This window comes from Cervus elaphus, chromosome 18 (assembly GCF_910594005.1).
Source record: "Cervus elaphus chromosome 18, mCerEla1.1, whole genome shotgun sequence".
Classification (NCBI taxonomy): Eukaryota; Metazoa; Chordata; class Mammalia; order Artiodactyla; family Cervidae; genus Cervus; species Cervus elaphus.
This window is the reverse complement of record NC_057832.1, coordinates 26,346,115-26,922,830: the sequence shown is the minus strand read 5'-3', so window position 1 is coordinate 26,922,830 and position 576,716 is coordinate 26,346,115. Positions and strand designations below refer to the sequence as shown.

The following is a 576,716-nucleotide window of genomic DNA, read 5'->3' as shown; positions in this document are numbered from 1 at the left end:
AATTGTTTTAAAATAATTTTCGTAAAGCCTGGCAAAACACCATAATATCTTAATTACTTCTTATTTTTTCTCTCAGCCTTAAGAAATTAGTTTTTATAATAGCTGGGAAGTTTTAGGTGCTTTTATTCCTCACTTTATTCATTTTAAAAAATTCTATGATCTTTTAAATCTTTTAAAGAAGTATGAAAATGTTTCCTTATATCCACTCAACTCAACAGAGGAAGGATAAGAATTGTTGACCAATATAATTATTTTTGTAGTTTACAAAGTCCATCCATATGCATTTTTATTTGTTTTTCATAATTTCAATAAAGTGGCTTCTGAGTCAAGAAGGTGGAGTAGAAGGATGTGTGCTCATCTCCTCCTGTGAGAGCACCAAAATTGCAGCCAGGTCTTGAACAACCATTGACAGGAGGGTGCTGGAACCCACCAAAAAAAGACACCCCATGTCCAAAGACAAAGAAGAAGCTGCAACAAGAGATTAGGAGGGGCACAATCATGATAAAATCAAATTCCATACCTGCTAGGTGGGTGACTCACAAACTGGAGAACAATAATACCAAGGACATTCTCCCACTGTTGTGAAAGTTCAGGACCCCACTTCCTAGCCTGGAGACCAGAAAAAGAGACTGGAAATCCCCAGGGAGTCTGGCCTTGAAGACCAATGGGATTTGATTATAGGACTTTCAGAGGACTGGGGAAACAGAGACTCCTGTCTTGGAGGGCACAAACAAAACTTTGCACACACCAAGACCCAGAGGAGAGGAACTATGACCCCACAGGAGAACCAAAGCAACCTGAGAAGTATTGGAGGGTCTATTGTGGAGGCGTGGGTCAGCAGGGGCTTACCACAGGGATGGGCCTATTGGAAAGTCCCCCTTGGCATAAACCCTCTTGGAGTTCACCATTAACCCTACCATAGAGCTTGTAGATCCCAGAGCTGAGATGCCTCAGGCCAAATAACTACCAGGGAAGGAGTGCAACCCCACTCATCAGCAGATAATTGGATTAAAGCTTTACTGAGCAAACTGAGCAATGCCCTGCCCACCAGAGAAAGTCCCAAATTTCCCCATTGCTAGTCCTTCCCATCAAGAAGTTAACACAAGTCTTTCAGCTCCATCCATCAGAGGGCAGACAGAAGAAGCAAGAAGAAGCAATCTCACAGGGACTAAAACAAAAACCATATTACAGAAAGTTAATCAGTATGAAAAAGCAGAAAGTTATGTCCCAGATGAAAGGAAAAGATAAAACCCCAGAAAAACAACTACATGAAGTGGAGACAGGCAACCTCCCAGAAAAACAATTCAGAATAGTGATAATGAAGAAATGAAGATGATTCAGGATCTCAGAAAAAGAATGGGGGCAAAGATTGAAAAGAAATATTTACCAAAGACCAAGAAGAACTAAAGAACAAACAAACAGAGATTAATAATACACTAGAAGGAATCAATAGCAGAATAACTGAGGCAGAAACATGGGTAAATGACATGGAGGACAAAATGGTGGAAAGCACTGGTGCAGAACAGAGTAAAGAAAGAAGAATGAAAAGAAATGAAGACAGCCTAAGAGACCTCTGGGAAAATATTCAATGCATCAACCTTTGCATTGTAGAGATCCCAGAAAGAGAAGAGAGAGAGAAATGACCTGAGAAAATATTTCAAGAGACACTAGCTGAAAACGTCCCTAATGTGGGAAAGGAAATAGTCAACCAAGTCCAGGAAACACTGAGAATCCCAGGCAGGATAAACCCAGGGAGGAACACACTGACACTCATAGTAATCAAACTGACAAAAAGTAAAGACAGAGATAAAATATTAACAGCAATGAGGGGAAAACTACAAATAACATACAAGGCTATCGGCTGATTTCTCAACAGAAACTCTACAAGCCAGAAGGGGATGGCATGATATATTTAAAGTGATGAAAGGGAAGAAACTACAACCAAGAATGTTCTACCCAGCAAGACTCTCCTTCAGATTTGATGGAGGAATCACAAACTTTTCAGACAAGCAAAAGTTAAGAGAATTCAGCATGCCTGAAACCAGCTTTACAGCAAATGTGAAAGGAACTTATCTAGGCAGGAAACACAAGAGAAAAAAAAGACCTACAGAAAATAAACTGAAACAATTAAGAAAACAGTAATAAGATCATACATATTGATAATTACCTTAAATGTAAATGGATTAAATGCACCAACCAAAAGACATAGACTGGCTAGGTGGATTAAAACATGTGCATATATGCACTTCCACTTGCCACAATACTCTGGTTGACTCCCTCAAATTGTATGTAATTATTTTGGCTTGCAATTGTAATGATTTTTTCTTTTTTGTCTGGTGATTGATTGTGAAAACTGATAAACATTTTTTACTATTGTGATTATGCTACTCAATACCATCATATCATGATTAGTCAATACAAAAATAAGAGAACTCAATATCACCAAAACTAGTATCTAATGGAAAAACCTGCTTTCACTCTTTAAAATCCAGATGTCTGTGTGTTAATTTTATATCCTGCAACTTTACTATATTCGTTGATTAGCTGCAGTAATTTTCTGGTAGAGTCTTTAGGGTTTTCTACATAGAGGATCATGTCATCTGCAAACAGTGAGAGTTTTACTTCTTCTTTTCCTATCTGGATTCCTTTTATTTCTTTTTCTGCTCTGATTGCTGTGGCCAATCCAACACTATGTTGAATAGTAGTGGTGAGAGTAGACACCCTTGTCTTGTTCCTGACTTTAAGGGAAATGCTTTCAATTTTTCACCATTGAGGATAATGTTTGCCGTGGGTTTGTCATATATAGCTTTTATTATGTTGAGGTATGTTCCTTCTATGCCTGCTCTCTGGAGAGTTTTAGTCATAAATGAGTGTTGAATTTTGTCAAAGGCTTTTTCTGCATCTATTGAGATAATCATATGGTTTTTATCTTTCAATTTGTTAATGTGGTGTATTACATTGATTGATTTGTGGATATTAAAGAATCCTTGCATTCCTGGGATAAAGCCCACTTGGTCATGATGTATGATCTTTTTAATATGTTGTTGGATTCTGTTTGCTAGAATTTTGTTAAGGATTCTTGCATCTATGTTCATCAGTGATATTGGCCTGTAGTTTTCTTTTTTTGTGGCATCCTTGTCTGGTTTTGGTATTAGGGTAATGGTGGCCTCATAGAATGAGTTTGGAAGTTTGCCTTCTTCTGCAATTTTCTGGAAGAGTTTGAGTAAGATAGGTGTTATCTCTTCTCTAAATTTTTAGTAGAATTCAGCTGTGAAGCCATCTGGTCCTAGGCTTTTGTTTGCTGGAAGATTTCTGATTACAGTTTCGATTTCTGTGCTTGTGATGGGTCTGTTAAGATCTTCTATTTCTTCCTGGTTCCGTTTTGGAAAGTTATACTTTTCTAAGAATTTGTCCATTTCTTCCAAGTTTTCCATTTTATTGGCATAGAGCTGCTGGTAGTAGTCTCTTGTGATCCTTTGTATTTCAAAATTGTCTGTTGTGATCTCTCCATTTTCATTTCTAATTTTGTTGATTTGGTTCTTCTCCCTTTCTTTCTTGATAAGTCTGGCTAACGGTTTGTCAATTTTATTTATCTTTTCAAAAAACCAACTTTTAGCTTTCTTGATTTTTGCTATGGTCTCTTGGGTTTCTTTTGCATTTATTTCTGCCCTAATTTTTAAGATTTCTTTCCTTCTACTAACCCTGGGGTTCTTCATTTCTTCCTTCTCTAGTTGCTTTAGGTGTAGAGTTAGGTTATTTATTTGACTTTTTTCTTGTTTCTTGAGGTAAGCCTGTATTGCTATGAACCTTCCCCTTAGCACTGCTTTTGCAGTGTCTCATAGGTTTTGGGTTGTTGTGTATTCATTTTCATTCATTTCTATGCATATTTTTATTTCTTTTCTGATTTCTTCTATGATTTCTTGGTTATTCAGAAGCATGTTATTTAGCCTCCATATGTTGAATCCCTTGCATTCCTATATGCTAACAATGAGAAAACAGAAAGAGAAATTAAGGGAACAATACCATTCACCATTGCAACAAAAAAAAAATAAAATACTTAGGAGTATATCTACCTAAAGAAACAAAAGACCTATACATAGAAAACTATAAAACACTGATGAAAGAAATCAAAGAGGACACAAACAGATGGAGAAATATACCGTGCTCATGGATTGAAAGAATCAATATTGTGAAAATGGTTATACTACCCAAAGCAATCTATAGATTCAATGCAATCCCTATCAGGCTACCAACGGTATTTTTCACAGAACTAGAACAAATAATTTCACAGTTTGTACGGAAATACAAAAAACCTCGAATAGCCAAAGCAATCTTGAGAAAGAAGAATGAAACTGGAGGAATCAACCTGCCTGACTTCAGGCTATACTACAAAGCCACAGTCATCAAAAGAGTATGGTACTGGCACAAAGACAGAAATATAGATCAATGGAACAGAATTGAAAGGCCAGAGATAGATCCACGAACCTATGGACACCTTATCTTCGACAAAGGAGGCAAGGATATACAATGGAAAAAAGACAACCTCTTTAACAAGTGGTACTGGGAAAACTGGTCAACCACTTGTAAAAGAATAAAACTAGAACACTTTCTAACACCATACACAAAAATAAACTCAAAATGGATTAAAGATCTAAATGTAAGACCAGAAACTGTAAAACCCCTAGAGGAGAACATAGGCAAAACACTCTCCGACATGAATCACAGCAGGATCCTCTATGATCCACCTCCCAGAATATTGGAAATAAAAGCAAAAATAAACAAATGGGACCTAATTAAACTTAAAAGCTTTTGCACAACAAAGGAAACTATAAGCAAGGTGAAAAGACAGCCCTCAGAATGGGAGAAAATAATAGCAAATGAAGCAACAGACAAAGGATTAATCTCAAAAATATACAAGCAACTCCTGCAGCTCAATTCCAGAAAAATAAATGACCCAATCAAAAAATGGGCCAAAGAACTAAACAGACATTTCTCCAAATAAGACATACAGATGGCTAACAAACACATGAAAAGTTGCTCAACATCATTCATTATCAGAGAAATGCAAATCAAAACCACAGCGAGGTACCATTACACGCCAGCCAGGATGGCTGCTATCCAAAAGTCTACAAGCAATAAATGCTGGAGAGGGTGTGGAGAAAAGGGAACCCTCTTACACTATTGGTGGGAATGCAAACTAGTACATCCACTATGGAGAACAGTGTGGAGATTTCTTAAAAAACTGGAAATAGAAGTGCCATATGACCCAGCAATCCTACTCCTGGGCATACACACCAAGGAAACTAGATCTGAAAGAGACACGTGCACCCCAATGTTTATCGCAGCACTGTTTATAATAGCCAGGACATGGAAGCAACCTAGATGCCCATCAGCAGATGAATGGATAAGGAAGTCATGGTATATATACACAATGGAATATTACTCAGCCATTAAAAAGAGTTCATTTGAATCAATTCTAATGAGATGGATGAAACTGGAGTCCATCACACAGAGTGAAGTAAGCCAGAAAGATAAACACCAATACAGTATACTAACGCATATATATGGAACTTAAAAAGATGGTAACAATAACCCTATATGCAAAACAGAAAAAGAGGCACAGATGTAAAGAACAGACTTTTGGACTCTGTGAGCGAAGGCGAGGATGGGATGTTCTGAGAGAATAGCATTGAAACAAGTATACTATCAAGGGTGAAACAGATCACCAGCCCAGGTTGGATGCATGAGACAAGTGCTCGGGGCTGTTGCACTGGGAAGACCCAGAGGGATCGGATGGGAAGGGAGGCAGGAGCGGGGATCGGGATGGGGAATACATGTAAATCCATGGCTGATTCATGTCAATGTATGGCAAAAACCACTACAATATTGTAAAGTAATTAGCCTCCAACTAATAAAAATAAGTGAAAAAAATAAATAAAATCCAGATGTATATCAGAATTATCTTGAAATTTTTTGAAAAATACAAATGCTCAGATGTTGCTTTTTTTCTCCAGAGCTCCAGATGTGTTTCTAATGAGCAGTCATGTTTAGAAACAACTGCACTATATGATGATCTTTTATTTTTATTTAGTTTGATTCACTTTTTCTATTTCATATTCAGTGCTCCTTTTTCATTTAGTTTCTTTTCTCCAGTTTCTTCATCTCTTCTATTTTTTTTTTTTTGAGATTCTTTCTCAAGTCTTTATCAAGTATAGTAGAAAAGCTTTTGTGTTTATATATACATAATATGTATAATATATATATTTGAAATTTTATGAATTTTTGCTCAATTAAAAAAATTAAGACATTTGATTTCACTTGTTTGACTTAGTATGAATGAAATGTTAGATTCCCAATTAAAAAATAGATATGCAACAAGAAACAAAGGTTTACTGAATAGCACAGGAAACTATAGTCTATATCTAGTAATAACCTATGATGGAAATTTGGAGAAGGAAATGGCAACCCACTCCAGTATTCTTGTCTGGAGAATCTCCATGGACAGAGGTGTCTGATGGTTTATAGTCCATGAGGTTGCAAGAGTTGAACACAACTGAGTGATTAAGCACATGACAGAAAATAATTTCAAAAATAATAGATGTGTATTTGTATAACTGACTCGCCTTGCTGTGCAACTGAAACATTGTAAGTCACCTATACTTCAACAAAAATATATATTCAAATAAAGTAAGTAGAGCAAGCATATATTTCCCCATTTTATAGGTGAATAAGCTGAGGTTCAAAATAATTAAACGATATGCCAAGGTGTCAAAACTGTTCACTAAGATAACATTCAATTTTATCTCTCACTAACAACCTTGAGAATATATTTTACAGCAAATTTAATATATTTTACCAACTCTGTTATTGCTTTTGCTACTCTTTTTTTTTAATTCTTGTGTAATGTTGGTCCTTTAATGGACTGGAACCTGGTGGTCCGGAGTCTACGATAAGAAAGTAAGAGAAACAGGCTGATAGAGCTTGTTGGTCCTTTAATGGACCGGAACCTGGCGGTCCGGAGAGTAAGAGAGAAAAAGAGGCTGATATCCCCTGGTTTACGCGGAAAGCCAATAGAGTCGTGTGCTTAGGGCTCGCGCTGCTGCACGTGGGCACCAGGCGCCCTCTCAAGTGGGTGAAGGCACAGTGCGCCTTCTCGAGAGGGTCTTAGAAGCCCGGGCAAGAAAGTGAGCTCAGCGGGCCTCCGCGCTCCAAGGAATTAGCCAGAAATAGAAAGAGAGAGAGAGAGGGAATAGAAAGAAAGAAAGACACGGGGACCAAAGCTCTGATGGAACAAAGGTGTTTTAATCAACATGGTGTGGGCATATATACTGTCTTACAAGGTGATTATTCTCAGCAAAGATAAAGATTAAAATTCCAGTATTACAAAACATAGACGATCCCTATCAAAGAGAGAGAGAGTTGCAAACAATCACCTTTTACCGTGTGGCTCATAAAAAGGAAAAGGGTACTTATCACTGTCATGAGAAATGCCTGGATTCCTCAGCCCCAGGAAAGGCGTGCCTCTCCTCTTAATTCCTGAATATTCAGGAATCAATAAGGGCCAGAGGGTTCCTGACAGATCCAAAACAGCATACAGGAAGCCTCTTGTTAAATGCTTCCTGACAGTGTAAAACTATACAAAGCACTGGTATTTAGAAACAACAATGTACTCACCACAAGATGTGATTTCTAAGGGTTGGAGGTTAACACCCATTGAGTACTACATGCCAGGAAAGGTGTTAAACCAATGCTGTCTCCATTTTGGTAACGACAAAATTCATTACCAAGGACATGTCAAATTTTAGAAATAAAGTAGCACAGAAAGGTTTTGTAATTTACTCAGGATCCCACAGGCAATACGTAAAGTTTGAGTTAATGCCCAAATCTCACCAAATCCAATGGTTTCCTCTTTTTCTATGCCAGAAAGTCCTCCTGAGAGTTACCTGTGTGTCCATTTCACGTGTCAATATAGCCAGCTGTCCCCAGCTGTTCAACCAATCTCTAACCTAGGTGTTGTTTTGAACATATTTTACAGATACTATTCAGACCTATAACTAGTTGACTTTAAGTAAGGGAGATTATCCCAGATCATTTTTGTCAGCCTGATTCAAAAAGGTGAAATACAATAAAAGCAGAGCTGAGGTTTCCCTGAAGAAGTAGGAATTCTAACTGTGGACAGCAGCTTTAGCCCATGCGTTAGTGCTCCAGCTTGCCCTTCCTAACAACCCACCCTATGGATTTTGGACTGGCATAGTTAGCACTCACAATTCTGTAAAGCAGATCTTTGAAATAAATTAATATGTATTGCCTACTGATTCTGTTCCTCTGTTTGGACTCTGACTGATCCATACTCAAACACTTAAATGTTCTGGGCTTTTGTTTCATAAAGCTACTCTTTGTACTAGGAAAAAATTCTACCATATGTAAAATAGATAGCCAGTGAGAATTTGTTATGTGACACAGGGAGCTCAACCCAGTGCTCTGTCCCAGCCTAGGTGGGAGAAGGGAGGGAGGTTTAAGAGGGAGAGCACATATGTATACCTATGGCCAGTTCATATATATGTGTGGCAGAAACCAGCACAACTTTGTAAAGCAATTATCCTCCAATTTTTTTCTTTTTTTTTTTTTTAAGTAAAAATAAAGGTGGTTCCTTGCTCGGTCAACATTTTTCTAGTCCCAGTTACTGGCCATCTCTCTACAGTATGGGGGGCTTCACTGGTAGATCAGCTGGTAAAGAATCCACCTGTGATGCAGGATACCCCAGTTCAATTCCTGGGATAAGAATATCCCCTGGAGAAGGGACAGGCTTCTTGGGTTATCCAGTATCCCACTCCAGTATTCTTGGGTTACCTTGGTGGCTGCTAAAGAATCTGCTTGCAATGCAGAGACCTAGGTTTGATCCCTGGGTTGATAAGATCCCCTGGAGAAGGGAAGAGCTACCCACTCCAGTATTCTGGCCTGGAGAATTCCAGGGACTGTATAGTTCACGGAGTCTGCAAAGAGTCAGACAAGACTGAGCAACTTTCACTCGCTTTTTTTTTTTTTTCTCTACAGTATGTTAATCACCCAAAAGGTGTTACTTGTGTCTTTACAGGATCTTCAGCAGTATCCTGGATGTTTGTGGAATACACTGAAGATCTTATCTGATTTTTATGCAAAAAGAAATAGAAAAACTAGAAGAGCATAGTATCACTAAAGCCAAGGGAATAAAGCGTTTTAGTAAGAAAATAGTGAAAAGTATCAGTGGAAATTTAGTTCATTTATGATTACAGAGTGAATTCATGATTCCTAAATTCTCCTAACTTTGTCATTCAATTACTCCTCCTGCCACTAATAATTTTAATTGTAAGATATACAAGTTGGAAATTAACAGAAGATCCAGTGAAGGTAAGTAAACTATTGCAAGTTTTTAAAGAGTTGCTAGACTGTCCTCTCTACCCAGCAAGCATGGGCTATTGATATCCCAGGGAAGAAAATTACGTCTAAAGATTTTAGAAATAAGATGAAAAAGGTGAACAGAAAATGTATTCCTTTTTTTTTTTTTAAGGAGTTGTACAGCTAACTCAAATCTTATGAATAAAGTGTGTACCCTAGTTCATGTGTGAGAGCTGCTCAGTTATTTAAAGTTTACTTTTTGGGCTTTGTCTTTACTGGGTAGAGGTTTTTCCCCCCCACCTACCTTGAGGCTTCACCTCCAAATAAAGACAGAAAATAAAGATTCAGCTAATTAGTTATTACAGATGTCTAAATACCCAATAATGTTTTTCAGATTTTAAAGTTATGAAATTAGTCCATCAGAGTCCCATCAATTGCTCTGTAATAAATGCATAAGATAAGATTCTGCACTAAGTGTAGGCTACCACAACTAGTAAGCACATCATACAATATTTATACAATTTTCTAATGCCAGAAATATAACAAATCTCCCCAGACGGACCTCTAAAATTATAATGCAATTCACTGTGAAAGTTTCCAAATCCTAAAGTTGCTTTCAAGCATAGTTTTGTGCTGCCAGCTGAGTCACTCATTTTTGAGCTGTCTCTTATAAAATGTTTCTTTTTTCCTGTTTCTGATCCTCTACCTCGCTGGGCAGCCTCAAGCCTGGCAGGATTCTTTAGTCTCAAACTAATTGGCAAAAATCCTCCCAGGAAGATGGATTTCCAGCACTTTAACATCTCAGACTATGTCTGTGATCGCACCTATATAAGGCTGTTGGACATAAGTGACTCAAAGTTCAGTTTGTCAAATGGCATAATTAATGTGAAACTTGATTTTATTGTTTTATTTTTCCTAGAGCTCCCCTGGTGCTTGCATATTAACATTAGAGTGAATTTCATTATTTTTCTGAGTTTATTATTATGTTCAGAACACTTAATCTTTTTTATACATTCAGACTAGAATACCATTCTTTTATTTTCCAAATTGTTCTTACAGAGATTATGTACTCTCAAAGTCATATTAAATCCTAGAGCAACGGATAAAGTTTGGATTTTTGCTAATTAATTCAATTTGCTTATTCATATTTGCTCTAGCTACATTTTTTTCACTTCCCCTTCTTTTCATTCCATGCTTGATGACACCTCTCTAAAAAGAAATTAGCTCAAAGAAATTAAAAACAAGCATGTTTATGTCAAAATAAATGCCCTGATATTTATGTGTAGATGATCCTGCCCTCCTCATCCCATATCATTGGCTAGTATGCAAATCATGCAAAACACCTCATAGTTTTGAGGGATTTAGAGGTTCTCAGGTGCAAAGTATAATTGCAGATAAATAATAATGCTCTCCTATCACATATCAGTCTGAGTGCAACCAAGACTGACTGAGGATCTTGACCTTATGATCTCAACTGTTTTTAATGTCCTCTCAGAACTTAGTTATTAGCCTCTCTTTAGTTTTCTACTATCTTTTTTAATAGAACACGATTTTATTTCCCACTTAAAAAGAATTTCAAAGTGATGTCATATGTAATTACAAATCTGTATCTGATATAAATCAGATCTGTAGCTAAATGTATTATACCAAGCAATCAATGAGTCGATGCTGCTAGCTTTGGTAAAGCGCCCAAAGTGATATGTCTTCCAAAACAAAACAAAGTCTTGTTTCCATGAAACTTATTTGTATAATATGAATACCAAAAATAAAATCCCTGAAAACAATGAACCCATTATTTTATAATAAATGAACTGCAACTTTAACAAAGTTTCTCAAAACACACTTTGAGGAAATTTAACAGATGCTCAATCTTCAAAAATCTCATTTTATACATTGCAAATCTTTGATAGTGACTTACAAATAATAGAACAGAAAACTTATTTAACATTAAGTTGGTATTAATTTATGTTAACATATTAGAGTTTGAAGTTTTCAAGCTATACAATAGAGTAAATGAATTTCAGATTTCAGATAGGAAGCCTCCAAATAAAATGTTATTTTGTTTTAGTTAATAAAGTTATATTTAAAGTTTAAATATAGAGAGAAACTATAGCACTCAAGGCCTATAAAATAAATCAGGTCCATTCAGTTGCCCAGTCATGTCCAACTCTTTGTGACCACATGGACTGCAGCATGCCAGGCCTCCCTGTCCGTTACCAACACCCAGAGCTTGCTCAAACTCATGTCCATTGAGTCGGTGATGCCATCCAACCATCTCATCCTCCATCATCCTCTTCTCCTTCTGCCTTCAATCTTTCCCAGGTTCAGGGTCTTTTCCAATGACTTAGTTCTTCGCATCAGGTGACCAAAGTATTGGAGCTTCAGCTTCAGCATCAGTCTTTCCAATGAACATTCAGGACTTGTTTCCTTTAGGACTGACTATTTGATCTCCTTGCTGTCCAAGGGACTCTCAAGGGTCTCTCCAACACCACAGTTCAAAAACATCGATTCTTTGGCACTCAGCTTTCTTTATGGTCCAGCTCTCACACCTATAACTGACTACTGGAAAAACCATAGCTTTGACAACACAGACCTTTGTCTACAAAGTAATATCTCTACTTTTTAATAGGCTGTCTAGTTTTGGCATAGCTTTTCTTCCAAAATACAAGTGTGTTTTAATTTCATGGCTGCAGTTACCATCTACAGTGATTTTGGAGCCCAAGAAAATAGTCACTCATTGTTTCCATTGTTTCCCCATCTATTTGCCGTGAAGTAATGAGACTGGATGCCATGATCTTAGTTTTTTGGAAGTTGAGTTTTAAGCCAGCTTTTTCACTCTCCTTTTTCACTTTCATTGAGAGGCTCTTTAGTTTCTCATTGCTTTCTGCCATAAGGGTGGTGTCATCTGCATATCTGAGGTTATTGATAATCCTCCCTGCAATCTTAATTCCAGCTTGTGCTTCATCCAGTCCAGCATTTCACATGATGTACTCTGCATATAAATTACATAAGCAAGGTGACAATATACAGCCTTGACGTACTCCTTTCTCAATTTGGAGTCAGTCCATTGTTCCATGTCTGGTTCTAACTGCTGCTTCTTGACCTACATACAGATCTCTCAGGAGGCAGGTAAGGTGGTCTGCTAGTCCCATCTCTTTAAGAATTTTCCACATTTTGTTGTAGTCCACACAGTCAAAAGCTTTAGTGTAGTCAGTGAAGCAGAAGTAGATATTTTTCTGGAATTCTCTTGCTTTTTCTATGATCCATCAGACGTTGACAATTTGATCTCTGCTTCCTCTGCCTTTTCTAAATCCAGCTTTTACATCTGGCAATTCTCAGTTCATATACTGTTGAAATCTAACTTGGAGAATTTTGAGCAGTAATTTGCTAGCGTGTGAGATGAGTGCAGTTATGCGGTAGTTTGAACATTCTTTGGCTTTGCCTTTCTTTGGGATTGAAATGAAAACTGATTTTTCCAGTCCTGTGGCCACTGCTGAGTTTTGCACATTTGCTGTGGAAAGTTTTTTTGTTTTTTTGTTTTTTGTTTTTATTGAGTATAGCACTTTCACAGCATCATCATTTAGGATTTGTAATAGCTCAGCTGGAATTCCATCACCTCCAGTAGCTTACTTCATAGTGATGCTTCCTAAGGCCCACTCCACTTCATATTCCAGGATGTCTGGCTCTAGGAGAGTGGTCACACCATCGTGGTTATCTGGGTCATGAAGATCTTTTTTTGTACAGTTCTTCTGTGTATTATTGCCACCTCTTCTTAAAATCTTCTGTTTCTGTTAGGTCCATACCATTTCTACCCTTTACTGTGTCCATCTTTGCATGAAATGTTCACTTGCTATCTCTGTTTCTTGAGGAGATCTCTAGTCTTTCCAGTTCTATTGTTTTCCTCTATTTCTTTGCCCTGGTCACTTAGGAAGGCTTTCTTATCTCTCCTTACTGTTATTTGGAACTCTGCATTCAGATGGATATAGCTTTCCTTTGCTCCCTTGCCTTTCATGTCTCTTCTTTTCTCAGCTATTTGTAAGGCCTCCTCAGATAGCCATTTTGCCTTTTTGCATTTCTTCTTCTTGGAAATGGTTTTAATCACCACCTCCTGTAAAATGTTACAAAACCCCGCCCATAGTTCTTCAGGCATTCTATCAGATCTAATCTCTTGAACCTGTTTGCCATTTCCAGTGTATAACCCTAAATGATTTGATTTAGGTCACACCTGAATGGCCTAGTGGTTTTCCCTACTTTCTTCAATTTAAGTCTGAATTTTGCAATGAGTTCATGATCTGAGCCACATCAGCTCCTGGTCTTGTTTTTGCTGACTGTATAGAGCTTCTCCATCTTTGGCTGCAAAAAATATAGTCAATCTGATTTCGGTATTGACCATCTGGTGATGCCCATGTGTAGAATCATTTCTGGTGTTGTTGCTATGACCAGTGAGTTCTCTTGCCAAAACTCTATTAGCCTTTGCTCTGCTTCATTTTTTACTTCAAGACCAAACTTGCCTGTTACTCCAGGTATCTCTTGACTTCCTGCTTTTGCATTCCAGTACACTATAATGAAAAGGATATCCTTTTTCGTGTTAGTTCTACAAGGTCTTGTAAGTCTTCATACAGCTATCAACTTCAACTTCTTCAGCATTAGTGGTTGGAGCATAGATTTGCATTACTGTGATATTGAATGGTTTTCCTTGGAAACAAACAGAGATCATTCTACTATTTTTGAGATTGCACCCAACTACTGAATTTTGGATTCTTTTATTGACTATGAGGGTTACTCCATTTCTTCTAAAGGATTCTTGCCCACAGTAGTAGATATCATGGTTGTCTAAATTAAATTCACCCATTCCAGTCCATTTTAGTTCACTGATTCCTAAAATGTCAATGTCCATCCTTGCCATACCCTGTTTGACCACTTCCAATTTATTTTGATTCATGGACCTAACATTCCAAGTTCCTATGCAATATTGTTCTTTACAGCATCAGGTTTTATTTCCATTACCAGTCACACCTACAACTGGGCATTGATTTAGCTTTGGCTCAGCCTCTTCATTCTTTCTGAAGTTATTTATCCACTCTTCTCCAGTAGCATATTGGGCACCTGCCAACCTGGTGAGTTCATCTTTCACTGTCATGTCTTTTTGCCTTCTCATACTGTTCATGAAGTTCTCAAGGGAAAAATACTGAAGTTGTTTGCCATTCCCTTCTCCAGTGGACCACATTTTATCAGAAATCTCTACTATGACCCATTCATCTTGGATGGCCCTTCACGACATGGCTCATAGTTTCATGGAGTTAGACCAGGCTGTGATCCAAGTGATCAGTTTGGTTTCTTTTAGGGCTTCAAAATCACTTTCAACTGTATACACTTCTGTACAATAAACATGCAAATGTAAATGTATATATCTGGCTAAATATAATTAAGTTATTATGAATTCTTATAGCAAAAGTCTGTTTCATATCTGCTTTCCAAAGATTGGTTGAAAGTGGTTGGTCACTCAGTCATGTCTCTTTGCAACACTGTAGATGATAGTTTGTGCTCATGGAATTCTCCAGGCAAGGATATTGGAGTGGGTAGATGTTCCCTTTTTAGGGGAATCTTCCCAACACACGGATCAAGCCCAGGTCTCCTGCATTGTAGGCAGATTCTTTACCCTCTGAGCCACCAGGGAAGTCCCTAAAGACTGGCTGCATTTGTGCAAAATCTGGGCTTCCCAAGTTTCACTAGTGGTACAGAAACTGCCTGCCATTGTAGGAGACATAGGAGACGTGGGTTCGATCCCTGGGTAGGGAAGATCCCCTGGAGGGTGCTTGGCAATCCATTCCAGTGTTCTTGCCTGAAGAATTCCATGGACAGAGACTGGCAGGCTACAACCCATGGTGTTGCAAAAAGTCATACACAACTGAAGAGACTTAACACACACACTTGCACAATTAATCCACATAATTTTATAATAACATCACTATTCCTAATTTGAGTAAAGGCAATAAGAAAGAAGGAAAACAAATTTCTGTCATGGAAATATACCAATTTGCAGCTAGAGATGCCTCCTGTTTGTTGTAATTTAGATATATCTGGAAAATGCTAGTAAATATTGGCTATTGCCTAACTATGATTTTATTCAAAGTAATATATCATGAAAAATGAAGAGATCATTTCACAATAAGACTTTACTGGTGTAACTGTGAAGCAAACATTATCAATCATTCACTCTGGGCTTAGGTCATTAGAAAGAAGAACAAAATCATTGAACTATTGTTGCTTGAGATAACACTGCTTGAAATTAAGGGAGAGCTACTTTTTTTCATTTTTGTCATTTTCAGGAAGCAAAGCTATTTGAACAAAACACATTTTTAAAAGCTGATCATGCAGCAAAGCACTACTATAATTTTAAAATTTCCATTCACTAATATTCTGTGGGTATGATATCTTATATTCAATACTAAAGGCTGGTGGTCCAAGAAAAGCAAAAATCATCCCTGTTCCCTTTGACATTGTAGCTCATTCATTGCTTCATGAGGTTTAACCAAAGCCCTACTCTCACCCTATAGCTTAATTTTAAAAATCAAATTGCATCACAGTAACTGTTTATAAAACACTTAGTCAATAGATGAGGTTTATCCATTTCTCAATGAAGAAAGGAAATTTTAGTAAGAAAACAAGAGTTTGATATTTGTATCTATTGATAGTTGCACGGCAAATACCTCTGGCAAGAAAATCCACCCCTAAAGCTCATGTTGCTCACTTCCCAAGCCCTTGGGTATACAGCACAAGAGGATGAAAAATGATGATGGTTTATATTGGTGAGTTTTATTCAAATTGCTCCTTATACCTTTGCTCTCACCTCCTGAGGAGAAACACTACTAACAAGAAAACCAGGTTGAAAGCTAAGAATCTTGGCTTTAATTGAAATTATATATGTGGTTACTACAGAGTTAACACACAATTGGTGATGAGGGGGTATACAGTGTTTGACTAAAATAGACCAAAACCCAGAAGTGGTTTCAGGGTTGAAGAAACAAAGATTTATTTCCTAAGGATATGAGTCTTTAACTCTGGGAACTTGTCCTAACATTTAATTTAGTCATATCATTGGTGATCTAATTCCACATTTCCTTAATACCTGTGAGTATGCATTCTAATAAATGAACTTCTTCTGCAATGCAACCTGGAAGTAGATATGGAAGTAAAGGATCAATGGACAATATTAAATATAAGGGACTCCAGAACAATCATTCCTTACTGAAGTAATCCAATTCCTTGACTTTAAAAAATATTGCTGATCACCAGCCCAGAAGTTACATTGCTTTTATTTCTATAAGTGATATTTTGGTCATTGACAGTGCTTCTGATAAAACTTGTACACTGTTACTTATAAATCATCTGATAACTGAGCTTAAAGTTAGTATCCGATTAACATCACAGCAATACTATGAGAACAAGAAGCCATTGAGTTGTTCTTATATTCTCCTGGCAGAAAGAAGCCAGATGTTGAAAGCCAAGTCTTCAGAGGACCTTGTTCATCCCAGTGAACCATGCTGCAGTAGCTCCAAACAGGAATTTAAAGACGTGACAATTAACTACAGTAGCATGGACATTCAACATCTCCTAATTAATCTTATCTATCCTCTTCTTAATCATCTAAAGCAACAACAAACTAAGTAAAAAAAAAGAAGAAGAAGATAAAAAGACAGTTGATGATCACAATATTAACCGACTTTAAAAGGCACATAGTCATTTGAGAAAAATGAAAATGTGAGAATTTAGCCATGGCTTAATGGGTTAAAAATCTGCCTGCAATACAGGAGATGCAGGCAAACGCCATTTCAGTCCCCAGGTTGGGAAGACCCCCTGGACGAGGGCATGGCAAGCCATTCCAGTATTCTTGCCTGGAGAATCCCATGGACAGAAGAAGCTGATGGGCTACAGTCCATGGGGTCACAAAAGGTCGAACACGACAGAAGCAACTGAGCATACACGCATGCAAGACCAGACTAGTCGGTGACCCAGAGAAGAACATGAGAAAGACCATCAAGGGGAAGCTGAATTTCCAAAGGAAATCTGGTGTCAGAAGAGTGAGCATTATTTTCTGTTTGTCAGAATATGTAACATTTATATATTCATTTGGATTTCTTCCGGAGCAGAATACTAGCAATGGGATATCCTCGGGCTAGGTTTTATCCTCCTTTTATTTTACCTCAAATGACTGTACTGGAAGGTAAGCAATTTTGAGGGGTGAACAGACTGAGTTTAAATTCAAGTCCTTCTTTGTATCCATCCTCTCAAACAAATTTTACCTCCAGTTTTATTTAGCTTTATGAAATGATGTATTTAATGTACACTTCACAGAGTTGTTTGTAAGGATTAAACAAGATAACTTGTATTAAGTATTGAGCACTTGCTTGATAATCTACATTCTGCTTCCACAATTTAAAATTAATATTAAAGTTATAGTGCCAAAAATAGCAGTATTTGTATTTGCATGCCAATATTCCCTCAGTTCAGTTCAGTTCAGTTCAGTCGCTCAGTCATGTCCAGCTCTTTGTGACCCCACAGACTGCAGTACGTCAGGCCTCCCTGTCCATTGCCAACTCCTGGCGTTTACTCAAACTCATGTCCATTGAGTCGATGATGTCATCCAACCATCTCATCCTCTGTTAGCCCCTTCTCTTCCTGCCTTCAATCTTTCCCAGCATCAGGGTCTTTTCAAATGAGTCAGTTCTTCACATCAGGTGGCCAAAGTATTGGAGTTTCAGCTTCAGCATCAGTCCTTCAAATAAACATTCAGGACTGATTTCCTTTAGGATGGACTGGTTGGATCTCCTTGCAGTCCAAGGGACACTCAAGAGTCTTCTCCAACACCACAGTTCAAAAGCATCAATTCTTTGGTGCTCAGCTTCCTTTATGGTCCAATTCTCACATTCATACATGGCTACTGGAAAAACTACAATTCCACTTCTGGGTATATATTCAAAAGAGACAAAAAACCATCTTAAAGAGATATCTGCACCCCTACATTCACTGCAGAACTATTCACAGTAGTCAAGACATAGAAACAATCTAAATATCCATGGAGAGATGAACAGATAAAAACAATATGATGTATAGACACAGACATAGATAAAGATATATACAACAGAATATTTTTTAGCCATGATAAGTAAGGAAATCTTGCCATTTGCAATTACATGGATGATTGTGAGAACATTATTGTAACAAAAATAAATCTGATATAGAAAGACAAATATTGTATAATTTCACTTATATGTGTAAATTTTAAAAGTTGAACTCATAAGAGCAAAGAATAGACTGGTCATTTTCAGGGGCTGTAGAGTCAGGAAAATGGGGAGATGTGAGCCAAAACTTGCAAACTTTCAATTAAAGTTTAATAAAGTCTGGATATGTAATGTACAGTATGGTGATTATAATTATGAACACTTTATTGTATACTTGAAATTTGCTAAGAGAATACAATTTAAGTATCTCTATAGCAAAAATAAAGTAACTATGGGGTAATGGATGTGGTAACTAACTTTACTGTGGTAATTGTTTATATATAGTCTTTGAATTTTACATTTTAAACTTACAGAACATTGTCAATTACACCTTGATAAATTTGGAGGAAAAATGGATAATATCTTATAATTAAATTAACTCCATGGCTTAATATACACCTGAGTGAAAATTGATACCCCATTTGTAACAGACTCAATTCATTTATCATTCAGCTTTGGTCAGCTACATCTGGCTCACTGGTAAAGAATTTATCTGCCAAGACAGGAGATGTAGGTTTAGTCCCAGGACTAAGAAGATTCCCTGGAGAAGAAAATGGCAACCTATTCCAGTATTCTTTCCTGGGAAATCCCATGGACAGAGGAGCCTTGCAGGCTACAGTCCATGGGATCACAAAGAGTAGGACCTGACTTAGTGACTGAACAGGAACAATAACCTGCTCCCTAGGCGTTGGCTACTTGATCAAAGGTGGGTCCTTGCCACTATCATCTTGTCTTCATTGCTGCCACCCCAGCTTGTTCAGGGCTCTCTACAATGCACATAAGTTAATGCACTCCCTGTAAGGTTATTCACTAAGTTCTTACTATACAAGTGGTCTATGTTCTCCTTACATCATAAAAATTCATTTTCCCACCATCACATCCAGCTTCTTAATTATGAAACACTGACTTAGGAGTAGGAAACACCTCATGTGTTCATTTGCTATCATATTCCTTCCTTTAAAACATATTATCATTTTTAAATCTTTGATTATTGTAAAAATATTTATGGTGGTGGTTTATTTGCTAAGTCATGTCCAACTCATGTGACCCCATGGACTGTAGCCTGCCAGGCTCCTCTGTGCATGAGATTTAGCAAGAATACTGGAGTGGGTTGCCATTTCCTTTTCCAAAGGATCTTCCCAACCCAGGGATCAAACCCAGTTCTCCTGCATTGCAAGCAGATTCTTTACTGACTAAGCCACCAGGGAAGCCAAAAGTATAATAAAACTATTTCTTTTTTTTTACACTTTTGCTTTTTCCTAATTCTTTAACACCACTACATTTGTAGCTTCAGAAATATCTGAAAATCCTGAGAACAGGCACAATAGCATTAAAAGGTTTCAAGAAGCTATGTAATGAATAGATGTGCAGTGAAATTTCAAAAAATGTGCACTGACATTTTAGGAGAAGACCAAATTGTATTTTTTAAATACAATAACTAAGGAATATTAAATAATCTGAATCTCGTTCTGCTTCCCTCACACTTGAACTTCTTTCTCATTATCTGAAGTGAATTGTTTTGTGAACTTTTGTCAGGTTCATTCAAGCTCTCTAATGTTTTACTGATGTTTTGATTCAATGTAGCAGATATTTGATCTTTTCTTACAGTTTCAAACATCTATTTCAGCCACATGGGACTTGTGTTCATTACTTTTTCCAGAATATGCTTGTATTTGGGTAGTAAAAAAGCAGGTATTCATTCTTGATCATCTCATTAAAGAGAAGGGCAGAGATGATTTAAATTATAGCTAATCCCAGTGCTAATTTTATAAAGTAGTTTAATAATTATAGTCAAGCATAAATGAAGATGGTTTTCCATGAATTTTCTTCAAGCGAAATGACCAGGTTCTGCATGATCTGACCTTACTTGCCTTAACCAACCCATTTCAAGGCATCCCCCTCACTTCCCTCTGCATTCTTTAAAGATACTGTGTGTCTTCCCACCCGAAGGCCCTGGGGCATGTTTTTACTTCTGCCAGAATGTTTTCTACTCCCTCTCCTTTCACATATTAATCCTTTCTCCTCCTTCAAAACTCTAACCAAAACATCACTTTCTCACTGTCGTCTTTCTCCAGCTGTATATCAGGTTGTGAAGAGAAGCAGAATCAATGTGAATAAAGAAAGATTTATTTTAAGGAATTGGGTCACACAATAGTGGGGGATGCCTGCGCCAAAATTTGCAAGACAGGTCAGCAGACTAGAAACCCAAAGAAGGGTCGATGTTGTGGTATTGAGTTCAAAACCAACCTGGAGGCAGAATTCTCTCTTCCTTGGGGTCCCCAGGGCTTCCCTAGGGGCTTGGATGATAAGGAATCTGCCTGCAATGCAGGAGACCTGGGTTCAATCCCTGGGTTGGGAAGATCCCCTAGAGAAGGGAGCAGCTACCCACTCCAGTATTCTGTCCTGGAAAATTCCATGCACTCTATAGTCCATAGGGTCTCAAAGAGTCGGACATGACTGAGTGACTTTCACTTGGGGTCCCCAGGCCTTTCCTTTGAAAGCTTTTGTCAACAACAAATTGGCACTTATCAAGACCATTGCCAACGACTGAACAACAGAGGCATTTGCCATCTGTCTCATGGACATTGAACCCCATGTTACTATAGCTGTTGACCTTCAACAACCCCTGAGGGAGGTCAGGGTGGAGTGAGGCACTCTGTGCTCCAGGGAATCTGGTGGGAGAGGTCTTTAGATAGCTGGATGTTTTTAGGAACAGATTTTATGATTTAAATCCTTGCATCTCTTCATATCTAGAGAAGCACTAAATCCCTTCATAGTGACATCAGATCCACATGACTAACAAAAACCCTTTTGTAAAATGAGTGCTTCATGGTTTTGAACTCCCCCTTCACCAAAACCTTATATATGATCTTCCCCCACTGCTGCTCTGGAGCAGTCTCTCAGAGCTATCTGAGATGCTGCCTCCTGGGCTGCAGTCCTCACTTTGCCCCAAATAAAGCTTAACTCACAACTCTCAAGTTATACATCTTTTAGTTGACACTTTCAACTGACTAGATGGGCCCCACTCATATGTGGAAGAGGTAATCTGCTTTACTCAAATCTACTGACTTAAATGTTAATCTTATCCAAACAATACCTTCAAAGCAACATCTAGACTAGTGTTTGATCAAATAACTGGGTACTGTGGCCCAGCCAAGTGAACAGGTAGGATTAGCCATCACAAATTGACAATTCACCAACCATAATTTTGCCAAGATTCCCTGTCTCAAGTGTCTACTCCTGTCATTTTTCCTTGTAGCACCAATAAATATTATAATTCAATGACCCCTTATGCAATTACCTATATAACATAGCTTTCCAACTCTGAAATACTACATCCAGGAAACCAAAATTGAACTCCTAAATTGTATCATGTTTATGGATGAACACTCAGTGAGCAGTCATCTACCCAATAAGTTTAAGTCTCCTCTTAGTAATAGGCACTGGGGACTTACTAAGAGAAATATAACCTCCACCCTCTTACAGGGTAGCAAGAAGGACAGTAATGTTTTAATGTAGTATGATAAACAAGCATCAATTTAGCCCTGTGAGAACTTACAGAGAAGAAACATCAAATCAAACCTGGAGGTCTAGGGAAAACTCAGAAAAAGTGGTATCTAAATGGAGATATCAAGAAATAATAGGATTTATCCAATGAACGGATATATGTGCATCTATAGCCGAATCCTTCCACTGTTGACCTGAAATTATCACACAACATTTTTTGTTAATCAGCTATATCCCATCACAAAATAAAAAGTTAAAGAAAATAAAACTAAAATAAATGTTAAATGGAAAAACAAATTTTAATGCAAATAGAGAATAGATTTAAGCCAAATCACATAAACAATTACATTTTTAATTACATATTTAATGTTCTAAATCCTCCAATTAAAAAGCAGAGATTTTCTAATCATGTTGAGAAAGCAAGACCTGACTTTATTCTGTTTAGAAACTTCCAATTGATAAACTGTAAAAAATTAAAAAAAAGAAAGAACTACAATATTGATTCTTCCAATCCAAGAATATAATATATTGTCTCTCCATCAAAAAAGCAGAAAAGAGAGAAATAGCAGGAAATAGTCAGTTATGGTTATATGCACAGGAAGGCGAAAGCTACCCATAGTTGAAAAAATACCTTGATTGATGGAATTTTAGAACTCTGTATAGCGGAAGAGTATGTTAGAGGTAAACTGAAGGTAAGAAAGAAAGCTCAAGTGAAAAGCAGGCAGCCAGTTAAAATCATGGCTGCTATCTTTTACTATGTAATTCCCCAACGGCTCAGCATTAAAGAATCGGCCTGCAGTGCAGGAGACCTGAGTTCAATCCCTGGGTTGGGAAGATCCCCTGAAGAAGGGAGAGACTACCCACTCCATTATTCTGGCCTGGGGAATTCCATGGACTGTATAGTCCATGGGGTCACAAAGTAGACAGAATGTTACCCTATTCCAGGACTAAAGGTATTTTAATATCTTATTTCAATGACATCTAAGGAAACAATTACATTAAAAGAGTGATGTAGGTAGCCTCAGTTACAAATTTAATAGCAGATAAACTAAAACATGGAATCTTGATGAACTTTGTTCTTGGACTGTGAGGTATATTGAGGTTATCCTGCTCTATGTTAAGAGTTCTAACTTTTTTATATTCCTGGCTCCATTTCCTCCATATGTAATTCCTCTGCAACTCTACTATGTAGGGCTCACATGACTGTCGGTAGAATGTATTTTTGCTTCATTAAGCTGCCAAATATCTGCCTACATCAATACTTTCCAGGATTTGCTTACATTCATTTTTTCAGAGTCCAGAATTCTTTCTCAATGAAATTCTGTTCAGTGGTAGTGAAAACATAGTGTATCCAGTGAAATAGTTATAACTTAAATAGTCCCTAAAGTTAACCTTACAATATCTGTTATGTAGGATAATTACAAGCACTTATTCAAATACATGATTTTAATTAATTTTATTCTTATTTAAAATATTCAAAAAAATTTTAAATACCTCTTCCAAAGAATTATTTTTAAGAATCATTTAGTCAACAAAATAAATTATCTGATTGATAACAAGCACTGGGTTAGATAGTGAACACACAAAAATAACAAAGACACAGTTGAATTCCAGCGAAATTTGTTCTATTAAATACATTAATTTATCTGTTTTATACATCCCATTCCATTCCACTATCACCAGTTTTATTCAATATTATCTGTTTTTCCATACCCCCACTGTAAAAGGCAGTTAATTCATGTTGGAAACACTAAAAGATCAGCAGATGGGTGAGGTGTAGAATTCAAAATTAGAGGATTGATTTATAACTGAAATATATAGTATAGCAAGTGAAAAGAAAAAGTTTACAGAATTGGAAAGGAAGAAATAAGATTACTATTATCCACAGGCAATATAAACTATATTTTAAATCCCCTCAAAAGCTCTAGTTGAATTATTAGTATTAATTAATAAATTTTTAAAAGCCACTGAATTCAGATTCAGTTTTTAAAAAGTCAATAGTATTTCTAAATACTGTCAAGCAATATTAAGAAAAATAAAATTTAATTAACATACCACTTAAAACATATCATTAAAAACAAAGCAATAAATCTGATAAAGAATGTGCAAGATTTGAGTAAAATTATGAAACATTAATGAAAAAATAAAATTCTCAATAAATGGGGTAATACCGATTTTTAAGGGCTTCCCCTGTGGCTCAGTAGTATAGAATCTGCCTGCAATGCAGGTGATGCAGGAGACACAATTTCAATCCCTAGTCAGAAGATCCTCTGGAGGAGAGCATGCCAACACACTCCAACACACTCCAGTATTCTTGCCTGGGAAATCCCATGGATAGAGCCTGGCGGGCTGTGGTCTCTGGGGCCACAGAGAGCGCGCTGAGAAGCAACTGAGCACATATACACGCACACACAGAATTCCATCTCCTCTTTCTCTAAAAACTATAGAAAGATGAGCAGCTTGTGCAGAATGAGAGCGTATAGCAGTAAGGAGGAAAACTGAATACCAGACACAGAACACACATGCTCCAACCGGGGAAACAGAATAAGGAAATCCCAGAATGACAACTAGAGAACATCCAGTCCAGACTGGAGTAGATAAATGGGGGGATTCCAGGGAGAGGTCTCCAAGGAAGTGGGTATGGGGGAAGGCAGGGGGTAGGATTTTAATACATTTGGATTTACATAAAATATTTACAATATGGATTGAAAATGTGGTAAAAATAAGTGATGATGACATACAAACCTAAGCAAGGAAAAAAAGCAATCATTACAGGAAAACAGCAAAAAACCAGAAATGCACTTGATGTGTATTAATATTTGGGCAGGAAATATACTTATATAGCTATATGATGTGAATGCTGAATATTGATTTAAATAACTGGATGCAAGAGGGTTATCTTACCTTCTCTAACAGGAAGTCAATTTTTCAAATAAAATTGATTCATAACTAGTATCAGTAGAAGCATATTACTTAGCCACAGGAAATGACAAATTTGGGAATGAGGTCTTAGAAATATTGATGACTGGATCAAATAATTTATTGTCCTATAAAGGAAAATAGGTGCATCAGGTGGTATCTATATGTGTATATTTATAGATATATACATTATAAAATATACATGTATTACTTTGATACAAATGATAACTTTAAAATAAGGCATTGTCTCTACTTTCAATAACCTCAGACATGCAGATGACACCACCCTTATGACAGAAAGTGAAGAAGAACTAAAGGGCCTCTTGATGAAAGTGAAAGAGGAGAGTGAAAAAGTTGGCTTAAAGCTCAGCATTCAGAAAACTAAGATCATGGCATCTGGTCCCATCACTTCATGGGAAATAGAAGGGGAAACAGTGGAAACAGTGGCTGACTTTATTTTTCTGGGCTCCAAACTCACTGCAGATGGTGATTGCAGCCATGAAATTAAAAGACGCTTACTCCTTGGAAGAAAAGTTATGACCAACCTAGATAGCATATTAAAAAGTAGAGACATTACTTTGTCAACAAAGGTCCATCTAGTCAAGGCTATGGTTTTTCCAGTGGTCATGTATGGATGTGAGAGTTGGACTATGAAGAAAGCTGAGCACTTAAGAATTGATGCTTTTGAACTGTGGTGTTGGAGAAGACTCTTGAGAGTCCCTTGGACTGCAAGGAGATCCAACCAGTCCATCCTAAAGGATGTCAGTCCCAGGTGTTCATTGGAAGGACTGATGCTGAAGCTGAAACTCCAATGCTTTGGCCACCTGATGCAAAGAACTGACTCATTTAAAAAGACCCTGATGCTGGGAAAGATTGAGGGCAGGAAGAGAAGGGGACAACAGAGGATGAGATGGCTGGATGGTATCATTGACTCAATGGACGTGGGTTTGGGTGGACTACTGGAGTTGGTGATGGACAGGGAGGCCCGGCGTTCTGCGGTTCATGGGGTCGCAAAGAGTCGGACATGACTGAGCTACTGAGCTGAACTGAACTGATCTGAACAACTTTCAAGTTGACTACAATTTTATAAATACCTCTGAAATCTCAGTCTTCACAACAATTTAGAGTCCCATTAATGTGAATAATGTTTAACATGAAACATGATAGATGATTCCAGATATTCAATTAAGGAAGTTTCCAATCTTAGTCTGCCTCTGAGACGGTGTACCTGTAATTCAGAGCAGACACCTCCAGATGGTGGTGATGTCTTGCTTTTTAGTTCTCCTAGGTATGGCAATATTAATATATTCTTTGTTCCCTGATTTAAAATCATTTCCCTATTTACTTTAATGAATGTGGGACTTTGGTTTCCATTTATTCTAAGACAATTAGGATTCAGATGTCCCATATTGGCAAACAGCATCAGAAGTATTAATTTGGGGAAAAGTCCCTGCTTGTGTCATACTCACCCTATCAGTCCTTGCCCTACTCAACCACCATTCCCCTCTTTCTTTATGTATTTACCTCAACCTTCCTGGTTCCTAAAGATCATTGCTCTTAGAATTCCTTGCTAAGTATCAAAAAGTAACCCTATGTCTAGTCCTTTCCCCCATTAATGCCATTTGAAGGGAGAGTCTGTTTTTAAATCACTAGCTTTTTCAAGCTAGGTATCACAACTGTTGTTTCTCTGGAGTATAGAGCATTAACTATGCCAGTTACATCGTACAGTTATATTTTATTTATATATCCAGCACACAGAAAGGGGAATCCCTGCATCCGGCTTCTTGCTCTCAAGATCAATTACTAATCTATCCCTTCTTCATGCTTGTTTTCCTCTATTTTGTGGTTTACATCTATTTAAATACTGAACTCCAAGTCATATAAATCTTTTGAGTTTTTCCATAGATATAAGGAATTAGTGATTTATAGATACAATTATATTTTAATCAAAAGAATCATTTTAGCAGGAAAAACTAAGTGGAATCAGCGAAAAGGCATTGTTTCTATCTCAAGATTCACCTTCAGTGGCACAGTTGTCTATCCATATCGTTCAGCTCCATATCGTTTGTAAGCTACAAAGCATTATTTCTCTCTAGGCCAAAATGCAGGCATGGAAGTCAATAGCAATGCTAACAGAAATATCTGTGAAGGTGGAAATGTTTCCAGTCTGCACTGTGTAAGGTAGTAGCCATTAGCCACATGTGATTATTAAACACTTAACATGTGAGTAATGCAACTAATTGAATTTTTAATTGAACTAGCTTTCCGTGGTGGCTTGGAGGTTAAAGCGTCTGCCTCCAATGCGGGAGACCCAGGCTCGATCCCTGGGTTGGGAAGAACCCCTGGAAAAGGAAATGGTAACCCACTTCAGTATTCTTGCCTGGAGAATCCCATGGATGGAAGAGCCTGGTAGGCTACAGTCCACGGGGTTGCAAAGAGTCGGACACGACTGAGCGACTTCACTTTCACTTTCACTTTTCATTTTAATAGCCACATTTGGCTAGTGGCTATCATATTACACAATGCACGTCTACAGACTCTAATCAGTAGGAAAATAATTCTTTCCCAAAGTGTGACCAAAAAGGAAAACACTGCATACTCTCCTAGTTTTAGGGGCACTACAATGTATATTAACATGATAAAAGCCCTGAGAGGGCCTAGGAAAAGAAACCCATTTGATTAATTAACCCACCACTTTCCAAACATATTCAGGCAAGGACCTCCCTCCCCAGCCCCCCGGTGCCACCACCACACCATGAATTAGTACCACATGGAAATTTTATTCCAAGGAGTAGAGTTTGGAAAATGTGACTATGGAAGTTGAATTTAATAAACAATATCACTTTTGTGACAAATACAGTAAGCTCAGAAATATAATCTAAAAAGAAACTAAGTAGGTAGTACATAGGCATTGATATCGGACTACCCGGGTTCAAATTCTGTTACTTTTGGCAAGTTGCCTAAATGCTCAGTCTTGGCAGCTGCAAATGTAAGACATTATGAGTAACTATCCCACAGGATTAGTTTGAAAATAAATATTATACTTTATAAATTATTTAGAACTATTGTTGGTATATTGAAGTTCTCAATAAATACTAACCATTTTTATAATCTGCTGTTCTTTGGCAAGGTCTTTTATTTACCATTCACTGTGATGTCAATGTGCCCATAAGAAACATAATTATGTTAATATCAACACAATATCAAATCCAAAGGTGACATCATACTATTTCACTCCACATTTGCTATAAACTTGAATTAGGTACCTTTAAATGTGGAACCTTTAAATAAGGAAAGTGAAAAGGTTACTTAAAGACTGCTGACACAGAAATGTTATGGAGAAAGTTAAGAAATTTCTCCAATAGAAATCTTTAAAATGATACCTAACAAAGGTTGACTTAGAAAGGCAACTAGGTCTTCCTATCTTGGCTTTTACAAGATAGGAAGGTACATATTGACCTATTTCAATTTGGGTATAGAAAACCAGAGTAGATAAAGAAATAGCCACCTGGATGAGATACACTTTTTCCCTTTTTATCTGCACTTCAACCCTTCCAAATGCATCCTAGAAACTGGATTGCTAGTCACAGGGAGACCCAAAGTTGTCCTTCAGCTTTACAGTGATTGAATTTCACACTGTAGGTACACAATGATAAGAAAATAATAATTGGCTATTTATTCTGATCAGTAATTGATAATAATTTTTGACATTTTGTAGTATGATACACATATAGATCATGTTGATATTCAGCTTAAAAGACAATAATTACAAATTTTTTAAATTTCGCTTTTGTTGTGTATTTTTTCCCATTCTTCTCTTGTAATAACTGCCATCTTCTCACAGCACTGTCTTTTAAACCATGGGGTGGTAGTGGTGTCATGTGCCACAGTCCTGTCCAACTCTGTGACTCCATGGACTGTAACCCACCAGGCTCCTCTGTCCCTGGAACTGTCCAGGCAAGAACACTGGAGTGAATTGCCATTTCCTCCTCCAGGGGATCTGCCCAACCCAGGGATCAAACCCACATCTCCTGTGTCTCCTCCATTGCAGGTGGATTCTTTACCCACTAAGCCATTGGGGAAGCCAAACCGTATGGTAGTGAGGATAAATAGGCATATCCTTGCAAATATGTGTGTTTACTTCACTGTATTTATGAGATGCTGCATTTGCTTGGCCAAGAAGCATCTTTACTAAATTCTCATGAGTCAATGATTCTTAGATCAACATATATTAATAACTTTTTCTATCCCTGTAGATCATAGAAAACTGATATTTAAAGATCATACTCTACAAAAGTGACAAAAAAAATACTTTAATAAAAAAAAGACTCCTTTACACTAGCTCCTTTCCCAAGGCAAACATGGGAAAGTTTGCAAAGTCCATTTCTAAGTACTTCCAATTTTTTAAGTTTTAAAACAAAATTATGGACTTCTTAATGACAAAGCCTATGTATTTTGCTCCCTTAAGTAGGGTTATCTACTGTTTAAAAATAAGCTCTTTGAAAGTAGAAAAAGCTACAGCTATAGGGGCTTCCAAACACAAAAACTTACAAAACCAACATACACTCATCAGTATTTTGACATCTCATGAAACACTGGTTCCAGGAAATTTTGAGATATATAAAAGTTCATTATTGACAGTTGTCTAATTGTTGGATTAATCCCCAAAACTAGCATTCTATGGCTTCTTCTCAGTCCCCAAAGGTTTTTTAGCTTCCACTCATGGAAATCAGCCTGTCTGGGTCTAAATTCAGTCTTCCAAGAGTCTATTAATGTACCAGATGAATCGACTGATTTGATTGTTCTGGGTAAGAAAAGCCTATATAAAGCTGTCTAAGGCTCTGCCGTGGTTCTAAGAAGACTGGCAAAAGGGTGTGCTCATTCCCAGTTCGTAAGTGTAAGATGAAATTATAGATAAGCAAGAAGACAAATCACAAAGATAGAATCCATTTTTAAAAAGATAGACTAAGTATGTTATGATTAGATTATTTCATTCATGCATTTAGTTATCCATTAATTCAAAATTGATGATTAAGCACCCTCTTTGTGCTAGGTGTTGGGGATAGGACAGTGAATAATGTGCACTAAGGGACAAAAGAACTACTTTTTCCATAATAACAATTCATTTCAGTAGGAAATCCAATCACAGTAATGGAGGGTGTCCAAATAATGCACTAGACCTCCCTCTCGATATTGGAAAATACAAGAATGGGGACTAGCAAATTAAAACAGATGTTCATCTTCCATGCAGTTGAGAAAACTGCAAAAAGCTCAAACACCTCACTCAAGTGCATGTAGCTGAAATCTTTCATTGGTAAATGCTAACTAGATCCCAGGTTTCTTGAGCCTCAGATTAGGACTTTTTCCATAGTACAACGTTTTCTATAGTCTTCTATGAATAATGACCCTCCCCATCACCTTGGAATCCTTGAACTCAAGGAATGACTCCAATTAGTCAACAGAAGAGTTGAATCTTGACCAGAAACTAATTGAGATATTGGTGAGCAGAGGAAACTTTGTTGCATTCTTAAATCATTTCATTTACACAACTCCATCTGGGCAGAGAGTCAGCCCTGACTTTGCAGCTCCTGTATCAGTGTTTCCTCCAAGTAGCAGTATGGAGAAGAAAAGAAAAAATATGCCTGATTACCTAGCACCATGCTTTAGAACAGAGATTGGCAGAGGATCTAATTGCAGTACAAAATGTGTACAGAAAAAAAAAAGCAAATTACTTTAACTGGGTCTTGTATGGCAAGGTCCACTAAGACATTGTCCTTAACAGTACTTATAACTGCCCCTCGGATAGGGTTCTTAAATTCCTTTAGAAAAATTTTTTCCAGTCTTTAAGTTTATAGTAATATATCATTATATGAGAACTTTTTCTTTTTCTTCCTTTGCATAGTGAGCTGGAAGCTCCAAAACCACTGTCCTTGTGATTTAGTATAGCAAGTGCAGTCTCTGTAGTTAAAAGGCGTGCTTTTCTTCTCCTGACCAACCTTAACCTAAATGGCACCCTATTATACCAATCAGAAGTGTAACAAAGTTTCACTTCTTTCCAAATCTAAAGGAATGATCTGTGGCAAATACAAAATGCCCTTACAAAGCCGGGGAAGGTAATTTGGGGGGAAAAAAAATGTAATGAGTTTCAGGTTCATGAAATGTGATATTGACAACAGCAGAAATAAATTGCTCCTATTTAACTGCAGTCCACCGCAGAAGAGATGAGCATAAGCCATGCTGCAACAATAGAGCTGACGCTGGACCCTGAGAGACACACTCTATTAAGACCAAAGTGCTATTAAGGAGACAGACTTGTACTGTAAAGTTGGAAGGGGTGGAAGAGAGGAAGAAAGCCTCAATCTATACATCTCAGGGACTTGACAGCACTTGGATTCTTATAAATCTGTCTAAGTGAAGTTATTAAGTGGCTGAGAAATGTACCACTGGCAGCCAAGCTGGGACAACAATGGAAAATGAACAGCCAATAGACAAGACAGACAAGTAAAAGACCAGGAGAGATGCTTGCTCACAGATTCTGAGAAGTAATAAACGCTGGAAATGGGATTTGGGCTGCATCTTTCAGCACCAAGAAATAGCAGATTCTGAACAGAAATTAAGTAGCTGCATTATCATCAGCTAATTACCAAATATGGTTGAGTTAGAAGATCTGAATTCTATTGGAAAATAATCTAGAATATGCTAGTTATTATAAACGTGCTGGGAAAGGCAAAGTAAAGATACCAAAACAAGACTCAAGACAAGTTCATTCTTCAGGAATTCCGAGAGAAAAATTAAGGGTAATGAAAGGAGCACATCATCGCTATGAGTTAATGCCAGTATCCATGGCTATTTAGTACGTTTGAAGTAACGGTCTTGAATGGAGAATACTGGAAGGTACAAGATGAGCCACATTTTATCCCATAGATGTATTTTGATTGGCCCAAACTGTGTAGACAAACAGTATAGTTTCAATTTGTAAAAGCAACTTCCACCTCTTAAAAATGTTTTTAGTTTCTCATATAAATGTATTTCCATCTCTTAAGAATATGGAGCCCTCTTGGGAAAAAATATGTTAGACCCAGAATACTGAGTCTTTGTACCTCTACACTGCAATTATAAGCTGCCACTTCTCACATCTCTACAGTTTTCTTAAAACAAAGTTTAAAATTAAGTATTTGTTAGACTCATCTTTCTATCAAAATTTTAAAATAAAATATAATATTACCAAGAGGACCATGGCATTCAAGAATACTGGAAAAGTACATATACACTTCTCAGGAGTAAAGACTAGCACTACATATATAACCTGCAAATAAAATGAGACAGAAGAAAAACTTCTCAGTCAGTTATGGATACTATTTTGCAAGGGTACCGAGGTACTTTGCTCAGATAAGCTGGCAGGCAGTTAATTTTGCAATCCTGGCCTGAAGAAAAGCTATGATGGCTTGGATTAAGAAAATCCAATCTCTCCTATTGGGAGAGAACAAGATGGTGGAGGAGTAGGCAGAAATGGAGTACATCTCTCTCCGTGAATACATCTGGAATATACCTTCAGACATAGAAACGCATGCAGAACACCAGCTGAGAACGGACAGGAGTAGGTGACCAGCAGAAAAGAATATACAGACCCACGCAAAACTAGGTAGGATGAAGGAACTAGGGGGGAAAAAAGGAGTGTTAGTAGGACTGGACCTGCCCTCTGAGGGTGGGGGAACTGAAGTAGGGGTCCGATCCCCACATTGGGGCGACTTGCTGAGTCAGAGGAGAAACATTTCAGGCTGAGAGGGAAACAGCTGATCTGTGGCAGCCTAAATGGAATGAGAATCAGACAGTCTTTGCTGCAGCCATACATACCCTAGATGGTGCAGTGGCTGGGAGCTGGAGTTTAGGGATTGTGGAGCAATCCCAGGAGGAGGGCTGCTGTTGACTGCAGAGAGACAGATCGAGGGATGTGAGCGAGGAGATTGTGGCGGGAAATGCCTGTGGAGGAAAGCCAGGCAGGCATGAAAGCAAAGAGATACTGCTGAGTCATGCATAGGGGGTGGAGCCATCGCCATAACCTCTCTCTCCCCACTGCCAGCCTCGGGCAGCTGAACAACAGAGAGGCTGGCCCATCAAACACCTGAAGCACTGAACAACAGAGTAGGACCCCACCCAGGGTGCCCCTTTAAGTGCCTGATGCGTCCATCTGTGGAGTAGGACCCCAGCCAGGGGGGCCCCTCTATGTGCCTGATGCGCGGAACAACAGAGAAGGACCCCAGGTGAAGGAGCCCTCTAAGTGCCCGAATGGGCAGAGCTACGGAGAAAGACTGGCCACAGAGGCCTTCTAATCGCCAGATACAAGAGGCTCAAGAAAAGACTCTGATAGGGCCGTAAGTCCTGTGGCAGAGGTAGCCATGTCCCTGCACAGTTGGCACCGCCAGGGTCCCCACAAGCCCAGCAGCTGTGCCACCTTCACGCTCAACTCTCACTGGGGCAGAGCTGCCACAGGCAAAAAAAAGTCTTGCATCCATTAATGCAGGGTCACTTCGGTCACGTTGAACTCTTTGCGACCCTGTAGACTGGCCTGCCAGACTTCTCTGTCAGGGAGGCGGGTTCTCCAGGCAAGAATCCTGGAGCGTATTGGCCAACACTGGTTGCCATGCCCTTCTAGAGCACTGTATTTCCTGCTGCCCTAGCTGCCAACCCCCCTGAGGACCTGCTGCTGCCAGAGCCCCTGTGACCCCAGCAGCTGCACCCCCTCCGCACCTGGCCCTCACAGGGGCAAACCCAAGTCCTCCAGGGCAGCCTCAGGAGCAAACCCCAGTGGAGGACCCACATGCAGAGGTAGAAATAAAACCACAATTGAAACCCAAGGGCAGCATGGCCAGGAAAGAAGACCCAAAACCTTCCCACCAGCTGTACAAGCAGCAGATTAAATCCACACGATCACTAGGCAAACTCTGTCTGTGGAATGTATAAAAGGATGCTGAGAGCTCCCACAAAAGAAAACGCACTAGCTCTGATAGCTGTGGACAGTGGAGGTGAGAACACATAGGAGTAGGACCAGATTAGAATCTGAGCTGCCCCCACACAGGGCCAGAGATCATCAGTGTTGGAGGGCATCCTAGGGAGGTGAGGGGGACTGTGACTCCCAGCTGGGAAAGGGCTCTGACAGCAGTGACTCAAGAAAAACATTTATTTTTTTTTTTTTTCATTTATTTTTATTAGTTGGAGGTTAATTACTTTACAATATTGTAGTGGTTTTTGCCATACACTGACATGAATCAGCCATGGATTTACATGTGTTCCCCATCCTGAACCCCCCTCCCAACTCTCTCCCCATCCCATCCCTCTGAATCATCTCAGTGCATCCAACCTGGACTGGCGATCTGTTTCACACTTGATAATATACATGTTTCGATGCTGTTCTCTCAGATCATCCCACCCTCGCCTTCTCCCATAGAGTCCAAAATTCTGTTCTATACATCTGTTTTGACTTGTTCTGTAGATTTTTTTGGATTTTTGTTTTCTTTTTTCGTCCTTTTGGTCCCCTCTCTGTTGTAGTTGTTGAATTTATTGGCACGTTGAAATCTCTACATTGGGATTTTGCAGTTCTCTGGAGTTTTTCTTTTACATTTTTCTTTTCTCTTTTTTTTTAATTTTTAACTTTTTAAACCTGTTATTCTTATTTCTACATTTATTCCTTTGTTTGCTTTTCCCCTTGCAGTTAATCTTTAATACATATAAATCTTTACCTACCTCTACTTAACTTTGCACATCTATTCTTTCTTTCTTTTCTTTCTTTCCTTTCCTCTCAACATATTTGCTAGTTCTCTTTTCATAGCTTTATTCCTCAATTGGCACCTTGTTTTAGTTTTGTTTTCCAGTTTGTGCTTTAGTTAATTTTGTCCTTAGCTGTTAGATGTAATTTTTGGTTTCCTTTGTTCACCGTGTCAATCTATTGTACTTTATTTTTGTTGGACTGACTTGGTTTTGTTTATGGGTGTATATGTATATGTGTATATTCAGTCACACTTTTTATTGTTGTTATAAACCTCTGTCTCTATTTTGGGCTTTTGCAGTTCTGTGGCATTTTCCTTTTTTTTTTTTTTTTTCTTCTTCCTTTATTTTTTCTTTTCTCTTTTTTATAATTTTAATTTTTTTAACTTATTATGTTTTTTCTACATTTATTCCTTTGTTTGCCATTCCTACTGTTCTTTTCCCCTTGCAGTTAATCTTTAATGCATATAAATCTTCATTTACCTCCATTTAACTTTGCATATCTATTCTTTCTTTCTCTTATTTCTTTCCTTACCTCTCAACATATTTATTAGTTTTGTTTTCACTGCTTTTTTCCCCACTTGGCTCCTTGCTTTACTTTTGCTTTCCAGTTTGTGCTTTAGTTAGCTTTGTTCTTAACTGGTAAATATAATTTTTGATTGCCTTTATTTGCCAGATCAGTCTACTGTACTTTATTTTTGTTGGACCATTTTGACTTTGCCTATGCGTATATATGTATATGTATATATTCCAAAATTTTAATTATTACTTGCCTGATATTGTAACTGCCACTTGTCTGAGGTTCCTCTTTGGTTTCTTGTTTGGGGGTATTTGTTTTAATCTCACTTAGAGCCATAGCAAACCACTTGTGGAATCTTTGCTCCTGATGACAGATCAAGCCCTGAGCCTTTGGAGTGGGAGCACTGACTCCAACACCCTAGACCACCGGAGAACTAACCCTAGAGAGTATCAAAGAGTGAGAACAAAGGAAACCGCTTGAATACAAGACCTGGAATCACCCAATCACCAGAACTACCCTGTGCAGGACATCTCAACTAAACAACAAACAAAACAAAAGTACAAACCCAATCATCAGCAGACAGGATTACCACCTCACTCGGCATTGCCCAACAGAGGAAAAACAAACAAACAAAAAATCTCAGCCCAAATCTCACTCTCTGTGAAGCTTACACAAACCACTGGACAAACCTTAGGAAGGCAGAAACCAAAAAGAAGGAAGAATTCAACCTTGAAGCCTGAGAAAAGGAGACCTCAAACACAATAAGTTAAAAGAAAATAATGAAAAGGCAGAGAAATACTACAGAACTGAAGGAACAAACTGGAAACACAGAGGTTGAAATAAATGAAGAGGAAACAGGTGAACCACCTGGGAAAGAATTCAGAATAATGACAGCAAAGATGGCTGAAAGCCTCAAAAACAAAATGGAGGAAATCCAAGAATCCATTAACAAAGATCTAGAAGAAGTAAACAATAATCGTACAGAGACAAACAACACAGTTACTGAAATTAAAAATATTCTAAAGGGATCAATTGCAGAATATCTGAAGAAGAGGAATGAATCAGTGAGCAGGAAGGTAAAAAGTTGGAAAAAATTTCTGAAGAGCAGAATAAAGTAAAAAGAATGAAAAGAACTGAGGACAGTCTCAGTTGACAATATCAAATGCACCAACGTTCGAATTATGTGGGTCCCAGAAGAAGAAGAGAAAAAGAAAGGGTATGAGAAAATTTTTCAAGAGATTATAGTTGAAATTTTTCCCAAAAAGGAAAAGGAAATAGTCAGTCAAGTCCAAGAGGCACAAAGAGTCCCATAAAGAATAAACCCACAGAGAAACACACCAAGACACATACTAATCACACTAACAAAGAGTAAACACAAAGAAAGACTACTGAAAGCATCAAGGGGGAAGCAACAAGTAGCATACAAGGGAAACCCCATATGCTTCACAGCTGATCTTTCAGCAGAAACCCTGCAGGCCAGAAGGGAATGGCAGGATATATTTAAAGTACTGAAAGGGAAAAATCTACAACCAAGATTACTGTACCTGGCAAGGATCTCATTCAAAATTGATGGAGAAGTCAAAAGCTTTTCAGACAAGAAAAAGTTAAGAGAATTCAGTACCACCAACTACCTTTACAACAAATGGTAAAGGGACTTATATAGTCAAGAAATACAAGAAAAGAAGAAAGACTACAAAATCAATGCCAAACAAGAAAATGGCAACAGGAACATATATATCAATAGTTACTTTAAATGTAAACAGATTAAATGCTCCAACCAAAAGACACAGAATGACTGAATGGATATAAAAGCAAGACCCATATATATGCTGTCTAAAAGAAACCTACTTCAGACATAAAGACACATATAGATTGAAAGCAAGAGGATGGAAATATATACTCCATGCAAATGGGGAGCAAAAGAAAGCTGGAGTAGCAGTCCTCATATCAGACAACATAGACCTTAAATAAAGACGATCACAAGAGCTAAGGAAGGACACTACATAGTGATCAAGGGGTCGATCCAAGAGGAAGACATAACAATTGTAAATATCTATGCACCCAACATAGGAGCACCTCAGTACATAAGACAAACACTAACAGACATAAAAGGAGAAATTGACAGGAACACAATACACTCACACACACAGTTGGCGACTTTAACACCCCCACTCACACCAATGGTAAGATCATCAAAACAGAAAATTAATAAGGAAACATAAGTCTTAAATGATACATTAGATGAGATGGATCTCATTGATACTGTCAGGACATTCCATCCAAATGCAGAAGAATACACCTTCTCAAGTGCACATGGAACATTCTCCAGGATAGACCACATCTTGGGTCACAAAGCAAACCTCAGGAAATTTAAGAAAATTGACATCATATCAAGCATCTTCTTGGACCACAATGCTATGAGACTAGATATCAATTACAAGGAAAAAAAAACTGTAAGAAACACAAACACATGGAGATTAAACAACATGATTCTAAATAACCAACAGGTTACTGAAGAAGTCAAAAAGAAATAAAAAAATTTCTAGAAAGAAATAACAATGAAACCATGACAACTCAAAACCTATGCGATGCAGCAAAAGCAGTTCTAAGAGGGAAGTTTATAGCAATACAATCCTATCTCCAGAAACAAGAAAAATATCAAATAGACAACCTAATTTTACACTTAAAACAACTGGACAAAGAAGAACAAAAGAAAAAAAAATAGTAGAAGGAAAGAAATCATAAACATCTGAGCAGAAATAAATGAAAAAGAAATGAAAGAAACAATAGTAAAGATTAATAAAATGAAAAGCTCATTCTTTGAGAAGATAAACAAAATTGACAAACCTTTAGCCAGGCTCATCAAGAAAAAAAAGAGAGACGAATCAAATCAACAAAATTAGAAATTAAAAATGAGAGGTTACAACAGACAATGCAGAAATACAAAGCATTATAAGAGACTATTATGAACAACTATATGGTAATAAAATGGATAACCTGGATAAAATGGAGAGATTCTTTAAAAAGTTCAATCTTCCAAGACTGAACCAGGAAGAAATAGAAATTATGAACAACCCAATTACAAGCACTGAAATTGATGCTGTGATCAAAAATCTCCCAAAAAACAAAAGCCCAGGACCAGATGGCTTCAGAGGAGAATTCTATCAAACATTTAGAGAAGAGTTAATGCCTATTCTTCTAAAACTCTTTCAAAATATTTCAGAGGAAGGAACACTTCCAAACACATTCTACAATGCCGCCATTACCCTGATACCAAAACCAGACAAAGACAACACAAAAAAAGAAAACTACAGGCCAATAACACTGATGAACATAGATGCAAAAATACTCAACAAAATTTTTAGCAAACAGAAATCAGCAACACATCAAAAAGCTCATACACCATAATCAAGTTGAGTTTATTCCAGGGATGTTGGCTTCTCTGGTAGCTCAAGCGGTAAAGTGTTCTACCTTATTCCAGGGATGCAGGGATTTTTCAATAAACACAAATAAATTAATCTGATACATCATATTAACAAACTGAAAGATAAAAACCATATGATAATCTCAATAGATGCAGAAAAAGCCTTTGACAAAATTCAGCACCCATTTATGTTTAAAACTCTTCAAAAAATGGGCATAGAAGAAGCCTATCTCAACATAGTAAAGGCCATATATGATAAGCCTACAGCAAACATTATTCTCAATGATGAGGAACTGAAAGCATTCCCCCTAAGATCAGGAACTAGACAAGGGTGTCCACTTTTACCACTATTATTTGACATAGGTCTGGAAGTCCTAGCTACAGCAATCAGAGAAGAAAAAGAAAGAAAAGGAATCCAGATCAGAAAAGAGGTAAATCTCTCCCTGTTTTTGGATGACATGATACTATACAAAGAAAATCCTAAAGATAGTATTAAAAATTAATAGAGCTAATCAGTGAATCAAGCAAAGATGCAGGATACAAAATCAAGACACAGAAATCATTTGCATTTCTATACACTAACAATGAAAAATCAGAAAGAGAGATTAAGGAATCAATCCCATTCACCATTGCAACAAAAAGAATTAAATATTTAGGAATAAACGTACCTAAGGAGACAAAAAAGCTCTACACAGAAAATTATAAGACACTAATTAAAGAAATCAAAGATGGCATAAACAGATGAAGAGATATTCCAAGTCCCTGGGTAGGAAGAATTAATATTGTGAAAATGACTATACTACCAAACACAGTCTACAGATTCAATGTGATCCCTATCAAATTACCAATGGCATTTTTCACAGAACTAGAACAAAAAATTTCACAATTCATATGGAAACACAAAAGACCCCAAATAGTTAAAGCAGTCTTGAGAATGAAGAATGGAGCTGGAGGAATCAACATTCCTGACTTCAGATTATACTACAAAGCTACAGTCATCAAGACAGTATGGTACTGGCACAAAAACAGAAATACAGACCAATGGAACAAGATAGAAAGCCCAGAAATAAACTCATGCACCTACGGTTAGCTTCTTTTTTGACAAAGGAGGCAAGAATATACAATGGGGCAAAGACAGCCTCTTCAATAAATGGTGCTGGGAAAATCTGGACAGCTACATGTAAAAGATTGAAATTAGAACACTTCCTAACATCATACACAAAGAAAAAACACAAAATGGACTAAAGACCTAAATATAAGACCAGAAACTATAAAACTCTTAGAGGAAAACAGAGGCAGAACACTCGATGACATAAATCAAAGCAAGATCCTCTATGACCTGCCTCCTAGAGTAATGGAAATAAAAACAAAAGGAAACAAGTGGGATATGATTAAACTTAAAATCTTTTGCACAGCAAAGGAAACTATAAGCAAGGTGAAAAGACAACCCTCAGAATGGGAGAAAATAATGGCAAATGAAACAACAAAAGATCAATTTTTAAAATATACAAGCAGCTCATACAACTCAATACCAGAAAAACAAACAACCCAATCAAAAAGTGGGGGAAAGACCTAAACAGACATTTCTCCAAAGAAGACATACAGATGGCTAACAAACACATGAAAAGATGCTCAACATTGCTCATTATTAAAGAAATGCAAATCAAAACTACAATGAGCTATCACCTCACACCTGTCAGAATGGCCATCACCAAAAAGTCTACAAACAATAAATGCTGGAGAGTGTGTCGAGAAAAGGGAACACTCTTGCACTGTTCATGGGAATGTAAATTAATACAGCCACTATAGAAGACAGTATGGAGATTCCTCCAAAAACTAGGAATAAATCCACTGTATGACCCAGCAATCCCAGTCCTAGGCACATACCCTGAGGAAATCAAAATTATAAAAGACACATGTATCCCATTGTTCATTGCAGCACTATTTACAATAGCTAGAACTTGGAAGCACCCTAGATGCCCATCAACAGATGAATGGATGAAAAAGTTGTGGCCAATATACACAATGGAATATTCAGTTCAATTCAGTTCAGTGACTCAGTCATGTCCAACTCTTTGCAACCCCGTGGACTGCAGCATACCAGGTCTCCCTGTCTATCACCAACTCCCGGAGTTTACTCAAACTCCTGTCCATTGAATTGGTGATGCCATCCAACCATCACATTCTCTGTTGTCCTCTTCTCCTCTTGCCTTCAAGCTTTCCCGGCATCAGGACCTTTTCAAATGAGTCAGTTCTTCGCATCAGGTGGCCTAAGCATTGGAGTTTCAGCTTCAGCGCCAGTCCTTCCAAGGAATATTCAGGACTGATTTCCTTTAGGATGGACTGGTTGGATCTCCATGCAGTCAAAGGGACTCTCAAGAGTCTTCTCCAACACCACAGTTCAAAAGCATCAATTCTTCAGCACTCAGATTTCTTTATAGTCCAACTCTTACATCCATACATGACTACTGGAAAAACCATAGCCTTGACTAGATGGACTTTTGTTGACAAAGTAATGTCTCTGCTTTTTAATATGCTGTCTAGGTTGGTCATAACTTTCCTTCCAAGGAGCAAGCGTCTTTCAGTTTCATGGCTGAGGGTCACCATCTGCAGTGATTTTGGAGCCCAAAAAAATAAAGTCAGCCACTGTTTCCACTGTTTCCCCATCTATTTGTCATGAAATGATGGGACCAGATGCCATGATCTTAATTTTCTGAATGTTGAGCTTTAAGCCAACTTTTTCACTCTCCTCTTTCACTTTCATCAAGAGGCTCTTTAGTTCTTCTTCATTTTCTGCCATAAGGGTGGTGTCATCTGCATATCTGAGGTTATTGATATTTCTTCTGGCAATCTTGATTCCAGTTTGTGCTTCATCCAGCCCAGTGTTTGTCATGATGTACTCTGCATATAAGTTCAATAAGCAGGGTGACAATATACAGCCTTGATGTATAGTATGGAATATTACTCAGTCACAAAAAAAATGCCTTTGAGTCTGTTCTAATGAGTTGAGTGAACCTAGAACCTATTATACAGAATGAAGTAAGTCAGAAAGAGAAAGATGTATTATAATGCATATATACAGAATCTAGAAAAATGGTACTGAAGAACTTATTTACAGGGCAGCAATGGAGAAACAGACATAGAGAATAGTCTTATGGACATGGGGAGAGGGGATGAGCAGGTGAGATATATGGAAAGAGTAACATGGTAACTTATGTTACCATATGTAATATAGATAGCCAATGGGAATTTGCTGTCTGGCTCAGGAAACTCAAACAGGGGCTCTGTATCAACCTGGGTGGGGGTGGGATGGGGAGGGGGATGGGGACAAGTTTCGAAAGGGAAGGACTATATGTACACCTATGGTTGATTCATGCTGAAGTTTGACAGAAAGCAACAAAATTCTGTAAAGCAATCATCCTTCAATTAAAAAAAAATTAATTAAAAAAAAGAAAACCCATTGGTTAGAAAAATCACTGAAATTCTCTCACATCTCTTTTCCACAAACCATAGCTGCATTTTATTTCCCAGCACTTTACATATATTGTTGACTTTTTAAATAATAGATAATCCTAAAAATGTAAACAGAGGAATAAATCAGAGGGTTATCTCCCCCAAATTTTTATGAATGTTACAAGATGGTATCTTTTAGCTCCCAGAAGAAAGATTTCAGTGAACTAGATGAGAAGTATTCATGGAGTGATATATACTCTGTTTGCCGATTAAGTCAGTTTTGCCAGAATCTTTGCATGTTGAAGGAATTAGAATAATTCAAAAGTCTACACTGTTAGAAAAGTAAAAGGGAAGGTAGAGAAAATATTTACTCTTCATACCATTTCTGAAAATTAATCCACAAGCACAATGTTAACTGCAACAGGAAGGGGGACATTTACCCCATTTTACTAACGACATAACTTTTTAAAATTTAATCTTCAGATACAGTGGCAGTCGGGGCTTCCCTGGTGGCTCAGTGGTAAAGAATCTGCCTGCCAACGCAGGAGAAGCGAGTTTGATCCCTTGGGTCGGGAAGATCCCCTGGAGAAGCAAATGGCAACCTACTCCAGTGTTTTTGACTAAGAAGTCCAATAAACAGAGGAGCCTTGTGGATCCACAGGGCCGCAAAAGAGATGGACATGACTTAGCGACTGAACAACAACAACACAGCAGTAGCACTTGCCACACTGGGCTGACCAACAGAGGTGCTCCGTATCCCAGCAGTTAACCCACCTCAGAAGTCTAACTGAGAGAGACCAGGGTGAGACCTCAGGTTCTGTATGTCTTAAAATGCTCTCAGTGACTTTGATTATCATCCAGTTTTAATAATGGCTACTGAACTATTTTATATTATGGCTTTTCTCAAGAATGAATCATATACTTACATTTGTGAAATAATTTTCTGAACAGTGACATAGACTTATACGAAACTTAGCAAAAATTCATAATAAGAATCCTCCTTCTACAGACCTAAGAGAAAGCCCATTTTACTGACACTAGTCAAAAAATAATAATTCGAAATTCATCTTTTAAATGAGATTGTTAGGAAATACAAACCCTATGGAACATTCTCTTCATTTCCAGTAAACTATTTAATCTCCCATCAAAGCAAAGCAATTCAATAAACAGTAGTAAGGATAGCATCAAAAACAACAAATTAAAATAATATTACTATTCTTCAAGACTTAGTACATGACACATACAAACATAGACAATGCACATATTTTTGTCTTGCTTCAACTTTACAATTACCCAGTGAGATCATTATTATTTTTCCCATTTTATAGACAAAGAAACAGAGACTCAAGGAGATTAAAGAATTTACACTTTATTCTTTCTGATGTAATTTAAAGTTGTTTTTTTTTTTTTTTCCTCTTTCTGGTAGTTCATTATTGATGTACACAAAAGGAACAGATTTCTGTATATTAATCTTGTATCCTGAAACTTGGCTGAATTTCTTAGTACTAAGAGTTTTTGTGGACACTTTAAGGTTTTCTATCACATCATCTGTGGTGTGATAAATATACCATTTTCCTTCCAATTTGGATGCCTCTTAATTCTTTTTCTTGTCTGATTGCTGTAGCTAAGACTTCCATTACTATGTTAAATGTAAGTGGCAAGAGTGGACATCTTTGTTTTATTCTTAATTTTAGAGGAAACATATTCATCTTTTCACCAATGAGTACATTATCTGTGCATTTGTCATAAATGGCCTTTATTATGTTGAGATATGTTCCCTTTATAACAGCAATGATGAGAGTTTTTAATATGAATGGATGTTGAATTTTGTCAAGTGCTTTTTCTGCAACTATTGAGATGATCATGGAGAAAAGATAGTCTCTTCAAGAAGTTGTGTTGGGAAAACTGAAGAGCTATGTACAAAAGAATAAAATCAGAACATTTTCTCATATCATATACATGTGTTACTTGCTCAGTCATGTCTGACTCTTTGCAACCCCATGGACTGTAGCCCACCAAGCTCCTTTGTCCATGAATTTCTACAGGCAAGAATACTGGAGTGGGTTGCCATTCCCTCCTCCAGAGCTTGAACCCAGATCTCCTGCATTGCTGGCAGATTCATTACCATCTAAGCAACAAGGGAAGCCCAATATCAAATATAAATAAATTCAAAATGGATTACAGAACTAAATGTAAGGACTGAAACCATAAAAATCCTAGAAGAGACTGTAAGCAGAACACTCTGAAAGAAAGCATAGCAACATTGTTTGGATCTATCTGCTAAGGAAGAGGAAATAGCAAAAATAAGCAAATGAGACCTAACAAACTTAAAAGCTTTTTCACACTAAAGGAAACCATCAACAAAACCAAAAGACAACATATGGAATGGGAGTTTGTTTTGCTTTTTTGTTTTTTTAACAAGTGATATGACCAATAACAGGTTAATGGAAAGATGCTCACCCACTAATTATTAGACAAATAAAAATCAAAATAATGAAATATCACCTCATAACTGTTAGAATGGCCATCATCAAAAGTCCACAAGTAACAAATATTGGTTAATATGTAGAGAAAAAGGAACCTATTTGCACTGTTGGTGGAAAATTGATGTAAATTGATGTAGTCTGTATGGAAAACAGTATGGGTTTCCTTAAAAATCTAAAAATAGAACTAGCATGTGATCTAGTGATTCCCCTTCTACATTTTTGGATTATCAGTTGAGTTCAGTTCAGTCACTCAGTTGTGTCCAACTCTTTGCAACCCCATGAATCACAGCACGCCAGGCCACCCTGTCCATCACCAACACTCAGAGTTCACTCAAACTCATGTCCATCGAGTCAGTGATGCCATCCAGCCATCTCATCCTCTGTCATCCCCTTCTCCTCCTGCCCCCAATCCCTCCTAGCATCAGGGTCTTTTCCAATGAGTCAACTCTTCGCATGAAGTGGCCAAAGTATTGGAGTTTCAGCTTCAGCATCAGACCTTCCGATGAACACCCAGGACTGATCTCCTTTAGGATGGACTGGTTGGATCTCCTTGCAGTCCAAGGAACTCTCAAACCAAAATCATTGATCTGAAAAGATGCATGGACTCCAATGTTCACAATAGCACTATCTACAATGGAAACAACCCAAGTGTCTATCAAGAGATGAGTGGATAAAGATGTGATACACACACAGACACACACACACACACAGACAGATACACACACACACACACTCACTAGAGTATTACTCAGAAATAAAAGAATAAAATTCTGCTATCCACAGCAATATAGATGGACCTAGAGAGTATTATGCTTAGTGAAATAATTGAGAGAAAGACAAATATGACATGCTGTTATCAACTTAAAGTGGAATCTAAAAAAAAAAAAAGTTAATATATATAGTAAAACAGAAAGACTCACAGATATAGAAAATGAACCAGCAGATAACAAGAGAGGGATGGTGAGAGGAGGCAAGATAGGGATTGAGAGATACAAACTAGTATGTATAAAATTGATAAGCAATGAGGACACAACACAGGATTATAGCCATTATGTTGTAATAACTATAAATGGAGTAAAACAGATAAGAATACTGAATCACTGTGCTGCACATCTAAAACTATCACTGTAGATAAATTACACTTCAATTAAAAAAAAAAAAAAAAAGGTCTTCCCAGGTGGTACTAGTGGTACAGAACCTGTCTGCCAATGCAGGAGACATAAAAGACACCAGTTTGATCCCTGGGTCAAAAAGATCCCCTGGAGAAGGAAATGGCAACCCACTCCAGTATTCTTGCCTGTAGAATTCCATGGACAGTGGAGCCTGGTGCAGTAGAGTCCAGGGGTTCACAAAGAGCTGGACACAACTGAAGCAACTGAGGGGAAAAAAAAAAAAAACAGAACTTAAATTTAGTTAGTAAGAGACATATGAGTTTCAATCACTGCAATGCCCAATTCCATGGTTTTACCCATTTCTCTGAGCACTTTTGGTCAAAAAAGAATTCGACATCTTTACAAGGCTTAATCGTAGGCTGGAGAAAGGGAGTAACAGCACTAGGCAGATGAAAGCTCATGAATTTCTATCCCCTCTCTTCCCTCCTTGCCATAATTAGCCCTTCACTCATGCTGCCTGCTTGAGTAGTTTCTCCAGGCTGTCAAACAAGATAGAATAAGCAACCTGTCATTGAACTGCCTTTTAGAATAAAAAGTAGGCAAAATTAGGAAAACTTTTTTTATTTCAAAGACCAGGTTGATTTTAAGATATTGAAATTATTCCCAACACTAACAATATTGAAAAGACAGTAAGTAGCCCATGAGTGCCCAAATGAAAAAAACTGCATCCTATTTTATTGCTTTTTATTATCCTCTTCTTTGATTTGTAAAGCATTGCAATTCCAACTACAATTTGCACTCATTGTTACAGCAGATCAATTAAAGATAATTGGACAAATGCTTGATTATATTCAGAAAGAAAACTTTAATATTACCTCTTGATAAGCATCTAACCTTATCAAAGATAAAATTTCATTTTCCTTTTACTTATTGAGAATTTTCAGTTCAGTTCAGTTCAGTCACTCAGTCTTGTCCGACTCTTTGCGACCCCATGAACTGCAGCACCCCAGGCCTCCCTGTCCATCACGAACTCCCCAGAGTCCACCCGAACCCATGTCCATTGAGTCAATGATACCATCCAACCATCTCATCCTCTGTCCTCCCTTTCTCCTCCCGCCCTCAATCGTTCCCAGCATCAGGGTCTTTTCAAATGAGTCAGTTCTTCGCATGAGGTGGCCAAAGTATTGGAGTGTCAGCTTCAACATTAGTCCTTCCAGTGAACACCCAGGACTGATCTCCTTTAGGATGGACTGGTTGGATCTCCGGGTAGTCCAAGGGACTCACAAGAGTCTTCTCCAACACCACAGTTCAAAAGCATCTATTCTTTGGCGCTCAGATTTCTTCACAGTCCAACTGTCACATCCATACATGACTCCTGGAAAAATAATAGCCTGGACTAGATGGACCTTTGTTGACAAAATAATATCACTGCTTTTTAATATGCTGTCTAGGTTGGTCATAACTTTCCTTCCAAGGAGCAGGGATCTTTTAATCTCATGGCTGCAATCACCATCTGCAGTGATGTTAGAGCCCACAAAGATAAAGTCAGCCACTGTTTCCACTGTTTCCCCATCTATTTCCCATGAAGTGATGGGACTGGATGCCATGATCTTAGTTTTCTGAATATTGAGCTTTAAGCCAACTTTTTCACCCTCCTCTTTCACTTTCATCCAGAGACTTTTTAGTTCCTCTTCACTTTCTGTCATAAGGGTGGTGTCATCTGCATTATCTGAGGTTATTGATATCTCTCCCAGCAACCTTGATTCCAGCTTGTGCTTCCTCCAGCCCAGCATTTCTCATAATGTACTCTGCATATAAGCTCAATAAGCAGGGTGACAATATACAGCCTTAACGTACTATTTTTCCTATTTGGAACCAGTCTGTTGTTCCATGTCCAGTTCTAACTGTTGCTTCCTGACCTGCATACAGGTTTCTCAAGAGGCAGGTCAGGTGGTCTGGTATTCCCATCTCCTTCAGAATTTTCCACAGTTTATTGTGACCCACACAATTAAAGGCTTTAGCATAGTCAATAAAGCAGAAATAGATATTTTTCTGGAACTCTCTTGCTTTTTCGATGATCCAGCAGATGTTGGCAATTTGATCTCTGGTTCTTCTGCCTTTTCTAAAACCAGCTTGAACATCTGGAAATTCATGGTTCACATATTGCTGAAACCTGGTGTGGAGAATTTTGAGCATTACTTCACTAGCATGTGAGATGAGTGCGATTGTGTGGTAGTTTGAGCATTTTTGGCCATTGCCTTTCTTAGGGATTGGAATGAAAACTGACCTTTTCCAGTCCTGTGGCCACTGCTGAGTTTTCCTAATTTGTTGGCATATTGGGTGTAGCACTTTCACGGCATCATCTTTTAGGATTTGAAATAGCTCAGCTGGAATTCCATCACCTCCACTAGCTTTGTTCATAGTGATGCTTCCTAAGGCCCACTTGACTTCACATTCCAGGATGTCTGGCTCTAGGTGAGTGTGAGTGATCACACCATCATATTTATCTGGATCATGAAGATCTTTTTTATACAGTTCTGTGTATTCTTGCCACCTCTTATTAATATCTTCTGCTTCTGTTAGGTCCATACCATTTCTGTCTTTTATTGAGCCCACCTTTGCATGAAATGTTCCCTTGGTATCTCTAATTTTCTTGAAGAGATCTCTAGTCTTTCCCATTCTATTGTTTTCCTCTATTTCTTTGCACTGATAACTGAGGAAGGCTTTGTTATCTCTCCTGGCTATTTTTTGGAACTCTGCATTCAAATGGGTATATCTTTCCTTTTCTCCTTTGCTTTTTGCTTCTCTTCTTTTCACGGCTATTTGTAAGGCCTCCTCAAACAGCCATTTTGCTTTTTTGCATTTCTTTTCCATGGGGATGGTCTTGATCCCTGTCTCCTCTACAATGTCACGAACCTCCATCCATAGTTCATCAGGCACTCTGTCAATCAGATCTAGTCCCTTAAATCTATTTCTCACTTCCACTGTATAGTCATAAGGAATTTGATTTAAGTCATACCTGAATGGTCAAGTGGTTTTCCCTACTTTCTTCAATTTAAGCCTGAATTTGGCAATAAGGAATTCAGGATCTGAGCCACAGTCAGCTCCCAGTCTTGTTTTTGCTGACTGTATAGAGCTTCTCCATCTTTGCCTGCAAAGAATATAATCAATCTGTTTTCAGTGTTGACCATCTGGTGATGTCCATGTGTAGAGTCTTCTCTTGTGTTGTTGGAGAGGGTGTTTGCTATGACCAGTGCATTCTCTTGGCAGAACTCTATTAGCCTTTGCCCTGTTTCATTCTGTACTCCAAGGTCAAATTTGCCTGTTACTCCAGTTATTTCTTGACTTCTTACTTTTGCATTCCAGTCCCCTATGATGAAAAGGACATCTTTTTTGAGTGTTAGTTCTAGAAGGTCTTGTAAGTCTTCACAGAACTGTTCAACTTCAGCTTCTTCAGTGTTACTGGTTGGGGCATAGACTTGGATTACTGTGGTATTGAATGGTTTGCCTTGTCAACAAACAGAGATCATTCCGTCATTTTTGAGACTGCATCCAACTACTGCATTTTGGACTCTTTTGTTGACCATGATGGCTACTCCATTTCTTTTAAGGGATTCCTGCCCTCGGTAGTAGATATAATGGTCATCTGGGTTAAATTCACCCATTCCAGTCCATCTTAGTTCAATGATTCCTAGAATGTCGATGTTCACTCTTGCCATCTCCTGTTTGACCACTTTCAATTTGCCTTGATTCATGGATCTAACATTCCAGTTTCCAATGCAATATTGCTCTTTATGGCATCGGACCTTTCTTCTATCACCAGTCCCATCCACAACTGGGTGTTGTTTTTGCTTTGGCTCCATCCCTTCATTCTTTCTGGAGTTATTTTTCCACTCCACTGATCTCCAGTAGCATATTGGGCACCTACCAATCTGGGGAGTTCATCTTTCAGTGTCCTATCTTATTGCCTTTTCATGCTGTTCATGGAGTTCTCAAGGCAAGAATATTGAAGTGGTTCACCAGTCCCTTCTCCAATGGACCACATTCTGTCAGACCTCTCCATCATGACCCGTCTGTCTTGGGTGGCCCCACATGGCATGGCTTAGTATCATTGAGTTAGACAAGGCTGTGGTCCGTGTGATCGATGGGAATTTTAAGTATTATAAATCAACCAAGTGATACTTATGATGTACATGGAATTCTGTTTATCAGTTCTCTAGTATACATGCTAAATAATAAAATAATGAAGATCAAAACAGGAGGAAATGAGTCACAGAACTAGAATTCTAGTAACTCCCTGACATTAAATTAAATATGAATTTAATATACAAAAACAAGTAAGGGCTTCCCTAATGGCTCAGACAGGAAAGAATTTGCTTGCAGTGCAGGAGATCTAGGTTCGATCCCTGGGTTAGGAAGATCCCCTGGAAAAGGGAATGGCAACCCACTCAAATATTCCTGACTGGAGAATCCCATGGAAAGAGGAACCTGGCAGGCTACAGTCCATGGGGTTACAAAGAGTCAGACACCACTGAATGACTTTCACTTTCCAATTTCACACTCAAAAGCAAGCAACCTTAGCAAATAAGTTTGGATAACTAAATTTAGCAAATGAGTGTGGATAACTTGAAAAACTCTCTTTCAAAGTTTTCAGAAATAACTCAAAAATGGGAACAAAATCAACTGGCCTAATTAAGAACATCTTGGCACCTTTTGACATCCTTGTGTTGATAATTCATTACTTTCTGCTGTTTTATGTAATAAGAGAAAATTAAGACATGGAAGCTAGGAATAGCTGTATGCAGTTATAAGACATGTTTTTAAATGCCACCTAATCACCAAAACTCCAAATACATTGGTAGAACTATGTACAAATCAATATATCCATTTTCAAAGACAATTTTGCAGTATATTTTAAAACCCAAACTTTTCATCCAGATTTCCACAGTTAGGGATTTCTGCTGAGAAAATTCTCAGACAGTTTCACATAGATAAAAATTTTTTTTAAAAAGTTAATCATCTTAATTTTACTCAGAATATATTGATGTCTAACAAGAGAAGACTGGTTATAATTTGTTCCATAACACTTTAAGTGCAGGAAATCTTAGATGGATTTTCTTCCTAAATCGCCCAGACTAATGCCTCACTTACCAATGATACATAACAACCTTATGTAGGGCATCCGCACTCTCTACAATGCACGCATCTCCAAGGGCTCTGAGGTTGAAATTTTGGCTCTCCTTCTGCAATACCTGGTATCTTAGAGCCTGCTCCCCACAGCATGTGGACCCTTGAAAGTCTGGTGGTCTGAGGCGCCAGCAGAGCAAATCTGGAGTCAACCTCTACTTCATCCTCAAGGTCTCCATTCATAGTAACCATGGCAAGTGGAGTCATTCGAGTCCCCACTTTCCCATCTCTGAGCAAGTAGGCCAGTCTCCGAAGTTTTCAAACCAAGTTTCTCCTTTGCCTAGTTATGGGATACATCCCTGGAATGGACACCATCAGGCTCTGCTGCTATGTCTTAGACTTTTCATTGTTCCCTGATGAACTTCCCTGAGTCTGAGAATATTTTTCCCCCCAGAGCCAAGAAAAGCCTTCCTTCCACATAGCAGTCTGGAAATCCAAAGGCATTAACACCACTCTTTCACTGGATCAGGCCTCAACTCATGAAGGTGATGTGTTGGTCGCTCAGTTGTGTCTGACTTCACGATCCCATGCACTGTAGCCTGCCAGGCTCCTCTGACCAAGGAACTCGCTGAAGGTTATGTGTTAACACTCCAGCTCTCTCATCCTTATGTGGTAGATGAGCAGTGTTGCAGAGGTAAAGTTGAGTCAGGTATTTACAGCAGTTTATAGTTTCCTTACAGGACTGAGCTCCAGTTGACTTTGTGGGAGAGCAGGCTGAATAATGTACCTATTTTCTCCTTCCCTTCCCTGTATCACCTTTCCTCTCCCTTGTTACTATTTTCTGCACTTCCCAAATGTACCTCTGGCATTCAAATTCCTTTCTCCGTGTCTGCTTCTGGGACAAACTAAACAAATACGATTTCCTTTTCCTGCTACATTTGGGACACAGCCACTGCAACTCAAAGCACTAGCCTCTCCCAGTGCAAGAAGACAAAGCAAATTCTCATTGTGATTGTAAAGTACCAAGGTCCACAAAGATCATGTGATGCAAGGGAGCCCACATTCAGCACACAGAAACTCTGGCTACTATTTTGGAATGATAAGGGAAATATAACTCTCTCTACTTATTTTTTTGATTTTCTAGAGCTATGGAGAAAACAGCAATAACAATCTTGCTCCATATAGGGAAAATATTATTCTATGTTGTTGCTGTTTCAAAATGATAATATAATCCCATTTTTATTTTCACTGTATTTGTATTTATATTCATATAGAGCATAGACATGAGTAGATACAATAGCGTTTTTATGTGAGACAAATTTCTCCGTAATTTAGTGACTTGAAATCATACTTATTTATTCTCACAGCTCTTCTGGTGTGGGTTGATTTGTCTGATAGCTGTACTCAGATGTCAGACAGATACAAGTGGACTCATAGGTCAGACCTATCCTTGTGTTGGAGGTTGGTAGGCTGTTTTTGAAAGATTTTCTCTAGAATATATGGTTCAATTCAGTTCAGTTCAGTTGCTCAGTCATGTCTAACTCTTCACTACCCCGTGGACTGCAGCACACCAGGCTTCCCTGTCCATCACCAATTCCCAGAGCTTACTCAAACTCATGTCCATTGAGTCAGTGATGCCATCCAGCCATCTCATCCTCTGTCATCCCCTTCTCCTCCTGCCCCCAATCCCTCCCAGCATCAGGGTCTTTTCCAATGAGTCAGTTCTTCACATCAGGTGGCCAAAGTATTGGAGTTTCAGCTTCAGCATCAGTCCTTCCAATGAACATTCAGGACTGATTTCCTCTAGGATGGACTGGTTGGATCTTTTGGCTATTCAAGGGACTCACAAGAGTCTTCTCCAACACCACAGTTCAAAAGCATCAATTCTTGGGTGCTCAGCTTACTTTATAGTCCAACTCTCACATCCACACATGACTACTGGAAAAACCATAGCTTTGACTAAATGGACCTTTGTTAGCAAAGTAATGTCTCTGCTTTTTAATATGCTGTCTAGGTTGATCATAGCTTTTCTTCCAAGGAGCAAGCGTCTTTTAATTTCATGGCTACAGTCATCATCTGCACTGATTTTGGAGCCCCCCAAAATAAAGTCTGTCAATGTTTCCACTGTTTCTCCATCTATTTGCCATGAAGTGATGGGACCAGATGCCATGATCTTAGTTTTCTGAATATATGGTTAGGGGTAGATTACTGGATTGCATATATCTGCACCCTCAATTTTATTAGATATTGCCAAATTGCTTTTTAGGAGGTTGTATCAATTTGTATTGATATCATATATGAAAGCTATGAAGCTCTCATACTTTTATTGGAATTGAAGCAGTATCTCATTGATATCTTATTTTTACTTTTCTGTTTACTATTAAAAATACCTGCTTTTCCATATGTTCACTGGACATTCAGGTTTCTTTTTCTTCAGATTGTGTCTTTATATCTTTTGCCCAGTTTTCTTGGAGATTGTCTTCTGCTGAATGTCAGAATCATTATATATCCTAGACACTGGTATTTTGGGGGTCCCATGCATTGCAAATTTCTACCCTCTGGCTTACCTTTGAAGTTTGTGTATGTGTTTCTTTTTTTTTTTTTTTTTTTGGCTTGAATGTAAATTACTCAATTTGTAATAAAACAAATTATCAGTGTTTTTCTTTATTTTTTGTCTGTTGCCTTGTGTTTATTGAGGTTGGGTAATCTGAGTCATCAGTTCTCCAAGTACTGGTGTAGAGAAGTATGGGTGTAGAGTTTGAGTTGTGCTGGCATCACAAAGGTGCTAAAAAATCATTTTCACAGTGTAACAAAGAATTTCTCTCAGTTTTTTGTAACCTAAATGCTTATGTGTTTTATTTTTCTTTCTGAATGTTATATAACTTTTAAAAATTATATTTTCTGGGGCAAGAAAGGGATTTGGTTGCATTATAACAAACTAATTATAATCAAGGGACTTCCTTTTTCTGTAGAATCTAATAAATCTACCTGGTGCACTGACTCAACTCTAGAGACTGCAGAGTCGACTTCCAAAGCTGGTTCTAACGGGAGATGAATAATTTCTTGGTAAATAAAAAAGTTTCAATTGTTGAGTTAAGATAATAATCAAATCTCATATGACACAACCTGAGCTGATAAGCAGTAGCGTCACTATGGAATTCCCTGCCTTGTGGTACCTCTTCTGCTGCCTGAGCTCAGCAGGGAGGAGGGGAAATTCCTCCTCCCCAAACACCTAGCATTGCTGCAAGAAGAAGCAGGCAAGGGGAAATAAAACTTTAGAAGACGAGGCAAAATATAAGTAAATGAAGATTTCTTTTATTCACCTAATTTAAGTCATATGAACATCTTTAACATACCAAAATCTAACTGAAAAGAAACGTGTAACAGCCTTAAAATATTCATGCACTTATTTCTACTAGAAAGATATCCCATGGGAAAATATGACTTTAGTATAGACTTTCAACACATATTAGATTTTTAGATACATATCAAGTGATAGTTTATATTTACTGTTGCAATAATTGTAACATCTACATGTATTGATACAATCTAACTTTGATGCTGCGTTTTGATATAACATGTAGATCTCAGATTTTATACACACATTTGGAGGTCAGTCCTTTCCTCCTCTGTGTTCAAAGCATCCAGTTTAATTCTGAAATTTTTCTAGTCCAGATGAACAGGCAACATACCTCAAAATAGCTCAAGAACCCACAAGAAAATTAACAACTGAGCAACCTGTGGACAAAGTGAAGAAATGATATAACCTAAAGATTACTTGGGGATGTTGGTTCTTATCATAATGACTTGAAATTACTATAATTAGAGATTATACAATGTAAAAAAAGCCTTTTTCAAGTTGCACTTATTTCTCAAAAGTTTATTAAATACCCACCATGGGGAAAAAAAATACCCACCATGTGTAAGACACACATTCATGGTTCTTAAAATCTATTGAAGAGTTATACAACAAACATTTAAAACATTTATTTTTTTTTTTTCATTTAAAACATTTAAAACATTAAAACATTTAAAATGGCCAATTATCTAATAAGTAGTAATATGTGTATGCAGAAAGAATAAGAAGCAGAATAAGAGGTATGGGTTAGTTCTAACATGAGAGTCTTATATATTAGAGGTATCTCTAATAACCAAACTTAAGTAGAGACATTTGAAGTAGTTTTAAAACTTGAATTACTTGATTCTCTGATGCCAGATGATAAAATTTACCAAGATGCTATGAGCCAGGATGTGACTACTATGGGTAGGCCCTGTAACAACTATCAGTTTACAAAATTTGACTTTAAGGATTTATAAATGTGTCACTTAACTAGCCAATCAAACCAAAAATTAAGCACCTTAAGTTAAATCTCCTATAGCCAGCTAAAATAATTTTGTAGAAAAATATTTAATAGCACTGAAAAATTCAGACAATTTACTGAGAAAGGAAGTTCACAAGATTATATGAACAGTGTTTACCTACATTTATATAATTCTATACATATGGAAATTTGTATAGAAAGCTATGCCATACTTTTAATAGTGGTATCTTTTGGGGAGAAATGATGAGCAGTACAATTTTTATTTTCTTTTATATTTTGATTTTCTATATTAATTTATAATACATTTGTCTCCAAATACGACAGAAATAAGAAAATCAGATATAAAATTTAGCCAAAGCCTAACATTGTGTTGTAAGGTTGAAAGAATACATGGAGATCTAAGTAATATTTTGGTGCTAAAATTGACTCAGGAATTTTTTTCCAATGCTAAAAAAAGAATCCCATACATCAGATAATGCCAGACTCCCATAGACTGTGATGAACTTTATATCATCATCCTTGGTTTATTTTGTTCTATTGTTTAGTTTTCAAACTGCCCTCAGTTGAGCTTGAATGGAATTTACTGGGCTAGGTGAAGAGATTATTCTTGTTTAAGATCTTATGGGAAAACCACAAGAAACATTTTGGCCAATGCAAAACATGCTCCAAATTTATATCCTTATATATGAACTATACATAAGTTGATATACTTGCATAGAAGCTATAATTATTTACTTTGAAACTCCTAAAACATTCTGATTATCTAAGCCTACCATTAATAGATTACAACATACAAGAACAATTCAATGAGTAAATCGTATTTACCAATGTCTTTCTCAATGTGTGTTCTCCCAGAAGTAGACTGTTGAACAAAGATTTTAGTACAAGTAGCTTATTTTGGAAATGTTCCCAAGAAATGAATCAAGGCAAATTTAAGAGGAAAGGGAAGAACCCATAAAGGATGAATTATCTGGAAAGTTACTGCTGTGAGTTATAGGATCTTAACTCCTTTGAGGAATACCTCATACAGACCCCAACCAAGGGGCAAAGGAACTGTAACATTTACACATCAAATTTCCTCATAACAGGTTGAGAGGGCTGCTCCTAGAGTTTTATTAATTCTCTGAATTTCTGGTATCCAGTAAAGAAACCAGGCAGAGAGGATATGGGTGGAATACTGATCTTTGAAGGCTCTGTTTGTAAACATGGGAGAAATAAATGAGAAATCGATATGGAGGATGGGTTCAAAGTACAGATTATTTTACAGCATTCTTAGGATAAAGTTTATGCTTTAACATCTTGCCCTTCTACTGAGAGAAAAAGTTTAAATTTGCTTCTTGAATGATGAATGGAAATTGACTAAGCGGTGTTGAGATGGGTGGGCAGAGAAAGTCTGAACACAACAACTCAAGCAGAGAAAATTAAATATTAAGAGGTGAGCCTACAAGCATATCATGAAATGTTTGAAGAACAGCAATCTGTCCAATATTCCTGAAGCACTGGGTGCCACGTGGAAGATGGCACTGAGAAGTTAATAGGGACACACCCCACAGGAGTTCTTACACCATTCAGGCATCGGCACCTTATTCTAAAGGCAACGGGAGACCTCTGAAAGATTTAAGTCAAGATTTAAGCGTCTTTAAAAGAAGTTTCTTATAGGAAGTTGGAAGAAAAAATGGGAGAGAGAAAAAGAAAAGCAGCAAATTGGGATGCCAAAAATAATGGTGGTTTCTGCTGACAGCAACAAAGAGAGAAGAGAACATATGAATATATTATTTTGAAGATATTTAGGAGGCAGAAAACTTAGGGACAAATTTTATGAGAAAAACTAGATTTGCTTTCATATACTATGTAAAAAAAAAAAAAGCAAACGGCAAGCAATACTTTTCTGGTCTGAAACAGAAAATTCCTTATAGCTGACGTTATGTATTATGGTATTCTGTACACTAAGTGTCTTAAATGATTATTTCTTTATTTAACTAAATTGAGGCATGTAATTCAGTTATAAAATTGAAGGAGGGAGTGGTAAAGGGAATGAAATATTCATTAAGAATCATTTCCCATCAACCACTTGTTCATGCTTAGATCAAACAGATCTAATAATTTCTTGTTAAATTCATCAGTTTTCATTAGAAGAGTAATTGTAGTTGGTAAAAGGTAATGGTTACAGTGTATTACACAATTAACACAGTGTGAAATGAAATAAAATATGTTCTCTATAGATGGTTTTCTGCAAACACTAGATACCGGATTTAGGATACATAAATGTAAGATTTTGCTAAACACTATCATTTTGTTAAATCAAATCAAGGCCTATTTATATTTCCATTGAAAACTCATGCTGTCATTTAGACATTACAAAAGTTGATGTTTTAACAGATTGGTTAGGGCTAAGGGAATAAAGCTTGATTTTTGTAAATGATCATGATGTCTTTATAAAGTGTTAGTTCCTCAGTTGGGCCCAACTCTTTGTGACTCCATGGACCGTAACCCACCAGACTCCTCTGTCCATGCAATTTTTCTGGCAAGAATACTGGAGTGGATAGCCATGCCCTCCTCCAGGGGATCGTCCCAATCCAGGGATTGAACCCGGGTCTCTTGCACTCAGGCAGATGCTTTACCGTCTGAGTCACCAGGGGAGCATGCTGTCTGTATGAAAGGCCAGAGGCAATAGCTTGGACTCATGCTGATAAACCTAATAGGTCAAAATCTAATGTGCATATTTCAACTCTGAAAACCCCAAATAGAAAATGTTTATTTTCTATTTTAATTTTCTTCTATTTATCAAGACAAAATAATTTATAAAATTATATAAAGGGTAATTATATTGAGAATAAAATATGGTAATTATTATTAAAAAGAAAATATTTGCAAAAGGCTTAAGTGATAAAGGACTGTTAACCCAAATATACAAAGAACACTTAAAACTCAACACTATTAAAACAACCCAATTAAATAGGTCAAAGACTTTAACAGACAGTGGAATATTATTCAGCACTAAAAATGAATGAGTGACCAAGCCATAAAAAGACACGAATGAATCTTAAATGCATATTACTAAGTGAAAGAAACAAATCTGAAAAGGTTACATATAGTACGCTGCCAACAATATAACATTCTAGAAAGGGGGGAAAGAAAACTACAGAAACATGAAAAGATAGTGCCTGTCAGAAGCTGGGGTGGAGGGAGGGATGAACAGGGAAAACAAAGTGGAATTTTAGAACGTCGAAAATACTCTGTATGACACCATAATGATAGATGCATGTTATTATATGTTTGTCCAAACTCATAGACTATACAACATTGAAAGTAAGCCATGGTAGGGGAAACATAGGTTCATCGATTGTAACAAATGTACCACTCTGGTGGGGGATGTTGGGAATGGGGAGGCTGGGGAGAAGGGGTGAGAATATATGGGAAATCTCTATCTCCCCATTAATCTTGCTGTGAATCTAAAACTTCTTTAAAAATTAAGGTCTTAATTTTTTAAAAGATTTTTTTAAAGTCATTATTTATTCATTTTTGAAATATTTTTTGATGAAATTCTAAATTGACAGTTATTTTTTTTTGTTTGAAGATTGTAAAGATGTTATTTGATTGCCTTAGATCTTACATAGTTTCTGATCAAAATATATTTAATTTCTCTTATACTTATTCCTTTGTGATGCATCTTTTTCTCCTCTGCTTTTTAACATTTTGTCTTGATTACCGGTTTTAATCTATTTGATTTCAATGTATGTGTATCCTCTTTGCATTCATTTAAAGGGAAACATCTGGCAACCACATTTTATTAAATATTTCCCAACATTTACAATATATGGGCTGTATTTCCATATTATGGAAATACTATAATTTTAATTATTGGTTCCTTGCTACTCAACATTCAGATGCCACTTCAGTTCAAAAGTCTTTGTTTTTGAGAGCAACAAGCACAGATGATTTATATAAACTCAATTATGCAGGATGGGGGAGCATTCCTCACTCTGCTTCCGCATGTAAATGAGATCTGTCTGTCATAATTTTATTTCAAAAAGAATATTATAACCATAAGAATAAAAATAGTATACTTAATTCTCATCATGTAAATAAAGATTTAAAAAATCATATCACTTTAAAAGTTCAAAACATTTTAAGAGTACAATAGAGTACATTTTCTACACAATATGTGCCAAATTGCACAAATATAAATCATAGACTTGGTGAGCCACTGAAGTCAGCAGTCCATATTCTAGTGGACTAGTAGAATGTAGTTAATGATTATTCAAGTAAATAGAGACAGCAAATGCATTGGTATATGTCAGATCTTTAAAGATTCTGTGTATGTGTTTATATACATATATATATACATATCTTAGTACCCGTCTTTCCTGGTGGCTCAGATGGTAAGGTGTCTGCCTACAATGTAGGAGACCCAGGTTTGATCCCTGGATCAGAAAGATCCCCTGGAAAAGGAAATGGCAACCTACTCCAGTACTCTTGCCTGGAAAGTCCCATGGACAGAGGAGCCTGGTAGGCTACAGTCCATGGGGTCTCAAAGAGTTGGACACAACTGAGTGACTTCACTGTGCTATACTATATCTTAGTATATATAATGAAAAACTTCAGTGGGGCACAGGTGCATATACAAATTCAGAGACTATGGTTCTGCAATGAGAATGAACATCTTGAAATCAGGAAAAAATAGAATGGGAATTAAGAAGTTAAATCAATTACAAACACAAATTTTCAGATCTTAGGCTTGGAAGTCAAAATCAAGAAATTAGTAATTATTCTAAATTCTTCTCCATCCTGCACAGATTTCCTTAAAAAAAGTCTGAAGGATGAGAAAGTAGTAGCATTATACTAACTGGTACAAGACATGCCCTGACAGCTAAAATAAAATGAGTCAAATATTGATGGAGAACCCCTACAGAGGACGTCATGCTCTTGCTCAATTGCCAAGTCATAACCGACTCTTTGAGACCCCATGGATTGTAGCCCACCAGGCTCCTCTTTCCATGGGATTTCCCAGGCAAGATACTTGAGTGGGTTTCCATTTCCTTCTGTAGGAGATCTTCCCAACCCAGGGATGGAACCTGCATCTCCTGCATTGGCAGGTGGGTTTTCACCACTGAGCCTTAGACATGTCATTTGTAATACTCACAAAATGTTTACATACAAATGGAATACACTCTGTTCCATTATATTTGCTCTCACATGTACAGAGTCAACATTAAAGCTTGTTTGGGGTCAAATGACATTATCTGTGTATGTACTCAGAGTCACATCCTTTGGTTCAAAAAACCTATTTCACTTAAAGTTGCTGTCCACATACTGAGTATATTTTCAGTCTCTGACCACCCATGGATGCTCAAGTTAGCTATCATCCCTAAGTAATATAGTCTTCATTTTTTTAAAACTTATGGCCATTTAGGAAATAATCAGAGTATTCGTTTCAAGGTTAAATCATCTGTAACGGGACTAGGTTGTCTTCTAGCACTATATGTTCACAGTTAGAGCCTGCTGTTTAAGAGGTGTGATAGCATTTATTATTGTTCAGAGACCTGATGGTTTTGAACTATGGTGCTGGAGAAGAACTCTTGAGAGTTGCTTGGACTGCAAGGAGATCAAACCTGTCAATCCTAAAGGAAATCAACCCTGAATATTCATTGGAAACACTGATGCTGAAGCTGAAGCTCCAACACTTTGGTCACCTGATGTGAAGAGCTGATTCATTGAAAAAGACTTTGATGCTGGGAAAGAATGAGGGCAGGAAGAGAAGAGGGTGACAGAGGATGAAATGCTTGGATGGCATCATCAACTGAATGGACATGAGTTTGAACAAACTCCAGGAGATGGTGAAGGACAGGGAAGCCTGGTATGCTGCTGCCCACGGGATCGCAAAGTGTTGGACATGACTTAGCAACTGAACAGCAAAAGAGACCTGGAGCCTACACTTTAGTTGAGATGAAGCAAAAAACTGTTTTTTCACGTATTTTCCATGAGAGAATGTCCATGAAACATACTGTTTCCATTGCTTAGAGTCTGAGCATGTATTTGAAACAGTGACTATGCAGTATTGATGTTTAAGAAGTAATTCTCATATATACTTGTTTAGACTAATTTAGATGAAATATTTTTGGGAATATAGGAAATTTGAGATTTGATGTAATACATATCTAGCTTACTTAATTGCTTATAGTTATTTTTCTATTACTACGCCAATACCTGCTTTACAGGGTCTCGGGTAACTATCTTTCTCATGACACATCATGCCCACTTGGCTATGGCCCCTCTTGATTTCTCCAGCTCCTTTCTGAAGACTACTTTCTCCTACCAGGCTACTGTCAGCATCATATGATGTTGTACGCTTGAGTCTTGATCATATTGTGCCTTCTTGAAATACTGTTCTTTCTCTTGCCTGCTGAAGCCTCTTCAAGACCTACTTGTCATTCAAGATTCAGGTAAAGTTTTTATCTTGCAGTAAAGACTTTTCCGACTAGCCTATGATTCCTCGTCACAAAATGACCAGCCCTTTCTTTGGGTTTTACTAACTACTTAAAAATTGTCCCTTGAGTGAATGAATACATATATAAATAATTCATATTTGAGAGAAAGAACAAACTAAATATTAAAGTCTACAATGAATTAAAATAAATGTGAATTCCTGCTCTCAGAAAAGAGTGGACAACAATTTTTCATAAATTTGGGTATCTTTCATGTGATAAAACTATGATCTGCACTGTGTAGATTCAAAATAAATATAAGATATGATGCTTATACCTAAAAAAATCAAAATGTATTAGGGGAATTAGACTATCAAGTGGTTATTCTTCACTGTTCCAAAACATAAGCTTTATAATGAGTTTTAAAAATATTTTCCTATAACAAAATATTAATTTCCTGGGTCATAGAATTATGGTAATTTTGTTTTTATTTTTCTCTGCAATTTCCTGTTTCTATAGGTTTTTTCCATTATGTGTGAATTTTTTCCAATATTAAAAGTGCAAAAATATATTCTTCCTGATAAAAATATAAAAGGGGTTAAAAATATTAGAATTATAGTACCTCTTCCCTGGTGGCTCAGACGGTAAAGAATCTGCCTGCAATATGGGAGACTTGGGTTCAATCCCTGGGCATGGCAGCCCACTCCAATATTCTTGCCTCTAGAATCCCTATGAACAGAGGAGCCTGTCAGGCTAAAGCCCATGGGGTCACAAAGATCACTCATGACTAAGCAACTAAGCACAGCATAATAGTACTGCAGATTTGGAAATGGAAAGCACAAATTGAAAAGAAAATTGCCAAATAAAGGCAATTTGGCAATATATCAAGACATACAAGAATTGAATCATATCCTTTAACACATAATTCCCCACAAATATATTAAAAGTAATAAAGAGACAAAAGTGTCCATTGTAGTCTTACTCACAATAATTTAAAAAATAGATGCAAAACAAATCTCCCCCCAAAGTAGATGATTTAGCAACTGTAAAATATCATTTTGAAAACTAATCTGCATTTTTTACAGTCATGAAAACTATGAAAACATAGAAAAACTATAAACACACTGTTAAATTAAAAGCATAATATTTATTATAATTTATAACTACAATGATGTAAAACAAATGGTAAAAATAAAAAACAAAGCATCATGTCACAGAAAAAAGCTATGTTCTTTTTTTTATTAAAACTTTTAACATCATCCTCCAGTTAAAATCAATAAATTTAAAAAACAAAATTTAAACAACCATCTTTAAATAGAAGTGAAGGCAAGAACATAATTCAAGTAAATTACTTTCTATGTGCTGTACCTTTTATGTCATTTAAAAATTATATATGAGCTATGTTCATGTTATTTAATGCATAAATCAATGTCACACGTCCACTTAATTCTAGGTTTAATATCTTGTGATACTGCCGTGTTCATGATGTTATATTATTTAGAGAATTCCACTTTAATTCATGTTAATTCCAAGACTACCTATCAGACATTTAATGAATATATTCAGTTTAATTGACATGTGTTCAAATATGAAAGTCTTGTCAGACACTTTGTGATTCCATGTCTGCAGCCCACCAGGCTCCTCTGTCCATGGAGATCTCCAGGCAAGGATGCTGGAGGGGGTAGTCATTCCCTTCTCCAGGGGATCTTCCTGACCCAGGGCTCGAAACAGGGTCTCCCACATTGCAGGCAAGTCTCAGATTCTTTACCATCTGAGCCTCCAGAGAAACCCTTCTTCAAATGTAACCACAAACAAATTTCACTAGAATAATTTTTTCTGTTCCCCTTGAAAATCTTACTCCACATCTCCTTTAACTTCATTTTATAGCCTGGTTTATTCTTAATCCATTATCTAATCCAGGAGACTCTCCTACATGATTAAAAATTCACTTTTGTTATATTGTCTAGCTCTTCTTTTGGTTATCTTTTAAGAAAGCTCATTTACAGAAATAAAGGATTGCCTAGTGATTATTGAACACTTTTAGTGAGAAAATCCACGAAACAATTCCGGAAAAGCAGGACAGCCCATGAGATACTGAGACTAAGAATCTGGGTCTCTCCAAATATCTCTTAGGGACCATGTACCTGTCTGACAGCAGATGGATGAGAATGCACAGGATGGTAGCTGAAGGGGGAATTCCACAGTGGGAGCCCTCCCCCTTCCACACACACACGCACACACACACACACACAGAGCAGGTGTACCGAAGACAAAAGAGATCAGAACTTGTTAATAGGACAAGCCAAAAATTAAGGAATTTGCAAATTGAACAGGTGAAAATGTAACTGGTGATAATTGAGAGCTAATTATCATCAGCTAGCAATTGGCAGCCAGGTGTTCTGAGTCACCTAAAAGGCAAAGCTGGGAGGACTGTGGAGATATTCGCTTTTGGCACAGATGAGAGAAGTGAGTTTCCTGAGTGAGGCTTCAGTAGAGGAAAATGATTAGTCTTTGTACTGCTGCTATGCTTTTACGTGTCTAGGAGGCTGGCCATGAAAGAGCAAGTGCTGCAAAGGAAAGTAGTTATGGCTTGGGTGTAAGAAGTACTTTATATTTTTTCAAAGTTGGCTTTAGCCAAATGGGTAAAGCAGAGATACAGAAACCACCCAAGACACATCTGTTGGCAGTAGGCCATCCTGGAATGATAGTGGCTTTATTCTTTAAGCAGTGCTAAACAGAAAGTTTTAGGGAAAAAAAGACTCTAAGTTAATTGAGACATATATATATACACATATGTATGTGTGTATATATATATATATTCCTTAAAGTCATTTTTAGAAGCTTAGGATTAGTCATATTAAGTAATATATTCAAGGACATAAGGCTAATGAGCAGTAAATTTAGGAGTCAAACTCAAAACTACCTGTTGCCAAAATCCATTCTTTTATTGTATCATCTTGCTTTTTTATTTTTCTTTGCTTAAAACAATAAGAGACTTCCCCCCACCATAATTCTCTGTAACTCTAAATATTCCAAATTACAGGCATTTCCAAAATTATTAATAAAGGTCTATGTTCAAGTACAACATTTATATAGAGAAACACACACATTGTAAAGGTACTGTTCAATGAATGTACATAGGGTGAACACATCCACCTAATTCTGCCAGCCAAGAAACAGCACACTATCAAGTCAAAACCTCCTTCATACCCCTCTGAGACACGACCCCTCCCCAGCGCAGTAATTTATTTCCTGATTCCTGGTGGCTCAGCTGAAAAAAATCTGCCTGCAATGCAGGAGGCAAAGGAGACTCTGGTTCAATCCTTGGGTCAGGAAGATCCCTTGGAGGAGGAAATGGCAACCCACTCCAGTATTCTTGCCTGGAAAATGCTATGAACAGAAGAGCTTGGCCTGCTACCATCCATGGGGTTGCAAGAGATGGCATGTCTGAAGTGACTGAGCATACAATACAAGAGATTTATCCTACCAAAGTCTGAATTTTATTTAAATGGAATAATACAGTCTGAACATTTTTGTCTCAGTCTTGTTTCACTACATGTTCCTTTTGTAAGATATGACCTTTCTATTGGTGGAGAAATAGTTCGTTGACATCCATTGTTATATGGTATTCCCTTATATTAATATGCCTCAGTGTATTTATGCATCTGACCTTTAGTGAATGTTGGGGAAGATTGCAGTTTCTATCACTATTAATGCTATTAACACTCTTTTTTAATTTTAATGAACACATGTATGCCTTCTGATGGTTACTCACCTGGATATGTTTGTATAAAGTCATACGGTTTGGCTAGGTTCGGCTTCATCAGATAATATCAAACAGTTCTCCAAAGTGGTTGTACTAATACGTACTCCCACCAGCAATGCATGGGAATTTCTATTACCCATCAACCTTTCCAATCCTGAGTAATATCACTCAGTTTTAGCCATTATGGCAGATGTGCAACTGGGGCTCATGGATTTAATTTACATTCATTTGAAGACTACTTAAGTTGAGATTCTTTTCATGTTGTTTTGACCATTTGGCTAGCCTCTTTTTTGTATTTCATCCAAGTACGTTGCCCAATTTTTTCTATTTCTTCTTGGCTTGTAAGAAACTATTATATATTCTAGACAAGAGCTCAAATTTTAAGTTGTAAAACTGTACAATATTTCTGAATCTCTGGATTTTTTTATTACATAATGTTGACTTTTGGTGAAAAACATTTTATCTTTATTAAGTGTAATATGGCTTTCCTTTTCTTAATATTCACTGGGATGTTTCTGTCCTATTTAAGAAATACATGTATATCCAAAGGTCGTGAATATGTTCTCTTTTAATTATTTTTAGAATACTTTTTATATACATTTTCACCTGTCTCGGTGTCAATATGGAAAAAGACTGTCCTTTGCCTGATGCCCTGAAATTCTGCCCTTGTCATAAATCTAGTGCTTGTGTGGTTCTTTATTCTGGGTAGCTTTTCTGGTAAATTGGTTTTCTCTCCTTGAATGAATAAATACTTTCTGATTAATATAACTTCTAAGCCTTGATAACTTATATTAGGTCTTATAGCTTTGATATCTGTCCAGTTTGCATTGGCTATTTTCACATGTATTACCATATAAATTCTAGACTAATCTCATCAATTTTACCAAAATAAAAAATGTTGAAGTTTTGGTTAGGATTGCACTAAATCTATGAATCACTTTGAGAAGAATTAGCATTTGTTTAATATGGAGATTTTCAATCCAAGAATATATAATATTCCTCCATTTATTGTTTGATTTAATGTCAAGATTCTACACTTAAATATGATTTTTGCTTTAGCCTTTATTTTCTGTACACTCTATATCATATTAATTTTTTCTACTCCTAATTTTCTAAAAGTTCTTATCATGATTAAGTTAAGAAATTATAAAAAGACTGTTCTAGACCTATTACTCTCTTGATGTCCTGAATCTATCAAATTAATTTTCAAAAGCTTACATTCCTGGATATAATATCCTTTTCATATGTCACCATGCTCAGTTTTCTAATGTTGTATTAAAAAAATTTATATATATGTTCATGAAAAGTTTAGTATGTATAATTTTCCCTTTTTTGAAAGTCTTTGTCAGCTTTCATTATCAAGGTTATACAGAAATGTTGGTGTTTCCCCTTTTCTCTTTTTTTGGAAAATATTGTAAAGAACTGATATTTCTTCCTGAAATTTACTGGCAGAAATATTTCACCAGGAAAGTCACTTGAACCTAAAAGTTTTCTTTGTGGCAAGTATTAAAGTTATGTATAGTTTCTTTAATAGGTTTGCTATTTATTATTTTGTTTTAATTATTTTCTAAGAGTTATCTCATTAATAAATTTTCAATTTTAATACTACAAAGTTGTTCATAACATTCCCTAATAATCATTACAAAGTTTGTGGAATTTCTAATTGATATTTTTCATTACTAATATTGATGTTGAAATTTTATACCTCTCCTCTTTCCCTCTTTCTTTCTTCACCTCCCTCCACCTAGCTTGCTAGAACTCTAATTTTATTACATTTATAAAGAATTAATTATTGGTTTTATTGATCCTCTCTATTGTTAGGTCTTCTTATTATTTTATTGATCTTTTGCCATTATATTTATTATTATTATTTTATTGAGCTTTTGCCATTATCTTTATTATTCTTCCTTCTCAGTTCAGTTCAGTCATTCAGTCGTATCCGACTCTTTGTGACCCCATGAATCACAGCATACCAGGCTTCCCTGGCCATTATCAACTCCCAGGGCTTGCTCAAACTCATGTCTATCAAGTCAGTGATGCCATCCAGCCACCTCATCCTCTGTCATCTCCTTCTCCTCCTGCCCCCAATCCCTCCCAGCATCAGGGTCTTTTCCAATGAGTCAATTCTTCACATTAGGTGGCCAGAGTATTGGAGTTTCAGCTTCAGCATTAATCCTTCCAATGAATATTCAGGACTGATTGCCTTTAGGATTGACTGGTTTGATCTTCTTGCAATCCAAGGGACTCTCAAGAGTCTTTTCCAACACCACAGTTCAAAAGCATCAATTCTTCCTTCTAATTTCTTTAAATTTGATTCACTGTTCTTTTTCTAATGAATGGAATTAATGGATCAATACTTACTTTTAATCTTGCTTTTAATAAATTTAAGGCTATAATTTTTCTCCTAGCCCTGAGTTGCTGCATCTCACAAGTCTTGAAATGGTATCTTTTCATTATCCTTCAACTAAAGTATTTTATAAAACTTATGATTTATTTCTTTAACCAATAGAGTTTTAAGAAGAGTATTGCTTAATTTAAAATTTCAATGTATGTTTTTGTTTAACTTCCTATTTTATTTCAATACCAGAAATCAGTATGTAATATTTGAATTTCAAAAGATTTGTTAAAGCCTGCCATATGTAGCATCGTGTGGTCAATTTTGAGACTGGAAATTTGGGGATTTTACAAATTCTGAAATTTGGAATTTGGCAAAATCTGATAAATTTTCCAAGTGTCCCTGAAAAGATAAAATGTTTTGCTGTTGGTTATGTAACTTATACACATTTTTTGTGTGTTTATGTGTATATTTTGGACAGGGGAGCCAGAAGGCTACAGTGCACGGGGTCACAAAGAGTTGGACATGACTTAGTGACTAAACCACCACATCACACATGTGTATATCTATATAGCTCAGTTGGTAAAGAATCTGCCTGCAATGCAGGAGATCCTGGTTTGATTCCTGGGTCAGGAAGATTTGCTGGAGAAGGAATAGGCTACCCACTCCAGTGTTCTTCAGCTTCTCTTATGGCTCAGATGGTAAAGAATCTGCCTGCAATGTGGGAGACTTGGGTTCAATCCCTGGGTTGGGAAGATCCCCTGGAGAAGGGAAAGGCTACACACTCCAATAGTCTGGCCTGGAGAATTCCACGGACTGTATGGTCCATGGGGTCGCAAAGAGTCAGACATGACTGAGTGACTTTCACTTTCAGATAATATATAATCATATGTTTGTATAAAATATACAAGTAAGCTTCTATATGGGCTTCCCTGGTGACAGAGTAGTAAAGAATCCACCTGCCAATGCAATGGGTTCAATCCTGAAGGAGGAAATGGCAACCCACTCCAGTATTCTTGCCTGGGAAATCCCAAGGATAGAGGAGGATGATAGACTATAGTCCATGGGGTCAAAGGTTCAGACATGACTTAATGACTAAAAGATAACAGCAAAAAAGCTTATATATATTATAAAAATATATCCATTACATACTTGTTTATTAATGTCTTTAAATTTTCCACATACCTATCTTTTATGGGCTTATTCTATTAGTTATTGAAAGAAACACATTCAAATTTCAGACTATGATTATGGAATTGATTAGTTCAACCTATATTATTGCTTCCTATGCTTTGAAAATATATTATTAGATACAAATATAGATTAAGATGCAACAGTTAGAACCAGACATGGAACAACAGACTGGTTCCAAATAGGAAAAGGAGTACGTCAAGGATGTAAATTGTCACCCTGTTGTTTAACTTATATGCAGAGTACATCATGTGAAATGCTGGGCTGTATGAAGCACAAACTGAAATCAAGATTACCGGGAGAAATATCAATAACCTCAGATACGCAGATGACACCACCCTTATGGCAGAAAGTGAAGAGGAACTAAAGAGCCTCTTGATGAAAGTGAAAGAGGAGAGTGAAAACCTGGCTTAAAACTCAACATTCAGAAAACTAAGATCATGGCATCCAGTCCCATCACTTCATGGCAAATGGAGGGGGAAACAATGGAAACAGTGTCAGACTTTATTTTGAGGGGCTCCAAAATCACTGCAAATGGAGATTGCAGCCATGAAATTAAAAGACCCTTGTCCCTTAGAAGAAAAGCAATGACCAACCTAGACAGCATATTAAAAAGCAGAGACATTTACTTTGCCAACAAAGGTCTGTTTAGTCAAAGCTATGGTTTTTCTAGTAGTCATGTATGGATATGAGAGCTGAACTATAAAGAAATCTGAGCACCAAAGAATTGATGCTTTTGAACTGTGGTTTGAAGAAGACTCTTGAAAGTCCCTTAGAGTGCAAGGAGATCAAACCAGTCAATCCTAAAGGAAATCAGTCCTGAATATTCATTGGAGGGACTGATGCTGAAGCTGAAACTCTAATACTTTGGCCACCTGAAGTGAAGAACTGACTCACTGGAAAAGACCTTGATTCTGGGAAAGATTGAAGGCAGAAAGAGAAGAGGACGATAAAGGTTGAGATGGTTGGATCACATCACCAACTTGATGGACATGAGTTTGAGCAAGCTCCAGGAGTTGGTGATGAACAAGGAAGCCTGGCATGCTGCAGTCCATGGGATCCCAAAAAGTCGGACACTACTGAGTGAATGAACAGAAATATTGAAAAGATTTCATGGTCTCAAACAGGATTTCAGTGTTTTACCTGTGTTTATAATTCCTGTGCAATTGCTGACCTCAATTAAAAGATCTCACAAAATGGAATTTATATAAATTTGTGGACAGAATATATACTATACTAGAGTTTTTTTAGTTTTTTTAAGTTTTAATTTAAAAACTATTGTCTTATTTTGTTCTGTCTTCATGAAAGCTGTACTGTGCTTTCATTTTAAAATTTCAATTTCTTTTAGACATACTTCTATAGTCTTAGACATATACCTCCATGCAACATATATCAAACTGTGTTGTTCATCGTTGCTTGTTTTAAATCCATCAGAATAGAGAGGACTTTGCCACACATTTTATATCTCCAACACTTAGTATAGTATGACCTCTGCAAACATTTATTCAGTGATTTTAAAATTTCATGTAAAGACACTTTACTTTGAAAATTGCTAAATTGCTAAATTTGTTAAAATTGCTAAAAAATATTGCTAAATTATCAAATATTTTCAAATTACTTATTTATGCAAAAGTACTCATTGAGCATTAGGCAGTGACTATGGACAATTCCTTTAAGAAGATGTGGTACAAAAGATTGTTTACTTATTCTTGTGTTTGTTTTGTGTATGTGTTAATCACTCAGTCATGTTCAACTCTTTGTGACCCCACAGTCTGTAACCTGCCAGGCTCCTCTGTTCATGGGATTCTCTAGGAAAGAACACTGAAGTGGGTAGTCATTGCCTTCTCCTGGGATCTTCCAGACCCAGGGATCAAACCCAGGTCTCCTGCATTGCAGGCAGATTGTTTACCATCTGAGCCACAGAGAAGCTCTTAGAAGAGTGGGAAAATGCTGAACTATCAACAGGAAGTGTGGGAGGATTGCCCAGAGAAGTGGACCAGGATTGCTAAATGCTAAGAGTCAATCTGAAATTGAAAGTCATGAATATATAGAAGCAGCAATCTGTTGTATTATAGTATTTTTCTCCTTTGGGCTACTTGCCCGTAAGTAAAAGTAAAACAGATATTTGGATTCATCCAGAAATGGGATTCTGTGATACAGGGAAAGGGACAGAAAAATTATGATATAAGTGAGAGTTGTTTGATGTGATAACCCTTGTCATTTAAACTGAGTATGAGGGTGGTGAAGAAAGAAGGAACTGATGAACTGGGAAATGAGTCAGGGGATGGAAGGATCTGTCGAGATACAAGAACAACCATCATGAGAGTGATTAACAAGTAAGTTAGAAAGTGGAGATTTGGGTTAGAAACTTATATGCTTGAGTTAGCAACTACATGATGGAGCATTTATGGGACAAAATCTGACTGCAGTTTGTCAAGGTGAAAGAAAAGTGGTAACTGGAAGAGAAGAGGTCAACAAATTAGCAAGTGAAAGCTAGTGGTCTGTTTTCCACATAGATAATAAAACACTCAAGGCTGGACCTCTTTTAGGTCAAGGGCAACTGGCCACTTAGCCTCCCTCCTGTATTCCCTAACGATTTACATATACCTCTGTGGAACTCCTCGCATCAACGACTTGAAAACATTGGTTCAAGTTAGTGGTCTTATTTTAAAAAATAACATAAACTATTTCCCTATTTTTCTGCCAATGTCAGAGCAGACAGTTGTTCAGCAGAAAAGGTCTCATTTAGGGAAGTAGCTCCTGAAATGACACATGTCAAACCACAATTACATAAATCCATTAAAAACTAGGTTGTATCTTTTCACTGTTGAGCCACTACTTCAGCATCAAAATGGTACCAGCGCCACTGCTATTTGACCCACAGCTAAAAGTGGTGTGAACAGAAGACCAGTGTCCTTTGTCCCTAGTTATTTATAATCCTGGATTACCCACAGGGGCAAGAAAATGCTCCTGTAACTATACAACCTCGTTGCTCCACACAGGCTAAAGGGAAGAAAGAAAACTCCAGGTTTTTTGTCCCCATGAAAATGTACAAAGGGTTAAACTTTACACGACTTGCCCTTAGGGACATTTGTATTCTCATTACTACAGAAGCAAAGCAATATATTGATACTAAGGGTGCAGTTTGTGAAAAGGGAAGAATAAAACAGCACAAATAGAAACAAGACAAATAACCACTTCTGAATTGCTAGCAGAGGGTGAGAAGAGGTTAAGTACCAAGCAGTTTCCAGGAAAGATTCATAGAACTAATTCAGCTTGTTCTACTCTGGCAGGAAAATTCAGGTCCCTGTAACCATACCAACAGTTTGGGAAGAAGAGTGAGTCCTCTTGCCCTGCAGACGGTAGGTCACAGACATGCCAGGTAACTCTGGATTATTTAAGGGTTCATTATCTTCTTCATGAGTTTCCCCTTAGACCTTTGTTCTCTATCTTTTCCTTATTCATGTTCATGGTTTGGTCACTTCGCTGCTCATTAGCATCTAAATTAAAGAGTTGGAACTTAGGTTAAGTTGAGATGTGTTAGATGCTCTGAGGAAAAAAAGGTGGGAGAGTAACAGCAGGTTTAGGGGTGAGGCTCAGCTGGTGATTCAGAGATACCCACACCCGGTACTTTCTTGCTGTCCCTACATGTCCTCCCTGAAGAATCTTTTCATTTTCTCTTAGGCCCTCAGCTCTACATCCCCGCTGAGTGGGTGCTCACCCATGTGACCTAGTACCCTGGCTTTAAACGATGGGAGTGGGCTAGTAGTTGACCAAAATGAATTAACTAGTATTTCCTTTCTGTAATTTTAGAATTGCATTACCGACACATGGCTATTTTTACTGGGGTCTTACCTGGAGAGATTGCATAGAGCTGTGACATACACAGAGCCAGTCTTTAGAGAAAGAAGAACTGAAACAGGTACTTGGAGAACAGTGGAGCTAAAAGACTGCGTAAGTCTGGAAGAACACACAGCACAAAACTGGTACAACTCTGATTTCTGGTTCTGCTTGCTCATATGCCTGCCAAGAATTCCTGACCCTAAGTTTAAAAGTCTGACTCCTGAACCTTTCCCAAAACTACCCTCAATTTCTGCCTTGTCTTTGTAAGTAAGTTGAATTCACTTCCTCATATCTAAAAGAATCCTTTGTGTCCAAAAAAGTCATGACTGGGACATTAAGGAAACTTGGGGTCCAGCTAGTATTAATATTAATGATTTTTAAAGATGAACTAGTGCCCTGTGCCAGGAAATAATACTGCATCCTATTTGAGTTAAAGGGCCACCAAAGATTATATATATGTTTTATATATATAGTGAAAGTGTTATATATAGATATAGATATATAGTATTTTATATATATATAGTGAAAGTGTTATATATAGATATAGATATATAGTGTTTTATATATATATATAGTGAAAGTGTTACTCAGTCACGTCTAACTCTTTGTGACCCCATGGACTGTAGTCTTCCAGGCTCCTCTGTCCATGGAATTCTCCAGGCAAGAAAAACTGGAGTGGGTTGCCATTCCCTTCTCTATACATATATAAAAGGTTGAAAAAAATGTATATATATGGAAGGTTGAAAAATAGTGCTTTAAGAGAAAAGAATCTGACAGCTTTTTAAGATAAACGGAAGGGGGAGGGTTTGAACATTTGATTAATAAAGCTGATATCCTTCCAGTAGAAGGCAAGTTTAGTTTTCATTTCATAATCAGCTGTACATTTCATTTGGGGAAAAAAAATGTTAATCACATCATGGCAAGAAAAAAAGATATAAAAGAGATACATGATTGAAGAAGTAAAACTAATTTATGAAGGAGAAAACAGTGTCATAAGCAGAAAAGGCGTCATTTTTACCACCCAGACCAAGACTCAGATCCAAAGGTATTAACTTCCTTGCCTCACCACAGGCAGAATCACCACTAGTCCCTTGAACAATTTCTCCTTGTTCTAAACCTCTGGCTCCAAATGGAGCCAAATAACAAAATAACAAAAATGAGTGTCATCTACTAGCATTGCAGCATGCCTCGCACACTCCAGTCCCTCTCCACTACCATGATGCTCAACTGTCAAGCCCCACAAATCCCTCCAACTCTGAACTCTAGAATATCTCCCTCACCTGCTCCCTCCTCCCCAACACCTCTCCCACCGCTTGTGTTGAATGCCACCCACCCTAAGTGTAGCCTTGTGCCTGATTGAGCCCAGCCATGAGAACCCATAATAAGATTTATCAATGACCCTCACTGCCTGCAGGATAAAATCTCAACTCCTTAGCCTGGCATACAAATTTCCATGCTCCTGCCCACTTCTCCAGCCTCACTCCAGGCCAATTTCTTATACTCTCATTCTGATTAATCTCAATTGTCAGAATACAACATGTCCCTCTCACCCCGCCCCACTGCACATACTGTAACTTCTACGTGAAATGTCCTGGCCCTTCAGCTCACCAGGCCTGTCAGTCACCTATAAAAACTCAATTCAGAGTCATTTCCTCTGGAAACATTTATGAATTGCCATTCCCTCCCTGCTCTCCAAGATGGGGCAAGACATTAGTGTCTGTTGAAGGTGCTTTCCCCTCTACTTCACTATAACCTCTTAGTCAAGGGACTATGTTACTGCTTTCCTTCTTGCTAATTTCTGTCATAATGCCTCTCCCATAATATAAGATTAATACATGTCAGTTTGATAGATATTAATTTGCTTGGTTTTGATACCTGGTATGTCTAACAAGTTCACTTGGGTCTTCTATTTAACAGGATTAAAACTTAAAATCTCTTTGGGTCTTCAAAGTTCACTTTTATTGGATTATTTTTTAAAATAATGAAGTATATTATTGATATTAATTTCTTTCAAAATCCAGCCACTCTTGTAAACGTCAGTCTAAAAAAAGTGGTCTCTCTGCACAAATGAAAGATAGTTTTAAAATATTAACAATATTTTCACCAGAAAAGATAACAACTTTATACATGACAAGAAATGTACTCATTAGCTTTATAATTATAACATCTTAATTAGAAGCAAAAGTAAGAAAAGCATAGCCTAGTTTTATTTTTCCCATAGGATGCTGTTCTTTCAGAGAGGCACTTCTGATTGTATTAGCATATCCTGTCCGGTGTCTAAAACCCAGGTCATTACAGAGTTTTCCTCATCTTGGGAAATGCTCCCCTAGGAAAAACACTCCCAGGTGGAGAAATCCACGGATAGAGCCAAAGCAGTGTGATTCTGCTCAAGATGGCCTTGAGATGGAACCCATTCATGGATTTTAGCATCCATGAAATTGGAGGAATAAGCATACCTTGAAAACGGTTTTATTTTCTTTAGCAAGCAGAATAGTACTTTCGTGCTTTGCTGCTTCTTGAAAGTTTTTGGATCTTCAAGTGGCATTAAAAGCTAAAGAACGGAAAACAAAAGCTGCGAGCAATTGCCCAGCTAATGTGTGCCTCAGATGCAAAGTCGGGAAAAAGTGGAACATCTTCAAAGAGTGTAATCAGTTTGAAATGAGTGATAAAAATTTGATTATCTACCAGTGCAAATTTGTGCAACAAATTGCCATCAGCCTTGTACTGGCCTAGGAACCTATTTGCTACTTTCAAATCATTTTGACTTTCAATAGAAAAACACAATCACAAAGACCTCAAAAATATTTTTTCAGATTTGTCAGTGCCTACCCAATATAGTTTTATGCACCATTTATGAACTTCAAGTACATTCTCTTAACATAGTTATCCTTTTAGTATAAAACAAACCATTTTACAATAACATTTTTGAAGTGTATTAATGGGATGATAATGTTTCTTAAAACAAGAAAACATGAAAAGAAAAAAAGCAACTACATTTCGTGGTCCAAAAATTTCAGAAAACTCTGAGTAAGCAGAGGTCAAGAGGTTTCTTCACTGTTGGATATCTTAGAGACTTAATTGAACCAATATGCTTTGTGAACCTCTTTGTGAAAGAAATGGTTTTCTAAACTCATATGACCATTAAATCTTATTTCCACGAATATCACATGAGATTATGATTCTAAATTTCCCCAGTAAAAGCCATATTAAGGATTTGTAACCAAAGAGTAATAAAAAAACACAACCTCTGTGTTACTTCATTGGATTTTTCATCTGTTTCTGCACTTTGTTTCACTTCAGTTGCTCCTAGAGTATGTTGCAGTGATTCAGGAAGAGCCAGTTCTCAACATGCTGTCAAGAGACTTCTAACCATATGGTCTGATCATTTGGCTTGGAAATCAGTAAAATCCATAATATTAGAAGGGAATGCCAACTTTGAGGTTATATATGACCAGTGTTTTCACTGTTCAGTTCCATAGCTCATCTCTAACCCACATCTATTTCCATGATTCTCTAATCAGAGAGTGGAGTAAATTCTTTCTGGATAATTATTCTCATTCCAGGCACTCTATAGATTATTCAAACTAGAAGAATTGAGAGGGCTCTATTTTAACCTTAAGACTCCAGAATTTTCAAACTAAAATCATTCAGTTGGTAGCAAGAGTTCAACGTAACTCAAAGCCGCATGAAGATAACATTCTCATCTTCCCAGACTTGGTAAAGTCCCTGTAATGTCACTACACAATAACCACTCTTTTCTTCTAAACTGTGACTAGATCAGCACTTAGATGCAGTAACATGTCTGTATTTCTGGTTTTGTTACTGATCTTTTTTTCCTTTGAGATTTTAACCTTAGAACAAATTTACGTCCTAAGACGGCCTCCCGGGTAGCTAGGCTGGTAAAGAATTCACCTGAAATGCAGGAGAACCCAGTTCAGTTTCTAGGTCAGGAAGATCCCCTGGAGAAGGGGACAAGAAGCAACAGTTAGAAATGGACATGAAACAACAGACTGGTTCCAAATTGGGAAATGAGTACATCAAGGCTGTATATTGTCACCCTACTTATTTAACTTATATGCAGAGTTGTTATGTGAAATGCTTGGCTAGATGAAGCACAAACTGGAACCAAGATTGCTGGGAGAAATACCAACAACCTCAGATATGCAGATGATACCACTTTAATGGTAGAAAGGGAAGAGGAACTAAAGATTCTCTTGATGAAGGTGAAAGAGGAGAGTGGAAAAGCTGGCATAAAACAACATTCAAAAAACTAAGATCATGGCATCTGGTTCTATCACTTCATGGCAAATAGATGGGGAAAATGTGGAAATAATGTCAGATTTCCTTAGGCTCCAAAATCAACGCAAATGGTGACTGCAACTATGAAATTAAAAGATGCCTGCTCCTTGGAAGAGTAGCTATGATAAAACCAGACAGTGTATTAAAAAGCAGAGACATCACGTTGCCAACAAAGGTCTGTATAGTAAAAGCTATGGTTTTTCCAGTAGTCATGTTCTGATAAAAGAGTTGGACCATAAAGAAGGTGAGCACCGAAGAATTTATGCTTTTGAACTGCAGTGCTAGAGAAGACTCTTGAGAGTCCCTTGGACTGCAAGGAGATCCAACCAGCTCATCCTAAAGGAAATCAGTCCTGAATATTCATTGGAAGGACTGATACTGCAGCTGAAGCTCTAATAATTTGGCCACCTGATACGAGGAACTGACTCATTGGAAAAGACCCTGTTGCTGGGAAAAATGAGGGCAAGAGGAGAAGGGGACGACAGAGAATGAGATGGTTGGATGGCATCACCAACTCGATGGACATGAGTTTGAGCAAACTCAGGGAGGTAGTGATAGAGAAGCCTGGTGAGCCGTAGTTCATGGGGTCACCAAGAGTCGGACATGACTTAGCAACTGAACAACAACAACAATAACACCCTAAGAGGGGGTGACTTTTTATATTTTGTGTTAATTGATGTATTTCAAGTGCCTGTAGTAGGCTCTGGCATTTATTAGACACTATAAAATATTGTTGGAAGAATGAATTAATTTTATAAAACAAACTCCCTCTTGCTGATGTTAGAACCTTCTTCTGTCAGATGTAAGAGGAAGGTTGGCAGAAACAACAAGAGGGGCTATTCTGATTTTACTCTGCATCAGTTGGATCCCTCCTGATATTCCAGGCTTTATATAATAAACTCTTCCCTTTACAACTATAAGTGATAAGCCAAGTGGTATTATCTTGCCCTTTGAAATAAAAAAATTTAGCTTTTGCAATTCAAACGTGAAGGAGTACCTCCATGTCTCTTGGAAATCTTGGGAGCTTACCTTCCTCCTACTCATCACTGTTTTCAAGTCCTTTTCTCTTAATTAGTTCAGCTTCTCTGGTGTCCCATACATATTGTCCCTTTCCCTTATTGAGTTGCTCTATCCTGGAAAGCATCCTGGTTGTTTTATTTCTCAAAACAGCCACTGATGTAAGGCTATGTCTGCAACTGACTTTTATTGGAGATCAGAATCAATGGATGAGGTTGACATCACAGCAGAATAAGCAAACAAGAATTGAACACTAGCTCTGCTCTTAAAATGCCTTTGGCTGTCCCACTACAAAGCACATCCAATTGGACATTCTCTTTATGGACTTCTGTGTTGTCTTATAAAAAGATACTCAAAAAATAAATTAAAATCCAGAGAAAATTCAAGGAAAAACTACCTTTCTAGCATCCCATTCTTTTCTATACCGAGCTCCTCATGCAAAATTGTTAAAACTCTATGTGGATTCATTTTAGATGCTTTTACACTTAAAACTAGAGAAGGAAATGGCAACCCACTCCAGTCTTCTTGTCTGGAAAATCCCATGGACGGAGGAGCCTGGTAGGCTACAGTCCATGGGGTTGCAGAGTTGGACACGACTGAGCAACTTCACCTCACTCACTTCGCTCACTTGTTACTTTATCACTGGAGAAGGACATGGCAACCCACTCCAGTGTTCTTGCCTGGAGACTCCCACGGACAGAGGAGCCTGGCAGGCCATGGTCCATGGGGTCACAGAGAGTCAGAAACAACTGAAGTGACTGAGCAGCAGCAACACACTTAAAACATCTTAAGCAATGTTTTTAATGTTATATTTTTAATATCTGTGCAATATCCATTGGTAAACAGACTATAATCAACTTAGTGATTCTCCCAGTAGATATTTAGCTCACATCTAACATTTTCCATTGAAACCAATACTCCACTAAACATATGTTTATGTTAAATTAGTTCAATGTTTAAGTCTTTTCTTTAGGATTCATCTTCAGAATGGAAATTAATAAACTCCAAAGTATGAACCTTTCTATGGCTTACATGATTTACTGGCAGCTGCTTCTGAAACAGTTATATTTTTCACATTATGATGTTTAAAACTTTACTACATCAACTTTCTTATGGTTTGATCCGAACCAAATATTCGCTGCTACAACATTATTCAACTTGAGAATAACAGAGTTGACACAAAGTCTTTGAGTTTCTCCTGAGGTCAGTGGGGGCTTATGAATATCTTTCATCTTCCTTTGTGTGACTGGGATGATCTGTTTTCTTGGTTGACCAGTCACCTTCCAGGCTGTGTTTCCCCGGGGAATAACAAAATTATGCTTTTAAATGATGGTCTTTATAACATTTTTCTAACAGCAAAATGATACATATTTACTGTAAAAAGATGGAAAGATGTAGAAAATAAGGAAGAAATGCTTAATTACTTGTCATGTAAACAGCTAGTAATGATCTCTTAACATTCATTACATTTCCCTCTGAATGTGTTAAAACATACAATGTCCACTCATTGTGGCTGCCACCACGTAACAAGGACCGCCGCGTAACAACAAGGACCGCATCTACAAATCAGCCTACAATCCTGAGTGTTTCAGATTCCATCATACTATGAGACTTCCTCATGCCACTAAATACCTTTTGAAAATACAAATTTGAAAAGCTAATCACATCTCATGGTATGGATACACAATAATTTAGTTAACAGTTTAACTTATTTTTTCTTGTATCATTTTACATGGTCTTCTTATATGTTAAAAGATGGAATGAAGGTCCTTGGACATTAATCTTTTGTACAGAATTTTTATTATCCCTAAGGATAAATTCTTTGATGAATTCCTGAGCCAAAGTGTATGGGCGTTTTTAAAGGCTTTCAGTACAGACATCCAAACTGTCCTTCAAAAGAATTATACCAATTTACTCTCCTTTTTCTGAGATGGACAACTGATGGCAATGATGGAAAGAGTAGGTAAAAGATTATAAGTAATTTAATATTTATTAATTTCCTACTATGACCAAAAAACTAGCAAATATACAAAATATTCACAATGAATCAATAATTTTAACTGACTGCTCATGAGGTGATTTGAAACAATTTTTTAAAAAGCAATAACAATGTCTTCAACTTTTAAAATGAAACTAGATCAAAAGATGCTTCCTTATAAATTTTTCTTTCATTTTGAAATCCATTAAGGACACAGGGAACCTACAGTATATACTACTTTTTCCCAAGTGGTATCTAACATTATTTCATAAAATTATTCACAAAATGCTCATGCAATAAAGCTATCTTGATCTTCATGGACTAAATTATGATACTTAATACAATCCATTGTAATAACTGTACCTTCAAAAAGCGTCGTGGTTCCAGTGGAGTCTGGTGAGCTCTCGCTGGCCCTTGAAAATCCAGGGGAGAGTGTGTAAATATCCCACCGCACTGTACCCATATCCACAGCAGGTCTCCAAGGTGAACAGCCTCTGGCATGTTGGAACAGTACTTCCCAGGTAGCACTAGTTGGGTTTCCAATGGAGGAAACCCAAGAGACGTGATCCCTGAGTCGGGAAGATCCCCTGGAGGCGGGCATGGCAAATCAAAATATTCTTGCCTGAAGAATTCCATGGACAGTAACCTGGAAGATTACTATATAGGGTCACAAAAGTTGGACATGAATGAAGCAACTGAGCCCCCATGAGCGTGCGTACACACTCATATCTACAAAATGTGTGAAATACTATTAATACCTCTAGGATACAATTATATGTAAAAAACATATTTTAACAAGAAAAACACTTTTAAAGAAGTTGACACCAAGGAAACTATTATTTATCTAGAGCAACACTGAATGGCATACTTGATTCAACCCAAATTCATTAGGCACGTAAGATATAGTCTCAGTATTGCAGTTGATTCTACAGGGCTACTATAAGTCAGAGAAATATGCAGTCTGATGTGACAAGACTGCACAAACAAAAGGCCCAACAATATAAACCCATGAGTCAAAAGAAATGAGTCAGAGAGAAAGAACAAGTAAAGAAGAAATTGGGTAGTTCACGTAAGTTTTAGTTCAAGGTAGCTAGCCAATTCAAACTGTCCAAGAATGAAGTGTTTTTCATGCCATGCTTTATAATGCTAGCAAGCATTCATTTTTATGTCTTTCATTCTCCTCAGAGCAGTCCATGTATCAGTCTATCTACTATCTCTGAGGATGCCATGTCCTTCCTTTAGACATTTACACCTTCATTTCTCACTGAACAGAGTATTACAGATTAATGTAATTGCTGATAGGGGTCAGTAGAGTTGAGCTAAGCTCTTCTCAGTAGTCATGTACGGATGTGAGAGTTGGGCCATAAAGAAGGCAAAGTGCCAAAGAATTAGTGCTTTCAAACTGTGATGCTGGAAAAGACTCCTGAGAGTCCCTTGGACTGCAAGGAAATCAAACCAGTCAATCCTAAAGGAAATCAACCCTGAATATTCACTGGAAGTACTGATCCTGAAGCTGAAGCTCCAATACTTTTGCCACCTGATTTGAAGAGCTGACTGATTGGAAGACCCTGATGCTGGGAAAGATTGAAGGCAGAAAGAGAGGAGCGCAACAGAGGATGAGATGGTTGGGTGGCATCATTGATTCAATGGACATGAACTTGGGAGAACACCAGGAAATGGTGAGGGACAGGGAGGCCTGGTGTGCTGCCATTCACAGGGTCACAAAGGGTCAGATATGACTGAGTGACTGAAGAACAACAATCTTGCTCACAGCCTAGGTGTTTAAGGTTTAGAGAGTGGTTAGGCTTTACATTCTACACTGTCACTTATATTCTTACCCTAAATTGATCATTGCAGATATCAATCTTGAAGCCAGATGGACAGTAGGCCAAATGTTTTCATCAATGACTGCAACTCACTTGATGAGCCTTTGAAGACTACCAATACATGGACTCCATCCTAGAGATTTAAGTGGTGTGAGGGGGGAGAATGAATCTGTATGTTTTTTGTGTTTTTTTTAAGTTCCCTAGCTCACTTGTCAAATCTAATAAGCAAGTGACTAAGAACTACTGGTTTAGACTAAAAGTGCATTTTTAGACACATAAACATAGGTTAAAAAGGACAGTTATTTGTGAATAAATTTGGATTAAGGATCTTTAAAAGCCTATTTGCTTGCTTTGAGGATAAATTTAAAACAATATTGTGTTGTCATTAACATTACATTTGGATTCACGAGTTGAGAGATACCCAATGTTAAAATCAGTAATAGCAACAGGCATTCATGGACTGTCTACTATGTGTAAAGCACCATACTGGGTTACTTTATAAACTTTACTTAATCCATATTACCCTCAGTTCAGTTCAGTTGAGTTGCTCAGTCATGTCCAACTCTTTGCGACCCCATGGACTGCAGCGTACCAGGCCTCCCTGTTCATCACCAACTCCTGGAGTTTACCCAAAATCATGTTCATTGAGTCAGTGACGCCATCCAACCATCTCATCCTCTGTCGTCCCCTTCTCCTCCTGCCCTGAATCTTTCCCAGCATTGGGATGTTTTCAAATGAGTCACCTCTTCACATCAGGTGGCCCAAGTATTGGAGTTTCAGCTTCAACATAGGTCCTTCCAATGAACACCCAGGACTGATCTCCTTTAGGATGGACTGGTTGGATCTCCTTGCAGTCCAAGGTACTCTCCAGAGTCTTCTCCAACACCACAGTTCAAAAGCATCAATTCTTTGGTGCTCAACTTTCTTTATAGTCCAACTATCACATCCACACATGACTACTGGAAAAATCATAGCCTTGACTAGACGAACCTTTGTTGGCAAAGATGTGTCTCTGCTTTTTAGTATGCTGTCTAAGTTGGTCATAACTTTTCTTCCAAGTAGTAAGCATCTTTCAATTTCTTGGCTGCAGTCAACATCTGCAGTGATTTTGGAGGCCAAAAAGATAAAGTCAGCCATGGTTTCCACTGTTTTCCCATATATTTGCCATGAAGTGATGTGACCAGATGCCATGATCTTAGTTTTCTGAATGTTGAGCTTTAAGCCAACTTTTTCACTCTCCTCTTTCACTTTCATCAAGAGGCTCTTTAGTTCTTCTTCATTTTCTGCCATAAGTGTGATGTCATCTGCATATCTGAGGTTATTGATATTTCTCCCGGCAATCTTGATTCCAGCTTGTGCTTCGTCCAGCACAGCATTTCTCATGAGTACTCTGCATATAAGTTAAATAAGCAGGGTGACAATATACAGCCTTGACATAATCCTTTTCCTATTTGGAACCAGTCTGTTGTTCCATGTCCAGTTCTAACTGTTGCTTCCTGACCTGCATACAGATTTCTCAAGAGGCAGTTCGGGTGGTCTGGTATTCCCGTCTCTTTCAGAATTTTCCACAGTTTATTTTGACCCACACAGTCAATGCCTTTGGCATAGTCAGTAAAGCAGAAATAGATGGTTTCCTGGAACTCTTTTGCTTTTTCAGTGACCCGGTGGATGTTGGGAATTTGATCTCTGGTTCCTCTGCCTTTTCTAAAACCTGCTTGACCATCTGGAAGTTTGAGGTTCACATATTGCTAAAGCCTGGGTTGGAGAATTTTGGGCATTTCTTTACTAGAGTGTGAGATGAGTGCAATTGTGTGGTAGATTGAGCCTTTCTTTGGGATTGGAAGGAAAACTGACATTTTCCAGTTCTCTGGCCACTGCTGCATTTTCCTAATTTGCTGGCATATTGAGTACAGCACTTTGAAAGGATCATCTTTTAGGATATGAAATAGCTCAACTGGAATTCCATAACCTCCACTAGCTTTGTTCGTAGTGATGCTTCCTAAGGCCGACTTGACTTCACATTCCAGGATGTCTGGCTCTAGGTGAGTGTGAGTGATCACACCATCATTATTATATGGGTCGTGAAGATCTTTTTTGTATAGTTCTTCTGTGTATTCTTGCCACATCTTCTTAATATCTTCTGCTTCTGTTAGGTCCATACCATTTCTGTCCTCTATTGTGCCCATCTTTGCATGAAAATTTCCCTTGGTATCTCTAATTTTCTTGAAGAGATCTCTAGTCTCCCATTCTATTGTTTTCCTCTATTTCTGTGCATTGATGGCTGAGGAAGGCTTTCTTATCTCTCCTGGCTATTTTTTGGAACTCTGCATTCAAATGGGTATATCTTTCCTTTTCTCCTTTGCTTTTTGCTTCTCTTCTTTTCACAGCTATTTGTAAAGCCTCCTCAGACAGCCATTTTTCTTTGTTGCATTTATTTTTCTTGGAGATGGTCTTGATCCCTGTCTACTGTACAATGTCACGAACCTCCATCCATAGCTCATCAGACACTCTGTCTATCAGATCTATAGTCCTTTAAATCTATTTGTCACTTCCACTGTGTAATCATAAGGGATTTGATTTAGGTCATACCTGAATGGTCTAGTGGTTTTCCCTATTTTCTTCAATTTAAGTCTGAATGTGGCAATAAGGAATTCATGATCTTAGCCATAGTCAGCTCCACGTCTTGTTTTTGCTGACCCCATAGAGAATTTCCATCTGTGACTGCAAAGAATATAATCAGTCTGATTTCTGTATTGACCATTTGGTGATGTCCGTGTGTAGAGTCTTCTCCTGTGTTGTTGGAAGATGGTTTTTGCTAAGACCAGTGTGTCTTTTGGAAAATCTCTGTTAGCCTTGCTTCATTTTGTACTCCAAGGCCAAGTTTGCCTGTTACTCCAGGTATCACCTGACTTCCTATTTTCGTATTCCAGTCCCCTATAATGAAAAGGACATCTTTTTTGCATGTTAGTTCTAGAAGGTCTTGTAGGTCTTCATAGAAGCTTTCAACTTCAACCTCTTTAGTATTACTGGTTGGGGCATAGACTTGGATTATTGTGATATTGAATGGTTTGCCTTAGAAATGGACAGAGATCATTCTGTCGTTTTTGAGATTGCATCCAAGTACTGCATTTCAGAGTCTTTTGTTTTCAATGATGGCTACTCCATTTCTTCTAAGGGATTCCTGCCCACAGTAGTAGATATAATGGTCATCTGAGTTAAATTTGCCCATTCCAGTCCATTTTAGTTCACTGATTCCTAAAATGTCAATGTTCACTCTGCCATCTCCTGTTTGACCACTTCTAATTTGCCTTGATTCATGAACCTAACATTCCAGGTTCCTATTCAATCTTGCTCTTTACAGCATGGGACTTATTTCCATCACCAGTCACACCCACAACTTGGTGTTGTTTTTGCTTTGGCTCCATCTCTTCATTCTTTCTGGAGTTATTTCTCCACTGTTCTCCAGTGGCATATTGGGCACTTACCGACCTGGGGAGCTCATCTTTCAGTGTCTTATCTTTTTGCCTTTTCATATTGTTCATGGGGTTCTCAAGGCAAGAATACTGAAGTGGTTTGCCATTCCCTTCTCCAGTGGACCACTTTTTGTCAGAACTCTCCACCATGACCCATCTGTCTTGGATGGCCCAAAATGGCACAGTTCATAGTTTCATTGAGTTAGACAAGGCTGTGGTCCGTGTGATCAGCTTGGTTAGTTTTCTGTGACTGGTTTTCATTCTGTCTGCCCTCTGATGGAGAAGGACAAGAGGCTTAAGGAAGCTTCCTGATGGGGGAGACTGACTGTGGGGGAAACTGGGTCTTGTTCTAACGGGTGGGGCCATGCTTAGTAAATCTTTAATCCAGTTTTCTGATGGGTGCAGCTGGGTTCCCTCCCTGTTGTTTGACTTGAAGCCAAAGTATGGTGGAGGTAGTGACGATAATGGGGACCTCCTTCAGAAGGTTCCATGCAGGCACTGCCGCGCTCAGTGCTGCCGACCCTGCAGCAGGCCGCCTCCGACCCACACCCCTGCAGAGGCTCCTGGACACTCACGGCAAGTCTGGGTCAGTCCCTTGCGGGGTCACTGCTCCTTTCTCCTGGGTCCCGGGGTGCACAAATTTGTGTTTGTGTCTGCTGCACCCAGAGCCCCTGCCTCTGCAGCAGACCACTGCTGACCTGTACCTCCGCAGGAGACACTCAAACATTCGAAGGCAGGTCTGGTTCATCTCTGTGGCATCTCCTGGTGTGCACAAGGCTTTGTTTGACCCCTCTGAGCATCTCTGGCAGGTATGTGGTTTGATTCTAAATGCCAGTTTCCCCTCCTACTGTCTTGCTGAGGCTTCTTCTTTGCCCTGGAATGTGCGGTATCTTTTTTTGATGGGATCCAACATTCTTCTGTCGACGGTTGTTCAGCAGTGACTTATAATTTTGGAGTTCTTGCGGGAGAAGATGAATGCACAGCCTTCTACTCTGCCGTCTTGATGATTACCCACCTGGTAATATGGTAAAAATTCTTTCCTCCAGGTTAAATGTTTCATTGGCCTAGCTTCAGCTAAAAGGGATGTTTGACCTGTTAACTGTCAAGCAAATGAGAAGACGATAAAGTCCATATCACTGAAGTTATAAAATCATGTTAGAGAGGTTGCAATATCAAGTTAAACCTTTCCTGTGTCACGTGATATTGCTTTTCATAAATCAGAAGTGGATTCGTGTTTACTTCCTTTGCAATCTTCAATAAAGATCAGACTTCTTACACTTTTAATCCACTGGCTAGTGAGAAAATATATCAATGAACACTTTATCTTCAAATAGAAAGTGAAAGAACATTTTTTAATAGGAAAGTATTCTTCTATTCATATCATACAAGAGATTTTCTAGAAAATTGATACCACCTCAGAACCCTATCTCAAAATCAAAGAAATGAACTGGATTGAGATTCAAGGACACTGTTTGGCACAAAACTTTGTAACTCAGTTCTTTCTGCACGACTCCAAACTAGCTCAGTCCAGTAAGAGAAAATATGTCTATAACACTTATTTTGAATAATGTCAATTTTGTCATATTATTTTTATTAACATGTTTAAGTTAGTTTCTTTTCTTTTCACTTTTCAATTAATTATCGACTTATGTACATGGACTTTGCATTTTCCCTAGTAAGAAATAACAACACAGTGTAAAGGCTAAAGGAGTGAGAGTCAGGTAACTCAAGTTTGACTCCCAGTTTTCTCTAGACTTGTGCCTTGATCCAGTAACATAACATCTCAATTTCCTCATCTCCCCTATTCTGCTATTAGAAACAACCCAGTATCAGTTGAGAGGATGACTGTGATAGCAAAATAAAATTACATACAGAAAAAAAAAATTTTTTAATTAAAAACATTACTTCCCAAAGCATGATGCAAAGAAAGTTGGTCCTGTGAAGTGGTCTGTGGAAGAAAGGACAGCAGTGAAGTAAGTTTGGAAAACGCTAGGAAATTTGCAATTGATAATCAAAATGTCAAAAGATTTTAACAAGTCCAATAGTCACAGTGAGGAGACCTGTAAAACTTGATCTTTTGCTCAGTATTTCCCCAACTAATTTGACCATGCTACTTTTTGACTGTGAGCATCTTGCTGCTTAGATGTGCTGTACAGTATAATTTGGAAGGTATCAGTTCAGTTCAGTCGCTCAGTTGTGTCCGACTCTGCGACCCCATGAATTGCAGCACTCCAGGCCTCCCTGTCCATCACCAACTCCTGGAGTTTACTCAAACTCATATCCATGGAGTTGGTGATGCCATCCAACCATCTCATCCTCTGTCGTCCCCTTCTCCTCCTGCCCCCAATCCCTCCCAGCATCAGGGTCTTTTCCAATGAGTCAACTCTTCCCATGAGGTGGCCAAAGTATTGGAGTTTCAGCTTCAGCATCAGTCCTTCCAATGAACACCCAGGACTCATCTCCTTTAGGATGGAATGGTTGGATCTCTTTGCAGTCCAAGGGACTCTCAAGAGTCCTCTCCAACACCACAGTTCAAAAGCATTAATTCTTTGGCACTCAGCTTTCTTCACAGTCCAACTCTCACATCCATACATGACCACTGGAAAAACCATAGCCTTGACCAGACAGACCTTTGTTGGCAAAGTAATGTCTCTGCTTTTTAATATGCTATCTAGGTTGGTCATAACTTTCCTTCCAAGGAGTAAGCGTCTTTTAATTTCATGGCTGCAGTCACCATCTGCAGTGATTTTTGAGCCCCCCAAAGTAAAGTCTGACACTGTTTCCACTGTCTCCCCATCTATTTCCCATGAGGTGATGGGACCAGACGCCATGATCTTAGTTTTCTGAATATTAAGCTTTAAGCCAACTTTTTCACTCTCCTCTTTCACGTGCATTAAATTGCAAAGTATAGTGATATTATACAATTAGGCTTAATTTGGAATAAAGTTAAATTTCAGTTTCTAATTTATTAATTAGAAAATAACACTGTGCCCAAAATGCAATGATGAAATTTTAAACAATATAAAACCCTCAGTTTAAGGAATATTTTGACACTGTTATTTCCCTCCTATCATCATGAATGGCTATAAAATAGTTTTTCATTTTGTCATAAACAATAACCCCCTAAAAGATTTTTTTTTCTAATGGGAAAAATATTAGATCAAATTCTCTCATCTTTTTAACCTCTAATGATCTTTATATAATCCCTGTAAAGAGGAAACATCTCTCCCCTGCCACTACTCCAAAATAAATCCTGATTCCCGATTTCTATAAGGAAAAATCTATTGTGAAGATAACTCCTGGTCTCTCTCTGCTCCTTTCCTATACTCACCCCTGAAGAGCAGAGTAGTAGATCTGACAAATAACTAGAGAACAGGCTTACTGTCCAAGAGTAGGAATTATTCTCACCTCGCTCAGTCTTCCCGGGCAGGCCAACCATGGGGAGAAGGGGACTGCCTCAGCCATTGGTTAACAACCTCTTTCTAGGGTGTGACTATCTGGATGGATATGGCTCTCACAATAAATTACACTCTTATAGAAAGCCACTATTAAGGAGAATTGAGCTTTGACCTCCAAATTTATTATTTACTTAATTTCAAAAATTATATAGAATCTGGGTAGAAAAGAATATTGCTCTTTTGGGAAGCTCTCTTATCAATTCCAACAATGTGTCTCATAAATTCTCATCAAATTCTAACCAAAATGATGAAAGTTATCCACATGTTTCATAGACCATCCCACAGATGGGATGTTTGTAGGAGAGACCAGTATGATCTCTGATCTCTGATATTTTCAAATTGCTTCTTCAAAGTGCATTGGACTGATTAGGAAAATTCTGAAATGACTGTGTCTTGAGAAAGAGCTCACAAAGTTGACTTTTTTCTGTGGTAATGTCTTCAGTTTGGGCCCCCACCCACAAATCCTTTGTTCTTTGTCTTAGAGCCAAGGTCAGCGCTTTAGTTAAGGTTCCCAAGGAAGTGTTACAGCTTGCAGAAGATGCTCAGCTTATTTCTATGCTATTTTCAGTCCCATGTGTAATAATTACCTCTGCTTACCTGTAAGCCCCTTTTCTTGGCTGTTCTTTCTCTCTATCTTACTTCTCTACCTCCCAAATAAATACTAAACTTAAAATGTCCTCCCTTGCTATCTGCAGGCAAACTATTTTATTTCTTCATCATGGTTACACATGCAACACATCTTACATATCATATCATGTTATTATTATATTACCAATCATGAGATATAAATTGGTTTTACACTTCTATAATACATCAACTCTTAAAAATATTGAACTTCATGTTCTCAGCACCTAGCATGATGCCTAGAATATTAAAAATGCTCAGTAATTACTTGCTAAGTGCAATGCTAAATACAAAAAGCCAAAGCTGTAAAAACAGTAAAAAATATTAACTATCACCAGGCATTGGGGAGGAGAGAGGGATGAATAGGCAGAGCCCAGAAGATTTTTAGAGCAGTGAAAATATTCTTTATTCTACCATAATGATAGATACATTTCATTATACATTTATCCAGACCCATTGAATGTATAACAGCAGGAGTTAATTAATGTAAACTATGGACTTTGGGTGATAATAATGTGCCAATACTTATTTATCAATTTTAACAAATGTACCCCTCTGATTACTGGAGAAGGAAATGGCAACCCACTCCAGTATTCTTGCCTGGAGAATCCCATGAACAGAGGAGCCTGGCGGGCTACAGTCCATGGGGTCACAAAAAGCGAACATGACTTAGCGACTAAACCACCACCACCACTCAATAGGGGCTGTTGATAACAGGGGAAGCTTTGCATGTGTACAAATAAGGTTATGAGAAATCTCTGTATTTTCCCTTCAATTTTCCTGTAAACTTTCAAAAAATAGTCAATAAAGTTAAAAATTTAAAAAAATACAACTGTAATAAATAAAGAGCTTAGAATTTTAAATACTATTTGATTTCTTCAAATATTTCTCATAAAGTGAATAATCATTAATATGAAAGGGAAAAAGATCAATATATTCTGGGTAGAATAAAGCTAAGCTATGGTTGAGAAACAGTATTAAGCCAAAATTATAACTGTGCATTTGCCTTGCCAGGTTATTCTGTGGTATAACATAAATGAATTGCTTTTATGTGAAAATCCACATCTTTTTAACATATGTATTTTCAAGCAGTTTATTCACTCAGGCAAAAAGAAATAGTTTATCTGGTTTTCATTGCATTAAAGATCACTAAGTTGTTTTGCATAGTATGCCTTAATACCAAACTATTCTATGTACACATTTCTACTTATATATATAAGCAAATGCTATAGTAAATAGTCACCTCAAAGCATTACCTTTAGATTTAAAAGAGATAAAATACCTGTGACAGTAAAATACCTGTGATGTAAAATACCTGTGACAGTGACTGAGACATTGCATATACTCATGTTTCAGACCTTTTCAATTTGGCTATCAAATTTGAAATTGATCACCTTTGAAAATTAACAATTCATATATGCTATGTAAGTATTCTGGGGTGACACTTTCAGAGGATAAAGGAATAAACTAAATGTGCATCTGTTTTGAGGCTGCTGTTGAGATTCAACCACAAGATTTTGCCAGAAAGGCTTGACATTTTGATTCTGTTTCATACAAGTCAATTCCTTAAGAGAATTGGTCTATTTTACAGAAAATAAGACCCTTCCTAGATTAATACGTAGGATTGGCTCCCAAACAGCATGACACTCACATAAAGGCCAGAGTCCATTGATTAATGTAAAATAGGAAGCTTAATAGCACAAGTGCCTCTCAAAATTCTTAAACATTTGCAGATAATTGTTTGACTTTCTATAGAATTTAATGAAAGCATCTAAACACAGGTGGAATAATAAAGGAGATTCACAATGCAGACTATTAAAACCACTAAACCATCACAGCTAGTAAAGGTATTTCAGAAGAAAACTCTAAAGCTTTTGAAAGTAAACAAAGATTTTTTAGGCAAAACACTAACCATAAAAAAATACAGTAAATTGAACTCTGCTCTTCTAAAGACACTAATAAGAAAATGAAAAGGCAAACTGAATGAAATTATTTGTATTACATGTAACAAAAAGCTGGTATCCAATATATATTAAAAAACTTTTAAACTCAATCATTTAAAAATGGGCAAATATTTCATAGACACTTCACAAAAACAAGCTATCTAAACAACCAATAAGCATCGGAAAAGACACTCAACTTCATGAGGAATCATAAAAATGCAAATTAAAAGCATAATCATCCTGCAATACTAATACATATCCACTAGAACTGCTAAGATTAAAGACTGATAATATCTACTATTGGGGAAGACATACAGCAACTGTAACTGTAACTCAGAGACTGTTGGTAGAAATGTAAAATGCATAAAGCCACTTTGTAAACCAGTTAGACCTTTTTCGTAAAAGTAAACATAATTTTGTCATCAAATCCAGCAATTCCAACCCAACAATTCCACATTTAGGCATTTAACTGACAGAAATGAAAACAGGCCCATAAAAAGCAAGTTTTTCCATTATAGTCAGGAACTGGAAGCAATCCAAGTGTGAATAGATAAATTGTAGTTTTTCTATGCAATGGGATATTACTTAGCAATGAAAATGAAACTATTGATTCATAGAACACACAACAAGTAAATCTCAAAAACATATTAATTCAAAGCAAAGGAAGCCAGGTGAAGATTTTTTTCTAGGTGAAACTGGAAGAAAAACTAATTTGTAGTGAGAGCATAGGTTGAACATGGTGGAGAACTGACTACGCAAGGAGTTATGAAGGAAATTTTTAAGAAATTTAGGGAGATGGTCTGTATCTTGATTGTGATGGTGGTCATTACAGTTCTATACAAACTTACTGAACTATGCACCTAAAATGATTGCACTTTATACTTCAATTAATGTGATTTAAAAATCTATATTCATTAAAAGGTATTACTGTACATTCATGACCAGGAGAAAATATTGCAACTGAAGCTGTAAAATCTACTTTTTCCTAATGCAGATTCCCCAGAGCATTTCCTGAGATAAAGATTTGAATGAAAGCAGTTAATACTGGAGATGATTGTAGAAGGCATCAGTAAAGAAGTGAGACAGAGAAGGGAATTCAGTAAGGCGTGCTCCATGCAGTAAGTTACTACTGTGGGATTTGGTGAACCAGTGTACAACAGACCCCGAAAAAATCATCCCCCAGAGGGTCAGTGGTTGAGGGCCGCTCCGGTCACTGTTGGAAGCCTGTTCCCTGCGCTCCCGCAGAGCGTTAGGTCCCGGGCACCTCTGACCTGATGCACAAGTAGCAGAGCAGACTCCAGCAGACAGAGAAGCCTCTGGGAGAAGAAAAAAAATGCAGGTACTGACAGCGGGAAGTTGAGCTGATGTGGGCTGAAGTGGGAAGGGGAATAGGGCCGTGGGCAGGACACTGGTAGTGCCTGCTACATGTTACCGGAAAAGAACACTCAGCAGTTCAAAATACCTTCTGATTCAGAAATGTTAGCCCTACGGTATGAGTTAAAGACAATTTTGGATCCTTTATACATTTATCTCCACTTTGTTTTCAAGACTAACACATGTTTTACAACTATGGAGGCTAAGCCACAGGAACTGAACACAAAGAGAGATATATGCGCTTCAACTATGCTGGAAAATGTAAAAACCATTGAATTTAGTCACCATCAAATTAAATACACATCACTGTGAAGAGAATGTACTATTCTTTTTCCCTGCAATGGTCTTTATATGGCATAAACCTACTACCTCCCCCGGATCAATCATTAGCAGCAATGTATTTCTAAATATAGTATTTGAGACACTTGAGTGTTATAGCTAACAATTATTATTCTACAACAAAAGAGCACTGAACATTATCCCAGAGGTCTAAGAGAATATAAATTCCAACATACAAAGTGAAACAATTAGAGTTTTTATTATTGTTTTGTTTTTTTAATGACAAGAGTCAGCATCAACCAATGGCTATAACTAGCTACTCAACTACCACATATATTTAAATTTCTAAATGAATATAAATTCTAAGCATTCAATCTCCAGGCACAATACTTTTGAATCAATTGTCCCATGATAGTACATCTATATGGATTTAATACATTAGCCAGGACTTAATGACATGAATAATTACACAAGCTATTGTTTCTAGACATATGAATTATTACAGCCTCTCCATTTTGTGACTTGTAGATTCTCAGTTTTCAAAGGTTTGATGGAACATTTCTGGAAAAACTGAGTTCATGGCTAATGTTAGTACTCAGATTGTGAAAAAGCTTGTAGATTAACATAATTCTGGTGGCAACACTTAATTTTAAAGTATGCTTCAAATATGTTTCCAGACATTTTAGGATAAAGTAATAGCTTAAAACTTTATTATTTTGTTTTTTCAGTTTTTCAATTTAGTTCGGTCTCTCAGTCATGTCCGGCTCTTTGCGACCCCATGGACTGCAGGACCCCAGGCCTCCCTGTCCACCACCAACTCCCAGAGTTTGGTCAAACTCATGTCCATTGAATCAGTGAAGCCATCCAACCATCTCATCCTCTGTCATCCCGCCTTCGATCTTTCCCAGCATCAGGGTCTTTTCCAGTGAGTCATTTAAATTCAAATGAGTCAAATTGAAGGTAGTTAAATATAAAATAGAATCACTCATAATGTATTCATAACATCTTTCAGAATTTCTTTTTGTTGATAACATTGGTCCAACCTATCTGTTCATAAATTTCTTATCACCCAATTTTGTTGTTCTTGACTTTTTACTTTTAAAAACTGTTTTGTAAATATGGTGGAAAATTAGATCCCTCTTATAAGAAAAAAAGAATATACACACAATTTGGGAAATTTCTTGGCTTCCATAAAAATCAGCTCTGTATCCATGCCCTACCTGCAGATTATAGGTAGGTCTGCTTAGACATGAATTGAACTTCAAAATGAACATGAAGAGATTTACATATTACATTTTTCTATTTACTTGTTCCCTCCAATTTACATAAAAGCTTATTTTTGGTCTCAGATTTTCACCACGGATCAGTACAAATAAAGAACTCTTTCATATAGTATGACTTATGTATTTTTTAAATGCAACACCTAAAGAAAAGTTTCAAATCTCACAATGCTTTTAAGAGCAATAAGGTCAGAATGGATAAAGAAGATACACGGACTTTTCAAAATATAAAATGAATTCCTTTCCATTCCATAGGTTCTAAAGAGCTATAACAACCTTATTCGTTAATAAGGATCAGATAATTCATGCTTATCTGGATCTTCAGCTAATTTCAAAACAGGTTTTAAAGCATGTGTCTTTACAAAGCATCTATCTTTATGTGTAACCTGAAGATACCAAATAGAGAAGGCATCACTGATTTCTCTCACACATCAGAACCAGTCCAGACAATCCTAGGTTCTATATCCAGGATCTGACGGTTTCTCACTGCCAATATTGCTACCCCTATGGCCTAAATGTGAGACCGTCATCTCCCACCTGTTACCTCGACAGCCGCACACCTGGCCTCCCTGCTTCAACCACGCCCCCTATATCCCATTCTCCACAGTGCAGTCAGAGTGGTCCTTTTAAAGCATAAATCACATCAAACCACTCGTCTGCTCTAAGCCCTCTCAAGTTACCTTTCACACTCTGAGGTAAGGGCAAACTCATGCTTTCTTTCTTGGTTCATCTTCAAAGATTCACTAAGTGCTCACTCTCTTGCAATCACTCTAGCCATTTTGCCTTTCATTAAAATCACACCAAGCCAGCCTTGACTCAGACATTTAACGATTGCTTTTCCTTGACTATGGAATTATATTGCCCTAGAAATCCATATGACTACCTCCATCACTTTCTTCAAATGTCATCATAAAGGAGCCAGTTTTCCAAACCACCAATATTAAAAAGTAAATAAATTAAACTCTACACCCTCTCTCAGCTTCATTTGCCTTTTTAGCATCTATTACTACTAGACATGCATTAATTTGTGAATGCTTTCTTCTTCTAGGAAAGGGGCTTTCTTCTTCCCTTCCAGGGGAGGGGCTTCCCTGCTGGCTTAGAGGGTAAAGCGTCTGACTGCAATGCGGGAGACCCGGGTTCAATCCTTGAGTCAGGAAGATCCCCTGGAAAAGGAAATGGCAACCCACTCCAGGATTCTTGCCTGGAAAATCCCATGGAAGGTGGAACCTGGGAGGCTGCAGTCCATGGGGTCCCAAAGAGTTGGACACGACTGAGTGACTTCACTTTCATTTTCTTCTTCCGCTAGATTCTAAGCTGCATGAGGACAAAGACCTTGTCTGTGTTGTTCACTGATGTATGCTCAGCTCTTATACATGTCTTGCATGTATATGCTATATGTCATGTCTTGCATGACATATAGTAGACATTCCATAAATCTGTCAAATGAACGAGTGAACACCTGAGTGAAAAGTTCAGCAGATGGCTCAGTACCACCTACCCTTGGCCACTGTATCCCAATCTTAAGGCTCAGGAGGCATCTCTTTGGAAATTTAGGGATTCTCAGATAATATAAACTATGACTCTAGTCTAGAAATACCTTTATTTTTTTTTTTAACAAATACACAAGCAAGAGTTCCCAGTAAGAGTAAGTGTGAGTCAATATTAGTCGCTCAGTCATGTATAACTCCGGAGAAGGCCATGGCAACCCACTCCAGTACTCTTGCCTAGAAAATCCCATGGACGGAGGAGCCTTGTAGGCTGCAGTCCATGGGGTCACACAGTCGGACACAACTGAAGTGACTTAGCAGCAGCAGCATGTATAACTCTTTGTGACCCCATGGAGTGGGAAAAGTATAATTGGAGTATAAGGAAAAGAGTTTTAAGCTTGAAGCCTGAGTTAGATTGAGTTCTATGCCCACTACCAGGCATTTCCCTTGACAGGGTTCTGTAATATAGACTAAACATTCTATTTCTTTAGTGCCAGTGCCTAGAAATAAATTCTATATTTATTCACAACCTGTAAAAACATGACTGAAAAAAGGAGGATTTAAAAAATGATTAAAGATGTCAGTTGAAAAGATTATTTACCTTCTCTCCATCTCCTCCATATCTTTAATTATCCCTTTCATCCAAAACCATTATTTATAAAGGTTATTTAAGCCAATATAAAATTAAAAATTTATATTGGATGGAAATCATCATAAAGGTCACAAAATCCTCCCTGCATTTTAATAAATTACTTTGTCCTTCAATATAGGTTTTAATCTCTATATTAAAACGTGTTTGTTTCAGAATCAGTGTGCTAGGACTACATCCTCCACAAAACAGATATCAAATGAATGAAATAAATACCAACAGATGTTCATTTCAAGTTGCATAATCAATTGTGGAATGGATGTAATTTTACCTTTCTACAACTTACTGCTTATCTTAAGCCCAAATTCTGCCATATGGAGAACACTAAATCTCAGCCAAGTAAAGCCAATTTCAGTCTATCCAGAGGTTCTAGAAGTGGAAGGTGAAACTCCAATACTTTGGCCGCCTGAGGTGAAGAGCCAACTCACTGGAAAAGACCCTGATGTGAAAAAATATTGATGGTTGGATGGCATCGCCAACTCAATGGACATGCGTTTGAGCAAACTCCTGGAGATAGTGAAGGACAGGGAAGCCTGGTGTGCTGCAGTCCAGGGGGTCACAAAGAGTCGGACACAACTTAGCGACTGAACAACAACAATGAAGTGTTCTCCAACCCCTTCCAAAGGTTACAAACAACTTTCACACGGTGCTGGCAGGAGATGTTACCTGATCATCATTCATTATCAGCCCACACTGGCCTCCCAGAGACACACATCCATCTGGGCTCAGGTCTGGTCGATTGCTCCTGCAAATCCTGCCCCAAACTCAAGGCCTCGTGGGTACACTGACCCCTGCCAAGTTTATAGCACATTTACATAACAAAAGGAAACTTTTCTGCTGTTTTCATATGCCATTACCATGGACTTAGATATTGCACACAGCTATCTCAACTCTGCCGCAAGGCTTGCCACTTCCCTAGATTCTATCCCAAAAAAGTTCTTATAGAACAAACCCCGAGAGCACACAGCTCTTCCCAAAATCATACTGGCATTTGTAATTTGACCTTCCACTACTAAATTCCTTTTCTTCATAGTGTGTATAAGAAACACCTATTCTGAATGTGAGTAATGAGTGTGAAGGGACAGTTTCTTTGTAAACAACTTTTTCTATTATACGAAAATTTGTGATCTAATGCTCCAAGGCCTCCCTTTTTATATACATAACTCCAGCTTAAACAAAGCAACAAACAAATTTCCTTTTCTTTGGTCAAACCCACTAGCTCTGATAAATTTTCAAAAATAAATTTGCAGGAGCAGCAGAGTACTAAATGTGGAAAGCTATAGTTGACTAAGTCAAGAAAAGCCCACGTGAGCCAAAGGAGCAAATGAGTGTATGAAGGGGTTGGGAGCACATACTTCAAAAGGTCCTGAATGAGTAATACCTGACAAATACCAAGGACAGGAGGAAGGGAGGAAAGGAGTGGAAAAACCTGTGAACTAAAGAAAATGAAGAACCACATTTGCAAACTCAACTTATCCTTTAGTTTTCATGACTTATACAGAGTAAAATATCATAAATATTACAGACTTAAGCAAGTGTTAATGATATATTTGATTTTTTTCTCTAAAACCTGGGAAAATGAAAAGGTAAGAGCTAAGGTTCAATTAACAATGAAGGAGGGGCTCATAAATTTGTAACATGATAGAATTTCAGCTGGAGCCCAGTCACACCCATGCAGTATAACTTGCCTTCATACTTACAGGTTCTCTTAAAGAATCTTAATTTTGAACATGAGCAAAACATGAGTAAGAGGGGAAAAAACGGAACACATATTTCTGCAATAGGCAGAGGGCCAGGGTAGAACAGAGTATTCTAGTCCCTGTTTACGTGTTTACAGCTGGGTCCAGGAATTAAAGCAGGGAAAATGGTTACGGTTACAAAGTTGTCATGTGTTTGTTTCAAGAATAAGATGTGGCAAAGGAAAAATTATGTCAGAAAAGTAGATTGAGCAGATTTTTCCCAATCTCCCCATCCACTAAGCTTTAGAGAGGAAATGTGTAGTTTTCCCTTTGTGGGTGTGTGTGGGGGGGTGGAGGGGGAGGAATTAAAGCCCAGAGCAGAAAGGCAAAAAGACATATTAGGAAATGACACAGAAAGGTGATTGAAACCCCATATTACGAACTTCTCCAGTGGTCCAGTGGGTCAGATTCCATGATCCACAGCTGGGGCCTGGGTTCAATCCTCAGTTGGGAAACTAAGATCCCCTATGCCACTCAGCCGGCCAAAAACTAAAAGTAAACTTTACCAAGGTGGCTTATATTAAAAAAAAAAAAAAATTAAAGTTACTTGACTCATTTTTGAGGAAAGATGGAAGCCATGATCTGAAATTTCCTAACCATATCATAGGAGTTCCCTGAAATGAGATTCTGATGCAGGGATTGGGTAACTCAAAATTACATTCATCCCTGACCTTCCACCTCCCTACTCAGCAAGCTCAAAGACTCCCTGCCTTCAAATCAAAATGACTTCACACACACACTCTCTCTCTCTCTCTCTCTCTCTCTCTCTGCTTTGGGGGGCCACGCTGGCTCCCACCGCAGGTTAGTTGGCCCTTGGAGCTGGCTGAACCGGCCATAGGAGTCCCAGGGTCCTGAAGCAGTAAGAGAAACAGCAAGCAGCTGAAGAAAAACAAAGAGATTCAATGAATTCTTCATCTTTTTTTATATAATCGTGCTGTATGTTCATAATAGGTACGGTAATTTTGCAAATACCAAGACTTTTTTTCCCCACAATTTGAAAACTAAGAACTCGGAGTAACAGAGAGAAGTACTAGTTTACAAGTCAGGCTTGGAGTCAGGAAGCCGGGGTTTGACTCCTGGGTGTATAGCTTAGGGTCTGTACTAGCTTGGGTGAAGCTACTTCAGGTTTCCGAGCTAAGACTTTTTAACTGTAATGATGCCCAAAAAAAGAGTTTCTATATCCTCAACAAGCTGTGAGGTTGAGGGGACCCACGGACAAGTCAGTGGCTCATCCTTAAGTGGTGGACAAACACTCCTTACCAGAAACTTACGCTCCTTTCTCTTGTGGGTGAAGAAAGTAAGACAGTAACAATGATTCTCCTTCCACAAAAGGTTTGAGGCACTGCAGCTCAGACAGCAACATAGAAAAACCCTGAACTCTACCCCTGCCATGGACAAACTGAGTCTACCTAGGGAACAGTTTTCTCTGGAGGAAAAAAAAAAAAGGAAAAACAAAGCTAGCAGAGCCCCTCCGGTAGGTAATATGAACAGATAGATGGAAACCACATTAGCAGTGGTGGGAAAGGCTGAGATGTGGTCTTTCCATGGCAGCCTACAATCTGAGTGAGCTCAAAACCTAAAAGGTCTCTCTGAGGAAGGAAGGGCTTCTACTCCAGTTTGGGCGAGCTAACGATGAAAACTTGCACCTGAGAGATAAGCTTTGAGAAGGTCTCGCTTGGAAAAATCCGGAGGGAGCTCAAGCCCATAGGCACAAAACCTACGGACCGTGGTGACTGAGAAACCACTCTTAAAGGGCTCACCAGCCATGGCACCCAGCGCAGAAGCAGCCCTTTGAAAAGTGCCAGACTTTGTGTGAAACAAGCTCATTTGCTAATTTTAAAGCAGGTCGACTGAGGGGCAAGGGCCTGCTGGAATCCTCTCTCACAATAGAGGTGGTAGGTACTGTCTTCATTAAAGCAGGTGGGAGCCATCTTTTTTTTCTTGTTAAAATCAAACCCCAATAGAGACCAGCTTTGAAAATTCTGTGAGAGGATAAAACCACTTAAGTCATCCAAACAAAGCTTATGTTAGCTTATTTTGCAATACTACCTTGTCCTGGGTCATTTCATGCTTATGGCTCTAGGAATTGTAGGCAAAACTTAAAAACTGTTTCCCAATATTGCTATGAGGTAACTTCTAACTAATTTCCCATCATTGAAGAAAATACAAATCGATAGCCAGTCACTAGGAAAGATTCACAATCACTGCCGTCTCACTACATAAGCTGCTTTATAATAAGGCACTCCTGAGCCTTGGTCTGTGTTTGGGGTTGACTGCTTCCAGTTTGCAAACTGTCCTTTTGGTGTGTACACAATAAACTTTTATTAATCACTACTTTAAGGATTTATTGGTTTTACTTCTGTTGTTTCTGAACTTTTGGCAGCTTGTAGCATCAAGAGTGGGATTGAGAGAAGGTGGTGTTAGGACTCCGAGGAGGCTGGTGAGCCAACTCATGCTGGTACCTACAGTGTCCACTGAGTTCCTTGCTTTCTTGCCCACTCTGGGATTTGAGAGTGAGTCTCTCCTGGGTCCAGGCTCCACGACCTTTGTATTTAGAGCTCTCCCACTTTATTGTGCATACCTCTATTTTCTTTGTTAACTCTTTTTGGTAAGTACCCTATTCTGTTTAAAAGTGAGAAAAATGAGTCCCTGTATTTTGCAACAGCTCTTAAGAAATACAGGTCCCCTTGAAGTTATGACCTCACAGGGAATCTAAATGCAAAGATGGGTTCCACCCGCCTCAGAAAACCCCTGAGTTCTGCACATATACCCACTGTGGATCAGAATCTTGTGACTTTTTGGAAAACGGATGAACTTTTGGATAATTTGGAATTATAGCAACCACTTGGGGGAAACTTGAATTTATATAAGTTCACATTTAGTTTTGGAGAAGGAAATGGCAACCCACTCCAGTATTCTTGCCTGGAGAATCCCGTGGACAGCGGAGCCTGGTGGGCTGCTGTCCATGGGGTCGCACAGAGTCGGACACGACTGAAGTGACTTAGCATGCATGATGCTTTGGAGAAGGAAACGGCAACCCCCCCCCCCCCACCGAACCCAGTGTTCTTGCCTGGAGAATCCCAGGGACAGGGGAGCCTGGTGGGCTGCCGTCTATGGGGTCGCACAGAGTCGGACACGACTGAAGCAACTTAGCAACAGCAGCAGCAGCATTTAGTTTTACTAAAAAAACTTCAATAAATGGTGTTGGGAAAACTGGACAGCCACATATGAAAGAATAAAAACTGGACTACTATCTTACACTAAACACAATTAGCTTCTTTTTTGCCTTCTACTGAAATTTTTATAAAGTGCAGAAAAGAAATTCACTATAGTAATAAATCTGGATTGCAGAAAATTGGCAAAATGAATTTTGGCAGTAAAAACAAACAATAGTAGATTCAGAGATAGATAGGTATATAGATAGATTTAATACTTATTTGACAATAGAGGCTTTCTACAACTTTCTAGCAGTATTTCTTTAAACAGTCACTATCTCCATGGCCAAATTTATTCCTATGTTTGAATCAAGGAATTTGTGTATCAGAAGTAACTCCAGTGATCTATTTAGAGCCCTTAGTAGAAATAGCAAACAGAAACTCGGCACCTGCTAGGTGATGAGGATGTGAAGAGCTTTGGTTATATGTCTAATCTCAGGAGAATGTACTCTTGGCACCTCCAACAGGGACAACCACTACAGTCAAGGAAAGGAAGTCTCTAAGCCTTCTCATCTGTCACTTTTAGGGCCTTTAGCGTCATCCTACAATCCAGCAGCAATACAAAGCATGATCCTGTAAATGCAGAATTATAAACATGAAACTGCTTTTCATCAAACTCAGGACACTTGGCCAGTTACTTGGCAGTAGTAGTCTCCTATCTGAAGGTGATTCCTCTAGACTTTGTTTACACAAACATTGAAACTAAAACTCTCATGGGATGTCTGCTCTTTGCCATTCTAGGAAAAATAAAAATAATTGTAAATTTGTTACATAAAACAAATTTGGTTTATTTGTTATTTGGTTATTTGTTATTTGATGGTATAGGAAATAAAAATTAATGATACATCACAATTTTAAACTGAGAAGGATTGTTTCCTTTGCTCCCAAGCCCTGAAATCCTTCTTTGATATGCATGGGACACCTGAGCAAACCTGACCTAGCAATCAGTTTTTTAGGATTCAATTCTGACTGTTAAGATCCTCAATTTTTGTCACCTACAAACTAAGTAAATAGTAAACATTTCTATGCAAATTAATGTTTTCAAATTTTTAATTTTTGAATGCATCTACTGATTTTCATTTGAATAAAAGTTTAAAGATAAAATAGGTAGACCAATTGAATAAATACCAATAAATGTCTGAAACTAGTACATCAACCTAATCTCTCAGAAGTTAATAAACACAGACATTTGATTTTGCTTCAGGCTAAAACTTGGCATTCAGAGTCGATGGTGGAGATGCAAATTGTTTTTCCAAACAACTGTTCATATTGGTTAAGCTGCTTCTTACATGTAAAGCAGTGGGGAAAAGGGAAAAGACAAACACTTTCTCAGGCTTCTTATGATTGTTTTAATCTATTCTGTGCAAAAATATGGCTTACAGTTTATTGCTGAAATGTAGGAACCTGAAGATTCCTGTCCACAGTTTTAAGTTTAACAAGTATTTCTATTTCTTTCAGAATAATGACTTCCAGAATTTAGTACTGTACTTTTAACAGTTATGCCCCTTCTACTTATGCAGAGAAATTCTCACAAGAGTCAGTGACCCCAAAATGCCCAGTTGAAACCATACCATGACAATTCATTGTTTTTATCATAACTATATAAACCGGTAACGTATCATTTTCCTTTCATGAGGCAATATCACTGCAATAATCATTTCTTTATAATAATTTCAATCATACTAAAATGCTTCTGAAAATAACAATAGGTGGCGACAAACCCATGTTTGCACCAGATGCTATCTACTTCCACCTTGATGTGTTTTTTTCTATAGCTTAGCAAATGTAAGAAAAAGCAATTTCCTTAGTATAGCTTAAAATTTATTTTTTCCAAATAACAAATGATTTTTAGCATAATTAAAACTTAAGTAACCAGTTTGTTGAAGCAACAAGTTGGTCTAGTAATAGTTTTCCATCTGAACCTTTGAACCTTCATATTCATCACAGTCCATCATCCAGTTCCTTATCTAAAACAGAAAGAGTATGTTAGATACAAGTAAATTATCTTTTGAATCATACTTCTATGTCATCATGACTTATGTATATCACAGGTGGAGGTGTTAGTGATATAGGAGTTTGGGATATGTGAGTACAGGTCCCAAAAAGAATCCCCTAAGTTTGGATTTTTAAAAATTGAAATCTTCATTAGGAGTTTTCTCTTTTTTTCTTCTGAAGAAAAACTACAGAAAGATAATTCAATGCTTTATTTGCTGCATTCTATATGTTCATAAAAACAAAAGCAATATTTCAAAGGGACTTTGAAAGTAGGGCAGACGGGTGAAGACTGAAGCATATTTTCTTCTCATCTTGAATGTCGGATCACAGGGCAGATTAGGCCACATAATGAAAGTCACAGGCCACTAATCAAATGATAAAAAAATAAAAGATTTTTGCTTTCTGACTTACTCTCCTTTTCGTTAAGAGAGAATTAACTCCTAATTGACCATTTTGACAAATAAACCCCAGAATAGTAAGATTTATCTGTGGAAAATATATTATGCAACTGGGACTCAAGAAGCTCTTCTTGCCAATCATGCCAGGGAAGTCTGTTCTAACATTAGCTTCTAAATCCCATGGCAAATTAATTGATACATTGATATAAATGGTTGTCTAGTTATATTGGAGGGATTTGAGAGGTCAACATTGAACAGGATGATTTGCCTTTAATTGGCAATTGAAGGTTCTCTTTAGTCAAACCAGTTACTGAGTTCTTGCTTTAGAACTCTATAGTATGGGGTTCCCTGTAGTACTTCTATCATTTTCTATATGAAACATACTTATTCCTCTGCAGCATGATGGGAAGATGAGAATCAGTGAATGTTCTTAATTTGACTTCTTTGGTTAACCTTTGAATCTTTTCATATCCCAATCCCCAGTTTGTGACCTTAAATATGGGATATTACCTTAATGTATTTCTTCTTGTTTATTACGCTGGGATTATGCACCATAATTACTTTTTAAAAATAAAGTTTAGTGTCCAAAAATAATGCTTTATACATAAATTGATCCCTTTTGCTATATGTAAATTGAGCATCGAAGCCCTCCACTACTATTGTCATTTCCTCAGTTGAGTCGATATGGTAGAATCAGGGGAAATCAGCCACAATCTTCAGACATTTTGGCTTTCTTTTAAGAAAAAAAATACCTTCTCAACATCCTACTAAATAAAGATGCTGTACAGGAAAATTAAAAAACGACTAGCTACAATTAATTCAAGAGACCTCAATTATCTCTTTATGTTCATTGATATTTTTGGTATTCTTGAACAACTAGCATGACAACAAACCAAAAATGTGTGTGATACTGAATGCCACAACTGTTTCCCAGGCTTGAGACTGAGACTCCTAAGTTGTTTTGACTAGGCAACTAATAACAATTTAGATAGTCCTATACAAATTCAGAGACATGAGGTGCAAAACCATGACTGTCTTCCAGCACATTCTTCTTGTCAGAACCATTTAAATCACCATCTTACACAAGTACATATTGAAACTCAACTTTAAGCATTTTATTTTTATGTACATTTCATTTTGTCCAGAAATAAAATATCTAAATACAGACAGACTGTAATGTTGTATATGTATAGGTTTCAACAATACTTGAGCTGAATAAATGCTTTGTACATTGTTTGTCTTTTTAATGGGGTTCACAGCTACGTCGATAGAATGGATTCCTCATATCCTTTTTTTTTTCTTTTTAAACCAATAACAAGCAGAGAGACAAGTACAAGTTAATATTAATAAGCAGCTCAAATTACACTTGGTTAAACTATGTACAATACAAACCATTCATACAAATGAAGACTAGGATATTGAATTTGTTACAATATGTTTAGTAAAGATAAGACAGACACTTATAACTTACATGGTGTCTGTCAGGCATTTCCCTTCTTATATAATGATCAGAACTTGTTTTAAGCAGCCTTAGCTGGTCTCGACCTTGCAAAAGTCCAATGACTATTGATGAACGCTGTAGTCCAGTGTCTGCCCACATGTAAATTCCAAATGTTTGCTCATCTTTACTGAGAACAGGCTCCCTCCACAGAAAAAAGAGCTATCTTGGATCACCTTGAATGTGCCTACTGAATGCTGGAAAAAATTACTACACTTGTTGTGTTCATAAAATAAAGAATACTGAGCTCTAAAAACACATTTTTTTTTCCATTTTAACAAGCATTATACTCCTACAGTAGTATTTACCAGTACAGCTACTCCAAGCAGTAGAAATGCATGAGTGGGGACTATTGATTAGCATGTACTCAAGACATTAAAGAGAGATTTCCATAACAGCAAGTGCTAAAAACCATTCACTGTCTAGTTAATCCTTTTGCTTGACGATCGTTTATCCTGAACCATTATGAGGCAGACAATGAAAGCCCTCTCAACAGGAATCATGACAGACGCCGGCTGAAATGTGTATGCGAGTGTGTTGGTGTACATCTATGTGTGAGAGCGTGTCTTCAGGTGTGGCTTTAGAATCTGTGGTGATTTTGCGACTATACCAAGAGATGAAGCTGACTGGGCAGAAATTACATCAGGTTGTTTTCCACGAGCGTATTTGCAGTCAGTCGACGAGAGCAGCAGTGTAGACACATTCCAGGCAACAAATGGGACCTTCTTCTCGAGGTGACAGCCCTGTCATGTGACCTTGAATTCCTCGGGTCTCAGTCCCACCCCCACGTTCGTCCTCATCCGGAGGGGAAGTAAGGTGTGTCGCTGTGGTAGTTGTAGTCGGGGCACACTTTCTGTACTAGTTTATAATCTGTACTATAAAAGGAAATGTAAATACAGATCACCTTAAAGGGCTTGGAGCAGAGCCAGGACACGTGACTTTGCGTCTGCTCCTGGTAACAGGTTTTTGAAGGGTCATAGTTGCAGAGTGTGTTCTTGGTAGCCTTGTCAACCTTTTCATACTCAATGCGGCAGTTAAAGGACTTGGAATCTTTGGCATCAATCACGGTTTGTTGTGCCAAGTCGAATTCCACTATTTTCGTAGGGGGTACCAAGCTGACAGATACGTTCCCTTGACCAGTGGAATTGTGCCTGAAATAAACGCTAAACGTCCCATTGCCATGATCGACAATTTTCCCAGTTATCAACAGGTTTAGCTTCACTGTTTTGATGTTGGAATGAAAATCACCCCATCCAAACATTTTCTTAAACTTGCCCGTCTTAACAATGGGCCTTCGCTTGGCCCTAGGCCGGGGCTCTTGAAGGTCTGTGGAGTTCCTCAACCAGTCCCAGAGGTCTTGCTCAGAATAAGGTTCTGGGGTGTCATATCGCAGGTCTAAATCTGTATCATTTTCTTTGCCACGAAAAGTCTGTGACAGGAGTCGGCTGATAGACAAGTCTTTGCTGCTTTCTGTCCATATGTGCTTTAGTGTGGATTTGCTGCCTCCTGATTTTAGAAGTTCTGACTTCCCACCATTTGTTAAATTGGCACATGTGACCTGAAAATGGAACAGAAAAACGGTGTTTACATCTCTGTATCTGAGAACATGTAACACAAAGATTCAAGCCCTCTTTCAGTGGCTGGGGATTCAAGTACCTTCAGCACGTGGCCAATGTTTATTAAGCTGTGATTGAATACCACTGCTATTTTTATACAAGGATGGGAGAGAGGAGGTGGATAAAAACCATTAAACATGACAGAAAGACAATATAAAAACATTGACTTTGAAAAGGGCCACATAACATGAATACAGCAAAGCACCTTAGTGTGATTTATGTTTGAATTACTTCTCAGCGCCCAAATCCAAACACTTTTAAAATAAAATTTTACAAAGGATTATGTTACTTTTTTACTTTGAAATCACCACAAGCTTTAAAATGGTATGATTCTCAGAAATATATCAACTGATATTCTATAGACTTTTGGTAGTCCATGCCACAGTCACATAGGAAAAGTTAGTTTTGCAGGGAGATTCTAGAATATGTTTTTCTGGTCAAAACAAAATAATTTGTTTATGATCACCTATTATTGGCAAGAAACATACTGTATAAGATAAATTTTCCATTAACAGATGTAAATGTGATCTAGTAAAACAAATGCTGATTGGTAAGAGTGGTACAGACCTTTTGATTTTAGAGTTTAGTTTGGCCTGTGTATTTGTTTTGTTTCGATGGAATCTAATTGATTGGTCAAACATCCAAATCTGTACTTGCCTAATTCTATTGTCTTTGTTCTTACTGCAGCCTCTATGTTTATCCCTAGTATAAAAGAAATAAATACATATCCCAGTCTCTCAAATTACACAGATAATTTCCCATTCTTCGGGTGGCAAAAAGAATAAATGTATTTGATAACGGCTTGGTACTTGTATCTCAGCAACAACATAGTTGATCAAGGAGACAGAGTATAATGAGAAGAATCCATGGTGCACTGGCTCATGAAGCAGTAATGGAACTGTCCTACCGAAGAAGTAAAAGGGACTTAGAGTGCATTTACCAGCAGAATATATGGAGTAAAAGAGGGAAAAAAAAAAAAAAAAGGAAGTGGCAGGTTTCAAGGGAAAAAAAAAAATGAATCGACTTAACAGGATGCTAAGATTCTGACAGCAGAACAACCTCTAATTTTCAGGCAGAATAGAAATTTACATCTAAATTATACTCTCCACAGCTGTAGTAATTATGAGTGCAAGCTCTGGAGTCAGACACCCTGAATCCCAATGCAGGCTACGATCCTTCACAGCTGTATGATCTGGGCCAGTTGCTTGACTTGTGTACATTTCTGTATTTCTCCTCCACAGAGTAGAAAAATGATATCCCTTTTCCTCACATGGCTGTTTGAAGAATTAAACTGGACAGTCCATTAAAAGCACTGAAGGACAGTACATGGACACGATGAGTGTTCAACATTAGTATTTCTAACTATTATCATCCTCAAACATTTTACCTCTGAATTCCACGGGGTAATATTTTATGTAAATGAATAACAGACAATAGGATCTGAGAGCAAAGGTATCTTTATAAGAAAATCTCCCTTTTATTAGTACATACCCAAAAACCTAAAGCAAACCATTTAAACATGTATATACATATATAAGAAAACCATTTAAACATGTATATACATATATAAGAATATATATAGTGCCCAGGTGGCACTAGTGGTAAAGAACCTGCCTGCCAGTGCAGGAGTCGTAAGAGGCAGATTCGATCCCTGGGTTGGGAAGATCCCCTGGAGGAGGGCCTGGCAGCCCACTCCAGTATTCTTGCCTGGAGAAGCCCATGGGCTGAGGAACCTGGATGGGAGGTTCCGGGGCGGGGGGGGCGGGGGTGGTGGGCAAGGCTACAGTCCATAGGGTCACAAAGAGTTGGACATGACTGAAGAGACTAAGAAAGTGAAAGTATTAGTCTCTCAGTAGTTTTTGACTCTTTGCGACCCCATGGACCATAGTGCCCCCTCCAGGCTCTTCTGTCCATTGTATTTCCCAGGCAAGAATACTAGAGTGGGTTGCCATTTCCTTCTCCAGGGGATCTTCCCGACCCAAGGATGGAACCTGGGTTGCCTGCATTGCAGGCAGATTCTTTAACATCTGAGCCACCAGGGAAGCCTGAAGTGGCTAAGCATACACATATATACTTTCCAAAGTATTTAGGCTGCTACCACAACCTAAAAACATGACAAGTTGAGTAGCTAGCAAAATTCAGATGAATAAAACATGAGCAGAATTTCAGCTATCACACTGTTCAAGGACCAAATGCAATGAATTTATCAGCCCTCAATGGTGCAATGTGAAAGGCTTCTAGTGGTGCAGTCAAGAGGCCTCTCTGCAACATCTGAACTTGGGTACAGAATCAAAGTAGGCGATAGTCATCAGCACTGTCTTGCCTATTCTTATTCTCCCTTCCTCTCCCTTTCATTTAGGCTCAGAGAGAAGCAGGGCAATGTCTAGGAGAGTTTCGGTCATGAAAAATCAGGAAGGGCCCTTGATTCATCTTGCTTTATTAATTCGGTAACTATATAGTGAGATTCTGCTAATATTGAGTGAAATAACAGGAATACAAAGGCAAATGAGATGTGGTTCTTTCTTTCAAGATATTCACAAGCTAATAGTGAAATTAGTTAAGCCAGGAGTATAGTGATGTGACCAACACTAGGTACAATATTTTTAGAGTCTAAGTTAAAAGGTAGAGAAGATATAACAGAGGAGATGATACTCAGATGGGGGAGATTTAAAAAAAAAAAAAAAAAAAGGTTTAGGACTTCAACAGATAATGAAAAGGCCAGAGAAGTTCTTCTAAGTATAAGGAACATACTACACAAAAGTAAAAAGTTGAAAAAGAACATGTCATATGTAAGAACAGAAAATAGTTCCTTATCTCTGAACTTCAGGGAGAATTGACAGGAGGATAAACAGAAGTTGCAAGAGACTGGCAGAACACAAAGGTCAGTTCAGTTCAGTCCCTCAGTCATGTCTAATTATTTGCAACCCCATGAACCGCAGCATGCCAGGCCTCCCTGTCCATCATCAACTCTCGGAGTCTACCCAAACCCATGTCCACTGAGTCGGTGACGCCACCCAACTATCTCATCCTTTGTTATTCCCTTCTTCTCCCGCCCTCAGTTTTTCCCAGCATCAGGGTCTTTTCAAATGAATCAACTCTTCACATCAGGTGGCCAAAGTATTGGAGTTACAGCTTCAACATCAGTCCTTCCAATGAACACCCAGGACTGATCTCCTTTAGGATGGACTGGTTGGATCTCCTTGCAGTCCAAGGGACTCTCAAGAGACTTCTCCAACATCACAGTTCAAAAGCATCAATTCTTCAGTGCTCAGCTGTCTTTATAGTCCAACTCTCACATCCATACATGATCACTGGAAAAACCATAGCCTTGACTAGAGGGACCTTTGTTGGCAAAGTGATGTCTCTGCTTTTTAATATGCTATCTAGGTTGGCCATAAATTTCCTGCCAAGGAGTAAGCGTCTTTTAATTTCATGGCTGCAATCAACATCTGCAGTGATTTTGGAGCCCAAAAATATAAAGTTAGCCACTGTTTCCACTGTTTCCCCATCTATTTGCCATGAAGTGATGGGATCAGATGCCATGATCTTAGTTTCTGAATGTTGAGCTTTAAGCCAACTTTTTCACTCTCCTCTTTCACTTTCATCAAGAGGCTCTTTAGTTCTTCTTCACTTTCTTCCATAAGGGTGGTGTCCTCTGCATATCTGAGGTTATTGATATCTCTCCTTGATTCCAGTTTGTGCTTCCTCTAGTCCAGCATTTCTCATGATGTATTCTGCATATAAGTTCAATAAACAGGGTGGCAATATACAGCCTTGACATACTCCTTTTCCTATTTGGAACCAGTTTGTTGTTACATGTCCAGTTCTAACTGTTGCTTCCTGACCTGCATACGGGTTTCTCAAGAGGCAGGTCAGGTGGTCTGGTATTCCCATCTCTTTCAGAATTTTCCAGTTTCATGTGATCCACACAGTCAAGGGCTTTGGCATAGTCAATAAAGCAGAAATAGATGTTTTTCTGGAACTCTCTTGCTTTTTCGATGATCCAGCAGATGTTGGCAATTTGATCTCTGGTTCCTCTGCCTTTTCTAAAACCAGCTTGAACATCTGGAAGTTCACGGTTCACGTATTGCTGAAGCCTGGCTTGGAGAATTTTGAGAATTACTTTACTAGTGTGTGAGATGAGTGCAATTGTGCAGTAGTTTGAGCATTCTTTGGCATTGCCTTCCTTTGGGATTGGATGAAAACTGACCTTTTCAAGTCCTGTGGCCACTGCTGAGTTTTCCAAATTTGCTGGCATATTGAGTGCAGCACTTTCACAGCACCATCTTTTAGGATTTGAAATAACTCAACTGGAATTCCATCACCTCCACTAGCTTTGTTCATAGTGATGCTTTCTAAGGCCCACTTGACTTCACATTCCAGGATGTCTGGCTCTAGGTGAGTGATCTCACCATCGTGAATATCTGGGCCATGAAGAACTCTTTTGTACAGTTCTTCTCTTTTGTACAGTACAAAAGATCTCTTTTGTACAATTCTTGCCACCTCTTCTTAATATCTTCTGCTTCTGTTAGGTCCATAACATTTCTGTTCTTTATTGAGCCCACCTTTGCATGAAATTTTCCCTTATTATCTGTATTTTTCTTGAAGAGATCTCTAATCTTTCCCATTCTGTTGTTTTCTCTATTTCTTTGCATTAATCACTGAGGAAGGCTTTCTTATCTCTCCTGGCTATTCTTTGGAACTCTGCATTCAAATGGGTATATCTTTCCTTTTCTCCTTTGCTTTTCGCTTCAAAGAAGGTAGGGTACGGTCAACTTGTGAAGGTTCTAGGGTCAATTTATGAAGGTATTTAAAATTAATCTTATAGATAATGAGGAGTCCTTAAATTTTGTCATATGTTACTTTTAATTAAGTCATCCTGGCTCTAAAAGAATGACTGATTGGACATTGAAAGGTAGATTGGTAGGGAGAAACCCTGAGGGAGTAATTAGTTAAATAACAAATTGTAATATTCCTTTTGAGAAAGTAAATGAGCCTGAACCAACGCAATGGCAGAGAAAAAGAGAAAGAAAAAAATGGATATAAAAGGTATTTCAGGGGGAGGATTAGCTCAATTTGACAATATATATTGGCTAAGCAGCAGTGTGAAAAAGTTGAGAATTAATGAATTTTCTTGCATCTGTAAGAAATACAAAAGTAAAAAGTTAAAAAAGTATATAAACACTTGAAAAGAAGCCTCCTGACTTTTAAATTAACTACTAAGGACCATCTTAAAGCAAGTTTTAGTGATGGTAAAGACATGATGTAAGATGAAAAAGAAGTGCAACTATCTTAATACATCTGCTCCCAGATGCAATCAAGAATTCTTGGCTTTCTCACTCTATTATGTTGCTTTACATATGAAGAATTTTCATTTTTGAAACACATAAATGTACACATAAAATTGAGATAGATTTTGAGCCTTACTGAATAAACACATATATTTTTAAAATAATCTTAGAACACCTTCTATCATTGATTTTACAAACATAAGAGAAGAGTTTCTTTTGAAAAGTCACCTAAAGATCCTTTCACATCAGTATATCAGAATGATGACAGAGGTGGTGAAGACTATGGCATAAAATGAGCCCAAATGAAAAATCTGACAATTGCTAACTAACTCAATTCCAAAAAGGCAATGCACTGTGAACTTTTTTCTACAAAGAGTCATTTTTTTATAACAGTGAAAGCACTAAAGATACTTCCTAACTGAATATAATTTTCCAAGTCAAAAGTGGCCGCATTTGAATCAATTCTAATGAAGTGGATGAAACTGGAGCCTATTATACAGAGTCAGAAAGAAAAACACCAATACAGTATATTAACGCATATATATGGAATTTAGAAAGATGGTAATGACAACACTATATGTGAGACAGCAAAAGAGACACAGAGATAAAGAACAGACTTTTGGACTCTGTGGGAGAAGGCAAGGGTGGGATGATTTGAGAGAATAACATTGAAACATGTATATTTCCATATGTGAAATAGATCACCAGTCCAAGTTTGATGCACGAAACAGGGCACTCAAAGCCAGTGCACTGGGACAACCCAGAGGGATGGGGTGGGGAGGGAGGTGGGAGAGGGGTTCAGGATGGGGCCACATGTACACCCATGGCTGATCCATGTCAATGTATGGCAAAAACCACCACAATATTGTAAAGCAATTCAGTCGGTCAGTTCAGTTGCTCAGTCGTGTCTGACTCTTTGCGACCCCATGAATCGCAGCACACCAGGCCTCCCTGTCCACAAACTCCCGGAGTTTACTCAAACTCATGCCCATTGAGTCGGTGATGCCATCCAGCCATCTCATCCTCTGTCGTCCCCTTCTCCTCCTGCCCCCAGTCCCTCCCAGCATCAGGGTCTTTTCCAACGAGTCAATTCTTCGCATGAGGTGGCCAAAGTATTGGAGTTTCAGCTTCACCATCAGTCCTTCCAATGAACACCCAGGACTTAGGACTAGCCTCCAATTAAAATAAATTAATTAATTTTAAAAAGTGGCCAATGCCTCAAAAATAAAAATTTTAAGAAGTAGACAACACCCACTCCAAAGGAGTTGACCCACTCACTAGTCCAATCATACTGTTTCCACAAATTATGTGAGTTGTCTAATTGCTTTAGAAACAATGAGAATCATAGAGACTCTTACCATGATCAGGAATATGCATATTAAAGCGCATGTTTCTTTTGACAATATTAAAAAATAGGTGCTAAGACAAGGGTCATTTTCTTCAACCATAAACAAAGACAGAGCTTGAATCTAACATTAAGGGAGCTTGTCTGGGGCAGGACCTGTGTGGGGGGCTAGTAAGAAGAGACTGCTATTGACTGGTGGGGGGGTAAGCATATAAAGAGTTGAGACACCTTGGTCTAGCTCCTCCTTTATATCTCTCAGAGTCATGCTTTCACATTGCTTTCTCTAACATCTTTTCATTACAGGCTTATAATCCTATGTCAATATATTATCTCTTAAAATATTGTTGAAAGACATCATTTTGGAAGAGATACTTCACTAACACTTCACCTATGCTCCTGGCCTTATGAGGTTTTATGTAAACAGGTCCCTCTTTCACATGTACATTTCCGACTAGAAACACCTTCAGATGGTCTGTGTATCTCTTTTTATAAAAGAGCAATAAGGTGCCTTTTAATTTCTACCAGCCCTCACATTTACTGTTGATCTATTACTGTTCAATATAAATTATCTCAAGATTACTTGGAAAATCATGTGTTTATTTCATCAACTGTATGAATATTTAAGCCAAACAAAAATTCTGGATAACCTGATGCTTAAGCAATATCTCTCATCAGTGAATAACTAATCAACAAAACGACCTTGCTCTGTGATTACAACTTCCTTTTGGCAGTTTATGATTTGCTACATTGAATATACATTGCATACTATCAACTGCTATTGGTTAAGGGCATGCTATCTTCAGACACTGTAATTAGCTTTACATATGGCATTGCACTTCATTTAAACCACAAACACACACACACTCATGCACTGACTCACAGACAATATTGTTATTTTCAACTTACAGGAAGAGATATGGAAGCTTGAGAAGAACTTGTTCAAAGATTACTGCTGGTAAGTGAAAGAGCTACTGCTTATTATTCCACTGGGTATTTCCTTTATTTTTAAAATTATTTTAACCATATACAATTATACATTAATATATGTTACCAAAACATTTAAACACTAGAGGATTTATGAAGTAAAAATTAAAAGCCTATCTTCATAATCAACCCCTGCTCCCTTATAATCCCACCTCTCTCTGTAAAGACAAAACCTCAAATTTTTGATGTATATTGTTCCTAAACATTTTCACTATTTTTCATGTATAAATATTTACATCACTACTGTTGTATTTTATGATTTGCATTTTGTATTTTTTCCAATCAACAATCTTTGAGATGCATAGCTCTTAGTTCATAAAGGTATATCATCTTTATTAAATAGGAAATAGAATTCTAAAATATAAATGTATCATATTTCTATTTTGGGGTTATGCTTTGTGATAGATCCTTAATCATTACATTGTTTCACAGACATTTTTTTAGCCTTCATTCCATTGGTTTTTCTAGTCATTATTGCTTCAGATAACTTCGTCGCTCTTCTTGATTTTCATTTCTATGGTTGTATAGATTTGTGTGATCCTTTAAGAAAGAGTTCACATGGGATAAGCTATCTGAGTAGTCTATGCCTAAAAATGTCTTTACTGGCCATAGGCTTACATTGGGCAGAATAGTCATTCATCTTTCAATTCCTTTTGTTCTGTGATTTTTTTTTTCTCTCTCCAAAAGAGCTAGGATATTTTTCCGCTTCAGGTATTATGAAATCTCACAAGGTGAGCTACATGTGCTCATGCTTTCTCCAGACCTTTTCTTAACTAGTTTATGGAAAAGCATGCAGATATTCACAGCCATGCTAGGCTCTTTTTCATAGCGTTCCCCCAAAAGGACTATAACCCCCTTTGGGGAATGTTCTTTCTGTATTATTCCATTTTGTAACTTGAGGAAAGGACTACCTTGCATAGGGTAAGCACTCAATAAATTATATACATGGTTTATAGTCTTACCTACATTAGTTTCAATAGGGAGGGTTCATTGATTCTTTAGCCACAACCAAGATTTTGGTAGAACATGTGGCCCACAGAGGTTGCTCTCTTACAAGTTTAGAGCCTACACTTCACCGACAATTCTCAGAGTGCCTGTATTATGTGATAAGCCAGAGGAAATGGGTTAGTATTTTAATACATCAAAAATACATCATTTCCTTCTGCTACAAAGCAGTGCTCCAGCGGCAGCCACGCTGCATTAACAGTGGAAAAGCAGGAAAAGAACCCCAAGCCTCTCTCAGCGTAGCCGTTGCTGCAGGCTGTAAGCGCAGAAATTAAGAAAACGGGCTTTGAAGTCAGAGATCACAGGGCTAAACCCAAAATCTGTTACCGATAACCTGAAGAGTCAGGTTTTTTCCAACTAGGAAGTAGAGATGACACCTCACTCACTGGGTTTTTGTGAACATAAAAGATTTTTGATTCATATCAATGTATGACAAAACCCACTGAAATGTTGTGAAGTAATTAGCCTCCAACTAATAAAAATAAATAAATAAATAAAATTTTAAAAAAAGATTTTATATGTAGCAGAAATAAAAATAGGGGAAGCAGTATGAGTTCAACACTTGAGAGCTAACACTCAGGTAGGTTATGAAACCCCAAAGAAAGGGAAAACAAGGCTTTCAGAATGCACCCTGCATTATAACCCCACCATCTCACTGGAGACATTACATTTGCTCAAATGGGCCAAACAAACTGTGATGGAAATGAGTATAATTGCAACATCTCTGTGGTCATCTTTAGCAGTAGGTGGTGGGGGGAGATCACACTGATTCTGTATGTTACAATTTAGTGCTGGCAAATGTAAGCGATAATTTATCTTTAGCATAACATTAAGAGAAGACATATTGATCAGACTGGACATTCCACATCATCCTCAAAAACCAAAAGCATGGTACGTTTCTATCAGTTTGAAGAAGTGGCTAAGAATTTTAGGCATGTCACTCCATGAGTTTTCATGATTCCATGCAGGATGGCTCACTTGTAACACAGGACCCCAACGAGTCCCTTCAAATTATTGTGTCGGAGGCTGGATCTAACTCGTGGGTCATTGAGCACCTCACAAGTTTGTGTAACTATGAAAACTGGTTTTCCTTTTGATTTTTCCCCCTTTAGGTCCTCTCATGAAAATTATCTTGGAAATGTTTTTGTTTCTTTACTTGCAAGGGGGAAAGCATGCCTTGAGAAGAGCCATGAACTATTGTTTCTGCTGCTGAGAAACAGCATTTCTCATCTTACAAAAATATTGTCTCTTCCCTTCTGCATACTTTATCTAGATACACACATAAGTTTTGACATACAGACACATTAACATTGATGAGAAATTAAAAATTATATTCTCTATAACCCCACCTAACCCATTCTCTCAAAACCTAATTGCCGACTACCTTACCCAGCTTTGTATTGCAAAAGTTACTTCTTTGTTTAGTATTTTACAATATGTTCATTTAAAATGTATAAGGAATATCCCATGTGAGGGACCCTGGGTACCTGGTCATAATAATAAACAAAACATTTAAAATAACATGTTGAGAAACTATTTCTTGCCTGAAACAAAGCCACTTCAGTATTATTTTCTCATTATCCATAAAGAGATTTTAATTTGTCAGTAAATCTAGCTGTCTTCAAAGAAAAGGCAAATATTGCATATGTAGGAATAGCTGTGTTAAACCCAGGGTCTTTCTATCTGAATTGGAGGCCAATATGCGTGATTGTCCATAATAAGACATGTAACATGGAGGTTTTAGGATGTTTCTAGCTTCTCAAAGTCAAACAAGGTACAGACCTCTCTAAAATGGACCAAATGAGGAAAGACTGACTCACCTTTCAATCTCATTTCCAGTGACCTAGCAAACGGCAACCCACTCCAGTATTCATGCCTGGAAAATCCCATGGACCGAGGAGCCTGATCGGCTACAGTCCATGGGGTCGCAAAGAGTCGGACACAACTGAGCGACTTCACTTCTTCTTCTTCCTCATACATACATATGTTCTCAAATACAACGCTGGTGTATGAGAACATACTGGGTAGTAATAATAGTTCACTTTATCCAATAGAAGCTCAAAATCCTGAGGAAATAATAACTTTGATGTTCTTGAGACAATATTCTACTCAACACCCTTTGATTATCCAGAGGTTGATCTGAAAGTCTTCTAATAGAGGAAGAAGTCGTTATACAAAGAAAGTGATAGTTATAGTGGAGTATCACCCTGGTACCATTGAGATCCTAGATTTATACCAGAATTATTCTAGGGCCTCTTTCTTATCAGACTCCAGCACATGAACACTGCTCAGAGCTTCCCAAGTACAGAGTGGACAAGGCAGAAAGACAATTGAGAAATACAAAACAGCATGCAGATCCTAGAAATAAAGTCCTTCTACACTCCTGGAAAAGTCCTGTAAACCGCCCCAACTTCCTGAAGTGGAACAAATCCACTGAGAACAGACAAGGCCAACAGAGAGAACTGACCCCTCACTCTTTTATCAAAGGATGGTGATGCTGGAGTTTGAGTTAGGTAAAACCTTTCGACACTGAGTAAATATGTATCTTTAGATCATGCCTTGGTCACAGCAAGATGTGGTAAAGAGCATCCAGCCTACAGCCACAGGCCCCACAATGACACGTGGGTATAGCTCAGGGAGGACCCAACTCAAGGACTGAGGGAACTTCAAGCTTTCTCACTATGTCTAGGCAAAACAATTCCCTTGAAAGCTCTTAAACCAATCTGTTCTTTTCTAAAGTCCTTCTGGTGAGAAGATTAGCATCTAGTCTTTGATAATTGCTTCTGCCAGGTAAGACTCTTAGCACTTGGGAAAAACAGATCTCTTACTCAATTATAGCCAGTGTGGGAATCAGATGCACCAGGAGCCTGGGCTATATTTTACTTTGGTCTATTCCCAGCTTCTCAAAGTACAGCATGTGGAATTTCATATCAAAGAGCCAAGTGCTGAGGGAAAGGGATGCTTAGGCAAGGAGACCTCACATACAAGGAAAAAGATGGCCTCTGGGTTTAGGTGCTGTGCCTTTAAAGTTGATCAGATGTAAAACTGAGTGATATACCTAGATTCCCAAAGGAAAAGGACTGGGCTCTTTTTGTTACCAAAGGAATTAAGTGGACAGTTCCACTAAATCAAACAAGGATGTTCACCCAGATTATGTTACAGGAGGAGACGAGATGGGTCATGGAGAGAACAGAGCAAACAGGGTCCAAAGAGGCTGAGGATGCTCTAAGAGAAGTCACAATAGAAAGACTGGATGAAAGTGTGTCTGCAAGGAGGGCTCTGAGATCCCCGTGACCTTTAATGTACTTTAAAATGACCTGTCACAGCATTAGTGTGAACTGCTGTGAACACTGTGGACGGAGGGAATCACAGGAGAATTGAAAGAAAGACTGTTAGAGTAGAATTTCCTCTCTCCGCTTTCCCCGATTGTCCTCACACTCAAATCTCCAGATTCCAAGAGGGAGTTTGTCCTTTTCAAAAGAGCTGGGTAACACTGCCACTAGAGGGCGCAGCTAGGACATCTGACAGCTGTCTCTATTCCTGGTGCTGAAGTCAGGCAGAATTGTGTCACTAAGGGTCACAGAGCTCTTTGAAGAAAGAAGATGGACCTGCAAACTTCATGGAGCTCTTTGAAGAAAGAAGATGGACCTGGAAACTTCATGGTACCTATTAACTGACACAGACCCTGGGATCGACCTCTTCTATGAGCTGCAGAGACTAGGAGGGAGTAACTGCTGCTCAAAGAACTACTACCGTAGGCATCGCCAACTAAAGAAGCTGTTGTGAGCTTTTGATTCCGCATAGAGGGTATGTTCAGTGTTAAGGTATTTATATTTATCTACTGGAAAAGAAGACTCTTGAGAGTCCCTTGGACTGCAAGGAGATCCAACCAGTCCATCCTAAAGGAAATCAGTCCTGAGTATTCATTGGAAGGACTGATGTTGAAGCTGAAACTCCAATACTTTGGCCACCTGTTGCGAAGTTAACTCATTGTAAAAGATCCTGATGCTGGGAGGGATTGAGGGCAGGAGGAGAAGGGGACGACAGAGGATGAGATAGTTGGATGGCATCACCGACTCAATGGACATGAGTTTAGGTAAACTCCAGGAGGTGGTAATGGACAGGGAGGCCTGGCATTCTGCGGTTCATGGGGTCGCAAAGAGTAGGACATGACTGAGCGACTGAACTGAACTGATTGGAAAAGAGTCTAGGTCAGTGCAACATATTTCTACATCTCTAGCTGCATTTTTTGGCTACTCTTCACTTTGTCCTCAGAGTTCAGATCACATCAGATATTTTATGTTTATGTGTTCTCTTTCTTCCAACTTTAGGGCTTCCCTGGTGGCTCAGATGGTAAAGAATCTGCCTGAGATGCAGGAGACCCAGGTTCAATTTCTGGGTTGGGAAGATCTCCTGGAGAAGGGAATAGCTACCTACTCCAGTATTCATGCCTGGATAATCCCCGTGGCCAGAGGAACCTGGCAGGCTACAATCCACGGGCTCACAAAAGAGCTGCACACAGCTGAGCAACCACATATACATTTCTTCCAACCTCAGGACCTTTGCCAAGGCTGCTTCTCCATCCTGGAATCCTTTCCACCCACTCCCATTTGCACAGCTAACTCAGTCACCCTTTGTGCTGTGCAAGTTGCCTCAGTCATGTCCAACTCTTTGCAACACCATAGACCATGGCCCGTCAGGCTCCTCTGTTCATGAGATTCTCCAGGCAAGAATACTGGAGTGAGTTGCCATTTCCTACTCCAGGGGATCTTCCCAACCCAGGAATCGAACCCGGGTCTCTGACGTCCCCTGCTTCAGCAGGCGGATTCTCTACCACCAGTGCCAGCTGGGAAGCCCTAGACCTCCTCTAGCCCAACCTAAACTCCGTTTCTACAGGAATGGTTGATCCTCTCATAGCACCTCTTACTATTTGTTCATAAGAGTAATACTATTATCTATATCTATACCTATATCCCTACCTATCTATCTTCTTTCTCTCAACTGTCATCTCCATGAGGTTGGGATTGGTCATTCAATACCTTAGTCATTGTTACTGCACTTCATAAAATCCCAGGTTCCAAGTAAGTGCTCTACAATTATCAGCTGCATGGATAAATGCCTGTTTGAACGGAGTGCCTACCTACACATGATGCTATTCCTTCACAGATGAGCTTACCTCATAAGCAGATAAACAGCTTATTTTCTGACATAGATAAATGTGTTTGTATTGTAAGCCTTCATGGAGGCTTTGTGTAATTCTGTAACATCTACAGTGAGGCAAGGAAAAAGGTGATATTTTTCTAGGGCAATACAAGTGAGTAGATGCTACAGGTTATTATAATCAGTCAGGACTGTCACATCAAAAATCTCTAAATAAATGTGAGTATTATTTAAGTCAAAGTGAAAAGTGAATAAGAGCAAAAATGCCTATATGAACATAACTGTGTTTTAGAAGTTTTACAAATATCAGAAAAGCTTAATGAAACAATGAATGTGGTCTCTTGAATGGCAGGAAAGCGAGTGCCATCTTCTGGATTTTCTCTCTTAAATTTCCAGAAATTTGATGCTAAGACAGAAATGAAAGAAAATGCTGATGGGATGCTAAATGCAGAAGTTCCTTCACCAAGAGTCAGCCAAACTTTCTGGGGGTATTTTCTCTGCAGTATTTGAGTGGACACTTGTACTGACAAACAATAATTGCTTTGAAACAGGCAGTTAGGCACGTGTTAGGCTATTTCTTTACATAAATGTCCACTTGCTTGGAAAAGGCAGTGGGGTTTTATAAGTGAGAAACAATATAACCAGTTTTATGGATGCGTTTGCAAAGATTCAAATTGAGCCATAAAAACATTCATTAACAGTGCAAATTAAATTGTTATTAAAGACATTTTTGGCTTTAGAGTTGACAGAGTATAAATACAGTATGACTTATGACACTTCTGCTTTTTGTCTGTATCACTAAAATCCATGACTGTTGAGAGAATCACAAAATATCTGAAGTTGAAAGGGACCTTGAAAATCATTTCACGACTTTGGAAGCTGAGTCTCACAGAGCGGATGTAACTCACCTAAAGTTCCCAAGGTGATTAGGGGCAGAGTTTAAACTATAGGTAAGGTTTCCTAGTATTAAGTCCACTCTTCTTGAGTTCCAAAGCTTCCTTTTATTGAGAGCTGATACCTCATGTCTTCTCAGAGTTTACCAAAACTGGAACCAGGGTGTCAACTGCAAAATATGTAACTGGCCTATCTCTGCTCTTTTGTGGAAGGAGATCTGCCATCATTTGCTAACCCTAAAACAAAGAGGCAGTAACCTAGTGCATCTCAACTACAGTTTGGGGTCTCCTGGATTGACTAAGTACACGAACCTAGGCTCAGACCTTCTAAGACTTGAGTCTGAACAGTGACTGTTCTGAGGGGAGAGGAAATCAAAATGAGGAGACTGTTGTCATAGGTTTTCAGTTAAGCAAATGATAACACAGAGGGAATTATTCTTTAGTCTCTAAAAGAAACAGTGTGTTATATTTGTTTTCCAGAAAAATTTGTTAGTTCCTATTTTCAGAAGATTTTTTTTTAAAGGTAAGTTAAAGCAAAAGTTTGTCAGATTCTCTGTTCTATAAATCCACCAGCAAGCATTTGTTAAGTGACTATGATTTTTTAAACTTTCAAAAATTAACCTCAGGGAAGTCATTGTACTCCAAATCTGTCTATGTCTGCTCATTCTAGATAACCAGCGTCAGTACTTTATACTCTCTCATAGATAAAGGTACTACTATTTTGGAGCCACCCTCCTGCTATGGAGCCTTGAAAGTCAGTGATTCTCAATACAGATTACTAAAGTAAAGCCAGGGTAATGTGAGCTATAATGTACACTGAGAATCATAACAGAATTGACAGTGGGGGTATTGGAAGGTGTACTGTATTAAAAAGCTTATTCCAAGTGTATCAGTGATTTGCTTCCAGTTAAAACATTTACTTCATAGTTTGACATCATATTAAAGGAAGGTGTGATATATATGTTTTTTCTCAAAGTGGAGGCTGATTTTAAATAGTCAAGAAATACCTTTATAAGTGAAATCATCTTTTGCTAAGTAATCTTGATTCTTTAGATGGACTGCAAGCATGACCCATCTTAATTGGTATTTGCACAGGAAATAGTATTTGTGTTTATATATTTTTGCAATTTTAAAATTTAGCTATAATTTCCAATTTACAGAAAGTTGCAAGAAACTTACATATACTCTTTACCCAAATTCACCAATTAATTCCATTTGATTACATGTTGTTTTATTGCTCTCTTTCCTTCATATGTACACATATGCACATGCATGTTTATGTAAATGCTTATGTTTGTATGTATGCATGTGCATATATATGTGTGTGTTGGTGCCATTTTCAGAGTAAACTGGAGATATCATGCCCATTTATCCTTAAAGAAGTTCTAAATTCCTAAGAAATATTACATTTTATATATGAGCACAATGCAGCTATCATAATCGAGAAATTTAAACTTGATAGTTTCTAATTTAATGTATTATTGTTGTTTAGTTTCTAAATTGCATCTGACTCTTTTGCAACCCCACTGACAGCAGCCTGCCAGGCTCTTCTGTCCATGAAGGATTTCCCAGGCAAGAATACTGGAGTAGGTTGCTATTTTCTTCTCCAGGGGATCTTACCAACCTAGGGATCAAACTCCCATCTCCTGCATTGGCAGGCAGGTTCTTCACCATGGAGCCAATACTTTAATAGTCCATAGTCAATAGCAAATTGTCCCAACAATACTTTCACAGTTAGTAAACTTTCTGGCCCATTCCAATGCCATGCATTGCACTGAGTTGTTATGACCCTTCAGTAGCCTTTTCTTCTGTTTCTTGTCCTTTATATTTTTGTAAAATGTAAAGATTATAGGCTACTTAGTTTGTAAAGGGTTCCTCAGTTTGGATTTGTGTGCTGAAAAATCACTGTATAATAAAATTCTAGAGTTTTCAACTGAAAAAGATGATAATGGGAAATTGTGTTCGAATTTGAGAGTGAAGGAAGCAATGCCTTGAGTGGTGGTGGAGGGAATAATATTATTGTACAATGCTAAATCATAGCCTTGTAAGTCATTTAGATTATTTAATATAATTTTACAGATAATTAATTTGCATTTTGTATAATTGTCTTACTATTTTTTATAATAAACTCATTTAATTTTGTCATTTTATGGCTCTTTCATTTCACATTTTGTTTAAATGAAGCTAATGTTTTAAAAAAAAGAAAAAGCCTGGTGGATTAACTAATCAATCTGAGGCTGACATTCTTTTGTTTAAATCAGAAGGATTTTTAAAGTAACACTTGCATAGTATTTATTTTCCCATCAAAAATTAGTATGTTATGTGAGTAGACTGAACTCTGACAACCTTCCTTGGATGTAGACATCAATAACTGGCCAAGAAACTTCTGTTGAATCACACATCCAAGAAGCCACATTCAGGTTCCATGTCAAAATTCCCAGACTATTCTGTTGTTACCACCACCATACTCTCTTTTGCTAATTTAACAAGAGAATGCATGATGATTCAGCTCCTTGAGTGGGAATGAGCTACCTAACCTTGGCCAAGTATAGTAAGATAGCACCCCTGACTCAATGGACATGAATCTGAACAAACTCCAGGAGACAGAGGACAGAGGAGCCTGGTGCTGCAACCCATGGGGTCTCAAGAGTCGGACACAACTTAGTGACTCAACAACAAGTAGAGTTATCCTCATACTTCAACCCTGGATACAGAACTTCAAGTGTAACCTGACTCATCATTCCCCCAAAGGAGAGCACATCAGTGTTCATCACACACCAGGTGCTCGGGTACCCACACACTCAACTATGAATACAAAAGGTGCTTCGTGCCCAAATAACAATTAATGTCAAAGCCATAATCTCTTGACCTCAATTTTCTCCTTATAAATTGATATGGATGCCTTGCCCCAGCATTATTTTGAGAATTAGAGAAAATGTATGTGAATGTTTCTTTTCAGTAAATGGCAGATGTTAATAATACTTGCTCTATTTTTTTTTAACTCATTAAGATGGTTATATGGATCCATGTGGTTATTTTGTACAAAACAATTTAATTTTCAAAATTTCATGTAGGAAAAAATGCACATTTGAGGTATCTTGGCATGGCGGTAAAAGCAGGAATTCTGGAGCCAGGCCACAGGCTCACATCCCAGCTCTTAAGGCAAATACCCTCGTCCACAGGAACTGCCTAAATGGTGACGTTCCAAGTCACTCTGGCACCAGGACACTGTTATCCTTTTGAAGTGGTAATACTCCAAACACAGTATGATTTTGACAGATAATCCTGGTTTTAGAATGTGAAATTATGACTTTACAAAGTAACTTGATTTAAGCTACAGATTTAAACTTTCCTTTTCTTTCTCCTCTTCCCTTTCTTTTTAATGATACAGTATAGGAAAATACCATCCATTGCCCCAATCAGAGTGGTACTCTCTAAGCCATGACATTTTTGATGTATTCTTTACGGAGCATCCCATTAGAGTTCCAGAGAAACCCTTACTTTCTATTATGTCAATGACACCTTTGTTGGCCTGGAGCCATCATCAGCTCTCAAGCACTGAACCATGAAGCAATATCTCTGTAACTAGGCCAAACAGGCCATGACCTGACAGGCTATAAAGCGATCATTATCACCTATTAAATCTGAAATCTGTGCTTTGCATATTCTAAAACAACTATCCAGTTGGGCTGTAGAGGTACAATTGCCAAATGAATAATTAGATTTTTAGGAGACTGTAAAGAGTACCAAAATGCTTTCTACTGTGCCAAAAACAAAGTCAATTGATTTTATTTTCTCTCCTCCCCTGTTTTTATCCTCGCTCTCTGGCAGTCAGACCAGAAGTATTTTAATAACCAATAAATAGACTTCTGTTGCAGAATTTAACTGTATAAAACGGAGTCTGGGCTTGTTACGTCGGTGCCAATGCCTTCTGTGCTGGGCACTGCGGGCTGCTTTCCTGAACAGTTACACAGGACACTGTGGATGGCTGGCGCTTAATATTTGCTTTGTTTGGTTGATGTGATTACAAAGAGGGCTTTATAAAATGTAAAATGACTGAATGAGCCACTTATATGTCAAAGCTCAGAAGAGATTTGCTTGTAGGGTTTAAAATTTAAGTGTTTTATTTTTTTTCCCTCCTCTGTTCACTGGAGATGTCTAAGTAACTCATTTTGTACAGCTTTAATGGTAGAGATGCAAGGGACTTTAGAAGGATTTGGAATAGGATTGAAATATAACTATATAAAATATCCTATTAACTCTTGCCCCCTGTTTTACATTTTGAAGATTTTTAACTAAACTCTTGAAGTTCAGTACCTATGATGTCATTAAACATTTTTCACTTCAGTGGATTGTGACTCTGGAAAATTTGCAACTACTCTTTTCAGCAGGGGATTAAACTTTCAGGGAATAAATTAAATTGGGTTAAAGTATCTAACAGTTTTCAGATGAGTGCTTTAGTCAAGTAGCACAGAATCACGTTAACTTTGAAATGAAACTCTAGCTAGGTAAATAACTTTGTCAAGAACCTACCACTCAGGTGCTGTACTGCTCTAAGCCCACTTTATTAATATTGGTTTGTGATCTTCAGAACAGGTGCAGAAAGGAATTTTAAATGCAATTAAAGCTGAGCTAGAGGGCCACACAACTACATTTTAATCAAAAGCTGAGTTCATGCCTGCTTTACATACAATATGTGCAAAGAAAGATCCCCTTTTCACAGTGAATCTGACTACATAAATAACTCTTTTGAGAGAAGGCAAATGCACTTCAAGGAGAAATGCAAAGGAATAACAGTGTCACATTCTAAGAAACGTTACATGCACCTAAAGAAATACTGTGCCGAGAATACATTAATATATTATTAGGAGTTATGACTTTTTAAATAAACCCTAATCATCAAGCCTAAATGAATATGTATATATGTAGGTGTATATAAGTATACACACACCAATATGAGGTTTTCTTTGCATCTGTACACAAACATACATACACACATGATCCAGTTTTTTTATAGTTTAACATTTATTAGGGAAATCTAGACTCCATTACTCTAAAAGCCATTTATAATTAGGCATAGATATTGTAAAAACCAAAATGTTTGTCCTTATTCTATTACATTCACAAGTGTTAGCATAAATAGGGCAAGACATGGGAAATGACTGTGCTGGTGCATGCATACATTCTCAGTCACTCAGTCGTGTCCAGCTCTTTACGACCCTACGGTCTGTAGCCCTCCAGCTTCCTCTGTCTATGGGATTCTCCAGGCAAGAATACTGAAGTGGGTTGCCATTCCCTTCTGCAGGGGATCTTCCTAATCCAGGGATCAAACCCATGTCTCTTATGTCTCCTCCACTGGCAGGCAGGTTCGTTACCACTAACATCACCCGGGAAGCCCTGATTATACCTGGAGGCATCCTTAATTTAAGAGAAAGGATGTATCATCTCCAAGGTCATATTTTATGCTCCTTTGGGAGCCCATGTATGGAAGATAATTAGCGGGGGAGAGTTGTAGGAATAGGAACATATGAGTAGGAGTAGAAATGGCTACTTTTCCTATCATATTCAACTAATTACTCTGGCATGCTAAATGGGTAACAACTGTGAAACACTAGGATCAGTGTTGGGGCAACTGGCAGTGTTCTGGAGCCTTCCCACTGCGCTAGTCAGCTCTTTAGGTGCTGGACTTTAGGGAGGGAAAGAAATTGTCTTGGGGGAAGGGCCAGAGTGCCCAGCATAGCAGGCAGGGCTATGGGGAGACACTCCAATGGCTCAGGACAGTGCCCATTTACCAGTACATGAGTATTTAGCTAGTTTAACACTAGAGCATACTAGCTGAATATCCATCCTCCTTTTTTCATCAGTTACACTTCACCACTCATCAGTCTACAACACAAATACAAGTTATCCTTGAACACCATGAGGGTGAGAGGCAGATCCTCAGTGAAGTCAAAATCCCCATAGATATCAACATATACACACTACTATATATAAAATAGATAACCAATAAGGACCTGTTTAGGACACTGTACACACACTATATAGTGCATGCAACTCTACTCAGTACTCTGTAATGGCTTCTATGAGAAAAGAATCTAAAAAAGAATGAATATCTGTATATCTTCTGTACAACTGAAACTAATACAATATTGTAAATCAACTATACTCCAATAAATTTTTTTAAATCCCCATAGAACTTGTAGTAGGCCCTCCAAATTTGCAGTTCCCCGATATCCATAGATTCAACCATAGATGGAATGGTACTGTAGTATTTACTACTGAAAAAGTTCTGTGTATATACAGATCTGAAATGTTCAAACCCATGTTGTTCAAGGGTCAACTGTATGTACCAAAGCAGTGCGTGTATGCTCAGTTGCCTCCGACTCTTTGCGACCCCATGGACTGTAGCCCTCCAGGCTCCTCTGTTCATGGGATTTCCCAGGCAAGAACACTGGAGCGGGTTGCCGTTTCCTTTTCCAGGGGATCTTCCTAACCCAGGGTTGAACTCGCGCCTCCTGCGTTGATAGGAGGGTTCTTTACCTTTGCTACTGTAAGGAAAGTCTTAGAGAATGATTTGAGGTTCATACCTAAAGCAGCTCTGTCTCCCTGCCTACCTTTTCCCCTTTGCTGTCTTCACCACATGAACCCCCATCAGTGCTCAGCACCGCAATATGCATATGCTTAGCATCACCTCAACATGCCTATGTCAACCACATTATATGTTCCCAGCACTAAAAATTCTAATCAGGATTTTAAGTCCAAGTAATGTTTTAATTTGGGGACATATATCCTTTCATCATTCACTTCAATTAACTATTCCCATATACTACCCCACACTAGTAGCCTGTTGTAATCTGATTACAAGTCTGCCTTTTTCCCAGTATGGACTGTTCTCCTAAAGACTCTTTCCTAATCTGTGTTACTTTTTTTTTTCTCATGACTTCAAATCATAACTCTAAATAGCCTTCCCAAGTCACTTTATTTGGAATTAAAAAACAATAATTTTGGCATTTTTTGCCTTCTCATAAATAATTATAGCAGCCTGAAAAGAAACCTGGTTCAAAAGTTAGAGAGCCACAAGTTTAAATTCTGGTTCTGCCATTGTGTGACCACGAACAAGATAGCTAAGTTCTCTGGGCCTCAGATTGCTTGTCTGCAAGATTAGAGATGCTAATACTATAACCCATAGGGCTGATATGAGAAGTTAGTGAGATATCTATGAAGTGTCTGGTACAGAATAATTATTCGACACAGAACTATTACTATCTTAGGGGTCTTTTAGGTTTTAGTTTAATTCCTAATTTCTGCTTTTCCCTTTTCCATCTTTCTGTTGCAGTCTTACTAAGGGTGGACTACTCATTTAATTCTTTGTATCTACCCAACAGACAGAGGGAAGAATTCTTTATTCACTGGGCACTCCACCAATATTGACAGAATTTTCAGAGAAGTTTGAACTGCTCATTTGTCTGAGCAGTTGATTTACTTTGCTATCTTAGTGTCATGAAAATGTAGCAATATGAAATCTGGTGAGATTACGGTAGCTGCTGACATAAAGATTTATTATCTAGATGAGATATTTAATGTATGCTTAATTCAGGAAAACAGCCTTGTAAAATGTTGGATATTTTGCCGAAAAATAAAAAAGAAGAGAGAGAACTGATCCTGAAATTAAGCATACTGGATACAAAATTGATTTAGGGATTCATACTTAATTCTGTTCACTGTCAATCTAAACATAGAGATCCTTGAATCTAGTACTTAGGCAATACCAGTGTTGTGGATACTATTAGCACACATTCAGTAAATCAAACCAGACCTCTCATCTCTCTTTTGACAAAGGACAACCTTGAGCTTTCAGAAAAATAAAATAAACAAACAAAAAACCCAAACAGACAATATGATCAAGCAGACTTTCAGGTCGTGAAATGAGAAAATGAATGGCAGATAATATAAACATAACTGTCTCAGGACTTGATAGCCCTCAGACGAGTATACCTGATCCAACCCCTCTCTGCTGGAATTCACTTTCTGTACTGTAGACATATTCAGTTCAGTTCAGTTCAGCTCAGTCACTCAGTCGTGTCTGACTCTTTGCGACCCCATGGACAGCAGCACACCAGGTCTCTCCCTGTCCATCACCAACTCCCAGAGTTTACTCAAACTCATGTCCATTGAGTCGGTGATGCCATCCAACCATCTCATCCTCTGTCGTCCCCTTCTCCTCCTGCCCTCAATCTTTCCCAACATCTGGGTCTTTTCAAATGAGTCAGCTCTTCACATCAGGTAGTCAAAGTATTGGAGTTTCAGCTTCCACATCAGTCCTTCCAATGAACACCCAGGACTGAGCTCCTTTAGGATGGACTGGTTGGATCTCCATTCTTCCCAAAACATGCTTTCAACATACCAATTACATACTCCAGAAAGTCAGTGGTTTGACTCTGTAAGATCAGTCTCTGTAAAATATTACTTAGCCTGGCATTCAAGTTCTTCAAGGATCAGCCTCCTCTCTATCTACCTAAAGGTGTACCCGATTATCATTAAAACATATTCCAGGACTTCCCTGATGTCACAGTGGATAATAATCCACCTACCAAGGCAGGGGACACGAGTCTGATCCCTGGTCCAGGAAGATCCCACAGGCTGAGCAGCAACTAAGCCCGAGCACCTCAACTACTGAGCTCACACCCTAGAGCCCGTGCTCAATCCCCGGAGAAGCCGCTGCAGTGAGAAGCCTCAGCACTGCAACTCGAGAGTAGCTCACCTCCACTAGAGAAAGCCTGTGTACAGCAATGAAGAGTCAGCATAGCCAAAAAGAAAATTAATTATTCATTTAATCAATTTAAAAAAAGAAATGCTGTTATCTGATAATTAAGTAAAAAAAAAAACTATCCTGGTCCTTCCCAGTTCATTCTCAGCTCCTTCTAGAGTTCAAGTCTTTTTCTTTCTGCAGCAGCTGCATCCCCCTTCACGTGCGTCCCACACACGCATATACACACAAACACACGTGTATACACATCCATGCATACTCTCATGCCCATACACAATACCCCTTTTCCTACATCTCTGTACAGCATGCATATTCTTCAGGTCCAGAGGTCATCTAGCTCCCTGTCATGAATCACGCCAGACCATGATTATCTCTCTTTCTGAACATACCAAGGCCTCACTGACACTTAACCTGACCCTTAGTAACATGACTTAACCACATGAAGTGGGTCTGTCCTATGTCCCCAACCAGATTTGGAATGTCTAAAGGGAAAAGTTACTGCCTTCATGTCAATTGCCTGTCTCAGTGTCAGGTTTATAGGAAGAATACAGTAAATCCTTTGACAGAAAATCATATTATCTTGATTATAAGTAAATATATTTGACCCACAGCTGGACTGGCCATGCAACAATATTTGACTGGCTTCAAAGTGAAAACAGAGAAAAGGCAAAGAAAAGCAAATATACAAACATCTAGAAGGCTAGTGGAGTCAATAAATAGGTATGTCAATAAAGATTTTGTTTTCAACTCCAGGAGTATTGAATATCGAGGTCACTTGTGTGCAGTCATTATTTGGAAATGATTCATTCTTCAGTTTTCCTTTTACTACAAACACTCCTGGGATATGACTTGAAAGTCATTTTGCTTTATCTAAATTTAAAACTGCTGAATATGAGGGGTGGGCAGCAGCAGGATATAGGAAGTAAAATTTATTTTTCATGGAATATAGTATCCTTGCATTATCACAAAATCATGTTTGACATGCTCCATTCAATAACCATGTGGGCAAATGTGCAAAGATTTGTGTGTTTGGCAGTTGATCACACTTGATCTTCGATGTCACTTAATTAACAAGCTTCCCCTTGAGTCTATTTTACTAAAAAAATAAAATAAAAAACTCAAGGTTTAATTCCCCAATCCTAGAGAAATATGTGTTCTTTAAATGCAAAATACGAATCATAGAAGAAAGAGAATGAACCTCCCACATTAGTCAAACTCCACCCTCCCACCACCACCTTACAAGGAAACTTGATTAACAGATAAAAATCCGCCTCAAGATAGGCAAGGAGGCCCATTTGCCCAGCTGCCTGGAGACATTTAACAGCAGGCACTTTGAGCTTTTAATGAAAATCAAGTTGAACAGTGTGGTATCAGGAAGCTGCCCAACCTGCCGCCTGCCAGAATGAACTGCTCAACTGGCAGCGCCCTCCTCTTCTAATCAAGATCTCCAACACCCCCACGAAGTCTCGGAATTGTTCTTAAAACCAGTGCTGATCCTTAAGAAGAAGGCTTTAAAAACATCAATACAGTCACTGCCTAATTATTCAATTCTGTTTATAGGGTAAAGGAGATTCTTTTCTGACCCCCATGGTGATTAATTTATGCCCTGAAGCATAAGATTTGATTACCCCTCTCTTAGCATGGATAATGTGTGAGCCTTATTACTGGTCATAAAATTATTCAGCCAACATAGTCAGTTCAATGGCTTCCTGAGGCAGTAAGTTCAACTGTTTGGCAGCCTGCTGGTAAAGATATATAGCATGACATTAGCTCAATATTTACCTGCTATGTGTTTTATCAGTACATGTTTGATGTAAATGATTTCTAAATTCCTAGAAAGTGACTGAACCCAGTAAACAAAAGGAATAGAAAAATAATTTGTCTATAAAAGACATAAAGACTGATATTTACCAGTGTGCTTACAAAATGTGATATTTTAATTGAAGTGAGTGTTCTGACTCAGTCAGAAATCTTTGGGGCTTTCCACTCTTGTTTAAAATCTTTATAAAACACATTAGTTCATATTTCTGGCTCAGTAAGTACAGTATAGTGTGCTGAGTATAATTAATACTTCTCTGATAACTGTACCCCCCAGAGTATCTTGGGATCTTCATACTGAACATTAATTATGATGCTCAGAAGGGTAGGTGGTAAAGAGGGAAGTGTCTAGGTTTGCAATGCTTAAATCATATAGCAAACCCTGGAAATATTTAGGCTGTTTGTGCTGGTTTTGTTTCTTTATACTTCACTTCATTCCACAAAGTATTTGAAGCACCCAATACATCACAGGACTTGTCTTTTAATTGAAGGTATCGAGGCAAAGAAAAACTGGATGACATGCAAGTGAACAAGAAAAAAGGTAAGAAAAGTACTTGCAAAGAGGCCACCATGTGTTAGTCAACAGATATAACCTGGGCTATAAGATGTGGCCAAGACAGAGAGGAAACTAGGATCAACTACAAAATTCACAGTGTTCAATTGATTAAAAAACAACCAACAGAAATCCCTTATTTTGGACAAGCACAGTTTTTTCCCTTGATTACATATAATGATAATAATAATTTTATTATTATTTTATGAAAAAGTAACTTTACAAGGAATCTCATAAGAAGATATCACTGGGTGACATCCTGCTTCTCACATTTTAATGTGCATATGGCCCATCAGGGGATCTGATTAAAAGGCAGATTCTGACTCAGAATATCTATAGTTGGAGCCTGTAACTCTGAATTTCTAATAAACTTTTAGGTAAGGCCAAGAACATGATGGACCATCAGGATACAGGAACTATGAAGGATATTAAGGCATTAAGGTCCTCATCTGTGACAATTTTTTCTGAAGAAACAAATTAAGAATTCTTGATAGACTGATTTGGTTCTTTGCTACTATAGTGATTCAAAATGTGGGATCAGTTCTCTGTAATGCATGCATGCTCAATCACTCAGTCATTTCTGACTCTTCACAACTGTAGTCCAACAGGCTCCTTTGTCCATGGAATTGTCTCAGCAAGAATACTAAGTGGGTTGCCACTTCCTACTTCAATCCTTTGTAATAGTGCTATAAATATTTTCAGCCTCAAATTAATTCTACGTACAATTTGCATACTCATATATATGAATGCATATTAAATTATTTTAAGATTTATGTTTTCTATTCAAGCAAAGTTTCAACCATTGATCATCTTCAAAAGGAAAAAAAAAAGCTTTTATCTGCAATATTGAAGCAATTACTCTAAACTATGTGAAAATAAAAAATAAAGAAGCAAATTTTTTAAGTTAATTGTTTCTATAAAAAATTTATTTCTTGTTTGAAGTGAATCATGAAACAGTAGAATTATAATGTTAAAGAAGCTTCCTCCTAGAAAGGAAGAAATTGAGACAGATTAAATGACTTTCTCATGGTCACATAGCTAACAAATCCCAGAGAGACTTTTGACTAAATTTCTCACATGTCACACTGCTTTACTATCATTATTCAAATTGACCTATGAACCTCAACATGATTATAATTCATTATAGTAGAAAAATAGAAAAAATGGAAAGAGGGGCATATTTTATTCAGTCATTGAATATGTCTTGAGAACCACTGACACAACAGTCATTGACTTGGGGCCAAAGGACACTATGCAGTAATGGATAGCATTGCCAACTCCTCATGGAATACACAGTTTAGTAGGTAAACATGCATACGTCCTTATAATATAATCTGAGAAGGACTGCACTACAAACACATAAAAAGTGTTGTTAGGAATTAAAGGAGGTGATTACTATACTTGAGATGGATTTTAAAAGTTGGAAATATTTTGGATAAGTAGAAGAGAGAAGCTGGGCTGGCCCAAAGCACAAGGGTGTGGAAGAGCGTAACGCGTTAAGGCCAAATAATTTTAACTGTTAAGAAGTACAGGATGGGGGAGTTTAGAGCTAGAGAGAAAGAAATGAAATCAAGGATATGCACAAGTTTCTAGTTTAAAGAGTAATAGTCAATCTAACAAGGTCAATAAGTCATTAAAACAACTTAACACTAATTTTTAGACAATTAAAAGCAGTCTGTCTAATGTTATCAACCTGCCCTCCAGGTGAGGTTTCTCCCTATCAAATGGGTAAAGGACCGTACTGAGGAATAGTGCTGACATTCGCAGTTGTCATGTTAGTCATTCGGGACTGGCAACAATTGGACCACTCTTGGAAAGGGGATGGTCATGGTACTGAGCCCAGGAAAAGCCTCTATTTCTTTGGCCATGGTAACTCCGTCCATGGGCCCACTGAGCAAGAATAAGAGTGGCTGAGGAAAGAAGCAAACTGATGGTCAAGCAGGGGCCATCTCATCTATATGATTATACAGAGTTGGTTCTTTGGTAGATGCCCTTTGCTGACCATTCACATGAAACACAAATATCTTCACACTCTGACCATCCCAAAAAGTTCAGGTCAGTTCAGTTCAGTCGCTCAGTCATGTCCGACTCTGCAACCCCATGAACCACAGCACCAGGCCTCCCTGTCCATCACCAACTCCTGGAGCCTACCCAAACTCATGTCCATTGAGTCAGTGATGCCATCCAACCATCTAATTCTCTTCGTCCCCTTCTCCTCCCACCCTCAATCTTTCCCAGCATCGGGGTCTTTTCAAATGAGTCAGCTCTTCACATCAGGTGGCCAAAATATTGGAGTTTCAGCTTCAACATCAGTCCTTCCAATGAGATCATGAACTTATTCCCCCCATGAAGCCCTGGTTACGCATTGGAGGAGGAGAGGTATCACAGCAGGAACACGTGTGGTAAAAGTCTGAAATACCTGCTGATGCCTTTTGGATCTGCTTAGAAACAAAAGATATTAAGTAGAGGCAGCAAGAATACACAGAAGAACTATACAAAAAAGATCTTCATGACCCAGACAACCACGATGGTGTGATCACTCACCTAGAACCAGACATCCTGGAATGTGAAGTCAAGTGGGCCTTAGGAAGCATCACTATGAATAAAGTGGAGGTGATGGAATTCCAGTTGAGCTATTTCAAATCCTAAAAAATGATGCTGTGAAAGTGCTGCACTCAGTATGCCAGCAAATTTGGAAAAGTCAGCAGTGGCTACAGGACTGGAAAAGGTTATTTTCATCCCAATCCCAAAGAAAGGCAATGCCAAAGAATGCTCAAACTACTGCACAATTGGCACTCATCTCACATGCTAGCAATGAAATGCTCAAAATTCTCCAAGCCAGCCTTCAACAGAATGTGAACTGTGAACTTCCAGATGTTCAAGCTGGATCTAGAAAAGTCAGAGGAACCAGAGATCAAATTACCAACATCCGCTGGATCACTGAAAAAAAAAAAAAGAGAGTTCAAGAAAAACATCTACTTCTGCTTTATTAATTAGGCCAAAGCCTTTGACTGTGTGAATCACAACAAACTGTGGAAAATTCTTAAAGAGATGGGAATATCAGACCACCTGACCTGCCTCATGAGAAATCTGTGCGCAAGTCAAGAAGCAACAGTTAGAACTGGATGTGGAACAACAGACTGGTTCCAAATCAGGAAAGGGGTACATCAAGGCTGTATATTGTCACCCTGTTTATTTAACTTATATGCAGAGTACATCATGAGAAATGCTGGACTGGATGAAGCACAAGCTGGAATCAAGATTGCTGGAAGAAATATCAATAACCTCAGATATGCAGATGACACCACCCTTATGGCAGAAAGCAAAGAAGAACTAAAGTGTCTCTTGATGAAAGTGAAAGAAGAGAGTGAAAGTGTTGGCTTAAAACACAATATTCAGAAAAGGAAGATCATGGCAAATAGATGGGGAAACAATGGAAACAGTGACAGACTTTATATGGGGGGGGGGGCTCCAAAATTACTGCAGATGGTGACTGTAGCCATGAAATTAAAAGACGCTTGCTCCTTGGAAGAAAAGTTATGACTTACCTAGACAGCATATTAAAAAGCAGAGACATTACTTTGCCAACAAAGGTCTGTTTAGTCAAAGCTATGGTTTTTACAGTAGTCATGTATGGATGTGAGAGTTGGACTATAAAGAAAGCTGAGAGCCAAAGAATTGATGCTTTTGAACTGTGGTGTTGGAGAAGACTCTTGAGAATCCCTTGGATAGCAAGGAGATCCAACCAGCCCATCCTAAAGGAGATCAGTCCTGAATGTTCATTGGAAGGATTGATGCTGAAACTGAAACTCTAATATTTTGGCCACCTGATGTGAAGAGCTGATTCATTGCAGAAGACACTGATGCTGGGCAAGATTGGAGGTGGGAGAAGGGCACAACAGAGGATATGAGATGGTTGGATGGCATCACTGACTCAATAGATATGAATTTGAGTAAGCTCCTGGAGTTGGTTATGGACAGGGAAGCCTGGAGTGCTTTCATCCATTGGGTCTCAAAGAGGTGGACACTACTGAGCAACTGAACTGAACTGAAATGAACACCTGATATCAAACATATTGTTCCACTAATAATAAATTTCTGCTGCACATGCTAATGAAAACTAAGTTCATGATTGCAGCCAAATGTTCATGATCACTTGATTTCCTGTGACCAGGCATTCCAATTCTACCAAGGCTTTTCAGGAACTGCTTTTCAAAAAGATATCTCCAGCAATAGTCATAGCTTTGCTCTAAATCCCAGAAATCATAACTATGATTTTCTTCCAGGGGCCTGTCAGTTTTACAAGTGCCTCTATTTCCAGATCCAATAGATATTATTGGATCTGATGAGTCATTAGGCTGAAGCAGAAGAACAGCTTGAATAGCTGTGTTACTGGTTGAAGAGTATTTTCTTGTTATGCTTTGAGTTACTCAATAAACATGGTGGAACAGCATGCTCAAATGTGGTATATGCTGTCTCCAAAATCCAAATTAACCAACCAAGCTTTGTGCGCATGAGTCCTAAGTCACTTCAGATGTGTCTGACTCTTTGTGACCCTATGGACCATAGCCTGCCAGGCTGCTCTAGAGATCTGTGGGATTCTCCAAGCAAGAATACTGGAGTGGGTTGCCATGTCCTCCTCCAGGGGGATCTTCCCAATACAGGGATCAAACCTGAGATTCTTATGTCTCCTGTATTGGCAGACAATTTCTTTAACACTAGCAGCACCTGGGAAGCCCAATAAAGCTTTGAGCCACCATAATCTTTGAGGACTAAATTAAGGCAGAGAGAAGGAGTGGCTGACACAACCCTAAGGCAAGACTATGAAGATGAACTGTTGATTCTGTTAAGTAAAAGCAAGCACACTGCTGGTGAACTTTGCAAATTATTATAGAGACAAAAACATTTTCCAGATTAATAGCTTTGCACCAGGTCCAAGGAGCTGAGTTGATTTGTTTCAGTAAAAAAAAAAAAAAAAATCCACACATCTGGAACTGCAGCTGCAGTTGGAATCACTGCCTGATTATATTTAAGATAATCCACAGCAATTCTCTAAGAGACATCTATCTTCTTCAAAGTTCAACCAAGTGAATTCAATGAGGATATAATGGGAATCACTACCCTTGCATATTTCAAGTTTTGGAGAGTGGCACTATTCTGCAGTTTTTCTAGGGCTGTAATTGTACTTTAGATTTGCCATCCCAGCAGAGACAGGAATGTCTGTCATGCAGCATTTTTTCAGGGAAACCAAACCAAGTATTTCCAACGAGAGTCAACAGCATGGCAGATTGGTTCAGAGGTACTGAAGGACTGAAAACAAAGAAAACACTGAAGTAACACAGACAAAGAATTATAAAAAGTGGCTACCACCTCTAAGGTAGAGAAATAGAAGGCAGGGATTGTGGTTATCAGAACTTAGAAGCTGAGAAGAGGGACCGGGGACTCAGAGAGGTGACTAGAAACACTACCATAAAGGATGAGCACCCAAGAATTGATGCTTTCAAACTGTGGTTCTGGAGAACACTCTTGAGAGTCCCTTGGACAGCAAGGAAATCAAAGCATTCAATTCTAAAGGAAATCAACCTTGAATATTCATTGGAAGGACTGCTGTTGAAGCTGAAGCTCCAATAGTTTGGCCACCTGTTGTGAAAACCCAACTCGTTGGAAAAGACTTGAAGCTGGGAAACACTGAGGGCAGAAGGAGAAGGGGACGACAGAGGATGAGATGGTTGGATGTCATAACTGACTCAGTGGACATGAGTCTGAGCCACTCTGGGAGATGGTGAGGGATTGGGAAGTCTGGCATGCTGTAATTCATGGGGTTGCAAAGAGTCAGACACGACTTAGTGACAGAACAACAACCCTAGCTGGTGCTGGTAGTTCTGAGAGGTAAAACGAGACTGGTTCTGTAAAGGTCAAAAGAAGCTTCTATTCGACTTCTATTGCTAGGTATATGCTGACAAGTACAATAGGCAGAATATTCTCCTCCTAATATCCAGTCTTCCCCATATACTCCCTGTTGACAAAACCCACCAAGAAGCCAGCTGGTAAATAAGGGAACTCTGCAAAGCCCGAATACAAACCAGAGTACGGAAGTATAGCTTTCGAGCCGAGGTGACAGTCGAATAACAAGTACGTATTTTACATGAAGAAAACAAAATCACAGAAAAATTACATGGAGTCAGGAACTAGGTTTTAGTTTCAGCCTCATCGCTAACAAACTGAAAGAATTTCATCAGGTAATTTCAACTTTCTGAGCATCAGCTTCACCTGAAAAAAATCACTGTAACAATACCACCAATACTTTCCTCCCAGGAGGGATAATGTAGGTGAAAGCACTTTGAATAAGTATAGAGTGCTATATAATCATAAGCCTGTCTCACTATTATTATCCATACTAAATGGAGCCAGGAAAATAATAGATGAATGAAACTCATAGATAATCTTAAAATCTTCTTTTAGACAGTTTTATATTCTCTCCCACCTAACCAGTCTTTACAGCGCACATGGAAAATAGCTCAGTAAGCTCCATGTCTAGCTTTCTATGGAGATGCCAACAAACAGTAATATGAATTTAAAGACAGTACCAGGGGAGAATGATAGGATATGAGGAGCTTAACTAATTCTCCAAATGAATGGCCTGTTCGAATAACTAAAACATAGACATAAACTATTTATGTACAACCTGCTCCTCTTGAAAGCTGAACCTGAAAATTTAACTGCCTACAGAAATAATAGTAAAGACAAATAAGTAACTAGTAAGCCAACTTAAAGGCTTCCCCAGTGACTCAGAGGCAAAGAATCTTCCTGCAATAAAAGAGCCGCAGGAGACAAGAGTTCGATCCCTGGGTTGGGAAGATCCCCTGGAGGTGGACATGGCAACCCACCCCAGTATTCTTGCCTGGAAAAATCCCACGGACAGAGGAGCCTGGTGGGCTACAGTCTACCAGTTCACAAAGTGCTGGACACAACTGAAGTGACTTAGCACACATGCAAGCCAACTTAAATAACAAATTCAGAATAGAAATGGCTTTCTTTTTACAGTGAGGTCATAAATAATTTTGGGGGAAAGGAAATCGTTAACAGGTAAATTGATGCATTTGATTCAATAACTTTGCAAGTTAAGAAACCACAAAACTAATGAGAACTATAGTGGTTGGAGATGTCTGAGACTTTTGGGTAATCATCCACAAGATTCAGAGTTTTATTCCAGACTTGATAGAATTAACAGACTTGACTGTAATCATTTATAATTTTAGCTCTGCTAAATTAAAAAAATCTCTCTAAAAGCACATGAGCAGTATTTACTCAGTAAATATTTACTATTCTCTTTATGAGAAATGCTAGGTTCTAGGATACAAAAATGAGAAAGAACTCTGAACAGATGATGACAACACAAAGAAGTGATGAGATGCAGTGGGTGAACAATTAACTTTACCTGAAGGATCTAAGAAAGGATTCTTAAATGTGACATTTAAGCTGAATCTCCAAAATTTAATTCAAGTTTCCTATTTAGAAAGTAGTAAAAGGGGAGTAAAGAAAAAGGCAGCTGCATGGCAAAGGCAGAGAGTCATGAAAGGCAGCAACATATCAGGGGGACAATAAGAAGTACTGTGCTGTGGGCATTTAAAATGCAAGGGTGGGAGTGGAGGGTACAGGCGGCCAAGGGAGATGAAACTGGAGAAAAAGTCAGGGCCAGTGAATGAAGGGATTTGTTACAATGCTAAGGACTTGGACTTCATTCTATGGGAAGGAGGGTCCCAATGCTATCTTTAACAGGGGAGTGAAATGATCTAAAATCTATTGATTTTCACATGATAGCTTTGGTACTAATATAGAATTTGAATTTTATTAGAGAGAAACTGGGGTTAGGAAGAAATATTGCAGTTGTCTAGGAAACAGACAGTAAGGATTTATGTGCTAAAGTTGTAGAAACACAATAAAGGAGTCTGGTCTGGAGATATTCCTTATACACAGCAATAGGATAGGGATCTGAATAAGAAGAAAGACTGGAAGATAATTCAGAGGTTTTGATATTGGGAGATTAAGAGTTGAGAGAGTGGTGAAATATTCTATTCACATAGACCAAGAGTCAGCAAACTTTTTTTGTGTGTGAAGAGCCAGGTAGCTTAAGCTATTTTACGCCTTTGAGAACCAGTCTTCTTCACAACCACTCATTCTGCTATTGTAGTGCAAAAGCAGCCATAGGCAATACAGAAACAAATAAGTGTGGCTGTACTCCAGTAAAAACATTTTATGGACACTGATATTTGAATTTCATCTAATTTTCACAGGTCATGAAATATTATTTTCATTTTCTTTTAAAAATGTAAAAACTCTTCTCACTTTCCAGAAAGACCATACAACAATAGGCAGTAAGAAGCTGCTGTTGCTGCTAAGTCACTTCAGTCGTGTCTGACTCTGTGTGACCCCATAGACGGCAGCCCACCAGGCTCCCCCGTCCCTGCGATTCTCCAGGCAAGAACACTGGAGTGGGTTGCCATTTCCTTCTCCAATGCATGAAAGTGAAAAGTGAAAGTGAAGTTGCTCAGTTGTGTCCGACTCTTCATGACCCCATGGACTGCAGCCTACCAGGCTCCTCCATCCATGGGATTTTCCAGGCAAGAGTACTGGAGTGGGTTGCCATTGCCTTCTTTGGGCCAAGGACCATAATCTGCCAACCTCTCTAATAGAGAAATCAGGAGAAGGAACAGCATCTGAGTTAAGTTTAAGGTACTATGGGACATCCAGGTGAGGATGAGTGTTAAAGGCAGGTGTTCGGGGCTGGACCTCAGATAAGTATAGTGTCCAAAGTGCTCTAGAAACACTGCTCTTCATGGTCATAAAGAACTAAAACTGTATGAGAAGGCAAATACAACAGAGAAATGAAAGACAATATCATATCCTAATGCTGCTTTTAAAGTACTTTTTAATTGCAGGTAAGGCAATATTAGAGGATTTTATATTATCAAATGCAGACACTTATCTCTATAATAGGCAGTTAGAAACCAAGGCCAAAGGACTAAAGCTTTTATGACAGAACTTATAAAAGTAATGAAAGATGATAGAGTACAGGAACTGTCCAAGAAGCAAATAATGTTTCATCCTTTATGAGTGAAAGATAGAAAAGAAGCTGGGTTTAATTTTAGAAAAGGAATTTCATTTGTTACCTGTCAAATCCTGATGCAAAAGATAAATAGAAGTCATAGAAGTCTTCTTAGACAATATGGAGCCCACTCCACAACATTATGCTTGTTAAGTAACATTCAAACCATTGAAAAACAATCCTAAATAGGAATAGTTTACAATTCAATTTGGTAAAGAAAGGATGACAGTTTCTCAGGTGCCTCACTGGAGAGGTTCTGGACATGTGTGCCCTGCCTCTCACAGGCAGAGTAATGAAAAGTAAATTTATCTCGAGGTTTTACCATTTATTTGGTTGAGGCACATTATCTCTGGTCCACATTGGATTTTTAACAGATGAAATATTTCCTAAACCAAGTAATTTGATTCTGTGCAGATAGTAACCACAGGCAGTGTAATTAATTTCTTTTATATCTTCAACACAGTAAGTAAGTAGATCTTCTCTTTCTATCCATAAGACAAAGCCAGACACAAATCACCATGAAGAGCAAGGTGCAACATGAAGATTAAGAAATCTCCTATGATGCTATGAATCAGAGCTATGCATTGCCTCACAATAAAAGTGAAATGTTAAAAATCAATTTTTAATACCATGTCAATTTCCAATGCAAATAGAAGACATTTAGTTTTAGTTTTTTAACTTGTATTTTCGCCATTGTCAAAACCCTATCAAAATACCCTTCGATGTAGTAACAAAATATTGTTGATATATTCTGTTGCAACTATCTTTCTTAAATATTACAAATTCTTACAACATTAAAACTAAGATGTTTTAGTGACAGTCCCTAGAACTATAGTTCACAAAGCTGTCATAACTGTTAAAAATTACTTTTTTGCATGATAATTACTGTCTAGTTAAATCCCCCTCAATTATTCTTCTACAGAATAATAATATTGCTGGTACTTCATAACATAAAACACTGACATTAAAAATAATGTTTTATTAGGTGAATTTCTACAAAGGGAAAATCAGGGATAAAAAAACTGAGCAGCTATTCTAGTAAACAAGTATTCATTTAAAAAATCTTAGAGTAAAAATCTATGTGTGTCTCCTATCTGTAGCAATCATTAAGCATTTACCTAACCAATAGGGAGAAATGTGTGCTAACAGGAAATAACTGAAACCACACAGAAACATATTTTCAAGTTTAAATTAGAAATCATGATAAAACCCAGTCTTTTCTACAAGTATCTCAACAACTAGAAGTGAAAAAAGAAGCTACAATCAAGATTTGTTCTTCACATAATGGACCAAACAATTACTGTATATGTTCTGACTCTCCAAATTTAATTATTTTAATCATTAAATTGACTGAATAGACACCTTTATCTTATTACTAGCAGAGACACAGCTTTCAGATATTTTCACTGCGCCAAGAATTTAAGCAGGACACTATTAGTACAATAAATAAACTTCTGAAAATAAGTCTTTCTGATATGTATGATATAGTCAAAATGAGCTTTGGAAACATTCTGCGCTGGGTTCAAAATCAGCATCTGTAGTTAGTTAACTATGTGTTCTTGGGCAAATTACATTAATCCAAGAGACTATCAGGTCTAATTCCGTCTAGTTTAACATCAGTCATCAGTGGGAACCTAAGCTTCCTAGGTTATTCATTATTACCTAGATCTATGGGTCTCAAGTTATCAGATACATGGCTCCCTTTATATAACAATAGTTTAATCACTGTGTAATAAAACTCATCAATATTGTACTCTATTTTTCAAAAATCAGTATCAGTCAGTTCAATTGCTCAGTCGTGTCTGACTCTTTGCAACCCCATGGACTGAAGCACACCAGGTTTCGCTGTCCATCACCAACTCTCAGCGCTTGCTCAAACTCATGTCCATTGAGTTGGTGATGCCATCCAACCATCTCATCCTTTATCATCCCCTTCTCCTCCTGCCTTCAATCTTTCCCAGCATCAGGGTCTTTTCCAATGAGTCAGTTCTTTGCATCATGTGGCCAAAGTATTGGAGCTTCAGCTTCTGCATCAGTCCTTCCAATGAAGGACTTCAATACTGTAACCTATTTTTCAAAAAACCAGTATAGTGTCCCATAAGATACATTTCAATATGTGAATGTATGGGCACTGCTACTCCACAAGACACAGTATCAGATATTAAACTTGCATAAAGCCATCAACAAGATAATGTAAAAGAGGATAGACACAGATATGAGGTACTGGCTACTTAAATACCACAGGTGACACTGCCATCACGACTTGATTTTCCAAATGTGAGCATCGATTAGCACAGTTGAGTACACAGCAAGTACCGTATCCCCTTCAGTATACACAACACTTGCGTTCCTAGAAAACTTATTGTGGGTAAAACTGTGCACAAATGATTTGTTCATATATATATCATTGTAAACAGGTTTTTCACCTCTGTGACTCTCCAGGAGGTTGTTCACAGGTCATGTTAAAATGTGGGTGGGGAAAATGTGCGATTATGCAGAACTCATTCACACATGGCGAGATACCTCACATCCCTGGTTCCACTCACCTTCTAACGAGTTCCTTTACTCATTAGTAATGAGTAAAGGAACTTCTGCTTTTGCTTCTTGCACCACTCTCTCCCGATCAGTTCATCACATAACAGTGAGAGTTATTCTTTAAAAATGGTTTATCAGACTTTGTCACTTGGACTAAACCCATCAGTGATTTCTTGTCATACCTAGAATGCAATCCAAACCCTTTTGCACAACCTTCAGGTTCAGAATGATCCTTCCTGTAGCCCACGTCTGTGATCTCATTCACCAGTATCCCTCTGGTTTCATGCTCCAAACACACTGGCTCTCTTAATGGTCCTAAAACTCATCAACATTATCCCATACTTGGGATTTTGTATTTGCTCTTCTCTCCCTGAGAAGTACGCTCACCTGAGTCTTTCTTTGGATCCTGTACCGTTTGACTGCTTCACCTGGATGGTGGGTTTCCCAAAATGAAGATGGGCTCAGTTGCTCCCCAAATCATCATCCCCTCTGTCTTACCAAATGGCACATCCAGTTACTCAGGCTAAAACCTTTGATAATTTTACCCTCATCCAAATGTGTTTGTTCACCTAATCAATGCATCAGTCCTTTCCTCTATAACTCTAAAATATATCCCATATTTGTCATAACAACAGCTCCTATTTCTGTTTGAAAGTAAAAAGTGAAAGTGAAAGTCATTCAGTCTTGTCTGACATTTTCTGACCCCATGGACTATACAGTTCATGGAGTTCTCTAGGCCAGAATACTGGAGTGGATAGCCTTTCCCTTGTCCAGGGGATCTTCCCAATCCAGGTATCAAACCTAGGTCTCCCGCATTGCAGGTGGATTCTTTACCAGCTGAGCCACAAGAGAAGCCTAAAAATACTGGAGTGGGTAGCCTGTCCCTTCTCCAAGGGATGTTCCAGACCCAGGGATTGAACTGGGGTGCCCTGCATTGCAGGAGGATTCTTTACTAACTGAGCTATCACAGAAGCTATTTTACAGGCCACTAAGTTGGTACATTGCTTCTATTCTTACCCTCTATAATCCTTTCTCCCCCCAGCAATCAGAGTCATCTCTAAATAGGATAAATCAGATCATATCATTCCCCCATTCATCAAAGATCTGATCACATCTTTCATACCTAGAAGAGAAACCAAACTCTGGCCACCATATCTATGAAGGCTTTGAAAATCTGGTCCCTTTGCTCATTGTTCACCTTTCTTCCACTCACTCTCTCTTCTTTCTGATAAAAGAACAAGCCATACTCATTCTCCTAAGACTTTTGCTGTATCCTGCCAGAAATTACTGTGACATATATTACATGGCTTCCTTCTGTGAGGCTGTCACGGCTAACGCCATGGCAGGCAGCCTAGATTAGGAGTAGGCCTGGTTTCCCAGGGTAACATAATAATCAGGCCTCCTAGAGCCAGCCAATCAACATATGCCTAGCCAGAGAAAAGGGAACCTATCAGGGGAAAGCTGAAAGCCCCACGTTGGGCCAACAAAAATTACCTTGCAACTGTGTAACCAATCCACTTATGCCAACTACCCACTGTGTAACCAATCCGATTGCGCCAACTACCTGCTGCTTGTTTTGACCTAATAAATACCCAAGAGAACTGGGGCTCGGGGCCTTTCGTCCTCACACACCTGGTGAGGGCGGGAGGCCCTGGCTCGAGTCAGTAATAAATTCCCCTATTGCAAGTTGCATTGTTTCAAGGAGTCTTCTTTCCCGACCGGGGACTCGGACTACAGGCAGAACATTTGGGGGCTCGTCCGGGATCCCTTGACCGGGGAAGAACGCTCTTTGGAACAAAGGGGAAAAAAAAGATAGGGAATAGCACCGGTGCTCAGGCAGGTTTAGAAAAAGACCAGAGTAAAGCCGAGGCCCTGCTGTGAAGCGGGAAGGTGTCTGGCGCAGAAAAAGACCAGAGTAAAGCCGAGGCCCTGCTGTGAAGCGGGAAGGTGTCTGGCGCAGAAAAAGACCAGAGTAAAGCCGAGGCCCTGCTGTGAAGCGGGAAGGTGTCTGGCGCAGAAAAAGACCAGAGTAAAGCCGAGGCCCTGCTGTGAAGCGGGAAGGTGTCTGGCGTTAGGGAAAGCTTTCCATGAGGGAATGGACTGACCGTTCCGGCTGGCGTGAGGCCGCGACCAGTGAGCGCGCTGGGAGGCAGCCAGCTCTGCGGGAAGGAGACCACCTCTCCTAAACCCGAATCTGGGGAACAGTGGACACCATACGGTAAGGTGACCCTTGTTCCAGAGGATCTGTGTCATCGACTGATGTATGTCTGTCTGTGTGTTTTTCTGTGTAACTGCCGGCATTGTCTCCTGTCTCGTTGTTCTCTGGTGTGTCGTTGTCTACTTCTTCCTATAAAGCCTTGGAGCCTCATTTCTGTTTCTGGGAGTTTCAGTGAACAGGCAGACAGTTGTCGGGGCAACTGACGAGTCCCGGCCAGGGCTACTCCCTGGCGGATTCTGAAGGCCTCCCAACAAGTCAGCCCCAGTAACGGGAGCCCGAGAGGGTGAAACTCCTTTCTTTTTTCTCGTATTCTAAACCGAGAATCTGGCCAAATAAAAACCCTTCTGTGTGGGCACGGGACAGGCACTTAAGAGCCAATAGGGCGCCTGCCACTGGAAGACTCCCGTGAAAGGATAAGGGGGTCACGGAACGGGCTAGAAACCCTTAGGGTGCCCGCCCCCAGCAAGAAAACTTCCGTGCAACGACTAAGGCACTCAAATAGTTCCACAAAGCATACCACAAGCCCAACCTCCTGGCCGCCACCACTCCCGATAGGATTTATTGGTGGTAATTCTCGGTGACTTTCTTCTGACTCTCGCTATGGGGCAAGAAAATCTACCTCACTCTCTCATGACTGATCATTTCTTGGATGTCAGGGCTAGAGCATATGATCTGTCGCTACTGGTTACAAAGAGTAAATTAATAACCTTTTGCTCTGCAGAGTGGCCCGCCTTCCAGGTTGGATGACCTTCAGAAGAAACTTTTCAACCTTCTATTATTCGGGCAGTGAAAAAAAAAAGTTATGGCTCCTAATCCCTGGGGCCACCTGAGCCAAGTCCCATATGTTATGGTCTGGCAAGATCTAGTAAAAGATCCGCCCGAATGGTTAAAACCTTTTGTTCACAAACTCCCTGATTCTCCTAATGTACAGGCCCTGGTTATGAAAACTCCCACTGCCCCAGAGGAAGCCAAGAAGAATAAGGGCCCAAAACCGGTCTTGCAGGAATCCTCGGACCGGAACCTGATTGACTTGGAGACAGAAATTAGGCCCCCGCCATATGCCCCTCCTCCGTTGCAGGTTCCCCCGGGGGGAAGAGTCCCCCTCCCCCCCAATGAATCAGAAGGGACAAGGGAATCCCGACCCCGGAGAAAGAATAGAAGAAATAGGGGTGAGCAGGATCATGGGGAACCTTCATCTACTGTACAGGCACTCCCCGTCTGGGTGGGACCAGCCAACCCAGACGGAGAGCGAACCTATCAATATGGCCCTTTTCCCATTTTGTTCACTCATAACCCCACCTGGGATGATTGCCAGCAGCTGTTGCAGATGCTCCTCAACACGGAAGAAAGGGAGCGAATCCTGGCAGAGGCACGGAAACAGGTCCCGGGGATCAACGGGAGACCAACCGCCCAGCCTCATCTCATGGACGAGGGGTTTCCTCTGTTGCGGCCTAACTGGGATTTTGAGCAAGTGGAAGGTAGGGAGCGTCTCCGAGTGTACCGCCAGACTCTAATGGCTGGCCTGTGGGCCACAGCTAGGAAGCCAACAAATTTGGCAAAGGTAAATTTAGTAAGGCAAGAGCCCACTGAGAGCCCGTCAGCCTTCCTAGAGAGGCTAATGGAAGCCTTTAGGCAATATACACTCATGGACCCCCAGGCTGAGGAATCACGCGCTGCAATTCTACTAGCGTTTGTGAATCAGGTAGCCCCAGATATTAGGAGGAAATTATAAAAGATAGAGGGGTTAGGAGAACAGACAATACAAGACTTACTGAAAGCAGCTGAAAAGGTATTTAATAATAGGGAGACCCCAGAAAAAAGGGAGGAACGACTTCGTCGGGAGGAAAGGGAACTAGCTGAGATCAGGAAAAAAGATAGGGAACATAGGGCAAAAGAAAACCGGAAGAACCAGAGAGAGCTAACCAAGATTCTTTTTGCGGGGATGAAGGCCGGAACAGAATTGAGGGAGCCTCGAGACCCCCAGATGGGAGAAACAGAGAGACCAAAAAGGCAGGCCCTAAAGAAAGATCAGTGCGCTTACTGCAAAGAACGGGGGCACTGGAAAAATGAGTGCCCTAAGAGGGACCCAAAGAAAAGAAAAACCCAGAGAGAGAATTTCCCCTGGAACTCGAGTTCTATATGCGGGGGAAGACAGTGACTAGGGGAGTCAAGACTCGACACCCCTCCCCGAGTCCTAGGTAACCATACATGTAGAGGAGAAACCTGTTGGCTTCATGGTGGACACTGGCGCCCAACACTCTGTTTTAAATCAAAAACTGGGACCAATGTCTAAGAAAACCAGCTTGGTGCAGGGAGCCACAGGGACAAAAAATATATATATATATATTGTTGGACCACAGAACGGAAAGTAAATCTGGGGACCCACCAGGTGTCCCATTCGTTTTTGGTGATACCAGAATGCCCAGCCCCTCTACTTGGACGGGACTTGTTGACTAAAGTTAATGCTCAGATCCATTTTGACCCTGGCGGAATGTCAGTCACGGATGGACTTGGACAGCCAATACATGTCTTGTCTCTAGCTTTAAGAGATGAATACAGACTTTTTGTGCCTAAGCCCTCAGAGGTTATAGCACCAGATCTACAACCGTGAGTCCACAAATACCCGTTGGCATGGGCAAAAACAGCAGGAATGGGACTAGCTAAACAGAGACATCCGGTCGTCATCGAACTAAAAGCCGAGGCAATTCCTGTGAGGGTGAAGCAATATCCTACGAGCCAGGAGGCTCGGTGGGGGATCACTCCCCACATTCGACGGCTCATGGATGCTGGAATTCTCAAGCGGTGCCAATCCCCTTGGAACACCCCCTTACTACCGGTGAAGAAGCCGGGGAATACGGATTACAGACCTGTCCAGGACCTACGAGAAGTCAACAAGCGGGTGAGTGACATACACCCTACTGTCCCCAACCCGTATACCCTCCTGAGCAGTCTGCTGCCTGAGTACACTTGGTACGCTGTGTTGGACTTGAAAGATGCTTTTTTTCAGCCTACCCCTGGCTGCCCAGAGCCAGGAGATACTTGCCTTTGAGTGGACTGAGGGGGAAGGCCAACCGGTAGTACAACTAACTTGGACCCGCCTCCCACAAGCGTTCAAAAACTCCCCTACCTTGTTAATGAGGCTTTGAGTGAGGACCTCTATGAATATTGGACTTGCCACCCAGAGGTCATCCTGCTGCAATATGTAGATGACCTTATGTTGGCTGGAACCACAGAGGAGGCATGCAGCCGTGCCACCGGTGACCTCTTATAGACTCTAGGCACCTTGGGATATTGTGCTAGTGCAAAGAAGGTGCAAATATCCCGGCAAGAGGTCACCTATTTGGGGTATAAGATCAGGCAGGGGCAAAGGTGGCTAACTCAGGCCATGAAGGAAACAATATTGCAGATACCAGAGCCCAAGACCCCCCGCCAGGTGAGAGAGTTTTTAGAGACTGTTGGATATTGTAGACTGTGGATCATGGGGTTTGCTGAGAAGGCCTGGCCCTTATATGAGGGAAGTAAAGAGACCCCAAACTGGACTTGGACTGAGCCAATGAAACAGGCTTTCCAGACACTCAGACGGGCCCTACTAAAAGCGGCCAGCCGGGACTACACCGCCCCCATATTAGCCGTGGGACTTCCACCTCCTGGTGTGGGGACTCTGCCTCCAGTCCCCGACTATTCCCTCCCTGACCTCATTTGGATCAACGAGGATACCACCCTCCAGAAGAATAACAAAGATGGATGGTACTGAGATCAAAACAACAACCTGATATTGCCTGCCTGGGTCGTCACCTATGTGAACACCTGCACACAACTACACACTTGGGAGAGAAAAAGACCTTGACTCTTCTCCAGACAGCCTGCCTGAGGTTCCCTCGACAAAATGCAACTGTACGAGAAATAATCCAGGCTTGCAAAGCGTGCCAGCTGATGAGGACAGGGAAAAGGCAGCACACTGGAACGAGGTACCGAGGGGAAGAGCCAGGGCAACACTGGGAGATAGATTTCACTGAGGTAAGACCAGGCAAGTACGGATATCGCTATCTGTTGGTTCTGGTAGATACCTTCTCGGGGTGGGTAGAAGCCTTCCCCACTAAGGGAGAGACAGCAACAGTGGTTGCTAAAAAGATCTTAGAAGAGATAGTGCCTAGGTATGGGCTGCCAGTGACTATGGGCTCAGATAACAGACCTGCCTTTGTGAGCCAGATTGTACAAGGGCTGGCCCAAGCTCTGGGGACAAAATGGAAGTTACATTGTGAATATAATCCCCAGAGCTCAGGACAGGTTGAGAGAATGAATTGGACCCTAAAAGAAACTCTGACAAAGTTGGTAATAGAGACTGGCGGGGACTGGGTGACCCTCCTTCCCTTCGCGCTCTTTCGAGCACGTAACACCCCTTATAAGCTGAATCTTACCCCTTTTGAGATTCTGTATGGAAGACCCCCTCCTGTGTGTCCTATATTCGAAGGAAAATGCCTACCACCCCCCTACCTTGGGACAATTTCAGCAAACACTGATACACGAGGGTCCAAGCAAGGGGACCATCTCCTCACATAATATTGGCCCGGGTGATTGGGTTTGGATAAAACGACACCAATCTAAAGCATTAGAACCTAGATGGAAAGGCCCTTATGTTGTTCTCCTTACCACTCCTACTGCTGTTAAGGTCGACGGGATCGGGCCCTAGGTTCACTGCAATCACGTGCGGCAAGCCACCCCAGAAGAACAGGAGAAGATGCAAGCAGAATGAGAGGCAAGACCTCACCCGTCAAATCTTTTGAAACTGAAACTCGTACGATGGGAGCCCTCTTAACTCTCCTGCTGATAACAGTTTTCATTGGCCCAGGAGGAACCAGCCACAACCCCCATCAGCCAGCTAACCTGACTTGGGTGATCTACAATCCTGAGACTGGAGAAGTGCTTAATTTGAGCTCCAACGTGGCCCCAAAGGGACATGGTGGCCAGTACTGACCTTTGATTTGTGCGTGCTGGTGGCTGACGGTAATGGGTTTGGTCCCCACCAACTGACCAAGTTCTTTGCCCACGGCTCTTTCGGTCTGTTCACCCGTAACTGTGAGCGAAAAGGCCCACAGTACTATGAACAGGTGCCTGTCTATGTCTGCCTGGGGGAAAAGAAGGGATCAGAACCAAAGTGAAAAATGTGGGGAAACTGACTCTTTTTATTGCGCCGCTTGGGGTTGCAAAACCAAGGGAACAGTCCATTTCGCACCTCCAAGAATCCTTGAGCTCCTTGGCTGAAGTAATGTTACAGAATAAGAGAGGTTTAGATTTGCTGTTTCTGCAACAAGGAAGATTATGTGCAGCACTGAGAAAAGAATGCTGTTTCTATATCGACCATTCAGGGGTGGTACAAAAATCTCTCTAAAAAGTAAGAGAGGGACTAGCCCAGTGGAAGAGAGAACGAGAAGCCCAACAAGGCTGGTTTAAATCTTGGTTTCAGCGCTCCCCCTGGTTGACCACTTTGATTTCCACCCTCCTGGGTCCACTCATAGTATTAATATTGTTACTGACCTTTGGTCCATGCCTTTTAAACCGTCTGGTCTCATTTATTAGGGAGCACCTAAATACCATCCAAATTATGGTATTGAGACAACAATATCAGTCAATTTCACAGAGTAAAGAGGAAGATTCCTCTACTTGGACAACAGACAGGGGGGAAATGTGAGGCTGTCACGGCTAACGCCATGGCAGGCAGCCTAGATTAGGAGTAGGCCTGGTTTCCCAGGGTAACATAATAATCAGGCCTCCTAGAGCCAGCCAATCAACATATGCCTAGCCAGAGAAAAGGGAACCTATCAGGGGAAAGCTGAAAGCCCCACGTTGGGCCAACAAAAATTACCTTGCAACTGTGTAACCAATCCACTTATGCCAACTACCCACTGTGTAACCAATCCGATTGCGCCAACTACCTGCTGCTTGTTTTGACCTAATAAATACCCGAGAGAACTGGGGCTCGGGGCCTTTTGTCCTCACACACCTGGTGAGGGCGGGAGGCCCTGGCTCGAGTCAGTAATAAATTCCCCTATTGCAAGTTGCATTGTTTCAAGGAGTCTTCTTTCCCGACCGGGGACTCGGACTACGGGCAGAACACTTCTTCCCCTGGGGCTTCTCTGGCTCAGTGGTAAAGAATCCACCTGCAATGCAGGAGAGAGGGATTCGATCCCTGAGTTGGGAAAATTCCCTGGAGAAGGAAATGGCAACCCACTCCAGGATTCCTGCCTGGGAAATCCCATGGACAGAGGAGCCTGGTGTGCTACAATCCATGGGGTCGCAAAAGAACTGGACACAACTTAGTGACTAAACAACAACAACTTCTTCGTATCATTCAGGTCTAAGTCTAAAATGCCACACACACAGAAAAGTCTTTCCTCATCTACCATGTCTAAAGAAATCCCCATTTAGTCCCTCTCACAATACCTTCTTTCTTTGCATCATAAAATTGATTAGTATTTTTTTGTTTACTTTGTCATTTATTAATGCCTATCCCTTGGATGTAAGATCCATGGAAGCAGAACTTTGATTAAATTAACTATAAGTCTGTTCTCAACATCTAAGTAGTCATTACTCAGAATGAACACTGAAAAAATAAATGAATGAGTGGCTCAGTGTTCTAACAAGATCTTCCTGGAGAAAATTCTTTAAGTTTACTGTTTTCAATCTAGAGTATGCGCATCACCAGGAAACATGAGATAGTTTGCTCAAACTCCAGGAAAAATATGGCATATCTTCCTAAAGCATCAGATTTACATGAAAGTACTTAAAACAATGTATTTATATAATAAGATAAAATATATAATGATTGGAATGTAATATTTACATGGACTTTTAATACAGAACAAAGTTCTGTGAAACTTCATAATTTTAGTGGTTGCTTCAGACTCTGCCTCCAAATCTCCCAATATAAAGTGTCATTCTTCTGTTCTAAAGAGTTGTTCTTGTTGTTGTTGTTATTTAGTTGCTAAATCATGTCCGACTCTTTTGTGATCCCATGGACTGTAGTCCACCAGGCTCTCTGTCCTTGGGATTTTCCAGGCAAGATTCCAGGGGATCTTCCCAAACCAAGGATAGAACCTGCTCCTCCTGCATTACAGGCAGATTCTTTACCACTGAGCCATCAAGGAAGTCAAGGAATTACTTTATGAACATTAAGTAAGGTCAACCATTGGGAAGCCCATGTTTAATGTTATATTTAAAAATAATACCATACTTTGTGAACTGTAGCTTCTGACAGAGGGTACCCAGTTTTTAGCCCCAGGCTCACAAAGATTTTCAGAAAAGGCCCTGTTATGGGCTGAATTGTGTCCCCCACCCACCCATTCATATGTTGAGGCCGTAATTCCTAGTACCTCAGATGTGACTCTACTTGTGGGCAGGACCTCTAAAGTGGAGGTTAAGATTAAAATGGTGTCATTAAGATAGGTCCTAATCCAATATGATTGGCATCTTTATGAGAGAAGAGGATCAGGACACAGACAGCAGAGAGACAGTCTTGTGAGGACACAATGAGAAGGTAGCCATCTACAAGCCAAAGAGACAGGTTTCAGAAGAAATGAAGCCAGCTGATATCTTGGTTTTTTCATTTGTTCATTTATTTTATTTATTTGGCTACATTGGGTTTTAGTTGTGGCAAAGCGTATGGGATCTTAGTTCTCCAACCAGGGATCGAACCTGTATCCCCTGCATTGCAACATGGATTCTTAGCCACTGGATCACCAGGGAAGTCCCCCTGTTGACATTTTGATCTTGGACTTCTAACCTCTTGAACTGTGAGAAAATAAAGTTAAGATGTTTAAGCCAAATAATAATAATAACAATACCATAGAAATAAGCAAAGTTTCCTATTGGTTGTGTAATTTCGAATATTCTGAATCAAAACATTTGTAAATTGTTTTTTTTTTTTTCTTTATAGAAAAGCTTGGAGTGCTGCTAGTTCCTGTTAGCGGCAGTAAACTTTAAATATGGCACCAAATACTTAGTGTATTAGAGGTCAAGGTGGAAGATCAGGACCAAGAGACATCCAAAATTCCTCAACAAGGAAAGCCAAAATAGTCTCCTATCTACCTAACCTTCAGGAAACTAAGAAGTAGGGGTGATAGAAATAGCCAAGCAATAAAGTCTGATGATGACAATCTGCTAAGAAAGGGATAAAAAGATGTTTGACAAGCATTTAGGTCAGCAGTAAATTGTGACTTCCACTAAAGTACTGATGAAATCTGGGAGGAAAATATAATAATGATCATCCCGGTTAACAAACTGCATTCTGTATAACAGTGGATGTAACAGCAAGACCTGCCTGGCATTGAAAACTGTCAATAACTAACTGTGTGGCTTTGAACAAATTACTAGTCTTGTCTGTGATTTAAACATAATAATGCCTAACTCTTAAGAAGCTTGGGAAGATTGCCATATATATCACAGACCTAGCATCCACCAAGCCCTTAAATCATAGCTATTTTTGTTATGAAATAATGTACCTATCATTACAAAAATTAAAAGTAGCCTATTTTAATTCCAGATTTAATATGAAAGGAAGTTTGGTTTATATTAGCAATGAATATTTCATGCTTCTTTTCTAAAGGAAATGTTTTAATAAAAGTTGATACCCTAGTTCTGCCAGACATCTAAAATTACAGCCAATGCTTTTATAAGTCTAAATCATCTAATATTTGGGTTTAAAGTAATACTGTATTCAGAGATTCTCTTGGCTAGATAGACTGAATAATCAAAATAATTTCAAATCCTACTCTGAAGCATTTGCTTTCAACTCAATCTAGCAGTTTTTAAAAATCAAATTCTAATTTTCTTCAACTTTTTTTCATGTGGACATCTCTAAGAAGTTAGCAAGTTACCTGAAGGCAGAGGTATTTTGCATGACTGCTTTACATGAATTTCTAGTCATATAGTGGAGAAGGAAGAGGAGTGAGATGAATGTTTAAAATTGCCTGGCATTTGTTAATTATAACATTATTAATTCTTCCACTCACTTCCTGCCAGACTGTACAGTAATCAATTGAATTATGAATCAAATATCACTCTATGAAGACAACAGGTAAGTGTTATGATAATCTGGACAAGCAGAAATGAAATGTTCAGGGTTCAAAGTTTTATGGTTTCTCCCATCTAATATGATGCTAGGGCAATGTCCAGAGTAAAAGTTTAAAAGAGTTTTTCCTCCACCAAATGGACAAGTTGAGAAATGTAACCACCATGCCAGAAAAATGTCATTCTAGTAGTTCCCCCAGGACAACGCTGCTGTCTTTTCTGTTGGGACATAGAAAGCAAATTTTCCCAAAGAAAGCTGTGGTTCTTTGACAAGCACATATGACATGGGTGGCAAGAGACAATTGAGCCCCTCCCCACACACGTAAGGCACCTGAAATGCATAGACAACCCTCTGTCTGTGCTTGTGAGAGAGGAGCCTTGGAAGCTTTCCAACATCACAAGCGCTTTTGTAACATGCAGCTTGAGGTAATACCCACAGGAGTGCATCTGGTTTGCCTCAGAATGTTCCAAGAGTGACAGGTTATCATCAGCAGCGCCCCCCACCATCAATCAGGGCAGACTCATTCATTGTCTGCCTGGTTAACAAGACACTGCTTTTTTTCAGAAAATCACTTCTACAAAAGTAATCCTGACTTGAACCTTCCATCACAGAGCACTGTTTCCAGAGATATGTATTTCCAATAACACATTGAAGGATTTCATAAGTAACAAGGACCATGAGTGGAATGGGCACAGAATTTGTTATTCAAACCAAGAAACCTGAGAGTGAAATAAGAAACTATTAATAATTACGCCAAACAGAGGGAGAAATCACATAGGAGGAAAAAAGTTTAAGGCAAGCATATACTTGTGTATGGAAACCTGTAGAATACAACCTGAACACTACGGGGGGAAGAAAGATTTTATAGAATGGAGGAGAAGTAGTAAAATGATACAAGAGTTGAAGGAAATAAAATGGCAGAAAGAAAATAACATTTATTGATTGCCTGCTTTAGATCAAGTTTTTAAACAACTGTAATATGTACAGTAGTGATAATATTTTAGACAACATTTTACAGATAAGGAAACCAAAAGTTTAAAAGGGTTAAATCTCTTGCCAAAGACACATAGAGAAAAAGATGGAACCTGTATTCAAACATGATGCCAGCTCATTAAATTTGCTTCAAAGTTACTACAATTATATAAATGGCATTATATTTCCATATTATAAATGAGGAAACTGAGGCTCAGAGACAGACCCATTCAAGGATTCCTGTGTAACATAGAATCTGGATTCAAATTCAGACCTGCCTGGCTCTTCAGTCAACATTCTTACTACCAAAATACTGATTGGACTTTGTTCAGAGACTGCGGTTCTGTTTGTTCGTTTGTCTGGGGTTTGTCTTGGGCTTTTCTGAGGGGAATGGGTTGTGGGTCTCTTCCCCTCTTCCTGTGTGGGCTTTGCTTAAGCGCCATTTCCACTCTAAACCTTCCTCTCCTTATACCTCTCTCACCTCTTCTTTACTCTTCCTTAGACTTCCTTCTAAACATTTAAGCAAGATATCAGAACCAGGTTTGTCAGAAACCTTCGCTTACTAATTAGGATAGTCTATAATGTACCCCTCCCATCACTCTCAGTCCGTGTATCACCTAATATGTGTTTGTTTACCTCCCCTTCTTTCTTATGAAATCCATTCAGCATGGGTCATTTCATCCTCCACATCAACTTATTCACAGCGTCTCTTTCTGCCATGCTTGTACTACTTTCAACTTGACTTGAGAAGTCACCAGCACACTTTTCTAAATAACATGAAAATCTATAAGTACATTGTGTACAGAAAGTTGGAGGGAGGCAAGCTAACACAAAACACTCTCTCACTATGAACATATTGAAAGGAATTTCCCCACAGTACTATGTGAGGACTTCCCAGGTGGCGCTAGTAGTAAAGACTCTGCCTGCTAATGCAGGAGATGTAAGAGACTTGGGTTTGATCCCTGGGTCGGGAAGATCCCCTAGAGGAGTTCATGGCAACCAACTCCAACATTCATGCCTGGAGAAACCCATGGACAGAGGAGCCTGGCAGACTGTGGCCCTTAGGGTCTCAAAGAGATGGACATGACTGAAGTGACTTAGCACATGCACGCATTCTAGACTAAAGGCCAAGAAAGCTAATGAAAGAAGAGTACAGCAAGGACGCTTATAAATTCCTCTTGGGTTCCTGCTTAGGCAATTGTTCTGTTAACAAGAAACAAACTATGCTCTGATGCTAGTCATTGATGATTACATTCATATAGACTGTATTTGAAAGTCAAATAATCATAAAGCAAGACTTTTCCCCATTCTGCCTACTTCTCTCCACCCTTGTCATCTCATATATCCCTTAGTACAAGCCACTACCATTGGTCTCTGGTGGTGTAATAGCTTGTCAGTGGTCTCCAGGCTTTCACTCTCGCTCTTGTATGGTTAATTCTTCGCCCAGCAGCCACAGTATCTTTTAAATCTGTTTATCAGATCATGTCACTCTCTTATGTAATTCCCTCCAGTTATATCCCCCAGCACTTAATACAAAATCTGAACTCCTGATCCCACTTACAAACCCCAACAGGACCTTGCAGGCCCTTCCTACCTTCTTACAGTACTTTTCTCCAGGCCCACTTCAGCCTCCCTGACCTTCTTCCAAGACCTAGAATGCGCCATGCTGGTTCCCGCCCCAGAGCCTTTGTACACACTACTTCCACTGACAGACATGGCACGTACCCAAATGGCTGGTGTCTCATGTCACTCAGACCTTGGCTTTGAAAGTCACCTCCTCCAAAAGACCTTCCTTAACCTAAAGGGCAGTTGCACCATTATTCCCTAACATAGTGACCATCACATAGCGCCCTAAGACTCTCTGAAAGTTTATTGATTTACTTGTTTTGTAGCTGTTAACTGTGTATCTTTTTCTTGGGGATGGTCTTGATCACTGACTCCTGTACAATGTCACGAATCTCTGTCCATAGTTCTTCAGGCAGTCTGTCTATCAGATCTAATTCCTTGAATCTATTTGTCACTTCCACTGTATAATTGAAAGGGATATGATTTAGGTCAAACCTGAATGGTCTAGTGGTTTCCCTACTTTCTTCAGTTTAAGTCTGAATTTGGCAATAGAGAGTTCATGATCTGAGCCACAGTCAGGTCCCGGTCTTATTTTTGCTGACTATATAGAGCTTCTCCATCTTTGGCTGCAAAGAATATAATCAATCTGATTTCAATATTGACCTTCTGGTGATGTCCATATGCAGAGTCTGCTCTTGTGTTGTTGGAAAGGCTGTTTACTATGACCAGTGCATTCTCTTGGCAAATCTCTGTTAGTCTTTGCCCTGCTTCATTCTGTACTCCAGAAGCAGATTTGCCTGTTACTCCAGGTATTTCTTGACTTCCTACTTTTGCATTCCAGTCCCCTATAATGAAAAGGACATCTTTTTTGGGTGTGAGTTCTAGAAGGTCTTGTAGGTCTTCATAGAACCGTTCAACTTCAGCTTCTTCAGCATTACTGGTCAGGGCATAGCCTTGGATTACTGTTTATGCCAGCAAATTTGGAAAACTCAGCAGTGGCCACAGGACTGGAAAAGGTCAGTTTCCATTCCAATCCCAAAGAAAGGCAATGACAAAGAATGCTCAAACTACTGCACAATTGCACTCATCTCACACACTAGCAAAGGAATGCTCAAAATTCTCCAAGCCAGACTTCAACAGACTGTGAACCGTGAACTTCCAGATGTTCAAGCTAGATTTAGAAAAGTCAGAGGAACCAGAGATCAAATTGCCAACATCCGTTGGATCACTGAAAAAGCAATAGAGCTTCAGAAAAACATCTACTTCTGCTTTATTGACTATGCCAAAGCCTTTGACTGTGGGGATCACAACAAACTGTGGGAAATTCTGAAAGAGATAGGAATACCAGACCACCTGACCTGTCTCCTGAGAAATCTGTATGCAGGTCAAGAAGCAATAGATAGAAGTGGACATGGAACAACAGACTGGTTTCAAATAGGACAAGGAGTACGTCAAGGATGTATATTGTCACCCTGCTTATTTAACTTACATGCAGAGTACATCATGAGAAACGCCTGGCTGGAGGAAGCACAGGCTGGAATCAAGATTGCCAGGAGAAATATCAATAACCTCAGATATTCAGATGACACCACACTTATGGCAGAAAGCAAAGAAGAACTAAAGAGCCTTTTGATGAAAGTGGAAGAGGAGAGTGGAAAAGTTGGCTTAAAACTCAACATTCAGAAAACTAAGATCATGACATCTGGTCACATCACTTCATGGCAAATAGATGGGGAAACAATGGAAACAGTGAGAGCTTTTATTTTGGGGGGCTCCAAAATCACTGCAGATGGTGACTGAAGCCATGAAATTAAAAGACGCTTGTTCCTTGGAAGGAAAGTCATGACCAACCTAGATAGCATATTAAAAAGCAGAGACATTACTTTGCCAACAAAGGTCCATCTAGTCAAAGCTACGACTTTTCCAATAGTCATGTATGGATGTGAGAGTTGGACTATAAAGAAAGCAGAGCACAGAAGAACTGTTGCTTTTGAACTGTGGTGTTGGAGAAGACTCATGAGAGTCCCTTGGACTACAGAGAGATCCAATCAGTCCATCCTAAAGGAAATCAGTCCTGAGTATTCATTGGAAGGACTGATGCTGAAGCTGAAACTCCAATAATTTGGCCACCTGATGCAAAGAACTGACTCACTGGAGAAGACCCTGATGCTGGGAAAGTTTGAGTGTGAGAGGTCAATGGGACAAAAGAGAATGAGATGGTTGGATGGTGTCACCAACTCAATGGACATGAGTTTGAGTAAACTATAGGAGTTGGTGATGAACAGGGAGGCCTGGTATGCTGCAGTCTATGGGGTCTCAAAGAGTCAGACACGACTGAGTAACTGAACTGAACTTACTGTCTATCTCCCTCACTGACAATGTAAACTCCATCAGATTGGAGAAGAGGCTCATCTTACTCACCACTTTATCTTCTCTGTCTGGAAGAACATCTGGTGCATAGCAGGACTCAGCATTAGTGAGCAAATAAATACATTACCCAACCAATTTTTATATGAATTTTTGCTTTACCCTTATATGATAATAACTGGATTGTTTTTTTTTTTAATTTCCACTTTTTAACTTAAAAACATATTTACTAACTGTGTTAGTAACTATAGAACTATATATAGAGAAACTATAAATAGTTTCTTATAATTACACATGACTCCTTAAAACTATGTTTGCCAATGTTAACTGTATAAATACCTTGATTCTTTTTCTGTGGTGAGTACATGATAAGTCGCTTCAGTCGTGTCCAACTCTTTGCAACCCTAAGGACTGTAGCCTGCCAAGCTTCTCTGTCCATGGGATTCTCCAAGCAAGAATACTGGAGTGGGTTGCCATTTCCTCCTCCAGGGGGTCTTTCTTACCCATGGATCGAACCCAGGTCTCCAGCAGCTCCAGCATTGCAGGTGGCCTCTTTACCGCTGAGCCACCATGAAGGTGACCTCAAATAGCTCCAGGAAAGAACTCAACAAAAGTACAAGCTCTTGCATGGATTCATTATAAAAATCTAGTGAGGGCTTGACTCTACTTTTATGAAGGCTTAACCCTTAATTGGGACTGTGACCAACCTTGGTTTCAGAGGTTTTCTTATTGATCAATCAGTCAGGTCAGGCAGTCACTCAATCGTATCTGACTCTTTGCGACCCCATGGACTGCAGCACACCAGACCTCCCTGTCCATCACCAACTCCCGGAGCTTTCTCTAATTCATGTCTATCGAGTCAGTGATGCCATCCAACCATCTCATCCTCTGTCATCCCCTTTTCCTCCTGCCTTCAGCCTTTCCCAGCATCAGGGTCTTTTCAAATGAGTCAGTTCTTCACATCAGGTGGCCAAAGTATTGGAGCTTCAGCTTCAGCATCAGTCCTTCCAGTGAATATTCAGGACTGATTTCCTTTAGTATTGACTGGTTTGATCTCCTTTCATTCTTATCAACAGCATGCTATCAAAGGACACAAAATCCTAAATCTAGAAGTCTGCAACTTCTCCAGATAAACAACATCATATAATGTACAGTTATGGCACCTGAACTCTAGAGAGTTAAGACTTCATTGAATGCACAGAACAGGTGAATGACCAGGTTAAATGCTTTCTTACTAATAAAATGTTTAATGTCAAAAATTTCACTGGAAAGTTAGTAAGCATTTTCCTTGAAGAATATACCTAGCTTCCAATAGGGCTGTCAAAACATGAGGGCTGAGTAAGCCATATGTCACCCCAACCAATTAGAGTCACAGTTAAGTGACTCTGTTAATTGCTAAATAAAAAGAGTCTCTGAAGGAAAAGAGTAAGTCACTCCTTGAGGAGACCTTATTCAAATCTGGATGGATGGCAAAGGTGCAGTGCAAGAGCCTATGAGCAGAGACTCATCATGTAAGCTGAGCAAAGGTAATAGCTTCAAGGAAGTCAGTAAGCCAAGAGCAAGGGCACAGATAAGTTCAAGCCCACACTGTCCTTGATCTCAGGGAAACTCAAAGCAAAGCATCAGGTTACCTATGTTGACAGAGCTGTCACAAACAGGGTGGTCAAACATAAACATACAAGCTGAAAGACTGAGAAGCAGAAATAACCAAGGTTATTTACTTCCTAAGTATGTAACTCAAAATTCCAGCAAAAGAAGGTAAACCACACACAATTTCCACAAGTAGAGCTTGCTTTGTTCAAATACGCTCCATAACATTTGATCATATTGATGTTTCTTGGCTTAACTGAAATTATTTTCATCTTTGAAACTTCAATGTACCTATCAGCATGTGATGAAATGCTTGTTGATCTCTGTAATTGCTTGCACTTGTTAGCATTCCTTGTCTTAGTCTGTGTTATATATAATGACATTGAACACCACTCCTGGTCAATCATCAATATTTACCAAGAGCGAAAATATTAATCACAGGTATCTTCCAAATCAAAGCACCCAATGTGTGTAGCAATTGGTTTTAAGATATAAATAAGACAGAAACACCATGGCCAGAGAAGAATAAATAGCTCACCAAATCCCCCTGTGCATAGTATGTATTTTCCATTTATTGAATAACAGACTCTCAATTGCCTCCACTGCCTTCAGCATTCAAGCAAGGTTTTTTAAGCAGAGAGAGCCTACTAAACAAGGCAATCAGGTCTCAGGTTTAAAGCACAACCTATATCTTCATATTCTTCCAGCAGATGTTAGCAAAGGACTCAGTAATAATTGCCAACTTTGAAAAGCCTACCATGGGGAGATGAGTCTAAATTGCTTTATTAAAATAACCCAATCTTCTTTCTCAAAATATCCCCACTACTCTACTACAAGAGGAGAAAATCTGAAAAACGTGGTGAAGAAAGGGAAGGAAATCCACATTTATCTACCCTTATCATGCTCTGTTACTAAGGTGACAGTAAGTCCTGATTTGTCCAGCACAGTTCTATTTTCTGCCTTCTGTCCCTGTGCAATTACTAACCATAGTATTCCCTTTCATTCTCAAAAATGTTGCAATTTAGATAATAAGTTTTATGGTTATCCTGTGTGTTCAGTAGTGAGCAGTATGCTCATCTTGGATCCACATGTTGAAAGAGAGAGAGATTTTTCTCCCCATCCCTCCTTCTCCATTCCACAGTTGCTAATCTGTATCAGCTGTATTATTGTGTTCCTTCTGAGTGAATTTGGCCACTCAGAGGAACTAGCAGAAAATGGAAGGGTGGGAATAAAGAGAAGCAGTCAGGATATTTATTCCCTGATCTCACTCCCTGCCTGACTGTGGTCTAACTGGTATGGTCTCTCTACCAAAGGCCACAGCTCCAGATGGGTTTCTCCTATAAGCACAGACTATTTTTAGCATCTCTAAATCATTCACTCCAATTGCTTCTTCAGATCTAGCCCTAGCAGTATTTCTGTTCCTCGCCCTACAGTGCTTCATAATCCCTTATAGATGTCCTTTAACTTTGTCCATACCCTTGTAAGCTACCTTCTCCCTTCAATTTCCCATTTGAGTGCTCTCTCTGTTTCCCACTGTCTATCTTTGGCTGCAAAGATGGAGCCAAAGATGGACAGATATTCTTTACAACCAAAGATGGAGAAGCTCTATACAGTCAGCAAAAATAAGACCAGGAGCGGACTGTGGCTAAGATCATGAACTCCTTATTGCCAAATTCAGACTTAAATTGAAGAAAGTAGGGAAAACCACTAGACCATTCAGGCATGACCTAAATCAAATCGCTTAAGATTATACAGTGGAAGTGACAAATAGATTCAGGGGATTAGATCTGACAGACAGAGTGCCTGATGAACTATGGATGGAGCTTTGGCCAGCTTTGCTGAGTTTCCCAAATTTGTTGGCATATTGAGTTTCATTCCAATCCCAAAGAAAGGCAATGCCAATGTTCAAACTACCCCACAACTGCACTAGCTCGGTAGCAAAGGAATGCTCAAAATTCTCCAATCCAAGCTGCAACAATACGTGAACCATGAATTTCCAGATGCCCAAGCTGGATTTAGAAAAGCCAGAGGAACCAGAGATCAAATTGCCAACATCCGTTGGATCACTGAAAAAGCAAAAGAGTTCCAGAAAAACATCTATTTCTGTTTTATTGACTATGCCAAAGCCTTTGACTATGTGGAACACAATAAACTGTGGAAAATTCTTAAAGAGATGGGAATACCAGACCACCTGACCTGCCTTCTGAGAAATCTGTATGCAGGTCAAGAAGCAACAGCTCGAACTGGACATGGAACAGAAGACTGATTCTAAATAGGGTAAGGAGTACGTCAAGGCTGTATATTGTCACCCTGCTTATTTTACTTATATGCAGAGTACATCATGCAAAATGCCAAGCTAGTTGAAGCCACAAGCTGGAATCAAGATTTCTGGGATAGAGAACAAGATGGCAGAAGAGTAGGTGGAGGTAGAGAACATCTCTCTCCATGAATACATCAGGAATACACCCTCAGATACAGAAGTGCATGCAGAACACCAACTGAGAGTGGACAGGTGTACCCGACCAGTGGTAAAGAATATATAGATGCACGCAAAACTCAGTAGGATGAAGGAAATAGGGGGAAAAAACAGGAGTGTTAGTAGGACTGAACCTGCCCTCAGTGGGTGGGGGAAATGAAACAGGGGTCCAATCCCCACATTGGGGAAACTGTCTGAGTTAGAGGAGAAACATTTAAGGTTGAGAGTGAAACAGCTGATCTGTGGCAGCCTAAATGGAATGAGAATCAAACAGTCCTTGCAAAACAGCCATACATACCCCTGGTCTCCTGGAAGGCATGGTGGCTGAGAGCTGGAGTTTAGGGATTGTGGAGCAATCTCAGGGCCAGGGCTGCTGTTGACTGTGGAGAGACAGATTGAGGGGATGTGAGGAAGTAGATCGAGGTGGGAAATGCCAGTGGAGGAAAGCCCAGGCAGCCATGGAAGCAAGGCGATACTGCTGAGTCACACATAGGGGGTGGAGCCATCACCATAGCCTCTCTTCCCACACGCCAGCATCAGCAGTTGAACAGTAGAGAGGCTGGCCCATCAAAGGCCGGATGCACTGAACTACAGGGTAGCACCCCACCCAGGGTGCCTCTTCAAGGGCCTGACCTGCCGATCTACAGGGTAGGACCCCATCCATGGGGCCCCCCTTTGTGCCTGATTCACTGAACAACAGAGAAGGACCCCAGGCAAAGTAGCCCTCCAAGTGCTACAGGCGGAGCTACAGAGAAAGACTGGCCAAAGAGGCCTTCTTATCCACAGCTACAAGAGCTCAGAAAAAAGACGCTGATAGGACCATAACTCCTGTGGTGAAGGCAGTCTGTGTCCCTGCACAATTGGCACTGCCAGGGTCCCTGCAAGCCAAGCAGCTGCGCCACCTTCACGACCAACTCTCACTGGGGCAGAGCTGCCGCTGCTGCTGCTAAGTCGCTTCAGTCGTGTCCGACTCTGTGCGACCCCATAGACGGCAGCCCACCGGGCTTCCCCATCCCTGGGATTCTCCAGGCAAGAACACTGGAGTGGGTTGCCATTTCCTTCTCCAATGCATGAAAATGAAAAGTGAACGTGAAGTCGCTCAGTCATGTCCGACTCTTAGCGACCCCATGGACCGCAGCCTACCAGGCTCCTCCATCCATGGGATTTTCCAGGCAAGAGTACTGGAGTGGGGTGTCATTGCCTTCTCCGGGGGCAGAGCTATCACAGGCCAAAAAGAAGACTTGTGTCTATGCTCCCAGGGTCACTTCAGGTGTGTCCAACTCTTTGCAGCCCTGTAGACTGTGGCCTGCCAGGCTTCTCTGTCAGAGAGTGGGTTCTCCAGGCAAGAATGCTGGAGCATATTGGCCAACACTGGTTGCCATGCCCTTCTAGAGCACTGTATTTCCTGCTGCCCGAGCCGCCAACCCCGCTGAGGGCCTGCTGCTGCCAGAACCCCTGCGACCCCAGCAGCTGCACCACCTCCACACCTGGCCCTCACAGGGGCAAACCCAAGTCCTCCAGGGCAGCCTCAGGGGCAAACCCCAGTGGTTGATCTACATGTAGAGGTGGACATAAAACCACAATTGAAATCCAGAGGCAGTGTGGCTGAGGAAGACCTAAAACCTTCCCACCAGCTGTACAAGCTGCAGATTAAATCCACATGATCGACTAAGCAGACTCTGTATTGATGGAATATATAAAAGGCCATTGAGAGCACCCATAAAAGAAAACACTCTAGCTACAATAGCTGTGGACATTGGAGGCAAGGACACAAAGAAGCAGGACCAGATTAGAATCTGAGCTGCACCCACAGCAGGTCCAGAGATCAGCACAGTGTTGGAGGGCGTCCTAGGGAAGTAAGGTAGACTGTAACTCCCAGCGAGGGAAAGGACTCTGACCCCAGTGACTCAAGAAGAACATTTATTATTCTTATGTTTGACTTGTTCTGTAGACTCTTTTGGATTTTTTTTTCTTTTTTTCCACTCTCCCCACCCCTGCCCCATTGTAGTTGTCAATTTTATTGGCACTAAGAAATCCAATTAAGCTTTTGAGCTTTTTTTTTCCTTAGTCACATTTTTAATTGCCATAAACCTCTGCCTCTACGTTGGGCTTTTGCCATTCTGTGAAGTTTTCCTCTTTTTTTTCTTTTTTTTTTTTTTTTTAGTTTTAATTTTTAATTTTTTAAATGTATCATTATTTTTTCTAAGTTTATTCCTTAGTTTGCTTTTCCTACTGCTCTTTTCCCCATGCAGTTAATCTTTAATGTATATAAATCTTCTTCATCTACCTCTATTTAACTTTGCATATCCAAAGAGGCTGAAAGAGTCCCCTACAGGATAAACCCAAGAAGAAACACACCAAGACACATACTAATCAAACTAACAAAGACTAAACACAAAGAAAGAATATTAAAAGCAGCAAGGGAGAAGCAACAAGTAACATACAAAGGAAACTCCATACGCTTAACAGCTGATCTTTCAGCAGAAACTCTGCAGGCCAGAAGGGAATGGCAGGATATATTCAAAGTAGTGAAAGGGAAAAATCAAGGATCTCATTCAAAACTGATGGAGAAATATAAAGGTTTTCAGACAAGCAAAGGTTAAGAGAATTCAGTACCACCAAACCAGCTTTACAACAAATGTTAAAGGGACTTATATAGTCAAGAAACACAAGAGAAGCAAAAAGATCTACAAAATCAACCCCAAACAGTTAAGAAAATGGCAATAGAAACATATATATCAATAGTTACTTTAAATGTAAATGAATTAAATGCTCCTACCAAAAGACAGAGACTGGCTGAATGGATACAAAAACAAGACTCATATATATGCTGTCTACAAGAAACCCACTTCAGACCTCAAGACACATATAGACTGAAATTGAGAGGATCGAAAAATATATTCCATGCAAATGGGAAGCAAAAGAAAGCTGGAGTAGCAATCCTCTTATCAGATAAAATAGACCTTAAAATAAAGAAGATTATAAGAGATGAGGAAGGCCACTACATAATGATCAAGGGATTGAACCAAGAGAAAGACATAACAATTGTAAATATCTATGCACCCAACATAGGAGCACCTCAATACATAAGACAAACACTAACAGACATAAAAGGAGAAATTTACAGGAACACAATAATAGTAGGAGACTTTAACACCCCACTCACACCAATGGACAGATCATCAAAACAGCAAATGAATAAGGAAACACAAGTCTTAAATGATATATTATGATGAGATGGATCTCATTGATATCATTATGACATTCCATTCAAATGCAGAAGAATACACCTTCTCAGGTGCACATGGAACATTCTCCAGGATAGATCACATCTTGGGTCACAAATCAAACCTCAGGAAATTAAAGAAAATAGAAATTGTACCACGCATCTTCTCCAACCACAACGCTATGAGACTAGATATCAATTACAGGGGGAAAAAGTGTAAGAAACACAAACACATGGAGATTAAACAACACATTTCTAAATAACCAACAGGTTACTGAAGAAATCAAAAAGGAAATCACAAAATTTCTAGAAAGAAATGACAATGAAAACATGACAATTCAAAACCTATGGGATGCAGCAAAAGCAGTTCTAAGAGGGAAGTTTATAGCAATGCAATCCTACCTCAAGAAACAAGAAAAACATTGATAGACAACTCAACTTTACACCTAGAACAACTGGAAAAAGACCCCCCCCAAAAAAAAACCCACAAATAGTAGAAGGAAAGAAATCATAAAGATCTGTGCAGAAATAAATGAAAAAGACACGAAAGAAACAATAGTAATGATAAGCTCATTCTTTGAGAAGATAAGCAAAATTGACAAACCTTTAGCCAGACTCATCAAGAAAAAAAGAGAGAAGAATCAAATCAACAAAATTAGAAATTAAAAATGAGAGGTTACAACAGACAATGCAGAAGTACAAAGGGTTATCAGAGACTATTAAAAACAACTATATGGCAATAAAATAGATAACCTGGAAGAAATGGACAGATTCTTAAAAACAGTTCAATCTTCCAAGACTGAACCAGGAAGAAATAGAAATTATGAACAACCCAACTATAAGTACTGATGGTGTGATCAAAAATCTCCCAAAAAACAAAAGCCCAGGACCAGATGGCTTCACAGAAGAATTCTATCAAACATTTAGAGAAGAGCTAATGTCTATTCTTCTAAAACTCTTTCAAAACATTTCAGAGGAAGGAACGCTTCCAAGCTCATTCTATGAGGCCACCATCACCCTGATACCAAAACCAGACAAAGACAACACAAAAACAGAAAACTACAGGCCAATATCACTAATGAACATAGATGCAAAAATACTCAACAAAATTTTAGCAAACAGAATTCAGCAACACATCAAAAAGCTCATATGCCATGATCAAGGTGAGTTTATTCCAGGGATGCAAGAATTTGTCAATAAACACAAATCAATCAATGTGATACACCGTATTAACAAATCAAAAAGTAAAAACCAGATGATAATCTCAATAGAGGCAGAAAAAGCCTTTGACAAAATTCAGCACCTATTTATGATTAAAATTCTTCAAAAAATGAGCATAGAAGGAACCTACCTCAACATAGTAAAAGACATATATTATAAGCCTAAAGCAAATATTATTCTCAGTGCTGAAAAACTGAAAGCATTCCCCCTAAGAACAGGAACAAGACAAGGGTGTCCACTTTCACCACTATTATTCAACATAGGTCTGGAAGTCCTAGCTACAGCAATCAGAGAAGAAAAATAAAGAAAAGGAATCCAGATCAGAAAAGAAGTAAATCTCTCAATGTTTTCGGATGACATGATACTGTACATAGAAAACCCTAAAGATAGTATCAGAAAATTACTAGAGCTAATCAGTGAATTAAGCAAAGTTACAGGAAACAAAATCAACACACAGAAATGATTTGCATTTCTATACACTAACAATGAAAAATCAGAAAGAGAAATTAAGGACTCAATCCCATTCACTATTGCAGCAAAAAGAATTAAATATCTAGGACTAAACATACCTAAGGAGGCAAAAAATTTTACACAGAAAATTATAAGACACTAATGAAAGAAATCAAAGATGGCATAAACAGAAGGAGAGATATTCTATGTTCCCTGGTAGGAAGAATCTATATTGTGAAAATGACTATACTACCAAACACAGCCCACAGATTTAATGTGATCCCTATTAAATTACCAATGGCATTTTTCACAGAACTAGAACAAAAAATTTCACAATTTATATGGAAACACAAAAGACCCTTAATAGTCAAAGCAATCTTGAGAATGAAGAATTGCACTGCATGAATCAACCTTCCTGACTTCAGATTATACTACTACAAAGCTACAGTCATCAAGATAGTATAGTACTGGTACAAAAACAGAAATATAGACCAATGAAACAAGCTAGAAAGCCCAGAAATAAACTCATGCACCTATGGGTACCTTATCTTTGACAAAGGAGGCAAAGATATATACAATGGGGCAAAAACAGTCTCTTCAATAAATGGAGCTGGGAAAACTGGACAGTTACATGTAAAAGAATGAAATGAGAACACTAACACCATACACAAAGATAAACTCAAAATGGCACTAAGGCTCAGTCTAGAGGGCAGGCTCAGTAGTCATGGCCTTTGGGCTTACTTGTCCTGCAGCATGTGGAATCTGCCCAGACCGGGGATCAAACCTTTGTCCCCTGTGTTGGCAGGTGATTCTTTTTTTAGTTTATTTTTTATGAAGGACAATTGCTTTACACAATTTTGCTGTTTTCTGTTAAACCTCAACATGAATCAGCCATAGGCACACTTATATCCCCCCGCTTTTGAAATTCCTCCCCATTCCCTCCCCATCCCACCCCTCTAGATTGACACGGAGCCCCTGTTTCAGTTTCCTGAGCCACACAGCAAATCCCCAATAGCTATCTATTTTACATATGGTAATGTAAGTTTCCATTTTACTCTTTCCATACATCTCACCCTCTTCTCCCCTCTCCCCTTGTCCATATGTTTATCCTCTATATCTTTTTCTCCATTGCTTCCCTGTAAATAAATTCTTCAGTATCATTTTTCTAGATTCCATATATATGCATTAGAATACAGTATTTATCTTTCTCTTTCTGATTCACTCACTCTGTATAATAGGTTCTAGTTTCATCCACCTCATTAGAACTGACTCAAATGCAATCCTTTTTATGGCTGAGTAATATTCCATGGTATACATGTACTACAACTGCTTTATCCATTCATCTGTTGATGGACATCTAGGTTGCTTCCATGCTCTAGCTATTTTAAATAGTGCTGCAATGAATGGGATACATGTATCTTTTTCAATTTTGGTTTCCTCAGGGCATATGCCTAGGAGGGGGATTTCTGGGTCATATGGTGGTATTATTCCTAGTTTTTAAAGAAATCTCCATACCATTTTCCATAGTGGCTGTATCAATTTACACTCCCATCAACAGTGCAAGAGGGTTCCCTTTTCTCCACACCTTCTCCAGCATTTCTTGTTTGTAGACTTTTTGATGATGGCCATTCTGACCAGTGTGAGGTGATATCTCATTGTAGTTTTGATTTGGATTTCTCTAATAATGAACAACGTTTAGCATCTTTTCATGTGTTTGTGAGCCATCTGTATATCTTCTTTGGAGAAATGTCAGAAAAAGTTGGTTTAAAACTCAACATTCAGAGAACTAAGATCATGGCATCCGGTCCCATCAATTCATGGCAAATAGATGGGGAAACAGTGGAAACAGTGAGAGACTTTTTCTTGGGCTCCAAAATCACTGCAGATAGTGACTGCAGCCATGAAATTAACAGACGCTTACTCCTTGGAAGAAAAGCTGTGATCAACCTAGACAACATATTAAGAAGCAGAGACATTACTTTGCCAACAACAGTCTGTCTAGTCAAATCTATGGTTTTTCCAGTAGTTAATTATAGATGTGAGAGTTGGACTATAGACAAACTGAGCACTAAAGAATTGATGCTTTTGAACTGTGGTATTGGAGAGGACTCTTGAGAGTCCCCTGAATTGCAAGGAGATCCAACCTGTCAATCCTAAAGGAAATCAGTCCTGAATATGCATTGGACTGATGCTGAAGCTGAAACTCCAATACTTTGGCCACCTGATGCAAAGAACTGACTCATTGGAAGAGACCCTGATGCTGGGAAACACTGAAAGTGGGAGGAGAAGGGGACAATAGAAGATGAGATGGTTGGATGGCATCACCGACTCAATGGCCATGAGTTTGGGTAAACTCCGGGAGCTAGTAATGGACAGGGAAGCCTGGCGTGCTACGGTCCATGGGGTCGCAAAGAGTCAGACACGACTGAGCGACTGAACTAAATGAACTATGTTTCCTTCCTGGAAGCTGACTGAGAGTTTCTTTTGTTTTTTTTGTTTTTTGCTTCCTCTACCCAGAAATCTTATATCTTAGAAAATATGCCATTTTACTTGTGAAAAAAATTAAGGTGCAGAAAAGCTACTTTATTATTCCAGTTAAGCAGAAGAGCTGGAGAAGGGAATGGCAAGCCACTCCAGTATTCTTGCCTGGGAAATCCCATGGACGGAGGAGCCTGGCGGGCTATAGTCCCTGGGATTGCAAAGAGTTGGACACAACTAAAGACTAAACAAAAACAATAGGAGAATCAAACCCGGGTGCCCCCAACTCTGAAACCTATGGGTTATCCTACTATATCAAGTTAGTCAACCTACAGACTCCCTTCCTACGCTAGATAATGAAGGACACAATAAGCTCTAATATTCCAGTGATATATGAACATACACGCATTCAACATATACTTTTGAGCAAGTGACCAGTATGAGGTAGGTAATGTGGTTATTAGGAAAAGCACCAGAGGAGGTCAAGACAAAAGCCATGGAAAACAGAGGTACTTTGGGACATTAAATGATATCAGGTGTAAATGGGACAATACAGCAGTCAGGAACATCTTTAGAAGGATGTGCTTGAGAGCACTGATCCAGTTCTGTAACACTTACTGACTACCTTCTAGATTAATGGAAATCCTGATTCTTAAATGTCCTAACAAGGAAAATTTATCTGCAATCTCAAAGTCAGTTTCTCAATAAGACTGTCAGATGATAAACTAGATTAAAAACAGGACCCATGTTTCCCCTTCTCTAGCATGGGCTCCTCCTCAGTTTGAACAACGATTAAGTCTTGATGACTTAACCTGACTTCCCAGGTTGCACTAGTGGTGAAGAACCCGCCCACCAATGCAGGAGATACAAGAGTCCCAGGTTTGATCCCCGGGTTGGGGAGAGCCCCTTGAGAAGGGTATGGCAATCCACTCTAGTATTCTTGCCTGGGAAATCCCATGGACAGAGAACCTGGGGGTGTTGGCGCTACAGTCCATAGGGTCACACAGTTGGACACTACTGAAGTGACATAGCACACATGCAAATACGCAAGTCTTGATGAGCACGAAAATTTTAAAGTTAAAAGAAGATAAATTCATCTATCTAACTTGAATACAACACACTAAGTTCAAACGTCACTTACTATCATCTCTTACCAGATGAGCCTACATCAGTTCAAGGACTTGTGACTCTTTCTTTCCTTAACTATATTTCCCTCCCAGTTCTGTTGCAAAACTTAGGGTGTGAGAAATTTGCAGATTGATCTGGACTAAATAGAGGCGGATATACAAAGTAAAAGCAGAAGCAACAATCTAAAATAATACGGTAATTGGAAAAAATGACCATACTTACCAAGACACATTCAATAGTATATTAAATAGGAGAAAACAAACTTATTGAAAATGTCGAGTTAACCATAAGATATGTAAAGGAATTTATGGCATGTGATGAATCAGCTCCATGACTTACATTAGTGTTATTTTAAAAGTTTGTGTTTCTATTATCAAGTTTCTGAAGAACAAGTTTTACCCACATTGAAAACATCAGATCCCAGGGCATCCATAAGCTCATTTTGAAGACATCCTTTTGCATACAGAGCTCTGCAGAGTCAGCAAGGCTCCCTGTCCAGTATGCCAGGGAGAAGCAGGTCATAACACACACTTCATAAAGAGTACATTCATTCAAATAGCCACACTCATTTTCACACATGGAATCTTTAAATGTCCTGACATTAAAGGGCTAAATCAAGGTTCTCTTTACTTTCTTTTTTGACATCAGGTTAACTACGCACACACTTGTTCCATTTGAGAAAAACAGAGCAACACAGCCCAATGGTTCTGATATCAAATATGAAGAGAAATGAAACTACATCTATTTGTGGGAAGTCTGAGCAGTAGACTTAGTCCCAGAAAGAAATGTTTTCCAAAATATGTCTGAAGAGAAGTAACTACATAGATAATAATGATTCTAGAGGATACTGAACATTTACCATGTGCCAGCACTCAAGCAGATCATGTGTAGATATCATATTTCTCCTCAAAATTTTCGTCAAGATTATTATAGCAATTCCACAAATTTAAAAAAAATGGATGAAGGAAGTGTTAGTCACTCAGGGGTGTTCAACTCTTTGAGATGCCATGGACTATAGCCTGCCAGGCTCCTCTGTCTATGAAATTCTCTAAGTAAGGACATTGGAGTGGGTAGCCATTCCCTTTTCCAGGAAAAAAAACTGATGGTCAGTGCCATTATTTCACTTGCCCACGATCACTTTACTCCTAAGTAGCAATACCAGTGTTTAAATCCATATTCTTCTGATTCTGTGTCCTTGCATTTTGAGGGAAAGAAACACTCAGACACATACATTTGACAGAAAGAACCATGCTTCTATGGTTAGAAAAATGAGGCTAAAATCATGTTCAATATAACACTGTAGCATAGTTTTAAGTCAAAGAAGGGAGCTTTTTTGAGAATGAGAGTCTTTCATTTAGAATTTCCCAAACTATACCATATTGGCAGTGGTTTACTTTGTCTTTATGGAAAACCTATCTTACCAACTTCTTGCCCACTCTTCTTTTTGTTTAAAACAACTTCTTATAGGCAGAAAATTAGCATACTTTGTTCGCTATAACATGTAAGTCAGAATAAACTGCAGCATTCTGTTACAAATTCCTAATAATGACATGAAAGACATCAGTTCAAGTTTATCATAAAATTAAGCTGATTCGAAGGAATGTAGATTCAAGTTGCATTCTCCTAGCACACGGCATTCTTAACATTATTCTCTTTCCTAATTTCACAAAGATGAGCATTAAAAGCAGGTGAAAAATTGCCACTTGTCCCTTTATCTTCAGCATATTCATGGTGCAAAGCATCTTTGGGTTTTCGCTTACAGAGCAGGAAAACAAATCTCATATGCACAGTTGTATACAGAAACTCTAGGTTTTCTGCGTGCAGATGACCTTCTATTCTGTCAGACCACTCCAGTGGTCCTACAATACAGTCAGGCACTTTCCAATAGTATTTTCCCAAAGGTCATATTCAAGTGTAACAAATACACCTGACATTTTCTACATTATTTGCATGTAATTTGCTTATGCCTAAACAGACTATGATTCTGAAGAGTACAAATCTAATTTAAATTTTCCTGAACTACCACAGTGAAATAATAACTGTGCTTTTTGAATTTTGACAGCAGTACAGAATTTTCATTAGATGTAAGTAGAATACATCAAACACTTAAGGAATGGAATATATTCTAAATGCATACTGGAAGCAGGAGGCTTTTAGGTATACAATATCAGGCATAATTGTTAAATTTAAGGTCATACCTAGCAAGGGGCTTTAGAAATACCAAAAAAAAAATCCTCTTTGAGTTGGTTGGAAGAGGGTGAAGAGTATATTATTTATTTTAAGAAGCCAGGAATGTTCCTCTCTATCTCAAACATAACCAATTAGAAAATAACTCCTTTGAGTAACATAAACTGTTTAAAGCAAATAAGTATTTTAAAGGAAACCGACTGAGAGTTATCAGTTTATTAAACCTTTGTGTGAAAAAGTTTCAGATAATGCTATCTAAGAACAAGTTTTGAAGGGAAAGGCAGAAACTGTTACTGAAGAACAGTCAAGTCCACTTTAGCAGGAAAGGGAAGAGAGGAGACAAGGCTAAGAAATGAGAAAATATTTCTTCTACTTCCCGCTCTGCCCAGAACCAGTCCAAAATACACCTAACGCAGGGAGACAAAGCAGCACAGTGAATTGGAGTTGTTTAAAACTCACATTTCAGATTACTCACTCTCCAAATCCACATGTTATTTTTGTTGGTAGATATTTAAATAATTAACAAAGCAAACACATCCTGTGGCAGATTCTAAATATCACCAAAGAAGCAAAATTTATAGATTTAAAAGAGGTAGACAAAATGGTTGCCAGGGAATAGGATAAGTAGCATAGGAAACATTGGATAGTGGAGAAAATGATTTGGAATTTTCTTTTCACAGTGACAAAACCTGGATTTAGAAGATAATTAATGATTAAGTCTGGCTTGTTCTTTAAAGTAAAGCTTCTTCAGATATATACAGTATCTTGCAGTTACAGACCTGTAAGTATGCAGGATTGTTAGGAAGAAAATAACAAAGCTCTAAACATCCTGGAGAAGGAAATGGCAACCCACTCCAGTGTTCTTGCCTGGAGAATCCCAGGGACGGAGGAGCCCAGAAGGCTGCCATCTATGGGGTCGCACAGAGTCAGACACGACTGAAGCAACGCAGCAGCAAGCATCCTGAATCTTTAGTACTTAGTACCAGGATGCCTAGATTTTCTCTTTTTTCCCAAGCAAGTCTTTTCCTCCAACCTATACACTATCATGAAACAGACTGAAAGGGATAAGATTAATAAAATCAGAATATGGCCTGAGAGAAAACAGTCAAGAAAATGAAAAGATTGAACATAACCTTTAGCATCCCAGTACCATGTATCAAAGACCAAAATTCAAAGCCACGATACCAGTCAAGTGTTTTCCTGAAAATAAGTCCTGATGTGAGGAAACATACACTACTGTGGTGATCAGAGTTAAAGGCAAAGGGGCCTAAAAGGCAGAAATAAGAAAGTAACAAGACCGGAAATGGCCTGATCTGTAGAAAATTGCTACCTGTGAGCCTCACTACAGGTGCTACGAATTACAAATCCAACCCATCTTCTCAGGTCTTTTCCCAAGGATCTCCTTTGCGTGTCATGCATACTAAGCTAAATTATTCACTGTTTTCTAAATATGAACCAATTTCTTCATCTCTCTGTGCCTGAAATGATGTTCCCCACTAAATTTCTGATTCCAAATCCTACCTGAACTTCAGGATGCAAATCACCTGCCACTTCTATAAATATGAATCACACCAGATTTAGATGGATTCTCTTGTCTGAATTCCTATCACAATTCATCATTTTCAAACATACTGTTTCCACTTTTCTGGTCGGGTCTTCCACATTGCAGACAGCGTCTTCACCATCTGAGCCACCAGGGAAGCCCCATATCTTTCTCTACTACTCTCTAAATACCTTGGGAGGAGCTTTTCATAGTAAATATCACAATGTCATGAATATAATTTGTGTTAATAAATATTTGTTAAATGAATGAATGACTCAGGATGGTCCATAAAATGAAATAATTTAGGGACCCAGGAAAAAATAAGTTGTCTTTTTCTTTAATTAAAGGAGCTTTAAGGAGTTAGAGGCTATAAGTAGTAAATCCCAAGATGATTTTGTCAGTTGTAGCCTCTGACTGGAAAAATGAAAGCCATATTGGTACCTTTTCTTTCTGCCAATCACTGTATTACTGCAGTCATCTTATCCATTTCTTCATGCAAATTCTAAGTTTCAGTGACAAATATGATAGAACATTAGATCTTGGGAAACTTTGGAGATGTAGCCCTGCTGCTTTCTGTGTCCATAGTTGAGTGAGGGGTAGTGCTCTGATTTCTTGAAGTGAAATCGAGGGCTCTTTTTGCTCAAACAAGCTGCCTCACGGTAAATCCATCTTCTCTGATGTCTGAAAATGTTCATCATTCTAATGACTTAAAATATAAAAGGTTAATAGTGTGTGCATTCCTTCAAATGACATATTTTGTGTTACACTTCTGAAGAGGCATCATTCATCCTTTATAAAACGTTACAGTGATTTCTTCTGACCAGTGGTCAATACTTCTATTTACTTATGCCCAGAGTCCACTTCATGTGTACTCACTTCCACTAAGCAGTGAGGGCATGAGATGATTTTCAAAGTTGTATACATATGTTGATCTCACTTATGCTTATTTCAAGTGATGGTTTTGTTTGTTTGCTTATGATGATCTAAGTGTAGAATAGGAAAGTCTTGCTTCTTATTTTAAGACATTTATATATATCAAAGAAATTTGGTCAAGTGAAGGTAATCTCTTGTATCATTCCAGAGACTTCATAACATTAAAATACAATCATTGAGTTATTTTGTTAGTACTGTAAAGAATTTCCCCAGAGCTCTTAAGAATTATGCTAAATCTACTCTTCATCCTCTATAAATGGAAAAATAAAGCCTAGAGGGCAGCATATCATTCACTACATTGTTCACTTGATATATTAAGCCCGCTGTTGAGATCTACTACTCAGAAGAATATATTTCTTTCAAATTATTACTGCTCATTGACAATGTACCTGGTCACTCAAGAGCTCTGATAGAGATGCACAACAAGATGAATATTGCTTTCACGCCTGCTAACACAACAACCATTCTGTAGCTCATGGATCAAAGAGTAATTTTGAATTTCAAGTCTTATTATTTAAGAAAGATATTTGATAAGGCTATAGATGTCATAGGTAGTGATTCCTCTGATGGATGTGGGCAAAGTGAATTAAAAACTTTCTGGAAAGGATTCATTATTCTAGATGCCATTAAGAGCATCTGTGACTCATGAAAATAGGTCAAAATATCACACTAACTGGAGTTTAGAAGAAGTTGGTTCCATGGATGACTTTGAGGGGCTCAAGACTTCAGTGGAGAAAGTAACTGCAGATATGGTGGAAATAGCAGGAGAACCAGAACTAGAAGTGGAGCCTGGAAAAGGTGACTGAATTGCTGCAATATCATGATATAACTGAAAGGATAAGTAGTTGATTCTTATGGATGAGCAAAGAGAATGGTTTCCTGAAATGGAATCTAGTCCTAGTGAAGGTGCTGTGAAGATTACTGAAATGGCAACTAAGTATTTAAAATATTACATAATTCAAAGTAGAGACAGGATTTAAGAGGATTGACTTACGTTTTGAAAGAAGTTCTACTGCAGGTAAAATGCTATCAAACACCAGTGCATCCTACAGAGAAACTGATTGTGAAAGGAAGACTCAATCAATGTATCAAAATTCATTATCATCTTACTTTAAGAAATGTGTCAAGCCACCCCAAATTTTAGCAACAACCACCTTGATCAGTCAGCAGCTATCAACAGCAAAGCAAGACCTTCTATCAGAAAAAAAAAAAAAAAAAGATTATAACTCACTGAAGACTCAGATAATGGTTAAAATATTTTAGCAATTAAGTATTTTTTAGTTAATATATGTACATTGTTTTGTTTTGTTTTGTTTTTCCTAGCCATAATGCTGCTGCTGCTGCTGCTCAGTCGCTCAGTTGTGTCTGCCTGTGACGCCATGGACCGCAGCCCGCCAGGCTCCTCTGTCCATGGGATTCTCCAGGCAAAAATACTGGAGTGGTTTGTCATGCCCTCCTCCAGGGGATCTTCCCGACTCAGGGGTCGAACCCAGGTCTCCTGCACCGCAGGCAGATTCTTTACAGCTGAGCAACCAGGGGAGCCCAACCATAATGCTATTTTGTACATAACAGACTACGCATGCATGCTAAGTTGCTAAATCTTGACTGACTCTTTGTGACCTCATAGACTGTAGCCCACCAGACTCCTCTGTCCATAGAATTTTCCAGGCAATAATACTGGAGTGGGTTGCCATTTCCTTCTCCAGGTGATCCTGACCCAGGGATCAAACCCATGTCTCCTGTGTCTCTTGACCTGGAAGACGGATTCTTTACCACTGTGCCACCTGGGAAGCCTTAACAGACTGTGCTGTGCTTAGTCACTTAGTTGTGTCTGACTCTTTGCGACCCCATGGACTGTAGCCCGCCAGGCTCCTCTGTCCATGGGGATTCTCCAGGCAAGAATACTGCAGTGGGTTCCCATGCCCTCCTACAGGGGATCTTCCCAACCCAGGGATCTAACCCAGGTCTCCCACATTACAGGTGGATTCTTTACCAGCTGACACACCAAGGAAGCCCAAGAATACTGGAGTGGGTAGCCGATCCCTTCTCCAGAGGAACTTCCCGACCCAAGAATTGACCTAGGGTCTCCTGCATTGCAGGAGGATTCCTTACCAACTGAGTTACCAGAGAAGCCTCCATAATAGACTACTTAACTTATTTATATGCAGTGGAAAACCAAACATTTCTTGTGACTTGCTTTATGGAGATATGCACTTTAATGCAGTGATCAGGAACCAACCCTGCAATATCTTTTGGCTGTATACCTGAATTTATTCATATACCTAAATATATCATATGATATGATATATTATATCATATGATATGATAGAAAGATCTCATATCTAAAAGGGCTGCTTTTTATTATTATTATAGCTCTGAAACTAAGTGATTTGGAAAGGCCACAAATTTTCATACAAGTATCTACTAATTACCTAATATGTGATATGATATAATATAATTATATATACAATGCCCCTCAGTATTCAAAGGGGATTGGTGCCAGAACCCACTGAAGATAGCAAAATCAGAGGATGCTCAAACCCACAGTCAGTCTGCCTTCCTCAGGTTCCTCTTCTGCAGTTTCAACACTGCCAACCATAATCATAGTACACAGTTCAAGAATGTGGCCTCTGCAGATTCAGAAGGCTGACTATGTTTGTTCTTCCTCCCTGGTTCCTAGCACAGACTCCAAATGTAATACAATACATTAATATTTGGCTTTTATCCAGATTACTGACACAGAGCTTCCAGGACTGTAAGAGCAATATTGCATAGGAACATAGTATGTTATGTCCATGAATCAACGCAAATTGGAAGTGGTCAAACAGGAGATGGCAAGAGTGAACGTCTACATTTTAGGAATCAATGAACTAAAATGGACTGGAATTGGTGAATTTAACTCAGATAACCATTATATCTACTACTGTGGGCAAGAATCCCTTAGAAGAAATGGAGTAGCAATCATACTCAACAAAAGAGTCCAAAATGCAGTACTTGGATGCAATCTCAAAAATGACAGAATGCTCTCTGTTTGTTTCCAAGGCAAACCATTCAATATCATGGTAATCCAAGCCTATGCCCCAACCAGTAATGCTGAAGAAGCTGAAGTTGAACAGTTCTATGAAGACCTACAAGACCTTTTAGAACTAAAATTAAAAAAAGATGTCCTTTTCATTATAGGGGACTAGACTGCAAAAGTAGGAAGTCAAGAAACACCTGGAGTAACAGACAAACTTGGTCTTGGAGTACAGAATGAAGCAGGGCGAAGGCTAATGGCGTTTTACCAAGAGAATGCACTGGTCATAGCAAACACCCTCTTCCAGTAACACAAGAGAAGACTCTACACATGGACATCACCAGATGGTCAACACCGAAATCAGGTTGATTTTATTCTTTGCAGCCAAAAATGGAGAAGCTCTATACAGACAGCAAAAACAAGACAGGGAGCTGACTGCAGCTCAGATCATGAACTCCTTATTGCCAAATTCAGACTTAAATTAAAGAAAGTAGGGAAAACCACTAGACCATTCAGGTATGACCTAAATAAAATTCCTTACGATTATACAGTGGAAGTGAGAAGTAGATTTAAGGGACTATAGATCTGATAGACAGAGTGCCTGATGAACTATGGACAGGGGTTTGTGACATTGTACAGGAGACAGGGATCAAGACCATCCCCAAGAAAAAGAAATGCAAAAATGAAAAATGGCTGTCTGAGGCGGCCTTACAAATAGATGTGAAAAGAAGAGAAGCTAACGGCAAAGGAGAAAAGAAAAGATATACCCATTTGAATGCAGAGTTCCAAAGAATAGCAAGGAGAGATAAGAAAGCATTCCTCAGTGATCAGTGAAAAGAAATAGAGGAAAACAATAGAATAGGAAAGACTAGAGATCTCTTCAAGAAAATTAGATATACCAAGGGAACATTTCATGCAAAGATGGGTTCGATAAAGGACAGAAATGGTATGGACCTAATAGAAGCAGAAGATATTAAGAAGAGGTAGCAAGAATACACAGAAGAACTATACAAAAAAGATCTTAATGACTCAGATAATCACAATGGTGTGATCACTTACTTAGAGCCAGACATCCTGGAATGTGAAGTCAAGTGGGCCTTAAGAAGCATCACTATGAACAAAGCTAGTGGAGGTGATGGAATTTCAGTTGAGCTATTTCAAATCCTAAAAGATGATGCTGTGAAAGTGATGCACTCAATATGCCAGCAAATTTGGAAAATGCATCAGTGGCCACAGGACTGGAAAAGGTCAGTTTTCCTTCCAATTCCAAAGAAAGGCAAAGCCAAAGAATGCTCAAAGTACCGGACAATTGCACTCATCTCACATGCTAGTAAAATAACGCTCAAAATTCTCCTAGCCAGGCTTCAGCAATATGTGAACCATGAACTTCCAGATGTTCAAGCTGGTTTTAGAAAAGGCCGAGGAACCAGAGATCAAATTGCCAACATCTGCTGGATCATCAAAAAAGCAAGAGAGTTCCAGAAAAACATCTATTTCTGCTTTATTGACTATGCCAAAATCTTTGACTGTGTGGGTCACAATAAACTGTGGAAAATTCTGAAAGACATGGGAATACCAGACCACCTGACCTGCCTCTTGAGAAACCTGTATGCAGATCAGGAAGCAACAGTTAGAACTGGACATGGAACAACAGACTGGTTCCAAATAGGAAAAGGAGTACGTCAAGGATGTATATGGTCACCCTGCTTATTTAACTTATATTCAGAGTACATCATGAGAAATGCAGGGCTAGAGGAGCACAGCTGGAATCATGATTGCCAGGAGAAATATCGATAACCTCAGATATGCAGATGACACCACCCTTATGGCAGAAAGTGAAGAAGAACTAAAGAGCCTCTTGATGAAAGTGAAAGAAGAGAGTGAAAAAGTTGGCTTAAAACTCAACATTCAGAAAACTAAGATCAAGGTATCTGGTCACATTGCTTCATGGCAAATAGATGGGGAAACAGTGGAAAGAGTGAGAGACTTTATTTTTTGGAGCTCCAAAATCTCTGCAGATTGTGACTGCAGCCATGAAATTAAAAGATGCTTACTCCTTGGAAGGAAAGTTATGGCCAACCTAGACAGCATATTAAAAAGCAGAGACATTACTTTGCCGTCTAAGGTCTGTCTAGTTAAACTATGGTTTTTTCAGTGGTCATGTATGGATGTGAAAGCTGGACTATAAAGAAAGCTGAGCACTGAAGAATTGATGCTTTTGAGCTGTGGTGTGGAGAAGACTCTTTAGAGTCCCTTGGACTGCAAGGAGATCCAGCCAGTCCATCCTAAAGGAAATCAGTCCTGGGTGTTCATTGGAAGGACTGATGTTGAAGCTGAAACTCCAATACTTTGGCTACCTGATGCAAAAAGTTGACTCATTGGAAAAGACCCTAATGCTGGGAAAGATTGAGGGCAGGAGGAGAAGGGGATAACAGAGGATGAGATGGTTGGATGGCATCACTGACTCAATGGACATGAGTTTGGGTAAACTCCGGGAGTTGGTGACGGACAGGGAAGTCCGGCGTGCTGCGGTTCATGGGGTCGCAAAGAGTCAGACACAATTGAGCGACTGAACTTAACTGAACTGAGGACCTTTAGAATTTCCTGAGTGATAAGAGAGCTAGTGGTGTCTTTTATTATTTACACCAATCTTTATTGATCATATTAGAGTTTGGGTTAAGGAAGTGACTCCAGGTCAATCGAAGATGATAAACAGAAAAGCCAACCCTGTGTAAGTGCTTCTGGGGTGAGAACTTTCAGCTCTAGCTCTGAGTCCTCCCAGGAGGGAAGAGAAGCAAGAGACAGAGTTTGATCACCAATGGTCAGTCATTAAGCAATTATTCTTGTGTAGTGGAAACTCCATAAGAACTCTAGATTATGGGTTTCAGAGAGCTATGAGGTTGGTCAACACACGGAGGTTCTGGGGGCAGGATGGGAGCTCTGACCCCTTCTCACCATGTCCTTGTCCTACGCTGTCTTCCGTTGGGCAGTTCCTGAGTTGTATCCTTTTTCTCGTTGTTGTTTAGTCACTCAGGTGTGTCCAGCCCTTTTGGGAGCCCAGGAACAGTAGCCCACTCGGCTCCCCTGTCTATGACTTTTTAGTAAACTGGTAATAGTAAGTATGGGTTTCCCTGTGACTCAGTGGTAAAGAATCCACCTGCCAATCCTCGGGTTCAAACCGAGTCGGGAAGATCCCCTGGAGACGGAAATGGCAGCCATTCCAGTATTCTTGCCTGAAGAATCTCATAGACAGAGAAGCCTGGTGGGCTACAGTCCAAGGGGTTGCAGAGAGTTGAACACGACCAGCTGCTAAACAAAAATAACAAACAAGAGTAAGTAAAGCACTTTTCTAAGCTCTGTGAACCATTCTAGTAAATAACTGAACCTAAGGAGGGTGTTGTGGGAACTCCCCATTCATACTCTGTTGATCAGTAGTACAGGTAACCTGGGACTTCCCTGGTGATCCAGTGGTTAAGGCTCCATACTGCCAATGAAGGGGGCACAGGTTCAATCCCTGGTCAGGAAACTAAGATCCCACAGGCCATACAGACAAAAATTAAAAAAAGAAAAAGTACACGTGACAATCTGGGAGGGGGGCGGCTAGGAAGCAACCTCAGTCTTGAAGGACTGAGTCCTTAACAATGCAGAATTTTCTCTAAGTCCAGGTAGTTAGTGTCAGAATTGCACTGTGTGAAAAACCTACACATTTGATGTCAGAAGTGTTGAGTACAGAGAAAGCTTTTCTTTCGCTGATATAAAGGGAATGGACAGCAAAGCCTCTAAGAAGAGTACTAGACACTAGTACCAGCTCTGTTACTAACGATCTTTCTGAGTAGTTCGATTTACCTCTCTGAACTTCAGTTTACTCATCTATAAAATGAGGGATTGAATTAGTCTCTTAAGACTGTCCTAGTTGAAGTATTCAGAAGGTTTCTGATAGCTTCAGATCACAACAATCCTTTTCTAGCACTGTTCTGTTAATAGAAAATTTCCCTCATGGATTATGAGCGAGCTGTTTTAGCACTTCTTTTCATACAAAAGATGCTGATAGCAGGCATTTTCAACTGAAGCTATCTCATTAGCAGTGGCAGCTCCAGGTGTTAACTTTATATCAATAACTCTTACAATGATCTCTTGTATTCTGAGAATTCACTTCTTTGATTATTGCATGATGATTTTACAATTTTCCTCAGTCACTACCGAGTCTCTTGACAAAGTACTTAATTCCCTGAAACATATCTACACCATCTTCCTAATTCTACCAGGAATATACTTTGGTTTTGTTTCGTTTGCAAATGCTTTCCTATCATCAGATGCATTTTACCTAAACACATGTGTATGCTACCTAGCATTTTTTTCTTGAATCACTTGGGGAAATAATCTGTAAAACATGAGATTTGTTTTGCTCATTGAAATTTATAATCTTAGATTATATGGCTTGGAGGAACAGACTTCCTATCTTAGTAACTTTAGCTATGACTGAGTGTTCATCTGATGTCACACAGTCCATGCATTTTCCCCACTCTGTGCTTTCTGGACTTGTTATTTCTTCCATCCAAAACACTCTCTTCTTTTATCTTCACCACCAGCTCACCCTTACCACATTTAGTGGATCTCCATATCCCTGGGACCTGATATAATACCTTATGTACAAAATGTTTGAAATGAATTTAACTTCTTTCATACAGTTACCAACATAAGCAAGCCCACAAATAGCACTAAATGAAAGGTTTCTGATATTGGTGATAGTAACCACACCATGAATGATTACAACCCCCTGTCTGAAGAAATAATAAATTTTCAAAATCTGATTTAGATTAAATCTTGATGAAGAAAAATGAAAGAAATAGACCCGGATGATATGGCCACCAAGGAACAATCCTTCACCAATTCAGACACATCTGATCAAATATATATTAACCTCAAAAAGGACGTTCATACCAATAATAAAAATAATAATTAATTTATGACAAAAAGAGAAAAAATTGAAAATAAGATTTTAACTAATAACAGTACTTCTGTGACTAGTGTGCCGCTTCTTCACCTGATAATTTATCAATTAAACATATTAAATTGATTAAGATAAAATATACATAAATAAAATGCAGGTCCTATTTCATAAAGATTTCTAGTACCTCAGCACCTTGAGGATATGTTTGTGTAGTACACCAAGACAAAAATTGCAGTGAATTACATTTAAATGTAAATGTCTCTTAAAATGTTAGTGAAAGTGTTAGTTGCTCAGTTGGGTCTGACTCTTTTCAATCCCATGGACTGTAAGCCCACCAGGCTCCTCTGTCCATGGAATTCTTCAGGCAAGAATATTGGAGTAGGTAGCCATTCACTTCTCCAGGGGATCTTCCTGACTCAGGGATTGAACCCGGGTCTCCCACATTGCAGGCAGATTCTTAACTGTCTGAGCCACCACGGAGGCCCCAAATATCATGGTAAGTTAAGTAAAGCAAAGATAAATCTAGGAAGGTGAATAAAAATGAGGGGAGGAAAGATCTGTGAGAATAAGACAGATGCGATACTAGAGTCCCAAGCAATTATTCTATGGGACCACTTTAAACAAGCAAAATGACAATAATAAGAAAAAATTATTTATGTATCATAAGTAGCTCGTGTGCACACCACAAACCTGGAGGCAGTAGTTGACAATCTGAAGTTGCAAATGGCAGAATTAACAGTTAGTACAAAGTGACCAATTACCCAGCAGGAGGCCCTGTGGGACCTCTGGGGGTCTGTGGTTTGGCAGAGGACAGCAGAGTGAGAGCAGTAAGAGGTGGTGATAACTTCCTCTGAAGCGGTTGTTCGTGAACACAGCAGTGCTGCCCATTGCTGCAAGCAGCTCCAGTGCAAGTTTCAGTAAACAACAGCTAGAGGAAGTTAAAATGTAACTGGAGAAAAACCATCCTGTAGACCCAGAGACTGTATGTGGGAAATTCCCACAGACTTCCAGATGTAATCCAGAATCCAGGAGAGTACACCATAGAGGCAAAAGGGCACAGTGCGAGATCCTAGGCAGAAAACAAGAAAAGGGAAAACATCCCTACTCTGGGGAGAGACGTAAATTTACAGATGGGCAATTAGACCAAGCAGCCGGTAGCGGGGTACGTTGAGCCTTTGGACTAACTGCCAGCATAACTTTCTTTTGTGTCCACAACCTGATGAGTCCTGTTGACCTTTGAGCTGCTAAACAACAGCACTAGAGACTTAAGAAACAGGAAGTCACCTTCTTTAGAATGTGCTTGAAATAAGGATGAAATAAATCTTCCTCAACAGATTTTCACAGTTTTCTCCAGCTCCATCACACTTTAATTCATTCCATAATCTATATCTATTATGAACTCATTCTTGGGCCAACTGTTCAGCACTATAATCTAACCACACTATTACATAATATGTTGAATTGAGAGGACATTTTACCAATTCTTTTCATATGAATTAGTTTCAAATAAGTCTTGATTAATTTATAGCCTAGAAATGCATGGTTTTGTTATCGATAAAAAATATTGTTTTCATAGATAAATCTCTTTGCTTTGCTTGTTCTAAATTAAACATATTTGAGTTCACTTTAAATATGAGGTCTTGTTTCTTTGGAAACAGAGAATGGGGAGAAAGGTTTATCTCTTCTCTTCTCTATTTCAGTTATGAGATGGGCTCCATATGGCCTGGAGCTTTTGTCAGACTTCACATTCTAATACCTTGATCATCTGGTTTTGTGCTATCAAAGTTCTTTTCCTCTCTGGGGAACTTTATGCTTGTTGCTGGCATCTGTCCCCTCATTTTCCCTGTAAATGTCTTAACAAATAATTTGTCTAATACCTGTCATCCCTATTAACAAATTAGCACTCTCTTTGGTCTGCCATTTCTCAAATGACCTTTCAAATATCTTTCCATTAAAAATCTATACAGTTTCAGACTTCCCTGGTGGTACAGTGGATAGAAATCTGCCTGCCACTGAAGGGGACATGGATCCCATCCCTGGTCTGGGAAGATTGCACATGCCACAGAGTAACTAAACCTATGTGCCTAGAGCCTGTGCTCCACAACGAGAGAAGCCAGCACAATGAGATGCCTCTGCACTGCAATGAAGAATAATTCCCACTCACTGCAACTCGGGAAAGCCTGGGCACAGCAATGAAGACCCAGCACAGTCATAAATAAGTAATTTTTTAAAAATCTTTATAGTTTCTATATTCATAATCCCATAACTTTCTACTTAAACGGAATCCAACTGATACACTTACTCTTTAAAGAATCAAGAATTCTAACATAATAAGTTTAGGAAATTCTACCGTTATCAATCCAGTTAAATGCAGCATGAAGGATTTCTGCAAAAACTGCCCTTCATAATCGTCCTCTTAGTTTCTTTAGGTCTTAACACCAAGTTAGGAAGAATAAAGTACATCTATAAACCTACTGTTCTCTGTTGTCAAGAGATCTCTGATCTGTCAGGCAGGAGGCCACAGGTGGCTGGTTCTCTTGTAACCTGTAGCACTCGTTCAGAGAATACTTAAATTAGATTCTTGAAATAAAATACAGGCATCCAATATTTTCTTATTAATATATTAAATTTATAACAGGGTCAGTTTTTCTGCATTGGCCCATATACTTCAGAATGACAAGTAAACTTATATTTTGTTCAGAAGCATTTTTTCTCATTAATGACTTTAGTTGGCTTTTTCTAGTTCTTGATAAATAATGAGATTTGAAACAATAGGTCTCATCCTTAAGTTTTCTTCTGGCCTTAAAATTCAGTATCATGAAGTATCAGATTTATTTAAAGAACTATTTTACCCAAAAAAAAAAAAGAACTATTTTACCCATTTAAGCATTTAGTCAATATGTCATAGTATTGACTATGACAATATGTCCTATTAGTCAATACAGCCAAGCTCCACACAAATCAATGAGTACCCCTTGAAATATTGAGTCCTGAGCTATCACTTCCTTTCTTTTCTAGTAATATAAATGGACACATTCAGAATTTTCTTTATATATCCATGTATTTCCTTGAACTTAAGGCAAAGAAATATTTTAAAGAAGTGTATTCCAAAATTACACAAACATTAGGAACTTTTTATCCAAAAGGTCTTTTCTAACATTTTTTTCTTAACTAAAATTAAAATCACAATTTTATAGGTGAGGACTGATTTGGGTGGATCACTATGCAAATGACTTCAGTTTTTTGCTACTCACTTTAAGTCACACAACCCAAGTAAGGTACAGAGAGAACCCCGGAACTCTATCTTTTGCTCTGAAAGAATATCGTGAACAAAACTTAAACAGTGTTTTTTAAGATAGTTCCATTATAGCACACAATAAGTACCTAGGATAACACACATCTTCAGAAAAGAAAGGAATAATTCTTTTTGGTTATTCAATCTATAATAGCCTTTTTTAAAGGTTGTATGTAAAGTATAGCAGCAACTCCTTTGAAGTGTTAATACCTAATAAAACTTTACATAGTTTCAAACTAAGATATCTGTGACACTGAGCACTGTGGCTAAATCGTTAAATTGTCTAGAAAAACATCTAAGACGGTGCCTGCAGCTCTAGATCTTAGCCCTAGAGCTTGGTTAGTTTACACAGTCAAACAACATAGAAAATTTTTTAGTCTAAGAACTGAATGGAAACAAGAGTGGGAGACAATGAGTTACAAAGGAGAGATTAGATAAAAATATGTGTTCTTGACTAGGGTTCAATTAATTCATTTATTGGAAGCCATTTAAAACTTACAACTGGCCTTCAAAATACCTGTAAAAGATCCACGGTTGTCTACACAGACCTTCATATCTTTATATGTGTTATCCTTTCGTGGGTCTACACAACTGCCCTAATCCTCCTCTACCTGAATAACCCATACTCAGACTGTAGGACACTGTACAGATGAGCCAGTTCCCCACCTGTCTTAGCTGCTTCCTAATATCCTGTACTCATCACACTGAATGGAAGTTCTCCGTTAATCCTGAAGTGATCCGTGAGCAGCGTGGAAGCAGAGGCTGTGTCCTCTCTCTCTAACATTCCAGGACCTGGTCCCATCTTTGCCTCACTGTAAATGTCCAGTATCTGATTGCTGAACGAATGAATCTTAAACCGTAGAAAAAAAGAACAAGGGATGCAAGGAAATTATAATTGGAAAAGACACATAATACACTGTATATCAATTTTTGTCTCTAAATAGAAGGCAGCTGATAGAACCATTATCTATTAAATAGGTATTACATGCCAGGGCAATACATAAAACATCTCCGGCATTTTGAAGTAATTATTCTTAGTCCCATTTCAGAGGTGAAACGTAGCCAATTTTACAAATTGGGTACAAATTACAGAGAAATGGAAGCGCTGGAATTTGAATCTAGGTCTCTCTGACACCAGAGTTCCTATTCTCTTCCCAAGACTGGGAAGATTTAGCCCGCTCTAGCTTTGTTCTACTTTAGAACTTCTCCATGTGCACCAGGTCCATAAAACCCTGGCAGCAGTGGTGGGGAAAAGTCAGGACTGCTCAGTCACTAAGTTGGCTTAGAAAAATCACATTTCATCTGGAGCTGCCTGCACCAAGAGGGCTTGGCTCTAAGATATCCCTTGAAATGCTGGTCTTCATTTCTAGGTCAATTGTTCCTGATGAGTGTTCGTTCATACCTCATCAGAGGGATGCATGGAATCTCATTAGTTGCATCCCTTCTGTGATAGGCCTCCAGAGAGCATGATTTACTCTTTGGTGCATGCTGCTGGCTGTCAGCATGATTCACCCAAAACTGACATGAGCCTGCTTCATTAATGCAGCTACAATCCCACCTCTCTGTGTCTATGGTCACATTTACCAGTTTGTCTGCTGACCAGCTTCTCCTGGGCTTCTGCTCTTGTGGTGCCCAGAGCCCTGGATTTCTATAGGGTGAGGTGACTTCCCTTTCTAAGTCCAAGCCCCAGACCTTCAGTTGTTCCCCATCTGAATGCACCCTTGTTTCTTAATAAAGATTAATTTATAAAAACAAACTTTCTTTTCAAATATGATACATTTTCTGAACATAATATATAGCTACGGTCCATAGAGTGGCATAACAGCAATGCTTTCAGGAAACAAAGTCACTTTTAGAGACACAGAGTGACCCAGTGAAGAGTCAAGAAATCTCCCACACACTTGTGTGTCTTAAGCAAGCCACAAAATCTCACCAATCTTCAGTTTTCCCACCTGAAATATAAGAAATATTAAGAACTGCCTTGCAGACCTGTAGCAAGGACTGAATTGAGTCTTTGTATGTATGTGTATGTGTGTGTGTATATACCAAGAACTCAGGTTAGAGCTGCATCTTACAATAAAATAACGGCATGATTCATGTTTTCACCGTAGATTTATACCTCCTTGAAAAAATTATCTTTTACATTTATTTACAACCCCAATACTGTATTTCATTTGCAAACTCAAATAGATGTTACAAGCCCAATACTGTATTTTGTTCACAAACACATCCTTACTCTGTCACATGAATCCAGCTTTCTGAACTATGAACTGAACTGAACTGAAGTCGCTCAGTCAGGTCCAACTCTTTGTGACCCCGTGGACAATAGCCCACAAGGCTCCTCCGTCCATGGGATTCTCCAGGCAAGAATACTGGAGTGGGTTGCCATTTCCTTCTCCAAGGGATCTTCCCAACCCAGGGATCAAACCCAGGCCTCCCGCATTGTAGGCAGATGCTTTAACCTCTGAGCCACAAGGGAAGCCCCAACTATAGCTCCCTTTATCAGTTAATAAAGTATTGATAATATTGATCTCCTTACTTTATCCTCCAATAGTGAACTTTTCTAGTCTTTTGGAGATATTCAATGTTTAATCAGCATTAGCCATAAAATAATTCTGGGAAGTTTACCAAACATAACCATTTCCAAGTACCACTGTCCCCCTGCATCTACTACTACTATTAATGATAATAATAATAGCACTTTAAATAAATATAGATCATTTGTTCTTTGCCAAACAGTGTTGTAATCCCTTTGTATTTACTCAGCTAATTACCACACATGCATGCATATACCTAAAAACTATATTGCACAGAATTCTTATTACCTCAAATTTATACACGAAAGCATGAAGCTCAAAGTAGGTAGTGCGTGTGTGTGTGTGTGTGTGTGTGTGTGTGCACATGCACGCACGCGCACTCAGTTGCTTCAGTTGTGTCTGACTCTTTACAACCCTATTAACTGTAGCCCACCAGGCTCCTCTGTCCATGGGATTCTTCAGGCAAGAATACTGGAGTGGGTTGCCATGCCCTCATCCAGGGGATCTTCCCAACTCAGAGATCGAACCCACATGTCTTGCATCTCCTGCATTGCATTTGGACTCTTAACTCACCAAGCCACCAGGGAAGCCCAGTTAGGTAGCCTAGCCAAGGTGCTAGAGGTACTAACTAAAGAACCTGGATTAGAAACCCTGGTACTCAGCTCTAGAACCTAGACTCCTGTGTTACAGTTGTTTGCCTGATGATACATTTTTAAACTTTCATTTTATTTTTTTATTGATGTATATTTGATTTACAGTATATTAGTTTCAGGTACAAATGTAGTGATTCAATGCCTTTATAGATTATACTCCATTTAAAGTTATTAAAAACAGAACCCACACTCTTAATCTCTATGCTATACAACTTCTCATGCTATACAGTGAAGAACTGACTCATTTGAAAAGACCCTGATGCTGGGCAAGACTGAAGGTGGGAGGAGAAGGGGACAACAGAGGATGAGATGGCTGGATGGCATCACCGACTCAATGGACATGAGTTTGGGTAAGTCCCAGGAGTTGGTGATGGACAGGGAGGCCTGGCGTGCTGCAGTCCATGGGGTCGCAAAGAGTCGGACATGCCTGAGTGACTGAACTATACTGACACAGCTTCTCTAACTTGAAAAACACCACATGCAAAATTGCACCTATCTTTCCTAGATAAATATACAACCTCTATATACACTTGCATTTTTAAGAATACATCTGAAATATTGTCTCCATAGTGGCCTCCAATTTAGGAAGATTACTAGAGGATATATCATCAAATTATATTTGAAAACATAATGCTATTGTTAGCATTTATTTAGTTTAAAAGTCTATATCTCAACTGAAACGCTTTAGGTTACTAATACTTGCTTCTTTTTATTCTGGGCTGTCTCTTTTAAATATCTTTTGCTTTTATTTATCATGCTTTCCTTTTTTAGAGTCAATTTGCTTCCCTTTTATCAGGCTTAAGATAATTATATTCAAATTGGCAGTGGTATTTCAACACATGTGAAAATAGAACAGTAATGCGTAATAATTATTGAGAATTCATTTTGTGTCAGCAACCGTGTTGGGACGTTTTCCAGATACCATCTCCTTTTGTAGAAATTTTGAGAGGTAGAGTTTATTTCAGTGTCTTCACATGAGGATATATAACTTCACAAAGGAAATCCTGATGCCAAGTGATGAAGATGCAAACCCAGGTCTGTCCAATGCAAAATTCATAGTTTTCACTCTACCACCTTGTCTCTTCTCTGAATAGCACACAGGAAAGAAGAGATACTGGGGCCAGGAAAAGTAATATACGGAAACAGATGGAAGAGGGGGCTGTGGGACAAGAAAGGTACAAAATCCTCAAAGTTGGAAAATGAGAAAAGATTCCTCATGTAACCCACAGAGTGAGCATATCATGTTGAAACTACTAGGTCACCTCTATGAAACAAGGTGATGCTTGGCTTTGGTTCTCACTTTTTAGTTCTCCAAAATACAAAACCTCTTTTATTAACCATCAGGTTCAACCATCCTAGCATTTAAACTGTACAGACATTAGAAAGCAATTGGACAAGATGATTTAGAATTTCTCTTTCAAGTTCTTTTCTAGAGGCAATGGAGTGTTTACATTTTTATTTCTTTGGTCCTTAAACACTCTCTTCAAAAACAGTGAAAGAATTGAGATTTACCCAACAACTACGATAGAGCCATACCAGACCAATTTTTTTCTCAATAGGATTATTTTCCTGAACCAAACTTATCTAAGACATTAGAGCTATTCAAAATAAGTCCTAGAATGACCTCAGAAATCATCACAGAATCGCTCCTTCACTGCAGAAAAGAGCTTCATTAAGAACTCCGGGAATATAAATAGCCATTCTGTTTTTAAAGGGCTTAATGGGAGGTAATTATACGACCTTCCAAAGTCTCTCATTCCAGTGCTCGAAAACATTTCTCTAAAATTGATGAAAAGCATCAGTATTTTTCATTCTTTCTGGCAAATATAGGAGAGCCCCTGAAGCCAAACTCCACTGGCAATCAGCAAAGTGCTTTTAGAAAGCTTGGGCACATACCTGTCCAAGAAAGCTTCAATGGCCAAAGACAACTGGGTACTTAATATGATCAAACTCTTATGGTCTTCTCCACATGACAGTACTTTCCTATAATAACTTTCCCAGTTTTTAAAATATTGCCCATAGATATCAAACTGTTTATTTAAGCAACACAATACACAAAAAGTAGTATGTGTTATGCATTTAACGTAGCTGCACAGAAAAACTTTTGCCATTATAATAGGGGATTTAAAATACACACATCATTAGAGCTGAACGGCTCATGCCAGTGACACGCCTGGCTTGACTTTGTCCACAGACCAGGGTGGGGCAATTTTTGAGGGATCTCTTATTAAAGAGCATGATGAAAATTCAGGGAGATGGGAACATAATAGATAGGTCACACTGCATCAAAAGTGCCATCATCTTGGGTGTACCTAACACACTGAATATTGATCTCAAGATTATAAAGCAATTCCAGAGGGGTGCACATACTGAAAGATGTTACAGGCCGGAACTCCATGGCAAACAGGAAAAAATGCACGCCTGTCCCCATCCCCTTGTATCAACGAAGAAAACCCTTCTGTGATGCAGGTTCTAGGTACTTCAAGAATCCAAATGTTGTTCAAATTGCTTTTCTATAGGTCTATGTTATGTGAGAGACCCTGTTTTACCACTGACTTCCATTTCAAAGAGTACACGTGCCTTTTTTAACAAAGATATTGGGCAGCCTAAAAAGTGAAGCAAATAGATTTAATGGTCAATTGAAATGGTGAAAGATGAATTTAAATGAGATTAAAGGGAAAGAAAAGGAGGAAAAAGAAAGGACTTGGATATGTTGGCAGAAAAGATGAAGGAGAAGGAGTTTACAAGGAATCTTTCTGTTAGGCAATTCAGACAATGGTTGGTGCCATTAAAAGAAATCTAGAGGTTACAAAAAGTATTCAATTGGGTTAGTTAAGTTTAATCTTATATAAACTTGTGTAAGTTCAACTTAGTTTTGAACATATGTTTGAGGTAAAAATGTTTAATAAGAAAAAAGGTGGGGGAGAACAAGATGGCCAAGGAGTAGGCAGACGTGGAGTACATCTCTCTCCTGAATACATCAGGAATACACCTTCAGACACAGAAGCGCATGCAGAACACCAACTGAGAGCAGGCAGGAGTAACTGACCAGTGGAAAAGACTATGTAGACCCACGCAAAACTCTGTAGGATGAAGGAACTAGGGGGGGAAAGCAGGAGTGTTAGTAGGACTGGACCTGCCCTTGGCCAGTGGAGGAACTGAAGCAGGGGTCCAATCCCCATATCGGGGCAATTGGCTGAGTCAGAGGAGAAACATTTAAGGCTGAGAGGGAAACAGCTGATCTGTGGCGGCCTAAATGGAATGAGAATCAGACAGCCCTTGCTGCAGCCAAACATACCTCAGACAGGGACGCAGGTCCCCTGGAGGGTGCAATGGCTGGGACCTGGAGATTGTGGAGCAATCCTAGGGCAAGGGCTGCTGTTGACTGTGGAGAGATGGATCCAAGGGATGTGAGGGAGGAGATGGTGATGGGAGATGCCTGTGGAGGGAGGCCAGGCAGCCACAGAAGCAAGGCAATACTGCTGAGTCACGTGTAGGGGGTGGAACCATCACCATAGCCTCTCTCTCCCCACCCGCCAGCATCAGCAGTTGAACAATAGAGAGGCTGGCCCATCAAATGCCTGACGCACTGAACTGCAGAGTAGGACCCCACCCAGGGTGCCCCTTTAAGTGCCTGACGAGCCGATCTACAGAGCAGGACCCCAGGCGGAGCCCTCCTGCAGGGGCGGAGCTACGGAGAATGATCAGCTGGCCACAGAGGCCTTCTGATCGCCAGCTACATGAGGCTTGAAAAAAGGCTCTGATAGGGCCGTAACTCCTGCGGTGGAGACAGTCCATGTCCCCGCACACCTGGTGCCGCCAGGGTGCCCACAAGCCCAGCAGCTGCGCCACCTTCATGCTCAGCTCTCACGGGGGCAGAGCTGCCACAGGCAAAAAAAGTGTTGCATCTATTCCCTCAGGGTCACTTCAGTCGTGTCCAACTCTTTGCGGCCCTGTAGACTGTGGCCTGCCAGGCTTCTCTGTCAGAGAGTGCATTCTTCAGGCAAGAATCCTGGAGCATATCGGCCAACACTGGTTGCCATGCCCTTCTAGAGCACTGTATTTCCTGCTGCCCGAGCCGCCAACCCCCTGAGGACCTGCTGCTGCCAGAGCCTCTGCGACCCCAGCAGCTCCACCTCCACACCTGGCCCTCACAGGGCAAACCCAAGTCCTCCAGGGCGGCCTCAGGGACAAACCCCAGTGGACAACCCACATGCAGAGGTGGGAATAAAACCACAATTGAAACCCAGGGGCAGTGTGGCTAAAGAAGACCCAGAACCTTCCCACCAGCTGTACAAGCTGCAGGTTAAATCCTCACTATCAACAGGGCAGACTCTGTGTCTATAGAATATATAAAAGCTCATTGAGAGCTCCCATAAAAGAAAACATGGACACTGGAGGCAAGAACACACAGAAGCAGGACCAGATTAGAATCTGAGCTGCCCCCACAGCAGGTCCAGACATCAGCAGTGTTAGAGGGCATCCTAGGGAGGTGAGGGGGACTGTGACTCCCAGCTGGGAAAGGACTCAGACAGCAGTGACTCAAGAAAAGCATTTATTATTCTTTTGTTTTGACTCATTCTGTAGATTCTTTGGATTTTTTTTTCCTTTTTCTTCTTTTTTTTCCCATTTCTGTTGTAGCTGTCAATTTTATTGGCACAATGAAATCTAATTAGGCTTTTGAGCTTTTTTTTTTTCTCAGTCATATATTTTATTGTTATAAACCTTGGCCTCTGCGTTGGGCTTTTGCAGCTCTGTGGTGTTTTCCTCTTTTTTTTCTTTTTTCTTTTCTCTTTTTTAATTTTAATTTTTAAACCTATTATTATTTTTTCTACATTTATTCCTTAGTTTGCTTTTCCTTAGTTTGTTCTTTTCCCCTTGCAGTTAATCTTTAATGTATATAAATCTTCTTTATCTATCTCTATCTAACTTGGCATTATCTATTCTTTCTTTTCTTTCTTTCCTTTCCTCTTAAAATATTTGTTAGATTTATTTTCACTGCTTTATTCCCCAATTGGCACCTTGCTTTAGTTTTGTTTTCCAGTTTGTGCTCTAATTAGTTTTGTTCTGGTAGATATCATTTCTGGTTTCCTCTGTTCGCCAGGTCAATTTATTGTACTTTATTTTTGTTGGACTGTTTTGATTTTGTTTATGTGTGTATATGTATATTGTATATTCAGTCACACTTTTTATTGTAGTTATAAACCTTTGCCACTATGTAGGGCTTTTGCAGCTCTGTGGAGTTTTTCTTTTGTCTTTTTTTTTTTTTCCTTTTTTCTTTCTTCTTCCTTTTTTCCTCTTTTTTATAATTTTAATTTTTAATGCTTTTAAGCCTATTATATTTTTTCTACATTTATTCTTTTGTTTGCCTTTCCTACTGTTCTTTTCCCCTTGAAGTTAATCTTTAATGTATATAAACCTTCTTCATCTACCTCTACTTAAATTTGCATATCTATTCTTTCTTTCTTTCCTTTCCTCTCAACATACTTGTAGTTTTTTTTCATTGCCTTATTCCCCACTTGACACCTTGCTTTACTTTTGTTTTCCAGTTTGTGCTTTAGTTAGATTTGTGCTTAACTGGTAAATATAATTTTTTACTTCCTTTGTTCACTGGGTCAATCTACTGTACTTTATTTTTGTTGGACTGTTTTGACTTTGCTCATGGGTGTATATATATATGTGTGTGTATATTCCATTAATTATTATTTGCCTGATTTTGTAACTGCCCTTTGTCTAGTGTTCATCTTTGTTTTCTCGTTTTTGGATATTTGTTTTAATCTTACCTAATGCCATAACAAACCACATGTGGAATCCTTGTTCCTGACCAGAGATCAAGCCTTGAGCCTTCGCAGTGGGAGCACTGACTCTAAGACCCTAGATTACTAGAGAATTAAACCTGGGAGTATCAAATAGTGAGAACTCACACAAAGGAAACCACTTGAATACAAGACCTGGCATCACCCAACCACCAGTAGCACTCTCTGCAGCTGGGGTGTTAAAATCTCCTACCTTTATTGTGTTGCTGTCAATTTCTCCTTTTATGTCTGTTAGTGTTTGTCTTGTGTATTAAGGTACTCCTAGGTTGGGTACATAGATATTTAAAACTGTTATGTCTTCCTCTTGGATCGATCCCTTGATCATTATGTAGTGGCCTTCCTTATCTCTTGTAATACTCCTTGTTTTAAGGTCTATTTTATCTGATATGAGGATTGCTACTCCAGCTTTCTTTTGCTTCCCATTTGCATGGAATATGTTCTTCTATCCTCTCAATTTCAGTCTATATGTGTCTTGAGGTCTGAAGTGGGTTTCTTGTAGGCAGCATATATATGAGTCTTGTTTTTGTATCCATTCAGCCAGTCTCTGTCTTTTGGTTGGAGCATTTAATTCATTTACACTTAGAGTAACTATTGATATATATGTTCCTATTGCCATTTTCTTAACTGTTCGGGGTTGATTTTGTAGATCTTTTTGCTTCTCTTGTATTTCTTGACTACATAAGTCCCTTTAACATTTGTTGTAAAGCTGGTTTGGTGGTACTGAATTCTCTTAACCTTTGCTTGTCTGAAAACCTTTTTATTTCTCCATCAATTTTGAATGAAATCCTTGCAGGATACAGTAATCTTGGTTGTAGATATTTCCCTTTCAGTACTTTAAGTATATCCTGCCATTCCCTTCTGGACTGTAGTTTCTGTTGAAAGGTCAGCTGTTAAGCGTATGGGGCTTCCTTTGTATGTTACTTGTTGCTCTCCCTTGCTGTTTTTATCATTTTTTGTGTTTAGTCTTTGTTAGTTTGATTAGTATGTGTCTTGACGTGTTTCTCCTTGGGTTTACCCTGTATGGGACTCTTTGTGCCTCTTGGACTTGACTGACAAAATCAATACACAGAAATCACTTGCATTTCTATATACTAACAATGAAAACTCAGAAAGAGAAATTAAGGAATCAATCCCATTCACCATTGCAGCAAAAAGAATTAAATATCTAGGAATAAATGTACCTAAGGAGACAAAAGACTTTACACAGAAAATTATAGGACACTAATGAAAGCAATCAAAGATGACATAAACAGAAGGAGAGATATTCCATGTTCCTGGGTAGGAAGAATCAATATTGTGAAAATGACTATGCTACCAAACACAGTTTACAGATTCAATTCGATCCCTATCAAATTACCAATGGCATTTTTCACAGAACTAGAACAAAAAATTTCACAATTCATATTGAAACACAAAAGACTTCAAATAGTCAAAGCAGTCTTGAGAATGAAGAATGGAGCTGGATGAATCAACCTTCCTGACTTCAGATTATACTACAAAGCTATAGTTATTAAAATAGTATGGTACTGGTACAAAAACAGAAGTATAGACCAATGGAACAAGATAGAAAGCCCAGAAATAAATCCATGCACCTATGGGTACCTTATTTTTGACAAAGGGGGCAAGAATATACAATGGGGCAAAGACAGCCTCTTCAATAAATGGTACTGGGAAAACGGGACAGCTACATGTAAAAGAATGAAATTGGATCACTTTCAAACACCATACACAAAGATAAACTCAAAATGGATTAAGGACCTAAATGTAAAACCAGAAACTATAAAACTCTTAAAGGAAAACACAGGCAGAACACTCAATGACATAAATCAAAGCAACATCCTCTATGGCCCACCTCCTACAGTAATGGAAACAAAAACAAAAGTAAACAAGTGGGAACTGATTAAACTAAAAAGCTTTTACACAGCAAAGGAAACTATAAGCAAGGTGAAAAGACAACCCTCAGAATGGGGAAAAAAATATAAGCAAATGAAACAACTGACAAAGGATTAATTTCCAAAATATACAAGTAGCTCATACAACTCAATGCCAGAAAAACAAATAACCCAATCAAAAAGTGGGAGAAAGACCTAAACAGACATTTTTCCAAAGAGGACATACAGATGGCTCACAAACACATGAAAAGATGCTCAACATTGTTCATTATTAGAGAAATGCAAATCAAAACTACAATGAGATATCACCTCACCCCAGTCAGAATGGCCATCATCAGAAAGTCTACAAACAATAAATGCTGGAGAAGGTGTGGAGAAAAGGTAATGTTCTTGCACTGTTGGTGGGAATGTAAATTGATATAGCCACATGGAAGATGGTATGGAGATTCCCTTAAAAACTAGGAATAAGACCACCATATGACCCAGCAATCCCACTCCTATGCATATACCCTCAGGAAACCAAAACTGAAAAAGACACATGTATCCCATTGTTCATTGCAGCACTATTGACAATAGCTAGAACATGGAAGCAATAGATGAATGGATAAAGAAGTTGTGGTACACATACATAATGGAATATTACTCAGTCATAAAAAGGAATGCATTTGAGTCACTTCTAATGAGGTGGAGGAACATAGAAGCTATTGTACAGAGTGAAGTGAGTCAGAGAAAGTTAAATATCATATTCTAACACATATATAGAGAATCTAGAAGAATGGTACCAAAGAACTTATTTACAGGTTAGCAATGAAGAAACAGACATAAAGAAAAGACTTATGGACATGGGGAGAGGGGAAGAGAGAGTGAGATGTATAGAAAGAGTAACATGGAAACTTACATTACCATATGTAAAATAGATAGCCATCAGGAATTTGCTATATGGCTCAGGAAACTCAAACAGGGGCTCTGTACCAACCTAGAGGGGTGGGATGGGAGGGAGGTTCAAAGGGGAGGGGATATATGTATACCTATGGCTGATTCATGTTGAGGTTTGACAGCAAACAACAAAATTCTGTAAAGTAATTTTCCTTTAATAAAAAAATAAATTAGAAAACAAAATTGTAAAAGAAAGAGAAAAATGGTGATAGAACTTTCTGAGAGATTTCCAGAGTGAAAAATGTAGATTTGGGAAAAGTGAATTTTCCAGAGGAAAGTCTATTGAGGTAAGAAAGCCAAGGACACTATGCTAAGGACTGTCTGCATTTAGGAGAAAGAGAGAGGAATGCAAAGTCAGAGAAAAGGAAAGGAGATCAAAGGCAGGGGACATTTACATCAGAAGGGGCAGCAGCCATTTCAAATGCCAAAAGATATCATCTGTTGTATAAATAACAGCCATTTCTAACTTTGAAAAGAGCGATTCCAATTAGCAAAACATCCTAAATGTTTAACTACTGAAGATTAAGTTTTGAAGCTATGGTATGTAACAAAATATCAACAACCATTAAAATCATATTTTCAGATAATAAGTAAAACTTGCTTTTGGGTCCAGTATGTGATCTATTCTGGAGAACATTCCATATTCACTTGAAATCAATGTGTACTTTTCAGTTTTCGATGACTTGAGAAAGTTTTCATGCTATAGCAATATACAAAAAGAGTATAATAACTATTAATATATATTTCACAACAGTATATATATATACATGATTATATGTAGCATAGTGTATATAATATATCTGTGTTTGGGTGTGTATATGTGTGTGTGTGTGTGTGTGTGTGTGTGTAGATAGATCATAGTGTACATGTATAATCCTCTTTTAAAAAGAAATCAGGATTATGGATGAGAGGCTTCAAGAGAGGGAAGCCACCTCCATGAATCAAGACCATTAGACATTGGAAACCTAATTATTTCTTTATATCACAGGCTTTGATTCCCTTCAGCTCAGTTAGGTTTAAGAAAGCTAACTTTGCCTCCCCTGGCTGATGAGTCCAAAAATTAATGCACTTCTTATGAATTTCCATAAATTACAAATTAGATTAACTTCATTAATTTTGTGAGGGATACGTTTTGTTTTGGTATTTGAAGAACCTGAAATAAATTGAAAACAGATCTTTTAGCCCCCAAACTGTATGGTCTTTTAACAGAAGCAGACCTTAGCTATTATTTATTTGTAATGACATATATGGACTTCCCAAATGATGTTAGTGGTAAAAAAACCTGCCCGCTAATGCAAGAGAAGTAAGAGATGCTTGACCCCTGGGTGGGAAGATCCCCTAGAGGAGGGCGTGACAACCCAGGAGTCGGACAAGGACACGATTGAAGTGACTTAGCACTCATGCAATGACATATACAATAAGCCCATTGTAGATGAAAAAGCTACAAAGTTCTTGAGGAAGAAAAGACCTTGGAATTCATGTACTTTGGGACCAGACAAGTAATAATCATGTGAATCAGACAGATTCTTAGAAATAAAGAGTGTGATGGACACAGAGTGGAATGTGAAGTTCATGTTTACCCTAGAGGATTTCAAAAGAAAAACAGTGTCTGTTGTACCTGCCAAAGGAGAGAGAAGAAAGAATCAGCCAGCAGACACTGTGGGGAATCCTCTACCTCATTTTTAAATTAATAATATTTGACACTCATATACAAAAGTGACTCCCAGTGTCCAATTTTCTAGCTCCCTGTTCAACCACACCTTGTTGTCAATCCTTTGTAGGCAGGCATTCTTTCTCTCATTCTGTAACATCTGAAATAATCACACCCGTATCAGATCAGAGTATTGCACCCATTCTGACCATTCAACCACTGAACATTTTGAGAAAGATAAAAACAGATAATATTGATGGTCTTATTTAAAGGTGCCTTCACTTTAAAAATGCATTGGAGGTCTTCAAACTATTAAAAATAAAACTACTACATGATCAAGCAATCCCACTACTGGGCACATATGCAAAGGAAATGAAATCGGTATCTTAAAGAATGAGCTCACAATAGCCAAGACACAGACAACCCATGTTCATCAACTGATAAATGGACAAAGACATGTTATATGAATAAACAATGTAGTATAATTCAGCCATAAAAAGGAAAGAATCCTGCTATTAGTGACAACATGGATGAACCTTGAGGACATTATGCCGAGTGAAAGAAAGAAGACAAATGTTATATAATCTCACTTCTGTGTGGAATCTAAGAAAGAACACATAGAACCAGAGGTTATATTGGTGTTTACTAGGGACTGGGGATGGCAGCAATAAGGGGATGTGATCAAAGGATGGAAACTTTCAGTCATAAGATGAAAATGCTCTGGGGATCTAACATACAGCATGGTGATTACAGTTAAGGACACTATGCTTCATATTGAAATTTGTTAAGAGAGTAGATCTTTAGAGTTCTCACCTCCCTCCACACACACATACAAAAAGACAACTACAAGAGGTGATGAATATGTTAATTAGCTTGAAATGGTAATCATTCAAAATGGGTAAGTATAACAAACCATCACACTGAACCTGAGATATACACAATTTTTACTTCTCAGTTATACCCTAATAAAGCTGGAAAATAATGCACAACTTTTTGTTGTATCTTCCAAATGATTAAAAATCACACACATTTATGAATATTTAGGTAACAGTATTGGCAACAATACAAATAGTGCAAATCATGGCTCTGGGTAACACTGCAATATTAAATATATTTAAAATAGTAATTATGGTTTAGTGGAAAAAGTATTAAACCAAAAGTCAGACACCCAGGGTTTAAGCCCTGACTCTTACATTTCCTTTCTATCTGACATTAGGCCAATTAGCTTCACTTCCCAGTTTTTTAATTTGCAAAAGAGCAGCTCAACAACACCAACTTATGACCCAGAATTGATGAAAAATTATTTCCTTTACAAACATCTCTCCATCTCTCAAAAAAAATTTTAATTTTTGACAATTTTCCTTTAAAAATAAAATGATAATTATGTTTGAAATGCTCACCATATACTTTTCTCATTCTGGTTAAATATGCTCATGAATAAGGTCTAGTAAATTGAGCCAGACTCATCTCCAATGACAAAACCTGTTCTGACAGTTATAAGCTGAATTAAATGACAAGCAACTGCCTGCCTTTCTTATTTATGGGGGTCACAAGGCATTGACATCATTTACTGCCAGTTACAAGTTTATAAGCAATGTTGAAGCAAATATGAAAACAAACACAGACTTGGCAGCTCCTCTTGATACCTCAAAAAATATGTAGTATCTCAAAGAATATACAATAATCGTTTAAACTGGGAACATGAGCTGAGGCTTAAAGCACTTCTGAAGTCAATTCCAAGTTCCTGAGCAAGATTTTCCTTGGAAGTTACCTGAAAAGTCTTTTTATTTACTTAATATATGTTATTTAATTCACAACTTTAAATTGCTACTTCTTTTGTACTTTTCATTGTTCAGTTGCTCAGTCTGTCCGACTCTTTGTGACCCCATGGACTGCAGCATGCCAGGCTTCCCTGTCCTTCACTATTTCCTGGAATTTTGCTCAAACTCATGCCCATTGAGTCAGTGATGCCATCCAACCATCTCATCCTCTGTCACCCCCTTCTCCTGCCTTCAGTCTTTCCCATCTTGAGGGTCTTTTCCAATGAATCAGCTCTTCACATCAGGTGGCCAAAGTATTAGAGCTTCAGCTTCAACATCAGTCCTTCCAATGAATATTCAGGGTTGATATCCTTTAGGATTGAGTGGTTTGATCTCCTTGCAGTCCAAGGGACTCTCAAGAGTCTTCTCCAGCACTGCAGTTCGAAGGCATCAATTCTTCAGCACTCAGCCTTCTTTATGGTCCAGCTCTCACATCCATACATGACTACAGGTAAAACCACAGCTTTGACTATACGGACCTTGTCAGCAAAGTAAAGTAAGGTCTGCTTTTTAATACACTGTCATTCCCAAGGTCTTGAGCAAGTTTTTGGTCGGAAGCTACCTGAAAAGTCTTTTTATTTGTACTTGAGTATTTTGTACCTGGTGTATACCAAATATCTCTAACTTTTCCTTAGCTTTAAGATGCATAATTTTATGTCAGTTATACTTCACAGTTCATTATTTAGACACACGTACAACAAATTGGTTTAACATTATAAATGAACTAGGATTCTTTATCATTTAGGAAATTTAAGAATGAGACAAGTGCTCGGGCCTGGTGCACTGGGAAGACCCAGAGGAATCGGGTGGAGAGGGAGATGGGAGGGGGGATCGGGATGGGGAATACATGTAACTCCATGGCTGATTCATGTCAATGTATGACAAAACCCACTGAAATGTGAAGTAATTAGCCTCCAACTAATTAAAAAAAAAAAAAGAATGTAGCAATCGGCTTCTCTGGTGGTTCAGCTGGTAAAGAATCTGCCTGCAGTGCAGGAGACCTGGGTTCAACTCCTGGGTTAGGAAGATTTCTGGAGAAGGAAATGGCTACTCACTCCAATAATCCTGCCTGGAGATTCCATGGACAGAGAAGCCTAGTGGGCTAAAGTCCGTGAAATCGCAAAGAGTTGGACATGACTGAACGACTAACACTTTCACTTTCAACACAATATCACTATACTTGAGGAATTTTCGTATCAATTTGGTTATTTCTTTTGGTTACTACATATTTGGGGTATAATTGGACAAAAGTCATTAATTCCACTTACATTTTGTTTTGCCTTTGTTTTGTACTGCATTTTTAATACCCTCCTCTTTATCTATTAATTATTGCTCAAGGCAGTTGTTAGATTCAACTAGACTGAGTTCTTTTGATATGTCTGGACTTGATGAGCCAAATTGTTATTTAAGAATCAGTAGATGCAGGATATGATCACTTTGATATTGGTGTTAGGATGAAAAAAAATGACTTTTTATAACCCATCCTCAGTCCCAGCTGTTCTCCCTCAATAGTATTTTGTGTGTTGTGTAACTTTAAAAGAACTAAAATGTTCAAATCCACACAGTGAGGCTAAAATAACTGATGAAAGTTTCTAAGGTTACAAAATGAAGACACCTCAATATTCCAAGTTATTCTTACCTTGACTACTTATTATTCAGACATGATTTGGAGAGGAAGCAATCATGCTTCTGTCCTTTTCTGTGCCACTGAACGGCTTCTTAATCAAAAGAGATTACCTGAGGAAACGGTCGCTCCATCTAAGGTTATGTTATGTATAATGGCACTAGCCATTTTTAAAAAAATAAGGGACTGATACATAAATTATGTCCTCTGATTTTCATGAAATTGGTATCTTTCCTCATTTGTTGCACTAACCATTTTTAAGCTGGAAAATTTTGACACACAGAAGACAGACAAGAAAACTAAAAATCAAATATTTCAGCTTCAAAACTAACCTTAAACTGGTTCCTACACTGCATTAAAAAGATGTCTGCCTACGTCCAAACCTATTACTGGGAGGGTTGTGAATCTTTTCTCTGTCTGGTATTGCTGCTTCAATCATACATAAATATTTCACAATTCTGTGCCAAAGAAGACTTGAGTTGCTATTATTGAAAAGGATTTCTGTTCTAGTGAGTGACTTTGCTGCTGTCCAGTTCATTTTAAATTTACATTTCCTGTCCTCAGATGCGAAAAGGTAACTTTTACATTTGAGCTTCATTGATCTAAAACTGTTCAACAAGTTTGCCATTGTAATTTTTTTTTCAAAAATTATAGCTACTTGAGGGGCTTTCCAGGTGGCACTAGTGGTAAAGAACCTACCTGCCAATGCAGGAGACATAAGAGATGTGGGTTCGATTCCTGGGCCAGGAAGATCCCCTGGAAGAGGGCATGGCAACGCACTCCAGTATTCTTGCCTGGAGAATCCCATGGACAGAGGAGTCTGGTGGACTACAGTCCACAGAGTCACAGAGTCGGACATGACTGAAGTGACTTTGCATGCATGCATGCACACAGCTACTTGAATGTAGGAGAGTTGTTTTTCATTTTGAGCAGTGGTTGTGTTAGCTATGCACACTCTGTGTTCCTGCTTAGTGTTTTCTTTCAGAAGTCTCACATATGTGTTTATGAGAGTTAAAGCAAACTTTTAGTCTGTGCCCATCTCTACTTCTGACCAGTTCTGTGACCATGAAATAGGCAGTCAACTTTTTAAGTCTCACTTTACTTAATCTGGATAATAATAACAACAAGAAAACAAACTAGAGCCTATCCAGCAGGGTAGTTTTACAGATTAAAATGAGATAATGCGTATGAAACATTTTCCCAGGGCTGACACAAAACAAAAGGCTAGATATATGCTGTGCTTTTACCATTACCATATTATGAGCGATTTTATTAATTTAAAGTAATACTGCCAGATGCAGAAAGTAACACTGGGTATTTTTCCAAGCACGATTATGCCATCCTAATGTGCTCCCAAAAGACTCAACACCAATCCCATCGCAGCACCTCTCTGTTTTGTGGAGCTGCCCGATTCTCTCGTTGGTATGACCACTCATGTTGCCTAGCACTGAATGAAGAGTGTCATCAGGGCTGAGACCGTTGGTTTACTGTCCCCGGGCAAGTTCACAATAAGCAATCATTCTGAACTGGTTAAATAAATAATGCATTTATACTAGAGCTTATTAATCCATTCCTCTTAAAGACTATTACCTTCTGATTTTTAATAAACAGCTGCTGAAGAAAGCTGAGAGCCAAAAAATCAATGCTTTTGAACTGTGGTGTTGGAGAAGACTCCTGAGAGTCCCTTGGACTGCAAGGAGATCCAACCAGTCCATCCTGAAGGAGCTAAGTCCTGGGTGTTCATTGGAAGGACTGATGCTGAAGCTGAAACTCCAATACTTTGGCCACCTCATGCGAAGAGTTGACTCGTTGGAAAAGACCCTGATGCTGGGAGGGATTGGGGGCAGGAGGAGAAGGGGACAACAGAGGATGAGATGGTTGGATGGCATCACCGACTCAATGGGCATGAGTTTGAGTAAACTCTGGGAGTTGGTGATGGACATGGAGGCCTGGCGTGCTGCGATTCATGGGGTTGCAAAGAGCCGGACACGACTGAGCGAATGAACTGAACTGAACTGAACTGAAGAAATAACAATCCTTACTTCTGAGGATATTCAAAGGTTTTCTAAATAGGAATGTTTCCTGGACTAATAAACCTGTTTAGGTTCCTTTTTATCTCTATTTAGTTCTTGGCAGTAGCACTGTGATAATCTTCCTTTTTAACTATGTTAATAGCCTATAAAATCTTCAGGGTTTTCCCACCGACCCATCAGGTAGGGCTCAAAAACATAGTCTTATAAAGCCACATGCTATTTGACTCCAAAGCCATGAAACAAACTCAATTGCCGGTTGATCCAGTTCAAACTCTCTGACTCCAGCTAAACAACAACAACAACAAAAAACCATTCTCCTGCCAACTCTCCAGATATCATGTTTCCCCGAGTCACAGCACTCAAATGTTAAAGATCTCACACATAGCTTACCTGTATAATTTATCATTTCTTTTTGACTATTAAAAACTAATCTACTCTCTCCTAAAATACTCTTATACAATCAAACAATTCTGCCTCACACTGTTTTATAGATAAGTTATTCTGCATTATCTTATTTTCTCATATGTATCCTAAATTGATTGACCTCTTTTTTTTTTCATACTAATGTGAAAGCACCTGGAGAGCAGGCCTATATAAAATAATAGACTTCTTAGTGAAAGGTGAAAGTAAATAAACTGTTACAAATAACTGGCGTTATAGAAACCAGGATGTATTTCAAATGACTGTTCTAATCTTACTTGATTGTATATTGTACACATCAATGACAAGGATAGATAAAGGGCTTATTTTTTTTTAATGTTTGAATGTGGCCACATTTAATATACATGTTTCTTATCTCAAAATCAGTTCAAAACCAGCAATCAGAATAAAACAAAGTTTCCTTGTTGTGGTGTGTTTCATATCATAGATTTATTGTAACTGTGGTTACAATGTATTCTGATATGATAAATTAAAGCTCAAGAATGAATTCCTAAAGTTCTGAATACTACTAATATTCTAATGAAAACTTATTCATATTTCAAACACTCACTGAGCACTTACTATAAATTAGATACTATGATAAGTACCAAGGATAAAAAGAAGAACAAAATATGGCATTAGGAAATTATAATTGTGGTGCTTAGAAAATAATATATAAACATATAAGTATTATGACTAATTTGATTCAAAATTTACACATAAATTAAACATGAGTATACCTATTAGATATACTGTATTTCCAAAGTCATCAGATACTTGTCTGAAAATTGGTGTGTAAAGTGAAATTGATTTGGAATTGTTACATTTTACTGATTTTTTTCTCCTTCTTAACATTCTCATTATTACTGAGGTCAAGAAATATTTAATCTCTGAAGCTTATGATACTGGATTTTCTTTGATGTTTCTTGCCATTAGACTGTTGATGATAAATGATACCTGAATCTGACTGATTCTCCAGCCTGTTGTCCACTTTTCTTTCAGCTGCCATGACTCCATCTCTGATTTGACGTGGTCCCCACTCTACCATCCCCAACCCTGACTCTACCCACTGCCTGAGTAAAATAGGGCTCTTCCACTCTCACATTTCTTGTTCCCAAAACCAGTGCTCAGACTCTTCTCATGTAAGGAAATGTCCTGCAAATCACTGCTGAAAAGCAGTTAGGGATTACCAGAAACAACCTAATTGGGGGAATTTCAAAGCCTCTTACAAAACCACTAAAGTCAACTGTCCCAGCTATCCCCACCCGCAATGATTTCTCTCACTTTATTTTTTTTTCTTTTTCATTTATTTTTATTAGTTGGAGGCTAATTACTTTACAATATTGTAGTGGTTTTTGCCATACATTGACATGAATCAGCCATGGATTTACATGTATTCCCCATCCCGATCCCCCCTCCCACCTCCCTCTCCACCCGATCCCTCTGGGCCTTCCCAGTGCACCAGCCCCGAGCACTTGTCTCATGCATCCAGTCTGGGCTGGCGATCCGCCCCACCCTAGATAATATACATGTTTCGATGCTGTTCTCTCCAAACATCCCACCCTCGCCTTCTCCCACAGAGTCTAAAATTCTGTTCTGTACATCTGTGTCTCTTTTTCTGTTTTGCATATAGGGTTATCGTTACCATCTTTCTAAATTCCATATAGAATTCATAGCTCATTTTGCTTAAAACATTTCTTTGGCATTTATATTACCTTACAGAATTTATGGTACTGTTTTTTTGCTATTTTAACTCAACAATTGCACAGCAAAATGTTTGTCAGCTTTTATAAGTAAAATTCTCTATTAGGTAGATATTCTGAGGCTAAGAAGTGAAACATAATTTCTGCCCTTAAATAGCTAAAACTATGTCTTATAGCAGCTAGGACAACATCATGTACATAGAAGTTCAATAAATTTTGAATCAAAAAGACATCAACTATGGGAAACTCAATGCTATTCTGCCATACATAACTAGAATAAGGACCAAAACAAAATATCCATTACTGGATTTAAAAAGAAGAATTTTAAATTCATTGATGAAGAACTATAAATTCACTGCAACACATTGAAGGGTTAAGAGCATAGTGAGAAAGTGAATAAGACAGACTTCAGTCAAATGGGAGTAATAGAAAAGAAATGAGGATCATGTAAATAAAGCAATACACCCACTGTCTAGCATATATTAAGTATTTTAAAAACAAGTTGTATTGATTATTCATTTGCTAAGGTCCTACTATGTGTTTTATAATACAAAAGCAAATAATATTTAGATATTCACTATCAATCAACCTTACTATTCACATTATCAGGAATCAACTAGAATAGTCTTCCTTAGTACATTTCCTACATATATAAATGGATGTACAAGCAACCAAGACACAAACCTAAACTGAAGCCAATGATGTAGGTCGTTTAAATTAAGAGCTTTCATTCAATAAACTTTTATCTCACATTTAATTTGTGCCAGTAAATTGCATGCACTGGAAATACTAGAGATCAGGTGCTACCATCTACTAGACTTCATGTACTCAGAAACTGGTCAATTTCCAGAAGAAAAACCACAGTGAAGAGTCTTGCCTTCATGGGTAGCTGAATTTTTCTGACAAAGCAGTTAAAATTCTGAATACTTATGGTTTCTTGCCTTTGGACCTTCCAAACAGTTTTGGCTGCATTTCATTTTCCTTATATTATTAGACCCAATCACCACTTACCTTTCCACCCACCACCAGGGAGACTGTTTCAAAATTATTCAGCCAACATTGCCCCAAACCTCTTCTTTGCTATTACCACCCTGAATATCTGAATCTCCAGCTCAGTGAGACAGACTGAACCACCATGGAAGTCACCGGTAATGATTTGGAGCTGACCAAGATATGATATCTATAGTACCTCTCCCCAGACTCAAAGTCTATAGCTAAGCCAATAGGTGACTTGAGTGGGAATGAAAGGGTTAACAGAGAGGCGCCCGCCATCAGTCACTGTTTCCACTGCCTCATGGGATGTTTTATGGGCTGCACAAATCCGATCAACAGCTGGGGAGGGGCTGATTTCCAAAGGAGTGGGTTTTCCCTTTGCACCTTAAGCCCTCAGTGTGACACTACATAGTAATAAGCTTGCGTTATACATTCCTTTGGTAGAATGTGGCCTTAATGGTGTATATTCAAATTAGGAATAATAAGATAATCATATTCATTTTGTAACCTTTTTAAAATCAGATCATTTTCAGAACAGTTGAGCTATAATAAGTGCTTGTCCATTCTCTCTTGGTCTTTAACTCCAGCTAAAAATCCTCCCTGAATGTCAGTTAAAAATGCAAATACTAGTTGGAATCTGACCTTATAAAAACTGTAGTAAGTGACTCACTTGAAGAAAATCTAATGGAGTTTGTTTTTGCCAAAAAGAAAAAAATCATTGAACACTAATTCTGAATTCTCTCAGGAGAAACGATGAAAGAAATTGAGAATATCCAAAAGCAACTTGAAGAGTTTTCCAAGAGTTAAAGGCTGGAGAGATCTTTGATTCCTGGCATTCCATCTTCTCAAAATAGATTTATGTATCAAGAGAGATGAAAAAAAGGAAAGCTGCAATGAAAGCCCAACTGAATCCAACAAGGTTAACTAACTATTGTGTTAATATTACCACTTTTAGCCTATATTTCCTAATGATAATAGTTGACCCTGGCCATGCAAAAGTACATAGAGGGGAAATAGTCACCTGTGTATTATAAGAAACAAAAATAAGAAAATGTCCAATGGTTATCATCTTTCTGATAAAATGAAAAATCCTCTGAAAAGTTCTTCTATCAGTTTATAGACCAACTTGACTGTTAGGAAAATTCCCTGAGGAGGTAGATAGGCTGCCATTCTGCATTTGAGAGAGCAAACATCCCCCTGAATCTAGAGGAGAGAAATCAAAATATAGATTAGTACAGACTATTGAAAATCCTGCTATTCCTATGATTGAGAAAACAATATAACATATTTAAGGGAAATCAGAACCAGAAGCTGAGAGACTGCATAGATGTGTATACACCAACAAGGTTTAAAATCATTTGAGCCAATCAATGCCTTAAGAACTATTTTATGATAGTGCAATGCCTCCCTGTCCAGAGCTGGCAAGCAGTATAGAAATCATCTAGCCAAACTCTGTTTTATGGTTGAAGATATAAAGCAAAGTCACACAGAGCAATACTGCAGTACAAGGTGGATTTTTAAAATTCTACCACCAAAGCAACTACTATAACATATAACCTCTGAAGGATGAAACTGTAATTCATATGCACTAAATTGTGTTCAATTAGGAGCATTTATTTTGAATAAGAGTGACATGAAAAGATGACTCTGAAGTAAATACCCACTAAAAATCCCAGCTATTCTTTTAGATTTCTACAAGAACACTAATTTGTCTGTGTGATCAATGTCTGCAAACAAAAGCACAGAAACCTAATACTGTCTTATATCATTAAGGGATGGAGGGATGGAGTACACCAAAGTATGTTTTCCCTTAAGTTTTACAAAAAGGATCGTCTGTAGGCAACACACTAAGTACCTATGTGGTCATGGGAGAGTAGGCCACCCAAAGAAGAGAGATTATTTGAATGCCGCTCTCCCAAAATAGGGCTTCCCAGGTGGTGCAGTGGTAAAGAATCCTTCTGCCAATGTAGGAGATGTGGGTTCAGTCCAAGGGTAGGGAAGATCCTCTGCAGAAGTAAATGGGAACCCATCCGGTATTCTTGTCTGGAGAATCTCATCCCATGGACAGAGAAGTCTGGTGGCCTACAGTCCATGCGGTTGCAAAGAGCTGGATATGACTGAGCAACTGAGCACACAGGCACACTTCAAAAATAGTATCAACAAAAATTTACCTGTCCTTTTACTGCTAAGATCTGGGAATAGAATAGAGACTGACATATAGTAGATACTCAAAACATGTATTTAATAAATTAATAATCTTAGAAACTTCCTGAATTTCTAATAATCAAGAATTAGTATAGCAAATTCTGGCACATCCTTGTAATTGAATTTGAGCAGATATAAAATGTAAGTTTTAGAGGTTCATTTATTGATATAGGAAGATGCTCATGATGGAGATTTCTCTCTAGGATGTAGAATGAATGCATAAAAAGATTATAAAATCACAGGAAGTATGATTCCATTTATTTATGTGTATGAGATAAATAAAATATGTAATGGCTCTATTAACATACAAACACTTTGAGGAGCATATATCAGAGTGTGTTGCTGTTGTTTAGTTGCTAAGTCATGTCCAACCCTTTGCAAGCCCATGGACTGTAGCCCACCAGGCTCCTCTGTCTATGGGATTCTCCAAGCAAGAATACTGGAGTGGGTTGCCATTTCTGTCTCCATGGGCTCTTCCAGACCCAGAGATTGAAGTCACGTCTCCTGCATTGGCAGGAGGATTCTTTGGGAAGCCCCATATCAAAGTGTATTTTTGGTTAATTCTGGGTATGAGACATAGGTGATTTTTTATAGATTTTTCTTATTTTTATGTATATAATAATTTGTTGCTTGTGGAATCTCCAAATCATTTTTAAAAGAAAGTGCAGCCCAGTGAATTTTTACATGGAAGGCTGACTTGGTCAGATAAAGGCTGAGACTAAAGCTAGGAGCTGAAGAAACTGAAAGTCCTTCATAGAAAGGTGAAAACTTAAAAACTGGTTAAAAAAAAAGTAAAATTCCTCTGGGATTAATAAAAGAAAAAGAGCAGGGAATAGATTAGGGGTGTGAAGTCAAATGACCCTATGTTGTTCTGTGAGCCAGAAAAACAATCTTCAAAAAAGCCACAATAGAAAAGAATCTCCAAACAAAAATTATACTTATTCTCAATAACTTATAGACTACACAAAAAAGAGGATGCGATAACTACTTTAACCTTGAGCTATCCATTACAACCATTTTCAAAAATGTGTTGAAAAATGCTTCTAGTGTTCTGATAACGATCAGAGAGTTGATAAAACTCCAATTTGGAAGAGTTCTGAAACATTTTTTCAAGTATCACAGCATATGATAAAGACAAAATACCAAACTGAAATGATGAGCCAATGCTAAATGTTCTAAAGTCAATCATCTAAACGGCTTGCAGGTACAGAGGAACTCTATTTGACAACTTAAAATTACAGCAAACCAAAATAAATCTCATCTTCAGGATAAATCTTCAATGATTTGTTCACATTTTATCCATGCAGTTTTAATTGTGTTTATCTTCTTCACATTTGAACTCATAATCAGACAATGAATGTCTAACTGAAGCTAAATATTTGTGGCTTTGGCTCATCTTAATGGCTTCCACCTTTGTTGCAACAGCACTGTCCTTCCCCTTTTTCTAATCATTGCCTATACACTACTGAATAATGACAGGCGTGTTGTCAAAACTGAACTGATGAATGGAGGAGAATATTGTCATATGCTAACTAAAAACGTTTAGCAAAATGGCAAAGAGAGCATATTGTATTGTAATGCAGAGACAGCAAGTATTTTTAAAGTCAAGCATAAAAAGAAAAGGGCTGCAAGGACTTCACTATATTCTCATACCTCTGGGAGCATGGTTAGGCAAGTATTGTAGAAGACAAAGCTGAAACATAGAAACTGACCAACTGCAACAATGACAAGGTGATATTAAAACTCAGACTGCCTATCTTCCTGATTATTGCTCATCCAAAGAGGCTGAATCTTTAGATCATAAGACATTCATTTAAATTTCATAGAAATCTCACATGATAGAGGCTTTTTTCATTGAATCTGCTCTAAGTGAAAATCACCTAGTAAACTTAACATTTCACTAGAAATCTTTTAATTGTCATATTTTCAGCTAATAATTTCAATAGGAAAGGAAAACTTGGATGTTTTTAATTCATTTTAATCTCAAATCCTACAGATGAAGCATTACAAGCAAAAGTCTCTGATACAATTTTTCTGTATCACTCAAAGACTGTATCCTTTTCTCTTTTAAATAAAAAGAAAACTGAAATAACAGTTGTTCACTGTCTCCTAATTATATAGTTACCCAAGAACACCAGCAACATAACTCCCGAGCCACGAATGCAAGGCCCAGGTGAATGGGTCTCACTAAGTATTACTGTTGAGTATCCAGTTTAGGTATTACACATCACAACTCAGTCTGTCCTCAGTTTAAGTCCTGTTTACCTGTACAGAGAACAACCTGGAAAAGGGATGGAGAAGAAAAGAGCACTTGGAGTCTGTTTCTGGTAAGAGGGTGGATTAGATGTTGCTGAAATATCCCCACTACCAAACACCAAAAATGTTTAAACATATATTAAAAACTGATTCTGCAAACAAGTAAGGAAAATACTCATAAGAGAATGATGAAGTAGGAGTAAAGAAGAAAACTGTAAGCAATAACTTAAGCCTTTGGCTGCAATAAGGGTGTCTGCTGACCCAAGAAACCTATTTCTAATAATAGTTCGTGAGGACAAGAAACAAGGCCTTGCCTCACTTACTTGGAACCTGGGCATACAGAGCTGGGGAAAAAATCCCTCTCTAAAGGGCTACACGAGCAGTGAAAAAGTAAATTAAAAAGAAGCCACCCTCCAGAAGGCTCTTGGCTGGAGGAACAGACTCCATGCTGCTGAGAATGGTTTCGGAGGGATGATGCCGGAGGCCCGGAGGGAGCAGAGGGTAACTTCCCATTTCTGCCTGTCGGAGACTCGCCAGATCAGAAACCGTTCCTCCGGCTGAGACTTTTCCTTAGAATGGTCCATGACCCTTTTCCTCTACTTTGACTAACCTGTGCTGTGTGCTAATTGTGTCCAATAAACTGAGTAATCTGTGCTTTTTTTTTAAATTGGAGGATAATTGCTTTACAATGTTGTGGTATACATCAATGCAAGCCAGTCATAATTATGTATATACCCCCTCCCTGTTGAGTCTCCCTCCCCACAATTTCACTGTATGGATGAATCGATAAAGAAGTTGTGGTACATATATACAGTGGAACATTACTCAGACATAAAAAGGAACGAATTTGAGCCAGTTGTATGTGTGTTTGATGAAACTGAACCTGTTATACAGTTAAGTAGTCAGAAAGATAAAATATATATCTATTATATAATTTCTGATTTTTTTTTTTAAAAATCCACCCTCCAAAGGGAGATGGTAAGGAAATACCTTTTGTGGTCTTGGTTCTGTACGTGTATGTGTCTATATGCACATGCATATGTGTAGAGAGGCATGGTAGGTTTTGTCTGTGTGAAACAGGTGAATTGAGTATAAATTTCTAAACAAAGGGGGAAAATAAAATAATAAAAACAATGAATACTAAAAAAGGAAAGAACTGTTTTTAATGTAAAACTCATATAAAAATAAAAAGGAGAAAATAAAAATAGCAAAATTTTAAAAATAGCAAAAATTAATTCAAATATATTGGTAATCACAATGAATATAAACAGACAATATGCTCTGGTTAAAAAACTTTACTTAGAGAATTTTAATTGTTTTCAATATAGCTTTGGTTTGTTTTAAAGAGAAGTATATAAATGTTAAAGAAAAGTTCTAAAAAATATGTCAACTGAATACTACCAAAAGCAAAGAGTATACGTATATCACAAAGACAGATTTTAACTCAAAAAAGCATAGTGGTGAAGAGGCCTCATAATAATAATGCTTTAATCTAAGACAGGGACATATCAATTTGAAGCTTGCATGTATTTATCAACTTAGCTTTAATTCTACATAAAATAAAAATTGCTGTTGTTGTTCAGTTGCCAAGTCATATCCAACTCTTTGAGACCCCATGGACTAAAGTACAGGGTCCAGAATAAAAATTAAGAGAAATGAAATAAGAAATTGACAAATCTACCATTATGGTATTGGCTTTCTGAGTAGGTCCTTCTCTCGATAATTGGTAGATTAAGCAAACAGAACAAAAATGAATTAGTTTCAGATATTTCCAAGGCAACTTACACATTTGATTCAAAAACATATATAGAAGTCAAGAAAACTATACACACACACACACACACACACACACACACACACACACCTGGCATCAAACCAGGCTTACTTGAGGGATGAAGATTAATATACCATTATTAAATTTATTAATGTATTTTATCATATTCACACATCTAACAAGAAAAATCATATGATCACCTTAATAGATTAGAGAAAGCATATGGGAATATTAAGTTGATAATCATGATTTCTTAAATTCAGAAATCAGGATAGAAGAGAATGCCTTGAACTTGATAAAAAAAAGCACAAATAGTAAAAAAAAAGCTTCTATACATATTTTTTAAAAGTAAGAAAAGGATGCTCTCTATTACCATAGCCAAGAAAATGAGACAAGAAAATAAAATAGATCAAAATAGGAAGAAGCAATATTATCATTATTCACACATTCTAAGCACAGAAAGCCTGAAATAATATACAGATATTGTAAGAAATAATAAAACTTTAACAAGATGACTAGATATGAAATAAATGTAACAAAAATCAATTGCACTTATATGTAATAGTCTTAAAGAGTTCAAATGTGTCTCCAAAAGTTCATTTACAATAAGCACTTAAAGAAATAACAGGTATATAGTAACACATCTAAGAAAACTGGTGAGTGACCTTCACAGAAAAAAATATAATCTTTGCTAAAAGACATTGAAGAAGACTTTTTAAAAATAGAGAGATTGCCCATATTCATGGATAGAATGATTAAATTTGAAAGATGTCAGTTTTTAAAAATTAAGTAATTTAATATATATCAAAATCATAAAACCTTCAGGATTTTTAAAGGACTTAACCAGATGACACTAAGATACATAGAAAGGATAAGACATACTTTCCCTATAGACATTAACACTTATTGTAAAGAATATAATCAACACAATATGGGATTAGAGAAAAAAAGATGATAAAGAGACTACAGACAGAAAGAATTAGACCCACAAGTACTAAAGGTAAACATGACATATAACAGGTGGAATTGTTGACCAATGGAAGAATAACAGTGCTAGTAATTCCACTTGGAAAAATCCATAAAATTGTGTAATGACTTTTGTAACATACCCTGAAACTTAATTCCAGTTGGACTAAATACTGAAATGTGAGGAAAAAATTTTAACTTTTAGAAGAAAATAAAGAAGAATGACTTTGAGATCTCAAGATAGGGAAAGATTTCTATAAAAAGACACAACTTGAGGAAAAAGATTGACGAAATTAAAAGACGAACCAAAAATCAGAAGGAATGTATCAGTAGTAAGTGCGCTACATATCACCAAGGAAGGATTGATATCCAAATTTTATTTTAATAAATTCCTACAAATAAATTAAAACGACAAAAGCGTGAAAAAAGTGCAAATGATATAAAGAAGCATTTAATAGAAGAAGGAATTTGAATATCTAAAACAAATGAAAAGATGCTCAAGCTTATTAGTAATCAAGAAAATGTAAACTAAAAGCCCAGTGAAATATAACCTCATACACGACTTACATGCAGAAATTTAAAAGCTTGAAAATTTCATGTCAATGTATGACAAAAACCACTACAATATTGTAAAGTAATTAGCTTCCAGCTAATAAAAATAAATGAAAAATAAACAGAAAATGTTGCTGAGGGTGTGAAGACTTGCAGACTTATACAGGGGTGAAAAAAATTCATCAATCACTGTCACCATTAAGAAGAAATGATGCTATAAGCAAGCCAGAAATATAGAAGAATCTCTAGATACGTGAATAAAGATGCACAAACTAACAGAAACCACTGTGAGTAAACTTTGACCCAAATGGCCTGGGAGAAGGCCATTGTCAAGGTGAGAACCTTTCTTCCAAAAGGAGCTCCAGAGAAACTCCAAGCTCAGAGTCAGCAAATTGAAAGGGCAGGACAACGGTCAGAACAATTCAATAAAGACTATCCATCAAACACCAGTGAATATGCTAGTATTGGTCTTCCTTCTCTTGAGACAAAAAAACAAAGCAGCTGAAAACAGGGGCACTTGCTTCCCAGGATGAAGCATTAAGAATTACTTTCCAAACAAAGGAGATTCTTTCCTGAGAGAGCCTTTGGCCTAGATATCCGGGCTGCACAGAGAAGAAAACCAGAACTCTCACAAAAGGCAGGAAGCTAAGTAGTATGTGAGGCACAAAAATGAACACGCTGCCCAGGAACCCTAAAGAAAGCCTTCTACGAATATAAACTATCAGATAAAATGTAATACCAACACAAGACTAAAAGAGTTAATGAGATAATACGAATATTTATATTGATAAAAGGGCTAATCCACATAGTTACAAATATTATAGATCAAACAACATAACATTCAAAGTTAAATTCTCAGATATGTAAGATATTGTCAAAAATTATAACCACAACGGGACACATTAATAAATCACTTATGCAAAGCTAATAAAGTAATAAAATTCCCCAAAGTAAAATTTTAGTCATTTTAATGATAATTAATACATTTATAATAAGTAGCTGTGTTGAGAAATTTTGCATATGACAGAAATTACACACTATTTCAAATGCCCTATGTAATCATTATAATAAAATCTGTATATGTATTAGTTTAACAAAAAAATCTCAATACACCCATACAAGTGATATTTAAACAAACAAACCAAATTTACAAAGCTTAGCTAGAAATTTTCTAAATGCTAACGTAATCCAATAATTAAACAGGAGAAGAAAACATCTATTTTTTGTACATGTATGTTAAATTACCAAAAAGAAAAAAAATCATCAACAATCCACCAGTTTCTTAGTAAAACAATGCATCATAACTTCAGATGAATTCTCCAATACAAACAAAATGTTATGTACATTTATGCAAAGAGTCAGACATGACTGAGCGACTGAACACATACATACACACACACACACACATGCCTATGTATTATTAAAAATTGACACTAAAATAGATTGGCAAAAACTTAACACTTACTCCTGATGCTAATCATATAAGCTAGAAATAGAAGGGAAAAAAAAAACTTTCTTAACTTGAATTATATGCCCAGACTTCCATAGCAGAGTATTACGAATATTCCCATTAAAGTCAGTAAAAAGAAAAGGATCTCTGCTACTATAGTTACTATTCTCCATTGGTCTAGATATACCAGCCAATGAAATAAGACAAGAAGGAATAAGAAATAAATATGGAAATATGGAACAATAAGGGGGAAAAGTCATTAGTTGTTGATAATAATATTGCTTGCCAAAATTATCCAAGAAAATCAACAGAAAACTTAAGAATTAAATATCACATGGCCAAACAAAAGACAACATTAAAAAGTAAAAAAGGTTTTGTACGTATTTTCAGTAACTAACTTAAAACCAAAAGTTCCAAAGGGAACCAGTCACGCACTTCCACTCTCAAAAGACCTACCAAGTGATGGGGAAAATACCTACCTAAAGCATATCATTTTAAGAGTGTCCAGGATCAAATTTAAAAAAAAAAAACAAAAACTCAGACAACTCCAGAGAGAACTAAAGGGCCACCCACAAACAATTTGGAGTAAGAATGACATCAAACTTTTTAACAACAACATTGGAAGTTATAAGATGATAAATCAATGCCTTTAGAGGTTCAAAAGGAAAATGACTCCCAAATTGAATGTTATCCTCAATTGAATTTTATCTTTATGAGATAAGATTAAAGATAACTTTCAGTCCTGCAAAGTCCCAGAAAATAAAAAATGTACCGGCTACACACTCTCTTAGGGAGCTAATTAGAATGCCTCAAATGGAAGTAAAAGAAATCCCAATGAGTAAAAGTAAAAAGAATCCCTATAGCATACAGGAAAGCCCAAGGATAACACTTAACTGTAGACCTAAAGAGAAGAACAGAACAGGAAGATGGAGGATTCCAGAAGGATAACCTTCAAGAAGGAAGAAATTAATTGATTCTAACTACCCAGTGTGTTTGACTTTATTGAGCAGGGTTTCACATATTTGGTTATGATGAATATAGTTGATTCACAGAAAACTAGGCAGAGAAAAATAAGAGAATTATTAACTTGAATAAGAATGAAGGGATTGTATAAGAACAGAAAAAATTATAGCATATAATACAACTTGTGAAAAATTACTCATGATAATGTACCTTAGTAATGAATTAACTTAAAAAGTGATGCAATTTATATAATATAATAGGAAAAGAGGGATGTACATATAAGAATGTGAAGTTCTCAGCACCCAGGGTAGGAAGTAAACATCATAAACAATGTCTAAAAAATTAAAAAGATAAATAAATAATACCTTACCAGCAAAGCATGATATTTAGAAACAGAAAAACAGAGCTTAATAAATTGCTAAAAATGTTGAAAACTGTTGTTCCTGGGAATGGGAATTGGAGTAGAGTAGTGTAACTCCAGCAGTGGGCTGGTAAATGCCTAAAATTTGCCCTCTCTCAGAAAAAAGAAAGAAAAATCAAAACCCTAATTTGTAGCATGTGACAACTTTTATGTTGGCAATACTCCCACTGTGGCTGATTTAAAGCTACCAATGTGTTGTCCCTGAAGATAAAATCAGGGAAAAACCCACACTGGCTTCAGTGTTCTAGATATAAGGATATCTACCTTTATCGGATGTTAAAACTCTGTACATGTACTACTTTAATAATGTACTTAAATAGACTAGTTGGTAAGATAGCTTAAAATAAAAAAGAAACATTCTAAAAATGATCTCATTATTACAAATAATGAAAATTATAAAATACCTAGGAATACATGTTATAGGAAATGTTAAAGATACACCAAGAAAATTAGAAAACTTAACTAAAGATATTTAAAGGCCAAAAAGAGACCTTGATCTTTCATGGAAGACTCAAATAATTAAAATGCAAAAGCTTCACTAATTAATTTTTTAATTAATGGAAAGCTCAACCTAATCTCAATAGGTTTTTGATAGAATTTTATATGCCGCTTCTACATTTAACATAAAAAAAGAAATACATGAGACTATCATTTTAAAAAAAATGAAGAGTTAGCTTTTGCCATACTACGTCAAAACAGACCATAAAGCCATCCTGTGCCTATATACACAAATATACTAACGAAGGTAATATTCAAACCAGTGAGGAGAAATGGACTACTCAAAAACTACATGAGGACCACTGGACATTCCCTTCAGGTTAAAAAATCAATTTCAAATCAAAATTGAAACATTTTTTGAAACAGTAACAGTGTTTAAAACACAGATATTTCCTTAAATTTGGAGTTGAGAAGATCTTCCTAAATTAGATATAAAGTCCAGAGGCCTTAAAGGAACAGATTTACACTGACATAAATAGAAATAATTTCTATGGACTAAAATGAAACGGGGGCTTCCCTGGTAGCTCAGTCGGTAAAGAATCTGCCTGCAATGCAGGAAACCTGGGTTTGATCCCTGAGTCAGGAAGATCCCCTGGAGAAGGAGATGGCAACCCACTCCAGTATACTTGCCTGGAAAATCCCATGGACAGAGGAGCCTGGAGGGCCACAGTCCATGGGATCACAAGAGTCGGACACAACTTAGCTACTAAGCCACCACCAAAATAAAACAGAATCAAAAATTAAAAGACAAGTAACACTGGAAATAAGGATTTGCAACATACATTTTGAATCAATATCTATATTAAAAAGTTCCTATAACTCAATAAGAAAAATACAAATACTCCAATAGAAAAGTAATCAAAGCAAGAAAGTGAAAGTGAAGTGAAAGTTGCTCAGTCGTGTCCGACTCTTTGCAACTCTATGGACTATACATTTCATGGAATTCTCCAGGCCAAGATACTGGAGTGGGTAGCCTCTCCCTTCTCCACGGGGTCTTTCCAACCCAGGGATCAAACCCAGGCCTCCCGCATTGCAAGCGGATTCTTTACCAGCTGAGCCACAAGGGAAGCCCAGTCAAAGCATAGGATCAAACAACTCACAGAAGCTACATAAACAGTCAGTAACATAAAAAGAATGCTTGACCTCACTAATAATATCAACGAAAACAATGATGAGATACAATTTTTAGCTGCCAAATTGGCAAAAATTAAAAGGGATATAGAAAAACAGTCTTTTCTTTCTCTTTTCCTTTATATTGCTAGTAATAATGTAAATTAGTACAATCTTTTGGAGGAAAATTTAGCAATATCTACCTAAAGTTATTGTGATCCACACAGTCGAAGGCTTTGACGTAGTCAATAAAGCAGAAATAGATGTTTTTCTGGAACTCTCTTGCTTTTTCAATGATCCATGGGGAGACAGTGGAAACAGTGTCAGACTTTATTTTTTTCGGCTCCAAAATCACTGCAGATGGTGACTGTAGCCATGAAATTAAAAGACACTTACTCCTTGGAAGGAAAGTTATGACCAACCTAGACAGCATATTAAAAAGCAGAGACATTACTTTGCCAACAGAGGTCTGTCTGGTCAAGGCTATGGTTTTTCCAGTGGTCATGTATGGATGTGAGAGTTGGACTGTGAAGAAAGCTGAGCGCCGAAAAATTGATGGTTTTGAACTGTGGTGTTGGAGAAGACTCTTGAGAGTCCCTTAGACTGCAAGGAGATCCAACCAGTCCATCCTAAAGGCGATCAGTCCTGGGTGTTCATTGGAAGGACTGATGCTGAAGCTGAAACTCCAATACTTTGGCCACCTCATGTGAAGAGTTGACCCACTGGAAAAGACCCTGATGCTGGGAGGGATTGGGTGCAGGAGGAGAAGGGGATGACAGAGGATGAGATAGCTGGATGGCATCACCAACTCGATGGGCATGAATTTGAATGAACTCCAGGAGTTTGTGATGGACAGGGAGGCCTGGCGCACTGCGATTCATGGGGTCGCAAAGAGTCAGACACGACTGAGCGACTGAACTGAACTGAACCTAAAGTTAATGCTCAGGCCTTTTTTTATAGTGTCTGGAGTTGAGATTTGAAAGTCTATTTACATACACAGAGTCTACTTCACTAGATAATTCCTCACACATCCATTTGCCCATATAGATGCAGCTAGCAGACAACTCTTTTTCCAAAATTAAACCAGTTCTAGACAGGTCTGAAGTTTGATAATGTGATATTAGGAAATTCATAACTCTCAAAATATTAATTCCATCCATAATTAGTACTAAAGGTTTCATTTTTAGTTTATATAAAATTTTAAAAATAATTATGCAGTTATTTTTATGTATATGTAGCACTCACAGAAAAAGAAATGTATCTCTTACTTATTGACAGCTTGCTCCATGCAAAAACTATACTAGACACTTTATATAAACTGCATTTCATAGTTTTAATGTTTGTGAAGTAAGTATTATGATCTTCACTTTGAAATGAGGTTCAGAAAGCCTAAGTAACTTATCCAAGGTCACACAGCAAGCTAAAGGGTAATTCAAGCCCACATCTCTGAAGATCTCAATCCCTATACAATGATTATAAAATATGAACAATAAGTAAATTGTAAACAGTAAAGAATAATGCAGTTAAGACTGGTTAGAGTATAAATGTTTAATCACACAGAATTAACTATTGGATCCATTGTTAAAGTCATGCTTCTGAAACATTAAAAAAAAAAACCTTTACTGAATTAATATTCACAATGCCATAGAGACAGAGCAAGGTAGTTTTTAATGTGCCCTTTTGCCTCCTTTTTAAGAACCCCTCAAAGTATTTATCTATCTAAAAACATAACTATTTGTGAAAAGTATGATATCACAATCAATCCCCAAATAAGTCATTAATTCTACTGATTCTCCTTTAAAGGTTTCCAATGTAGATTACAACTTCTTCATATAATATCTTACATAATTCCTTGGTGTGCTGATATACCTAAATAAGAATAGCACCAGCAGTGGCTAATATGCAAACTCCAGGAGACTTGCTGGCACTAGGAGGACTCTAGTTTTTTCCAGGGATTGCTGGTCCACAGTGAATGTGAGCATCTACAGACGGGTGGGCCCTCTGCTCTTCTGATATGTTCAAGACAATGAGCTGAACAGTGCCAATTCGTGTTCCTAGCTGTCTGACACGGTTGCCGAGGTGTTTGTTTGCTTTTATTAGTCCATTGTAGATGCTGGCTCTCCTCCCAGATTTTCTGCTTTGTTTTCCCAGCTCGTGTTTGTTTGGACCATCTGCTTCACTACATCAGCATTCTCCTCTCCAGGTTCTCCATCTCCGTTGCTACAAGTCGGGGTATTTTCTTTTCAAAGTAATGGCCTCCTGCACTTTTTCCACTTTTGTATTCAATTTTCCAATTTTCTTCAGCAGACTTTTCATTTTTTGGAGAAGTTTGTGCTATTTACTTTGATAGACTAGAATGGGACTCCTATGCCAGATATGGGCTAAGCTTGTTCAATGCATCACTATAACCCAATACCACATTTAAAATAAATTCCTTTGATTTGCTTTATATCATGTCACTAGAGGCGATTCTATTAATATATTTACCCAGGTAGATATCTTATTTCTCTTCTGTCTTAAACTACATACCTATAAGAAATACCAATCTCTGTTTTAGCAATAAATTCAATGAAGCTGAAGAGAGCATGAAGCACTGTGAGTTATTCCACAAATTAATAAAGGTTAGAGTAGCTCAAAGCCTAAACGATGACAGGCACAATATCTAGACGAAAAGGGGCTGTCAGAGGAGCAGACCTATCTGTGATGAAAGCAGGTTAACCAGAGACAGTCCAGCCTCACTGGCCAGAATAGGAAATGAGTCCGTCTCAGCAAAAGGCAAGATGAGGGACATAAGGCAGGAGGGACATCATTTTTAAGGGATTGTAGCTTACAAAAGGCAGAGATCCAGAAGTTCCTTGGTGTGTGTGCCTTATGACCACATGTATGTGGTCTGTGCCAATGCTCTGTGCCCTGGAAGGAGAGGGTAGACCAAAGTAGCCCACGAATACAATAATCACAGTCCCCAGGGAGAGGAAGCCAGGCTATTCAACTAGAATTATAACATGAAATAAGGTTATGGTCACAATATCAAAGCCACATCCCTCATTTTGAAACTTGAGGACCAAGTTAGCAAAGCTGGCCTGCTCTTGACCCTTCTGTTATCAGGTTCTAACATTTCACTGCCTGTAGGGATCCAGTGGCCTTAGAGTCTGAGAAATTGAGTTGGGCCTAGGTAGCCCAAATTAAGAGAAGATGAATGATAGAACAGAAAACCAAACAGGTCACTATGATTGTAGGCCTTTACAAACCTGATGTTGAGGATTTAAGCAAGAGGTGGAACATGTCAACGTTAGCATACATTCAAATACAAGACTTGCTCCCCATGCCCATGGCAGATATCAAAAATCAATCACAGCACACTTTCCCACTGACTGCAGATACATTTTTATCATCTCCCTTAGCCTGGAACTGATGCCACAGCCTAATTGATTGGAATTGGCATTCCATTGGAAGTGAAATCAATTTGCTGTCCTTGATTTGTCCTTTCCCTTTTAATCCTTTGCTGTTTGGTTTTTATGGAAAATTTTAAAGGAGTATCATTATCTCCTGTAGGCAGATGTCGTGCCTTTACCTATTAACATGGGGAGAAGGTGTCTCAGAAACATCAGAGGAGTTATTGGAAATTCTGCTGACTGATGAACACTTCTGCAGTCCACAAACTATTTTTCAGATCTTATCTGGAAGACAGTTCTACAGATAAATTTCTTTAAATATTCCCATAGTGTCCTGAGTTAAACTTTTGTTTAAAGGGAACAGAGACAAACACAGGGAACTTTCACTTACATTTACCCAAATATCCCAAAGGGCTGTGGCTGGAGTTTGGCTATTGAGTGAAACAGTCTCCTGAGTCTATAAGCTCAAACACAATTCTTTTCAGGGCGTAAATGAAGCTGGGCACAATTAGGCAGAAAACGATATCTTTAAAGGAAAAAGAAAGTCTTTGCAGGCTGCAGTCCAACTTCAATAAAAAATAAATGGGAGAAAGAAAAGCCTTACCCTTGGATAAATAAAGTGACCTTCAGCAGGTGTAAGTAAGAAGCATTACTTTTAAGCATCATATTCCTTGGATTATCTCTCTGTCTCTACCTCCCTTTCACCCTTTAAGAATAACACTCTTTAACAAAGGAAAGATAAAATTAACACACGTTTTAAGACTCAGTTAATTCAAAAAGTTGGGCAACCTATTCAAATGCAACTGTATATTCTAAATTTGGTTGGACCAATATTTTTTTAAATTTATTTATTTTTTAATTGAAGGATAACTGTTTCACAGTATTGTGTTGGTTTCTGCCATACATCAGGACCAATATTCTTAATTGTTAAAAAAAATTATTTTATCTTTTCATTGATTAAAGATTTAAGATAAATGATTCCAAAACACAATTCAGGAGAATTTATACATCAATAGGATATTGATTTCTTTTAATATTTTCTTTACTTATTTAAATACTACAGATTTATTTAAACCTAATGTTTTCACACACTCTCCAACATTCCAGAAGATAATTGAGGAATGGTTCTTCTTCCAAATTATCTAGCTTGATGTGTCTTTATTTTCTGTTTTCTATGACCACGGCACTGCTCTTAAGACTTAACAGTCATCTTGATAATGAGGCAAGTCCCAAAATCCAATTACTAAGATCTTGTAGAGTTTAATAGAATAATTCAAATGGTGCCCAAGAGATTCAATATATTTATAACACCAAAAGGAGAAAGGTAGAAAAAGAACTTGAAAGAAACTCTAAAGTTCTTTTGAGTTCAATAGCTGTCTAACTAAATGGAATGTGATGTGAGATTTTAGGGCAAAGGCAGCAAAGACTGCTGTGTATTAGTTCTTAAAGAATTGTACCTTCAGCCTGCTAATGGCTGTCATTCCCATAACCTTTGAAGAAATGAGTATAGCACTCAGGCTCCAAGTTTCCCTCCACCTCAGTGACAAAGCATTTTTTCTATTTTCAAATCTTATTCAGCATTTTAGGTTGTCTCTTAAAAAACTGCCTACTGGTTGACTGCTTCAGTCAGATAAGACTTCTAGACTGCTTTTGACAAAAATAATCACAAATCACTATTTTGACAAATTCCCAGTGTTATAACTACATCCTCAGAATATTGTTTGTGCTCCAGTAATATGCTGATAGGAAGCAAAAGAGTCATTCCTACATATGGTAGGAAGTTATATAGAAATTATCAGGTATTCAAGCACTCCAAAAGTGCCTGGTGAAGGAGTTGGAACTTCTGCATTCTGGAATGCTCAATACTTATTCTTGGGGAAATTATCAGAGATTGAAAACAGAGATGAACACTGTGTGTCTGCTTACTTTCCTATTAGGTAAGCAAATAAATATAAACCCTGCCATTTCCTGGACCATTTCCATTTCAAAGAAAATTCCCTAGTAAAGCAGAGGCATCTCTCTTTGGATAGAAATCTTCTGTACAATCTCTCTAATGCAAATGACTGCAGGAGAAAGATTTCACTCCAAAGAACTTAATTTCTATAACCTTGTTAATTAATGCACATGTGGCCATGTCTTGGGCCTGAAACACTCAGACAAGTGTCACAGCAAAACAATACAAACTTTCTCATTACCAGGGAAAACATAAATAAATAGAAGTTATCGTGAGACAGATTCCAGCCATCATCAAACTCAACTTTCAAACAATCAGGGTTGCCCTATAATATAATAGAAATACCTCCATTTGGGGGAAGAAATCCCTATTTACAGATGCTCTTAAAAATTTGTAATAAATAAGAAAACTAGGCCTGATATGTAGCCTAGGAGTTGAGATTCTTAAGCAAATACTACCTCACACACAAAAAATGTTATCTTTAGTACAACCTGACATGCTACTTCCACCTCAGCTCAGTTCAGTCATTCAGTCGTGTCCGACTCTTTGTGACCTCATGGACTGCAGCACGCCAGGCTTCCCTGTCCATCACCAACTCCCAGAGCCTACTCAAACTCATGTGCATCATGTTGGTGATGCCATCCAATCATCTCATCATCTGTTGTCCAATACTTTGGCCACCTGATGCAAAGAGAGCTGGACACGACTGAGTGACTGAACTGAACTGAACTGAAATATCCTTTTGAGTGGTTTATTAAATGTCTCTAAAGTTCCCAGTTCATAAACAAATGTTGGCTCATTACTAGAGTACTCTGAGGCTGAAATTAACTCTTCTGTTAAGAAACTTGGTTGTCACACAACACTAAGGTACTGTGTTTGTTCTTTCACATTCCCACAAATTTAGGGAAGGAAGCTTTGTTGTCACTTCAACAGGAATGTCTTGAGTTGGCTATAGCTTTAATGTGCTGTTATTTTAATAACATGCTATGGTTTTATTCAGTTAAGTTCAGTTCAGTTGCTCAGTCATGTCCGACTCTTTGCGACCCCATGAACTGCAGCATGCCATGCCTCCATGTCCATCACCAACTCCCGGAGTCCACCCAAACCCATGTCCATTGAGTCGATGATGCCATCCAACCATCTCATCCTCTGTCGTCTACTTCTCCTCCCGCCCTCAATCTTTCCCAGCATTAGGGTCTTGCCAAATGAGTCAGCTCTTCACATCAGGTGGCCAAAGTATTGGAGTTTCAGCTTTAACATCAGTCCTTCCAATGAACACCTAGGGTTGATCTCCTTAGGATGGACTGGTTGGATCTCCTTGCAGTCCAAGGGACGCTCAAGAGTCTTCTCCAACAACACAGTTCAAAAGCATCAATTGTTTGGCACTCAGCTTTCTTTATAGTCCAACTTGCACATCCATACATGATTACTGGAAAAACCATAGCCTTGACTAGACGGATTTTTGTTGACAAAGTAATGTCTCTGCTTTTTAATATGCTATCTAGGTTGGTCATCACTTTCCTTCCAAGGAGTAAGTGTCTTTTAATTTCATGGCTGCAATCACCGTCTGCAGTGATTCTGGAGCCCAAAAAGATAAAGTCTGACACTGTTTCCACTGTTTCCCCATCTATTTGCCATGAAGTGATGGGATCGGATGCCATGATCTTAGTTTTCTGAATGTTGAGCTTTAAGCCAACTTTTTAACTCTCCTCTTTTGCTTTCATCAAGAGGCTCTTTAGTTCTTCTTCACTTTCTGCCATAAGGGTGGTGTCATCTGCATATCTGAGGTTATTGATATTTCTCCTGGCAATCTTGATTCCAGCTTGTGCTTCATCCAGCCCAGCATTTCTCATGATGTACTCTGCATATAAGTTAAATAAGCAGGGTGACAATATACAGCCTTGATGTACTCCTTTTCCTATTTGGAACCAGTCTGTTGTCCCATGTCCAGTTCTAACTGTTTTATTAACTTTGTCAACTTTGTCATTATTAACTGAGTTCATGTGAGTTATTTGGTTGCATGAGCAAGTGCCTAGATTCATCACTGGTAATGTGTGTAAAATTTTATTAATCAGTCTTCTGCATACTAGACACATGAATCCATGACATTTTGAAAAAGAATCATCCAGATACCTATGTATATTGCACAGAACAGTAAAGAATCTTTCCCAAACTATATGTGCCTCCTTTTCTATTCATTCCTAGGTAATTGATCTACTATTTTCCAGTAGTCATGTAGTGGATGTGAACTGAACAGTAAAGAAGGCTGAATCCCAAAGAATTGATGCTTTTGAACTGTGATGCTGGAGAAGATTCTTGAGAGTCCCTTGGGCTGCAAGGAGAATCCAACCAGTCCATCCTAAAGGAGATTAGTCCTGAATATTCATTGGAAGGACTGACACTGAAGCTGAAGCTCCAATCCTTTGGGCCACCTAATGTGAACAGCTGACTCATTGGAAAAGACCCTGATGCTGGGAACGACTGAAGGCGGGAGGAGAAGGGGACAACAGAGGATGAGATGATTGGATGGCATCACTGACTCAATGGACAAGGGTTTGAGCAAACTCCAGGAGATAGTGAAGGGCGGGAAGCCTGGTGTGCTGCAGTCCATGGGTCACAAAGAGTCGGACAGTACTGAGGGATTGAATAGCAACAACAATTAATCTACCAGAACATTCATTCAAGTAAAGTATGTCTCAAAAAAAAATCTATATTAAAAAAAAAACTTTCTAGCAAACTGGGAGATTTCTGGAGGCTGTAGAGCCCTATTTTATATTTCCAACTGTGCACCATGGAAACTTTTCTCATGTTGGGAAGGAAGGTTTTCAGTTAAGTTGAAATGACATATTGTTGACTTATAAGAAGAAAGCTAGCCACACAGCTGACATCTTTGAGGAGAGTGTTTTCTAGTTCAGAGGAGCCATGAGCAATCAAAAACAGAGAGATTTCATGCTCCAATCACTGTTTTAGCTGCTACTTTTGGGAAAGAGGAGGCTTTCCACTAAGTGTGTAAGTAAGAAAAATCAAAGTCTAGCCCCTAAAGTGACTGATATCCTACTCACCTCAGGTAAGCCTCAGAGTAGCCAGAAATGAGGTTTTCAGAAAAAAAGACATAGAATTACAGATAGACTTATATATAAACAGGTGAACAAAAACACCCATATAGAAGTAAATAGCAATTTTAGAAAAAATACTGAGACTTGTGAGATAGATGAGCCATGACATGTTTTATATTTTAAATCTTCCTCAGGCCAAAATTCTTGGCTTAGTCATCTAAAACTGATTTTTCCAATTTAGTATATTTATTTTAAACAAAAAGATTAATTAGAAGACAGAGAATTTCAATTATAAGTAAATTTCTGCTCCCCAGCTACCAGTCCCTGGAGAGGAAAGGAAGTACATGGCAATTCTCAAGCTTGCCACGGCCATCTAATGGCAGCTCCCTGAACAGCAAATACGAGGTCTCGGGGCTCACAGGAGTGCCTAGATATCTCTGCTGCTGCTAAGTCACTTCAGTCGTGTCCGACTCTGTGTGATCCCATAGATGGCAGCCCACCAGGCTCCCCCATCCCTGGGATTCTCCAGGCAAGAACACTGGAGTGGGTTGCCATTTCCTTCTCCACTAGATATTTCAGGGTGCACTAAAGAATATCCTATAAACTATGTGTCCTCTATCAGACCAGGGGGCTGAGACCATCAGCACTATGAAAGATGCAATGCCCATCTTGATCCAATACATTTGAAATAATGGAAAGACATAAAATTAGAATTATGATTTTCATGTCCTGACTAGAGGTATAAAGTATAACTTGCTTCTGACAAGAGAACATTGGGAAAGAATGGAATAGAATTATAATGAGTTAATATCAGAATATCCAATAATCCATGGCCCTGTGGATGCTGGCCACAGTACATGAGAGTACCTTAATATTGGGATGACAGAAGATTGGTAAAGTGCTTGTGAGTGGCAATTTCACATACACACTACTAACAAAACAGCAACTCGAAGCAAAGTATTGAAAGTGAAAAGTTGAAATAGTACTAATTCTACTAGCAGTGGCATGCTGGGGAAAAAATCCCTGCATTTGTACTTTCAAACAAAATAAAGTCTAATTATGCATAATCTTCAATAGTTTGACTTCAGCTCAACATCACAGGCAAACAGAGAAGTGAAAAATTCAGTACTCATAAAAGTCAGTTCAACAGTTTTAAAGAGAGGGCATATTTCTTTTGCTGATAAAATGACAACTTACTGAGAACATTAATGAATTTTATTACCTATGCTTATAAAAATATTTTTCCAAACATCCTATCAAACTATTAATATCTAGTTCTGTTTGCATTACTTCCTCAAAATATTTGTTTGTTGTTCTCTACTTTGGTCAAATCTTAGAGCATTCATGGGAATACACTGCATTTGGAACAACATTGAGTGGCTGCTCTTGTTGTTTAGGAGCTAAATCATGTTGGACTCTTTTGCAACCCCATGAATTTTAGCCCGCCAGGCTCTCCTGTCCATGGGATTCTTTACCACTGAGCCCCCTGGGAAGCCCACAACATTCAGTAGTAAGCACAAAATGCAGCAATAAATGTCTTGAGAACAGTAATTATAAAAACATTGTACAATTGTAATCCTTCAATTGGCTTTCCATTCAGTATTGGATTGAATTTAACTGAACTCTCATAATTTTAGAAAATTTATTAGTAGGAATGACTTCGTATGTGAAGTCTCTTATCTGTTATAGTAATATTATATCAGTGTGATGCTACTGAACTACTATCAGTAAGCCTTACAACGTAAGTTGTTCTGGCAAAGTTAATAGCATATTTTTTTCTAAGACGTAGGGGTGAAATGTGGAGGGAGGAAACTATTCACCAACCCACTATCTCGGCTTTTTCAGCAAAGTACAGCCAAATCAGGCAAAGAGACATATAAACTTAAAACGATTCTATAGGGTATTCAGGGCAAGAATGTCTAATTCTCAGAGAGAAGAAGTGTAGTAGCACTTAAATTATCCACAGTGACTACCTAAGCTCATAAACATACTGATAATTTCTAAACGCTCTACTTTCTCTGTGTAGCTACAACTATGTGTAGGGCGTTCCGCACACACCTTTGAATGACCCATGTGTAATATGCTGCAGATGCTCCTTCCATTTATTACTGAGTGTTGCTCTGCACCATATCATAACTTTAGCCTTTGGACAGCAGTTTGAACATTTTTCACCAGCACTGTCTACTTTATAGACAGTACTTGGTAGTTATTAACTATCTATATAAAAAGCAACTCCAGTAATTTCAATAAATAACAGCTTGTAATAGTATTTAACAGAGCAAGGTTAGAATGAGTTTTTACTATTTTTAACTAGCTTTGAAAATCTATCCAAAGATCTTGAATGAAATGATATCTTCCTCAACTGCATGTAAATCATTATAAACCTTATGTCAGAAAGCATTCATTATGGTTCCTACCAATTTAACGTTTTTAGCGATTATAAATTGGGCATAATTTCTCAAAGTTTTTTAAGATCAATAAACTTTCCAGAGCTATGCTAACTAACCTATTTTCAACATCCATGCACTTTAATTTTTTAAACTCTTAACTTAAAAACTGAAAACTTTTGTGTATAAAAGGAAAACTTAAGGAGCAAATGTGTGATGTTTTGCATTTCCACATTGGATCTTTGTGGCTTCCCAGGTGGCTCAGTGGTAAAGAATACATCTGCCAAGGCAGGAGACACGGGTTTGATCCCTGGGTTGGGAAGATAATCTGGAGAAGGAAATGGCAACCCACTCCAGCATTCTTGCTTGGGAAATCCCATAGCCAGAGGAGCCTGGCAGGCTACAGTCCATGGAGTCACAAAGAGCCAGACACAACTTAGTGACTAAACAACAAAAACAACTGGATTTTCATAAACATCTGACTAAATTTTTCCTGTGACCACAAAATTCTAAAATAATGTGTACAAACAATTTTTCTTAGAATTGTTTTGATAATGCAACAGTATTTCTGAACTAGACCCTCATGAACTTAATTCATTTTTATCCATTCCTCAGTTCTTTTTACTCCTTCTTTCCAAAACAGTACAAAGCAACTAGAACAGAGTACTAGATTTGCCTTAAATTTTTCCCAGAATTAAAATGCACATGGCCTTGACCAAGCTCATTAGCCTAATGATAGTGAGATATATGAGGTTTTGTCCTCCCATACCTTATGGGGTCTGGCTTCAAGGGAAAATGCAGCCATTATAAAATAACCTGGGCAGATAACAACTGCACCACAGTCTGTTCAAACCGAAACATCAAATCTCTGCTAAATTTATACATGCCAGTTCCAAACTTAGGTTCTTTGTTTATGCAGGAAACACTGATGTGCATTTCTTTTTTATCCTAATCCATCACTCATTTTGTATACCACTGGAGCATACTTGAATCTCCCTGAAGATAATCTATGTATTGTTTTTGGCATGTGAATAGAATTATTACTTTCACACCCCGTCGTTCTTTACACTAACACAAAAAGGTCTCATTTAATTCAGAGGAAAAGAACATTCTAGTTTAAGTAGTAAATTTGTTTCTATCATATCACCGGACATGATATTCTTGCCACTGACATCCCTCTTTTTTAAAAAACAAAAAGTTAGTTTTGTTGGTTTTGAGTTCTTTTTTACTTCCTTCTTTTTTAGGTGTTCTATTGTGCTTATGATGACTCTTCTGACCTTAAATTATCAAGGAACAATGCATAAGTGCCTCAGTGTTCCCTGCCTGGTTGAGTCACTAAGAACCAAGTCTTTGTGTAGCATGTCATTGAAATGTAGTCTGAAGACAGATGACATCTAACTCTGTAATATATTAGTGACGTTTCTATTTGCACCTCTTCATCTCGCTTCACTGTAAAAACCTTTCAGGGAAATATTCTCAAGTTGCCAAGTCACCTACATACTCTCCCTTTACATTTCCCTTACTTTGATTCAGAGGGAAAAAGATCATATTCGCCTTGGTAATAATAATAACAACAACTTCTGAATATTTTAACGATTCTAGTTGTCCATGATCTTCTCTCATTTTGACTTTGGCATTTATTCTCATATATACCCAAGATAACCTATCCAGTCTAGACATCGCTTCTTCCTTGTCCTTCTCTTTTTATAAAAATACTTTACATCCATGCCGTGCCTTTCATCGAAAGAACTCAAAGTGGTTCTTTCTCTCTAATATGCTTTTATATTCTCTAGAGACCAAAGAGGCTTTTTTTTATTATTATTATTGTAGCTCTAGTCTTCTTTTATGGGTGAAATCTGGTCTGGTTGCTAAGAAGCATGGATTTGAATTCACTCTCTAGCAGCTTCTACATTTTCACTTTTAAAATGGTTATTCTTTTTAATGCATTGAAGTGCATTTGACTATCATTTTTTTAAAAACTCCTTTTAAAAGTTACAACGAAACTCTCTAGAAACCAATGAATCTCATTGCCACGGTATGGTGGGTTCTCCAGCTTCAAGATCTGTAATCATTTCTTCAGTGTCCGTAATAAAATGCTTCAGTAACCTCTCCCAGCTCCTTGGCAATCTGCCTACTAGTGTCAGGCCATTCCCCCTGCAGTCCTACTACTCAAAGAGCCAAGAATGGTGGTGCTGCTACCATGGCAATTTGGAACACTGAAGACCTGGAAGTCTTTTTGTTTTGTTTTACATGAGATACTAGTTAAAGAATGCATAATGCATGATTAAGAAGCTTATTGTGTTGAAAACATCCCTTAGTCCATTTTCCCCTCCCACATAGGCTTGTGAAAATGAAAGTGAAGTCACTCAGTCATGTTCGACTCTTTGAGACCCCATGGACTGTAGCCCACCAGGCTCCTCCGTCCATGGGATTCTCCAGGCAAGAATACTGGAGTGGGTTACCATTTCCTTCTCCAGGGGATCTTCCCGGCCCAGGGATAGAAACCGGGTCTCCCGCATTGGAGGCAGACACTTTAACCTCTGAGCCACCAGGGTACAAATGACCTTTATTTCTAGCCTAACAAGTGGTTCCGTTTCCTGCTTCATTTATGCAAAGAGCATTCCCTTTGTTTGCTTGCCCAAAGTCACACGCACGAGTGCCCGGCTACCCAAAAAATAGTTACTGGGACACCACGTGTACATGAAAATTTACATGAGTCTGTAATTTTCCTCTTCCTTCCAAGTAGGCCAATTCACCCATCACTTAATGGTTATTTAATCAATTACTGTGTGCCAAGCACTGTGCTCGATACTGGGATACAAAGATTAAGAAAATTCTAGTCTTGTTTTCAAGGATAACATTGTCTAACAGAGATAATATATATAAACACAGATATAAACAAGGTGAGTGCAGTCAGAAATATTACAGAATTATCAAGAGAATGTGCAGAAAGGCTCTTAGCTTGTGGGAATAAGCATCCCAAGAAAAAGGGGAGCATGAATAAGCAACGATGATAAGCACCACATCACATGTGGGGAATCACTAGCTTGCTGTTATGAAAGCATGAAATTTGAGAGTGCAACATGCCAGCACAAAGAGTGACATTGTCATGAACCAAATCATGACGAGCCTTATGCAGCATTCTGAAACCACAAAATGCATAATTAAAGAACACGTTAGCTGTGTATGACCAGAAGTCTCAGACTTGAGTGTAATATTAGCACAAAACACTGGCAAAGTATGCTAATGAACCCCATCCTTACAACCATTGTAAAGAGACATTTAAAAGAAAAAGATGGGGCTTCCCTGGTGGCTCAGTGGTAAAGAATCCACCTGCCAATGCAGCAGACATGGATTTGATTCCCGGTCCAGGAATATTCCATGTGCTGAGGAGCAACTAAGCGCATGTGCCAAAACAATTGAGCCTATGCCCTAGAGCCCAGGAACCTCAACTATTGAGGCCACGTGCTGTAACTATTGAAGCCCATGCACCCTAGGGCCCATGAGCCACAAATCCTGGGCCAGAGAGCTGCAACGACTGAAGCCCACATACCTACAGCCCATGTTCCACAACAAGAGAAACCACTAAAATGAGAAGCCTGAGAACCACAAGGAAGAGTAGCCTCCGCTTACCACAACTAACCAACCCAGCACAGCCAAAAATTAATAAACAAATAATTTTTAAAAAGAAAAGAAAAAGATGGAAACTCAAGTACTTGGTCAAGGGTCCTTCAGAGCAGTGAAAAAGTCAGGGGTTCTAAGCTGGGTGCCAAGACACCCTCTACAGAAAGAAGTACCTAGTGTAGAGAAAGTGTTAGAATCTGCCAAAAAGAAACTGCATGACATGATTATATTCTGAAATGTTAGATTTACGCTCTATGAAATTCAATAAACTATAGGCCGCAATGAAGACTAAGACCCAAAGATATGTTAATTTATTACGCATGTCCAACCATGGTACATCCCACCCACTACGATGTGCTTGCCAGCACTTTCTTTACAGAAAGTTTCTTGCCCTTTTCAGGTTTGGTTTTCGTTATCAGGTTTAATGCATCCTTTGTTTGCAGTGAAGTCTGATGTGCTTAAAGAGAAAGAGGTCTCTCAGCAGAAATGTTAAGAAGATTGGATCTCCCTAGAACATGAGAAAGGACAGCACCTTGCATTTCCTATATTTACACCAACAAAAAGAAAAATGGTGTCCATACATCACAGATAACAGATTCACAAACCAAAAGATTATGTAACTAATTGAAGGTCACAGAGAAAATCAGTCATCTCAAGATTAGAGTCTAGGCCTCTGACTCAGTGTTTAAATCTCCCATTATGTTACTTATCTAACGGATTGTTGTGGGTTAATCTACAATTGCACTTTGCCAAAATCCTTTCCAAAAATCCTTAGCCTGACATTGATCTAGGATAACAGATAATGCCTGAATCATAAGAAGCATTTCAGACTTTTATTTTTTTATCTCTTTTTGTGATAACAAAGGTCGGAAAGCTTTGTTGAGAACACTGGTTATGAGCCAGTTTCTGCTCAAGCTCTGGTAAATGTTCTGAGAAATAGGGAATTGTAGAGTTGAAAGGAGCTGGTAGATTTCTAATGCAACACTTTCCTCTTCAGAAGATCTGTAATTCACATGTTTTATAGTCTACTTGAGACTGTATTCCACAGCATTTCTTTTAGTCACTGAGAGCTCCGTCAGAGGTTAATTGACCAGAGAAGGCATTTATCATTCCAGGTTTGTCATTTAAGCAGAATAGTACCATCTGCATAATCTTTTCTGTATATTTGGACCTAATAGGATATACAAATTTTATAAAGGAGTAGGGAAGAGATACAGAGTTTTGAGTAGGTCTTCCCCTAACTTCCTATAGAAATAACTACTATTGCATAGCAACCAATTATGACAGATTCTTTAAAAAAAACTTTGATAGTGGAAATAAAAAATTAAAATATACTTTTGCAATTCAACCAAGTTACATTTTATTTATATCAAAATATTGTATGGATATATGTATTGACTATTCCAGTAATTGATTATAAATTAATTAGTTTGCACAAAAGAGAGAGAGTAAAGTGTTTATAATCCTACATACAGTCTCTGTAGTCAACACAATTATGGACGCATAGGATTCTTAAAATGACACCATAAAATGGAACTTAGAATAATCTTGTCTACATACCCTTTTTTAAATATAAGTGCCAACAGACTGTAAACGTTGAGAGAATACTGTACATCAGTTAGTCCAACAACTTTTTAGGGAAATAAAAATTGAAGCCCAGGGAAGTCTTTCATGAGTTAAGAGCCATGAGTTGAACCCAGGTTTTTCTGTCTCCAAGCTGCCCTTAAGAGCCATCCTCAACTCATGTTTTCTTCTCGATGCTGACGTGTGCTTCCTCAAGGACCACTGCAAAATTCTCCCATTAACCTCTAGTCTGAGTTTAAAATAACCTCTTAAATTTCTTAACTCCTAATCTCAAATGCCTTTTTTGTTAACTTACCAATTTTTTGACTGCTTCCTATCTTTTTACTTTGATGAACTATTTACTTTGACAAACTTTTGTAAAACTCCATTCATTTGTTCAAAAAGATTTATAGATTGCTTGCTGGGTGTCATGTCCTCCCTTAGTTTTTTTCAAGACACTAACCTGTCTCCTTCTGACTTGGCCCGTTCTATCCGCGCTGTGGCCACCACTTATTCTTCTCCCCACCTAACTACAGGCATTCCTCAAGGCTTATCTCATTTTCCCTTTTGAGTACTTCCTTGCTCCTAATGTGTCTCCAATTCCATGATTTCAACCATCACCTTCCGTGACTGAATAACAAAGTGGCGTCTCTGGGCTGGCTCTATTTCCTCAGAGCTTGGGCCACCTTCCTCCAGCAAGTGTTCACCTGGAAAGCCCAGGTGCACTCAAAACTAAACCTTCTGAAACGGAATATACTCTCTCCCCAGCTTACCTCCCCTGAAGACTTTCCTGTCTCGATATAAATGTGACCACATCTAGTCAGCAAGGCCTTATGTCAAGACTCATGCTTAACAGAGGCTTCTGATGCTCTGGGTAAAACAAATCACCCAGAGTTGCCAATTATCCCTGCACATCTGTTCCTTCTTCCCCACTCACACTGCTTCTGCTTTAGGTTACAAGGCCTGACCTATTTCTCCCTCTTCCCTCTGGCTCAATTATTATCATAAAAATCTTCAGCATACAGAAAAATTAAAAGAATAACACAGTGCTCATCTGTAGATAAACAAACTAGATTTCATGATTTATAATATTATATCACATAAATATATATTAATACTATTTATTTTCTTTGTCTGTACTATGTCTGGATCTTGGGGAAGGAAATGGCAACCCACTCCAGTATTATTGCCTGGAGAATCCCAGGGTCAGAGAAGTCTGGCAGGCTACAGTCCAGGGACGACAAGGGTCGGACACGACTTGGCAACTACACCACTACCATCACCATGTCTGGATCTAGCTCTAAGTGTAGGGACAGAGATAGGCATGAGGATGGATGAGTATGGGCATGGGTGTGAACAGACATACAGACATAGATAAGACAGAGATACAGATACAGTAGAGATACACATATACTCATACATATATTTTGCCATGGACATGAATTTGAGCTAACTCTGGGAGACAGTGTAGGACAGAGGAGCTTGGGGTGCTACAGTCTGTGGGGTCGCAAAGAGTCAGACATGACTTAGTGACTGAACAACAACATATTTTGCCAAGTAATTTGAAAGTAAAGAGAAGATATTAAGAGACTTGTCAGCATACATCACTCTTCTCTTAAGAATAAGAACTTTCTCATATACTACCACTGTATCATTATCAAAACTATAAATTAATAATGATCCACTAATATCCAAAGTCTAGGCCACATTCAAATATTCCCATAATTCCACACCAAATGGCTTTTATAGCTACTGTGGGGTTTTAAAACTATAATTCAATCACAATTGAATTATTTACAATTTGTGTTTACAAGTTTTTTTTTTTACAAGTTGTGGTTTTATTTAAATATCTTATCTCTTTGATTTCCTTGTTATTTTCCTCCCTCCTATTAATTATTCATGATCATTTACTTTGTCTAAGAGGATGCTTAATTTATCTGAATTTATCTGATTGCTTCCTTGATATGCATTTGTCTTTTACATAGTCTTTTACCTCTGCAGAGGCTAGATCTGTTTCAGTCACTTTTAATTGATCCTCTTTATTTCACCTAATTTCCCCAATTTCTTATATACCAAGTGAATTTTTCTTTCCTCTCCCCTCATGTTCTAATTCCTCTGCAAAATTCTGCCCTATTCCCACCCCTCTTAACCAACCCCTCCCAAACACCATTCCTCCTGTATTATAAAGTCTGTTTTCCTTTTAAGACCTCCTCAGGCTGGTCCTGACCCACTTCTGTGGTTCCCTACTCAAACCTTGGTTTCAGGGAAACTGCTCCCCAGAGCACACCACATACCTCCCTACCTCTTAGCTGTTCGGGACACTTTCATCTCTTCAAGTCCCACCTTCCAGACTTCAAATACTGCTCTCATGAGGCTTCTCCAAACCAATCCAATGCCCACAACTGTTTTCTTCCTGTGAACTCATTGACCTTAATATTTATGTGACATCATTCTTTTGGCAATTAGCTGTTAGTTAAAACAGTTGTTTAATATTTTGTCATAGATCACATATCTCTTGCACCACACAATTGTTCATGTACCGTTGTGTAGCTTTCTACCTGGTCGTTCAACCATATTTTAAGCTCTGTTTGTGTGGAGTTCGTGCAAAGTTCTTTTTAAGTTGATGCATAACATTACATAAAACTATATACCCAAAAAATGTTTGTTATCTGACTTGTTGACAGATTACTAAAAAATGAGACAGACAAATGAGAATTCCAAGTGAGAAGTACAGTTTGAAAGAAGATTAATCTCTGTCAAGGCATCACTGATATTCAGTACATACTTGGAATTTTTATACGAACAAATGCCAACCCTTAGAACCATACTCTTCAGCCACCAATAGCCTAAGGGAGTGGGAAAGAACAGGACTTTAAAAGGCACAGTTCTGCCCACACTAATGGTTTGCCTTTAGGCAAGCTCCTTAAATACTTTTAATCTCAGTATTATAGTCCCTACAATGGGAATAAAGAAGTTACCTTCCCTGTTTGTTGGAGAAAAGCAAAATAATAATGATACAAGTGCATTAAGTGCATCCCTAGCTATTATGATGTTCTCAATATTAATTGAATATAATTCATGAGATTTCATTCTCTTGCTTAAAGTCTAGAAGAAATGAAATGCATTTCCTGTTAAAAAAAAGAGGCTCTTCAAATGCTTGAAACCTATACATCTAAGAATGTATAGACAGTAACTGAATATTAAATGTGCCAAAAATATGAATACTCATTGAACTGTGAGAACATGACTCTCAAGTAGGTTGTGCAAAGTGACTGCTCTGTTCATCTTAGAGAGGAGAGGGAATTTCATGACCAACACAACTGCATATGTTTCAAAGGCAAACTGACCTTTGCTGGTTCTGCCTCAACCACTCACAGGCTTGGTAAACAAGTGTAACTCTGAATAAGATGTAGACACAATAACCACTTCAAAGGTAATATTATTAAGTGAGATAATCCTTGTGAAGTGTTTCATCTAAGGCCAGGAGGAGAAAGGGGTGACAGAGGATGAGATGGTTGGATGTCATCACTGACTCGATGGACATGAGTTTGAGCAAACTCTGGGAGATAGTGAAGAACAGGAAAGCCTGGCGTGCTGCAGTCCATGGGGTCACAAAGATTCAGACATGACTGAGCAACTGAACAACAACAAATGTGTACAGTAAATGCTCAAAGGTTACTATCTTGCTGTGGTTTCTCAATGCAAATCCTAAGCAAAGAGCTTTATTCCAAAGTTGTTCTCAGAAGTAACAGATGGAATTTTCCAAGCTACTTTTTCCTCCCCCTACTCCTCTGCTGCATCCCATCCTGTTGAGTCACTACCGTCTTTCATCACCATTCTCTCCTGTGTCTGAGTCCTTGCCCGCGCTATGCTTCAGCTCCTCGAAGGACTTCTTCCACGTCACCTGCCCAAATCTTAAAGATGTGACTCTAGCCCTGTCTCTTTCATGGAAATTATCATTTTTCAATCTTTGATGGCCTTGTCCTCCTTTGCCTTCCCCAGTGACACTCAAATCACATTTAGTTCTATACTGACTTGTATCTACTTTCCTTTCCACAATAATGTGTCTTTTCGACCAACTAAGTTGAACATTTGAGGGCAAGGATGATGTCTTGTTCCCGAGCCTAATTCAGTGTCATAACAGCAATTATTTGTTGAATTAACACGGGTAACTGACTGTGACAAAAGCGCCTTCTGCAAACATAGATTCTGTGAAACTTTATACAGTGATAGTTTTTATTCATAGGGTTATGAATCATCTTTCCAGAGGTAGAAGAAAAACACACTTAGGCTGGAAGAGATAAGATCAAATTGGAACCTTCATTTCTAAATCATTCCTGTCTTCCAAGGCCTTTAAGGTGACAAATCAAAACTTTTAATCATTTGTGAAAGAGTCCAGATGACTTTTTGTGTTGTTCGAGCAGAAATATATTAGGATTCATCAGGCTTCAAGTGACAACAACCTAATCCAATTATTTTAAGGAAAGGGGGAATCTACTGGTTCATATAACTCTAAAGTATGGAGCTAGTGTGGGCTATTTTGACATCAATGATATTAGCAGGACTCAGTTTATCTCTTAGCTATTCTTCATTACAACCTTAGCTTCAGGAGAAGCCGAGACGGTGGCAGCAGCTCCAGCCTGTGTGCTTCCTGGTTCAGTTCCAGGAGGGCGGTCATATTCTCTTTCCCAAAAGTCACAAAGAAAGTCTCTCTGAGTGAATCCTATGAGCGCCTTTGAGCCAATCACCAGGACAAGAAGAGACAGCACACAGACCTACTGAGGCCCACACCTCCACACCCACGTCTCTGGGTCACTGTTGTTAGCAGGCTTCCTGGGGCCATAGGGATGGAGAGTCAGGAGGGGTGGTTCCTTGGAGGCAAATGGATACAGGTATTAGAGCGTGCGTGATGGTGTGCTGGAGAAACGTTTAACTCACAGACCATGAGGCGCACACTAAGTCTTTCGTTCAGTGACTTAAGCAGGTTTCTCTTCTTCCATTAAGTACTAAGACTGTGAGTCCGGGCTTTGTTAATGTCATGGCATATAGAAAACAATAATAATCCTGCACTATACTGAGTGCTGAGAGAGCCAGGGTCTCAACACTGCACAGAACAGCATCTCGTGGGTGGGAAAGCCGTGCCTAGGAGGTAGCATGATTATGTGGAGAGACCACGTAGTCAGGTGAAATCTTAAGTCTTGGCTTTTAGATTCAGATTTGCCACTTACTTGCTATAAGTTGGTGAGGCAAGTCTCAATTTCTGTTTCCTCATTGGTAAAATAAGGATAATAATACATGTCCAGCCTACCTCACAGAATTGCTGGGGGGAAAGTCACATAGAAGAATGCCTATCAGTGTATTTTATTAACTACAGAGTGTTATATAAATGTGAGGCATTATTCCTACTTTGGGGAACTGAGTTTCCCGATTGAAAAATAAATTGGGATGTAGGAGATCTATCCAAAAATGTCTTACACTGAGTTTATACTACTATATGATTTTACTTCATAGCTAAACGAATCCATAGAGGTCCATGAGGTTGCTCAATGTAGAGACAACTAATACTATGAACACATGTTGGTCAAGCAGGGTCAACCAGGATATGCAAACTTATTAAATCTTAAGTTATTGATATCATCACTTTAAAAGATATCTGAAAGAACACTAAGCGTCATTTGCCTAAACAAACATAAAGTAGGACCAGGATTAACCAAAACCATAGTAAAGGGTCACAATGGACATATAATTATAAGCTTAATCTCCTAAGCAGGAACATACATTAACAAAAACATAGAAGCAAATTACAGAAGTTAAGTGGGGGAAGTAGAAGATTCCAAAGACAAGGAGTGCTGACTAAGCAGGCCTGATTTCTTCTGAACAGAAATTAGTGCTCCTCCAAAATGCAAAATTATGTCATGAACACACAGCACATGTAGAAATGTTCATCACAGTAGACACAATCCTAAAATCAAGCTTGACAAGCAAGTTCTCAAATTCCTTTGCAAAAAGAGAAAATAACCAACTGATGCCACAAGAATCTGTTGATCCCACCTCACTTGTCCCTCCTAAAGTCTTTCTGCCTAAAAATGATGATATAAAATGAAAAAAAATTGAATTTTATTATTTTCCTCTTTCTACCAGATTCCTGCTGTAAAATGTACTTTAGGAGAAGAGAAGGAACTGGGTCCAGATAATCTCAATTGACATACACAGAATTAGACACTACTTGAATTCTGGGTAGTGTGTTTAGCAGAAATTCAAATACACAAAATAGAAAAAATAATATGTAGAATATAATGAGTTCTTTATATGCAGATTCAACATATAAAAATATAGAATCAACTATCTCAAATAATCTCAGGAGGCCCTAAAGATGAAAGAATGACACGGTGATTACACCTCTAAGAACAATAATACATTAGTAAAAGGCCAATCCTGATTCTTCCTTTGCAGCCCCCTCCTAGTTTGTAAGCCAAATTTAAGTGTCACAAATATCTCAGTGCCTCAAAGTTTGCTCCATTAAAAAATACAGTTAAATTGGCCTCTTCTTGTCTATACAGGGACATCAAGAATAGGAAGGGGAAATGTATGCAAAAGTATCACACTGTAGCCAGAGTAAGGTTTTTTAATCATGTTAACCCACTTCCTGCTTAAAATATTTTAGTAACTTCTATATGCTTTTAGGCAAATACTTATTATTCTTTTTTATTAAGATATTATTGACATACAATATTACCTTAGTTTCCCTGGTAGCTCAGCTGGTAAAGAATCTGCCTGCAATGCAGGAGACCCTGGTTCAATTCCTGGGTCAGGAAGATCTGCTAGGGAAGTGATAAGCTGTCCATGCCAGTATTCTTGGGCTTCCCTGGTGGCTCAGCTGGTAAAGAATCCGCCTGCAACGTGGGAGACCTGGGTTTGATCCCTGGGTTGGGAAGATCCCCTGGAGAAGGGAACGGCTACCCACTCCAGTATTCTGGCCTGGAGAATTCCATGGACTGTACTGTCCATGGGGTTGCAAAGAGTCAGGCATGACTGAACAACTTTCACTTTTATATTAGTTTCAAGTATACAACATATGATTCTATATTTTATATATTACAAACTGATCATCACTATAAATCCAGTTAACATCCATCATCATTAAAAAACAAATGAAAAACCATAGTCTGGCTACAGTGTGGTACTTTCACATACATTTTTGACAGGAAGAGTGGTATTTGTGTGTGTGTGTGTGTGTGTTTATTTTTTTAATGGAGCAAACTTTGAGGCACTGAGATATTTGTGTGTGACACTTGAATTTTGCTTGCAAACCAGGAGAGGGGCTGCAAACCAGGAGTCAGGGAACATCTGGAGAAGACAGTATGGGGCACAGAGAAGCAAGATGATTCTGAGGTGTAGTTGACCTGTGTGTTCGGGGGACATCAAGAAGGCTAGTGTGGCTGGAGAGGAATGTGTCGAAAGAGAGTGGTAGAAGATGAGGTCAGATAGCTAGCAAGAAGCCAATCACATAGGGCTCTATAAAGATGATTAAGGACCGTGAGATTCACCCTGAGATGGAAAGCTAAGATGAAACTCAGTAGGGCCATGTGGGACTCTCAGGCACAGAGGCCTTTATGTCCCCCATTTCTTGTAGGTAAGACTCCAGCCACGATGACCTTCCTGGAGTTCCAAGGGGTAGATTCTAACAGTTGATGATCAAGGGAGGAGCAGTCAAGAAATTTCCTGATGCAAGATTAAAGGGACCAGAGAAGCTCATCAAGATAAGGAGACTGGCCAAGTGAGATGGGAGAAATATCACCAACCTCAGATATGCAGATGATACCACTCTAATGGCAAGAATTAAAGAGCCTCTTGAGGGTAAAAGAGGAGAGTCAAAAAGCCGGCTTAAAACTCAACTTTCAAAAAACTTAGATCATGGCATCCGGTCCCATCACTTCATGGCAAATAGAAGGGGAAAAAGTAGAAGCAGTGACAAACTTTATTTTCTTGGACTCCAAAATCACTGCGGAGAGTAATTGCTGCCATGAAATTAAAAGATGCTTACTCCCTGGAAGGAAAGCTATGACATACTTAGGCAGCATATTGAAAAGCAGACACATCACCTTGCCAACAAAGGTCTACATAGTCATAGCTGTGGCTTTTCCAGTAGTCATATATGGATGTGAGAGCTGGACCAAAAGAAAGCTGAGTGCCGAAGAATTGATGCTTTTGAATTGTGCATCAAATTTGCTGGAGAAGACTCTTGAGAGTTCCTTGGACTGCAAGGAGATCAAACCAGTCAAATGTAAAGGAAACCAACTCTGAATAGTCATTTGAAGAACTGATGCTGAAGCTGAAGCTCCATTACTTTGGCCACCTGATGTGAAGAGCTGACTCACTGGAAAAGACTCTGATGCTGGGCAAGACTGAAGGCAAAAGGAGAAGGGGCAGCAGAAGATGAGATGGTTAGATAAAATCACTGACTCAATGGACATGAGTTTGAGCAAACTCTGGGAGATAGTGAAGGACAGAGAAGTCTGGTATGCTGCAGACCATGGGGTTGCAAAAAGCAGGGCACAATTTAGTGAATGAACAACACCACCACCACCTAAGACGAGATTAAGAAACTGCGGGTCCTGCTCACACCCTAATCTTGTCAGAGACCCCACCTTTGCCCCCATTATAAAACCCCTCACCAAGTTCACTGAGGTTGAGACACAGTTTTTTGAGGCAGAAGCCTGATGTGTCTTCCTTTGCCTGGCAAAGTAATAAAGCTATCCTTTTATGCTTCACCCCAAACTCTGGTCTCTAGATTTTATATGGCACCGGTGTTTAGAGAGGCTAAGCTTTCAGTAACAATGATGGGAGAGATTTGAGTAGAGCTCTAATGTAATCTGGCTTTCATTTTAATGAGATTGACTCTGCCTTCTTCATGGAGGACAGTGTAAGTAGCAATAGCAGATACAGGGAGACTAGTTAAAGCTCTACTGTTTCACTATTTAACTCTTGTCTTTAAGTCACTAAGTCGTGTCTGACTCTTTGCGACCCCATGGACTGCAGCACACCAGGCTTCCCTGTCCTTCACTACCTCCCGGAGTTTGCTCAAATTCATGTCCATTTAAATCTTATATTAATTTATATCCCTGTTTCAATTCCTTGAGGAAGTCTTTCCAATCTTCTATATTCTCTTATAATCCATGTATCTATCATTAACATAGTACTTGGCATCTTTGCAATTTTATATTTATTTATGTAATTATCTGATTAATATTTGTCTCCTCCACTGGTCTCTGAGTTCCTTCAGGAAAAAGAGTCAATCAGCTTTTCCTTCTCCAATGTCCAGCAGAGTATATAAAACAAGTGGTGCACAATAAACGCAAATAAAGAAAGAAAGGAAGGAAGGAAAAAGGAGGGAGGGAGAAAGGAAGGAAGATAGGAAAGCAAGAAGGAAGAGGAGAAGGGAGGAGGAAAATATTGACACAAGAGTTATTTTGCAGATTTTGATATAATTGCTCCAAAATGATGCAATAATTTTGGAGCAAACAGAGAGGAGATTTTGCCAAAGATGCAGGAAGGGTTATGCCCCACCATCCAAGGGAAGTTTGGTTCATCAGGAAATATCAGTAAAAGCTAACATTTATTGGGAGCTTACTAGATTCCAAGTGCTTACTTAAATTATCTTGTTGAATCCTCTTAACAGCCTTAAGGAGTTTATATTACTACATTTTTCAGATGAACAAATGTACTTAAGAGAGGTTAGTTACACAGCCAACAATCTACAGAGCTCAGAGCTCAAACCTTCCTGTTTAGCTGCCATGCACACTGCCTCCTGCAGGGACAGTCAACAGCAATTTTATTAAAGATTTAGCTCCTGCAATCACATTTCTGAAAATCCATTGTGTCAAACAAATAGCAGGGCTCAAATGCAGATGAATTTCTGCCTCTCATCTAGTGTGTACATTTCCCCCCAACAGAAACAATTCCAATCAGTGTCATATGGTTTCATTTGAAATTTTAATGAGGCACAACAAATAAAAAGGAGGAAGAGAAGAGAATGGGAAATCAGAGCCACCTAACCGTAGATCTGAGAAACTGTATTTGCTGCAGTATTAAAGTACAAAACAGAATCTTTCATCTCAAATACCATTTAAAAGGCCTTGGTTTGTTTAATATATTAACAAAGAATATAATTTAATGTCACTGTGAGGCATAGAATAACTCTTATTTCAAAGTGTTCAATAAGAATGATAATTTCCACAAAAATGAATCTCTCCTTTTGATAAATCTTTAGAGAGAAATAGAAGAAAAGTCAATTTTAGGCTATTCTTTGGAATTCTTTCATCACAGCTGCATAATGAAACATGAAGTTTCTAAAATATTTACAAAAACTTTCATTTTTCAAATATTTACAGTGAATTTTACTTTTCTCAAAGAGAAACTTCCTATTTTTCTTAAAAAATGCATGCATATATATACATATATAAACATGTATATGGTTAGAGACAAAGACAGAGATACACAAGTATATAGGTACATGTATGTCTATAAATATGAATATATATATATATCTTTCTCTCATAAACAGTTGGCAGGAACGTAAACTAGTTCAACCTTTTAGAAGGCAATTAAGCACACATCAAATCATTATTATATAACTTTCATATTCTTGATTCAATGATACATTGTCTACAACATTACACATAGAAAATCCTAGAGAAGCCACCAGATAACTACTAGGCCTCATCAATGAATTTGGTAAAGTTACAGGATACAAAATTAATAAACAGAAATTGTTATGTTTCTATACATGACAACAAATTGGCACAAAGAGAAATTAAGGAAACAATTCCATTTACATTGCATCAAAAATAAGAAAATATATAGGAATAAACTTACCTAAGGAGGCAAAAGACCTTTACTCAGAAAACTGTAACACTGATGGAAGACAACACAAACTGGAAAGTCATACAGTGTTCTTGGGTTTGAAGAATCAACTTCACATGTTAAAATGACTATACTACTTAAGGCAATCTATAGATTCAGTGCAATCTCTATCAAAATACCAATGACATTTTTTACAGAACTAGAGGAAATAAATTTAAAATCTGTATAGAAACACAAAAGACCCTGAATAACCAAAACGATCTTGAGCTAGAACAGAGCAGGAGGGATCACGCTCCCTGACTTCATACTGTACCACAAAGCTACAGTAGTCAAAAGGGGATGGTACCGGCACAAGAGCAGACACACAGGTTAATGAAACAGACTGCCCAGAAATAAATCCATGCACTTATGGTCAACTAGTCTACAACATAGAACATCAGAATATACAATAGAGAAAAGACAGTCTCATCAATAAGAGGTGCTGTGGAAACTACACAGCTGCATGTGAAAGAATACAATTAAAACATTCTCTAGCATTATGCACAAAATTAAAACCAAAATGGAGTAAAGACCTAAAAACATGATCGGACACTAAAAACTCTTAGAGGAAAACATAGGCAGGAAACTCTTCAACATAAATCACAGCAATATTTTTTTTTTTTTGGATCCATCTCCTATAGTAAAGAAAATAAAAGCAAAAATAAACAAATGGGATGTAATTAAGTTTAAAAAGCTTTTGCACAGAAAAGAAACTATCAGTAAATGAAAAGACAACCTACTTAATAGGAGAAAATTTTTGCAAATGATATGACTGATAAGGCATTAATATCCAACATATATAAACAACTTGTACAACTCGACATCAAAAAAATCAAACAACCCATTTGAAAAAATGGCCAGAATAACTGAACAGACATTTCTCCAAAGAGGAAATGCAGATGGCCAACAGGCACATGAAAAGGTGCTCAACATCACCAGTTGGAAATGCCAAAAAACTTCACAACTGTCAGAATGGCTACCATCAAAAAGAACACAAACAAATGTCGGCGAGGCTATGGAGAAAAGGGAACCCTGTACACTGTTTTTGGGGATGTAATTGGTGCAGCCACTGTGGAATACAGTATGGAAGTTTCTCAGGAAACTAAAAACAGAACTACCATATGACCCAGCAATTTCACTCCTGGTGTATGTATCTCCCCCCAAAATCCAGTAATCTGAAAGGATATATGCACTCCAAAGTTCATAGCAGCTTTCTTTACAATAAGCCAGATATGGAAGGAACTTAAGTGTCCATCAACAGATGAATGGAGAAAGATGTGAGATATAGATATATATGTGTGTACACACACACACACACACACACACACACACACACATAGCTTCCCTCACAGTTCAGTCAGTAAAGAATCTGCCTGCAGTGCAGGAGACTCGGGTTCAATTCCTAGGTTGGGAAGATACTCTGGAGAAGGAAATGGCCACCCACTCCAGTATTCTTGCCTGGATAATCCCAGAGATAAAGGAGCCTAACAGGCTCCTTGAGTCCACGGGGTCGCAAGAGTCGGACACAACTTAGCGACTGAACCACCAAACCATATATATACAATGGGATACTACTCAGCGATACAAAAAAAAACATGAAATTTTGCCATTTGCTGCCACATGGATGGACCTTGAGGGCATTATACTAAGTGAAATAAGCCAGACAGAGAAACACAAGTACTGTACCATACCCCTTAAATGTAGAATCTACAAAACACAACAAACCAGTGAATATAACAAAAAGAAGCCATCTCACAGATACAGAGAGCTAACTAGCTGTTACCAGTGAGAAGAAGGAAACAGGAAGGGACAGTTAGGGGTACAAACAATTTGGTATAAAATAAGCGACAAGGATATATTGTATAGCACAAGGAATACAGCCAATATATAATTATAAATGGAGTTCAACTTTTAAAAATTGTGAATCACTACACTGTACACCTGTAACTTGTATAGTATTGTATAGCAACTATACTTCAATAAAAATAGCAATAATACTACATTTAGTCATTTATCTTGTGACTGTATAGAAAGGTTAAGTGTAGTTATCTTTGTATAATTTATAGTAATAACAACAACAAAGATATACTCTGTCTAGCTAGAGACAATCAGTCATAAATATGGCATATCCAAATACTGGAATACTCTGCAGCCCTTAGAAATGAGTCTACAAAAGTACATTTGCTGACCTGGGACTATGTTAACAGTACATCATTAAGTGAAAAAGTTAGTTTAAAAATAGCAAGCATAGGCACTCCCTGGCAGTCCAGTGGTTAGGACTCCTTGCTTTCACTGCCAAGGGCACAAGTTCAATCCCTGGTCAGACTAATCCCACAAGCCATGTGGCATGACCAAAAAATACATAATTTAAAAAAAAAAAGTAAGTATGTTTCTACTTTTTTAAAACATACATATTACACACAGAAATAAGTCTGAAAGAACAATTATCAAAATAATATTAGTTGTATATGGAAACTGAGGTTATGAATTATCATAATGCATGTATGTGATGTATGACTCTGTGTGTGTAGATAAAAAGATACATATATATGATTTTCAGTTTTCCAATGGAAAAAACTGGCCATGGTTTACATTTCTCTCTCAAAAAACCACCAATTTTTAGAAATTGAATCCTTATAGCCAGTTAAAAACAATGAGAAATAAAATATACACATCAAAGTCAAAAGTTTAAGATATTTAATAAAGGTGCAGCTAATAAAATAAAATTTACCTAACAGTCTTGCCTAACTATATATTGAACCATATATAAATAATGGTTACCTACACCTTTTTACAAAGATATCCTACATCAGTCGGTTATTTCACCTCATCTGCATTTTCCCTAGGTCTTTTGAGAATGTTCAAAAGCTACAATGAGTGCCTTTCTACAATAAAAATACCACTGTGTTCCCACTCAGCTTGTTGAGAAATCAAAGAAAGAAATTAAGTTAGTTTGGCATGATTTGTTTTTGATGAACCCATGTTGCCTCCTAATTATCACATTATTTTCCTCCAGATGTTTGCAAATTGAGTGAGCACAGAGATTCTCTTTGTTGACATGCACCATGAAAGCCCTGGACAATAGACTATGTTTGAAAGCTTTCGAGTTATTGAGTTTGCTAGCAGTTAAAATGGAGCTTCTCTGGCTGAAGAAACAAGTGTGCACATACTTTAAAACATGACTATAACTATTAAAATTGGCTATGTAAAAGGAATGAGCTAATGATGAAAAATCCTCTGAAACCTATACTTTAAGGAAAACCCAGAATCTGCTGTTAACCACTTTAAAAGAACAGAAGGTAGTACAGGCATGAAAACACAAACATACAAGTAAATAAACGCAGACGCTTACCTATACAGCTACAGGTAAGAACATTCGTATATCTGTAATTTGGCAACACACAGATCATCTTTAATATGCTTTATTCTGTTTTTGCAGTTTCATTGCAGCAGACAGTCCCCTGGTGCATAATGAAGACCTAACTTCGGGCAAGGTAAACAAGGTAATAAAACTGCAGTTTTCCCAATACTTTTATCTATTATCAGCAATAGCAGTGAGTGGACAAAACACTTGCCAAGACTATTGACCTCCGTGTCTCTTTATCTACAAAGCAAGGTTAATGATTCCCGACTGGGAAAGGGGTTTGATGAATGAGTGAGGCATACTGTGAAGAAAAAATACTAACAAAGTAAGTGTATGCTAAGTCACTTCGGTCGTGTCTGACTCTTTGAGACCCTGTGGACCATAGCCCGCCAGGCTCCTCTGTCCATGGGGTTCTCCAGGCAAGAGCGCTGGAGTGGGTTGCCATGCCCTTCTCCAGGGGATCTTCCCAACCCTGGGATCAAACCTGCATTTCTTACATCTCCTGCATTGGCAGGCGGGCTCTTTAGCACTAGCACTACCTGGGAAGCCCTAACAAAGTAAGTAGTAATCTAATACATATAAAAAAAGACATAAACATAGAGTATTTTAAATATTCCCTTTGAACTGTAACAGAAGTAGAAGGAAGAGCTACTGTGAGGCTGGGAAGTTGATTAGGTTGTTTTATAACCTAAGAAACACAAATGCCTATCAATTTACTCTTGGCAAAATTGCCCAAGTCAATACTTCTATGGATTTAATGTGATAGCACTGGAAAGCTTATGAAATTACAAGGCAAGGCAAGTTTCTCTTTAGTGCTCCTGTAACTCCTTAATCTATCTCCTCACAACTATTGTTGAGAGAATGACCAAGAAGCCAGGATTCACCAAAAAAAAAATCCTTTATTACAGCCAAATGCCCTGAACTGGTTGATTATATGACTATAAATATTCAAAAGGTAAAAAGAGAAAGGAGAGAGAACAAACTAGAGAAAAGGAAGAGGGAGGTAAGAAATGGAAGGAAAGGGGACGAAAGAAAATAAAGACCAGAAACTCAAACAATGAACATGCCTATAAAATAAACTCCACATACTTGCTTACTTTTATAACACCCTGGATTCCTAGGAAGTCATTCTTGATATTCTTTATTATCTTGAAATTTTCAAGAAATTTTCAATTCTGAAATGTTTATAAGTACATCTGACTCATTCTGTTATTTTCCTGCAGAGTTACATGTGCGCTGGGAACTTCCTGACACCACAAGATAACTTTCCACACTACCGTAGACTTTGTAGTACTAGGTCAAACAACAAAGCTCTGCTGAGAAGCAGATGCAGAGGGGTTGGTTAACCGCACCTACTAGCTAACCAAGGCTCCCATCATCACTTTGCCATGAATTTGACTTTTATTAAAAGATTTTTTCAATGTGGACCATTTTTAAAATCTTTAGTGAGTTTGTTACAATATTGCTTCTGTTTCATGTTTTGGTTTTTTTGGCTTTGAGGCATGTGGTGTCTTAGTTCCTAGACCAGGTATCTAACTGGCACCTTCTTCATTGGAAAGTGAAGTCATAACCACTGGTCCATAAGGGAAGTCCCACATGAATTTGATTTAAATTCAACAAAATTATAAATTTAAACATACTAAGTGACCACTTGGAATACTGAAAACATATTTGTACAATGTGCCACAAGGCTTCATAGCACAGAACATATTCTTAATTTTACTTTCCCCTTTATAGCATCTTCCTTCACAAATTCCCTCCAAGCACGTATGATTCTCACACTGAATCCTGGTGACTCAGAACCCTCTACTGCAGTTCCTCCAACTAAGTACTACTTATAGTGTTTCACCATGCACATCATGCCGTCATCTTTCTTCTGTCAAGATTCTTGTTTTGTGTCTATCTCTTTGGAGGTTTGATCTTTGTCAGGTAATCTGTGTAGAAAGATTGTTCCTCCCATCTAACACATTTATATTTTAACATGCTTTCTGAAGACACAGTGATTTAACCCAAAGAAATATGTGGGGAAAGTACTCTTGCCTGGAAAATTCCATGGACGGAGGAGCCTGGTAGGCTACAGTCCTTGGGGTCGCAAAGAGTCGGACACAACTGAGCAACTTCACTTACAAGCCCTTAGGTTGGCTGGTAAAGAGAGGTTTAGAGGAAGACGTCCCTCGTGTGCGTCTACCTCATGCTGTGCTGCGCTGTCCTTAGCTGCTCATGTGTCTGACTCCTTGTGGCCCCCTGGACTGTAGCCTGCCAGGATCCTCTGTCCACGGGGATTCTCCAGGCAAGAATACTGGAGTGGGCTGCCATGCCCTCCTCCAGAGGATCTTCCCAACCCAGGGATCGAACCCAGGTCTCCCTCATTGCAGCAGAATCCTTTACCAGCTGAGCTACCAGGAAAGCCCATGGGAACCTCATCTGTTCAGTTCAGTTCAGTCGCTCAGTCGTGTCTGACTCTTTGCGACCCCATGAACTGCAGCGTACCAGGCCTCCCTGTCCATCACCAACTCCCAGAGTTTACCCAAACCCATGTCCATTGAGTCGGTGATGCCATCCAGCCATCTCATCCTCTGTCGTCCCCTTCTCCTCCTGCCCCCAATCCCTCCCAGCATCAGGGTCTTTTCCAATGAGTCAACTCTTCCCATGAGGTGGCCAAAGTATTGGAGTTTCAGCTTCAGCATCAGTCCTTCCAAAGAACACCCAGGACTGATCTCTTTTAGGATGGACTGGTTGGATTTCCTTGCAGTCCAAGGGACTCTCAAGAGTCTTCTCCAACACCACAGTTCAAAAGCATCAATTCAAAAGTATCGTGTGGGCCTCATAGAACCCATCAAGTCATATCATATAGATAGCTGACTAGCCTTCAATTAAAAAGCTATAAGCTTTTGGACTCTGTGGGAGAAGGTGAGGGTGGGATGTTTCGAGAGAACAGCATTGAAACATGTATATTATCAAGGGTGAAACAGATCACCAGCCCAGGTTGAATGCATGAGACAAGTGCTCGGGGCTGGTGCACTGGGAAGACCCAGAGGGATCGGGTGGAGAGGGAGGTGGGAGGGGGGATTGGGATGGGGAGCACATGTAAATCCATGGCTGATTCATGTCAATGTATGGCAAAAACCACTACAATATTGTAAAGTAATTAGCCTCCAACTAATAAAAATAAATGGGAAAAAAAAAAAGCTATAAGCTACCACACCTGTAATCCTAACAGGTCAAAGGGTGATATAATCATGGGAATGAAGATTTGGAAATAGACACTAATGAATTAAAAACAAAAGGGGAGGGAATTCCCTGGCAGTTCAGTTGTTAGTACTCCATGCTTTCACTGCCAAGGGTGCCAAAGCCATGAGTTCAATCCTGGGACAGGGAACTAAGATCCCACAAGCTGCTTGGCATGGCCAAAACAAACAAACAAACAACAACAAAATGGGGAGAATGTTTATAAGTGTATAAAATGGCATTGAAATGTAAATTTCTATCTAACTCAACCTCTATTTTGTACCATGGAGAGTGTTTGAGTTACACACAGCTGTATATGTCAAACTATGCTCTGGTTCACACATAAGCACTCAGTTCTTTTTGGAAAGTTCAAAGAGAAATGCTTGTTACCTCCCTTGATTGGAATCATCTCTCTTAATACTGATAGACAAATGTGAATTTACGATCAAACTGTCTCAAAAAGGCTATAAAGTATGGTTATTTTGGTTAGCAACATTAAAACAAAATGTTAGGATTTCGTCAAAATGATCACTCTAGCAAGGAAATAAATCAAAATTAAACTTCAAAACTCAGCACGTCCAACAGCAGCACTTCTAAATCAAACAAGTACATTTTTAATACTGCAACACCTTCAGCAAAGGATTTCAAAGTCTTAATGGCAAAATAATCATCCTCATTCACTTGAACTGCAAAAATGTTTTTCCTTTGCCTAGCATAAAGTAAAAGATAAAGATAGCTCTCCCTTAGAACTGCAAAATCAGAAAACAACATTCTCTGTTATTATGCATTAGTAGAAAAACTAGATCTGAGAGCTTGGCAGAAATTGTATCATGTTGAGCTCATTCTTTGTTCACATAAAATTATGAGATCACTAAAACCCAGGTACACACGGAGGATTCCACAGGTGATAAGGATTTTCCTTTGTAACATTAGTTCAAAGATAACTGTCCAAAAATAGTCATCAATAAGAATGCACTTTGGACCATGAAACATCTTTGCCCTTAAGCCCTTCCGAGAGTATCTCAAAGTACTGCACCATCACAACCCTGATTTTTCCCCCCAGAAGATCTGTTTTCATGACACCAGTTTCTTGTTATTTGAGTCAATTTCGTGAATTAGCTAAGGCTTGTGTTTTCTTCCTTTTTCCTCCCACTGACAAATTTTCAGACTGTTTTCTAATTGTTACACTCTCCATCTACAAAGACAAGGGTTGAAAACTCTTATTTATGATGCCTGCCCCAGTTTTAGAGTAAACAAAGAATCATCAAAATGGATGTTTTGGGTTTTTTAGTTACTTATATATTGAGTTTCTAAACTTTTCCTAGCTTCCCTAGCATGGACACCAATTTTTCCATCTAGAAAAATTACAAAGCCTGAGATATATCTTTGGACTGATATATGATTAAATCATATATGTAATTATTTGTGAATATAAATAATTGGATATAAAATTAATAATATATATATATATGTATTTCTCTGGCTCTCATTTTAATGCTGTATCTCCTATACAAGTGATTTTTAAATGTGATCCAAAATAAATAAATAAATAAATAAATGTGATCCAAAATTCCCCTAGGGTAACTGTCAATCATAAAATACAATTCATTTGATTTATATATAAATTACTAAAATTATTTGCAATCATTTGCCAGTCATATCACATCAAAAACAGGTTTTTATTTGGGATTCATTTTATCTGAAGTTTGTGGTAGTGTTTGATGTATTGTCAACAGCAATGTGTAATGCATGAAAAACTCCCATGTTTTCAAAGTGACATACCAACATTTGACCCCAAACATTTTAAAGGCACAGAAAAGGTCTTTTCACTTGAATAACATACTCCAAGTTCTGTATTTTAATTCCACCTATCTCTCACCATCTCTTGCCCCTTCCAAACCACTACCCTCACTTCTATTCCTCTGATGTAAATCTCACCACGTTTTTGAGAGTTTGTCCTGATGACCAACGCGTTGACTTCTGAGCCTCCCATTTATCCCTGAGAATAACTGATCAGCTCCTCCTCACTAACTAAGCAGTTAATCTATCCTGGTCAGCAATTCAAGTAAGTCATCTGTGTTTGTTTCCTAAGGCTGCTATAATAAAGTACCATAAACTGGGTGGCTTTTAAAACAAGAATTTACTCCCTCAGCATTACGGAAGGTAGAAATCCAACATCAGTGTGCTGGTAGGGCCATACTCCCCTGGAGACTCACAGTAGACTCCTCCTTACCTCTGCCTAGCACGTGGTGGTCAGTGCCAAGCCTTGGCACTCTGGTTTGCATCTGTATCACTCCAGTCTCTGCTTCGCTCACCACATGGCATTCTCCCTGTGTTTCTTCTCTCATAAGTACACTAGTCATATTGGATTAAGAGTTCACCCTACTGCAAAGATCCTAGTTCTAAATAAGATCACATCACAAGTACCAGGGGTTAAGACTTCAACATATCTTTTGGGGAACATGATTCCATCCACCATAGTATCATGAAAAGGCACAGTCAACCGTAACAAAACAAAGTTCTCTAGCAAAATATTTCCTAAGTAGAGTGTCAAAACCACTGCAACTAAATATATGGAATATCCAAAGTATTTCCTGGAGGATTTAATGGTGATCGTTTAAAGAGAAGAACCAAGGTTATTTCCAGAGCTAAACTGAGTTCTTGTCTTCCTAGTCAGTTCTCCTAAGAGTAAGTTGCAGAAATCTATTGCATTAATAACCAAGGGCAAAACGTAGTATGTAGTAATTACACTGATAACATGATCAGCTAATGAAGTTCATTAGTCTAGTTGATGAAAACAGGACTTTATTGACTTTTTTATTTGTCACTGGTAAATGAGTACTGTAAAGAGAGACACCATCCAGGCAAAGTATGAAGCAAAATGCATTCTTTCAGCATCTCATTAGTCTTAATTAAATTGTGCCTTTAACTCACTTAAGCTAAAATTATTCAGAGCATGTAAAATTTAAACACCTATTTAAGCAATAATATGTACAAGTATTGTATGCATTACAGACAGGCCAATAATTTTTACTAAATTTAAAATGACCCAATGTGATTTCACACTACTCAGGTTCAAATTTCTTTGAAGTAATTTTAGAAATATTTACTATATCCTTAAATTTCTTGGTCCCAGAACAAATCAGAATTAAAGCCCCAAGGAAAACTGTTCAACGAAACTTTTCTTTGGATTATCAAAATAACTTAAAATATATTATATCCAAAGAAGACAAGAAAATACTGTTATTAAAATTAGCATTCTACTCAAAACAGAAAATATTGAAGGAAAAGAAAGCAGGTCTTCTTCAATATTCCAAGGACCAAGGACAGCTTCCTACCAGTCCTATGACCCCATCAGTTTCTCAACTATCGTCACCAGTAATTTCTTGATTTACACATACTGTCCATATATTTGATTTCGGTATTGACCACCTGGTGATGTCCATTTGTAGAGCTGTCTCTTGGTTTGTTGAAAAAGCATGTTGGCTATGACTAGCATGTTAACTTGACAAAACTCGGTTAGCCTTTTCCCTGCTTCATTTTGTACTCCAAGGCCAAACTTGCTTATTATTCTATAGAGTGTCTCTTGACTTCCTACTTTTGCATTCCAATCCCCTATGAAGAAAAGGACATCTTCCTTGGGTGTTAGTTCTAGAAGGTCTTGTAGGTCTTCATAGGACCAGTCAGCTTCAGCTTCTTCATCAGTGGTTGGGACATAGACTTGGACTACTGTGATGTTGAACGGTTTGCCTTGGAAACGAAGAGAGATCATTCTGTCATTTTTAAGAATGTACCCAATTACTGTGTTTCCGAGTCTTTTGTTGGCTATGATGGCTACTCCATTTCTTTGAAGAGATTCTTGCCCACAATAGTAGATATAATGGTCCTCTGAATTAAATTCGCCCATTCTCATCCATTTTAGTTCATGGATTTCTAAAATGTCCATGTTCACTCTTGCTGTCTCCTGCTTGAGTACATCCAAGTTACCTTGATTCATGGACCTAACATTCCAGGTTTCTATGCAATATTGTTCTTTTCAATATCAGACTTTATTTTCACCATCAGACCCATCCACAACTGAGCATCATTTCTGCTTTGGGCCAGCCACTTCATTCTTTCTGGAGCTATTAGTAATTGCCCTTCAGTCTTCCCCAGAACCATGTTGGACACTTTCAAACCTGGGGACTCATCTTCCAGTATCATGTAGTTTTGCCTTTTCATGTTGTTCATGGAGGTCCCGTGGCAAGAATGATGCAGTGGGCTGCCAGGTCCCCCTTCAGGACCAGATTCCCTCATGGCTCTTCACTGTGACCCACGGTCGTCGGTGGCCTGCATGGTATGCTTCATACCTTCACTGAGTTATGCAGGCCCCTCTCCCACAACCCAGGAGATCACTCTACATGTGGACGTCACCAGGTGGTCAACACTGAAATCAGATTGATTATACTCTTTGCAGCCAAAAATGAAAAAGCTCTATACAGTCAGAAAAAAACAAGATCAGGAGCAGACTATGGCTCCGATCATGGACTTCTTATTGCCAAATCCAGACTTAAATAAGAGAAAGTAGGTAAAACCAATAGATCATTCAGGTATGACATAAATCAAGTCCCTTATGATTACACAGCGGAAGTGATGAACAGATTCAAGGGGTTAGATCTGTTAGAGTGCCTGAAGACCTAGGACAGAGGTTCATAACACTGTACAGGAGGCAATGATCAGAACCATCCCAAAGAAAAAGAAATGAAGAAAAAAGAAGGCAAAGTAATTGTCTGAGGAGGCTTTACAAAAACCTGAGAAAAGCAGAGGAGTGAAAGGCAATGGAGAAAGGGAAAGATGTACCTAACTGAAGGCAGAGTTCCAGAGAATAGCAAGGAGAGATAAGAAAGCCTTCTTAAGTGAAAAATGCAAAGAAATAGAGGAAAACAACAGGATGGCAAAGACTAGAGATCTCTTCAAGAGAATTGGAGATACCATGGGAATATTTCATGTAAAGATGGGCATGATTAGTTACAGAAACATCAGAGACCTAACAGAAGCAAACGAGATTAAGAAGAGTTGGCAAGAATACACAGAAGAACTATACAAAAAAAGGTCTTAATGACCCAGATAACTGCTATGGTGTGGTCACTCACCTAGAACCGGACATCCTGGAGTGTGAAGTCAAGTGGGTTTTAGGAAGCATCACTATGAACAAAGCTAGAGGAGGTGACTGAATTCCAGTAGAGCTATTTCAAATCCTTAAAAGTGATGCCGTTAAAGTGCTGCACTCAGTATGTCAGCAAATTTGGAAAACTCAGCAGTGGCCATAGGACTGGAAAGGGTCAGTTTTCATTCCAATTCCAAAGAAGGGCAATGTCGAAGAATGTTCAAACCACCATACAGTTGTACTCATTCCACATGCTGGCAAGGTTATGCTCAAAGACCTTTAAGCTAGGCTTCAGCAGTACATGAACTGAGAACATCCAGATGTACAAGCTGGATTTAGAAAGGCAAAGGAATCAGAGACCAAGTTGCCAACCTCGGATGGATTGTGGAGAAAGCAAGGGAGTTCCAGAAAAATATCTACATCTGCTTCCTTGATAATGCTAAAGCTTTTGACTGTATGGATCACAAAAAACTGGAAAATCTTAGAGATGGGAAACCCGTCTCCTGAGAAACCGGAATGTAGGTCAAGAAGCAACAATTAGAATTGGCCATGGAACAACAGGCTGGTTCAAAATTGGGAAAGCAGTACATCAAAGCTATATTGTCACTCTGCTTATTTAATTTATATGCAGTGTACATCATGCAAAATGCCAGGCTGGATGAATCACATGCTGGAATCAACATCGCCGGGAAAAACACCAACATCAGATATACAGATGATACTACTCTAATAGCAGAAAATGAAGAGGAACTAAAGAATCTCTTGATGAGGGTGAAACAGGAGAGAGAAAGCTGGCTGGAAACTCAACATTAAAAAAAAAAAGCAAGATCGTGGCAGCCATTCCAATCACTTCATGGCAAATAGATGGGGATAATGTGAAAACAGATTTTATTTTCTTGGGCTCCAAAATCACTGTGGATGTTGACTACAGCCACAAAATAAAAGACGCTTGTTTCTCAGAAGAAAAGCTATGAAAAATCTAGACAGCATATTAAAAAGCAGAGATATCACTTTGCAACAAAGGTCTGTATAGTCATAGCTATGATTTTTCCAGTAGTCATATATAGATGTGAGAGTTGGACCATAAAGAAGTGTGGAAGTGGAAGTTCCATTCTTCCTGAGTGTGGAAGAATTGATGCTTTTGAACTGTGGTGCTGGAGAAGACTCTTGAGAGTCCCTTGGACTGCAAGGAGATCCAACCAGTCCATCCTAAAGGAGATCAGTCCTGAATATAAATTGGAACGACTGAAGCTAAAGCTGAAGTTCCAGTACTTTGGCCACCTGATGTGAAGAGCCAGCTCATCGGAAAAGACCCTGATGCTGGGAGAGATTGAAGGCAAAAGGAGAAGGGGGAAGCAGAGGATGAGATGGTTAAATAGCATCACTGACTCAATGGACATGAGTTTGAGCAGATTTTGGGAGATAATGGAGGAGAGAGGAGCCTGGTGTGCTATAGTCCATGAGGTCACAAAGAATCAGACATGACATAGTGACTGAACAACAACAAATTCTATGTATATTTTCACTAATCAAACAGGATATATACTTAGATTTGATCTAAGGATTCTGTGTAAATATTTCAAATTTATGATAGAAAAGAGCCAATTCATTTAACAAGCTTTGAAAACAGCAGAGTGTGAGAGGGCAGCAGACCTGTATCTTTGCCTATTAACAAAAAGAGGGTCAAAGACTATGCCTTAGCTTCCAATGCCCGGCAGGGATTTTATTTTGTACTTGTCCCAGACTGTTTTCTTGATCCCCATTATGTTGTTAGCTCAGCAGAGGAAAGAGACAGTTTAAAAAATGTCACAGTGGGAAGTGTTTTAATATTGAGTAGTAAATCCCCAGAGGCAAATGCAAAATGTATCCACATTGTTAACAGCGCCTTTGGAGCAGGGACAAGATTGTTAAAATAAGTGACTCGGGTTTCTTTCCTTTCCTTGAAGTTGTTTAGGCTTTGAGTTTGCTTGGGGGTGGGGAAAAGGAAAAGTGTTTTCCATAAAGTGTAATTATTTTTGTATTGTTAGGTATTTTATAATGTATCTCAAAATATAAAAACCTTTCTTCTCACCTTCTATACATGCTTTCTAAAATTAATAAAGTGAAATATACATAGAACGAACAGTGATTTTAAACTGAGTAGTGAGCACCTCAAAAGGTAAGCTTGTCTATTGCATTGTAGGTCATCGTAGGTCATTGCCGCCCTGGCCCCACAAGCAATCACCAACAACTAGTTTTACATATTTAAGACAGGAAGAATTGTAAGTATTCAAAGATGATCTAATTAATGTTCTTGAACAGCAGAATCTATCTTTCAAGGAAAAACATGGCCTCATTTTACACATCGTACTGAAGAAAATGACAAAGGTATATCCAACGACAGTCTCTGGAAATGAAAATCAAGAATAGATACCTTAACAGAGCTGGAAATAAAACTATTAAGATAATAATAATAATAAAAAAATATTAAAAAGAAAAAAAAAAAAACTATTAAGATCTTCTGGAACTTCCACACATTCTTTTCTGAGCCTTTGATGTGCTTTCTTCCTAATCTCATTTGCTTGTTATTGTTCTCTCTCTAAAAGATTTAACTTATTCTATTCACAAAAGTGCTTAGGTTTCCGGTATCCATTGCAGCTCTTTTGTGGGCAAAATTGGTATTTTGATCTCTGACGCTGAACATCTGCAAACTAAATTTATATGCATGGTAATGACACACAATCATAAAGGATGTGAAATAATCTGTCTGTGTTACAACAGATGTCAATTTTTGTTGCTTGTTATTACTAAAAGGGGAAATGGAGTTCCTCTCTGTGACAAGTAATGTTGCTTCTAATTCCTAGCAATAAATGCACCTAGAATATGAGCCGAAGTGGCACTCAGCCTGAATATCCATCACCATTTTGATTGTTTGAAATGCATCTGGTCCCTTTGAGTATATTTACTGTGATTACCCAGTTCAAGCCTTTTCACACTATTGTATGTGTCATCAAATGACAGTAATGAAAATAACTGCAACCATTATTATAGGTTTTAGGACTTTGCCATCTGTTGAGTATTAGCCTTTGCCATTCCCCAACTGGCATTCCAGTGAGCCAAAATTACACAGAAGCTACCCCACAATACTGTGTTTTTATATCACCTTTCATTTTGCACACACCAAAGATGATGCATTCCTTAAACAGTTCTAATAGAATCTAGTAATTAAAAATGAACATGAATAAGCTCACTTGATGTGGTTTCAAACCTTAGAGTACAAGTTATAAAGCCCTTTTTAGGCTTTAAACATGGCATAAACCACACAGTTTCAAGAATTAGCAGTGGTGTTTCATATTGTGATATTTAAGCATCAATCTAAAATGACACCAAAAAAAGGATAGGTATGTTATTATTTCCATATAACTTACACTATTTGAAAGAAACCTATATTTTTTTTTATGTAATAAGTAAGTAGGGTTAGGCTTATGTTAGGCTACAGACTTGTAATTTGTCAGAATATCAGTGTTTTGATCAGTCACAAATTTGTTAATAATATGATTTGTATTCATAAATCCAAAAACTTATATTTGATTATGCTATTGTCAGCAGTAATCTGCCACCATACTAGAACAGTATAACACCTTCTTTGAAAAAAATAGTAAACAAAAATTCCAATCAAAAATATGATGATAAAATATTAGAAATTTCAAAATGCAAAAGAAAAAATAAAAGCTTAAAGCTCAAACTTTGGCTGCAAGTTGTGTTTTGCAATATTGTTGGTTTCAACGTCCCTTTTGCACAATTTTAGTCAGACAAGAATGAGAGAAAAGCAGACTGCTTCCCTGGTGGCTCAGTGGTAAAGAATCCCCCTGCCAATGCAGGTGATGCAAGTTCTATCCCTGGGTCAGGAAGATCCCCTGGAGAAGGGAATGACAACCCACGCCAGTATCCTTGCCTGGGAAATCCCATGGACAGAGGAGCCTGGAGGGCTACAGTCCAAAGAGTCAAAAAGAGTCAGACACGACTGAGTGACTAAACAGCAATAGCAACATGGAAAGGAAAAAGGCAATCACACAGTAAGAAAGCGGGAGCGGTGCAACTAAAGAAAACCAAGGAAAAATGCAGATGAAGATGTTTCTAATTGCAACTTCTTCTACTCCATTTGTATCCCTTTGAGAGTTCACTTCAGTTTGAGGATATTGTAACTACTCAAGAAATACTTGTAGAAGATCACTAGAAATTAAAGGACCAGGCTACATTAGAAATGGTTGTAGAGAATGTTGAATCAACAAACGTTTTGTTAAAGGAACATGGTGTTTTATCAGAACTGAATACAAACCACTCCTTCTTATATGAAATTCAGAATTTATTAAGCAGGGCATGATCCTGACCCAGAAAATGCGACCAACACTGGAGGCAGATTTGCAGTTCAGTCTTTAGGAGAAGGGATAGAACCACTCACAGAATTTTCATTTTTGTCTCAGTTACATGCACTTTTGCTAACTGTTGTTTTGTAGGTAAGTTGTGTCCGATTCTTTTGCAACCTCATGGACTATAGCCCTCCAGGCCCCTCTGTCCATGGGATTTCCCAGGCAAGAATAGAGGAGTGGGTTGCCGTTTCCTTCTCCAAGGGATCTTCCCAACTCAGGAATCAAACCCACATCTCCTGTGTCTCATGCACTGGCAGGGGGATTCTTTACCACTGAGCCACCTGGGAAGCCCATTTTTGCTAATACAATATAGCTAACACTCTATCGTCATTGCATTTGTCCCATGAGAAAACAACAATTTGGGGCATCCATTTTAAAGAATGCAAAAGGATAGAGTTCAATAAAAATTTTTATTTTTCAGATAGATCTGAAGACTAACTTTTCTTAGTTTGCCAGAAAATTTAAAAAAAGAAGGATGGCTAAGGAAAAAAATAGTATAACCATATGTGATTTTTTTTAATTAAAAGAAATACCCAACAAATAAAGGAAGAGAGAATGAAGAGACCACACAGTGTGAAATAAAAGAAAATGTACTATTTCTTATTAGGATCTTAGAAAGAGGGAGAAGATTATGTACCTTTCAAGGTCACTTAGAGAGCAACCAAAAAAAGTAAAATCATTTTCTATCCAAAAGTAAACTTGGAAAGATAATTCTAGCCACAATAGGTAAAGTCTGAAAAATTACCATGAATTGTGGAAGAGCTAAGCAAATGACAAAAACGACCAATAAAACTCAAAATAACGAAGGCAGACTCGAGTGGTCTTCTGATATAAATGGGTAGTACTTTGCCTGGAATGTAGCTGATGACACAATTATTGATCCAGTTTTAATGATGATGTGGCCAGCTGAACAAAAAACAAAAACAGTACCAGCAATAATGTCTCAAAAGTTTATGGTAGCAATTGAGGTCCTGAAGAACTGTTTTACCCACTACTGCCTGGAATAATATTTACTGTCTTATCTGTTCAAAATGCTTTATACTCCTGAGTAAGTTTCAAAGTAATGAGCTTGTTTCCTTTGAAAATGTTGCAAAAATTTTTAACAAGTCATAGACCTTTGGTGTTTGACCCATGCCTACTCCTTATTTGTGGTCAATAACAAATAATTTAATTCAACCAATATCTTTTAGGCATTACCAAGTTTTAGGCACTATGCTAGAAGCTGCAAATCAACACAGGATAACTGGTACTCAAATACTGTTGAGTCTGAACTATTTACATGCCCAACCAACAGGAACGTGCTGTTGGAGTTATACAGGTGGCCCTATCTTTATTTGGATTATAGGAGAGTGGAAAAAACTGACATTAAACAAGCCATCACAACAAAGTATGAGGATGATAATCCCTTTCCTCCAGACTCAAAATCTAGTGAAGAAAGCAGGCATGTAAACTTAGAGCTAGGGTAAGGGTGACTGAGAGAGATGCTTAATAGAAATGAGTTGTGAAACCGAGTGAAGCAAGGCATTAATTCTAACTGAGGACATTCTGAGGGAAGGAGGATTGGAACGGTCTTAGCAAGAAGGATAATGATGGGGGAAGGACATTTGAGACAATGGGGCCAAGCACATATGGGCGCACCTATTAAAATGGCACAGACCAGAGGAAGGGTCAGGGGCCTTAGGGGAGACACTCAGAAAGCCATGAGGAGTCTTAAAAGCCAAGCCAAGAAAGCTGAGTCTATTCTACAGGCAGAGGAAGGCAGGTAATGCTTTTTGAGTTAAGTGATAATGTGATCAGACTTCTGGTTCAGAAAGAAATTTTTGGAAAGCTTTTGTGAACCATTTTAAATACAAAGAGAAATGACTAAAAGAACACATACTAAAATAGTCACAAAAGTGGTGTTTTTGAATGACTACAGATAATTATACCCATTTGCTTATTGATAATCAATGTGAATGTTGCTGGTATTGTTTAAAGCAAGCAGCAAACGTTTTCTGATATACTATATCCATCAATATAAATACACTATTTATTATTACTATTACCTAAATGTAAGAGGTTGAAGGCAAAAAAAAAAAAAAAACCCGAAAGCCATATTTAACTTTCAGTATTTAACTTTCAGTATTGATTAAGCCAAAATGCAGCCATTGGTCTTTGGTCAGGACTTTTATTGAAACTGATTTAAAGCCAAATATTTCCAGCAGCCAGCAAATGATGGCATTTCCCGGAATATCCTGCAGTCGGGTCCTAGAATAGCACTGTGACTCCTTGAGTTACAGGAAGAAGAACCAGTTGGATTGCAAATCTAGAAAGGGAAGGAGTTTCTCATCACAAAACAGGAAGATGTCAGATAAGCACAAGGGCACTCTGTCTTCGTGGTTCTAGGGAATCAAGTCCTGACAGAATATATTTCCAGGGTGACTAGATGTTCCTTCCCAGGGCTCAGTCCCCATGTTAATAAAAGGTGATCTGGATACAACATTGGTGAGGACAAGGATCAGCATCACTGACCTCTCCTGGTACATGACTTGCTCTCTGATGGGGGGTGGGGGGAAACAGTAAAGGGAATTCTGAGAGACATCATCCTGAAGAATGGGTATCACACACAGATAATTTTGGTAACTTCAAGGTCACTGGATCTACCACTTTGGTGCCATTATTTTAGTTCTTTTCCATTAATGTATTAAGAAGTGATTTTGAAAAAAAAAAAACTTCTTGTTACATCTTCTTAGTCTGGTTCCTCTGTGACCTAACACCACGGTAGATTAAAATTTATATACTAGAAAAGAAGTTTGATTATTTTTTAAAGTTAGATTTAAAAAAAAGAAATACCCAAAGAAGAGGAATAATGGTAACAATACATAACCTTTAGGAAAGAAAAGAATGATCACCATATGGGAAAAAAAAATACATGGACTGTAGCCCACCACGCTCCTCTGTCCATGGGATTCTATAGGCAAGAATACTGGAATGGGTAGCCATTCCTTTCTCCAGGGGGTCTTCCTAACCCAGGGATCCAACCTAAGTCTCCTGCATTACAGGCAGATTCTTTACTATATACATATATTATACATACATATGTATACACATACATCCGAGAAGGCAATGGCACCCCACTCCAATACTCTTGCCTGGAAAATCCCATGGACGGAGGAGCCTGGTGGGCTGCAGTCCATGGGATCGCTGAGAGCCAGACACGACTAAGCGACTTCACTTTCACTTTTCCCTTTCAAGTACTGGAGAAGGAAATGGCAACCCACTCCAGTGTTCTTGCCTGGAGAATCCCAGGGACGACGGAGCCTGGTGGGCTGCCGTCTATGGGGTTGCATAGAGTCAGACACAACTGAGGCGAAGTAGCAGCAGCAGCAGCATACATATACATATATATATATACCCTTTGCATTAACAAATAGAATATTTGCATTTGTATGGACTCTCCTGAAGAGAATAAAGCAGTCTATTTATATTATGTGATAAAATTTAAATATTCTTCTCTAACCAAAGGTCAAACATAACTCATAAATCATGTGTGGAGAGAAGAGTCAGTGAAGGCAAGCAGCTTAAAGTTAACTTAGATCTGATTGGCCAGGCCACATAACCTGCACATCTGCCCTGAACATCTGTCTGATCAACACACCCACCCTGGGGACAGATCCTATAAGCTGCTGCAGGTCTACAAGCCAGGTTGGGTCGGAACAATGGACCTCCCACCTGTCAAAAGAATGGCAGAGAAAAGCAATCTGAAGCCCAGGAACCAGGCCTAAATAGATCAGAAAAGAGAGCCAATACCACAAGAAACCAACTAGATCAAGCACTGAGTGAACTGACGCATAAAGAGGAAATAAAATGAGCCTTGCGAAACCCTCTGAGCTGGTTTCCAAATGAGCTTTTTACATGGTTTCTCTCCATCACTGGCATGGGTTTACCACTGTCCATTAAAAGAGTTGACCCAGGAAAAAAATTCCAGGCAGAGGCCCCTGATCAAACACGTACCAGTGTACCGCAACTGGTCTTTTCCTTAGTAGTTATTGAATGAGTCCAACTTTTGAAGACCAAATAAATACATGTTTTCTTAGCAAGGGACATGTGCACGTTAGACATACCCTCTACCATGCCACTTTCTTCCTTTCAACTAATATTCCTCTTAGATAGTTCCTGTTCCTCAACCCTTTGTTCTTTTGTTTCATAAGCTCTTTCTCCAGAATGAATCTATTCTAGTATTTGCTTCATTATTATGACTAAAAGATACATAAATAAGCATTAAAGATGGAAATTCTATCCACTAATAAATTAACATGGCCCAGTGGGTAAAGAATCTGCCTGCAATACAGGAGCTGCAGGAGACCTGGGTTCAATCCCTGGGTCGGGAAGACCCCCTGGAGAAGGAATTGGCAACCCACTCCAGCATTCTTGCCTGAAGAATCCCATGGACAGAGGAGCCTGCTGGGCTGTAGTCCAAAGGGTGGCAAAGAGTCGGACACAGCTGAGTGAGTAAGCACATACATACCTAACACCAACAACGCTTCTCCCGCACAAAAATATCCCCACCACATGAGGGTAAAACGGGCACAAGTGGATACGAATACGGTTGCTTAAGCACCATCACAGGGTGTTCTTTTCCTGCTCTATTCACACTAGCCTGCAGAGCTAGTGGAGTATACCAGATCTTGATCTCTATTTAGGCTCACTGAATTCATTCCTTTGATATGTACCATAGCTATATGAGGGCTTCCCTGGTCGCTCAGACAGTAAAGAATCTGCCTACAATGCAGGAGACCCAGGTTCAGTCCCTGGGTCGGGAAGATCCCCTGGAGAAGGAAATGGCAATCCACTCCAGTATTCTTGCCTGGAGAATTCCATCGACAGAGGAGTCTGGCAGGCTGCCATGTAACAGAGATGGAAGTGACTGAACTTAGAATTTGACAGGCAAATGAGAGAAGAAAGCATTACAGACAGAAAGACAAATAAGTGCAAACAGATGTGAGAAATGGAATATTTCCTGCTATATCAGTAAACAAGGATGTCACAGTCATCAACGATTGCAGCCCTCCAATGTGAGCCGATGAATCCCAAGAGAACACAGGAAGGAAAGAAATATCTGCCACCTCACAGCCATCAGGCTACAGCCTCTCCCTACAAAGAGCCCCAAGGAAACTCAGGATGTCAAAAACACAGGATACTGATCCCATATAGCTGAAAGTGAAAGTGTTAGTCGCTCAATCATGTCTGACTCTGCATTCCCATGGACTGCAGCCCGCCAGGCTCCTCTGTCCCTGGAATTCTCCAGGCAAGAATATTGGAGTGGGTTGCCATTCCCTTCTCCAGGGGATCTTCCTGACCCAGGGATTGAATCTGGGTTTCCTACACTGTAGGCAGATTCTTTACTGCCTGGGCCACCAGGGAAGCCCATATAAAGCTGAGGTACATATCAAAGCAATGATTTCAGTGAGCCCAGACTCTTGCATCTTTCCAGAGAGAAAAAAACCACTAAATTCCTTTACTTGGGTTATTGGGATTTCTTTAGTTCATAATAATTTTTGTATGTTCAGACTACCTGCCCTTTGTTACAAAACTTGTCTATAACTTGGCTCCTCCCCTCCCCTCCTCAGAGCAGGAGTTACCGAAGATGCTGTCTCCTGAGCTTGAAGTCCTAAAAATTCCCAGCGAATAAAGCTTAACTCTCAACTTTTAGGTTGTGAGTATTTTTTTAAGTCAACAGATGCTTGCCAAATAGGTGATCGATCCTGAGTTAGAGTGCAGAAAGACATGAAAAGACAGACATAGGTACCATCAGACCATTGTAGGATCATACACTAAGACGGGAACCTCAGGTTTATTCTGGGGGGCAATGGGACACTATCGTACTTATCAAGCACAGGAGCCAAGATGAAACTAGTGAGTTATAAAGCTTACTATGCTAGCAATATTGAGAATGAGATAAATATGAATGAGACTGGAAGAGGGGGGTACAACAATAGGAAAGAGGAGAATCCTGAAGGCCAGGACAGAAGCGGCGGCAGGGACTGGTTAAGAAGCTGAGATCACAGAGTGTAACAACATCCGTGACCGTTAGGGCATCCCTCAGCCTGAGTGCTCAACCCCACGCGCCTGTAAAACGTCTTCTTACTCTCAAGGTTCAGCTCAAAGGTTTCTTCTCCCACGAAGCCATGTATTTGAGAGCTCTTCCTTTGCTCTCCCACAGGCTTCTCTTTGCTCCTCTGTATGTTCAGGTCTCTCAGGGTGGCGGTTCTCTTGCTCTCTGTACATCCCCTGCTCTACTAGCGTCTGCTTCACCCGCCCCTACACACAAGACTTATCTTCCTACATACTTATCCTTGCCTCAGCTTAGGAGTACAGATCAGAATGTCTCCCCCGTTAGCTTATCCACGCGAGGGTGCCCACTGCTGATTTCGCTGGTAACCCTTGAGCCAACCCGACACCCACTTCCCCCATAACCAGTGGCCTCTCTCCCATCACTACATGGAGCAAAGACGGCCACCAAGTCCTACCCACTGTCTGTCGCTGACGGTGGGGTGTAGCCCCAGGCTCTTGCTTCAGAAATGTAAGCTCTGCTTTTAAACCATTGTTTTCTGTTACGGACTCCAGGCTCTTTCTTTGATCTTGAAGCTGGGCAAGTACAGGCCCTTTAAGGTCTGCGGGGTCCAATCCAACATCCTCTTAGGACACTTAGTTTATTCTGCCCAGGATCAGAGTCAGCCCTTCCATGGGCTCTGCCTCTGTTATACCACAACCCCCTTGAAAGTGGGTCCTTGGCTGATCCTTCCAGTTATTTCCCTTCACCAGAGAAATATCTAGCACAGTACCTTGCACATAATAGTTTGGATGAATAAATAAACTGAAATGCCTCAAAGAAACACTTTGTTGGTTTTGCATTACTATAGAGATAACCAAATTACAGAGCTAAGAGCAAACATAAAATGATGAGGAGCAACTGGGCTAACTTCAGAAGCCCAAACTAAGCTATAGAGAGAAAAAGGAGTAACTGGAACATATTTCTTGGTATGCACTGACATTTGTTTCTTTGTCAAAATGTTTCTCTGTGCATCTCCATGCAAATCATGACAATAGGAACAGAGATCCAAGGCCACTTTACTTGTAAACTGAAAAAACAACTGGCATTGTACAAAGATACTTGTGATTCACTGAGAAAAATAAAAAGTTTTTACCTCTCCCCTCCTTTCACTTCAACATTCAAATGGAAAAAGAAAGTTCTTTAGCTAGTCCCTGAGGCTCTAGAAGAGTCTAGTTAAGAAGGGAGGCGGGGGGAAGTAGAAAACACAGCAGCCTCTCTCTTTTAATTATGACTTCACCACCAAGGAAAGGAATTCTGTTTGTTTTCCCCAATATTAAGCGAAGAGGAGATTGACTACTAAGCTATTCATTAACAACTTATCAGGCACTTTGGATCTCATAATTGAGAAGGGGTGAGACACAAAAGGAGAGCCATCTAGGGCTACTGGCTTCCTAAGAACTCCTCAGTATTAATACCACTCCTCCTAAATCCCTTTGAGGATAGCTGCTTAGATGCTGAGAGAAAATAATTGAACAATTTCATGGTGACATTAAACAGCAGCTCATAATTGACCTCAATATGAATAGCAATAAAGATGGAGAGAATGACATATGCTCTATACAGTGAGCGTGGGCAGGATTCAAATCCTAATGCTTTTAACTCCAGCAAGGAAGGAAAACTGCTTAATAATCATCTGAAGGCTATCTGCTTTCTGTGGCAGAGCTGGCTATTTTCATATCACCTCTGCTAATTGACTGCACTGAAATGATAGGAGCACTGTCAGCCTCAAAAGAAATCTCAGATTCGCATTGATCTGGGAATTGACCAATATGGTAATGCCACTTGTTTCCTAAAAGGGCATTTCAATTGGACAAACCAAAGTGAAGTGCTGTGCAATTTTCTATGCAATCAGCATTAACAGAAGCTAAAGAAGGACTGGTTTTCAACTCGGAAAGCGTGTGAACAAATACAGAGGTTCTAGCAGCTACTCCCTGTCCTCTGCTTTTATATCTTGGGTCTGACTATGTGAGCAAAGCTATAGGCATTTACTCAGACTGTTTTGATTCTTCTTTAGACAACTCTGAAGTCTGGAAGTGCCTATAGAAGTTTTTAACACAGGTTCCCCTGAGAATCTATGCCCACAAAATAGATCATTCAGAGTCAATTCAGTAGCCCTCCTATCCTCAGGGAATACGGTCTCAGATCCCCAGGGGATGACTGAAACTGTAGACAGTGTTGAACACTATACTGTGTTTTTCCTATACATACATACCTATGACTGAGTGACTAAGCAGAGCACATGATAAAGTTTAATTTATAAATTAGTATAGTAAAAGATGAACAGCAACAACTAAAAATAAAATAGAATAATTAAAGTAATACTAGAACAATGCACTGTAATAAAAGCTATGTAGATGTTATTTCTCTCTTTTGTTCTCAAAACGTCTTATCACACTGACTCAATGCCTTTTCCATCTTAACCACGCACTTCCCATGCATTGTGGCCATAATACTGGCAATTTGAGGTGCGACAGCAAAACTAGCAAGAATTTCTTTTTCCTTCTTAACAAGTTCAGAAGATTCTTTACTGCGGATCTTAGCAACCTCAGCACACAAACTTTTCTTTCCTTATTAAGTCAAGAACTTTTAACTTTTCACTTAAAGGAAGCACTGTACAGCTTCTCTTTGGTGCTTTCAAGCCACCAGCATCACTATTTTTGTGCTTTGGGGCCCTTATTAAGTGAAATAAGGGGTGCTTAACACGAGTCTGTGCTGCTCAGTTGCTTCAGTCGGCTCTGACTCTGTGACCCCATGGACTGTAGCCCTCCAGGCTCCTCTGTCCATGGGATTCTCCAGACAAGAATACTGGAGTGGGTTGCTGTGCCTCCTCTAGGGGATCTGGTCCCTACCCAGGGATCAAAAACCCATCTCTTAAGTCTCCTGCGTTGGCAGGTGGGTTCTTTACCATTGGCGCCACCTGGGAAGTGCTTGAACACAAGCCCTGCCATACTGAGACAGTTGATCTGATAACCTAGGGGGCTGATAAGTGACTAACAGGTAGGATAGGCTGGGCAAAGGTCTGATTCAAATCCCAGGCGGGATGAAGCAGGAAGGCTGGAGATTTCACCATGCTATTCAGAATGGTTCACAATTTAAAACTTACGAAGTATTTGTTTCTTGAATTTTTCATTTACTATTTTCAAACTGCAGTTGGCCATGGGTAACTAAAACCACAGAAAGCAAAATTAAAGATAAGGGGGGGATGACTGTATTTAGAATACTTATACATTAAAATGTTGTATTAAAGGAAATTCTAGACAAAAAGGAAATATAAAATACTACCTAAGTGACTCAACTAGTAATCATATAACCAAATTCACCATCTTCCCCAAACTGCTCTTGTTCTTGTATTCTCTAACACAGATGATCCACCATCCACTGCTCGCCCACCTCGGAGTTGGTGTTTCCCTTGGTTAAATTCCTACCTTGTCCCCCTAACGGGTCTCTCACGCACCCCATCTGCCCACCACAAAGGTGCCCACCTTAGCAATTTAGCTAACTGACAAATTTGACCCTTCACTGGCTGAAGCGTCTTGTGCTGTGCTTAGGCCTGGCGTGCTGCGATTCATGGGGTTGCCAAGAGTCGGACACGACTGAGCGACTCAACTGAACTGAATCGCTCAGTCATGTCCGACTCTCTGTGACCCCACGGACTGTAGCCCACCAGGCTCCTCTGTCCATGGGATTCTCCAGGCAAGAATACTGGAGTGGGTTGCCATGCCCTCCTCCAGGGGATCTTCCCAACCCAGGGATCAAACCCCAGGTCTCCCACACTTCAGGTGGATTCTTTACCATCTGAGCCAATAGGGAAGCCCAAGAATACTGGAGTGGGTAACTTATCACTTCTCCAGGGGATCTTCCAATTCAGGAATCAAACCAGGGTCTGCTGCATTGCAAGTGGACTCTTTACCAGCTGAGCTATGAGGGAAGCCCTGAAGCCCCTTACTCCAGCTTGAAAAGACCTACCTCTGCTGTCTGATGCCAATTTCTTTATTCTTACCTCCTGGCCTCTCCACGTCCTCTAACCCCATTTAACATTTACCACTACTGAACTACTGAACTACTTGAGTTCATCTTGTCATGCCAGGCCTCCTGCACTTGCATACACTCTTTCCTCAGCTATGAATGATCAACTCCACTTGACCCACTTGGAAAGCTTCTCTTTAGCCTCAATACTTTGCTTTGGTGTCACTGGCTCTGTAAATTCCTTCCACAAAAACAGCCCCATAAGCAATATTAGCAGTTCTTTTTTAGTAGTATTCCTGCATCTTGTGCACAGTTCTTTGACTGCATTTATCCTACCACATTACGAGCACGTGCTTCCTGTTCTCCTCTACAAAATGGTGAGCTCTTCACGTGCTTCACCTGAACTAAAGCAGTGATGAGAAACACAGGCTCTGGGGCTCCCTGATTGCAAATCCTGGCACCACCCTTTACCTGACCTCTCGCGTGACTCAGTGTCTTCAACTGTAAAACGAGGATCAGGACAATATATACCTTAGAGAGCTGTTGCGAAGATTAGAAAATCTAATTTCTGTACAGCATGGTCAATGCTTAATGAATGCTATTTAGCAGAATGAAAAGTCAATGGCATTCATATTGCAGTTCTAGTGGACACATGCTAAAGATCCAGACGTGATAGCTGAACCAGACTGTGTAAACTGACTGCAGGAGGGATTGTAAACTTCATTCTAACAGAAATACTCTGGCAGTGGTGGATACTAGTTCTTGTGAGCCATTTAAGCAGGAAACATTCTTTCAAGAGCCCTAATAGCTACATATCTTCATTAACTCCTTCCAGTACTGCTATTCTTTTAAAATTCTGATTCTCAAGCACATTCCTCCTTTCTAGGGTCTTATTTTGGCCCCAACATGGTCTTTCTTGGCCTGAACAGAACTTCCCCAGGTAAGTTAGAAAGAGCTAATGAGCTTACTTACTTATTCTTCAGGAAATAACTTCCCAATCTCAACTTTACTGCTCACACTGAAAAAACACAATTTTACTAGTCCTTAACGGCAACCCACTCCAGTGTTCTGCCTGGAGAATCCCAGGGATGGCAGAGCCTGGTGGGCTGTCGTCTATGGGGTCGCACAGAGTCAGACACGACTGAAGCGACTTAGCAGCAGCAGCAGCAACCTTACTTAACTTTATATCATTATATCAAAGGAATAATACAAGATCCCCAGAAAATCTATGTAATGTGCAAGTGAATACACATACATACCATTTCTCTTTCCTGTCATATGCACACTATAGACATGTCAAACTTATAAACTAAGATTTTTCAGTTTTGCGACTTCAGTTCAGTTCAGTTACTAAGTTGTGTCTGACTCTTTGCAACTCCATGGACTGCAGCACACCAGGCTTCCCTGTCCATCACCAACTCCCGAAGTCCACTAAAACTCATGTTCGTTAAGTTGGTGATACCATCCAACCATTTCATCTGCTGCAATCCCCTTCTCTTCCCACCTTCAATCTTTTGCAGCATCAGGGTCTTTTCAAATGAGTCAGCTCATCGCATCAGGTGGCCAAAGTATTGGAGTTTCAGCTTCAGCATCAGTCCTTCCAATGAATATTCAGGACTAATTTCCTTTAGGATGGACTGATTGGATCTCCTTGCAGTCCAAGAGACTCTCAAGAGTCTTCTCCAATACCACAGTTCAAAAGCATCAATTCTTCAGCACTCAGCTTTCTTTATAGTCCAACTCTCACATACATACATGGCCACTGGAAAAACCATAGCCTAGACTAGATGGACCTTTGTTGGCAAAGTAATGTCTCTGCTTTTTAATATGCTATCTAGGTTGGTTACAACTTTTCTTCCAAGGAGCAAGTGTCTTTTAATTTCATAGCTGCAGTCAACATCTGCAGTGATTTTGGAGCCCAAGAAAATAAAACCTGTCACTGTTTCCACTGTTTCAAATTGTGGAAAGTTTCAGCATTAGAAACTGAATTTTACTAAAATGCTTTCCTAACAAATACCAGCAGATTAAGTCAATATCTTATAACCAATTACCAAGTTATAATCACAGTGTTTATAGCTTTCCTCAGACTTCCCTGGTGGCTCAGATGGTAAAGCATCTGCCTACAGTGCGGGAGACCTGGGTTCAATCCCTGGGTTGGGAAGATCTCCTGGAGAAGGAAATGGCAACCCACTCTAGTACTCTTGCCTGGAAAATCCCATTGATGGAGGAGCCTGGTAGGCTACAGTCCATGGGGTCACAATAAGTCGGACACGACTGAGCGACTTCACTTTCACTTTCACTTTCAATATAGATTAAATTAATAAATCTCTATATATACCAGAAAGGAAAGTGAAAAAGTTGGCTTAAAGCTCAACATTCAGAAAATTAAGATCATGGCATCAGTCCCATCACTTCATGGCAAATAGATGGGGAAACAGCAGAAACAGTGACAGACTTTATTTTGGCGGGCTCCAAAATCACTACAGATGGTGACTATAGCCATGAAATTAAAAGACACTCCTTGGAAGGAAAGTAACGGCCAACCTAGACAGCATATTAAAAAGCAGAGACATTACTTTGCCAATAAAGGTCCATCTGGTCAAGGCTATGGTTTTTCCAGTAGTCATATATGGCTGTGAGAGTTGGACTATAAAGAAAGCTGAGTGCTAAAGAATTGATGCTTTTGAACTGTGGTGTTGGAGAAGACTCTTGAGAGTCTCTTGGACTTCAAGGAGATCCAATTAGTCCATCCTAAAGGAGATCAGTCCTGAATACTCATTGGAAGGACTGATGCTGGAGCTAAAACTCCAGTACTTTGGCCACCTGATGCGATGAGCTGACTCATTTGAAAAGACCCTGATGTTGCAAAAGATTGAAAGTGGGAGGAGAAGGGGATACCAGAGGATGAGATGGTTGGATGGCACCACTGACTCAATGGACATGAGTTTGAGTAAACTCCGGGAGTTGGTGATGGACAGGGAGGCCTGGTGTGCTGCGATTCATGGGGTCACAGAGAGTCGGACTCAACTGAGTGACTGAACTGAACTGAAGAAGATTGTGATGATGTTGCAATTAAAAAATTGAGGCCAAATAATCCAACGGAGTGACCTTGAAATTCTACTTAACAGTGTCTAAGTTAAAATTTTTTTTTTTGTTAACCTAGGTAACTTTCAGTCAGTTTCTTGAACCCTCAAGTCTTACCTAGGCTAGCTCATCTTTTGGCTTCTTTGCTTCCTGTCTTGATAATTAATAGAAATACACACTCAGCCTGCAGCAAATTCAGAAATTTTATTCCCCATGAAAACCTTGTAAAAAGGTTGTTCCTCCACAAGACAATAATTTGCTTAAATCTGAAGTGCCAGTTGGAAGCAGCATTGATTCTCTGGGGACACCAGCACTCTATTAAGTACACTATTCCTTCACCAAACCACAGGAAAGTTAAGTCGACTTCCAAAGAAGTATAACTTGCCACCAACTCTCGCTTGAGAAGACTCACTGAGGCCAAACCAACTTCATCTCTCTTCCCTTCAGTCCTTGCTATCATTTTGTGGAAATTGGCTGCTGAGGTCAGAATCTACTCACTTTGTTTTTTTCAAGGTCTTGTCCCACAAACAAGCAAAGAGGAACACATTTTTTAAACCTGAATGGCTGTTTTATAGCCATATAGACTGTGCATCTATAGTGCTAAAGTAACTGTAGTTAAGAAAATATACTTTCTTTGTTTCTAGATTTCTAAGCAGGGTGCTGTTAACTCCCTTATCCAGCTGTTCAAGGCAGTAATCGTCCCCAGCTGTTAACCATTTTCAACAATAACATACTCCTGCATGTTTGAAATATAGGAAACTTCAAAACAGACCTTTCATATTTCTATCCAGAACAAACATAAAAAAATACTTCCTCTTTCTGCAAATACCAGAAAGTTCAAGAGACTTATTTCAAAACCACTGTAGCCTGTGTGTGCATCATTTCATTTTTATCCTCTTATGCTTACATTTGGGCTTCCCTGGTGGCTCAGTGGTCAAGAATCTGCTGTCAATGCAGGAGACACAGTTTCGATTCCTGGGCTGGGAAGATCCTCTGGAGAAGGAAATGATAACCTGCTCCATTATCCTTGCCTGGCAAATTCCATGGACAGAGAGGTGTGTGGCCTGCTACAGTCCATGGGGTCGCAAAGAGCTGGACATGATTGAGCACACACATTTACCATTCAAGCAAATGTGGAGGTGGAGAAGGCAGTCTGGTAAAACATATGCCTCTAAAGGGAGATAGTCATTAGAGATCTTGAAGAAGTCCAGTCTCAGAGGAACCCTTTTAAAAAATTCCCTGAACTAGTGGATTTCCAAATTTGTTGCCATTATACCCTCCAAAAGAATTTTGAAACACTGTATCTACTCACACATTTTTTAAGTTAACAACATAAAATTTTATCATAAGCTGAAATGTTTGTAAAAGATAGCTATGACAAACCTAAATAGTGTATTAAAAAGCAGAGACATCATTTTGCCAACAAAGGTCTGTATAGTCAAAGCTATGGTTTTTCGAGTAGTTATGTACGGGTGTGAGAGTTGGACTATAAAGAAGGCTGAGCACCAAAGAACTGATGCTTTCAAACTGTGGTGGTGGAAAATACTCTTGAGAGTCCCTTGGACAAAGGAGATCAAACCAGTCAATCCTAAAGGAAATCAACCCTGAATATTCATTGGAAGGATTGATGCTGAAGCTGAAGCTCCAATAACAGCTGATTGATTGGAAAAGACCCTGATTGGGAAAGATTGAGAACAAGAAGAGAAGGAGGTGACAGAGGATGAGATGGCTGGATGGCATCATCAGCTCGATGGACATGAGTTTGAGCAAACTCCTGGAGATAGTGAAGGACAGGGGAAGCCCAGCGTGCTACAGTCCATGGAGTCACAAAGAGTTGGGCATGACTGAGAGACTGAACAACAACCAAATGTATTCTGGCGTGTGACATATTGCATATCTGCTTTAAATATATTTTCTACCAAATACTCAGTACTATGTACTTTAGGTCTTTTGATTTACAGAAAATGTCTGCATAACCAGTACCTTATATAACAAAGCTAATATCTCAACTTGTAACTCAATAACGAGTAAAATGAAAAAAGAAGTCAGTTCTCATTGATAAAACAATTAGTTATATCCTAAATGTTAATACATCTTTGTGACAATTTTGTCACATCTGAATTTTAATTTTAAGGTAACTAGGCAGAGAGATGGAGAGACAGAGACAGCAAGGCAGACTGTCTACCTACATATTATTTAACGATTACAAATCATTTCAAGCATTTTCCATTTATTTACTCACTTTTTAGGTTCTAAAAGCTCCTACATTCACCTTTAATTGACTCCACAGGCACAATTTCAAAACAAGAAATTAAAGAAATTCCCCATGGTTTAGGGGACTAAAGGGCAATTTATTCCACAAAGGAAGAGAAATCAACTTTTTTGTGTTTTACAAGATTTGCATGTGAAAACGAATAAAATGACACTAATTCTACAAATGTGACATGAGAGTTGCACCTAGAATTTTAATCATTTTTCTAATCGGTCTTCAGGGCAGCAATTTAGAGGACTAAATTATGTGGGCAATAGAAATACAATTGCTATGTATTCCCCCAAATCCTACAGTTCTGAATTGCTTTCAAATAAACTGAAGGACTGTTAAGCCATTTTTGAATACTTGCTACAACAAGCCCATCATTGCTACAGAGGGAAATAAGACAAATAGAAGAATGTCTTCCTCTGAGAAACATGCAATCTGGTTGGGGAACAGGATTTACACACCAGAAACAATTAGGAAATCACTCCATGAACCCAACAGAACTGTTAATGCTATGAGGCATTTGGATTAAAAACATGGAACTTGTAATCTATCAGACCTGAGACTCAATTCTGGTTATAAATTACTTCTCACTGATCTCAGCTTCCTTGTCAATTAAATGGGAACAATCACGAAGACATGGATAGGCAAGTTACAGCCCATGGACCAAATTCTGCCCAGAGCCTGTTTTTGCATGAGCAGTGAGCTAAGAATAGTTTTCACTGTTTTAAATGGTTAAATAAGTTTTTTTAAAGAATATTTGATATTTTTAAATATATAAATTCAAATTTCAGTGTCCAGAAATAAAGTTTTATCAGAACACAGCCAGACTTATTTATTTACATATTGTGTAGAGAGGCTTTTGTGTTAAAATAGCAAAGCTTAATATGCAACAGAGGTCATATGTCCTAAAAAGTCTATAGTATTTTCTACCAGGCCCTTTAAACAAAAATTTGTCAAGACATTTGTTGTAGAGAATTAAGAGAAATAACATGAATAAAATGGTGAACACAAAACCTAGCATATAAGCACTCAACAAATAGTAAATATTATGATTCTTTTGTAAGAAGCTATAATTTGAACCAAATGTACAATTTCAAAAAACAACTCTTTTTCTGTTTATAAGAGACTTATTTGAAGAAATACTACACATACAAAAACTGCATAAAGGCTTAATTCCCACTCATATAATGACTGATTTGATATAATACATAATAAAATACTTTTAAAAAGCCAGAATGAACAAAGTACTGCATAGTTTGATCACTAACTCATTAGTTGATAAGCAAAGGTAAACAAGGCTACAAAAGACATGACTAACTCATTAAGTAACTGGCCATTAAGATTCTTTCAGAAAATGGAAATTTTGACACGGTCTAACCATAACCATGCAGACACACAGATAGAGCCTGTCATGCATGCATGGCAGAGAACTGACTGCCAGGGAATCACTGCTTTATTTTCTACTCCATAACATCTGAGCAAATGGAGGCTCCATTCCTCAAGCTCTTTCCCACCTCAGGGCTCTCACACATGACATTCCACCTGCGAAGGAATGTCCACTCTTCCCTCTACTCGTCCCAGGCTCTCTCTTCCCCACCATCAAGTCTTCCCTCAAATATCACTCCCTCCATCACTCTATCCTAGCATCACCTTTATTTCCTTCATAGCTAATTTATAGTTATATATTTAGGGAGCAAATTGCTTATAATTATCTGTCTCATCCACTAGATTCTGAACTCCAAGAAAAAAGCTATACAATCTGTCTCTGTGGTCTTTATTTGCCTGGCTCCTAGAAGACTGAAAGGTGACAATTACTACCTGGTGAAAAAATGTGTGTAACCCTGGAAGTCACCTTTAAAAGATAACTTGTCCTCAAACATAATGGAATGCAACAGAAGGTACTATGAGAAAAAAGGAAAAAAGCAGCCCTTTCATTCTTTCTTTCAATCCAGAATCAGAAAAATACAATGTTTGTTAGTTGTTAGGGAACTGTCGAAATCAACAAAACTATTTTGAGTACCTACTATATTCAAGACACAATTCTAGACACCAGAGAAAGATAACTTTTACAAGCTAAAGTGCTGACTTCAGAAGCTCACAGGACAAACATAAAATTCTGATACAAGGCAAACTTTGAAAATTACAATAATGTAAGCACAAAATGTTACAAGGTTAAGGGAGGAGAGGAATGCTAATTTTGGCTAGAGAGACACAGAAGGTGTTCCTGGAGAATATGAGATTTAATCTGGATCTTAAAGCATTACTAAAACTTCAAAAGGCAATTAGGAGGAACAGCATGCTTTCAGTCCAACTTGAGAAAAGACACATTTGAGAAAACTACAGAATGTGTTTAGGACCATCTTAGCCATTTTAGTCTACTAAGGAAAAGTGATGGTTAAAAACATGGTTTCTAGAATCAGTTTGAGTACAAATCCTAAATTCACCATTTATTATCTGTGTAACTGAGTAAATTACCTCTTCAAGGCTCAGTTTTCTCAACAGAAAAATGGGAATAATGATACTAACGTCTAGTCATTCTTGAGAAGGTCATTGAAGATAAAACACAGGAAGATAAAACACAGGTTTTATCTCCTGGTGACAGTCTGCGCCTGCCTTTATCTTTCATTGTCCTTATTATCTTTCCTTAGTATCTTACTATGAGAAATACTGTCCTGTTTCTTTTTTCTCCTTTTTGCTTCCCTCATGCTATTCTGAACTAAGCGATTCCCTGGCAGCAAATTAAACATTTCTGAAACAGCATGAGCACTTTAAAGCTCTGGGGGTGCCATTGTGTACAGAAGCAATACCTAATTGAATAGTAGCCTAATAGCCTCAGAAAGCTGTTGCAATTTAAAAAAAAAAAAAGAAAAGCTGATTTAAAAATAGGAACAATTCAGGCAGTGAGAGAATGAGCTTTATGAGTGGCCTTGACATTCTTGCTCAACACTTCTTTAAAAAAGAGCAACATCTAGCAAAAAGTAAAATAAATATATAAATCCACAGTGCTCACCAATTCAATAAAATCAGAGTCAATTACCATGAAAGGAGGTTTATACCCTTTGGAAAATCATTGATGAGGGCAAGAAAGATCTAAGCTAAAATAAACACACCAAGTCAAAGAATTAATGTTTCCAAAAGGTAAAATGTTTCTAACATCTTTTATCCCCCCCAAGAACATATAAAGTTTTTGCAAGAAAATATATGACTTTAGTCTCAGGATGTTAAACTACTGTTTTCTTGGAAAAGGATGGGAACTGAATATATATGAAAAGAGATGTCTACTTGACATTGGTGAAGGTTCTGATCTTGCCACTAAGTGTCAGTTTTAGGAAGAATTTCCACTGGGAAGTGGGGCAGCATCTAAAAATAGTTTGGCTGATCTGCTGTCTTACAAGGCTTAGGTGCAGCCCTGACTGGAAGCAGAGGGACTGGAACTAGCATTTGGCTAATGATACTAATACAAGTCCTTGCCTGGTGGCCTACAGAGGGGTGTTGACTTTTATGGAAGGAAGAACTGGAGGATTCTGGATGCAAAGTTACATATCTAAACCCACTGCAATATTTGTCTCTCTAGTGATGCTAGATACAAAACCTCAGCTGCCCCGAAATGTCATTTTAGTGTTATGATCCAAGCTTTTTTCCAACATAGTCAGTCTCCAACCACGACAAGTGCAGACTTGAGGTTGGGTCAAGCCTTCAGGTTTACTGCCAGCGGTCAGGACCTCGCAGTACCACCCAATAGCACTTCCTGCTATGATGGAAGTGTGCTATACCTGTACCATCCAATACAATGGCCTCTGTCCCTGGCTTTTGGGCACTTGAAATGTGACCAAGGCAACAGGAACTGAATTTCTATTTTGCTTAATTTTAGTCAAGTTCAACAGACACATGACTGGTAGCTACTAATTGGACAGCACGGCTGGAATGCTAACCCTGCCATCCGATGCCATTGTCCTTTCTACCAACATATTCTTAAACAGTTACCAGCCAGCTTCAGTTTCACATGGTGCTGAAGACTGAATACTTATTCACCAACTTCTTTTCAGATAATGACTTTTTTCCTTTTCTGACTCATTGACCTGTCCTGTTTGTGGGACCCATGTCCTGCCCCGAGTCCAGTGTCCAGCCTCGCCTTTGCTGAGAATGGGCTGGCCTTGGTACTCTGTCTGGTGTATACTCCCTCAGAAACAATCTTCCTCCATCTCCTGTTTTTAGCAAGATTTCACCCACATAGCCCTCAGCTATCTTCTCTTGGCTACTGGTGAACACAGCTACTTTCCCCCTGCAGATAGTGACACTTTAGGAACCAATATTGCACTCATACAAAATTATAATTTCCAGAAGTTGTGCTCTTAAACCTTACACCCTGTGGCTTAATATAACAGAAATGGTCAGGCCTGCCAAACAAAGATAGTTCAGCTCTCCCTCTAATTCTCTGATTCCCAGATTCTATTTTAGGCATCTATTTTCACCTTATACTTTAAGATTAGTCCCCCCTTTTTTACTATTCATCTATAGTCTGCTTTCCACAGCCCAGAGCTGAGGAAAAATATTTCAGAAGTTAAATTTTCTTTTTCTAAAGGTCAGTTATCCAGGTGTGAAAGCAGGCAAACTTTATTCCACCAGCAACTTTTTTGAATCATTTTTTTCTGCACTGATAGCAACACACTGCTTTATTCTTTTTTCTGCACACTGCTTTACTCTAAATTACAAACAGCCTAGATATTTTCCCTATGAATTTCTATTTAGTGCTAATATGTAAAGGGATAAAAAGAAAGATGTAGCATGCATGTAAATAAACTGTATATCTATCAAATGTTATTTCTATAAACAATGAAGGGCCAGAATGCTCTGAACTTTTATGATCTTAAAATAGCATTTTAACTACCCCTCCCCTGTTTCTCTGTACTTTAAGCCAAGTGTAATTTTATAAATGTATTTGAAACCAATTAGGGTAGAGTGTATATAGTTTTTATATTATATTATATTAGTCCAAATATACAGGAACAGACCCCCAATCACCATGCATGTGCCAGGTGATGCCATCCAAAATTAACTGGGCACATAACCCAACTCAAACCAATCAGACATGGTTTCGAGCTAGAACTAAAGAAGAGAGCTGGTCCCTCTATGGAGGGCTGCGGGTTATCAGGCCTGGCAGCCTTCAGCAGCCACATTCTCCACCATGCAGAGGCCAACATGCTAAGAGAAGCAGAAATACAATTCCTTTTTACCTCCTGTCCCAAGGCCTAGCTTTCCTCTCCTTGATTTACATTAGACATCTTAGTACAGGTCCAGTAGAGTCCCTCTTTTCTGAGTTAGTTCAAGTAATCTTTCTGCTATTTGATTCCAATGATATCAATCAATACAATATTTTTAACAAATTTTAAAGTCACCCCTGAATAAATGTAACATTGTGGATAAGAATTAGAATTATATATGCAAACTCAGAAAATTAAACATGAAGGATCCCCGAGCAACTACATAAATGTGTGTGTGTATGTGTGTATATATATATATATATATATATATATATATATATATATATATATATATATATAAAATGTTTTATAAATATATTAAAGTTTATGAGAAATACAGCCCTTGAGATATAACTAGGCAATGAAAAGAATGTCATTTTGAATTCTCTGTATTTTGAAACAGTATATCACTAAGATAATAAAGAATATAATTTTTAAAGTATGTACAGTATGACCTGTCTTATAAAATTATTTCATATTATCTATCAAATATCTACTCATCCACTGATTTATATATTCATAGAGGATTGCCTGATATTTATATAATGTCAAAAATGATCTTTTTTCTAAGGGCTATATTACTACCTGGTATTTTATTTTTTCCTTCAAAGTCTTACAAATTAAAATTCACAAGTCAAATCAGCTGACATATCTTATCCCAGACATGTCAAACATAACTACACGTGTATGAATGCATAAAGGCAAGAGAGAAAAACCAACCCAACAAAAGAACCAGGGACTGCTCCATCAAGAATGCAACAGATTAGAAAAAAAGATTGGAAAGTCACTACTTTTATTCTAAGACAAATTTTCAACTTATTTTATGTGTAAAGCTTTTGCACAATATATTTCTATTCATTATTCTCTTAACATGTATTCATACTCCTGGAATTTGTGCTCATGTTCTTCCTTGATTCATTTTCCATCTGTTTAACTTGTATCTACCCTTCAAGAATAAACAAAACTTATATCATCCTTGGAATGTTCTCTGACCATCTCAATACCCAGGAACCTCATTTCCTCCTGGACACCACAGTCCTTTAGTCCTTATCTGCATTCCAGCACTGGGACCCTGAGACATGACATAGAATTTCATTCATTAAGTTTCTATGAATCAATCCTGCATTTCAAACTAAACTATTTACTTCTCTGAAGTCAAAATTCAATTCTTAAACCCAGTTGCACCACAGCCTTCCTCCACAACTTTCTCCCCTCCAGTCTCACCCTCTGGGGCTATAGTCATTTCTCAAACACAGTGTTTGGGGATCAGAAGTTTCAGTGCTTCAGGTTCCTCATTGTTAGGGGATTGAAACTTTATTTTAGTCAACTAATTCCATTTTTACCTAATCAGCTAAAATAGGGTATGTCCACTCAGACTTTCTATGTCACTATATTTCTCCCTCTCTGTAGCAAACTCTTTGCCAAATCCTTCCATGATAAATGGCAATGTGACAATGTCTATTCCACACTGAGCTTCCTGAATTATTACCCCAAACATCCCCATGGAATATGGAAAAATATTTGAAGAAGAATCAGTTTTATGACTTCAGGCAAGCATCTACTTAGGTCAAAAAGCAGTCATTTCTGAAGCTCAATAAAATGTTCCTGATAAAATTGTGGCATGGTCACAAATTGCAAATTGGCACAAAAAAAGAATCTGAAAAGATTGCCAAGGCTGGCAGTCTGCCTTCCCTGCCCAATCACTTAAGAGAGTAACACCAACTAATTGTAAGTGCTCCAACATATGCGATGCACACTCATCCTTTTATTTTTAAAACACAAAAGCAGCTTCTTGAAATAAACCAGTCCAGCCAAAGCATGTTACATTGCCAGAATGAGGCGAGAATGAAAATAGATTCACAAAACTGATGTAAGATTTAAAGCTTCAGAGATGCTTGGATCAGATGAAAGAGGGGCAGGATTGGAGCATGCTCACCTGGATCCAAAGACTCTCTCTGCCCTGGTTATGACCTACCCAGGGATGAGCGTATCAGATTTTACTGAAACAACCGAGTTACTCCATAAGAAGTTCTGTGTTTTATGAAAACACCAGTTCAAGATCCCTAATGAAGGATTGTTTGTAGCAGAAACACAAAGCTAAGTGATCTCCCCACCCCTGGAGCAGAGTAAGCCTGCCTTATTTGGACACCAGAGGTAGAAATGGCACCAATATATTGAAGAGGCACACATACTTACATATTCTAAAAACACAAAAGAAAGAGATATATTGATATATAAGTAATCCAGCTGAATATCTCATGTTACTGGAAATGGAATGATTTTACAGAAATGCATTATTGATACTTACCAATAAAAGGGGATCTATAAAATACTGTGTGGATCTATTCTCTAGACTTTGAATACTACTGACACATCTGATATAGAAAAGCAATCAAAATTCAAAATGATAAAATGCCTTATGCATAGAGTAGCCTTAAGTCAGTTTTAAGGTTTTGTTTTTATTTTTTTAATGTAGAAAGAGACATAAATTATACTGCTTACCTAAGCAATTCCTATACGGTCAGTCTAAAGAGACCAAAATGAGCTAGAGAAATATTTAAAGATCCAAAACACAAAGAAAGAAACGCAAGATTATAAGTAATGGGAAAGGGCCACTGAGATAAACAATAATTTAAAGTGAGCTACCTTGACCACAAAAGAATTTTAAAATGAACTGGATGATGAAAAGATGCACATAAATAGCTTTGGACCCTAAGGACAGTGTCCATTCTGATCCCAAAGATTCCACTTGGAATCAGTGGCTAAAGATGTAATAAGTCACAAATGCATTTGAATAAGTCCTCAGAACCCATAATATGGATCATATTTTTATGTGATTTTATCCCTCTATGATAGAAATCAATACTTTGTCTTGAGGTAGACTTCTGGGTGTGTGTCTCTGTGTGTGAATGTTTGGCTAACTGGATCCTGATCTCTTATAAGACATCTCATTTACCCTTGATCCTCTCAGGAAACCTAAAGTAACAACTTTTATATAATAAAAATATGAATGCATATTTGTTAAATCAGGAAAAACTAACTTGTTCTGTTGAAGAAAGCTTGTAAGAAAAGAAGGAAATCTAACCTATTCTGAGCTCCAAAAGTCATTGGGGCACAAAGTTATTGATGCTGCAATATAATCTTTTAGTTTTCACAACCTAAAAGGTTCTGAGCAAGGAGGTTAGGAGTACAGACTCTGGAGTCTGCCTAAGGCCACAGTCTGGCTCCACTTTCTAGCTATATGAACTTCAGCAGGTTTTTGCAACCTCTCAGTGCCTCAGTTTAATAATACATAAAATGAGGATAATAGTAACTACCTCACAGACTTGCTATGAATATTCATTGAGTTCATACATGTAAAGTACATGAAACAGCACCCAATGCAGAGTAATAGCTGAAGAAAAGTTAACTTCTTTACTTGTTAACAGTTTGGGGGAATTGTCCGAGACAACGCAGAAAACTGCATTCTGCCTGCCTGCCGTTAGCAACGGGAAGCTTGAACACTTCGTCCCATCTCTGCAGGAGAGATCCATGACCAGGCCATGTAGCGTGAAATAACTTCCTCTCCGCTGCCTCTTAAAGGAGTCTCAACAGGAGATAAAGAAGGAAGCGGATGGGGCTACCTTCCTCCTGTCCTTTGTCAAGTCCTGGCCATCTGGCAAATGTCTGGGAGCCATCGTCACTGCACTTGTTGCTCTGGCTCCTCCCAGACTTGTTCTTCTGTCCCTCGGCTCAATACCTTCTCAGAAAAAGGGAGTGCTGCATCCTTCACCAGGATGATGCAACCCCAATTCCATTACCAAGTTTGGTGCAACACACAAACTGAAACACTCGGCAGTCCAATCGCTCCATCTGCAAAATGGGGATAATAATAATAATAACTGCAAACATGTATTGAAAGCTCAGAGTCTATTGAGCACTGACTTTACATCATTTAAAATGCACACAATCATATGCTTATAGGTACTGTCAGTATCCAAGCTCTACCTACACATAAGGAAGCTGCTTTATGGATAAGTCAGGTAACTTGTCCAAGGCCACATGGCTGATAAACTGCAGCATCAGGATTCAAATTCAGAATCCTGAATTTGATACCAGATTCTATCACTGGTATAGTGATAAGTACACTGATTCTATCACCAGATACACTCATACCAGAGCCTATGAACCACTGCACAATGCCTGGCAATGCAGTAGGTGCTCTGTGAATGCCAGGTCTCTGCATCCAGCCTGGGAAGTCACAATAAACCTGGGTACTGGAAGACAATATAGACGTCACTACAGGGGTCCTCCTTATATCCCTGTGGCTAAGCTAGCCTCTAGTCTCAACCTGAACAGATTCCTAAGCATGACTCCCATGCTCTTCATGGATTTTCTCTACTTATCCTTCCAGTGCCATTTCTCAACATCTCCATCCCCACCCTTAGTGACACCGTCTCCCAATGCCAGGACCACCGAACTTCACCCCATCTGCATCAACTTCTCTCAAAACCTTTTTAACTGAATGATGATCCAATCATCTGTGTTCTAGATCTCTTCAATTTACCACTCTCTTTACTTCGAACCTTCTGCTTAGCTCCATTTCACCTGACTCTCTATTAAATATTTAGTTTAAAAGGCATTTCTCTGTGGAGTTTCTTTTGACCTCTTCCCAGCCTTCCCCCCAAAGAAACTGAGTGTTACTTCTGTGTCCTATAGCTCCCTACAGTTTCCTATTACGGCTCTTCATACACTAGACGGCAATGGTATATTTCACAGCCGTGTTGCCTCCTAGACTCTAAGCTCTCTGAGGAGTCTAGGATGCCATGCTTACCATCGCTTCCCCCAAGGCCTGATACACATATGTCTTTTTGTTGTTCTTCAGTCACTCAGTCGTGTTCAACTCTTTGCGACCCCATGAATTATAGCATGCCAGGTTTCACTGTTCCTCATTATCTCCTGGAGTTTGCCCAAGTCCATGTGTATTGAATTGGTGATGCTATCCAACCATCTCATCTTCTGCCACCCTCTTCCCCTTTTGCCTTCAATCTTTCCCAGAATCAGGGTCTTATACAGTATGTCATTAATAAATATTTATTAAAAGGAAGGAAGAAAGGGAATGAGAAGGGAACAATGTAAACTATTTGTTTGCTCCTCTTCCGGTGGTCATGTATGGATGTGAGAGTTGGACTATAAAGAAAGCTGAGCACTGAAGAATTGATGCTTTTGAACTGTGGTGTTGGAGAAGACTCTTGAGAGTCCTGTGGACTGCAAGGAGATCCAACCAGTCCATCCTAAAGGATAGCAGTCATGGGTGTCCATTGGTAGGACTGATGTTGAAGCTGAAACTCCAATACTTTGACCACCTGATGGGAAGAGCTGACTCATTTGAAAAGACCCTGATGCTGCAAAAGATTGAGGGCTGGAGGAGAAGGGGACAACAGAGTATGAGATGGTTGGATGGCATCACCGACTCAATGGACATGAGTTTGGGTGAACTCCAGGAGATGGTGATGGACAGGGAGGCCTGGTGTGCTGTGGCCTATAAGGTCACAAAGAGTCAGACACGATTGAGTGACTGAACGAAACTGAACTGAACTTCCATCCTAACTCCTCTATACAGAAAATTTCAATAAACCTGGAGCATTCCAGGATGTTCAACCAAAAATGTCTACAATTGCAGAGGTAGAAGTTGAATCCCATTTGGTCCTTTTCCTGCTCAAGCGTTTGGGAGTCCTCAGAAGTGAAGATATAATCAGAAACCCTAGACGACTGGATGGATGGTTAGGTTAAGCAAACAAACACCTCCAAATGGAAGGGAAAATGCCAAGAATATAAGAATAGCTTCATCTGCCAGGTGCTAGAACATAAAATATTTCACTGCTAGAAGGACAAAAGCTTGAAGAGTTTCCCTAAATGGTCCAGAAGGAATTTAATTTGTCGAGAAGCCTCACAGGGCCCAGTATCAAGCACAGCCACTTGTCTCCCTCCCCACAAGAAGGGAAGAAATAAAAAATGACCAACACAAGTCAGCCTGCCTGAATACAGCGGATTCAGCTTGGATGTCAGGAAACTTCACTCAAATGCCAATCACCGGAATTCTAAGGTATCCAGAGATTTGGCTGGACCACTGCCAGTCAGTACTATGACTGATATCTTTTTCTTCAGACATCGCAACATTCAAAAATAAAAGGAAAATATGTTCAGCTGCTGTCTCTTCAGCAGCTTTGCAATTTTCCCACTCCTATTCTCAGTCCCCTAATCTCCAGGCAAAGTAATAGCTTCTCCTTGACTAGGGGAGCAATCTCTTGTTAGTATATCAAGAACCCTTGGTTTCCTAATGTTTTCCGGCCAGGAATAAATCAGTGGATGTTAGTTAAATGCAGGACCCCATGTAAAACTCTCTTTCTCTCTTTCTTGGTCCCTTCAATCTTTCAAGGTATCAAAGACAGTGGAAGTATAAATTCACAATAATAGACTGTCTCCTCTACATCCCACATTTAATCAGCACTATCTTTCATTCATGAACAGAGGAGCCTGGCAGGCTACAATCCATAGAGTCACAAAGAGTCAGATACGACTGAATCCCAGAATCGGGGTCTTGCATGTGTGTGGTTGTGTGTACACACACACACACACTGAAGAAAGTAGGGAAGACCACTAGACCATTCAGGTATGACCTAAATCAGATCTGTTATGATTATTCAGTGGAAGAAACAAATAGATTCAAGGGATTAGATCTGATAGAGTGCCTGAAGAACTATGGACGGAGGTTTGTGACATTGTACATGAGGCAGTGATCAAGACCATCCCCAAGAAATGCAAAAAGGCAAAATGGTTGTCTGAGGAGGCCTTATAAATAGATGAGAAAAGAAGAGAAGCTAAAGGCAAAGGAGAAAAGAAAAGATACACGCATTTGAATGCAGAGTTCAAAAGAATAGCAAAGGGAGATAAGAAAGCCTTCCTCCATGATCAATGCAAAGAAATAGAAGAAAACAATAGAATGGTAAAGACTAGAGATCTCTTCAAGAAAATTAGAGATACCAAGGGACTATTTCATGCAAAGATGGGCTCAATAAAGGACAGAAATGGTAGGGACCTAACAGAAGCAGAAGACATTAGGAAGAGGTGACAAGAATACACAGAACTGTACAAAAAAGATCCTCATGACCCAGATAACCACAATGGTGTGATCACTCACCTAAAGCCAGACATTCTGGAATGCAAAGTCAAGTGGGCCCTAGGAAGCATCACTACAAACAAAGCTAGTGGAGGTGATGGAATTCCAGTTGAGCTATTTCATATCTTAAAAGATGGTGCTGTGAAAGTGTTGCACTCAATATGCCAGCAAATTTGGAAAACTCAGCAGTGACCACAGGACTGGAAAAGGTCAGTTTTCATTCCAATCCCAAAGAAAGGCAACGTCAAAGAATGTTCAAACTACCTCACATTTACACTCATCTCACGTGCTAGCAAAGTAATGCTCAAAATTCTCCAAGCCAGGCTTCAGCAATACATGAACTTCCAGATGTTCAGGTTGGATTTAGAAAAGCCAGACGAACCAGAGATCAAATTGCTGACATCTACTGGATCATCAAAAAAGCAAGAGAGTTCTAGAAAAACATCTATGTCTGCTTTACTCCCTACGCCAAAGCCTTTGACTGTGTGGATCACATCAAACTGTGAGAAATTATCCATTCTCTGGAGTGTTGCAGAACCCTGACACACCTTCTCTCTGTTCTCTTCTGTGAAAGGTCGTAAGTCCAATCCATATCCTTATGTCTCCCTTCCCAAGTGAAGCAGACTACAGGAACTCAACCTGATTTGTACTCTATAACTAGCAGTCACTACCCATTTTACACTTTTCTGTTCTTGACCAAAGAACTGGAATAGCATAGATTCTTCCCATTTGTCTCTGCTCAGTGCTCTTGATGACAAATCCCTAATTTTTTAAGGTGAAAACATTGCTTCAACTCTCCATAGGTACTGAAGCCAGGGGGATTCAATGCTGACAAATGCCTGACTCCCTCCCAGCATCTCCCGCAGTGGTTGACAGGGCTGGCTGTCACTAGACAAGCCTTCAGGTTTTCTAAAAGTCAGCTCGTGATCTCTCTTCTGCAACGCACACTAAAGATTCTTCAAGTGATCAAGTGGAACAATTATGTGGATTGAATGAAATTAAGTAAATCGAGTTACAGTCTGAATTTTGAGTCATAAAACCTGAATTCTATGAGCCCTAGACCAAAATCCAAGTTTCTGGCTCTACCTTGATAAGTTTTAATTTAAGGTAAATCTTTCCTTGCCGTCACTAAATGTTAGTTGCCTTCCTCCCTTTTAAAGTAGATATTTCATTACTTGCTCTCTATCTGACCAGGATACTGTTATAAAGATATAGCAAATGCTATAAAATGAAAAGAGGCAAAAATAAAAGTCAAGCTCAAGCTTTAGTTCAGCTACACACAACCTTGCACCGTAAGCTTTTCAGAGGTTTAGCTCTCACAAGCATGTGAGACATTGTCTAAGCAGAGTCTAAAGTGGGGGTCCCCAACTTCCGGGCCATAGACCAGTACCTCCTGTCAGATCAGGGGTGACATTAGATTAGAAATAACATGCACAATAAATGTAATGTGCCTTGGCTCATCCCCGAAACCATCCTCCCCACCCCCTGGCCCGTGGAAAAACTGTCTTCCATGACATCAGTCCCTGGTGCCAAAAAGGTTGGGGATGACTGGTCTAAGGTAATGACGAATCGGCTCCTGCATACTTCTCTAGCACACTTGAGCACCATCTGTCCTTTTCCTTGTCCTACTCCGGCCACACCTGACTTCTTTCAGTTTTGCAAACAGAGATGGCTCTGCCCTGACTTGAGGCTTTACTTACTAATATTCAGCGTCTCTGTCACCTACCATAGTTTTTTCCCTTAGATAACTCCTTCAATTTTACGTCTCACCTGAACTGTAGCATTTTCTGAGAAGCCTTTATGCTCATATTACTTTGACTCCCTCTATTTTATGCTTTCATAGCAAACAGTACTTGAACCTTGGCAGCAAGCGTGACTGTGGTAATCATGTAAGTGTTTCTGCCTCTTCAGTGAAAACAGATTTTTGTCTGCCTTGATCCCTGGCTGACCCCAGTACCTAGCTCACTGACTGGTATATGGTGCATCCTCAATACAAATTTAGTAACTCACTTCTCTTCTGAAATCCTCACCATTTTCAGAGGGGTGTGATTATAATACATTGTGTGAGAGCACTTCATAAACTGCAAAAGTAAACAGCAGATTGCTACACAAATCAAAGTCACTACTTCTTATCTCTGTACATTTTGAATTCCAAAATCTCAAATTTTAACTGAATTTCTCTGAGCTGAAGCTATGTTTGAGCTTCCTTTATTATTGACTGAATCATGGCTGAGATGTGTACACTATCCCCCTCTCCTATAGTAGGAAGTAAAAGATGATGACAGGGGCCACTATTAAAATCTTTTTGTAGGGAACGAATTATCCCAATACTTGGTGGCTTAAAACAATGAGAAACATTTATTACCTTTCCCAATTTTTGTGGGGAAAGAAAGCAGATGCCTCAGTCCCTCTCCACATGGGTCTTGCCACAAAACAGCTTAACTGTCCTCACATAAGAAGGGAATGAACCCCAGGAGGCCAGGAACATTGGAAGCCCATCAAATCTGGCTTCTGCAGACCTTTTCTCAGTCCAAAGACACTGGCGCAGTGCTTTCTTCATGGAAAGTATGTACTTAAATGTTTGATGGGATTGACAGCTGAACTCATGGATACATAGATGAAAGGGTGGGCCAAGGAGTGGATGCTACCTACTTTCTGAGCCTAGCACTGGAAAAACCAGAAGGAATGCCAAAGCAGTTAATAAGACTGCACATACATACTCCCCAGTCACCACAGCCAAGGTTGCAGTGACTGGTTTGAGAAGAGATGCAAAACAGGTGTTAGTCATAGTTGGAGAAGACCTGTGCCCTGGAGTAATTATCTAGTATCTGAACCCAGTCTTCTCTTAATCATTTGTCTGAGAACAAAATGTGTAGATAAACAGACTTGTCTATTGCCAAAAAAAAAAAAAAATGGTGAGAGGCTTAGAAACTGCTAAATCCTTTTTTTCCTGCATTATCCTTATTATGGAAATTTATAATTTAGCTACCCTCAAGAATGTTATGCAAATACATTAGACAATACAGGGGGAGATGTGAGCCTTTAGAATTCTTGACTAATACAAGCATTACTATAATTATCACTTCAAAGTTCTAATAATAACATTATTTGCATTTTTCTTGACACTGTTTTTGAAAAGAATTTCTAAATACTTGAGTAAATATTTGTAAATTATGACCATGAAACAGTAAAGGCCATTCAGAGTAAGAGGGAATATTGCAGACCAGAATTGATTACTTTAATATTGAAGCTTATTAGTTCACTCTAGAAACACAGCTCAGACCCTATGGGGGTTTGTGATCTAATGGACCCAGGAGCAGGACGGTACTTCAATGTGAATAAGCCAGAAACTTGGTAGTTATCCTGGACACCTTCCTCTCCTTTACCTCCCTCATGAAGTCATTAACAGCCCCTGGATCCACTCCTTACAGCCTGGACCATCACAATAGTCCCACACAGCTTTCAACACACATGCTCTAAAGACTCTAATCCCTACTCCCCTTAACAACCACACTGACCTTTTAAAAAATGATTTATCATGTCTCTCCCCTTTTCAAAAGTCTTCAATGACTTTTTACATCTTAAATACAGAATAAAGATGAATGTTGTTAACATGACCTGTAGACTCATGTGTGAGCTGGTCCAGATGTAACTCTCCCATTAAACCTGAGGAGACCCCTCCTCACATGCTGTCCTCCCCCAGCCTTCCTTTAATCCTAGAACATTTTCTTACCATGTTATTCTCTGGGCTAGAATGTCCATCATTACACCCTTTCTTAAAAATCATTTCTTCAAGGACACCTTCTCTCAGTGGAAGGGCCTCAGTGGAAGTTAGTTCTCCCCATTATACACTTCACAGCCCTACAGATCACCTCGGTAGCTTTTACCACAACTGTCGTTTGTACTCCTCACGGCACAAACTGAGCGGAGCTGATATTCTGTTTCCTCCCCGCCCACCCACGCCCCCACCAGTCCCATCCCAAGGCACAGACAGTGCCCTACGCCAGGCTCAGCACAGAGCCCGTGCTCACCGTGTAGATGAACTGAATAAATAAAGATTTCAAATGCATGCCCGAATGCAGTTTAGACTGTGGAAGAATTTGATGTACTTATTCAAGAAAAATTAAAAAGCAAAAGAATAAAAGCATTAACAATGTATCTGTTGATGGATTCTTGTATTCCTATCAATGGCTAGAACAAAAAGACATAGAAGCTATTTTGGACAGTCAGAGAAAAGGGAATCTCAATCCCCAATTTATCAATAGTTGGGAGGTTTTACAGATGGTAAAAATCTTTCCAGAGAGACTTGAACTGTAAGTTTGTTGATGTTGGTTCTTTTCCATTAAGAAGACTTTCAAACAGTCAACAGAAGAGGGGAAGGGGAAAAAAGGAAGCAAGGGGATAATACAGTGTGGCAAAACAATACATAATAGATTCACCAGGATTTATAGAGCATTCTCCATTGCCTACATACAAACCACTGCTAGCTAACTTTCATTAAATAAGAATCTATTTCCTTAAGAAAAGCAGGATGATTGTTCAATGTCTTGCCTTTCAGTAGAATTAAAGAAAAAATAGCCAATGCTCCTCAGAAATATAAAAAAGTATTATATAGAAAATTACATTAAAGACATGAGACCTACTCAGATAATGCAAATGTAATAAAAATATTCATATTGAAAATATGGAGCTCACAGAACTTATGTTCTTTCTGTAGAAAAGTTAGCAGCAGATATTCAAGAATAAAGTGACAGCATTGACTATAGTCAGAAGTAATTTCATGTACTTCAACTCTTTTAAAAGGGTTTATATGCTTTGTATTCATTTTAACAAATTCTAAACATGAATTACAAATTTCTATTAGGACCATCACATATAAAACAAAAGAATTTTAATGAGTTTTCTCCCCAAAATACCTAGAGGTACAAATCCACATTAAGGATTAATGACCTGTCAGCTTGTACTTAAAGAAGAGAAGAGACATTTCAGTTGTAGAAATTTAAAAACAAAAGAACCTGAAGAAAACTTATCATTTTTCCCTTTGGTGTCATAAAAAGAACTGACCTGATTTATTTGCTTTAAATTGGCCAAAAGGAAAATGTATTAAATGGTTGGCCTTTTAAGCAAAAATTCATTCTGATGACAAAATTAGAAAGCCTGGTCAGAAATACTCCTTTAGTCACTTAAATGATGTAGCATTATTGTCAGAGTCAAGCATAGTATAAAAGGGAGAGGCTATTTACATTTTAGATTTAACAAAACGTCCCCAATAGCTGTGATAACTTGGAAGGAGGACCTCATGCTCTTAGCCAAGCATGTCTGGTAGTAGGTGCCATAAAATACTTGAATAGCTATTTCAAATCATGAATGCAATTTTATCCCTATTTTTCAATAGTATTATCTGTTTCAAGTAAAAGTTAATGCTCAGTTTTGTGATTCATTTATGCTTGATGCACGGCCATGCCAGAGAAGCTCTATTTGGGATGCTATGAATCTCTTTTTCCCCCCCTTTGAATGGAGAAGTGATGTTATGACAGCAAAAGACAGAATCCAAAGACTAAAAAGAGCAAGCTGAATTTGAAACTCAGAAACTCCAGTGTTTAAATAGGTGTCAGATGTGGAAGGTTTTGTAGTCTCTCAGCCCCAGTGTGCGGGACACAGCGACACCAGGAAAGCAACCCATGGTGAGAACCATGTGACTGTAGAGTCAGACAGAGTCTCACCTCCTCTTTGTGGGCATGCCTCACATCAAAGAAGCTAACATTCCATCTCTTCCCTTCCGAAGGAGACAATTTCTACTGACTAGACTGAGCAACAGTAATCTGAATCTATACTTGCTCCGTGAAAGCATCTATGTGATGGGAGAAAATAAAATCACCCAGTTTTGCCTGTAAGATGAAAAATAAATATAAATATTTGAGTGATTTATTTCTTTAACTTTTAGTACGAATATTTAGTGTCACAGAGAAAGAGAGTACCTGGGGAAGAACAGCACACTGTGTCCTGATTTTAAATAGACAGTATGTACTCAAATCGGCTTTTTTTATAGCATTTTTGTTCTAATCCTGCTCTGAACCAGGAATGGTTACAGGGCACATCATTAAACAAGAAGGTCTTAGAAACACCTTAAATCCTCAATAAATCTTTATAACATTCACAGTTCTATATACCACCAGAGTACACATTAAAAGGTTTCCACGACATAGAGTTGACCTAGCACCCTCTACCTTCCAGGTGCTTTACGCAGTCACTGACAGAAGTGTGTAAAAATCAATTTATGTTCAATAAGGTAAATGTCAATGATATCTTTAAACATGATGAACCAATGGCATAGTTTATTTTCAGACATTCAAATTTTGATAGCTGATGACCTTAAATAATATTGGGGCATAATCCAAAAGTTCAGAGACATTTAGTAAGCTATAATTAACTGGAAGAAAGTTCTAAAGTCATGACATTCTCTGCTCGGAAGCCTTCTGTGGCTCACAACTTCCTGCCGAAGGAAGACTTACTGGAATAGAAGGCACTTAAGATCTTGCATAATCTGGTTTTAAACTACCTTTTTAGCTTGATTTCACCCCTCTATCATCCATACCTTATCCTCCAAACAAATCTGACTATTCCTGGTCCTGACCACGTACCACATTTTCCTACCTCTGTCCTTAAGGGCTCCCCTTTCACTCCTTCTGTTGACTTTTCAGGTCTCAATTCGGACCCTCAATTCAGAAGGCAGTCTGATAGAATGTGCATCAAGATCATTAACGTTATTTTATATCCTTAACCCAGTCATTCTACTTCTAAGTCTTAGAAATAACAAGAGCTATAGATTTTTTAAAATGTACGACAATGTATTTTACAATAACAAAAAGAAAAAAATCCCTGGAAGGTACCTAAGAACCCAATATTGAAGGATTATATTAAAAAATCATTATTCGTCCATATAATGGATTATTGGTTGGCTGTCAAAAGATGTTAAAAGGTTTTTAATGACAAGAAGAAATGTTTAAGTTTTAACACATGGGAAAAATTGCATAATATGATCTTAATTATGCAAAAACATGAGAAAAAACTCAAAGGAAATATACCAAACTGATAATATCAAGATAATTCTAGATCTTGAGATGTGGGGTAATTTTTTTTGCTGCTGCTCTTATAAACTCTCCTCTGCTTTAAAAAAATTTCTGCATATATTACCTTTAAATCAGAAAACAAAATAACACACTGGAAAGGTTTTTTCAAAATATTATATATTTTAAGTAGATGCTCACATGCCACCCTCTGTGAAATCTTCTCAAATGACCCTTGATGTAATTAATTTCTTATTTCTCTGGGTCCCATACTAATTTTGCAGTATGGGATATTTCTTAATCACATTTTCTGCCTGCTATATTTGTTGAATTTCATTGAAAAAGAAAATAACATAGATCCATGCCTTGGAATTTCTAAAAACAGGCTCAACTGAAGAAGCATTTTCTGTATCTCTTAAATGGTACCTGTAATACAGTACCATCTTGTTTAGTAGAAGCACATCTGTCTAACATCAGAGTCTCCTTTATAAAGGAAGAAACATCAAGCCTACCCTCACAGCTCTACATCTGCAGTTTGTTTGAAAATTCACGCCTTAATTACAGACTTTCTTCCTACTAAATGCTGTACTAACATTATGGAACAAGGTGTGAAAATGTATGCAGGGGTTAAAAAAAATAAACCAGTAATTTTATCATAAGCACAGAAAGAAAAATCATGGCATAATTCTCCCAGCAAGACAATTCTGCTTTATTCCTCCAAATTGGATATACAGATGTTTGTACGAATAAATTGTTCTAAGTTTTACATAATATCTTGCAAAATTACCAGCTTTGCTTTTTAAACATTAATATTTGCTATAATTCTCTAAATTTGCAATATATACATATATATACACACATATATGTATCTTTGTTATGATTAGAAGATTGGAGGGAGTTATCAGATAAAATATATGAAACCTAGTTAAATTTGAATTTCATATAAATAGTGATTCCTTTATTAGTATATGAATATCTTATTTGATATTTTCTATAATCTTTTTATACTAAAATATAATTCATGTTTATCTGAGATTCAAATATAACTGGAGGTCCTGGGTTTTTATTTGCTAAATCTGGCAACTCTGGGTGAGAGAATGATTGCATATTTAGAGACTTCATAGTCTGGCTAAATAACCTCTTAAACATACCCCTGGGTAGTACTTCATTTAAACTTAGCAGACAGTGAACTCAGATATCTGAATTCTCCACACCCATCCAAACCAAGTTTTAAAAAGAAAACCCACTAATGTTGATGCCAAGGAACCACCAGGACTCCCAACCTCCAAATTCCAGAGCCTGAACTCCCTCTTGCCAAGTCTATGCGGAGAATTACATACAAACGAGCAGGCTCTACTGTGCCTTACACTTTTATTTTTATGTATTTATACTCAACAGAGGAGCCAAAAATGTTTGCCTTTAGATGCTCAAAATTTTTTTTCAGAGTATTTAATGTGCAGTAGAGAACCAACTCTAATATGCCTTTGTGCGTGCGCGCGCGCGCGTGTGTGTGTGTGTGTGTGTGTGTGTGTGTGTGTGTTTAATAGAACAGTAGAGGGGATATGAATCTGCCTGCAGCGCAGGAGATGTGGGTTCCACCTCTGGGTTGTGAAAATCCCTTGGAGAAGGGAACTGCTGCCCACTCCAGTATTCTGGCCTGGAGAATTCCGTGGACTCTACAGTCCGTAGGGTCGCACAGAGTCAGACACGACTGAGCAACTGTCACTTCTTTCTAGAGGGGATATGTCTAGAATTTGTCATTGCTGGATTCTTCTTCAGATTAAGCTACTACTCTTCGATTTTCTGACTACTGTGACTTCATTTTCCTCAGTCCATTTTTTATGCTCCAGAGGCTGCTTAAAATCAACATGCCATAAGATGAATTCTTTTTCCCAACTTTGTTCCCCAAAACTTCCCTCTTTCCTGTATTCTCAATTACTCATCCAGAAATTGCAATAAGGAATCAGAAATATATTCTCAATTCATCCTTTCCAACTACCCCTTCCTCAATCCTTATCAGTCAAATCTTTTCAGTTTCACCTCTTAAATACATCTGTTAGTGGTCCTTGTTTCTTTTTTCCACCCTCACTGTCCCTGCCTTAGCCTAGGCTCTCCTCGGCTATCTCCAGACCTAATTTGAGTGTTTCTCAAATTTCAATGTGCACATGAATCACCTCCAGATCTTGTTAAAATGTAAGTTCTGAGAGCATGGGTAGGGTGAGGTCCTGGAATTTTTATTTCTAACAGATTCCTGCTGATACTGATGCAGCTGGTCCAGGAACCACAGTTTGAATACAGCAAGGCTGTAGGTTATATTTATAGGCTATCAGCAAGGCTTTCTTCCATTCCAACTAATTGGCTCACTGAGGTCACTGTTCTGGGTAAAATTTTCCTGTGACTCCTTTTGCCTACTGAATTATGAAGACATAAAGCACCCAGGCTGTCATGACAGTTTCACGACCCATTCCTCTCCAGCTCCCAGATTCAGATCCTAAACTCATCCCACTTGACTTCCTTCTGCTCCTGAAACTCTCCTTTCCCACTTTTGTCCTTACGGTAATCTTTGCCTCTAAGGGCTCCTTCTTCCTGCTAAGGTTCAAATGTCACATAGTCTGTGAAGCTTTCTATCGCCACTCAGCAGCACCTGATACAATCAGCCGCATTTCCCACAACAGGGTGTCTTCACAAGCCACTTTGTGCATGCACTAAGAATAATATACAAGGCTCACAATGCATATTATGTGTAATATACATGATTGTATCTGTTTTATGTGTAGTCCTCATAACAATCCTGTAAGGTAAGCACCATCATATCCCCATTTTACAGACCATGTATAGGTGCATGTTAAGTCACTTCAGTCACCCAACTCTGTATGACCCTATGGACTGTAGCCTGCCACGCTTCCTCTGTCTATGGGATTCCCCAGGCAAGAATACTGGAGTGAGTTGCCATTTCCTCCTTCAGGGGATCTTCCCGACCCAGGGATCGAACCCACGTCTCCTGTATTGGCAGACAGGTTCTTTACCGCTAGTGCCCCCTGGGAAGCCTCTACAGACCATGAACAAGGTAATAATGGCACGTTTGCTCAGATCACATAGTTTTTTCATATCAGAGCCAATTTTCAAGCCCAGGAAGTCTGTTATCAGAATCCAGCATCTTAACCATTGCACCACACTACCTCTATAATTATATCTCACTTCAAGTATCAGGGTGAACCATATGAACTCCTAGTATTTCACTCTCATACAGCCATAAAATAGCAATCTCCTATGATTCAACATTTTCAATAAATTAAGAATAACTCATGGACAGATGCCACGTCTTTTTCTCCATAAAAATTCCCTTGATTAAGCACAGGTCTAGAACATACCTGCCACTTAATTAGTCTTTGTTAAATGAAGCAAAGATAGCTCCATTTACTGAGAAGTGAATGCATGCTGGGCACTGTACCAGGTGCCTCATACACACTGTCATATTTAAATCTCATCACAATGTGGACTATGGATGCTATTATTTTCACAATACAAACTAACTCTTCAGTTCCTAGGATAAATGTCTATGGACACACAACCAGTGACACAGCAAAGGAGTACCCAATCTGACCTGCCCTAAGGGACAAGTTGTCAGCCTTCAGCGTTAAGTTGAATAGGACCTTGAAGAATGTCTATGTTTCTCACTAAGTCAAACATGAGTTCTGGCTTTTAAAAACTTACATATTTTAGGGTGAGGATGAAAACAAAGCTTTGTCAGCTGGTTCTGTATTTTAATTTGAAATATACACAAAAATAGAGACAAGAACAAATAATCTCCCATGGACCCACCACCAAGCTTCAAAAATTATCAAGGTTCTTGATTTCATTTACCTTCCCACACTTTATTTGTGTGTTATCACTGAACAATTTCAAAGCAAGTCCCAAATATCATATCATTTCACATGTAAATTCATCAGTATATATCTCTAACAGATGTGCTAAAATAGCCACAAGACAGTTATCACACTTAACAAAATTAATATTCCTTAATATGATCTAATACCCAGTCTATGTCAAAAAATGTCTTCTTACAGCGACGTGTTTGAATTAGAATACGAGCAATGACTACCCGTTACACTTGACGGTTATGTATGTTAAGTTTCTTTTCATCTGTAATGGCTCCCCCTCCCTTTTCTATTCACGAGTCCTTTATTTGTTGAAGAACTGATACCTAAGTCTGAAAGTGTTAGTCTCTCAGTCACGCCCAACTCCTTGCCACCCCATGGACTATATCCTGCCAGGCTCCTCTATCCATGGAATTCTCCAGGCAAGATACTCTCCAGGGGATCTTCCTGACCTAGGGATCAAACTCAGGTCTCTTGCATTGCAGGTAGATTCTTTACCATCTAAGGCACCAGGGAAGCCCAAGGGGCTTAATTAAATTCAGGTTCAATCATTTTTGACAAAAGTTTCATAGGTGGTGCTATATATGTCTTATGATGCTAATAAGGATGCACTAATGTCTGGTGGTCCTAAATTTAGTGAGATTAAGATTGATCAGTAGGCTCAAGAATTGTCAGACTGATCTACTAATTACTCTGTGCTCCAACAAATTTTATCAAAATAGTTTGAGTTGTTAACTTTTGTTTTCAAGGACTAATTTTTAAGAGTTTTAAAATGATCATTTTTTTCTGATTATACCATTTCTTTTGCATTTATAAGCTGGAATTCTTATTGATTATCAACCAACCACTCATTATGTTGCTCAGTAAATGGGTCAGGGTACAATGCAAAGATATCAAATGCAGCATTCAGTATTGGCTTGGAAACTGATAAAACTCTCTAGTGTTAGAAATTATGATTCATACTAGGACAAATTAAAAAGTCCTCCATCAAATTATAATTGACATAGACTTCAAAGGGTACTTGGTTCTTCAAAGAACATTTTGGCACTGATTCAATAAACATTTGTCCTGTTCAAAGTAGGATTTTGCTAAGTAAGTAAACTTTCTTTTCTACATTAAGGAAGAGATACTTGATGACCTGTTGTTTGACCAATTCATCAACTTTGGAGATCTACACATATAAAAAAAGTAGAACCATAGTTAAGAGGTCATAATACTGTGAAGAGAAATTTAAATAAAAATACTGTCCTCATCACATTAATATAGCCAACCCAACAAAAATATGGCCTTTTCTTTATGAGTCTACATAATAAGCTGCTATGCTGGGCATTGTGTAAAAAACATCATCCATATCATTTTCACAGAGCATCAGATAAAAAAATTCATAGTATCTGGGAGGAGAATGTAGCTAATAAAAGTACTTTATTAGTTCTTGTTTACCTATTCATTGACAAAGGAAATTGGGTCCCAAAGAGAAATATACAAGGGAAATTTTAAACTGAAAGTATCTGAGGAAATTAAAGTCAAGCATCTTGGTTCAAGACAAGTAACAGAGGTCTCTACCATCTGTGACAGAGGTCTGTACCATCTGTAAGTGACAGAGAGCTCTACCATCCTTAGGATACAAAAGTGTCAACATAATCCTCTCACCTATATTTAATGGGCTCATGATGAGTATAAGTTTTAAAGCCATTATGTTTTCCCACCCTTGGAAATAGTGTGGGACATTGGCAAAAGCCTCACCCTACAGTTCAGCAGACTCAGCTCCTAATTCCCACACCCACACTAGCTATTGGCTTCAGACAAATCCTTTCCTATATATATATGAAGAGATTAGATGAGACAGTACAAAACCACTTCTACTTCAAGTTGTCTATGATTTTGTCAGTGAAGTGAAAATGTAAGTCACTCAGTCACATCCGACTCTTTGAGACTCCATGGACTTTAGTCCACCAGGCCCCTCTAGCCATGAAATTCTCCAGGCAAGAATACTGGAGTGAGTTGCCATTCCCTCCTCCAGGGGAATCTTCCCGACCCAGGGATTGAATCCAGTTCTCCCACATTGCAGGCAGACTCTTTACCAGTTGATTTTGTTAAGTGCTACCCAGAAAAATGTACACAATTGAGTTACTTTGATGAAATCATTCTCTGAGAAACACTTGAACAAGTTTATTGAGTATTATGAACATCATACTCAATGTAGCCTCACTAGCAGAAAATTAACCTCAGAGAGCAGCAAATACAGCCCACCTCTGAAAAATGTACAGGCTCCAATCTCCTGGTAGTAAATATCCAAGACAAAGAGAAAAGTAGAATTTGAAAAGATTTGGTGCAAATCATAGTATTTCAATATTTTGTTCCATAATTTCACATTTCTCCTTTGAGTCATTCAAAACATAACATCAATAGAAATGTCCATGTTTAGAATAAAATGAAGTTTTCTCTCCTTAATCATTAAATATATGTCTGATTTATAGTAGTCCTACAGAGACAGACTCATTGTAAAGATGGTTTATCATGCACACAGGGGTAGTCAGAACAGGCCCTGCTCACAGCCTCTTCCATGAGGGAACGTGCTGTTTACAATTCCCAGGCACGGTATTTGCTAAGTCTTCTGTCTGGAGATGAGTTGACCAGAGATGGAAACATGAACCGTTCACAAGTAATTCACACTTAGGAACTGACCTATGAAAGGACCTGTTACTTAAAATAAAAATGGAACAGGGATTCTCAAGAAATAATTTTTGGAAAATCCAAAAGACTATTAATAGTTATTTGGGAGAGCTAAAACCATAAGATTTGGAGCAAGCTGAAAGAATGAAGGACCGGAGACAATCAGTAAAGAAAACTAGTTCGTTTAAAAGGCATAATGAAGGTAAGAGGAAAGCAAAGTTTCTATCAGAGCTGTCTGTGTGGGAGAGAAGAAAGACAGAGAGGCTTGGATTTCTCACAGCGTTCTCACTGAAATTCTGGGCATCATGAATCCTTATTCTTAATATTCTCTTCCTTGAAATAATCTGAGTAAATGGTAGGTCTCCATCCACCCACTTGAGGTTAAGGAACAGGTTCAGTTTGGGAACAGTTTCATAGTTATACAAAAGAGTCGCATAGAGAAGTTTCCAGTGACTCCATACGTTCAAATGTCTGAGTCATCAGGAGAAGAGGTGAGGTGAAAGAGTGGGGAGAAGAAAGCTCCCTTGCTGGTCTCTATGGGAGACTCAGAAACCATGATGCTGTGCTCTCCTGGAAACAAAACCAAACAAAGAAGCAGCAGTAAGGACTGGATTCTCTTGACAAGGCCTCCTTACCTGGCATCATCCCACCTAGTTAGTAGTGATCAAAGCCAATGGAATTTTCAAGAGAAATGTCAGTATATCAAGACATAAAAGGAATGCTCCATCTCTAAACCAGTGAAAGGTGTTATACTACAGCAAGATTTATGGGAGAAGAGTGAATCAAAAGAACCATTTTGTTATTTATTTTGTGAACACCAGGTTATAGCCTTAAACATGTACACCCACGATAAATGTGTTTTTCCCAGAATTCTGGTAAAATGCAGCAGAGGGTCAAGAGACAGTGTCAGCTTATTCCACAAAACATGTGATGGGATCACCTAAACACGCCAGTGAAACCCAGAGCTCTTCATTCAGATTTAAGCAGCAAAGACAGATTTTACAGTTCAATTTTTCTGTTGGCTCATGCTCTCTTTGGTGTTCTGGCTTTAAAAATGCCAAGATCCTATATTGCATGCATGCTTAACATATGAGCATAAGACACTCTCTAGCCATTTCTTAAGAAATTCTCTTGAGTGAGAAAAAATGGACAATCTATTGACAGTAAAAGCACGTTTTACTTGTTTTGAAAGGAACCACCCACAGTGACAGCGGGTTGGAATCTATCCATCCTCACTCTCCAGGTTTCTGCACAAGGCCATAAAAATTTTGTGAGAATCATCATAAGAAAAAATACACCAGGTCACATCTGCTTTGAGGTACCACTTTATAAGCCAGAGGTGATCATACCAGAAAGAGTTCTCAACACAAGGGACGTATTTTATCTCCACTGTTTGCTACCTCTGATCCAAAGTTTAAGGGGACTTTTGACATCCACTTTCTGAAAGGACACAGTCCAGAAAATAATAGAAGAAAATTCCTTAGAATGACTGCCTGTGCCTTCTGGAATGAGCAACTGAAGTGTCAAGTAAACAAAGAACAAAATAGTCCTATGCCTCCTACTCCTTCATTTACTTCCAGCAAAGACTGTTTCAAACTCTGGTTTCTAAAGATCATGGTCATCTGTGCACAGTTTCTGGGCATGGGCAGCAATTGACTAACTCTGTCTAGTGAGATTAAGAACAAAACCAGGCCACACTTCACCTGGATTGAGTTCTGGGATAAAAGAAAAACATCCTGCCTTAATGAATTGCCAGTCAGCAAAGCATTCAGGTGACGCTTATCCTCTTCCTTCCTTCTTGATTTTCAATCCCCATCAGGAGTTGGGAGTTCAATCCAGCAGGGACGCTACAGTGTTTACTAACTGATTTGGCAGCCACACTCCCTCGATTTGAGATATGCCTTCGACAAAGTGATGCCAACTTTCCTTCCAGATGGTTGTCAGGCACCCACAAGCAACGACCGACACAGCCTCTGGCAGCAGTTGGGAAGAGCTGTGAGCAATGTCACATCCCGAGAAGAAAGCCGGCAAATCACATCTTCTGTTTTTCTCAAGAACCAGAGGAGTTCTATTTTTATTAGTGGAATCGTTTAGAATAGGCATGAAATTAATTTATTGCTACACTGGTTTAAAATATTTATGTTTTTATTGTTTTTGCAGTTGGCATGAATCTGTTTTGCTAGAAGAGATTAGGACAGGGAGCAGACGATAAACAAGGAAAAACCACACAGCCCATCAGAGCAAGTGTTTGGCAAGATTATTGGTATTCTTGCCCAAGAAGCAAGCAGATAAAATAAAGCATGGTCTAAATCTATATCTTTTAGGCTCTGGATGCAATAAGAAAAATGGGGGAGGGGGAGATTGTCTTAGCTCTATGAAATAGAACTGAGATGGACATTTTCCCTGTCCTTTGCATAAGTTCTGACTAGCAGTGAACAGTCCTGGCATTAACAAACTGAAGAAGCATCACTTATTCATTTGTTTTGGCTGTTTGTTTTGCTCCTTTAATTTTACTGGGCCATCAGTTTTTTAACTAAGCTGCCTCCAGGGCTTATAGCTTGGGCAGGCCAGTTAACCAGGCTAAGCATCACTTTTTGAGGAATTTCTGTGTGCTTTACTAGGATAGCACAGTGGCTGTGTATTCCAGAAAAAAGATAAAACATTTGCTGGTGAAGTATGTCTCAACCTGTGAGATGGAGGAATTTTCAAGTGTGACCCCTCCCACCAACCAGAATCACCCCAAGATAGCCTTAAGTGAAAGCACTAGTTGTTCAGTCATGTCCAACTCTTTGCAACCCCATGGACTGTAGCCCGCCAGGCTCCTCTGTCCGTGGAATTCTCCAGTCAACAATACTAGAGTGGGTAGCCACTCCCTTCTCCAGGGAATCTTCCCGACCTAGGGATGGAACCAGGGTCTCCTGCGTTACAGACAGATTCTTTACCGTCTGAGCCATCTCTCCTGAAATCCTTTCTCATTACCAGCACTCATACTACATCTCAATGTTTTCCATGTCTTAATAGCGGCTGTCAGAAAGAGCTACCTAAAGTCTCTTCTTAACTCTTGCTTTCTCCGTTCTTAAGCCATCAGTGAAAACGATAATATTAGTATATAGTACTTTTATGAGTTTAACTTTCTGGTCTCCAGATACTATACTACACTATACCATACCAGACCATACCATACCATACTATACTGTACTATGCTCTACTAAATTTCATTGCCTTTCTAGGAGCAACTAGAAGCATATATATTCAAATTCTTAATTGAGTTCAGTTCAGTTCAGTTCAGTCACTCAGTCGTGTCCGACTCTTTGCGACCCCATGAACTGCAGCAAGCCAGGTCTCCCTGTACATCATCAACACCAAACTCAACATGAGTTTACCCAAACTCATGTCCATTGAGTCAGTGATGCCATCCAACTGTCTCATCCTCTGTCATCCCATTCTCCTCCTGCCCTCAATCTTTCCCAGCATCATGGTCTTTTCAAACGAGTCAGCCCTTCGCATCAGGTGGCCAAAGGATTGGAGTTTCAGCTTCAACATCAGTCCTTCCAAAAACACCCAGGACTGATCTCCTTTAGGATGGACTGGTTGGATCTCCTTGCAGTCCAAGGGACTCTCAAGAGTCTTCTCCACGCCACAGTTCAAAAGCATCAATTCTTCAGTGCTCAGCTTTGTTTACAGTCCAACTCTCACATCCATACATGACTACTGGAAAAACCATAGCCTTGACTAGACAGACCTTTGTTGGCAAAGTAATGTCTCTGCTTTTTAATATGCTATCTAGGTTGGTCATAACTTTCCTTCCAAGGAGTAAGCGTCTTTTAATTTCATGGCTGCAATCACCATCTGCAGTGATTTTGGAGCCAAGAAAAATAAAGTCAGCCACTGTTTCCACTGTTTCCCCATCTATTTGCCATGAAGTGATGGGACTGGATGCCATGATCTTAGTTTTCTGAATGTTGAGCTTTAAGCCAACTTTTCCACTCTCCTCTTTCACTTTCATCAAGAGGATCTTTAGGTCTTCTTCACTTTCTGCCATAAGGGTGGTGTCATCTGCATATCTGAGGTTATTGATATTTCTCCTGGCAATCTTGATTCCAGCTTGTGCTTCCTCCAGCCCAGCGTTTCTCATGATGTACTCAGCATATCAGTTAAATAAGCAGGGTGACAATATACAGCCTTGACATACTCCTTGTCCTATTTGGAACCAGTCTGTTGTTTCATATCCACTTCTAACTGTTGCTTCCTGACCTGCATACAGATTTCTCAAGAGGCAGGTCAGGTGGTCTGGTATTCCCATCTCTTGAAGAATTTTCCACAGTTTATTGTGATCCACACAGTTGAAGGCTTTGGCATAGTCAATAAAGCAGAAATAGATGTTTTTCTGGAACTCTCTTGCTTTTTCAATGATCCAGCGGATGTTGGCAATTTGATCTCTAATTCCTCTGCCTTTTCTAAAACCAGCTTGAACATCTGGAAGTTCACAGTTCACCTATTGCTGAAGCCTGGCTTGGAGAATTTTGAGCATTACTTTACTAGTGTGTGAGATGAGTACAATTGTGCAGTAGTTTGAGCATTCTTTGGCATTGCCTTTCTTTGGGATTGGAATGAAAACTGACCTTTTCCAGTCCTGTGGCCACTGCTGAGTTTTCCAAATTTGCTGACATATTGAGTGTAGCACTTTCACAGCATCATCTTTTAGGATTTGAAATTGCTCAACTGGAACTCCATCACCTCCACTAGCTTTGTTCATAATGAAGCTTCCTAAGGCCCACTTGACTTCACATTCTAGGATGTCTGGCTGAGTGATCACACCATTGTGATTATCTGGGTCATGAAGATCTTTTTTTGTATAGTTCTGTGTATTCTTGCCACCTCTTCTTAATATCTTATGCTTCTGTTAGATCCATACCATTTCTGTCCTTTATTGAGCCCATCTTAATTGAGTAGACATTCTCAAAGAGTTCTAAAAATTCTAAGCCAATAGCTGAATATAACCCACATAAAATAAGGCTGACTTTTGAGTTGAGACACTCTTTCTTCTCTTTTTAACACACAATGTCGTTTTTCTTCCCTTAACTAAATAGTGCTAAACACCAAGAAAACAGCAAAAGATTCCAAGGACCTGAAGTTTAGAAAAGGAGCTGACAGTTTTCTTTGCAATATGTGATTGAGAATTGGTACCATTTTGAACTTCTGAAGCTTGACTAATCCTATTTTAGATTTGGAAGTCAATGTTCTGTCTTGCTTATAAAGTCAGATTTAATTTAAAAAAAAAAAGCAGAGATAGGTTTATGCTGGTTGATTAGGATTCATAACTTGATTAAGTATCTGCTGAAGCCAGTCCTAAAACATGATGCTTGAACTGTATTTATTTCACTTTTAATAGCATCTTTTTTGCTTACTCAGGTAATACATGCCATTTTTAAAATACTGTGAATTTCAGAGGAGTGAAAAGAAACACATGTAAATCCTTGAAACTCTCAGAGATAACTGGAGGTATATCTTCCTACTTCTTTTAGAATATGTGCACATACATATATACATTTTTTAATAAAATTGGGCTCATACTAGATGTACTATTTGTATATCATGAGCATTCCTAGTGTATTTATTTTTCTTTCATCAAGTGTATTTATTTTTAAAGTAGTTTTTAAGGTTTCCAGTTAACATTCTTCAAACGCCCAAAATGTTAATCATTAAAGAATACTTGTAAAATCACATTCAAGAAACTGATGGTTTAAGGTAAAGAAAAGAAAAACTCATTGGAAGCTGAAGTATAACCATTTAAGAATATAAAGTTGATTTTAGGCAAGTTATTTAAACTTTGTGTGCTTCCCACTCCTCATCTATAAATTTAGGATAAATATATTCCCTTACTTACAAAATTGTTACGAGCATCATAAATCAATATATGTCAAGCACTTAGAATAGTACCTGGAACACTATAGGTCATCCATAAATGCTTAGTGCCATTATCCATAATTAATTTGGTCACTTAATCACATACTGTTTTGGAATTTTTTTGGTTTGTCTTTTGGCAATTATTTTTGTTTTCCCATTTTCTGTAATTTTACTGTTTGGACATTACTCTCTTTTTATGTGATTATCTCAGTTCTTCCTTGCCTGCTGCTTGTTCTACATTCTCTTGTCTCCTTCCTTCCTGTTGAGAACTCGTGGGTCTTTACTAAATTTGATTATGCCTTCTAAGGTCAAGGCTTTTGACCGTCAGCCTGGAATTAGGGAATAATCTAGCAGAAAAGCCATCCTCAAAAGATTCAGTCTGTGGAGCTGTTTCTGCCACAGGCTTCCTACACCATGTGACTCGACCCATTTTATCATCTTCGCTCATTTGTTTTCACCCTTGGGCTGAATGTCCCTGGGCGTAGAGGGCCTGTCTATCAAGTGGCAGTTGAGTCAAAAATAAAACCTACTACTACATTCCCTGTTACGCTATTCTAACTACTGAAAACAGCCCAGGGTGAGGAGAAATTGAGAGAGAGAGACAGAGAGAAAGAGTCAGTCACAGAGGCTTCCCTTGTCTCCATAACTGAGTGTTATAAGAGGTGAGGCAATCTTGCCACGCACCGAAGGGCCATTTCCTACACAGCCAGTTCAACAGTTGTGAGTGGTTCCCCCTCACCAACCAAATCTCCTTGCTGGAATCATTTGTCTCTTTTAGAGTATCAAAACACCAAAGCACAAGGAAGCACCACGTTACAAGTATCAGGGCTCAGCTGAGTCCCTGTGTGTGCATCTGTGTACCCTACTGGGAGAGTATATAGGATTCCCGTAGCTATAATTGGTGCTGCTGCCCTTCGGCTTAGAACTGCATTACTTGAAAAGCAAAGGGGTTGCTGTTGTACTTATGATCATTAATATTTCAATCCAGAGGGAACTGTTTTCTAAATCCTAGGAGAGGTAACAGAGGTTAGCATGGCAAAACACAGTCAAAATGCCATAACCTGCAGCCAGATATGTTATGAATAACAATGAGTGGAAGAAATAATAAAAATGGATAAGGAGAACAAGCTTCTAGTGTTAAAAACCTTAGCAAATTGAGGTTTTGTTTAAATACGTGGGAGCTAAATGCCAAAGAAAAGCCCCCTGACCTAAGCAGTTTGCTGAAAGTGGCTGCACATAATTCAACAAACTCTGCCAGGAAAGTTACACACAAAAGGTTGAGAAAAGCTGATCTAATAGATCAACTAATAGTCTAGAAGGAAGTTATAGAAGCAGACAGCTCATCCCAGACTCCCCTCTCTCTTCTCCTTTCATTGACATTCCCTCAGGGCCCCATCACCTTAGAAAAGGAATTTAACCAACATATTGCAGAAAGGATAATAAATACTTGCCAACAGCCTACCATAGGAGGGCGCAACAGAAATATCAATAATATGGGTTCAAATAAGCAGCTGCTTCCAAAATGAGAACATTTCTGTGACCACCAACTATACTCCCTTACAGTAGATCATGTCAAACCCAGTCATACAGATGAGACCGCCCTTTTTTTCTAGAATTTAGAGTGAGTTCTTTAGAGAGTCAGTGCTCACCTTCTCTGGTTTCCGAATGTCAGTAGTCTTCGAGGTACCTACTGCCAAGGAGTAAAGCGAGTCTGTGACTGTCTTTAGTTTCATAAAACAAGGTGGAATCTGAGAAATTAAACTTTACAACTTGCAATCCTATAATAATGATAAACTTCTACATATGCTATTGTTTTTTCATATGACCTAACTATAACTATATATATGGAAGTTAAGCAGGTGTTAAGATGTTCAGAAATGAGTAATGTTAACCTTTCACATAGAATCCTTTTGTGTAGCCGAGGCATCTAAATAAAATGAAAAGAAGCCTTTCTTCGTTTTCTTAATAAATAATTAATACCTAGATATGGCTCTCCCATTACCACTTTCCCTCTATGAAAGACATGGAGGATATCATCAATCCCGTGAGTCTTTCATGCCATCCTGGTTCTGTTTACAGAAAACCAACTCCTCAGGAACCACCACAAATGGATCAGAGTTGGCAAGCAAGTTGAGAATAGGCTTGGAATGTCACGCCCACTTTACACTGGTGACATCATGCATCCTGTAGTCACTGGAGTACTTGAATTTCTATGACTGAACTCTGTCTCCTTAGAGTCATCTTGAAGGAAGAGTATGACACAAAATACACAGCCCTAAATTCCTTGGTGGCTCAGATGGTAAAGAATCTGCCTGCAATGCAGGAGACCCGGGTTCGATCCCTGGGTCCGGAAGGTCCGCTGGAGAAGGAAATGGCTGCCCACTCCAGTATTCTTGCCTGGAGTATTCCATGGGCAGAGTAGCTTGGCAGGCTACAGTCCATGGGGTCACAAAGAGTTGGACACAGCTAAGCGAATTTCACGTCACTTCAAATTGATAGGAGCTACACTTAGAGGCACTAGATCTAGCCCAAGTTGTTAAAACCAAATGGATTAACTGCATCTGAAAGCTCACATATCAATGGACTTAACAGCTGGAAGTTTGGGGGATTCAGCTAAGACAAAAAGTATTTTCAGCATATCAGTCACTATGTCTTAAGGAATTAAGAAGAAAATGAAAACCAACACATTTATATTTTTATTAAATTTTGGTATTCAAATAATGAGTTTGGTTGTGATTATTTTTGTTTCTGTTTGTTTGTTTGGAGTGGGGTGGGCACATTGGCCACACTATGCGGCATGTGGGATCTTAGTTCCCCGACCAGGAATCCAACCTGTGCCCCCTGCAGTGGAAGCATGAAGTCTTAACCACTGAACCACCAGGAAAGTCCCAATTTCGTTGTGATCTCTAACAAAAATGCATAAAACAAAAGCATGACTTGGGAAATCGTAAATGAAGATCTCCTAAACCACAAAGGAAATGACTGAAGAAAGAAAAGGCATATTTTTTTAATCAAATGAAGATAGCTTTGTGTTTACATTGATGTTCTAAAATTATTAGGATGTGATCAATATTCCAATTTTTTTTTCTTTTTCCTCTGATTCACTATACCTCCAAAAACCAAATAAACACCAAAAAAAAAAAAAAAAACAAAAGCTAGAGCAAAATAGGAAATCAACAAAAAAGACAGCGGTTATCACTGAAACAAAAGGGAAAGCAGGCAAGAAATCTACGTAGTTCAATCAACTGATTCTAACCATAAAATAATCTGAATTCTGCTGTAGGCTGATGAAACATAATTAAAGCAAAATAACAAAGAGAGATTAGAAAGTTATTAAGTATCAGTAACACTCACCTACAAGGAAAAGGTGGGTTTATAGGTGACTTGGGTCTAGCAGAAGTAAGAGTCTAGCTCAATTTGGAACTTTCTTTAAAATTTTGGAAAAGTGAAGCTACTTACAAGTAAAGGCCCCAGGAACAAAGAAAGAGATCAAATCAGAAGCACTGTTAGTAAATATTCTGAATAATAAGCAAATCTTATTGGTTTCCCTGTCTCTCAGACACTAAAAAGATAAAAAAATAAAATCAAAAGCCTATTTCACCCTCAATCCCGTATTAACCTTCTCTCAGACCTCAGCTATTCTAAGTATTCACATCTAGAAGGATGTCCAGGTAGTCACTTGAAAAAAGCACCTGGGAAGAATCATTCATTTCACCTCCATTATACACAGGCGCTACTGCCTCCCGCAAAGACAAGTTCTGTGTTTGTTCTTAAAAAAACACAGATAACATCCTGCCTCATGAAAGCTGATAATAAAGGAACCCATCCAAAACCAAAGTAATTATAAGAATTTAAAATCAAAGTGTTTTTCAGATGTAAATGTCAAATAAAAATCTCTCCCCAATTTAATTAAGAAAACAGCAAATTAGAGAAGGCAGGAGAGAGACTTCAAAACAAGTCTTTGTGTGAAGTGCTTTGAGCCTTTCTTTTTACAGCAGGACCTGGGGGCAGAAAGGAGCAGATACTGGTCTACACAAAAGAGATAAAGTGTATTCACAACTAAGGACAAACAGGGAAGAACTGACCAGGACATGAAGACACCATTGCCTGGACTGATTTTCTGTTTCCCTTCACTTAGTACTAAATCCGCAGGATGCTTCACACAAGGAGGAAAATATGGTGCCTGGCATGCTATTGAATACTGAGATGTGAGCTGGGCCATTTATATAGCCACATGCAAGCCATTTGGCATATGGATTTCTCTGGGGATTTGTCCTGCCTTTATAGGATAGCAGCTACTTGAGAAGGAAATGTTTTTACTGCACCAGTTCTGTGCAAAACTCAAAATAACTTTAAAGAAAATAACACCAGATGAAAATCTGTTACTGCCAAATACATTAAACACACCATATTATTTTGACCTCCCAAACTTTAAGGTACCAGTCCTATTCTACAAACCAGGAAAATGAGTCCTGAGGGGAGCAGTCAGTAATTTATCCTAAATTATAAGGATTGCAAAAAAGTCTCAGGGATTTGTCTGTCACAGACCCAAAGCAGGTATGCCCCAGTGTACCATGCATGTCTCTTCAGAGGCCTTTGAGGAAGAATTTAACTAATCTTGTTTTAAGATATTTAAGAGTGAGTCTGTCTCTGGAAAAGGGGGATGACTTATTATTTTTAACATTTACAAGTGTATGGAGTACACCCTTTTAAGGATCTGATAAAAGCAAAAGATACACACACACACACACACACACATGACCCATGCTGTATAATAACCATCGAGGCTTCAAGTATCCCATGAGCACATGAGTCAAAGCCATTTCTTAACCCCTGGATTAATGCTGCTGCTATTTCTTGTGTCTTTGTGCTACCTTATAATGTCTCACTCTAGACAGTCACTGAACAAGAGATAGAAGAGTGCAAGTTCTAGAGTTGCCATTTGGATTAACATCCTGCCTTTGCCATTTAATATTGTGACCCTGAACAAACTATTACCTCTTTGCATCTCAGTTCTTTCATCTGCAAAATAGGGATAATAATAAGTCTCCCAATGAAATATGAAACTCAAATGAGTGAACTTGTATAAATCTTTTAGGCCAGTGCCTGACACAGAGTTAAAAATAAATAAATATTAACTCTAATCGTTAACTGTGAGAAGAGTTCACTATCAAAGCACTTCCTGTCTTTATGCACTGTGACCCTGCATAATTTCATTAGTAAAGCAGCACGTGACAGACTATATTTTCCAAATACGACCAAAATAATTTCTCCTACAGCATGTGGTCTTCTACAGTATGACCATGCCACTCACCTACAAAGAGGTAGAGTATGTGTCTGATGAAGTAAGTCTAGACCACCTCAAGATGTAGCCCTGACTGGCCAGTTATCTTTTATCTTCTGTCTTTTGGAAGACTCTCAGAACTCAACCACCACATTCAGAGGAAGACCAGGCAACCTCGTGGAGGTACCCATGTGGACGGAATCCAAGGCCCTGAGCCAAGACTTGCAGCTGAACTCCCAGTGAACAACCAGAGCTAACTTGTGAATCAGACAGTTGAGCAACCTTGGAAGTAGATTCTCCAGATTCCAGAGTCCATCTAACTCCACATGGAGCAGAGGGAAGCAGTTCCTTTGCAGTCTGCTTACATGGAAGATTGTTGTTGTGCCAAGTCACTACAGTTTGGGATAGTCTGTTACATAGCAGTAGATCCTCAGAACATAGCACTTTATATATCACTCTTTTTTTTTTTCCATTTTTCCAGTGCTCACCTCCTCTAAAGGTCCATCATAAAGATACTTCCTATTTTAGAATCTAAAACTATGACATGTGCTTAGTGGCTGTCGTTTGCCAGTCACTAGACTGTTCTGGATGGAGGGAGGAGGGAAGAAAGCATTGCACAAATAAATTCATTCCAGTCCTCAAATAGAAACCTGTGGTTGGGGAGAATGACTACCTGTATGCAAAAGTAACCAAAACACAGAATTACCAAATACTTAACCCCAGGGCAGGGGTTACAAATTATAGAAGCTGAAGCCAGGTCCATTTGTTGCATGATGGATGAAAGGCTAAGCAAGGGGTACACAGTCAGGACTGGCTCAGATATGAAATGCTTTCCAAAAGTTAGATTTAAGCCAGAATTTTGAAGGAAAGCAAAAACACAAGAGTAGATATACCAGAGAATATATTCTGTAAGTTAGAAATGGCGTATGTGAATGAACAAGTAATGAACAAAACCAGTAATGAACGAGTCATAGATAAGACCTGTGAGGGATTCTGCTCAAATCCCAGCAGAGGGTCCTTGCCAAGAGAACAAAGAGACGAGGTTGGGAAGACCTGGACAAAGGGTCAACAAATCTCTACTCGAAGCTTTTACAACCCGGTGTGCTTTAGCCTTGGGAGAGTTTTTCTTTTCTCCTTTCAGACAGAAGCCTTCTCTCTAGCCCTCAAAGACGAGCAGTCCGAACAGTGACTTAGGTGCTCCTGCTACATAACGCTTGGTCTCTTCACAAACTGGCTTGCTGTGTTTTACTCAGCAGTCTGTGTCATCTCTTTTGTGGAATCAGTATTGCTCAAAATCTCGCCGTATCTTCTGCCTGGTGTCTTCTGTCAGAGGTGTCTGAGAGGATTCCTTACACATCCATCAAAGAGACACACTTCAAAATGGGAACTGGAAGCAAAGTGACCATATCAATAAAAACTGCTCTTAGTTGATTCACAAATATAGCCGCCAATGGAGTGCTGAGCAGAAAATAACTCCCACCAGACTTCAGTCTATCAGTTGTAGGTCGGTTTTTCCCAACCAGTGGACTGCGTTCACTCCTGACCATTCAAACCACAGGTTCTTGACACCAGCATCCCTGCGTTGCATGCTATCTTTTCATTCAGTCCTTCTATTGAAGACCTACCCTTTATTAGAACTGAAGCCGAACTGCAGGGCCCTACCACACTGCCATCTGAGGGCTGTCCTTCCCACTGTCAAGCTTTGGGAGAAAATGGCATCTAGATATGTCCTGATCTACGTGAGACTTCCAGCTTGTGTGAATCAGGAAATCATGACAATTTCCGAGCAATTTGAGATCTCCCTCTGGAGTTCTAACAGAATCCAATAAAATTTTAAACTGCAATTAGAAAAGCTGAGATCTTACTGCTTCTCCTTTTTAAAAATCTTCCTGCACATACTGTTACAAAGCCTGTTGTTCTGGGCCAGGTTATACCATTTCAAGCAAAGAGCCTTCCCAGGGAGAAGGTGTGTTTGTGTGTGTGTGCGTATGACTGTGGGTGTGTGGGTGTGGGTGTGTTCAGTCACGTCCAGCTCTTTACAACCCCCATGGACTGCAGCCCACCAGGCTCCTCTGCCCATGGGATTCTCCAGGCAAGAATACTAGAGTGGGTTGCCATTTTCTTCTCCAGGGGATATTCCCGACCCAGGAATTGAACCCGCATCTCCTGTGTTGGCAGGTGAATTCTTTACCACTGTGCCACCTGGAAACCCTTCCTAGGGAATAGGAGGACTTAAAACTGAAAAAATTAAAGAATCCAGGAAACAGATCAATAATATTCTGTTCATTTATAAATGTCAAAGCATATATCTCTAGAAACTCTTTTCTTCACAAACACTATTTTGCTTTTCCTGAATTTTGAAAATGAGAAGGGATATGGAAAGTATGAGGAAAATATAAATAACATACACTAGTAGAACAAGAACCCTTCTAAGTGTATTTATGGGTTTGGGTGGACTCCGGTAGTTGGTGATAGACAGGGAGGCCTGGCATGCTGCGGTTCACGGGGTCACAAAGAGTCGGACAGGACTGAGCAACTGAACTGAACTGAAGTGTATTTATATGTCACAGTTCAATGTGCTGGGGGCTGTTGCTTCCTTACCTACCCACATATGCCCAAATGTGCACACCCCATCAGCACAACACCCTCACCTTCAAACCCAGACAACACCAACAGGCTCATCTTGATGGATGGGAGCTGATCTCACACCAGATGGTCCACCTCTCTCCTCCACTGATGAGTGCATCATCTCCACGTTTGGGTTTAGATCACATCTGTCTCATTAGACTGAAGGACTGACTGCTCCCTGACTATAACTGTATTTTTAGACAACTTCAGCATCATTCTAAATGCCAGCAGACTAAGACCTAAACAATGACAGTATACGAAAATTTTCATATCCTTTTTTTTTCTTTTTCTTGTTTTCCTTGTTGATTTACAAGCTCCCTGGGTCCCATATGCTCTGGGGAATGAGATTTTGACTCTTCACAAGCTTAGCTCCCCACCTTAAATACCTTGTAAATCTCTTGAGGCTTTGTGGGTCAAAGTCACACCCTCACTTCTAATATGATCTTTTCAGCTCTCTAGAGATTCAGTACTAAATTCCAAAGTTGCATCAAAGAATTTCTTCTAACAAGTGTGCTTGGAAATGTAGTTGAAAGGTTTTCCCAGTGCCACAAGAAATCCCCAAACTCATCAGAGAACTATGTTCTGATAGGTAAGTAGTGATATGTCTCAACTGTTGTTGTTGTTCAGTTGATGTCATGTCCGACTCTTTGCGACCCCATGGACTGCAGCACGCCAGGCTTCCCTGTCCTTCACCATCTCCCAGAGCTTGCTCAGACTCATGTTCATTGAATCAGTGATGCCATCCAACCATCTTATCCTCTCTCACCCCCTTCTCCTAGAGAGGACCTACAAACTCTGGAAAGTGAAACTGAAAGTCGCTCGGTCATGTCTGACTCTTTGCAACCCCATGGACTATAATCCATGGAATTCTCCAGGCCAGAATACTGGCATGGGTAACCTTTCCCTTCTCCAGGGGATCTTCCCAACCCAGGGATTGAACCCTGGTCTCCTGCATTTGCATGTGGATTCTTTACCAGCTGAGCCACAAGGGAAACCCATAGACTCTGGAGTCTTTATCAAACAGAACAAATAATTCAGATGATCATGACACAGAATGATTGATTCCCTTCTTTGGCATGTTAGCCTGATGGTTTTTGGTGATTCATTAAAACCGTACAGATAAGATGGTTGAAGACTGAAGGACAAAGAGATTTTGGCTGGATAGATGAAGCTGGAGCTGAAGCGCTACATAATTAATACCCTGACAAAGTCTGCTGAGTAGTCCCTCTCTCCTTATAAAACCAATCCTGGGTTAGGACTCAAACCTCTGTACAGTCCCAATAAGCCAAATAGTCATGAAACCGGCTCAGGCTTCAAGCCAAGACTATGCCAAGTAACATTTAATTTAAGAAGCATTTATTTAACAATAACTATGAGCCAGGCAATTTCTGCTCCAGCATTTAAACACATTAAAACATTAGATTGTTTCTGTTTTTCTATTATAATAGTTGTATAATAATAAAAAAAAATGTGCACCATCTCCCTCAGAAGAAAAGAAATTGAAAATTGTATAAAAAGCTACCAAATTTCCAATATTTGGAGATGTCATCTTCTTAAGACCCAATGAGGCAATAACTTGTTTGCCCACTGAAATCCATTTTCCATTTACTGCATTAAAGGTAGAGAAATAGATTTGTTTTTCCAGTTCTGCCTTTCCCCTTTCAGCCAAACAGAGTTTGCACAATCTCCAAAGGCAGTCTCACTAAAGCTGTCTCTCAGTTTCTAGTCTTCTTTGATAGAAGGGGTCGTTTGAGAAGGATTTGGTGCCCAGGAGCTTCCCCTACCCCTTTCATTTTGCAGTTGCATTTACCTTTTATTAAATGGGTGCCAGAGTTCATAAATGGACTTCCCATATGACCATCAATACCTATATCTTCAAAAAGAAAAAAAAAATTTTTTTTTCTTCAAATCTAATTTGTGTAAAATTTACTGCAAGCATCCTGAAATGTAATCTCCTGGGCAAAGAGTAAATACAAGCAGTTTTCAATTAAGGGCAGCTGAATGGTAACATTGACGGAATCATGGAAATAAATACAAGGCACTCATCATGCAAACATGAACAACAAAACAAATTGAATTTTGTTCTATGCACTCTCATTCAATAGAAAAACTTGACAATACCCACTATATTTTTAAACCATGCACCTGATTGTCCATTGTAGAGAGAAAACAGTTTAAGAAATCATAACTCCACACCGCACAAGGTTAATGCTATTTAAAATGCAAAATCCAAGAAGATGGTACCACATTACCTGGTATTTTTGCCATTTATGCACCCGGGAGCAAACATGTTTATCTTTCACTGTGACATCTGATTGCTGTGCTAATGCCATCTAAAACTAGATGGAAGAAAATTATATTCTCCTAAGGAGTTGACCCATTATTTTCTTTAAAGAAAAGAAAAATATAAAGATGCCATTTTGATTCAAACAAAGTGCTACACAGAAACCTTTGGGCATAAATCGCATCAGGCCTCTATAATTTTTGCTTGCTATCGGTTATTGCTGGGATAATTGCATAGGAACACTATTTGTGTAATTGTCAGCAGTAATACTCCTGGACCAAGGACCAAGGCCTCCTGCAGATTTCTACAAATCATTACTCTCCTTAGTGTTTGTGGGTTTGGGTTTTTGTTTTTTTCCTGAAGATTACTGGAGGTAAGCCAAATGGAATTATTGTTCTCAGACTTGGGAAGATTCACTTTAATTTATGAAAACTACAGACAAATTTTGCAGCTAAGCAACTTGTGTCCTTTGTTTAAGCAAAACAGACTCCAGAGGGTAGAGGGGGGAAGAAAAGGTGCATCTTCAAAGCTTGGGATCTACATGAACAAATTGAAATCTAATTTGGTGAACAGGGTCAAAGAAGCCATTAGACAGTTTAACCCAAAGGGGCTGGACATGGGAAAAGACATCTGACAGTATTTGTACAACTCTGTTTTCTTGCTTACTTGTTTTTTCTCTTCCAAGTTGTTATTATGTGTTAAAGGAATGCAGAAGCAATCAATTACATACTCTGAGTAGTAAATAAGGCTCAGGAATATATCTATGTATAACATAGATAAAGATATACAGAATGCATTTCCCTTCTTCTGAAATTGTAGTTCTGCTTTACTAATAATTTACCGACTTTTTCTAAGATATTATAAACATATTATTTGTTCTGACTCAATCTTTCCACATTCTTATAAAAACAGTCTTCATGAATACTGGTAAAGGAAAATCCTTTGATTCCTATGAAGTTGTTTGGCATTTAACATTTAGGAAATGGGAACTGAATAGAATGTGATGGTTGGCCTATTAGATTAACTAAGACATTTTTTCATAATAATCCTAAATGTTTGTGAGGATCTGGTGAACCATAACCTTTTATACAGCTGATAGAACAAAAAATCAGCACAATGTTTCTATAAAATAATTTTATAATCCCTAGTGAAGATTTAAGACTGTACAGTCTTTGAAAATGAATGCCTATCTTACAAATAACTATCCTAAAAATAATTTTAACATTCTAACAAATATTTACATATAAAAATACTTATTATTCAAAATAACAAATATCTTTAAACAATATAATTGTTCAATATCAAATACATATCAGGCTATGGTACAATGTGCACTGGGTTATTTTCCACTTATTCAATGGTGTTTTCAGATCCAAAATTTAAAAACATGTAATGATCTGGAGAAATATTCATAAAAATACAAGATTTAAAATTATACATGTATGTGATTCTAAAGTTGTTGCAAATTTCCGAATAATGGGATTATAAATAATTTTTATTTTCCAATGTGTTGGTGTTTCACCTTGTTTTGCATGGAGGTGGTGGTTTAGTCACTAAGTCATGTCCAGCTCTTATGACCCCATGGACTATAGCCCACCAGTCTCCTCTGTCCATGGGATTCTCCAGACAAGAATACTGGAGTGGGTTTCTAAGTCCTTCTTTAGGGGATCTTCCTGACCCAGAGGTCAAACCCCAGTCTCCTGCATTACCAACTGAGCCACCAGGGAAGCCCCTACTTTGCATGTAATATGTTCATTCGGTAAATCTATTCAGTCACTCAGTTGAGTCCAACTCTTTGCAACCCCAGGGACTGTAGCTCGCCAGGCTTCTCTGTCCATGGGGATTCTTCAGGCAAGAATACTGAAGTGGTTGCCATTCCCTCTCCAGGACCACCCCAGGAATCAAACCCAGGTCTCCTGTACTGCAGGCGGATTCTTTACTGAGCCACCAGGGAAGCCCCAATATGTTCATTGAATAGCCATTGTTTCAGATATAAATTATTACTATACTTTCAAAATCTACAAAATACAGAAGTATTATAGTTCCCAAAAAATCTTGGGTAGACTTTGCCCATGTGTCTTTGTCTCTGAAAAAAAAAAAAGACTTCAGGGATGAAAAATGTGAGCTAACTCTATAATGTGGATGCTTGGTGCTCAAGTGTTGAATAGTAAGATACTTTTAGAATGACATTTAAAAATATATCATTAATTTTGCTTTAACTTGAGGTTGCCAGTGAAGTTATTACCATAAGCCAGATCCCTACACCTCCTTTCACCCCCAAGCACTTCTGTTCTGTCACTTCCCTCTGGAATCACTAATTGTCTCCTAGTTGTTTCTGTCCCCTACAGCCATTGACGGCTGTCACTGGGAAGACATTCTCTAGTGGCTTCAGCCAAGAAACAGTGTCAGTCAGAAGCTTATACCTACTCCTGCTTTCACTAACATCTCCAGGTCACCTCAGGCAAGTTTTGTAACCACCTATTTCAAAATTGGGCTGCATATTATATAATACTCTTCCTCCTTGAGAGACAAAATAAGACATAAAGATAACCAGATACAAACTCGCATGCTGTGGTTTCAGTTCTCACTGCTCAGCTTCTAGTATGTCTCTCTGCCTTAAGGTAACTGACATAATTTTGAAGGAATTCAAGAAACAGTAGTAGTTTAGTGGCTATCAACCACATACCCCAACTGGACTCCCTGGATGTGAATCCAGCTGTCATTCACTAGCTATATGGTCTTAGTAAATTGCTTCCATTTCCTTCTCTGTAGAAACAGATTAAATGAGTAAACACATACATAGTACTTAGACCACTTCTGGTATAAAGCAAACGTCAGCAGGTATTATTATAAAGCTGCAGTGCAAGTCCTGACAGTGGCTCTTCTTTTACTAATGCCGGGGCTTGGTTTAAGCTTTGATTGCTGAGGCACCCGCTCCAGAGCAGTATCTACTTCAAAGACGGCTACCTCAAATGAACACATTTCTAGCCATAGGACTATTAATAGATAGACAGCCAAATGCCCCCTGCCTCATCCTCCCTTGGAGGCTCCCTTGTTTTAGAGACCTTGGTTAATTCCTGATAACTAACCATTGGACAGCTTTCCCCCCAGCCCCCGCCCTTTTTCTGCAATTTAAATTCCTGCTGTTACATTTCAAATTCACTGAGAAAGAGTAAGTCCTTGAAATTCTAGGTCCCTACCCCTTGATCCCCAATAAAAGCAGAACCCTGGGTCCCATGTCCTCTGTCTCTGTCTCTCTCCAACCTCACGGTGTGGCCCCAGGCATGCCATATATTAATAATTTTCAGTACTTGCACACAATAAACTTTTTCAAAGCTTCTCTGATAGTTATTGCTGAGAGCAACTAGCAATCATAGTGAGAACCACAAGAGCCAGGCCAGACACAATATTGGCTGAGACTGGTCCCAAATAAAAATGTATGCCTATGGCCGATTCATGTTGATGTATGGCAGAGGCCCTCACAATGTTGTAAAGTAATTATCCTCCAATTAATATAAATAAATAAAAATTTTTAAATGTGTCTTCTTTCTTTCAAGGTTATAAATATGTTAACAAAATTTCTGGCTACTAAAAAGTAAAGACTACATGTTGGAGGGTCTGTTCATAAACTGTTCCATCTTCTGAGAAGGAAAAAAAAAATCCAATCTATTGGGTTAGTCCTAGAGGTAACTTACTCAACATAGAAAAACACACTGAAGTTGTTTTATATTTAGTTTTTATATTGACAGAGCCTCATTAAATAGGTTTAATATCCAGTATACTTGGTCAGAATAGAGCCTAGATAAATGAGGATTCCCGAGTGGTTTTACATGTGTTTATATCTGCCTGTGATATGCAACTACAATCCAATAGGAACAGATTTAAAATAAGTATGTTTCATTTGGGCTCACATCACCCACAAGTTAGCTCAGCACAATTTAATGGAGAAGTACATTGCCTTTGCACTTAATGAGGCCACATTTGATAAGACACTCTGGTGGGATCTGGAATCATAACAGTAATGAAATCCAAGGTTTGGATTCTTGGTTCATTAGGCAACAAGACTGGCTCTTCAATATACTTGTTTCGAAGAGAAAATAAAAGACCAACTTGTGGGATTTTTCTCATTTATTTTTCAAGATGCTAGATAATGAGTGGGCTTTCGTCTTTCAATTACTAAACAAAGGAGTTCTACAACAGCTTTGACTTAAAATAATTTTTTTCTGAGTATGACATATGGTTATCTGGGGCTACTCCTATCATAAAAGTTTATGAATCTTAACTATCATTTAACTATTACATTTATTGATGAGAAAACTGAGGCCCACAAATATAATGTGCTTGCCAGTGTCAAGAGATGGTTAGTGTCAAAAGACAAGACCAAGAATAACGACAGTAATTATTAGTATTTACTGAGTACTTAAGGAATCAAAGTGTAGTTCGTTCAACCCTCAAAACAGTCCCATTTAACAGGTGATAAAATATAACGGCACAACAGGACTCAGTGACTGGCTAAAGGTCACACAGCAGCAGACTGTACTAAGGAACTCCAACTCCAGAAATCACACTCTCAATATTATACAATACTGACTATGAGCTGACCTGAAAGTTCTCATGTCAAATGCCACATCAGACATATACCATGCAATATGATTGCAGAACCACCAGAAAGTATGAATACAGTCATCCCTCAGTATCTGCAGGGGACTGGTTCCAGGACCTCCAGTGGACAGCAAAATTGTAGGATACTCAAGTCCCTTATAAATGCCATGGTACAGTTGGCCCTCCATCTGATCTGCAGTTGGTTGAATCCAGGGATGTGGAACCCACCGGCAGGGAGGGCCAACTGTATCCCTCTCTCTCCAACAGCATTTATACAACCACCTAATAGCCTTCTTATGAGTTTGCAAGTTAACTAGGTCAGAGCATTTTGATATCTGGAAAAAATAACCTGGTTTTTAGCCATTACCTTCTTCTGGATTCCTTTTAACAGAGAATGGACCTTGCTGCAAATGGAAATTCTCTTGGAAAGAGATTATCACTGCACAATTAATTGCTCCCTGAACCCAAGGCCACGCTAAGCAATGTACCCCAGCAAGAACGGATTATACTAGAAGTATTGATGTTTGAGGCTTCTAGCAAAGTCCACAAAGAGCAAATTTGCTTTTTAATATGCATTTCATTTTATTGTTACCTGACTTTAGCAAGGTTGCTAAATTCCTCACCTAAAATGTTGGGAGGATAAGATTTCCACCTCTTCTGTTCACTCACCCACTTACTATGTATCTATTTGGTACAGACGCCAGGTGTCTGTCACTGACCCAGGTATAGGCAGAAGGAAATCTACTGAAAAGCTAATGAAGCTTGAGTTTGAGGGCCCCTCTCTTGCCACTTCAGGGGAATGGCTGGCAGTGAAGGAGAACAATGTGTTTTCACCATCATATATCTCTCCAAAATTTGCAAAAGAAGATACTTTAACTACACACAGTTAAGACCACTGACTCTCTCCCCTTGGATTTCCCCTCTCGTTTCCTTCCTCTCCTATGCACTGTGACTTCAGAATGATTGCACAGATTATCAGCATCCACCTACAGGGAAATTGAATTGTGAATAATTATATTTAGCTGGATTTTAATGGGATATATTTATGTGACTTACCATCACCTCCATGTAGACCTAAATTCTTGTGAACCATCTCAGTTTAGGAGTATTTCCAGGAGTTCTCCCTTCCAGTGCACCTACTCTTCTAGTGTGATCACACAAAAGTCCAGGGCCAAAGTCATTTCACAATATGAAAATGCCCTGCAGCCTCTGACACCAGAATTATGTGGGTAAGAGACACAAGGTTTGAAATGCATAGAACCAAATGTTATTACTACTAACACCAACACTGCTACTACTGTTATTAAAGTAAAAATGCCCCCCAAGGGTCTAATGCTTTAAGCTCTCATTAGCAGGCATTAGTTGGCAGCTCACTGAAACCTAGAAATAAGCTAATGGTAGGGGATGGAAGGGGCTTCCCTGGTAGCTCAGCTGGTAAAGAATCTACCTACAATGCAGGAGACCTGGTTTCAACTCCTGGGTCAGGAAGATACACTGGAGAAGGGATAGGCTACCCACTCCAGTATTCTTGGGCTTCCCTAGTGGCTCAGCTGGTAAAAGTCTGCCTGCAATTCAGGAGACCTGGTTTCAAACCCTGGGTTGGGAAGATCCCCTGGAGAAGGGAACAGCTAGCTACCCACTCTAGTATTCTGGCCTGGAGATGGAAGAGGGATGAGGGGATCACTAGGAAAAGTAGGCATGCAAAAGATAAAGTATTTGTTCTGACTAAATTCTGGCTGCTGCTATCTAAGTTAGTGGGTTGAGAAATTTTAAAGAGTATCAGAATCACCTGGAATTTTTTTGGCAGTGTTTATTCCAAAGCTCTATTCCAGACCTAAGGAAATAAAATATTTAGTTGTGAGGTCAGGGAGTACACATTTTAAGAAATTCAGGTGATTCTAAAGGAGGTAGTCCATAGATCACACTTTGATCTAAAGAGACAAATTTCTAAGAAAGCTAATCCAATTAATTGAGCTGGAATATCCACAGTTACATGACCAGAGGCCTAATAACCACCAGTGACGAATATGCCCATCTGTTTTCATTAATGATCTGACTGGACCTAGTTTTCTCCACGTTTGCAATTTTCTTTCCCAAACTCAATCGCCCTCTGGCATGAGTGGGAGAAACACACATTAATGTACTCAATTTTGTAAAGAAATAAAAAGCAACCCCAGGTATGTTCAAGTATTCTTTCCAAAGTTAATATGTTGATCTTCTTGACACTTACAGTCATAATATATATGAAAAAGAAATTTCTATATTATACAATGATCCAAAAACAAGCTTACAATGTGTGTATAATCATTGATATTTTAATTAGCTTGCATCAAAAGATCCCTGACCTTTCGTTCCAATCTTTAGGGTAAATCAAAAGAGCAACAGCTTGTCTCCCTACACATAGTGAGCATTTAGCCTACACACAAAAAAGGTGACTTTTTTTGTTCATCAACATAATTAAACCCAGATACAGACTGTGTGTGTCAGACTTTGGCCAGGAGCTAACTTGTAGGAGAGCTTGACATAATTATATTAAGAGCTGACAGTGCTTAGTTGCCAAGAACTAAATAAGAAAAATGATATCAGTAGTGTAGGTGTGTATTCTCTGCTGCATGGTAATAAGCTAATTGAAGTCTAAGCAGTTGATATTTATCATTTCCATATTTTAATTATGAAAATCATCAATATTATAATCATTAAGTATTATTTCCTTTGAATATTAAACCACTAATTGACCTAATTGAGCAGAATATCACTAGGAGCAAATACAGTATTTTGTTTTAGCTAGAGGAGAAGAAAATCATTTGGAGGCTAGTATTTTGTTTTAATTTCATTAGAACCATTGTATACAAAGTTTCTATGTTTATATGTCCTCTAAAATTCCATGTTCAAAACTAGAAGAGGACAGTTTTTCCTGATGAAGTTCACATTATTACTTGGGGCATTTCTCTAGTGCTATTTTTTTTTTCTTTCTACTAAAAAAATTTATTCTGAGCAATATAAATAATTAAATTTTTACTGCAGATATGCAATATATGCATGTACAAGATCATCTAGCCTAAGATCATTATTAATGGATAAATAAAAAATATGCCAAATCAGAGAGTGTCCTTGTGACATAAGCAGCACTAGAACTCAACCTTCCACTCCCCGCTTAATGCTTCTATTTCACAAGCTACTCTATGGGATAAAGTTCTCCTTAAATAAGACTTCTCTCCCTTTATTTCAGACTTACACTAAAGAGATGTTTCTCTGGCAGCTCTTTGATAATATGTTGCTCATCCGTTAAACTTCAGTTCGTAATTCCTATCCTGTGAGAGCAGAAAGTGCTATTTCCTTCAGCACAGCAGCAAAGATAAGCATATATTCATTAAGACATTCTACTGTTAATGTCAAGCTTGACTAAAGTGGTCAAATAGGCTTTCCTGAGCTTCTACATTCAAGGAAAGGGATGTTGGGGGGGTGGGGGGTGGGAAAGACTCATTGCATATGATAAAACGTTATATATATTTACATTTTCCAAAGGGTATATCTACATAGTTTTTCTTGACTTTTGAAAAATCCACAAGATAAATGTTTCACCTCTAGAGTCTATATACATTGGGTTACAGATGATGAAAACCATTATCATAACATAATGTTCCACTTAAAGAAATAATAGGCATAGTAGTACTTAAGAATAAAAAGAAACATAATAAAAATTCGTGTAAATAAAAAAAGCCATAGAAATCCACCTAAATCACAAGATCACATGGCTTAGTAATTCTACTTTATAACATTGCACTGCACTCAATTTCTCTAGCCTTAAACTTATAACATATGTGTATGGTACCTCCACATAGAGATTGCTTCAAATGCTGAGCATCCTCCAATGAAAATCTCTGTCTAGTAAGGCTCTTGAAAGACCCTTTATGAGTCTTTCCAAGAATTTAAGAATCCAATGATACAAGCATTTATGTGCTTGTCTGTTTAAAGCAAAGGTTTTCAACTGGGAGTGATTTTGTTTCCTAGGGGACATTTGGCACTGTCCAGAGACATTTTTTATTGGCACTGGGGTAAAGGATGGTATTGGCAACCAATTAGAGGCCAGGGATTCTGCTAAAACTTCTACCACATGGGACAGAACCACAAAAATGAATTATTGGACCCAAAATAATCCTGACCAAATAATAAGCTAAAGTAACCTCTGCTGTGAGTTCTTTCAAATGACATAAAGTTTTTAGTCACTTAACTCACTGAGAAATGTGTGTTTAAATCTTATCACTTGTGTCACTACCTAGGGTTACTGGGCAGATTTCTTAGTAAGAGACAACATGGGCAACAGCAAGAACACAAGGTTTGGGAGGTTGGAGACTTGAGTTCTGTAGAAGCAACTCTCACTAATTAGCTGTGTGAACTTGGGCAAGTCACTTAACCTCTCATGCCCTCAACTGCTTCATTGAAAAATAAGAGAATCAAGTTAATTCCAGAAATCCCTTCCAGCACTAAAATTCTATTATTCAAATGAGAAGCCAAATCACAAGTTTAGGAAAAAACATTTAATTAAGATACCTGACTCTACAATCATTAAAAACAAAAATATCTGAAAAGTACATACATTAAACATTTGTGTAACTGCACTGCTTCAATTAATTTGTGAGCATTTATTGAGAATCCATTATAAGCTTAGCCCTCAACTTGTTGATATAAAGATATAAAAGAAGGACTAGACACTGAGTAAACTACACTGAATTATTGAAATCCATTAAAGATACGGGGTTTTTGCTTAAAGTGGATATGCAGACCATCACATCAGGATATTCCAGGATCTTTGGTAAAATACAAATTCCTAATCCCTTAGTCCTCATGGGTTGGGGTTTCCAAGGACTGGGGAAAAACTTGCATTATTGCAACCACTTTCAAGTGAGTATGTATCCTATGGTTTAAAACCCACAGAACAATGAATAAGAGAATCTGTGTTATATTATACTTCTTTAGTCTCGGTTATATATGAATTTCTATAGGAACATTAAATGTTCCTATTAAGTGTACCAGAGAAAGGAACATTAACAGCAGGTCAGAATATTGGAAGGGAAGTCTCTAGCTCATAAGATAGAAGTATAAATAGATGGGGTTTGTTGAGATTCAACATGAGCAAAGGCCCAGCTGTGGGAGTGGATGAGATGTACTTGGGGGTCAATGAAGAGTCTCATGGCAGCAGCACTTGTATTGAATAGAAATAATAGATAAGTAAGTTAGTTGTATACCTGTATGGTAGAATCAACTTGAAAATGTCTATCTCCCCAAAGGAAAACCATCCTGGAAAAAAAATTAGTTCAAAGATGTTTAAATCCTCTTTACATGTTGTCTGATTAAAATGTGTTTCACTGATTTTTAGGCCACATATGCAATTCAAGAAGAAACCAAAATTACTCCATACAGTAAAACTTCTAGATCTCAAAGTCTCCTAATTCATTTAATTTCTTGAAACACTGCACTTATTTGCCAAATAAGTCATATTTCCCTCTAGTACCTGTATTATTTTGCCAGTGTAAACTCAAACATAAAATGACATTCCTACACTGGCCATTTATATCCACTTTAACATGATATGTTTTTCCTCTTGGGAGGTGGGAACTAAGAGGTTCCCCCCCCAAAAAAAAAAAATCCAAGGATATTTCACTTAAATAGTTGTATAATAGAAATAATTTCATTTGCTAATTTGTTAAATGGACTACTTTATTGATTTTTAATTTAATTCCATTATGGTTATTTTTGTGACCTGAATCCTTTTAATTTACTGAAACAGTTTTATGGCTTAGAATATAATGTCCAATGTCTTCAAACTTGTTGTTTCACACACTTGGTCCATCTTTAGTTGTTCTCAGTAGAAGTAAAAATTCAACCCCATTACTTCATTTTCACTGGAAACAGAAGACCAATTCAAGCAGATTATTTAAATATATTACCATGCTTAAAAATTACTTGACTCAATGCCATTAATATTATTTTTAAACCTTATATGGGAATATCAGCTCTTACTGTAATTATGGAAATAATTGTTGTTGTGTTTGACTCGTGTTTGACTCTTTTGCAATCCCATGGACTATAGCCTTCCAGGCTCCTCTGTCCAAATGATTTCCAGGCAAAAGTACTGGAGTAGGTTGCCATTTTATCCTCCAGGGAGTCTTCCCATTCCAAGGATGGAACCTGAGTCTCCTGCATTGGCAGGCAGAATCTTTACCACTGAGCCACCAGGGAAGCCCATGGAAATAGCAGGTTGAGGTTATAATGTAGTTTTCAGTAAGGTCTTAGTGGAATATTTTTAAATATCATTTTTCTCACATTTTGATAAGAACCACTATCTGAGTTCCCCATGGCATTGGAGGTGTATCTTGACTATCCAAGGTGGGAAATAAGTTATCTTTTTAAATTACCTCCCATGTGATTCTATGATTCTGTGATATCATTCACCTTCTTTCCCAAATCAGAATTACCAGTAATTTGTTTTTAAGATTATTGAACCTAGATACTGTCATACTGAAGTAAATCAAACATAGAAAGACAAATATCATAAGATATCATTTATATATGGAATCTAAAACAAAAATTGTACAAATAAACTTATTTACAAAGTGGAAGTTGAGTCACAGATGTAGAAAACAAACTTATGGTTACCAATGGGGAGAGGGGGAGCCAAGCCCTGGGAGATCGGGATTGACACGTACACACTACTATATACATAATAAATAACTCGTAAGGACTGGTGCTGACGCTGAAACTCCAATACTTTGGCCACCTCATGCGAAGAGTTGACTCACTGGAAAAGACCCTTATGCTGGGAGGGATCGGGGGCAGAAGGAGAAGAGGATGACAAAGGATGAGATGGCTGGATGGCATCACCGACTCGATGGGCATGAGTTTGAGTAAACTTCGGGAGTTGGCGATGGACAGGGAGGCCTGGCGTGGTGTGATTCAAGGGGTCACAAAGAGTCAGACATGACTGAGCGACTGAACTGACTGACTGAAGTGAACTCATAAGGACCTATCGTATAGCACAGGAAACTCTTAACACTCTGTAATGAACTGTGTGGAAAAAGAACCTTAAAAAGAATGGATATATATATACATATACATATATATATATATACCTATATACACACACACACAACTGATTTACTTTGCTGTAAACCTGAAACTGACACAACATTGTAAGTCAACTATAAACTCCAATAAATTTTTAAAAATAAAATTAAGTTAAAAAATAAATTAAATGAGGGAGTGGGAGTAGATGCTCTTTGCTCTGAGTTCACTTCCACAAAAAAATTTTATATATTCAATACTGTGTTCTAACAGTCACCAGAGAAGAAAAGACTGAGTTTCTATACTTCATGAGGTAAAAGTACAGTAAAAGAATAAGTGCTATTATCACATTTACTTATAAAAAGTGCTTATAGTCTGCATTTTTTTCAAGGCATATATTTTATAATATCATTAACACAAGCCTACTGATGATATAATCAATACAAACTTTACTTCCAACACTAATAACACCTTGTGAAGTGAAGTGAAAGTCTCTCAGTTGTGTCTGACTCTTTGTGACCCCATGAACTGTCCATGCAATTCTCCAGGCCAGAATACTGGAGTGGGTAGCCTAAATAACACCTTTCAGTTCAGCTCAGTTCAGTCACTCAGTCATGTCCAACTCTTTGCGACCCCATGAACCGCAGCACGCCAGGCCTCCCTGTCCATCACCAACTCCCGGAGTCTACTCAAACTCATGTCTATCGAGTCGGTGATGCCATCCAGCCATCTCATCCTCTGTTGTCCCCTTCTCCTCCTGCCCCCAATCCCTCCCAGCATCAGGGTCTTTTCCAATGAGTTAACTCTTAAGTATATCTAAATTTCAGGAAAATTCTAATGCCCAATATTGCATTTTATAGGCATGCTTATACATCATCTGGGGGAACTGTAGTCCTTAAAACATGGTGAGAGCCTAGACAGCATTTTTTTTTCATTGCAGCACTATTCACAATAGCCAGGACATGAAAGCAACCTAAACGTCCATCAACAGAGGAATGGATAAAGATGTTGTGGTGCATATGTGCAGTAGACTATAACTCAGTCATTAAGAGGAACTAAACTGTGTCATTTGCAGAGATGTGGACAGACCTAGAAACTATCATACAGAGTGAAGTAAGTCAGAAAGAGAAAAACAAATATCATATGTCAACACATATATGTGGAATCTAGAAAAATGGTAGAGATGATCTTATCTTCAAAGCAGAAATGGAGACAGAGATGTAAATAACAAACATTTGGATACCAAAGGGGTTAAGAGGGGTAGGTGGGGTGAACTAGAGATTGGGATTGACATATATATATATGTGTATATATATATACACACACACACACTAAAATACATAAAATAGATAACTAATGAGCCCCTACTGTATAACACAGGGAACTCTACTCTGCGGTGACCTAAATGGAAAGTAAATTCAAAAAAGAGGGGAGATATGTATACGTATGGCTGACTCACTTTGCTGAATAGCAGAAACCGAAATAGCAGTGTGAAGCAGCTATGCTCCAATAAAAAAAGCTTTATACATATTTCACATATAACTGATATTTATCTCATTTAGGAAAGATACAGAAAGCAAAGACAGGTGTAGATCATCTTTTTTCTACTTTTCTATCAATCATCATTTTCATTCAAACAGTATATAAGGCACACAAGGAAACACAGTAGCCTCCTTCCCACCACTTCCCAATCCCCAGTCCCATTCTCCAGCAGGAACCACTTTCAACACTTTTGCTTTTTTTCCTTATAATTGCCTTAATGTTTCTAACTATAAATATTGCTTTTTTATTTATTAAGCTTAGACACTATTATTTGATTTCTTGTCTTTTTAGATGAGAATTTAGCTCTTTTTCCACACTACCCTCATTCCCTTTTTTCCATTCACCCATCTTTTCAGCAGAACTAAGTTACTATTGGGGGCTACATGGAAAATCAGAGTTCAAATAACTCTGACTGTGTAATATTGATGATCAAGCCAAATGATGTACAATGATGACATTTCCCTTACTATCTACACTTTCTTGAAGATTCTTGTCTCATGTATTTAGATTTACATGAACAATAGCTAATATTTTCTAAATGTTGTTAAGGACCTTTCAAACACCAAGAATATTTTTCATGTTCAAACATGTTGGTTAACCAAATGATTTTCTTTCTTTGCTACAGACCTCGTTTCTGTGGCCCTCCACCCTCCTGTTTAAGTCATACTGATTGTCGTCCAGACTTACAGCACTATTGTCATCCAACATTCAAATGTGATGGGCTTCCCTGGTCGCTCAGATGGTAGAGAATGCACCTGCAGTGCAGGAGACCTGGGTTTGATCCCTGGGTCGGGAAGATCCTCTGGAGAAGGAAATGGCTACCCACTTCAGTATTCTTGCCTGGGGAAATCCCATGGATAGAAGAGCCTGGCAGGCTACAGTTCATGGGGTTGCAAAGAGGCGGACACAACTGAGGGACTTCACTCTCCCTTTGGGCTTCCATGATGGCTCAGCTGGTAAGGAATCTGTCTGATTCTGATCTCTTTGTCTGCCAGATTGCAAGGCCAGACGTTCCTTCAAAAAGTATATGTAGGACTTCCCTGGTGGTCCAGTGGTTGAGAGTCTACCTACCAATGCAGGGGACACAGGTTCTACCCCTGGTCTGGGAAGATTTCCACACACCATGGGACAACTAAGCCCATGTACCACAACTACTGAGCTCATGCCTTAAAGCCCATGCTCCACAACAAGAGAAGCCACCACCGCGAAGATTAGCTCCTCCCTGCTCAGCAGGGAGCATGCAGCAATGAAGACCCAAAGCAGTCAAAAATAAATAGTTAAATTAACTTAAAAGTAATCAACTTTAATAAAAGAATCTGTAAATAGATGGAAACAATTTTTTTAAGCTACATATAATAACTTCCAGGGCTTCCCTGGTGGCTCAGACACTGAAGAGTCTGCCTATAGAGTGGGAGACCCAGGTTCGAACCCTGGGTCAGGAAGATCCCCTGGAGAAGGAAACGGCAACCCACTCCAGTATTCCTGCCTGGAGAATCCCATGGACAGAGGAGCCCGGCAGGCTACAGTTCATGGGGTCACAAAGAGTCAGACACAGTTGAGTGACTTCACTCACCCTTTGAGCTCCTGTGGTGGCTCAGCTGGTAAAGAATCCGTCTGCAATGTGGGAGACCTGGGTTCGATCCCTGGGTTGGGAAGATCCCCTGGTGAAGGGACCAGCTACCCACTCCAGTATTCTAGCCTGGAGAATTCCATGGACTATACAGCCCATGGGGTCGCAAAGAGTCGGACACGACTGAGCGACCTTCACTAATAACTTCTAGGTAGGCAATAAGGAGAATTTTCTGCATTTAGCAAGTCTGGTGGAAGGAAGCTAATTAGTCAAGTATGGTTTATTGACTTTATTCATGCCATGGACATGGTCAAGTACCAGATTACATTACATCATTTATCCTCACTACATCTCTTTGAGGTTGGTACCTATTATTATTAAGCCATTTTACAAATGAAGAGACTGAGATTCAGGAACATTTGATACTTATCCAATGTCACACAGGGAAAAAGTACCAGCACCTGGTTTCAAATCCAGGTTTTGCTTCACCCCTAAGGTATGTCATAGCCATTTTAGAGTACTATCTCCACAGTGTACGAACGTATTCAGCTGTGGTTGCTGGAGAAGACAGGAAGGACCTAGAAGAGAAATTGAAGGCTTCTGCCTTATAAGGAAACAATTGAGTCCCAGGTCTGCCACCAGATGATCAGATATCCTCGGGCAAATAAGATGACATCTAACAACAATAATCATTGTGAGAGCCAACATGTATTGAACATTTATTTCTAGCTAGGCACTGTTGCATGCTTTATCTCATTTTAGTCCCATGAGGATTTTTTGATGTCAGTATTATTACTGTTATTATTGTTGCCATTATTATCATTTTAAGTCTCATTTTATAAGTGGGGAAGCATGCCTCAGGATTCTACTTCCCTCACCCTTCACAAGAGTGAGATGAACTGATTACCTCTAAATTGTCTCTTGCTATAAATACCTTCCCTTGAAACAGTTAGAAGGTAAACCTACAAGTACATATTGGATTTGCACACTTCAGAGAGAAAAATACCAATTACAGAATTTTAGAACTGGGAGAAACTTTACAGATCACCTCTAAGTGCCTCACTTATCAGTTGAAGAAACTGAGGCTCAAAAAACATTCATTAGAACTTTGAAAGTCACACAGCTAGTGGAGACTAGTACCCAAATGTGAGGATTCCCAGTTCAGTACTTTTTCTTACATTGAAGAAGGCAGGGAGACAGCACTGGGAAAAAGGAAAGAAGAGAGGGAGGGAAGGAGGGGAGGAAGAGGAGAGGAGAGAAGGGATGGGAAGACAGTGTGGAAGTCCCTACCACCATCTATTCATCATTCAACTAATTAAGAGGCCCAGAAATAGAAGCAGTACAAAAGTGAACACCAAAGCATTCCATCCTTACTGCTGCTGCTAAGTCACATCAGTCGTGTCCGACTCTGTGTGACCCCACAGACGGCAGCCCACCAGGCTCCCCCGTCCCTGGGATTCTCCAGGCAAGAACACTGTGGTGGGTTGCCATTTCCTTCTCCAGTACATGAAAGTGAAAAGTGAAAGTGAAGTCGCTCAGTCGTGTCTGGTTCTTCACAACCCCATGGACTATAGACTACCAGGCTCCTCCATCCATGGGATTTCCCAGGCAAGAGTACTGGAGTGGGGTGCCATTGCCTTCTCCCATTCTCAGGAGTTTACAATTAAAAACAGCAATAAATTAATATATTATTTTTAAGCATAATAATAAAAGTAATAATTTGCAAATTTAATCCAAAAACAAGAGTTGGCTATATAATTTGGCACCTAGAATTTTTAAAATTCATAATGGAACTCTCAGTTTCACTCATCCACCATCTAGGAGTCATCATCTCAGTAAATGGCAGCACTATTCAGTCAGTTGAATAGAGAAAGTGGTAGTCGCTCAGTCGTGTCCAACTCTTTGTGACCCCACAGACTGTAGCCTGCCAGGCTCCTCTGTCCATGGGATTCTCCAGGCAAGAATACTGGAGTGAGTTGCCATTCCCTCCTCCAGGGGATCTTCCCGAACCAGGGATCAAAGTCTTTACCATCTGAGCCACAGGGGAAGGTGATTCAGCCAGTTACTCATAGCAAAAATCATCAGGCACTTTTAGTTCCTTTACACCCTGTATCCAATCCACAATATAAGTCCTCTTGATCCTATTTCCAAGATACATCTCAAACATACCCACTTCTCTCCTTGTCCATTTTCACAACTGTAGTCTAAGCCACCCTATTGTCTCGCCCAGGCTATTAATACATCTTTTCTTCTTTCACTCTGGTCCAGCACAATACATATCCTACGTAGCAAGCAGGATGTCTTCAAAAACAGGTGAACCAGACGATGTCACTCCCTTTCTTAAGCCTACCAGTGGTTATAATAGTTTCCTTTCCATAGCTGAGCTTGTTATGTACTTTCACAGGTAAACTCAAGGAGATACAACTAGCATCCCTAACAAAAAAGAGCCATTCATGACTTCAGTAACAGAATATGTTATACAACACGGTTTTTTAGAAGAGCAGACAAAAGTAGCGGAAAACTGCATTGTCCATTAAATCTTCATAGTGCAAAAACAGAAATATGCTAAAATCATTTTCTTACCACCCTAGAATCCATTTACCGTCACCCATCTTTGCTGCTGTCTCCCATCTTTACTAAACAATTATAATTGAACTTCAAATACTATATGTGTTTATACATGGGAGTCCAGTCCTCCAAATAGAAGACAGGCTCTTATTTTCTTACCTCAAATCTCCACATTTATAGGAATAGAAGGAAGAAAATGCAAATGTGAACAGAGATGCCTGGTCTTAGCACTCTGGTAATTCAATCAAGTGGGATAGGCTGATAATTACAAGTGTAATTACAAAAGTGGAAGGATGAAGTATTTAGGGAGAATTGAAAAGACAATGCTTGTCTGGAAAAGGGATCATCTGAGTTTTCTCTGTGCACAGAGAATACAGGCCTGTATGACAGGGATTTCACTGATTTCAATCTCTTTTTCTGTTAAAAAGTAGAGAAGGAGGGGAGATAGAGAGGGGGGCAGAGAAATAAGGAAAGGCCCATCATCACAGGCTTAAATTGGAAAATCCTTTCAATGAATTTTTCCAAAAATCCCAAGTGAAGCATGAGATTCTACTATGCATCTCTAAATTTGTCCTTTTTGAAACAAACCTAATGGTGACAAACATCTCACCTATATTGAAAACCAAATCACAGCTACTATAAAAATGCATAATTTGAGCCAGATAATCTTTGCTGTGCATCTGTCTGTCTACATCTTAACTTCAGCTGGGCATAAACAATGTCAAAGAATCTGGATAAAAAGAAAAATAGCAGTCAGTGACCCAAAATTTTTGGAATACTGCACTTCACAGTTATTGACTTGAGCATTTCCAGATATTAAAGTTGATATAAACAAAGCAAACTGGGCACTGCATTGCTGTTGTTGTTGTTGTTTTTCTTTTTGTTTGTTTGCTTTTACTTTTCATGCAGATATTTTTATGCCCTGAGAAAAATTATCAAGAAAGACAAAAAAACAGAGTATAAGTAAGCTCCAACTTAGTAAGTACACTGTAATTCTGTTGTTTTTCTTTTTGTTTGTTTGCTTTTACTTTTCATGCAGATATTTTTATGCCCTGAGAAAAATTATCAAGAAAGACAAAAAAACAGAGTATAAGTAAGCTCCAACTTAGTAAGTACACTGTAATTCTGCCCACAACTGTAATTTTTACCCTACCAGTAAATTTGAGCAAATGACTTAACCACACCTTAGTATTATCACCAACCTGGGGTGAAAATGCCCAGCTGATACAGAGCTGTGACAGAAACAGAGTGATAAAATAGATCTGAACACACATCAAATATTTGAGAGTAATATAATTTATAAATGTAAAGTACCATCATTGTATGATATCTCTTCTTTGGCTTATACATTATAATAGGCTTTTTCTCTCCACATTCTCAAGCACTCACAATAACATCTTCCCTCATTTCAGAAACTCTGCTTTTACACAAAAGCTTATGCAATACCTTAGTTCCAGAGCCTTCTTTCCGATTAGCTACCAAGCAACTCCTATTATAAGTAGCTTAACGCATCAATGTGGTTGGAAGATTATTATTGGTGTGGAGAATTGTTCCATATAGTCTACAATTTCTTTATACCCAAAGGTTTCCAACCTAGTCGTAAATGGATTGCACTGCACTATCAAAAAGGAAAAAAAAAAATTAGCAACCACTGTATTGGAAAACAGGATGTTTCTGAGGGCTCCTTTATGGCCCTGAAAGGTACTAGAGCCTTTTTCATCACACTTCCTTTTGCAGTGTGGTATTTTCATAATTTTTCTCTCTGAAGCACCAGTGTCTGTGCAGAATCCAGTATGACCTCTAACTATTTCAAGTGGTAACTAAATAAACACAGGAACAGTAGAGAAATTCCATCTATAAAGTGATACCTTGATCTATACAGTAACACCCATATTGATTTTTGTGTGTTTCCAATGACTTGACTGATGTTGTTTTTCATTTAAATTAATAAGTTTTGGCATTGCAGAAACACAACATGTTGTTAACATTTGCACAAAATTGGAAATGAACTTTCTTGCTTATTTGTTTATTCTGGGGCTTAGTCCTCTGGTTACCCTAGGTTAATTTTCAAGGTCAGTGAACTGAGGCATACCTCTATCAGAGTTCACACAGTTTTAAAATATTCTCTCTCTCACCAGTCCCTCCTTCCTCCCCTTGGCACTAAAATATTGATCAGCTTTTCTCTGCGTCCTACGGAGGTGACCAGGATGCGTGCCTAAGAGTGAGCAGTAGCCTGAAGAAATACAAGAAAAATGTTGTGAAGATGTATTTGCAATTAATTTGCTTTCTTTTGAAGACAGATATTTTTTTCTGATTACAAAGTAATATAAGTTCCACGTGGTACAAAATTCAGAAGAGGTAGAAAGTCTAAAAAAATGAAATTACCTACAATGCCACTAGCCCTAGCTAGCCATAAAGAACATGAAATTTTAAGTTTAGTTTTTAAATGTTTCCTTTCTGATTTGTTTTGACCTACATATACTGCTCTGAGCCAAAAGAAAAAGTTATGTTGATTTTTCAGATTTGTCAACTAATGTTGCTTTTATACATATATTTGGGGGGAAGGGTGGGGAATAGCAGAATATTTGCAGTTCTTAAATTCTGAGGTAGGCTCTTATTTTCGAATGTATGTTAAGAGTTCCCCTTCACCAATAAATGTGGGTTTCCCACAGGGTGGTAAAGAATCCTCCTGCCAATGCAGGAGACAGAAGAGACCTGAGTTCAATCCCTGGGTCGGGAAGATTCCCTGGAGTAGGAAATGGAGAGCTGCTCCAGCATTCTTGCCTGAAAAATCCCATGCACAGAGGAGCCTAGCGGGCTATAGTCCATAAGGCAGCAGAGAGTCGGACATGACTGAGCGACTAAGCGAAATAAGGACAACAATGTTAAGAGTCCCCTTCAGCAACAAATGTATTGGTGCCAGAACACAGAGGAAAACAACAGACGAACCAGAGTGGAGCTGGTGAGGACCAAATGCAAAGCTAGAAGAAGAAAGATAGACGGGCTCAAGGAGAAAATAAGTAATAAGAGCAGACAAAGTACGTGGAGTCTGACATCACACAAACCTGGATTCTTGTCTTTGCTCATGGCTGTGTGACTGCACACAGGTTACTTGATTTCTCTGCACCTCAGTTTGCTCAGCTGTATAAAACAGGCATAAAACAGTACGCATCTGAGATTTAAAACGGTGAATACACATAAAGCACTTAGAAGAGTGTGCCTAAGAGAGTAAGCAGTCAGTACATCTTAGCTTCTGGCAGCAGTAGCAGTGCAATATTTATCAGACTCTGAGCTAAATGTTTTACATACATTGCCTCATTTACTCCTACACTATCCTAGAAAGTAGGATTAAATGATAATGTATCCACAGTACTTTATCATCCAAAAGCTTGAATTACAAATGAGAAAATTGAGGTTTAGGAAAAGATTCATTATCTTGCCCAAGGCCATAGAGTTTGTAAGCCTGGATTTTTACCCAGGGCTTGTGGTTGTAAATGACACTACTTTTCTGAGTATGGCGTCAGGACCACCATCAGTGTAATGATATAATGAGGCCCAAGAATCTACAGGTTTAACAAGTTCCCCAGGTGAGGTTTAGGCCCCAGATTCTGGCTCAAAAATTGTTAAATATTATTCAGAGACCTGCAGAAAGCAGGCCCTCAGAAAATATCAGAGGATAATGCTCTGAAAAGAGAACAACCATGTACAATGTAGGAGCAGGGCTACCACAAACATCTGCCTTTATTCCCGCTTAAAGGTGTCTGATTGATTTTTATCTTGGGCTCCGCAGGTGACCTCAGTGGTAAATAATCCGCCTTCCGAACAAGAGACACAGGTTCAATCCCTGGGTCAGGAAGATCCCCTGGAGTAGGAAATGGCAATCCGCTCCAATATTCTTGCCTGGACAATTCCATAAACAGAGGAGCCTGGCAGGCTACACTCCATGGGATTGCAAAGAGTCAGATGCTACTGAACATGATTTTTATCTTACACTTGATGAACTGATACAAATATTTAATTATATCATGTGTTGTCCCATCAATACTGCTTTGCAGCTATTTTACATTCAGCCTGGGTGCCAGATTGAATTAAATGGTTTTTTTTTTTTTTTTTAAGCCTATAAAGCTGGAAAATATCTTTCCCTGGTTGGTATTTTTTACACACTGGTTACTAAGAGTCTATAAGCTAAGGAAGGTAGTAAAGTTCATTTGCTAGTGAGGAAGCCAATTTGACTTTTATGGCTATTAATTTTTTATGGAGCACAGAGCAGAATTATTGGTGTTGCTCTTGATTTAGACACCTCTGGAGCTATCAGGACTGAGGGCACCTCCATCGAGGAAGCAGTTCTCCTGACCATCCTTAAAGGCACACATGATCACAGACTAACCGCTTCCAAGTCCTGCTCATAAGACCCATCTATATGCAGTGAATACCTCCAATGAGTCACCAAGAAATTTTATTGCTATTGCTTTAAAACTAGATGTGATATAGTTTTGACTTTTTGCAGGGGGCTGTGCCATATGGCATGCAGGATCTTAGCTCCCTGACCAGGCATGGAACCTGTGTCCCCTACAGTAGAAGTGCAGTCTTAAACACTGCACCCCTAGGGAAATCCCATTGTAGGCTTTAAGTAATGGTGGATAAGGTAAAAAGGGCTTGATCATTTAAGAAAAGTTGTTACCACAGATGAAGCATCCACAAGAGATATTAATTCATATCTTTGTGTGTGTGTGCCTACAATGTGCATGTATCATTCTATAAATGCCATTTGTAGTAGTGAGAAAAGTCTAAAACAGGCAAAAGGGCCCACTTTCATAGGTCTCATATTAAAAAGGGGAAAGGGAGAAGAGTTAGATAATATTAATAAATACAAATAAACTTGTCAGGTGGTGAGATAGAGAGGAAGGCCAGATAAAGAGTAAAGAGTAATTAGAGGGAATTCTAGTTTAGATGGGCTTCCCCAGTGGCTCAGCAGTTAAAAAAAAAAAACCACCTACAATGCAGGAGACATGGGTTCAATCCCTGGGTCTGGAAGACACCCTGAAGGGAGAAATGGTAACCCACTCCAGTATCCTTGCTGGGAAAATCCCATGGACAGAGAAGCCTGGTGAGTGGGGTCGCAAAGAATTCAACACAACTGAGCACACGCACACACACACACACACACACACACACACACTAGTTTAGATAGGGTTGCAAGGGGAGGTATCTCTAATTGACGGTAACACACTAGAAATCATACCATCCACCTCACTTAGGTAGGAAGAGATGTTTCAGGTTCGGGAATTTTTCTACAACATTGCTGTATGTGTGAAACTGTTGCTTCATTCAACAGAGTATACTTAACTCTGATGTGACACTTCACATATTGACTTATTTTGAACTTCACAACACCCTTTTGTTGTTGCTGTTCATTCATTCAATAACTGTTTTCTTTCAGTTCAGTTCAGTTCAGTTCAGTTCAGTCGCTCAGTCGTGTCCGACTCTTTGCAATCCCATGAACCACAGCACACCAGGCCTCTCTGTCCATCTCCAACTCCTGGAGTCCACCCAAACCCATGTCCACTGAGTTGGTGATGCCATCCAACCATCTCATCCTCTGTCATCCCCTTCTCCTCCTGCCCTCAATCTTTCCCAGCATCATGGTCTTTTCAAATGAGTCAGCTCTTTGCATCAGGTGGTCAAAGTATTGGAGTTTCAGCTTCAACATCAGTCCTTCCAATGAACACACAGGACTGATCTCCTTTAGGATGGACTGGTTGGATCTCCTTGCAGTCCAAGGGACTCTCAAGAGTCTTCTCCAACACCACAGTTCAAAACCATCAATTCTTCGGTGCTCAAGTTTCTTTACAGTCCAACTCTCACATCCATATATGACTACTGGAAAAACCATAGCCTTGACTAGATGGATCTTTGTTGACAAAGTAATGTCTCTGCTTTTTAATATGCTATCTAGGTTGGTCATAACTTTCCTTCCAAGAAGTAAGCATCTTTTAATTTCATGGCTGCAGTCACCATCTGCAGTGAATTTGGAGCCCAGAAAAATAAAGTCAGCCACTGTTTCCACTGTTTCCCCATCTATTTGCCATGAAGTGATGGGACCGGATGCCATGCTCTTAGTTTTCTGAATGTTGAGCTTTAAGCCAGCTTTTTCACTCTCCTCTTTCACATTCATGTTTTCTTTACTGTTTCAAATTTCCAGGTACTGTACCAGGATTGAAAAAATACTAGCCCTTAGTCGTGGAGCACTTACTAGATGCACAGCACTGTGCAAAGCATGTCACACAGCTTCACTGACTGGCAAAGTCAGATATTATCACCACATCTCTAATAAGGGGTGAGACCCTCAAGGGTTACTGAGGGCCCAGGTTCATATCTCTAAGCGCCAGAGCTCAGACTAAAACCAAGTTTTCTGATCCCCATTCTAGTTTTCCTACAATTAAAATACACAAACCTTTAGGTTAAATTTTTTGCCTACTTTTAAGGCCAATGAGATAACGTACCTCCCAGAATAAAAACACCTCACTGCTAAATGAATTTCAATAAAGCTATATAACATTTATCCCCTCCTTCAGACAAGTAAATTAGCATTAAACCTCATTTATAGATGAAGACTTCACCAAAAGAATTCAATCAGCCCAAGAAACAGGCTAGGAGCTTTATAGTCCAAACCAGATGTCTGAATGATTGGTCTTTAATCAGAGCTGGTCAGCAGGGCGAAGAAAGTGGGTAAGTCAGCATAGTAGCCTTCCCTCTCACCACACCCAGCAAGACCACCTCCCTCGTTGACCCACCTCATTTCTCATTCTTCTCCAGCTCCAGCCCCAGCCAAGCCAGTCTCCACTGTTGCCGGCAGAATCTCTACAACAACCCTCTCTTCTGTCCACTCCCCTCAGAGTAATCCTCCTGGAGCATGTGCTGCTCACTAGAATGGTTGGCCAACTCTCACAGATGAACATCAAAGGTTTTACGAATCCATTCTCTCTCAGCAGCCTAATTCACAAGATCTTAAAGGAAGAAAGAACCACTGAGATCATCCTACACCAACCTGCATCATTTACAAATGCAACCCAAAAAGACTGCAGGACTTTATGGCTAGTTAGTCCTAAAACTCACTTGAACGCAGAGTCATTTATTCTTTGTACTCTACCACTTTGCTTTGTAGGTCTTAATATTGTAAAAATACAAATTTTCTAATATTAGTATTTGGGGGTGCTCACTACACATTGATAGAAGAGATTTGGAGGGGAGTTTGACTTTTTGACATTTCTCAACTAACATCTCTTGGCGAACCAGCTTACTCCACCCACCATGGGGTAAGTTAATTTCTAACAAGTTCTTCATGATGACTAGTTTTCTCTATGTCTTATTGAATGATGGGCCCACAGGAAATTTCCTGGACTTCTTCCATCATTTGTAGGGTGACTCTAATAAAGAATGAGCTAAAAGAAATCAAGACTTTTCCTCTACATAATCATATCCTTTTCATAAATAACCAGTGATTATTTCAAAGTACTCTAATATCAACAACTTACTTTTCACATTAACTTCATTTTTAAAAGGGACAAAGCTATGACACAAAGAAGGGATGATCACACAGCTAGTGAGTAGACAAGAGAGATGAGAAACTAAATTCAAAATATTTTCAGCTGAATATGAATTACTCTGAACCATTTTTTCTGATACAGGAAAAGGAGGAAGCAAAATTAAAATTTGCAAACATTTATTGACCACTGACAACATGCCAGGATATTCCCTAGCTCATTTATATTCACAACCTATTATAGGGTAGGTATTAGTATTATCTTCATTATACACCTGAAAAAAATTCAGGCTTAGCAGAATAAAGTAAAATTTGACCAAAGAGGGGAAAGGGGGAAATATCTGACCAAAAGAGTAAATTAATAAATGGCAAGGCCAAGACTTGAACAGCATAGACTGTCTGATCCTTCTCCACTTTACTAGTACTAGTAGTGAAGCCTAGTCTTGCCAGCATGAAAAATGAGTCACGGCAAGTGTAGAGCCCCATCATAACTCTGAACTGGCCACCTTATCTCCAGTATTCTTTCTAAAATACAATCATACTTTTGTTGTTCAGTAGCCATGTCGTGTCCAACTCTTTGCAACTGGATGGACTGTAGCACCCCAGGCTTCCCTGTCCTTCACTATCTCCTGGAGTTTGCTTAAACTCATACTAATGATTATAAAAATACTAAAAATCCCAATCATGTCTCCCTTTACCTTCCCACATATACCATGCCCACACCTTTCTTGTGCTAAATCCCCTGCTTTGAATCTCCTCCTCCTTCCCTCTGGCAGGCAGAATTTTGGCTCTCCAGTGCCACACTCATGAATATGTTTCTTTATGTTGCCAAAGGGATATTGCAAATAATTAATGCTACTAACAAGTGACCTTAAAATCAGTTCAGTTCAGTTCAGTCACTCAGTTGTGTCCAACTCTTTGACACCCCATGAATCGCAGCACGCCAGGCCTCCCTGTCCATCACCAACTCCAAGAGTTTACTCAAACTCAAGTCCATCGAGTCGGTGATGCCATCCAGCCATCTCATCCTCTGTCGCCCCCTTCTCCTCCTGCCCTCAATCTTTCCCAGCATCAGGGTCTTTTCAAATGAGTCAACTCTTCGCATGAGGTGGCCAAAGTATTGGAGTTTCAGCTTCAACATCAGTCCTTCCAATGAACACCCAGGACTGATCTCCTTTAGGATGGACTGGTTGATCTCCTTGCAGTCCAAGGGACTCTCAAGAGTCTTCTCCAACACCACATTCAAAAGCATCAATTTTTCGGCGCTCAGCTTTCTTCATAGTCCAACTCTCACATCCATACATGACCACTGGAAAAACCATAGCCTTGACTAGATAGACCTTTGTTGGCAAAGTAATGTCTCTGCTTTTTAATATGCTATCTAGGTTGGTTATAACAGGAGATACAAATTATTTGGGTGAGTCTAGCATGATTACATGAACTCTTAGAAGCAGAACTTTTTCTTGACTAAGGGCGGAAATCAGAGAGATTTGAAACATGAGAAGTTTCAATACACCATTCAACATCTGATGATGAAGGAGCCACCTGTCAAAGAAAGAAGGACCAGTCCTACCACTGCAAGGTGCTGAATTCTGCCAACAACCAGTGAACATGGAAGAGAACCTTGAATTCCCGGGAAGAAATACAGCTCTAGCTGATATCTTGATTTTAGCATGGTGAGACCCTAGCCGAAGAATCCAGCCACATCCTGCTGAACTTCTGACCTATAGAAACTGTAAGATAATAAATGAGTGTGGTTGAAACTGCTAATTTTGTGGTGATTTCTTACAGCAACAACTGGAAACTAATACATTGCCTTCGGTCTAATAGGTTTCAACTCCTCTTTCAAGGTCCACCTGGGACAGGAAAAGCAGGCATCTCAACTTTAAACTAGGACTTCAAATATTAAACAAGTATGTGCAATTTCTCTGACATCTCTCCTTATAGCAGTGGCCACTCCCTTTACTCTTCAAGCTGTTCCTTGGAAGGAAAACGAGGGGGAAGAGACCACTGCAAAAAGGAACATATTTTTCATATGGAAATGAGGCATCCTTCCAGACAGAGTTTTAAAACAAAGACAATTCAATATGGTTCGTGCCTTGGACTTCATCTGTGCAGATTTCGTGTCAAAACGGATTGTGTGTCTGTGCTTGTTGTTTATGCGTGGGATGCAATCTGTTGAAAAAACAAAAGCTTCTCTACCATCCAAAGTCGTGTCTAAATTGCACCACATCCTCCTGAAACATGTCCAGCCTGCAGCCCCAGACTGCGTGGGCGCTCCCGCCCACCCCAGCTCCCCACAGAGCTGTCAGCCAGCAGGCAGCCCAGGCACTGCGGGGAAGGGCACCCTCTGCGTGGCCGGTGGCGGGCACCACCACAGGCCTCCAAACGCGCCCTCCAGGCGAGGCAGGGCCCTTTGCAAGAGAAGCTTTGTTCCTTTCCTCCTCTGTCCTCTGTTCTCCATAAATGAAACGGTTCCTTCACACCACAGCTTCTCTCTCAGTACATCAGCTACTGTGCTTTGGGAGCTGGGTCAGAGAGCCACCCTTTCAAGTTCCGTCAGATGCAAAGTGAAGACTAAGATAAACAAACAAACAAAGAATAGTGTACAGAGGGACACTTTTAACCCAGGCATCTTTTCGCCAGTCAACTAGCTAGCATGGCCTAGGCCATGAATTGTGGATCAAAACACATCCAGGCATTTCCCATTTCCCATGTTCCTCTTCTCCTGAACTCTTCCACTAAAATAGCACATCGAGTTATGTTTGTCTCTTGGCCATGTTCAGTCACTATGGTGAGGCCTCGTAAGGAGGGACAAATGTGCGTGTACAACAATTCCAGACTGGATCCTGGATGAATAAGCTATTTGGAGGACACTGTCAAAGACTGGGCTAATCCATCAAGTTCATTTCTCTCCCTTCCTAGAGTTTCAATCCATGAAAATATATCCACCTGGGGGCTTATAAAGAAGTCTCATTCAAAAGTGTGGCCCACCTGTGCTGACTCCTGCCAAACTTAAAAATAATTAAGTCTTTGTCTCAGCTAATGACCTAGGTCAGCCCCTTCTGATTTTGTGGATCTGGCTTGTTTTCTCTACTGAGTTGCCAAAGCCACACTTTTTATCATTTTTTTTTCTTTTTGTCATTTTTAATGAGCAGACTTCTACTACATCATAAAGAATAAGACTGAAGTAGGACTACCAGCTGTGTGCACTGAAGATAAGATCCTGAAGGCAACTCGGAGACCACCTGAGCTTCCCTGATTTAGATCGTCTCTGAGTCTATTGCCTGCTCCTTCCTTGTTTACTGCCTAGGCAACGTGCAAGAATCAGGCTTCTGATTCCATGTGCTCTGCACGTGAGGTGAGGTGATAGGTCAACATAGGGGCCTGGCAACAAGGACCCCAACCCGAATCTCTGCCACTCAAAATGGCCTCACCTTCTACAACCCAAGGAAAAGGCCACCCACTCCAGTATTCTGGCCTGGAGAATTCCATGGACTATATAGTCCGTGGGGTTGCAAAGAGTAGGACATGACTGAGCGACTTTCACTTTCACTTCTACACCCCAATGGCCGTTATTTCTGCAGCTATTCTTGCAAGAATGTCATGAATTGTTAGGTTGTTAGGTCTGGTTTAGTTGAATTTCACGTAGCAGAAAAATTCTATGCACTTTCTTTTAAAAGTTTTATTGGGAAATGACTAGAGGGGAATTCCTGATAAGATATTATCATCATTGTGGTCCTGACTGGCATTAGAAGAACAGGAATGAAAAGCTGTGATAGCCCATGTCATCCAAGCAGAATAATACATTTAGCTCAGCTGAGACACCTCTGCATTGTCTCTCTAAAGAAAACAGAGTGCCCAGTTTGTTATTTGAGCAAAGAAAGGGAATAAACCAACAAGCCATTATGTGATTTCCAAGGGGCAGTTGCCAAGTCTACGTAAGTATGGAGGAGAAGGAGAGGGCAGGTGAGCCTCTGAAGCAGACCTTGCAGACTAACCAGCAAGTCTTCCCTGGAGTGCTCTTTTTGAGAGCTTAGTATCCCCGGGGGAGTTGGTGATGGACAGGGAAGCCGGGAGTGCTGCAGTCCATGGGATCACAAAGAGTTGGACACGACTGAGTGACTGAACTGAACTGATCCCTGGGGGAAAGAGCAGGGCCTCAAGAAGATACTGACTGAGAACTATCTGGGTCATTATCTGTGCCATAAGGACTCACAAACATGGACATAACATGCCTGAATCATTGACATACCAAAAACACTGGTGTTCTCACAACCTGAACATTTGGACAGTGGCATGCAGGTCTATAAATATATACAATTAGTAGAAAAAGAGAACAAATTGGGTTCAGACCCATGTAAGGAAGGGGTGAAGGTGAAAAGTGAGAGCAAAGGGAAACAGATGAGCTCCAAAACTGAGTCCAGAAAGAACAATCTAAGTTTAACTCTGCCATTCATTTATTCATTCATGGAACAAATATTTGCTGCATACCTACTCTGTATTAGGTTTCTTAGAGATCCATAGTAAAAATTAGAATACAAAATCTCTAATTAATCCTAAACTAAGAAAAAATATTATTTAACTCAATGTCCCCCAAATGTAATTAATCCTTAGAAGACTACTGTTTTCCTCCTAAAAACATTTTGAATATCTCAGAGAATTAGTATTTCCTGAAACAAGGTTTTAGAAATACTATTATAAAACAAATTGCCCTTAATTCTCATAAAAGAGCAAGTGTATAGTTAAATATATCGACTTTCAATCATTTTATACAACCCTAAGATTAAAAAAGAAAAGCACACAAGAATTTTCATCCATGGGAGTTGGGAGGACCCTGGCTTCAAGATGCAGATAGCATAGAGGTCAAATAAACAACATCTTCCAATATTAGGGAATTCTGAGTGCGCCTACAATGAGGCACCATGTGTGAGAGGCAGCATTAGGCTCCCTGCCTTAACGCTAGAAGATGTAGGCTCAAGATGGGTAGGGCCCAGCAACCACAGGACGTCCTCGCACTCTGCCAGCACTGTAGGTTGGGTTCATTCATGCAGTTATCCTGTTGAATGTCTGTGGTCTTCAAACATGAAACACATCATCTCTTACAATTCCTGAAACTGCCATCCCTGCATTATTCCCATTTTACAGATGAGGAAACTCAAGTAAGTAGAGGTAACCTGATTTACCTAAAGTCACACAGTGAAAATGTGACTGAGATTGAAGCTCAGTCTGAGTTGAGATTGAAATCCAGGTCCATCTGCCTCCAAAGCCATTGTCACACTGTGTCACACTGTGACCCTCTCCAAGGGGAAGTCCCACAGGGCCCCAGCAGACCCTTCAGAGCCTCTGTAATGGGCTCTGAGCCTGGTATAATCACACTCACCATCAGAAACATGGGGTATGCATGGAGCCTGAACATGAAGGTGGGAAGCAGCAGTGAATCCAGTCCACTGGAGATACAGGCTGACGAAACCAAGCTGGAGCTGCAATTCAGCCTTTAAACAGGAAAATTAGTTTCCCATAACCTTAAGAGGAAATGAATCTAAATGACAACAGAATAAAATTAATAATCACAAAGTTCAGACTTGAATTTTGAAGTCCCTAACCAGCATCGCCTGGGCTTTAAAAGAATGGTGCTGAAGTTGATACAAATTCATGAGCATATCTCTTGAAGAACTGTCTGCTCTATAAAATCAATAATGCATACTCAATAAAAATATTAACTGCATAAAAACAAATTAGATCCGTTTTCTAGCAATGTTGTGGAATAATTAGTCATCACATTCTGCTGCTGCTGCTGCTAAGTCACTTCAGTCGTGTCCGACTCTGTGCGACCCCATAGACGGCAGCCCACCAGGCTCCCCATCCCTGGGATTCTCCAGGCAAGAACACTGGAGTGGGTTGCCATTTCCTTCTCCAATGCATGAAAGTGAAAAGTGAAAGTGAAGTCGCTCAGTCATGTCTGACTCTTCGCGACCCCACGGACTGCAGCCCACCAAGCTCCTCTGCCCATGGGATTTTCCAGGCAAGAATAGTGGAGTGGGTTGCCATTGCCTTCTCCCATCTCATTCTATTGTATGAACAAACTTATTTACAGGCCCAAACATGCTGCAATGAAAGTACACTGGTGCTATGAAAACTACATACCTCCGAAAAACTAGTCTGGCAGACTAGGGACCAAGGGACAGAGCTGACATCAGTGATGTCACAAGAATGGCCTATCGCCCACAGGTCCTTATTATCTTTGTTCAGTTATAACTTGTCTGCTGACTTGTCAGCAGTTATGACTTGCCTTCTCTCCCCTGAAAGTGTTAGTAATACATTGTGACCCAAAATTCTACAACACTGTCTCTTAATTAAAAACAATAATTACTTTGTGTGTCTAGGTTTCTAACTTTAATATTGAAATATATTAATTCAATAATGTAATTATTGAATTAATTCCTGCTTCCTTTCACTTCCCCCTATCCAAGGCAGCAGGGCCATGGAGGCTCTCCCACAAAGCCACACGAGTCATGGCTCACAACACTGCCCTAATGCCTTCTTGGATTAGTGCACTAATGCCACTAATCTTCCTCCTGTCCCCTTTCTCTTCCCATTCAAAGCTTCCATATCCTCAGATCACTTCCATGCCTACTGATCTCATCCTCCTTGTGCTAAGGAAACTCAGTGACTTTACTTCTCATTTGGTGAATATACTTATACCTCCTGGTGACAATTACTTTGTTGTTGTCTTATGTTGCCATTTAATTCTCACTATTTTGCTCAACATTCCATTAGGCAGAAGAGGCCAGACTATGCTGTGGTATATAAAAAAGAAACCCTACATCTTAACAGTGTAACCTTTTAAAGTTTATTTTAATTCACATAAATGAGGACTGCTAGGGTCTCTTCACCATTCAAGGACTTAGAGATCCAAGCTCTCTCCATCTTGGGGACTGCCATCTCAACGTCTGACCGTCAAAGATACCATGGCGAGGGAAGAGAGGGCAAGGAGGTAGCTTTCTCAGTTCTTCAACGCTCCAGCCCCAAAGTGACACACACCATGCTCTCCAACAGGTCTGGCTGTTTATACAGTCTACGTACCAACAAGGAAGCTGAAAAGTGTAGCATTTCCATATGTTCCAAAAGAATAGAAGACCTGGATATGGGTGAGCCTTAGTATTCTCCAGCACAGTAAGCTTACATCATGTCTCCCAAACAAACCAGGACATCGGTAATGCTAACTGAAGTTAAACTGGGCTTTGGTCATTTGGTAGTGAGCCGGCTTGTTTGAGCTCTCTAGGCACTCATCATACACATCACTGGAATTCTGCCAAAGTTCGTGGAATTGAGCCTCGTATATAATAGAATTGCCTCAGAAGTGTTTCTTGATGGATTTAATCTGAAGACTGACAGGGAAAACATCATATCTGATCAAGTTATGTCTCTTCCCATAGCTCTTTGCCCCATTTTCTCGCTGCTGAGAAAGTGCAGCTTACAAGACAAATGAATGTGACCAGGATGTCAGAATTTCTTGTGGCTATCTCAATCGACTACATGTGAATGCTACAGCTCTGCAACTCTCCCTTCACTGCCTTCAACTCTAGGATGAAAGGAAATCAACAGTGATGGACAAGACCCTATTGAGGAGAAAATGAGCTGACAAAACCTGGCAAGAAATATGTTTATGATACAATACAGCACAATAGCCTTTTGCCCCTGAACTGCCTTCCACGGCAAGACTCAGAACTGAGACGCTGTTATCCCCATTAACAGATGGGGAAAGTGATACCTGAAAAGGTTAAGTTTCTTGGTCATAGTCAAATAGTCACCCAAGCAAAGCCAGGGAGAATACCTACAAGGTTGCAGGCTTGGAGCTGTTCCTATTAAATTAGATGATGTTCATTCGTCACTGACAGCTTTGGGGGAAAATGGATCAATAAGCACTTCCCTTTGGGTCACTTTCCTACTGTGTCGGATTTATATCTGCAAATGTTTAAAGAGCTCCCATTTACCTGGGGTTTTATGACTTTGTTATAATTGCCAGAGCTGAGAGAAAGCTGTCTTCCGTCTGGCTTCTCCTCCTGCAGGGAGCAGTCCAAAAACCATGTCATTTCAATCATAGGACAAAAATGCTTTGAAGGAAAACAAATGCTGCTGCTTTTTTTTTTTTTTCCTTAAAAAGAAACTGTTGAATTGTCTGGAAAAGTCAGACGATGACTTGCAAAAAAACCTTTCTTTTAGGTTGTCTCCCTGCTGGCAGGAGAGGATGGATCACGGTGGTGGATTTGCTGACTGCCTCACCCAGGTCAGCATGAGAGACAGAAAGACTATTCCAGAGTCTCATGACATCATGGTCAAACTGCTTTTCAGCCTCAATTTCTCAATTTTAAATTTGGGGTCTATACCCATTCTTTTTTATACAATAAAGAATATGTATCTACATAACTTTGTAACTAATACTTAACGAGTATTATCACAAAGAGAGTTGGGGAATAACACTAGCACATTTATCTAAAACTACTTGATAATGTGGCATTGAGTTTTAGATGATATTTTCCTATATACTTTTCCACAATTCATATGCAAGTTCAGGCCCACCGATATATACTCTTTCATGTTACCAAACAGTGAAAATTGATATGCTTTTGTTTGCCTTTTTCTTGTTTTTATACTGCAGCATCCTTCAGCCCATACCTGGCTTTCAACTAATGCACACAAATATGAAACAGTGAAAAGACAGAGGGATTAAAAAAGAGAAGAAATCAGAGGAAAAGGAACACTATTTTGCAATTTATCAAGATAGGAGTATTTACATTCAATTTCATACCAAAAAAAAAAAGCAGCAAATGTTCTTGTTCCATATTCTCTTTCTTTGTGTAGCCTGTTCATTTTCTCCCCTTGGGATTCCCTAGTTCAACTGTGTTTTCAGTTTAAGTGTGTTTGTTGGTTTAAAAAAAAAAAAAACAATATCTGTAATGCTGGGAAAAGGTGACCGTTAAAGGAAACACCATGGCCAAGTCATTTGGAATATGAACCGTAAATTAGAGAATATGTGATACTTAATCAACTCACTTTGGAACTATCTCTGCACAACAGGGCAACTCTGATTAATGTCAGTGTCACTTACTTCACCATTTTAAAAAAGTATGCTTCCTAAGTGTATTTAACTCATTTCCTATAATTTTCTTGACACAGTTTTTTATTGTTGTTGTTGTTGTTTTTTTAAAGAAACTTCCCTTCCCTGGTGGCCAAGATAGTAAAGACTCTGCCTGCAATGTGGGAGACACAGGTTTAATCCCTGGATTGGGAAGATCTCCTGGAGAAGGAAATGGCAACACACTCCAGTATTCTTACCTGGAAAATCCCATAGATGGAGAAGCCTGGCAAACTACAATCCATGGGGTTGCAAAGAGTTGGACATGACTGAGTGACTAACACTTTCTTACTTAATGAATATACAAAGCAAGGCTCTATCTATTCCTAACTATATAATAAATAATAATGAGTAAGTAGATAATACTGATGAGGCTGAGCTATTTTGCTCTAAAGCTTGGATCTTTGGAGCAAAGGAAAGGATGACGGGAAGAAGACACAATTAAACAGGTACCAATTAAACAACGTCTCTGAGCAGGCCCTCTGCCACATGCTTTACATAAAAATACATACTCATTGTGTCATCGCAGACATCCTGTAACACTGATATTATCTCCATCTTGAAAGAAAAAGCAGTCATGAGGCAGGAGGCCCTCGGGAAGGAAAGACAAAGATCTTAGAACTTGTTTTACATTCCTCCCAGGGGAATTAGGTTTAAACACAAACTTGTTCCACTGATTAGAAAGAGCTACAGGGAGCTAGAAAATAAAAGTCTATTTTACAAATTCTTCTCTGTTCATACTATCAATATTTCCTCTTTTTCAAAAGTATGAGCTAGGACAGGTACATACAAAAATAACTTGGAAGAAGTGAGACATCACAATAACTGTATTACTGACACTGCATTTCTTACACTACTCTTAAGTAGGACTACACTCCTCCCCGGCTCAGTACCAGGGATAAATCCAAAGGGCTAAATAAATCGTCCTTCATGTGGAAGAAAATAAATCTGGGTTTTCCTTGAACTGTATTTTGACCTGCAGTCTTTAGTGATATATTCAAAACTCAACTTCAATCTGACAGTGTTTCGGCACGCGCATGACACACGCAGTACCACGGCACACTCTCGCACACCTCAGGCTTAGAGAGTGTGACAAATACAACAGCTAAACTTCAGCACCTAAGCACTGCTATTTCTACCCACCTTTTATCTGCATGTTTGACAAATGCTGTAATGGTGGAGAGAAGCTGCTTCAGGGCATCAAACATGTGAAACTTTCCATTTCAAATACAATTCTGTTTTCTAAAACACAGTCCCAGGCAGCTCAGTCCATGCCTAGCAGTTCTTCAGAGATGTCAAAGATCATCTCTGCAGCTCTCTCCACAGCACGTGTTTTACATTATCTCAAAGACTTGCCAGGAATTGCCTCTGCATAAAGGTCCCTTGTAGAGTATAAGAAAATAAAGGTTATTTCTCTCCCTGTTCCCCAAGCCCTGTTTCTTTCTTCCTATAAACAGAAGCCCAGGCACAAATGTGGGTGGAGATGTCTCCTGGGGGATACCATATTCCAGCACCATATGTTCCTTTTAAAGAGAAGCAATCAGAGCACCTCTTTAGCCTGTGTGAGTATCTGTCTGCTTGAAGCTCAGAGTCAGATCATAAGAAACACATGTAAGACACATGAAAGTAAGTGGTCCTTACTCTAGGACCACTCCAGCTCCGCTTCTCTCTCTCCCAGACAAAAGGCTGTTGTTGTTGTTCAATTGCCAAGTTGTATCCAACTGTTTGCCACCCCATGGACGGCAGCACACCAGGCCTCCCTGTGCCTCACCATCTCCCAGTGTTCACCCAAGTTCATGCCCGTTGAACCAGTGATACCATGCAATCACCTCATCCTCTGCCACCCTCTTCTCGTTCTGCCTTCAATCTCTCCCAGCATCAGAGTCTTTTCCAATGAGTTGGCTCTTTGCATCAGGTGGCCAAAGTACTGGAGCTTCAGCTTCAGCATCAGTCTTTCCAATGAGTATTCAGGGTTGATTTCCTTTAAGATTGACTGGTTTGATCTCCTTGCTGTCCATGGGACTCTCAAGAGTCTTCTCCAGCACCACACTGTTTGAAAGCCTCTGCCTTCCTTATGGTCCAACTCTCACATCCACACAGTCAGGAGGTGGGATCCCACAGAAACAAGTCTCACATCTGGGCGGCACTGAACTGTGTTCCCTGGCTTCTGTCCTGCAGCCACATGGACCTTCATATTCTCCATGGTCTCTTTCATCCCAGAACTTCGTTCATGCTCTTCCCTTTGCTTTTATCTCTTCTCATTCTGACCAGTGAACTCCTACATGACCCTCAGTTCCACATGCATAGATAACCCTTCTTCTGAGTCCCCATATCTGGCTGCCCCTGCAGCACTGATCACATGCCACTGCTGCCCCCTGTTGAATTGCTGTCATGCACCGACTTTGTTTTTCTGGGCTCCAAAATCACTGCAGGTGGTGACTGCAACCATGAAATTAAAAGACGCTTGCTCCTTGGAAGGAAAGTTAGGACCAACCTAGACAGCATATTAAAAAGCAAAGACATTACTTTGTCAACAAAGGTCCATCTAGTCAAAGCTATGGTTTTTCCAGCAGTCATGTATGGATGTGAGAGTTGGACTGTGAAGAAAGCTGAGCACCGAAAAATTGATTCTTTTGAATGTGGTGTTGGAGAAGATTCTTGAGAGTCCCTTGGACTGCAAGGAGATCCAACCAGTCCATCCTAAAGGAGATCAGTCCTGGGTGTTCATTGGAAGGACTGATGCTGAAGCTGAAACTCCAATACTTTGGCCACCTCATGCGAAGAGTTGATTCATTGGAAAAGACCCTGCTGCTGGGAGGGATTGGGGGCAGGAGGAGAAGTGGATGACAGAGGATGAGATGGCTGGATGGCATCACCAACTCGATGGACATGAGTTTGAGTAAACGCCAGAAGTTGGTGATGGACAGGGAGTCCTGATGTGCTGCGATTCATGGGGTCGCAAAGAGTTGGACACAACTGAGTGACTGAACTGAACTGAAAACTATAGAGTAACAAGCAACTCATGGGCCACAACAAAGGAAATTTTATATTTTATCCAACTTGCCCTGACTTGGAGGGTCCATGTGATGAGATCCATGTTCCATATGTGAGTTTATGGACATCATTAAAGTGCTTAATGTCTCAGTTTTCCCTACTGTTGAAAGAGAAGAGATGCTATCACCTGCAAATAACACACTTCCAGCAGTGATTCCACATATGTATCAGGTCTTACCTAAACCACTTTAAAACACCGGGGCAAAAAAGTAATATGGAGCTAATGAGCTGTATTTTTTTCTATACTCTTAGCAGGAAAAAAAAAAAAAAAGCTAGCTTTTACTGTAATATATACATTTTATTTCCTCTCTGTGATAATCAGCTAAAACTGATACATACTCATAAAAGGTTTCTCTTGATTTCCAAGACTGTGAGGTAATTTTATAAATGAATATATAAATGAGTCCCTTTAACCAACTGTTCAAAAATATCCACCATTTAGCTGTGAAATGTAGCAACTCTCCAGGATCCCATGGCAGGAAATAAAATATTACCCTTCGGAACAGCATACAGTGCCATGTGCCCCATGATCTATGACTCAATAAATATTAATTGATGATGATGAAGCAGAATCACACAGACTAGTGGGAGTTCTGTAGAACTGTTCTCTTATTTACCCCACCTCCCACCTAGACAAACATCTGCCCAGAAATGCAGACTTTTTTGCCTCACTCAAAATTGGTCCCTTATGGGAAACATTTGCAGCCTAGAGCTAGATCAGAAACTAGGAAAAGGTCATTTTTGTCTGGCAAGCATTTTGTAAACTGTAAAGCATCTCTCTCTTTCCTTCTCACTCGCTCTCACTATCTATTGTGGTGTGTGTGTATACACATCACTTTCTGCAGTGTTCTGTGTATTCTGATGTTCCTGGAAAGAGATAAGAGGTACAGAGTATGCAGCTGATTCTGTGCGGGACAGAGGACATATGGGCCATATGAATTAAACTGACTGTAAAACATTTGGAAAATAAGACAGTAAAGTAAATTTCCCTGAGAGTGTGTAATCTGTTTTATGTCATCTCAACTGAACCAGTGACTTGTAGCCAGGGGAGAGGAACAGATGGGTAGGAGGTGGACTAAGGTGGACAGTCACCTGAGGGGAAACAGAACAGTGTGGAATTGGAGTTCTTGACGTGCTGCCTTGCAGCGTGCTTGTTTGGATCACAGCTGACAGTGTAAAACACCAAAGAGATGGCCAGTCCCACCCAGCTGACACATATACCCTATAACCTTTGAAAGTCCACAATCATGTGAGCAGCAAACAGGGAAAGGGAGGTCTTATTTACCATCCTGAGGTGGTATCTAGGGATGGATTTCTCTATTTCCTTTAACCATTTTCCAGCAGAGCAGACAAGATTCCAAAGCTTGTCTGTAAAGGTAGAAAAGCCAAAGACTGAATTCCAAGCCTGCTGTTTATTGTGTAGCCTTAGAGATGCTACTGGACCTCTCTGAGTCAACCTTAGAAATGAGAATGGTAATAATTAATATACAAGTTTTTTTTTGGGGGGGGGCCAGAAAATTATTTATTGTAGGGGGCAGTCTTGTGTATTGTAGAACATATAGCAGTATATCAGTAGCAACGTTGCCTCAACCCATCCAACGTGACAATCAAAAATGTCTACAACATTGCTGAATGTCTCCTGGTGGCAAAATCTTCAGAAAGTAACTCACACCGACTGGGTTTTTCCTTCCTGTTTATTGTCTTAAGTGCCCTTATTGTTGTTTAGCTGCTCAGATGTGTCTGACTCTCCGCAACCCCATGGACTGCAGCCCACCAGACTTCTCTGTCCATGGGATTTCCCAGGCAAGAATACTGGAGTGGGTTGCCATGTCCTTCTCCATTAATATACAAGTTTTATCAATATTAAAGTCAGTAATTATCTGCAGAGGAAGAGGACCTAAGAGGGAGAAGCAACACATGTCTTCGGTCTAGTAATATAAGATGGCATCACTAACTGAATGGACATGAATTTGAGCAAACTCTGGGAGATGGTGATGGACAGGGAAACCTGATGTGCTGCCATCCATGGCGTCACTAAGAGTCAGACACAACTGAATGACTGAACAACAACAAGTAACATAAGAAACAGAAGGAACTGAGAACAGGCAAGATGTGAGGAGTTTTAGGTTTGACTGTGTACCCTCCAAATCCATGGGCTTCCCAGGTGAGGCTAGTGGTAAAGATCCCACCTGTCAACACAGGAGACACAACAGACCTGGCTTCAGTCCCTGGGTCGGGAAGACCCCCTGGAGGAGGGCATGGCAACCCACTCCAGCATTCTTGCCTGGGAAATTACTCTCCCCCCGTAGAGCTGAATGTGACTTTATTTGGAGACAGGGTCTTTACAGATGCAATTTTAAGATGAAGTCATTAGGCTGGGCCCTAATCTAGTATGACTAGTGTCCTTAGGGGGAAATTTGGACAGAGAATACACACAGAAGGAAGACAATGTGAAGAGACACAAAGCAAAGATGGTCATCTAAACCAAAGAGAGAGTCCGTGAATAGCTCCTTCCTCCCAACTCTAACATGGGACCAACTCTACTGACATCTTGATTTTAGATTTCTAGCCTCTAGAACGATGAGACAATAAACTTCTGCTGTTCAAGCCACTCAGTATGTAGTACTTTGTTATGGCAGTCTTGAGAAACTGACACACAAAATAAGGTAGTTTCTACATTACTAGACTAGATGTTATGATTCAAATACTAACCTGTGTATTTTAGGAATCCTAAAGTCAATTCATCCTAATCACCCTCTGAAATTTTCTACCACCAGAAGGAGGAAGAGGCCGGAATTGGTGAGCCGCAGAATCCCCAGCCCCTCCTAAGTCGGCTGGATTCATGAAGGCTGAGAAATACCACCTGAAAGTAAGTTACTACACTTTTATTCAACCTCTGTATTCTCACTGCTTACCATGAAGTAAGCATTTAATAAAAGATTGTCAACTGACTGAATCAATGAATGCTCTAAAAACTGAACAGGTTCACAAAAATGTGCAGGATTTAGCTCACATCCTCCTCTAGGTATGATAACAATACATTGGGTTAAGATTATTATATGATTCCTGTGCTTCTGAAAATACAGAGGAAACTGTAATGTTCCCCTGGCTTCCCTTTAATGCTGTATTTGGAGAGGAGCCATGGCAGTCCCTCTGGTTCCTTCCTGTCATCTCCTTCAGAAGAGCCAACACATTCAGGCACTCGGGGGGCTAGTTTGGCAGCTGTCAAGCTTTGGATTATGCATCCTGAGCCGTGGCATCTGCAGCTGTGGTGAAACTCATCTCCAACGCCTGCCCTGGCTGGGCTCCAAAGGCCAGAGCTGCCAAGGCAGGGTCACCCATTCCGGGGCTGTCAGAACCTCCCGGTGGCTACTTTCTTTCAGTCAACCTTGATACAAGGAAATGTGCCTTTAAATCAGTCCCCTGGCCCATGTCTTATTGAAGCTGCCTGCGCTAGACTGAAATGGTGCCAGAAGCTTCAGCAGGGTCTCCAAACCTGCTGTGTGAGGCTTTGAAGCTAAGCATCTAATTTAGCACCAAAACAGAAATAAATGTTATTAGCTGTATTATGTTGGTGAAAGTGGCATATAGCCCCCCAGTTCTCTGGGGCCAAGAGAGTCAGATAGAGATGTAAGAGTCTTACTCAAACCTGTGGGTACAGTGTTCAGAGTCCTTCCCTTCCCTGCAACCCCCATGCCCATTAGTCTGTTCCTCTCCAATCTTCATAAAATGAAGGAGACATTTCAAGGTCTCTGATTGAATGAGTGATTAGCCTACTCTGCACACAATAGCTTCACATCTGAGAGAAGGGGCAGGGTGCCAGAGGCCATTAGACCCAAGGCCACTCACAGAAAAAACCTGAAATCAAAGGCCAGGACAATATGCAGAGGCAAGGGCAGTTCCTACACTTAGGAAGGAAATACAAAACTGTGGTTGACAGACTCTGACATAAGAGTAATAGGCTCTACAGAAAAGGAGATAAACTCTACAGGAATTAACTCAGAAAGTCACCAACACAAAGCCTGATAAAATAGCAAAGACCCATAAATGAGGTATTCATAAGGCCCCATTTCATCTGTTATCTTTAAGGTTTGGAACAATTGTTTAATGCTGTACACAATGCATTCTTCAGAGGATTTATCTGTAATTATAAATCGAGTCTGATTTCTTTTTTAGATCCCAGTTAAAACCAAAGTTGCTCTACTTAAAATAAGGTTTGTTTGCACAGTTAAGAACATCTACTGCAGCCTCTCCTTTATTGATCCAAGGTCAAGGAGTCAAAGATCAAACCAGTACCAGCAAACTACAGGTATTCATTCCCCAAGATCCCATGACAAAATAAATGGAACCGTCCAGTGAAAGGGTTCAGAAGTTCAAACTGAAATGAATTGAAGCCAGAAGACAAGTGTTTATTGAGAGACTATAGCTCCAGCTAAGAGTAACAAGTATCTTACATTTATGCTAGTCCCTCAGCTTGTCCCTGTAACAGAATATTTAAAATAAATATTAATAGTGGGTATAATATAAATACATACACATATGAATATATACATATACAGGTATTTTTTAAAGTTACATACTCCTATATTTTATGAGTATGTGAAAGTCGCTCAGTCGTGTCCCGCTCTTTGCGACCCCATGGAATAGTCCATAGAATTCTCCAGGCCAGAATACTGCAGTGGGTAGCCTTTCCCTTCTCCAGGGGATCGTCCCAACCCAGGGACCAAACTCAGGTCTCCCGCATTGCAGACGGATTCTTTACCAGCTGAACCACCAGGGAAGCCCAAGAATACTGGAGTGGGTAGCCTGTCCCTTCTCCAGGGGATCTTCCTGACCTGGGAATAATTACCAGAAAAGGAGCAGGTTTTCCATGCTTTTGTTCCCATACTTCCCACCCTACCCACGACCAAAATTTAATATTTCTTCAACCATCAAACTTCAAAAACTTTCAAAGTACGATGCATTTCCCTCTAATCCTATATTTTAATGGAGCTAATGCTGGAATTTTATGTGCAAAATATGTGGAAAAAATAATTCCTGGATTTAAATCCTGATTCTACTATAGACAAATGTCTCAAACTCTCTGAACCTTGATTTTGTCACCTGTGAGATGAGAATGATAATTATCTCAATACAGTAATTGTGATAATTATATGAAATAATGCTTATGAAAATATCCTTCTTATTATTTTTATACAATAACAAACACTAGGAATTACTAATAAGATTATGATTATATTCATCATTGACTTATAAATAGTTGTCTCCAGGGCAGAAGGAGGCAAACTGTCAAGTTTCTGGTTCTTGCCTCACTAGACTACCCTCGGGTCACACCTGGATTTCAGCCCCAGCCCGTCCTCCGCTGGGCTTCTTTGTTTATAGATGCCTTTCCCAGCCGTCTGCAGGAACACTACAAACAGCAGTGCTTGGCACACAGTCCGACTGTCGGAGTCTGTGATAAGCACCCTAAAGTTTGAACACAGCTCAGAGCTGGTGATTCGGAAATAGTAAGCATCTATATGGAACCCTTCAGTGCAAGATTTATAACTACAGATTTTTCCCTAATTCCCTTCTGATGGAGTTTGAAAGAGCTGTCATTAAGCAGATGCTTTCAGAAGAAATAAGCATTGCTAATTTTCGTCTACAGGATAAAACGCTGTCCCCCATACTTCCTGTTCGTCAACACACAAAGGCATTGATGAGACTGGTTTCGCTTTTGTTGGAACATGTGTTAACTACTCCACTGGTATTAGTGAAGCACATGGTTACAAACAATGAAAGAAACTCAGGTCACACCAAGGAGACATATCATGCCAGCTTTCCTAGTCCTGTTTCACTAAATCTCTTCTCCTCAAATAAAACACAAGCTTCTACCCAAAGCAGACCCTTACAAGCTCCCTTACAAACCCCACAGGCAGGAAATGGAGAGAGAATACAATGGGGAGAATGAGGCCCTCCACCAGTTTCCTAAGGGTAACTCTAATTACTGCAGACCCTCAGCAAATGAAGATGTTTGTCCTCAGAGACAGAAAAGAGAAAAGAGAGAAAAAGACACTCCATGTATGATGCACTGTCTACAAAAGGCCACAAGTTGACATCATCTTTGGAAAATAAACATGCTCCTCCAAAGCAAAGGGTTTATCCTAGACACCAAAGCAAATTTATTAATGGGGAATTAAGCTACTCAAATTATACAGAATGCATTCTAAAATTAACTTCATCTTGCAATATTAAATCATCATGACTTGGATTTTTCAATAACCCTGTGGAATCAACATTTTAATTTTTAAATAATATATGTAAGTTTTGTAGTTCATTTCAGGCTGGTCAACAGTGGACTCAGCAGTCATGCACTAATGGATAATACCATTTAACAAAGATATCAAAATTATGCAGTGTTGGAATTTTTGTCTCATGGTGCATGTGTGTGTGCAGTTTTAATTGCTCAGTAGTGTCCAATGCTTTGCAACCCTTTGGACTGTTTCATGGTGCTTCATGCCTATTTCAGGTGATTCTGGTTCTAAAACAAGGAAATATCCACCAAAATGGAGTTGCTTTTTTCAGACCTCAGTCGTTGGGATTGTGTTTGTGTTATAAGACATTGTTTTATAAGAATTAATTTTCTCTTTTGCCACAGATCCAGTCCCATTGTTTCTGAATATCCCCCACCTCCTCAAATGACAATGGGAATGTTATTAACAACCTCAGATTGATTCCTTTCCTTTTGGAAGACCCTGCCGTCTCCCTTCCACAGAGACTTGAGAACCAATGAAAAGCCTATATATCACTGTACTATTATTTGTTTACACAATGTACATTGATTGACCCCACATGGCACATGGGGTCAGATGCTGGGGTTAGAGAGAGATAGGGAGCCTCTGCCTGCAGGATTCACATTCTAGATGTTAGATGTTTAGAAGACAAATGCTGAGCCAATAGGAGATCTCGTAAGTGAAGAACAACTTCTTTTTGTGTGGCTCAGACTATTTCCTGTGCTCACCCACCGGTGGAGAAATATATTGACATTCTCTCTCACCGTATTAATCTAGGTAGGGACTCTTAAGCATAGCCCTCTGTGAATGAATGCTTACTGAAACAGACTGAACGTTTGTGTTCCTTCAAAATTCATATGTTGAAACCTAGTCCACAATGAGAGAGGATTTGGAAGTGGGGCCTTTGGGAGCTAATTAGGTCCTAAAGGTAAAGCCCTCATGAATGGGATTGGTGTCCTTATTTAAGAGACCCCAGGGCTCCCTCACACCATCCACCATGTGAGAAAACAAGACAGTGGTCTATGGGTCAGAAAGTGGGTCCTAATCACACACTAACCATGCCAGTGCTCTGATCTTGGACTTCCCCAGCCTCCAGAACTACAGACACAAACTCCTGTTGTTTATATGACAGCCTGTGGTATTTTGTTACAGCCGCCCAAATGGAGTAAGACACTTCAAGTGTCAGGCACTGTTTAGAGCATTTTGTAGATATTTGCTTCATTTAATTCTGGAAATTGTCCTTTGAGAGAGGAAATATTATTATCATTTCTGTTTCGCTGATGAGAATAGCAAAGCTTATGTAACTCAACATGGCAATGCCACACAATTAATGAAGCAATCAAAATGCTAACCTGAATCAGACACCAAAGAACCACTAACTCCAGGCGCAATCTGAGTTTGTTAGCTGAAAACATCTAGATTTTCTCTTGAGTTGAAATACACCTGTAAATAAGCAAGTATTCATCTAATTATAATTTTGCTTCGCAGGTAGAGAGACAACTAAATTTACAATAGAAAAAAAATGAGTCACAATTATCTGAGTATTGTTCCACTGAAAAAATGTCAGTCCTGATTTAATAATGAGATACTGAGAACTGTCTAAAGTTGAAATCAGAAACTTTGGATGTGCACCAGGTTACTAGTGATACGAGATCCACTTAAATCAGCTTGGCAAAGCCTAAGGGTTCTTTTTAAAGGGTGTTCCTGATTTCATCATTAATCAGCTTATTCTCCTTTTTCCCTATTGACTGGCCATCTACTTCAATAGAACACTCTGGCTGTTTTCAGAGCTTTCTCATTCAGCCTTTAAATTAGCTAACTTCCCAGCCACAAGGCAGGTAGCAATTTATGCCAAACAAATCATGAGGCAGGAGGCACTGAGGAAAGCCTGCGTATTTCCCTTCTGTTCTCTCATGAGGAGTGGAGCAGTGACAAATGCTTGTGGGTTGGTAAACTGTACTAATTTACAAGCCTGCTGTTATCTTCCTAATGTAACACTCCCTAGAGGAGCGCTGAGGAATGATCTAGTTGAAGCTTTCAGTTTCAATCAATAAACTTGGAAGATTATGAAACATGGGCTCCTGTTTAATACAGTAAAATCCAACCTTTATATCTTTGGGGCTTTGATCAACTTATAATCAAAATTATAAGTAATTTTGAAGTATAAGTTAAAGAAATTAAAACATGAATTAATATAGTGCTTGCCACGTTTTATGACCAAAATAATAGTAATAACCAACATTTTCATAGCTCATTACTGCTCAAGATATCCACTAAGATGCCTTGAAGGCATCTTAACATCATCACGATCCTCACTGCGCTACCATTCATTGACCGTCAGACACAATGCTGAGTACTTTACATACATTGAAGAGATCCCCATTCACCTTCAAACACTTTGTCCTTGTAATGTTTCATATCCTACTGAATGAACCACCACTATTTGATTATGCAAGTCAGAAATCTAAGTGTCATCCAGGCACCACCCTCTACATATCTCCTAAATATAGTTATTTAGTGTTAGTCCCTCAGTCATGTCCAACTCATTGCGACCCCATGGACTATAGCCCTCCAGGCTCCTCTATCCATGGAATTCTCCAGGCAAGAATACTGGAGTGGGCTGCCATTCCCTTCTCCAGGGGAGCTTCCCAACCCAGGGATCAAATACGGGTCTCCCGCATTGCAGGCAGATTCTCTACCATCTGAGCCACAAGGAAAGCCCCTTCCAAATATAATCTGTAGCCACATCCAATCTCTCATACCCTAAATTTATTTCTAATACACCAGCATTTCTCTAGGTCTGCCACAGACCTAGACTTTAGCCCATGTCTCTCATCTAAACCGTTGGAACAGCTTCCAAATTGGCCTTCTGGCATCCTGTGCCCTCCCTCCACTCCCCATTAATCCTACCGGAGCAGGTGCTAGAAATGCAAATCTGGTTACGTCACAAACACAACTGCTATTGCACTTAACATCCTTCAAGGACCGGCCTGAACCGCTACCTGCACTGCAGAGCGCTGCGGGGTCTGGGGCCTGCTCCCCGCCACCACCTTCTCTCTCCAGCTGCCACGGCGTTTGTTCGCATCCTTCAAATGTACAGTGCACCTTCTGCCACGTTGTGCCCATTTCTTCCACCCAGAATGCTAGTACCACCGTTCCCTTGCTTAGTGAACGCTAATTCACCTGTCAGCTCTCATCTCAAACATTACCTTCCTGGGTAACACTTTCCTGCCTTCCTTGCACAGACTCCTCACTCCGCACTCAAGTCAAAAATTTTTTTGTTATATTCCCTCACAGGACTATACTCGTTTCCCTTATTATCTGTTCAGGAAGATTGTTTGTCTTACTCATTAATGTCTCTTCACTTCCTGGATCAGTAATTAAGCAACCGAAGGCAGGTACTCATTAATTAAATATTTTACTTACAAATTACACTCCAAATACCTTTTCACATTTAATTTTCACAAGAGCCGTATGGAAGAGAGATTAAGTAACATTATCCCCATTTTTATAAAGGAGGTGATTAGGACTCAGAAAGGCCATGTCCCTTGCCCTAGAGCTTAGGGCACCTGGGTGATGAAAATGCAGCTCAGACTTGGGTCTTTTGACTTAATGATCTTCCCAAAGCACTTAGCTGACTTCCAAACAAGAACCTGTACTGTATACATTGTCATCCACTGGCATGATAGAATGAGTGTTGGATCAATTCAAGCAGAGGCAAAGAGAGAATCATCATCACAACAGCTGCACAACTCAGCAAATGTGCTAAAATATAGGCTTGTCCACTAAGATTAGAGGAAGCTTACACCATGTAAATTACACTTTGAGAGGACCGTTTCTGAAAATCACAGCTTCTAAGTGATGTTTTGGAATTCAACCCAGAAAGCACCTCAAAAACTATTAAAATACTGGATCACCGTCTCTAGAGGCGACTTTAGTATTCTTAAAGTGCTGTCCTCACACTGCATACACAGAATTGCACTGGATGCCGTAAAAGTGCAGCTGCCTGGGCCCATTTCCAGAACTGAATCCAAAAAGTGGCCAGGGCTGAGATCCCAGAAAGCCACGTTTTTAATGTGTGGGGGCAGTGATCTCACACATACTGAGGCTGAGGAGCAGTGCTCCCTGTGCAGCTGGGCCATGTGAAAAAGGCAAGTGTCCCCAAGGAGAAGGCTATATCACCTGGTTAGGACCTTGTACATAAGACAGTTAATTCTTAGGTAGGTTGATAAGGAGTCCAGGGCCCTCAAGGAGGAGAAAGGGGCAATTTTTTTTTTCTACTTTCCTTCATCTTAGTCACCTAAGATGTTTTGTTCCTTAAGCTCTGAGTCATTACCGCAACAATCTATTTATTATAAGACTAACTTTCTTTAAGATCCCCTGAAGAAGGAAATGGCAACCCACTCCAATATTCTTGCCTGGAGAATCCCATGGACAGAGGAGCCTGGCAGGCTCCAGTCCATGGGGTCGCAAGAGTCAGACACGACTTAGCACCTAAACCACCAGCACCAACTTTTTTTAGTGAGTGGAGTGAAGTTGCTCAGTCGTGTCCCACTCTTTGGCCTACCAGGCTCCTCCGTCCATGGGATTTTACAGGCAAGAATACTGGAGTGGGTTGCCATTTCCTTCGGAGTGGGTTGCCATTTCTTTCGGAGTGGGTTGCCATTTCTTTCTCCAGGAGATCTTCCTGACCTAGGAATTGAACCCAGGTCTCCCGCATTGTAGGCAGATGCTTTACCGTCTGAGCCACTGAGGAAGTCCAACTTTCTTTAAGTCCAGAGCTAAAGATTACACAACAAAACAACTCATCTTGCTCAAAGGTATGTTTTTGCTTAAACTCTGTACTAATGATTATATAACAAGAATGTATCTTGCCCGAGGACATGTTTCTCCTTCTTAACAGAAACCTTCTGACTAATCTTGTTATCTTGTTATGTTGTGGGAATGGGTCTGGTCAAATCTTTCTATTGTTAGTTCTAATCCTGTTATATTAAAATGTATGTTGTGGGAGTGGGTCTGGTAAGACCTTTCTGTTGTAAGGAACCAACTGAAAGACTGATTAAGATTGGGGCACTCTCTGTCCTCTTCTGATGTCTATGTCAAAATAAAACTCTTGCTACACAAAAGCTCTGAGTTATCAAGCCTTGTCTCTTGTCCTGAAACTAAATTCTCCTCTTTGGAGATCACGAATCCGACTCTGTTCACCATAAACTATCATACAGAGATATTTGCCTGCTCTTCAAACTTAGTTTTCTAGCAAACGGTGAGATTTCTAATAATTGAGAACACAAATACTGTGTGTCTTACACAATATTCAACTAACAGCTATTGAATGTTTAGTGTATGCAAAACTTTAGTGCAAACTGAAATCTTTGAAAAGTCACATGGGAAAGCCAATGGACTCTAAAAGTGCACGTTTTACAAAGTTTTATGAAAATTATCTAACAGTATATTATTTTGGAGAATAGTATATCTCTAGAGTTTGTTAATATGAAGAATGTGATTTTAAAACTATGTTTTCTTATTTATATGACTTCCACCTGAAATTTCTGCTGAGTGGTTCAGGAATCCAATCTGCAATGTTGAGCTCTGTTATTCTTCCTAGATGCAGGTATTCTAATGATGTATTGCTCATAAATGACTGTTTTGGCCATTCAGATGACTCTGGGGCTAATTACAACAAACAATAAGGACCTAGAACTGAAGAGGAGGCTAAGACAAGCCTTCAAGGATCAAGCAGGTTGTTAGCATTGAAAATGATCCCAGGTCAGCAGGAAAGTTTTGAAGATCTATTTGAAGGTAGGAAAGTTTTGAAGATCTATTTGAAGATCTATTTGAAGGTTCCTAAATGAGGTTGGAATTAAAAACAGGTAAGTAAGGGAATATATAGACATATATAGCAGCAGCTCAAAGGACCAGCATTCTGCTGATAAGCAGGAAAACTGACTCACAATGCAGAGCAAGACCAAAAATCTAATCCAAAATGACAGAAAATTAAATGTTAAAGTTTTTAATCTCTTACTATGTTCAGGATACCATGATACAGAATGTCCTTGATCCTTTTGGAGCTAAATAGGGGCTAAGCAGGTGAACCCCACAACAAGTGATTTCCCTGATAAACCTTGCTCTCCATTCATTTACTATTAATCTTGAGATAGAAATGTCTCATCAATGACTAGGAAACAGAAACTGCATTTGAATGGCTGCACCTTCTGTGTTTCTGCTGCTGGACATGCTTGTGTTTCCTTTCTCCACCCTCCTAAGGCAAATCTGATGCCAAGTCTAACTGAGTCTCATGAAGCTAACCAGACGGTATTTCTTGGTCTCAAGAAATACAACCAAGGCTTCCCTAATGACTCAGTGGTAAAGAATCCACCTGCCAATGCAGGATACACGAGTTCAATCCCAGGTCCTAGAAGATTCCACACGCCACAGGGCAACTTAAGCCCGTGAGCCACAACTATTGATCCTGTGCTCTAGAGTCTGGGAGCCACAACTACTAAGCCCCTGTGCCACAGCTGTTGAAATCCTCACACCTAGAGCCTCTGCTCCACAACAAGAGAAGCCACCGCAATGAGAAGAAAAAGCAGCACAACGAACAGTAGCCCCTCCTCACTACAACTAGATAAAGCCCATGCAACAACGAAGACCCAGCACAACTAAAAATAAGGAAATAAATAATCTTTTTAACAAAATAAATACAGTCAATCAGTTAGAGAGATACATACAGGGATACATAGATAGCTGGATGAATGATAGGTAAATGATGGGTAGATAGATAGATACATAGATACACAGATAGAAGAAAGAAAAGTTAGTAAAATTTGCCCCTGCCTTCACGGAACTTGTTACCTAATAGTAGGGTAGAGATCAAGAATAATATTGCTATCCTAAAAAGCTATGATATGAGAAGAATATAGTACTCTTGAGCTTAAAAGGAGAAAAAGATGATTTGAAAATAGGAAAGGCTTTGTGGAAGGAGCAGCTTCTGAGATGATTCTGAGATGAGGTAGGATTGGACTCATGCCACTGGGCAGAAAAATCTTCCAGCAAAATGCATACCGGAAACAAAGGATGAAGGCAGGACTCAAAGTTAGAGGAACACTTAATAGTCCCTTCAGCTATGAGAACCAGTGCTACTAGAAGACAGAAGGTTTAGGCCTGAGGAGTTGTTTGGTCAGGTTTAGAGCACAGAGGGCCTTGCAGGGTGAATTGAGGGAACGTGCTTTAATCGGGTAGAGCCTGAGGAACCACTGGAGGTGAAAGAGGAGGGTGGTGATATGACCAAAGCTGCTCTTCATGAAAGCTAATACGGTGATGGTGTTCAAGGTGAACTGGACCTCTGATTGATGGTAGACATACTGGTAGGCTGGCCATGTTCACAGTCAAGTAATAGGTTGGATGGGTCCACACCAGGGTAGTGAGACAGAAAGCAGAAAACAGACAATAGAAATGTATAGATATAGAGACCACAGACTGCTCTTTCACATTTTCTCCCTCAAACTCAACTAAAGTGAAGTTTTAATTGCTCAGTCATGTCCATCTCTTTGCAACCTCATGCACTGTAGCCCACCATGCTCCCCCATCCATGGAATTCTCCAGGCAAGGATACTGGAGGGGGTTGCCGTTTCTATCTCCAAGGGATCTTCCCGACCTAGGGATCGAACATGCATCTTCTGCATTGCGGTCAGATTCTTTACCGTCTGAGCCACCAGGGAAACCCTCATATACAACAGGAAATGTTAAAAGGGAAGAGACTTGAGGTTTGGTTTGGATATATAGAATTTTATAAACAATTGAAGAAACATGGAAAACCAGCAGGAGAAGAGCCACAACTCTGTGCTAAAGTTTAAGGATTTTATATCATGACATTATGTCATCAAATTGGAGTATAGTGAAGCCATGAGATAATGCTGAATATGCATTACAGGAGGGAACGTAACACAGAGGTTTCATAGGGGAGTAATTTAGAGTAAAACGCCAGAGCCAAAAATACAAGGATTCAGAGCTTGGCTTTACTCAAAGCCATGTGACCCTCCTTGGGCAAGCTGTTTTACATTTCTGCATCTCAGTTTCTACATCTGTAAAATGGGTACTAAAATAACAGTAGTTCCTATTTCACAGAACTATTGAAAGGTGTTCCAATTATCAATTTATTTCCTCAACACTTCAAATTCAACCTTTGTTGCCTGCTCTGCACAAATAGAGATGGCCCTTTAAATATTTCTCCTTTGCCAGTGGGCCTGATGCTAAGCACCATCATTAGAGGGCAACAGAGAGATGTTGGAAAAGGAAGGGGTTTTCCTCTCACTTCCAGCTTGTCTCACTCATCAGGCTCCCTGCCTGCGGTCTTTCCAGCAGGCAGCTTTTGTAGAGAATGAACGCTGTTTTCTAACACCCAGCTTCTGCAGTGTGTAGCAGCTAGCAGCACCAGTAGCCCCGGAGGATGGATTCTGAGCAGATCCCACCAGTGGGGCATGCTGGTATCTCATCTGCCACTCGGTGGGCCACGGCCACACCAGAGGTCTGGATCTTGGGTGGGGAGACCCACTTTCAGGTTTATTTCTAGCTTGGGAGCTCTCTTATCCTGGGGATAGTGGCAGCTCCTGCATTTGCTAGTCCTATATTTTTTTAGAGTTCTCTTTACTTCATACTGGGCTTCCCTTGTGGCTCAGCTGGTAACGAGTCTGCCTGCAATGCGGGAGACCTAGGTTCGACCCCTGGGTTGGGAAGATCCCCTGGAGAAGGGAAAAGATACCCACTCCAGTATTCCGGCCTGGAGAATTCCATGGACTATACAGTCCATGGGGTCGCAAAGAGTCGGACACGACTGAGCAATTTCACTTCACTTACGTCATACTAGCCAGTCGCTCATTACTTCAATCCCTTGTTATGTTCATTAATGCTTTATATTTTACTTTCACTACTCAAATTACTGTGTGGTTTCTGTCTTCTGGTTGAACCCTGACTGATGTAGGAGGATTAATAAAATCCTATTTGTTAAGTGTAAAACAGTGTCTTTTACATAATAAGCACTTTTAAAGTGTTTGTTACATTGATCTTCTAATATGAGGGCCAGAAAAGAAAGGAATAAGTATAGTTTCAGCTCTAGCATCACATAGATGTCCCCTATGACTTGGTATCCTTGGAAAAGAAAAACTATTTGTTTTACTTCTTTTTCACCTACAGCTTTTGCCACTAAATATGTTTATAAAATAAAACCCATTGCCTGTCATACTAGGTAAAGACCAGGCATTTATATTAGTTAAGTGATATTAAAAACAAATATACAGTGAAAGCATATATATTTTAGTGTTTTTAACTGGTAGGCAATGTTAACACTGACTGGATGATAAGTTTACGAACATCCCTCTATTTCATAAAACTTATTTCTATTTAAATGGTTTCCCATATAACAAGATTAAAATGTCCAATATGCTGTATGCTTTAAGTGTGTTTTCCTGCATATTTTTAAAATTTTACATTCATAATGATTCTGTAGAGTATTTAGGCAAGATATTAGCCTACAATTTCTGAGATAGGAAAACTGAACTGCAAGAGGTCAAATGACTTACCTATGCTCCTGTGGTACAATTAGTGATGGATGTAGATCCCCCGGTTCTCAACCAAACTGTATTTTTTCCCTCCAACATATTAACCCCCAGCAACAATGATCAAGACTGATACAATCTCAAATGACATCTTGAATCAATTTTTTCTGTAAATGTGAAACACTGCAAGGCAAGCTGCAGGCCAACCTGATGGGTATAATAGGCCTTGGGCCTTACCTTCCAATTCCTATCATTCCTGTCTCCACTACTGGAGTCCACAACCTTGAAAAGACCTTGTATACATCCCTTTAGAGCTCCATTATCTCCTTGATTGGAGCTTTGAAAGATCTCAGCTTGCTGCTCTGACTGTAACCTCGGCCAGCCACACAGACCTTCTGTTCCTCAGTTTCTTCATCTTTAAAATGTTAATGGTGTATCAGATCACCTATGAGCTTTCTTCCTCCTCTAAACCTCTATGATCCTAACACTGCTAAGCCACTCATATCTTATTTTCTTCATCCACAAAATTTACAGCTGAACTGGATGTTACATTAAATTTCTTACCAGTGCTTTGATTCTAATATTTGAAATATAACTCCAAACTTTCAAGACTGTTTTAATGTGTCATTTGGGAATCACTGTATAATTTTTTTTAACAATAATTGCATCTGCTAGATAGCCTATTTCCAAATGTCTAAATAGGCCCTGAAATCTAGGTTCTAGAAGGTCCTGGGTGCAAGGGTCTGCATGGCTGGGTATCAGCGTCACTGCTCCTAGGCACCTGGGCTCCTTGTTTCACAGTCATATGTTATATAGCACAACTCCTAAAAGCTTCTGGGAACTGGTCATTTGCCATTTCACTACTTGATAACACATTACAGTCTCATTTTTGCATTGTGCACATGAAAAGTCCAACTTCAGTTTAATGGTGAGAACTGATAGCCACATTATATTATGAAATTTAGAAATGACAGATCCTTAGTGCTTGAAAGAACCAGAAGACAGAAATCATATTTGTGACAGCTGACAGATTTTTTTCAAAGCTCTAAAAGCCAAAACCAAAAACATGCTAAAGATCACAACTCAAAAACAAGTATCATTAAAGGGTTTAATAAGACAGCTTCCAAGATCACAGACCAGATCTTTCAAGACTAGGGTTACAGAGTCCTCAGCTGTAGCATTTATCTTTCAACATTATGTTTTGTTGGAGATTGCTTAGAGCTGAGAGTATAAAGACTAGTAATCAAAGTCAGACTCTGTAACTACAAGCTAGGGGACTATCACCTACTTGTTTAACCTTTGATCACATGCCTGAAAAGTGAAGAGGTCAAAGTGGAGAAAGCCTGCATTAAAATGTGATGATTCTATGAAAGGTTTGTATTTTGCTATTAAGATTACAGATGGCTTCCCTGAAGGCTCAGTGGTGAAGAATCCTCCTGCCAATGTAGGTTGATCCCTGATCCAGGAAGACCCCACATGTCTCGGGGCAACAGGCAACACACCTATTGAGCCTGTGTTCTCGAGCCCGGGAGCTGCAACTACTAAAGCCCGCATGCCGAAGAGCCCGTACTCCACAACAGATGAAGCCACTGCAATGAGAAGCCCCTGCTCTCCGCATCTAGAAAAAAGCCCATGCCACAACAAAGACCCAGCACAGCCAAAAATAAATAGATTAATTAATTTTTTTTTAAAGATTACATATAATGCACCAGCTGGTTCTAATGGTTATAGGCAGGGTTACCACCACTCTAGTTAACAAACAAGTTACTTTCAAAAATTCTACATTACAGCAGCAGACAACTGAGCAGTCTGCTCTTTTGTGCCCTTCACAAAAGAGGAGGCTTGTGTTTGCAAATAGAGTAATAGCAAACACTTACATGAGGGCTTCCTTGATAGCTCAGTGGGTAAAAAATCCGCCTGCAATGCAGGAGACCCTGGTTCAATTCCTGGGTTGGGAAGATCCGCTGGAGAACGGATAGGCTACCCACTCCGGTCTTCTTGGGCTTCCCTTGTGGCTTAGCTGGTAAAGAACCTGCCTGCAATGTGGGAGACCTGGGTTTAATCCCTGGGTTGGGGAGATAACCTGGAGAAGAGAAAGGCTACCCACTCCAGTATTCCAGCCTAGAGAATTCCATGGACTGTATAAGAGTCAGACACAACTGAACGACTGAATGACTTTCACTTTCACCTTCAAACACTTACATGTCAGGCACCATTATAAACTTCAAAACCTAGCAATTCATTTAATCCTTACAATCTCCAGTTAGGAAATGCCAGGCTGGGATTCAAACACAAGCAGTCAGATCCTAAAGTCTGTGTGTAACATCCTGCATCTTCCCAGTTCAACAAACTTCAAAACTTTCCAATCAGGAACTGTTTCTATGAATCAATGAGTCATCAATTTTCAAGAGGAACCATAAATAAAGAAATTCAAATGCCTGATTCAATGCTGTTTACCTTTAAGGGCTATTTGACAGATGGGATTTGAGGCTGTTGAAGGGAAACTGAGTTTTAAGATGCCAAAATGACCACTACTTAACTCCACACTTCCAAAACACTGAGCTTTCTGTCATCTGAGCCTTCTGCCATGTTCCTAAGTTAAGTCCATGCACCCCCAGACACCACAAAAAGCCTCACCCTATCTTGCCCCATTTGAGTTGCAGAATCTTGACTCTGATGGTCAGGAAACTTCTGCCAGTATAAGTCTGCATGTAACAATGCCTGGATATAGTATTTTAACTCACAAATATACAAAAATAACAAAAAGGTTTGTTCAGAATATTGGAACCCGCATTCTATTATATATACAAAAAAATTATTCATTTTATCTGACAGTTCAGTGACTTCATACAAAACAAATGGTAAAGCACGTGAACCGAGTTCTCTGTCAGCCTGTGGTTCTTCCTCATGAGGGAAGTAGAGACCACCTGTAACTGAGGAGGCTGAAGAGGGGGTCTCTTTGCTACTCCAGGCCTTCCATCTACAGTGAAGCCCAGGGTGGTGTGGAAGCTACGCCTAGGCCAGCTGCCCAGGCCCACACTCACAAGTGTGCAACTATGGCATGAAGAGGAAAGATTCCCAAAACAGACACACCTCTTAGGGCTGGTAGGGCCTTGCCCCAGCCCGGCAGCACAAGGCGCCCAGCTTTGGCTATTCTGACCTAGCTTCCCATGAGGTATTAGTGTCATTTACAGGACTTGGGGGCCTCTATTTCGGTGCAGACCTAAGAGGCACTGGGAAAGTGCTATACCCACTCACACATTTACACCCATATTTTAACACTGCTGCTTTCACAGCTCAACAGTAAACCAAAGGGTAAGTAACTTAACCCAAATCCAAGTCTCATTCTTGTTACTCTTCAAAATTGGAGTGGCCTTTGCAGCCTGGTGAAACTCAGAGGAGATCTCTAGTGTTTGCATCGGACCCTTACTACTAAGTCTTGGTCGTTGCCTGAGCACTTGCTGAAAGTATACAGTTTTGGAGCACTGTCTGTTCACTGTGAACCTGGGGTGTGGCTGCAGAAGACTGTCCAGCCTGGGGGTTTCCTGGGCCTCTGTCTGAATGGTCTCAGATAGTAGGAAAATTCTTATGCTTAAACAACTTGTTGTTTTTTGTAGGGATGAGAGGATTTTTAAGCCCCTTCCATACAAATGGCCTCTTCCTAAATGATGTAGGAACTGAAAAAGAATCCTCCACTGGCATAGTCAGAGGTACTTCCTGTCTCACACCGTTAATCATCACACCATTAATCATCACCCCAGCCCCTGGAGTGGGGGTTTCCATTAGCATTACTGCCTCATCTCATCTTGTTTGATGTGAGGTTTACACTATATAAAATCTATTTACTTCAGGCTAAATATTCCTAAGTTCAAACTCTGAAATGCCAACTGCCAAACTTTATACTTTCATGTTAAATAAAACAGATACCATCTGATTAGAGAAAAAAAATCCCAAATTCTCCATGAAGTCACCCACACACATGCATTATCTACCTGACCCTAACCTAGACTCTAAATAGAGTTCATACTGATGCTGAAGCTGAAGCTCCAATACTTTGGCCACCTGATACAAAGAGCTGACTCACTGGAAAAGACCCTGATGTTGGGAAAGATTGAAGGCAGAAGGAGAAGAGGACGACAGAGGGTAAGATGGTTGGATGGTATCACCAATTCAATGGACATGAGCTTGGGCAGACTCCAGGAGATAGTGAAAGACAGGGAAGCCTGGTGTGCGTGCTACAGTCCAAGGGGTCACAAAGAGATGGACATGACTTGGTGACTGAATAACAGCTATTACTACTACTACTACTATTCTTTTGACTGAATCACGTGTTTCCCTTTCCTGGGTCTACATCTTATTATCCTATCTAACTGAGCTCTGAGAAAGACCTGGAACAAGGATCACATTTGATATCTGTCCAGGGCTTGGTGGGCTTCCCTGGTAGCTCAGTGGTAAAGAATTCACCTGCCCATGCAGAAGACGTGGGTTTGATCCCTAGGTCAGGAAGTTCCCCTGAAGAAGGAAAAAGAAACCCATTCCATGAACCGAGGAGTCTGGTGGGCTACAGTCTATGGGGTTGCAAAAGAGTTGAACACGTCTTATCGACTAAACAAGCATAAAACAAACAAAACAAGGACTTTGCACGTAACAGCTCCTCAGAATAGTATGATCATTGACCGCTACCAATACCGAAATTCATGACACAAAATTATCAGTGTCTAAAAAGGCAAAAATTTCATTGCACTCTAATTTCCAAAAAGAACTGAAAAAGTATGTGTTCCAATAAGAAGAAGTAAAATGAGAGATTATTTTCAACTTGGAAAGGATTTTCCACAAATGGAAATTTCAAAAACAGTCAATATTATTTTTAAATTGCTTTTGGTTTGCAAGTGTTATTAACTTCACCCAAGGTTGGGTCTATATGACAGGGAGAAACATTTTTGAAAGTGGGAGTTAGGGGAAGCAGGGATACTCATAAACCATTAACTTATTTGAAACACCCAATCTCAGCCTTGACAAAATCTATCAACTCTATTTTTCTCTCACTGAAATTAAAAGCATTTAACCATAATTTGCCTAATTTCCCCCCCTGATTTGGTTCTTTTCCTTGATACCTTACTGGTTAGTGGTAGGAGCTGCTTGACAGGTATGATAATGAAAGCTAAATGATCAGCAAGCCCCAAGGATATCCCTTTCAAAATGAAACCGATGTCCATGTAAATAAGGTACTTGTAATAATAACTTGCATCTGTACAGTGCTTCATGGTTTAAAAAGCATTTTCAAATACCTTAGCTCATTTGATGCAGTATTTTCACAAAATAAGAAGAGCAGGATTGATTATCTCCTGTAGAAGAGGAAACGTTAGTTCTAATATTACTGCTATAAGGAAACAGGCTAAATCCTCTGTTATTTATATGTCTCCTTTCCATATATTGAGAGAGGCATTGGTCATTAAATAGATTTAGCTGAGCATGGTAGGAGAACACGATGTTTTTCATATGCTACTGTCAGACATTATTCTGCGACAAGTGTTCTCAAGACTTAACCTGCATCGTAATCACCTGAAGGGCTTGAGGTTGCTGAACCCCACTGCCTGGAGTTTCTGAGTCAGTAGGCTGGGGTTTGGGAAGGTTACATTTCTAATATGTTCTCAGGCAACACTGGTGTGGAGGGTCTAGGGAACCACACTTTGAGAACCACTTGTCAGGCATTCAAGACAATTCTTTTTTGTCTCCCATTGACCCCAAATGGAAACATGAGCAAGTCAAAAGGCTTTTCTGCTCTCTGTTAGGTTCTTTTGAACTGCAAATACAATTGCTCTAAATTATAAACAATTTTAATTCAAAAAGTAGAATGTGCTGTTTATGATATTAATCAAAACGCTGAACTTAACATTAAAACATCTCCCTCTTCAGGCCCTCTCAGGCTGGAAGACAGACTGCAGAGTAGGAAAGAGGGGTGTGGCTGGCTTGAGGATTTCCCTGCCCTGAGCTCCTCCCACCCCTATATACCAGCTCCTCTGTGGTTAGTGGAGGGCATCTCGTGGAGGCAGAAAAAAAAGAGATAGAGGGTGAAGAAAAAGACTTTACATGAACTGATGCTGCTGTGACAACCTCCCATGCTCTTGGTCAGGCAGAGTTTGAAGCTAACTCTATAGTGGGTGCTTTATAGTGGGGGAGACTATTTGGAGAGTCTCAAGGCTGCAAGTTATCTGATCTATTTCTATTCTAACCAACTTCCACTTACTCCTTGCTCAGCCTCTAGAAATGTAGTGTTGACCCTCTAGATTCTTGCCTCAAGAACCCTTGGTCCCTTTAGGAGGCCTTACTAGAGAGACACGTGGTCACCCACATTAGCCCTCTCTCATGTGGTTCACCAGTAACAACACCACATACGTTGCCCAACAAAGTCCAGCAATACACACCAACCCCATGGCAGCCACGGCCATGCTACCATACTCATGCATGTGTAAGCCTTGGTCCTCTAAATTGTCTCCCAACTGCAAGAATTACACTTCAGGTTTTCCAAGTAGACCTATAGAGATCTCTCTCACAAAGCTTGAGGCAAAGGAGATAATACCCACCTTACAGCCCTGGGGCAAGGGAGGGTACAGATTCACAATTCACTATTGTTCAGTTGCTCAGTCTGTCCGACTCTTTGCAACCCCATGGACTGCAGCACACCAGGTTTCCCTGTCCTTCACCATCTCCCAGAGCTTGCTCAAACTCATGTCCATCGAGTCGGTGATACCATCCAACCATCTCATCCTCTGTCATCCCCTTCTCCTCCTGCCCTCAGTCTTTCCCAGCAACAGGGTCTTTTCCAATGAGTCGGCTCTTCATATCAGGTGGCCGAAGTATTGGAGTTTCAGCTTCAACATCAGTCCTTCCAGTGAGGGACTGATACACTATACCCCTCTGCAATTACATCTCTTCACAAACCTTGACTCCTGTTCCTTCTCCCTGGCCTCTTTAACATTTTCAAAGTATGAAAAAGGCTAGAAAAATGTGGAATTGCTTTTTGGTTATTGCTTCTATGAATTCAACCTAGGAAAAACCACCTTCAGAGTTTTTTTATCCACTATATCGTGGTGTGTAATGGTTAATGTTATGTATCAACTTAGCTAGACTATAAGGTCCAATTGTTTAGTCAAACATCAGTCTCACTACTGTTGTGGAGATACTTTCTGGATATGACTGACATTTCTATCAGTAGACTTGGAGTAAAGAAGACCACCCTCACAATGTGGGTGGGCCTCATCTATTAATAATCAGTCAAAAGTCTTAAGAGAAAAACTAAGGCTTCCAGAGAAGGAAGGAGTTCTGCCTCTAGATTGCCTCTGATTCAAGACTGCAACGTCATCCTTGCATGAATTTCCAGCCTGGTGGCCTACCATGCAAACTTCAGACTTGCCAGCCCCTGCAACCATGTGAGCCAATTCCTTAAAAATATATGTAAGTCAACCTCAAGATAGATAGATAGATAGATATTTTACTGATTGTGTTTCTCTGGAGAACATTGAAAAATGCATGATGTCTCCTTGAGACTTCTATTTTAACATCCCTTTTTAAAACCTCACAAGAATCTATACTATCCCCATTTTACACAAGAGGAAATAAAAGTGCAAACTCAACAAAGGAGACAGCTTTCAGTGAAGGTATTGTTAGGATGTAGCCCTGGGATTTGAACAGGTCTCTCTGACTCTAAAGATCATATTCTCTCACTACTACAAAGTATTACCACATGCTCGTAAAAGCTGAACCACTAAATCAGTTGCATCTCATATGTGGATTCACCCATGAAATTATGTATGCCTAGAACAAGAACAGTGAATTCTGTGATTTAAGCTCAAGATAATTCTGTCAACTTGACTGAATCAACTGGTTGGCACTTCACAAAGATCAACCATTCATCTGACTGACTGCATTTGATTTGCCTTGTCAAGGTATTTGAAGAGCAAATATACTTGTAACAATAGTAAAAAAAAAAAAATTCAATGCAATCATTTTCTGAAATCTTTACTATGTGTGATCTTCATATACACTGTATTGTCAAACATCTATGAAGAACGTATTATTACCTTATTTAATAAACAAAAAACTGAGGTTCACAGACATTAAATAAAGCTGCAGAGCAAATAAGTTTAAGTCCTAGCTCCCTGGGCAGTAAAACAAAAACTAATTTCTACTCACAATTTGATACAAAGAGAGGAAAACGGAATAATACCTGTGAAAGTGTTTATCATAGAGTTTAGCACAGTCTATGTGTTCAAGAAATATTAGTTTCTCCTCCTCTTTGCAGAAATAAATACGTTCCTAGAGAAATTAGACTTACCTGCCTAAACATTTTATTCCACTATGAAAATTTAGGAAGGAAACAGAAAACAACATTGGGCCAATACATACCTCCTGTGAGCTCGCTGACCGCCTGATTCTAGGCCTTCCGATACTAGGGCCTCTAATAGTAGAGACAGTAAAAAATCTAGGGTACATAAGTATGGCCCTTCCTAACAGAAAAATGCTTTTAAGATCAACTAACTACTCCCTATGGTTTCCTTCACTTAACCTTTGGATACTCACTCTTATTTAAACCAATAAAATTAGCATTAAATGCCCTATTCTTTTGATGCTATCCCACATGTTATTCCTGTAGCCACAAACAAGTAGAAAATTCTCTCAACATACAAGAGAGAAAGAGTTCACTTTCTTATACATATGAAGATCTTGTCTGAATAAAGTGGCTTCTTCCAGAATCTTCTCAAGCCAAAGAGTGGACCTTGAACGTACTGGAAAGTTTCCTGGACTATATAATCTTTCTGATTGCATAAATATGAACGTTTGATTATGTTGCTGACCTCAGTGAGCTGAAAATAGGCAATTAATTTTCCTCTAAGCACAAAACAGGACACTAACTCCAGGTCAAGGTGGGAAAATATATTGTTGTCATATAACCATGAAGTTTATACCACTCTTCAGATTCCTGCTCAAGGTAAAATTAGCCTGAGTTGATCATTCTATCAGGACAAAATGTTCTTTCATCACACAGGAAAATATTCTAGGAGGATATAAGGTTTTGGGAAAAGCAGTAAACAGTCAAAGCACAAGACACTATGATCATTTATCACTTACTGACCTGGTGCCATTTTTACTAGGTTTGAACCCTACCTTTCACTCAGCAGCATTGAAAGAGCTACAGTTATAGGGTTAAAACTGCAAGTAACTTAAAGCACACTTCCTTCCATGGCTGTTACAGGAGGCTCAGAAGGAGACATTCTTCCAATTAAGCTTACCATCATCTCCACATTTATTTAGAAGACATCAAATCCCACAACATAACCCTGGTGACAGCTAAAATCTTCTAGTTCAAAGGGCACAACCCCTTAATCACAGACTTGTCCTGCCTCACAGAGACAGTTGAGATGGTGGATTATCCATCACATGATGACCCAAGATAACATCCTGAGGGATCATGGATGAAACAGGAAGGTTTATTCTTTGAAAATGAACTTCCCATGCTCATTGACTCTTGATAGATTACATTTTAGAAGAGAATAAAGAAAAGGCCTTTCCTTCTTTTTCTGTCTCTCTCACTTAGAACACTCTGACTACAAGGGAAATAATCAATAAATAGAGCTTCCAGCCAAATTTAAAGGGATAAACGAGTAAATGCTAAGCTCTGGAGCATTAAGAAGCTTCATCGTGCAGCGTCAGAACAATTTCCATGTCATTAGCTCTAACTACTCTCTCCACCAATGGGACTGACTGTCAGGAACAGCATCAGCATGATTCTGCTTTCCACTCTCAGGCATGACAACAACAACGACAATATAACAATAATGATGATGAAGCCACCTTCCATATGTATAACTTTTCAAGTATATGGAGTTTATTTACGTACCTGTGGAGTATGTAAGCTCCATGAAGGCAGGAGTCATGTCTGTCTTATTTAGCATCCTCTCATGCAAAGCCTGTCAAAATGCCTGGTGCCTGTCAAACTGCTTGGAGATAAATTTTTCTTGAACAAATAAACTAAATACCTCATTTAATCATCAAAAAATAGTGTTGCCGGACGTGGATTTCTGGTTCCATTTCACAGACTATAACTGACATTCAGGGAGGCAAGTGGAGTGCTCAAAGTACACACTATTCAACTGCCTGAGCCAGAAGATGCTCTAAAGTATTCTGATTCCAAATTTAGTGTTCATCCCCTACAGTGCTGCCAAACTTGACGGAGCTGTATCATGTATAAGGCAAGTAGCAGGATTAGCACATCAAAACACGGCAATAATTATGCCTCTGAAAAGAAAGGCAAAAGAAAAAAAAAAGCTAAAATTCTAAGTTCAGATCACAATAAAAGTGCAGTGAGGAGTCAAGTTCAAGAGATTGGTCATTATTAATCAAATTATAGATCAGCCCCAATAGCCACATATTTTCTTGCACTTGTACTCAAGAGACCCTTTTGTAAAACATTCACAGAAAAAGATCGATACCTCTCTGGAGGTAAGTGGCATAAATTATGTCTCAACATATACACCACGGGAGTTTTACTGTGTGTTGTATACAGTAATTGCATTTTATAGATGGCTGTGGAAAGCTACAGTCCTCATTGATTTTGATCATAAACTAAAAGGCGACAAAAAGAAAAGAGCAGCACTTTAGATGAAGAAGTCAGTCAGCTGAAGCTGCAAGAGAAAATGGAAATTTGGCATGCTGAATGTGATCAATTCATGTTTCTTGGAAAATGAATGTAGATATTTGAGTGCTTTCATTATGAGCTGGTAGCAAGACTTGAACGGTACTATGAGCATCTCTGTTCCCCTAATAGTCAGTAGTGGTACCTAGCAGCAGGATTTAAGACGACAGGAAGCCAGCCTACACGAGAGCCCTTTCTAACTTTCCACATTATGGATGCCATCAGAATGGCTTATGAGCCACATTAACTGGATATTTGTGTTTTTATTATTGCATTTAACGTGTCTTTGGGATTTACTATCAAAATTAAATGAAGATTGTGATGTAACCTGGGACCATTGGTATGTTGCTAACATTTCTAATTTCCAGAAGCAGATTTTTTCGAGCATTTTTCTCTTGATTGCCTTCATTTCTTCATGCCCTTCACAGCAAGCAATTCTGAAGGGATGTTAATGCAGCATAACAACTCTTTACCCTTTTTCGAGGCCAATTTTGCAATATGGGCAAAATGATTGGAAATGAAGTCCTGAAAACACTGAAACCATCTGTCAGGGACTCAGTTAAGAAGATCCACACTGTTTCACAGCCAAGGATGGGGATAAATTATGCCTGGCTGGAAATGTCCATAACAAGTGGATTCCCATTCAAGCTTATTAGGATAAATTACAAAATTTTTTATTCTTTGTTGCCCTGGTAAAAAAAAAATCACACTTTCAGATGATGATAAACCATAAGTCACACAGATGAGGAAGAAGCAAAATAATTGTTTTTCTAACAATAAATCATACTCAAAGCACATGTCACTAAAAGAAACCACAAGTTCCTGTCAAAATGTCTATAGACCTATTTACATTCATAGGCACAATCCTGTGAAATGTTCCTGTGCATTTTGTAAAAATAACCCTGTTAATATTTAATCACAAACTCCAGAAGTACTTGACTAATATTTATTCATGAAATGTATTTGGTAAAATATTAAAGAACTGGAGGGTGGGGCTGTTGTGATTAAATTATATCGCTTGGGATGTGAAGCTTTAGAATAAGTTAAACACTGTGCCTCCTTTCTCTCAAATATTTATTGCCATTATAAAACTATTGACATCTTACATAGAAAGCAGTCTCACATGTTTTAACACAGATTTTTATACTAGTAAACAGTGGTAGTCCAAATGTTCCCACAAATGTTGGAACTGATGTACTTCACAGAAAGCCAAGGTCTCCCAAGTGTAAGTGTAGAGTCACATAAAATGAATCATCACTTCCGTGTTGCTTCAGTCACACAAGACTGAATGAAAATGAAAAATAGGGCTCTTTCTATGAAGTTCCAAGTAGAAAGTTTGGTTACAAAATTGCAATTGGTGAGTTAAATGTGAAGGAAAAACAGCCTGCATATGTACCAGAACAAATAGTTTCTTCCCCTCCCCCAACCTCCTGCTAAAATACTGGAGAAAAGTGAATTGAAACATTAGTTCAGCGATTTCTGTGCTAACTGGACTCAGTTTCTCGTGATTTTTTTTTTCATTTAGTCTTAATCTGAAGAATTATTTGGTTAACTTCTCTCTAAGTAGTATTTATGAAGTACTTTTTACTAATAGAAAAGTGGTTGAGTATATCGTTTGGAGAATTACGGAATTTGAATGCCTAAATCAAGAGATTACCTTGAGAGAGATGTTCCAGAGAGCAAGATTAGTAAGTAACTAAGAAGAAATCCCTCTCAAGACTGGGTCTCAGGGCCGTAAGTTTCTGATTTTACCAGTGAGGATGCAGTAGGATTTCAGAGCTGGAAGAACCAAGGTAAAGGCTCAGAGAATAAGGTAGAATGTAGCTAAATTAAATCAAGGACCCAATCACTTTAAACCAGAAATCAAGTCAAAATAGGACCCATTGTCCATCAACTCTATCTTTTAACAGCATATTGAACCTCAATAACTGTTCTGAGTTACTGAGATGCAGAGAAGTTTTTCTGGTTTCAGCCATTAAACTGGTCTCTGAACCCAGAGCACACAGAGATTGAGCATCCAGCTAGGGAACTGGGGGAATGCTGTGGCCTGTCCTTTCGCAACCACTCAAAATACTAATCCTAAGTGGTTTTACAGACCAGAATCGGAAAGCAGAAATCTTGAGTTTTTCTTCCTAAATTGGGATTACCTGATACTTGACAGACATCTATTTTGGGAGGGACCACTAGTAGGTAACAGAAAGTTCTCTCTATACAGCCCACAGGCTCATGAATGAATCAAGCATTCACATATAGTAGCAGCACCACCCACTCAACCCACTCAACCATTAGCCCCACTTAGACCTCCAGGGGTGTTATAGCCACTAATTGTGAAAATGGCTCTGAAAGTACCCAAGTGCAGTACCTGGAACATCATTCACAGTCAATAAATTTTAGTTCCTTTTTCTTCTCTCATTATGTTGGTTAGTGGTTTAATGCCCTGGACTATGGCACCAGAATTTTCTGGTACTGGAACACACTGACATCAGAAAAACTCAGGTATCTTTGAATAATAGAGTTTCTTCTATCTGAAAACATCACCCACCTTCCAGAAGGTCCCACATGGAGCACTGAGGAAAGAAAGGGACGTCCTGCAAACAGGCCACAGCTGCACTGACACAGGGGGAGGCAGAGGTCACTGTGATTCTACCCTCGAATCTCAGCCCTGCGTAAGGAAGCTGCCAATTACATGACGCTCCCTTACACAGAAACTCTGTATCCATGTTCCATCCTTCAGAACTCCATGTGTTATGATTCACAAATTCAAGGAACTCTATAAAATGCCTCTGAAAGGTTTGAGTCCAAATACCCTACATCAGAATCAAGACTGAAAGTCGAGAAAGACTTACTACAGAATTCAGAACAGTTATTGATGTTCAATACACAGCTAAAAGATAGTGTTGATGGACAACTGCGGAACAGAAACAAAAGCATTAGCTGTCATTTACTGAACTCTTACTACCTGCCAGAAACTATATACCATGCAAAGCACAAATTATCTCATTTAACCTTCATAATGAAGAACTGATGCTCTTGAACTGTGGTGCTGGAGAAGACTCTTAAGAGTCCTTGGATGGCAAGGAGATCAAACCAGTCAGTCCTAAAAGAAATCAACCCTGAATATTCATTGGAAGGTCTGATGCTGAAGTTGAAGCTCCAACACTTTGGCCACCTGATGCAAAGAGCAAACTCATGGGAAAAGACCCTGATTCTGGGAAAGACTGAGGGTAGGAGGAGAAGGGGGCTACAGAGGATGAGATGGTTGGATGGCATCACTGACTCAACGGACATGAGTTTGAGCAAACTCTGGAGAGAGTGAAGGACTATAGCCTGGCATGCTGCAGTCCATGGGGTCACAAAGCGTCAGACATGACAGTGAATGAACAATAACAACAAACCTTTGAGATAAGTCCTACCATCATGCCCATTCAACAGAGGAGGATGCTCAGTCTAGAAGTGGTTAAGTAACTTACCCCAGGTCACGCATCCAGTAGGTGGCAAACCTACTCAGAGATCCTGACACAGAAAGATATACGAAAGACATAAGTCCTTTATTACCTTTCTGAAGAACAAAATGATCTAAATTAGGACAAAATACACAACATGGAATTGTCATGTAGGTTCTGTTAAGTGAACACAGTTAGAAGAAAGAACGTAAAAGATATAAGGCCTCAGTCATTTTGATTTCTATGAGAAGATTAACTATACTCGCTATGATTTTCCACCTGAGGGTAGCACTGTTTATTTCAGGGCAAGATGATAAGTAAAGTTAAATTTTTAAAAAAAACTGTATTTGAAGAAGCCTAAAAATTTTCCACAGTGATGAAAGAGACATGGTACTAATTCACAAGTAGTGCCCCAGTTATGGGCTAGAGTTACAAAATGAAAGAACAGGAGAGAGGTTAACTTATGATGCATTTACCATCATGTAAACCAGTCAGCTGATGGTTTTGAGGCAGGAGAGAAGGAAACTAATATCAATGAAACACACACTATGTGCTAGGCATTTAACATAAACATTAAACGTTAATGTTTATGTTAATGCATTCATTAAACAAATATTTATTAAGTAACTATTATAGGTCAGGTTCTCTGCAAGGCTCTCAGTGTATAATGCTAAACAAAATAAACACAGTCCCTGTTCTTATATGCGTAATTTGTGGTTGGAGAAAATAGACACTGAACAAATAATTATTTGAATAAATATAAATTCTGACATATAAAGACTATTAGTGAGAAATATAAAAGGGCAGGCAATTTAGATAATGAGTAGGGTCAAGAAAAAACTAAGGAAATTCAGTTCAGTTCAGTCACTCAGTCATGTCCGACTCTTTGAGACCCCATGAATCACAGCATGCCAGGCCTCCCTGTCCATCACCAACTCCAAGAGTTTACTCAAACTCATGCCCATCGAGTCAGTGATGCCATCCAGCCATCTCATCCTCTGTTGTCCCCTTCTCCTCCTGCCCCCAATCCCTCCCAGCATCAGGGTCTTTTCCACTGAGTCAACTCTTCACATGAGGTGGCCAAAGTATTGGAGTTTCAGCTTCAGCATCAGTCCTTCCAATGAACACCCAGAACTGATCTCCTTTAGGATGGACTGGTTGGATCTCCTTGCAGTCTAAGGGACTCTCAAGAGTCTTCTCTAACACATTTAAGCAAAGAACTAAAGAATGAGTATGGATTAACCATATCCAGAAAAATGGTAAGGGCTGTCCAGGTAGAGATAACTGCAAACCAAAAATTCTGAGACAACAAGGACATGATGTGTGCAGGAACTGAAAGAATGTAAAGCCAGAATGTTGAGAATAAAGGCAGAATGAGCTTGGAGAGGTAGGCAGGGGTTAGATCGAGCTTGTCAAGAATGTATTGTCTCAATCAATTATGTGATAGGGGCAGGTCTTTATTATTTCCAACTTGCTGCTGTTGTTCAGTTGCTCAGTTGTGTCAACTCTTGAAGACCCTCATGAACTGCCACATGCCAAGCTTTCCTTTCCTTCACTGTCTCCCAGAGTTTGCTCAAACTCATGTCCATTGAGTTGATGATGCCATCCAACCATCCCATCCTCTGTTGCCCCCTTCTCCTCCTGCCCTCAATCTTTCCCAGCATCAGGGTCTTTTCCAATGGCCATCTTACAGATGAGGAAAAGGTGCAAGTAAAGGAGTTTGGCAGGAGTTTGGAGTGCTCAGATGCTAGGCTCTGCTTCTCTTCCTCTTCCTGAAAGAAGCACACGATCTGCTCTGCCCCTCCCTATCTTATATTAGGAGTCTCAGGATGCCATTTTGCTATCTGTGGCTGATGTGAATTCTGACTAGTTTTGCCTTTCAGAAAGGGAGTTTACTCACAAGCAGATAAAAAACACACTCTCCAAAATCAGTTTTATCAGAAACAAAGACGATATTTTAAACTCCTGACATCTCTTGACTTGTTCAAACTCAGAGGGGAAATGATACTTATGGAAGCATCTTAGACCCCATAATATACCCATAATATATGTGCAATTTTAAAATCTAGGGAGACACTCTTTTTCTAAGTATTTTATCCTAGCTATTCAGTTTGGAAAGGAAAAACTAGGTAGGCTGAAACTGATCTTTATAACCAGCATCAATACAAGATAAACACCAATAATGTTTAATCCACAAATGGTCCTGGCAGCTACTATTTTTGTTTTTATGACATTGATTTGAGCTTATCAACCTTTGCTCCTCTCATTTTCACAGAGAATCCTAATCAATACCTGAATCCAAAATGTTCCCTTCAGGAAAATAATTTATAGTTATTGCCTCATGTATTCTAGCTCCAATGTATCTCTTAAAATGTACTAGCCTGAAATTGGAAAAATAGGTCTCCTTTTTTTTAATACTGTGTTTAAAACATACCAAAAAACTGCCAAGTGGGAAGTTGCCGTTTGAGCCCCCTTCCACAATTAACCTCTCTCCTGGCCCACCTCCATCTCATTACATTCTCAGACATAAAGGAATCGCCTTTCTGGAGAAGAAGATAGTTCTCTGTGTCATCCTTCTGCAGAGCAAGAGGAAGTGATGAGAAATAAAAATTTCCCTCGCAGAAACTTCTGAGATCTCTAAGAAGAGGACACTCTACAGAACGAGTGGACAGACTGTCAGTTTGACTTCAGCTGTGGGTCTGCCGTCTTGATAAGTGCACTTTGGTCAGAAGCTACATATATTGTGCAAGTTGCTTAGGTGATGCTCACCATATCTCAGTACGGTATGGACTAGGACAAAGGTTAAAGGTCATTGTTGAAATTTAGCTATGTTTGGAATGCAGTCTGAATGGTGAAAAAGTCCATTTCTGAATGATACAATATTTTTCCTGGATGAGAAAAGACCATTATTTTTATTGAAGGAAAAGAAGAAATTAAACACACATATATATGCCCATTTTCCTATTCTTACTCCTAAAAGTGACAGCTTGTTGAAGATTTTTTCATCATTTTTGGAGAAGTTCAGTTCTATGACACTTAACCAGTTCAGGATAAATAATCCAAAAGCAATTTATAATCCAAAAGGGAGAGGGTTAAATTCATTTCACTATTGCTTTAATTTCTAAAATATCTTTCAAATGTATTTATTAAATCTTTATTTTTTCTTTTTTTAAAAAAAAGAAAAAGATAGTCCAAATGCTCTGTGAAACTCAAAAAAGAGGCCAGCATCTATTTCTTGAGAGCTGCCATCACTGAATCCTGAGTTGCAAGCATTGCCGTCATGCTGCTTGATGGTGCAAATCTAGACAAGCTACAGCAGAAAAAGCAGACCAAATATTTCAGGCACAAAATCAAACTACTGCGTTGTGCCAACACTTAAAAACTAGTACAATCCTGATATGCAATGCCTAATACATAAAGTTGTGATTTGCTGGCCACAGTTTGAAAACTGTGATTGTGTGAGGTCTTTAAGGCAGTGTGTGTGTTTGTGCCCGTTGTAACCTCAGCATGAAGGCAGCATCATGCCTGGCAATATGGACGACAAGAAACACATTTCTGTGGACCTGAGTTTGTTACAAGGAAAGAGGATGAAGGATTCATGGTTTCATGAATGTCTCCATAGATAAGATGGCTCTGTGGGATGCCATAGACATTTCTGAGGTCTTCTACAGGTCACTTATTAAAAGAAAACAAAAAAAATAGGTGTGTCATTTGGTCTAGCTTGCACAGCTAAGACTATAAATTTCTAGTTGTTTCTATTAGAAAAAAATTATCAAAGTATTGAGAGATTAGTCTTCTTTGCTGGGTTGGGATCACAGAATGTTAGTCTGAACGGATCTTGGAAAATGTCTGATCTTTTTAAATTGTGTTCCGGGGACCCTAAGATGCCACAAGGGTGCCTCTGAGACACTTGCAGAAGAGGCAGGTCTCTGGACTTCCCACTCCCACATGATTTAGCATAGCTCCTTGCATATATTTTATTTATAAACCAGGATTTTATAAGATTTTATTATTAGCAATATGGTTTCAAGTGCTAAAAACAATGCTTAACATTCACTCATCTAATTCAACCTTCCAGTTTTACAAATATGGATGTAGAGCCCAGACACCCAAGATGTTGTAAGTAATTTGTTACAGGATATAAACAAAACCCCAGATATGCTGAATCCCAATCTAGTACTTTTTCTAGTATAGCACTATTAGTCCTGGGAGTTTTGGGTACTTACTTAAAGTACTTAGCACCTAATAGTTCCTCTAAGTCTAGGAAAGAAGGAAGCAGAAATCTGCAATACATTCTGTTGTGAACAGCTTTTATCTGTGTCACACCAGGCAGTCTGCAAAGGCATCCACACACGTTTATTTATTTCTATATATTTACAACAAACTGTAAGATATTCAGAATGGGTATATCATTTATTCTGATGAGGAAACCTAGGTCTCAAAGAGATCAAATGCAATTTTAGTTAATTGATAAGTGACAGAGGCAAGACAAGAACACAGTCCTTCTAACCATTCTATCCAAGGCTTCATCCATTACAATATGGAGGGGAAGCCAGCTTACCAGTCTCTTGGGCCATTCTACTCCACTATCACTGAAGCATCTCCTACCAAGGATAGGAAATAGAATTAAACACGCAGACTGTTTCATTGATAAGCCATATTAATAAGTATTCTGAGTTTGAACACAGATTTAGTAGAAAGGCATCAGTGTTCATAAAGGATGCCTTTGGCACAGAAAGGAAGAAAGCTAGGCATATGTGTTGAGGCATCACCATTCTTGATTCAAAATGACAAGTTCAGAAGAGAGAAAAAATCTACATATGAAGACCTAAATCCTGAGCTAACTTTAAGGCACATTATCTGTCTGTTTAGGCTAGGGAAGCTCAGAAAGAGACCTAAGTGTCCGACTCTATGCAATCGCATGGACTGTAGCCGCAACAGGCTCCTCAGTCAAAGGGAGTCTCCAGGCAAGAATACTGGAATGGATTGCCATTCCCTTCTCCAAGGGATCTGCCCAACCTCAGGATCAAACTGAGGTCTCCTGCACTGCCGGAGGATTCTTTAGCATCTGAGCCAGGGAAGCCCTAAAGTCCCCTGAAGTCATATAAACAATAAGTGCCTCCAAATATTTCCCTCACCTAAGCAGCTCCCTGCTAAAAACAGAAGTAAGTAGGCCTGACTAGAGGAGGTTTGATTGTATGGGAAATGGACTTTCAAAAGGAAAATGAAACCACCCTCATTTCACTGAGGCACAATCAGATGGGGTGTTTGGGCACTGCTGACAGTGGCCAGATTCCACAAGCTCATTTGGGAAAGCCAACGAAGCTCATGGAAACACTTTCCCCTGCAATTTAGCCCCAGCTGTTCAAGCTGAGGCTGCTCTTTAAAGTGAAGCAAACTAGTGAAAAAGCTGAAGTTCAGCAGTTTCACTCTGTTGGGCCAAAGCTTCTGCAGAGTCCCAGCCCATGGATTCTGCTACATTGGCCAGATGCTCGGGAACTCCCAAGCCAGTCTTATGGGGAGCTCAGTAGCAGGAGGACTTACTGAGGAGGAGCACAGGAGTAACACAGGACTCCATGTGCATTAGGGGCAGGCAACAGGAAGTAATCCAAAGGGGACATCAGGTTCTGCCCAGCCTGGTCTGCAGCACTGAGTCTGGTCTATGCAACAACTTCAAGGGAACTGAAGTCATTGGGATTCATTTTTAAAACTAATTATCAGAGCAAGATAAAGCATTTTATAAATGGTTTTATTATTTCAACCTTAAAAATTACATTCCTTTCTCACAGTGAAATGACTCTAAATTGTAATCAAATCTAAAAGCAAATGAACTCACTCTTTCACTTCTGACCTCTGGGTTTCATTTCATAATATTTATTTCATTCCCCAATACTCCCAAACCCTCAAATTAAAAAATCCCCCACAAGCGCTCACAAATGTTGTTATGGAAGTTTTCTCTCTCTCTCTAAGACGTTTCTATACACATCTGATCACCTCTGCAATTGGATGAATTGCACCTTTGTTAATGCCTCTCTGATGCAAGTTCCATGGTCTAATGCAAAGAATTTGCCTTCAGCCCTCTACAGTCACTTTAGCCTTATTTATGAAGCAATTTATCTACATGAGTTCTGCAAAGAAGTAAAAACTGTTGACTGTGGTGATCATCACTGGTTATTATTCCTTTTCTTTTTTTAGATGTTAAGTGAAAAGGTAGGCCCAGGATGGAAGTTCAGAAATTTCTATCATCATCCACAGAAAAGGCTGGAGTCAGAAAAGGCTGGTGAGTATGCTATGGCTCATCAGACATGGACAGATGAGTCCACGTGGGACCCTCATCCCTGACCACTGATGTGCACACGAAGCCTTACTACCTGAGCCTCTCACATCCAGTTTCTGTTAGTAATTGGAGTGTCTGGAAGATAAAAAGAATCTCACCATGAAATGAAAATATAATTCCTTTAGAAACATCCATCTTGACAACGACTAAATGTGTGGACCAAGACTGCAAACACTTAGTGAATCACTAAGGGAAAAAAAAAAAAAAAGATTTAATTTCTAGGACTGCTCCAGAGGAGGGGGAGTTAGTCTTCCACCACCTACAAGTCTTGGTGACTCATTTTTCTTCATACGATTCCCAGGTGGCCAACTTCACACAGTGGATGGATAGGTTAAATAAAGATCAACTCTAGCTTCTGCAAAGTACGGCTTGCAGTCATTGTTAGCAGCTCTTCAAGGAGTGCTACGGCATGAGTAAGCCACTTAGGACAGTGGGTTAGTCCACTGAGATTTATTGCCCAGCTCCCTGACACCCCAGTGTTAGGAATTCTCACTGATTACAGCGAACCTATAAAGTCACATTATTTTCCCTGGAGACAAATAAAATGCAGAAAAATGCTGTATTCTCAAAGAAAGTTATGACTGTTTTGAACCATGTCAAGTCTCTAGAGCACTGGACACACAGTCATGTAAAGATGAATTTGCCCACTACTTTAGAAGGCTTTGAACTTTAGGCATTAATAAGGTCTCAGACCACATATATAAGCAGAGCAAGAACCATAGAATTTACTTGGGAAAGGAAATAAAAGTCCTGCCCAACCTTATTTCTCTCTTGTTGATTTTTAACTTTTTAATTGTGAAAAGAAACCACACAAAACATGTGTAGCTTAATGAGCTATTACAGGCAGACATCCTGCAACCACACCTAAGTCAAGATACAGACCTTTGCCAGCCACCTAAGATACCCCATCCACGTGTACCATCTGTATCTCAAACACCATCCTCCTCCTAAAAGCAGGCACTATCCCAATTTTTATAATAATCATTTTTTTCTATCATGTAAGTTCTATCACATAAATACACATTCCTAGACACCATATTTTAGTGTTGCCCATTTTATTAAATCTGATATATATTTTAAGTCTCTTTTAATCTACAGGTTTCTCAACCATCCCTTTTTTTGCCTTACAATTTTTTGTTCTAGGATCTGGGGCATTTGACCTGCAGAGGTTTTCACAGTCCAGACATTGCTGATGAATATGGTACAGTTCAGCAGGTTCCTCTGCCCAGTGTATTTCCTGCAAATTGGTAGGAACCTTGACTAGGTATGGCTTCCATCCCTTTGCAAAGACGCTAATTAGTGTGGCCTTTCATCAAAAAGCATTTAATGTCTAGTTATCTCTCTTTCTCCATTAGTAGCTGTTGAGGCTTAATGCCTAAATCCAGTAATTCATTTGGGGTTTGTAAAATGGTGACAGTTATATTTTATCCTTTTCTTTCATTTATTAGTTTAAAAAATTTTGTATATAAATGCTTCTAATCATCTACTATTTGGTTTTCCCATGGTTCATATTGGAAAGGCAGGATAATGTTTGATTCTTTCCTGCTACTTTACCCATTTTCAAGAAAATGAATTGGTTCCTTAGAAACTTCTGAAAGTAGTTGTTTTTTAAACAAAATTATGTATCTATGGATTTTAAAATAATTTACATGTTTTATTCAATTGCAATTATCTCTTTTGAAGCTTAAATTGTCCCAATGGGAAGCTCTTAAAGTTGGTTCCTGAGTTCTTTTGACAAACCCCAGTAGTTTTTGATGGCTTCCTAGCTTCATGGTATAATAAGATGTTCCAGATTAATCATGTATTTCCTGCCCCAGGCCTAAAATTAATCAATTCTCCAACTTCTAGTTTCTTTTAATGGGGAATATTATTTTAAATTCTTCAAGAGATGGGAACACTAGACCACCTGACCTGCCTCCTGAGAAATCCGTATGCAGGTCAGGAAGCAACAGTTAGAACTGGACATGAAACAACAGACTGGTTCCAAATAGGAAAAGGAGTATACAAGACTGTATATTGTCACCCTGCTTATTTAACTTATATGCAGAGTACATCATGAGAAACACTGGGCTGGAGGAAGCACAAGCTGGAATCAAGATTGCCGGGAGCAATATCAATAACCTCAGATATGCAGATGATACCAGCCTTATGGCAGAAAGAGAAGAACTAAAGAGCCTCTTTGAGGAAAGTGAAAAAGTTGGCTTCAAGCTCAACATTCAGAAAACTAAGATCATGGCATCTGGTCCCATCACTTCATGGCAAATAGATGGGGAAGCAATCGAACTAGTGACAGGCTATTTTGGGGGGCTCCAAAATCACTGCAGATGGTTACAGCAGCCATGAAATTAAAAGACACTTACTCCTTGGAAGAAAAGTTATGACCAACCTAGACAGCATATTAAAAAGCAGAGACATGACTTTGCCAACAAAAGTCTGTCTAGTCAAAGCTGTGGTTTTTCCAGTAGTCATGTATGGATGTGAGAGTTGGACCATAAAGGAAGCTGAGCACTAAAGAATTGATGCTTTTGAAGTGTGGTGTTGGAGAAGACTCTTGAGAGTCCCTTGGACTGCAAGGAGATCAAACCAGTCAATCCTAAAGGATTTCAGTCCTGAATATTCATTGGAAGAACTGATGCTGAAGCTGAAACTCCAATACTTTGGCCACCTGATGCAAAAAGCTGACTCATTTGAAAAGACCCTGATGCTGGGAAAGATTGAGGGCAGGAGGAGAAGGGGATGACACAGGATGAGATGGTTGGATGGCATCACTGACTCAATGGACATAAGTTTGAGTAAATTCTGGGAGTTGATGATGGACAGGGAAGCCTGGCATGCTGCAGTCCATAGGGGCGCAAAGAGTTGGACATGACTGAGCAACTGAACTGAACTGAACTGATTATTTTAAAACCACCACAGTCTGAACACTGGGTGTGCCCTTTGCACATACATTTTTATTCACTAAGTCATGTCCAACTCTTTACAACCCCACGGACTGTAGCACACCAGGATCCTCGGTCCTCCGCTCCCTCCTAGAGTTTGCTCAAATTCGTGTCCATTGAGTCAGTGATGCCATTTAATCATCTCATCTTCTGTCACCTTCTTCTCCTTTTGTCTTCAATCTTTCTCAGCATCAGAGTCTCTTCCAGTGAGTCAGATCTTCATATCAGGTGGCCAAAGTATTGGAGTTTCAGTTTCAGCATCAGTCATTCCAATGAATATTCAGGGTTGATTTCCTTTAGGATTGACTGGTTTGATCTCCTTGCTGGCCAAGGGACTCTCAAGAGTCTTCTCCAGCAACATAATTAAAAAGCATCGATTCTTCAGTGCTCAGCCTTCTTTATGGTCCAACTCTCACATCCACACATGACTATTCTTTATTTCCACTTTATAGCATACTGCTATTTTATAAATTCTTACTTCCTTTTAGCCTTCATTTAGTCTTAGTTCTATTTAATTACTGTATGTTTACTGTTTATCACTAGTCCTTATGGCAATGTCTTTCTCTCTAATAATTTTCATTGTATGTTCATTCTCTAGTAGATTTCTTAGAAAACTCTGATGGGAAATAAACCATTATTAATTACATTATTAATATTGTATGTTAACAATAGACCATGCTCTTTATACTTGAAAATCAGTTTTTCTAGCTATAAAACTCTTTGGTTCACATTTTTTCCTTTAAATTTCTTAAAATATGTTACTCCATTGTCTTCTATCATAAAGAATTGCTGTCTAAAAAACAGTGTGATGATAATCTAATATTCTTTCCCATATAAGTCACTTTCAGTTTTGTCAAGATGCCCAAGTGATTTTATTCAACAAATCTGACTGGAGTATATCTTGGTATTATTTTTTCAGGATTGATATTATCAAGTACATTTTTTAATGTATAGTTTCAAACTTTTCTAACTTTAAATTTTTTCTTGAATAATGGTGTTTTTATTGTTTATTCTGCCTTGTATTCTCTTTGTTTACTTCTTCAGGGATTCCTTTCACATTGCTGCTGGATCTTCTTTCATTCAAAACATTTTTACTTCTTTCTTCATTTCTTTTTGAACTTTAAAATGTTCCTCCTTTGCACTTCATATTTCTTTTAAGGCAATATATGTTATGCTGATTTATTTTTGCTTATTCTAGTTTAGTCTTTATTTCTCAGCTGACTTTTCATTTATTTCTGATTATTTCCTGAGTTACATTCCCTCATTTCTAAGTACTCTTTTAATTTTGCTTTGATTGATCCATTTACTGAACCATTTTCTTAATGTCTTAGCTTATTTTTAAATAATACAATTTTTCACTATGTTTTCCTGGTGGCATTTTGGAGGGAGTAGGGAATCCCAGGGACAGCGGAGCCTGGTGGGCTGCTATCTATGGGGTCACACAGAGTCAGACACAACTGAAGCGACTTAGCAGCAGCAGCAGGGGAAGCAGTAAATTTTTTGCAAGTGCCCACACAAGCTAATGCCCAAGTAAAGAATTCAACTTAAACCTCAGAGAAATTTCCATCTGCAATGTCTCCCTACTCAACATGCATTTATTCTTCTATTCATTCTACAAGTGTCTAATGAGCACCTACTCATCAGGTGCTCTTGATGTAGTAAGAATCAAGTTATTAATAAGATAATTGATGATTAATACAATGAATGACTAATGAGACAGACATGGTCTAAGCCATTACAGATTTATAACTTAATGGAGGAGTCAGAAAATCAAACAGGTAATTATAGTGAAGTCCTTGAAAACAATCTACCTCTGTGGTCCAGTCCTCAATCTTCTTCTACCCTAACATTCATGAGACATAGAATAGCAATAGGCAATAGGCTAACTAGACAGTGATGAATTTTCAGCTCAGAAAACATGCTTCCTTAGGCAGCATATCACACAGTTCTCCGTATGATTCTGAAACAGCCATCCTCCCCACCACCACTCCGGCAGCAAAAGGTGACTCCTATAAGAATCAATGGTCCATCTATCTGAAAAGAAATTAACATCCAAAACACATTAAGGGCTCATACAAGTCAATAACAAAAACAAATAATCCAATGTAAAAATTGACAAAGAACCTGAATAGACATTTTCCAAAGGAAGATATATGAATAGCCAATAATTCATGAAAAGCTGCTCAGCATCACAAGTCATCAAGGAAATGCAAATTAAAACCAAATGGGATATCACTTCATGCCTGTTACAGTGGCTTTCATCAAAAAGATGTGTGCTGACATAGACATAGAGAAAAAGGAAGCCTTTTTTACTGTTGGTGGGATTGTAAATTGGTGTAGCCACTACAGAAAGCAGTATGGAGGTTCCTCAAAAAATTACAGATAGAACTACCACATGATCCAGTAATTCTATTCCTGAGAATATATCCAAAAGAAACAGAAACTGTAATTCAAAAAGATATCTGCATCTCCATCTTCAAAGCAGCATTATTAACATTAGCCAAGACATGGAAACAATGTAAATGTCCATTCAATAGATGAATGGATGAAGAAGTTCTGAATATACATAGGAATACCATTCAGCCCTAAAAAAGGAAGAAATCCTACCACTTGCAAAAACAGAGATAGAGATGGACCTTAAAAATATAATGCTAAGTGAAATAAGTCAGATGAAGAAAGACAAATACTGTATAATTTCACTTATATGTGAAATCTAATTTTTTTTTTTAAAAAAAGCAAAAAACACTGAACTCATAGAAAAAGAGATCAGATTTGTGGTTACCAGAGGTGGGAGGCAAGGGTAGGTGAACTGGAGGAAAGTAGTCAAGAGGTACAAACTGTTGGTTACTATCTCTATATATCTAGAGAGGTAAGTACTAGGAACATAATGTACAAAAAAGTTACTATAGTTAACATCACTCTATGATATATAAGAAAGTTGTTAGATAGTAGATCCTAAAAACTCTCATTAATAAGGAGAATTTTTTTTCTTTTATTTTTATGGTATCCACATGAGATAATGGATGTTAACGAAATCTATTGTAGTAATCATTTCACAATATATGTAAATCAAACCATCATGCTATACACCTTAAACTTAAAAAAAAAAAAACTATTAGACTAACTCAAGCACTAAACACAGAATTATATTAAAATGCCCACTAAAGACTTGTGTTAAAATTAGGTACATTGGCATATTCCTTTCTTTAATTATACAGTTCATTCTGTCCTATATTACATTAATATATGCTTCTAAGCAAAAAATCTAGAAAGGAAAGAGAATTACTACTGTTTCCCCATCATCATCATCCTTACCCCAAGGAGATATATATTTATTCAGTTAGTGATAACCTACGACCATCAGTCACCTACAGTAAAGCAACATAATTATAAAGAAACAAACAAGGGTAAGGAAGCACAGTGTGGAGTCTTTGGGCACACCAGTCTTTGGGCAAACCAGAGCTTTCTCTCTCTCTCTTTTTTTTTTTAATCACCCATGGGAAGTGCAGAAGCTTGCTGTCCCAGCTCATCTTCCAGGGAAGTGCCTTTTCTTTTTAGAGCTGTACCTCAGACTATTGTCTCCCTTTTAGAACCAAGAAGGACAGGAGGAATTCTTCACCTGCTCACTCTCTCAACTGTGCAGACGCAATGCTCTGGGGATATTATTTGATATGGACAAACCCCAGGTCTCACCTTGCTTTAGTTAAAATCCCCAGCCATCTTCAATCTGAAATACATTTGTAATCTGCTCCAAAAATCAGCTCTGGGAATAGCTCTGCACTGTTTTTAGATTTTAAGTGCAAAGATAGATTTACTATATTTATTAATAAAAAGCATGCTCATAAATTTATTAACAGAAAGCCTGCCTTTTGTTGACATACTTCATAGCTAAGGTTGAAAAAACAATGTGTAGAATTGCCTTCCAGGATGTCAGATCAGAAGTTTAATGTAAAAATATATCATTAAAAACTAACTAAAATAACACAATATGTATCAAACAATGTCAAATATGAAACTGGAAATTCTTGAGAAGAAAAAACACAAGCTAAGGTAAGAGCAATGTTAGAAAAGGAAAAAATTAAATTACTCTTTTCTAAGATAAGAAATGACTTAGGGTAAGAGGTTCTGTAGGGAGAGAGACAAAGGGCCTATATGAGGTAGGGACATGAAAACACAAGACCAGGTCTGAAATAATAGAAAAAGATGTAAAAAGTAGGTCAAATATTCAGGGGAGAAGGTGATCAGTTGATAGAGAAGGAACCAGCGTTTTCTCACACTTTCTGATACCACTCAGAGTATTGCTAAGAATACATGCCATAGTCAAGGATTCATTTTTTCATTTTAATGGAAATTCAAATTTCCCTTAAAAACATCCATAATGGGACGAGAAAATACAAAATCTTTACAATAGAGAAACCATGAATATTTTCATTTTCACAGAAAGGACTATGATCCCACCAAAAATGTTAAGAATCCTGCCATAGAAGAACTGCTTTCTGAACTGACAGAATAATGTTAGTGTTGTTTCAGACTCACCCCTACTTTCATTATCCCCAAAACAAATAAAATATTCATTGTTCACAGAGTAAGTGGAACTTGGAGAGGTTGGGCAGGGCTGGAGGACATGGCTATTATCTGGAATAAAAACAATTAGAGATAAAGGTCACTGAATCCAGACACCTGTATGAGATAACATTTCACTGTGACTAAGTTTTCAGTTGAATTGTTCAGCAGTATCTAATCAACAATTAGATTTGTGATGTCAGATCCTCCTTATTTTAATGGGCGGGGAGAGGAAAGGAAAGAAAGGGTAGAAGAAGTTAAAAGATATTCCCAACAAAGAACAAACACTTTGCACGCTAGATTTCTCCTTCTGTTCTGTAATGATTATCACGCTCTGGGCAGCAGAGCGGGAGGGCATGTGAAGGTAGCCAGCTTCATGTAATCCATAGAGGGTTATTCTTTTGTCCAGTTGACTTCTCAGTACGGCTAGTGCCATTTCTTATAAAGACTCTCCATTCCATGGGTGTCTTTATGCTATAACTGTAAGTTACATCCAAATTTGCCTTTATATACCTAATCCCAAACCTTCCCAAATGATCCATTGCTTTCTGACCAAAACTACATGGTACAACTTTACAGGTTGGTTATGGAACAGGAAGTCTCATATTAAAGGGAAACGTTAAAGAAAGCATCAGTTCAGTTCAGTCGCTCAATCGTGTCCGACTCTTTGCAACCCCATGAATCGCAGCACGCCAGGCCTCCCTGTCCATCACCAACTCCCAGAGTTTACTCAAACTCATGTCCATCGAGTCAGTGATGCCATCCGGCCATTGCATCCTCTGTCATCCCCTTCTCCTCCTGCCCCCAATGCCTCCCAGCATCAGGCATCAGGTCCCTGAGGTTCCCTCTGATGAGCCCAAGCAGGAGAGTTTACATGAAGCTCTTAGATGGGGGACGGGTCAGAACAGGAATCAGGCTCCACATCCTACAGCCATCTACCTGGGATTGAATGACTGAAGTTTAGAGATTTCTGAAGAAGGAGTGTAAGAAACTGGAAACAAAAGCAAAGGAAAGAACACCTTCCTGAATGCTCAGGAAACCACATTTGTCACCCTCCAAATCAGAGTGCCTCTGCCCAACAAGGACGGCCTCCCACCAGCAGAGGTGATGCCCGGAACCAAGACTCTGCCAGCGCACCCCTGCTCTTACAGCTGCCTCCATCCTTAGACTCGGGTCTCAGTTACACTTACTCTGCTCACCTTGGGAGAAGGTTCATGGAAGAAACAGTGTGGCCATGACTTCATAAGGTATTCATCTTGAAGTCCTGCTGAGAGGGAAGGAAAAGCCAGTGGAAGGTGGATAATGTACTAAAGATAAAGGGAAGTGCATGACAGTGAGAATGGAAAAATGAAAGTGTGGGCATAGATGAAGGAATCTAGAAGAAAGAGGTGAAAGCTTATGGCTGGGTTGAATAAAACCTGTGAACAACTATGAAACTGCTGAAATCATGTTTTCTAATATATGGAATGACTGGAGGGAGATGTTCACAATGTAATGATCAACCATAAGAACAGGTTAAAAACAGTTTGCAGAATCTACTTATTATTGTAAATATGTCTAAACAGATAGTGGAGAAGAAAATGGCAACCCACTCCAGTATTCTTGCCTGAGAAATCCCATGGACAGAGGAGCCTGGCGGGCTACAGTCTGTGGGGTTGCAAAAGAGGCAGACACAACTTACTGACTAAAACAACAACAAAACAGATAGAGGTTAGTATACTTGTATATCTATCCTATTAGATGTGTGTGTGAAAGATGTGAGTAGAGACAAAGGTCACACAGACAGGAAAATGTACCCCCAAAAAATTCAAGCCTAAGTTTATTTTGTGTGATGGAATAATGGGTGATTTTCTTCTTTATACTTTGGCATTTTTTCCATATATGCTTTTTTATATTTTTTCAATTTTGTAAAATATATAATAATAAACAGAAACAAAAAAAGCTTTGCTACTACTTTTTTGTATCCTTTTTCCCAGGACCCAACTGATGGAAACTCGTGCTCAGAACTGCTTGTATTAGTTGAAGAGAAAGAAAAAAATAACACAAGGCATGCATAAAAATCACCACAATCCCAAAATTGTGTCCACACCTGATTCTTAATTCCAACGAGGTCCTCCCATGTTCCCAATTACAGTAAGGAAAATAAACATCATGAAAGGGAACATCAAATTCAAGACTTCTGACAAGGCAACAGTTAAAATTCATGAGGGTACATTTTGCTGTTAATTGGCTATCCACCATTAAAAACCTGGCTTTTTTATTAAGAATAGTCACAGCAGGCCCTTGTAGATTGGCTAATGAGCTGTCCACTCACAGGTGAGTCCAGCTATTCATCAAGCCCCTGGGTAATTTGAAGGAAGCTCAAGATACCTGCAGCAGTTCATGTGGAAAATGAAATCTGAGTAGCCTATAAAGGGGAAATGACATCCTGCCCAAGCTGAAAACCTCTGCTCTTTGCAGGTAGATACACACAGACTAGTCAAAGAGGGCTGAGAAGTTAACTAAATGGAAAGTCTGTCATTCCTGGGGTTTGGCAACTTGCCTCCTCTCCCAGAAAGCATAGCATGTTAGTGTCTGCCCCAGGTAACTAACAATGACTAACAATGACTTTCGGATCCAGTAAATGAGAATACAAGTTTATTTGTATAGAAAACAGCATAAGGAGAAGGAATACTGAAAAAATAGGACTAAAATTTGGTGGAGGGAGACGTTAGAACTGACAGTACAGTAAGTGAGATGGAAAAAAATCCAATAAGGGGGCAATTATTTAAGTGAGTTTTAATCTGAATCTTCCCACCCACATGCCAGTTTTAGACTGCAGGAGGTATAAAAGGACACTCAAGCCTAGCAATGTCAGCCAACTGTCATCCTGTCAAGAGTGCAGACAAATAGTCACCACGCAAAAATCAATACCAGTGGGAAAAAGGCTTTCTTGTACATTTATGATGGATAACACAGCCTGAGTGTAATGCATTGAAACAACTAACTTAGATGATGCCGACTGCTTTGGTCAATGATTTTCAAGCCTTGGTTGGGAACAGCTGCACTGTTAAAGCATTTACTGTTCTAAGCACTTGACAGAAGCTATTCCCCTACGTCAGAGAATTAATCCAAATGCATTCCCTAAAAACTCCAGATACGAAAATTTAAGAAAGCATGGAAAGGACCACCGATTATGCCATGCGTGAACTCCAGAAAGTAGCTCTCATCATCCGCTTCTAGGATTGGAGGGTAGCAAATAACACTAGTAGTCTTCTACCCTTTTAACATGAGATCCACAAGGTGAGGTTTCATTGAGGAGGTAGTCTGGCTCTGTTGTTAAACTATGGAGAAACTGGAGTATCAGAACTGTAATGGCTTCTAGAAGCTTGTGGCAAGGCCAAAACTAAAACCAAGCACGTTTTCCTCTTTTAATCCAGATCCTGTATTCAAGCCTTCTGTCTCCACTAGGCAAATGGGAATCTATTGTGGCTGAGGGGCTTCCCCCGTGGCTCAGATGGTAGATTTTACCTGCAACACAGGAGACCCAGGTTCATTCCCTGGGTTGGGAAGATCCCCTGGAATAAGAAATGGAAACCAACTCCAGTATTCTTGACTGGAAAATTCCATGGACAGAGGAGTCTGCAGGACTACAGTCCATTGGGTCACAAGAGTCAGACACAACTGAGCATGCATGCATGCGTGTGCGCACACACACACACACACACACATATTGAGGCTGAAGGGCTGGCTCCCTCCACAGCCTAGTTCCACTCTTTCTTAGGCTGAAAAGGATGATTTGCAGTCAGCAGCTCCCCTGCTTTGGCCTGGTGAATTCTTCCACCTGCTCTCCACCAGGGAGGCAGTCTTGGGATGTGAGGTCCCAACCAGAGTTTCTTTCCCTCCAGGCCAATGGGCCCCCCCAAGGGAAGGGCATTCACAGCATTTCCTGACACCAGAGCCTCTGAGGGCACTGGAGGCGCTGAGGCAGGCAGCCAAGCAGCAGAGACAGGGGCCCAGAGAAGGATGGCCACAGCCCCACACAGGCTCTGACACAGCTTCAGGGGGACTTTGGACAAACCAGCCCACCCCTCTGTGGCCCAGCCCCTCGTGTGTAAAACAGCAGTGATCTTACTTCCTTGCTTGGCATTCAGGAAATCAAATAAAATCATGAGTATGAAAATACTTTGAAAAATGTTCAGTCATAAAATTGGAGAATTTTAGAAGGACTTTAGAGATCATTTAATTTAGTGCTGTCCCTTTTTATAGAGACGAGGAAACAGTCCCCCCACAGTGCTTAAATGTCTTAAGCAAGGTCAAGCAGAAGCAAGCTTCTATACAAGTCAGAACACATTTGTTACAAATTAATACAATTCCAGTGTGACTGCAAATATATTAAGGACGTATTTCTCTTTCTTAGCACAAAAAGAAATACACTGCCTACAGAAATAAAATGAAATAATCAGAGAGGTCACCAAGTTTAGAATGGTTTATTATGAATGGTTTATTTAGAATGATGAATGGTTTATTGTTATTACACTGTAAACATGATAAAATAATACTATTTACATTTTCAGTTGTTATAGCCATAGTCTAGGACAGCAAATTGGAGAAGGCAATGGCTTGCCTTGCCTTCCAGTACTCTTGCCTGGAAAATCCCATGGATGGAGGAGCCTGGTAGACTGCAGTCCACGGGGTTGTGAAGAGTCAGACACGACTGAGGAACTTCACTTTCACTTTTCACTTTCATGCATTGGAGAAGGAAATAGCAACCCACTCCAGTGTTCTTGCCTGGAGAATCCCAGGGACGGGGGAGCCTGGTGGGCTGCCGTCTCTGGGGTCACACAGAGTTGGACACGACTGAAGCGACTTAGCAGGACAGCAAATAAATAAATGAAAAAGTGTCCATAATCCCTCTCTCCAGAAAAATATCAGTGTTAACATTAAGGTTAACACCATTTACCATGAGATTATACTCTACATATTGTTTTATAATCTGCCGTTTTGAACAAGAAGAATTAAAAATGCCATTCTATATCTTTCAGCAAAGTGACATGGATGAAACATGTTAATGATGAAAAATGTGAAAGAGTAATTGGTTTCATGAGAAAAGGATAACTCCATAAAGTTCTTGATCTATTCTCCAGGAAATAAAAGAATAAATACAGATAGCTTAAGAAGTTAAAAAGTGGTTTCTCCAGTTAGTTGAAGACTATGGACAAATCCATTTTCCCAGTGTTCCATGTTAAGTCAAGATATGTTCTGTGATAAGTAAGAAATTGTAATCCTGAAAGAAGTCACTTCCATTGTATTTACAATCTATTGCCAAAGCAATTGCTGACTCAGCAATTCCTGCCCTGATTACAAAAGTGAGATACTGTGACTTTTAATATTCACCCTTTCATCTGAACAAAAGGTCAGTTTTATGAGAATTTATCTTTTATGTTAATGATATGTCTGTGACCCAGAGTTTTTACTCCTCACAAATCCTTCCTCTCAAATTGAGGGCTCATCCTACTTATAAATTTTCTTAAATGCAATCTTTCTTGTAGAGTGCTAACTCATTGGCCTAATTCATCTTAAAGAGTGAAATTCAAAGACTCTAACTTAAAGAGTAAAATTCAAAGATGGCATGTCCTATTGTTTGTTCTCTTTAACTCTGCAATTCTAAACTTTCCAATTCGATATAAGTCAACCAGACCCAATTTGGATAAATCCAAGCCTCCTGAAGTAGCTCTGCTTTTCAGATATAAATCCACCGGAAACCCACATGCCGTCACTTTACGTCTGCCCACTACCTAGCTGCCCAGAAAGGAAACCAAGAAGTTCCAGTAGTTACTCCTTTTCCTGCTCTTGCCCTAACCTCCAGTTATCTCTCTGAAACGCAGAATTGGATGATATCTCATCCTCATGTCCATGCTATCCTGCCACTTCTTTGTACTAAAAGGGTCATTTTTCATGATCCCAGAGGCACAGCTGGTAGGGAGGAGCAGAGTTCACAATCATTGGCCCTGAGAACATTATACAAGAAAATCTTACAAATAAGGTTTTTAAGATTACAAGACATTTGAAATTAGTTGATAAAGAACTATTATAAAATCTACATGAAAATAAAACTGTGAAATGCATAATGAAGAATTCTAAACGTGGGTGCTTTTTTTATATTCACTTCCTCATCAAGCTTCCCACGTGACCCATGGACTGTAGCCTGCCAGGCTCCTCTGACCCTGGGATTTCCCAGGTAAGAATACTGGAGTGGCTTACCATTTCCTTCTCCAGGGGGTCTTTCCAGACAAGGGATCAAACCCTCATCTCCTGCTTGGCAGGGGAATTCTTACCACTGTGCCACCTGGGAAGTCAGACACGACTTAACGGCTGAGCACACACACCTCATCAAGCTTCAGTAGAGGTCTGCCCCTTCCCCACAGGCCCAGCAAGTGACCAGGTCGCCCTCCCTGACATCTATCTCTATTGGTACGCTATATTTTTCACTATAAAGCCCAAGTTGGCCTTGAATGGTCTAAAATTCAAAAGCAGTTCAGCTTTAAATAAAGTATAAATCTTCTGAGATTGTAGATACCCTTGTGGGAAAACTATTTCCTGATTCAAGGTTTACCAGGAGTGTTAATCTGTCACTCTTGGCCACATATCAAAAGCTTTAACTCCTTAACTCCCTCATTCTTAGACGATGTGCACTAACAGCATTTACATATGCAGCGACTATTGGAATCTATATTTCAACCATTTCAGTGATCATTGTAGGTCCCTACATGATCCATCTGGAAATGCAAATACATCATAAATGGCAAATACTAGAATCTTTCTATAAGGTGGAGCCATGGTCAACTCAGCCCAAAAGTACTTTCAATCACTTTGAGGGTGCTTGAGGTGGATTTCTATAGCACATGTACATTAATTATTTAGACAAGACATACAATCCACATTGTCTGATATTTCCAACATTAAGATACACTCAGAGGCCAAATAGAGTGAAAGGGGAACTGGCTCCAGAAGCAATTAAAAAGCAGATAGAATCTCAACTCTTCCAATTATAGGCTACATGGACGTGAGCAAGCCCAATGTCACTGAAGTAGAGCTTCTTCATGTAAAATTGGAGTAATGATAATGACATCACACAAAAATAGGTGCATGGACTATAGATAATATATATAAAATATTCACCATAATGTCTAACCTATGGTAGATGCTACACATATGATGAAACTCATTCAGTAGTGTCTGACTCTTTGTGACCCCATGGACTACACAGTCCATGGAATTCTCCAGGCCAGAATACTGGAATGGGTAGCCTTTCCCTTTCCAGGGTATCTTCCCAACCCAGGGACTGAACCCAGATCTCCTCCATTGCAGGCAGATTCTTTACCAGCTGAACCACAAGGGAAGCCCAAGAATACTGGAGTGGGTAATCTATCCCTTCTCCAGCAGATCCGCCCGAGCCAGGAATCATACTGGGATCTCCTGCATTGCAGGTGGATTCTTTACAAACTGAGCTATCAGGAATATGCCAATAAATTTGGAAAACTCATCAGTGGCCACAGGACTAAAAAAGTCAGTTTTCATTTCGATCCCAAAGAAACGCAATGCCAAAGAATGTTGAAACTACCACACAACTGTACTCACCTCATATGCTAGCAAAGTAATGCTCAAAATTCTTCAAGCAAGGCTTCAACAGTACGTGAATCAAGAACGTCCAGATGTTCAAGCTGGATTTAGAAAAGGCAGAGGAACCAGAGATCAAATTGTCAACATCCGTTGCATCATTGAAAAAGAAACAGAGTTCCAGAAAAACATCTACTTCCGCTTTATTAACTATGCCAAAACCTTTGACTGCGTGGATCACGACAAACTGTGGAAAATTCATCAAGAGATGGGAATACCAGACCACCTGACCTGCCTCCTGAGAAACCTGTATGCAGGTCGAGAAGCAACAGTTAGAACTGGACATGGAACAATGGACTGGCTCTAAATTGGGAAAGGAGTATGTCAAGGCTGTATATTGTCACCCTACTTATTTAACTTATATGCAGAGTACATCACACGAAATGCCAGGCTGGAGGAAGCACAAGCTGGGATCAAGATTGCAGGGAGAAACAGCAATAACCTCAGATATGCAGGTGACACCACTGTTATGGCAGAAAGTGAAGAAGAACTAAAGAGCCTCCTGATGAAAGTGAAAGAGCAGAGTGAAAAAGCTGGCTTAAAACTCAACATTTAAAAAAACGAAGATCATGGCATCCAGTCCCATCACTTCATGGCAAGTAGATGGGGAAACTGGAAACAGTGACAGACTCTGTTTTCTTGGGCTCCAAAATCACTGCACACTGTGACTGCAGCCATGAAATTAAAAGATGCTTACTCCTTTAAAGAAAATTTATGATCAATCTAGACAGCATATTAAAAAGCAAGAAATTACTTTGCCAACAAAGATCCATCTAGTCAAAGCTGTGATTTTTCCAGTAGTCATCTATGGATGTGAGAGTTGGACCATAATGAAAGCTGCTGCTGCTGCTGCTGCTGCTAAGTCACTTCAGTCATGTCCGACTCTTAGTGACCCCACGGACTGAAGCCTACCAGGCTACTCTGTCCATGGGATTTTCCAGGCAAGAGTACTAGAGTCGGGTGAATGAAAGCTGAGTGCCAAAGAATTGATGATTTTGAACTGTGGTGTTGCAGAAGACTCGAGAGTCCCTTGGACTGCAAGGAGATCCAACCAGTCAATCCTAAAGGAAATCAGTCCTCAATATTCACTGGAAGGACTGATGCTGAAGCTAGAACTCCAATACTTTGGCCACCTGATGTGAAGAACTGACTCACTGGAAAAGACCATGACGCTGGGAAAGATTGAAGGTAGGAGGAGAAGGGCATGACAGAGGCTGAGATGGTTGGATGACATCACCAACTCAATAGACATGAGTTTGAGCAAGCTCCAGGAGTTAGTGATGGACAGGGAAGCCTGGTGTGCTGCAGTCCATGGGGTCGCAAAGATTCGGACATGACTGAGCGACTGAACTGATACATATGGTAGACTTCTATAGTTAGCAGTAATAGTAATAGTATGTATTTTATCCTCAATATAGTATGTTTCAATCCACATCTAGAAGTGTAAAGATTTCTGGGAGCCTTCATAGTGAATTTATTCTACCGATTCATCATGAAGTTACGCAAGATAAGAAAAAAGTTATCTTATTATCTGACTCTCATTGTCTCCTGAGACAATCCTTTGGAAAACAAAGATAAAACACTAGCAGTCTCATAAAAGATTAAGGGGAGAAGGAACCATTACTGGAGAAACAAGATTCAGAAAAGAAATAATTGGGAGCACAAAGATATATTTGTCCCTCTGCACCATATGATAGCTCAGTTGGTAAAGAATCTGCCTGCAATGCAGGAGACCCTGGTTCAATTCCTGGCTCAGGAGGATACGCTGGAGAAGGGATAGGCTACCCACTCCAGTATTCTTGGGCTTCCCTTGTGGTTCAGCTGGTAAAGAATCTGCCTGCAATGCGGGAGACCTGGGTTCAATCCGTGGGTTGGGAAGATCCACTGGAGTGGGGCATGGCAATCCACTCTAGTATTCCGGCCTGGAGAATTCCATGGACAGAGGAGCCTGGTAGGCTACGGTCCATGGGGTTGCAAAGAGTTGGACATGACTGAGCAACTAAAACACACACAATGCAATTAGAATTATAGTTCTAATCCAAGAACTGAAATGATCACGATAGAATAGCTACTAGGGAGAAACTTACAAAGAAAGAAAAAGTATCTTCAGCAGATCAAGTGCAAGCAACACAAAAACTTAAGCCAAAGCTTTGAACCTTCTACCTAAGGCCAAGATTATCTCAGAGACTTTCAGGGAAAGTGCACAACCTCAGGTATGGAGAAGCATTCCAGGCCATAGTTCCCTGATTTATGGTTAGTGATGGTGAAAAAATAGAGTAGCAGGCCACGGGACACATCTTAGGTGACACAAAACAAGTTAAAAACCAATAATCGAGCACAACATTTTCTATTCAAGGACTAAATCTTATTGATAGAATGAGATACATGAAAATAAATATAGACTATGGCAAGCATGGCTTTTATCTAATGGTCAGCAATTTCAGAGAAGAGGCTTTCAAAGATAAAATGCAAAGAGGCTTTAAATTTTTGAAATGGTTTTAAATCTTCTTCAGTTTCTGTAAACTCATCTGCGTACCCATTTTAGAAGAAATTGTAAGGTAAGATCACTTTTACATGGCCATTTGCTAAAACATTTATCTGACTTTACTTTTAATGCTCTAACCAATTTCTAGACTTGATTTCATACAGCACCCTATATGTTATATTCTGGAAGGATTTATGTTTATCATTTATTCTATAACCTGATAGATTTGCTTTAGAAATTTTGGTGGAAGTATATTAAAACATGGCACAAAACACTTTCCTTACTTATTTTTTCCACTTCATTTAAATGGAGTATGGATGGATCACAATTTCTTTCCTCTTTTTTATTTTTGTGCAATTTATTTCACAATGAAATGCTCAATAAACTTTATTAATTAACTGCATACAAATTACAGGCATCCCCACAGAGTGCAATCAATAACAGTGATAGCACAAGATGCCCGAAAAACTCGGAATTGGCCTCAAAATAAATAGCAGTGCTTGGTAATAAATTTGTAGCAGAAAGTAGGCAAAATACCCAGTAACTCCTTTCTTCCAATAAAATGTCTATTCATGATTATTCACTTTAAATCAAAAACCTCTAAATTGAAAATGGTTGCTATCTTGTTACTGATCACCATTTAACCAACTGGTTCTAATTACAACTTAATGCCTGTGAACCACCAAGATGCTCTAGCAAGATCTAAAGATACCAGACTGAAAATTCAACATTTTCATCCATAGGCTAAAATGCCCTCACAAATGCCCTCGCCAGCCCCCTACCCTACCTCTCACTTAGCTAGTTTATCTGCTGTTTCAGGCTCCTGCCTTTAGAAAATTAACAATAAACAGTGAAGAAAGTCTGCAAGAAGGTTCAGGGAATTTAGGAAATTTGTATTCTAAAAAGAGACATAATAAAAGCCTAGGCTGAACACAGAACAGATAGGAAGCATCTATAAATCATATGCTAACTATATGCAAATATGTATGCTCTGGCTTTAGGGAGATTCTAGAAGTGGCCTTATCACCCAATGCTTCTATGGTTTCTCATTAGCTATATTTAGATACTAATATCCTTTCACAGACCTATAAATGACTGACCTTTCAAACTAGATTCCAGTTAAACTTGGCTATATTAGGAGAAGTCCAAAGTGGTCACAAACTTCCATATAGTAAAATGTACTCTACAACAGGAGGACTTTGCAGGACTAATACTCAAATAATAAAACATATTCATCCAACTCTAAGTGCCAGGCAGTGTTTTAAGTGTTTCATATTTCTCTCATTTGTATTATTCAGTCTCAAAATAGCCCTAGGGGAGGCATTATCTCCATTGTACAGACATAGGAACTACCAAGGTCTAGAAAGATTAAGGGAGTTAACTAATTAGCAAATGCAAAGTCTGTATTTGCATCAACCCTAATGACTCCAGGTCCTGGGCATATTACCACTACTCTACATCCCCTCCCACACACAAATGGGGGAAACAAATGAAAAGAAAAGTAAATTTCCAGGACTAAGGGGGAAAGGATTAACTTGGCATCTCCTATGTTTTCTGGGTCTTATATTCCGTTTCATCTTTTAAGGGGTAATATGAATAATGGTGGCTCAGATGGTAAAGAATCTGCATGCAATGCAGGAGACCCTCAGAGAGAAGAGACAGTCTTCAATCCCTCAGTCAGGAAGACCCCTTGGAGAAGGGAATGGCTACACTCTAGTATTCTTCCCTGGAGAATTCCATGGACAGAGGAGCCTGGTGGGCTACAGTCCATGGGGTAACAAAGAGTCAGACATGACTGAGAGACAACACTTTCACTTTTTCATGGGTAATATCATAGGAAATCAGATAAAAGGAATTTTTTCCAATTCATCTTCCTTACTAACATATTGAAAATTGAGAATATGTAAATTCATAATGTTCCTTCCAATCTTTATCTAGATGTGAGGCTAAAGAAAAATGGAACATCAATAGCTCAGCACTCCAGCAAATGTGGCAGACACCTTTATTCTCCCAGTCAAAGATGTCTACATTTTATTTTTTTGTTCATAAAAATTTGTAATTAAAATTGCAAAGAGCAGCCTAATCTCATTTTAGTGCCTCCATACATCACTGGTTTCGCTGACCTAATAAAAAGAGCTCATATTTCCCATATCAATTGATGCACCAAATCACTGATTAGCTAGGGTCCATTTTGTGTATGAATGAGGGTGGTGTTTAATATATCAACTCCATTAGCTGCTTAATGCCATTTTCGAGATGTAACAAAGTAAATTCAAAAGCCTATTCAACAAACTTCCTGACAATATGATGGTCCTGGTCTTGATTTCCTTTAACTCATTACTTCTTTTATATTTTGTCGCCACTTTTCAAAATGCTCAGGAAAGCCAGGGAGGGTCAAGACAGGCCAATAGTACCAAATTCCCTTTTCACTGCTTTCCATTTTTCACAGATCATTTCATTAGGAATGACCTGAATGAACTGATGCAAGTCAAGGAATAGCCTCAAAATACCCCCGAAACACCTAAGAACAACCCATTGAATTCACACTGTCCTCCGGGTCAGAGATTTTGGGGTGGAGTAGAGGGGGAGGGGCTTCTCGCCTCCCTCTTCAAGGCTGCGGGCATCACAGGCAAAAACTGTCACTTCTGCTCAGGGGGCTGCTGAAATCCCGACAGTCACATTGTGTGACATGAAGCCAACTATCGCCAAGTGAGGTTTAGGGAATAATTAGAAAGCAGGCATTTTGACTTTTAAATATTCTACTGTCTTTAAGTGGCTTAAATAATTTCTAAGCAGAAGTGCCGCAGGGGAGAGCAGGGTGTCAGCAGCAGAATGGATGTTGTTGCTAACAGCCAACAGCTGGAAAGGGACTGTGACAATGCCCCCTGCCTTGCAATACTTTCCCGGTATCCTGAGCTACACTGGCTCTGGAGTCTAATAGCACAATATGGGAAACAAGAGCTCATCTATCTACTTGTCAGAGGCGCTGCAGGCACTCCACGTACAAGCCTTCGCAGCTCGACCTGGGTTGAGCCAGACCATGACCTAAAAGGAAGCTTTTAAGGGGTGACAGGCATCTTATGGTAATTAATTCTCCAGGAGGCTCAATCCCCAATGTCACCTGAGCATAGAGAAAAACGCAAATTCAACTACTCTAAATTCTTTATGTAGATCACACTGAAAAGGGGCTATATCAGAGATTCTAAAGGAAAATGAAGTGCTTCGGTGAGGATGCCGTGATAATCCCCTGGATGTTTTAACTGGATTTCACTCTTGCTTTTCCATCAAAGCAAGAACTCCTTGTGCAACTGAAAGCTTTTTTAAATATTGGGAAGACCTCCTGTACTATAGCTTTTCCTGTTGTCCTTTTTATTATAAGCACCAACATTCCTACTTAGCACTTCTTTCCCCTGTCCCCCTACTCCCCAGTTCTAATATCTACATCCATCTCTTAATTGGTCTCCAAATTTTCTCTCACATCTAACCTATGTGATACTGCCAGATTAATTTCCTAGAGTACACTTTGCTTTAGACCCTCCCTTACTCAAAAAAAGCAAAACAAAAAGAAATCGGAAGTCCAAAGTCTAAACTAATTCGGCTAACTTTCAGGCCCTTTAGAGCATCTGCTGGAGTAGGAAATGGCAACCCACTCCAGGATTCTTGCCTGGGAAATTCCATGGACAGAGACGCTGGGCGGGCTATAGGTCGTGGGGTTGCAAAGAGTTGAACATAACTGAGCACACACACACACATACACACACATATACACACAAGAGGAAGTACAAAGGAATCATTGGCAATAAGTGGAGTCAGCCCCATAAACAGTACATACACTATATGAATTCTCAAGAGCCTTCCAGATGAGGCATCAAAGACAGTCTTCAAGGATAAGAAAAGGAAATGGCATGCAATATATCTCTACTATGTGCCTCTCATTCTACTAAACTCTTTGACAATCATCATTTCATTTTTGTTATACTAGATTTTAATAGAAATTGAGTCCTAACAACTTTCCCAAGTCACCTTAATAGAACTAGGATTTGAATCTAGACCCACTTGACTCCTACTTCAAAACAAGTCACATTATTTCAAAAGGCCTCATAGGTACAAAGTGCTGTTTTCACATAAAGAGGATTAATTCTGGCCCCAAGGAAGTAAGAACACCACTTCAAGAACTGTTCATTTTTTTTTTTTTTTTTAAGAACTGTTCATTTAAGTGTCCCTATGGGATGGGAAAGGCTTTAACAGGCAAATGACAGGTGTGGAGAGAACAGATTGAGCATGTTTAGGGAGTAGAGGACAAGGCAACTAGAATGGTTAAGTATCCAGATGATGGTTTGGTTGATGGAGAAGACTAGGATGATGGGGTGAAGACTGAAACTACAAAGTGCTTTGTAGGCCCAGTTGAGGAGTTTGAACTTTAGCCTGTGGGTAACAGGCATCTATCAAATAACTTTTAAAAGATGTGCAATAACGCATTTATTTTTTAGAAAGAAAAACTGGCAAAAGAGCCAGGAAGATGGCTTGAAGAGAAGAGGGCACAGTTAAAGAAGGTAGAAAAGGCTCTACCAATGCATATAAAGATATCTAAGGAGGGCTAGGAAGAAAGGAGATTAAAGGGACTGACTTTTGAGGTGAAATAGATAAGATCTGGGGGCTGGTTAGATATGAGGGGTGAAAAAACAGCCAGGTGAAGAAGAGGGAGGTATGAAAAGTGATGAGAATTGAGAAACCTCATAGTCAGAGCATGAAGAAGCCGTGCTTTCTTCACAGGCAAAGAACAAAGAAGAGGAGAAGGAGGAAGAGGAGATAAGTTTCTGAGAAGAAGCTGTTTTAAGCAAAAGAGACGGATAGATAAAACCTTTCTCTGACAATCCAGAGAAAGGTTCAAACAACAAAGACAGAGAAAAGGTGTTGGTATGGAGTAGCAGAAATGATAAAACAACAATAACAGTTAGCATTTAGTAATGGCCTATTTACTGCCAGGTACTATGAAAGAAAAAAAAAAAAAAACCCATATTCTCATTTAGTCTCCAAAATCCTCAGTTTATAGATGAGAAAACTGAAGTTTAGAGAATTTAAGTGACTAACACAGCAAAGAACCTAAGCTCTCCATGATAAAAGAAATGCAAATGACTTCAAGCACATGAAAGGTACTCCAACTCTGAAAAAAAAAAAAAGTAGAATAATAAAAATAAGTTCTTATTTTTCACCTCTGAAAAATACTGATGGTCAAAATCTTGATGAGGATACATTGTTGGTAGGGATATAATTTGGGACAAAACTTTTGAAGGACAATTTGGAAACATCTATCATAATTTCAAATGTATAGGCAGGCCTCTTGGCCCTATAATTTCACTGTTAAGAAATTTTAGTATTGGTATATTTGTACAAGAAAGTTTGGAGGGGGTGTGGATCCTAAAGTTAGCAAGCAATAAAGCTATTTGGATTTGAGGGAAATTCAGTGACCTAGATAATCCTATCTACTTCAAATTAATGATACCATCTCCAGAGTCTCTCCTGGAGAATGAAATGGCAACCCATTCCAGTATTATTGCCTGGAAAATCCCATGGACGGACGGAGAAGCCTGGTAGGCTACAGTCCGTGGGGTCTCAAAGAGTCGGACACAACTGAGTGACTTCACTTTCACTTTTTCCAGAGTCTCTACAAGGACTTCCTTTGCCTTCTAGGCTCTTCTCTTCTATTCATTTACCTTCTCTCTTTTTCTTTTCTTCTTCCTTAGAACCTGGTAGTAGCTGAAGTTATTCTTTGTTCAACTGATGTTTTAAACAAAGAAAGAGAGAGAGAACTGGAGAGTTAGAAATCGATTTGTGCCAGTTAGGATCTTTTCCCAATCATGTGACATGAGAAAGGGAAGATAAAGAATTAAAAACATCCAGACAGCAAATGCTGAGGGACAGGGTCCATTCTCCAAATGTTCTCCCCTGCAACTCAATGCCGAGATCACCCCCAAACAGTCCTCAGACCCTTGTGTGTTTTCCCAACTCTCTAAACAGATAAGAGCTACCACATTTTTAATAAATACAGTACTCTGTCAGCAGTGTAAGCTAGTCCTGCTTAATATCTAATACCAAAAATTTCCAAGTATAAAGAGCCGAAAGGAAAGAAAACGAAAGATGGGGAAATGTAATGAGGTCCAGAAACTTTCACCTATATGATTTTCATTTATTTCTCACACAGTCTTGGGAGATGGTAACTATAATCTCCCTATTTACAGATGTGGCAACAGAGTCTTGGCTGTTGTTAAGTAGTTTTGCCAAAAATAGGCAACCAGTGATTGGGAGTGCTGAGATTCAAACGCAAGTATGTCTGGCCCAAGGCTCATGGTGTTTTACTTTCTATTTCTCATTATGCAAGGAGACAAAAACTCTTGAGTAGAAGAAGTAAAAACCTTGCAGATTCATTGCACTTAACCTACACCTTTTCTGAAAAAATCAGAGCTAGGCACATCCAATGGTCCATGCAACTTTTGAAAGTTGCTCTTCTTACTGAAAACCTTCCCACTGATTCCATTCTCTTACTAACGAAACAGACTTACTCAAAAGAGATTTGCCTCAGGAAACTCTTAAGCAAAGTATCATGCAAAGAGGAATCAATTTTACTATCAAGGCTTAAATACCTAGATATGCACACTGTTGCTTGATTTTTTAAAAATTTATCCTTAATGAAATCTAATCCAAAACCACCAGAGTGACAAGAAAAGACATAAAGAGAGTCCCTTTTTACCTTCATCTTCCTTTGGAACAGTAAGTCTGGGGCCATTAGGAAGAATGAATGAAAAAGAACAGAGGTGTAAAATTGGCACATGACATATTTAAGATAAAATTAATAAAATATTAATAGGACTGCCCTGTAGTTCAAACGGTAAAGAATTTGCCTGCAATGCAGGAGACCAGGGCTCGATCCCTGGGTGGGGAAGATCCTCTGGAGAAGGTTATAGCAATCCACTCCAGTATTCTTGCCTGGAGAATCCCATGGACAGAGGAGCCTGGCGGGCTACAGCCTGTGGGGTCACAAAGAGTCAGACATGGCTGAGTGACTAACACACACGCACACAAACATAATAGACTGTCATTCTTCTTTTATTGAAGCACAGTTGATTTACAGTGTTGTGTTAGTTTCTGGAGTAGAGCAAAGTGACTCAGGTATATATAGAGAGATATAGGTATAAATATCTATTAATATATCCATATATGTTCTGTACAGACACTTTTCCATCATAAGCTAATGCAAGGTATTAATGGGGCTTCTCAGGTAGCGCCGTGGTAAAGAATCCACCTGCCAAGCAGGAAACACAGGTTCGATCCCTGGGTCAGGAAGATCCCCTGGAGAAGGAAATGGCTACCCACTCCAGTATTCTCACCTGTAAAATCCCATGGACAGAGGAGCCTGGAGGGCTACAGTCCACTGGGCCAAAGAGTCAAACACAACTGAGCGACTGAGCACACCCAAGGCATTAAAGGTAGTTCCCTGTGCTGAATTTGTAAATAAAACATTTATTAAGTTCCTTTTATATGCAGAGAAGTTTTTACTTATCTGACCAAAACTAACAAGGGACCTAGAAAACAAGAAATGTCACATAACAAACTGTAATCCTAAGAAAAGCCACTTACTTTATTAAACTTTGTGGGTCATCATGGGCATAGCTTAGTTTGGCTAAGCATTCATATTTTATATGCCTCGTGGCTGTTTTCATTTTCAAAGGGTCTCCAACCCTATATCATTCATTCATGAATTCATTTACGCAACAAATATTTACTGCCTACTGAGCTCTTTTTGTTTTCTGTCATTTTCTTCACAGATACACAGACTTCATAATGGGATTTATTCCTATTACTCAACCATAATTTTTCCCCCTTAAATTTCCTTTACCTTTTCCACTTCATTTCATTCAGTGTATTTGTCTTCCCAACCTCACAGTTTCTTCCAGCCTTGAGGACTCACAGTGGACAAGTTTAATAGGCTGGAATCAAAGTTGAAGTCATTAGTAGGGGAAACTAGTGTGTGCTTTTGCATTAATATTTCTAGCAAGATGAAGAGAGCAGCATAGCACACACAATTACACATTTTCCCAAATTAAACTGAAAATGCAGTTGAACATTTCAAAACTCTGGCACTCAAAGTTGTTTTCACTGTTGATATAATTATACTATTGGGCAATTTAATTAATTTTGTGTTTTATTACAAAAGTTCATGATTCTGCCTAAATAGAATTAAATTAATGGAATATAAATCAGTTTGTCACATCTCCAAGAATTTTCATGAAGGGTATCTGGCTTTAATTTATAAAATCTAGTAAAGTCTCTACATGATAAAATTAATCATCCTTCTCTCATATCATTTCATCTAAAATTCAGGTTAAAAAATGAATAATTTTATGTTCTCATTAACCATTTTGTTGAAAAATACTAAAATTCTTAGATAAGCATTAAATTATTAGACCACAGAGACAGCTCAAGATGTTCATTAACTTGATTCCTTCTGCTTGGGAAAAAAAAAAAATCAAAGAAAAATCATTCGTAGATCAGCATCACAAGACTACTATATGGCAAGGGGGCTAAGGGGGTTGTTTTATGTAATTGTAAGTTGATGGCTAAGAATGCCCAGGACAATAATCAGTTTATAAATTTAGTTTAAGAAAAAGAGGGTGTCATTTGCTCCTTCTTAACCTTACCCTAAAATTCCATTTCCAAGCCAAAAAGCATCTTTTCAAAAAGTTGTGTAAAGTGGTGCTTTCCATCAAGATCATTTCAACCTGGAAATGTGCTATTTTACCCCAAATTCTTACTCCACTGTATCACTGCAACATTACTTTCCTTCTCCCCTCCACCTCTCCTTCTGCCTCCCTCCCTCTCATTCCTCCTCCCATCTCTAATGGACTGCAGGTTACTCTTTTCAACACCACTACTAAATAGTTAAGCAAATGCCACAGTCATCAGTTAACAGATGGGAACACTGAGACTTGGACCGCTGACTGAGAGTAGTTTAGTGTAGGAAAAATACTGAAGAATTTGAAGTCAGGAGTCCCAGATTCTATTCCTTACTCTTCCTATAGTGAGCTAGGTGCTCCTGGATTTGACACTTCCTTTTTCGGCTCATTTTCTTTAGCAATAAGATGAGACTTAGTATAAACCAACTGTAAGGTACATTTCAGCTCTAAATTCTAAGCCTCGTCCCACACTGAGAGAATGAGTACTAGGATGTGTGTGTGTGTGCGTGTGCACGTGCGTGTGTGTGCATACGCACGCTCAGTCGTGTCTCACTCTACTACACTATGGACTGGAGCCTGCCAGCCTCCTCTGCCCATGGGATTCTCCAGGGAAGAATACTGGAATGGGTTGCCATTTCCTCCACCACGGATCTTTCTAACCTAGAGATTAAACCTGCTTCTCCTTAGTCACCAACGTTAGCAGGTGGATTCTTTACCACGTGCAACCAAGGAAGTCCAGGAATTAGGATGTATGTGTGTATGTGTGTGTGCACGCGCACACTTAGCCACTCAGTCATGTCTGACTCTGCGAGCTTTTGGACTGTACCCTACCAGGCTCCTCTGTCCATGGGAGTTTTCAGGCAAGGATACTGGACTGGAGCAGGTTGTCATGTCATTCTCCAGGGGATCTTCCCAACCCAGGGATTGAACCCACGTTTCCTGTGTCTCCTGCATTGCAGGCAGATTCTTGACTCACTGAGCCACTGGGGAGAATTAGGATACAGGTCTTCAATTACTCATCCAGTCCTCTATCCACTGCTTAAGTCAACAAACCTGAAAGTCAAAGATCCTCCTTGCCTCTTTGGAACATCTTTGTTCATCATTTCCCATCAAAACAATCCAACAGACTATGAAGGAAAAAGAGCAAAATATGTGAAATTTCATTAGACATCAATTCATTTAGACCCTGATATTACTTTTGTGGGCCAGCAATTACCTTCATAATTTGTTAAAAATATATCAATTTGGTTAAAACAAAGCTCAAAGAAGGAAATAAAAACATTCAGTATGACGTTATTAAGAGCTGCTCCAGGAACCTGGCCCAAGCATTCAATTAGCTGTCTAACCTTAAATAAGTATGTAAACTGGAACTGGTCTGAATAATTCTTAAATTTTTTTTATAGTTCTGAAAATTTTAATTGTTTCAATCAATGGCAACAAAGACTATAGAAATGCTTGCCTTAGTCTTCAAAGAAACACACATACACACACACACAGATGAAAATAGCCTGCACCTAGTCTTTGCCAAGGGCTTCCTAGGTGGCATTAGTGGTAAAGAATCTGCCTGCCAAAGCAGGTAGACTTAAGAGACACAGGTTCGACCCCTGGGTCAGGAAGATTCCCTGGAGGAGGACATGGCAACCCACTCCAGTATTCTTGCCTGGAGAATCCCACGGACAGAGGAGCCTGACAGGCTGCAATCCATAGGGTAGCACAGAGTTGGACACCACTGAAACAAGCAACTTAGCATGCATGCACGCAGTCTTTGCCAGAAGACTGAGAAGCAACGGCAGATACGCAAGCATTTTACGTGGATCCTCACTGAGCACTCAGTCCAAAGAGAATGCTGAGAAAATCTAAGCATGAACAATGAGGGAGAGTGCCAGTAGCTATGAGACCTAATGGACCAGTGAAATTGGTTTGCCTGCTTTCTGAGGCTTCTTTCAGATGTTTTGGGGGAAAAAATTTCCCAAGAAGTAGGGCAATGAAAAGCATCCTACCAACGAAAAATATGGTGTGTGACTACAGCCTCAGTTTCTCAACCATGTCAAGGATTGGGGCCTCCAGGCTGAGTGTCACAGGCACCACGATTCTTAACTACGTAGCTTGGCAAATGTTTTCTCTGTCAGAGTGCCAATTCTGGCCCAGCATATACCAGTCACAGGCAGGATCTGCAGACTGTTTGTTTCCCCCATTTAAGAAGCAGCTCTGGAACTGCCTGAGAAAATTAAACTACTCAGACCAGAGAAGTAGAGATTTGTGTCATTTGCATCTGTTGCCAATGGTTGTAAATTGCTATAACACAAAGGACATTTAAAGCTACCAGAAATTAAGTGAAAAAGCCAGGAAGTAATGACTCTTCCATAATGAAAGAGTTCAAAAATACCTCTTAAAAGCCATTTTTGAATGCACAGAACCCATAGCTCCTACAAAGTGTTTTTAGAGGTCCATCTGCTGAGCATCAATATTCAGTTGAGCTTTGTGGATATAAGAGATTCTCTATTCTACACATGAGGTACAGTGTTTGGAAGTATACCTATGGCAATGTGCTACTATTCTGACAATTTAATATAGTTTGAGAGTTGAAGAGTTTATTTAGACAGTGAGGGGAGAGTGGTGCAAATGGAGAGTTAGAAATCATTGGCAAGGAAATAAATTGAAAATATAAATCAAAAGCAAAGCTTTGTTTTCAGCAGGCTGGACCTTAATAAGTGAATAGATATAAGAGGGCAACCATGGCTTAAATTATAAGTCTCATAAAGCCAAAATTTTGTTTCCTTTTATAGCTAATTTAATACAGCTTTATGAATTTGAATACACAGAGTATGAGAAATAGAAAAATCACTTTTGTTTTAGTTCGTTTTTCTGCTCAAAATCAAATAATCCAAAAAAAAGTTATGTTTTCAAGCCTGTCGAATTCCTTTTCCACCACGATTCACTGATCCCTGATATGTCATGTCTGGCCTGGAAGAGAAGCAGATGTCATTCCAATAAGACCTCTGTTTCCTTGAACCTGCATCTTCATTCATCATTTTTGTCACATGCTGAGCACACACAGCCACTTGGACCAGACTCAAGGTCCCACTGCTTCTGAATTCTAAAGAGATGGGCAGATTACTGTATAAAATTGCTCAAACTACAGAAACCTTGAAATCAAGTAACAATGGTGAACAATCACAAAGTTATTTATATTACTCCTGACTGGGGAATAATTAATGAGTTAATCAGTTATCACCAGGATGAACCAGAATTCTTTATCTCCTTTTACAAATGTTATGTTTTTAGGTAAGATTCCTCTAAGTCAGTATATTAGGTTTTCACCCTTATGCAGACAGGAGTGGCAAAATAGTGAAATCCTGTGTTTCTTAATTTCTCTTCCTGGCAAGGTGAAAGTTAGCAGACTTGAGTTCTGTCTCCAACATGTGTGACTGAGGTAAGACATTTAACTATCCTGTGCCTCAGCATCACCACTTACAAAATAAATCACCAGCACCTAGGTTACCTTCCTTCCCATTTCAGAGCAGAGGCTCTATCTAGAAAAGTGCCTGACGACTTTACAAGAATGGTGAGTACCTTTCCAAAGAACTGTTCTTTTCTCTAAGAGTCAGCAAACAAATGATTGGCAAAGAAACAGCCCTTAGGACACATGGAAAGAAAACTCTGCATCTCATATTTGGTTTGAACGAATGACAAGCACATCAATGTGTATTGTATCAAGCCACTTTTTATTTTATAGGTTAGTGGCTTCCAACAGCATCTGATATTTAATATTGGCCCAAACACTTTTGGAAGAAGTGACCAAAAGTGGACGCTGATAAATATCTGGCAATTTCCTCTCAACTTGTGCTCACAAATGACTTGTGAATGTTAAAACTCTGGGCTGAACACTACTCAAATTCTGGCCCTCTCTGGGAAGTGCCATTCTGTCTGGACAATGAATGTAACTCGGGCCACAAGATTGTGCAGACAGTATACAGAAAGAGGGAAGTCTGTTCTCATTGTGAGCTGAAATGCCCTAGTTTAGAAATAACGCTTTACCTTTCACCCTTCCACTAAAGCTGTAACAGCCCTGACTTCCACTAAAAGATCCACTCCTTTCCTTTTTCAATGGCACCACAAAGGAAAATAGGACCAGAGGTTACTCACCAAGACACAATATTCAGTATGTCCATTTTCTCCCCATATGGAATATTACGCCAGCTGATTAAAGTCTTGGAATCAAGTCTTTTAAAGTGGTCATAAGTTAATCTTTAGTTTAAGCCAATTCATTTTCTTTTCAGCACTATACTACAGTTTTGCAAACACAGCTTGCAAAAGGAGAGTACCCCTTTTGTTAAATTTATACATAGGAGAATAATAACATAATTCATAGAATAATTCAGTGACTCACTTGGGATTGTACAGAAAGCATGGCATGGCATACCATTACAAGCTTACTCCTGAAATTTACTCCTGATAATTTGAGACACAAATATTCAGCCCATCTGTCCACAATTCACTCCACAGTACATAGCAACTCAAATGATGAAATCAGTAGTAAAAGTTAGACTTCTAGACTCATTTTTTAAAAATTATCCTTGTCTTTTGCACTTACCAAAGAAAAAGGATTTCTACATAATGTTTTTCCATATCCGTTTCCCATCTCTGAAACACAAGTTACCACGAGCACGTAAATACAAGGCAGTGGCTCCTAAGGATGAATGTCTAGTGTGGTAATCCCCAAGAATAGAGAAATACATGATTTACCAAAAAAATGTCACATTGCCCAGTCAGGATGTTAAATCTGGTTTCATTATTGAGACTCCAGTGAACACTGATTCCTAGAAAAGCGGCCTCATCCTTCGCATCTTTCCTATGAACAAGCAAATTTCTCTAGAACCATGTGTTCCTTTTTAAAGGGCCCTTTTGTACTCATTCTTAATTTTGAGTATCATAGATTGAGGGATGAGAGACACAGTAGAAAATGGAAGAAGACCTAGTGGCTAAAACATATCATCAGAGAATCTTCTGCATCCTGCTCCATGAATTGTCCTAATTCTACCACTTCTTTAGTCATTAGACGCTTAACATGGAAAAGAACTAAGGGCTTAGAAAAGATGAGAACTGTGGAGCCAGGGAAGCAAAGTGCACAAAGAAGAGGAGAAAGGCTTTGTTCTAGACCTTGTAGTGGTTAAACTTTAAACTCTAAACACCAAAGACACAGAGAATATTTTGTTGTTCACTGGCAATCTGCCAAGCCACGAAGGCAGTCTGCTAAATTTTTCTTTCAAAATTATGTATAGAGCATATATTAGAAACATCATTTACTTTTGGAATTTATCAGCACCAATATCATGATAGCCTTCAAATCAATTATATCCCACATACCTCAGTAATTCCTAAGCTGAGGAAGTTTAATAAATAAAACACTGAATTTTCTTAAAGCAAATGGTTCCTTACATGCTCTGGATTAAGAGCATATTTGTACATTTACAATATTTAGGAAAACACCCCCACCACAAAATGCACTGTTTGGGATATACAGACATCTTGGAAACTGAGACATCTCCATACATTTTTTTTGGTAGTTATTCACGACTCCTATTTGGTTGGTTGGTTGGTTGTGTTTTTTTCCCTTTTGGTCTCTTTTCTGCTGATTAAAATATTTAGAGTCATTTTCACATGTTGTGTAACTAAGAAAGCAGACGATCATGCCAACTGTTCAGCATATTGAAGAGGGTAATATTTTTATGATGATAGTTTCTAAATATAGAATAGATGCAAATACTGAATATTTTCCCTCCCTCTCCCTCCTCTCCCTCATCCTCTCTCCTTCCAATTCAATGAAAAGAAAAAAGCATCTTTGAAAAGAAACATGAAGATTTCTATCTTTCAGTCCATTTTAGTTTCCAGACTGGAGTGGAATATTTGGCCCATCATACTGTTTCTTTCCTTGTTCTTTCACGTTGGGCTTGGCAGTGATTTCTTTGGATGTGACACTAAAACACTAAAAGCACAAGCAACAGAAGCAAAAATCAACAAGTGGGACTACACTGAATTTAAAGGCTTCTGCACAGCAAAAATAGCAATCAACAAAATGACAAGGCAACCTAATTTGCAAACTAGATATCTGATAAAGGCATTCATACTCAAAATATACTATACAAGGAACCCATACAACTCAATAACAAAAAGACAATCTGATTTTAAAAGGGGCAGAGGACATGAATGGACATTTTTCCCAAAGACATGCAAAAGACCAACACATACATGGAAAGTGTTCAGCATCACTAGTCATCAGTGAAATGCAAACCAAAAATCAGAATGAGATAGATATAAACTCACACCTGTTAGAATGGCTATTATCAAACAATAAAGATATAAATGCCAGTGAGGATTTGAAAACAGGGAACCTTAGCATACCATCATTGGGAATGCAAATCAGTACAACCACTCAGGAAAAAATATGGAGATTTTTCAAAAATTAAACATAGAATTACCACATGATCTAGCAATCCCACTTCTGGGTATACATCCAAAAACTATGAAATCACTATCTCAAAGAGATATCCACGCTCCACTGTCCCCTGAAGCACTATTCACAATAGCCAAGACATGGAAACAACCAAAGTGTCCGTTGTCAGATGCATGGATAAAAACAAGTGAGATACAGATATAGACACACACATACATACACAATGGGACTACTATTCAGCAAATAAAAACAGAAGATCCTGCCTTTGTGAAAACATGGACTTCGAGGGCGTTATGCTAAGTGAAATAAGTCATATAGAGAAAGACAAATGATTTTACTGATATGTGGAATCTAAAAACATCAAACTCATCAAAACAATGAGTAGAATGGTAGTTGCTGGGGCTGAGGGGTGGGAAAATGGGGAGAGGTTGGTCAAAGGGTACAAAAGTTCAGTTACAAGGTAAGTTGCAGGGATAGATCTAATGTACACTATGTGCTCAGTCACTTCAGTCGAGTCTGACTCTTTGAGACACAGACTGTAGCCCACCAGTCTCCTCTGTTCATGGGCTTCCCAAGGTAAGAATACTGGAGTGGGTTGCCATGCCCTCCTCCAGGGGATCTTCCTGACCTAGGGATCAAAGCTGTGTCTCATGTCTCCTGCATTGGCATGTGGGTTCCTTACCATTAGCGCCACCTGGGAAGTCCAATGCACACGAAAGTGCAGTCGCTCAGTCGTGTCCAACTCTTTGCGACCCCAGGGACTGTAGCCTACCACGCTCCTCCGTCCATGGGATTTTCCAGGCAAGAGTACTGGAGTGGGTTGCCATTTCCTTCTCCAGGGGATCTTCTCGACCCAGGGATTAAACCCGGGTCTCCCACATTGTAGGCAGATGCTTTACCATCTGAGCTACCAAGGAAGTTTTTAATGTACACTATGGTGACCATAATTAATGATACTATATTATAAACTTGGAAGTTGCTGTGAGAGTAGGGCAATAATGTTCTCACTAAAACAACAAGAACAACAATGAAACGGTAATTATATGAGGTGAGGGATATATTGATAAACCATATGGTGGTAAATATTTCCCTATATATTTATATATATATATGTGTGTGTGTGTGCACGTGTGTGTGCATGTCTGTGTATGTGTGTGTGTGTCTGCGCACGCACGCTAAGTCACTTCAGTCATGTCTGACTCTTTGCGACCCTATGGACTGTAGCCTGCCAAGCTCCTTTGTCCACTGGATTCTTCAGGCAAGAATACTGGAGTGGGTTGCCATGTCATCCTCCAGGGGATCTTCCCACCCCAGGGATCGAACCCACGTCTTTTATGTTTCCTGCACTGGCAGGTGGGTTCTTTACCACTGCTGCTGCTGCTGCTGCAAAGTCGCTTCAGTCGTGTCGGACTCTGTGCGACCCCATAGACGACAGCCCACCAGGCTCCCCCGTCCCTGGGATTCTCCAGGCAGGAACACTGGAGTGGGTTGCCATTGCCTTCTCCAATGCGTGAAAGTGAAGTTGCTTAGTCGTATCCGACTTTAGCGACCCCATGGACTGCAGCCTACCAGGCTCCTCCGTCCATGGGATTTTCCAGGCAAGAGTCTTTACCACTAGCACCACCAAAATCATCATATTCTACATTCTATCTTTAAATGTATACAATGTTATATGTCAATTATGTCTCAATAAAGGTGAGGGAAAAAAAAGACTATGAGAGAGAACCAGCTCCAACAGACATAAGATAAAGTTAAAGGAACCAAAGATCAACTTGCTAACATCTGCTGGATCATAGAAAAAGAAAGAATTCCAGAAAAACATCTACTTCTGCTTTATTGACTATGTTAAAGCCTTTGACTATGTATATCACAACAAACTGTGGAAAATTCTTCAAGAGATGGGAATATCAGACCACCTTACCTGCCTCCTGCAAAACCTGTATGCAAGTCAAGAAGCAACAGTTAGAACCAGACAAGGAAAAACAGACTAGTTCCAAATTGGGAAAGGAGGATGTCAAGGTTGTATATTGTCACCCTGCTTATTTAACTTATATGGAGAGTATATTATGTGAAATGCTGGGCTGGATGAAGTACAAGCTGGAATCAAGATTGCCAGGAGAAGTATCAATAACCTCAGATATGCAGATGACACCACACTTACAGCAGAAAGCAAAGAAGAACTAAAGAGCCTCTTGATGAAAGTGAAAGAGGAGAGTGAAAAAGCTGGCTTAAAACAACATTCAAAAAACTAAGATCATGGCATCCCATCATTTCACGGCAAACAGATGGGGAAACAATGGAAACAGTGATAGACTTTACTTTCTTGGGCTCCAAAATCACTGCAGATTGTGACTGCAGCCAGGGACTCAAAAGACGCTTGCTCCTTGGAAGAACAGTTAATGACCAATCTAGACAGCATATTAAAAAGCAGAGACATTACTTTGCAGACAAAGGTCCATCTAGTCAAAGCTATAGTTTTTCCAGTGGTCATGTATGGATGTGAGAGTTGGACTATAAAGAAGGCTGAACGCCAAAGAACTGATGATTTTGAACCGTGGTGTTAGAGAAGACTCTTGAAAATCCCCAGGACTGTAAAGAGATCACACCAGTCAATCCTAAAGGAAACCAATCCTGAATATTCATTGGAAGGACTGATGCTGAAGCTGAAGCTCTAATACTTTGGCCACCTGATGCAAAGAGCTGACTCATTAGAAAAGACTCTGATACAGGGGAAAGTTGAAGGCCAGAGGAGAAGGGGACAATAGAGGACGAGATGGTTGGATGGCATCACCAACTCAACAGACATGAGTTTAAGCAAACTCTGGGAGATGGTGAAGGACAGGGAAGCCTGGCATGTTGCAGTCCATGGGGTCACAATGAGTCAGACACGACTGGAGTGACTAAACAACAAGAAGAAGAAGATAGCCTTTTTAATTAACATGGTGTGGTACTGGTGCATACAGAGGCAAACAGACCAATGGATGAGAAACAGATGCAAGGATATTTAGTATATGAAAAAATCATCATCTGAAATCACCAAAGCAAACGTAGAATTTTAAACAAATGATGCCAGAATGTCTGGTTAGCCATTTGAAAAAATAAAATTAGACTAATACAACACCATACATAAGACATAAATGTAAAATGGATCAGGGTTCTAAATGTAAAAAAGTAAAACCAAATATGTGCAAGAAGAAAATATGGATAATTATTATAATATCTGGGTGTATGGAGTAGGAAATGGCAAACCACTCCAGTATTCTTGCCTGGAGAATCCCATGGACAGAGGAGCCTGGCAGCTACAGTCCATGGATCGCCAAGAGTCAGACACGACTGAGTGCACGCACATACACACACACACACACATACACACACACACACACATACACACACACATACACACACACACACACACACACACACACACATACACACACACACACACACACACACACACACACACACAGCATAGAGAGAATGCTTCCTTAACAGTCAGTTGCTGTGCAAATGCTCCTTGTTTTTTATTCTTCCCACACTGCAATCTTAAACCCTGTAGTGTCCGACAGAGAGGCTTAAGAAGTTTTTTAGCAAGTGTGATGAGCATTTCCTCTCTCCTTTTTGCAAATAAAAATCTAAAAAAAAAAAAAAAAATATCTGGGTGTAGGTTAAAGTTTTATATGACTCAAAATCAACAAATAATTTAAAAAGTTGATAAGTATGGTCAGATTAAGTAAATTTATTATGAAAGAAGGAAATTTTGATACATGCCAGAACATGGATGAATCTAGGGGGCTTTATGCTAAGAGAAATAAGCGCCATCACCAAAGGACAAATATTATAAGACTCTACTTATACGAGATACTTAGAGTAGTCAAATTCAAAGAGACAGAAAGCAAAAAAAAAAGAGAGAGACAGAAAGCATAATGGTATTTGCCAGGGCCTGGAGGGAGGGAGAAATGGAGAGTTGTTTCATGGATATAGATAGAGCTTCAGTTTTTGCAAGATGAAAAGAGCTCTGGAAATTGGTTGCACAACAATGTGGAGGTACTTAACAACACTGAACTGTACACTCAAAAGTGGTTAAGATAGTAAGTTTTATGTTATATATATTTTACCACAATGAAAACTAAAAATGAAATTTTTATAAAATTTTAACTATCCTTGCCAAAGACCAGCACAAATTAGATTCCCAGGGAACAATACCTCATGAAATTTTCCCAGAAAAGCAAAGTAAGAAGCACACTCATGTCCTGAACTGGACAATATACACTGACGCTTCTTACCTAGGAGGGTCCATTTAACTTCAGTCATACATTTGCAAAACACAAGAGAATGTGTGAAGCGCTTCTGGTATCAATCCCCACAGCGACCTCACCCTATCCCCACTTTTTTTAATGCTTTATCGGGCACCAACTTCTATCATCCCATGAAAACTGGACAAACCAAGACATGCCTACAGGATGTGTCCTTTAAAAACAGGTCAAGCATTTGCACAGAGGCGTGGAAAATACCATCTTCTCCTCTCATCCCCTGCACACTAAATGACTTTGCCTAATTGCTTGAATTACCCATTATGAAGAGCCCCTGAGTAGAGGTGCGAAAAAAGAAACCTAGTAAATCAACATCATGTATTCACACTCCTAGTCTCAGGGCCATGCAGAGCCCTTAAAAAACAGATGTAAAACATGATGAAGGATCAAGCGTGTCAATTAGGTTCTAGCCCATCAAGAACCAAGACATTAAGGAAGAAAATAGTGCCTTTGGAAGATGTAAGAAAACAAAAAATGGGAATAGGAAGAATATTCAATAGGTCCACAGGAGCAGCTGTTTGAACTTTCATCGGTGATAGTAAAACATCTAGAGAAAAATGTCTCAAAAACACCGAGTGGGTTTGTCAGCATAGAAAACAAGGATTCAGAGAGGCAAACAGGGTGATGCATGCTCGGAACTACCAAGGATAGGAAGACACAAGACAGAAAAAGGGAACCTTTGACTCTACTCTGCACTCTGCTATGCCTCTTATGAAGTAACCCCAAAGTCAAATATATATACATACATATGTGTGTGTGTGTGTGTGTGTGTGTGTGTGTTGTTTAGTCCCTAAGTTGTGTCCAACTCTTTTGCAACCACAGGGACTATAGCTGCCCAGGCTCCTCTGTCCACAGGATTTCCCAGAAAAGAATATTGGAATGGGTTGCCATTTCCTTCTCCAGGGAGTCTTCCTGGACAGGGATTTAACCCATATCTCCTGCATTAGCAGATGGATTCTTTATTGCTGAGTAGTTTTGTTGTTGTTCAGTCGCTCAGTCATGTCTGACTCTTTGCAACCCCATGGACTGCAGCACGCCAGGCTTACCTGTCCTTCACTGTCTCCCAGAGTTCGCTCAAACTCATGTCTGTTGAGTCGATGAGGCCATCCAACCATCTCATCCTCTGTTGTCCCCTTCTTCTGTGGCCTCCAACCTTTCCCTATATTAGGATCTTTCCCTATGAGTCAGCTCTTCACATCAGGTGGCCAAATTACTGGAGCTTCAGCTTCAGCATCTGTCCTTCTAATGAATATTCAGGATTGATTTCCTTTGGGATTGACTGGTTTGATTTCTTTACAGGCCAAGGAACTCTCAAGAGTCTTCTCCAACACCACAGTTCGAAGACATCAATTCTTCAGCATTCAGCCTTCTTTATGGTCCAACTCTCACATCCATACATGACCACTGGAAAAACCATAGCTTTGACTAAACAGCTTCAGAATATGCGTGTATAAAGTTTTAGTTACCAATTGGATTCTCCAGAGTTACCATAATGAAAGGAAAGTGGTCTGAATAGTACTTCAGATATTCTTCTCATAGCAAAAGGGCATTGTCAACATGATCTTCTTGTTATAGTGAGTCTATTTCTTAAAGTTAACACTGGTAATGTTCAGTTTCTGGGCCCTGGACCAAAGCAATTCTCCATGCGGGTACCACCCTGCAGGACCTGTGTGTGGCTCATAATCCAGTCCTTTTCTATCTGCTTTTTCCATGACTGTGTAATACAGATATTTTTAATGTTACCAAATTTTTAAATAAAGAGTATGAGATACATTCCATGGAGCACATTATGGTAGTGAACTCTGCTTACCCAAGTTCATGAAGACCCTGAATGTCCCAGAAGAAACAAGGCATAAAAGATGGGAATGATTTTCTTGTCTATTCAACAATATTTCCTAATTATAAGCCTTTCATAAAGACTTGTAATCAACCTTTCTCAGCTGTTGAAGATTAAGTTGTATATAAGATGACCATACAATCTATTATCTACACCAAAACACTTCTGAAAGTAGTGAGAAGGTATTTTGATATAGATGATAGGCATAAAACAAGACTGCCTCAAGCAAATGGGTATATTATCATCTTTGTCTTACGGCCTTGGTCACTGAATATTCATAATGTATCTACTCAGAGAATAGTCATGACTAATACACTCTACAATTTAAAAACAGTTGGAAGTTTTTGAAACAGAGAGATCTCAATTCATTATTCAAAAAGCAAAATAATCTCCCAAAGACAAAAAAACTTGTGATGACATTGGTCTGCTCATCTTACCAAAAATAATTCGTTCAGCTCAAGGTTAGTAAGAAAAAGGAACTCCTACTGCTGCTGATAAAGCCATCTGTGCTTCGGAAACGGCTGACAGGTGCCTCCAGAAGAAGCAATCAAAAGTCATTAACGATCAAAATCATGACAATTAAATACAAGGATCTATCAGAGTCTTATTATCCACATTTCAATGAAAAGAATTCAAACACCATCTCTCTCAAAAAAGCAGTTACTTTACTTTCTAAGTCCATTGGTTGCACTCTGTTATGAGGGTTCTCAAACCTCATTTCCTGACTGACCTACAAGGAAAGGAACACCAATAATAATTAGAATAAGCTTGAGCCCTCAAAATTTTTCAAAAGCACGTTCTTCTCTCATTGCAGATTTTTCAACCCGACTGTATTCTGAGAGGATTTGGCATTTTTAAAAGTTCAAAGTTGAAAGCCCATATTCTATAAATAAATCTACACTGAAGTGCTAAAAGGTTTATTTCTGATTTCTTATTTCACAAACTAGGAACTAAGTGTAAAAATATTGGGTCATAAAATGCTTAAAAAGTAGATTACTAGAAACTAATAGAATACATTATTATCTATTGAGCCAATGATGGGTCAAATGGCATTTTGAATCCTTACAGAGAATATGAATATGACCTTCATGTATACCATTTACAGAAAGCAATTTTATTTACATTTTTAAATCCACATAAAGGTGAAGGATGATACTGCTGCAAAATGGAACATTTAATTTTTTTGCCCCAAGGCATAACTGAGCTCTCCCAAGGTCAAATGTAGTACAAGACTGAAATGAAGCCAGACTCTCTATCCTCATCTCACGCCAGAGGGCCTCCGCTTTGGGCAGGAATATCTTGGATCTACTTTTATACTTCAGAAATAGAAAAATTCCTAAACTCAACATAGACTGAGTAATTCTATAAAATATTTTGTGGGCATTTTTCTATTCTACTTTTAAATCACATCTCCAAGCCACAATAAAAAATGCCTATGCTAAGCTAGTTAAAGGTTTGGGGCTATCTTGACTGTAAAGTATTAAGCTAGACCAATTTTTAAAAGTTTCTTAGTTTGCATCAATGTGCAAAGATTTTGCTTATAAAATAATATGGGAAATAATATAGGTTTGCATCCTCTATTGTACCTGACCAGCTGTCAGAAAAACAGGACTCTCAAGGATAAATGCCATAAGAAAAACTAGAGTATATGCCTCATTAATACATGTGTTTGCATGCGTGTGTGTGCTAAGTTGCTTCAGTCTTGGATGACTCTTTGGGACTCTATGGACTATAATCCTCCAGGCTGCTCTGTCCATGGGATTCTCCAGGCAAGAGTACTGGAGTGGGTTGCCATGTCCTCCTCCAGGGGATCTTCCTGACCCAGGAATCAAACCCACTTCTCTTGTACTGTCTCCTGCACTGCAGGTGGAATTTTTACCACTGAGCCACTGAGGAAGCCCAAGAATATTAACAGTACCTCATTGATAATAATGGTAGCCAGAGAACTAAATTTTTAAAAAAGCAATGCAAAAACCGGGCACAGTGCTTGGCTCAGGGTGTAACAGGAAAGGAGATTTTATCTTTTGCAGTCATCTCCACACCGTCCCCACTCTCAAGTCAAATCCAAGACACAAAATACTGTCTCTTTGTAGGAACCCTTCCTGGGTATCCAGAACAATGCCTTGGAAGAAGGCATATGGCAGGCTACAGGAGATATTTTGAGCAGCATATGGGACGGGTGCTGTCTCTCATCCCACTAAACTATTTCATCTAGTACTTCTGGGGGGGTTAATGTGCTACCACATTCAAGCTTGCAGCTAGAATGAACTTCAGAGCAGAAAAGCAGCTTGTATCCCCTGTCCAGGCATCCTTGGACTTTAAAACCCAGTGGGCTGTACATTTGCATTACCTTGTATGCAAATTTTAAAAGAATGTCAAGTGTTAAAAGTAAATAAAAGCAAATAGTGTCCACAAATTAATCAATACTTAAAATTAGATCTTAATAACTCTCCACAGTGCTTGCCACCTAAAATTAAAACATCACAAGAATTCTCATTTCAATTGGGCAACCTGTTCATTGGGCCTGCCAGTGAATTGTCTCTTCATTTCTGTAAACACTTGGACAGCTGTTGTAGAAATGGCCATTTTCTTTTGTTTTAATCACAATGGTTACTATTCCCATTAAATTCATAAGGCTTACTGGGCAGCCCTGGGCAAACTATACAGCAGTCAACCAGCTATAAGAGGGCAACAAAAGATGGGCTCGGTCTTAGGGTCAAGATGTGTGCCATCCCTGGAACAGCTGTGCTGGGGGCATGGGAACCTGGTTCATAAACCTTTCCCTCCTCCTTCTTCCTTTACTATTGATTTGCCACTGCTATGTGCCAGCCACCTTTCTAAGCTCTCTGTAGCGCATTATTGAGGTTAATACTCAGTAACAACTCTGTCGAGTAGGAAGTAGTGTTAGCCTCATTTTACAGAATAGGTAATTAAGATTTGAGAGGTTAAAAAGTTTGCCCAAGGTCATAGAATTAAGAAAATACCTTGTCATTGTCTTTTCTTCTAATGGGGCTTTCCTGATGGCTCAGATGATTAAGAATCTGCCTGCAATGCAGGAGACCCAGGTTCACTCCCTGGGTCGGGAAGATTCCCTGGAGAAGAGAATGGCAACCCACTCCAGTATTCTTACCTAGAGAACTCTATGGGCAGAGGAACCTGGTGGGCTATAGTCCATGGGGTCACAAAGAGTCAGACACCACAGAGCGACTAACACTCTCACTTTTTCACTTTCTCCTAATAAGTGTTTTATCAATACCTTTTCCCTTAAGCGGAGAAGGCAATGGCACCCCACTCCAGTACTCTTGCCTGGAAAATCCCATGGACGAAAGAGCCTGGTAGGCTGCAGTCCATGGGGTCGCAAAGAGTTGGACATGGCTGAGCGACTTCACTTTCACTTTTCACTTTTATGCATTGGAGAAGGAAATGGCAACTCACTCACTGGAGTGAGTTCTTGCCTGGAGAATCCCAGGGACGGGGTCGCACAGAGTCAGACACAACTGAAGTGACTTAGCAGTTTCCCTTAAGAATTGAAGTGAGAGATAAGAGAGGGGAGAGAAAGGAAGAAGAGAGATCTGAATTGATTGAACAGGGCCTATTCCCTCTCTCCTGTGGCCCAGTCTTCACTGGACCAGGAAATCCCCTACTTTTTCATCATAACTCTTAACATTTCTACCATGAATTCAGTGTTGACACTGCATCAGTCAGTCAGTTCAGTGGCTCAGTTCAGTGGCTCAGTTGTGTCTGACTCTTTGCGACCCCATGAACTGCAGCACTCCAGGCCTCCCTGTCCATCACCAGCTCCCGGAGTCCACCCAAACCCATGTTCACTGAGTTGGCGATGCCATCCAGCCATCTCATCCCCTGTCATCCCCTTCTCCTCCTGCCCTCAATCTTTCCCAGCATCAGGGTCTCTTCAAATAGGTGCCAGGATATCATCTGCCTAGTTTGCAGTAGTGGTCTCTGGGAGCATATCAGCCATCTTTGGGTAGGTCGATTTTCTGTTAAAACTTCTCATTTTTTTCAACATTTGTCTGGGGGGCGGAGAGGGGAAACCATCAATCTGAGAAATATGCAAATCTATCTGGCCACACATGAATTAGAGCTGGTCTAATTGTGAAAGATTTCAGTCAAGAATGCAAGGCAGGATTAAACATCTCAGGCCAAATCATTCACTTTTCATGCTTCCACGCTCCAGAGCCTTTCAGCCTGAGAGCAGAGCTGCAGATCCGGAAACGGTGCTCAGCTCACATGTGCTGCTGCCAGATCTGCTTTAGTTTGATAATGGCTAGAGATGGTGGCTGCCTCTGGTACAGCTATTCATAACTCTGCCTTATTAAACCCAAAGAAGTAAGGTTGAAAATCTAACACAAGGCACTCATCATTCAATTACATATTTCTTGTGAAAGAGGCAAAAACTCTGCCATGTTCTGCAAAATCTCGACATCAATAGCAATTAAGTTTCACATCAAGACCAGAGAAATACTACACTAACTACACATGAATAACGTCTTTTCATATGCAGTGGTTTGCATCTTTCTCTGCATTTAATTCTGTAAGACAATAAATGATGGTACCCTGGTACAAAAAACTATTCACAAATTAATTGGAAAAAATATGTGAGTAAAGGTATTTTATATTTCCAATTTCAGAGACCATGTAGTCAGTCCTATTACCAACACCATAGCTGCTCCAACAACAAATCACAACTCATCATTCTACAATTCAGTTTTAGAATCAAACCTGGGATTAACTGTGGCATTTTCATTGGAACAAAAAGTATAATGAATCTCATGTAATCCAACACATGTTTTAAAGAGTATTCCATCAAATATTGAGCAGCATTAGCAATGCATGTAGATGATTGGTAAACTGGAGAATTATTTCTCATTTAGAGGAGATGTTAACACAGTAGTCTAGTGGCCATTTTAACAAGGAGCAAAAAAGAAGTATGACTATTCTAGAAGTTTACCCAGTAAACTCTGAGTGAAGTTGGGGGAAGGAGGAAGAAGATTTTGAAAATGTCACTATGCTTTCACGCTGTGTATAATTAAGTTCTCAGTTCAATAAGGTAGGAGGGAAAATAATGTTTCATTCCCCAAATGAAATGCACAGTAAGGAAAAAAATATCCATAGTGGGGCTTATGGCTTGTCTTTGAGATCATAAACCAAGTAACAGATTAAAGAAAAATGTCATCTTTAATATATGTTTGGAGGGAAAAAAGAATGAGGATCTCTCGTTTTTCTAAATTTTGTCCACATGAATGAAAAACAAGAAGAGATGTATTTTAATAATTTCACTATATTCAGAAAGTCTATTTTTATGAAGTTTGATGCTAACTTAAAACATACTGCATAGAGCAGTTCAGTATCAGGCACTAGATTCCATTTTCTTATTCAAAAATGCATATAGAATAGCCAGTTACACAATGCCAATAAGTATATGTTGATCACTTTAAACAAAACAAAAAGGCAAAGTTGGAGGGTATTTTGTGTGTGTGTGTGTGTGTGTGTGTGTGTATGTAACTCCATGGTAACTCAAGGATCTCTTTGCAATCTACTAAGTCAATTCATCTTTCCTAAAATTTCGATTATGTGCTTCAATGTTGCCTTTGAACCTTATAATCAGTATCAAAACTGTGTAAGTACATAAAAGAAGAAGCCACTTTAGGACTCGCACATCAGTGAACAAAGGTGAACAATAAATTTCCACCACATTGTCAAACTCACTCAAAACAAATATTTCACCGAACCATTTACAACCACTGATTGCACACCAAACCTGACTTTATATTCTTCCTATTTTAAATAGATATGATTTTTTACAAGGGCTTCACAAGTAAGAGCTTGTGAATGTAAAGCAGTCCATTAATTTTATATAAGCTGTTTTATATACCTGTGGGCCTCTAATAGCATTCAGCTACAAGGTTACAAGGAGAAGTATCATTTTCCAAAGTTCTGTTGGAGAGGTTGGCATATATATGTACTTCACTAAAATTCCAGCTATCATGCCAATAGCTCTTCTTCACTCAAGCTGTGTTCATTCTACAGCTGAAAATACTGACATAAACAGGACGACAATGCAGTATCAGGTACTAGATCCCTATCAAGGAAATGGTACTGTCAGACTCAAGTTGGAATTTCAAGTCCAACGACTTAGAAAAAGAAAAGAATTCCCCGTTATAATTTTCCATGGACTCCTTGAAAGAACAGATGTACAGATGTATACCCAGTCTTGTTCTTACATGTGTAAGTGTATTTAACCTGTACATAGAAAAGGCTCTTCTAAGCCAGGACCTTTTCACAAGACTTTCTATCATAATCTTTCTGGAAATAACTTATCTTAGAGAAGGAAATCTGTGCCTCCTTCCTTTTAGCCTGACTGTCAGTTTTATTAACATTCCTGTTGAGGTACAGCATGATGTCTCTATGCTGGCTCTGGAAGGCCCTATTGCTCTGTTTGTAAATGTGCAATGTGATGGGTCAGAGGCAGCAAGAAGCAGAAAAATGCAGGGCTTTGTAGCTGTGTCCAGCTAGCTGCTCAGCTCCCCACATCATGCTACAATTTTGCCATGTTTAGCCTGGTATGTATTTCCAGCGAGTGGTTAGCCTGGCCTTTTTCTCCACTAAGTTAGTACAAGCTAATAAAGGTGTTTTTCACTTGATTGGGATCTCTCCTTAAACAGGCATGACTATGGGATAGGATCTGGTTTCATAAAGACAGTCTTTTACTAGACTTAAGAAAAGTAAATTAAAGGGATATTTCTGTTAATATCAAAGCAGGCTTATTACCTCAATATAAGCACTTCCTTAATTTTCCTTTCTCAGCAGGATATATAAATATAAATAAAAAGGTCCTCCACTGGATTTATGTTACATACATCTCACAGAGTTTAATTATAAAGCCTCTGAAAATGAAGATGGTGGGGGAAAAGATGCCAATAAATCATATAGTCCTGGTATTGTGTTGGCTGGCTGTCCCTGCCGCAAGGAAACAAAGACACTCAGTGGTCACAATATACCATGAAAAGCTGGGCTCTGAAGAAAAGAAAATCCCAGAGGAGAAGGATATTATTATTATTCAGTGACTGGAAGGAAGTCTACAATTTTAAATTTTGTTCTTATCAATGTTATTATAAATGTCATTATAATTATCATAGTTTTACTGCAATTAAGGAGGTGGAGTTAGAGGTTTCTTTTAAGGGCCACTCTATCTTTTCTGCAGCACTGATGTGCTAAAATAAGGGAAGGGCGGTCAGATGAAGACCAAGCACTTAAACACAGACACAGACACACACACACACACACACACACAGACACACACACACACACACACACAGACACACACACACACAGACACACACACACCCCTCACTTTAAAGAACAGTGAAGACACTTGTACAGGAATACAAGTTTCGTCCCAGCAAGGGCCTACCAGAAAAGTCAGGCAACTCCTGAGAGTGAGAAAGAATGTGCCATGGACTGAGGGCTCCACGAAGGAAGAGAAATGGGGAAAGGCTATGCAATCTAGGCAGGACCCTCGGCAGTTCAGCGACCTCAGTGAGGACACGTGGGGCCCACTCCCACTCCTGGAAAACTGCGCCTCGCTGGCCTGCAGGCAAAAGGCCAGCATCTCACCTGGAGCAAGCAGAGGCCGTTCTCACTGGGGCCCTCGAGAATACCCTGGAGGCGTTATGCTTAAACCTTCTCTTCCCTTTCTATTCAATTTCCGACCTCTCTTCGCCTCCAGCTTCGTTCTCTCGGGCTCCCATTTTTCCCAAGCTGGCTTCTCACCCGGGTTGATGGAGCACTACCTGCCAGACCGCTGCTCCTTTAATACTGCGGGGATTTGCAGAATCGGGCGTCCAGAAAGGATTGACTCTGACGCAAGGGGCGAGAGCAAAGGACGGGACTTCCCCGCCAACCTTCGCCTTTGACACAGAGAACCCCTAGCGCCAACGCTCGGTACTCTCCGGCTTCCTTCTGGACCAAATCAACGCGTGACGGCCGCCGAGGAGGAACTGCGCGCACTTTAAGTGACCGCGGTGCCCGCTTTGGAGCGCTGTGGAAGGCCCCGGGGGAGTGTGCAACACCAGCTGGAGCAAGGGGGCGAGGGGCGGGGAAGAAGAAGAGGGACGACGGCTGTGTATCCGTGTTTGAGGGGCTAGGGTTGGTGGGACCTTTGTTTGTTTTGCTAAGTAAATAAGGAGAAATTACCCCTCTCCCCATCCCGGATCTAATGATGATAGATTCCACGCTGCTTCAGGCCCCACGCCGGGGAGTCTAACCACGGAAAATAATGAGGCTACATCCCCATTCGTCTGCATTAAAGGCGAGCCAGGCACTTTCGATAGCAAATATATCGATTCCCTTGCTCCGGCCGTGGTTTCTCCTGCTCTCCGTAAATAATTACTGCTCCTTTGGAAATTCATAATAATTAGGACCCCTCGCCCCACCGCAACCCGCGCTGCTTTTTAAAAGCGCATATCCTGGAGGGGGACTTGGGGGGCCTCAGCCGTGCTCCCCGCAGGTGGGAGATAGGGCAGGAATCACTTTTCCCCACTTGGTTTTACTCTTCCGAGACAGTTGATTCCCCTCCTCCTACCTCAGTTTCCTTTCTTTTACATTGTTAAAGACACAGCTCTACCTCACTGGATTCGAGTTTCTGTTTGGGAGGAGGGGTAGATTTAACAGACTGTGTGAGGAAAGAGGGGCAGGGGAGGAGAAAGTGGAGGAAAAGAAGGATTCATCTCCTTGGGGACAAATTCTGTGGCAAACACGTGACGCCGCAACCAGGGAGGGGGCGGGAGAAGGGGTGCTAACGAGAGGACCGCAAGAAACCTCGGGGACCTAGCGATCGGAGCTTCAGTTCATTTCAGTTCAGGAGGGAGAGGCGGGTCGTTAAGGTCGCGACTGGGCGGTAGCAAGGAGTCCGCAGAAAGCGCCACTCTGCTTCGAGGGGCCGAGCCTGCGAGGCGGCTGGGAGCTTGGCCAGGCTGCGGGCCCCCGGCGGGGCGGAGCCTGTGGCGCTGTCCGCGGTCCTGAAGAATCGCTCTGCGGGCCGCGCTTGCCCAGCCGCAGGCCGCCGGCCACCGCCCCATTCACTCTCCGCTCTGCGGCCTCCCTTCGGAGAACCGCTGCTGTTCTGCCTGCTACCCCAGGAGCACCGAAGCTGACAGCGTCGACGAAGAGCTCCCCAGATGCCACGCTTTGGTGTGAGGGTTTGGGGTCCAGATACGACAGGGCTGCACCTGTGTTTTCATAAACCCTTGGGGACTGCTGGAGGTCACCTGAAGCTAAAAGCAGACAATAGAGCTCGCAGCTGTGAAGGCGGAGATTCCAACTGGGCAACTTCCCCGGCGTGAACACTCCAAGGCTTCGGTCGGAAGACTGAGTTTCCGAGACGAGGGTACGAAGCCTACGTCGAAGGAAGTTTCTCGCTTCTAACTGTAGAAGACTACTTGAAATGGCCTTGAAAATCAATGGGTGGGAAGGGGTGTCTGAGACGTAGGGAGGAATGTGTCAGGAGGACGCCCGCTCCCTCAGGTGGGGCGAAGGCGCGCAGCCTCTCTTTGCGCCCCTCGAGCCGCAGATTCGGATCCTTCCCGTCAGAATCCATTACGGTGGCGGGGATAATGGGGGAGACCTGGCCAGAGTCAGGTTCCGCAGGGACGAGCCGAGCCCCCAGGAGCCAGTTTCTAAGGAAACACTAGGTTTTTATAAGCAGCGATTTGTCTTATTGTAGGAGATAGGAATGGTACGAGAAAAGCCTCACTGTTTCCCATTCTCATGCAGATGAATTGGTGAGCTGAGGCTGCGGCCTGCCTATCCCTCTCCCCACCTTATTTCCGGCTTGCGCAAGTAAAAAGCCCTCATTAATTTAAAGGAAGTAGGAGCCAGAGAAGGCTTTTCGCTAGCCGCGGCGGGAGAGGCACTTGCACTCTGGCTGTTCCCGAGACCCTACAGCAGACACACACCAACGCCCCCACTCCGGGTGCCGCCTTGCCTTCCAATACCCCGATCCCCCGACCAGAAGCCAAGGATCTTTCTATGACAAAGGGATCCCGAGAAAGGGAAGTCTCTCCACCCCACCCCCACCCACCCCCTGCCAGCCCCCACCTCGGTAGTAAACAAAATATACTAGGGAAAACTGTTTACAGAGGAGGTAATTAGGTTTTCGGCCCGCAGCTGAATCGCGGCGAGCTCATTATAAGTTTAAACAACAGCCAGCAAGCCGCGAGGGTAAGACAGCAAACTTGGAAAATGCGCACACGCGCTCCAGGGCGCGCTGAGGAGCTTGAAGAAGCCGCCGGTATATATCATCTCAATAAAAAACCACTCTTGGAAAGCTTGCATAGTAATTGAGACGGGCGCTCTTTCCTGATCTGGGTTGGCATTTTCTCATCTTGAGCTGACAGAGCCAACTCAGGAAATTGCCAGTAATATTCATCTGGGGAGCACTTTCATTAAACGTAATTCATTCGACTTTCACAATAAATTGAGTGACATCCTTACAGCGGAACCTTTTTATCCTTGATTAAGTGCTTGCCAAGCTTTGGTTCCCACTTTATTGTCACATTCCTTCAAGCGGAGTCGTCAACATGCCAATCGGCAGCAGAAAAATGCGCGCGCGCCGTAGTTACCAAGCTCCGGGAGGGGTTAGTGCTGACTTAGAGAAAAAGCTGGTCGCGAGCTTGTGCAGCGGATAAATCAAGATCGCAACTTCCTGCAAACAGTAGGCAGGACAGGCTAGAAGAATGTAGGGGGAGGCGAGGGAGCAGACGCGAATGGCCACCCAGCGGCTCCTGGAAGTCGCTGACTGGACGACCTGATTCTTCTACCTCTCCCTATTAATTTAAATGGTGAGGACTCGTTAAGGTCTTGGAATGAGATCTGAAGCTCTTATAGCACAGAGTTGCTTTAAGGGAACTTTCCTGAACCTGAATCGAACCAGACCTAGACATTGTCTTTAAAAAAAAAAAAAAGAAAAAATCTGAAGGTACACTTCCTAACTAGTCACTTGAGAGCAGGCAAACTTTCACAGCTTCCATCAGCTTTTTTTATGGCCAGAAGAGTGCAAGGAAGAGGATTCCCTTCCCTTAATATCAACCGCCAGGACAGTCAAACTCACTGAGAGCTTTCCAGACCCGGGAATCCCAAACAAGGCTGACAAGTACCTGGGTATTTCAGAACTAGATGAAACCAAGAAGGCATCCCTCTGCCAATGCCTGGCCCCTTCTCCCCCACCCCTGATAAAAACTAAAGCCCAGAAAATTGCTTATTTGAAAAGGCAATATCCAAATGCTTTCATCACTCAAATGCCCTCTTGAAAATATTGTCGCCGGTTGTTATTACCAGAATAATACTGTCAATTTCTGTAGTCTACAGGAAATCTTCCCTCAGATAGAAAAGTAAGACAGTGGGCACCTATCTCAAAAAAAAAAAAAAAAAAAATCAACCAATTTCCCTGCCACCCGATATATTTTTCATCCAGACAACACTTTCATTAAGGAGGAAATAGCCATCAACAATTTGAAGCCAAATGGAAATCAACTTCACACAAAGAGGAGCCACGAACTTAATGGCTTTCTGGGGAAATATTGCTGAGGAAGTTGGAGCAATTCTAGTTCTCTCCTTCTAATACTGAAAGCGGTTTCCCCAAAGCTGTCACTGGAAGGCCCCAGACCACTCTCATCCTCCTGGAAGTGAGCAGAAGTGCAACCAGCCAAGCGCTTTCCACACACCCAGGGAGCTGTTTTGCTGATCAGTGGAGAGTTGAATATTTCAGGGAAATACCTGAACAGTAACACCTTCTCCTCTTACAGAGCCCTGGAACAGGTCTTGAGACTGATGGATTCTCATTTTGTGCTGCTGGGGCATAGGCTCCTTCACAAAGCTAGGTTTAATCCAGTATGGGGAAGGCTCAGCTAGAGCAGAAGAGTCAGGAAATTCAGTGGAGCTGGGTAACTCACAGCACTGCCTTCAAGAACTGGCCTTAACAGAGAACACTGAACTGCCGCTGTGAGGGGTTAATGGGCTTCTCTTTTCAGGAATAAGCTGAAATTAACTAAAATGTTCAGTGGGCAGCTGGCTTAATTTTCAAAGGATGGGAGATACATATATCTAGTCCAAAGGACAAGCATTGGTGGTCTCTTTCCTGCTAATTTTCCCTTAGTTTCCACATTTCTTAACAGCCATCTTCATAAACAGTGGAATTCACCCAGTCTGGCTTCTAACAGTGTAGAGGTAGCATTCCATAAACGTATTAACCACACTTTAACCTCTATTAAACAACTGGCATGGAATTCATATTTTAAGATACCCTAAATTCGAGGGAATAGATGAATTAGAAAGGTTTTTTAAGCACAAGTTTTAGAAAGAACTTCCCATTTTTTGCCTTTCTTGGTTAAAAAGCAACTAAATCATTAGCAAATTTATTTCCTACAAGAAATGGTGGAAACCAAATTGGGAGGACAAGGGAACTCTTCTCAGAATAGACTATGGATATTTGACTTGATCACAGTAACATCATTCAACCTCTGGTCAGAATCTAGGATTCAGTATCTGAGTAAATTTTTTGTTAACATGCCCTGGGAGTGCTCATTAGACTTAATTCTTGACTCTGAAAATTGTCACAGGTGACCCCCAAGCAGGGCCCCTCTGACTTTTGCTGGGAGGTGCCTCCCTGTGTGCCCATACCTGTCCTTCAGCTCACAACTCCACGTAGGACCTACCCCCATTCTTCACAGTCAGAAACCACATTTCCCTAGATTATTCAGTATGTGCTTCAATTCTGTTAAAATGCTATTGTCTGTTACCCCATTATATCATACTGAAAATATTCTGGAATCAGTCCAGAACTGACAGGAGAACAGAGACTGCAGGACTTTTTTATTTTTAACAAGTATTGTTACACTATAGGTGTCTCTCCTCCTAACTTCAGATTTTTAAATCTGCAATTCAATAACATTCAGTAAACAGAAGACTTCCTTGCCTCTATTTTAAAAAAAAAGAAAAAAAAAGATTTCCTAATTCCCTGTGTTTATGGCTGGAGTTAACTCTGTGGTGACTGTTGAGTATCTTAGCTAATATGCTTCAGAAGGTAACTTTACAGATACATTTCTAATTAACTTCCCATTGCAGTAGTACTAAAATAAGCTTCTCATTTTAAACAGGACAGGCTGATCTCTCACAACACAAAAAGACTCAAAATATTCAACCTAGAACAGGGATTCAAAGAACCTGGGCCAAGAAACATACTCTGAGAACATTCACCTAAATACAAGCAGGGAACTGTAGCTTAAATCTGGAACACTGAGCTGCTGGTTAGAGAATTGTCTTTCATTTTCAATAAATCTCCCCAAATTTGGGAGTATTTAAGGCATCTCTCTCTATACAAGCAGAAGCCTAAATATTGTTGTACAGGAGATACCTGAACAAATCCTACTACCAAACATAATGTGTGACTATTTCTTGGGAAATATAACTGGGTTTCGAGGGTCTTAAAGAGAAAGGTGCACTGTAATATCAGCTATGAGATAAGGTACAAACGGTGCCCCTGTCACTTAACTAGCTGTGTGAGTCCATAAAGACAAGCAAAAAATCATTCATTAAACTCCTCCCTGGATTGTGCCAATTCAAGGGGAAAAGTAAAATTATGTTTATGCCACCCCTGACTTTTTGGAGTGTAACTTGAAGCATTTCCCGACAACCTGCAGGCATCTATTGCAGTTTCTTACAGAGGTCTGGGCTGTTGTGGGGTGTGACTACTAACAAATGATAGATTCAGTTACTGTACCTGCTATTTAATAAAATAGATGGAGAGAGAAGCTTTGACCACTACTTAGTCCTCCTCGTTGCCCTAGAGGTTTAATCAAGGATTATCACTTACTTACTTGCCTAAAGCCATTCTGTTCTGACTGCCCAATTCACCCTTCTAAATTCATTTTCATGGGAAAAATCAGCTTCTTGCTCCTCTAGGAAAACCGCTCTGGATTTTGCCGACAAATAACCATGGGACTACAATCCCTGGAAACACTGCCTTGGGTCACAGCCACCAGCCTTTTGTTTTTCGTGGTTTCTAATCCCCGACACACAAAACAACTTTAGATCCAAGAGGAAAAGAATGGACTTCTAAATCGCCTTCTCTATTTTATTGTTCACATTTTGTATGGTTTTGAGTGAAACTGGAAAAATTGTCTCCTTTCTCTGTGTTGCCAAAAGGCATTCAGGTAATGAAGTCTGTAACTAAACGGTAATTGAATCAGCATAATTTGCACACTGAATGGTTTTCAAATGCTCCCAGTTTACAATTAAAGGAGAATTAATGCGCTTGTTGTTGAGAACGCAGAGCATTAGAATAAATCCAGCACTGTTGTTGTAATGAGTGGAAAACGGTTTAACTGCCAACAAACACATTTAAAATTTAACACAACGTATTGATTTCACTTCTGCTTTTGATAGATTATTTTCCAGACTATCGAAATACTTGCTCCAAGCAATAAACTGCACCACAGCCGCGAGCTTTTGCCTTGCGTTCGCGAGCACAGTTCAAGGACAGAGGAACAGTCCGGAGGTTCAGGTCTGGCGTAAAGGTATGCAGAGGAGAGGGGCAGGAGGGTTTCCATGTCGAGGGAATCCTTCATATTCCCCCCTCGGTCGCTTTCACTTTGCGGTCCCTCCCCTTTCTTTCAATAAACAAGTCCTGGGTTTCCTTAGGCCAAACTTTCTGCCCTGCATCTCTAAGCTCTCAATGTCAGAGGGTTTACTGGACACAGGTGGGGGCAAGATGGATTGAAGATGAGAAAGGGGAAGGACACTTTTTGCATTCTGTCTGCGTTTCAGCCAGGGAAGTCACAGACTTCGGTGACGGAGTCAGAAAGGCCGTTCTTTAGGATTGGCTGCCCGAGCTTTCACCTGTTTACCCCAAGGTGTCCTGTAGGCGAGGACACTGACGCGCAGCGCCCTCTGGCGTCCGCGGCTGCCCTGGTCAGGCGATAAAGGTGCAAAGACAGACATTGAGGGTTCTTGGATTCAAGCTGAAACAACCCTCACATTCATATTCACATACGTATACTTACACACTCATTAGCATACAGAGAGTTCACTCGACTGGCAGCCCTGAAGTCACAGGCACCAAGACAACGGTTGGGAAACGCTCTCTATTGCAGGGATAGCAACCCTTTTGCACCCAGGATTGTGGGTTCTGAAGCCCTTGGGATTAAGGAATGGCAATACTCACTCCATTCACTATGCAACCCATCGGGCCTCCCCAGGGCTTCTCGGCCCCAGCCAGAACACACAGCGCTCCGTGTGCTCCTGCGGCCCAGAGGTGGGTTATGGAGTTCCGTGCCCTCGGCACACAACTTCACCAGCAGGATAAGATGGCCCTTGGCCCTCCCTGAAGCCAGACCCCAGAAACTGCGCTCTGGGTCTTGGCTCCAGGCGGTGCCCACAGCTACCAAACTACCCATCCACCACCACCACGACAGAGTGCTTCCGTCTAAGCCCCCGCCCCAGGACAACCCCAGTTCCAACAGTGTGCAGAGTCCAGACCCCAGAAAACGGCTCAGGGAGGACTAGGCAGCAGTTGCTCCCTGGTGACAAGGTCTCCAGTCCTAATAAGGGGCTCAGCACTGGAACTGGGGTACTAGTGGACAGGAGAGACTGGGAGGAGGAGGAGGGGGAGCCTGTATATGTTTGCTGGAGCATCTCGGACTTAACTCTGGACGCTTGCGGTCTTCCTGTCTGACAGCTATACTTGCCCCGTCTGAACCCGCAAGCCCAACAAAGTTGCCCTCACTTCTTTACGTGCCACATCGCCAAGCTGCGGGTTCGGCGGGTGGATTTACCTTCAAAGCCTCTGGAAGAACTATTGAGTCCCCTGTCTCCCACCCCTTCTCTTTGCCATCTCTCCCCATAAAGCATCCCGTCCAGCTATCTCCTCGGTTTCTGGGTGTCTAGGGCGCCCTGCACACGATTTAGAATCAGGCACAGAAGAGGGTGTACCGGAGCAGGAAACCCGAGAAAATCCCACAGGGATCCGGAGACCAGCTTGCCAAAGTTCTCCCAACACCGACGCTAGGAACGCCGCTCCCGCTGAACTGACGGTCTCACCCTCCTCCCGCGCGCCCCCAGTTGCCTGGCCTCGCGACCAGGGTGGGATCGAGGGGGCGCGGGATTGGCAGCGACTTACCAAGTAGACGGTGGGCTGCAGGAGGAGAAGCACGTACCAGCACGCAGCCTGCATCCTCCCGCGTCTCAAACTTCCTCGGCGGTGCCTTCGCTGAGTCTTTGTTCCTTCACAAACATAGATCCACCTGACATCCACTTTACAGAGCCAGGAGCGCTCTCAGCAGCCTAGATACAAATGAAATTAGACATCCCATGACCAAGCGGGCAAGGTTAGGCTTGGTGACCAAGCGGGGAAAGGGGGTCGTGGCGCGAGGGGTGGACCAAAAAACCCGGAGGTGGGGGAGGCAGGAGAAATGCAAAAGCGAGTAAATCCAGCGCCTGAAACCCGAGAGCGCGCCGTCGTCCGCAGGCAGGCGGGCAGGAGGCTTGGAGGTGGAGGGGTTCCTTGCACCCTACGCTCCTCGGGTGCGAGCTCCCGGGCGGTGGAGCCGGGAGGTGACGGGGCACACGGACCGCGTGCAGGCTGGTTCAGAGCCCAAGCCTCTCTGTCAGCAAGACCTGCCCGTGTTTGATGGCCGGGCGGCTCGGACTAAAGGCGGCGGCTGGTTCTTCGCCAGCCCTGGCAGTGCTCACACACATCCACACCAGCAGAGAGAGACGGAGAGAGAAAGAGAGAGGGAGAGCGAGCGAGCGAGACTGAGCGAGGGGGGCGTGGGGAGAAGACGGGGTAGGTAGAGCTGCCCAGGATTAGGTGCTGGGTATCTCCGCGCGTTTGGTGCGGTGGGGGTGGGAAAAGGGAACGCAATTTGCATACAGGAAAGCCAGGCTCAGTTTACCCATTCGAGCGCCGGGTACACACAGAGATTACACGCGCACACACACGTACTACTTTTTTCGAGGCAAGGGGCACAGCCAGTTGCTAACTTCTAGAGCGGAAGCCTGCCCGGGTCGGTAAGGGTCACCGCCAGGCGCACTCCGTCTCCCAACCAGTGGCTCCCCTCGCCGCCCCTTCGTGCTGCCCCACCACCCCACCCAAGATATTCCCCCATGTCTGGACTGTGAGAGCCAAGGGTACGTACCGCACAGGACTGGGGGCGAATACAGCGAGCAGGGACCGCTCTGGGAAGGCTCCATGGAGGAGCTAGCTACTCGGGCCTGGCGTCTCCGGCGCCCCGGACATGCCCTCCCTGGCGCTTCATCTCCACGCTCGGGCGCGGACCGGTCCCGCTGCCTCGTTCACCTTCGGCGGAGTCGGCGTCCCAGTGCCCGGGTCGCGCTCAGGATTGGTTCCGCGCGAGCCTAGGCTTGGCACAGTTGGATTCACGGTGCAGGAAACTTAAGAGGCAAGAGAGGGAGGGGGAAGTAGAGGAGGAAAGAGAGGAAGGGAGAAAGGGAGGGAGAAGAAAGGAAGGGTGAGAAGCGAATGCGCCCGGCTCCGGCAGGCACCGGAGGGAGGACGGGACTGCCCGCGCTGGCTCTGGGACGAGCAGTCTAAGGCGCCCTGCTTCCCGAGGCTGCCGAAGGATGGTAGAAGTGACTTCAGGGGAAGAGACTGGGCAAGTCCTCAGGACTTGAACTTGAGCGATAAGACGCTGGTCTTTCGGAAGAAAAAAAAAGCCACACAGAAGGCGCAAGCAGTCGGAGTTTCTGAGGAAGGGGTGGGGCGGTCGGAGCCTGTAGGATCCTGGCTCATCCGCGGCTGCACCTCTCCGCGCGACGCGGAGAAGCCAAAAAGCCACTCCGGAGCGGAGTCGCGGGCTCTGGCCGCGGTCCTGCCCGACCACTGGGGGACGCTCTGGAGCGCGCGGGCGTTCTTGGCGCCGGTGCCCCGGTGCTTTCTCCGCAGGTTCGCCGCTCGGCTCGCCTACCTTCCTGACTCAGGCAATGACATCGGCACGTGGGCGAACGACTCCTCGGAGGCCAATTAGTACCCCGTGCACACCGATCCCGCTCCCACGCTCTCGGCGGGCCGGGCCCGCTGGGAGAAGTGGCTCTTAGGTGCCTCTGGTGGCCGCAGTGCCCCCTTTCCCCCGGGGGGGCTTGAGGAGGACCGCGACTGCCAGAGGAGTGGCGGGAAGCGTAGCGGGGCGGTGCGGAGGGCGGGGATGGGCGCGGGAGGGTGCAGGTCTGCCCGGCCCGCCCTGAGCGCCTGAGCGGGGCACCGCGGACCTGTGGCTGGGAGCCCCGGGACCCGGGCGCTGCGGACCGCCAGCCATTCAGCGCGCGGCCGCAGAGAGGACTGGGCGACCTTGCGCTCCACTCCTCGTCGCGGGCTGGGCAAGCGAGAGGAAGGGGTGGGGGGTGGTCTGGGAGGGGAGGTGGGGTGATGGAGGCAGCTTGGAGCGTTTGCCACTTCCCTCGCTGCTGATACCTCTTCCTCAACCAGTATTTCCCAGTCTCCGACTCTGCCCTGACTCCCACTGTCACTGTTTTTCCTCATATCGCCCTTGCTGTCTCTGCTTTCACGATTTTTTCTGTCTCCTCTGTTTTTCTTGTACTCTATGCCTGTCCCTCCGTGTCTTTCTACCCCTTTCTGGGTCTCTCTCAGGATTTCTAACTCTCTCCTCTTCTGTATATGCGTCTCTACCTCACCCTCGCCATTCCCTCGTCTTCTCCCCTTCACCCTGTCCATCGCACTCCTTCAGATCAGCTTCGACCATGTCCGGTGACATCCTAGGACCCTCTCTTGCCAGTGGGGCCGCCAGCACCTCCTCAAGGGGTCCAGACTCGGTCCGCTAGTCCAAATGCGCCTAGGGACATTTTTCTTCCTCCTACCTCGCCTGCTACCTCTCCAAGCCTACCCATCACTGGTGCCCGGCCTGGAAAGGTGCACTCTGAAGGATAACAATTCGATATAAGTGTTGGTTTGAAATTTACCTTAGGAACCCTAGTTAGTGACCATCAAAATGGAATCGTGATTTTTAATGCGTCTCGGATTCTCATTTCCTGGAGCGTGGCTACTGCATGCCTCGGGCTCTAGTGTCAGTCAGGGCCCAGACCCAGTGTACCCTCTACACAAGAGGCCTCCCAGGACTGCAGGCTGAGTTCCCCTGGGAAAAGCTGATAACCCCTCACCCCCCAAAACAGCAGTGACAATCAGCAGAACTGCCCTCTCCTAGAGCAACCCAGAAGGAGGCTCACTGAGACCTTGTCCTGGAAGCAGGCCTCTAGTTTAGATCCCTGCTGTAGGAGATACCTGCCAGGCACTTCCTAGCCTACACTCCCCCTTCCAAGCTAAAAATAGCTCTTTAAAGAGCAAGCTCTTCTACTCTGGGAAGTTGTACACTGCCTCTGTGACCTCTTGGAATTCATTGGGGCATATGCAGAGTAAAGTGGTGAAGCACATTTTCTAATTGGGACTCTGAAAATGCACTTTCGAAAAAGATACACCTTTATATATAGCATAGTTGCAATGTTATCTTGGCTATCTTCACTTACTAGGTTTTTCATGCTCTTAAAAAGTTTAAAGAAGGAAAATAAGCACCCATATTTGAGGCTATAGGGTCAGAGTAGGGCAAAGGAGGCTTTGTCTGATTTCCCCCTTTGGGACTCGGCAGCCTTCCTAAAACTGACTCCCACTTGTTTATTAGCTCCTAGGCCCTCCCCTGCTGGAACATGGAGCTGGAGTGGATAGCTGCCTGCCTCTGTCCACAAGCTCAAGTTCAGGGCCCTCAGTACTGAGCTTGCATCTGACCTTTGGGAAAAACAAGAAAGAATCAGGTCAGCTTTGGGATATAAGTTCTTTTTCTAAACATTACTTCAAAAACATTCTGCCTCCAGGGCCATTTAGCCTTAAAAAAAATTACTGCTTGTGAAATAGAAAGACTGACGATCAAGGACCTTAAAATCTCTTTCTGAATGGGACTGATTATTTAAGAAAAGCACCACAGGCACCTGGTAATGGGAACTGGTCTGACACTTTGTTCTATGACACAGGGTGCCAAAGAGCTTTTTATGGTAATGATCTGAGACCTTCTGCCCTGACACTCAACTCTCATGGATCCTATAAGACTCCTGGCCTGGGATATTAAACAACAGTGGCTTGTCATTTTTTGTCTCTTTGTAGGAGTCTTCATTTCCTATAGTACTCAACCAGAAAAGGACGCTAAGCTAAGGAACACTGAAAAACTTATTATTGTTTCTGTTAAACCTCCCCACTTTTAATAAGATAACATTGGTGGGGGTGAGGGTAGGAGAGACAAGGATGGCTGGTTCACCCTTCTTTCCTACCACTTGCTTTAAAAAGAACTAAAAACATGATTTGTGTACATTCTTCTGTTGAAAGTCATATCCTATGCTAAAATGCACTCTTAGAATTCATCCACAATCAGCTTTACAAGGATGGAACAAAACTATGATTATCCTTAAGGAATATAGTATTCATGCCCTTTTTTTTTTTCAGATTTTAATCATGTTGAGAATCCTTTCAGAAATCATTCTCTAAATTTTGTGTGATGCAACCTAATATACATATAAACAGCATGAATTATAGCCGCAGTAAAACACAGTCCCCTGCCCTTGGCTTTTTCCCAAGTCTATCTGATCCAGTCTGAAATGAATATTATAAAGCAATAATATATATTTATCTCCAAGGAATATATTTTTTGAAGAACTAAAATGGGCTGACCTCAAAAAGGAAACAGTGATATTAAACAATTTTCCTGATAATTAAAACCAGAACAAATTAAAATTAGAATTCATCTGAAATAAACTGATAATCCTGTTAACTGTAATTAGCTGTTTTGGTTGATTTGTTTTGGTTCATTTGTATGATTCTCTTTTTCTGAGGGGAAGAAGGAAGACAGGAGTTGAAAGTCTGAATTATCTTGGAGCTAGGGAGAGGAGAGAGAGAGAGATTAACTTTAATTCAATAAAACTCTGTTCTAAAATGAACCTGTCTTAAAAATGCATGAAATACCATTATCTTTTACCCAAATCCAAGTAAATATGTTGTCATGAATCACCCAGCTATAGTCCTGCTTAAGCTTCAGGCCAAATTACATCACTTTGTACATAGTAAGTCCAGTGTACCTATTTTTTCCCCTCATAGTGCTACAGACTTAAAAAGCGTACATTATCTGTCTGCCCTGACCTGGTATTCACCTGTGGCATGACCTGGGGAAAGCACCTGAAGATCCCCCTGGCCTCACAGAAGTGACAGTGGAAGTGTCAGCCGCCAGTCATGCTCTACTCTTTGCGACCCCATAGGCTGTAATCCACCGGCTCCTCTATCCCTGGAATTCCACAGGCAAGAATACTGGAGTAGGTTGCCATTCCCTTCTTCAGGGATCTTTCGGACCCAGCAATTGAACCCGGGTCTCCTGCATTGTAGGCGGATTCTTTACCCCCGCACCACCTGGTAAGCTTGGCCTCAAAACCCTCCCCTACATAATGAGGAAGTAGGGTTAGATGATGTCTGAAGTGCTTTCCGGTTCTAAAATAACTTTATTCTGTTTCTGTATGATAAAATGTGAAGCCATCTCAGGTTTAAAAATTTTACTTCACAAATAACAATTTTATAATGCATTATGATTTTCAAAGATATTAATAATTTAAAAGAATATATTCTGTTCAGTGCATTTCAAAGATTTTAAGTCTAGTGTGTTTGTGGACTTAAGGTCTTTGGGGGCATTTCTTCTCTGCCTCATCCTCATACCCTTTATTCTAGGTCAAAGGTCAGCTCTATTGAATTAATTACACAATTTTTTCATATAAATTGTTCTGCACATGTTTTTGATGTCATTGATTTATGAGACTCTATACTGAGAGTGGCACCTTTATTATACATATGAATATTTGTCTAAAAGACACAAAGTCATTTCCACTACTTTTGCAGAATTCCAGAATGTCACTCAGAACAATTAAACATCCCCAGGCTCCTCCACACCCCAAGCTATTTTGCTAATGGAAGGAAGTATCATTTGCAAAGTGATTTGATATTTGAATGTAGTAGAATTTGGCTAATAACTATGAGGCATGTGTGCTAAATTACCTTTATAAGGATGCTTTAATAACAAGATCACTGAACTAAAGAGAAAATAGCCATCAAGCTCTAGAATTTAAAAAAAATAATAAAGGGAATCAAAAAGCTTTAAGTAGAAGGCATTTTCTTTTTTAGAGGTAATTTATATGCTCAGTCTTTGTATCCATATTTCATTTATTCTGCTAGGTGAGGACACAAGGTTCTCAAAGGTAGGGTGGTTTTAATTATACTCACAGACTTTAAAACGAGAATAAACACAATAAGAGAAACTGAAGAAAATCAGCATTAAAAAGGCAGTTGGTTGTAAAAGATGGGAAGATTGGGGTCATCGCCCAAAAATCGTAATTAAAATTTTTAAAAATACTGTGACTAAGCAAACCTTTGCGTTATAATCTAATTACAGAAACTCTTCATGGTGGGCCCTCCAGAGATTATTAATTGCCAGTTCCCTAAAGCTGAATCCATAAAGATAAAGAACTTGATAACCAATGTTCTGTTAATAAAGTGAAATACAGCATATGCTTTCAGCCAGGAAAAACAGTAGGACTCTGAACCACGTAGAGATGGAAGAAATTATGAGGAAAAAAACTGCAAGCCCTGTCGTTACCTGAAAATCAGAAGCAGTTCTGAAAAGTGCATATTTCATCTCCGTAATCTAAAGTACATGTATATTTTGAAACACATGTTTTTTCAGCTTTCTTTCTGATTTGGCAATATAAAGACAGAACTTAAAAATAAGGTGATTCATACAGTCAGGGAACAAATGGTTCCTTCAGCCCTAAGATCAAAATGATAAGAATGCCTTGGATTAGACAGCTTTTAAATAAGAGATATCTCAGGAATGCAAAAACTCTCAGTTTCCCTTTTTAACATCAAATTAATGAAAACAGCTACACTAGAATTTCACCATAATTAACTTCAAGGTGATGCCATAAAAATCACATCGTGTTACATTTTTCTGCTTCTCCTGGGTCTAATAATAAAATGCTTTTTGATAAAATTCAAAGCAAAATGGTCTAACATCAAATTCTGTATTAAACTGGCAGCAATAAGCTCCATAGTTTCAACAGGATTATAATACCTACCATTTACTGAGTGCCAGGGACCATACCCTGGCTTTTATTTACATTACCCGTTGCTTCCCTAGTGATTCTGTGAGCATCAATCTGCAATTTAGTTTTAAAAGGAAACCTCTCAGATTAGATAAGATCTCAGTCTTCACACCAATTCTCTGTGGAGGTTAACTTAAAACAAATCTCAGCATCCTTGGACCGTTCATTCCCATTCCCTCCATCTCGTGAGTCTCTTCTCTGTTCAGTACCACCACTCTCTCTCCAAACTTTTCAACTAATCCTCTCACCATTCCTTCTCACATTGAAAGTGAAAGTGTTAGTCACTCAGTTGTGTCTGACTCTTTGTGACCCTATGGACTGCAGACCACTAGGCTCCTCTGTCCATGGAATTCTCCAGGCAAGAATTCTGGAGTGGGTGGCCATTTCCTTCCCCAAGGGATCTTCCCCACCCAGGGATTGAACCTAGGTCTCCCACATTGCAGGCAGACTCTTTACCAACTAAGCCATCAGGGAAGCTTCTTCTCAGATTTCTGCATGCAGTTCATCTCAGGGCTCCATCCGTAACTCTCTTTTCCTCTTTTCATTCTGATTAGACAATTCTTCCTATTTCCACAGTTTCATTTATTATTTGACACTCAATAACCAACAGGTTCATAAATGCAGCTCTGATATTTTTCTTGACCCAGCTATTCAATTGTCTATATGTCCATTTAGATGTACTAGAGATGCTTAGAATTACATGCCTAAGCCGAACGCGTTATATCACTATGCTACATGAGCATCCTGTTAGTTGTGGGATAGATTCTGGAGTTCTCTACTAATAATACGATTAAATACAATTAAGATACATGCCCTTTGCCAAGTGACTTCACAGTGAAATGGAGGAATATACCTCTCCATATGTGCAAGCTTTTTGTTTTTTCCTCTTTCTTTCTTTTCTCCCTTACTTCCTGGGAAATCCTTCCTCAGGATTCCTTTTAACCCTAATCAGACCCTCCAGGAGGTACAGCCTGTTCCGACCTGGCCCTCTAGCCGCCAGAGCAGCAGATACCAGGTAGAAGCTGCACCCTTTAGTCCCGAAGGATGGGTCCTGAAGTGAATAAACACATGAGCAGACCAGACCCTGATTTGTGATCTGGATCACAGCCACCAGAGCTGATTTTATAGCCTCTTGAAGATCCAAAAGTAAGAAAGAAATGTTTGTTGCTTAACCATCAGTATTTGGGGATTATTTGTTTTACAGAATTATCATGGCCAAAGCTGCTCTTTGGTGACACCACTACTTTACTGGAAAACCTAAGAACAAAACATCTTTTACCATCTTTTTGTTTCCTACACATCAAAAATAAAATTACCAGCACCTCTCAATTTTTCACCTAATTATCTCTTGTGTCTCTCCTTCTCCGTTTCTGCTTCTATACTGACTCTGTTTCCCATCGTCAGTCACCTGGTCTATGGCAGTGGCCTTCTAATTGATCTCATTCTTTTGAGCTTCCGCCTCCATACAGATGCCCTCCTCCATGCCACCTGAACTATAAAGCTACAGCAAAAATGTGTTCACATTACAGATCCATTTAAACCTCACAGCTTCCCCCTGCTTACAGAACCAAGTCAGACTCCTCAGCTCAGCACAAAAGTCTGCTTTTGAGCTGGCCCTTGTCCACTCACCTATCTTCAGCTCCTGCCTGGCCCCTGCTTGACCATATATATTCATTAGTTACAGGATCCTCAGAGCTTCCGGATACACAACTGTAAGTCTCAACCTGGGGCCTCTGCACCTTCTTCCCTTTGCTGTGAATCCTCTCAGTTCAACCCAGGTGATGCTAGTGGTAAAGAACCTGCCTGCCAATGCAGGAGACATAAAGAGATGCAGGTTCAGTCTTGGGTTGGGAATATCCCCTGGAGGAAGAAACAGCAACCCCCTCCAGTATTCTTGCCTGGAGAATCCCATGGACAGAGGAGCCTGGCAGGCTATGGTCCACAGCGTCACAAAGAGTCGGACACAACTGAAGCAACTAAGCAAGCCATTCAACCTCTAGGTGAATGGCTTAACCTAGTTAATGGCTTAACTCTTAACCTCTCCACATACCTCTGCTCAGAGATTACCTTTCATCCGCTCCACCTTTCTCAGAGATCCATGCACAACACTTATTATTAATCACTTACACCACGCTGTTTAAGTCTTCTCTCCTGGACCCTGTCCTTCACTTTTGTGCCCCTTGCCTTACCTTGAACTGGACTGAGTTGAACTTTCAGCCACATTTGGAAAGTAGTGTCTAGAAAACAGCCTAGTGTCCTTCTTGCAAGAAAGCACATCAGAGGCTCTGTAGTAGCAACTCTTCATCTATGAAGTGCTCAAATAGTGCATAATTAGAAAAGGTTTCAGGCAAATCTCAGCCTGGTGAAATGAGTAAACGGAACAGAACCAGGATGGGAGGCTTAGGTCAGAAGAAGCTCCCTCACCCTCGAACACCCTCAAATATTCTTCTCAGAATTAGGGGCTAATGAGAAATTTAGCCTAAATGGATTACTCTATGACTGACCCTTCACGTTCATTAACTCTTCTCATTTCCAGAGTCAAGAAGGACATGGTACCAAAAAGTCCCCAGATGTCCCTAAATTCTAGTTTCATCCTGCATAAGTACAGTGGAAATCGTGTATTACATTCTAGTACCTTCAGACCCCGCCTTACCCCTCCACCTTCAGCACCAGATAAAAGAGGGAAGGTGATAAAGAGAGGGGAGCTCAAGAAAGGAAATGTGAACACCTTGATCATAACTACCACCAACTCTAGATCTGGTAAATGGGATTTAGACCCATTAATAATAATAGGACTCTAGGCTTCATGATTCTGTGCTTCTGAATGAATCTTTTTGGTAGAAAGGAGAACTGTGTGGCCCACGGTCAAGGAAAAAAAAAAAACACTAACACTTTTTCTTATCACAGTTACATTCCCAATACCATGGACACCTGTGGTTGCTGGTTCGTGATCTCTGAGGTCTCATTAAGTACTCGAATCATATTTTCATCCCTCCATTGATAGGACTCTAAAGTAGCCTGCAGCCTACATTTAGGTGAATTCAATAGCCTTCCTCAATTTTTATTTCATCAGTTCTCTACAAACTCATATGAGGTTTACAGGCTGTGTGCAAAGAAAACTTGGGTGCTACTAATGAAATCAGAGTAGCTGTGAATAGGTTTTGTGAGCATGCTGGGGGGGCGCTGGGAGTGTTGGTGAGATTACTCCTGCACAGGGTGCCAGACAACAGTAGGGCATTTGAATGACAATATCCAAATGAAAAAAACCATCCTTTCCAGGTTTCTTTCCAGCCTCTCTGACTGTTCCTTTTGTCTCCTACACTGGTTCCTCTAACTTTCTAAAAACTATCAATTTTCTCTTTCAAGCCCTCCTCCCCTTTTAACCAAAACTACAGCCAAAGATCTTCCACTACCAGAAGGTATTGTCACTCAAATGTCCTACTGTTATCTGGCACTCAATGCATTAATACAAGAGTAAACTGACCAATACTCCCAACACCCTCCCAGCACACACACACAAAGTCCTATTTACAGTTACTCTAATTTCATTAGTAGCAGCAAAATTTGCCTTTCACACAGCCTTTAAACCTCAGAATTAGCTCTTATTGTTTCTGCTCTCATTGTTTCATATATCTCATAGATTAGTGACATTATCCCATCATATCTTCCTTTGGAATATCTCTTTCATCCACCTCCTTATGACTACTCTAGATCAGGTCTTCATCATGTCATATCCAGACAGCTACTGTATAAAATATTTTCCCTGGCTATATAGTCTTTTCCAACTCCCATTAATCTCACTACTGTGAAAACCCTAACAGTAGGAACTATGTCTTATTCACCTCTGCACTTCTAGCACATAATATGGTGCCAAACACCTAATAGATGCTTAATAGATATTTGCCTGATGCATAGATTAGATTTATTGTACCACCTCCAGATTATTTCGTAAATAACACATTTGCTCTGTTATTCCATTGCACGCCAAAATAAATGAAGCTTCTTTTACTTTCCTGTATCTATAGAGGGCTATTTTATGTATCCATTTCCTTTTTTCCCAATAATCCTTTTTTTTTTCCAAGAGAATCCTCACTTAGACACATAGTAAGTAAAACAAAAACTCAAAGCTTCTCTGGTTGAGACTGGTACTAAAGGTACTAAAGACTCTTCAGTCCGCCTCCTCTCCTTTGTTCGATCCTCCAGCAATCCTAGAGCTAGGGACTGTCCTGGGTACCCTAAGACAGTAGTTTCCAAACCTTAGTTTGTTTAATGTTCACCTGGGAAAGGTTATTAAAATCTGCTTTACAGGCCTCACTTTCAATTACAATTTATTGGTCTGGGCTTTGACCCTGAAAACAATTCATTTTAACAGCATCCAGGAAATCCTGATGAACACTGTCAAAAGAATACACTTTGAGAAACCTTACTCTACAAGGTAATAGATTGGAATTTAAAAATCCTATCACACAGGATGACAACTGAACCTCTTGTGGGAGCAATTAAGGACTGTCAAAGCCTCATGAAACAATGACAATTGAGTAAAGATTGAAGGCGGTGAAGGAGTAAGCCATGAAGACATTTGTAGCAAGAGCTTCCTGGGCATAAGGAAAGGCAAGTGAAAAAGCTGAGAAAGAAGTACAACCTCATATATTAAAGGAACAGCAAGAATGCCAGTGTGTCTGGGGAAGAGTGAGCCAGGAAGAGATGACAAAGAGATGAGGTCAGAGGTGACAGACTTGAGCAGCATCTCAAGGGCGCTGGAGGAATCTGACTTCATAAGTCCTTAGAGGAGGCTCTTACACTGAGCACAGTCTGACTCACCTTTTAAAAATACCATGTCAGAAACACCTTTAATAGGAGGAAGAGCAGAATGGGGAAGAACGGTTAGGGAAGGTTTTTACCTTGAGTCTCCTGATTAATATGAAGAAGACAGTGAGAGAACAAAGCAAGGAAGAAGGAGAAGAAAAATTGACAGCTGAATTTGAGACATGGTAACATGTTGTTTAAGATGTATATTGGACATCCATGTGGATATATTGAGTATTAAGAATTCAGAATTCAGGGGAAATGACTTGGGCTGAAAATATAAATTTAGATATTATTTAGATGTTACCAGCATATAAAAGGTACTTAAAGACATGAGATCATCAAGGGAATCTGTGTAGATGAGGAAGAAAAGAGCCCTTGAGCATTTGTTGTTGAGAGGTCAGGATTGGGGTGGGGAGGGCTCCAGGGAAGGAGATTGAGGGAGTACTCAGTGATGTAGGAGGAAGCCCAGAAAGAGAAACAGGCAACTCAATCAAATGCTTTGTTACATCAGTAAGATTATAAATGGCCACTGAATTTAGAAATATGGAAATCTTTGGTGACCTTGACGAGAGCACTTTCAGTGGGTGGGTGAAGGAGGAGATTCAACAAAGAAATGTAAAGCGAAGAAGTGTACATCGTGAGCACGGCCCACTCTTGCAGGATACTCTCATCCCTCTGAATTTCCTTCTCCCTGAGTCTGTTCTAGCAACTACCAGCCTGCTCATTTTGGCATATTTATCAGGTCTCACCCTCAGTGATACTTAACTACTCACTATGTTTATGTCTTCTTTCTCTCTAATTTGGAAGCTCTTAGCGGAGAGAATCAATATCTCCTTTTACAACCACAACACCCCCACCCCCCACCTCAGAACTTTGCACAATTCTGTGCCTACAGTGAGTATTAGAAAATACATGATGAACTAAATAAATATCTCCCTAATGGCATTCTCTGCCTTCTTTTCTAGCTCTTCTTCCTGATAATAAATTTAAGAAGACTATAGGTCCAATTTCTACTCTTCATTTTGTCCTTTCTGGACCTTCATGAAATGTTTCTACCCAAAATGTATCTTTTAGCATTTTCTTATAATTTCCTCTGTTTCACTCTATTTCAGTTTATTGACCATATCCTAAAAAGAGGAATTATTTTTACAGACCAGTTTAGCTATAATACTACCCTTGTCTGGAAATTCCTGTTCCAGCCCAAGGGCTTTTCTCCTCTGAAAAAAAACAAGAAAGAACCCTAATCTCATCTTATGGTATGCTTTGCTTTGATATATAGTTACACAAGATTTTAGGCTTATCATCTGTACCTCAGTATCATGATGTGTCTTGAACTACTGGATTCAAAAATTCTATTTTTATATCCTTCCACTTGAAAAAATATCTTAAGACCAAGTTTAGCATTGTTTATTCTGTTGATTAAATGGCACTTTCAGGATCAATGAGAAACAAAATAGAGCCACACAAGAGGACACTTTATGAAGGATTAATATATGGTAGAATGAGTAGGTAAACAATGGATGGAAGGATGGATGAAAAGGACTTTACACTGCACAGTTACTTTATACATCATATCTTATCTTCTTTAAGCTTTCAAGACCCATAGGATGTGAGTAATAAATATTTTATAAGACTATGATGCAGTAATCTTAAAGAGGCTGACCTCCCCAAGGATATTCCAAGACATGGAATGAATCTCTGACTTTAGAATCCAGTCCTTCCCTCTTTCCACCATGTAGATTCCTGAATAAAAATATAAAGCCACCTGAAACGTAATTCAAAGTTGTTTTCCAAGGCTTTTCATTTAGAATTGAAGATGTTTTACTGAATGTTTTTCAATGAAATTATAATTCTTTAATTCTATTTTTTCTTCTTTAATAACATATGAACCACTAGTCTTACAGTTGGTTTGACCATTTAATTTAACAAAATATCAACAAAACAGTTCTTTAACAACTTCCTGCTTTTGATCTTTTCCATCTTGAAAGCTTATCAAACTACCATTGACTCAAACAGTAATGATTTACAAGTCTGAGTTTCTGAAACAGGATTAAAATGTTCTCTGGGAATACATTTCCTCTTTGGAGTAGACTTCTTTTTGCCACAAGACCTTCCTCTCAGATTTCTAATCTTAAGAAAACAATCAAAGACTAGTTTATTAGGCAAGTGCTCTCTGGGCCTAATATGAACTGTGTACCTCAAATATATTTTTTAAATGTTCTGTTTACTTCCCAAGTATGGGAACTCTTAGGAATTTTGAAAGCTTTCTTAACCCTGTAAGGTCACCGGGGCTCCATTAGAGATCTGAGTGAATAATTACTAACAACTATCCCAATATTATTGAACCTTCAAGGTTAGCAACAAAAGTCTGATAATCTTATTCACTTTACCTTTGGTCATGGGCTCTAAGGAAAAAAAAATAAGAAGGGAAAGTTAATGGCAACATATGATGCTATGATGGAAATATAATCTCTAATGAGATGGATCAACTTGCTAAGGCAGTTAAGGAGTTCACTCAGCATCCCGAGTGTCTACCCAGGGGGCCCTCGCTCTGGAGTTTATATCCTAAAATCATCATCTGTCCCAAAACTTGAAGTTACACTGAGATCTTCTAAGGAGTGCTAATTTTTTTTAAACTCTTTATTTTGCATTGGGGTATCGCCGATTAACAACCAACCCTGTGAGTTTCAGCCATAAACACACATGTGTCCACTAGCCCCCAGACTCCCCTCTCATCCAGGTTGCCACATAACAAAGAGCAGAGTTCCATGTGTGGTACAACATGTCCTTGCTGGTTGTCCATTTTAAACACAGCGCTCTGTACATGTCCATTGCAAGCTCCCTAACTGTCCCTTTCCCCTACTTCCTCCCCGCCAGAAACCACAAGCTCATTCTCAAAAGTCTGTGCATCTGTTTCTGGTTTGCACACAAGCTCATTTCTTTTTAGACCACATATAAAGGATATCATACAATGTTTCTTAACCACTGTTAACTTTTAATAAAATCCAAGACTGAATTTTTAATTTTAAAATTATTTTTGATAAAGAAATATAACATTGGAACAATTTAACTTAAATTTAACTGTGTATTAGTAACTATTTTTCTCATGTTATATTGTGGTAAACTGAATCTGAAATGTAGAGATATTGGATTTTAGCTTCTACAATTCAAAATAAGATGAAGTATATTAGATATATGTTGATTTTGTGAAACTGATATTCTATTTGACTAAGATACTAAGATTTTATTTCATCTTTTTACTAGGTACATTTATATTTTAAATCTCATGTTGACTATTTCTACCTGTATCTTAGGTTTCACAATTCATTAATAAGACACAATTTTTCAAAATGTTGCAGAAGAATTTGATAAATAAACTGACTGGAAAACTAGGTATATGTTTTATCATTTTCAAAAGAAGAAGAGAAATGTAATGATGATTAACTCTGTATACTATTTTTTTTCTTTTGCCAAATCTTAACTGACTTCCAGAAAGTGGATACCTTTCAATGAAAATAGACATAATAACTCTCAATGAAATGATTATGAAATAGATTTTCCTGTTGAAGAGTCAAGATGAAACATGAAGGAGATAAGCTTATGCAGAAGACGTTTTTCATTCTTTTTTTTTTTTTACAACATGGGCAAATGGAGGATGAAGGAACAGCCTTCACCTTTCATCATATGCTCTGCTGCGCTCCAAGATTTACAGTGACCCTTTAAATTAAAAAAAAAAAAAAAAAACCCTGCACAAAATAAGGAAAGGAAGCTGTCAGTCATCAGAAAGGTGACAATCAAGTGATATTTTCATGTGAATGGTTTACAGTGAGTTGGTGACTGGTAGCCAAACTAAGACCATGATGTTGAGGAGCAACAAAATTTGAAAATGGAAGCATGCAAACAAAGGAAATTGTTTCTACAATGTAGGTTTTGAAAAGTTAATGCCCAGTAAGCACTTCATAAACTCTACTTCACTCATGACAAAAGTGCACTTGGGTTTTTAGTGAGCTAAGCCATAGTCAGGAGAAAAAGAAATCTGACCATTTGCATCATCTTTCTTGTAAAATTTCACACTCCTCTTGATTCTGACATTGGTGTGATTTGTAAAGGGCGCTAATTGCGGTCAATTATTATGGTCCTCTAGCGCCACCTAGTGTTTTCCACATATTGCTGTATCCTTACCAAACCAATTTCTTACAAAGGAATTCACACCCCAAATAAAAGGAAACAGGAAGACTTCATAGCTTGATTTTGCAATCTTATAATCAAGGTATTGTCATTCTTGTCATTAGGGCTTTTAAATTGCTGAAGGACTCTTGTCATTTTTGTTGAATTCAAAGTCCTTCACTCCTTTGGGGTTCATTTCAATAGATAAACGCCTATCCTAATCACCATTGTTTCCTAGCAAACCAAGGCAATTATAAGATTGACCCTGTTTTTGACAAGTGGTGAGTGACTTAACACTTGATTCATTTTAGCATTTCAAAGTGGAAGATCTACACATCTAAGTGCTGTGTTTACAGAAACAGTCAAGGAAATATGGGAGAAAGAAATGATAACCATTGAATACACAATTTTCATGAAATAACAAAATTTGTTGAGAACGCTCTCAGGTTCTTGTTATTAGAAATTGTGGTCACAGAAGAAGGTTATGGTGGGTGACAACTACTCTCCCACAATCTTGCTACCAAATTATACTATAGCCATTTCTCAGATCAAATTATGCCACACAAATAGGCATTTGTTAAATAGTCAGTAGCAAGCAAATACAAAACTATTCATATGACCTATTCTATAAGTGTAACAAAGTCCCAGATCTATTCTTGTTATTGCTCAAAAAACTACCTTGTGTGTGTGAAAGATTCACAGGTGTGGCAACGTCCTTGAGGCAGAATTGTATGGTATTATGATCAGCATCAAGCAACCAGGAATCATCTTAAACCAATAGCTGGACACAAGACCACTTGGATGTAATGTTTGAGGCACTACCCTTATGGATTAAAGATATGGATCTCCAATTTTATGTCATGACTATTACTTAAAATATTTTTGCCTTATGTTTTTAAAAGGTGATGTTTAAAAATAGATCCATTCCAAGTGTCAAATATGTTAAGTATATCACAGAATAACTCCAACTAAGAGGCGGGGGGGGAAAACCCTTAATCTACTTGAAATTACATGAAAATGAGATGGTGTTTACATGTGCCTTGAGAAAATATCCCATTATTCTTGTTCTGGTTTTCTCTTTCTCAAATCTCTTTATCGAAGTAATCCAACAACCAGGAAAAATGTCTTTGCTTCTAGATAAGAAGAGCTAGGACTGAGTCAGATAAAAAGCCTATTTCCTATTGTCTTAGGAAATAGAATTGCAGTCTGGATCTTTCAAATCCAGATGCATGCCAGGCTATTAAACTAGCTTAGTCAACACATGGAAAAGCCAACATTTCTGTGAAACTCTGGTCAGGTAACAAAGGAGAAAGCTCATCATTTCAGCCTGAATGACCATGTTTCCCCCATTTTCAGTCAAGTCAATGAATGCAGAAGAATCTAGGTTCCCTGTAAAACTACTTCAGCTTCTTCACTTACAAAATGTAAGTGGGAACAGAAATATAACAAAGGCATTTGATGTTCAAGGAAAGATGTAACATCACTTTGAATGCAACTTAAAAAAAAATATTTCAAAAGGCACATTTGTTTTGTACCCAAGAAAATTTATAATATTTTACAAAATTAATACATTTATGTTTTGAAAAATGATAGGTAAATATATCATTTTATGTCAGGACAATAGGAGATACATCCAGGCTAACACAGTCCTTTTCTACAGGTGACTTGCTCCATGTGACTTAAAAGATGCCATAAGGGTCATGTGTGCTTACATATCTTTCCACTCACTCAGTAAAGTGACATCACCCCTTCTTGCTGAACCTCAAATTCTCACTTTATAGCCAGTGCTCTGGTTTAGATAGGAAAGCAATCCGTCCTTAATATTAAATGCTAGAGGCAGAGGTAGTAAAAATGTGACCATTTTTAGGTGAACACCCTAGAAAGTGTGCTTCAAAGCTTTAACTAAATGCTCATGAGTGTCCTTGCTCTGACTCAAAAGATCTCCCAAGCCCACAGTTTTTATCTAACCCTTCAATCATCTTGTACTGTGGATTCATCTACCAGTCACCCAGTTCTGCTGACCAGACGCAAAGAATCCACGACGAAGTCAGATCTCTGGCGGGTAAGTGCTGTCTGGCCCGACCCAGGACCAGAGCATCGGGCTCCGAGGTTAGCATCCACGTTTGACGGGGCCTGCGCTCTGCGGTAAGGCGGACCGGGGCCTCAGTCCCGCGCTGCCCCCAGCTCTGGGCGACCCCCTGCCGGTGTCCGAGCCGCCGCCCACTGCCTTCCTCAGACTGTCCTCAGCTCAGCAGCCAGGACCATCCTTTACATTGTGGTCCCCACACCTGGCTCCTCGGCTCCAGGCTTCTCCTGACTTTCACGTTCGCAGAGGAGAAGTGAAGCGTGCCCAGTGCGCTCGGCGCTGTCCCGCCTCCCTGGGCTCTATCCCCCACTCTCCTCCTGCCTCAGCTCCTGTCTCCGGCCGCTGCTACTCAAGCCGAGGGCCGCTCTCTTGCCTCAGTTCCCTCTGGCCGGAATGTCTTTCTCCCCGCTGCCCTCTCTGCTTCCTCCTGCGGTGCCTCGGGTCTTGGCTCTCAGGTTACCCTTTCCTAGAGCGCCTCTCTCATCCCAAGTCCATCACACACAGCTGCACACCGCGCTGGCGCCGCTCTCACCATCTGTCTCCCTTGCTGTTTCATTCTTCCCCACCGTATTCGTCAGCATCTGACATATGACTCTTTATTTTTCTATTTCCGTCGATGCCTGATCACCACCCCTCACACTCAATCTTCCTAGAACGTGGGTGAGCCAACTTTTACTTACAAGGCCAGAGAGTGAATATTTTTGGCTTTGTGGGCCATGTGCATTTCTGTCACAGCTTCTCCACTCTGCTATTATACAGGAAAGGAGCCATTGGCAATATCGTGTTCCAGTAAAACTATATTTACAAAAACACGTGGCAAGTCCTAGATTTGGCCCATGGCTGATAATTTGCCACCCCTGCTCTAGAATAATAACCTCCATTATTCAGGGACTTCATCTGATTTATTTACTGTTTTATCCCTACAACTTTGAAGAAGTCTGGTACAAAGCAGTTCCTCAATAAACTCACCTGTAATTGAATTAATGTCCTTAACCAAGGTATCAGTTTCTCATCGAGGTAACAATATCAGCTTTTGGGGTTATCAAAAATAAACAGTTTGTGAAAGAGTGTCACACAACTAGGTACATAGGAGTGGGTAAAATTATTCTGAACTGCATACCCCAAGAAGAATATGAAAAAAGCAAGGCAATCAGGATTTAGAGGAAAACCAAAACTTTATATTTTAGAAAATACTGAGGGAAGAGAGGACATTTTGTCTGGTGCAAACCCAGAGGAAGCATGATAACTGTCTTCCAAAATTTGAAGATTATTTTGAGCAAGAGACATTCTCTATGATTTTTGTGGTACTGAAAGAGGTAGAACTAGGATCACTGGATAAATATCGCACGGAAATGAATGTCTGCTTATTGAAGGCATGCACTTTCCAATCACCCCTGGAAGGCAGAAGCCACATTCGTTTTCATCACCAATACACCTTTATGCCCTGCACGAGGCCTTAAGGTGCACAACCTGTGCTAGTTGAATGGCTAATTCAGAGTGAAGAATGAGTAATCTAGTCCTCAGAGCCGACCAAAGGCGCAACAGACTCTCTCAGTTTGTGGCTTGGAAGATTCAAGAAGGGCTTCCCCAGTGGGTCAGTGGTAAAGAGTCTGCCTGCCAATGCAGGAAACGCAGGTTTGATTCCTGGGTAGGGAAGATCCCCTGGAGAAGAAAATGGCAATGCACTCCAGTATTTTTGCCTGGGAAATCCCATGGACAGAGGAGCCTGGTGGGCTACAGTCCATGGGGTTGCAAAAGAGTCAGACACAACTCAGTGACTAAACAACAACAACAGGTTCAAGGAGGAACTTTTCAACTACTTGCTAGGGTGTAGCAAAGGTGACATCTTACATACAACTATGATAACTTTGTCACAGCTGAAGAACTACTGGGTTGGCCAAAACATTTGTTCGGGTTTTTCCATAAGATGTTATAGAAAAATCCAAATGAATTTTTTGGCCAACCAGTAACATCAGTGCGTTACCGTGAACTACACACACATTGTTCTGATTTCACTAGCTTTTCCACTAATGTCCTTTTCTGTTCCATGATCCCACAAAAGTTGCTAAGTATCTCCATAGGACCCTTTGACTGTAAGTTTCTCATACTTCCTTTGTTTTTAACGACCTTGACAATTTTGAGGGATATTGAACATTGTCCTTCTGTTTAAATTTGTTTATTTTCTGCACGATTAGACTGGGGTTATGGGTTTGAGAGATAAAGAACACAAAGGTAGTGTCATTTTGAATGACATTATGTTAAGAGTATGTTATGAGTAAGTTAAGAGTACATGTTGTCATCACTTATGACTGTTGCTATTAACACTGATCACTTGGCTGAGGCAGTGCTGGTCAAATTTCTTCACCATAAAGTTACTCTTTTTCCTCCTTTCCATAACCTACTTTTTGAAAGTAAGTTACTACACAGCTCACCTCTTGGAAGAAGTAGTGGCTACATAAATTATTTGGAGTTCTGTAAGGAAGATTTATCATTTCTCCCTATTTGTTTATTTGTTTGTCTATAGATCATTTATATCAGCATGGACTCATAAATATTTATTTTATTCCTTAGGTTACAATGCAGTCTTACTAGTATTCATTTTATTGCTCAAATCCTTACAGTTTTGGCCATGGGCAATTCTTTTAGGTTGCCTCCAGTGTCTCTTAGATGTAATCCTATCTTTTTGTTTTTTAAACATTTCTTAACTTCTGGCACTACAAGCTGCCCTGGGCTAGTCTCGTGTTTTCTCTGCCCCAACCCTAGAATCAGCTATTTTTCCAAGGAGCCCTAGTCCTTTTATTAGAAAATAGTGTTAGAAATGATGATCTATGCTCTGAGTATGCTTATTGCTTCTAGAATGTCACTGCTCTGTGGTCTTCTCAGCAGACAGAGCTAGAAAAATACATGTCTGTGTACTAACCTATGTAATATGGATTATAAAAATCTATAATTACTTCTGTGTCTATCCATCTTTAGCTACATTAAATTAAACACAGTTTCATAATGATGATTCAGTTCCTAATCTAGTATCTCATGGTCCATCTATCCCTTCTGGCCTCCTCCTTGCTTAACTGTAACCTCTGTCTCCAACTTGCATAAATCTGGTTTCCATAATCCATTTATTCATTTCTTTAAAACTCTAGTATACACATATACTAGATTCCCTGAGAAATCTATGTGCAGGTCAAGCAGCAACAGTTAGAACTGGACATGGAACAACAGACTGGTTCTAAATAGGGAAAGGAGTACGTCAAGGCTGTATATTGTCACCCTGCTTATTTAACTCATATGCAGAGTGAAAGAAAAGAAAGAAAGTGAAGTCACTCAGTCGTCTCCGACTCTTCGCGACCCCATAGACTGTAGCCTTCCAGGCTCCTCCGTCCAAGGAATTTTCCAGGCAAGAGTACTGGAGTGGGTTGCCATTTCCTTCTCCAGGGGATCTTCCCAACCCAGGGATCGAACCTGGGTCTCCCGCATTGCAGGCAGACGCTCTACCATCTGAGCCACCAGGGAAGCCCTGGTGCATTTATGCAGAGTACATCATGAGAAACGCTGGGTTGGATGAAGCACAAGCTGGAATCAAGATCTCTGGGAGAAATATCAATAACCTCAGATATGCAGATGACACCACCCTTATGCCAAAAAGAGAAGAAAAACTAAAGAGCCACTTGATGAAAGTGAAAGAGGAGAGTGAAATAGTTGGCTTAAAGCTCAACATTCAGAAAACTAAGATCATGGCATCTGGTCCCATCACTTCATGGCAAATAGATGTGGAAACAGTGGAAACAGTGACAGACTTTATTTTGGGGGGATCTAAAATCACTGCAGATGGTGACTGCAGCCATGATATTAAAAGACGCTTGCTCCTTTGAAGAAAAGTTATGACCAACCTAGACGGCACATTAAAAAGCAGAGTCATGACTTTGCCAACAAAAGTACATCTAGTCAAAGCTATGGTTTTTCCAGTAGTCATGTGTGGATGTGAGAGTTGGATTATAAAGAAAGCTGAGGGCCAAAGAATTGATGTTTTGAACTGTGGTGGTGGAGAAGACTTTTTGAAAGTCCCTTGGATTGCAAGGAGATCCAACCAGTCCATCCTAAAGGAAATCAGTCCTGAATATTCATTGGAAGAACTGATGCTGAAGCTGAAACTCCAATACTTAGGTCATCTGATGCAAAAAACTGACTTATTTGAAAATACCCTGATGCTGGGAATGACTGAAGGCGGGAGGAGAAGGAGATAACAGAGGATGAGATGGTTGGATGGCATCACCGACTCAATGGACATGAGTTTGAGTAAACTCCAGGAATTGGTAATGGACAGGGAAGCCTGGCATGCTGCAGTCCATGGGGTCACAAAGAGTTGGACTCGAATGAGTGACTGAACTGAATTGATACACGTATAGCAGTTTCTGAATTGTTAACCCAGCTACCATTCTTTACATTAGGCATTTAACATATATGTCACTACGTGTTGGGGCTTCCCAGGTGGCACTAATGGTAAAGAACCCACCTGCCAATGCAGAAGACATAAAGACCTGGGTTTGGTGCCTGGGTTGGGAAGATCCCCTGGAGAAGGAAACGGCAACCCACTCCAGTATTCTTGCCTGGAGAATCCCATGGACAGAGGAGCCTGGCAGGCTACAGTCCATGGGGCCACAGAGTCAGACATGACTGAAGCGACTTAGCATGTATGTACATCTTGTCTTCATGACCCATTATATAGATAAGGAACCTCAAATTAGAGCTTTTAAATTACTTGCTTAAGGTGACACAGCTACCAAGTCTGGAGCTGGAACTTGAACCCAAGTATGCCTGTTTAGAAAGTCAATGATCTTGCTATTGTACATACTGCTTTCCAATATAATTTTTTTTAAAAGGAAGCTAATTTGTAACATACAGTTTGAAAACAAGCAAATATATTGAGTTTTTATTATGAAAGATATTCAGGTTTATTATAAAAATCTGAAAAAAGTTATTTTTACAGTTATACTATATGTACAATTTGGTACACTGTTTTTTTCTTAAACAACATGTGCATTTCCACACTGAATGAAAACTTTGTAAAGATAATTTTTAATGACTACTTAATGTTCCATCCAATCTGTAGACCATAATAAACTTAGACGTGTCTCTGCTGCTGGCAGTGAAGATAGTTCCATATTCTTTACCAACATAAAAAATGTTGTAAGTCATTCTATGCCTCCAAGAAGTGGAATTACTGGGCCAAGGTGTTTAAGGTTTTCCACACACTTTGCCAAATTGCTCTCACAAGAAACTGGACTAATTTAATTCTCCCCAGTTTATCAGAGTGGTTTTTTTCACTGCCACATTTTAATATGATTATTTAACAGCAATCTTTACTCCATGAATGGCCATTAGAATTGAGTCTTGCAAAAAAAGAAAAAAAAAAAAAAAGAATTGAGTCTTGCTTCTATCATGACCAACTATAACCTATTTTACTCAATATCCTCCTTCCAGGTATTAAGTGATTCAAAAAAGATTTGATCTCTCTGTATAGGATTCTGATTAAACAATGAAAATTGTGTGTATGTCACCTGAAATGTAAAATATTGTTATTAAATCTCAGAAGATCTTTGAGATTTATTAATATCTCTGCCCCTAAGGCTTAATCTTGACTTGCTTCTGATCCTAAGGATTAGTCTTGATTTGCTTACTACCCCTTAATTAAGAACTCTTAGTAATATCAATTAAATAAATCAACTACTGTTTCTATCTATAGTTACCGGGCTACCATGCTCTGATCATGGCCCTAAGCTTATTATGTTTTAACCAAGAGTTATTTATAGATTAAATAAATAATATGTGTCCTATAAAGATATACCACTGTTTTCTAATTCATATATATATATATTGTTGTGAAAAACAAATTATTTCAAAGCATTGTTGAATTCATAATAGCTTTTGTCATCAAGTGTTTTCTCAGCAGATCCTAAAATCACAGCTGTTCCTGTGGGGATTTTAGAGATTGGAAGACATTAAAAATGTTTCTTCATTTTCAAAAACGTTGGAAACCACTTAAGTGAGCATCAGAGTACATATGTAACTTTGGTGATGATAGGAAAGGCAAGTACTTACTGAATGTCATCCAAATGGTCCTTCTTTAGCTCATGTTCTACACTGAGTACAAATCTAATTATCTTATTCCTTTCTGAGAAACTAAAGTACTGTCTTCTTTCAATGAGGAATGTTGCAATAATCTAAAAAAAGAATGACAACACCACCACAGTTCAGTCAGTTCAGTTCAGTCGCTCAGTCGTGTACGACTCTTTCACTTGCATCAAGAGGTTTTTCAGTTCCTCTTCACTTTCTGCCATAAGGGTGGTGTCATCTGCATATCTGAGGTTATTGATATTTCTCCTGGCAATCTTGATTCCAGCTTGTGCTTCTTCCAGCACCATATTCAGAGTCAAAACTTTCCTCAAGCCCAAAGTATTTGGGGTGAACATAAGCACAGCCCAAATCTTCCCTCAGGTACTATATGTGTGTATGCAATCTTGACCGCTGGTCTCAACATTTTTGACAGTCTAGATCAGCAGCTATACAGTCAGGGCAGTGTCGAGAGGAATTACAGGGAAGCTGAGCTATTATCAGTTGATGGGGTGGGTCCCTTGGATTCCTTTGTTACCATGTAAATATCTCCGAAGTCTGACTGACCACACTGAGGCAGACGAGGCAAGAAAAAGAAGGCTGATTTTTATAAAGAGAGATGGAAGTGCTGTTACTCAATTTTGCTACAAGACTATGAAACCTTATAGCTTGTTTTATGGGGAGGAGCAGTGAAGCAGGAAATTGTTAATGCAACACATTTGGAAAAAGCCAGGAAACGTGAGGATACCAAGCAAAAATGCCAAGATTTTAATACCTACGTAAGGCCCCTGCAACAGAGGCTAAAGGATTCAGAAGTAAACATTCAAGAAGTGAAATACCACTTAGTTGATTATAGACATGAGCTCGATTAGCTCTAAGGAATCTTAAGAATAAAAGAATGGGATTAATCCATACTTTTTAGTTAATAGGCATCATTTTTCCTCACCAGCTTTGATTTGCCATTACTCTTATTTCTAATAAAGCATGTTAACCATCACATATAACATAGGTTGTAAGCACAATATTCACAGTTTTAGCATTTTGTAGAACTTACTTCTCAGGTATTTAGACTGCATGACACACACTATATCTTTAAGTCTTATAAAAACCTAATGTTCAAGACACAAGAATTTCCAGAGGATCTGTGAGTATAAACAGCATTAAGGGAACCCATTTGCAGAGCCTCAACCTCCTTTCACATACACTCTTTCTTAAAATGTATGTGTTCAGCTACCACTCTGTCCTTGGTTTCTAGATAGCATTTAGCAACAAAAGGAACCAGGGCTCCTTGGAGAAACAACTGATTCTAGGAATAGGGCATGGAAAATACAGAATAAGCCTGGAATACCTTACAGTGCCAGAAAATAAGAAAGTGGAAAGAAAGAGGGATGGAGGGAAGAAGGAAGGAAGGAGATGATGGGAGAGTTGGAGCAAGGGAAGATAGAAGCATGTCAAAAGGATACAACGCTAAAGAGTTCCCAATGTCCAAAGCTGGATGAAATTGAGCAACCAAATAAATAACATTGGTTTATAACCCAAAGAATAAAATAAGCATCAGTGAATCTGTAGTGAAACACCAAATGATTGACTAAGTCAATAAATGGAGAGGAGACAATTTTCCTTATATACTTGCTTGGCTATGAGTGAAACAAAAAATCACCATATGAATGCCACATAATAATTCCTGCAGATAAGATTCACTGACAAAGTCTAAAAGTAGTAGGCAAAACTTTATTGTTACACAGGATAGTTAAATGGCCTCTTCCCAAATTTGATTACTGTGATGGTTTGATCAGTATTCTCGGGTACTTCTCCCTCTAGGAGGTAGAGCTTCATTCCTCTCCCCTTGAGTGTGGGCTAGACTTAGTGACTCTCCTCTATCAAGTAGAAGATGGAAAGGGAGAAACCATAACTTTATGGTGGAGAAGCCCAGCATACACCACTTGCCCAAGTGATCAATGTTAAGAGCACTAGTGATAAGTCACATTGATGTTATGTATTCCCGACCTGACACAATGAAAGCACTTTAGCTCAGGTGTTCTTCTTAAGAATGCATAACCCCAGTCTACTCACAAGAAAACACCAGACAGGCTCTAATGAATATACCTTATACAAAAGGCCTGAAAAATACTCTTCAGAAGTGTCAAGGTCATGAAAGACAAAGAAAAACCAAGACATGATCACAGACTAAAGAGTTTAAGAAGACGCAAGAGAGACGTCCTTGGTGATCCAGGGGTTAAGACTCCATGCTCCCAATGCAGGCAGCAGGGGTTCAATCCCTGGCTGGAGAACTAAGATCCTGTATGCTACATAGCGCAGACTTAAAAAAAAAAAAAAAGACACAAGAATTACAGCTGACCCTTCAACAATGCAGTTCTGAACCGCAAAGGTCCATCCATACACGGGTATTTCTCAATAGTATTTCTCCATGGTTGGTTGAACCCAAGGTTTTGGAGGAACTATGGATATGGAGGTTTGACTATAATCTATAGGCAGATTAACCCCCCACACACTCATGTGTTGTTCAAGGATCAACTGCAAATGTAACATATTATTCTGAATCAGAAAAAAAGTCATCAGTGGGAAAACTGGTGAAATATATGTGAAGCTGTAAAGTCTGAAGCAATGTTAATTTCTTAGTTTTGGTAAATAAACTATGTTTTTATGAGATGTTAATATTACTATAAATGGGCAAAGGGTATGTTGAACCTCTCTGGACTATTTTTGCTACTCTTAACAATTTAAAATTATTTCAAAATAAAAATTTTTGAAAACTGATCTGCTTGAGCATGCTTCTCCTTCTGATGCTTTTCATTTTCTTTCTTCTCCTTGCACATTGATCCCACTTAACAAAAAAACAAAAAACACTTCTTGCCCATACTTAATTCCTGCTGTAGTAAATTGTCCCAGGATGTAAAACCACCTGCAAAGCAAACCAGGGGACAAATTTGAAATGCCTCTGAGGGTAAATGCCTCCATTGGGAGGAAAGCAAAGAGATCAGAGAATAACAGGAAGGACTAATAATGGGAGCAAAATCTTTTAGAAGTGGCTCAGTGGGTAAAGAATCGGTCTGCAATGCAGGAGACACAGGAGACAAGGGTTCAGTTCCTGAATCAGGAAGATCCCAGGAGAAGGAAATGGCAACCCACTCCAGTATTCTTGCCTAGAGAATCCCATGGACAGAGGAGCCTGGCGGACTACAGTCCAAAGGGTCACAAAGAGTCAGACACGACTGAGTGACTAAGCACAGTGATCCCTTCACGGATCCCTTCATGGATCATAGCCTTGTCATGGCAAAGGGACGTGATAACTCAACTGAGCTATGAGCCATGCCATGCAGGACCACCCAAGACAGATGGGTCATAGTGAAGAGTTCTGACAAAATGTGTTCCACTGGAGGAGGGAACGGTAAACCACTCCAGTATTCTTGCCTTGAGAACCCCTTGAACAGTAGCAAAGGCAAAAAAGATAACGACACTGGACAATGAGCCCTCAAGGTCAGAAAGTGTCCAATATGCTAATGGAGAAGAGTGGAGGGCATTTGCTAATAGCTCCAGAAAGAATAAAGTGGCTGAGGCAAAGTGGAAATGAAGCTCAGTTGTGGATTGGTAGTGAAAGCGAAATCCGTTGCTGTAAAGAACAATATTGCATAGGAACCTGGAATGTTAGGTCCATGAATCAAGGTAAACTGGATGTGGTGAAGCAGAAGATAGCAAGAGCAAACATCAACATCTTAGGAATCAGTGAACTAAAATGGACGGAAATGTGTGAATTTAATTCAGAGGACCATTATATCTACTACTGTGGGCAAGAATCCCTTAGAAGAAATGGAGTGGCCCACATAGTCAACAAAAGAGTCTGAAATGCAGTCCTTGGATGCACTTTCAAAAAATGACAGAATGACTTCGATTTGTTTCAAAGGCAAACCATTCAACATGACAGCAATCCAAGTCTATGCCCCAACCACTGATGCTCAAGAAGCTGAAATTGAATGGTTCTGTGAAGATCTACAACACCTTCTAGAACAAACACCATGATAATATAGCCTTTCACCACAGGGGATTGGAATGCAAAAATAGGAAGTCAAGAGATACCTGGAGTAATAGGAAGTTTAGCTTTGGAGTACAAAATAAAGCAGGGCAAAGGCTAACAGAGTTTTGCCAAGAGAACACACTGGTCATAGCAAACACCCTGTTTCATCAACACAACAAATGACTCTACACATGGACATCACCAGATAGTCAACACCAAAATCAGATTGATTATATTCTTTGCAGCCAAAGATTGAAAAGCTCTATACAGTCAGCAAAAACAAGCCTGGCAGCTACTGTGGCTCAGATCATGAGCTACTTATTGCAAAATTCAGGCTTAGATTGAAGAAAATAGGGAAAACCACTAGGCCATTCAAGTATGACCTAAATCAAATCCCTTATGATTATACAGAGGAGGTGACGAATAGATTCAAGGGATTATATCTGGTAGACAGAGTGCCTGAAGAACTACTGACGGAGGTTCATAACATTGTACAGGAGGCAGTGATCAAAACCACCACAAACAAAAAGAAATGCAAGAAAGCAAAGCAGTTGTCTGAGGAGGCTTTACAAATAGCTGAGGAAAGAAGAGAAGTGAAAGACAATGGAGAAAGGGAAAGATATACCCAACTGAATGCAGAGTTTCACAAAACAGCAAGGAGAGAAAAGAAAGCCTTCTTAAGTGAACAATGCAAAGAAATAGAGGAAAACAACAGAATGGGGAAAGACTAGAGATCCCTTCAAGAAAATTGGAGATATCAAGGGAACATTTCATGCAAGGATGCACATGATAAAGGGCAGAAATGGTAAGGACCTATTGGAAGCAGAAGAGGTGGCAAGAATACACAGAACTATACAAAAAAGGTCTTAATGACTTAGATAACCATGATGGTGTGGTAACTCACCTAAAGCCAGATATTCTGGAATGTGAAGTCAAGTGGACCTTAGGAAGCATTACTACAAAAAAAACTAGTGGAGGTGATGGAATTCCAGCTGAGCTATTTCAAATGCTAAAAGATGGCACTGTTAAAGTGCTGCACTCAATACGTCAGCAAATTTGGAAACCTCATCAGTGGTTTCCAGGACAGGAAAAGATCACTTTTCATTCCAATTCCAAAGAGGGGCAATACCAAGGAATGTTCAAACTACCACACAACTGTGCTCATTTCACTTGCTAGTAAGGTTATGCTCAAAATCCTTCGAGCTAGGCTTCAGCAGTACATGAACCAAGAACTTCCAAATGTACAATGTTTAGAAAAGGCAGAGGAACCAGAGATCAAATTGCCAACATTCATTGAATCACAGGGAAAGCAAGGGAATTCCAGAAAAACATCCACTTCTGCTTCATTGACTATGCTAAAGCCTTTGACTGTGTGGATCACAACAAACTGTGGAAAATTCTTAAAGAGATGGGAATACCAGACCACCTGACATGTCTCCTGAGAAACTTGTATGCAGGTCAGGAAGCAACAGTTAGAACTGGACATGAACAATCAGTTCAGCTCAGTTCAGTTGCTCAGTCATGTCCAACTCTTTGCGACCCCATGGACTGCAGCACGCCAGGCCTCCCTGTCCATCACCAACTCCCGGAGTTTACTCAAACTCATGTCCATTGAGTCGGTGATGCCATCCAACCATCTCATCCTCTGTCATCCCCTTCTCCTCCCACTTTCAATCTTTCCCAGCATCAGGGTCTTTTCAAATAAGTCAGTTTTTTGCATCAGGTGGCCAAAGTATTGTAGTTTCAGTTTCAGCATCAATCCCTCCAATAAACACCCAGGACTGATCTCCTTTAGGATGGACTGGTTGGATCTCCTTGCAGTCCAAGGGACTCTCAAGAGTCTTCTCCAATACCACAGTTCAAAAGCATCAATTCTTTAGTGCTCAGCCTTCTTTATAGTCCAACTCTCACATCCATACATAACTACTGGAAAAACCATAGCTTTGACTAGATGGACCTTTGTTGGCAACGTCATGTCTCTGCTTTTTAATATGCTGTCTAGGTTGGCCATAACTTTCCTTCCAAGGAGTAAGCATCTTTTAATTTCATGACTGCACTAATTATCTGCAGTGATTTTGGAGCCCCCCAAAATAAAGTTTGTCACTGTTTCCACTGTTTCCACATCTATTTGCCATGAAGTGATGGGACCAGATGCCATGATCTTAGTTTTCTGAATGTTGAGCTTTAAGCCAACTATTTCACTCTCCTCTTTCACTTTCATCAAGAGGCTCTTTAGTTCTTCTTTGCTTTCTGCCATAAGGGTAGTGTCATCTGCATATTGGAGGTTATTGATATTTCTCCTGGCAATCTTGATTCCAGCTTGTGCTTCCTCCAGCCCAGCGTTTCTCACGATGTACTCTGCATATAAGTTAAATAAGCAGGGTGACAATATACAGCCTTGACGTATTCCTTTCCCTGTTTGGAATCAGTCTGTTGTTCCATGTCCAGTTCTAACTGTTGATTCCTGACCTGCATACAGATTTCTCAAGAGGCAGGTCAGGTGATCTGGTATTCCCATCTCTTGAAGAATTTTCCACCATTTGTGGTGATCCACACAGTCAAAGGCTTTGGCATAGTCAATAAAGCAGGAATAGATGTTTTTCTGGAACTCTCTTGCTTTTTCAATAATCCAACAGATGTTGGCAATTTGATCTCTGGTTCCTCTGCCTTTTCTAAATCCAGCTTGAACACCTGGAAGTTCACGGTTCACATATTGCTGAAGCCTAGCTTGGAGAATTTTGAGTATTACTTTACTAGTGTGTGAGATGAGTGCAATTGTGCGATAGTTTGAACATTTTTTGGCATTCCCTTTCTTTAGGATTGGAATGAAAACTGACTTTTTCCAGTCCTGTGGCCACTGCTGAGTTTTCCAAATTTGCTGGCATATTGAGTGCAGCACCTTCACAGCATCATCTTTTAGGATTTGAAATAGCTCAACTGGAATTCCATCACCTCCACTAGCTTTGTTCGTAGTGATACTTCCTAAGGCCCACTTGACTTTGCATTCCAGGATGTCTGGCTCTAGGTAAGTGATCATACCTTTGTGATTATCTGGGTCATGAAGATCTTTTTTGTACAGTTCTTCTGTATATTCTTGCCACCTCTTCTTAATATCTTCTGCTTCTGTCAGGTCCAAACCATTTCTGTCCTTTATTGAGCCCATCTTTACATGAAATGTCCCCTTGGTATCTCTAATTTTCTTGAAGAGATCTCTAGTCTTTCCCATTCTATTGTTTTCCTCTATTTATTTGCACTGAGGAAGGCTTTCTTATCTCTCCTTGCTATTCTTTTGAACTCTGCACTCAAATGGGTATATCTGTCCTTTTCTCCTTTGCTTTTTGCTTCTCTTCTTTTCACGGCTATTTGTAGGGCCTCCTCAGATAGCCATTTTTCTTTCTTGCATTTCCTTTTCTTGGGGATGGTCTTGATCCCTGTCTTCTGTACAATCTCATGAACCTTCGTCCATTTTTCATCAGGCACTCTGTCTATCAGATCTTATCCCTTGAATCTATTTCTCACTTCCACTGTATAACCATAAGGGATTTGCTTTAGGTCATGCCTGAATGGTCTAGTGGTTTTCCCTACTTTCTTCACTTTAAGTCTGAATCATGAAACAACTGACTGGTTCAAACTGAAAAAGGAATATGACAAGGCTATATATTGTAACCCTGCTTATTCTACTTAAATGCAGAGTATATCATGTTAAATGCCAGGCTGGATGACTCACAAGCTGGAATCAAGATTTCCGGGAGAAATATCAACAACCTCATATATACAAATATGTGACTCTAATGGTAGAAAGTAAAGAGGAACTAAAGAGCCTCTTGATGAGGGTGAAAGAGGAGTGTGAAAAAGTTGGCTTAAAACTCAACATCCAAAACCTAAGATCATCACATCTGGTCTCATCACTTCATGGCAAATAGAAGGGGAAAATGTTGGAAATAGTGACAGATTTTATTTTCTTGGGCTCCAAAAATCACTGCAGATGCTGACTGCAGCCATGAAATTAAAAGATGCTTGCTTCTTAGAAGGAAAGCTATGACAAACTTAGTGTATTAAAAAGCAAAGAGATCACCTTGCTGACAAAGGTCCATCTAGTTAAAGCTATGGTATTTCCGATAGTCATTTATGGATGTGAGAGTTGGACCATAAAGGCGGCTGAGCACCAAAGAATTGATGCTTTCAAATTGTGGTGCTGGAGAAGACTCTTGAGAGTCCCTTGGACTTCAAGGAAATCTAACCAATCAATCTTAAAGGAAATCAATCCTGAATATTCATTGAAAGGACTGATGCTGAAGCTCCAATACTTTGGCACCTGATGCAAAGAGCCAACTCCTTAGGAAAGACCCTGATGCTGAAAAAGATTGAAGGCAAAAAGAGAAGAGGGCAGCAGAGAATGAGATGGTTACATAGCATCACCATTCAATGGACATGAATTTGAGCAAACTGCAGAAGATAGTAGAGGACAGAGAAGCCTGGCATTCTGCAGTCCATGGGGTCACAAAGAATAGGACATGACTTGGTGACTGAATAACAACAACAACAAAACCTTTTTAACCCCTGGCCAATCTCTCTCTCCTGTCTCTGCCTGGCTCATCTCTCCCTCTCCCCGCTGCTTACCTCATTACTCCTATAAACTTGCAACCTAAAATTTTTAATTCAGAACTAAGAAGGCTATTACAAGGATGTGTTCACACAATGATTTGAATTTTTAAAAAAGAAAGTCTAAATATTTTTCTGGCAGAAAATAACTGATTTAGTTGAAAGTTTCAATTGCAAGGACTGACTTTGTTACTTAAATTACATGTTGGCCATTTGAATTGACTAGTGTTAGTTGCTCAGTCATGTCAGCCTCTTTGCAACCACATGGACTGCCAGGGTGCTCTGTCCATGGGATGCTCCAGGCAAGAATACTGTAGTGGGTTGCCATTCCCTTCTCCAGGGGATCTTCCCAATCCAGGGATCAAACCCGGGTCTCCCACATTGCAGGCAGATTCTTTACCATCTGAACCACCAGGGAAGCCCTTTGAAATGACAAAGAGGCAAAAACTTGAGGCCTCCTTCCTGACCACATTTTGAATCTCTCCTCAGTTCAACCCCTTCACAATATTTAATGGTTCCCTATCTGACATTTGCCCTATCTCGAAACCTACCTCAAGGGAGAGAATAAAAGGAAATTGAGATGTGTGTGGTCCCAAAAGGAGAAAGGAGGCATGGAGAGACCCAAGCAGACGATAATCCACCAACGGGCTAGGAACACCCCAAAGAAGGTAGCAACTGACCCCAAAATGAATCAAAACGACCGTCACCTTAAACTCCTTAAGAGACTCAATGCAGAGATCTCTGAATATGACAGATACTTCATGAACAAGTCTTTAAACATTTTTGGAGGGTTGGCAATATGGCAATCTTCACTCATTCTGACAAGGCAGTAGGTAGACTGTGAGGACTTGACTTTGTGCAGAGCTGGGGCAGAAGAGGGTTGCGGCAAATCATCTGCTCCTGACTCCCAGTTGGAAGTGGACAGAAATCACTGTGCATGTTTCGGTCCAATAATACCTCCTCACTGATTGCCATTCACTGTTAGAGACAAGCCCTTTTAGTCACTGATGGGGCCCATCGTCCAGAGTGTGGGAATGCAAAGATCTGAAGGAAAACACCCACAGACTCATTCAAAGTCCAACAGAACAAGGAAGCAGAGGAAGAAATTGAGACAGAAGGAGGAAGTGGCGGAGAAATCTGGCAGATCAGAGCCAATGGAGATGAAAGGTTTGGTTCCTCAGAAAGGTTTAATTAAAGAAACAAAGAAGCAGGGTGGAATGAGGTGGGATGTAAGAAACAAATGGGATTTTATGGGATTTTAACTAGTAGAACAAAAATAGTAGAGAAGAAATGGATGAAGTGAATCGACCTAACAGAGAGAGTAAGAGCATGCGTGGGCACACACAGAGCAGAAAGCACAGACACACTTGCTGCCCCCAGCCCTGCCTGCCCAGGTTTCAGTCCCTGCAGGAAGCCCTGCCCAGTGTCCCCGGGCTGAGCCAGCACCGCCCCTGTGTGTCTCCTCTGCCGCAGCCCTCCTCAAGGAGTGTGATCATTGCTTGAAAGAGGGACCTTGGCTGGTCTTTGTACCAGTGTCTAATTCCAAGGAGATTTTCAGAGAATAAATTAACCATTCTTCCCATGAAACGGAGGTGTGAAAATAAAGCCCAGAAAAGTCAAATACGGAGTGAAGTAGTTGTGACTAAAGACAAAACAAAACATGACAAAGGTATGAAATTCTTTTTTAAAAAATACAGATTCTTTGCTTTCATACCAAGAGATTCTGACTCAAACTTTCTGGCTATCTCTCCAATTACAGTTCCAGATTTAGAAAGAAACAACTCTTCCAGGAAAATTCCTGTCATCAAATATTTTCTTCAAATTCTGAGTAAACATTATCATTATTTTCGGTTTTCAATTACATTTTCAGAAAAAACTGTCAATCAAGAATAAGAGAAGAGGACTTCCCTGTTGGCTCAATGGGAAAGAATCCACCTGCCAATGCAGGAGAGAAGCCACCGTCAATGTATTCAATCCACCTGCCAACATGTTCAATTCCTGATCAGGGAAGACCCCACGTGCCACAGAGCAACTAAGCCCACGAGCCACAACTACTGAGCCTGTGCTCTAGAGCCTGGAAACCACAACTGCTGAAGCCCATGTGCCCTAGAGCCCATGCTCTGCAAGAAGAGCACGTGAAGCCTAGCACTGCAACTAGAGAGGAGCCCCCACTTGACAGAACTAGAGAAAAGCCTGAGCAGCAACAAAGACCCAGCAGAGCCAAAAATAAAAATTTTTTAAAAAACATAAAAACAGAAGGAATAAGAGAAGAATGAAGGTGGTTCTGACACAACAAAGATTTCTTGGTGACGTCAGTGATTCTGACACAACAATGGGTCTGACAGGAGTGAAATGAATGTGCACCTCTACGAGCCCTGATTCAGGTGATCCACAGGCCACACTGTGGAAAAGCTACTGTGCAAACCACAGACCGCAACCCCTACCCTGACCGTCTTACAGAGATGATGATGTCCAAGGGCATACAAGAATCATTAAGAATGTTCTTCTGTGAGCGTTTTCTCCTGAGGCAGGAGGGGCCCCTAAGCACCGTGATCACGGCCGCTGTCTGTATTCACGCCAGAAGGCGGGGACGAGAAAGCCGCCGTCACAGTCCCCAAGGCACTGCCGAAATAAATGGACAGGGCAGGTTGGAAACTGCTTGAAAGTCCCTCACAATGGGAGCGTTCTTCAAAGAAAAGGTTAATAGTCAACAGCAACAACAACAAATCAAATATGCTTCATAAGGAACTTGGATTCCTTTTCTCGGAAACACTAAGGAGCCGCCCTAAGGAGGGAGGGACTGGCGGTAGAGATGTGCTGGAGAAGAGTATAATGAATAAGCAGACTAGAGCAAGGCTACAGAGAGGAGCGAGTATTTCAGCCTGGGGAATCTCACTGACGGATTTTATAAAGCCTCCGACAGTTAAATAAGCCTCCCACGTAGGTTTAAGAGAAATGGCCACGTCTACCATACAGTGATGAAAAAAGATTTTGAGTAAAACAGTTATGAGAAAATCTAGAAATGAAAAGCCTTCCTGCTGCTGAATCCAGACAGTATCTCCACCCATTGCTGTGTCTTCCATGACATTATACATAGAGCATATTCTATAAACAAAAACTGTATATATTGAAACATTTAACTTTTATTTTAAACATTTAGACTTATATAAAAGTCACAATAATAGCACAGAAAGGCACCATACACCCTTCACCCAGCTTCCCCTAATGGCCCATCTTACATAAGCACAGTACAATCCTCATGAACATCGATATTACAGTATTAGCTAATCTAGAGACCTTATTCAGATCTCACCAGTGTTCCTACTGAAAGCCTTTTTTTTTCTGGTCCAGGACCCACTTTAGGACCACACTTTGCATTTAGTTGCCCTGTCTCCTTAGTCTCCTCTAGTCTGGAACAGTCCAAGTCCTTGTTTTTTGAACAACCTTGGCACTTTTGAAGGCCAGTTCTCTCACAGAATGTCTAGACTGGGTTTGACATTCTCTCATAGTAAGACTAAGGTTATGTATTTTGGGCAGGAATACAACAGAAGTGAGAGTGTGTGCGTTTTTCACTTTATGTACTCTTAAGAAGAAAGCAGATAAATAAAAACAGGAATGAGGGAAATGCTAAGTTTTCTTTAAAAGATAAAACATTGATGTTTTCAAGAAAGAATAAAAGCCTGTTGACAGAAGGAAACATCTTAGGTCACTGGGAGTAAGGACACAGCGAAATGGGATCATTCAAACATTGCTGAAATGAGAATAAATTGGTACAGAGATTCTAAAAAAGCAACGTGACAGATATATCACATATCCTAAAATTTTGTATAAAACCTTTGACATCAAAACTTTACTTCTGAGACTCTATCTTAGAAAGTAAGTGGAAGCCTTACTATTTATCAGTGCCATTTAAAATGGCAAGAAAATCAAAGAAAAATAACTGAACATTATTAGAGGAAACAATTGGGATTTTTTGCTACCCAGCATCTGAACATCTTCCTGATTTAGAAAGGTTAGATCCCAATAGGTAAAGAATTTAATGCCCTGATTCCCATTATGGAAGACAACCAAGGCACATGATGGCAACACAGGCTCAACCAATCAAATACTTATACCTGGAGTTTCAAATATTGAGAAAGGGATGCAAACAACCAGGGGCAGTCAGAAATTAGCAACAATTGAGGATGTTATCCTGTAAATTACTGAATCACAACATCATTTGAATTCACATGTTCACTATGTGTCATATGTGAAAATTAGGACAGTCACTGGGAAGTCAATGGGCTTTGAGAATTATACTGAGGATTTATGATGCTATGAACTGAACTGTGTTCATCTAAAAGTCCTGTGTTGAAGCTCCAATCCCCAAGGTGATGGTATTTGGAGATGGGGCCTTTTTGCAGTAACTAAGTTTAGATGAGGTCATGTGGATGGGACCCTCATGATGGTATTAGTGTCCTCAGAGAGAAATTGCTCTCTCCCTGCCATGTAAGAACACAGTGCGAAGGCAGCTGTCTATAATCCAGAAAGAAAGCCCTCACCTGCAAATTACATTAACTGTCACCACTTTTATTTGGACTCCCAAACCTCCAGGACTATGAGAAATAAATTCCTGTGTAAGCCACTCACTCAGTAGTATTTTGTTTTGTCAGCCCAAGCTGAGTAAAATATACAGGAAGATTTGGAGAATTTTTATGTACCTTAAACCTTCAACTGCCACTCTTGTCTAATGAAGCTGCCCCTACTACCTGAAGATACTTCAGTGACCTCATACGAAGAACTTTCTTTGCAAGGAAAAACCAGTTCTCTTCATCCTTCACTCCCCTACACCACCAGTCTTAAAACTAGAGTCAGATCCCAAAACGTCCCGGGCATACAGTGACAGCATCGATCACGTTTGGAGAAGGCTTATACACCAATGGAATTGCTAGAATCTACAAAAATCTTAGAAATGTGTGTGGAAACGAATTCTACAGATGCTCAAACAAGTGTACACAGCATAAGTATATTCACCAGAGATCCTAGATATGACCAACTAATTCAAGCTGCTACAAGTGGCTTTAATTGGTGTTTGGATGATTTTCCTGAAACTTAGACATAACAGTAGTCAACACAAAATGAAGTTGAGATGCCATAAAAAAAAAAGGCACTCTTAAACTGGAAGATACACAAGAGCTCATGAAATAATATTGGAATGGATTAATCACAGGTAACTCAACAGCCACCTGCCCTCTAACTATGTCCCCAAGGGGATCTGACACTTCATTCACCCAGGCCTTGAGAAATACAGTGCTGAGAAGAGGGCCAGCATGTCTGAAAAGCACTTAGGTGCTTTTGCCTAAAACCAGGACACTGGTGAGAGATGCCACAGTACAGTGGGCTCCCTGACTTCCAAGAGGATGGGCCGTGACCCCAGGTGCCGCTGACCTGCCACACACAGGATGAGAGCGACTGCCAGAAGCAGGAAGGAGAGCCAGGTAAAGACTGGAGCGGTGTCTTGCAGGGCTCTTCAGCAGAGAACACTGACTGCGAAGTTCATAGCACAAAAATATACCAACAGATCACCAAAGCACTCCTTAGTCTGTATAATCAGCAGGTCTCCAGGCTAGTAAATAAGAGCCTAACCGGAGCACAGGTATTGGATATCATAATACCTCACAGATGAAGAGCTCCTAACTGAAGGGGAAGTGGGGGATTTTTTTGAGGAGGATGTTGCAACACCACCAGCATTTACTGTGAAACTTCCCCTAGTCTTCGAAGGAGAAGAGAAATGTGAGGAACTGTTACACCTGATTTCTAAAGTTCCTGGCTCCGGGCTGCCTCCAACATAGTACAGGGTTATTTAGCTGTACCACCCATTTCCTGATTATACCCAGTCATGTGAGTGGCATTTCAGAAGATGCACGATAAGAAAGTTATGCCATAATACGGGGGATTCTGTGCATAACATAAGCTAATTAGATCTTTTCTGGCTAGGAAGAAAAAGATTTCTTTGCTCTCAGTGGAAAAGATTTAATTTGTTTTTGGAAACACATGCTGCAACTAAGTGGAAAGGTCTGCTGTGCTTTAAAGATGACGCTAAGTACAGAATCTGTAGCAAGAAACCTCTCCAGCTCATCCATAACAAAGCAAAGGGAAGACACGACTTCCGACTTTTGGAGACCTTTTCTGGCTACCCACACACAAAACCAGAGAAATGCAGTGCTTCCAGACTATAATAAAAATCCTACTACCAGGAAATTTAAAAAAGAAGTTCTCAGCGTATAAAGCAATGACTATTGGCTTACATATCTGACTAAGGTGATATGGATGAAATTGTGTTTCTGCTCTGTGTTAATCATAAAACTGAAATAGCAAAAAATGCATTGCTTGATTGGAAAATGGGAAGATACAAAAAAGCCCCCTTTAGAGCATCATCTGTCAGTTTACTCTTGTCCTCTGGAAGGGAGAAGGTTAAGTTCTCCTACAGCTTTTAGGGAATACTTAAGAAATGCAGTCAGAAAATAAAGGTGATGATGGCAGCAAGGATAAAAATATGAATAAACTGGAATTATTGCAGAATTTTATACTCTCTGTCCACCCATGAACTATTATTTTAATTATTTTAAAAGGTGAAGTCCAAACATAAATTCTCAGGCTATGCATTTTCAGACACCTTGCAAATCGCTATCTAAAGACAGCTTATAACAGGTTAAATCTTGAGAACTTTTTTTTATTTTACTGATGTTATCATGCCACCTAATTATAATATTTCCCTGTTTAAGGAGAAAAAGATTTCAAAAGAAAACAAAGATTTTTAAGGTGCCACAGATTGGAAAGGGTTTAGCAGATTAAGGGATAAAATTTGTTAGAAAAATTTTAATATTATGGTAACTCTATACACAATGGTGCTAAAGAAAAAGAATTGCAAAAGGCTGCCAAGGTCATAAAAATTAATTAGAGACTTTATTTACATAAGACATTATCTATATAGGCAGATACAACAAAAAGATGGTAATGCGGTTGTGTGTGTGAGTGTGTGTTCAAACTTTCCTCACAGAAAGACAAGTCCAGGGATGAAATACATGCACATCACACACATTTTGGGGTTGCATGGCTTTTTTGCTATCAAGGAAATGTAATTTTAGTGCCATGAAGATAGGAAGTACTTTTTAACACATCTGTGTGTGTGTGCGTTAATCACTCAGTTTTGTCTGACACTTTGTAACCCCATGGACTGTAGCCCGCCAGGCTCCTCTGTCCATAAGATTCTCCCAGGCAAGAATACTGGAGTGGGTTGCCATGCCCTTCTCCAGGAGATCTTCCCAACCCAGGGATCGAACCTATGTCACCTGCTTCACAGGCAGATTCTTTACCATCTGAGCCACCAGGGAAGCCCCTTCCTTTCTTAATCTAAGTTTAATAACTTCAAACAGTCCTGGGAGTTACTTCAGTTTTCCTCATCAATGAGCTTCCTCTAGCATTTACCCAGAGTCTTGAACTTGGGGGGCCTTTGGGGCTTTCCTGGGAGTCCCAAGGGCACCTAAGTGCCTGGATTCCTTAGGAAGGGTCCTGCTCACTCACTCAGTCATGTTGGACTCTTCGCGAGCCTATGGACTCTAGCCTGCAAGTCTCCTCAATGCATGGGATTCTCCAGGCAAGAATACTGGACTGGGTTGCCGTTTCCACCTCCAGGGAATCTTCATGACCCAGGGATCCAGCCAGCATCTCCTGCACTGCAGGCTGATTCTTTACCATCTGCATTACCAGGGAAACCCATTTTACTACATCTAGTATGGGAGAAAGAGAGAGAGACAAAGACAGAAGAGGGGGAGAAAGATGAAAGATTTGAAGAGAAGAAAGTGTAGCGAAATGGCAATACCATTCAGCCCTAGAAGCAATATGCCTAACTCTAAGACAAAACAGATTATTTCTTCTCTTGTGCAAAGTCTTACAGGAACCTTCTGAATGTTTCTTCCAAGTCCATTGTTTCTTTATCACTTCCCCTGCAGGAGGTGTATTAGTGGCACTTTCATTGCCATCGTTTTTTCCTTCACATTCATTGCATAGCTATCCACTCCCCCACCCACCCACCCACCTACACACACACACACACACACACACACCCTCCCCTTCCAAGACCTAAAGTTGTCAGATTAAAACCCCACTTCATATTTACCACAGTTATCGCTTGCACGTATGTGGCTAAGTAAGAAAAAGGGTGGAAGGTTTGTTGGGAAAATCTAGAAGCCTAGTTGAAATTTTCATAGAGACACTGTCTCGGATAGGTGACCAAGTTGGGTCCTCCTAACCCTGCCTGCCTTGGTGCCAGGAGCGTGCCCTGAGCACCCTGAAGTGGCACTGAGACGGAGAGGAGATGCGTGCGGGGAGCAAGGCGCAGGAGCCCTGGTTCCCAAAGGTGCATGGCAGGTAGTTGATGGGCTGCAGCCTGACAGGACGCTGGAAAAGACAAGAGGGGGGACGGATGATGAGCGGCTGTTTGCACTGGAAACGGGCGCCCAGTAAATAGACAGGAAGGAAAGAAAGGTCAGTGGAGGGGATGCAGGATTGACAAGCCCAGGGACGTAAAAGCTGCTGCCCAGAGGCCTGTGCTGCCGGCCAGCAGCAGCAGGGTGCTGGCAGCACGGAGATGCGGGCACAACCCGGCTCCCGCAAGGAGCGGCGGCCACAGGCCGGACTCGGGGTTCCCGTGTGCGCATACAGGCAGGCAGCTGCCTGGAGCACCAACCCGACGCCCGCAGGCCACCGGGGTCCTGTTTAAGGACTCAGGGCCGCTTCTGGATCCTGGGTGTTGCTTGCTGTTACTGAGAGCCGCAGCGTGCATACGGGGAACAGCGTTCTGATAACGCCAGTGTCAAGGATTAAGGTGTGATTGACACCTTCCTAGGGCTTCCCCTGTGGCTCAGGAGTAAAGAATTCCCCTGCAATACAGGAGACACAGGCTGGATCCTGGGTCATGAAGATTCCCTGGAGGTGGAAACGGCAACCCAGTCCAGTATTCTTGCCTGGAGAATCCCATGCATTGAGGAGACTTGCAGGCTAGAGTCCATAGGCTCTCAAAGAGTCCAACATGACTGACTGACCAGGACCCTTCCTAAGGAATCCAGGCACTTAGGTGCCCTTGGGACTCCCAGGAAAGCCCCAAAGGCCCCCCAAGTTTAAGACTCTGGGTAAATGCTAGAGAAAACTCACTGATGAGAAAAACTGATGTAACTCCCAGGTCTGTTTGAGGTTATTTAACAGATTAAGAAAGGAAGGGGCTTCCCTGGTGGCTCAGATGGTAAAGAATCTGCCTGTGAAGCAGGTGACATAGGTTCAATCCCTGGGTTGGGAAGATCTCCTGGAGAAGGGCATGGCAACCCACTCCAGTCTTCTTGCCTGGTAGAGTCTCATGGACAGAGGAGCCTGGCGGGCTACAGTCCATGGGGTCACAAAGAGTCATACATGACTGAGTGAACAGCACCTAAGGTCTGAGACACATATCTGAACAGAAGTGTTCACAGTACAAGTCTGAAACATCAGTGGGAATTCAGACTAGAAGACCCTGTGCCCTGGACTCCATGCCACGCCATCCCTCCACGCCCTTTCACTTGGTTACTTGGCATCTCTGGGGTAGTGCCGCGGGCCAGACAGGTCTCCAACCTTCCCTTTGTGTGTCTGTTCTTGACAGACATCAAAGCCAACATGATTAGAAACCGCCTGACAGCTCTATCAAGAAAAAAGAAACAATTTTTGACTGGGTCAAAGTTCTGAGAGCAACTCAATCTGTTAAATAATATATTTCAGACAGCATTCTAGAAAACAAAATTTTTTAAAACCACATTATGAGGCTATTAGGTATCAGAGTATATGGAATGAAGGCTGCATTTTTTAGTCCTTTACAAATCCTTTCTCTTCTAATGCAGCCTGAGTTAATTCCATAAAGCTGGCCTGTTACACTTAAATTCTTTCAAATATCAGTACTCTAACAAAGGTTTCTATTGAAGACCTGCAGGGCTTGTTAAGAACTGTCACTATAAAAATATCATCTCATGGTCTTTGATATTTTCTAAAGTAAAAGAGCAATTAGAATGTAACTCTGGTTTGAGCTTAGCTGCATTCCAATCCAATTAGCTTTATAAATTAATAGCTCTTTGTATCTTAACAGTAGGTGATGTTGTTTAATTAGTCAGTTTATTGTCTTCAGTCTTAGTTCGGAATTTCACATTCTGATGAGTTACAGAGTTTTAATTGAGTGGATGAACATTCATCTAGAAAACTGTTTGTGTTCAAGCGTCTGTCGAGAACACTGTGGTATATTAAAATTCCCAGGTGCAACAAAATTACAATATTCTATCTCCAGAATTTATAGTATTTATGGTAGGAACCACAAACAAGGTGCTTGTAGTACTCCAGGCATGCAGGTACTTTGTCTTTTCGTTAATTATTTAAGTTTCTTTATTTTCTTTTCACTTCAGTTTCTTTCTTTTTTTCTTCCCAGGATAACATATAATATAATATAATGAAAAGTGAAAATGTTAGTAGCTCGGTCATGTCCGATTCTTTGTGACCCTATGGACTGTAGCTCACCAGGCTCCTCTGTCCATAGGATTCTCCAGGCAAGACTACTGGAGTGGGTTGCCATTCTCTTCTCCAGATCTTCCCAATCTATAGATCAAACCTGTGTTTCTTGCATTTCAGGTAGATTCTTTACCATCTGAGCCACCAGGGAAGCCCCATTATATTATATTATATTATATTATATTATATTATATAGGATTCCTTGGCATCAAACCAAGTAAATTCATGCAGATTTCATATTCGGAATGGCAGGAGCACTGGAGCTGAGTAGCAGCTGCCCCTCTGAATAGACCAGCTGCTCTCCCCTCTTACCATCCTTACTAGGCATGTGCCATTTTCTTGCTTTAACTGTCAGGTCCTTGTGTGTGCTTTTCACATTTGCTGCTATTTATACACATACAAGGCCTTGCAGTGTATGTCTGATCTGAAGGCTATATCTTTCTTAGAATTGTCCACATATATGCAGTAGAGACTTTATATCTGGGTTGTACAACAACTCTCTTCCCTTTTCCCATCAGGCATGCTGGGGGAAATATTTATTCACCAAATACTAGGATATAAAAGGAATAAAGACCAATAGCAACAATGCTTGAGTGCCAATAGACATCAAAATAACTACACATTGCCTATGACTGGGACTCAAGATTTGATGGTAGAAGGTTTTATCAAAAGGAAGAGGAGGAAAAGATGGCATGTAGGAAAGAAGAAAAGAAATGAGTGAGTGAGAAGGAAAAAGAGAGGAAAAGCAAACTCTAGGAGGGAAAGACACTCCATCCTGTCCCTCTGGTATAGAAACACCTATAGTGCCAGCTCCTTCAGGACAGCGCAAGGGTCCCAGTGACACCAGCCTGCCCAAAATTGAAGCAACACATTAGAAATGGATAGGGAGGAGGTAGAAGAGGAGTCAGGTTTTTATCTACTAGATAACAAGGTCATGCAATTATTTGGAAAATGAGTAGAGATATCCCATTTGTTCCATACAGACCCATTAAGGAAAAGTAGTTCTTCTGAAATATGTTCACTTCTCCCAAGGTTTTGCTCACTTGAGTGCTTAAGCCCACCTATATATGTCAGTAATAGACAACAGTCTCATCATCTTCTAAACCAACCATTCAGGTGGCAAAAAAAAGCTAGTTTCATTATTTCAGCTTATTCCCAATATCTAATAATAGAAGACATTTTGAGGGCACTAACAGGGTTACTTGTCAGGAACTCCTTTTACATAGACTAGAAACACACCAGGAGTGACACCTGAAATTGATCATCCTTTTAGCCATTCTGTCAGGCTTCCAAAAATTAATGAGTGGACTGCAGGAGGGAAGTGGCTTACCAGAACATCGCACAAATTTGCTGATTTTGACTTGCTGAAATTTTGCTTACCTAATGCAAAGCCAAACACGCCAATTCTCGACAGTGTTGACACCCTCCCTAAATCTTCTCTTGGGTTTCCTCCATTCTGTGTTGCTTCCTCTTCAGTCAAGCAGCAGCGAAATACAAGAGGAAGCAGCAAAGATCACTGTCCTCAGTTTATAGGATGACACAACAGATACTTCTCAGGCTTAAACTACAAAATCACTGCATTTTTATACAAGTTAAGGTTTCAAAGGCTGTATGACATTTATTCAACAGTACTAATCACGTGAATATGATGTTCAGATCACAACTTGAGATGCAGTAAGAAACTTAGCTGAATACGAAAGCATCTTGATCAGGAAGGTGATTCTCCCATGGCAAGGTTTAGCTTTTTCACTCTGTAGGATTGACCTCAGCTATTTTTCAAAATATGAGAAACTCAACTCCAGACTCTGGAAGATACAGTATTCTCTGTCCCTAAAATACTATAATTTACTAAAAATTTTTAAAAAGAAAAGAAACTAACAAAGTTTAAGGTTAACAAGTGACAGTCATTAAGGCATTCTCCAAGTTATGACAACTGAATAATAAACATTCCAAATATTTTTCTCACTTCACTTCCCCTACAAACTCTAGATCCTGACTAAGCAGCCTTAATCACAAAGCTGTTTCAGGCAACACTGATGCCTAGTGGGTCTTTGCGGAAACTATCAGATCCCTTAGGTGTTTTTTACTTCTCTCTTCCCTGTTCCCAGGTAGCTCAGTTGATAAAGAATCCGCCTGCAATGCGGGAGACCCCAGTTCCATTCCTAGGTCCAGAAGATCCCCTGGAGAAGGGATAGGTTACCCACTCCAGTATTCTTGGGCTTCCCTAGTGGCTCAGCTGGTAAAGAATCTGCCCGCAATGCAGGAGACCTGGGTTTAATCCCTGGGTTAGGACGATCCCCTGGAGAAGGGAAAGGCTACCTATTCCAGTATTCTGGCCTGGAGAATTCCATGGACTGTATAGTCCATGGGGTTGCAAAGAGTTGGACATGACTGAGCGACTTTCACTTTACTTTCCGTGGTGGCTCAGTTGGTAAATAACCTGCCTGCAATGCAGACCTGTGTTCAATCCCTGGGTCGGAAAGACCCTCTGGAGAAGGGAATAGCTACCCACTCCAGTATTCTTGCTTGGAGAATTCCAAGGACACAGGAGCCTGGTGGGCTACAATACATGGGGTACAAACAGCCAGACATGACTGAGCAACTAACACACTTGGATCATTTTTAAGGGAACTTGGGCATAAGTTACAATTCCATGTTTTTCTCCTTCATTCTTAGTGTTTACTTTTTTAAAGTTTTTCTATTTCTCTTAATTTCTCTTTAATTCCCTTTTATTTCTGTGTTTTGAGTTCTTACCAAATTCACATAAAATTTTTTTTAACTTGCTTTCTTTCACTTTCTTTAAAGCTTGATAAGAAAGCAACAACTGTCTAGACTTCAATAGAATAATCTTTGCCAACTTTTAAGAGAAGAGTATCCCAAAGTTTTCTTCTGAATATATTTACTAAGTTTGCTTTTTCCCATACCTCAATTACCACAATTATTTTTAAAAAATTAAATACAATTAATACTACAGTTCAAATCGTAGGAGTTTGTGTTAAACTCGACTCAAATTTCAGCTCTACCACATATTAGCTATGCAAACATGAGAAGTTGCTTAACTCTTCTTGTCCCTCAGTTTCCCCCTCTGTAAAATGACCAAAATCATCGTACTCATCTTACAGGAATATTATGAAAAGTGAATTAATAACTTGTAAGTGACTCAAAATAGTGCTGGGATATGTGAAGCACTAATAATTTATTTTGTTGTCAATACTGCAATATTTTCTGAAGCAACTTTTTAATTTTAAATATTTGCACTTAACTCATACTTTGGATTAAATAGATTTTGTAACTTGGCCTGGAGCCAAAACTAGTCAAAAGCTAAAACTTAGAATCAACACCCTTTTCCCATTATGGTATTTTTAAGTGAATGGAAACTGAATATTTTAAAAGAGACTTGCCTTCTACTTTCCATAACGCTCTAAACTGAGCATGAGCTGATGCAGGAGATCTAAGCAGTGGGGGTGGGTAGCAATAGGCATATGCATTCATGACAGCAATCAGAATCAGAGGCTTAATTTATGGACTCATAGCACATAAAAGAAAAAAAAATTCAAGCACTTACTGTAGCGGCTGCTGATTACTGACTATTCATTAAAAAGGTAGTTGGCTTGTGCCAATGTAACCCCAATGTTCTCTGTGAAGAAGAAGTCCATCATGCAGTTTTCCTATAAATTATGCAGCTCCCTGTTTATTCTTGAAAACCCATGCCCTGCTTCATAATCAAGAGCTGTTTAAAGGTTCTCACAGCCTAGGGATTGTAGCTAAAATACTGGAATCACACAATTAAAAGGAAGAAAAAACTAAATTAAGCCTTCAAAAAGGGATGTTGCCCAAGTTAAATGCTTCTCTTGTACCCAAGTGAAACTCAGTCTGACAGGCAGGGCTAAAATGTGTTCTGGTAATTGCTTCTTTCCCAGCACTGCTGAGAAATCGCTTTGTAACTCTGCCCTCCCAGCACACACACATAGAGTTATCATGATGTGATCCCAAAATGATACCTAGACCCAAAGAACAATGTTTTATAAATCCTGCAGTTGAGAAGAATGGGAAAGATTACCATGAGAACTAACTCAGTTTTCAGTCTAGCAGCATCTCAGGCATTCATCCAGAAAGGAGAGAAATGCCCTCAGAATACCATCAGGGCTTACACTTTACCTCCTCTCTATAAACAGTAGTCCACCCGGCCAAACAGTGCAGCCAGATGCTGACTTCTCAGTGTCTACACCCACATCAAGAACTAGAGAATATAAGAAATGTCTAGCTGGATCAGACAAATGTTTTATATCAGGTCATCCACAAGAGGATATCTTCATCTTCCTGACATCATTCTTAAAAGAGGGAAGGTTGACTCCAAAACGCTCCTGGATTTGTTTTCCTTAATGAAGCTGGTATGCATATAATATTGCTCCTTTTCCCCTCCTAAATCTTCCCTGACTCTATATTTATTTTCAGCTTGGACTCACCTCCTGAAGTTGCAAAAGTTATAAAAGCCTGCTATGATAAATAGTGTTTCCTTTGCTTGCCTTAAAAGAGCCTCGTTACTGATGACTGGCACAATGGGAAGCACACAGGACGTAACTGGTAGCTGGCGGGTGCAGGGTGGGGGGAGTGCATAGCAACTCAAACTGGCTGGATGTGGATGAGGCAGGGTCTGACCCTTAACTGTTTATGCAACATCTGATCTACTACCCTTGACCAGGTGCCTCAGGATGCCAACCTGAATATTTTTGGCTTGGAAGGAAAGACAATCGTATGATATCTGAGTCTCCTGCTTTTTAAATATCGATTCCAAAATATATGATACAGTATATCCACTGATTCCCTTGGCTTAGGGGTATGGTTATGGCAACTAACTTTCTCCACCCATGAAGCTGACAGAATCCTTACCACATGGCATAAAGTCATCTGGGAAATAAATGGTCAGGTTTTGCTTCACTCTGTTCTAACCTAACTTTTCGATGAAAAGCAAGCTGATCATAATCTTTTCTCTGTATCCCTTATCCTCTGTAACCATTAAGCCTTCCATCATATCCTGCACCATATTGAGATATCTTATTGCAAATTTATCCTTACTTTGTATGACCGAGCAAATAAAATGTAAACTCAGGAAATAGACTTGGGGTAGGTCATACATATGTGTGAAGCTTTGGGAGAATGCTTGAGAGACAAATTCTAAGACCATCATGGGAAAATCACCAAGAATACCAGATCAAGTTATTTCTATTCCCAAGCCAAGCCATTTGTCACCAACTGAATGTTGAACTGCAAGTAGATGAGCCAATGTCTTGTAAATGGAATTGAAACTTTGATTTGTACATGATTTGCTTGCTGGTTTGACTAAAATTTTCTCGGGTTTAAAGTAATCTATGTTACAACAGTTTTCACCCTGTGAGGCCAGCTAGTTTATAAACCCACTATTCTCTAAGTTATACCCTAGTTGAGAGAGGAAAACTCATATTGCCACAAGCACACATTGATGATTGATTTTCCCTCTTCCTGAAATATCCCATCCCATTCAATGGTTGAACAACAAGATTACCGCTCCTCAGAAATATGGACAATATGTGGCACTCATGTTCATTTTCCCTCTGCTGCTGTCACAGCTTATGGCTCTTATTTGATGGTGGGTAGACCCACTGCTTTGACTGATTCCGACACTGATGTGACAAAGGCTAGCCCACCAAGGTCAGTGGTTGGGTGTCATCCATCATGCTGCCAATACGTCTGCCATGACTGATGCGGATGATACACTGCAGGGTCCCTGAATTCTGCTACTGTATTTCTGCCTCTCTGCTACACCAGAACTGGAACTCCCAGATACTACGCTATCTCATCTCCTAATGGCCTTCTGACTACAATGGCTTCAGAACTGACCTGCTCTCACGGAGCAGTGAGAGGACAGGGTATTCAGGACTAGTGTTCCTGTTGACCCAAAAAATGTGCTCACATGTGTATGACCTCGGGTGAGGCCCTAAACTGAGCTGTCATCCTTTGCTAGAGTGTAAACATGGATGGTTTTTACCCCAATTCACAGCCCTAGTAAATAAATGCACTCCAAACATTAAAACTTGAATGATGTGAACAAATCCATTAAAGTAACCTTGAATTTTTAGCCAAGTTAGCAATAGATCAGTGAATTTTATAACTAAAAAATGAAAAAAAGAGTAATCTTCTTGTTTTTGTAGATAACATGCAATCTCAGAGGCATGATTAAAATCCTAATCCTTGCTCAATAAACACAATACTCTTGATTCTCAAGCTTCTCCTCCCGGCAAATCTGACAACTCCAATACAGGCAGAAGCACAGACGTCAATTATGGAGAAAATGCAACTGGACTGTGTGTACACTTCCTCTTCGTCGTCTTCTCCTTTTAATCAATAGCACACTGAGTTTGCAGCTTCTATTGAATTAGGCTTACAAAGCTTTTTTGTTCTCACCTGTCGCTAAGAAAAATCATTTATGGCATCCTGGATCCGAACTAGCGGAGACTGCATGAATCAAAAAGGTAAAAATGTTCCCTCCCCAGGGAGGCTGCCAGCTGTCTCATTGATTCGGCACTGCTCTTGGCGGATTCTGAGGCTACCCTGGCACCAGTTCCAGAGAAGGCTGGATAATAAGGTACCACAATGCAAACTGTTACTAGGGAGAAACAGAACATCTGGTCTGGAACAAAGGCACCGTCCTTTGCTGAGAAGCTGCCTGGCCATCCACGTCTGAGTGTGAATATGCCAGGGCCCGTCACCTGAAAGAGGGGGTCCCTAGAGCCAAGTAAGTGATGATAAAATAGAAACCATAAGGAAAAGAAACCCTGAAGGAGACTCAACACTCATCATTTTTTTCTAAATAGAGAAGGATAGTCAGTATCAACTAAGATACTTTTTCTAGGAGCTCTATTTTTTAATGCAATCAACAAATGATAAAAATTGAAATTTCAAAGAACAAAAATCTGTTGATTTCTCTTTATTCTGTGTGCACCCGTGTGTGTTTAATGGCTGAAAGCTTCTCTTGTCATCCCACTATAGTAAGCAGGGCTAATGACTGGCCTCTGTTCTGTAGAAATACTTTAACTGCCAAGGACCCATTGGCGTGGGCAGTGAGTCTGAGGACAGGGACAGCACCCAGGGAGCCCACCATGTGCCTCCCACCCAGCTGGGCACGTACACCTAGCATTTTAGAGTCTGACGCTGTCCAGACTCTTCTGTCGTTGTGTTGCTTTAAGTACTAAACAACACCTTCAGAAAAGGAAAAGAATTTGACTTCCAATTGCTTTAAAATCCAGATTTTTTTTTAAAGGCTTACCCTGTTGACAAAGCCCCTGTCAGAATGAGAGTCATTATACTCCATGGAAGGTTTGTGTACTTCATTCCTTTCCAAAGCCATCTGTCTGAATTTAATTCACTGATAATTTTATCAGGCTCCCCATGCTTTGCCTGAAACCTCTCCATTGCATTTTTTATTCTTCGCAGATGTTAACTCTTTGAATGACAGTTTCAACGCACTTAGAATTTTGATGAAGCCTGAAGGATCTCTCTCCAGTGCAACCCTTTCCGATTGCCCCACTGCATCAGTAGTTGTGCTTTCCAACAAAAGTTGTGCTTCTTTGGGCAAAGTCAATCTAGATGCAAAACTGTATCCAGGACAACGCTGAAGAAGCCACCTGTAGTGGTACCATCCCAGGCACACTCAATACTTATCACTACTTTTTGGAAATTACAGTACATTTTATAGGAATAATTCCAACTTTTCTTCCTACATAATATTATCTTTAAGAAAATATAGACTATTAAAAGACACTATAGATTTATTTAAAAATTAACTGTTTGACAGATTGCTTTTTACTTAAAAGAGTTTAAATGTACTATTATGTGGTGCATAAATAAATTATCTCAAGAATATTATCAAATAATTTTGAGGTAGCCTGTTGTTAGTTATCAGGTTAATTCAAGGAAAAGGTCTTTGTATAGCTGATATCACATCCTGCTTTTAATTCTGCCCAATAAGCATTTCTAATCTTCACTGAAGCACAGCTCAGCACTGTAGGAGATGGATAAAAAGGCTCACAAGATACCTATTCCCCAGAAGATTACGATCTGCCAGGGAAGATGGGACACAAAGCATGGAGTGACTAGTACACAGTGCTATGCAAATACAAGCAAGAGAGGTATTTATTTAACCGGAAATGAGGGTGAAGACTTCACAGAAGAGATAAAATTTTACTTGTGTCCTGAAAACTGGGTAGGATTTTGAGGAGTGGAGATGAGAATGAGAGGGTACTCAGGTACGTGGGTTACATGGCAGGGGGAGATGGATATCAGATCTCATGCAACAAGTTCTGGGAACACAAAAGGAACCAGGCTGGCTGGATCAGAGTGTAGATGAGGGAAGAAGCTGGACATAGCATGCCGTTGAAAATTTCTAAGCAAGAGTAACATAATGTGTACTGCACTTTCAGAGATAATTACCGTCTTTTTAGAATGAATTAAGAAGGAAGATACTAAAGACAGAGGAAATCTGGATGTGTTGCCAGAAGGAGGGAAAAGGAGGTCCTGGAATAGGGCAGGTGTGGTTGGAATGAAATCCAGAGAATTTGTACAAACACTCCAACCAAACAGATGGGAGAGATGTACTCAGATGAAAAGAAAGACCCAGGTGGGCTGAGCAAAGCAAGTTGACTAAGTGCTCTTCAGATTTGCCTGTTTTTCAGTTAACTGTTGGTCTCCCAGGTTATTACCATTTCGCAAAGGACTTTACACCCTTTTTGGAAGTGCCTTCCCCATATTTGTGATTACTTTTTGACTATTAACTTAGCACTGATATTGTTCAGGGCAGTTAGACACTCATTTTGTGTTTATAGACTCAGAGATTTCACTGGAAGACACTATTCTGAAAGCCTGATACCCAGGCAAGATAAAGGCCAAGAAAACAAGATACAAATACCATGGTAGCCCAGGTCCAAGGACGTGTAGTGTCTTAATTAAAATAATGTAGTTAGTAACTATAGATTAAAAGGTCAAAAATTATCAAAAATGTATTGCTTCAAATTGGGGATGCTGATGGTGATAATTATTGGTGCTATGATGGACAGTGTGATACATGAACTTTAGTTCATATCCTCTCAGGATATGATTTCTGTTAACTTCAACTTGCATAGAAATTTATCTATGACAGTAAACCATGTCCCTAGCCTAGAAAAGCTGAATTTAGAGCAAAGTGTATAACTGCTTCCCAAAGAGGAACTCAGGGGACAATTTGACTTAATGTGGTGTGGTAGGGACTATCAACTAGCTAGTCCCTAGCACACCACATTAAGACAGACCAAAGTCTATGTTTCAGCTCTGTCATTTCACTACCTCTGAAAACTTACACGTTACTTGACTCCTTGGAGCCTCAGTGTCCTTAAAAGTAAACCAGGGAAAATAGGGCTGCTGTGAGGATTAAATGAAATAAAATAAGTGTAAATCTATTGGTATACTGCCTAGCAGTAGAAAGCATACAACAGAAGACAGCGATTATTATCTTTTTTAGAGAGAAGGCATCATTTGCATGGTCTTATAGCCAGCAAAGAAATGGTCTTGGAGAATGTAATAAAAAGGCAGACATAGCAGAAATATTCTCAATATTTCCTAGAGAAGGAAACTGCAACTTTATCTTCACTATTAGCGAATATTTCCTTATAATTAAGGATATTTTGTTACTCTCAAAGAATAGTAGAGAAACCCAAGATTTCAAGTTCCATCTCTGGGATATCTACATCTGGCCATGCTGGAATAACAGGTATGGGAATTACTCCTATTGCAAACTATGAAACTACAAAATACATGATACAATTGTTGTTGTCAGGCATGAGAAAACAAAATGCATAGGGTTATGAACTTTGACAGAAGGAAAACATGGACGGTGAGTTTCATGTTGACCCACATTTTTATCAAGGGTACTTTTTGAAGCAAAGTACAGAAAGTAACTGGACTGGAAAAGATCAGTTTTCATTCCAATCCCAAAGAACAGCAACGCCAAAGAATGTTCAAACTACCGCACAGTTGCACTCATTCACACGCTAGCAAAGTAATGCTCAAGCTAGGCTTCAACAGTACGTGAATCAAGAATTTCCAGATGTTCAAGCTGGATTTAGAAGAGGCAGAGGAATCAGAGGTCAAATTGCCAACATCCACTGGATCATAGAAAAAGCATGAGAATTCCAGAAAAACATCTACTTCTGCTTCATTGACTACCCTAAAGCCATTGACCATGTGGATCACAACAAACTGTGGAAAATTCTGAAAGAGATGGGAATACCAGATCACCTCACTGGCCTACTGAGAAATCTGTATGCGGGTCAAGAAGCAACAGTTAGAACTGGACATGCAACAACAAACTGGTTCAAAATTGGGAAAGGAGAACATCAAGGATGTATACTATGTAAAGCTATATAAATAGTGTTTATTTAACTTATCTGCAGAGTACCTAATGTGAAATGCCAGACTGGATGAAGCAGAAGCTGGAATCAAGATTGCCAGAAGAAATATCAATAACCTCAGATATGCAGATGACAGCACTTTTATGGAAGAAAGTAAAGAGGAACTAAAGAGCCTCTTGATGAAAGTGAAAGAAGAGAGTGGAAAAAGCTGACTTAAAACTCAATGTTCAAAAAACTAAGATCACGGCATCTGGCCCCATCACTTCATGGCAAATAGATGGGGAAACAATGGAAACAGTGAGAGACTTTATTTTCTTGGGCTACAAAATCACTACAGATGGTGACTGCAGCCATGAAATGAAAAGACGCTTGCTCCTTGGAAGAAAAGCTATGACAAACCTAGATAGCATATTAAAAAGCAGAGACATTACTTTGCCGACAGAGGTCTGTCTAGTCAAAGCTATGGTTTTTCCAAAAGTCATGTATGGATGTGAGAGTTGGACCATAAAAAAAGCTGAGCACCAAAAAATTGATGCTTTTGAACTGTGGTATTGGAGAAGACTCTTGAGACTTCCTTGGACTACAGGAAGATCAAACCGGTCAGTCCTAAAGGAAATGAGTCCTGAATATTCATTGGGAGGACTGATGCTGAAGCTGAAGCTCCAATACTTTGGCCACATGATGTGAAGAACTGACTCATTTGAAAAGACCCTGATGCTGGGAAAGACTGAAGGCAGGAGGAGAAGAGGACAGCAGAGGATGAGATGGATCACTGACTCGATGGTCATGAGCATTGAGCAAGCTCCGGGAGTTGGTGATGGACAGGGAAGCCTGGCATGATGCAGTCCATGGGGTCACAAAAAGTTGGACACTACTGAGCGACTGAACTGACTGACTGACTGACTGACAGAAAGTGATAGTCTTATTAGGAATAGGACACAGAGTCTGAAATTTAGGGTTGCTTAGGAGGCTAGAGTTTATAGGTAAAGTTCCTTGAGATGGTGGAGATGCCCAGAGTTCTACACGGAGGTGCCCTTCAGGACTCTGGCCAAGCACTGGACTATACTTAAGAGAGGGTGAGACTCAGTAAGACTAACCAACTGCTAAGAGTGAGTCCTAAATAAACACACCACAGGTTGTAAAGTGCTGGGAGACTGGAGGTCTGGCCCAGTCACAGTGGAATAAACAAGTTTCATTGAGTACTTCAGGCACTTAGTTAAGACTCCAAAAAGGCAAAATGCTAGAAATAAGGTATACTCTAGAACAAGGTACATGCTCTAGGACTGGAGGTGATGGGGTACTGAAATAAACCCTCTCCAACAATACACTAGGGTTTCTCAACCTCAGCACTTATTGAAACACTGAATCAGATAATTAGTTGCTGTGGGGTGTTTTCTGGTGAACTGTGGGATGTTCACCAATTGTGGGATGTTCCTGACCTGTACACACTGTATGTCATTGTCATCCCAAGTTGTGACAACCAAAAATATCCATACATTGTCAAATATCTCTTTGGGTGGGGAGAGTAAATTTACCCCTACCTGAGAACCACCACTTTATAAGATCCAACTGATCACCACAAATCAACTGCCAGCCAGAAAAAAACTCAATGTTATTTAAAGAAAACATCATAATCCACAAATCATATCTTGTGCACAATGCCAAGCATATGTTTTTTAAAAACTATATATGCAAATAAGCAAAAAATATGACCTATAATCAAAAGAGGAAAAATAGCCAATGGAAGCAAGCCCCCAGGATGATCACATTTTGAAATTAACAGAGAAGTACTCTTAAAAAGCTGTTATAAATATGCTCAAGAACTTAAAGGAAATGATGGATAGAATGATTGGATAGATAGACAATATCAGTAGAGTGATGAGAACCATAAAAAGAACCAAATAGAAATTCAAGAGCTAAAAATAAACATATGAAATTAAAATCACTAAATGAACTTAACAGAAAATTAGACAAGGGGCGAAAAAAGGATTAGTAAGATTGAAGATAGGTCAGTAGAAACCACCCAAACTGAAGAACAGAAATTAAACATTTTTTTCAAATGAACAGCAAATGCGACAGTAAAAAGATGTTTGAAAGTGAAAGTGAAAGTCGCTCAGTCTTTTCCGACTGTTTGCAACCCCATGGATTATGCAGTCCATGGAATTCTCCAGGCCAGAACACTGGAGTGGGTAGCCTTTCCCATGTTTAACAGACATAATTAGAATTTAATAAAGATGGGAGACAGAGATCTTGAGGCATAAAAATAATCAAAGAAATAACAGTTGCAATTCCCCAAAATTTGATGAAAAACATCAACCCACAAATACATAAAGCTGAGCAAAACAAAACAGCATAAATATAGAAAAAGACCATCCTTGGGCACATGACAGTGAAAACTAAAACACCAAAAGTAAAGACATATTTTAACAGCAGCCAAAGCAGAAAAATTATTATATGTAGAGGAACAATATAGGGCAACTCTGACTTCTCATTAGAAACAATCAGACAGCATCTTTAAAGGGCTTGTTTTAAAAAGGGGGGAATTTCTGCTTCCAACAAAGATAGAATAAACTCTGTTACTCTAAATTAATAAATTTTGACTTATAAATTAAATTAATCAATAGATGTTAATGATAAATAGGGCTTCCCTGATGGCTCAGCAGGTAAAAAAACCTGCCTGCAATGCAGGAGACACAGGAGATGCAGATTCAATCCCTGGGTTGGGAACATCTCCTGAAGGAGGAAATAGCAACCCACTCCAGTGCTTTTGCCTGAAAAATCTTATGGACAAAGGAAACTGGTGGGCTACAGTCCAAAGGGTTGCAACGAGTCAGACACAATTGAGTAACAGATTTACCTGTCATTCGATTTAATGATAAATAATAAATTAATAAATTTTGTTATTTAGGCTATTTTAACCTAAAATAAGACAACAGAAAAAAATAAAACATATAAAACACTGGACATCAGTCAACAAAGGACAGTTATCCCTAAGAGACAGGATTATCTGTGATTATCCCAGCTTCCTGACTTAAGAGTTTCCAGGCCACCACTCATGGAGGGAGAAATCAAGCAGAACTCATCAGAATTTCTGATTTGAGGAGATGAAGCTAGCGTCCAAGGAAAATAAAGTAGGTGGAGTTTGCAAGAGAGAACCAAAAAGGAGAGACTTGCCTGGAAGGCAAGAGAGAAGAGAAAAGCCTGGAAGGATGAAGACTGGAAATCTCCAGAGAATCCTCTTTAAGTCTTCAACTTATTCATTTAAGGAAACTACTTGAAGCCTAGGAACCAGAGGGAACAGCGCTGAATGATCACATAGGACAAAGACTGGTGTCTGTTACCACCAGTCAGACCGGAAAGCCACATTATTCAGGGGGCATTGGGTACAGTATGCAGAAGAGTATTGCATTAGATGTGGAGAACAATTATCCCTAGACTACAAGATGCTCTGGTCAGACTCACTGAATTGTACCAGCAATACTCAGAAGTTTCAAACTGCTTCCAAGTAACTTAACTGCACCCTAGAAAAAGCACAAGAATATTTATAGAAATACAAAAATATTCAGCACTCAACAAGATAAAATTCAAAATTCTGGTGCCTAAATCAAATTAACCAGGAATACAAAAAAGCCAGAATACAAAACCCATAAAGAGTAGGAAAAATCAATCAATTGAAACTGATTCAAACTGAGACCAATGTTAGAATTAACAAATAAGAACATCAAAATAATTATGTTCCAAATATTAAGTTGAAACAAGCAATATTTTTTAAAAGGGTGATTCTCCAAAGTCAGAAATTTGGGGTAATCAAATTTTAAGATTTGAAAACTATGATGACTGGGATGAAGACTACACTGGATAAGAATAATAAGAAGGGCATCAATGGCTGAAAGTGCAGAGTATCACAAGATTACCACCAGCAGTAGGTGGCCACTGAGACACAGAGATTCCCTCCAAGGCAGCTCTGGTGGGTGACACCAAAATTTAGAAAAATAAATAAATAAGAAGGAATAACAAGGGATTAGATATTTCAAAAAAAAAAAGAACAGTAATCTGGAAATAGTAACAATGGAAATTATCCAAAATGAAACACAGAAAAAGTATTTACAAAAATGAACAGAGCATCATCAGGAAGGTGTGGGCCAACTTTAAGTGGCCTAATATTCATGCAATTTAAGTTGCTGAAAGAGAAGAAAGGGAGGTACCCAGAAAATGCTTGGAGAAATGATGGCTAAAATTGTCCTAAATTGATGAAAATCATAAACTTAGAGATCTAAGAAGCTCAACAAGCCCCAAGAACAAGAAATATAAATTAAACTATGAAGATACACCATAATCAAATTGGTAACATTAGTGATAAAGAAAATCTTAAGAGTATACTGGGGAGAGGGGGCAATGGTAGGGAAAGGGAGAACATGTTATACAAATATATATTATATATATATAATATATAATGTATTATACACAGAGAGAGGAAAAAAAGCAAAGTTCTTATCCAAAACAAAGCAAGCAAGAACACTGGAGCAACATCTTTAAAGTACTCAAGGACAAAAATATCTGTCAACCTAGAATTCTATACCTAGCAAAAAGCTTTTGCAAAAATAAAGGCAAAATAAAGTCTCTTTGAGTCATGCAAAAGCTGAAAGAACTTATCACCAGAACACATGCACTACAAGAAATGTTAAAGGAAGTATTTCAGGCAGAATGAACAAGGTATGAAATAGAAATATAGTTCTACACAAAGGAATATAGAATATCAGAAAAGGTGGGCTACATGGATAAACATGTAAGATTTCATTCCTATTTTTAGATCAATTTAAAAGAGAATTTACTGTTTAAACAAAGCTAATAGCAATCTATCATGGGATTTATAGCATATGTATAAATAAAATGTGTGACACAAATAGTCCAAAGACTAAAAGAGGGAAAGGGAAGTATGATGATTATATTATATAGGAAGCTGTATAATATTGATTCTAAGTAGACTATAAGTTATAAATGTGTATTTTTATTCCAGATCAATGTCTTTGAAAAATGAGATATAGTTCCAAAAAAATGATACATGTAGGAAATACAATAACATTATAAAAATATTTGATTAACCCAAATCGTAACTTAAAACTCACTTTCTGTGTGACTTAATGCAAATTATTTCAACTTCTTTTAAACTGTAGCTTCCACATCTCCCATTAAATGTATTTAATAATATTAAAGAAAGTTGAGTGCCAAAGAATAGATGCTTTTGAACTGTGGTATTGGAGAAGACTCTTGAGAGTCCCTTGGACTGCAAGCAGATCCAACCAGTCCATCCTAAAGGAAATCAGTCCTGAATATTCATTGGAAGGACTGATGCAGAAGCTGAAACTCCAATACTTTGGCCACCTGATGCGAAGAACTGACTCACTGGAAAAGACCCTGATGCTGGGAAAGATTGAAGGCAGGAAGAGAAGGGGATGGTTGTATGGCATCACTGAATCAATGGACATGAGTTTGAGTAAGGTCCGGGAGTTGGTGATGGACAGAGAAGCCTGGCATGCTGCAGTCCATGAGGCTGCAAAGAGTCGGACATGACTGAGTGAGTGAAGTGAATAATATTAAATTGTGATGATAAAACAGGCTTTAAGTTCACTGAGGAAAAAAACATATCTTAACAATTTTACACTAATTTTTATAGTACCTGTACCAGGCATAGTGCTTGACACATATATTTTCTAATTTTTTTCTTATACTCTACTTTGTAAAGTGACATACTGCCTAGCATATAATAAATATTCAATGAATATTTTTAAGTAAATCCATGTCAAAGTATTTTACAAAATGATGAAATGTAGCAAATGCATATTTCAAAATATTTTTGAATATTTCAAAATATTTTTCAATATATTTTAAAAGAAAATAAATTATCAATTAAATGTCATATATTTCTATTCATAAGCAGTAAGTAAAGGGAGACATGCACATGTTCATAACAAAAAAAAGGTCACACTAAGAATATTTAGAAATAATAAAAGTTAATGCTCCATTTTGTCTCAGCAACATTGGCATAAATATCAAAATCTACCTTATAAATGTCATTTAAGTTATATTTATCCTCCAATGATCTAAAACTGTCACTAGTTAAGCCCTGATGACCTCAAACAGTTGTTCTTCCCAAGTCAGGTGGTCTCTGATGACTCTGGTCAGTAACAAGTAGAAAAAGGAAGAAGATTATAGAGTCTCCACGTATCACTCCCATATGACTGTATAATTAACAGGTACTCAGGCTCTGGAACTGTTTGGCTAAGAAACACTATTTAAATGTTAAGTTAGAGGAAAAGCAAGAGTAATTCATTGCTTTATCTCTAAGAAGATGTATCAAGACAGTCTTCAGACCTCAGGAATATTTACTGACCTAAAAAGACTGCCATTCACTCTTTCATAATTAAAAACGGCAATTTTCATTAGTTATGGAGCACAGTTCTGTTAGGCCCTGAATTAAGTACTTGACGTATATTATCTAACTCAATGATTACAATTCCATAAACCAAATATTACATACACATTACCACTATATGTATGAGATACTAAAGCTTAGGGACACCTACTGACTTGTCCATATTTACACATTTATGTAGCAGTGACAAATTTGAACAAAATCATATCTAATTACTAAATACAGGGCCTGTTAAATTCTCAACCCTACTGCCTTCCTTATATTTATTGTGAAAATAAGGAAATCTGATAACAGTGAAGAGCATTCATTTTAAAAATGTATATAATATTATGTTTTAACATATCTTAATAGTTTATAACCCAATTAATTTCAGCCTGAGATTTGGGGAAGCCTCCAATGATTTACAATGTAAACAGCACATGCTCTTACACACACACACACACACAGATGAACACATTTTAAAGTCAGTGTAAGGAGTGAAAAGAACACAGGTTCCAAAGTTAGCTAACTCTGCTTCAGATTTTGGCCCCACCATTCACAGGCTGCAAGACTTTGACAGAATATTTAACTATCCTTTCCTGATTTATAAAATTAGGGTAACAGAGTCTACCTCGCACAGCTTCTCAAGGTTTACCTTAACCACTTGTGACAAGTCCGAGAAGAGAAATCGGCACATGTTTCATATCCTCTGTCTTCCTGCAAAAACTCACAAGTATTTAAAATGAAAGACTATTCTCTACAAATAAATAACCTGCTACTTAGGCATTTTCATTTGAAGTGTGTACAGTATTGGACAGAACAGGTCCTGCTTTGGTCTCCGTATACCTAAGGGTTTTCTCTGCTTGATCTCTTTTTATAGACTCTGTAACCTACCACCAGATGGCAGAAGATGTGTGATGAATCAGATGCATGAAGGCATCTTGAGTGGGGAGAAGAAGGCAAATAGGATGGACACTTCCCAGAGATGGACACAAGACATCATATAGAAAATGTCTCTTCCAACTCTTCCAACTCTTATGGGCCATAGTCTTACACTTCCCAGGAGAGCTTTGGTCCAGGTTAGAGTTACAGTGACATAGATCTCAGATTCCAAGCAGCAGTACTAATGTAACGTGGATCTAAATTAAACTGATTCTAATTTAAGTATTATAATGAAGAATGGCAGAAACCAATTATAACACAAATGATTTTTTTAATCCATCAGTTCCTATACATATAAAATTTATCATATGAATGTACTTATGTATATGTATATGCTTTATAATCATGAATAAATAATGTTTTTAAGTGGAATAGAGAAGGAAAAACTCTTCTTCACAGAACAGTTCTTGCTAATAAATGTAGAAGGGTAACAGAATTAGAAAATCACCAATGGCAAACCACCATAGTGGTAACTGATTTAGGTAAGGATCAATAATAGATGACTAAACATAGGTGAAAGACTATTGAAGAAGATATTCACATAGTCTGAAAATAAGACTCTACTGATTAGTTCTTAATTTCAAAGAGAAAAAGTATGTTTGATTGTGGGAAAATCTGGTGGACTCTACCTTAATTAAACGATCAAATTTAACGTCACCAATTATAGGACAAAATGACCTAATGTGCCTCCTAATTAGATGTAGTGAGAAGAGCACATAATCTTTGTAATTTTTGTGGGAAAATGTTTAACCTTCATCATAATAAGACAACCATAAAAATACCAATTAAAAGATGATCTGCAAAATAACTAAACTTGAACTCTTCAAAAATGCCCCCCAAATGGCTGGGAACTATCCTAGAAAGACCCTAAAGAAGTATGACAAGTAAATGCAATGTAAGATCTTTGGCTAGATTATGGATTCATAAATTTTGAAAAAAAATTAAGCCTATGAAAGACATTATTGGGAAAATTGGAAATTTTGAATATGGACAGTATGTTATGTTAATGTTAGATGTCTTGAATATGATTATGTTTTGGTTATGAACATTTCTTAGAAGATACAGAATGAAGGAAGTAACATGAATCCTGGAAGACTGCAACTAACTCTCAAATTGTTCAGGGAGAAAAAAGAAAAGTGTGCATGTATGTATATGTGTTTATGTATAAATATGTGTGTGTGTGTGTGTTTTATGTACACATATAATTTCACGTAACATAGTTGAGACCAGAGGGAGGATCCTAACAATGGCAAAGTATAAAGTCTAGACCTTTATTCTTTTGCGTTGCCTCTCTAGCTGGAGCCAGAGAAATGACTCTGAGTGCAAGTAGAAAACTGGTTGCTCTGAGCTCTGGCAGCACGCATTTGTGAGGCCACATGTGGGCTCCACGGGATAGTAGCATGTATCTTTACCTGAATTCATTCTCCAACTGGAATGAAAGTGGGTCATCACATCCACATCTGAGAAAGGTCAGACTTCAGAGCATCTCTCAGCACCCAAGCTGCTCTTTCTTATATCATTGCACTTTACAGGGCTCCACCAAGTCTATTTTGAGATTTCTTTTTAATGCAGAACTGGTATGGTGTCTGTGATCCACTGAAATACATTTGCTAAAAGACAAACTCCAGTCTGATGCTCTCCCACTCCCAATGTTCCCTGTGTTTGACCCTCAACCATGTTAAACTTGGAACATATACAGGAATCTGTTAGATACTGAAAGAAATAACATGGGCAGGGAATTTATTCCGGCATGGACTTCCCTGACAACAGATTTCCCCTGCCGAGCACGGATTGTCTCTAGGATCCCCTTGTGCCCTATGTATCTGCTCAGCTTTGTGCTATTTAAAAAGTGTATGTGTATTTTATATGTATCTTTCATTGTTATGTTAACTTGAATCCAGAAAAAAAAAATCACAGGAATTTCCTATGTTTCAGGGTGAATAACACAAATTGCCTAATCTCTGCCTGCAGTTCTGCAACCTCACCTCTAAAATAGCAACAATAAGAATCTCATTAAATTGCTTGCTTGGAGGATGAAATGTGAACTCCCTGCTAAGTCAGGAACTCCTAGAGAGTAGGGACTTCCTCCTTCATCTCTGTGTCACAGCACCAAGGTCTTTAAATACAAGTTTGATGAAAAGATGTGCTGCTCGCTCAGTTGTGTCCGACCCTTGGTGACTCCATGGACTGTAGCCAACTAAGCTCTTCTGGAATATTCCAGGCAAGAATATTGGAGTGAGTTGCCATTTCCTGCTCCAGGGGATCTTCCTAATCCAGGAGACGAACCCACGTCTCTTGGGTCTCCTGTTGGCCGGCAGATTCTTTACCGCTATACCACCTGGGAAGCCCAGGTGTACCTGAAAGTAAACAGATGCCTCAAGACAGACTCCTGCTCCTATGTAGTGTACAGAAGAATGTTGTGACTAATAGGGTCTGGAGATACATGCTATTATAGTTGATACGGGTAGGTCCGTATTCTTATATCTGCTTATGCTGTCCCTATACTGAAAGGAACAGTTCTTAGATACAAGAAAACATTGATTTGAGTTTAAAACATATTGCACTGTTGTCTAACTAGATGGTTAGGATGAACATAGAGGTGAAACTATTTTTCACATATTTCTATGTGTTAGACCAGGGATCAGCAAGCTTTTCCTGTGAAAGGCTAGGTAATAAACAGCTAGGCTTTGCATGCTGTCTGGTCTCTGTCAGCTCCTCGGTGCAGTCACTGTAATGGGAAAACAGCCAGAGACCATACATAAATGAGTGAGCCTGGCTATGTTTATGGACACTGAATTTCACATAATTTTCATGTCTCAAAATATCTAAATGTTTGGTTTTTGTTTCAAACATTTAAAACTTTCTCTGGGCCAAGATCATATAAAATTGGGCGTTTTTATGTCAGTATATTACTTACTAAGGTATTACCTGTGCTAAGATATTACAGGAATTTGTCAAGTATTTTTACATCAACCTAAAATTCAACTTCTGAAAACAGAGTTAAACAGATATTGAATTAAAATTCACATTTTAAAAACAGTAAAGATAATCTTAAGTGCATTTTAAAAGGCAAGCCTTTTTCAGAAATCTAAAGATTTGTTTTTCATGGTTTTCTAATAATAATAAAAATTTCTAAAACTGTCAATGAACTGTAAAAATTGTGTTCATGGCATGTGAGTTAAAGTGATTAAATTAGGCATGCCTCAATAGGTCTTAATGGCTTATAGGTAACTCTTAGCAGCACATTTATTCATTTACTTTATAAAACGATCCCCCCTATACTAACAACTTTAGAGCTTCTGCACTATATTTTGAAAAATAAAAATGTACTTTTTCCCTTGACATGTAACCACCCCCAATATATGTCAAATTTAGGAAGAACTATACACCCCAGTAAGGGAACTCCAGAGTATAAAGGACTCTTACAAAGGAAAAAGGAACGTGTGAAATGATTGTTCACCCCGTCTTATAGACTTGCCCAAATCTTCAAGGTTCTATACTTTGAACTTGTGTCAGTATTTTTCAAAGTAAAGGGTTGGGAGAATGGTAGTTACTCATTTAACAAATATTTACTGAGTTTTTTTTTAACCTGCCAAAGACTGCTCTGGCCTTCACAAAGCAGAGATCAGCCAGTTAAGTTCCAGTCTCACAGAGCTTATAGCCTAGCGAAGAAAAATAGATAGCGAAGAAAAATGTTAGATAATGATAGGTGCATTGCAAAGAATTTTAAAATAAACTAATGTGACAAAGAATAAGTACCAGGAAGGCTATTTAAACCAAGTCAGTAAAAACCCTTTAGAGTAGGTGATACTGAAGTTGGGATTCAATTTATAAGAAGAAACTTCTTGCATCAAGAACAGGGGGAAAGTGAAAAGGAGTGAAAGTTACTCAGTCAGGTCCAACTCTTTGTGATCCCATGGACTGTAGCCTGCCAGGCTCCTCTGTCCATGGAATTCTCCAGGCCACAGGGAACCTTCCCAACCCAGGGATCAAACCCAGCTTTCCCACACTGCAGGCAGATTCTTTACTGTCTGAGCCACCAGGGAAGCCCAGAACAAGCGGAAGTACATTCCAGAGGAAACAATTAATGCAAAAACCTAAGATGAGTTGAGTTGGTCTCTTTGAGAAACAAAGGACATCTATATAGCTAAAGCATAGTGAGTAGAAGCCAAGTGAGATGAATTCAGATGGGTAGGCATGGGCCACATCAGGCAGGGTTTGGTAAAACACAGTAAGAACTTTGGATTTCAAGTGTGACATGGCAAGAATTTAAGGAGGAAATGTGGTGAAGATGGTGGCACAGTAATCCAGGCCAGAGATGATGGCAGTTCTGACCAGCATAGTAACAACAGAGCTAGAGAGAAATGGAGATGGAAAATGGTAGGATAAAGACAACAGATAGGTATTTAACTCTTGCTCAAGGATTAAAGGTAGGAGGAAAGGAAAAGAAGAATTGAGGATGACTCCTCAAGTTTTGGTTTTGACAACTGAATGGGTAAGGATGCCATTTGCCATATGAAGTTTGAGATACTGTACTCGTTTCCTAGTGCTGTTACAACAAATAACCACAAACTTAGTGGCTTAAAACAACAGAAATATGTTCTCTCATAGTTGTGAATGCCATAAGTTTGAAATCAAACTGTGGACAGAGTAACAAATCCTAATGAATGCATTCCAATCCTACTTTGATTGAAAACTGAAAAGAGCTCTTTGATTAACAGAAACAATAACATAATGATTAAGAGCAGACATTTTCTGCAGATAGATAGTCTAGATTTAATTCCTGATGCTGCCACTTCCTAGCTATGAGACTAGACAAATCTGCATGCCCTCATTTATCCATCAGTAAAGTGGGACGTGCTGCTGTCCGTGGAGTCGCAAAGAGTTGGACACAACTTAGTGATGGAACAAAAACAACTTGGAATTAGGTGAAATTTCACAGGTTAATGGCTCAGGCCGCCACAATACAGCTCTCACTTCAAACAATAACCATTAAGTGCAAGGCTTCCCAGGCCAGCTACACTTTTGATCAATTGGCTACAAATTTGGGTTTCCATTACTAGGTTTAATAATTTGCTAACACAACTTAAAGAACTCAGGGAAGTGATAGACTCTTCCAGTTGTATTATAGCAAAAGAATACAACTCACAACCATTGAAAAGAAGAAATGTTTCAGGAAAGGGGACCCCTTCCAGGGCCCAAGAGTGGGCTCTTGTATAACACTTGGAAATGAACTGCCTGAGGAGACACATAAGTTGACAAAGCAAGAGCTTTTATTGGGAAAGGGTGCCTGGGCATAGAGCAGGAAGTTAAGGGGACCCAGGAGAACTGCTCTGTCATCTGCCTCACAATCTTGTATTTTACAGTGATGGGATCAGTTTCCGGCTTGCTGTTGGCCAGTCGTTCTGACTCAGGGTCCCTGCTGATGGAACATGAATTGCTCAGCCAAGATGGACGCCAGTGAGGAGGATTCTGGGCGAAGGCAGGACACGTGGCATCTCCTGTTAGCCTTTCCCAAACTCCTCCAGTTGGTGGTGGCTTCTTAGTTCCATGTTCCATACCAAGACCTCCTGGCATAAAGTAACTCAGGCTAATGGTCACTACAGTGCCTGACCAAGGTGGGCAGTTTCAGTCAGTATGTTTCCCCTAACAGAAACACAGAAGGCATGGTCAGGGAGGGTTCCAAATGCAAAACTTCCCTCTTGAATCAAGACACATCCCTGGACTCACTCAATCTCTGGTGTTCAGAGTTTTCATTAGGGTTTCATTACATAGGCTCGATTGATTGAATCACTGGCCACATGATGGAACTCTGGCCCCCTGCCCTGCCCAGGAGTTTGAGCTTATATTGCTTGACTCAAAGACCTAACCCTCTAATCACATGGTTGGTCTTTCCAGCATAGTCAGCCCCCATCCTGAAACTATCTAAGGACCCAGTGAGTTTATCTATGGAAAAGCTCTATACAGTCAGAAAAACAAGACTGGGACCTGACTGTGGCTCAGATCATGAACTCCTTATTGCAAAATACAGACTTAAATTGAAGAAAGTAATGAAAACCACTAGACTATTCAGGTATGACGTAAATCAAATCCCTAACGATTATACAGGGGAAGTGACAAATAGATTCAAGGGATTAAATCTGATAGACAGAGTGCCTGAAGAAGTATGGACAGAGGTTCATAACACTCTACAGGAGGCAGTGATCAAAACCATCCTCAAGAAAAAGAAATGCAAAAAGGCAAAATGGCTGTCTGAGGAAGTCTTACAAATAGCTAAGAAAAGAAGAGATGTGAAAGACGAAGGAGAAAAGGAAAGATATATCCATCTGAATGCAGAGTTCCAAAGAATAGCAAGGAGAGATAAGAAAGCCTTCCTCAGCTATCAATGCAAAGAAATTACAGGAAAACAATAGAATGGGAAAGACTAGAGATCTCTTCAAGAAAATTAGAGATATTAAGGGGACATTTCATGGAAAGATGGGCTCAATAAAGGACAGAAATGGTATGGACCTAACAGAAGCAGAAGATATTTAGAAGAGGTGGCAAGAATACACAGAAGAACTATACAAAAAAGATTTTAATGACCCAGATAACCACAATGGTGTGATCACTCACCTATAGCCAGACATCTTTGAGTGTGAAGTCAAGTGGGCCTTACGAATCATCACTATGAACAAAGCTAGTGGAGGTGATGGAATTCCAATTGAGCTATCTCAAATCTTAAAAGATGATGCGGTGAAAGTGCTATACTCAACATGCCAACAAATTTGGAAAACTCATCAGTGGCCACAGGACTGGAAAAGGTCCGTTTTCATTCCAATCCCAAAGAAGGGAAGTGCCAAAGAATGCTCAAGCTACCACACAACTGCATTCATTTCATATGATAGCAAAGTAATGCTCAAAATTCTCCAAGCTAGGCTTCAGCAACACATGAACCAAGAATTTCCAGATGTTCAATCTGGATTTAGAAAAGGCAGAGGAATCAGAGATTAAATTGCCAACATCTATTGGATCATAGAGAAAACAAGAGAATTCCAGAAAAAAAATCTACTTCAGCTTCATTGACTATGCTAAAGCTGTTGACTGTGTGGATCACAACAAGCTGTGCAAAATTCTTTAAAAGATGGGAATATCAAACCACCTTACCTGCCTCCTGCAAAACCTGTATGCAGATCAAGAAGCAATAGTTAGAACTGGACATGGAACAACAAACTGATTCAAAATTTGGAAAGGAATACATCAAGGCTGTATATTGTCACCCTGCTTATTTAATTATATGTAGTGAGCATCATGCAAAATGCCGGACTGGATGAAGCACAAGCTGGATTCAAGATTGCTGGGAGAAATATCAATAACCTCACATATGCAGATGACACCACTCTTATGGCAGAAAGTGAAGAGGAACTAAAGAGCCTCTGATAAATGTGAAAGAGGAGAATGAAAAAGCTGGCTTAAGATTCAACATTCAAAAAATGAAGATCATGGCATCTGGTCCTATCACTTCATGGCAAATAGATTGGGAAACAGTAAGAGACTATTTCCTAGGGCTCCAAAATCACTACAGATTGTGACTGAAACCATGAAATTAAAAGACACCTGCCCCTTGAAAGAAAAGCTATGACAAACCTAGACAGTGTATTAAAAAGCAGAAACATTAATTTACCAAATAAATAGTCAAAGCTATGGTTTTTAAGTAGTTATGTATGGATGTGAGAGTTGGACCATAAGGAAGGCTGAGTGATAAAGAATTGATGCTTTTGAATTGTATGTCTTAAAGAAGCTTGGACTACAAGGACATCAAACCAGTCAATGCTAAAGGAAATCATCCCTGAATATTCATTGGAAGGACTGAAGCTGAAGCTCCAATACTTTGGTCACCTGATGCAAAGAAAAAATCATTAGAAAAGGCCCTGATGCTGGGAAAGATTGAAGGCAGGAGGAGAAGGGGGCAACAGAGGATGAGATGGTTTTAAGATGAGATGGCATCACTGACTCAATGGACATGAGTTTGAGCAAGCTCAGGGAGATGGTAAAGGACAGGAAATACTGGCATGCAGAGTCGCAGAGTCAGACATGACTGAGTGACTGAACAACAATGACAAAATCTACCTCAAAGTGTTTTTTTAAGAATTAAAAGAGCTAATAAAGGTAAAGTACTCAAAACATTGCCTGGCACTATAGAAATGTTAGCTACTATTTTTCATTCAATATGAAATATTTTTACGTATATTCAACAAGTACTATTAAATCTCATACTACTGTTATATTTTACCTCCCAAAGAGAGATAATAGAAGGTGACGTTTCCAAACGTAATAGTCTCCACAGGAAATTCTTGCAAAGGCTGAGCTACATGCATTTTTCACCTCTTTTCAAGATCTGGTGACAAGTTTTTAATATCAATATTGTGTCCCAAACAGAAGATGGTTCTCATACAATGCCTAAAAGATGTTGAATGACTAGGAATATTACTAGCAATCAATACTTCTAATTAGAACTTCCAGCTACATTTTAACATAGCCAATTTATATTTCCCATTTTTAATTTTTTATTTCAACAAATATATATTTAGTGCCAGATACTAATCTAGGTGCTGAGTCTATAGTAGTGGGCCAAACGAAGTTACTGACTTGGGTTCTACTGGGAAATTCAGATAACCACATTTTAAAATATATATATATATAGCATCTATTCAATATATCTTAAAAATATAATTATAAATTTAATATATACAATAACATTTCTATGATGAAAAATAAAGTTGAGTTAGGGATGGAGTGACAAAATGTTCTATATTTTATTAGATGGTCAGAGAAGTTTTCTCTGAGGAGGTAATATTTAAGGAGACTCTGGAATGAGGTGACTCGTATGTGTCTCCTGGCCTGTTTTCTGCTCTGTTTGTGTACCCACAGTTCTGTCCCCCCTGGTTTCTGTACATATAGTCTTTCTTCTTCACCTTGTATCTAGACCATGTCAACCTGTTTATAACTGCCCATTTATTCCACGTGCCAAGGTCAGTTTGAAATTCAGTGGTGTTCTACACCTAGGCATTTTGAGTCAGCATCAAATTTAATAAAACTGTAATGCCTATATTGATATTTTAAGGGTTTAAGTAGAGAGAGTGCTTAAGAGGGTGATTCTGTGGAAAGGACACAGGGGCCAACTTTGGCAAGGCAGCTGAGTAATCTTTCCCTTGAGAAAGCAGCAGAGTTATTTTTTATTTCTTTTTTATATTCTGCAACTTCAGACTTCAGTTAATATTAAATTACTTATCAGAGAGAATTTGGAATATGGTTTCCTTTATATTCCATTTGACTTAACATCATTTCTCTGTGGTGAAGTCTCTTTGCTATAAAAGCTCTTTTTTATGGATAATTGAGCCTGAGAGTGAAATCTAGGCATCTGAAGGAAATATAGCTGATTCTCTTTCCAAGGGAAAATAATCCTGGCCTCCTTCCTGGAACCAGCAAAGTATGAGGCAAATGACAGTCCTTGATTTCGATCAAAGATCCAAGACTATTCCCTGACAATTGGGGGCAGATCACCCAGTGAAAGCCTGCTTCATTTCCTCCACTGTCTATTCAAGGCATACAGCACTCAGATAATAAATGATAGGCCACTGAAGCCATTAACAAGAAGAAAATGCATTGATAACTTATCTTCTCTTCACAAAAATCCAGCACAAATATTCATCAAACCCAAACTGTGAAAGGATACATGGATCAAAGGAAGAAAGGAAGACGGGGGTGGGGGCAGGGGAGGGAGGGAAGAAGGAGAAGTGAGAGGAAGAAGAAAAAGAAAAAAGACTGAAATGAGTCATCGGTAAAAAGATTTCCCTATTTACTCTCAGAAAATAGCACTAGAAGTACATAAACTCCTTAGTTAAAATCACGGAAGGGGTTATGCTCTGCTTTATTACTGGATAGCAGGGCTGTACATTACAGACCATTACAAACTGAATAATGTGAACAAAGCCACATATATACACAATCAAACCGCCTACTGAGGCATGGAGCCACAGAGCAGAAGCAATCATTGTGGAAAGCAGCACAGTGACAATACAACGTTAAATCCATTTGATAGGCAAACTGTATCAGTTGAAATTTCTCAGGATGAATGAGTCTGAAATTCGTTATCTGTAGAGCAGCCTATCCTATGATACCACTTTATTTATTCAGATGGAGATTGGAGACTATGGGTAAACATTACAGCTCCAGTCTCAACATGTTTTGTAGATAAATCCTGTACTGTATTTGTTCTCTTACGCCTTTGCATAAGGTTCTTTTCCACTACATAAGAAAAGAGTAGGGAGTGAGGGGAACAGTGAAAGGAATATCTTTAAAAGACATCATGCACAGAACTGTGAAATAGTAAAAAGATGTGTTTACCATGCAGGCCATAACAACAGCTGATGGCATTCTGTCATTTAACATTTCCACTTTAACATTTTAAATAGCTGGGAAGTGCTCTAACCTCCGCAAACAGTCTGTCAGACAGTAAGATTCATTATGTCTACAGGCACCATTTAGCCAGGACGAGCAGCAAGGTAACTTCACAAAGTGTAGGTCATAAAATTCGTATTTGTTTTATGGTTGAATTTTCACATTTTCCCTTTTCTCCATTGGGAACCCTAGTTAGATTCAGCTGAATGAAGTGAAGTGTCTAAAACGAAACTAAGGAACAAAATGTTTCTGTGAAAGTACAATAAAAATAATTCTTGAAGGAATTGTGGTTGGAGAAGGTTGGAAATGTCTTCTATGGAGAGGATGAGAACTGGGATACAAGATTTACGGTCAATGTAAAAATTTCCTAACAACTCTTCTGAGAGGTCTGCAGATACCTTTTTTCATTTACTGAAAGGCCGAGATGGATTCTCACTAAACAAAGGACTCTGTCTTGATAAATGTCAGAACTCTTCTGCTAAAGTTTGAACCCTCCATCTTATTTGTCCATCTCTTTATTTACTCATGAAAATTTTGCTGTTTTAGGTAGGAAAGAGAATACAGTGATTATAAATGTTTCTTCCCCACTCTCCCTCCAAGAAGTTGTTCTTGGTAAGTTCACTGATTTGGGGGTAAAATATTCTATCGGGAATTTCTTGGAGTGAATAGCCTATTTATCTGTTGAATATCTCAACTGCACTTAGTGTCATGGGAGGACTGGAGTCAGGTATGGGGTATTGGCGTGGGATCTGGAACACATTGCAATCTCCACTTGGTTTCTGTTTGGGGTTTTTTCCTATCTATAAAAGGAGAAATTTAGATTATAATCTGAGTCCCTTTTCAGTGTTTCCTGAGTTGAGTCTTTATTAAGAACCTTACAATGGTATATAATTCTTTTTAAAGAGTTCTCAGCTAATACAAACAACTCTTTATCAAGCACATATTATTATCACTTTTAATCCCCACAGCAACCCTACAAGGTTGTTACTATTATTTTAACATTTAAATTATTTTTTAAGTAAGGAAATAAGCAAGCTTAAAAAGATTAAATGAAATTTTCTTAACTACAAAGCCATATTACTACCCTTAGAGGAAGTGATCATCAGTCCCAGGGTCTCATTTCACATTTGTATGTGTGCTAAGTCACTTCAGTTGTGTCTGACTCATTGTGACCCTATGGACTGTAGCCCATCAGGCTCCTCTTCTATGGGATTCTCCAGGCAAGAATACTGAAGGGGGTTGCCATTTCCTCCTCCAGGGATCTTCTGGACCCAGGAATAGAACTCACGTCTTATGTCTACCTGAGTTGGCAGGCAGGTTCCTTGCCACCAGCGCCACCTGGGAAACCCTTCACAGTTGCAACTTGTAGCTAAACAAGGTCAAGTAACTTGCCCAAGGTCACAGAGACAGAAGTATCAGAATCAGAACCTGAATCCAGCTTCATCTTCCTCCAAGTTGGTGTATATTACCTTACACCACACTGCCTGTTTCCTGAAGCTGCAAAAGAGCAAGAGGTTAGTATGCCCTATGATTAAATAAAATTATCAGATTTAATCAACATAAATTCACATAACAAGAGAGACCCTAACTGAAGTCCAGTGTAGGTGAATTTTCCAAAAGTAAGAGAAAATAAAAGAGACTTGATGAGGACTAAGATTAAATTCAACGGACTTTAATGCCATCTGCTTCTCTTTTCATCAATTTGCAACCAAATGATATCTAAATTCCCATTACTTCTTGCTCCTGGGAATAATCTAGATGCAAAAATATCCTGAGTCCAAGATCCAAGGAGAGCCTCCCTAGTTTGCACTAACCTTACAAAAAAGTGTGACTATAGAGAGGTAATTTAAATGGACCACCTCAGTTTCCTGCAAAAGTCTCGTCATTTGTTGCCAAGAGCATCTTTTGTAATGGTGAACAGCCTGGTGCTTAAAACTTTAGTCAATATGAGCCATCATAAAAAAAGCAGCAGCTTCTCAGCACAGAGGGAATATGTACATATATTTTTGTCCCATCAAAGATGACTTGAAAAGTCCTCCTCCAATTTTCTTTGAGGAAAAAAATAGCCTTTAAGCCAAGATTAAGCTGGAAAAAACTCCCGATAAAAGGGAATATTTTTCAAAAACTTGCAAGTAACTGCAAAGCCAGTTAACACAGAAAACCTTGCCACCTTAAGTATGCCATTTGTTATCACACATGCCGGAATACATCTATTCATCTTCTTTTAATTGCTTAGCTGCGCTAGAAATACAAAGCAGCTCACTGATGCAGAGACTGGGAAAGAATATTTTGTCATGGAAACTTTGAAAAACCCTTTCAGAGCAGAAGCCCTTCTCTGGTGAAATGAAAACTTCTAGCTGTTTGTTGGGCATTGTATTCAGCTGATAAGTGTCTAGAATGAGAGGCCTTCTCTCTGAGTGGCTTTTGCATATATCATCTTGTGCTCACAGATGGCTGAGAAAATTCCTACCATTTTCCAAGTCGAGTTTGGGAGAGCAGTAACTTGTTTCAACCTTTTTTTCTTGAATAACGACAAATGAGATTACCCCTGAGCTGGCAAACACCTGGTTACTCCTGTGAGTACATCTGAGACCAATCTTGGGCTATTTTTTAGCCCATCCTACCTCTGAAGAATTTTGCTGAATGTAAATACCAAACATGAATATACATATTTTAATTTTTTAATTAAACACTTACTATATGATTTATGAACCACGTGTTTTAACTATGCCATTTCATTGAATCATTCCAGTAACTGTATCACATCTATTTATAGATATTCCAGTTTCAATAGTGACAAAACTGGTAGCTTAGTTTTCAGTGAGTAACAAAACAACAAATCAAACCCAGCCCTTCAAACCCAGGATCTTTCCAACACCTGTCCTGACTGAGCTTGCTCTTTTTCTAACACAGCTCCTGCACCTAGAGTATGATGGAGAGCTTCAGAGTGGTTTGTTTGTTTTTTGTGTGCTTTTTTTTTTTTTTTTGCAAACTCTTTCCATTCATCAATGTTCCACCAAAAATTATAAGAGAGTTACAACCCAAGCCTTCCAAGAGGGACTGCTGACCCCTGGGGGTCCTAGATTATTCCAAAGGGCTCAGAAATCTTAAGGAACTCCATTTCCCTATCAGATTCTCAGTTTCCACATGTAGTACGTTCGTTTCTAAAATTGATCTGCAGGAGAATACACCTGCGGTTTTATCACCTGAGTGTTCTTTTCAGAGTTGCTCTTTTCCCATTTTACGGAGGCTCATCTCCTTATGGTGTATTGTCTCACAGGATAATCTGAAGAAGTATTTGCTCATTGAGACACCCCAAGTTCCCCTTCCCATGAGACACACATAGGGACAAAATTCTTCTCATGAGGAAATAAGCTTTCAGTATTTTTTATGCTTTGTAATAGTAATTACCAAAAATGTAATGTTTATTTTGGTTTTATAAATTATTAGTGAATAAAAATGTTTTAACTCATAGAGGAAAACAGTTAACTCAACTTTACATTGTGTCACATGTAAGAGACATGGATGGACCTGGAGACTGTCACACCGAGGAAAGCAAGTCAGGAAGAGAAAGACATATATTGGATGTTAATATTAACATATATATCTGTGGAATCTAGAAAAGTGGCACAGATGAACCTATTTCCAGGGAAGGAGTAGAGTCACAGATGTACAGAACAGACATGTGGACACAGGAGGGTAAGGGAGTGTGGGGCCGAGTGGAGCTGGGGACTGATGTACGGGCACCGCCGTGTGTAGAGTAGATGGTCAGTGGGAGCCTGTTGTATAGCACAGGGAATCTGCTCTGTGGGAGCCAGATGCTCCATGGGGGCTAGGTGAATGGGATGGGGTAGTGGAAGGGAGGCCCAAGAGACAGGGAAATATATTTATACATAGAGCCAATTCACTTTGTTATACAGAAGAAATAACACAACACTATAAATAACTACACCCTAATATAAAAAAAAAAATCCAAGATTCTTCCAGCAGTAAAAAAAAAAAAAAAAAAAAAAAATTTACAAAAGTGTGAAAAAAGTTAATTCCAATTTATAAACATATTTTGGTAGCAAAGAAATATGATAGAGTGATCAATAAAAATTGTCAAAAATATGTGTATTTCATTAGGATAAAATTCTGTGGGGGAAGTGAGATAAAAGAACAGCCTAAGATGACTGACTCAAATAGTCTGTTCTAGTCATTTTAAATGCGTGGTGGCAGAAATCACTGTGGCATTAATTACCACTGTATATGCTTAGAAATGATAAATTTAACAGCTTAATTTTTAAAAGAACATAGTTTTAAGGCCAGCTCAGATTCTCACAAAAACACGATATTGATCTGCTGTTCTTGACAGAGAATGAGGATAGGAACCAGGACACATGAGACGTACCAAAGGCCAGTACTCAGACTGTAATGAATGTCAGTTTGTTGACATAATTCCCTCTTCTCCAATTCTATTTTATTCATTTCATGAAAAGTGCTTTCATATAATACTATTTTCTCTTCTTCTTAATATCTTTGCCATATGGGACGATATCAGCACTTTAATGATTTACTTAAACTTTTTTAAAGAATCTCTGTCCCCCGACTGACAGGTCTACTTTACCTCTCTACTTCCAGTCACAAGAACTGAACACAGGATTGTCAGCAAATCAAGTTACAGGTTGCTGGAAAGGTTACTGTTCCGGGAACTGCTATTATCTTTCTGACAAAAATTACAACAGGCATGGGAAAAGGTGCAACCAGAACTCATTAATAACCTACCACTCAGAATCAGAGGATACCATAGTGCAAATTTTAGAAACAACAGAAGTGGTTGATATTCAAGGAAATGTCATAATTCATGTTCAGAATTGATTTTCCTGGCCTTTTTGCTGAGATTGTCAATAAGTGAAATGGCTATTTAATCCAGCATTGGCTGGAGTAATATAATGCATGACAAGTAAGAAATTAAAAGATGCTTTATCATTCACTACCATTACAACTTTCCTGAGTGCTCAACATAAGGCAACTCATTATACTTCAGAATTCAGTTCAGTAAAACTGTCTCTCAGACCTGGAAGAATTTTCAAGTGGCATGTTCTTACCTGTGTATTTTCCCCAAGGTATAAAAAGAAACACACACACACACACACACACACTCACATTGTATTGCAATGAGATGACATGATACTTGTTCGTAACATTTCACTTTTCAGCATGTGTCTATAAATTTAGAATTTATGGAAAAATATTAGGTAGGAAAATGGTTTTAAATACAAAAATCAGCATTTATTATAAAATATGAATTCATATTCTATGACTACAAAAATAACTTTTGCCTACATCTATTGAAAGCTATTCACCTTGCATTATTCATGCCTTACATAAAATATTATTTAGGCACCATGACAACCCTTTGATCTACATACTCCTATAACTTCCATTTTAAGCATAAGGAACTCAGGATTTAAAGAATTAATTAAATTACCCAAGGTCTTTTGGCAAATAAAGCACAAAGACCTAACCCAAACCCAGGACTGAAAGCCTCGGATTTAAACCTGCGCTGTTCAAGGTGGTAGCCATGGCACTTGAAATGTGGCCAGTTGAAACTGAAACAAGATGTATGAATAAAGTATACATCAGATCTGAAAGATAGGAGGCAAAAAGAATGTAAATTATCTCAAGAGCAATTTTTAAACTGATCATAGGTTGGAAATAATATTCTAGACACATTGGATTAACTTCAAAATTTTGTTAGGCTTATTGCTAAACTCACTTTCTTTTTGCATTTAAATGTAGTCACTAAAATTGTTTAATTATGTATGTGATTCACAATATGTTTCAATATATTTCTGTTGGACATCACTGATTTTAACCTTTGAGTATAATACTATATCTGAATGTATTTGTATGTATATGCAGTACAGAGTTTTTATTTTATTGAAGTACAGTTGATTTATAATGTTGGGTTAATTTCTGCTGTACAACAAAGTCATTTACATATGTATGATTTTTTTCAGATTTTTCCCATTATGCTTTATTATAGGATATTAAATATAGTTGTCTGTCCTATACAGTAGGACCTTGTTTTTCCATTCTACATATAATAGTTTGCATCTGCTAATCCCAGACTCCCAATTCATCCCTCCCTCACCCTCCCACACCCTTGGCAACCACAAGTCTGTTCTCTATATCTGTGAATAAATCAGTTCATTTCTGTCATATTGTAGATTCCACATATAAGTGATACCACATGGTACTTGTTTTTCTTTTTCTGACTTACTTCATTTAGTATGATAATCTCTAGGTCCATCCATGTTGATGCAAATGACATTATTTCATTCTTTTTATGGCTGAGTAGTACTCCATTGTGTGTGTGTGAGTATATATATATATATTCCGCATTGTCTTTATTCAGTCATCTGTCAATGGATTTTTAGGTTGTTTCTGTGTCTTGGCTATGGTGGTAAACAGTGCTGCAGTGAACATGGAGGTGCCTATATCTCTTAGAATTACAGTTTTTTTTCTGAATATATGTCCAAAAATGGGATTGCTAGATTATATGGCAACTCTATATTTTAGTTTTATGAGGAACGTCCATAGTGTTTTCCACAGTGGCTGCACCACTTTACATTCACACCAACAATGCAGGAGGGTTCCCTCTTCTCCACACCCCCTCCAGTATTTGTTATTTGTAGACATCTTAGTGATGGTCATTTTGACCAGGGTGAGGTGGTACCTCACTGTATTTATGATTTGCATTTCTCTAAAAATTAGAGACGCGAAAGTGAAAGTCACTCAGTCATGTCTGATTCTTTGTAACCCAATGGACCAAACAGTCCATGGAATTCTCTAGGCCAGAATACTGGAGTGGGTAGCTTATCCCTTCTCTAGCGGATCTTCCCGACCCAGGAAATGAACCGGGGTCTCCTGCATTGCAGGAGGATTCTTTACCAACTGAGGTTTCTTTTCATGTGCCTGTTAGCCACCTGCATGTCTTCTTTAAAGAAATATCTATTCATGTCTGCTGCACTTTTTGATTGGGGTGTCAGTTTTTTTGCTGTTGTTATCAAGTTGTATGAGCTGTTCATATATTTTGGAAATTAAGCCCTTTTCAGTCGCATCATTTGCAAATATTTTCTCCCAGTCCATTGACTGTCTTTTCATTTGGTTTATGGTTTCCTTTGTGGTGCAAATGCTTCTAACTTTGACTAGGTACCATTTGTTTATTTTTGCTTTTACTTCTATTGCCTTGGGAGACTGTGTAGGTACATATTTCTTTGGTCTAGAAGAATATTAAAGTATAAAAAGATTAAAAACATTAGTCTGTATTAGTAGGCTTGGGCTGCCACAACAAAATACTATAGACTGGTTAGTTGTTTAAACAACTGAAATTTATTTTCTCACAGTTCTAGTGGCTAGAAGTCCAAGATCAAGGTGCCTGCAGGGTTGCTTTCTAACAAGAGCTCTCTTCCTGTCTCGCTAATGGCCTCTCACTGTGTCCCCACACAGGGCTTTATTACCTCTATTGTGCCCTAAAGACCCCAATACTAAATACTATCACACTGGAGTTAGGGCTTCAACCTATGAAATTGAGGGGTGGGAGTTACAAATACTCAGCTCATAACAAGTGGTTATTGCTGGATATTAAATTCTAGGTGAATTTTACTTTCCTGATAATTTTATGCAATGTATTTATTTTTCAACCAGAAAGCACACACATATTTCCATTTTTCAAAACAAAATTTTATACTGTGACTGGAAACAATAAGCTCATTCTTCTAGATTTTTTTCCTCACACTATAATTTTATGGTACAAATTTTAAAGCTGGTCAATATTAGGCATTTGTTTGTATCTTCTGAGTGGCAAGTTGTTCCTGATATACAGGCGACTTGGGCAAGGACCAGAAAACCCAAAGTAGTAGCTAAGCATTCAAAGATTTTTCACTGCCCCCTAGGAGACTCCGAGCCCCTTGAGCATGATTCTAGTGGCTCTGGAAGCATGAAGAAATAAGAAAGATGGCTAAAGAGCTCAGCATACTGAGGATCCCAGGCAGAAAGCTCAAAGCCAATGCATGGGCAGATATGAGAACTAACCTTGCTTATCTTTCACAGATTTGAAATATTATCTATTTGTATACAAACAAGGGGGGCATTAAAAACACACAAAGGGATACACTTGTGTGTACAACATAATAATATATTATTATTTATATGAAACCTGATGAAATTTTCAGGCTCATTTAACCAGTTGTCAAGTGACCAGAAAAGCAGCCAGGAGCTATAGACCGAGACATTTAAGGATAATGGACTGCTAAATGGGAGAGACAGATTAGTTATAAGCATTTGAGTCTCAACAGATTTCATACCACCCTCCCTACTCCCCTTCCAATAGCCATATCTGCTAGCTATTGAATAATGAAGTTTAAATTTTCTTGGACTATTATCATAGCTGCAGAAGTAATCTTTTAACATAGCGCTTGCTCGTTCAGCTCCTATTATAATTTCCAGTGAAATAAAATATCACCAAGTCATTCAAATTCATAGACCAAAGATATATCTGTAGTGACAAAGTATAGGATAAAATTCATTATCCTGATAAATTGATGAACGTGGACAGTCGCTCTGAATAATTTGAGCTAAAGGAACTTTACTCTCAATGGTCGGATATTTTTGGCCTGATTTATCCACATAATTGCCTCGGCTCTCCATTTCATTTTGCCCACGTCAATACAACGAAGTCTCCGTGCTTGATTTTGAAAGCTTCACTATTTCATGTCACATTACAAAGAGAGACGCACACAGCAAATTCTGGATGGATTCTGTGACAAATGACTTCTGTGGTCTGCACGTGTCTCTTCAATGACAGCTGCTGGGAAGAAACATCACCTCCCAGCTGCACAACTTGATCCTTCTTTCCCGTGTGAATTAGGAGGAATTGAATGTTTGGCTTTAAAGTGGCACTTCACACTCCTCTCATTGAATATCACAACTGTGCCCGGACGAAAGGAAACAAAAACCCCATCATTGGCAACTGATGGAAGAAAAAATAGCTCTCTCATTTCAGAGATAATAAGCAGGATGTTCCCCTGCAGCCTTTCTTCTTAATTCTCCTTATTGTGTTTTATTAAATGATGCAGTTTGAAATTAAGGCTCTGGAAACCTTCGTGCACACTCTGCATAAACAAGCAAAACAGAAACACAGTTCAAAGAGCAAGTAGAAGCCCCTCCCAAAAGCCATCTGCTTTCTTTTTGTTATGAAACTTCAATTCATCAGCAAAACTCCAAAGAAAATATTTAGAGCAGAAGTGTAAGCCTGGACTCTGAAGCTGCTTTGAGGCAGCATTAATGGAACGCTGGGAAACTTGGTTAGATTGTGTTAAGTATTAACCAATCTAAAACTAATCATTTAACCTGCCTCATTTACTCATTCAGCACTGTGTTCACTTATTCATTCATTCAAGAATATCTTTTTAAGACCCTTAATGTGCCAAGAACTGTGGCAGGTGACTCTGTTTCCACATCATTTAATGAACATAATAAATATACCAGCTATGCCATGCCCTGGTGACTTAGCAGTAAAGAATCTGCCTGCAATGCAGGAAATGCAGGTTCCAACCATGGGTCAGGAAGATCCCCTGAGGAAGGCAATGGCAACCAACTCTAGTATCCTTGCCAGGAAAACCCCATGGACAGAGGAGCCTGGTGGGCTATGGTCCATGGAAGAGTGGGACGTGACTGAAGCAATTAAACACACATGCCATGCCTACCTCTCAAGGCTTCTGAAAGCACTGCTAATAAACTATAAAATAAATAAAAGCATCTGTGTTTGTTTTCACCAATAAGCCACCAAAAGAAAGTGCAACAGTTAGTTACTGATGCAAAAAATTTAAATATGATTATAACTTACTTTATTTTGGGGGGCTCCAAAATCACTGCAGATGGTGATTGCAGCCATGAAATTAAAAGACACAAGGAGTAATCCTTGGAAGGAAAGTTATGACCAACCTAGATAGCATATTAAAAAGCAGAGACATTACTTTGCCAACAAAGGTCCATCTGGTCAAGGCTATGGTTCTTCCAGTGGTCATGTATAGATGTGAGAGTTGGACTGTGAAGAAAGCTGAGTGCCAAAGAATTGATGCTTTTGAACTGTGATGTTGGAGAAGACTCTTGAGAGTCCTTTGGACTGCAAGGAGATCCAACCAGTCCATCCTAAAGGAGATCAGTCCTGGGTGTTCATTGGAAGGTCTGCTGTTGAAGCTGAAACTCCAGTACTTTGGCCACCTCATGCGAAGAGTTGACTCATTGGAAAAGACCCCGATGCTGGGAGGGATTGGGGGCAGGAGGAGAAGGGACGACAGAGGGTGAGATGGCTGGATGGCATTACTGACTCGATGGGCATGAATTTGGGTAAACTCCGGAAGTTGGTGATGGACAGGGAGGCCTGGAGTTCTGCAATTCATGGGGTCGCAAAGAGTCAGACACAACTGAGCGACTGAACTGAACTGATAATTTAGAGGTGATTTCATTTTATATGTCCACTAGCACAAATGTCCTGCTAATTTTCATTCTGGTAAGTGTAATAAAATACTTCCCTCTCCCTATTCTTATCCACTGCTCTCTCAAGGAGAGAAACCAATGATTCAGGCACTATAAGCTTTCTTAATTACATTAAATAAACATACAAAAAATATACCTAGCAATAATCCTGACATATAACCCAACTTCGCTAAACAGAATGCCACTCTGAACTTCCTTTTTTAGTATCCTCACAATTTATACCCTTCTGATCTGATGGCAGCTTATAACCACAATAAAATAAGACAGGACCCTAGAGATTTTGCATGAAGAAGAAAGAAGACTTCATTCTGTTCAAAATCTAGGTTGGGATGAAAATACCTCTTTTCACAGCATATTCTAGCCTATCATAACTAAATCAGAAATTGTACCAGTGATAAGAGGGCCTAATAAAGAAACCTAAAATGTGCAGCAATGGCTTAGCAATTAGACAGCAAGCAGTGAGGTATCCAAAGTTAGATCCATTTTATGTAGTGGGGGAAAGCATTTGATAAAATTATTTCCTGTGATAATTTGGGAAGCAGACCATATGCTTCTGAGCACATGGTTTAGGGGAAGAACACTGAAAGCAAATTTTGGCTATATTTGACAAACATTAAAGGATAAAATAAGCTCAAAGAGAAATGAAAGGAATGGAAACAGTTCAGAAATTTAGGGACTTGCAAGTCAAAAAAGTGACTACTTCTTGAGCTCAAACGTTAAAAGGAGGGATCTCCAAAGACTTTGCAACAAAATCGCAGTGAATCTTTCCTGTTAGATGAAATGACTCGAATCTTTCCTGTTAGATGAAATGACTGGGGACAAGGAGTGGATTAATTGTGTGAGTTTCTCACCTATTATTCAGACATCTCAAGGCAGCCACTATAAAGCTGACAGACAAACGCACGGGAGTGTGAAGCAATGAAACAAAGCAGACTGTAGTGCTCTGTCTAGAAAAGAACTTCTGGTGTGATTACCAGCACATGGAGCTTGTTGGAAGCAAATACATCAGAAGCCTACTCTCTGTGAGGGAACTGTGTTGCCAAATAAACCATGAGTCTGCATTTAAAAAACTACTGACATTTTGAGACTTGCAACTCTTGGGTCCCCAGTGCTCCCTGAGAAAGAAGCTTGCTGAAAAAATCTGTGCAGCTTCCAAGGAGTCCATGTTTCCCTCGACCCACTTCAGAGGCGCCAAAGAGAATAATGGAAAAGAAGGAACATCTCGGAGGGAAGAGCTTGCAGCCATGGAGTACAACAGCTCTCGAGGCTCAGCACTGAGGCCGCATCCAGGAACACCCACCACAGGACAGAGAGGGGATTTCTTCATTGCTGGGTGTCCTCAGTCTTCCCCTTTCCAAGTAAAAATGTGTGCCATGACTATCCTGCCCCTTTCCACCAATGTGTATCCAATAGAGGTGGGAAGGCCATAATTTTCACTTAAGTTCACAGGTCATCTGATCCCAAAGACTTTCACACAGACCTCATGAAGAGGCCCATGTACTCCATAGAACTTGATGTAGTAACTGGATTGGACTTTGGGTTGTCTCTCCTAAGACTGGGTTGAGATGTCGTATATGTGTGAAAAAGGAGTAGTTGGAAGCTTGATGACTAGAAAGGCAGACAGTGGAGAGACTAAAAGAGCCTACCTAATATTAACGTGTTCCTCTACATTTCCAAGCCCCATGCACCTAAGCGGGATCATGCAATCAGATCATGCCAGTGGAAAGTGAACAAAACGGATTATGTAGCTTCCTTCCTAAATGTTCTCCTGCTCTTTCCTTTTTCCTGCTCTGGTGACTTTGGAGGCTATGTCATCCACACGGTGGAGCTACAAGATGGAGAAGGGGTATAGTCATTATAGTTAATAATATTATCTTACATACTTGAAAGTTAGCTAGAAGAGTAAATCTCAAATGCTCTCACTACAGAAAGGAAATGGTAGTGATATATGACGAAGGTTTTGGCTAATATTGTGGTAGTAATCATTTTCCAATAAATAAGTATATCAAATGGAAACATACACTTTAAACTTACACAATTTTGTATGTCAGTTATATCTCCATGAAGCTGGAAAAAATGGAAGAGGACACCAGATTCTGTCTGAGGGAGAAAAGTGTATTATATGTATAGAGTCACTAGGATTCAAGGGTTTATATATTATCACAGTGGAACTTAGATTAAATCAACTGATATATTATACTATATAAACCTTATCTTCATTCTCCTCACAAAGTTTTTAGCAGGACCTCTGCTGATGACTAAGCTTTTTGGTGTGAATGAATGGAGAAGAATGGGTTTGAAAAGGTTCTGTCAGTGTTTGGGTTAAAGTGAGTTGAAAATATTAAGATATTATGTGCAAACAAAAATGCACATTGCAATGAGAAACAGCCGATACCTAAGTGACACCTAAGTAACCACCTCTTGGCTCCCAGTGTTCCTCTCTCTGGATACAAGAAGCAGATTTCAAAACAATCACAATCAGGATATCCTAGCTTCGTCCTGGGCCAGAATTTGAACATATCTGTGTGAACCTCATATAATGGGGTGGCAAACTTCCCGAAGTTTATTTACTGGGAGTACAAAAGAGGCTTCTAGGAAAACACTCATCCTTAGAAAGGAAAGAGTTGGGCACGACAAAGTTCACCCAACACCAAAGCTTTAATCATTGCAAGGGAAAGGTGTTCTGGGTATTACATGGCATCTTCATTCATTCCTTTCTCTGATCCAGTCTCTAAGCCCTAGGAAGACAAGGGAAAATAAATAAAACCTAAAATTTATTTAATTTAAACTTCTTTTAAGACATTAGGTCTTTGGTAAGACAAAGCTTAAGACATTACAGACTTGATAACCATGTAACAGAGAATAGAACAAAGCGTTTCTGTAACTTGGTCACTCTTCCCTCAGCAGAGCTTTGGCCCCCCGAAGCACTGGTTAATTGCGGCCAGAGTACCAGCTAGCATTAGCAGAAGGAGCGACGCCTGCCCAGTGCAGTATCCTTGCTCCAGCTGCAACAGCAGTGTCCAGCAGAGCTGACGGTAGGACCCAGTGGGGGCTATTCGGCTGACTATTCGGCTTGACTATCACCAGACTTTTCATGAGCACTTATGAAACACTGCCTAAAGGCCCTAAGAAATAGTTGGGATCAGGAAGAGAGGACTTTACCAGCAACTGAATTCTTGGGTGAATCAGTGGCGGGAGGGATGGGGGTCGGGGCGGGCAGAGCCAGAGAAATCTCACGCACGAGGTAGTTTTTTATTGTATAAAGATATCCCAAACTTATTGGCACAATACAAGAACCATTTATTATGTCTCACAAGTCTAGAAGTCACAGCTCTGGTGACCTGGGACAGGCTTGGTTTATCTCCTCTGGGCTCGCTGACGTGTCTGTGGTCAACAAACAGGTCCGTGGCGACTTGCTGAACAAGGTGGCCTTGGCTAAAATGATTCAGCTTTCCTCCACATGTTTCTCACAGAACTCCAATGAACTCACCCAATTCACTCAGGCTAGTCCTCATCATGAAGGCAGGATCCGAGAGCAAGAGAGCACGCCAAAGAGCACAGAACTTGTTGAGGCCTGGGCTGGGACCTGAACAGTATCAGTTGCACCCAGTATTGTGCATGCATGCGTGCTCAGTCGCTCATTCCTGTCCAACTCTTTGTGATCCCATGGGAGGTAGCCTGCTGCGCTCCTCTGTCCTTGAGATTTTTCAGGCAAGAATACTGGAGTAGGTTGCTATTTCCTCCTCCAGGGGATCTTCCCAATCCAGGGATCGAACCAGTGTCTCCTGCGTTTCCTGCATAGGCAGGCAGATTCTTTACCACTGAGCCACCTAGGAAGTCACCCAATATTGTAAATCAAGGCAAATCACAAGCTCAGGTCATATTAAGGGGTGGGGGTACAGATGCTACCTCTTGATGGGAAAATCTGCCAAGTCAATTGAGAGGTGGCAGATCAGCAGATCTGCAGATCGGGAAATGACTGACGCCATTTTTACAATCAGTCCACTAAGGCGTTTATCATGATACTGTATGTATGGGAGAAACTTAGACTCGCCGTAAGTTTCTCGGAACTCTACAGCTGGAAGGGTTTTAGTGACTATTGTTTACTCCAACCTCCTAATTTCAGAGAGAAGAAATATGAGGCTCAAAGAGGTTATGCAATTTAGTTAATTTCTCAAAAGCAAAAAAGGAATAGAAATTACTTCTGATTCAGCTCAGGGCTCTTTGTATCACACTGTACTATCCTCTCTTCCAAGAAGACCTTTAGGATACAGCAAAATTTGGTTTTGTTCTCCATTTTCTTACCCACCACATTTACCATGAAACAGTTGTCTGGCAAAGAACCAACAGCAGCCAGAAAGAATTTTTGACCCTTCAGCCAAGGTCCTCTCCCTGAGGCCGCATCCTGCTCTGCTGGGACTTGCGCTCTGCCCATGAATCCACTGCCCAAGCTCCATCCCACGGTGAACTTCCATGATCTTAATTATCTGCCCTGTCACATGACTCTCCCTTCCTACAGAACCAGCCTGCCACAGAGGGTCCCAGAATTGGCCCAACAGTGTCTATATTTGCCTCAACATTTTATGCTCTTAATGCTCTTAGAACTAACCTCACAAACAGTTGCTAACCTTAACTTAGGAATTTTTTTCTTCCCATTTTGCATAAGTAGTTATAATTTTGCCTTCCTCAACTGTGGTTTTTCTCCAGAATCTGTATTACAAGACAGAATGTTGAAAGCAATACATATTTCCTACCTCATAACATTATAAATTCATTTTACAGACAAGCTATTAGAAACACAACTATCCCGGATAAATGAGGGGGACAGAGGAAGAGAGAAGGTAGAGCTTTCTGGCAACGGAGTCATGATCCCTTACGAGGCGCGAGACTGAGGGAGGGCTATGGGTCAAGTACATCAGGCGCTGTCACACTCCAAGGCAAGCACACACGGAAACGATTTGTTACTGAAGAGGCCTGCCGCCTGTATACAGAGCACAATAGACAGGAATGCATCCATTTTTAGCCATTTTTATGATTCATCTCTGTTTCTATGGGCATCCCAGCAGAGTTCACCTCATTAGCCATTATAGAGATTTTAATTCTTGAGTTAATCCTGTGTTCAGTCATCAGAATGAATATTAATATCTTTCTAATGTAATTTTTAATTAAATATAGCATCACTATTATAACACCCCAAAGATCTAAATAGAGTTTGAAAGAGCAGACAGACACTATCACAATAAAAATCAGAAAATTCTGCTCACATTCTTTTTGGGAGGCTGATCACCTATGAAGTAATGAGAATAAATTGTGAGATAATGTAGGGCAGATCTAATTAAGATAATGAGCTACGATTATGGACATGATTTTCCAGGGTAAAGATATTAACAAAAGGCAATATAAGGATGTATTTTAAATATCCTCTTTGGTCTACTTACTTATATTAGCTATGCCCCTTAAAAAGGAAAAGTAATGACCCTGAGTCAGCTGTAGGTGCAGTATTAACTATTTCACTATTATTTATGCATGTAATACTTCACCAGATTTTTTTAATTTGACTGAAACAGGTTTTTTTATTTTTAAAACCATGGCATTCAACGGAAAAGAGACACTAGGATCAGTATTCTCTCTGCACTTTGAAAGCTATATTATGAAGATATTTTAATTTGGCACATGCGGATTTAAATGGATATTTTTGGAAGGAACTAACTAATTAGCCTGCCTTCAACAGCAGCAGGGGTAGCAAGACAACCAGGGGAAAGGTGTCACTGAGCTTTGTAGGTATGCCTGGATGCCACCTTTTCTCCTCTCCAAAGATAGAATAACAACCACTTAATCCTTGGTCAACAACGATCAGTCAACAGAAATCAGTATTTCCTGAGAAGTGTGGAAGTGCTGAAGGAAAGCCCTGGAAGGGTCTGATGGCTGAATTACTTGGTGAAGATTAAGCCACTGCACTTTGAAAATGCAGGCACTTGGACTGGTACCCACTAAAGCTAATGGAATTTAATCCAAGGGATATTAGGAGTTTCGCCCCCTAGAGTCAGCCTCACTGGTATGCCATTCACAGTTGCTGTCATTTACATCAAGTAGCATCATATGTGGGCTTACCAGGTGGCGCTAGTGGTAAAGAACTTGGCCGCCAATGCAGGAGACATAAGACACTTGGGTTCGATCCCTGGGTCAGGAAGATACACTGGAGGAGGGCATGACAACCCACTCCAGTATTCTTGCCTGGAGAATTCCATGGACAGAGGAGCCTGGGGGGCTACAGTCCACAGGGGCACAAAGAGTCAGACATGACTAAAGTGACAGCAGAAGCAGCAGCATCATATATATAGTTGGTCTGTTTTAGACCATGGAGCAAACTCAGCTCATTACCGGTGAGAAAACTGTAACTCCAGTGCTGTGCTGACTGCAGGCAGTGAACTTCTGGGCTCCATTAACTCCCCAGCCTCCAGAACCCCTCAGAGACAGCCTGTGTGGCTACATCCCTGGCACTTCATTGAAATCTTGAGACCCTAAGGATCTTTGAAAAAAAGTTGGACAAAACAAAAGAATGAATGCCTGAAAGACATAAATAATGCATTTGAAAGAAAAGAAACTCAGTTCCCTGGATTTTTATTGGATCTTGCACTGCTTTCCTTTTCTCTATTATAAATCTTCTCCTTCCCTTTCCATCTCTCTCTCTAAACCATGAACACACATCACTACACCTGTGTGGTATGATGGAAAGAATATTGCTAATAAGTCAAAGGCATACTTTTTCGTGTGTGTGTGTGTGTGCACACGCTTGGTCGTGTCCGACTTTGCAACTCCACAGACTGTAGTCCACCAGGCTCCTCTGTCCATGGGGATTCTCCAGGCAAGAATACTGAAGTGGGTCATCATTTCCTACTCCAGGAGATCTTTCTGACCCAGGGACTGAACCTACGTCTCTTGCTTCTCCTGCACAGGCAGGCAGATTCTTTACCATTGAGCCATTTGGGAAACTGCTTTTTCTAGTACTGGCGCCAGCTCTACTTTGCTGTGTGGGACTAAGGAAGTCACTTAACCTCTCTGATCTTCCATTTCAATGCTGAAATTTAAAAACCAAAAACAAACAACAGCGACAACAAAAACCACGGTCACTTTGTAGGATGATGTGAGGACTGAATGAGATCATGAAATTTAAGTACGTTTAAAATTATAAACCCTCTAGTCTAAATGCACTTAAAACATAGTGCTATCAATATGTTCCCACTATGTTAGATAATTTGGGAAGCAAAGCAACTGGATGGATAGCTTATAACCAATGACTGATTGACATCTTAACAAAATAAAATAATGATTTTCAGACTTGGCTTATTTTAAACGCAACCCTGAGAGCACTGGTCTGAGATCTGAGGGTCTAGGAAGAGGCTTGAATACAGGGACTGCAACAGAAGTTATGAGATCATCTTTTCCAAAGACTTATAGCCATCAAATATGTTTAAGCAATATAACCCCACTCTTTCCCTTTAATATCTATGCTCATCCTATTAATTTTCTTTTTCTGTCTCATCTCAGAATCCAATTTGAGAGAGTAGAAAGAGTACTGTGGATTTTGGGGCAAAGATATCCGGCTCTGCCACTTAGCCAGTTATTCAACTCTCCAGGCCTCGGGTTTTTCATGTGTAATATGGACTCACAGATATGATCGTATCTACCTTAAATTAAAGGCAAGTAGGATGGGGCTTCCGTGATTGTCCAGTGGTTGAGAGTCTGCCTGCCAACGCGAGGGACACGGTTCAGTCCCTGGTCTGAACCAGCGTGTGGGAGGATCCCACGTGCTGCAGAGGAACCAAGCCAATGCGCCACAACTACCGAGCCTGCGCGCTACAGTCCGAGAGCCGCAGCTACTCAAGCCCGTGCACCTACAGCGCATGCTCCACAACCAGAGAGCCCAGCAAAATGAGAAGCTTGCACATCGCAACTAGAGAGTGGAGCGGCCCATGCTCGCCACAAATTAAAGAAAGCCCTCATGCAGCAGCAAAGACCCAGCACAGTTAAGTAAATAAACTAATTTAATTAAATCTTTGTTTATAAAAGCACTTAAGACATAAATGTCAGGTTTTTTTTCGATTGTACTCCAATTGTTGAAGATTAGGAACATTACAGCAAACAGGAACATCTTTAAAAAAAAAATCCCAAGTGCTGTAATTGGGCTCTCCAACCTCCCTATCTAGACTTGTTCCTTCTGAAACTTGGCTTTTATTTACCCTAATCCCCTAATTTGGATGACATTATGCACCCCCAGCTGCCTAGCTGCCACCATTCAGTAATTCCATTCCCTCCAAATCTAAGATCAGCTCACCTAATTATTGTTCAGTCTCTCAGTCGTGGCCGATTCTGTGCCCCCATGAATTGCAGCACACCAGGCTTCCCTGTCCTTAACTATCTCCCAGAGTTTGTTCAAACTCATATCCATTGAGTGAGGCCATCCAACCATTTCATCCTCTGTCACCCCCTTCTCTTCTTGCCCTCAATCTTTCCCAGCATCAGGGTCTTTTCCAATAAATCAGCTCTTCACATCAGGTGACCAAAGTACTGGAGCTTTAGCATCAGTCCTTCCAATGAATATTCACGGTTGATTTCCTTTAGCATTGACTGGTTTGATCTCCTTGCTGTCCAAGGGACTCTCAAGAGTCTTCTCCAGCAAGCGCCACAATTCGAAAGCATCAATTCTTCAACACTCAGCTTTCTTTATGGTCCAACTCTCACATCTATACGTGACTACTGGAAAAACCAGACATAGCTTTGACTATATGGATCTTTGTGGGCAAAGTGGTATCTCTGCTTTTTAACTCACCATCTAGGTTTGTCATAGCTTTTCTTCCAAGGAGCAAGCGTCTTTTAATTTCCTGGCTGCAGTACCATCAGCAGTGATTTTAGAGCCAAAGAAAAGAATATCTGTCACTGTTCCCACTTTGTGTGTGTGTTAGTCACTCAGTTGTGCCAAACTCTTTAAGACCCCATGGACTGTAGCCCACCAGGCTCTTCTGTCCGTGGGAATTCTCCAGGAAAAAATACTGGAGTGGGTTGCCATGCTCCTCTCCAGGGGATCTTCCCAACCTAAGGATTGAACCCAGGTCTCCTGCACTGCAGGTGAATTCTTTACCATCTGAGCCACCAGAGAAGCCCAAAGGAAGCCACCAGGAGAACATATCTGAGGTGATTGATATTTCTCCTGGAAATCTTGATTGCAGCTTGTGAATCTTCCAGCCTGACATTTCCCATGATGTACTCTGCATATAAGTTAAATAAGCAGAGGGACAATATACGGCCTTGATGTACTCATTTCCCAATTTTGAACTAGTCCATGGTTCTGTGTCCGATTCTAACTGCTGCTTCTTGTGCTGCAAATAGATTTCTCAGAAGGCAAGTAAGATGGCCTGGTATTCCCATCTCTTTAAGAATTTTCCAGTTTTTTGTGATCCACACAGCTTTAGTGTAGTTAATGAAGCAGATTTTTTTTTTAATTCCCTTGCTTTCTCTATGATCCTACTGATGTTAGTAATTAGATCTCTGGTTCCTTTGCCCTTTCTAAATCCAGCTTGTACATATGGAAGTTCTATTTTCCATGAAGTTGAGAGTGACTGGCAGCCCGTTAAACTTCCAAGGGATATTTTTCTTTTAAAAGCCACATTCACTGCAATGCTAGGAGATGGGATTGGCAATGCTACAGAGTGGAAGGAGGAAGCTGCTGCTTCTCCTAAACGTCAGATACAGGTGATGAATGCCTTCCAGAGAGGTACCCTGCCAGCCTTCCTGGCTGCACACCCATCTGCCTTGGAGGTCAATGCCAAGCCATTCCACCCTCTACCTGTCTTCTACACTATCATTAATCAACCAAGATATCACCTAGGATGACAAACACAGGAAGCTCAAAGCTCAACTAATTACCTTCCTTCCTAAACCTGTATACCCTGTCCTGGTAAATTAAACCACCATAACTCTAGTCTGAAATTTAGTTGTTATCATCACACCTTTATGTCCCACAACTCTGTCCTGATTCAAATCCTTTTTTCAAGCAATGGCCTCCCAATTAATCTTTCTTTCTCTGGACCTGCTTCCTCCAATTGCTCTCAACAGGACAGACAGAATGGTCTTTCCAAAAAGTGAATGGAATAATTTTACACTTCTGTTCAGAATGTTTACAAGCGCCCTGCTGGCCCACAGGACAACATCCGAATCTTCAACCTGTCACCCTCAGTGAGCATTTTCAGCACCCCCTCACCAGTAATTCCCAGTGTCCTCCTCTGCTCTCTGTGCATCTCTGATCCATTAGACACCTCCAGGTCTGTGAACTTGCCTGCCTCTCAGAATGCCTTTACTTTCCTCCCTCTCAGGTGAACTCCTGCTCCTCTTTAGGTATTTAAGCTCAAGGGCACCTCCTTCTGGGCTTGCCCCTACGCCTGCCCTACAGCCAGCCCCACCTTACCCCCTCCCTACTTCCCTTCATCTCTGCTTTGTACAAACCTCTTGTGCACTGAGTGTCCAGTGTGTTTGCTATCATTTGCCAACAAGTCATGGTAACTTTGAAGGAAACAACTACGCTTTGATCATCTCAGTGTCCCCAGCAACTGCTGTGTAGCTGTCCCCTCTTCTGGTAATACATATTAAGGCATCCTTCAAGCAAGTTTGTGAGGATTTCACGGTGATGGAAGAAAGCCCACTGGGGTGCCCATATTTTACTTTGCCCAGTGCTAGTCAAGAAATAGTGGAAAACAGTGTAAAGTAATGGAAATTATAGTTAGTTGTCCAAGTGTCTGAAGTAGTTATTTATAATTCAAAAAAGTGTTAGGTTATTTACATAAGTCTTGGAATTGTTATTTTCCTATTTCCTTTACTGAATGCCTGAGTTTCCAATCTTTGCCATCCTCTCTTTCCTTGCTTCCAAATGGAGACTATTTAGTCATGTGTAGCTGAAGTATGTCTCCATATGTTACAGGGGCTATCAACCTTAGAAATCTTGTTTCAATCAAAATGAATATTTTGCCTCAAGGTATTTCAATATAGCACAACAGTAATACCTGTCATATGCTGACACCACACACGGTGTTATTATAAAGAAACTATAATTTGGAATTTTTTTAACCACTTCTTTGTGCCTTATTCACATTTCTCCAAAGTTTGACTCCCAAGATGCTATGCCAATGCTTTTTATTGTTTTCACTGCCATTAAGGCACTTTCATCTGAGAATCATTTCTTCATGACATCAGCTTAGTCTTTCCCATTGAGAAACTTTATTGGGGAACACTCTACAAGAATTAATGGGACACAAAACTACACCCAGGATTTATTCAATTTATATCGAAATATCAAGTCAACAGCATAAAATGTGGCTGTAGAATAATCACTATTTTTCAAAGCCACAAAATTTGTAAACCTTTTAAACCAACTAGAAAAATAAATGCACTCTGTATTCCTTTGACTTCTCTTATTATTTGTATTCACCACCACTACATAAAAAAAAGGGGGCTTTCTTCCAGAGACAAATCCACACACCTAGTGACACCTTATCTTTGACAAAGGAGGCAAGAATAATATACAATGGAGAAAAGACAATCTCTTTAACAAGTGGTGCTGGGAAAACTGGTCAACCACTTGTAAAAGGATGAAAGAACACTTTCTAACACCATACACAAAAATAAACTCAAAATGGATTAAAGAGCTAAATGTTAAGACCAGAAACTATAAAACTCCTAGAGGAAAACATAGGCAAAACACTCTCTGACATAAATCACAGAGGATCCTCTATGACCCACCTACCAGAGTAATGGAAATAAAAGCAAAAATAAACAAATGGGACCTAATTAAACTTAAAAGCTTTTGCACAACGAAGGAAACTATAATCAAGGTGAAAGAACAGCCTTCAGAATGGGAGAAAATAATAGCAAACAAAGCAACTGACAAAGAATTAATTTCAAAAATATACAAGCAGCTCCTGCAGCTCAATTCCAGAAAAATAAATGACCCAAGCAAAAAATGGGCCGAAAAAGTAAACAGACATTTCTCCAAGGAAGACATACAGATGGCTAACAAACACATGAGAAGATGCTCAACATCACTCATTATCAGAGAAATGCAAATCAAAACCACAATGAGGTACCATTTCATGCCAGTCAGAATGGATGCTATCCAAAAGTCTACAAGCAATAAATACTGGAGAGGGTGTGGAGAAAAGGGAACCCTCTTACACTGTTGGTGGGAATGCAAACTAGTGCAGCCACTATGGAGAACAGTGTGGAGATTCCTTAAAAAACTGGAAATACAACTGCCATAGGACCCAGCAATCCCACTGCTGGGCATACACACCAAGGAAACCAGAATTGAAAGAAACATGTGTACCCCAGTTTTCATCACAGCACTGTTTATAATAGCCAGGACATGGAAGCAACATAGATGTCCATCAGCAGACGAATGGATAAGAAAGCTGTGGTACATATACACAATGGAATATTACTCAGTCATTAAAAAGAATGCATTTGAATCAGTTCTATTGAGGTGGATGAAACTGGAGCCTATTATACAGAGTGAAGTAAGTCAGAAAGAAAAACACCAATACAGTATACTAACGCATATATATGGAATTTATAAAGATGGTAATGATGACCCTATATGCGAGACAGCAAAAGAGACACAGATGTAAAGAACTGTCTTTTGGACTCTGTGGGAGAGGGTGAGGGTGGGATGATTTGAGAGGGTAGCATTGAAACATGTATATTATCATATGTGAAGCAGATCACCAGTCCAGGTTTGATACATGAGACAGGGTGCTCAGGGCTGGTGCACTGGGACAACCCAGAGGGATGGGATGGGGAGGGAAGAGGGAGGGGGGTTCAGGATGGGGAACACATGTGCACCTGTGGCTGATCCATGTCGATGTTTGGCAAAAACCACTGCAATACTGTAAAGTAATTAGCCTCCAATTAAAATTAATTAATTAAAAAAAAAACAAAGGGGGCTTTCTTAGGCAGTAGAGTGCAGTATATAAGATCAATTGTATTTGAGATTTTGCCCATTTAATTGATTTCTGGGGGTGGCAGAGGGAAGGGAATACTTTCACAGGTATGTGCACAGGTGATGTGTTTGTGTGAGGCATTTGTGGTTGTTGCTGTTGTTGTTAGGTATTCCCTCTTATAATATTTTTTGTTGTTGTTGTTGTTTAGTTCCTAAGTTGGGTCTGACTCTTTGTGATCCCATGGACTGTAGCCCACCAGGCTCCTCTGTCCATGCAATTTTTCAGCTAAGGATACTGGAACAGGTTGCCATTTCCTTCTCCAGGGGAGCTTCCCAACTCAGGGATGCAACCCGAGTCTCCTGTCTTGACAGGCGGGTTCTTTACCCCTGAGCCACCAGGGAAGCCCTATTATATTTTTATCCCTCTTATTATAATTTTATTAAACTTGCTCTTTACCCTGATTTTTCTTCATTCTGATACAACTTTATGTTGTATTGATAACTATTGATTAAAAATTCATTTACAATGTTTGGTTACAACGGGTAGGTTCTAATCAAAAGAGTACTAATAGGATGGACAATCTTACTTGAAAAATATTAGTCATGGCAGTTCATCCAGATGTTTTAGTCACGTGGGATTAGTAATAACCTAAGCCAGACTGTTTCTAACTTTATAGCACATTAACTTTTATTGAAAATATTCCTTAGCCTTAAAATGCTGCCTCTAATAAGACTGTAAAACACTACTTTGTGGAAAATGCTTATATAGTTAAAAACGAAGTTTTCATAACAGTTAATGAAGAATGTACAAAGCCCCCCAGACTCTTAAAGAGCAAAGAAAGGGAAAAGCTGACTCCAATGTTCAGGTGTCCCTGAATCAACTAAAAGTGGATGTATGTTGGAACCAGAGACTCCCAGAGGCCTTCAGCCATTTTCATGTGAAAATTTAAATTGACTGCTGATCATTCAGCTCTATCAGCAGTGAAGGATTTTATCTTTTTTCCCTTTTTTTTTGGTAGGAAAAAATTTAAAGAGATAATACTTCCTAATGAAATAAAGTATTTTTCAAATACTCTATTTTCAGAGACAAAGTGAAAGGAAAGGAGAAGAACATTTCAAGAAGGCTCAGACATGGTATACATCCTGGTTCAGGCCTCTGCTAGGGCAGCCTGCTATTTTATTTCTCGCCCAGGGACAGAGGAGCCTGGTGGGCTGCCGTCTATGGGGTTGCACAGAGTCGGACACTACTGACGTGACTCAGCAGCAGCAGCAGCAGCATAGGTAATTTACAGTGTTAGTTTCAGGTGTTCAACACAGCAAATCTGAAGACACTGCACAGTGTGTATGTGTTAATCCCAATCTCCTATTTTACCCCTCCGCCCAGCCCCCCTTCCCCTTTGGTAACCGTAAGTTTGTTCTCTATGTCTGTGAATCTCTGTTTTGGAAATAAGTTCATTCATACCTTTTTTATTTTAGATTCCACATATAAGTCATACCATACACTACTTATCTGTCTTTGTCTGGCTTATTTCATTTAATATGATAATCTCTAAGTCTACTCATGTTGCTGCAACTGGCATTATCTTATCCTTCTTTATGGCTGAGTAGTATTTCATTATATACCACGTCTTCTTTATTCATTCATCATCGGACATTTAAGCTGCTTACACGTCCTGGCTATTGTAAATAGTGCTTTCCCTTTTCTCTCTACTCTCTCCAGCACTTACTGTTTGTGGACTTTTGATGATGGCTAAGATAAGCTACTTAATACAAAGTTTTATATCAGTTTTCAGGTGGAATCTCACAGGAATGCCTGTTACACAAGAAGATCCCAGCCCAGATCTACTACAGTTAAGATCTTCTATAATGAATACCATTTCAATCAGGTTTCTATAAAACAGAATTATTTCTGTGTACCAACAATTTGTGGATCTGACTTGGCAAATATCTAAAATAAACCTACTTAACAAATGGTATCCCTGGTTCCTGAACACATAAAAGGCCTTCTCTATTGTACCTACATACCTACTTGTCTGAACTATACAATTTAGAACTCAATTTTACTTCTGTGAATTGATTCCCGTATGCTATTATAGTCTTTGGAATTAAAAACGAAAATGGATGCTTGAGAGAGAAATAGCTTTGGGTAAACTTCAATCACTGTGTTTAGCATAGATAAGAAAGAAGTTTCCATGTGCACCCAGACGTACTCTTCACTCCCATCCCATTACACAGAGTTCTACACTTTTGGCTTTATCCATGCTCATTGCAACCCCAGCGTACAGCCAAAGCCAGCAGGTCATTCTGACCTGGCTCTGTCAGCTCTCTTCACTCATGACTCATCACTTTTCTGCCAAACAGACATCAGAATTTAGTCCTCAGGCTCAGTACCCTTTCTCTCAAGGCTGACTTGGGAAAAAAACATGTAATTAACCTTTGCTTTTGATAATAGCAGACTTGGTAATCAATACCAATCTTTTCACTGAAGACAAATTGGAAAATGCTGGATGAAATAATTTTAAAACAGCTTCTTAAAAGCGCCAAAGAGCTAACAAGAGAGTGAGAACTACCGGGCCAAAGGGGAGAGATGGAGAGTTGGCCGGCTGCTTTTTCCGTTAACATGTGTCAGCCTGGAAGGGACAACTGAGATGCTGAGTTGCACAACGAGCAGCAGTCCGCACAGTCAGAGGGCCAGGCAGGCAACGGGGAGAGCCCAAGGCCCGTGAAGGTTAGGGAACTGGGCAAACCACACTCTGCTTTACCTGGGGTCTCACATGTCTCCACCCTTAGGAAATAGGGGAATCCCAAAGAAATAAAAATGTCATCATTCACAGACAACATAATTGAGAATGTAGAGAATTAAGAATCTGCAAATAAGTTATTAGAATTAATAAGTGAAATTAATAATGTCATTGGTTATCAGACCAAAATCAACTGTATTTCTCCGTGCTAATGTGAAACACTGCAAAATGAAGTTTTTGAAACAATGTCATCTACAATAGGATCTACAAGTCAAACACTTAGAAACAATTGTTTTAAAAGACACATAAGACTTCTACACAGAAAAAAATATTATTGAAAGAAGTTAAGAATCTAATAAAAGGGTGTACCATATCTATTTTCAATGCAACTCCAAACAAAATTATAGCAGTGTGCATTTGTGATGACTGACACTCAAGTTTTTATAAGATGCAACAGACCAAAAACAAATAAGATAAGCACAAAGAATACAAAACTGGAGGATTTACTCCACCAATTATCAGGGCTTATTAGAAAGCTCTAGGAATTAAGCCAGTGTGCTACAGATACAATAATAGACACATAGCTCAATGGAAGGGTAGAGAGTCCAGGAAAAAAAAAACATACATATATGATCACTAGATTTATGACAATTGTGGCACTGTAAGGCAGTAGGAAACGGTCATATTTTCAAAAGATGGTGCTGAGTCAATTGGATATCCATATGAAAAACAATGAAACTTGACCCTCACTTCACATCATACCAAAAAAATCAATTTCAGGTGGATTGTAGATCTAAATGTGAAAGGTGAAACCATCAAGCATCTCAAAGATAACATAGGAAAACAACTTTGTGACCTTGAGGTAGGTGAAGATTTATTTAACAACACTAACCATAAAGGGAAGATTGATACGCTGGACTTCAATAAAATTAACTATTTCTGCTTACCAAAAGACATCACTAACAGTGAAAAGGCAAGACACATACTTGAAACACCAGTAACAGACAAAGGGCTGGTATCCAGAAGCATAAGGAATGCCTATAAGTCAATATACCTATCAGATGGACAGATGACTTGAAAAGACACCTAACAGGAGAATACCCAAATGGCCAGTAAACCTATGAATATATGCTCAACTTTTTAATGATCAGAGAAATACAAGTTAAAACCACAATGGCGTGTCACTACACACCCAACAGAATGCACAATATTCAAAAGACTAAAAAACTGACAATACCAAGTGCTTACAAAAATGAGAGCAACCATAACTTTTATACATTGGCTGTAGAAATGTGATCTGACAGAGCAGTTTTGAAAACTCTTTGACATTATCTACTAAAGTTGCACATATACATATGACCCAGAAAAACCACTCCTAAGTGTATATCCAACAGAAATCTGAGCACATGGATACCAAAAAAACTTGTATAGGATATTTATAGAAACAATCTTAATTGCCTGGAATAGGAAAATAGTAAAAAAAAAAATCCATCAACAATAGAATGGACAAATGGTATAGTTATGCAATGAAATATACCTATCCTTTGTTGAATGATTTTAATTCAGTCCTGCAAACACTGCCACTACTGACTCATCACTAATTCCAGTGTGTGGAGGGGGTTTTCCCACATCACCAAGCAATTCTGACACTACTAACCCGGGGACAGCACCATGTCCCACAGGTTAAGGACTCAGTCCCACGAGACTGCACCACTCCCTGGCTTCCATCATCACCTGTGCTTCTGACTAGCTATAGATTGAAGGAAGTTTTCAAAAATGCCTTCCTTAGGTTCAGTTACTTATTAGAGTGGCTGGCAGAACTCAGAGAAACATTTTATTTACTAGATTAATAGTTTATTATCAAAGGATATAACTCAAAAATAGTCAAATGGAAAAACTGCATACAACAAAGTGGGGGAAAACGGTACAGTGCTTCCATACCCTCTCAGAGTGCTACTCTTGCCCAGTCTCCACATGTTCACCAACCCAGAAACTCTCCCAATCCTGTACTTTTGGGGTTTTTATGGAGAAAGAGCAATATTGCATAGGAACCTGGAATGTTAGGTCCATGAATCAAGGCAAATCGGAAGTGGTCAAACAGGAGATGGCAAGCGTGAAGGGTGACATTTTAGGAATCAGCAAACTAAAATGGACTGGAATGGGTGAATTTAACTCAGGAGACCATTATATCTACTACTGTGGGCAAGAATCCCTTAGAAGAAATGGAGTAGCCATCACAGTTAACAAAAGAGGCCAAAATGCAGTACTTGGATGCAATCTCAAAAACAACAGAATGATCTCTGTTCGTTTCCAAAGCAAACCATTCAATATCACAGTAATCCAAGTCTATCCCTGACCAGTAACGCTGAAGAAGCTGAAGTTGAATGGTTCTATGAAGACCTACAACACCTTTAGAACTAACACCCAAAAAAGATGTCCTTTACATTATAGGGGACTGGAATGCAAAATTAGGTAGTCAAGAAACACCTGGAGTAACAGGCAAATTTGGCCTTGGAGTACGGAATGAAGCAGGGAAAAGGCTGATAGAGTTTTCCCAAGGGAACGCACTAGTCATAGCAAACACCCTCTTCCAACAACACAAGAGAAGACTCTACACATGGACATCACCAGATGGTCAATACCGAAATCAGATTGATTACATTCTTTGCAGCCAAAGATGGAGAAGCTCTATACAGTCAGCAGAAACAAGACTGGGAGCTGACTGTGGCTCAGATCATGAAATCCTTATTACCAAATTCAGACTTAAATAGAAGAAAGTAGGGAAAACCACTAGACCTTTCAGGTATGACCTAAGTCAAATCCCTTACAACTATACAGTGGCAGTGAGAAAAAGATTTAAGGGACTAGCTCTGATAGACAGAGTGCCTGATGAACTGTGGGCGGAGGTTCGTGACATTGTACAGGAGAGAGGGATTAAGAGCATCTCCAAGAAAAAGAAATGCAAAAAAGCAGAATGGCTGTCTGAGAAGGTCTTACAAATAGCTGTGAAAAGAAGAGAAGAGAAAAGCATAGGAGAAAAGGAAAGATATACCCATTTGAATGCACAGTTCAAAAGAATAGCAAGGAGAGATTTTTTAAAAAGCCTTCCTCAGTGATCAGTGCAAAGAAATAGAGGAAAACAATAGAATGGGAAAGACTAGAGATATCATCAAGAAAATTAGAGATACCAAGGGAACTTTTCATGCAAAGATACACTCAATAAAGGACAGAAATGGTTTGGACCTAACAGAAGCAGAAGATATTAAGAAAAGGTGGCAAGAATACTTAGAAGAATATACAAAAAAGATCTTCATGACGCAGATAATCATGATGGTATGGTCACTGACTTAGAGCCAGACATCCTGGAATGTGAAGTGAAGTGGGCTTTAGGAAGCATCACTATGAACAAAGCTAGTGGAGGTGATGGAATTCCAGTGAGCTATTTCAAATCCTACAAGATGTTGCTGTGAAAGTGCTACACTCAATATGCCAGCAAATTTGGAAAACTCAGCAGTGGCCACAGGACTGGAAAAGGTCAGTTTTCATTCCAACCCCAAAGAATGCTCAAACTATCGCACAATTGCACTCATCTCACATGCTAGTAAAGTAATGCTCAAAATTCAAGCTAGGCTTCAGCAATATGTGAACTGTGAACTTCCAGATGTTCAAGCTGGTTTTAGAAAAGGCAGAAGAACCAGAGATCAAATTGCCAACATCCTCTGGATCATCCAAAAAGCAAGAGAGTTCCAGAAAAACATCTGCTTTATTGACTATGCCAAAGCCTTTGACTGTGTGGATTAAATAAACTACGGAAAATTCTGAAAGAGATGGGAATACCAGATCACCTGACCTGCCTCTTGAGAAATCTGTATGCAGGTCAGGCAGCAACAGTTAGAACTGGACATGGAACAACAGACCAGTTCCAAATAGGAAAAGGAGTACATCAAGGCTGTATATTGTCACCCTGCTTATTTAATTTATATGCAGAGTATATCATGAGAAATGCTGGGCTGGAGGAAGCACAAGCTGGAATCAAGATTGCCGGGAGAAATAGCAAAAACCTCAGATATGCAGATGACACCACCCTTATGGCAGAAAGCAAAGAAGAACTAAAGAGTCTCATGAAGAAAGTGAAAGAGGAGAGTGAAAAAGCTGGCTTAAAGCTCAACATTCAGAAAACTAAGATCATGGCATCCAGTCCCATCACTTCACGGCAAATAGATGGAGAAACAGTGGAAACAGTGGCTGACTTTATTTTGGGGGGCTCCAAAATCACTGCAGATAGTGAGTGCAGCCATGAAATTAAAAGACTCCTTGGAAGGAAAGTTATGACCAACCTAGACAGCATACTGAAAAGCAAAGACGTTACTTTGCCAACAAAGGTCTGTCTAGTCAAGGCTATGGTTTTCCAGTAGTCATGTATGGATGTGACAGTTGAACTATAAAGAAAGCTGAGTGCCAAAGAATTGATGCTTTTGAACTGTGGTGTTGGAGAAGACTCTTGAGAGTCCCTTGGACTGCAAGGAGATTCAACCAGTCCATCCTAAAGGAGATCAGTCCTGGGTGTTCAATGGAAGGACTGTTGTTGAAGCTGAAACTCCAATACTTTGGCCACCTGATGCAAAAAACTGACTCATTTGAAAAGACCCTGATGCTGGGAAAGACTGAAGGTAGGAGGAGAAGGGGATGACAGAGGATGAGATGGTTGGATGGCATCATCGACTCAATGGACATGGGTTTGGGTAAACTCCGGGAATTGGTGATGGACAGGGAGGCCTGGCGTGCTGCAATCCATGGGGTCACAAGGAGTCGGACACGACTGAGCAACTGAACTGAACTGACTGATGGAGACTTCATTACACAGGCACGAGTGATTAAATCATTGACCACTGGCAATCTATTCAACCTCTGGCCCTTATCCCCTCTCAATGGGTTGGAACATTCCAATTCTCCAATCACATGGTTGGTTCTCCTGACAACCAGGCCTCATCCTTAGGTGAGATCCAAAAATCACATCATTAACATTACAAAAAATACCTTTATGACTCTCAGTTTAGGAAGTTCCCACAGTTTTAAGAGCTATGTATGTGCCAGGAGCAGTGAAAGAAGGCCAAATTATATTTCTTGTTATAAATCACAATACCACAGCTACTAAAGCAAGAACAGTCAATAAAAAATATTTCCATTAGTGTTAATGGAAAAAAACTAACGCATTTTATTCCAATCATATAGGCCCAAATAATATTCACAGATAGAATATGTATCCAAAGAAAACAAGTTTGTATAAGTGAAAAAACATAGTTAAAAAGTAGTCTGCACATAAAATATAATGTGATATAAGATTTATTTTACTCTTTCTTTTTTATTCTTCTGCACCACTATTTATGTATTTGTTTATTTACTTATTGAAGGATAGTTGGTTTACAATATTGTGTTAGTTTCTGGCGTACAGCAAAGTGATTCTCAAATATATTTGTATGTATACACATGTATATATTATTTTTCATATTCTTTTCCATTTGGTTTATTATAAGATTGAATATCTTATTGAATATAGATATTGAATATAATTCCCTGTGCTATATAGTAGAACCTTGTTGTTTATTTTATATATAGCAGTTTGCATCTGCTAATCCCAAACTCCTAATTTATCCCTCCCCTCTCCCTTTCCCGCTTTAGTAACCACGCAATTGGTTTTCTATGTCTGGATTCTGTTTCTGTTGTGTAAATAAGTTTATCTGTGTTATATTTTAGACTCTGAGCTTCCCCGGTGGCTCAGATAGTAAAGAATCTGCCTGTAGTGTGGGAGACCTGGGTTCAATCCCTGGGTTGGGAAGATCCCCTGGAGGAAGGCATGGCAATCCATCCAGTATTCTTGCTGGAGAAACCCCATGGTCAGAGGAGCCTGGTTGGCTACCATCCATGGGATCACAAAGAATCAGACATGACTGAGCAACTAAGAACACACATTTTAGATTCCACTTATAAGTGATATCATGGTGTGTGTGTGTTAGTTGATCAGTTGTATCCGATTCTTTGCGACTCCACAGACTGTAGCCCGCCAGCCTCCTCTGTCCATGGAATTTTCCAGGCAAGAATACTGGAGTGGGTAGCGATACCCTTCTCCAGGAGATCTTCCTGATCAGGGATCGAACCCAGGTCTCCGGCATTGCAGGCAGATTCTTTACCATCTGAGTCACCAGGGAAGCCCTATAACATGGTATTGTGAATCATTTTTTATAGCAACCTTTCAACATTTTGGTGGTTATGGCTTTTGCACTCAAACTGCTCTTATAACTAAACAAAGTAACATACGTTAAGCATAGTAAAACAAAATAGAGAACAAAATAAAGGCTAAAATGAGATTTCCTGGAAGCAATAGAAACACAGCAGTCTAAGAGTCATGGGAGATATCACGTCTGCCTTCCCTTCATGTCCATTCAAGACAAACACATTGTGGTTTCATGCAAATATGATAGAAATTTAGAATCTGTCCCATGTGACATAAATCAAATGTCACATATCACTTCCTACAGCATATTCATTTAGTATGCTTTAGGGTTGAAAAAGTCATTTTACTGAATAAAAAGAAGTCATTTCAAAAAAGTGGAATAAATTTTCAAAATCCATTATAATGAAGAGTTGTTAACCAACTAGTCATTAGGTAGGGTAAATCAGAACTACAATGAAAGTGAATAAGCTATTGCTACGTGCAAGAACATGGATGAGTATCAAAAATATATTGTTGAGGGGTGAGAGGAGGTAGGAGATGGGAGGGAGATGCAAGAGGGAGGGGAATATGTATACTTATGGGTGATTCTTATTGGTGTATGGCAGAAACCAACACAATATTGTAAAGAATTATCCTTCAATCAAAACAACAATCAACACAACAATCAAAACAACAATCAACACAAAATTGTAAAGAATTATCCTTCAATCAAAAATAAATTATATATCTATATATATTGCTGAGTCAAAGCCAAATTAAAAAATTATATAAAAAACAAAGATGCAAACTTATCTGTAGTGTTAGAAATCAGATTAAAGGACACATTCGGTGAAGAGAGATGATATCATAACTGGGAAGGGCATGAGGATGATTTCTGAGTCATGGCAATATTCTGTTTTTTTATTTAAGTAGTAATAGCCAGGGTATGTTTTAGTGATAATTCATTCAGCTGCAATATCTGCGTTCTCTGCATTTTTCTGTTTGAGTGTCATACTTCACTAAAAATTTATTTTAAACAATTCTTTAAATATGGTTGAAAATAACAACAAAAATATTAAATACCTAAGGAATAAAACTAATAAAAGATATATAAATCCCTTAAACTTTGTTGAGCAAAATAAGAGAAGACCTAAAGAAATAGGGATATCCCTCATATTCAGACGTTAGAAGAATAAATGTTATAAAAACTTAATTCTCCTCAAAATGATGTATAGGCTCAACATAATCTTAATCAAAGAACCAATAGATCGTGTGTGTTGTGCATGTGTGTGAGTGTGTGTGTGTGTGTGTGTGTGTGTGTGTGTAATTTGACAAACTGATTCTGAGATTTATATAGAAAGGCCAAGGTCTAAGAATTGTCTATATTCTAGACATTCCGAAAGGAAAGAACAAGGTGGGAGGGTTTTTCTCTGCTGGGTATCAACACTTAATATAAAACTAAGATAATGAAAGGATTGTGATTCTGGTGAAAGATTACTGAAAACAGCTGATGAAACGGCGCAGAGAGGACAGAAATAGACTTGCGCACATAAAAACACTTCATGACAAAAGCGGCGCTGCAGAGCAGTCAGATGACCATGCTTTTTTATAAATGGTGCTTGGACAACTGGGCAAAGATATGGGAAAAACACAACTGGAAGCCATTTCACACCAAACAAAAAGTCAGTTTCAAACCTATCATAGACATTACTGCAAAAGGCAAAATAATACAGCATTTAGATGATAATATAGAATAGCTTCATGACTTTGAGCTAGAAAATGATTTATTAAATAAAGGGAAAAAAAGAAAGAAGAGAAAAGCCACCAAAAATCTTAGGAAATTAGACTGAATTGAATTAACTTCAGTTATTAGTAAAACTGAACTTCAGCTCACCTAAAAACACCATTAAATGAGTGACAGGCAAGCCACATAGTGAAGGAAACACTAACTGTAATACCTATGATCAATCAATGTGGGACTCCTATTATTAAAAAAAACAAAAACAAAAACTTTTACAATTCAATAAGAAAAAGACAACCAATTTTAAAAATGCACAAAAGACTTAGGCACTTTACAGAAGAGAAAATCCAAATGAATAAAACTAAATAAAGGCAAACAAATCTACCTCATTATGTATCCTTGGAAGTGTAAATTAAATCTACAGTATGACTGAGCTGCCACTGAAATGTCTAAATGTTTTTTAAATCCGATAATATCAATTGTTTATGAGGATCCTGACCAATAAAAAACTGTCAAACACTGCTGATGATAGTATAAATTAATATAAGTGGAAAACAATTTAGCATTATTGGTAAAGTTCAGGACATAAATATCCTATGACCTAGTGTTAAACTCCTAGATGTAAACCCAACAAAATGTACATGTATGAGAATGTTTATGGCATCAGTATTTATAATAGTTACAAAATTTTTTAAAGTGCCCATCAACACAGAAAAGATTATGGCATATTGTACTGCAGTGATAATTAATGAACCACAGTACACATCAACATGGATGAATCTCAAAAACACATTGCTGAAAGAAAACAGACACATAAGAGTATATACTATGTGATTTCACATACATGAAGCTCAAAAGTGTGATAAATAAATAAGCATTATGGTATTCAGGAATGTGTTTTTCATAGACAAATCTATAAAGTTATTTTAGTTGTCAGCTGATTAACTATTCAGTCTCAGGAAGTTGTATGAATCAGTTAAACTCCTACAACCAGAGTAATTCATGTAAATCTAACCACCTCATTATTTCAGGATTCTAAGTCAGCACTTTCTTGCAATATAGCAGTTAGAAAAGTTGACAAAATTTACTGGATTCACCTGGTCACATTTAAAGACTCTATGTTAATCAAATTCAACATTAGGAATTGTTCTTTTTTCTTCCATGATGTTCCTTCCAGATTTATCAGGGCAACAGGCAAAAAAAGTAAACCTATCTCATTCCCCAGTGATTTAATACTCTAAATTTTCCCCTAAACCAGATTTGAGATCCTCTAATCCCCAGATTGGGCTTCCCGCAAGACTCAGCAGTAAAGAATCTGCCTGCCAAAGCAGGAGACGCAGGTTTGATCCCTGGGTCAGGAAGATCCCCTGGAGAAGGAAATGGCAACTCATTCCAGTATTCTTGCCTGGAAAATTCCATGGAAAGAGGAGCCTAGAGGGCTATAGTTCATGGGGTCACAAAGAGTCGTACACGACTCAGAGACTGAATAACAATGAACTCTCAGAGTAGTTTCACCTTGCTTACTGGGTAAAGCTTGTTCTGGCTGGTTCTACTGGAGCCCAAATATCACTCCCTTGCTTACTCTGATCACACAGAATCCTTTCCTTTCTATCTCATGCATGTGTGCTAAGTCGCTTCAGTCATGTCCAACTCTTTATGACCCCGTGGACTGTAGCCCACCAGGCTCCTCTGTCCATGGGATTCTCCAGGCAAGAATACTGGTGTGGGTTTCCAGGCCCTTCTCCCCTTTCTATCTCAACCACCTGCAAAGTACAGTACCCCTGCATGTCCCCCACCAAGCATCCTTCCAAGTCCTCAGTGATGGCCATCTTCAAACTCTTCACACATGTATAGTCATACATCATCTTGAGTTGCGTGCTATTAGGGGTTTGTTCTCTCTCCCTAACTATAGCTCTTACAAGATAAGGATTAAGCTTCACCCTTGGCCTAAATTTCTCCACAGCTTCTAACATATTTCTCATCACCTAATAGGCCCATTGAGTGAGGATGGCAGTGTTGGAACAAGACTGTCTGCATCAAACTGCCTGCTGGAACACTGCTAAATGCTAAATGCACCTTAAATCACGCTGTGCCTCACCCACAGAATATCAAAGCAGGTGGAAGGAGAGAGGGAAGCTCCATTAATCTCCTTTGCTGAAGTTCTAAGTTTTACAAAATGCACATGGTTGATCTCTTCATCTTTCCCTTGTCTAGGAGATTAAAAAAGGCTATTTATTGTTGGTTCACTCTGTTCCCAGCCCCAGAAGGCCAACCTGCAGGGGCCTTGTGAGCAGACTGCCTTCCTGGCCCACCGGCTTTCAGCAGATTAAGAGGAAGAGTGAGGTCAGGATGTTATTCTTCCACCTCCGTCCCAAAGGAGTCCCCAGAGGTGAACAGCATCCTTCCACCAAGGGTTTTAACAACCCTCTTCTCACAGCCTCACTGTGTCTAGGTCCCGGTAACCTCATGCCCTCCCCCTGAGACCTCAGAGTGGTGATATTTTCCTATTCTGTCCTCTACTGCACTGTACCCAGTGGTTCTCCTACACCCTGCTCACATATCTGCAAAACTCTCTTCAAATCACCCAAATTGAATGGGTTCTTTCCTTTCAGGACATTGTCTAGTACAGCTCTTTTACTTTATGATCTTTCAATTTTAATCTTTATGGCATATTCCTAGTTTCAAGTAATTGAGCACCCATTATACTGTGCCCTTCTCTTAATAATTCAGGGTCATCAGTGAGACTCACAGACATGGTACCATTGTTTATTAGCTTTTTCCATCCACACTCTGCTTTAAAGACACTACCTCAAGCTCCGCTTTCCTCCAAAAAAACCTATGAGATAATCTGGTAAGTACATTTTATAGAACCAAGGCTACATATCTGTTAAGTGATAGAACTAGGAATGTGAGCCTGAATGCTTTGTTACAAAACCTGTCCTTAACTAGTACATGAAATTAGTTCCTCCCCACACTATGTTGTCTTAAAGGGCTAGTGACTCACATTGATATAGTGATTCTTACACTCAATGGTCCCCAATGTCGCTTTTTCTGAGTTGCAATGATGATTTGCATACCTCCTCTATAGGACTGAAAATTAATCTGCATCCCAGTACAAATAAAACCTGACAGCCATGGCCCTATCCATTCACCTGCCTCTAGAAATCAGCCTTGACTGTCTTATAATCTTCTATAGGCCAAGTTACATGAGGTGCAGCTCTACTGGAATTGTGAAATAAGAGAAACAATTTCTTGCGTAAAGGGCCTAAGAGATTTTGGAACATGAAATCTGTGAAAGTTACTTTCATCATCACTTGACAGCTCATTTTAATGTGTAATGAGTATCACAGTGTTGGGAGACCAAGCCACATGGAAAGGGCACAGGTAGAAACACAAGTTCACAGTGTCCCAGCTGAGGCCAGCTTTCAAACGCTTCCAGTCCAGGTACCAAATGTGGAGGGAGAAACCTGCAGAAGATTCTTGGCCCTCAGCCATTCGGTCATCCCTAGCCACTCACTTCTTCCCAGCTGGGGTCGCAGAGGCAAGCTATTGCCATTGTGTGCTATGCAAACTCCTAACAACAAATTTCATGTATGTAAAAAAATGGTTTTAGTTTTATGCCACTAAGATTTTAGAAGGTTTTTTACACAGTACTGCTGCTGCTGCTACTAAGTCTCTTCAGTCGTGTCCGACTCTGTGCAACCCCATAGACGGCAGCCCACCAGGCTCCGCGTCCCTGGGATTCCCCAGGCAAGAACACTGGAGTGGGTTGTCATTTCCTTCTCCTTACACAGCACTGGATAACTGGAATACTGACTGTTAAGGGGAAAAAAAGGAGTTGAGATGTTATGCTATAAATTATGATAAACCAGAGATAATTAAATTGCCCCAACCAGAGCCTGTGTGTGTGTGTGTGTATATATATATATGTACATAGTTGTTATTCAGTCACTAAGTCATATCCAACTCTTTGCGACCCCATGAACTATAGCACACGTCTTCCCTGTCATTCACCATCTCCTGGAGTTTGCTAAAACTCATGTCCGTTGAGTCAGTGATGCCATCCAACCATCTCATGCTCTTTCATCCCCCTTCTCCTTTTGTCCTCAATCTTTCTTTTCTATACATATATATAATACATATTTATAATTACATACAAATAGTCAAGGCTATGGTTTTTCCAGTGGTCATGTATGGGTGTGAGAGTTGGACTATAAAGAAAGCTGAGCGCCAAAGAATTGATGCTTTTGAACTGTGGTGTTGGAGAAGACTCTTGAGAGTCCCTTGGACTGCAAGGAGATCCAACCAGTCCATCCTAAAGGAGATCAGTCCTGGGTGTTCATTGTTAGGACTGATGTTGAAGCCGAAACTCCAATACTTTGGCCACCTGAAGCAAAGAGCTGACTCATTTGAAGGGACCCTGATGCTGGGAAAGATTGAGGGCAGGAGGAAAAGGGGATGACAAAGGATGAAATGGTTGGATGGCGTCACCGACTCAATGGACATGGGTTTGGGTGGACTCCGGGAGTTGGTGATGGACAGGGAGGCCTGGCGTGCTGTGGTTCATGGGGTCACAAAGAATCGGACACAACTGAGCGACTGAACTGAACTGACTGATATAATATATGTATATAATTACATACACATATAATAGACTCTATAGTCTCATTTAAATATTTTATATATATTTAAGGATATATATTCTGCTATTAGCAGAAAACTCTGGAAAGCTAATTGGATCATGTTCTCATCTCCCCTCCAGGCCCATATCTGAATCTTTAATCTTACCACCAAAAGACAAGCAGCAGCATGAAAGGACCAAAAAGAATGAAAGATAAAAGAATTTATCAGTGCTGCAATGTGGAGCAAGAGACAGACAAGAAAAGTACAGACCTCTGCAGAGAGCACACCTATTAATAACCCAACCAGTTGATGGTGTGATTAATAATCTAAATAGCCAATAAAAGTAACATTCCCTCCTCTTCAATAGAGTTGCCTAAAGAACTTCCTCTCCACCCTAAGGGCTATTATCAGCTCAAAGGTAAAGTTTATTGGACTCCATTTTTCTACTTATTACTAACATTAAGATGGAAGTTGCCTTCTTAAGCCCATGATGTCCAAATTCTGCTTGCTATGAGGAGGCATAGGTAAGCTTGGTGACAGCCCTCAGCTAGGAATGTTCCCTGGATCTGAGTCAGAAGGAAGGTGCAACTCCAAGGCACAGTTCAAATGTACATCACCAGGACAGACGGGCAGGGTCCTAGTGCCAATGGACCAAGGGCATAATCCAGAAAGATAAGAGCATGGGTCCAATGAACAAGGTAAGGGTGAAATGAGAAAATAGGTAGTTGGGTAACTGGACGAGAGGGATGAACAGAACAAGACAAGATGTAACCTCTGCTATCACCCTTTTAATGTGGCACAGGCATAGTGTGGGAAGCAAAACAGGTGAAAGGTGGTAATTGGGGTCACACTCCCTGCTTGCTTATTCTGCTTTGTGGAATAACCATCAGCAAAGTCCTAGGCAGATGCCAGAGGTAATTTGAGAGCAGGTGACACCCAAAGGAAAAAAAAATAAAAGAGACGATTTCTAGGCAAAGGAAGGGCAAGAGCAAAGGCCCAGAGGCAGGAGATGCTCAGTGTTCAAGGAAGAACAAGCAGGCCAGCAGGGCTGGAGCAGAGAGAAGAGTAATAAGAGATGAACACGATGAGCAAACAAAGGCTAGATAATACAGAGTCTTGAGGCTACTATGAAGACACGAGCTTTACTCTGAGTGACCATTGGAGAGTTTAGAGCAGACAAGTGAAATTATCTAACTTCTTTTTAGCAGGATGACTCTGGGAGCTGTATCAAGAATAAACTAGAAAAAAAAAAAAAAAGAATGAATTGAAAAGGGCCAAATTAAAACAGGATGGCCAATCTGGAATCCACTGCATTATTCTGCCCTGGATATATTAGTGGTTGGGCTGAGTAGTGGAAATGGCAGAAGTGGTTGAATTCTCAGTATATTTTGAAAGGAAAACCATCAGAATTTGGTGACAGATCAGAAGTGAAATTGTTCCCCTTTCTTGTGTGATTCTTCTTTATATAATACTTATCACTCTCTGACATAGTACACATTTAATGTTCAGCGTTTTATTGACCTTCTCTCACAAATGAGAGCTTCTGAAGGTAAGGAACTTTTTGGTTCATTTTGTCCACTGCTGACCCCCCCCAACTCCTGGTACACAGTAGGCACTTAGTTCACAGTTAACTAAATTAATTCACCTGAAGAATTTTTAAAACTTAATTAAGATATTTACACTTGTCACATTTTCTTCCTTTTATAAATGTAAGTTATTATTATAGGTTTGATCTCACTGTTCCATGATGAGTCACTTACACAGTGAATCCACTTTTAATTGATCTACATTGTTTAGAAAGTGCCACCTAAATTACTTCTACAGTTTGGTAACCCTGTTCTGAGAACTGGTATAAACAAACAGCTCTTGATGTGCTAGACATGGAATTAGGTCACTGCTGAGTTCTAATCAACTTCATTTAATTAGTGTGGATGTCAGTGAGGCATATTCAGAAAGGCAGATGGTGTAACAACCACTCTTGTGTTGAGGTAATGTGCCTGTTTTCTATTTTGAGTGTATGATCTGTTGATGAAGCTGCTTTGATGCAGCCATTTTGATGCCAAGATAACATAATGAGACCAGTCTGAGGGAACACTTTGAAACAAGAACACTGTGACACTACCTAAAAACAAACCATCAGATTTCCACCTTTCATGTTCTACCAAGTGATGAGCTTCATTCTCTCTTTGAGGGAACTGTGGCTGAAGACAAGATGGGGCCAAGAAAGAACTGAGGGATGGGCTGAAGTTAGGCTCTATCTTTAAGGACTCATAGGTTTGCTACATTTGCATATCTTAGAGAGGGACACCAAGGATTCTAAATGGAATTTCTCTCTTTCTTTGACATTCACCTATATCTTGAATGATCTGCACATTGAATAATCACCTGCTTTTATTTAATCTCTTTAGTTTAATAATGGCAGATTGTTCTATTTAGCATATGAGAAGACTGACTGAACTCCTTTGATTTTTTGCAGTGCTTCCTCCTGTCAGGCCAGCCAACCTTGCTTGATTAGATTTCTGTCAGACCCCAGAAATGAGGGGGGCAAGGGAGGGTATCAAGGCAAAGCAGATTTCCTATTCTCAGTCTCAGATGCACAGAAAATCCACAGTCAGATTTCTAATGCTTTTCTTAGGGCTCTCAGTTATATTTTGTAGATAACATATTTTATGCTGTATGTTGTATATAATATATTTTATAAAATGATTTAATAAAAAAGGTATTGACTGAAAAATATCACACTGCAGACCTAGTTAAATAACTTAGGACACTGAAAACACAAAAGAAGCCCTGAAATCTGCAACTATAACAGGTCAAAACAATTCCTTGTACCCTAATCATGTAAAATTTGGAATTTGCTTAATCCCAGCCAAGTGCTTACAGTGGATTTAAGCAGATTAAACAATACCATATATTTACATTAGCCAAAAAGAGTGAAATGGCAATAATTCCACCAATGATAAAGGGCACTTGTAAGACTGTTTTGCAATTTATTCAACAAGTATTTATGGAGCCACCTACTAGATGCCAGGCAGTCTTTTATAACCTGGGGATATAAAGGTAAGCAGGTAAACAAAGTTTGATATCATGGAGATAACTCCAGAGTGTGGGAGACTAGAAAAAAATAAGTCAATACATAAGATAACTGCAGGTTATGGCAAGAGTTAAGGAAAGAACAATAAGGATGCAGGAATAAAGTATGAGAGAGGGAGGGGCGGGGGATACGGTGGTCAGGAAAGGTTTCTCAGAAGAGTCTGGTGAGGAGAGAACTACACTAAGATCTGGAGGAAGCGCATTCTCGGCTTTAGTAAAGCAGGTTTTAAGACCGGAAGACTGGGAGAAAAGGCCGATGTGTCTGGACAGGGAGCAGGGAGCAGAGAGCAGTTTTAAGCGGTCAGTTTGAAGAGAGAAGCAAGAAAACAAGATAATTCAGAACCTTAGAGACTCAAAGTAAAGAAGTCTGGATTTTACTTAAAGTGTAATAAGAAGTAATGGTAGTTTTAGTTATTATATGTTAAAAGCCAAAATACAGCACTGATTATGAACTTGGACTATTCTAAATGCCTTACAAATATGTACTCATTTAATCATTTAACAAGCCTATGAAAGAGTCGCTACTACAGCTGACCCTTGAAGATGCAAGTGCTAGGGGGGCAGACACCCCACACAGTGAAAAATCCCTGTTACTTTACAGTCAGCCCTGCATATCCAAGGTTCCACATCTGCAGATTCAACCACTCATGGGTCATTTATACTGTGTTAGTCACCCAGTCGTATCCAACTCTTTGCAACCCCATGGACTGTATCCTGTCAGGCTCCTCTGTCCATGGGATTCTCCAGGCAAGAATACTGGAGTGGGTAGCCATCCCCTTCTCCAGGGGATCTTCCAACCCACAGATCGAACCCAGGTCTCCTGCATTACAGGCAGATTCTTTATCGTCTGAGCCACCAGGGAAGCCCAAGAATACTGGAGTGGGTGGCCTATCCCTTCTCCAGGGGATCTTCCCAACCCAGGGGTCGACTGGGGTCTCCTGCATTGCAGGTAGATTCTTCACTAGCTGCATGTATACTGTAATAGGTATTTACTGAAAAAAAGCTGCCTGTAAGTGGACCCTCACAGTTCAAACCCATGTTTTTCAAGGGTCAACTGTACTATTCCTATTTTACAAATAAGGAAACAGAGGCCCAGAGACATTTCGTCACATATCATCACACATACTTATATACAACAGAGCCCTGATTATAACTAGGACAACTATCTTATTTTTAAAATTCACTCTGGTTGCAATGTGGAGGACAAAATGTAGGAGGGCAAGAACAGTTCAGGCCTGAGATGACAGGGCTTTAGGCCCAGAAATGACAGTGAAAACTGACAACTGAAGTAAATGCTACAAAGGTAACAAACAAGTTGCTGACGTGGAAAAGGGTAAGGGAATGTGCTTAAACAGGGAGGTCAAGGAAGGCCTTTCTGTGAAAGAAACTTTTGACTTGGGACCTGAAGAAGGACAGAAAAAAGATCATTCCAAAGTCCTAGGATAGGAGAGGTACGTGTAAAAAGACAAGTGCGGACGGGGCTGCATGAATGAGGTTAGAAAGGTGAGTAGAGCTTGAAGCTCAAAGACAGGACTTCACAGTATGCACTGTAATAGGAGGCCCGTACAGGACTCCAAGCAGAAAGATGGCATCATCATATCCTTTCGGGCAGTCAGTGAACAAGTATATACTGACCATGCACCACATGACAGGGACTATTAGGTCCTGGCATATGCATACCCTAGAATACAGGGGGCAGAGAAGGCAATGGCACCCCACTCCAGTACTCTTGCCTGGAAAATCCCATGGACGGAGGTGCCTGGTAGGCTACAGTCCCTGGGGTCGCTAAGAGTCAGACATGACTGGGTGACTTCACTTTCATGCATTGGAGAAGGAAATGGCAACCCACTCCAGTGTTCTTGCCTGAAGAATCCCAGGGATGGGGAATCCTGGTGGGCTGCAGTCTATGGGGTCACACAGAGTCGGACCCGACTGAAGCAACTTAGCAGCAGCAGCAGAATACGGGGGGAGACAAGAGGCCATCCTCTGTGTCAGTGTTGTGTGCTCCAGAATTCATCCAGCACCTCTAAATTATAAAAGAGGGACCTGAATGAGGGGGCGGTATACTTAAAATACACGTGTAAGTCAATCAAATTTACTTTGACTCCTAAATGCTTAAGAAAATAACCTAGTCTGTTTTATCCTCATAGTAGTTCCTGAATTAAGGCTTACAGGCTCAATGCACAAGTGAATAAATGATAGCAAAGTCAACTGCAGCTCTAAATAGTAGGCTATAAATGAATCAAGCATAAAACGGTAAGAGTTCCCAGAGTAAATATTTTCCTACAGTCATTGATAAATAATTCAGATTTTGGCTTGCACCACCTGTCAGTGTTTCTGAGGGAACTAAACTGAATATATACCTGCCTGTGACACCACTTCCTGATTCATAAGTCACAGTGTGAACAAGGATACAGATGGGAGAGAGGCATCCTTCTCCACATTCTCTCTTGTTGAGTCGGCTTTCTTGTCCACAAACATCCCAGAGACTACAAAGAGTAACTAAGGAGGAGTTGCAGAGGAGGAATAGGATGAGGAGGGTTTTCCCCATTCAGGAATTATGGCAGTGTGGGTGTGTGGTGGGCTTCCCAAGTGGAGCGAGTGGCAAAAGAACCCGCCTGCCAGTGCACGAAACTAAGAGACATGGGTTCAATCCCTGGGTCAGGAAGATCCCCTGGAGGAGGGCACGGCAACCCACTCCAGTGTTCTTGCCTAGAGAATCCCACAGACAGAGGAGCCTGATGGGCTACAGTCCATGGGGTCGCAAAGAGTCAGACACAGCTGAGGCAACTTAGCACACACACATGAGTGTGTGGTAAAGACCTCAAACTAGGAAGTCTAGAAGTCTGGGTTAGGTTCCTCACTTTGCCCCTTCCTCAGGTTCCAGGAAAATTGTCTTAGACATACTGAGTCTTAGGTTTCTCATCTTACATCATAGGGGGAAAAAATAGCTATAAATAAATTAATAATGATGATCATTTCAAATAATGCTAAATGCTATGAAAGAAGAAAAAACTGAGCACTATGACAGAGATTGGGAGAAGTGGGAATTCTGAGTCAACGAGATAGTTCGGAAAAGGACTAAGCTGCAGGTGCTGTCACTCTGCACTGAAGGGAATATCAAGATTTTACACATCAGAGGTTATGAATATTAAATGAGGGGGAAAATAGTAAGCATAAGCAAGTGCTCACTCTTCATTAGTCCGTGTGTAGAAAGTAACAGTTGTCTGAGAGGACCAGATATTCAGAGGCAGGGCTGAGACCCTCACCACCATGAAAGGCAAACCAGGAAATAGTGACAAACAAGCAAAAATCAAGACTTACCCTGCTGCATCTGCATTTCAAAGGGACCCCAAATCTAGGCCAGTGGGTTGTCAGCGACACAGGTTCTAAACCAGAGGCTTCCATAGTCAAGGGATGCGCTTTTGTTTCTGAATCCCTCCTGGCTCACACAGAGGTTGACACGAGAATGGGAGCTGAATAGGTGAGAGAATACGTTAACTTATTTTTAAATTTAAGCCTTGAAAAAAAACAAGACAACAGATCCCAAATGGAGTCACTTATGTTAAACCTCACATCACCAAACCAAAAGGTAACTTATTTACAATTTTGGCTCTCCCAGAAATGGAGTCTAAACCCAGTTAATCAGGAATCCCCTATCAAACTAGGGTCCGTCGGCACTAATCAACCTGACAGACCCCTACTACCCCATAAAGGAAAGTGACCTTCCAGTGACCAACCCCAACAGTTTTACTGCTTAATATAACGTCCTCGGTACTGCGCTCTTCTGCTTAGATAAGTCTCATTTTGTATAGATCCTAGGTGGTGGTGTTTTAGTCACCAAGTCGTGTCCTGACTCTTTGCAACTCCATGGACTGTAGCCTGCCAGGTTCCTCAGTCCATGGAATTCTCCAGACAATAATGCTGGAGTGGGTTGCCATACCCTTCTCAGGAGATCTTCTCCCCCAGGAATCGAACCCAGGTCTCCCACATTCCAGACATTCTGTACCATTGAGCCACCAGAGAAGTCCATGGATCTTCGGAGCTCCTTTCTAACTGCTGGATGGAATAGTGCCTGATTCCAATTGATTTTGGCTCAAAAAAAAACCCCTCGGAAGTTTTAACGTGCCTCAGCTGATCTTTTAACGGCCCTGACTTCAGCAGAGGGCACCTGAGGAGACTCCTGAGAACCCCGTGAAGCAACAGGCGAGCGGGTGTCTGTACCTGAGACCCCCTCGTTCTCACTGCTCTCTTGCAGGTAGGGAGTGAGTCCCTCCCCCTAGCTCAGCAACTTTCCTGTCGCGTGTCGTGAGTTTTCGAACTTTTCCTGAGGGGCTCTTTTTCTCGCTTTGGGGCCGGAAACCAGCTGGAGTCCAACCGGTTCCGACTTGGAAGCTGGACCGGGTCCGGGGCCAGCCTGGGTCCGACTGGGAAACCAGACCGGGTTCCCATCCACCTTCAGCCGGACCGCGTCCAGTTCGAGGCCTCACCGAAACTGAGTTTTGCTTCAAGGCTGAGCAAGCAAGTTAACCTTATTGGAAAATAACCTTGAATTACCGTGACTGCAGCGAAGAACTTTTCACCTGGATAACTTCTGTGTTTCCCGGATGCCCTGGAGGAGAAGGGCCTCCGCAAAGCACTCGCCATAATGGGCAGAGCGAAAATTCTTTTTCCTCCTCCTCAGTTTCTCATGACCAGGGTTAGAGCCTCCGGGACACCCTAGTGGCCGTGGCAGATCCTGCACTCAGAATCCTGGGAGAATTCTTACCAAAGTCAGCTCTTCAGATCTGTCTCTGTGGTGCTAGGTTAAGAAAGGAAGGTAAAATTTCACGTTGCCTCTTCCTTCCCAAATGCAGATTGGGGGGGGGGGGGGGGGGTAGGGGATTAAGAATTACATTTCGAATTGGGAATTGTGAACTTGCTTTTGGGTACTTTTTGTTGATCTTTTCTCTCTCAGAGACGAGATCATTGCCTTTTCATTCTTTCTTTCCTTCCTTTTTTAAAAATTTGGCTGCCTCGGGTCTTAACTGCAACATGGGAGCTCTAGTTCCCTGACCAGGGAGGAAACCCCGCCCCCTATAGTGGAAGCAGAGCCTTAGCCATTGGGTCACCAGGGAAGTCCCTGTTGCCTTTTGCCTTCTTGTTTGCCTTGACTTTGTGTCCTGAGAACTAGATTTGGCAACTATCAGGTGGCAGGGGCCCCAAAATATGGGCAGACAAAAATGCAGGATTCTGGGGTCCTGCAGAGTGTTGCCAGCTCTCGGAGGAGTTGTCTTTGGTCGGGACTGCCTCTGGCTCTTGGGACGGTAGTATCTTCTGCATCCTCTTTGGAGCTTTCCACATAACTTTGTGGTAAAGAATCTGTCTGTCAAAGCAGGAGATGCCAGAGACTCAGTTTTGATCCCTGGGTTGGAAAGATCCCCTGGAGAAGGGAATGGTAACCCGCTCCAGTATTCTTGCCTGGAAAATCCCATGGACGGAGGAACCTGGTGTGCTACAGGTTCATGGGGTCACAAAGAGTCAGACACAATGAAGCACACTTCCTTTCCTTTGGAAGGCCTTTTGCATCCAGGAGGTTGTTGCATACTGCCAGGAATAGTTACTATTTGTCCTTGAGGAAACCTGATTTTTGCTCAGATAAACTCTTAAAATTTTTAATGTGCCTCAGTTTATCTTTTAACAGCCTGCACTGCAAGCAATTGCATGGCAGCAACATAGTCAGATTCAGAGAGGTGGCTCAGAGTCAGAAGTTCGAGCATTTTTAATAGCATTTAAAAGAAAAAATTATCAAATTTGTCACTAAAATAAAAAAAAGTTGTTCATTCACCTGCTTAATTATAACTTTTTAAACTCATACTATCAACAATAAATCAGAGGGACCAAACCTGAACAGAAAGACTTCCAACTGCACCTTAAAACAGCATCAAATGAAAAAGGAGGCCATTTTAAACAACCAGCTTTCCCAAGCCCTGAGGAAGCTGGAAGGCTGTTAAAACCGTTATTAGCATATCTAGCCACCAGATGTCACCATTGGTTTTACCAAATATACTCTACCTAGCTCTAGGCTAATTCATAAATTCATACCATTTTGGACCCCAGAGACAAATGGCATTTCACCTGGACAGCTGATGAAACTGAGACTCCGGTTAGTTCCTAGTATTTACAGAGAAATTATTTTTTAGGATTCAGTCTTGCATCTTCAAATTCCCTTCCTAGTGCTTTCTGTTCCATGTATTTTTATTTAAAAAAAATTGAAACCAATATAATGATGCCCTTTACGCTAGTAAACTACACCTAAGAAGAATTAAATCAAAACAGTTGTCTGTGTCATGGGGCTCAGATCCAGGTAATAGTTTTCACTTACTTTTTCCCTTTTTAAAATGCCACACTCTTGGGTATTGCTAGTTGAAACACACCTTCACAAAGGAAAAAGGAAGAAGCTGCCAATCAAAGTCCAATTAAAATGTATTCATTTTAGGCAGGTGATGTTTAAATAGGATTCCATAGAAGATAGTTCATATTTATGAACCTTACAAATGACTTTTTCACTATATATGTGAACCTAGAATTACTTTATTCCTTAGTTTCTCTATTTTTGATAAGTATAAAGGAGATTAAATGTTAACATCTCTTGTTGCTAATCCTTTAGCTTCTTTCTGTGGAATAGCAAGTACTTCCATTTACACAAATCTATTTTCTCTCCAACAAGACTCCTTCTGCATCCTCACCCTTGTTCAAATATCCCAAACAAGCAACTTTTTACATTTCTATCTCCTCCTTCCCATTCTCGCCACTTCTACTGCCTTGTAGGGAGAAACATCTAATAGATTTTCATTTCCTAAAGACACCACAAAGATACCCTGGAAGTTCCTCACTACATAGAAACCATCATTATTGCTTTTCCCCCTAAAAATAGAGCCAGGAAACAATACATGACAGAGCAAGGACCAAAGGGGAAAGCAAAGAAATGTGTGCAATGGAGATTTTATGAAAGAAAATTCCAAGAATTTACTCTTGGTTTTTTCTTATTAAATCACATTATTCTGGCATTGTGGTTTTATAGCTCTATGATTTTTTTATTTTTAATTGATGTATAGTTGATTTACAATATCATGTTTATTCAGGTATACACAAAATGATTCAGTTATACATATTTTTTCAGATTATTTTGCATTAAGGCAATTATAAGATATTGAATATAATTCCCTGTGTTATGTAGTAAATCCTGTTGCTTATCTATTTTATGTATAGCAGTTTGTATCTTTTAATCCCATACTCTTAATTTATACCTCCCACCCCACCCTCACTTTCCCTTTTGGTAACCAAAAGTTTGTTTCCTATGTCTGTGAATTTGCTTCTGTTTTTTATATACATTCCTTTGTATTATTTTTAGATTCTACAGATAAGTGATAGTATATAATATTTGTCTTTCTCTGTATGACTTACTTCACTTGGTATATTATCTAGGCCCACCTATGTTGTTGCAAATGGCATTATTATATTCTTTTTTATAATTGGGTTTCCCTGGTGGCTCAGACGGTAGAGTGTCTGCCAGCAATATAGGCGACCTGGGTTCAGTCCCTGGGTTGGGAATATCCTCTGGAGGAGGGCATTATAACATTAATTTTATAATTAATGTTCCGTTATATGTATATATCTTCATAAAGATATTTATATCTTCATCTTCATAAATGAGTTTGTTGACGGGTACTTGGATTGTTTCCATGTCTTGGCTATTGTAAATGGTGCTGTTGTGAACATTAGGATACATGTGTCTTTTCAAATTAGAGGGTATCTTTTGGGGGTATATACACAGGAGTGAGATTACTGGATCATGTGGTAGCTGTGGTTTTAGTTTTTTAAGATAACTCCATACTGTTTTCCAGTAGGTGCACCAGTTTACACCCCACCAACAGTGTAGGAGAGTTCCCTTTCCTCTATACCCTCTCCAGCATTTATCGTTTATAGATTTTTTGATGATATATAGTTCCATGATTGCTTTTCTTTTAATTGGCAAACAAAATTACAGTCACTATTCAAACAAAATAACAAGGAATTGTGTGAGCTGCAATGAACAAAAATGCATAGTTGATTTATCTAAATCCTAGAAGTAATATTCAATGAGTTTGAGTAAAACTTGCTGCTAAAAACAGGACATTAAAGGTAATTTAAATATATTCAGTGCAGTCATTTATTCCAGTTTCATACACATTAAGTAGGTTTTTATCTCTAAGGTGCCATCAACGGACCTCTCAGACATTCAAAATACCAGCTTTACATCATTAACACATTTCTGGTCAATGAGTTGGGTAATGTAGAACTTATGAAAATATATATTGCCATTCTCTTTCAAATGAGCTGCATATTACATCTATTAACATAGCTCTATTGGTCTAATTTCCTTATTTTCAGTAGCGTACAGTTTAGAAATACAAATTGACAAATGAGAGCCAAATGAGGAAAGGGGTCTTACACAAAAGATCATAAATTATAAAGCTTCAACAAGGAATATCCTAGATAATTTCCATGATGTAAAAGTGTTAAATAGTATGCATTTAGGTTTTTCTTTTTTTAAAGAAAATCTTATGTTGTTTTAACCATTTTATTTCAGCAAATCTGTTGGTGGTAGATAATTTGACCTTTTTTTATTTTTTTTTCATTTATTTTTATTAGTTGGAGGTTAATTACTTTACAATATTGTAGTGGCTTTTGCCATACATTGACATGAATCAGCCATAGATTTACATGTGTTCCCCATCCTGAACCCCCCTCCCACCTCCCTCCGCATCCCATCCCTCTGGGTCATCCCAGTGCGCCAGCTCTGAGCACGTGTCTCATGCATCCAACCTGGGCTGGTGATCTGTTTCACACTTGATAATATACATGTTTTGATGCTGTTCTCTCGGATCATCCCACCCTTGCCTTCTCCCATAGAGCCCAAAAGTCTGTTCTATACATCTGTGTCTCATTTTCTGTCTTGCATACAGGGTTATCGTTACTATCTTCCTAAATTCCATATATATGCATTAGTATACTGTATTGATGTTTATCTTTCTGGCTTACTTCACTCTGTATAATGGGCTCCAGTTTTATCCATCTCATTAGAACTGATTCAAATGCATTCTCTTTAATGGCTGAGTAATATTCCATTGTGTATATGTACCATAGCCATTTCCTACTCCAGGGGATCTCCCTGATCCAGGGATCAAACCCAAGTCTTCCACATCTCCTGCATTGGCAGGCAGATTCTTTACCACTGAGCGACCTGAGAAGCCCTACTGGGGCAGGAAAGATGAAAATAAAGATGATTTGATGATTTGCTGTTATGATATCATGAGTCTTGCACCAGATACATTATATATTTTAAATATACATCTTATATTTATTTATTTGTTCTTGTTTAATCACTATGTCATGTCCAACTCTTTGCAACCCCATGGGCTACAGCCTGCCAGGCTCCTCTGTCCATGGGATTCTCCAGGCAAGAATACTGGAGTGGGTTACCATTTTCTCCTCCAGGGGATCTTCCTGACCCAGAGATCGAACCTGTGTCTCATGCATTGACAGGCAGATTTTTTACCACTGAGCCACCAGGGAAGCCCAATATATATTTATATATTATAAATATATACTATATAGTGTATATAATAATTATACCTAATAAATATTGTATACATTTTTTAGGGCAAATGTTTCACAAATTCTCATGAATTGAAGGACAATAATGCCCTCGATTTTCCATCTGTGCTATTCAAAATGTGGTCCATGAACCAGCAGCATCTGTATCATCAGAGAGTTTTATAGAAATGAAAAATCTCAAACCTCATCCCAGACCTGTTGAATCAGAACCTGGATTTTAACAAGATCCCCAGGGGACTCAGATGCATATTAAAGTTAGAGAAGTGTTCCCTTGTACCACCTAGTTGTCCATAAGAAAATCTTTGTGAGATTTTAATATCTAGTAATTGTGACATAACCAGTCCATTGAAGCTCGTCATAAAGGACTCACAATAACATCACATATTTTACAGCACTTCGGCATTGTCAAGGCTCAGCTTATCTCTGTTCTACTCACAATTAACTGGTTAATTTTTAATCCGGTTTAGGTTTTTCACCTGTGCACTTTATGCACATGCAACTGGTCAGACAAGTGACAAGAAAGCCTATTTCTAGCACCTGGTGTTCCCAGGCCACCTTCTAATATGAAAGAAAGATTAGATAGTTCAGCGTCTGTTATTGGGTAATATACACTTATTAGCTTATCTCTGCAATTTAGCCACAGAGCTTCCAGATTCTGTGGGTAATACAGCTTTCCAGATTTTCATAGCCTCAGGAAAACTTGCCTGGGTGGCCTTATCAGCAGAAATGAAGACAGATTACCTCCTTTGGCTCTTACCGCTCCTTCAGATCCGCCTCTGTCACTAACTGGGAAGCCCGCAGCTACGATCAAGAGGCAAATTACCATCTGAGTTTTAGTGGGTGCATTCAAGGACAGACCATACAAACATAGGTTTTGGGAGAGCCAAATAAGATGCAGCATAGTACCAGAGAGGTACTGATGCTGGGAAAGATTGAAGGCAATAGGGGAAGCGGGGCAGGAGAGGATCAGGTGGTTAGATAACATCACCGACTCAAT

General features: G+C 39.4%; 1 protein-coding gene and 1 non-coding gene across 9 annotated transcripts; both read right to left on the bottom strand.

The window, feature by feature from the left end:
• Positions 1 to 104,973: 104,973 nt before the first annotated feature.
• Positions 104,974 to 570,753, bottom strand: NXPH1 (neurexophilin 1). Of its 8 annotated transcripts, none has more exons than XM_043872632.1 (4): positions 569,405 to 569,512; positions 453,546 to 453,801; positions 452,528 to 452,691; positions 104,974 to 106,938 (listed from the first exon to the last, which is right to left on the bottom strand). In XM_043872632.1, the coding sequence occupies exons 3-4, from the start codon at positions 452,579 to 452,581 to the stop codon at positions 106,177 to 106,179; spliced, it is 816 nt and encodes a 271-aa protein (XP_043728567.1). In that variant the 5' UTR covers positions 452,582 to 452,691; positions 453,546 to 453,801; positions 569,405 to 569,512; the 3' UTR covers positions 104,974 to 106,176. The 8 variants fall into 8 exon arrangements, with proteins under 8 accessions (XP_043728567.1, XP_043728568.1, XP_043728569.1 ...); XM_043872633.1 differs by lacking the exon at positions 569,405 to 569,512 and adding an exon at positions 499,495 to 499,643; XM_043872634.1 differs by lacking the exon at positions 569,405 to 569,512 and adding an exon at positions 454,335 to 454,415.
• Positions 474,065 to 474,136, bottom strand: TRNAC-GCA. The gene has a single exon. It is a non-coding gene; the product is annotated as a tRNA-Cys (tRNA).
• Positions 570,754 to 576,716: the final 5,963 nt, after the last annotated feature.

Excerpts from the sequence above, each read along its gene's own strand:
- NXPH1 (XM_043872631.1), bottom strand. The coding sequence starts at position 569,488 with ATGGAAGCCTCTGGTTTAGAACCTGTGTCGCTGACAACCCACTGGCCT. Across the intron at positions 106,939-569,404 it reads TGAAATGCAGATGCAGCAGG|GTCACATGTGCCAATTTAAC; the intron begins GTAAGTCTTGAT and ends TTCCATTTTCAG.